Source organism: Bombyx mori, chromosome 9, assembly GCF_030269925.1.
Source record: "Bombyx mori chromosome 9, ASM3026992v2".
NCBI lineage: Eukaryota > Metazoa > Arthropoda > Insecta > Lepidoptera > Bombycidae > Bombyx > Bombyx mori.
Window position 1 is genome coordinate 5,419,831 of NC_085115.1, and position 561,305 is coordinate 5,981,135.

The window sequence follows — 561,305 nt, forward strand, 5'->3', positions numbered from 1 at the left end:
ACTGCAATCGCATCCCTCTCCGCAGCTTCCAATGACAAAGCTAACGTAACTGCACGCTTATATTCTAATTTCTCCTCGGCAAATAACCTTTGCCGTATGATTTCGCTCTTTAATCCACAAACCATTTGATCACGCAGATTTTCATCCAGCGACGAGCCGAACTCACAATTTTTTGATAATTTTTTTAATTCTGTGACGTAGTCAGCTATTGACTCATTCAGCTGCCGACGTTGTCGAAACTTGTATCTTTCCGCCAAGATTGAGGGCTTCGGTTGCAGGTGAGCTGCCAACATCGCCACAGCATTAGCATATGTTAATTGTGACGGCTTCGAAGGGCTGGCTAATGTCGATAATAAATCGTACGCTTCCTCACCCATAATGGAAATTAATGTGGGTAATTTTAAATCGTCAGTCAATTTATTCACCAAAAAGTACATTTCCAATCTCTCAACATATGAGGACCAGTTTCCACTGTTTACCGCGAATTCTTTCAACTGTCCCACCGACAGTATGTTCATATAATTTTAATTAGTCCAAACAAGAAACAAACAAGCCACAAATTGATTTTTTTTCCGCGTTCGCCACTAGTAAATAATAGACACGTACGTTGCGTTCACCGTTTATTGACACACTGAAGTGAATACTTACTTACAAACATAACAAAAATAAGAAAACTGTGATTTCGATAATAAATTCTAAAACATCGACGTAACTAATACTAATATATAAAAGTGTGTTAGTAGGTATATTATTTCGTAACTGCCTGCACTCTGCTACCAAGAATTTTAAATCATATCAGGTTACGGACCCGCACTACGAAAATGGAAGGTATCACAGGAAAGCTTCAGATCGGCCTCCTAGATGGAAAAAACTGGGACACCTGGAAATACAAAGCCTTATGCTTACTACGCACCGTACCGTCGGCCCTAGAAGTAGTTGAAGGATCGTTCCAGGAGCCTACTCGTCCACCTACCGGATGCGGCGATGCTGAATTGGCGGCTTATCAACAACAAAAAGATAAGTTTGATAAAGCTGATGCCAGCGCTATCCTAATACTTACCACCAATATGCAAGAAGACACACTTCGAAAAGTTATGCGGTTCACTAAAGTACGTGATGTCTGGTTAGAGCTCCACAGGCTGTTCGACGGAACAAATGCGGACAAAACCTACAACCTGTGTATGAGTTTCTTCAGCTTTAAAAGGGATCAAGCAGACGACATAGCCACTCACATGTCAAAATTAAAGAACATTTGGACTGAACTGAATCAAGAACTCAAGAAGGACAGTAACCAAGAGCTACCCGAACTGCTACTTGTTTGTAAGATACTGGACACGCTTGATGATTCATACTTCAGCTTCAGAAGTAGTTGGCTCCTACTGCCCAAATCCAACCGTACTGTAGAAAACCTAACTAGTCATCTCTGCGCATTTGAAAGGGCACTGCAAGGTATCAACGTACCTTCGCATCATTCGGAAGCCCTGGTTTCGAATACGGAAAAGAAGAAGGACAAGAAGCTTAAATGCAACTACTGCCTAGGTATTGGCCACAGAGTACGCAACTGTCAAAAATGGATCCGTGACGGTAGACCTCCTAAGAGCCAAAATCCGACCCAGACAGCAACGCCTTCTACTTCAAAGACCGCTAATTTGTTACTCATGTCTTTAGAAGACAACGAAATCTTCACAGTTTCACGGGACAACGAGAACTGGTACATCGATAATGGTGCAACAAGCCACGTCACCAACAGAGCTGATTTTTTCCAAACCTACGAACATTTCAATGAGAACTACACTGTTACAACGGCCGCTGGTAATGAAGTCCGTGCCAAAGGCAAAGGAACAGTACAGCTCAGAGGATATGTTAACGGGAAACAAATCGACATCAGCCTGCAAGACGTCTGGTACGTTCCGGCCATAAGCAAGAACCTCTTCTCCATACTCGCACTTCACGACCGAGTCCCGAATAGCACTTTTTCATCCAGGACAACTGAATGCAACGTCATTGTCAACGGGAAAGTATGCTTAATAGGGAAGAGACAAAAACAAGGTGGCTTATATCGACTGGAAGTAAAACCCGTACTGCCAGAAAAACCACCCGAAGTCTTTGCAACTACAGCAACGATGCAACTGTACCACGAGAGACTCGCTCACCAAAATAAAAGACACGCAAGAGCGACGATCCAACGCGAACTAGGTCTAAACCTGCCGATAAATAAAGAGACCTGTGAAGGCTGCATCTTTAGAAAGGCGCATCGACTTAAATTCGGTACAAGAACCCGAGCTACCGCGCCCGGAGAAATTGTACACACCGACGTTTGCGGACCGTTTCAATCTAGCTTCTCAAGCTATAAGTACTACGTTCTGTTCAAAGACGACTTTACTGGCTATCGTATGGTGTACTTCATACGCAATAAGTCGGACACACCATAAAATGCCTTCTAAGTGACAACGGCGGTGAATTTGACAACGCGTCCATAAAAAATGTTTTAGACACACACGGAATAGCACAGCGACTCGTCACCCCGTATACACCTGAACAAAACGGAGTAAGCGAAAGGGAGAACAGAACCCTAGTTGAGACAGCAAGATCAATGATGTACGCTCATGAGCCATTACCGCAAGTGCTATGGGCAGAGCTCATTAATACCGCCGCATACATACTAAACAGAACAGGTCCCACAAGTTTAGATAAATCTCCGCATGAACTTTGGTATGGAAAGAAACCTATTATTAAACATCTCCGTATAATAGGCTCAATCGCATACGTCCATATTCCAAAGCAGAAGCGTAGAAAATTCGACAAAAAGGCGATAAAAGGTCGACGGTCGGGTACGACGAAGATTGCTACCGTATCTGGGTCACAGACGGAAAACACTCGACGCTCGTCCGCTCTCGTGACGTAATCTTCGATGAGAAACCTCTTCCTATCTGTAATAGTGAAATTCCTAAAACAGAAGTTGAGACAAGAGAATATCCGATTACCATAACGCCAAACACGAACTCAGAAAGAGAAGTTGCAATTCCAAAGCAAACACACGTTCACGAGGGAGATACAACTACTGAAACAAACTCCAACGACCATGATCATGTTCTCGAGGGAGAAGAATCGGATCAAGTCCTCTACGAAGACCATGACCATGGAGACGAAACGACAGTTCCAGAAGAATTTTATGACGCTGAACCACCGCCAACCGGCTATAATCTTAGAGATCGCTCACTGATTCGACATCCTGAGAGACTAAGAGATTACGTCTGTATCACTGAAACATTTCCAAATAATTTCGCAGACGCTATGAAAAGGGACGATCGCGAAGAATGGCAAAGGGCAATGGATAGCGAATTGAAATCCTTCGAAGACCTGAACGTTTGGACGCCATGTGCATTGCCAAAAGGACGAAAAGCACTTCCCTGCAAATGGGTTTTACGGATCAAACGAAATCCAGATGGCACGATCGACAAATACAAGGCTCGACTTGTCGTAAAAGGGTACAGACAAAGGAAAGGAGTAGACTATGACCAGACCTTCAGTCCTGTGGCACGCATGACTACTGTACGAGCACTACTCAGTGTTAGTGCGCATGAAAACTTACATCTGGTCCAATTCGACGTCTGCACAGCCTTTCTGAACGGAAAGCTCGAGGAAGAAATATACGTTCAACCGCCAGAAGGGTGCAACCTCACGGAAGGAACGTCTACCGTTTTCAAGCTTAACCGTAGCCTGTACGGACTTAAACAAGCACCAAGGTGCTGGAATTCTTGCTTTCAAGAGATCCTATTGGATATGAACTTCAAACAGTCCGAAGCTGATTGCTGCTTATATTCAAGAGAAGTTAACGGGAAGAATCTACTGATCACGTTGTACGTCGATGACGGATTAGTAGCTGCCACTGATGAAGATACGGCTAACGCTTTCTTAGAAGATTTGAAGAAGAAACTGCGCATAACGACGAAACCAGCGGCATATTATCTTGGTCTTCAAATCCATCGAGGAAAGGATGGCTCCATCTTCATCAACCAAGAGGCATACGCGAAAAAGGTATTAGACCGCTTTCAAATGAGTGACTGTAATCCCGTTTCCACACCGATTGAGAAAGAGACTATTCAAGAAGGGAAAGAAGAAACGGAAGCTTCCTGTTTCCCATATAGAGAAGCTGTCGGTGCTCTGGCATACTTAATGGTTGGTACTCGCCCTGACATTGCTTATGCCATCGGAGTTGTCTCAAGAAAGTTGGAGAAACCTGTAAAGACAGATTGGCTCAAGGTAAAACGTATCTTGCGCTACATCAAAGGTACCTTTTCGCATGGGATCTCATATAAAGCTGGTCTCAAACCTGGAATCCTAGAAGGATTTAGCGACGCCGACCACGGAGGTGATCCAGAAACCGGACGTTCCACAACGGGAGTGATCTGTCGCTATTCTGGAGGCACAGTTTCATGGATCAGTCAGCGACAAACATCGGTCGCTATCTCCACTACAGAAGCCGAAATTGTGGCAGCTAGTGAAGCTGGCAGAGAACTAATGTGGCTTGCTAGACTATACCAGGCATTGACTACAATTGCGGACGTACCGGTTCTGCATGTGGACAATGAAGCTGCTGTTCGTCTTGCTCACAACCCCGAGTTTCACAAGAGAACGAAGCATATCCGGCTCAGACATTTCTACGTCAGAGAATTGGTAACTGAGGGTATCTGCAACGTTGTACGGATCGGAACAAAGGATCAAGTCGCAGACATCCTTACCAAACCACTACCTCGTACGTCATATGCAGTTCTACGCCAGGCGCTAGGACTGTGTACTATGTAAATGTTTAGGGAAAGTGTTGGAGTTAATGGATATAGAAACTCCTTATCAAAAACATATACATAGAAAGAAGTGACAAGAGTTGTCATAAGAAGAAGTGAAAAAATGTCTGTCACTTCGTGAAGTACAATAAAATAAGAAAACTGTGATTTCGATAATAAATTCTAAAACATCGACGTAACTAATACTAATTCGTAAAAGTGTGTTAGTGTATTATTTCGTAACTGCCTGCACTCTGCGATTTAAAGAACCACGCTCTGCTACCAAGAACTTTAAATCATATCAGTAGCTGCGGTCTGAAGTCGTCGATGAAGCAACGCCTTCTTCCTACACGAGTAGTAGATGGCGGTGTCATCGGCGAAGAGCGCCAGATGGCTCTCCGGAGACCGGGGTATATCATTGATATACAAACTAAATAGTAACGGGGAGAGGGCGGAGCCTTGCGGGACTCCGGCTGTGACGTGGGTCAAAGACGATGGATATGGAATGATCAATAATATGAGGTGTCCTAAAAAGATTTGGATAGACTATGTGAAAGATATGCAAGAGAAGAATGGGAGTGCAGAGATTACGTGTGATGATGAAGTGTACATATTGTGGGATAAGGGCAAAAAGAAGAAGAAGATTAAGTTTTCACTAAAACAGTTAATTGAAATAAAATAGCAAAGTCGTTATTAATTTTTAAGCCGTCTAGTCTGTCCCATTTGTACTTTTGACATAAAGAATAAGGAAATAATGTGTCAACGTCATAGTTGAAATCTTGTTGTTGTCACTTGTCAGTTGGTTTTGCAATTTAAATGTAACAATACACATTCCTACAATTGTTCGTAAAATTTCATTCTGATTTCGCATAATCTGTGATTGTAATTCTTGTGAACGCGTGCACGCATCAACTTAAAAAACATCAATTAATTCTTTCTATAAATACATTATTGATTAAATGCATGTTCATAGTAAAAAAAATTACACCTTAATTTTCATAATCGTCTCATTTTTTGAATCTACTATAAAATGCCGGATATGAAATATATTCTTGTGACTGGTGGCGTTATAAGTGGTGTTGGAAAAGGTGTAATCGCAAGTTCTTTTGGCACAATCTTAAAAAGCTGCGGTATTGATGTAACTTCTATCAAAATCGATCCGTATATCAATATAGATGCAGGAACGTTTTCTCCCTACGAGCACGGTAAGTTTAGGACTGACTTAGTTCGCTTAACCTAATTGGTTTTGCTGTACCGCGTGTTCTTAAATATGTAATGTTGAACTAAAGATTTTCTATTTTAATTTCTAGGTGAAGTGTATGTCTTAGATGACGGTGGCGAAGTTGACCTTGATCTTGGCAATTATGAGCGCTTCTTGGACATAACTCTGCATAGAGATAATAATATAACAACGGGAAAGATTTATCAACAGGTTATAGAACGAGAGAGAAGAGGAGATTATTTAGGAAAAACTGTTCAAGGTAAAGAATAAGAGCTCATTAAGATTGTATAAATATGTATTGATTGAATTAACCTTTTAATTAATTTTAAATATTCTGCCTAGATAATAGACATAATTAATAAAACATAATAAATGTATTGTAGGAGTTGTGCAAAAATGCTTTTTGTGGTATTTTTTTACTTTGCTTTATTTTATCACATAATAAAAAATAATAATGATTTACAGTTATCCCACACATTACTGATGCTATCCAAGAATGGGTACAGAGAGTCGCACATATTCCGGTGACATCAAATAATGCACCTCCTAGAGTGTGTATAATAGAGCTTGGTGGCACAATAGGTGACATAGAAGGAATGTCATTTGTAGAGGCATTTAGACAATTTCAATTCCGTGTGAAGAGAGAAAACTTTTGCTGTGCTCATGTGTCTTTAGTGCCAATGGTAAGTTAAAATTGTGGGTCATGTAAAATTAATTCAGTTTTATAACTCTATAAACAATAAACTCAAATTCAATTTTTTTAAGTTGAGAATGACACCTGCCTACCATATTAGTGGTAGTAGTTGGTCATTGGGGATATGACAATGCTTCTGATTACCATCCAAATAAATTATTGTAATACTTTGATTTAACATTTATTTAATTTCTTTATATAATAAACCTGATTAAACTTATTATCAGTAATAGTTGAGTTAACTTATTTGTAGTTGAGATTAGACCAAAATTATGTCTGTTCCGATACAGTAAACCCATTGCTTATTCAATTGAAGGATAAATGATAAATAATTTCAGCCCAAATCAACTGGGGAACCTAAAACGAAACCTACACAATCATCAGTCAGAGAGTTGAGAGGCCTGGGCTTGTCACCAGATTTGATCCTGTGTCGCTCTGAAAAGCCCATTAATCATAATGTGAAAGAGAAAATATCAAACTTTTGCCATGTTGCTCCAGAACAGGTATGTGTTGAAATATGTACACTGTGTATAATGTGATTTAATTTTTTATTTATTAGAATCATTATTGTTCATTGTAGTCTACAACATCACTGTTTCTCCTTAAATTAAGTATTTAAAAAAAAAAAATTTTTTTCAAATAATTCTCTGAAAATAATGACATATGAAATTGTTATTATATAACGCACATTTATTACTTAAAACACTACTTCAGACGAAATTGTCCATAGATGATAATTTTTACCTGTTTTAATGAAGCATGAATGCTCTATGAGTACTGTTGCTTCAGTTCCTCTAAAAAATTGAACTCAATCTTTAGTTGCTGACCAGCCTGAAACAATTTCAACTGAAAATTTAACTCTGTTTCTAAAGTATTTGATTGACATAGGATTTTATGTTGCTTTGCCATTAGATAAATCACATTTAACTAGTTCATTATTCACAGGTTATATGCATTCATGATTTGACTTCGGTTTACCATGTACCGCTGCTAATGGAAGCACAAGGAGTTGTCCAATATCTGAATGAGAGATTGATACTCAATATATCAATGCCTAGACCAAGCAGGTTTGAAGATTTAATTATATGATTTAATAATACGTTAAGCAAAAACTTTGTATCCCTTTTTACGAAAATTGCGCGGGCGGAGCAGTATGAAATTTTCCACATTTATAGAGAATATAGAGAAAGAGTGCACAATGCTAATATTTTTTTAAAATAATGCATAATAGATACATTAAATCAATAAAGAAAACATTACACACACTACATACCATGTATTTGACGCACACATGCATGCATAGTATTTATTGTCAAACTTTTGTTCCTGACGTCTGTTGTCAAATTGAGAATAGATTAAATATTGTTTGTCTTTGTTAATATTTTTTATAGTGTAGTCTTGGCGAAATTTGTGATTATAGAAGTATAAAATACAATCATAATAGTGTACAAACTTACAATTCCAATTAATTATAGTCGAATTTCGACTACTGCAGGACCTCTAGTACGATTTAATATATGAAATAGGGTATATTTATGGTAGTGCTGGGACATTTTCTGAGCCCACATGGGAAGTTACCACTACCTTGCCAATTACTGCTGTGAAGTAGTCATATGTTTTGGCTTGAAGGGTGGGGCAGCTGATGTACTATTATAAAACAGACTTCATGTTTCAAGGTGGGCCTGCTCTATTTACGTCTTTGACATCTAGGGTCCCGATAACCACTAGATACTAAGTGGGTCAACCACCAATATAACAATAAAAAAAAGGATACTTACACTTTTATTTATTTATGAATAACTCATATCAAATGAAATGAATTTTAACCTGTTAGCCTTAATTAAATCTATGTTTGTCAATAGAACATTTAATCTCAAATTTGAGATATAAACCATATTATAATTTATGTGAATTTAAGGTTAAATTGTTTTCATCGTTTTTAAAATAGACAAGACAAAGTTCTTCCAAAACTCAACATATAATGTCATTGGAATGTAGCAATAGCAAATTAACAATATCAGCATGCTGTTTGCAAATTGCACATATAAATTTTTATTGCTGTGGTGGGTAAACAAAATCAAGACCGACCTGAAGTTTAAGTGGTTATCAAACTCACGGTCATCATGTAGTTAATACCGCCATCCACCTTCAGACTTCAGTTATGGCACATTTAAACATTGTCAACATAGTATGGTACAATAAATATTATATATATCTTTCAGATTCATGCGTAAGTGGCGTAATCTAGCTAAACGAGTAGACAATTTGCGTAAAGAGGTAAATATAGCACTTGTAGGAAAATACACAAAACTTGAAGACAGCTATGCCAGTGTCACTAAAGCATTACAGCATTCATGCATTGCAACTGGATGTAAACTGAATCTCACATACATTGAAGCTGTTAATTTGGAGAAACAGATGAAAATCGATGATCCTGTAAACTACCATAAAGCTTGGCAGGATTTATGTAAAAGCGAGTGAGTACAATATTAATTTTATATTCCAGAATTGAAATGAGGTTATCAAGACAAAAATGTAACTTGATAATGAAACTACACTACACACTAACTACTACTACTACTACACTAATTGATATTAGTTTCATTAACACAGTTCATGAATATCATCAAATATCATCATATCGACGCTTGAAAGGCAAACATGACTAAGCGACAATAACTGCTTTGTACATAAATGATAGGCAATAACCATATTCGATGCGCAAAAAAAATATATTTCTAAGTCTATTAAAATCATTTCAATCCTACAGCTACTAGCTAGATTCTAATACAGCTAGATTCGTTAAAAAAAAAAATTGTTTTCAGGTATTTCAACTTTAAATTAGTCTACTGTAAAGTTCACCCATTGTCGCTTAGTCACGTTTGCCTTTCAAGCGTCGATATAGTATAAATAACATGTTTAAAGATTTAATTTTGATTTTTTTATTACAGTGGTGTAATAGTTCCTGGTGGATTCGGACAACGAGGTATGGAAGGTAAAATAGAGGCGTGTCAGTGGTGCAGAGAAACACAAAAACCAATGCTGGGCATTTGCCTGGGCTTACAAGCTGCTGTCATAGAATTTGCTAGAAACGTTCTCGGGTTAAAAGGAGCTAATAGTACAGAAGTAGATCCAGCATGTGAAGATAAACTGGTGATTGACATGCCTGAACACCATCCTGGTAATCTTGGTGGTACAATGAGACTCGGAAAAAGAAATACTTATTTAGAACCTAGTATAGTAAGTGAGTATTTCATTCAATTTTTTTTTGTAATTATTACATTGTTAAACGCTTTTGTTCAGAGTTGGTCAGGAATAAACTCAACATAACTTTCTTGTAAAGACTTAATCATATAAAAATAACAATAATAAGTTATGATATCATTATTTTTATTGTTGATGAGCAAAGAAAGCTTACAGCTGTTCTGGTGCTAAGTAAGTGCTTTACTGGTGGTAGGACCTCTTGTGAGTCCGCACGGGTAGGTACCACCGCCCCGCTTATTTCTGCCGTGAAGCAGTAATGCATTTCGGTTTGTAGGGTGGAGCAGCCGTTGTAACTATACTGAGACCTTAGAACTTATATCTCAAGGTGTGTGGCGCATTTACGTTGTAGATGTCTATGGGTTCCAGTAACCACTTAACACCATGTGGGCTGTGTGCTCGTCCACACATTTAAGCAATAAAAAAAAAGAGTCTACAGACACTGCTTATATGATCACTAGTCACATTAAAGTTTCATTTTGTTCTTAACATTTAAATTGAGCACATGATGGAAATTTTTTTAATAGATTTACTACTAATTTTGGCACTATCATAATGCTACTTTCACAGAGTCACGTCTCGTCCTAACCGTAACACTTATGTGTTATATTATAAATTTAGGTTACATTGAGTAATATTTTTCTATCAATAGGCCAGTTATACAAAAAAGAAGTCATAGAAGAGCGCCACAGACACCGTTATGAAGTGAACCCAGAATACACAGATCGTCTTGAAGCAGCTGGCCTCAACTTCGTCGGAAAAGATGACACTGGAACAAGAATGGAAGTAGCTATAATAAAAGACCACCCATATTATGTAACTGTGCAATTTCATCCAGAATATTTGTCAAGGCCTCTATCTCCGAGTCCCACATTTTTGGGGTAAATATTTTAATTTATTTTATGATCACTTATAAAATAACTATATTTCTAAACATAAAGGTTTTTGTATAACTGCAATTTATACTGATACTCTTGACGGAATGTGATCACTGGCACCCATAGCAGACAGTAGAGATGTTATGGGCACAACCATGCTGCTGGCTACACAAAGATTAGTAGTTCTAATACACTGTATTCAATCGTAAAACGCCGTGAACTCTCACTGAAATCGAATATTTTTATCGCCAAGATCAATTTATGAATCTTGCGCAGTTTGTCTTTAAATGTTATTCACCACATCAAAGCATAAACGTTAGAACAAGACTAGTGAGACTAGACTAGAACTAGACTAGATTTATTTTACAAAACAATTGAGATTTACCACTAATTGTTAGTTTTTACTGATGATAATCAACATTGGTAGATTGTTAATTAACCGTGAATTCACCTTCCACAATAAGAATGAGTAAAAAGATGCAATAGAGTATTCTTTATATTGTTTCATCTCGAGCACGTAAATTTAATGACATAAAGGTCTGAACAAGTTTGTCTTTCTCTCTGTCATTTGTCGAAATAACTATCAATTTTTGCAGTCTTATTCTGGCATCTTTGGGCAAACTGAAATCATACATGAACAGAGGGTGTCGTCTTAGTCCAAGAAATCAATCTGATGTTAGCTCTGGTGAGTATTGTAACCATAAAAAGTAACTATGTTTTAGGTATTAGATCATTTGATGTGTGAGACTGCCGGTATCTGTACCACAGTCCTGTCTAACAACTGTCACTACACAGAGCACCATTCCAGTTTGAAGAATAGGTTGATTGTTATTCCAAGCTAATAAAGACTTCAATATCAAGTTGAATTGATCATTTATGTTGTGTTATGCTCTATACGTGCGACGGACCGTCGAGGCGATCCGCCAGGTCCTCTCAGACTGAGTGAATAGCGACTGAGGACGTCTCACCTTGCGACCGACGCAGGTTCTCACGGGACACGGCCCCGTTGTCCTTATCGCAAAGATAGGACCGGACTTGTCGCTTCCAAACGTCTACGATGCCCGGCAGCGACGAGTCCTTTTTTTTATTGCTTAGATAGGTGGACGAGCTCATTACATCTGGTGTTAAGCGGTTACTGGAGCCCATAGACATCTACAACGTAAATGCGCCACCCACCTTGAGATATAAGTTCTAAGGTCTCAAGTATAGTTATAACGGTTGCCCCACCCTTCAAACTGAAACACATTACTGCTTCACGGCAGAAATAGGCAGGGGTGTGGTACCTACCCGTGCGGACTCACAAGAGGTCCTACCACCAGTGCTGCCAGGCGGTGCTTGACTGCTGCCGAAACACGAGCGACATTGCCCGGGAGTCGTTGGTCGTCGACTATCGCCTCGACGACTCGTCGATCGGGCGTCCTCGGGGTGGCGCCGCGAGTCTGGTTGTAGTTCTGACCACGGAAACTCTCCTACTCTGACAGGGCTTTGACCCCGAACGGAGATCGGCTTAAGAGTGCAGGGGAGTCGCTTAGTGCGGTAGGGCCCTAAAACCTTGGGCCCGCGGTCAACTCTCAACATCTGCAGATCGTCAAGTGCCATATACCCCCAAGCCCTCTAAGCGCGCGTACCTCGTAGCAGGTTCGGCTCCCGGTCCGAGAAAGAAAAGCGCTAGAATTATGGTTACCACTTATATCAGATAGATAGAGAGCTTGTTCCACTATAAGTTAACAAATACAACTTTTTTTATATTCTCTGTTTTAGACGAAGAAGATTTGTCTGTGTCTTCAATCAGTTTATCAGATGAAAACACAATCATAGAGAATGGTAAAGAAGAAAATTTAACAACAAACTTGAAGAAAATGAATGGTCAAGTTAATGGTAACACTGGTTAAACGAATTCTCCACATTTAATTCCAATTAATTAGGTACTGTTTAATTTTAAGCTTTACTCGTGCTTTGATCAACTATTTCAATGTAACTAGAATCTATTATATGTTATTTACTCACAAAACAATTACAGTAAGGTCTTTCTAATTATGACAGGCGAATATAAGGGCCCTGTATATGAATTATCTAATATATAAAATTCTCGTGTCACAATGTTCGTTCCCATACTCCTCCGAAACGGCTCGACCGATTTTAGTGAATCTTAGCGTGCATATCGGTCAGGGTTGAGAATCGGCTACTATCTATTTTTCATCCCCCTAAATGTTAAGGGTGGTCCACCCCTAAATTTTATTTGTTATTTTTTAGACAAAAAAAATTGTTTTTATTTTTTATGATACAGCATACAAAAATACATACAACCCTAAATTTTCACCCCTCTACGATCAACCCTTATTTTTTATTTGCTAATTAAAAACTTTAAAATTTTTTGCGAGAATTTTGTTTTTATTTTGTCATGACGTAGAATAAAAAAATTCATATTACTCTGAAATTTTCACCCCTCTACGATCAACCCCTATTTTTTATTTGTTAATTATAAACTTTAATTTTTTTGGCAAGATTTTCATTTTTATTTTTATTTTGTCATGAATTAAAATAAAAAATCGGATGTTACTCTCAATTTTTCATCCCTCTATGATCAACCCCTATTTTTTATTTGTTAATTATAAACTTTAATTTTTTTGGCAAGTTTTTTATTTTGTTTTGTCATGACTTAAAATAAAAAAATCATATTACTCTCAATTTTCACTCTTATACGATCAACCCCTATTTTTCCATCCCGATTAATATTTTTTTTATTCTATGCACAGATCCCCAATAAGGTTGCAAGATGGCAATCAAATATTATAATTGTAGTACGACAAATTCTTATTCAGAGCTTATAATTTCAAGTTCCTTTAATTATGATTTTTTTTAAATTGAATTTGATCTCCCGCCATCGCCGGTTGACTACTGATCAACTATCAATCGATCAGCTATCCCCGTCTGATGCCACCACTCATCCAGCAAACATCACGTAGTAGGGATGAGGACAAAGCCGGTCTCCTGTCTTACTTTTTTTTTTATGGGATTTTATGACCTGGTAACTGAGACCTTTAAGTCATGTCTTATTTTAATTTATATTCATATTTTTATGAAAAATGATATTATGAAGTGAAATGATATGAAGATGATTAATTTGAGACATTAATCAACTAGGATGAAATTAAATGAAATGAAATGAGATGAAATATAATCTCAGAAAATGGTGGTCATTTACTTTTTTGAGTGGGCTTTTTGGAGGATCCCGAGAAGTTACGTCCAGCGGCTTTGTTTCATTTTCCCACATTTGTGCACTTTCACAGATATTAAACAGTTAATAAACCACCATTACACATTTAAACCCGAAGAAACACTAAATAGACAAAATAAAACACATCACACAACTTCACTCCTCGCGTTCCCGCCAAAAAGTCCCTGTCTTACTTACTCACTATACATCATAGATTATACACTTAATATTATTATATTTGAGAGCTATACAATACTATACATTATTCAGCCATGTTTTTTTGGTTTTATTTGTGTATCAATAGTATGTTCAGTAGGTCTGAGAATCGGCTACTATCTATTTTTCATACCTAAGTGAAAAGGGTTGTCCGTCCACCCCAAACATTTATTTTTAATTTAAATTTTTTGGATATTTTTTTGTTTATAATGAAGTATTATGTGGTTAAATGAGGTTTTTTTTTCTACAGTAGAATTTCCCTAGCAATCTTATTTAAGGCAACACAACGTTTGCCGGGTCAGCTAGTGCTCTATAATATTTTAATGATAGTGAAATAGCCGGACTAAGGAAACCTTTCTGAATAACAAACATAAACAGTTGTGATATTTCATAATACACCTTGCACGCCTAAATGTATATTTAACCAATATCTTACCTATTACTGCACGAATGTAAGAAATTGGAGCGGTTGCCTTCTTTTTTTAAAGACGAAAGATAGTAAACTACTACTAATAGATACAAATCTAAGTTTAATTTATTTTAGTAGATATAAATACATATAAATAGACAAAGACAAAATAGTTACGATGTATTTTTGTTCACTAGCTATTGACAAGCTTTTAGTGTTATATTTAAATATTTAAAAGAAAAAAGTCAATAAGAAAACATATCGTAATACATAAAAAAATCTAAATCTTGAGGTGTAGACGTAATCGTCGAGTTTGGTCGTAATGGTCGAGTTTTAACTACCATTTCATCAATGAAAGTAAATATTAAAATATTTTCCATAGTTTCAGATTTGGTGAATCTCTAATATTAAAACAGCTGCCAGACTCGTTATCAGTTTTTGTGCGATTTTAATCACTGTAACAAAATATATTCAAACTTTAGTATTATCCTGTTAGAATCAACAGCATTGCAACCTGTGTGCTTAGTGCGAGTTTTTTTTAAAGTTCTCGATAGCGTAAAAGTTACATCAAATTTGTATGGAGTTTGGAACGTTTGCCGCAAGGGGCGCTGTTACAACTGCATACAAATTTAAGTGAACTTTTATGCTATCGAAAACGTTAAAAAACTCGCACTAAGTATTTTCGGGACCTGTTTTAGAACACCCTGTATGTTACTGACGTTGTTGTATCCAACAACACTAATTATTATATTAATAATTAATTAATTAATCGTTAATTAAAAAAATTAATCGTTCATTACTCCGCTCAGTGAATAAATCAATTAGAATTAGGAAGGCCTTACTGTGTAATGTATATATTGCTAGAAATGAATTCATGACAAATAAAACGTAAGGACTCCAAACATGCATGCATAATTTTAATAATAGTTTTGTGATTCTGTAACAATGTAATTGTTGCTGGACTTTCTAGATTAAAATATTAAGTTTAACTTAAAATATTAAGTTTAACTTAGTCCATAGAATATTTAAGTACAATTTTCCGTTTATTATTGTATAAATTGACTATTTCATGCTTTATTAACAGAAATGTGTAAGTTAACAGTGTGATCATCGTTAGAACTGTATCCAAGATTGGTCACGTTCGACCTACGATTTCGGGCTTTTTACACAGGTTCTATAGGGATCGTACCTAAAGTTCAATCGGCAACTACTACCTTAACGTCAATGGAAAGCAATGTTCATTTATTAAGATAAACACAACTAATTGTTGCCCCGCAATGAATAGTAATGGCAGCTAGCCGAAAATTCCCAGTTTTAATTGCATTTCAATGCGCGCTATGCAAACATAGTCAATTCGGTCCAGTGGTATCGTGAAAGGTATGTCATTGTTTTTGGGTACGGTTCCAATAGATGATGCACATAAACATAAAAATGTAGTGCCTTTAACTTCGTGTAACTATAGTATCTGATTATTGTTGACTAACGTTAATTTCATTCATTGTTAAAAATCTATTAAATGTTATGTAAGGTGATCTTTTATCACAAAGAGAAATGTTTTTATTATTAGCCCCAAATATATAGTAAGATTGTAACGTTTGATTGTCCTATGTGATAATTCGGAATGCATACAGTGTATTTGTATGGAAACATATTTGTTGACATTTTATATCTAAATGGAGTTATTTGTAATGGAAAAATATATTTCTAAAATTGGAAAAAATGTAAAAAAAAAAACTTAATATTATAGTTTTAGATACCTACTTTAAAACTCGTAGTATGTAAAACTACCACATTTTATTAAATGTTTGAAATGAAATATCATTGCTATAACACCCTCACACAACAATCTTAGCTTAAATAAATAAATGAAATACAATTGAGATTGAGAAATACTAAATTGAAACATACAATTTAACTACATTATAGCATGTATGCAGGTAAATTCTGTGTGATATGAATCAATATTGGGGACTCTTTAGTGAATTCTACACTTGAGAAGAAAACAAAATCTATCCATATTGAATGAAACAATAAGTTGTCTGAACAATTATGTCGTCTAGACTTGTGAGAATTTAAAGAGCAAGAACTTAGATGTATATTCCCCTATGTATAGTTCTAGTAAAAGTTGTTAAATACGTTAACCTAATAGTTTGAATTTTTGACTATGAACGTTAGCTTTAATGCAAATGATTGTGCCAGAATATTATTTTTATGTGTCATAGATCTTATTTAAATTAACAGCCGTTGCAAAGTTTACTAGGCAGGTCCGTTGATCGCAGAATGAAATATGAGAAAGACGTGAAAGTTGTCAAGTGCTCACGATTAGCAATCTTACAAATAATAATTGTGTCGACAGAACCATGACGCTTTTTGTTAAGCGCCGTTTAGACATCTCAGATTGAATTTTTTTTTTAAAAGTACTTTAACATCGAGCAGTAATTAAAAAAACTAATACGCTAATACCTACTTAAGTTCTGAAATAAATTATTTCCATAAAACTTGTTTCGTTTCATTTAAAAGGATGCTACGCAGCGCGACAGCGTTTTCAATTTACGAGTATAAACTAAAATTTGGGAAAAATGTCTTGGTCTTACAATCAATCACAGTAAATACTGATGTATCCCTATAATGAAGAAAATGAGTAAAAAATTAAACATCTACTTATTCAAAAATATTAATTTATCAATGAAAACTCGTAAGAAAATTTAGTTCATTTGTGTAATCAAAACACACTCGTTTTTTTATTATAACCAGAAGTACGATGTGAGAAGGAAGTCTAAAACTGTTTCATGGTAATATACTTATCTTTTATATTTTGTTTTTGATGTTTTGTTAATCCTCAGTTTGATTCGCCGGTGATTCTCAGTGTGAAAGCATTTTTTTTATTATTATAGGTAGTGGAGATAATATGTTGCGACATTCAACTAAGGTTTTAAAATAAGACGGTATAAATGTTTTGAATTTGAAATTACTGCCACAACTTCTCAATCACCCCTTGTAGTAGGAGTCTCGTAGTAGTTTCCTAACCAAATTCTGAAAATTTTGAAAGGAATTGCTCGTTGTATCAGGTTTGTCAGCTATGTCAATGTCTTATGGGGTTAATCTATGGTCAAAATGAAAAATGTCACAACTCGCAATCGACATTCGACACTACCGTACAATGGGGTAAATAGGGACAAAATCGACCTTCAGATTGAATTTTAAAATAGTTCCAATTAAATAGTCACTGCTCAACCAAAGAAATAAGTTGAGTCTTGAACGTACCTAGGTGATAAAAACCGTTACATTATTTTAATTATTCATTTTAAAGAAATAATCGGTAAAATAATGGCCGTCCCAATTTACCCAGCGTCCGGGGTAAATTGACACGGTTAAGGGTTAAATTGGGATATTTGTAAGGGTTGTCAACTCGCAGTACTGCGATATATAGGTAGGTGCCATATAATTATTTATATGGACCGAAATGATGAATACAATCCATAATTTAAGCACAATACACAACATAGTGTAAATTAAGCTGGTTTCTATTCCGAAGCGATGTGACGTGAATGATAATCAACAATACAATGATCAAAAAAAGTATGTGCATGTTATATTTTAGAAAATTATTATTTAATTTCCTTAAAAATCACAACTCTGAAACAAAATCATAAAATAGAATAAAAAATAGAAAACTAAAGGACTGGAAATGCATTAATACAATTTTATTTAATCAACATTTTCAAAATGATCTTTGAGCAAGAGTAAGATATCAGGTGAATAAGATAAAAAAACAGCTTTATCTGATTACTGCCAATAATAACAAAAATAAAAGAAATTCTTTCTAAGCTAAATAACTAAACTCAATTAATTCACTCACTCATAATTGGATATCTCGGATTTTTAATTAATGTTACATTGAAAATCTGAGGCCTGTTTTTATTTGTGTGTGTTCGTTGTGAATGTTAACAAAATCATGATTCGACGCGTGAATAGATTCTGAAATAACAAAAGTTTTGATTCGTTTGAGTTCTTTTAACTTTTAATTTTTTTTATTGCTATAAAGAACATACGACCGGGCAGATATTACAAGGTAAATGTCGCGAAAAAAAGTAATTATATATATACTTTTCTTTTACCTATAATACTTACATAAACTAACTGATAAACACATTAACCTTCTTTACATCACGCAATTAAGTGATAGTATAGGCTAAAAAATCTATTATAAGATATCAGTGACAACCCTAACAAGCCATCCCTATTTTGTCTTTTGGCGTTCCAATTTTGTGTTTTCTCGTCCCTAATTTTTCCAGTCTCGTTCCAAATTACCCTACATACGTCCCAATTTTCCCCAAAAAGAAAGGAAAAAATATACATTTTTTATTTTGTCGAAATATTGTATTTAAAATAAGAATATTGCAACTTACCGTTTGTTGTGGTATTTCCAGGTGTATTAAAAACTTATATAAACTGTGATCTTATTGAAAAAACAACGATAATATTACTTTTTTTAAAAGTTCTTTAAGCTGTTTCAAAACGCTCTTTTCAACCACTATTTTCAATTTAATTTGACGAATTTTTGGGACCAACTTAACTCATATTTAGTACTTCCATAGTTAACTTGGGTTTTCTTCTATACATTGATAAATATTAACATAAACAAAATTAGGTAGATTCCGTGCTACAGGTACTTTGAGAATCTTTCGCAGGTTTGTCCCAATTTACCCCAGAATCCCAATTTACCCCATGTCATGGTATTTAGAGCAACTTTTAGCTTTATGAGAATATTAGACGATTAGACATTGAGAAACTCTGTTTTGAATTCTCTTTAGACATAACTTGGCTCCAATACTTTTTTCTTCGTTAGCGTTTCGTAAGCCTGTGTAACTATTTTCATTTCTTACAGAATGTTTATTATTAAAAATCAGCATGCCTCGAAGATCGAAAATGAAATGCTATTTCGGATGCCTTGATAACGGTGAGTTTACACTATTTTCCCGGTATATTATTTGCTAACAGAATTATTATTCATAATATAATTAAATGAATTAGCACCAACTAATGGTCCTTCCTATTTCTGCTGCTTAGCTATCATATATGTTAAGTTTTGATCAAAACAGTCGGTATTAAGTCTCGTACTATCACACACACACCTCAGATAATAAAATTGTCTCGAGTGGGTGGAAGTATTTATGTTTTGCAACTCAGCGTATTATATGCTTATTGTCAAGTGGGCCCGAACTAGTTTTTTGGAATGATCAATCAGTCATGCTTTCCTGTTTAAATAAAATACAGCACAATTGATCTCACATCCAAAGTTAGATGATGGCATTCACGTTTTGTTTCCTGGTGTTTGATAACTAAGTTACACCAAGTGGCCTGTGACCACGTTCATCCTTCTACCCAATATAAAATAATGTTTTTATTTTTGTAGACAAAGGTTTGATAATGACAAAATTTTATGGAAAAATTATAAGGAGCACTAAAATGTCTGAAACATGAAAAGATTGATGCACTATATTTGAACCAGAACGTGTTATGTAATATATTAATTTGTAAGTAAGATTACATTAACACTAAATTTTTCATGGTCGTATTTTTTCAATATTTGTTACATACTTAAGATACTTTGTTTCTCCGTTTCAGAAGAGAAACTGATTCAGCAAGGAACGTGAACTCTCAAGGGATCTTAATTTTTTTTAAATATGTTTATAATTGATAAATTAATAATTGAAATAGTTCATAAGAACTAAATTGATGCCAATTTTGTTTTAAAATAGGTTGTTTAGTTCTTATAGTTATAGTATTACGTTTGAATAGTTGTAATTAGTAAGTTAATAATATATGAAAATACTGATATAAATTTTTGTAAATAACCTTTTGTAAATTCTACGAGAAGATGATTTTAATTAATGATCAAAAGTCAACGGTCTTTAAAAGCATTATTTGCAATTATTTAGATTAACTGTGGAATATATTTGCTAAGTTGTGTTTTCTGTATGAGCAGATATAAATGAAAATGCCCAAACATGATTATGTTTCTTACATTTTCATTATGTGAAATCAACATGCTTGTGACTGAGTATATTAATAATTTATTAAAACTTAAGTGATAGACAGCAACCCCTATGGCACTGCTGAAGTTTATAAGCACTGGTGACCACTTATCATGGGCCGGGTTGCGTGCTCGTCTGCTGTTGAGTGCAATAAAAATTTTCGAAACCCTTTCTATTATTTAGAATAGTAATATTAGTGTACATTTAATTTGGATTAAAAGATAAATTTACATTTTATGTTTGCATGTGTATGTTTATAATTCATTTGCATGTAACGAACACCAGTTTCTTTTGTAACAAAATGTAAACTAATGGTTTGTAATGAATGTAATTAACTTTAAGATGATTTTCTTTCAATCTGCTGTTTGTTTCATCTAGTATTACCAAAGCTAAAGCATCAGAAACGTCAGAATAGAAATAATTTAGATAGGGAATAAAAGTATAACTAATGTAATCATGTCTAAGATTGCTATAAGCGTCATTAAGTACAAACTATCAATATTTAAGAGTACTTTAAATCATCATTACATTTTTTAAACATTTTTTGTTTTTCAAATCATGTAATAAAACGTTTGTGCAGAACAAAATGTCACATGTTATGAACATGATTGTGGGTTAATCGTTTCTTAAATTTCTAAATGTTTATAAGAATGCTAAGAATAATTTAGTATTCACTTTAGTGTGTGTATTATCTCTACAATGCTAGTATAAATGACAATTATTGTATGACGAAGCATAGGTAGTGTTTATAGATGTAATATTTTCATACAAGGTCATGATCTGTCAGGATCAACTTTAAGCAAGAACTGCTATAGTTAAGAAACAAATTTATTAAATTTAATTCAAATTGTCTACTATGTTTGTAATGGAAAGCTGACATGTTTATATTTCGCACAAATGACTTAAGTGACATTGAATGATTTGATTATCTAGACTTAATTAACTTTTAGATAACTTTCGATTTAATGTTATTAAGTACTCTAGTAGGATTAATCTAGAGGAGTTATTGTTATTCGAAATTTTATACAATTGTACGTTCATACTATCTTTTAACAGTAAATTGTTTTTTAATATAGGGAAATTAAATAGCTTACAGAGAATTACAGCTTTTTATTTAAAAAAACTGTTTTCTCTCTGTATGAAAAGGTCTTATCGATTAGAATGCTGAACACAATCAAACGTTCTTTAATATTTCATAAGTACTACCGGGAATTTCAGCGATTCTAAACGATAAGATTTTTTCATAAAGAGAGTTAATTATAAAAAATATTAAAATTACTAAAAAAGCCACCTGGTGGGGGGTAGGGAGACTAATAATCGACAGCAGCGACGCCTGCTGTCCCGGGCTCTAACTAAAGCAAAAATAAAAATGAGAGTTGCGCATCTATCTCAAATATATTAAGTGTATAATCTATGGTACCCAAGTACCTACCGACTGTTACCGATACTTTATATTTTTATCAGTTCTTCAGTTTATTCTGGTGTTCTTCAAGGAAAAAACCTACCATTTGATAGTGATTTGTACTACTCCGTTGCAGGGCATATCCTGAGCCACTCGTGTCTATTATGAATGAAAATTTCATGATTTAATTCAATTTGTGATTATAATTTGTCTCAAATAGAAGAACCTGGATAGTATTGAAGATTTACATAGACTGCTGTACTTACCACCTCACTCCAACATGAGTGCGAAAAAATTTCTCCTTTGGTAAAAAAAAACAGTGATTTGAGACCAAACCTTCAAAATGGTATTTGAGTCTATTGTGGTTGATGTCCTGAACAGATTCCTCGGTGATTATGTAGAGAATTTGAACAGATCACAGTTAAAATTCGGAATATGGGGCGGTACGTTTTCTCAGTGATGTCATTACACTTTATGTATGGTTGGTATGACATTATTACAATCATGTCTTATGTTTTGCAGGGGATGTTGTTTTGGAGAATCTGGTACTAAAACAGAATGCTTTGGAGGAGCTGAACATTCCTGTGCAAACAGTTTATGGACATTTGGGTGAGACAAATTCAATATTTTGACTATGATTATTACTTTATTTTGACTATTGCTTTGAAATATTTAATTTACTTTGATAAAAGAAAACTGAAAATTAAATCATGATATTAGGAAATTGTCATTTAAGTAACTTAATTCATACAAAAAAATATCTATTAAAAAATGTAATCACACTTGGTTTAAGAAAGTACCTAACTCTAAAGTAAAAACATGCTAAATGAGTCGTCTATTATCAAAGGTGGCAATCTGTGCATTTGGACAAAAAAAAATTATTGATATGTCAATACAGATTGATTTGAATATAATCGTCTCCTTCAAAGAATACGGTTCAAAACCTGCATTAAATAAAGGTTAATAGTTAACCTGTTATTTATCTAAGATGTCGTTCCGAAGAGTTTTGTGACTGCCAATGGAATACAAAGTCAATAATTCGTTTTTCTGATTTACTAATCATTGTCCAAAAGTCAGATTGCCGGCTTTGATAATAGTCGACTCAAATTTCTATGTTTGTAGTCTAGTAAATAATTAAACTAAGTTACTATTTAATTTACATGAAATATCCTGTACTTGGTAAGGATTCCTGAATAAGCAAAGGGAATCGTTTTCACATGATAGGAAACAAGTTTCATTTGCTAAGTATTAATACGTTTTGTATTAGTTGTTTTCCTAAGTTAAATTTTTAATTCAATACTTAACTGAATTCCTGCTGTAAAATCATTTTGTGGGACTCGGAATGATCTAGTCCATAATAACATATTTTAAAATGGTGATCTATCTGTTGATAAACACTGTTTATGTACCTAATTGCTCTATATCAAGAACACCCTTTTTTTTATTTTTTTTTTTATTGCTTAGATGGTTGGACGAGCTCACAGCCCACCTGGTGTTAAGTGGTTACTGGAGCCCATAGACATCTACAACGTTAATGCGCCACCCACCTTGAGATATAAGTTCTAAGGTCTCAGTATAGTTACAACGGCTACCCCACCCTTCAAACCGAAACGCATTACTGCTTCATGGCAGAAATAGGCAGGGCGGTGGTACCTACCCGTGCGGACTCACAATAGGTCCTACCACCAGTGAAAACACCTATATAAATAATACCAATATGTTTTTGATTATGGTTTCTAATGCTAATTCTTATTTTAAGACATTATATATTTGTCTAGATTTTAGTTTATCAGTTCTTAAACCAGGTAAAACGTGAATAAAGATTTAAAAAAAAAAAATAATAACATAAAAAATATATTGGTGTATTGAAACATATATTTTACTTCTGCTTGGTATTGTGTGGCCTAAAACTGAGAACATTTAGGGTCATATATTCAATAAAAACAGTGAAACATAACAACTAGTATAAATGAATTTAGTCTACATGAGCTTTCTTGAAATCTCATTTTAGTAGCTTTACTGGGTGAGCTTACAATAAACTTAAAACTTATGGCTACCCAATAGCTCATGTAAACCACAAGGATAATCAGCATTATCCTTGGGGTTTACATTAGATTAATATCACATTTACATTAGATATTGGGTGAAAATAACAACTACATTGGATAAATGGTCATTCTCTATGGTAAACTGGAATACACAATTATTTAATGAGAGAAATATGAAAAAGGGAGGTGCTGACTTGTTTTGGGCTCATGTTATTAGTACTCTTGTTAATTATGCATCAAGTACTTTATAATGGTCTGTTCACGGTATTATGAGAGGAACATATTATTGGAACTAGTGAATGAGCTCTCGGCCCGCTCATGTTAAGTGGTTACTAGAGCACCTATACCTAAATCTTAACATGGAAACTGACACCTATTGACCTGGGGTCATGAGGTTAGATAGTGATTAGCTTCTGAGTGCTAATATTGCTTGAAGTCTACAGTGAGTTGAGATTGATCTTGTTGATTGATGATTGTTGCATCAGTTCTCAGAGTAGGGGAACCGATAATGCTTGAGATGTATGACCATGCAGACTGATAATCCGGTCGTGGATTGTGCTTGTCTGTAGTAATGTGAATGCATGCACAGGATCACGGGTTTGCATTGACATTGCTTTGGTTACGATGCTAGCTTTCTGTCGCAAGTTCTCTAATATATAAACATTGAAATAACTACGAGTGAAGTATAATTTCATAGTAGTTTTAAAGTTGACAATTATCACTTTATTCAATACCTAATAGCTGGTAGCATATGAGGCTATTCCAACTACACGCGGTTTTGTAGTTGAGCGTACCAAAATAACTTGCTATTTTTTTATTTATTTTTATTGCTTAGATGGGTGGACGAGCTCACAGCCCACCTGGTGTTAAGTGGTTACTGGAGCCCATAGACATCTACAACGTAAATGCGCCACCCACCTTGAGATATAAGTTCTAAGGTCTCAGTATAGTTACAACGGCTACCCCACCCTTCGAACCGAAACGCATTACTGCTTCACGGCGGAAATAGGCGGGGTGGTGGTACCTACCCGTGCGGACTAGCAATTTGGCAAGAGCAGTCCTTCATTAAATTTACCTGCAGATCGGAATCGCGACCCACTGAAAACAATTAACGAGAAACTCAGTGGGTTGTGTCTATGGGCTAGGTTTCAAATTGAACTCTCGATGAGTTGAACGCGAATGGTGATCAATTATTGAAACATTGTTTTATCAGATACTTTTTAACTGTTTGTTTTATTATTTTAAAATTAGGAACTCTAATATTTGTTACGTAAATAATGTTACCATTTTACGAACTTCAACGCGAAGATCGTTGCTGGCATGATTAGTTGATGAATAATTAATTATGCAAATATTGCTATGTTTCCTAATAAAATTTCGAAGCTTAAAAACCTTATTTTAAATTTTTATCTGATGTTATTCTGTTAGGAGATATAAGATTATTTTAATTTACCACTCTGTTGGCTTATTCGTGGATTTGTTTTTTGTAAAACTTCTGGAAGCTGTCACTTTAATTTTACAAATTGCAATGAGCGAGGACACTTGTACCTCACGATGCGATTTAACAGATCACCCAACACAATCTATCAATCTCTTTTGATAGACCCATAATTATTAAATGAAAAAAAAGATAAAATATATAAAACAATGAAATGGTATTATTTATATCTTTAAGAAACAGTCGTGTAATCCGTGTAATAGGCGTGAAGCATCAAAATTCATATTTCGACCCAATTAAGCAAAGTTATCACGCTACTTAGCATGCGATACAGACAGTGTAGTACTTTTGTAATTGTTATAGAGGAGTTATATACTAAGTGACATCATGCCCTCAAATTAACCGACGGCCTGATTGCCTGACTCATAATATTTGAAGGCCGTTACCTTGACCTTCACTTATTTTTATATACCGGCGATAATTTATGCAACAATAGTCCAAAAGCTCTATTTATAAATATTCCTTATTTTAAGTTACAAAAATAATTATATTACTCTAGTTGTTTACCAAATAATATATTCCAGATATTTTCTTGTTGATCAACAAATACACGGCTTAGTAAAATACATGGTCGATTATGTTCGGTAATACATTCAAATCATCATTATAGTCTTTCATCAATGAACAGTAAATGAGATTTTTAATCAAATGCATTTTCTTAATCACACGCTTTTGGCCTATAACTATAAATGAAATCCATAACTTGACAGCCGTTTTTGTTTTCAATTTGTTAACGTCAATTACTCGTATAATTCATTATTTTTCTGTCTACTATCACTACTGTCATACCCAGAAATAAAACAAGTCGATAACCTTTAACAAGAAGCTTAAAAATTCTACCAATAATAGGAATGGTTTAGATGCAAACTTAGGTTGTTAGAGTTTCAAAACTCATGCTTCGAGAGCAGTAATTAGGCAGCAGCTTGACTGTGCCCATGATATTGCTGATGTTAATTTGTTTGACGATTAATACATAATTATCGTCAAGCTGGTCAATACTGCAAATAAAAAAAATGGTCAGTAGGAATAAGATTTGACGTGCGGGGTTGTTGTCGTTTAGTTAATTAATCTAATTTAGATTAGTAAGATTTATAATTTTATTTAGGGTGTGAGATTACGGGAAGAAACAATTCCAAATTTGGTGGATTTGGTTGTGTGTGTTACCCAGAGAACTGGGAAACTCGGAACACTGTTTACTGATAGTGTCATCGACCCGATATTTTCATTAGTTGCTATCCCTACTGTGCTAAATAAAGCGTTCTGAGTGTCGACAGTGTTCTTGAGCAATGAAAATGTGTTTCTTGCGTCGGTTATTCAATGCTGCCATTGAGGGGCTTTTTCTTCCCGGGTTTATTTCGTCGAAAGTTTCCTATCACAATTGATTTTTTGTAGAGTTTTTAAAAAATCACATATTCGACACATGTATTTTTAGGTGGCTGTTATTTTCATTTATATCTTGACTTGAGCATCGTTTATGTAAATTAATTTCGAAGCACGGCTGAAATAATCATTTTGATATCTAAAACGCTATCGGGCGATAAAAAATTGCACAGTGCTATTATTATTATTATTTAAAACACTGTATTTTTATTATTTAAAATATTACGCAAGCAGGTCAGTCCATCATACCACTAGATCTACAGACATCACAAAATGATTTTATCTAGGGTCTTAACTTTTATTAGCAATAAAGTTTAAATTTGTCTGAAACAACTATTTCACTTACGTTTTAGGATTTACGAGGTAAATCTATTGTATATTACGAGACTAATTGTATTAGTGATACCGTGTGAAAATTATTACGAATTCGTTGTTATATAAGAATAATAAAAGAAATATTAAATTATATGAATGTCTGTCTTTGTAGCTGTAACTACATATTGTTATTTGAATACAGCGAGCAAGGACGAGCCTCTCCCGAGGCCGAAATGGCAATGAACTTAATGGAACGTTAACGTTAATGGAAAATAATATTTATTTGCTTACCTAAAAACAAGAAAATTTCATGTATCCTAAACTACTAACGTTAGAGAGAAGGAATATTAATACTGGCTGACCGACATTCCTTTATTACATTTAACGAATATTCCTATAAGACCGCGCGCCTCTTTCTGCTCTCTTATTTTTGCCGCGAAGATGTCATTCGATATGTTCTGAATTGTAGAACTGCCCTTAAATCATTAAGACTTTAACTTAACTATGTACAGTGTTATATCATAAACTAGAATCCTACTTTTTTCAAATTGTTTTTGCGTTTCACTAATAAACAAGACGCGTCAATTTTATAACGCGTATGAAATCATGTTCGTTCATCATTATGTTATTATGTTCCATGGGCCAAATAAACTTATCGTGTAACGATTACGTCATTCTATGTAATGTTTTGACTGGATCGCTATATCTATATTATTATGTAGTGCATACTTCGAAGCCTTTTTTAGTATGGAATTTTAACGTTCGGCACATCGATATGTTATCAACAGCGTGACGATATGAGCAATCTCCCAATTTTTGACCAAAAAAATGTGCGCTTAGAAAACGGCATATCTTGAAATTCAAATATTTAGTTTATGCCTTTTTTAATTTTTAAAAATCTTGATATGAAAAGCTTGATCAAAATAACGACACGTCAAGTTGTAACGTATGTAAATCTTATTTAAGAGTTTTCTTACTTTATAGTATGATTGTAGAATCTGTTGGAAACATCTGACTATGAATAGGTACATGCCGCAGATATCGTAATTGTGGAAAACCTGATACTGCTATCTCTCCTGAATCCGTAATAAGATTTGTATTTGTTACGATGAATTAACTTGAACCGACTCATAGTAGACTATTTTATTAAACAGGTAAACTTGTCCTCAAAATACCGTGGAAGAATCTGTATGGTGCATCAGTGGAAGCTACTATTGAACGACTTTTTTTGATTGTCAATCCATCTGCTGAAGTAAAGTATGATGCTGATAAAGAAGAGAAAATGGCTCTGTCAGCAAAGCAAGCAGAGCTTAGGAGAGTCGAAGAGGCAAAGAAGAAAGAGGCAGAAAAAGGTAACATTCAATAATGTAATTGAATGCATGTTCTATATAACTTGTATTATAATTAATGTAATAATTAAGCGTAATATTATTATACGAAATTGCTTTTGCTATTGAAAATTGATATAATATGATATATAAAGTTGTTGATTCATAAAGAGGTACCTTTTTTTTTTAACTCCGGGGAATCCATTTACGGTTTTTTTTCTAAATTATCATGTTAGCATCACTTCCGGTTTGAGCCCCGAGAGCTCACCTACATGCTAGGGTGAAGCTGAAATAGCCTCTCAAGGCTATCACAATAGGTAGGAAAAAAACAGCCAATTTTATTATATCAGAGCGATATCGACTCTCATACTGTAATGCACGACATACTTGTATGGGTGAAATATTTTCAAATACATTTTATATTGCGATTTTGCATGTTATCCGATGTTGCTATAATTATTTTATTGTCATCATGCGTTTTGTTGGGTGAGTGGGGAATTTACCGAGTGATACAGTTTTTACTGTGTATATAAATTTCCTATCTCATTTTACATAAAGCTTCCTGTAACATTAATAGTTAGTGTGTAATACTAACCGATATAACGGTTAAATCATAAATGAATTAAACCAAAACCAATTGGACTAAAATTGATGTTGAAAATATTTGATAGTAACGTAAAAACTTAAAACGTAGCAAACGATTATTGAAATGAAAAAAAAAATATCGCAGTATTTTAAAAATACTTACTCAAACAGTGTTTATGGAGATCGATAACAAACAAACACAATTTTTGTTTTGTATGCTTTGCTTATCATTTATTGCTAGTACCTATTATACTGTGGTGATTAAGCTAGTAGGTTTAACATCATCACAAATAAACATCCCAAAACACATAGGATAATATATTTTTATTTCGCTTTGTTTTTTGGGAAAACTAATAGTTTAGGTAGAGATAGGTAAAAAAAAAACCAATAAATTTCGACCATTAATACAACACATGAGTAGATAGTTAACAAAAATAACAACTTAATGACAATTTGTGATATAAAAAGGTAATAAAATAAAACAATAAAAAAACCTACTTCCACTACAAATCATAACACACACGATGACAAAAAACCATAATTACTTTTCTATACTTTACAATGCAGGCGATAAAATGTATAACGGACATTAATATGAAATGTTATATTTATTTAAAACTATAATCAGAAATAAACCATGTAGTGTTTATCTAATTATAAACGTTCTAATAATATTTGGAATGAAGTTATCATCTGTACGTGGGTGTTTGAAGGGCGGGACTACAATCTTATATCCCAAGGTGACTTAATACCAGGTGGGTCGTTGGATCGTCTAATAAGATAGTCGAAAAAACTTCGTCGCTGTTTACAAGGTTGAATTAATTTAATTAATCTAAACGAATACAGGTTTATTATCGTATTTAACATGCTCGTATTGGTTAATAATGCTTCTTTCAGATCAAAATAAACTCGACGAGACCTTCGTCGAGAAATTGGTAACGCAAATTATTAAAAATGTTCAATTGAAGATTACCGACATTCACATTAGATACGAAGATAGCATAACCAATCCGAAGACGCCATTTTCTTTCGGTATCACCCTCCACAATCTGTCCGTCCATACCACCGATGAGAACTGGAAAAAGGCTGTTATACAAGAAGCCGTAACAAAAATCTTTAAGGTAAGAATAACAAGATGAAATCCGTACGCAGTTACGAAATTTGGAGGTTCGATAAGGACAAACCATTTGGATTGTAAGTCTCAGATACATGCCAGGTTCGGAGTTTTATTTTTTATTGATGAAGGCAGAGTGAACAGGGCTACTATCTTACTTAGTTATGCCACGAATTATTCTACAATATTCAAATGCGTTTAAGACCTTAATTCAATGTTTTAAGATGTGGAGGCATTCATGGGCTCGTAAATAATCTATTAGTTTTTTTACCGATTTGTTAATCAGTCTAGTTTTCTTTATCTTAATGAAATCAACAGCCGTTCCATAATTACTATCTACCTAATCAAAATTTCAAACCCCGTAATCCTACGTAACCTATTGAACACGCAAGTTTGCCGCGCGAAATATAAATGAAGTTACAACAGTGCTTGGTATCGTGTAGGTAAACCTATTGAGAAATTAATCGACAGCGTTTGACAGTTTGCAGGCTACTTGCATTTTTTTATAGAGAATATAATGATTAGAGTACCTACAAATGACACTTGTTTTTTTTTCACGTCCCTAGATTTTAGATTTAGAAGGTCTGGCGATATACTGGAATCCAAAAACCGATTTATATTCCAAATGCGGCCCCCAAGAAATCAAATCAAAGTTGGAACAAGAAATCGCTACGAAATCATCAAAACCCAGCTTCTATAATTATGGTGAGTTACTATAAAGTGTTTATACCGATTAAACGAGCGTGTACGCCAAGCCTCAGTTTGCGAACTATGGAGAACAGCTGTCAAGGTTTTAATAAACAAGGATTCCACATGACCACGACTGCTCTTTTTTATTATTATTATTAAATTCATTTATTTCAGATAATAATCTATATTATGCTCTGCCAACAGTAACCGACTATGATGGTGATACCGAACACCGTAGCAATTAATATGTTTAAAATAAATAAATAAAACATTTATGTTTAAAGCTCTCGGACCAATAAATGCGACCGCGAAACTCAAACTCAATCCAAAGCCTGAAGGTGACACCCCTAAGTTTAGCATCCCCAAAGTGATTTTGGATCTTCACATGGAACAATTGTCTGTAAATTTGAACAAAGCACAGTACCAAGATATGATGCTGCTGGCTGACTCGATGGACAGAATGAGCAAAGGAGCCCCTTACAGGTGTGGTAATTAGTGTTAATTGATTTCCCAATACGTTTTGTGAACTTTACTAATTGTTGCTATGCCTAAACTGGGTCAGTTCACTTAATATGTTCCGTAATTATTGTGTTCTGGTATGTATTATACATTATGGTAACATTACTATATAACTAGTCAGATCATAAGTATTGTCACACAGTAAAAACTTTTCTTTTAGAATGCTGGCCACAAAAAAGTTTATTGAATTCGAATTTCGAATTGTTCATAAAAAAAAAATGTATACTTTTAGAATTACTCATTTTTAAATATGGAGTTGACGCTTAAAGAAGACCGTGTTGCAGTTATTGCGTTGCATCGTTGCGGTTACGTGCCAATTCAAATTTTTAACCTACTGAAAAATTTGAATATAACCAAAAGATTCGTTTATCGTACCATCAAACGATACAATGAAGAGTCTAGTGTAGATGACAGGTCAAGAAGTGGTCGCCCTCGGTTCTGTTAGGACTCCAGCAGTGATAAGAGCTGTGAAGGCGCGAATTCAAAGAAATCCCAAACGTAAGCAGAAACTGTCGGCCCTTCAGATGGGGTTAAGCAGAACCACAGTGAAAAGGGTGTTAAATGAAGACTTAGGGCTTCGGGCATATCGAAGAAAAACAGGACATCGTTTGGATGCTCGTCTAATGGACCTGAGACTGAAGAGATGCCGCGCTTTGTTGAAGCGGTACGCGGGAAAAAAATATCGGGAAATTCTTTTTTCGGATGAAAAAATTTTTACCGTAGAAGAGAGCTACAACAAACAAAATGATAAGGAGTACGCACACAGTAGTGAAGAAGCGAGCAACCGTATTCCGCGTGTCCAACGAGGTCATTTTCCATCCTCGCTCATGGTGTGGTTGGGAATTTCTTATTGGGGCTTAACAGAGGTACATTTTTGTGAGAAAGGTGTAAAAACGAATGCAGTTGTTTATCAAAATACAGTCCTGACGAACCTTGTGGAACCTGTTTCTCATACCATGTTCAATAACAGGCACCGGGTATTCCAACAAGATTCGGCGCCAGCTCATAGAGCGAAGAGCACACAAGACTGGCTGGCGGCGCGTGAAATCGACTTCATCCGGCACGAAGACTGGCCCTCCTCCAGTCCAGATTTGAATCCGTTAGATTACAAGATATGGCAACACTTGGAGGAAAAGGCGTGCTCAAAGCCTCATCCCAATTTGGAGTCACTCAAGACATCCTTGATTAAGGCAGCCGCCGATATTGACATGGACCTCGTTCGTGCTGCGATAGACGACTGGCCGCGCAGATTGAAGGCCTGTATTCAATACGCGGAGGTCATTTTGAATAAACTTTAGTGTCATAAGAATCTATGTTTTGTTAAATTCATTTTGGTATATAAATGGTTACATAATGAATAATTCAATTATTTTACATTAAACATGTGACAGAATTTATGACCTGACTAGGTATGTATGTATATACTCTTAAAAATGTAATCATTTATTATCTGTTGGAAATAAGATTGCTGTTTTGAAATTATAACATTAAAAAAGGTTTGAAGTCGTCGTGGTCTAAAGGATAAGACGTTCGGTGCATTCGTGTTGAGCGATGCACCGGTGTTCGAATTCCAGGCGAGTACCAATTTTTCTAATGAAATACGTACTTAACAAATGTTCACGATTGACTTCCACGGTGAATGAATAACATCGTGTAATAAAAATCAAACCCGCAAAATTATAATTTGCGTAATTACTGGTGATTGGACCTCTTGTGAGTCCGCACAGGTAGGTACCACCACCCCGCCTATTTCTGCCGTGAAGCAGTAATGCGTATCGGTTTTAAGGGTGGGGCAGCCGTTATAACTATACTGAGACCTTAGAACTTATATCTCAAGGTGGGTGGCACATTTACGTTGTAGATGTCTATGGGCTCCAGTAACCACTTAACACCAGGTGGGCTGTGAGCTCGTCCACCCATCTAAGCAATAAAAAAAAACGTTCATGATTCACAACTTTTCAAATAATAATTAGTTCTAATCCTTGTTATAAATAGCTCTGCGACCATTATCAGATTGAAATCTATTTTAAAAATTGATGTAAATTTTAGATCTAGTCCGTTGTTGTTACCATCTAATTCAACATACTATGAAAAAAAGCGGCTTTTTGAAATGATGGTGTAGCTTTATTATGTAAATTTTTAGGGTTATATTAATGAGCTAAATGAGTTTTATAACATAATATTGACGCCAAGTTAATAAACTACTCCAGTACCTATTGACACAACTTATTCAATCCATTATTTGATTAAAGTGTTTGATTTTGCACTTCAACTAGAACATTGAAATTCAAGGTTAAGGTTTTTAGTACTTACGTTTACCCAACTGAGTTTCTTGCCGGATCTATTCAATGGCTCGCGATTCCGACCTGATGGTAGATTCAGCAACGTATTGCCCTCGCTAAGGCTAGTGTTAGCAAAATCTCTTAGACTGAGCCTGTCGTCAAGTGAAACCTGAATGGTCTCTCTAGGCTACTGGTAATTAGGTAGCTTCCAAAAAACGTATTAGTCTTGCCTTGCGAAAAGTGGTCACCGATGCCCATAAACACAAAGACATATGCCAAGACCAAATTTCAGACATGAGGTAAATGAATTCAATTGTAAAAAGCGTTGATTTAAAACGAATGGCATGACTGCTTCACCGCATAAGGGAACGGGTATGGTATTTTTTTGATGCCATTTTTATTATAAAGTATTTACCCGGCTGACTTATATCAGGTTCATTCGTTCCACCATCAGACAAAAATAGGTTTGAGGAAAGTAACTATTTTAACTAACTTTTGTAGGAAATACCGTCCAGACCTAAAATCATTCAGAGGTCACTATAAAGAATGGTGGCATTTTGCTTATAATTGCATTCTCGAAGAAGAAGTTCGCCGTCGCCGTAGAAACTGGAAATGGTCTCATATGTTAGCTCATAGGCAGCTGTGTAAGGATTACGCATCGGCGTATCAAAGCAAGTTGATCAACAAGGGGAAAATATCGCCAGAGCAACAGGCTCTAGTGGAAAAAGCCGAAAAACATTTGGACTTGTTGAATTTGGTTGTTATCAGACAGAGGATTGAATTAGAGGTCAGTTGATGTGTAACAAAAATAAAAATAAAACACAATTAGATTAATAATTTTTAAAAATATGCCCTAGTTTTTCTTGCGTATAGTAAACATATCACAAAGATGTTGTAAATTTAATCATCATAGATTTGCAGGCGAGCTCACAGACCACATAACAACGTGAGGTCGGTTACTCTATCAGATAACGGTCGTGTTACACCAAACCGGAATTAATGAATGTTTTACGGTAGAAATAGACTAATGGTACATCTCTCCCATTACGAAGAGAAGTACTATCATTGTCGTATTAATAAAAACCAACAGGCTTAATATTGAATGTAATCAATTAAAAACGGTTAACGAATTTGAAATAATTTTTTCATTGAAGTCGTTGGTTCAAAGGGTTCAAGGTACATCCGGTACTTAATGGTCACTAGTGCCATAGATATTATAATTTTAATACTGCCACGCACCTTCGGATTTGAGGTCACAGTTTCAATTGCTTTGTAAAAAGGTTGTCCTGTTTCTCTCTTCAAATCCTAAAAATCCTCTCTTTAAACCGGATAATTGCTCTCCGGCGGAAATTGGTAACACAGTGGTACCTGTTTGTGCGGGGTGATACTGTGCCTTCACTAATAAATAGTGTTAGTTTTTTTGTTGGTAATAGAAATTTTATGCTTTATCCGTTTTCCACAAATCAAGGGTTCATACTTGTAATCTATATATTAATACGTGAAACAAAAACTTCGTATCCCTTTTTACGAAAATTGCGGGGACGGAGCAGTATAAAATTTCCCACACTTATAGGGAATATAGAGAAGGAGAGCACAATACTAATATTTTTTTTAAATAATGCATAAAAAATACATTAAAACAATAAAGAAAACATTACACACACTACAATGTATTTGACACACACACGCATGCATACTGTGTTTATTGTCAAACTTTTCTTATTGTTTTTAGTCTGTGGTCTAATAGAATAGATTAAATATTGTTTGTCTTCGTTAATATTTGTCTAAAGTGTAGCCTTATCGAAATTTGTGAAGAAGTAGAATAGTCTTTGGCAATATAATCTTAACAGTGTTTATACGAATTTATAATTTCAATTAATTATTGTCGAACTTCGACTACCGGGGGACCACTAGTACTACTTAATCTTGAATACGAAAGCTTTTGCCTCATTATTTGTAACTGTACGTTCCCTGTTTGGTATTAAATTGTAACGTTCACAACTAATTTCTGAACGGGCAGTCCTTAATCTTTATTATAGTAAAGATGTCAACTACCTAATCAGGTGGAGCGTCTTGGTAAACTACAACAGGAAGCGAAGAAATCTAAAGGCTGGTTCGGTGGGTGGTGGTCCGGTAGCAGCACCAAGGATGACGAAACTACCGATGGAACCGCGATAAGTATGAAAATAGTTTGATGAAATGTACATAATATTATCGTCCAAATTATTATTATTTTTTAAATTATCATCATCATCTTAGGCCTTACAGACCAGCATGGGCCTTAGCCTGGTCCAGTATGTCTCTCCAGATTGCTCTGTTCAGGGCTTTCTCCTTCCAGTTCCTGACACCGATAACTTTGAGGTCGTGCTCTACGCCATCTAACCATCGGAGTTTGGGTCTGCCACGACTTCTTGGCCCTCTGGTTTGCCATAGAGCAGTTGTCTTGGCATTCTGGTCTCTTCCATTCGAAAAACATGTCCTGCCCATCGTAGGCGTCCAATTTTTATAGTTTTTATGATATTAGGATCCTTCTAAATATCATACCACTCGTGGATATAGCGCGTCCCCCATATATCGTTTTTTTTAAAGAGGGTAGGATTTTTTTAAAATTACCTACCCTCCAAATAAGGTATTGACACTTTCCTAAACTTACCTTCATACTTAAAAAAAATGTAATCATGTTTTGATTACAGTGAAACAATTCGAGAAGGCGATGACTTCAGAGGAAAAGGAGAAACTGTTCCGTGCCATAGATTACCAGGAGAATACTGCTCCTCTGCATCTGCCCGTTGAATACGTGGCCATCGAGGGGCGTTTCAAACTTGATAGATTACAAGTCGCCGTCAACGACGTGGCCGAGGTTTTGAAGGCGTGTGTCGATAATGTTGAGGTCGATATGAAGCAACGGCCCAGCGCCAACGCTTTGAGGTAATTACTCATTAATATAATTTGATTTCTACTGTAGTTGGATATTGTTAACTGTCGTTTATTGGAGACAACATTTTTGCAATTCACTTACGATTAAAGTTCATATAAAAATCAGCATAAATATATGTTTGTTTCTTCGTGCTCCATCCATATCTGTATTAAAATTTATGGCGTTTGTTTGGTTTTTAAATCATGTTAGATATATCTAGTTCACTAGCTATAATAATACTCTAATGTGATTATTTTTTACTGTTTTGAAAGGTATGTCGAGAAAAAATTAAGAAATGTTCACTAAGTTAACAACGATTTTGGTTTTAAGGTTGGACATACAAATGCAAAGCTTTAGTGTGACCGGTGTTCAACAAGACGAGTTTCTTCCGAAACTAGTAACATCGAAGGAAGTCACAAACGATGTCAATTTATTGAATGTCGTATTTGAAACTAATCCCTTGGGTATGTTATCAAAATGATTTTATTTTGTACGATACACTGACCTATTTCTTCGCGAGAAGGTCGTAAAAAGCAACTAAGAGATTTACAACACTGAAAAAAGCCTAAAATGATCATACAGAAATACATAAAAAGTTTTTATTTTTATTATTGTATACATGGGTGGACTAGCTCACAGCCCACCTGATGTTAAGTGGTTACTGGAGCCCATAGACATCTACAATGAAAATGCCGCCACCCACCTTGAGATATGAGTTCTAAGGTCCCAGTATAGTTTCAACGGCTGCCCCACCGTCCAAACCGAAACGCATTACTGCTTTACGACAGAAATAATTAATGTATTGTTTACTTTTAAGATGGTGCTTGTGATCAACGAGTGAAAGTGTCCGCCAAGCCACTACAGATTGTTTACGATGCCCAAACTGTTATCGAAATAGTTAATGTGTTTAAACCACCCACCGAATCTACAGCTTTAACTACGTGAGTACAGAACGAATTATTTGATAAAATCTATGGCCATTATTCAGCATTAGTGCAAGCGAGTCTTGGAAATTAAAAAAGAAATGTAAGCAAATAAATAATATAGTAGGTGGCGCACGTGAACATTGACGTCACTATTCGTAGTCTTATCATTTTTTATTTGCTAAAACTCTCACAATTTCTGAACATGTGTAAAATTTGCTGATCAACTGTTGTATTAGCATTGGTGAAGTAAGCGAATGAATTAATACGTTTTTTTTATCTATTGCTTAGGTGGCTGGACGAGCTCACAGCCCACCTGGTATTAAGTGATTACTGGAGCCTATAGACAGACATCTACAACGTCAATGCGCCACCCACCTTGATTTATAAGTTCTAAGGTCTCAGTATAGTTACAACGGTTGCCCCACCCTTCAAACCGATACGCATTACTGCTTCACGGCAGAATTAGGCAGGGCGGAGGTACCTACCCGTGCGGACTCACATGAGGTCCTACCACCAGTAAAACAGTACATTTGTATGTGTATTTCCAGTTTACAAGCTGTGGCAGAAAACAAACTATCGGATTTAAAAGAGAAGTCAACCCTTGGGATGCAGTATGCGGTTCATCATCACACGTTCATCGATTTAGATATCGACATTGCCTCCTCTTATATTATTGTACCGCAGACGGGAAAATACCAAGGGTAAGAGACGTATCAGTGACGTCACTTTGCATATAAAACTAAGCGATATAGATTTTGTCGGTATTAACAGCCAGACTAGTTCAAGGAAAACTAATGTCTGGGAAGACATTGTTCGCTGATGAATTAGGCAAGATGTTGGTACTTATTCGGATACAAAAAGCACCACAAATAATTCGATTACACGTTGTGGGTTCCTTTGTCACGGAAGTAGTTTTTTTATTGTCTAGGTGAGAGGACAAGCTCATGGCCCACCTGATGTCAAGTGGTTACCGGAGCCTACAGACATCTATATAGTAAATACCGCTACCCACCTTGATACAAGAATTTTAAAGTCTCAGTTGTAATAGTACGAGCGCTGCTACCCTTTAAACCGTAACGCATTACTGCTTCAAGAAAGAAATAGGCAGGGCGGTAGTTCCTACCCGTGTGGACTCGCAAAACATCCTACTATTTGAGTCGACACTAATCGTCCGGAAACGCACGTACTGCGTACATATTTATTTTTATATTAGATTTAAAGAGCCCTTGTCTGAGGTCACATTTCTACAAGTAGGTTCGCATCGGATGTCATACATATAATTAATCAACGCTCCAGTGAAATAAAAATATTAAAATCGATGATTTATGGTGACTATCTATCTATGATCGATAAGGAGGACATTTTTTTATGATAGTAATCACATCTGATTAAACCTGTATGCTTTGATAAATAACACAAGAATAATACAAGTACATAATTATTAAAAGGAAATAAAAAAAAATATAATATATTATTTACATTGCTTAAGATTAGAGCGATAAGAATGTTGATAGCGGCATTAGTTAGTGGTACGGCGAGATGTAGATTCTTCATCATCAAATAAGATTTATGATTAATGTGTAAATTATTTTATTGTGATAAAGATTCAGATCTCATGTCTTTAGGGCAGCGACTTTCGCCCTATACCGATTTCACTGATACATTTTTTTTTATCGCTTAGATGGTTGGACGAGGTCACAGCCCACCTGGTGTTTTTTTTAAGAGTTTCCGTTTAAGCCCATAGACGTCTGCAACGTAAATGCCGCCACCCACCTTAAGATATTATTTCTAAGGTCTCAGTATAGTTATAACGGCTGCTCTACCATTCAAATCGAAACGCATTACTGCTTCACGGCAGAAATAGGCAGGGCGGTGATACCTTCCCGTGCGAACTCACAAGAGGTCCTACTAGCAGTAATGATGAAGCTCATCAAAACATCTGATTTTCATGTAAAGAAAAGAGTCGTGTGTTGTCGTGAAACTTGGTGCTATAAACGTCAAGTCCGAACCTCGCTCCCAAGCCCTCGACGTACACAAATTGTATAAAGAAGGATTGGCCGACGAAGATATTCTGCGTGAGATAACCCAGCACAGCTACGATAAGATGGCACTGAAACTAACCGAAATGCAGGTGACTAGCTTTTGAATACAGTTAATTAAAATATATATTGTGTTTTTATTATTATTATTATTGCTTAGGTTGGTGGACAAGCTCACGGCCCACCTGGTGTTAAGCGGCTACCGGAGCCCATAGACATCTACAACGTAAATGCCGCCACCTACCTTGAGATATAAGTTTTAAAGTCTCAATAAAGTTACAACGCCTGCCCCGCTCTTCAAACCGAAACACATTACTGTTTCACGGCAGAAATAGGCGGAGTGGTGGTACCTACCCTTGCGGACTCACAAGAGGTCCTACGAATACTAATTACGCAAATCATAATTTTGTCACTTTCATTTTGGGTGTGTTGCTTTAAAAGCACAGACTAAAGTGTGTGTTTATTTAGATCGTTATAGCAACGTCGTCGGAAGATTGGCAGTCGGCTATAGCTTCGAACGAAGCGACGTCCCTGCACTTGCTGCAGCCAACGAACTTGGTCATACAAATACACAAATGTCTGATCACGGACGATCCGAGAATGCCGAAGGTCAAAGTCCGGGGTGAACTCGAGAAAATCGCTATAAGCGCCTCCGAAGACCGGTGAGTTGGTTTGTACTGCTCTCACGAAACTATATTTATTAAAATATACGCAACACGTGTGCCAGAAGAAGTACAACTCAAAAAATAATTACAGTGCAATTAACGCTGCAAATGCAATGCTTATATATTTAATTTTAAATCACCAGTTATTTGGGAAAAGACTATAGTAGAATTATTTTGTCCGTGCAGTTTGAGTCATAAAAAATGGGAGCGGTGAAGCGAGTATTTCGCTCTCTCTTCCACTCACGAGCCTTATGGACGAGCATAGTGATGCCCATTATTGTTGTCGATAAGCGTTATCGACAGTGTATTTAGTTTTGTCATTTTGTGGGTTAGTGATAAAAACGAAAGAAAAAATCAGTAATCGAACACTTACGCCACATATCGCCGCAGCAAGTTAACGAGAACGGCAGAAATTAACACTTTGTAACTTTTCGGGATCTATTCTTATTTCAGTGTTGAATTTTAACACATTGTTGATAACAACACGTGCAAATATTATTTTGAATAAATTCTGCCGTTTTGATACAAAACAAAGGAGTTGCCATTGTGTCACTAAAGAAATTCAGAGAACGAATGCATAAAAACACATTTCTCTTCGACATAATGTACTATAATTTGCAGGTAAGTACAAATGCCTCATAACATAACAATGTCTCACCACCCTTCGTATACCACCCCGCCGCCGTGTACCTGCCTTCGATGACTCATTTGTTTTTATCGATAATGACGTTGCGCTCGCGCAACATGCTCACCGCCCTAGTCGGGCTATGTTTTATGACCCAAACTGCACGGACAAAATAATTCTACTATTGTTTTTTTATCTGAAATGACTGGAACTCACTATAACAAACAATAATTTTCTAATAAGAAGCATTGTCACAAATAATTTTTAATAGATCCTAATGTACAATATTACGATATCTGTGACCGTTCTTAGGATAGTCAAAGAGGTCGACATAAAACCACAAACGAAATCGTGTAAAATCGAGTTTTTGTAAAATGGAGAACCGGTTTGATCTCGTAAAATATTTATTACTAGACTTTCCATGCGTAATGACTTTTCCATACTTTCAGATTGCTGACACTTTGTGAAATATTAGTCAGTATGCCGTTACCTAATTCAGAAGAATCGGCTCAGTTGAAGGTCTGTATACTTAGTTAACGAACGCCAAAACGAAAAAGTAGCCTTTTTGATTCTATTTACATTATTTTTTTCTTTTATTTTATTTTTTCTTCAAAGATTTATGTCTACAAAGTTGCTTATGTACTGACCGGCCGTGTCATTGTGTTAAATCAACCTTCCGTACAAGATGCTGAAGATTCGGTAACTTAAAAATTAGAAGTGAATAATCACGCTTTAGAATAAACACAGAATGTAGTTAACAGTTAGCATAAAATACTTGTAATATCACATGTTAGTATATTCATTGTTTATCGCGATATGTAGACGTAATAAAAATTAGTTTTACGGCTGTAATCTATAACTGAGCAGTTAGTACAACATTCAAATCTCAATGTATAACATTTTAATAAAACTTAGTCGTCCGTGACCATGACAACTGTATTCGTAACTTCACCGCGTCGGAAAGAATGTAATGACAATATTAAAAGCGAGATTGAACCGTTAGAGTAGTTTGAAATTTAGTTACATGTTCTGAACAAATACAAGTATTGAGTAACATAGAACTGCGAAAAGTATTATGAACTTTAAGTACAAAAGTTGGCACATTAGAAAAAAAAAACAGAGGACTATGTAGCTGTCAATAAAAGTACTAATACGAAAAATAATTAATTCGAGATCATCGTATAGTTTAGTTATAATGAGTATATACTTACTACATTTTAATTTCATATAAATCTTTTCGTAGCTTACATAATTATTTTCTTTAAAAAAATAGTAAATTTCGGAGCGCAAACTACTTAAAATTCCTTCACCCTTAAAAAAATATGTGATTAATTAAAAAAATATATATAATGTTTGCAGCCAAGCGACTCGAAAGGATCAAGTTTGTCCTTACTGAAGTATTTAGATCCGGCTGAAAAACAAAAGAGAGACACTGCTCGCTCAAAGGAGCGGAAGAGTGACGAGCAAACTATACAGTTAACTGAAGTTGAAGCCTTCTTTATAATGAAAGGTAACGTAACGTGAATGTAATTACGACAAGTCAAATTGAAAGCGCTAGTTATAATGCAATCAACTAAATGGAATTTGTTATCTTGTTTGAAATTGAATTGTATAGTTACTAAAAAAAAAATTGTTTTCTTTTCGACAATGTTTTTCCTTTATCGTGGAAAACATTCGTGAACACGTATTTAAATTAGTAAAATTTGGTACTTATCCTGCCGGATTCGAACACCGACAACACAGTCGTATCATTCGCCACGACCGCAGCGGCTGTTTTATCCTTTAGGCCACGACGGCTTTAAAACAATTCGTTAAATTTGCTCTCTTTGAAATATGATTCTCTGTATGGCTACATTTTTATTTCTTTATTGCGAACTTGTGTGAACGAAATAGCAAGTAATCTAGTATAAAGTGGTTACTGAAGACCATATAAGAGTACATCTCAACGCGATTGCCTCCACCTTCCTTTATATATGAAGTCGCAGGAGCTGGTTAATTTACTAATTGCTCTTGTGGGGGTATTCGACGGAGGTAAGATCTTCCACCGGGTGGGTATAATTACTCGGTAGAACGACGGTCCAAATGTTGTTGTTCGGAACTTATATATGTGCAAGCTTATCTTGAAAATGTCGTGAGCGAGATTCAGGAATCTCTTAAATATCTTGTGTTGTATGATGGCTACCCGCCACATTTTTATCTCGTGGATTGTAAATAAATAAATAAATTTTTACTAACAATCACGCCACGTTAACTGGTCCCCTGCTAAGTTCGTAAAGAACTTGTATTACAGGTACCAGATAACGGCAATAAATGTAAGATTTTTATTATACACATACATATATTTAATGTGCATCCATAACCCTGGGAAAGACATTTTTTTATATATTTATCATACAAATATCTTCCCTTGGCGGGATTCGAACCCGCGAGTCCCTTGTGTAGTGACCATGTTACTTACCACTACACCAGACGGCCGTTAATTGACGGACGGATTGTTTTTACAGAATTGGTTCTCAGCATAAACAGGAAACCTACAAACATATCTGAAGGCTACGAAAGGTTCCTCGTGTTTTCGTTAAGCCTCTTAGAGCTCACGGCCACTCAGAAAACGTTTACACTAGAAGCTACCGTGAGGCTCGGCGCGTTGGATATGAAGCACCACAGGGAGGGGCACAGCGTCATACCCATGCTGGAAACGCCCGATGTGGTTGCTATGGAAACGGAGGCTAATGCCGATAATGCTTGCGTCGATAAGGACAAGTACTTGTTCGCCGTCACTTACAGTAATGTGAGTACGCTTTACTTGATTTCCTAGTCTCTCTTCGTCACTTTGTTTGATATTTTTATAGACAATCACATCATAAATCTAATAAGATTGTTAGTATAATAGTATGGAATGTAGAAGTAGGCAGCAACATCTTAATGTATTAAAACGTGTAAGCTCAAAGTGAGCAAATTAAGATGGCGCCACAGTAGCAAGTGGAAAGATTTAAAAAAAACGCCATAAACTTCCACACTTCGCTCTTTAAAACTGCTATATTCATGTCATTTCCACTTCCTACACCAAGGTTATTTCAGTAAGTTTTCCAACAACAATTTGCTGCTTACAGGTGGATACTTTTTCAACTTGTCCCCTATACAAAATGGTACTCCTTACCTCTGCCCTCTATTTATAACAGATAAGTAGATTTTCTTTGAAATTTTTCACAGGTCGACAAAAAGTGTCCAGAATTCCGCAGTCACTATGGTTCAGTAGAACAACTGATCGAGCTTGACTTCACCAACTTACGAGTGTTGCTGCATCTGCAAGGCTTACAAGAGATTTTGGTTATCGTCAATGAATACCAGGTAGGCTTAGAATTTTTCTATAAAGTTTAGTTTTGACTGCTGACCCAGGGTAACGTTTTTCGAGCCCAAGCCTTTAAATGGATATCAAATATCAAAGATGTCATTAGATTCATCTCAGTTGCTTGAGTAACTTTTTGTTCCTACCTATCCTAGCAACCTCGAGGGGTTATACTAGGTTCATTTAACGTATAGGCGAGCTCACAGGTTTCAGCCTGGTGAATTTTCTAATACTAGCCCTAGCAAGAGCAGTTCTTCGCTGAATCTACCACTGGATCGGAAACGCGATCCACTGAGAAGATCCGGCGAGAAGCTCAGTGACATAGATAATAATATAATGTTTAAATTATTGACGTTATTCCGCTTCAGACAAGACTACAAGCCATTCAGAGCACGGTTGATAGAACAGCCCACGCCGGACCTCTCGAAACCATTATGGAGGATGAAGAATTCTCTGCAGCCAAATCTAAAGGTATTAAAAATCAAAATATTCGTATCTCGAATAATCATAATTGAATTGTAATTTATTCAAATACGTCTACATTACAATTTACAGTGAACGTTACAAAACCGGCTCGCCGTAAGCAAATTGAGAGCATACAGTTGAAAGTGAACGTTAAAATCGGCGCCATAGAGATCGGATTCGCCACAGACAAGCGTCCCTTGTCCGTGGTGAGACTGCAGGGTGCCACTGCCGGACTTGTCCTAAAGAGTTCATATACGGAAGTCGATTGTGCGATGGCGTCTATTAAAGTGGAAGATCTTAATCCTGTTACAATTCATAAAGAGGTAAGTTTTTTACTGGTGGTAGGACCTCTTGTGAGTCCGCACGGGCGGGTACCACCGCTCTGCCTATTTCTGCCGTGAAGTAGTAATGCGTTTCGGTTTGAAAGGTGGGGCAGCCGTTGTAACTATACTGAGACCTTAGAACTTATATCTCAAGGTGGGTGGCGCATTTACGTTGCAGATGTCTATGGGCTCCAGTAACCACTTAACACCAGGTGGGCTGTAAGCTCGTCCACCCATCTAAGCAATAAAAAAAAATTAAGTAAAATTCAGTTAATTGTTCAAATAAAGAACATGTAATGGACACATATGCGTTTTTTAGATATTGAAAGTGCTCGGCGGTGATGTTATAAAGCTAAAAATAGTGTTGTACAATCTGGAGCACTATCCGACTGTGAGCGACGTGAACATGTCCGTCGATGCACAGATCAATTGTTTGCGTATCGTGTTCCTGAATTGGTACGTCAGTTCTATGCTGGTAAGTAATTTATTTTAATTTGAAAACTCTTAATATCGAATTGACAACGTTTTGTTCAATGCTACTTGGTTGAGCTAAAATAATCTGACAAAAATAGACGATTTAAACGTCTTATTGATAGGGCGTGTTGTAACCGCGCGCGGGTAGGTACCACCTCTCTGCTTATTGCAATCGTGAACCAGTATCGCCTTCCTTTCTTTGAACAGTGAGGCAACCGTTCTACTATAATACTACACTTGGAACTCTTAAGTTAGTGTTGGTATTTCATCATCATCTTAGCCTGTCTACTGTCCGCTGCTGAACATAGGTCTCTCTAACTGATGTCTAGTGCGGCCGGCCCGTTGCAACCTGCATCCAACGTGAATATTGGTGGTAACGTGGTGGTTTTTGTGTTGTTGAAATCTATGGGCCGCGGTAACTTCTTAACTCTACTCACCTAAAAAAATGGAAGGCGTAGCGTGGTGAGCCTCCCTGGACCGATGACCTATTGAGGTTCGCGTATCCGTCTACGCTAAAAATGTGATGAGTTAACTTAATGATTTTAACTAATGTACACATTTTTTTTTTTTTAAATTCAATACTGTAAACTTTTTTCGCATTAATTACGTAAGGCTACGTCACTTTTGTACAACTCTGCTACAAACACAAAATAAAAATCTGGTTTCTCAACTACTAATCGACTCACATCCGTCCGTTCACAAAACCCGAAAGGTTCAAAAACAAAAGGTAGGGGGTTAAAAGTGTTCAAAATTCCCTAAATTCTGCTAAATGCAGGCAGCGTAGGACAGACCGGTGTGGTGAGGCTTGTGTCCAGAAGTGGACGTCTGTGGACTGATAGAATAGAAAAAAAGGGTGCGTGTACTTATGTACGCGCGTAAGAATTTATACTTTATTTTTATTAAATGTATTTCTTTTTTATTTAAATTTTAATCAATTTGAAAAAAAATCGATTAAACAACATCATCAAACACGCATATTGGACATCCCTTTTCTTGACATCGTATAAATTCGGTAATTCTCGGTACGGTTTGGGAAGTTCATCTGCGGCTATATTCAGACTCGCCAAGTTACGTCGGTCGTATTGTAATGAGCGATTTAGTGGGCAACTTCATTCTGTTAATTTGTGTGACGGTGCGCGCGCATCGTAAAATTTCACTCTCATTAATTTTTCATAACGCGCCTAAAGAAGTATAACTTCAAAAAAAACATATCTAAACCACAGTTTGCACAACACAATTTACATGACAGTTATGTACTTTTTCAGGAATTCTTGAACAATTTCCAAACAGCTCAGCAAGCCATCATCGACGCGTCGTCGCAGGCCGCGGACGCCGCGAAGGCCAACGTGCAGAGCGCCTACCAGAACTCGACGAAACTGTCGCTGAAAGTTCGTCTGGCCGCGCCCATTATCGTCGTGCCGGAGAACTCGAAGAGCCTAAACGCCATGCTGATCGATCTGGGACGAATGAACCTTAATAATCGGTTCGTCGACTTACCTGTTGCGGTAAGTAATGCAATACCGTAAAAATATTCTACCTATACTGAACATTTAAAAAAAATTTTAATTTGGAATTAATTGTCATATTTTAATTTAAGAAAATAAGAATTAATTTGCATATTTCGTGATTGCTTCATTACGTAACTTCCTTATAAATAATCAGAGTTAGACGGCAATGGGTAGATACTTTTTTGTCTTAAATTCGTACCTATATAAAATACAAATTATTTATTAAATGAAAAGGGTGACATTGATAGAAGGTTGAAAGAAGTACCATGTCACTGGTTAAATCTTTTTGAGGTTAAATTGAATTAATTATTATTAAAAAAACATTTCAATTGGTTTCTTAAATTAGTAGATAGTACAAACGAAACATTACAGTACAGTACGAAATAGTTTTTTTTTTTTAAATCTTACTATTGTTAGATCATATTGTACGTCCGATACGTACCCCCACCTTTCGCATTACTGCTTCACGGCAGAAATAGGCAGGGTGTGGTACCCACCCGCGCGGACTCACAAGAGGTCCTACCACCAGTAAAAATAATAAATAATAAACTAAATAATAAACACTCAGCCAAAGAGCAAACAAACCTGTTCATCTCCCGAATATTTGCCCGATGTGGGAATCGAACCCACGACCCTCAGCGCGGCAGTCAAGAGCGCTAACTACCCACCACCGAGTCCGTCTTGATGGCTTGAATTTATATATAAAGTAATATAATAAGAGAATGTAGGTGGAATGATTTAATAAATTTACTTAATAAATTCCACCCAGGATGTGAGCAATAAAGTAACAGTGGACGAACTGACTCTTGAACTTGAAGACATGAAGGTGTCTTGCGTTGAACTAACGGACGAGCACCAAGAGTACAGCTACGAAAGGAAGCTGCTACGACCGACCAGCTTCAAACTCTTCGTCAAACGAAGCCTGTCTTCCTGGTATGAAGCGTTGCCCGACTTGGATATATCTGGCAGAATGAAGACGATTGCTGTGAGTATTCAATTTTTAATATTTATCACTCTAATTTAATTTGTTTACAATAAAAAATGTGGAGTAACATTTCCAAAACAGAATACAGTTAACGAATACGTTTAGATAATTTTAAACCTTCTAACCGCAAATATTGTACCAAAATAACAATAATAGATAGTGTTTCATTATAACATAAATCATCTCGAATTAAAAATTTGTGTTTGATTTTGTTTTGATTTAGTTCAACAATACATTGCGCTCTAAATATACTTGCGTCCACGAGCGACATTAACTATTTATGTATCATTAGAATTGCCAACAGCAAAGGCAATAAAATATAGTGAAGTGGTGAACCACATGGGAATCAATGTGAGAAAAAATTTAATCATGATGAATTAAATTATGAAATAACAAGTAATATCGTATTAAGAATCACATTTGATTGTTCCATTTACTTAATTAAACATTGAGTAATACAAATGGAATGAATAAATTATATCTTCTGAGGTATTCATTTAATGTTCGGTTTTCAGATAACCATAGGCCACAGCGACTATAAGAGTATCATGAAAATTCTGAACCAAAACCTCCAAGAAGGGCAGAGCAAAGTGGAGGAAACGAAAGTGCCTCCTAATTTACAGAGGTCAACATCTAAGCCTGCCGTCAAAACTCAGACGAGCAAAGGGCAAGTGAAGTCCACCACGGCTGTGGTCAACACGAACGACACAAAGAAACCCAGGACCACCATCAAGTTTATGTTCACCATGGATAGCTTCGTCATAGATCTCATGAACACGACTAGTGTAAGTACAAAAACATTTTGAAATAATTTCGTATTTAATTTTTATTTTTTTATTAAACTTAATAACCTTTTTAATTGTAATTAGATCGGATAAATAGCTCAATATCTATCTTCTATTTTCTTCAATATATATAAAAATGAATTGCTGTTCGTTAGCCTCGCTAAAACTCGAGTACGGCTGGACCGATTTGGCTAACTTTGGTCTTGAATTATTTGTGGAAGTCCAGAGAAGGTTTAAAAAGGTAGATAAATATGAAAATGCTCGGAATTAAATAAAAATAACAATTTTGTTTCTCATTTGACGTGTCGCCCGTCGGACGGATTCCATTTGTTTCTTTTAAGTTTATTTTATACAAAAATTTAGGTCTTTTATTTATCGATTGAGGCACTACGAAATCTGCGGGGTCAGCTAGTTAGGCACTAAAGTTCTTTGTTTAGTCAGCAGACACCATGTTCACGAAAGACGTGGAGCTGGCCCGTTTCTGCCTCGCGCTTCTGTCCGTGAAGGGGCGCATGTTCTCGGACAGCTCCATACATACGTCAGTCTTATTGGTCGACTGCACGCTGGACGACACGCGGCCTGGGCGCGGCGCCAAGATCACAAGGTAACTCACTCATTGTGACAACTCACTATTGATTATTGCTTAGATGTGTGGATGAGCTCACAGCTCACCTGGTGTTAAGTGGTTACTGGAGCCCATAGACATCTACAACGTAAATGCGCCATCCACCTTGAGATATAAGTTGTAAGGTCTCAGTATAGTTACAAAGGCTGCCCCACCCTTCAAACCGAAACGCATTACTGCTTCACGGCAGAAATAAGCAGGGCGGTGGTACCTACCCGTGTGGACTCACAAGAGGTCCTACCACCAGTAAATCACAAGATCTGATTAATATCAAATTAATCTCATTTCGTTTCATATCAATTTTGTTGTTATAACAGAATATAATAAGAAAATATAATATTTGGCTTGTTGCCAGGCCATTAAAAAAAACTCACAAATCCTGGTACTGGTTTGTTGCTGGTAGTAGGACCTCTTGTGATTCCGCGCGTGTAGATACCACCGCCTTGTCTATTTCTGCCGTGAAGCAGTATTGGGTTTCGGTTTGAAGGATGGGGCAACCGTTGTAACTATACTGAGACCTTAGAACTTATATCTCAAGGTGGGTGGCGCATTTACGTTGTAGATAACTATGGGCTCCAGTAACCACTTAACAACAGGTGGGCTGTGAGCTCGTCCAGCAAACAATAAAAAAAAACATTATGCCACCTTTTAAATCATTACCCATAATTGCGTTACGGCAGGAATAGACTAGTGAATGAGTGATAATGCGTGTAGTTATAATTACACAATTTTTTGTCCTTCATAGTGGAATTGCTTCGTGAGAACCAAAAGCACGTTGCATAGAATTGGTCACGAACGAGAATACTTGTATCAAATATATCAAAAAACGCATATTATTAAGATTGAAAAAAAAATTACAATATGTCATAATGGGATAGTAGTTATATATGTATACTAGCTGTACCCGTCCGCTTCGCTGGGCATTTAAAATAACATTAATATTTCTCACCCACACAAAGATTCTCATTATTAACGCCCCTGCAACTGGTGTAGGGAGTCCAACACTCATATAAATATTAGCTTATCCATTAAGTACATGTATTTTCTACATGGATACTAAGTTGCAAGTCGATCGGATACACGGTTCAGTAGTTATAACGGAACATCCGTAAAAACAACTAGATTTATATATTATTTATTTATAACTTCATATACTGGAAAGTATAAAGGCGGACTTAATGCCATAGGCATTTTCTAACAGTCTACCTTAGGAGAGTGCAGAGGTGAACCTTGGTAGGTGTAGTGTGAAGGTGATATTACTTAAACATATGTGTAAATGTAACATACATAATATTTATAGATACAAATACTCGTACTTAAATATATATAGATATACATAAATATATACATATAACAAACATATATGAACAAATATTATCAATTAGATGACTCCGCTAACTCTCTGAGAAACAGTTCTCGAACCTTCGTCTTAAACGCAGTATAGATTATGATTATTAAATTGGAATACGCATTATTAGGTACCTGGAGCGACGAAGAGAAAAACGCGAAAGATCCGTAGACGAGGACGGATCGCAGAACGCTATTATGGAAGCGCACGATAAAATTCGCAGCATGATCGACATAACATACACTATGAAGAATTCCGATACTTTCAGTAAGTAAAAGTTTTTTTAATGTCATTTTCTTCAGAAGAAAACGCCTATTAGCCATAAACATGGTTTAACCATTGAACTCAGTGCTATTGTTGCTGTTATTATATTATAATTACCTACTCGCCAACCTTAATGATAGTTCACGTGCGGTTAGAAATGAAATCTTAGCAAAAATCATCTCTCATTCGTGTCATTCTTTATCTTTCTCTCTCTCTTTTGCAAGCTATTTCCTATAGATGTATATGTTTGTCTTAAACATACTATCACTTTTCTATTATCGATTCCGATTCATCGAATTTTGTAATTTTTGGTTTCATTCCGTTAAAAGTGACGATGCTAAAGAAGTTTTCACTTCAACAATATTATGATGATATTATTAAAGTATTGAATATTATTGAATAATAATATAATATTTGTGTTGTTTCCGTTCTGTAAACGAAACATTTTGTTGCAGTCGACATGAGAATATTCAGTTTCAATCTGATTCTGGCGATGGACTTTTTGAACAAGATTGCGGAGTTCATGACGACGGGGCTCGCCGCGGAGACGCCCGCCGACGCGAAAGACGAACTTAAACAAGTCAAAACCGCCGACAAATCTGTGGAGGCTTCGGTAAGACATTTTATTGGCGAGCAATATTTGACTGTTATGTCTAACAATACAAATTGACGCAATACGTCTGTAATTTAATTTTTTACTGGTGGTAGGACCTCTTGTGAGTCCGCAGGGGTAGGTACCACCGCCCTGTCTATTTCTGCCGTGAAGCAGTAATGCGTTTCGGTTTGAAGGGCGGGGCAGTCGTTGTAACTATACTGAGACCTTAGAACTTATATCTCAAGGTGGGTGGCGCATTTACGTTGTAGATGTGTATGGGCTCCAGTAACCACTTAACACCAGGTGGGCTGTAAGCTCATCCACCCATCTAAGCAAAAAAGAAAATTTCGCTAGAAATACTCAAATGGTTATGCAGACATCGAATACATAAGCCGTTCTGTCTTTTATTTTGTCACGACGTTTTGTTTGCTGTTCTTCAATACTCATGTATTAAAAGTACAGAATAAAGATACAAATACAGACTGCCAGTGTTCCGATAATGTTCGTTTACTATAATAATACCAATAGTATATTGTACGTACTCTCTTTAGATAATGAACTTAAGCTTAACAGCCCTGGAAACTTTTTAAATGGATATCCGCTCTCTCACTTCGAATTAGCACCCTTGACGTAGGGCTGTCACTCCACAAAAATGGGAAGCACTTTGAGGCATTCGTACGTGTTAACTTTTAAACTGAAAGTTTTGTTCGATTTTACAGCGCAAGAAAATATCATCAGTAGCTCCGACAACAACAACGGAAACACCGAAGCTATCGATGATGACTGTAAACATCAAAATTGAACAACCGGATATTATTTTGGTCGAGTCGCTCGAGCAGAAGAAATGTGACGCTCTAGTTTTGAATGTAAGTTGACTGACTGAATAAGCTTATTGCGTTCCATTACGTAACGAATTAACGTAATTTAAATAAAATTTAATGTCTTATTATAAATGTTCGTTTTAAAATTTAAAAACTGTCAGTTAATTTTTATTAAGATTTAAATATCTTATTTGAGGTGTTAGAGGTCTTGTAATCGGATTGCCCACTGAGTTTCTCGCCGGATCTTCTCAGTGGGTCGCGTTTCCGATCCGGTGGTAGATTCTGCGAAGCACGGCTCTTGCTAGGGTCAGTGTTAGCAACACTCCGGTTTGAGCCCCGTGAGCTCACCTACACACGTTAGGGTGAAGCTGAAATAGCCTATCAAGTTTATCAGCATAAGCAGGAAAAAAAAGAAAAAAGTAATCGGATGCTACGTTTTATTAAATTTCTAGTTAATTTTAGTTCATTGTCAATTCATTATTACGTCCGGTATTTTGTAGGTATAAAATAGTGTGTCTTCTCTTTAGATGGAAGCTCGGTTTAAGCTTCGACAAAGCTCCGAGCGTATGGTCGCGGAAGGCGGTATCTCCGGTCTGCAGATGGTCATTAGGACCATCGGACAGGAAGACCGACCGTCGACGCCGCGGTACCTGTTAGCTCCGACGCATCTCTCGCTGGCGCTCTCGCAGCCTCCGGATAGCGGGATGCACGTGGATCTGTCCGTCACCGATATTAAAATCACTGTTTCACCAGGTATTAGTGAAAACTGATCATAAATATTACTAGAATAGTCTTGAACAGTGGTGGGCAAACATTTGGCCACAAAGTTTTAAAAATTCTAGAAGGAGGGCCAGAATTATATGAAAAATGCATTTTGTATTAAAGCTTTTTAATAAACAAAATATATTTTACTATTACTATTACGCCAAATTATTATTATTTTACCATACTATTTATTACTAAATTACTATATTTTACTTTTACGCCAAAATACTTTTTACTAAAAATTCGAAGATTTTCAATTATAAAGGTCAGATTTTATTTTACGCACCAAAATGCTGACTAGAATATTTAGGATGGATGGACTCTCGGCGGGCCGGATTACATACTTCCGCGGGCCGTACTTTGCCCATCACTGGTCTAGAACAAACTCACGATTCGCTATACACAGCCTATATATACACAACTTGTGTGCTACCTTGAGGTGTGTTCTCGTAGTCTCATTTATATTCAATATTATTTATTTATTTAATACTTCTTACATACTAATAGTTCAATAACGGTCTACCCTTCAATATAATCTAGTTTAATATAAAGTAATATAATGTCTTTTCCGTTCATATAGATATCATAGCGCTGCTGAATCGAGTATTGGCAACGATGACAAGTCGAGAGGAGGACAACGGGGAACAAGAGCTCAAAGCCATCATCTACCACAACCTCTGGGATATACAGCCTCTAAAACCGAACGCGCATTGGTATTTAAAAACTGGTATGTTTTATTGAATTTCATTTTCTTTAACATCGAAAGTGCTTCATAAGCCGCCGTCTACTGCTATGAACTTTATTGATCTCGTTCGAACAAGAACATATCAAATCGACGAGGAACCAAAGGGGACATATCAAAGCCAAAACGTAAATGATAAGTTTGGTGCGAATAATAATATTTCAAGAGAATATTAAGGTCTTTATTTAGTATAGGTGTTGTTATCTATTGATTCAAATGGAAATATGATATTTAGTAGCCCCAATTCAGAGGTCGCAATAAATATATTAATCAATATTATGTTTACAGAGGTAGCCCAAGAGGCTATCAATCTCGAAGAGCAATGCCCCGAAGTGACGACGAAGCCGCCCGTCGGGGAGATATGCTTGCTGTCCAGTCCGTCCATCATAGTTTCGTTAGAGATGGACATCGGCAATGAAACCATCCCCGTCCTAGTGATGCAAGCCTCGCTCAGCGGACAAGTTAAGGATTGGAGCTCGGATGTAAGTTTTATTATCTATCTATCAGCTCACAGACGTCCACTGCTGGAAAGGCCTCCCCCAAGCCTGGTTACAATAATCGGTCCTGCGCTGCTTACAACAGACCCCAGCGAACCTCAATAGGTCGTCGGTCCACCTTGTGGGAGGCAGCCCTATACACTTCATTACGGATTCTCCCGATCCATTAACGGTGCTTTTAGGTACCTCAAGCACCGGCCACCGTCCTCGTCGAACCCGTCGCTTGCGACGAAGGGCTCGACGAGTAAATTAACCCACAGACACATCCCACTGAGTTTTTCGCCGGATCTTCTCAGTGGGTCGCGTTTCCGATCCGGTGGTAGATTCAGAAGCACTGCTCTTGCTAGGGTCAGTGTTAGCAACACTCCCGGTCAGAGCCCCGCGAGCTCACCTACACGCCCTGTTACGCATCAGCATAGGAAAAAAGTGGGAGGCATACCCACCCAGTCCTACTTAGTCTGAGTTTTATTAATTCCATTCAAATTAAATCGAAAATTAATTCCGTCGACTGCTATACGCTTTATAAAAGCGACTAGTAAATACATTGTTAATAAATAGCAATACGTTAGCACGGGTAAGAATGTAACACTGAAAAGTAGAACAGATTAAAAACCTTTAGGAATTTTGTATCTTCCAACAAAAGAGGTATGCAAAAATAGTCTATTTTGTCTATGATTGTGTCGTGTTCAATTTCCGTGACGTTTTCTGCAGCTCTACCTGGAGTCCACGTGGGCCATGCAGGTCTCGTACTACAACATGGGCCGCGCGGTCTGGGAGCCGCTCATCGAGCCCGTCGAAGTCATGAAAGATTACCAGTACAAGCATATTCCGTGGGAACTTAAAATGGAGGTTAATATTGATATAGCTGTGGTATATATAAACGTAGGCAGTGCTTAACTATGTACCTCAGTTAGAAAACTGCAAATAATTAGTTCGTAAGCATATGTACTCTGTTTTAATAACGTATTAAAATATTTCTTAATCTTTGCTCTCGTGATCGAAAACACTAGATTTGATTTAATTTTTTGTCAGCAAACATACTACCTGTAATTTTGATTGTTAATAAATATTCGCAGATTTATCTAAATTGCACTATCGATTTTATCGTAACACCTCAGAATAAAAAATATATATTAACATTTTAAATTGTTAACGCCTACAAAATTTTAAGGAGCAATGTTGGAACTTTTATTTATGTTTACCTACACCATTTACACTAATAAAATCGCAGTGCCAAGCTAACTTGTTCGCAACATGGTAGTGGTGGTAGGACCACTTTACTGGTGTTAGGACCTCTTGTGAGTCCGCACGGGTAGGCACCACCACCCTGCCTATTTCTGTCGTGAAGCAGTAATGCGTTTCGGCTTGAAGGGTGGGGCAGCCGTTGTAACTATACTGAGACCTTAGAACTTATATCTCAAGGTGTGTGGCGCATTTACGTTGTAGATGTCTATGGGTTTCAGTAACCACTTAACACCAGGTGGGCTGTGAGCTCGTCCACACATCGAGGCAATAAAAAAAAACATAAAAATTAAGAAAAAACCTGTATAAAGAAAGATGTAATTTGTAAAATAATTGTATTATAATTTGTTTGTGAACCAGGAATGAAGTAGAATAGCGATATAGTTTGTTTATCCGGAGATTGATCAGTTTATTTGTTTAGGTGATGATGCGACCACAAGAACAGCTGCAGATCGACACGGGAGACGAGGCCGCAAACTTCAAAGCCGTCGCTCAGAGACAAGCGAATAAAATCGTCACGATATCGAGCGTCGAACCTTTGGAAATTACTATCACTAGAACCGGAATGGAGGTAAAGTCTAATTGTGTTCATGTGTTTTTTTGCCGAGAATGTGGTAGATAAATAGTACGGTAGGCAGCGGCTTGGCTCTGATCCTGGCATTGCTGAGGTCCATGGGCGACGGTATCCACTTACCATCAGATGGGCCGTATGCTCATCTGCCTACAAGGGCAATAAAAAAAAGATCAATCGGCGTGCTATCTGAAAGATTTCTTTTTATCGAAAAAATATAATGAAATTTGTTCATAAATGGGGAAATTGATTTTAATTTCATGCTTGACTGAGAGCGCATTATTGTACAGTGACGTCAACGTTTAACGGTATAAAACAGATTTTAGCCGGATTTATTCGGGACGCGGGAAAATAATAGAGCATTCCTTCTCGATCTCTTACAAGTAATCTGTAACCAGAATAAAAACATTATTTACCAAGTATTTTGGTTTTGAATATACATGTCATTCAGGTACCCAAATAGTATTTCAAATTAGTTTATCATGATTCTTATAAGCTATACAATGAATAACTTTAATTTTTATGTTTCATTTTTTTTTGTTAAAGTATTTAAGAATTTAATTCTAGCTTTACTAGGCTGCACTAAAAGTATCGGGAATGGAATATTTCCACTGTTCCTGTCATCTTAAAATCTTTTTAATTGAAAACTCCTTGGTTTTAAAAATCGAATACCATTTATTTATTTAAAAAAAGATTCTCGGTCTTGTCACGAGGTTTTGTCAAACTTGTTTAGTCGTTGAGAAAATGGAATTGACTCGAGAAAATTCAAGCGCGATGATTTATTATGACTTTCGAAGTGGTTTAACACAAAAACAGTGTGTTGACTGGATGATTTCTGCATTTGGTGATGAAGCCCCATCCAAAACCATAATTTATCGCTGGTTTGCTGAGTTTCAACGTGGACGTGTCAAGCTCAGTGATGATCCCCGTCAAGGTCGTCCAAAAACTGCAGTCACCCAAGAAAACGTTGATGCTGTGCGTAAGCTGATTGAGGAAGATCGGCATGTGACATACCGCGAAATTCAGGCAACTTTAGACATTGGCATGAGTCAAATACAAATAATCTTGCATGAACAATTAGGTGTAAAAAAGTTGTTTTCCCGATGGATACCGCATTCGCTCTGTGAAGAGCAAAAAGCGGCTCGCGTTACTTAGTGCGTCAGAACTCTCGAAAGATTCCACGCAGGATCCTCAAATGCTGTATACAACATTGTATCAAGTGACGAATCCTGGATATACGTTTACGAACCCGAAACAAAAAACCAGTCACGAGTTTGGGTGTTCGAAAATGAGTTAAAGCCAACAAAAATTGTTCGTTCACGGAGTGTTGCAAAAAAAATGGTGGCCACGTTTGTCTCCAAAACCGGCCATGTTACGACTATTCCTCTTGAGGGACAAAGAACGGTTAATGCAGAATGGTATGCTAGCATTTGTTTGCCACAGGTCGTTTCTGAACTCCGTAAAGAGAACTGCAACCGCCGCATCATCCTCCATCACGACAATGCGAGTTCTCACACCGCGCACAGAACAAAAGAGTTTTTAGAGCAAGAAAACATAGAATTATTAGACCATCCGCCGTACAGCCCCGACCTAAGCCCTAATGATTTCTATACTTTCCCTAAAATAAAGAATAAATTGCGTGGACAGAGATTTTCATCACCTGAAGGAGCTGTGGACGCCTACAAAACGGCCATTTTGGAGACCCCAACTTCCGAATGGAATGGTTGCTTCAATGATTGGTTCCATCATATGGAAAAATGTGTCAAATTTCGCGGAGAATACTTCGAAAAGCAATAAAAACATTTTTAAATAGTAATGTTGTGTCACTTCGTTAATTCCCGAAATTTTTAGTGCCGCCCTCGTAAAGGTTAACTTAGATTTTTGAATGGTGTGATGGTATGATACAAAATTGTTTTTTGTTCCACAGGTTCTGTCCCAACTTGGCAACTCATTCTCAGCAGCCATCGCAGATACATCTGACTCTTCTGTTGTATCGAAATCAAAGTCTGATGACGTAAGTACCGTACCGAGCGATGCGCTTGTGCCGGTGTTCAAATATCACAGATTTGTACCATTTTTTCCACGGACGAAAGTTTTACGTGATAACGTCATAAAGAAACATTGTTGGAAAATTGCATACTTTTATGAATTGAATTAAATTCTTACCACTGAATTGTCATTATTTTGTATAATACAAAGAAAGAGTTAATTGAAAAATACATTTTATTCGATAAATTGACGCTTGGGATAAATTCATTAATCGTGCCTCTCTGTCGTTTGCTCCGCGATCTCGCTTGCACGCTCAGGTTCAGGCGGAACGTGACACTTTTTTATGCGTGCAGCCGGTGTTCGTCGATTTATACGCCATCTATGATACGCCAATAAACTAGAAAAAAATACCATGCGCAATTAGTACATGTAATTGTAAGCCAGAACGGATAGGTAGCACCATCTTGTCTGCTTATACCAAGAAGCAGTGAGTCATTCCGGCTTAAAATATGTGTAAGAGCCGTGACAATACAATTGGAACATCGGCCTCGTATACCGAGTTGGGAGGCGGCATTCACCTATACCTAACCTATAGAAGATACAAGTGCACAAGTATGCCAGATGGGCTCATTCGCCCGTCCAAGCAATAAACATGTATAAACGATATGGGCGCCATCTTCAGTGTGCTGCCAGAAATGTACTTGCCAGAAATTTACACTTTACTAATTTACCCGGAGAAGGCAACCGACCGAACAAAAATATTAGATTATGGTTTTATTTTAAACTAACAAATTAGTTAGTGGGTATAATATTAAAAAATATATAATTAATTAAATTAAAATTACAATTCCAATTTTTTAGCAAATGGCGAAGAAGAAATTCTATGGTGCCCCGTACGTTTTGCACAATTTTACCGGCCTGACCGCCAGGCTAATGTTACAAGACAACCACGACTTCTCCGTATTTATCGTCGAAGACAAAAGTGTTTCTGACTATAGGTATGTATGTACATGAATATTAAATACTCTTGCACGAGCTTCCTCTTGTGGAAGTCGATAATTTCTATTTATTTTAAATTTGTAGGGAAGTCGTTTTGGAGTCGGGCGCGTGCGTACCGCTTCAGTTGAAGCATGGCGGTCTGAATATGATGAAACTTAACGAACCCCCACCGCCCCTGAAGTTAAATGTTAAGGTATGAATTTTAATCACCGATTTAAATATAACACAGGTGCCAACCCTGACACCGATTCTGATTGTATGTATTGTCATAACGGCATTTGTTTATAGCAGCGCCTACTGAGTTTCTCGCCGGATTTTCTCAGTGGGTCGCGGTTCCGATCCGGTGGTAGATTCTACGAAGCACTGCTCTTGCTAGGGCTAGTGTTACCAAATTCTCTCAGGTTTAGCCCGTGAGCTCACGTGCCCGTCCTGTCGTAGTTGGAATAGCATCTTAGGCTACCAGAGAATAGGTAGGAAAAAAAACAGCAGTCTTGGGATTTGGATTGAAAAATTGTCAAGGTAAATTTTATGTAAGATAACGAGTTAGACGTATTCTTCATACTTTCGATGAAGGTATCTTTTATATTGAAAATAGTTTTTGTCGTGTCTGTAGCCTAACGTTTCGGCTGTCAGCGTATTGAACGTTGAGATGTAGCTGCGTTCAAACCCCAGAGAGATACTAAGTTTTCTAATTTAATACGCTGTTCGTGTACTTAACCGAAAATCGTTGTGAAGTCGTTGTGGCCTAAAGGATAAGACGTCCGGTGCATTCGTATGTAGCGATGCACCGGTGTTCGAATCCCGCAGGCGGGTACCAATTTTTCTAATGAAATACATACTCAACAAATGTTCACGATTGACTTCCACGGTGAAGGAATAACATCGTGTAATAAAAATCAAACCCGCAAAATTATAATTTGCGTAATCACTGGTTCCTACCACCTCTTGGGAGTCTGCGCGGGCGGGTGCCACCACCCCGCCTATTTCCGCCGTGAAGCAGTAATGCGTTTCGGTTTGAGGGGTGGGGCAGCCGTTGTAACTATACTGAGACCTTAGAACTTATATCTCAAGGTGGGTGGCGCATTTACGTTGTAGATGTTTATGGGCTCCAGTAACCACTTGGCACCGGGTGGTCTGTGAGCTCGTCCATCCATCTAAGCAATAAAAAAAAAAAAATCTTCACGAATTTCGAACGGAACCATGAAAAAAATAACTTAATCAGTAAAATATATTAATGCCTTACATTTATCTTATTTTTGAGGGTCTTAATTGTATTTAAAAAAAATAACAAAATACCTTACAGATTGTGGAAATAGATGAAGACCTTCAGATACCCGTCGAACGTGCCGACAAAAGGTACTTCACTCTGGGCCGGAAACTCACCAGCGGCACTATGGAGAGGAACGTGCCTCACGTAGCAGCCGCCGAGCCGCGGGGACTCATCTCGGACGTGGTCATGCAAGATGCAGCCTTGCACATCTATCTGCGCAGTGTCGTGCAAGTAAGCACAAGTCTACTTCACTGAGGAGTTGAGGAGTTGAGAGAAATTGGTACTGGACCCATAGACATCACGACGTAATACCACCACCCGCAACAATACATGCGACCGAAGGCTATCATTTCGTGAAAGCTTGCAGAGGGGCGAGAACGAATGACTATCGAATCGCTATCCAGAAAAAAAAGTTTTAAACAGCGCCCCTACCGTCCAAAAAAAGAATTAATTTCAGCGGCAGGAATGAATTTACTTAGTTTTACTTCGCGATAGAATCGTCACGTTCTCGAAACTATACTGATAATAGAGAGCACGAAAATTGTTTTGACATAAGGTCGTAAATGTCTAAGGATGGCTATCGAATAATACCATCTAATGTAACCATCAGTTTTTGTATTGATAACTCGATGCATTTACACTACGAATTCGATAGATTTTGGTGCTTGACGTACAAATCATGCCATATTGGTATGAACCAATGAGTGATAATGGAGAACGCGACTGCACATTCTTTCTCAAAATGCTTTATCGTATTTTACAACACTCACGGGAAAAAATATACTGGTGCTATTTTAGACACCGCTAAACCAAGCGTTTCCACCTTTTCAATACGCAGTTCGAAGTTATTAAAACACAGAGAAAAGATAGACGGTTGAATACATAATAGGAAACCGGTCAACATTTTTAATTCCCTGGTTTATAAAGTTTATTAAAGTTTAGTAAAGCTTAAAGTTTACTTTGCAATAAATACTCTGCCGAAGCCAACTTCACTGCGTTTGACGTAATTTGAGAACAAAATGCACGACAAGTTAAACTTATGTCATAAATTACCCAACAATTAACAACATATTATTATGACATAATACGTTGCAATTGAAGTCAAGTTTTAATGTTGTTCTTTATCATAGGTAACAAACACATTATCCGTCAATGTATCGGTATACTACATGACATTGAGCGGAAACGAAGTCAGATTGTTAGGGGAAGTCCCGCCCGGCGAAATACTAAGGCTTCCGCTGCAAGCCGTGCACACACCAACCGCAGAAATATTTTTCTCCGTCGAAGGTAAAATTGTCATTCTTATAGATTGATTGATATGAGTAATGATTTTTTTTTAATTGCTTATATGGGTGGCCGAGCTCACAGCCCACCTGGTGTTAAGCGGTTACTGGAGCGCATGGACATCTACAACGTAAATGCGCCACCCACCTTGAGATATAAGTTCTAAGGTCTCAGTATAGTCACAACGGCTGCCCCACCCTTTAAACCGAAACGCATTACTTAAACGCATACTTACTACGCATCACGGCAGAAACAGGCGGGGTCGTGCTACCTACCCGTGCGGACTCACAACGTAGACTCGGAATGTCCGACATTAATTAAATCAGTATAGTAATTTACTCAGATGCTTTAATTAATTTTAGTTATCGATTACAATGGGTACGTTTTAGTTTTTTTTACTGTCGTTAATCTATACTAATATATAAATCAGTGGCTTTTACGGATGTTCCGTTATAACTACTGAACCATGCATCCGATTGCGGGGGCGTTAATGATGAGAATCTTTGTGGGGGTGAGAGTTAATAATGTTAATTTTAAATGTCCTGCGAAGCGGACGGGTACAGCTAGTGTTTTATATAAATCTGAGTTGGTGCGAACTTCAAACCTTCAGCGTCTGTAGCACCCTACAACCTGCTATAGTGATGTGGTCGTGCGCAGGTTTCACCGTGTCGGTGTCGCCCTTCGTCTGGCGCGAGCTGCAGCAAGAAGTCAGGATCGCTAAACTACTTCAGTGCAACTCGAAAGATAAAGCTAGCGGTGAAAAGTTCTATATCAAAGTAAGTATGCTTTTAAGTTTTAAACCAACATATTTGAATAACAAAAAGATTGTATATTTTAAATTAATTATAAATTTGCGAAATTAACATCTAAAGCTGATGTAAACCTAGTCATATACTAACTAGTATTATAGGTACGAGCTATATTTTTATTTATTAAAATATGTCTATTTAATGTAGCTATTTAATTACTTAGATGGGTGAATCTAATCACAGCTCACCTCTAATGTGCTTATTGGAGCCCATAGACATTAACGACCACAATGCCGCCACCCACTTTGAGACGAAGGTCCAAGTCCCAATTGTAAATTGCAACGGCTGTCCCGCCCTTCAATTATCATTTCGCGTCAGAAGTAAGCAGGAGGGTGTTGCCCAACCGCTCGAGCATACAAGACGCCTTACGACCAGTCATAACGCAAATTATATTATAGCCGGTATCATTTGGTGTAGTGGTAGTGACATGGTCACTACATAAGGGGGTCGCGGGTTCGAATCCCGCCCAGGGAAGATATTTGTATGATAAAATAAATATAAATGTCTTTTCCAGGGTTATGGATGTATATTAAATATATGTATTTGTATAATAAGAATCTGACATTTATTTCTGTTATCTGGTACCTGTAACACGAGTTCTTTACGATCTTAGCAGGGGACCAGTTAATGTGGCGTGATCATTAGTAAATATTTATTTATTTATTTATATTATTTATTTATTTTTACTATATGTTATGTATGGTTCGATATTTCGTAAAAGGCCATAGGGACCATGGAGCAAGTGTTCTACGAGCACTCGAACCGTCACACGTTCGCGTCGTCTTGCTACGACATCGTCCTGAAGCCGGCGGTCAAGCTACAGAACTGTCTGCCGGTCGACATCGTCGTGTCCCAGTTGGGCCTCAAGCGCACGCAGACCTTCAAGCCGGGTGAAATGTTCCACTTATCGCACTTGGCGCCGAATAAAGCATCGATCGTTATTATGGTGAGTGTGAATTGTGTCACCGGTGAGTTTGTTTATTCATCATCCCCTATTCAATTGGACGCCACTGAGTACAATCCTCAGCTTCCCTCATCCAGCTCTTGCCAGTCACTCCTCATAGATTGTCACTCCATATTACAACATTAAAATTAAATTGGCATTTTTATTATCATTAATATTAATAAATAATCAAGCTTAATGTAATCTACCCACAATTTAGTGGAAAATAAAATACGAATACCTTTTCATCATCATCATCATCATTCTTCTGCCACTCTCCCAGTCACCTGGGGTCGGCGCAACATGTTTTATCCTTCCATACTCCGCTATCATATACCAATTCTTCGTTCACTCTCCTCTTACACATATCGTCTTTCACGCAATCCATCTATTCACAGATATTAAACACTTAATAAACCACCGTTATTACAAATTTAAACCTGAAGAAACACTAAATAGACAAAAATAAAACAAATCCACAACTTCACTCCTCATGTTCCCGCCAAAAAGTCCATATTAACCTATTTTCAATTTGACCACAGACTAAGCAATAATAAAAGTTTGACAATAAACATAGAGTATAAATATGTGTGCGTGTCAAATACATGGTAGTGTGTGTAATGTTTTTTTATTGATTTAATGTATTATTAATGCATAATTAAAAAAAAAATTAGCATTCTGCAATCCTTCACTGTATTCTCTATAAGTGTGAGAAATTTCATAATCCTCCGTACGTGCAATTTTCGTATAAAAGGGATACAAAGTTTTTGCTTCACGTATTAATATATAGATTCTCAAATATCCGTTTCTTTTTAGATACAAAACTATTTGGAGAAGTGCTGGGTGTGCACGAAAAATCTCCCCGAGGCCGAGATGGAGTTGTCGGTGTGGTCGTTCGAGTCGCACGACAGTCCGTCCGTGATGACGCTCGAGCTGGGCATGTGCAGCGCCGACACGGACGGCACGCAGATGCTCTCCCTGTACTGCCCCTTCTGGATGCTCAACAAGACCGGCTTCACCCTGTGCTATAGAGTGAGTACAAATTTCCTATAATCAAATCAATCGATGTGACATTTTTTTATTATTGGTAAATGTTTTAAAAAAAAAAGAACAACGTGCGTGCAACTTGGTGCACGTGTATGAAGTGAAACTTCTTTTTCGATGTGTAGTATTGTGGTTTTCTTCATTTTCCATCCTTAAATCGGATTACTCTTGTAATAGGGAATGATGATGTGTGCAAGAGATGCGACATTTTCAACATTTATATTATATGCATTTTAAATGATAGATAGAAAAATACAAATATATATATATTTTAAATACTTCATTAAAATATTTGACGCTACTCGTTGCTAACGCTCAGCAATGGCGCTGGCTTGTAACAGGTATACTACGCGCATGCGTTCGAATGTCATGCATTCACTCTAGCTCTGTCTCTTTCTAGTATGGTAGTGTTAAACGTATAACGCAACTTTGTTGGGAGTCGCATTAGAAGTTTCACTTCAAAAAGTTTGTGGCTCTTATCTTTATCATAAAATTTCTTTGGCTTCTTATCTACCTATTAAAAGCTAGAAAATAACAGGAGCTGTAGTGTCAGAAACGAGTAACATTTTCATAGGGTGTTATGTTAAAATTATTATTAACTTTGTCAAAATTAACTTAACTCTTCGCTCGTATAACGTTTAAAAACCGATTGGCCATAAAACATTCCGTGATTGCAGAAATCAAAGAAACCAGAAAAAGACTCCAGCACGCCGAACAAGGTATCTTTGAGATGATCCGGCTTCGATAGTTTTGTTACTATAAATATTTCATATGATTTTTATTTTATTTTTATTAATGCCTTATTAATCTAACGAGCTTCATCTCAAAGCGCTATTAGATTTTTGGTTTCGATTTTGTAAATTCATTTCCGTGTGTTTTACAGCATGCATTCAGCGGGGTCATAGTATAATCACAACAGTCGGTAGACTTTAACCAAAATTGTCGTTATTTCTTATTGTACGTATCTTATTATCATCTTTGGAGCTGGGTACATCTGATTTTTATTATATAAATAAATATTACAGATAAAACAATCACGTTGCAGTAAATTTATTAGACGTCGCACATCTTGTTTGCCAGTAAGTGCAAACAGACGGCTTCAATTTAGTTTTTTTTTTTTTTTTTATAAATACTTGTGCACGGGCTCTGGGATATTGGAATATTAACAGTACATCGTTTATAAGTCGGCACTGTTTACTTGTAATAAACTTTATTGTGCATAATACGAATGAGCTATATACAGCGTGTTCTTGGGTTCGGGCTTGAGATTGTAATTAATACTATGTGTAATGGAGACTTACATTTCAGTTTTCAATATTGGTGAAAGAGAATTCACATTAGGGTCTTATTGTCTCTGGCAACTGCTTTATGTCGGGTGTACCTCGAGTTTTTTTCCGGTTCGGCGCCAATAAAAATACTCGTCAGTTATGACGTTTTAAATTGATAAACACCTCATGAAATCCAAGAGAAATAAATTAAAACACATTTTAAGATTGTTCAAAACTAGAACGAGTAATTTTTTTATAAATATATTTCGGCGTGCGATGACCCTGCTGCTGTTGTGATTTTTTTATTATTATTATTTTTGCGCTCTGTCTAAATTACAACTAGTATTGCTTTTGGCCGAAATTTAAGATTAGACCAATATGTTGAAACTTTTGTTGTATGTGTTTATTTTATTCCGCCTACCTAACCTTACAATAATATACAGATGATATATACATACATATATGGCACTGTAACTTTCGAATTACATAAGTTGAACACTCTTAATTAATATTAAGTCTGATTCACATTGTACACAATACAAAAATGTACTTAAATTTTAAATTTACACGCGTGTTAAAATTATAATTTTAATAAATAATTTTTTTTTAAAGTCTATTGCATGTACGTTATAAAGTATGGTCACACCGAAATTAATCTTATAGTTCGATTTCGCTCTCGTTTTCTATCAATAGAATTTACAGTAACAAATTATTAAATAACTAGTAATTATTTTGATAATTGTTTTGAAGATATTTGCCTAAGAACTTTAGCAGACCTAATCAAAATACGTATATAACAAAGAATGAACCAAAATTTGGACTTAAAGCTTACGGTTCATTTAAGTCGAATAGTAAAATCACTATGCTTTTAATTGTTCTTTACGCACGTTTCGGTGTATCGATAAATAAAAATCTATAAATAAAATACATTATAATTTAATAATTTTAGAATGTCGACGAAACTGGAAATGTCATCTTTCATCCGAAAGACTACAAGGAACCGATACTATTCTCGTTCCGGGCGAAGAACTTCTTCGGCAAGAAAAAAGCTGCGATCAGAGTTGAATTCGGCGAATGGTCCGATAAGTTCTCGTTAGATGTCCCCGGCAGTTCCGGTGTCGTCATATGTAAACACGAAGGAAGGACTTATCAAGTAAGTGACGGCTAAGAGAGACTAATATGTTTTACTAAAAAATAAAGCACCATTGTAACGCACCCTAAAAACTAAATTAAAATAAAACGATAATAGTCTAACATATGTGCTAACATTTTTATAATTCCTTTGTTCTTTATTTTTCTTTAATGACTTCTTTCCCAATAGAGAACTTCCATTTTTAATTGTGATTTTTTCGAAATAAAATCCATTCAAAACTACTTTAGGATACTATACATTTGTAGGATACTATAAACTAATTCGCATAAATTTTTTGCAACTAATTTCACATCGCTACTGCTACGGAGCTGTCAGGTATATTAATATTACCAACACTTCATCACCGTACATATGTATATTTATACTTATTTTTTTACTGGTGGTAGGACCTCTTGTGAGTCCGTACGGGTAGGTACCACCACCCCCCCTATTTCTGCCGCGAAGCAGTAATGCGTATCGGTTTGAAGGGTGGGGCAGCCGTTGTAAATATACTGAGACCTTAGAACTCATATCTCAAGGTGGGTGGTGGCATTTACGTCTATTGGCTCCGGTAACCACTTAAAATCAGGAGGGCCGTGAGCTCGTCCACCCACCTAAGCAATAAAAAAAAACTTATTTAACCCTTTGGGCGCGAACCATCGCCAAATGGACTCACTCAATTTATGCGTATAATACATTTATAAATGACATTTATTTTATTTATAAGTTAATAACAATTAAAAAGTAATTTTGCTGTGAATTTAGTATTAATTTCTGTTTTTTTTTTAATTAGTTTTCTTAAGGTACTTTTTTTTTTAAATCTTCAGCCTTTTCTACAAAAATATTTGAAAATAAGCTAAGCACTAAAAGGGTTAAAATTACCAACGCTTCGTTAACTCAAAATTAATATCGATTGTTTTACAAAGAGAAAACAATGGTGCTTGTATTTTTTTTTAAAACCCTAATACGATATTTCCAGGTCGCGGTCACTAATCAGTTGACGTACAACAGCCTCACTAAGATGGTTATATTCACTCCGTACTTCCTGATCATCAACGAAGCGCCGCTCGCTATCCAGTACCAAGAGCTGCACAGGTCGGGAGATCCGTGGAGAGAGGTACGCTACTTACCATCAATTGTATGTATTGGAAGTGGAAGGAAAGAGGCCTAGGGGGCGTAGTCCCATGCGCTGGTCCAATCAGATTAAGACGACTTTGGAATCCAGTATCAATATCGCGGAGGACAGGAGTGAATGGAGGAACATAGTCCTAACAAAAGTTCTCAGTAAAGGTCACGACCCTCAGAACTGAGGAATACGACACACGGAGGGATGCATTGATGGGACATTTTTTTACTGATGGTAGGACCTCTTGTGAGTCCGCACGGGTAGGTACCACTACCCTGCCTATTTCTGCCGTGAACCTTAGAACTTATCTCAAGGTGGGTGGTGACATTTACGTTTTAGATGTCTATGGGTTCCGGTAACCACTTAACACCAGGTGGGCTGTGAGCTCGTCCCCCATCTAAGCAATAAAAAAAAGGAATTAAAAGTGTCGGTATTGTTGTGGAAGTGCCGTTCAAACCGTAAGGAAAGACCGCTTCTAGGTTGATGATTGAAAGATTAAATAAAGTTGAAGATAACGTTAGCAGTATTGCGTTCTCAGAGGCGACTATTGCTCTCTGTACGCTTCTTGATTGTCGCACGATTGTTCCGACTGTTTGTTTGCGAATTGTTAAAGGCGATAATTACAAGAATCTATGTATTTAAGATCACATAATTACTTACGAATGTCTCCTCTTTTATAAAACAATTATGTTTTAATCTTTTTAACTCTTTACATACGTTTGTAATTTGTTATTTGGAAATCAATAACATCGTCTGTAAATTGTTTAAATAAAGTAAGTATTTTTATAGGTGGAGCAGAACTCCAGTGCTCCGTTGTGGCCGGTGGTCGAGAAAGAAGACAAACTTCTCCTGTTGAGAGTGGCTGGTTCTACGGAACACGCGGCGCCCTTCCTCTACACAGAACAGAATAGCGTTTGTTTGAAATTGAAAAATGAGGTAAGGCAATCAACGTGTTGTTGTGAGCATTCCAATAGAAAACATCAAACAAGTTTATTCATAATCATTTATTCGGTTTTTGAGAGTCGATGAAATAATTAAAACTACTGTTACCTTTATTTGTCAGTCGTACGGTGACCACGAAAACTGTAAAGTATTCGAATCGTCAGAAATAATATGGGGACAATAATAAATGTCCGATTAAACCGTACACTAAGTTTTGTTTGATATTCGTTACATATCTGGAGTTGTACTAATAAATTGAATATTAGTTTCTGTTCATGACAATATAATTCCGTGCTATCATTTTGATTCATTTTCCATTACGTCATTTTAGAAATTATTCGTTGGCCGTTTATTATTCATATATATAAATTAATTGCTGTTCGGTAGTCTCGCTAAAACTCGAGAGCGGCTGGATCGGTTTGGCTAATCTTGGTCTTGAATTGACAATGCTCGGAATTAAATAAAAATAACAATTTTGTTTTTCCTTTGATGTGTACCCCGTCGGACGGATTCCTTTTGTTTGTTTTAAGTTTATTTTATACAAAAAGCTTACGTATTTTATTTATCGATTGAGGCACTACGAAGTCTGCCGGTTCAGCTAGTTTTCATTAAAAATGTAATTCTTAAGCGAATAATGTTTTTTTTTATAAAGTATGGCGGTCTACACGTCGAAGTTCAGTTGAGTGAGGGAGGCACGTACATAACGATACGCCAGTACCGGGACGGCCACGCGCCGGCGCTGCTCGTCAACTACTCGCCGCACGCGATCACCGTGTACGAAAAAGAAAACGTTAATAGCGTGTGAGTATATTTTGGTCATTGAATTAAGTGTTTTGTTTATATCCCGTCGATAGAACTACAGATTCAGAACAGTTTTTCTTAAAATTAGTTTTATGAGAATTTGAGGGTAGTTTTTGTTATTTTTCTTAGGGTCTACGTCCTCAACACGAAATTTAACTGTTCAAAGCGTTCAATGATCGAGATTCGAACATAATCACTGTCACCTTAAGATTTAGACTCGCTTTGTGTGTGTATGAAAAAAAAAAATGCTCGTCATTAGCTACTAAACGAAAAGGCCGGTTGACAGACGAAAAAAGCTCGGAAACAAATAGAAAAAACAGACGAAAATAAAAATAAAACTGACTGTTTTGTTTTCGCTCTTATATATACATACATGAATTTAATAAATATACACTAAAAGTAGCAGGATAGATACATAATACTATAGAAATAGACAGACGTAGATGTAAAGGAAACAATCAATTGCAGTTTAAAAAGTGTAATGGATATTCGACTTTGTGCTTCTAGTATTAAGTTCTAATTATCGATTTTTTTTTCACGATCTAGGCAAATTCCGTCCATGCACAAAATGTTTTACACTTGGGACAATCCAGCCGGACCGCGCGTCCTTATATTCGAAGGGCACAAACGAAAGGAAGTCGAAAACGATCTTAGAAAAGATGGCATCGGTGATTTCATGTAAGCTTAATTAAACCTTTTACTCTTAAATAGTTATATTAAAAAGTCACATAATCTGTTGGATATTTTAAATGTTAGTTCCGTTTTATTGTAAACTTATGTCGCATGTCAACGTATTTCACGGCTCATTTAGGCAATACATATATATATATGAAGTTTAGGGATACCTAATAAAATAATTTTTGTACTATGCATTTTTCATACAATAAACAGCAGCAGTACATATTTTATTTCGCTATAACAGCGGCGTCAATTTTCATTTCAATCGAAATTTAAACAGGACGAAACGAGGCTGTATTCCAAATTGATTACTGTGCTTTGTAACTTTACAACTCAAAATCGTTTAACAGGATCACCGAAACGTGCCGCGTCTCGTGGGTGTCGTTCCTGGACGGTCTCCAACGTGTGATTTTGTTCACCGACGACCCGATACTGGCGAGCGGCGCCTACTCCATCGGGGAAGTGGAGGCCATCGACATGGAGATCGTGCTGTCCATGCAGGGGATGGGCCTCTCGCTAGTTAACGATCACGAAATGCTCGAGCTCCTCTACATCAGCATATCCAAGTAACTATAGAGCTTTAGTAAACCGCTTTTTTTACTGGTGGTAGGACCTCTTGTGAGTCCACACGGGCAGGTACCACCGCACTGCCTATTTCTGCCTTGAAGCAGTAATGCGTTTCGTATTGAAGGGTGAGGCAGCCGTTGTAACTCATTGAGACCTTAGAACTTGAAGGTGGCTTAGCAAGAAGGTGGGTGGCGCATTTACGTTGTAGATGTCTATGGGCTCAAGTAACCACTTAACACCAGGTGGGCTGTGAGCTCGTCCACCCATCTAAGCAATAAAAAAAACTGCTGGGTAACAACAGACATCTAGCTAATGGCTGCGGCGAAGTTCACGCGCCCCGCTTCGAGTGGAGGTAGAGCCGCACTGTAAAACGATCTAGACGCGTCTATGTAATAAGTAACTAATTCACATTCTGATGTTATTGACTGTCGGAGTCCATAAACATCAATGAGAAGTTTTTTTTAATACAAAAATTCAAAATTAAATATTCATAATTCAATCTTTGTTTCTGGTATTAGCATTTCTGGTATGGCTTTTTTGCGAGCTCCCTGGCACCACCCTGCTTATTTCTGCCGTGAAGCAGTAGTGCGTTTCGGTTTGAAAGGTGGGATAACTGTTATACTGAAAGACTAACTTAGAATTCATGTCTCAAGGTAGATGACGGCATTTACATCGGTGATGTCTATGAGCTCCGGTGACTAGTTCACACCAGGTGAGCTGTGAGCTCGTCCACTCTTATTAAAAAAACTTCAGAGGTGTCAAGGGACACCCGGATGGAACGAAGTTCCTTTCGATTAATTAGTGAAGGAATTGTATATATTTTTTTAAGTTATAATAATAAATTACGGCATTATGAAGAAGAAAAAAACAATACTATGAACTAAATTACTATTGTTGAAACGCTATCTCGAGAAACTGTCCTCATTACGCGGACCAATCGGATACGAGCAATGTCACGCGATAAGCGCCTACACGTTGATTGGTCAGAATGACGGATCTAAAAAGTGTCGTGACAACTTTTCGTAAGAATTTTTTCCGTCTAGCACCCTTTCACAACGCGCGATAAGGAACTTCGTTCCAACAATAAAAATAATAATTTAAAACTTCAATTTCCGAGTTAACCCTATCAACAGTTTGCATTTATCATTGCATTTATTTTGTCTGCAAAACATACATGAGATGATTTTTAATCTAATTACAGTTCAGGAATCGTATGGGAGCAATGTAAGATCGGTGCCCGTCGCTACAAGAAGATAGAGGGACAGAAAGTGGTTCAATTCGAAGAGGCGTACCAGAGGTACTTGGTCGAGAAGATGGTCAGCGACGAACCCGCTCAGAAAGCTATTGTGCAGATCGATGAAAAAACAGAGGTATCAATTGTTTCTGTTACTTGAGTGATGTTATTAAATTTGTATCAAATTTTAAGCTAAATTATAAATACATTTTCTGTTGTTTTTGGGTATTTATAATTGACAACTTTCATACGTTTCAAAGCGTAATGAATTTACTTTTAAGATGGTACAGTAATTGTTTTTACCCTATTTAAGTTCGCTTTCTTGATGTTTTAATTTATTTTAATGTGATTTACCGATAGCTAAATCTTATGATTGATTCAAGAAAATGCGTTATAATTAATAAATTTTTTGGTATTTTTTGAATGATGTTGTGTAGTATTTATTAGGATGTAATTGTTTTCGGTGAACAAACTTAGAAACGTTTGGAAGTAACAAATGTGATGAAAGGATGGTTTCATTAGTGCTGTGGGGTAGAACTAACTGCGTACAGCACCTGGCGGCACTCATTGCATCGGTTGGTTTTGCAGGTGAACTTCGAGGAGATGCGCATCCTGAAGCCGACGCCGCGCCTGCTGCGCCGCACGCTGGAGGCGGGGCTGTGGGCGTCGTACAGTCTGTCGGCACACTCGCGCCGCCTGCACGCGCGCCTGCACCGCCTGCAGCTCGACCAGCAGTTGCCGCTGCCCACCTTCCCCGTGGTGCTGGCGCCCGTGCCGCCGCCCAGATCCGTCGCCAACGACGACCCCAACGGTACCTACACACCCTTTTGAGCTCCAAGGGATACTACCCGCACGTACCAGCACGTACGCGCACGTACTCGCACGTACACGCACGTATGCGCATGTACACGCAAATGTTCACATCGCGTAATAAAAATCAAACCCGCAAAATTATAATTTGCGTAATTACTGGTGGTAGGACCGCTTGTGAGTCCGCACGGGTAGGTACCACCGCCCCGCCTATTTCTGCCGTGAAGCAGTAATGCGTTTCAGTTTGAAGGGTGGGTGGGGCATCCGTTGTAACTATACTGAGATCTTAGAACTTATATCTCAAGGTGGGTGGCGCATTTACGTTGTAGTTGTCTATGGGCTCCAGTAACAACTAAACACCAGGTGGGCTGTGAGCTCGTCCACCTATCTAAGAATCCACGTCCGTACGTAGTGTCAGTAACCGACAACCGAACATTACACTTTCAGCTTCATATTTGCTGTGCATACAGTGATTATAAAAACCACGGAATTCATATTTCCATGTAAGGAAGAACTGTTACAAGAGCATTCAAAACGTGTGCTAAAATAGCTGTGCCGATTGCTTATTATGTTTTTAAGCATTTCATTTAGAAAAGTGAAATTAAAGTAAAGCATTGAACATTACTTTCGTAGGTATGAAACCGTTCATTGAAGTATCTATAGTAGAGCGGATCATGGAACACAGTAAAGTGCGCCAGTACAAATACTACAAGATGCTAATACAAGAGTTCCACGTGAAAGTCGACATGGGACTCATCAATGGTCTAATGGCGATGTTCCCGCAACAAGTACCCACCGAACAGGAAGCGGTAAGTGAACAATATTTTATTCGAAACTTGCAATATTTTGATGTCCATTACGGCTCGATAAAATCGGAAGTCGGTTTTGGTGCCGAATTTATTAAATAAAAAAATAATAATGAATTATTATAAAATATGATAACTGAAAAATGGGAATGAAATCGATTATTCTGTGAATCTGATGCAAATACCAATTTTTTATGTTTTTTTTTGCATTTTATAGTTGGAAGCTTTTAGACTTGATTTAGAGAAAGCTGGACAACCACTAGAAGCTCTGGCAGCTTTAGGGGCTGCGTCTGATCAAAAGAACTTCTATGACAACTTGCATTTATCGCCACTCAAGGTAAGTGCGACATGTTATATCAATATGAATTGTATTGATTTATGAACTAGATCTTCTAACTTACACTAATGCATCTACAACAAAATTATTTAAATAAAAGTAATTTCAGATATTTTCTTAACCACATATACTAACATCTCGACGCTTTTATAGTGTACTAGCGACCCGCCCTCGCTTCGCTTCGGAAACATTAAAACACACATGAAACCAAAAAAAAAATATAAAAAAAAAGTAGCCTATGTTCATCAGGGACAATGTCGGCTTCTAATGGAAAAAGAATTTTTCAAATCGGTCCAGTAGTTTCGGAGCCTATTCGAAACAAACAAACAAACAAATCTTTCCTCTTTATAATATTAGTATAGACAAAATGTATTTTGTTTATATTTTTATTATTATATTTCGACAAAATTTGAAAGTAGCATTGTACTAAACTAAATCAGACTATGTTAAACTTTCATAGGAGATAACAAAAAAAACAAGCAAAATAAAAATGAGAACTGATCTCAAGCGCAAGTCTCTAAACGACAAATCAGTCCAATATTTATTTTGCCAAATCTATCCAACCAACACGCAGCCCTCAACCATTAGTCCGCCATAACTGTTGTTCCCTTCAGGTCCACGTGTCATTCTCCCTCGGAGGAGCGACTCAGCTGCCCACATTCGTCGGCACGCTGCTGCAGAGTATCGGCGTAACTTTAACAGACATGAACGATGTTGTCTTTAAGTAAGTACTAACTTAACTCACTGAGTTTCATGCCGGATCTCCTCAGTGGGTCATGATTCCGATCCGCTAGTAGATTCAGCGAAGCACTGCTCTTGTTAGGGCTAGTGTCAGCGGAAGTCTCTCTCAGTCTATGAGCCCAGTCAGCACACGCCTACACATTCGATAAAGCTAGTATAACCCCTTAAGGTTAATAGCAGTAGGTAAAAAAAAATCTAAACTTTTTGTTAAAGTTGCTAATTTACCCATTTATTATAGTTGTTGTTATTCAGCCTTTTTGGCTGTCTATAGGCTCGAAAGGCATAACAACTATAGTCTCTTTTCAAAGATCATTGTTTTACGGTATTATTTAATTTTGAATTTAACTTCCCTGCGTGATGGATTTCCATGGATGGATTCGAACTTACCAAGATAGCCTTCGGCCTGACTAAGCTAAAAAGATCAGGAATCTTCCAACAAACAAATTGTTAATTGAATGTTGTTAAATGGAATAAAATCGAGTGGAATACCAATTAAACAGTGAAAACAAGCGTTAAAATATCTAATTAAATACAAATATGGACAAATGAATTCGTACTGCACGCTATTAGACCTTCAAATAACTATAACATGGTCAGGAACGACAGGCTCTCTGCCCGTGGTGGTGGTACCGTCATTTACTATAGAAGAGCCCTGCATTGCGTCCCGCTCGATCCTCCCGCGCTCGCTAATATCGAAGCATCAGTGTGCCGAATCTCACTGACGGGACACGCGCCGATCGTTATCGCGTCCGTTTATCTTCCACCGGATAAGATCGTTCTAAGCAGTGATATCGAGGCGCTGCTCGGTATGGGGAGCTCTGTCATTCTGGCGGGCGACCTAAATTGTAAACACATCAGGTGGAACTCACACACCACAACCCCGAATGGCAGGCGGCTTGACGCGTTAGTCGATGATCTCGCCTTCGATATCGTCGCTCCGCTAACCCCGACTCACTACCCGCTAAATATCGCGCATCGCCCGGATATACTCGACATAGCGTTATTAAAAAACGTAACTCTGCGCTTACACTCGATCGAAGTAGTTTCAGAGTTAGATTCAGACCACCGTCCCGTCGTTATGAAGCTCGGTCGCGCTCCCGATTCCGTTCCCGTCACGAGGACTGTGGTGGATTGGCACACGCTGGGCATCAGCCTGGCTGAATCTGATCCACCATCGCTCCCGTTTAACCCGGACTCTATCCCGTCTCCTCAGGATACCGCTGAAGCCATAGACATCTTAACGTCACACATCACCTCGACATTAGATAGGTCATCGAAACAAGTTGTAGCGGAGGACTTCCTTCACCGCTTCAAATTGTCCGACGATATTAGGGAACTCCTTAGAGCTAAGAACGCCTCGATACGCGCCTACGACAGGTATCCTACCGCGGAAAATCGTATTCGAATGCGTGCCCTACAACGCGACGTAAAGTCTCGCATCGCCGAAGTCCGAGATGCCAGATGGTCTGATTTCTTAGAAGGACTCGCGCCCTCCCAAAGGTCTTACTACCGCTTAGCTCGTACTCTAAAATCGGATACGGTAGTAACTATGCCCCCCCTCGTAGGCCCCTCAGGCCGACTCGTGGCGTTCGATGATGACGAAAAAGCAGAGCTGCTGGCCGATACATTGCAAACCCAGTGCACGCCCAGCACTCAATCCGTGGACCCTGTTCATGTAGAATTAGTAGACAGTGAGGTAGAACGCAGAGCCTCCTTGCCACCATCGGATGCGTTACCACCCGTCACCCCGATAGAAGTTAAAGACTTGATCAAAGACCTACGTCCTCGCAAGGCTCCCGGTTCCGACTGTATATCTAACCGCGTTATTAAACTTCTACCCGTCCAACTCATCGTGATGTTGGCATCTATTTTCAATGCCGCTATGGCGAACTGTATCTTTCCCGCGGTGTGGAAAGAAGCGGACGTTATCGGCATACATAAACCCGGTAAACCAAAAAATCATCCGACGAGCTACCGCCGAGTACAAATCACTCATGCGTTCAACAGGTGCACCGCCTCACGGAGCACATTCTTGTGGGGCTTAATCGACCAAAACCGTTATACACGGGAGCTCTCTTCTTCGACGTCGCAAAAGCGTTCGACAAAGTCTGGCACAATGGTTTGATTTTCAAACTATTCAACATGGGCGTGCCGGATAGTCTCGTGCTCATCATACGGGACTTCTTGTCGAACCGCTCTTTTCGATATCGAGTCGAGGGAACCCGCTCCTCCCCACGACCTCTCACAGCTGGAGTCCCGCAAGGCTCTGTCCTCTCACCCCTCCTATTTAGCTTATTCGTCAACGATATTCCCCGGTCGCCGCCGACCCATTTAGCTTTATTCGCCGACGACACGACTGTTTACTATTCTAGTAGAAATAAGTCCCTAATCGCGAAGAAGCTTCAGAGCGCAGCCCTAGCCCTAGGACAGTGGTTCCGAAAATGGCGCATAGACATCAACCCAGCGAAAAGTACTGCGGTGCTATTTCAGAGGGGAAGCTCCACACGGATTTCCTCCCGGATTAGGAGGAGGAATCTCACACCCCCGATTACTCTCTTTAGACAACCCATACCCTGGGCCAGGAAGGTCAAGTACCTGGGCGTTACCCTGGATGCATCGATGACATTCCGCCCGCATATAAAATCAGTCCGTGACCGAGCCGCGTTTATTCTCGGTAGACTCTACCCCATGATCTGTAAGCGGAGTAAAATGTCCCTTCGGAACAAGGTGACACTTTACAAAACTTGCATAAGGCCCGTCATGACTTACGCGAGTGTGGTGTTCGCTCACGCGGCCCGCACACACATAGACACCCTCCAATCCCTACAATCCCGCTTTTGCAGGTTAGCTGTCGGGGCTCCGTGGTTCGTGAGGAACGTTGACCTACACGACGACCTGGGCCTCGAATCAATTCGGAAATACATGAAGTCAGCGTCGGAACGATACTTCGATAAGGCTATGCGTCATGATAATCGCCTTATCGTTGCCGCCGCTGACTACTCCCCGAATCCTGATCATGCAGGAGCCAGTCACCGTCGACGCCCTAGACACGTCCTTACGGATCCATCAGATCCAATAACCTTTGCATTAGATGCCTTCAGCTCTAATACTAGGGGCAGGCTTAGGGACCCCGGTAACCGTACTCGTCGAACTCGACAAAGAGGTCGACGTGCAACCTAACCCATGCATCAGCCCGCTGAGTTTCTCGCCGGATCTTCTCAGCGGGTCGCGATTCCGATCCGGTAGTAGATTCATTCGCGAAACAATTGCTCTTGAGTTGTTAGGTCTCCTTCGGAGGCGCTCGGGCAGTTGTTAGCAAATCCCACCCCTCTTGGCTGAGCCTTTGCTCGCCCACCTGTCCTGGTGAAACTGGAAAGGCCTTCGGGCCACCAGTAAACTTTCAATCACAAAAAAAAAAAAAAGACCTTCAAATTACATTCTAAGAATATGTTATAGTTTAGTCATAATAAGATTATATTTTCAGCAAATTCAATCTTAAATTTTAAAATATAATTTAATATTTGAAATGATAGTTAATTCCTCCATTATTCTTTTTTGTTAACATCTTGCTAAAAATACATACCTTTTTTTTTATTCATATTAACCCACCCTTCGAACCGAAACGCATTACTGCTTCACGGCGGAAATAGGCGGAGTGGTGGTACCTACCCGTGCGGACTCCCAAGAGATCCTACCACCAGTGATTACACAAATTATAATTTTGTGGGTTTGATTTTGATTACACGATGTTACTCCTTCACCGTGGAAGCCAATCGTGAACATTTGTTGAGTACGTATTTCATTAGAAAAATTGGTACCCGCCGGTGGGATTCGAACACCGGTGCATCGCTACACACGAATGCACCGGACGACTTATCCTTTAGGCCACGACGACTTTATGTTGACCTCTGACGAAAGGTGTGGGGTATACTGGCTATACAGCACCAAAGAATAGCATCACCCTCCTTCGGCAGTCGGGTAAAACGTCAAAATGTGATATGACTAGAACAGATTTCTCTAATATATTTAACATTTACAGATTATCTTACTACGAGCGCAACTACGAATTCTTATCGCAAAAGGAATTGATAGGTCAAGTGCAAAGCCATTACACGGGACAAGCTCTGAAACAACTATATGTGCTGGTGCTCGGCTTGGATGTTATCGGGAATCCGTACGGCCTGGTCGTCGGCTTAAAGAAAGGAGTCGAGGATCTCTTCTACGAACCATTCCAGGTGATCCTTGTGTGCTTGTATTTTATTTCATTTTATTGCCTTTGTCGGCAGACGAGCATACGGCCCACCTGATGGTAAGTGGTCACCGTCGCTCATGGACGTCAACAATGACAGGAGCAAAGCCAAGCCGCTGCCTACCATTAAGTACTCTCCACAAGCCTCGTTTGAATAAGGACATGTCATGGCGCTCGGAAAACACCGTGGAGGGGAGTTAATTCTAAAGCCGGATGGTACGTGGCAAAAAAGATCTTTGGAAACGCACTGTCGATGAACGCAGCGGTTCCATGGATGAACTCTGCTCCGATGTCGGGAGGTGCGATGATAAAAAGGAGATGAGGGGTCATCTCGAATAATTCATCAGAGCATACCCCATATAACATACGGTATAAAACATGTGATCCTAGTATTAGTGAAGTAGTTATTTGTGGGAGAGCGCGAAGTACTAATGAACTCCTGGTTGAAGGGTGTCCCAGCCGTTGTATTGTAGAGACTTAGAACAGCGTATCTCGAAGTGAGGTCGCGGCATTTAAGTTAATTGAGACCGTGACTTCGTTCACCCTGTTAAACCCTGTTAAATAGCTTCTACTTTAACCTGATTTTAATATTTCTCCACTGCCGTGCGTTACGATTTCTCTGGATTAAAAAGTATGGGTATTAATTGTAACTGGTATATTTTGGGACTGTAGTACTACTTTTAGTAACTACTACTCTCGTTATCTGTATAAGAAAACGCTCGTGAAAGATCTTTATTATTGTCATTGAACACAAGCACGTCATAATGCTCAAATGCGTGTTTTGTTCGCACTCGGGTCAGTACCACCGCTATGTCTGTTTCTACTGCTAAGAAATTGAAGGATAAATTTTATTGTACATATAACTTGGGATTTCAGCTAATGTCGTTGTACAGTTACAAATATCTATTGAATATGTTTTCTGAGTATAACGTGTTTTGTAGAATGTTTATTTTTAAACCCTTTCTGTTTGTTTGCTGTGTATAGGGTGCCATCCAGGGTCCGGGCGAATTCGCGGAAGGGCTGTTCCTTGGCGTGCGCTCCCTCGTCGGACACACGGTGGGCGGCGCGGCGGGGGCTGTCTCCCGCATCACGGGCGCCATGGGACACGGGCTCGCCGCGCTCTCGCTCGACAAGGTACGCACGCACACACACGTCCGTACACATGTACGCACGTACACGCACGCATAAAGCATGCACACACACACGCACGCATGTACACAAGCACGCCCGTTCATAAGCACGCCCGTACACAAGTACGCACCTACATAAGCACGCACGTACACAAGCATGCACGCACACAAGCATGCACGCACACAAGCATGCACGCACACAAACACGCATACACATACACACGCAAACACGTATACACGCACGCACACATATGCATACACGCACGCATGCACGACACGCGCGCGCTCGTACACACGCATGCACTACATTTTATAACACAACCAACAAATAAAAAATAAAAAATAATCACTTAGACATACAAGTTATATATTGCAATTTGTGCCACTCTATATATTTAATAAAGTAAGTTCGTTCTTTAAGAGTAAAGTAAAGCGAGTGCGTCACCTTGTTCTTTTTTTTTTTTTGGTTAACAATATGTTATTTACCTCCACGTTATTACCATCAGGACTACCAGCGACGCCGCCGCGACAACATCAACAAACCACCGGCCAATCTTCAAGAGGGACTCGCCCGAAGCGGCAAGGGCCTAGTTATGGTATGTTTGAAATTTAACTTCCAAAGTTTTCATTAGAGAATAATTATAGAGCATTACTCAGTTTGCCCTGTGGTGTATAACGTTAAATGTACATTAATACACGAAGTCTAAGTTTCAAATTGCTTTTAGTCTTCAAAACGGAACGCACGATTGATTCGCGTCTTACAATACACCACACACCCGAGCGGGTGCGCAAAATGAGCACCAGTAATTGTTTGATGAATAAAATTTTCCCAAAAGTCGAATGCTTGATTGTTTTTTTTTTTTTATTGCCCTTGTATGCAGACGATCATACGGTCACCTGACGGTGAGTGATTACCGTCACCCATGGACTTCAGCAACGGCAGGGGCAGAGCCAAGCCGCTGCCTACCACCTGATTGATAACGAACGTTGATTTGAAATAAACAGGGAGTGTTCGACGGGGTAACGGGAGTGTTCACGAAGCCCATAGAGGGCGCCCGCGACCAGGGCGTCGAGGGATTTTTCAAGGGTCTGGGTAAAGGGGCCGTGGGCCTGGTCGCGAGGCCCACCGCTGGGGTCGTGGACTTCGCGTCCGGTTCACTCGACGCCGTAAAGAGGTGAACAACTGGAACATAAATAGCATGCGCTAATTAAGCTTATCGTATTCCAGCTAAAGCTTACTATGCTTGATTGTTGAAAGATCGACTGTGTGAACATCACATAATGTTTCGTTGTCTATTGGCACATTTCACATCATGCCATAAAAAAATTTATGTATACATTGCTTGTCGTCACTTTTGTCTATTGACGTTTACCATAGCTACGTTCCTAATATTAGGTCGGTTGATTTTAGTAGGCTAATTTGATTAACAAAGTTAATTAAGTTTTCTATCCAGTGTAGGTTTAGCGTCTCAGGGTAAATTGCGTGCGTGCGTGTAATAATAGTCGTATAAACAAAATTCTAGGATGTTTTTTTTATTTAATTGAATACCTCAATTCAATAATTCGATCAAAGATGATTCGCGAACGCACTAATTACGAACAAACACAGCTGCCTTGTTTTTACAATATTAGTGAATCCCGATTCGCGTTTCGCCGCGATTATCGCTTGCCTAATACGTGAAATACGTCCGTTCTAATTAAAACAATCAAAGGCGACCTTGTACTTTTCCGATACAACATTAGGAAGCTTCTTTGCAGTATCGAGAGCTGCTCAAATAATGACACGCGAGCGCACATACAAAACATGGACATGTAGCGATATCGATCGACGAATATAAGAATTATAGATCTAGCAAATATAAAACCAAGCCATAAAATCTTCAACAAACCCCAACAAATTATGTATGTAGTTTAAACCCTTTAATTACAAATCGAACGATAGAACAATCTTAATTTCGTCGTTTTTTATTCTGTTGATACTGGTGAAGGCATTAGAACGAAGTCATAGAACTATTATTGTCATCGGTACTTAATACGTGTGCAAATTTTCAAGTTAATCAAATGTCTTGCGGTGAATATGACGTTCAAAGATTCCTTTAAATAAATACAAGCAAACGTACATACATATTGAGCTATTAAAAGCTTATTGAAAAACGAAATAATTTTTTTATTGCTTAGATGGGTGGACGAGCTCACGGCCCACCTGATGTTAAGTGGTTACCAAAACCCATAGACATTTACAACGTAAATGCCACCCACCTTGAGACATGAGTTGTAAGGTCTTTTATATAACAGTAAGTACAATGTAAAATGAAGATACGAGAAATGTATCGTTTAGGGCTTTGTGGACGGCGTCAGCGGTGTAGTGGTCCGTCCGATACAAGGAGCTCACGAAAGCGGCGCCGGCGGCTTCATGAAGGGCCTGGGTCGCGGCGCGCTCGGCCTAGTCGTGCGGCCGGTGGGCGGACTCGTCGACTTTACATCGAGCTTATTAACGTCCGTCAAAAGGTTCATTTTTCGAAATCAACTCCGATAAACCATAAATATTAGTTGTGTCGTGGCGTGCAACCTCTTTGACAGGACATAAGACCTACAACGACTAGACATAGACTAATATCTTGTCAAGTCTCTAGACTTGACAAGATATCGAAAAGAAACAACGAGAAAAATGGAACGAGGGCGAACGAGACAGTAGGGATGTCCAAAATGCAATAAAGTATCGATATTTTTGGAAAATATCAATATCGGTATCAAAATTTTTATTAAAAAATATCGATATATCGGTATGATTTGACAGAGAATATTCGTGCTAATCAATAGACATCATTTTTAATAAATCAAGAACAACTAATAAGAAATTTTAAAAAACTTAATTTTAAGATATGTACTTATAAACAAAATTTTAAAACAGCAAATCGAGTCGACCTAAAACAAAAAATACATAAAAAATAATTTGTTAAAAATATGTTAGTATAGAAAAAAGTATTCTTTTTTAGTATTTTTTAATCTTAAAACACATAAATGTTTATTGGTCTGAAAAAAATATGCATTTTCGGTACTTGGAATTTTATATTGATACTTCGATATATCGAAGTATTAAATGTCGCTCAAAAATATCGTATCATTAAAGCCTAGCAGGCAGTACTTTTTTTGCTTTCCTAAAAGACGGACACGAACTAGACGACTAAGAACGAATTGACCGTTCTCATATATGTACATAAAATAGACTACAAAAGAACTAACCGACTGTTCATTGTTCGTTCGTATATTTCGTAGGAATGGCGTTGGGATTATTGCGAGCAGTGTTCTGTTGCTAGGTTGTTTCTCATGCGGGGCTTACATTATCTCGTGAATATGCGTGTTCGTGTTATCCGCGTCCAACCAAATCTTACTAGATAAATGTTTGACGACAAATACGATTCGTTAAAAATTTATGACTCTATCGTAAAAATCTGACTATGACAAATCTCTTTTAAAAGTATCTTGGAATATAGCGCATATTCGAAGCCAATGAATTTTTTGGTATAACTGCGCAAGTGTTGCCGCAACATTTATCAAGACAAAGCCGTGTGTGATATGACACGTCGCGATTTTAGGAAAATTGTAGGAAGAGTACCTGTTAAAAACAATATGGGGAATATCCTTCCTAGAAATATTCATTAGGCGTGTTCCATTTAATATTTTCATACACCAAATTACCTTTGTCTCTTTTCTTGCCGGTCTCTCTAGTGTTGCCACTCTAGTGAACACCAAGTGCGATTCGCTACAAACCGTTAGAGTATCTTAGTCGCAATAGTAATTTTACGATGTGTCCAGACAAGTATCTGATGCGTTAGTGATAACAACTCCAATGATTTCAGAAATAATTTGAAGACATGAGTGGATGAAAGGGATAAATGATAAAAAAAAATATTTTGAGAAAACGGGCAACAAACTTTTGTCACTTGTACTTTTTCTTCGTCCATAACTCCTTCATCACATGCAATTTCTATAAAAAGCCTTCGAACCCGGAGTTTTACGGTCTAATATGGTTAATAGGCACATAACACCTTCATTCAGTGTAAAACCAAAAAATCTTAAAAATGGTACTTTACCCCTTCATCCACTCATGTCTTCATTTATTGATAAGCTTATGCTAACTAATCGATGATATGGTACAAATGATCTTAAGGGAGTATGCGACGTGCTGATTGATGGTGGTTCACGAACCGACTCGATAATAAATGACTTCTATGTAAAATGCATCCATAATAATATACAATATAATATGCGCGCTTGCCCGGACAGTAGTGATTGACGAAAATGTAGCCTCAGCATTAGTACATGTTAACTGTAATAAATTCTGGTGGTCGTGTGACGTTAATAATATTATATGTGAAGTGTATTAAAGCATGTTATCTATTTTGTTTCTAATTAAGGATGATTAACACAAAAAAAAAATTAATCTTTATATTATTACGTATGAGGCGATTTTGTGTTTGGTTGATGATAATAAAATTAGTATATTCGAGTAGATTGTTTTTTGGTTAGATATATTAATATTCGATTGGAGTGTATTCCAAATCACGTAGAAGAGAGTAATAATTGGGCGTTAGGATGGTTAATACTAAAAAAATATTAGTCTTTTTTATTTCCTTTTCAATCGAAAAAACGTAGTGATTTATTTATATTTATTTTTGTGTACCTATATGTTGATTTTATCACAGATCGATTGTATGTAGTTCGCTTTTGTAAACTAATATTAACTTGTTGCTTTTTAAATTAAATAATTAACAGCATAAATCTTTTCTCAACCTGACGATTGTGCTCAGCAATAAGAATGTCCCTTATATGTATATTTGCAAGTAACATTTTAAATAAAACAAAATTAAATCATCTATTCAGTTTGTAAAAAAAGTTTGAGAAACGACGAAAAAACTAATTCTATGCTTTTGCCTTTGCTATGCTTTCTGGCTTAATAGGTATACTATAAAATTGAGTAGGAAACCGTAAACTCTAATGTACAGGGCGGCCGATATGTCTGAAGAGGTCACCAAACGCCGTGCCGCCAGGTACCTGCCTCCCGATACCGGAGTGAGGCCTTACTCGAGATCTCAGGCCGAAGGTTATAAAATGTTGTTCGAACTCGAGAAGGTAACGTAATATGTGTTGTTTAAAATAAACTATCTCAACATTCAACTTTAAATTCTTATTGCAAAGTTTGACAAACATCGACGTTATACACAAAAAAAAACGACTTCAACAAAATTGTATAAGAATAGCATCAATACAATGGCAATCAATGAAATATGCATTATTTAACAGAAGTCAAAAGTGACTTATCAGATACTGATAAAATTTAAAGTCCCATAAAAGAATACAGTTGAATTGAGAAGGTTTTCCTTTTTTTTTTGAATTTATTAAAAAAAAAATTAACTAATTCCGATTTAGTGAAAAATAACCCATGACGTCAACAAGCGAACTGCCTCTATCTTTTTTTTTACTTTTTGTTATTTAATGCCGACGAATACTGTCCTGATCTGATGTTCTGATGATCAGTCGTCACTGTTACTCAAGGACATTAGGAATGTCAGATACAACCAAGTCGCTGCCTAGTGACTGTTATACTGAAATATAGCGTACTTTTAAATTTTTCTTCAAATATAGATCATACCTTCGGAGATTGGCTGGAGGACCTCTCAGCATACCTTCAGCATCTCATGCGAAAGTAATATTTATGTAACATCAAATTTAATGGATAAAAAAATTACGGCTATAGGTATTTTAATACCATTGGATTGGATTTTATTAAATTTTCCTAACTTTTTTAATTCAAGATGTTGTCAACTATAGCACTGCTGTTGGTATCTATAACTTAAGTTAATAAATAAATTAATTAAAACATGTAATTTATTCATTGCATTTGTCGGTCAGGGTAAATACGTGACTACGGACACGTACGAAGCTCACGTGTGGGTGATCCCAGCCAAGGAGGTGGTCGTCTGCACCGACAAAAGAATTTTGTATTTGGAGAAGAATAACGTGTTCGGGGGTTGGCAGGTAACTGAAACTTAGTTTATATTGGTTCATTCCCGCAGTAGAAACGCTTAATATATCTATATTTATATACGAAGATAGTAACGATTTTCAAAATAAAGCGTGCGTTTCACGCAATCTTTTTTCCCACGTACCATCCGACTTTGGAAAGAGCTCCCCTCCACAGTGTTTTTCGAGTGCTGACATGTCCTTTTTCAAACGAGGCTTGTGGAGAGTATTAAACGGTAGGCAGCGGCTTGGCTCTGCTCCTGCCATTGCTGATGTCCATGGGCGACGACGGTAACCGTCAGGTGCGCCATTTGCTCGTTTGCCTACAAGGACAGTAAAAAATTTAGTAATAAAAAAAAAAAACAAGTTCGAAATGTCTATGAAAATTATTTTTGTTCTGAATTACACTAACCATAATGTTTGTGTATAATAAACACAGAGTGAACGTAAGACGGATCACGCGCGGTTTTTTCGTTTTGCCAGTGTTGTGATTTTTCCAACGGATAATGCTAGATTACATATCGAGGCACGTAAAGGAAAATTATATATGAATTTAATGCATTATTCATACTCAGTTATATGAGATCGAATTTGAACTGTTGTTTTTAATGTTTGAGCTAATAATGTTTTATATAAAAAAACAAATTCTTCAGCTTTATAAAATATTAGTATAGATAGGGCAAAAGAAAAGGTGTAATCATAGGACACTGTAATTTAAAAAAAATACATGTGGGCAATTCACACGTGGTAGAAGTGAAACCTTCCAAAATTAAAATACAATTATCCTAAACGTCTTAAGTATATGTAAAATTTTGTCATTAGTAAATAATTGTAAGGTAGCGCCCTCTGTGAATTGATATTTTAATTTCACGTATAATCCTAAATTAAAATTCACTACAAGAGCTTTCATACACACGTTAGTATTAAAAAATCTCACAGATGGCGGTGTATTAAATAGTATGTATATTTCTGTCTCATTCTTTGCTGGCTTCATCCTACACATTTTTGTATTTGTGTCTCTTACCTGTCGTTTTTTCCGTTGCATCCGGTTTGAAATCACAAAGATTCTAAAGAAGTTTTCACTTCAAAAAATGAATTCATAGTCATCTAAGAACAAGACTAACATTGTTGTATATCGTATATCGATGTGTTCCAATCCAACGTGAGAATGAAACGAGTAGATACGTACGATAATATAGGATTTTTAGTTGTATTGTATATTGTCGTTGTCAAACCAAAATCTGTATGTGCACTTTTTGAGATTCTTACTTTTTGATCTTTTCGTATAGTTCACAGCCCTATCTACCGTTTATAAAAAACTGTTATGTGTTTTTAGATTTAATATTTATCTATAGCTTTCATTTGATATAGTTCTTAAAAATTCACCTTCATATAAAATTTTATACTCGTTAATTCAAAATTGAATTTTTGCACATAGCCGATTTTGGTTTGACATCGACGATATGCAAAAAACAATACGTATTATATACAATATTTAAAATATAATATACTGTCAAATAGTATAAATATATTATACAAGCGGCCCGCCACGGCTCCGCTCGGGTCTTTAACAAAAAATTTAACGATATTTGACATTGTTTTATTTTTTTAAATAAAAGAACATTTATTGCAGTTAGTTACTAATTAGACATATGCTGTCGCGACACTTTTTGTAAATAATAATGTGTTCTACAAAGTCGTAGTACATTATTTTATTCTATCATCAACAGTTTTCGCAGAGCACGCGATGTAAAGAATATTTTAGGTAATTTTTTTACACCTTGGGTTACATTATGGGAGTCATAGTAAGGATCCCTAATTTTTTTCAAAAAAGATTATAGCCTATGGCACTCGGGAATAGTGTAACTTCCAAACAGTGAAAGATTTTTTCAAATCGCTTCAGTAGTTTCAGAGCCTATTCAATACAAACTAACAAACAAATTTTCCTCTTTATAATATTAGTATGGATTATCTTTAATATATAATATACCATTAAATAGTATAGATATATTATGTGATGTTTAATAGATCGTCTGGACTTACCTATGGACCGAACTGCCGGAAGTGCCGTCGCCTGTCAACAAGGGCGTTTACATTCCCACAGCCAAGAAGAAAGTACTAGGAATGTTCTCGAGTTCCGGCTCGGGGAAAGTTATACTACTTTTTGACGAACAACAGAAGAAATACTTGCTGACTCAGTGTCAACGGCTCATGAGCTCGGCCCGTTGACTAGAGGCCGTAGGGAGGTTTTCCGCAGCCGACGCGTTGCGGGAGATCTTTCTACTTTTATTCGATTTCCGCACAGCGTTGTTCACTGTCGCTTACCACTTTAACGTGCACCATTACGGGCCCAAAAGCTTCAATTAAAGCTTGCACCAGATCGATATATCCATATCGACGCTTGAAAGGCGAACGTGACTAAGCGACAATAACTGCTTTGTACATAAATGATAGGCAATAACCATATTCGATGCGCAAAAAAAAAAAATTTCTAGGTCTATTAAAATCATTTCAATCCTACAGCTAGATTCGTTAAAATATTTTTTTTTTTCAGATATTTCAACTTTAAATTGGTCTACTGTAAAGTTCACGCATTGTCGCTTAGTCACGTTTGCCTTTCAAGCGTCGATATATATCTATTATACTTAACTTTGACTACTTAATTTCCCTAAATATATATCCGTGTAGTCCGTGTAGATCGTCCCTAATTCGAAGCCGTCGCATTGATTAAATTATAGAAGAATGCTTCATTTGTTTAAAATGTTTAAGTCTTTTTAATTATTCAACACGATATTCTAAAGTCGGGAGCGTTTTTCTCGAATGTGTGATATCGCTATGTGACTACAGCTGCCAAATATGTAATAAATCGACTGACTAGCTACGGCGCGTTGTGTTCACTATGACTTCTACAAATTTTTATATTCGTTAATTATTTTGAAGTACGGCTTTGAGATTCGAATGTAAATAATAATATGAAAGAGCCTTTGCATTTAATAAGGTTACAAAATAATATATTATAAGTTTACACATTATTACATTACTGGTCTTCCTTTACGTATTTACAGAGAGCTTTGTGACGCGTGTTTATGTATTTTTAAGTTTTTTTTTCTTCGAGTAAATGATTTTCTTAGTAATTTTTGGATTGTTGTACATTTTTTTTTTAAAATACTCATGATCCTGTTACGTTGTGCTGTGTTATGTTTTCTATATATTGTCTATGTGAAACAAACTTGTTTATAATATACGTTAAAAACAATGTATCGTAAAATTACAAAACTTAATAAATAATGCTACTTATCGAATGTAATATGTTCAATGTTCTATGAAATTCGATTGTTTTATTAATAATTGTATGTAGCTTGAATCAGTGCCTTATTGTTAGAAGTACATATTTTTTTCTGTTAATTGAAAATAAATTTCAGAATTGAAAGAAGGTGCATAATATAATATTTTCATTGTAAACTGTTGTTTAATAATTTAGATCGGAATGTAATCCTTGTGATTGTAGCTTCCTGCACAATATCAACTATGTATTTACGATTCGTTTTCAGCTTGTTTATGGATATTTTGTAATAAATATTTAAACAAAATTGAGTATTTTATTTTTAATATATTTAAAAAAAAACCAAGCTAGAAGCACTATGAAACGATTTATGGGGTTTAAGGGGACAGAAACATAACTTCGTATACATACCAAAAGTGTAAACTGTCCAACCTAAGCGCTACCAAGTAATATAGTAAGCCATGGGGTCTGGGTCAGATTTAGTCCAGAGGTCTTTATTTGATACTAGCTGACCCGGCAGACTTCGTAGTGCCTCAATCGATAAATAAAAGACCGACGGGGGACACATCAAAGGAAAAACAAAATTTTTATTTTCATTTAATTCCGAGCATTTTCAAATTTATCTACCTTTTAAACCTTCTCTGGACTTCCACAAATAATTCAAGACCAAAATTAGCCAAATCGGTTTAGCCGTTCTCGAGTTTTAGCGAGACTAACGAACAGCAATTCATTTTTATATATAGAGATAATGTCTGGCCAGAATATTCGAAGTATCGACCTCAAGCACTTATTTAAATAGTGCCTGAAGTCGATGATAATAGTATAATTGTATTATTTAGGAATGTTATTCAGACCGGAAGTTCCGGGATCCAACATACATATTTAATTTCTAGTTCGGCTTGCTAATGTGTTTAGTGTGATTTTGTTTTAAATTTTTATATATACTATATATTTACTATTTACTAACAATCACGCCACGTTAACTAGTCCCGTGTTAAGTTCGTAAAGAACTTGTATTACAGGTACCAGATAACGGAAATAAATGTAAGATTTTTATTATACACATACATATATTTAATATACATCCATAACCCTGGAAAATACATTTTATATTTATCATACGAATATCTTCCCTTGGCGGGATTTGAACCCGCAACCCCCTTTTATAGTGACCATGACCACTACACCAGACGGCCGCTAATTATTAATTAGAACTGTTAACATCTCGACAGATACCTAATAATGAGTAGATGAAGATGTTATGTATGTTACTACAAGTTACTTAGCTTACCCAAGAACGCGTCTAGGGCTGTTAATTTTCAAACGAATATTGAAATCACACTACGAAGAATTTAACACAATGATAAATTATGTATAACTCCATCGTAAATCCGTTCCGAACGTGTTACAATTAAACTGAGTAATAATAAACGGTTTATATTCGAACAATAAAACGGATATTCTGGATGATGGCTTACGTCAGTTAAGTCTACAAACGTAATGACATCTTCACTTTACGGACGTTAAAATTTAGAGTCTCGTTTAAGTTAATATTCGTGCTTGAATAGAGCCAACATTGGGGTGAGACCAAAGAAACGTTGCCTTAAAGAGTAATTATTTTATGGACGCGAACAGTAATAATAAAATTAATAAATAACTGGGAACAAATCTGGCACGAACCCTAATTTATGATTCCCTGTGTTATGGGTACTAGATACTGTTAAACATAGATATATGTTTTTCAATATATCCATATATAGATTATAAGCACCCAGACAAAGACCAAACAAACCTCTTCATCACTCAATGTTAGCCCGATGTGGGAATCGAACCCACGACCCTCGGCGCAACAGTGAGTGAGGGCCGCTAACTTGCACCACCAAGTCAGCCAGTAGTAGTAACATGATCTATTGCTGATGTCGTAGATTAAGTGACTAGCTGAAGCTTTTAGCTGCACGAATACCTACCACAGTGTACGCCGAGCCTTATGAAATGCCTTTTCAATCAAGTTTGAAGAGTAACTCGACAGCAGGTAGCCAAGTCCTGTCACTGCCAAACAGATAATCTGTATATACTATATATTTCTATTTTCCTATATACTATATACTTTCTGACTTCGAAAGCAGTTAAAAACCTATCTTGGGACCTTAACGCGTTCGTCGCGCTGGCGATCCTTCATTTCGTGCGGCATCCACTTATACTTATGTTTACCTTGCCAATTTGATGCAAATGGACCAATACCGTTTTGATGATAACGTTGAAAGCTGCCGCTGGCTAAGCGGGGATTGAGTATCACAGCTTTCTCTATCGCTTTTAATTCTTCGTCGTTGAGTCTAGTTTTCGGGCGATCACGGGGTTAGATTTTCGGATCAAAATTTTCACGTCGGAAGCGTTCAAACCAATAATGAGTCGTGATTTCGTTAGTAGTGTTCTCTCCGCACGTAGCATTAATGTTGTGGGTTGTTTGTGCAGCATTGCTGCCGCGATGGAGCCCATATTCCAGAATTACTGGTATTTTGATCGTTGAAGAAAAATTTACAAATGTATTGGAAAGAAAATACTAATGAATAAAAAAAATTACTAAACCTGAAAATAGATTCCATATATATAAAAAAAAGAGTTTAGAATTTATTGCCAGAATTTATTTAAAATGTTCGGTACATGTTGTAAAACAGCAACTTTATAGTTAAAGACTTATTGTAAAAATATTGTCTAATTTGTCTAGAAAAACCGGGGCTCGCTTGATGGTCGTACAGTGGTATAGTCACATGACCACGACATAGAGCTTCTTACTTTTTAGGCCATAGATCTATAAATAATGGTTGATTTCTTCGATGATAGTAATAGTTATCATTTGGAATTGACCAAATTGATGACTAGGCATCGAGTAAGATCGCACAAATGGTTTGAAACACAAGCATGGATTGAATTATTTATAATCGACTTAATAAAAGGTACATGGTATATGTATATAAAGTGGGTATATTAACGCTATTTACGAAGAAATTTCGATTGTCACAAAGTTTGAAAAATTTATGTTTAAAACTAACTTTTAAAACGAGAACGACAAATTAACATAAATTTGTTATAAATCATATTCGGTGGTAAATCCATAACGAGTTCAGCTTGTTAATGACCCTGTATAGCTGTTGTCTTGAATTTACGAGTTTTGTTAAGGGAACGCGTAAGACGATAATGTAAGTAAATTGCACAAAAGAGCTGATATCTTTTATTGTCTATAAAAGGTCTTTTCTTTAATAGTCTATTTGCTAAGTACTGATCGAATATCACATATATTTCTAAAGACGTTTGAACTAATGAGGCATAATGTAAAGTTAGTTAATTGACGAAAGAAGACGTTTTCTTTTTTTCGTGCCTTATTTCAAATAGTTGTACAACGCTTCATTATTTCAGTTCAGACCCAGACACGATCCAGAAAGGCTAGCACTCGTTACATGACTTTAAATTTAAGGTTATGATAGCAAAAAAACATTACTAAATTTTATATAGGTTTAGTGTATAAAAATTTGCAAACTTTCAACGTAAAAATGCTTTCATTCGACCCCGCTGTATTTTAATTTGAAACTGCAAACTTGCATTTGCATAAATTCCAACAACTAAACCTATTTACAAAGCATAGTCTGCAACAAACAGGAAATTTCCATTAGAATGCGTATTGAAAATCGACCAACCCGCTGCTTTAATACGCAAATGATGATAATATTGGAAAACTAGTGTTGAGCAGAGTCTAAACTTTAATCCGAAGCAAAACATAAGATCTTGTATGTGAAAGTAGGTTTAATGAGATAATTCTCGCCATAATCATATCGGCTTATATATTATATATCGGATGGTTTCAAATATTTTCGACGAAAAACAGTTCGATATCTAGTTTTTAAAATGTGAGAACTCATTCGTTATGCACTATTTTGAGTTGAGTCAGGTTTTAATTTATTTTTTCAATGCGATTTCATTGGAAGCTACTACTAAAGCAAGATTAGTGAAATATCCTAGTTTGTCTATGGTCTAGGCTTGGGCTAGGCTTAGGGTTTTAGTTAGTTAGTCTTGTATCACGATATCTAGGCTGGAATCAATATCTTTACTTAAATGATAAAAATGTATATAATAATATGGATGAAGAAAGCATAATACGAATATGGGGGTTGGTGCTTCCCGCTTCCGTAGGTTTAACCCGCGATTCCCTACAAGTGACCCCTGGGTGGTGCAAAACGGGAGCCGAATTCATAATCGGTGGTAGGACTTGTCCGACTGGCTGGCGACCACCCTCCAACTAGAGTCCGCCGCCAAATAGCCTAGCTGTGTTCCGGCGTGTGGGTTGGAGAGCCAGTTCTATTCCTTCCCTTTCCCCTTCCTTGCTGGGGGTGAGTCTTGGTGACGTCTGGAACATGCGGAGCAGACGTGCGTGCGAGCTCACGGGGCGTGATTGTTTGGCGGGGGTATAGGGAGACCTAGTGAAACGGTATCCGCTGCCGCCCGCCGGTCAGTAGGGGACCTGAACCCGGGTGTCTCTACTAAACTCCGCCCCGGGAAGCTGTCCCGCCAACCGGTGTAAAATCCTGTCGTGCGGTCGTCGTGCCGGAGTCGGAGACCGGAGTGGATCCCGGCGATCGTACGCAGGGTGGACTGGGGGCCCTTCCATGCCCTGCGTCAGTCTCTCGCGCAACCCGTGGTCGAGCACGTACTATGATCCGCGCTTCATTCAGGTGTTGCCTCGATCTCACCTCCAACATCCTACCTCTCCTAATCCTACTCTCCGGAAATATAATTTATGAAGTTTAAAAAAAAGAAAAGGGTTTTACAGGCGGTTCCCCATTCCACATTTAATGTGGATTTCAGCAATGTCAGGGGCCTACATAGCAACCTTGACGCCGTACACCACCACCTCGAGACGGCGCAGCCTGCCCTGCTTTTTTTAACGGAGACGCAGATATCTGCTCCGGACGATACCTCATACCTTGAATACCCCGGCTACGTATTGGAGCACAACTTCCTACGTAAAGCCGGGGTGTGCGTATTCGTCCGGGCGGATGTCTGTTGTCGCCGTCTTCGGGGCCTCGAACAACGGGACCTGTCCCTCTTGTGGCTGCGCGTGGATCACGGGGGCTGTATCCGAATCTACGCGTGCCTGTACAGGTCCCACAGCAGTGATGCAGGTTCAACTCTGTTTGAGCATGTGCAAGAGGGGACTAACCGCGTGCTTGAGCAGTACCCATCTGCGGAGGTGGTGGTTCTTGGAGACTTTAACGCTCACCATCAAGAGTGGTTGGGGTCCAGAACCACTGACCTCCCGGGTCGGACTGCCTACGATTTCGCCTTGGCCTACGGCTTCTCCCAGCTGGTGACACAGCCCACCCGTGTCCCAGATATCGAGGGGCACGAACCTTCTTTGTTGGACCTTCTGTTGACCACGGATCCGGCCGGATACAGTGTGGTGGTCGACGCTCCGCTTGGATCGTCTGATCACTGCCTTATTCGTGCTGCCGTACCACTCTCTCGTCCTGGTCGTCGAACGACGACCGGGTATCGTAGAGTTTGGCGGTATATGTCAGCAGATTGGGATGGATTGCGTGAATTTTACGCATCCTACCCATGGGGGCGGTTCTGCTTTTCCTCTGCTGATCCTGACGTCTGTGCGGACCGTCTTAAAGACGTGGTGCTCCGGGGGATGGAATTGTTTATTCCCTCCTCTGAAGTGCCCGTTGGGGGTCGCAGCAGACCCTGGTATAACAATGCCAGTAGGGATGCTGCACACCTCAAGCGGTCCGCATACGTGGCATGGGATAATGCCAGGAGACGTCGGGATCCTAACATCTCAGGGGAAAGGCGGAAATATAACGCCGCTTCCAGGTCCTACAAGAAGGTAATTGCCAAGGCGAAGTCGGAGCACGTTGCTAGAGTTGGCGAGCGATTAAAGAGCTATCCCTCCGGGAGCCGTGCTTTTTGGTCGCTCGCCAAAGCTGCAGAAGGAAACTTTTGTAGGTCCAGTCTCCCACCACTGCGCAAGTCCGATGACACTCTGGCCCACAGCGCGAAAGAGAAGGCTGACCTTCTGGTCAAACTCTTCGCCTCGAACTCGACTGTGGACGACGGGGGTGCCACACCACCGAACATCCCCCGGTGTGATAGCTCCCTGCCGGATATCTGCTTCACACAGTGTGCAGTTAGGCGGGAGCTCCGACTCCTGGACGTCCATAAGTCGAGTGGGCCAGACGGCATCCCCGCAGTGGTTCTGAAAACGTGCGCCCCTGAGTTGACACCTGCGCTAACGCGTTTGTATCGCCTCTCTTATTGCGCTAACAGGGTTCCGTCTTCATGGAAGACCGCCCACGTCCACCCTATCCCCAAGAAGGGTGACCGGTCGGACCCGTCGAGCTATAGGCCTATCGCGATAACTTCCTTGCTTTCCAAGGTGATGGAGCGAATAATAAATACACAACTCCTGAAGTATCTTGAGGATCGCCAGCTGATCAGTGACCGACAGTACGGTTTCCGTCACGGTCGCTCAGCTGGCGATCTTCTTGTATACCTTACTCACAGGTGGGCTGAAGCCTTGGAGAGCAAGGGCGAGGCTCTTGCTGTGAGCCTTGATATCGCGAAGGCCTTCGACAGGGTCTGGCATAGGGCACTTCTATCGAAGCTACCATCTTACGGAATCCCCGAGGGACTCTGCAAGTGGATCGCTAGCTTTTTGGATGGGCGGAGCATCGCGGTCGTTGTAGACGGTGACTGCTCTGATACCATGACCATTAACGCTGGCGTTCCACAAGGTTCGGTGCTCTCCCCCACGCTTTTCATCCTGTATATCAATGACATGATGTCTATTGATGGCATGCATTGCTATGCGGATGACAGCACGGGGGATGCGCGATATATCGGCCATCAGAGTCTCTCTCGGAGCGCGGTGCAAGAGAGACGATCAAAACTTGTGTCTGAAGTGGAGAACTCTCTGGGGCGAGTCTCCGAATGGGGTGAATTGAACTTAGTTCAATTCAACCCGATAAAGACACAAGTTTGCGCGTTCACTGCGAAGAAGGACCCCTTTGTCATGGCGCCGCAATTCCAAGGAGTATCCCTGCAACCTTCCGAGAGTATCGGGATACTTGGGGTCGACATTTCGAGCGATGTCCAGTTTCGGAGTCATTTGGAAGGCAAAGCCAAGTTGGCGTCCAAAATGCTGGGAGTCCTCAACAGAGCAAAGCGGTACTTCACGCCTGGACAAAGACTTTTGCTTTATAAAGCACAAGTCCGGCCTCGCGTGGAGTACTGCTCCCATCTCTGGGCCGGGGCTCCCAAATACCAGCTTCTTCCATTTGACTCCATACAGAGGAGGGCCGTTCGGATTGTCGATAATCCCATTCTCACGGATCGTTTGGAGCCTCTGGGTCTGCGGAGGGACTTTGGTTCCCTCTGTATTCTGTACCGCATGTTTCATGGGGAGTGCTCTGAGGAATTGTTCGAGATGATACCGGCATCTCGTTTTTACCATCGCACCGCCCGCCACCGGAGTAGAGTTCATCCATACTACCTGGAGCCACTGCGGTCATCCACAGTGCGTTTTCAGAGATCTTTTTTGCCACGTACCATCCGGCTATGGAATGAGCTCCCCTCCACGGTGTTTCCCGAGCGCTATGACATGTCCTTCTTTAAACGAGGCTTGTGGAGAGTATTAAGCGGTAGGCAGCGGCTTGGCTCTGCCCCTGGCATTGCTGAAGTCCATGGGCGACGGTAACCACTCACCATCAGGTGGGCCGTATGCTCGTCTGCCTACAAGGGCAATAAAAAAAAAAAAAAAAAAAATATTTTTTATTATTGTTGTTTTTATTATTGTTTTATTATTGTTTATTATTGTGTTATATACCCTAACTCTATGTAATATTCCGATATGCAATAGGAATTTTACCACATATATACACTGGCGTACGTGACTGTCGTGAACGCTGAGACAGCATTTCAACACCCTAGAAACCGTGCATTGACGTAAATGGCACATTGACGCACATGAGTGCGGGGACGCCGATTCAGCACCTTTACCTCATGGAGCCTCGAAGCCAGCCACGGGGCCCGCACTTCTGAACTCACATCGTCGGAAGACAGACCAGTAGCAATAATTAAGTTTAAGTTTCATTGTAATCTTTTTTAATTTTAATAAACTTTAGATTCAGTTTCGGTTTTTTTTAAGACCTTAGGCTGCGACCTCCGTAATTGGCGCAGTCGGTAGGATCTTGAGAAGCAGTGCGCGCGCGATTTAAGGACCTCTAATATCGAAACCCAGCGATCACGCATTGACGCTGCTCGCGCTATTAAGTGCTTTGTCTCGAGATTCGAACTTTGGTAGGCTCGCGGCCGAAGGCGATCACTTGAACTTCAGTGGACCGAAGATAATGAAAAATCTGTAAGTACATTCGAATTATTGTACCCTTGTGTTGCTTCCTTGTACGAACCCGTCAAAATTTTCCACCCTCACAAACCTCACCGATCTGTCTCTTCAAGGCAGATCAATCGCAATAGGGAGCTAGATTTAGGTAGAAATATCGACCTTCTTGAAATTAGAATTAGACTTAGGTATAGATAGGTTATTTAGTGGTAGTATATTAGACATAATGGACCCTGACACCATTTATAAGGCGTTGCGCCCAGTGCCGGAATTCGACGGGAATCCGAATGTTCTCACGAGGTTCATTCGAATTTGTGATCAAATTGTCATTCAATATCTAAGAGCTGAGCCAGGCGCGGATTTAACTAACTTATGTTTATTAAATGGAATTTTAAATAAAATTACCGGTAATGCGGCAAGGACAATTAATTCAAACGGGATACCCGAAAGCTGGCAGGGCATTCGTAATGCTTTAATCAACAATTTTTCAGACCAGAGAGACGAAACCGCTCTTTACAATGACCTTTCGCTATTAGGACAAGGAAACAGCACACCCATTGAGTTTTTTGACAAATGCCAGAACCTCTTCAGTACCATAATGACTTACGTCACGTTGCATGAAACGATTAGCACCACTATTGAGGCTAAGCGGGAATTATACAAAAAATTAACGTTGCAATCTTTTGTGAGAGGGCTAAGAGAACCTCTGGGGTCACGTATTCGATGTATGAGACCCAATACAATTGAAAAGGCACTGGAATTTGTCCAAGAGGAGTTAAACATAATTTATTTGCAACAACGTAATGAAAACGCTGACAAACGCCATTCATATACGCCGCAACAGCAGACCCATGGACCACCAAAAGTTCCCGGGTTCACCTCCTTCACGCCACCTAAACCATTTAACATTATGCCACAACCGCAATCGTATAGACCGACGATGATGCAACCGCAAGCCGGTTACCAGCCGCCTAACAACTTTTACCAGCCGCGGATGCCCAGTCGCACACAGCAAATGTTCCGCGCACCTCCACCTAACTACAACCCCCAAGCGGCATTTAGATTTCCTTCGCGTAACAACCCCCAAAACCCTGGACCGAAACCAATGAGCGGAGTTAGTCATTTTGTTACTAAAACGCTTCCGCCTACGATGTCGGGACATGACTGGCGTAAATTCGGGAATCCACCACCGTCAAATTATTTCAAAACGCGTGAAATAAATTACAACATTATGACGGACAATGACGACATGTATTACAACTCTGACCCATACACTGAAACGAACGATTACTACTATGACTTTAACACATATTACGATCAAAGCCCGATCGAATACGAATATAATAACGCGTACCCTGATGACCTTGGGCAACATCAGTACTCGGGAAATGCCTTGGAGGGTCCTCAACCCTCAACCAGTCGACAAAACCAAAATGAATCGGATTTTCACAAAGGTCGAACCGACCCCGAACCAAAATAGAACTTAATTTACAATGTAAAAGAGAATTACGTTACATACAGATGTCCGAACCACCACTTAAATTTCTAGTGGATACTGGCGCAAATCAGTCGTTTATCAGCCCTGAAGCCGTGCAGAAGTATTTTTCACACGTACCTCTCAACCGAGACCCTTTCGAGGTTACAAACTCGCGTATCACGAGCACCCACGACTTCTCAATAACATTACCTAACTTTATAGATATCAACGAACAAAAAGATGTTAAATTGTTCATCTACAAATTCCATAATCATTTCGACGGACTGTTAGGACTTGACCTCTTAGACGGAGCTCAAATCGATCTGAAACGCAATTTACTCATTACCGATCATACTTGTATACCGTTGTTATGTTATATGTGTAGAAGGGCCAACTATCAGGAACTTATCCCTGCTAATACAACTAGGGTGATTAACGTGCCCATAGACAGCCCTGATGGTGAAGTGCACATAAATGAGCAAGTGATATGTAACTGCATTGTACACGAATGTATCACTACCGTTACCGATCATACGGGTATCATAGAGATGGAAAACCCCACTGACTCCGACATTACCGTCACTTTTGACCAACGGCTAAAAGTAGACATCTTCAATATCGAATGCGGAAACCACGAGCAGGACCCCAACCGGGTTAGGGAAGTATTATCCCGGCTTCGTACTAATCATCTGAATGTCGAAGAAAAGATTAATTTAGAGACTTTATGTGGACAATATGCTGACGTTTTTTATATTGAGGGTGAAGCCTTGACCTTCACTAATAAAATTAAACACCAGATTAAGACTACAGACGAACAACCAGTCTATACGAAAAGCTACCGCTACCCTTTTGTGCACCGTCAGGAAGTTAGAGATCAAATCACTAAAATGTTGGACCAAGGCATAATCAGACCTTCTGACTCGGCCTGGAGCTCTCCCATATGGGTGGTCCCAAAGAAATCAGATGCATCTGGCATACAAAAGTGGAGGCTAGTTGTAGATTTTCGTAAACTAAACGACAAGACTATTGACGATAAGTATCCAATACCTAACATCACAGATGTCCTTGATAAGCTTGGTAGGTGTCAGTATTTTACTACTCTGGACCTTGCATCTGGATTTTACCAGGTGGAAATGAGCCCTGGTGATATACCTAAAACCGCTTTCAACGTCGAGCATGGACATTTCGAATTTTTACGCATGCCGATGGGTTTGAAGAATTCTCCGTCCACCTTTCAACGAGTAATGGATAATGTCCTCCGGGGTCTACAAAACGAGATTTGTCTTGTATATCTCGATGATATTATCGTATTTAGCACCTCCCTACAGGAGCACATGACAAATCTGGAGAAGGTATTCACCAGACTACGAGAATCGAACTTTAAAATTCAGATGGACAAGTCTGAATTTCTTAAGTTGGAAACCGCGTACTTGGGACACGTCATAAGCAAAGACGGTATAAAACCAAATCCCGACAAGATAGAGGCTATAAAAAAATATCCCATGCCAAAGACACCTAAAGAAATAAAGCAGTTTCTGGGCCTGTTAGGGTACTACAGGAAATTCGTCCCTGATTTCGCCAGAGTAACTAAACCTATGACAAAATGTTTAAAAAAGACTAACAAAATAACTTTTGACCACGAATACATTAGCTGCTTTGAAAAATGTAAGACTCTACTCACAAACGACCCCATACTGCAATACCCAGACTTTAACAAAGAATTCATCCTAACAACAGACGCTTCTAACTTAGCAATCGGAGCCGTCCTCAGTCAAGGACCCGTTGGGTCAGACAAACCTGTATGTTACGCTTCCCGGACCCTTAACGACAGCGAAATTAACTATAGTACCATTGAAAAGGAACTCCTGGCAATAGTATGGGCTACGAAATATTTTCGGCCCTATCTTTTCGGTCGTAAATTTAAAATACTAACCGACCATAAGCCCCTTCAATGGATTATGAATATTAAAGAACCGAATTCGAGACTAACGAGATGGAGACTTAAATTAAGCGAATATGACTATACGGTAGTTTACAAAAAGGGTAAAAGTAACACTAACGCTGACGCACTATCCCGGATCGAAATTAATAACGAAGAGACCGATTCCATGATAGTAAACCTCACAGAACGACCGCCATCCGACGCTGGTTCATCAACGATTACAGCTCACACCAGCAACGAGAATCCTATTCTCGAAGTCCCAATCACTTATGATCCCTTAAATAAATTTCATCGACAAATATGTTTTACTATCGTAGGAGATATTAAGAGACGGACAACCGCGACTAAACCCTTTGACACACACACTCGTACTTTCATTCAGGTATCTGAATCAAATCTCGAGCAAGATGTAGTTAACGCGATAAAAGAATATGTGAATCCTAAAGTTAAAACCGCAATTAAAATCACGCCCCCTCTGGGTATGTATTCTATTATCCCTATCATCCAAGAAAACTTTAAAGGTTCCTCCATGAATTTAGTCCTGGCAACTACCGAATTGGAAGATGTCAAGGAATACTTAAGACAACAGGAGATCATAAAATGCTATCATGAGGGCAAAACGAATCACAGGGGAATAAATGAATGTTACTTAGCCCTTTCACGCAAATACTATTGGCCTAAAATGAAAGATGAGATTTCCAAATACATAAATGAGTGCACAGTGTGCGGTCAAACTAAATACGATAGACATCCGATTAAACCTAAATTTAATATCGTTCCCCCAGCCTCAAAACCATTCGAAATAGTTCACATGGACTTATTCACCGCTCATAACGAAAAATACTTAACTTTCATAGACGTCTTTTCTAAGTACGGACAAGCTTATCATTTACGCGATGGTACAGCTATTAGTATATTACAAGGGCTACTAAAATACAGTACCCACCATGGACTACCCTTAACCCTAGTGACAGACAACGGTACGGAATTCACTAACCAGATGTTTGCTGAATTCACGAGGTTACATAAAATCAACCATCATAAAACCTTAGCTAACGCCCCCAACGACAATGGAATGATTGAAAGATTTCATTCGACTTTACTAGAACACCTACGAATTTTACGACTTAATCAGAAAGACGAACCTATAGTAAACTTAATGGGCTACGCTATTCTAGCTTATAATAGTTCCGTACACAGCTTCACAAAGTGCAGACCCCACGATATAATTCGAGGACACTTTGACCCTCGAGACCCCTTCGATATCGACATGACTGAACACTTAATGCAACGATATATTTTAACACACCGACAGCAAATGAAAGACGTATATGACAAAATAAACGAATCTTCACTCGAAAATCGCACAAAAATAATGAAGAGCATAAATAAAGATAGGGAACCCGAGGTTGAATATCAACCCAACCAACAAGTATTTGTAACGAACCCCTCAGCCAATAGGAATAAATTAGCCACTCGATACACGCAAGACACAGTCTTAGCTGATCTCCCAATCCACATCTATACCTCTAAAAAGAAAGGCCCCATTGCAAAATCGCGACTCAAACGTGTACCTAAAACAGCCAAATTGTTACAGGATAATCCTGATGACCTTTCACGTGACACTGGCGCACGAGATAAGGCTGGAAAGCCTTGATGATGGACCCGGTGTTCTCCCTTTCAAACTCGGCAATGCCAGACTTATTACGCACTACCATTCCTTCATACAATACATTGAATTGAACGACATAAACGACAGACTCGACTCTGTGGACTCACAGCTTAAGTCCTTTGAAACGAAGCTCACTAACGATACATACTTATTATACGAGTTGCAAATAAATTATCTCCTAGGTAAAATTGATAAAATTCGGAAACAACTTAGTACCTTAGAACCAAGTAATCTAAGAAATAAAAGAGGCCTTGTAGACGGTTTGGGATCCCTGGTTAAAAGCATTACGGGTAATTTGGATCACACTGACGCTGAAAAATACAATAAAGCTATCGAAATTCTAGAACGCAACGAAAATAAGTTAACATCTGCAATTAATGATAATGTCAGTTTCAATAAGGAGTGGATGAGCCAGCATACAGCTTTGCTTACTAAAATAACAGAAAATCAAATTATGATTAATAACAGCTTCCAGTTAATATTGGAAAGTAATGCTCATGCCGACAGTAATCTTTTAAAATACGCGAAATTCGCTCAACTACTAGCTATTATTAGCGAGAACGCCGAGGACTTATTTGTAGAGTTAAGTAGAATAGAGAATGTTCTAGCTTTTATTCGTGCATCAAGCACTCATCATAGCATGTTAGGTATAGAAAACTTAAGGATTATGATTAATAAGCTTATATTAGTATACGGTCAGGAACAGGTGCTACAGGCAGAATTAAAGGAGTACTACGACGTGATAAAATCAGGATACTATTATGCAGGAAATAAAATAATCATTATATTCAAATTTCCTATTATCTCTCCTAGCAAATTTGAATTTTATAAGCTTTCACTTGTCCCAAATAGAAACTTAAAGACATATGTCCCACCTTACCCATTCCTAGCAACCAATGGTGTAACTTTCATGTACGTAGAATCAGAATGTCCGAAATTCAACCAAGAACATATATGCGAAGAAAAGATAAAACACATATCTAGAGGAGACCCAGATTGCGTCGAGAGCATCGTCAGCCACCAAACCCTGGATAATTCATGCCGACCTACCAAAGTAACTTTCGACAAGGAAGCGGTGGAACAGCTAGATGATCAGCACTATACACCCATCTTTCCCAAAACCACGAAGACAGAGCTTCAGTGTGAACGACAGCAGTTCATCAACCTCCATGGGAGTTACCTCGCCACCATACCACATAAATGCCTTTTGCGCACTGCAGAATTCACTATAATCAATATAAACGACCGAGTGAAAGGACAGCCACTACTGATAACTGAGATACCTCACAACTATGACGCCATCGATACTAAAGAAATTCAACACATAAAACTCAACTCCATCAATTTAAAAAGTCTACAGTCTATACAAGACAAAATTATAATGCAGCAGCCAATCCAAATGGACCACACGGATACAGCAATATACCATACAACCATTCCCTTGTACGGAGCTCTGGCCGTAGCAATCGTTATTATTTCTTCATCCATCCTGAAACGATACAAATTGAAACCGAAACCAATAAAGAAGATTCCTCCATCTCAAGTAATGACAGCTCGAAGCCACGAATCTGAAGATCTTGAAAAGTCAGAACTTCAAGATCCAAGGACAGCAACATTTGACCTCAAGGTGCTCAAATAGTCGCTGAGCTGAGGGGGGAGGTGTTATATACCCTAACTCTATGTAATATTCCGATATGCAATAGGAATTTTACCACATATATACACTGGCGTACGTGACTGTCGTGAACGCTGAGACAGCATTTCAACACCCTAGAAACCGTGCATTGACGTAAATGGCACATTGACGCACATGAGTGCGGGGACGCCGATTCAGCACCTTTACCTCATGGAGCCTCGAAGCCAGCCACGGGGCCCGCACTTCTGAACTCACATCGTCGGAAGACAGACCAGTAGCAATAATTAAGTTTAAGTTTCATTGTAATCTTTTTTAATTTTAATAAACTTTAGATTCAGTTTCGGTTTTTTTTAAGACCTTAGGCTGCGACCTCCGTAATTATTGTATGTTCCGCAAGTTCATGCCTGCATTTGCCGAGTTCTACATTGTTTACGACTATTTACCGTCTGTGTAACTACTCAGTATGTCGCAATTCGTGATCGAAGTATACTCAAACTCAATGATCAATGCAAGAGTTCGCTATGCAGCAATTTCGGTGCTAATGATCGGATCGCGTATACCGAACTGTGTCTATCTTTTGCATAATCAAGTTCCACTGAACATCCCCCTAACGCATTTAGGTTTCAATTCCCCAATGAACTAAAACTGATTTTGAATGTGGTTTTCTTTATTGTTCAGTTAAAACGTGAATTATTTCATTTTACTTTTTGTATAAATTATTTGTTAGTTTATGAATTAACAGAACATTCAACTTTTTGGTTTAAATAGATACAATCAATTGAATACATTAAATAATTTTATATGTATATTTCGGGATTTTTTTTTTGTTTTTTGTTTATTGCTTAGATGGGTGGACGAGCTCACAGCCCACCTGATATTAAGTGGTTACTGGAGCCCATAGACATGTACAACGTAAATGCGCCACCCACCTTGAGATATAAGTTCTAAGGTCTCAGTATAGTTACAACGGCTGCCCGACCCTTCAAACCGAAACGCATTACTGCTTCACGGCAGAAATAGGCGGGGCGGTGGTACCGGGTAGGTAAATATAATATTTCTTGCAAAGTTTAAATCTCTAAGCAACATAAAATTGGTTACATGTTTAAGCCGTGTGCGATCATCGATCAGTTTGAAAGGTAAGAAAATTGGTAGTGTAATTAATATAAGTTTGACGTCGATTCTGTCTGTATTAATTCACATACCATCGCAGTGTCTAAGGTCTCAAGTGGCCACTTTTAATTAGTTGTTTTGCGGATCAGTTCTCTAATCTCTTTCTTTTTTTACGAAAACCATTCACTTTTTATTACAAAACCCATTTAGACATATGAATACAATGAAGAATCTTTTTTATTCTTATAGTAAAAGTTTCATCTTCATGCCATCACGATGTACCTACATTCCGACGTCAATCTGAAATTTAACATGAAAATTGTGGACAATGTATTCAATGTAGTTTTCCTTACCTTTATATGTAATCTTTAGAGAAATTAAATACTAATAAAGATTATATTGTATAATACTGATTGTTAGATTTCTAAAGTATTTAACAAGACATTAAACTTTATTCCGAAGTCAATCTAAAATTTAAGAGTTATCCGAAAAGATAGGAAACGATGTGATAAGTATAGACAGTAAATTTAATCGAGTTTTCTTTCACTCTTAATCTTGAGTGATGTTAAATACCGATAAAGAAAATTATGTAATACTGATTGTTAGATAGATGTATAATATAATTTCATTCATTTAACGAGGTCTGGCACACAAGAGGATCGCTTGAAGGGTGCCCTCGACTTTACTCCGCTCGATTCTTTTGTTCAAATTTCCTCTCTGTGGACGTTTCTATTACCTACCTATGTCCTTCCCAAAAAGGAATGAGATAAAAGGAAGCTTGATATGATTTTACTCGTATCAGATTATGTTTGTGAAGCTATAATGGTATTTTGTACACCTGCTTCCTTTAATATACTCGTACTTACCTATTACGTATTTTGAATGAGTAATTTAGTTTTCGGAAGATTATGTTGATAAATTTCTATTTAAAGAAATTAGGGTATGATATTAAGTCTCTAATCTCATCAAAAGGAGTAGACAGAAAGTCAATATCTACTGGACGGTGTGGTTTAATAAATTTTATTTGTTACTAGCTGACCCGGCCGACTTTGTAGTGCCTCAATCGATAAATAAAAGACCTAAATTTTTGTATAAAATAAACTTAAAACAAACAAAAGGAATCCGTTCGACGGGGGACACATCAAAGGAAAAACAAAATTGTTATTTTTATTTAAATCCGAGCATTTTCATTCATTTATCTACCTTTTGAACCTTCTCTGGACTTCCACAAATAATTCAAGACCAAAATTAGCCAAATCGGTCCAATCGCTCTCGAGGTTTAGCGAGACTAACGAACAGCAATTAATTTATATATATATATATATATATATATATATATATATATAGATATTCCTTTAATAATATCGATGGAGACCGATAGAATATTCCATAGATAACAGCAGCGTGGTATCGACAGTCATGGGAAAATTTTAACACTCATCATCGGTTTTTTTTTTTTTTTTTTATGATTGAAAGTTTACTGGTGGCCCGAAGGCCTTTCCAGTTTCACCAGGACAGGTGGGCGAGCAAAGGCTCAGCCAAGAGGGGTGGGATTTGCTAACAACTGCCCGAGCGCCTCCGAAGGAGACCTAACAACTCAAGAGCAATTGTTTCGCGAATGAATCTACTACCGGATCGGAATCGCGACCCGCTGAGAAGATCCGGCGAGAAACTCAGCGGGCTGATGCATGGGTTAGGTTGCACGTCGACCTCTTTGTCGAGTTCGACGAGTACGGTTACCGGGGTCCCTAAGCCTGCCCCTAGTATTAGAGCTGAAGGCATCTAATGCAAAGGTTATTGGATCTGATGGATCCGTAAGGACGTGTCTAGGGCGTTGACGGTGACTGGCTCCTGCATGATCAGGATTCGGGGAGTAGTCAGCGGCGGCAACGATAAGGCGATTATCATGACGCATAGCCTTATCGAAGTATCGTTCCGACGCTGACTTCATGTATTTCCGAATTGATTCGAGGCCCAGGTCGTCGTGTAGGTCAACGTTCCTCACGAACCACGGAGCCCCGACAGCTAACCTGCAAAAGCGGGATTGTAGGGATTGGAGGGTGTCTATGTGTGTGCGGGCCGCGTGAGCGAACACCACACTCGCGTAAGTCATGACGGGCCTTATGCAAGTTTTGTAAAGTGTCACCTTGTTCCGAAGGGACATTTTACTCCGCTTACAGATCATGGGGTAGAGTCTACCGAGAATAAACGCGGCACGGTCACGGACTGATTTTATATGCGGGCGGAATGTCATCGATGCATCCAGGGTAACGCCCAGGTACTTGACCTTCCTGGCCCAGGGTATGGGTTGTCTAAAGAGAGTAATCGGGGGTGTGAGATTCCTCCTCCTAATCCGGGAGGAAATCCGTGTGGAGCTTCCCCTCTGAAATAGCACCGCAGTACTTTTCGCTGGGTTGATGTCTATGCGCCATTTTCGGAACCACTGTCCTAGGGCTAGGGCTGCGCTCTGAAGCTTCTTCGCGATTAGGGACTTATTTCTACTAGAATAGTAAACAGTCGTGTCGTCGGCGAATAAAGCTAAATGGGTCGGCGGCGACCGGGGAATATCGTTGACGAATAAGCTAAATAGGAGGGGTGAGAGGACAGAGCCTTGCGGGACTCCAGCTGTGAGAGGTCGTGGGGAGGAGCGGGTTCCCTCGACTCGATATCGAAAAGAGCGGTTCGACAAGAAGTCCCGTATGATGAGCACGAGACTATCCGGCACGCCCATGTTGAATAGTTTGAAAATCAAACCATTGTGCCAGACTTTGTCGAACGCTTTTGCGACGTCGAAGAAGAGAGCTCCCGTGTATAACGGTTTTGGTCGATTAAGCCCCACAAGAATGTGCTCCGTGAGGCGGTGCACCTGTTGAACGCATGAGTGATTTGTACGGAATCCGAATTGTTCATCGATAAGAATGCCCTTGGATGAGACGAAGTCTCTGAGGCCTTTGTAGAGCAGACGCTCATACAGTTTGCCTAGAGACATGAGGAGGCTAATCGGGCGGTAGCTCGTCGGATCATTTTTTGGTTTACCGGGTTTATGTATGCCGATAACGTCCGCTTCTTTCCACACCGCGGGAAAGATACAGTTCGCCATAGCGGCATTGAAAATAGATGCCAACATCACGATGAGTTGGACGGGTAGAAGTTTAATAACGCGGTTGGATATACCGTCGGAACCGGGAGCCTTGCGAGGACGTAGGTCTTTGATCAAGTCTTTAACTTCCATCGGGGTGACGGGTGGTAACGCATCAGAGGGTGGCAAGGAGGCTCTGCGTTCTACCTCACTGTCTACTAATTCTACATGAACAGGGTCCACGGATTGAGTGCTGGGCGTGCACTGGGTTTGCAATGTATCGGCCAGCAGCTCTGCTTTTTCGTCATCATCGAACGCCGCGAGTCGGCCTGAGGGGCCTACGAGGGGGGGCATAGTTACTACCGTATCCGATTTGAGAGTACGAGCTAAGCGGTAGTAAGACCTTTGGGAGGGCGCGAGTCCTTCTAAGAAATCAGACCATCTGGCATCTCGGACTTCGGCGATGCGAGACTTTACGTCGCGTTGTAGGGCACGCATTCGAATACGATTTTCCGCGGTAGGATACCTGTCGTAGGCGCGTATCGAGACGTTCTTAGCTCTAAGAAGTTCCCTAATATCGTCGGACAATTTGAAGCGGTGAAGGAAGTCCTCCGCTACAACTTGTTTCGATGACCTATCTAATGTCGAGGTGATGTGTGACGTTAAGATGTCTATGGCTTCAGCGGTATCCTGAGGAGACGGGATAGAGTCCGGGTTAAACGGGAGCGATGGTGGATCAGATTCAGCCAGGCTGATGCCCAGCGTGTGCCAATCCACCACAGTCCTCGTGACGGGAACGGAATCGGGAGCGCGACCGAGCTTCATAACGACGGGACGGTGGTCTGAATCTAACTCTGAAACTACTTCGATCGAGTGTAAGCGCAGAGTTACGTTTTTTAATAACGCTATGTCGAGTATATCCGGGCGATGCGCGATATTTAGCGGGTAGTGAGTCGGGGTTAGCGGAGCGACGATATCGAAGGCGAGATCATCGACTAACGCGTCAAGCCGCCTGCCATTCGGGGTTGTGGTGTGTGAGTTCCACCTGATGTGTTTACAATTTAGGTCGCCCGCCAGAATGACAGAGCTCCCCATACCGAGCAGCGCCTCGATATCACTGCTTAGAACGATCTTATCCGGTGGAAGATAAACGGACGCGATAACGATCGGCGCGTGTCCCGTCAGTGAGATTCGGCACACTGATGCTTCGATATTAGCGAGCGCGGGAGGATCGAGCGGGACGCAATGCAGGGCTCTTCTATAGTAAATGACGGTACCACCACCACGGGCAGAGAGCCTGTCGTTCCTGACCATGTTATAGTTCGCGATTTTAGGGTCACGGCGCGCGGGCTTAAGTAGTGTCTCCTGCACTAAAAAGATATCAATTTGGTGGTCACGCAAAAAGTCAGAAACCTGATCACGTTGATTTGCGAGACCGTAAGCGTTAAAAAATCCTATCGTTACGGATAGGGGCTTTATTCTACTTATATACGCCATTGATTACCGGCGGAGTGAGGGGAGGACGTACGTATTTAATGACGCGTATACGTCGGCGTATTCCTGCACAACGGCGATAAAGTGTTGTGCAGTGGAGGCAGCGCGAATGGCGTCGCCCAAAGCGTTAACGCGCTCAAAGTTGATCGACTGAAAGAAGTCGATCGCTAAAGCGAGATTGTCGGACGCGGTCGGAGGGCAAGTCGCGGGAGAGGGACGAGTCGCGGGGGCGGGACGAATCGCGGAGGAGGGAGTTGTAGCCGTGTTCGTGTACGGCAGCGGTTTTGCCCAGGCCGAGACACTGGGCACCGCCGCCGGAACGAACGCTGGCTTAGCCTGCGACGCAGAGGGTGCCGAGGCTTTGATGTCTGGGCCGGAAGCTCGGAGGCGGTTTTGGCGGGCGACGCGGCGATTTATTTTAGGGGCTCGGGGACAACCACGGTAATTCGCGGGGTGACCCTGTGTTCGACACAGGACGCAGCTAGGCGGTCCCGTCGCGGTTTTTTGGTCGCGAGCGCAGAGGGCCGTGGCGTGATCGCCCAAACACTTAACACATCGGGGGCGCGCGTGACAGTTACGGGAAGAGTGCCCGTACAATTGACAGTTATGGCACTGGCTAGGAGTGCCTTTTTTATGGGGGGCTTCGACAGCGATACCAGAGAGCCTACAGACGGTCTGTGTGTTAAAGATTTTCTTACCCTCGGGGGTAGGCTGGAGAGCGACTAGAACCATATTATATGGCTCCCTACCGCGACCGGTGTGCATACGGTGCACAGAATTCACTGGTAGGCCTTGTTCTAACAGGTCGGCTTTTACGAGCTCTACATCTAACTCTTTAGGGATTCCGCGTATTACAACGCGGAGTTCGCGCTCCTCCTGGAGCGTATACGTATGGAAACTTATACGCTCCTTACGGAGGTAAGAAGAGAGGGCCCTATGGTCGTCGGGTGTTTGAACCTTAATTTGAATGCCGTTCGCGAGGTTACGGGCATTCGTGAAATTTATATTTTTGGCCTTAAGGGCCAGGCAAACTCGATCCCAAGCTGCCTTCTCCTGAAGGATAACCGGGGGAGGGGTCTGGGTTTTATTTTGTGCCACCGGACGCGGCGACGGAGTGGCACGGGCTGGGGGCGCAACGGGAGTCTGAGGGCGGGGGCGCGACGCGTTCACGGCTTTGCTAATTTTAGCGGCCGCGGGAGCTCGAGACTCCGCGGCACGCTTCTTACCCTTCTGTACCAGGGTGAATCCATCCGTCGATGAGGCGGGGGCGAGGTCGACCTCCATGTCCGAGTCAGAGTCGGAGCACGAGGAGGCGGGTGCAGGCGACCTACGAGCAAGTGTAGGTGTTTTAGAGGGCGCGACGGAGGCCGCGGATGATCGCTCAGCTGAAACGATGGTCACGGCGGACGACGCAGCAGCTTTTCTCGCCAGTATAGGCGACACGGGAGCGACAGGCACGACAGAGGCTGCGGTGCTCAATGCAGAAGCTCTGCACGCAGGTACAGGCGACGCAGGAGCAGCGAGCGCGGCGGAGTCCTCGAGAGGGCTCGCAGTGTGATTGGCCTTGAAGGCCAAAAACTCCGAGGCGAGCTGTGGGTGGCGAAGTCGGAGGAATTCCGCGAATACAGCGTCCATGATCGCTGAGTACCCAGGTGGGGCGGCCCCGGGTCTTGAAAACACTCGCCTTGCGGCGAGGCCCCAACTTCTCGGACCTGAGCGGTTCTATTGAACACAGGTGGCAATGCGGCGCGATTACTACAGGACAAAGAAAAAGCACAACAAAACAGAAATTACGAAAAGAAACAAAACAAATAAATACTTGCAGGAAACCACTTTGTCGGCAGATGTACCACGAACACAGAAACAACAAAAGGAAACAAAACAAATAAAAACTTCCAGAAAGAGCACTTAGTCGGCAGATGTACCACAAACACAGGCCGCGCGAACAATGGCCGGGCTAACAAAAGCCGGGCGAACAAAGACCGGGCGATCGAGTGGACGATGAGCACGTCCGCACGTGACGGGTGCCTCTATCGGAATGACATCATCGGTGACTTAACCACGTTTAATACTGTTATATGATAAAGAAATGACTATGAAGAAATGTCTTAATTAATGTTTCTAATACTTTTTTACCCGCCATTTTACAATTTTAGTTGATGTTACAATCAGGAAAGAGCTCAATAATTGTTAACAAAATTAAATGCAGATTTTTATTTCATAAATTACAATCGATTTAAAATGCAAGAACAAAATCGACAGAATCTGACAACTCTAGTAGTTTAAGTAAAGAGTTTTGGTTCGTTTTGTAAAGGATCAGACTATGCTAGCTTTATTTACGTAATTAAACAATACTGTAGATGAATTAAGTACAGAGCTACGGTAATAGGGTAACACCAGGTGGCCGCGTCTGCTCCTCTAGTGCAATAGTAATGTATAGAAATAGTTTTGTTATCTGTTGTTTGCATTTTTGAAACATCTAGTTCTAGGAAAGGACTTTGGTTCTTTGTGTTTTGTATCGTCTGGGGAATATTCTGAAGAATTGAGATATAATCACGTCATATTAGAAACGTTGCGATTATCGACAATGGCTTTGTATAGATCATTCGTTCCATGTATCATGCGACACTGGAATCGACTCCATGATAGTTCACGAGTTCCATAATACATCCTTCTTCGAGTTGAGTTTTGAAACGAGAAATGACTCTAACAGCAGGCAAAGGCTTGGCTGTGCTTTTGATGTTGCTCATGCCCATGAGAGACACTAAACGTTGACTATCAAACGGACCGAATAATTATTTACGGATGAAAGCAATAAAAAAAGCTTAGCAATAATCCGCGCCAATTATCTTTTTTAAGAACAGATTATAATTGTAATTCCCAATAATATTTCATTTGTATTCGAGCCGGAGGCTAGAGAGATTGGGCGAAAACTATTTTGCTTGTTAATTTATATTAGTGAAGACGTTTCTCTTTGGTCAAACGGGATTGTCTGCAAAGCAAATTTACAAAGACTTTAGCTAATTAAAATCATTGTTTTAATTACGGATTACCTCTATGAGCAGTGCGTAGTAGTGCAAATTAATATTAATGAAGATTTTCAGATAAAATACTATGAAAAGAAGACGGGAAGTTTAAAGTCATAGTTAGTAAGAATAGTAAGAGGGAGTTAGTAAAATTGAGGTACAAAGTAGTACGTGTTCATGAAAACTCATATCTATTGGCTAATACTTTCGACTTACTCGATTTTGAGGTCACGGAACTTATTAAAGGTTATTATTAAAGGTTAATTTAAAGACTTCCAAATTTACAGATTTCCAAATCTTTAAATTAACCTTTTTTCTTTAATATTTCTGTATTTAACTTAAATTTATATCTACTGTTTAATTTAAGAACGTAATCAAGAGTCTGGATGCAAATTTTGTAGAAACTCATTTGTCATTTCAGGTTGTTGATGAACTTCGTTTGAAATAAAAAATGATGACTCCGAAATTAAGAATATAAATTTTTCAAATTACGCTTCACAAACGGGTTATTTAGGTACGCTCGTATTAAAAAATGGGATACTTTACAAGTGTTTCTTTTTCTTTTGGTCAAATGAGCATATTACCTATCTGATACAAAGGCTCTGAAAGACATAATAACTTCAATCTCCTCACCTGGAACACATGACTGCTTCATAAAAGAAATAGACCCAGATACCTATTCATTATTATACGTCCTGCTACCAGTAAATGCCATCGGAGATCGCAATAAGCAGAGAAAGCTACTACTCATTTTCCACTGAATCTCTTTATCGCCTTTTAGGACACCTACGGAAAGGATGAGTGTTATTCGAAGTCGATATCACACAGCCAAAGTATTGTTAAAATGTAGTTTGAATTTAAAGTTTACTGGTGCTAAGGTGTCTTGTTGGTCCGCACGTGTAAGTAGCATTGCTCCCCTCTGTCTGTAGCGAAGCAGTAATGCGTTCGTGTGAGTTTGTGTCTAAGTATGAGTTTCGATTGTATTCAATTGTTTATTAATCAAATTAAGAACAGTTAGATTTACAAATATAACACATATTTTAGCATATATTTTTTATTGCATAGACGGGTGGACGAGCTCACAGCCCACCTGGTGTTAAGTGGTTACCGGAGCCCATAGACATCTACAACGTAAATACCGCCACCCACCTTGAGTTATGAGGTCTCAGTATAGTTACAACGCTGCCCCACCCTTCAAGTGCGGAATCACAAGACGTCCTACCACCAGTACATAAATACACGAACATAAATATATAAAATTTATGTTTGTTATTCGTGTACCCATTTACTTTAGATAGTAACAATTAAGTAGAAATGAGACATCGCGGGAAGGCTGGCAGATTTGAAACATCGGTATTGTTTTGTACAGGAATAGAAGCATAAAAGGCGACAGGAAATTCATGTGGCATAATGAAAAATAAAATATTAATATTAAGAAATAGTCGCTTGCGCATGGCGTCGCCTCACTGTATACACTACTACATATGGACTGTATATATGTACCTAGTCAGGTCATAAATTCTGTCACATGTTTAATGTAAAATAATTGAAACAAGTTTATTCATTATGTAACCATTCATATATCAAAATGAACTTAACAAAACATAGATTCTTATGACACTAAAGTTTATTCAAAATGACCTCCGTGATTTTGAATACAGGCCTTCAATCTGCGCGGCCAGTCGTCTCCAAATTGGGATGAGACTTTGAGCACGCCTTTTCCTCCAAGTGTTGCCATATCTTGTAATCTAACGGATTCAAATCTGGACTGGAGGAGGGCCAGTCTTCGTGCCGGATGAAGTCGATTTCACGCGCCGCCAGCCAGTCTTGTGTGCTCTTCGCTCTATGAACTGGCGCCGAATCTTGTTGCAATACCCAGTGCCTGTTATTGAACATGGTATGAGAAACAGGTTCCACAAGGTTCGTCAGGACTGTATTTTGATACACAACTGCATTCGTTTTTACACCTTTCTCACAAAAATGTACCTCTGTTAAGCCCCAATAGGAAACTCCCAACCATACCATGAGCAAGGATGGAAAATGAACCCGTTGGACACGCGGAATACGGTTGCTTGCTTCTTCACTACTGTGTGCGTACACCTTATCATTTTGTTTGTTGTAGCTCTCTTCTACGGTAAAAATTTTTTCATCCGAAATAAGAATTTCCCGATATTTTTGAAGTGAAACTTCCTTATCGGCGTTGGAAAAAAATTTACCGTCACATTTTTCGGTTACGCGTCACATTTTTCTGTTACGCGCCATCTTTTTCTTGCCCCTACCACGGTTGGTTCAGACGAAGAGTACTTTCACTTTCTCCAACGGAGTAGGGATAGCATTAATGTTTCACTTCTTACGTGTGTACACTAGTACACGCACACATTTTTTTTTCCCGCGTACCGCTTCAACAAAGCGCGGCATCTCTTCAGTCTCAGGTCCATTAGACGAGCATTCAAACGATTTCCTGTTTTTCTTCGATATGCCCGAAGCCCTAAGTCTTCATTTAACACCCTTTTCACCGTGGTTCTGCTTAACCCCATCTGAAGGGCCAACAGTTTCTGCTTACGTTTGGGATTTCTTTGAATTCGCGCTTTCACAGCTTTTATCACTGCTGGAGTCCTAACAGACCGAGGGCGACCACTACTTGACCTGTCATCTACACTAGAGTCTTCATTATATCGTTTGATGGTACGATAAACGAATCTTTTGGTTATATTCAAATTTTTCAGTATGTTAAAAATTTGAATTGGCGCGTAACCGCAACGATGCAATGCAATAACTGCAACACGGTCTTCTTTAAGCGTCCACTCCATATTTAAAAATGAGTAAAATTCTAAAAGTATACATTTTTATTTTCATGAACAATTCGATATTCGAATTCAATAAACTTTTTTGTGGCCAGCATTCTAAAAGAAAAGTTTTTACTGTGTGACAATACTTATGACCTGACTAGTTATATATTCTATCAAATAGCGCGGCGGCGTATCGCCACGCCAGCAATCGGTTTCACATGCGGCTATCGATGTTTCAAAAAATAAAAATACCTAGACGCTCAAGGATCGCTCCATGACGCATCACATGATGATTACACCGAACCGTCATGACTGATTCATATTATACCTTTACATGAACTAAATCGACAGGATTAATAAAAAATAGATCAGTTTTCTATTTTCCACTTGTAATATTAAACAGCGGTTCCATTCAAGGCACATCGCATAATTTTACTGCGGCAACATTTGGCCTCAGTTGCCGCTCGCCACATATTGCCATATGCCTGCGAGCGCTCTCGCATTGTCAAATACAAGGTTTCATTTATTCGGAATTTATATGTAGAATTTATATGTTAGTCACATTTCATTCGAAATCACCGTTTTACTCATTTAGTAACGTGAAAAATATGCAATTTAATTGTAGTACATTTAAAATTAAGATAGAAAATGATCTGTCGGGTCGTTTAAGAAATTGCAACTTTTAAACACGCTAGTAGCGTAAAGTTTTTTTTTTTTTTTAATTTAATTTTTATAAATGTTGAAGCAAAAATGAGTGTTTGTTTTTTAGTTCAAAGCCAATGTAAATACACGTAACACTTACTTTAACTGTTTTGCAAATAAATCAGTGCAAGTTTTCAAAGGGAAACCTATTATGAAGCTATTTTCAGTCCTACTATAAACTTATGTCCTATCGTAAATGAATAACTATATTAATTAAGCATGGGGATTGTATCATTGTTTTCTTACTCCTATCGTGATCCTTTTTTTCTCTACTTGAGCTGATAGCCTTGGGGCCTATGTCAGCGTAACCTAAGAAGTAGGTAAGCACACGGGGCTCAAGCCTGACGACGTTGCTAACACTAACCCTAGCAAGAGCAGTGCTTCGCAGAATCTACCGCCGGATCGGAAATGCGACCCACTGAGACGATTCGGCGAGAAACTCACTGAGCTGTGTCTGTGAGTTAATATACTCGCCGAGCCCTTCGTCCCAAGCGACGGGTTCGACAAGTACATTGACCGGTGCTTGAGGTACCTAAAAGCACCGTTAGTGGATCGGGAGGATTCGAAATGACGTGCTTAAGGCGATGTCGACTGTTAACCATTCGGTCCGCAGGATCGGGATTCGTGCTCCTCGAGTCCGAGGGTCATGACCTCCTCCATCCATGGCTTTCGTCCTTACGACGCTATGCCAGCTCATCCTGTCTTCGGATACTCGGAGAGCTTTGTAGAATTGTCATTGAGTTCATATTTCGGTAGTCTACGTTGCGAAGAGATCCAGTGCACGCAAAGCTTCTCTCAAGCTTTTAAACCCCGCCAGGGTTTATTTTTATTTTTTACGATGCAAAAATAATTGATAGGCAACATTCAATTATAGTTTCGATTGTAACCGAAATGGTCCAACTTTTACTTCAGTTTCAAATCGATTTTTTGAGATGATGCCCATGTAATGTAATAAAGAATCATGATTACTTACTTATTACTATTATTACAGAATACATTTTTAATAACTGGAAACTTAAATTATCGATATTATAAAATGAAATAAGAACAAATAAAACGAATTCTATGTACTATGTAACCAAATAAATAATCTCGAATACTTTAACAATTAAACGGTATAAGTCACACACGGTCGCCTGGCCCTAAACTAGGATTCCTTGTACTATAGGAATCAGAGACTGATATCTTCTTCTATATCGTTCCCTCATTAATGAGGATCGCGACCACATGCGACGTACTTCCAATGTGCTCGATCATGGGTGGCATGGACTGCATGATAGAATCCCGTAGAGACTGATATACATCATGTTTAAATATATCACCCAGATAAAGAACAAACAAATTGTCGCACGAGCGTTTGTCTTATGCCGCAATAATTGAAATTTGAAATGAAAAATATGTAAATTCCGTAGCAAAGTAAACGTTAACTGCGTAACTAGCTTCAACTAGTAGTTAATAAAATAACTGTCAAGTTAAATATACATCTGGCGTGTCGCAAGCAGATCGATGCAGGAGTCCGCGCTTCACTGCACATTCTTGTTAATAAGCAAGACAGGTCCTGTTGCGGCTAGAGCAGTTTAATTAATATTTATTACAGGAAATCGTTGAAGCCTTCGAGCATTTTTATTGTTTACCGTGTTATTTTAAATAAACAAGTTTACAGCCTGACTGGTTAATGGGGTACAGACATCGCAAGGTTAATGGCGCTTTCGTCTTGGCATATGAGGTGGATATCTTGAATGTATTTTGGCCTATTTGCACACTTGAAATTTTTTGATGGGTAACCACGAAAATTATCTCCGACGACGCAATACTCGTGATATTAGGCTGTTTGGACAACATTTAATCGTCAGTCGTTACGTATCGGCAAAATTAGGAATGCATCTATTTCAATTTCCCCTTTGCCCAAATTCAAATCTAGTCACATAACAGATTGAGGTTTATCGAAAGAATACAATACGTATGTTCATTTGTATTCATACGACATTTTGAAATGAAATCTGGCGTTTACGAATTAAGCACACGTTTAATATTTGTAAAACAATAAATTCAGAGGTTGTTGCATATTTTTAGGTCGGATTTATCTTAATCATAATAGTTTGACCAGCTGGTGAATACCAGAAGATCCACGTCCACGTTAAACTATTTCTGCCAGTTTTAATTCTTAAGAATCGATTTCATTTAAAGTGGATTTCACGATGAGCAGTGAAAGCGAGCTTTAAAAAAAAGCTCCTTATTGAAATAGAACAATAGACTTTAACTCGTAAGGATTACATACCAAATTTAATTGTTACGCCCTATTTAGTATCTCGTGCATTAAGGTACAATATTTTACAATAAAATAATATTTCGTAACATAGTTAAATACAAAACTGACCGTAACCGGCACATATATTTGTATAATTTCTCGAATCGATGTAAATAAGCATGAATTTCAATAGTATAAGCGCAGTATTAGTCTATTTAACCCATTTGTCGCATCGTTGGATTTGAATATACCATATGTCTTGGTAAATGTAAAGTCTTGTGTGTCTATGTGTAAAGTATTATCCTTCAAGCCATGACAACTTCTCTTATTGTCATGGAATTTATCTATCTTGCGTGGCGTGGCAATGAGCCTGGCGAAAGAATTTGAAACTTTTTTCGTACTTAACTTCCTCCTTAATTTTTTTGTTGTTGCTTAGATGGATGGACGAGCTCACAGCCCTACTGATGTTAAGTGGTTACTGGAGCCCATAGACATCTACAACGTAACCGCGCCACCCACCTTGAGATATAAGTTCTGAGGTTTCAGTATAGTTATCGGTGATAGAGCATAAGTTCTAACAATTAACTATTTTCATTAAAACTATTTTCACTTCAACACGTTATTGCTGAAAAGATTCGGCGCCACGGTCTCTGGGCGTTGTGTAAACCTTTTGCGCATTTCAATTTAATGTTGTACTGCCCACCCACGGGGGCATTAATCTAAACGATTATACAAATATTAACGACGCATTATCATTCAGCGTTGAAAGGTTATTTTACTAATAGTCGAGTGTTCTGTATTTATCGTACATTTCACGTTATGTTTTAATGTACTGAACGTTGATTCTTCGAGAGGAAGCGATGTATTGAATAACTAGCAATATTTCGTAATGTCGTGTGTACACCGTGTTCCGTGATTTTATGGTCTTATGAAAGTGGTCATAAAGGCACTGTTTTATGTTTTGAAACGATATGTTACTGAGTAAATAGCATATTGGGATTTAGATCTGACGTAAATATTAAGATAACAATAACGAGCTAACAAAGATATATACTGTATTTCAATCATTGTATTTTATTATTTTGTTTATTATTTATTTAAACTGCTTTTTAATTGTAATTTATTTGGCGTACTATTATTTTTTTCACAAACATGTGTAGAGAATGAATTTCTTTAGCTTAAAACCTCATCTGCTGAGAATTTCATATTACCGATAAAGGAATATAGGGTGCACATAGTTAAAAAATCACAATACATTAAATTAAAGGAACAGAAATTTTCGATTGGAGTTTCTTTGATTCCATAGCAATATATTACTTGGCATTTCTTCTCATTTTTTAATAATCTTATACACACACATATTAACTCCGCCATTGCCGGTTCCAAGCCCGGATGCAAAAGGCGATCTCGCAGTGGTTTTCAGTGGCCGCGAAGGACTAAATCCCTTCTAAAAAGACTGACATGGAAGGACGTGGGAACCCACCATGATTATATCCCAAGAAAACCACGCTATGATTGGTCACGGTTGAGGCCAGTATTGAGGCAGCTGAAGCCAGAAAAAGAATACACACATATATAACAAGAAATAATTTGTGATAATTTTCAATGTAGCATCAAAATTTCAAATAAATATCTTTTTTATACTTTGACCTCTCACATTAAAATATCGTAATATCATAACTATATTTCAACATGAACTTATTCCACATTTGAGCATTCTGTTTATTTTAAGTTACCGCTAACGAATACACGAACTTAAAGAAAGCACAAAGTGTTCTCTGCGTAACGGAAAACCGTTTTAAAAACAAACAATATCAGCGAAGAAGCTTACATTATCTCTTATTCTTACTCTTGAAGCATCGATCGTGTTACGAGAGATTTTACATACCTACTACGTTCAATGAATGTTCATTCAGCTGTTAAGAAAGATAAACTACGCTTACTCGACATAGTTCAAAGAAAAATGAATCTTAACTGTTAAATAATATGGTTGTGTTGTAACAAGAACATTGGCGGAGAAAATTGATTTTAAGACCCTCATTGAATTTAAAGTGTATTTATAATGGACTTCTTCTTCATTTATACATTGTAGATATTATGGTTTAAACCTTTATATGCTGTGTATGTTATATGTATAATTTAAATAACGCTCGTGTTTTGGTTCATTGTAAAATAAAATCAATCAATTTCCCTAACGCTTTCCGAGTGTAAAGTAATTTTATTGTTTTTAATGCACACGAGATGAATATGTGAGCTTGCTACGACATGATATCCTAAATATCGTAACCCGCATCCATGTCTTATTATATTGCATAATGAATCCTTCCAAACCAGAATACATGACAGTTTCGCCCTGAGAAATATGTGCTAACACATTACAACCTACAAAAAAAAACACTAAAAGGACATACAAAAGAAAATCATATCGGACGGCAAAATAACATAAAATGTATTTATTAATCTTTTTGTGAAAAGTGTGCGAAAGAAATATCACTAACATGAATGGTTAATGGATACCTAATAAAGATAAATAAAATCCATTACGGTCAGGTGAAAGGACGTGACGAATATAGTTACTGATACCTGATTTACGGGGGGCGCGTTTTCCGTGACAGCCTCATTACTTTCTGTTGCGAGCTAGTTAAACTATACGATGTCTATCCGATACGATTACGTTAATTATGAAAATATGCTTTAACAAATTATTAGTTAAAAATATTTACAAGCCTTTTTTACAAATACAAAAAAAAATCAAACAAGTTACATATATTTACAAATCTGAAATTACAAAGATGACACAGTATGTTATACTTTATACAAATACTATTTTACCCTTATGATTTCAGTAATATATTATTAATCGTGAATGTGTAATAATTTCATTATTTTATGAGAAACAAACTCTTGTGTTGTAAAAGTCTCGTAACTATGTTGTGACTTGTGAATGATTTCGATTCCAATCACCCTTCTATCTATTGGATAGTACAATTTGTGTTTTTCCGACAAAAGGTAGGTCAGGTGTAATATTCTAGAGAAACAATATATTTTCAAGATATACAAAATCTCAATCTAGTAGTATTAGTATGAATTGGATATGAAAAAGCAATTAACCTGAATAATGGATTGGGATTGTTATGAGTATGGTCTGGTAATACGCTAAAGGATCATTCCAAATGAAGTAATACCTCGGTTTGGCTGTACCCCTGGTAATGCTGATATCCACGACTCACATTCACTAGTTACCGTTACAAGGTTTTTATACTAACCTTCTTACAATGACAATAATAAACACTAAAAAGTTTCTAAGTGAAAATTACACGGCGGGGCGAGTGAGGGAAAGCTCTCCTCACTACGCAGAAACCCGCCGCCGCCGAGCAGGGGGTCGGGACCGGGGTCGTATCCGTGACCTGGCCCCCTAAGAGCTAGGGGTCCCACCCGTTTTGTGCGGGGAGAGACTCAGACGTGGGGTGGCGTGCTTTGCACGTTCACCCGCAATAGGAAGCCGGGTGATGGTGGACCGCGTTCCCCCGACCGCTCTGGGGGAAGGTGTAACGCGGCGCTATCAAAGCTGCCTCTCGGCCCGCTGAACGAGGGAACCGGCGGTCGTGTCGCTGGCGGCCATCGGTCCGGCGTCCGTGGGACAGTGGGATGGATGTAATGTGCTCTGCGTCAACCCTGTCCCGCCGTTTCAATAGCCCCGACTGGGCTCCGGCCCGGTCCGAGGTAGGGCGCCGGTTGTGAGCGGCAGGAGTTTTTTTTAGTGAGGTTCAACTCCCACATACCCCACCTGCCGCGCGGGTGGGGATCCGGCGATTTTCTCTGTGGAAAAAAAAAAAAAAAAAAAAGTGAAAATTACAGCAAAGGACTTTGGAGAAATCAGCTAAAACATTTGTAGCAAAGCCCTAATTGCTTTTGTGAAGGCATATTGGGAGGCACCTACCTAAAGAGTGCCTGACTTTCGTCGAATTCTGCTTATTTTGCATGGAAGAAGTGGGGGCTATGTGGGACAGTGCGGGACAGTGCGGGACAACTAAACAAATAAAGGTAATTTTTCAATAGTTACTCAGAAATCTCAATCCGGGTAGGAATTGCCAAATATATAGGTAGGTAACATTTATAGGTTTCTATCTTCGGACATTATAGCAGGAGTTACAGTTGTGAGTCCGCGCGAGTAGGTACCACCACCCAGCCTATTTCTACCGTGAAAGCCGTTGTAACTATACTGAAGACCTTAGAACTTATATCTCAAGGTGGGTGGCGCATTTACGTCGTAGATATCCATGGGCTCCACTAACCAATTAACACCAGGTGGACTGTGAGCTCGTCCACCCATATAAGTAATAAAAGCATTTGAAGTTGTGGAGTAGAGTACAAGAGACTGACACAAAATACCATGAGAGCCGAAGAAAATATTCCAAAATTAGAAGAAGAAGATAGCTGGACGAGGAAATTAAAGTGTAACATGTTTGCCATCTGATCACGGAACCCTAAAATATTGAGTGACTAATTAGTTAAATATTTGACATCGCACTAATTGCGGTGCTTGACGCAAAATACGTCACAAAGTAATCCCATTTATGTAAATATTCTCCCGTGTGATTAATTACAGCTATTAATGTCATTTAAACAACGAAGTTCAACTGTTAAAATGTAATTATTGTTTTTTTGTTCGCATCGATGTGTGATATGGTTGACGTGTCATCGAGCTTTTTTTTTTATTGCCCTTGTAGGCAGACGAGCATAGGGCCCACCTGATTGTGAATGGTTACCGTCGCCCATGGAGTTCAGCAATGCCACGGGCTGAGCCAAGCCGCTGCCTACCGCAAAACCGGCTGAAAATCCTACTGAAAATCCTTTATAAATAACTAAACTTAAATTAAAAATATCGTAATCAAATTTATCGGTTTATCGGAGTCCTTGTCCGCCCTAACGGCGCACCTTGTGCTAAGTGGTTACAGGACCCATAGATACTGGTAATGGTGTGGTTTAAAGCTCGCCTGAGTAGTAACCGCCACCCCACCTATTTTCTGCCTTAAAGAAGTAATGCGCGTCGGTTTGAAGGGTGAGGCAGTCGTTTTACTGTAAAACTGAGATTTTAAAACTCATGTCTCAGGTTGGGTGTCATCATTTACGTTGTTGATGTCTATGATGAAACCACCCAACGTGCATGTCGCTGTCCTCCCCGGGACAAAAAGATGGAGACTCATTTGAATTGTCTGTCTCAACTTTCAAACCAGAACGAATGTCAAACCAGAGACGTACGTACGTTTGCCACGTACCATCTGACTATCCGGCTATGGAATGAACTCCCCTCCTGGTGTTTCCCGAGCGCTATGACATGTCCTTCTTTAAAAGAGGCTTGTGGAGAGTGTTAAGCGGTAGGCAGCACCTTGGTTCTGCCTCTGGCATTGCTGAAGTCCAGGGGCGACGGTAACCATTCACCATCAGGTGGGCCGTGTGCTCGTCTGTCTACAAGGGCAATAAAAATAAAAAGAAAGATGGGCAAAATGGTAGTACCTACTCTTGCGGGCTTATAATATGTCCTGCCAATAGTAAAATGTAAAATATTTAATATATTTGATTTTCATTGCTCTAGGCGAGCATCAAAGCTCTCGGCTCACCTGGTGTAGCGATTATCAGTTACCAAACTTAAATATCGTCTAACTCCGGGAATGAGATCGTAATATGAATAGCTTTGCGAACGACTTAGTTATTATAATAATCGAATCCAACGTTTGCGGGTAATACGTCTCGTGTATTTGATTTCTTTCTTGCAATTCAATACGAACCGTTCGTATTGAATGTTGAGGCGATGCTGAGGATATCCTGCGGTAGGTACCAACTTTTCTTTGTTTTTATCGATTTATAAATGCAGACGCGGCTCACGGTGTGTAAAGCGGTTAAGAGAGTCCAAAATGATGAAAGCCGAACTCATAACAGTATTTTGTTTTTCAATTTAGAAAACCGCATATCCTGATTCGACCGCAGCATACCATGGTGGCCCATTCCTTCTGACCTATATTCTAAACCTGTACGGAAATAAGATGTATCCCATAGTTACATAAGGAGTATCTGATATTAAAAATAAAAGAGAAATGTAAATGAATTTACCATGTGTACATGATAACAGATATATTTACAGTTTCACGTGCATAAGAGCAAAGGACCCACTTAGAGCAATGCGAAGGGCATAGAAAACATGCGTACTGAAGACTGCAGAAGACTCTTTAGCTTCATTTAAAGAAGGACAGAAGTACTTTTTGTATTTATCTATATATTAATACGTGAAGCAAAAACTTTGTATCCCTTTTTACGAAAATTGCGCGGACGGAGGAGTATGAAATTTTCCACACTTATAGAGAATATAGAGAAGAAGTGCACAATGCTAATATTTTTTTTAAATAATGCATAAGAGATACATTAAATCAATAAAGAAAACATTACACACACTACATACCATGTATTTGAGGCACACACGCATGCATACTATTTATTGTCAAACTTTTGTTCTTGACGTCCGTTGTCAAATTGAGAATAGATTTAAATATTGTTTGTCTTTGTTAATATTTTTTATAATGTAGTCTTGACGAAATTTGTGATTATAGAAGTATAAAATACAATCATAATAGTGTACAAACTTACAATTCCAATTAATTATAGTCGAATTTCGACTACTGCGGGACCTCTAGTTAATATTATATTACTATAAACTATTACTTATTTCCACTATGAAATATGACTGTTTACCACAAAAATCTGGGTCATTAAAACAAACTCAGAAATGAATAGACCGGCTAATAACTTATGGTATGGTTACAATAATGCAAAATGAAAATGAAAAACAAAAAATTACAGACAAATATTATGTAATGCCAAAAGCAATTGTTTTCAGAAAATCATTTATTGGTCAAAAGTCACAGTGCGTATAAACTTTTAATTGACATAAAATTGAAAATGTGTATAAAATATATATTTCTAAATTAAAATTTACAAAGTAAAGGAACATACCATATTTAAGTGACTTATGAGTATTTTTGCTTTTATTATAATATGAAGGAAATTCGGATTTGAATTCATAATGGTAGCGGTATTTCCTGATTCTTTCAACGAGAACGTATTCCTTAAAGCGAGCCTCCGTAATCCGACGTCTGTACGGTATCGTTTCAAATTCTATACGCCTGAACACCTGTATCCGCATTACAGAGTTTTCTTTAATTCAGAAATCTGTTATTGTATTCAATTGCACGAATTATACTATCACATCTGTGTTGGGTCTTTTACGGCTGTCTGAAATTCACGGTCCTCCTGGATTCAAATGGTTTCCAAAGCCGATTGATAGCTATTTTTTTTATTTTATTTTTATTGCCCTTGTAGGCAGACGATGGCCAAAGCTGCGATGAGCAAGCTTACACGTATTTGGCAGGACAGAAAAGTCTCCAATGCTACCAAGATGAGACTAGTCCGGACGTTGGTTTTCTCGATTTTCCTCTATGGTGCAGAGTCATGGAGGATTCGAACAACAGAGCGGAAAAAAATAGAAGCTTCGAGATGTGGTGTTGGCGAAGAATGCTCCGCATACCCTGGACCGCCAAGAGAACAAACAAATCTGTCCTCGGGCAACTTCGCACAGAAACGAGACTGTCGACGATTTGCTACCAGAAGGTTCTTGGTTACTTTGGTCATATTGCTCGGCGGCCACCAGACAACCTTGAAAGATTGATTGTGATGGGCAAGGTAGAAAGGAAAAGACCCGCCGGCCGGCCACCAAACCGTTGGTCGGATCAGATAACTGCGCTCACTGGACTCTCTGTTGCGAATGCCCTGAGAGAAGCCGAAAACCGAAGCAAATGGAAGCTGAGGGTACAAAGAGCCACGAAGGGCTTTCAAGGACACGACCTTCAGCAATGTAGTATTCGACTAAGAAGAAGAAGAAGGCAAACGAGCATACGGCCCACCTGATGGTGAGTGGTTACCGTCGCCCATGGACTTCAGCAATGCCAGGGGCAGAGCCAAGCCGCTACCTATCGCTGACCTACCGCTACCTAGCGTAATGCCGACACTCACATGGCGTCTATGTTTTAATTATGTATCATGGTTTAACGACTGTCGCACTGTTAAATACGAAACGAATGACAGACTCGCAGCAGAAATAGGCAGGTTGAGGGATTATTGATATAATTAGCGTAATTACTGGTGGTAGGACCTCGCGTGAGTCCGCACGGGTAGGTACCACCACCCCGCCTATTTCTGCCGTGAAGCAGTAATGCGTTTCGGTTTGAAGGGTGGGGCAGCTGTTGTAACTATACTGACACCTTAGAACTCATATCTCAAGGTGGGTGGCAACATTTACGTTGTAGATGTCTATGGGCTCTAGTAACTACTTAGCACCAGGTGGGCTGTGAGCTCGTTGTAAGCAAAAAAAATTAACCCTCCGGGCTTTCAGTATGGTGTTTCGTCACCAATAGTTGAATAACGAATGCGATTTATATGTTTATCACACGATATTATTAATTTATTCATTGCAGAAGCCATTCGTGAAAACCAGTGAAATATTTTACGTTGGGTATGTAATTAGAAAAAACTGCAATCTTCCTGCTAGATTTGCATAGCGGAATAATTGCTTCAGTCGATGCGAGCACAATGCGCATCAATATAGGACAAGACGACTTGGGAACTAATACCTCGTCACCTATTTCTATAAATGTATTAAATATATACAAAATGTTAATAATATTTGTTAAATTATAAATTGCAAATAAAAGTAGAACTGAATAGCAATGATCTTATGAAGATAACAACTTCAATAAAATTAACTAAAACAAAAAATACACATACAAATATTCCATCTAGATTTTCTCGTATTAATATTTTGTTATGATTTCCATCTTTCTGTGGAACAATGAAAAACAAAAAAAAACTAGTTCTACAAATATTAATAGCTTTAAATAAAGCTCCTATAAGATTTCGATTCGACATATTACAGTTTAGTACAAGTTTTAAAAACTTTTCGTATGAAAGTTTTTCACACGGTGGCGATGTTAAACCCGCCCCCCTGAAGGCGGTGGGCGGGGCGGACGACTATATAAGCCTGCAATCCTGAAAGCTTCACCATTGAATTCGTGTAACCCCATCGAGTCCGTGGTACCAGCACCTACAGGTTCCCGCCATCGTATCGAAAGGTAAGTTTTATCATTCTGAACATTATCCAGGAAAAACTGGTTCAGTACTCTATGTACGACTTTTTATTTATTTTTATTTTACATTTACTAAGGATTTTTCATCTATGGTGTATAAAGTAATTGAAAAATATAATTATATAGAGATAAAGTTTTTTTTTAGATAATAATGCCAAAAAGATTTAGCGCTAGACAGGACTTAGCTTTGCCCTTGGCATTGCTGACTTCAATGAATAGAAATCATTTTACCCATAAAGGACATAAAAAAATTTAGTTACAATTAATAATCTTTTATTTTCTCATCACAAACCCTGAAATTGGCAATGACAGACAAAATTATATATTTATGAATTAAAAATACAACAGATTAATTAAATGTAATAATACTAACTTCTAAGACTATAAAAACTACTGAAGCATTTAAAGTAGACTTGGATGGTTCTGTTAACAGCGTCAAGTTAATTGACCGTAAATCTAAATGAGAAAGTTTATTAAAGAAAATTATGTTCGGTAAACGTTTCTCAAAACTTTTTTAATAAATTTACAAACGGAAAGCAACAAATTAAAGGTTGATCGTCTTGCTCTGTAGAAAAAAAAAGTGACTCAATGCTTTTTGTACTTAAACAATTTGTTATTTACTTATGTATTAAAGAAAAAAATGAAAATCGTCGTATTACAAAATGAACGTAGTAGTTACTTCATTGCAAATATGTTTTTTTTAAGCAATGACGAAAACCAATAACGCTTTAGTTCTACGGAAACTTTATCAATTTCACATCGAAAGAACTTCAATTATAATTCCAAGTTATAATTTACGAGTAGTAGCAAAGTACAATTATATGTAGAATAATATATTTAACCCTCTACACGAAGAAATTGTTCCTCTTCATAAGTTCTGTGAACTGATTTCAAAACATTAGTACGTTACACTATTTCTAACATTACAAGAATAAAAATTAAATTTTTTTTTTCTTTTTTTATTGCCTAGATGTGTGGACGAGCTCACAGCCCACCTGGTGTTAGGTGGTTACTGGAACCCATAGACATCTACAACGTAAATGCGCCACACACCTTGAGATATAAGTTCTAAGGTCTCAGTATAGTTACAACGGCTGCCCCACCCTTCAAACCAAAACGCATTACTGCTTCACGGTAGAAATAGGCAGGGTGGTGGTACCTACCCGTGCGGACTCACAAGAGGTCCTACCACCAGTAAAAATTATTATTAATATTGTAATTTTGTCATGCTCGATTTAGTAAGAAACATTAATAGATAAGAATTTTGTTATTTTTACATTAATGTTCTTTGGTAATGGTCTTTTATATTCTGGTAAACAGCTGCAATAAACGGTAATGCAATAAACACAAAACAATTTCCAGCCGAATTGGCTTCGAAAAATTAAACGGATAAGACCTTATATTAAAGTACTCATTAATTATTATTGACGTCTGCACAAATTTCATATGCACAATCCAAAGGTATGGGGAAAAGAAAGTTAATGCGCGATAGTTTTTTCTTTAAATGAAACAAATATGTACTAACAAATTTTATACAAAGTCTACATAAAAAAAACGCTTTTAGTTAAAACGTATTTCCATAAAAAAATCCAAAATTTAGCTTCACCTATTTAAATAATTTTGCGTACAAAAAAAAAACAATAATTTCCGATTTGACCTACTAGACCTATCTTTTTCTATTTGTTTTAAAGCCGTTTAGAAGAACTTGTTATAGTTCAAGTACAACACGCATTTTTGATGGAAGTTATATTTGCAAGCAAAAATTCTGCGTGAAATGCATTTCAATTAGATAGTTCAGTACACTTCCCTGATATCCAATTGTAGATAAATAAGTAAACGAATGCCAAAATTCTAAAGTAACAATACCAGTAAAAATTAATTAAGTGCTGTTTTTATAATAAGCACTTATAAAGACTACATATAGACAACAAAACAGAAGCCCGTCGCTTATTCACCTGTGATGTGATTGTTTTTCAACTCATTAAACCAGCCTCCCTCTATCTCTGTATCTACATGTCTTTACGGGAACTGTGTATATCATGAACATTATGTGAGCAAGAAAATAAATAAACTAGATTTTTTATTTTTTTTATGTTTATCATAACAATTTCTATGCTTTCTATGTCAATGTTTACATTGAAAGCGTTGAATGTAATGTACCCAAAGTAGCCGGCTGATTTGCATGGTTCCAAACAAACGAAGCGTTTTCTCTCGTCTATTCTCATAATTTGTATTTAATCTCTGTAAAAGGTCATCTACATTAAAACAACGGCAGTTTTCTCACGGCGCCATCCCATTAAAAAAATTACAAACGTGACGCCACACTCAGCTCTTCCTCGCGGGAGATAATTTGTGAAAATATTATAGCACCTAATTGTCGGGCCGTGGCGGTTTTCTAATATCAAATGTCCGAACAACCTTTAAAAAGGAAGCTAAGAGGCGGTTGCATAATTTTCGAATTTTATGTAAGGGTAGGATAACATTTCACGGATCTTTAATGGATTATGCTAATGTAGATCATTTTTTCAAGTAGTAGTTGCCGGTTTAATCGTATTCAGATTTGGGATAGTATTGTGTTTTTGATAAACATTTTAAAGACACTGATAAAGGAATAACAGAGTCCTGATGAAACGTTCACCCTAAAAAGCTCGTGAAAATAAATTATTCTGCTAATTTTTTTAAACAGAAAAATGACCATCCTTTTTCATCAAGCTCAATTAGTATTACAAGAGTGTTTGCGAGGACTTATTCAGTTACAAGAGTGGCGACTTTTAAAAACAAAAACGAATAATCCAATCATATTTTAAAACATTTAGAACACCTTACGGTTTATAAGATATGTGTTCCAGATCTGTTTTAAGAACTTATAACGTCTTAAGTAAACTAAGACCGTGAGTCCCACTATTCTTATACGGGATCAGTATATTTTGTGATATGTCCATAGCCAGTCGTCCTTTTTTTATAGTTGTAATCCCACCTACTATGATATCAGTTTATGATTTTTCGTTTACATAAATGTACAAAGTTCGATTTACTTTTTTATTCATTTTAATTAATTTCCTATCTTTTAGCATTATGTACATAAGAGTTTTATTTCCACAATAACATCAGAGTATCTAAACGAGTGCAATTATAAAATCCCTTACTATATGTACAACAGTTCTTGCTTTCAAATAATATTTAAAAAACAAGTAATTCTAAAAACCGATGTCTGAAGTTAAGCGGATTCACTCGGTGGTGTCAGTGGTTTTCGGTGGCTGTGTACCACCAGAAGAGTTGTGAGCTCCTACTTAATTAAGGTAATGAGAAAGTCAATGAAAATTTCTTGACGTGTAATGAATATTATGCCGAATAAGCCAAAGAGCCTTATTAGCATTATGATTATGGTCTTCAACGGGAACTCCCTTCAGTGTTATTGGAGCGGATAAACAAATATCAAGATCCTGTGGCTGTTTGATAGAAGGCAAGCCGCAAACCTTAGCAATTCGTACGGAGGAGCTTTAGTTTTGGAACAGCGGCAGTTTACTCACGCGCCCGTCTAATTCATGTAACCGCTTTTTCGTATAAAGGATTACTGAGAAAATAATTTAAATATGTGACTGGCAGATAGCGAACATAGAAGTTTAGGTAAATACATAAACTTCTATCTTAGTTTTCAGTCAATTGTATATTACTTGTACAATATTTTTGGGTGTATTGCATTAATTACCTTCTCATTATAAGTAATTCATACTTATATTTTATGTTGTTACAGAAATTTACTCGAAGGGTTGGTTCATTAGACGCAATTTTGTGAGCAGCTCGCAAACAATTGAATTAATATGTAGCTCCTATTCATTTGCTTAAAAAAACTTACCCAAATTAAAATGCATTACCAACTATGTTTTATATTTTTTAATAGCGTAGATGTTGACCCACATTAATTGACCATTGGACTTGATATGTCAGATCTCTGAATTACAAAAACGCCTTACCATCAAATCCCGAAAATATCGTGGAATAGTTCACATGGAATGGAATGAATGAAATAACTAATTCAGTTTGAAAGCAGACATAGTCAGTTTGGCTTCATACGAGTACCGTGGCCTACTATGTAGGATCAGACCACAGATACTTGATTAAAATCAATTTGAAAATTCCAGTTAATCAAAACTTTGTTTCTGAATTTAGGAACTCTGCGGGCATTTGTGCAGAATTTATTCTTCTCATTTGAATTTTAAAATCAAATCGATTAAATCGTCGACTGACTTCGAAGCTACAACACTCAAACTAGATATCACTACATTATGCAGAGAGGGTTACTCGGAACATTCTCATAGTAATCGCCGCATTACGAAACAGTGTCAGGCTGCTTGAAAGACTATTGCTGTGGAGTCTTCTCAATACCTCGCAAAAAATTATAATTCAGTAAAATAAACGAATAGGCTTTTACCTCCTTGTCGATCAATCAAGATGACGATCTCATTGTTTAAGAATTTTACTTCTTAAAATGGAGAGCCACGGAAATATCGATTCATTGAATATCGTCGATCATTCAAACGCTTCATCTGTAGATACGTATGTAAGTAAAATGAATGAAATTTTTATTCAATATTTTTCCGTGCAGAACGTACTTTGAGGTATAGCCGATGTATACTCAATTAAGTTTTAAGGCTTATTTTATTATCAGTAGAATAAATACACGACCAAAGTCAAAAAATCGAACCTCGTGTAGAATACAACTGCTTACAATTGAAGTATTTCGACTAGTAACTAAAATAAGAAAAATATCATCATGTTGGAATAGAATCATCTTGTCATAGGAAGTTCAGCGGTCAGCCTCCTGATTGTCTTATATGAGGTGCGGTTAGACGTCAAAGTAATTATCGCCACGGGAAATGATGACGTTAATTTTAGACAACGCTGTTCAAACGGTATGTAATTAGAAAAAATATATTTCGTGTTTTAAAACTAACTAAAAAGTCCCAATTTCTGAGCTTTGTGCCAAATTTCATATGTTCAGCTCATCAATTTGTTAGTTTAAAGATAACTACAGAAATTACCTAAAAAAAAAATACAATAAAAAAAGGGTTTTGTTGTTATTTTGCGATATACTTACTACATTACGAACTAATCGGATTAGAGCTATGTTTACAATTTCAATTTTCTATGTATCGGGATGTAATTGAAAAACAATTACAAAATTCGAATCTATGTAAAAGAGAGCGAGGTAATTAAAACCTTGCAAAATCAAATTACGTACTATATCAGATGATCATTGTTTCAATTTATTTATTTATTATTTATTTATTTATGTACACACAGAAAACAAGACACAGTACAGAGTAATAGGAAAATTATGTACAAAGGCACTGCTTATTTCTTACTTTCTTACTTTCAATTACATTCGTCATGGTTCAATTTAAAACTAACGCTTGTGTGCTTGCTCAAATATCTTTAAATGATTCATGAAAATACTTAATGATGAAAGTTTTACAATAGGTTTTGTAATGACAATATAATCGAAATACAGGATAAATGGCTTGATGGAACCTAAGTTTAATATTAGCTTCGAAGTTGTTTTTCGTGTTGTTTTAAACTTCTCTTCAATCTGTCATTAATTTCTCTCAATGATTTAGTTTTAACGGAAACCGGAGAAATGCTTTATTTACTAATCTAAGCTGGCTATAATTAGATTTCGTTGAATGTAAATAGCAATTGAATCAAACAATGCAAGTGGTTATCCAATAAATCTAAAGACGAACAATACATTCGCAGGACAAGTTATCATCGTTAAAACTTTGTAAAACAACATCGGATTAAATTTTCGAATTGGCAAAACCGTAATTCTATTAACCGACCAATTCAAATCTCATTGAAATCGGTCGGGAAATGGAAACAAATAACTACCAATTAATTACAAAGGTTTTCTCGTTGCGGTGGCGGTGTGATTGCGTTCGACCGACCAATTCAACCGCCTAGACTAGCCATAGGAAAGCACGAATCCGGGCATATTGATAAAATAGCTTTCGACGAGAAATTTGCTAAACTCTCTAATAACCGAAACTGCGTAGGAATTAAAATGATTTTATAGAATGGTTGTTAGTGCGTAAAATGTGATATTTCGCGTTTTGAATACAAAAAAAAAATTGGAATGTTTTACCTAGAGAGCGAGTCGAATAAACGCTGGTTGGGTGAAATGGCGACAGGTCTCTACAACAGCATGCGATCGCAGAATGCCCTTTAAGCTCAAAACGATCATTAGACCCTTCGATCCACAGTTACTATTGTTGATCGAAGATTAGACCTGTCGTGCTGTATGGATCTGAATGTTAGGTGACGAAAGTAAAGCATGAAAGAGGAGTGTATGCGGCAGAAATGCGAATGGATGTGTGGAATGACAATAAAGGACAAGATAAAATAAGAGAAGAGAAGAAAATATGAAAATAATCCCAGTGATTGATAAATTAAAGAGCGGACGGTTAGTGAAGTATGGACATGTGAAGGACCCCTTTGTCATGGCGCCGCAATTCCAAGGAGTATCCCTGCAACCTTCCGAGAGTATTGGGATACTTGGGGTCGACATTTCGAGCGATGTCCAGTTTCGGAGTCATTTGGAAGGCAAAGCCAAGTTGGCGTCCAAAATGCTGGGAGTCCTCAACAGAGCGAAGCGGTACTTCACGCCTGGACAAAGGCTTTTGCTTTATAAAGCACAAGTCCGGCCTCGCGTGGAGTACTGCTCCCATCTCTGGGCCGGGGCTCCCAAATACCAGCTTCTTCCATTTGACTCCATACAGAGGAGGGCCGTTCGGATTGTCGATAATCCCATTCTCACGGATCGTTTGGAGCCTCTGGGTCTGCGGAGGGACTTCGGTTCCCTCTGTATTTTGTACCGTATGTTCCATGGGGAGTGCTCTGAGGAATTGTTCGAGATGATACCGGCATCTCGTTTTTACCATCGCACCGCCCGCCACCGGAGTAGAGTTCATCCATACTACCTGGAGCCACTGCGGTCATCCACAGTGCGTTTCCAGAGATCTTTTTTGCCACGTACCATCCGGCTATGGAATGAGCTCCCCTCCACGGTGTTTCCTGAGCGCTATGACATGTCCTTCTTCAAACGAGGCTTGTGGAGAGTATTAAGCGGTAGGCAGCGGCTTGGCTCTGCCCCTGGCATTGCTGAAGTCCATGGGCGACGGTAACCACTCACCATCAGGTGGGCCGTATGCTCGTCTGCCTACAAGGGCAATAAAAAAAAAAAAAAAAATGTGATGCGTAGAGAGGATATGCATGTGGACAGAAGATTTTTTTTTATTGCTTAGATGGGTGGACGAGCTCACAGCCCACCTGGTGTTAAGTGGTTACTGGAGCCCATAGACATCCACAACGTAAATACGCCACCCACCTTGAGATACAAGTTCTAAGGTCTCACGTATAGTTAGAGCGGCTGCCCCACCCTTCAAACCGAAACGCATTACTGCTTCACGGCACAAATAGGCGGACTCACAAGAGGTCCTGCCACCAGTAAATAATAGGAAGAAATAATAGATTAGATGTACAGATGAAATCACAGCTAATTGTACTAATCTAAATATTTACGAAAATAGACCAAGTCCTTTTTTTTCCAAAAATGCGCATTAATAAGAAAAATGGTGGTTAGGACAGTTTATTCTTCCAAAAACACAATTCTTATAACAACCTCACAATTAACTAAAAAATAATATTAATTTTCTAACAGTACATTTGGAGCATCTTGAAATGTTTTAGCACTTCAGGAATTGCCGGTGAAAATGAAATTTCTTTGGAGGAAATTTAATTTAAGTGTAAACGCGTCTCCGTAGCCTGCGGACCGTGACGTGGCCCGAATCAAGAATTATTGAACACTACAATGTGACATTACAGATGTAAATAGACGTTGTTTACTCTCCCAGATTTATCGCTAGAAATTATTTTACAGATTGTGTGTGAATGAATGTTTTTCTTTTCAATCATTTTAATAAATTTTCTATTTCATACATTAAATATTATAGTCGAATAGAGCTGTTGTAGCAGTATCAGAAAAGAGTTATGTTGTATGAAATACGATGCGCTTGCAAAACATTCACTCAAAAATAAAGTAGAAAAGTGCAGAAATACTAGACTACTAGATTAGCATATTTTTTTTTGTTTTAGTTTTATATCACAACGTAAATGCCACAGTATCCGAAATATCACAGCTTATTTCTAACCCAAAGCTAGGACTACTAACTACTAGGATCATGATCCAATAATGATTTTATTTTGCTATCGACAAAAATCACTTAGCATTATAATGAAAAGTTTATTTAAATTTTGTCGATTGAGTTAGTTGAGTATAAACTTAACGATTTAGGCGGTCGTAAAGTATTCGACATTCGTAACGGGCGTACCCGAAATCAGCATACTCTTTGTCCGATATTCACAATATTTCTTTCATTTTGAACGTTTCACAAGAATTAAAGGACTTAAAATGTTATTAAAAACAAAAGAAACAGCACAATAACCTAAACTTTTCTCTTCTGTTTTATGAAGAAAAGTATTATCGTAGTCGTACAAAAGAAAAAGTTTCTTGCGTAAGGCAAAAGAAGCATTATATAATAATATAATTTTGTCCCAAGTGCGGTACAGAAAATCACGTTTCTGACACTAACAACTCATAGCATAAAACACACATTCTCGATCCTGCAGACTGAATGGTAAACAGTCGACGTCGTCCAAAACACGTCATTTCCGATCCTCCCGATTCACTAACGGTGCTTTTAGGTACCCCAAGCACCGGTCATCGTTCTCGCCGAACCCATTGCTTGCGACGAAGGGCTCGGCGAGTAAGTAAACCCTCAGACACAGCCCACTGAATTTCTTGCCGGATCTTCTCAGTGGGTCGCGTTTCCGATCCGGTGGTAGATTCTGCGAAGCGCGACTCATGCTAGGGTTCGTGTTAGCAACAGCGTCAGGTTTGAGCCACGTGAACTCACCTACTTGCCCGGTGACGCTGATAATATGGTCTCTCAAGGCCTTCAGCTTAGGTAGGAATTTTTTTTACAATATTAACTAACAGTATTTTTGAACTTATATTAAACGTACAAAATTGTCAAATATATTACAAGTGTTACATTAAAACAACAAATTAGATTTTTCTAAATTATTCTTAATCCAAACTTAATCATAATCATCTATATATTATTAATACGTGAAGCAAAAACTTTGTACCCCTTTTTACGAAAATTGCGCGGACGGAGGAGTATGAAATTTCCCACACTTATAGAGAATATAGAGAAGGAGTGCGCAATGTTAATGTTTTTTTAAATCATGCATAAAAATACATTAAATCGATAAAAAAAAGCATTACACACACTCCATGTATTTGACACACACACACGCAGGCATACTATTTGTTTATTGTCAAGCCTTTCTTATTGCTTATAGTCTGTGGTCAAATTGAGAATAGATTGAATATTGTTTGTCTTTATTAACACCTATTTGTCTTTAATGTCGTCTTGGCGAAATCTGTGATTATAGAAGTAGTAGAATCATAATAGTGTAAAAACTTATAATTTAAATTAATTATAGTCGAATTTCGACTACCAGGAGACCACTAGTTTTAACTAAAAATAGCTTTTGTGAAGATTGACGTTTTGCGTTCTTATAAAGTGTGTCTTAACCCTAAGACTTGTTGTTAGTAATAAAATATTTTATGTGAAAATTATGCATTTTCCTTGCTCACCGGCGTAATAAAGGCATTTTAGTGTTTCATCGGCGCTCGGACACAGCGTTGCTTGCACTAGTAAATGCAACTGAAACCTTTTACGCGAATTAGATAAATTTATGTCTTCTGATATTCATATGAAATGGGCACCACGTGAGGTCACCCTTAAAATGTCTCATTTCAAAGTAGTATATTTTGGAAAACATCACCGCTCGTAATATTTCTAAAATTTCTCTTATACGATAATAAGTAATTAGAAACATAATATACTTTAAGAAAAATTAAATTTCTTGTACAATACAAAACATGCAGTATCTACAAAGTACCTAATCATGCACAAGGGTCCCCCTAATAAATCTCAGATTTTCCATGTTTTAAAAATGCAAAAAAAGTTTTCGGATCCTGTATGTTGTTCAGTAGACAGTTTCAGGAATTATTGTCAAAAGTTTATAACAAAATAACTTTGGAATGTTTTTACTTAGACTTTTCGTTGTCTGTTTTGTATGTTAAAATAATTTGCTGTGGATTAATTTCATTACCTTTACTAAGCATTTGACGGGAAGAGGAGAAAAGATTATTTCTTAAAAAAAACGCTTCAACGTAACGTAACATTAAAAAAAACCCAAAATAAAACTTATTTCTTAACTCACAAATGCTCTTTTTACCAAAATATTTGTTTTCGTTTCCAAATTACTCATTAATTTCTGCACGCTCTTACTATCTACAGAGAGATATAATTAAGCTAATTTTGTATTACAAGTGTGAGTATCGGACGTGTAATCCGGATAATTAATTTCTTTTGTTACATCTATCAAGAAGCGAGATAAAAGCGTTTTTTTTTTTTTTCATTAAGTGTGAAAAATACTTCCTTATGTCGTTTGATAAAAGTAATTTGTCTCATTGACGGCTTTGCTATTTCCGAACATTTCGAATTTATTTGTAAATTAAAAAGGCTTCCAATTAATTATTTTCACTACTACATAAAAACCAATTAATTCTTAGTTTAAAATTTTGAAAACCTTATCTAACCTTAAAATTTAAAAACGAATTTACAACTGAGTAGTATAAGAAGAACTAAAAAAAAAACTAGCAATAAAATTTATTATCTGCTATCGACAACGTTGAATAGAAAGTTGGAACTGATGACACAGTTCGGTTTCAATCCACGTCGGCAACAGTAAGAGGTCCTATAGAGGCTTCTAACAAAAGAGGTCCCACACTTGACTATTACGAGGTTGATAACGAGTGCTCGTGTTCTGCAAACAGTGATAGCTGTTCGGAAACATTCGCTACGGCTGATAGAACTGATAAGTGACAGTGGCTGTAGTATCTTTTGTTATTAATTACCAAAGTATACGTGACGAAATTATGAGTCATTTTTATTGCATACTAGCTGACCAGGCAGACTTCTTATTGCCTCAATCGGTAAATAAAAGACCTAAATAAAGGTATAAAATAAACTTAAAACAAACAAAAGGAATCCGTCCGACGGGGGACACATCAAAGGAAAAACAAAATTGTTATTTTTATTTAATTCCGAGCATTTTCATATTTATCCACCTTTTAAACCTTCTCTGGACTTCTACAAATAATTCAAGACCAAAATTAGCCAAATCGGTCCAGCCGTTCCCGAGTTTTAGTGAGACTAACGAACAGCAATTCATTTTTATATACATATATAGATAAACATAACTACCATATTGTGTGTATTAGAGCACTATGTATAATCCAATAAAATTTGCAAATTTTTTACTAAGATCACTTGTTTTGCCATTATACATCTACTAACTGTACCCGTCCGCTTCGCTGGCCATTTAAAATTAACATGATTATTTCTCACCCTCACAAAGATTCTCATCATTAACGCCCCCGCAGCTGGTGTAGGGAGTCAACACTCATATAATTATTAGCCTATCCATTAAGTACGTGTATTTTCAACATAGATACCAAGTTTCAAGTCAATCGGAGGAATGGTTCAGTAGTTATAACGGAACATCCGTAAAAACCACTGTAGATTTACATATTAGTATAGATGTACGAAAAAGGATATTTTATGATCGAGAAAAACTACAATTCGTCATACTCTAATTTGAGTTTCATGATGTATCATAAAGTAATAGTCGCTTCTTGTGACTAAAGGAATTTCAATGTCTTTGGTTATTGTTGTTAATGGGAGTGAGATCGATTTGTGGGCTCCCTCGATTGTATTACACTCTGTGAACTGCGGTCAGAACGCCTGCCGTCCCATTAACTCTATGTAATTCAAAACAGTATCACTGTAAAATACCATCTTGTTTCTTCATTACACTTTCCTTGTACAGGTTCATTAAGCGTATTTCGCTTCAAGTGCTGTACAGTAATGTGAACAAATTTCATATTTTCTAAATGAAGATGAGATTTTACAGTGTACAATGTGTGTAATTTGTAAAATTTTATTGAGATTTTTCTACGTAGCGTACGAGTTTTTTCTTAATCAAATCTATTCAGAGTGATTTAATTTGATTTTAGAAGACTTGCGCGGTTTTTTTTTGGCATTGTTAAATCTGTAAATTTGACCGAACGGTATGACATCAAATTTAATAAGTTTAAGACTTAGTAACGCCTTGGATATACATACGGTTAAAAACAATGTAACTTTTGTATTTCAGATGAGATACTCACATTTTTTGGAATAATAAATATCACATACAAACTCCGGAAGTAATTTATTTGGGAAAGCGGAGGGGCCTTCCCGGGCTTGAGGACGATCATGCTCAATTACAACTTTTCCACTAAATCGAATATTAATATGTAATATTTAAAACACGTCACCTGTCGTTATAAATTTTATTGTTCACAATAATTAGAGAAACATTAAATATGCTCAATTTCGAAATTTTTCCTCTTTTTTTTTTTTTGTTGCTAAGATGGGTGGACGAGCTCACAAACCACCTGGTGTTAAGTGGTTACTGGAGCCCATAGACATCTATGACGTAAATGCGCCACCCATGCCACCCACCTTGAGATATAAGTTCTGTCTCAAATATAGTTACAACGGCTGCTGAAGGGTGGGCCTTCAAACCGAAACGCATTACTGCTTCACGGCAGAAATAGGCAGGGCGGTAGTACCTACCCGTGCGGACTCACAAGAGGTCCTACCATCAGTTATTGCGGACCATGTTAGTCTTGGCTTAATAGAAAGCTATCAAACGCAATAGAAAAATAATTGGTTACATCGTCATTACACGTAGTACATTTTTCATGTGATTATCAAAATTGGATTCATTGTGATACATTTGTAATAGTGAACCTCTATTGAGTCTTCAATTTTAACAAACAAAGTTCCAATGGACGCTGGAATTTATTTGTTAAAAGCCGGAGCGTATTATTAAGAAGCTATGACGTGCCTTCGTGAAAATTTACGGGCCTACTGACAACGAGGTCGATCTACAATCAAAATTGTTTTATATTAGTTATTAGCAATTAATCCCTGACTTTGTGACCTTTTCTTTTTGATTTGACATTTGTACGGAATCATGCCCAAGAATTTATTAATGTTACGCTAAAATAAACTGCTTTAATGTATGCAAAATCATGCTTAAGTTGATCTTCATAACTGTCTCTTTAGAACAATGATAAAAAACGGTTGAGATTATAATATCAAACTTATGTAATCTGTTTACAGTTATTTTAACACTGAGATAAAACACACTTCTTTAATTTTACAGTTCCTTACTAAAAAGAGGAAACTCGTTAGTCTCTATGAATAATCTAGATCTTTCTTTTACTTCAGCTCACAGCCTTGATATTAGATTCCGACATTTCTTCTTTCTGATTTTTATTATACAAAAGCCTAATAAAATACGCGCAATGAGTTTTGTACCTATAATAAATAAAAATAAATCGTTTTTCTTTTAAATCATATGTTTCATGTAAGTGAGAGTCGAATAATTGAATCATATAAGGTCTACTCGGAAAAACACGACTGACGTCACAAAGTTTAGCATACTTGATCAAATTTCACTTAATTTGCGAAATTAATGAACCGGGAAAAACACATGTAACACAAAACCAGTCGCAATCCCATCCCGTGTCTAAATTTATTCAAATCTGATTTTTGATCAGAGGCTCGGCTGCTTCCGGTCCGACATCCGGTGACATGGTCGCCTCTGAATAATACCTCTTATTTAAGGAAATTTAATTTTTCGCACGGCCCTTTAATTTTGTCATCCCATTTTAGACATGTGATCTGTGAGTGTCAAGTAAAATCGGCTCACATATTAATTAAAATGTTTTGTTGTAGTTTATTAGCTGTATTTTTGTTTATAATTTATGCAGACGCGGGATAGTTTCTCCCGCGGCTCACCCACTGGTTTAAGTAGTTACCGGAGTCATAAACATCACAACTTGAATGTTTGAGACATACCGGTACACCTGAATTACTTTCAGTTTAATATTCACGATTGACTTCCACGGTGAAGGAATAAATAACATCGTGTAATAAAAAAAAACCTGATAAATTATAATTTGCGTAATCACTGGTGGTAGGACCCCTTGTGAGTTCGCGCGGGTAGGTACCACCACCCCGTCTATTTCTGCCGTGAAAGCAGTAATGGTTTCGGTTTGAAGGATGGGGCAGCCGCTGTAACTAACTATACTGAGACCTTAAAACTTATATCTCAAGCTGGGTGGCGCATTTGTAGATGTCTATAAGCTCCAGTAAGCACTCAACACCAGGTGGGCTGTGAACTCGTCCACCCATTTGAGCAATAAATAAATAAAAACTTTGTACAACGGATTTTCAACCCTTGAAAGCGGAACGCATGATTGTTACGTGGCAGAAATAGCTAGGGTAGTGGTACTTACCCGTGCGGGCTTACGCTACGCCATACAATGAATTAAATTAGTTATAGACTACATTTTTTTTATCGATACGTGATGATGTTTTTTTTATTGATACGTGAGGCACACGTCATCTCGGATCCTCCCGATCCACTGACGGTGCTTCTAGGTACTTCAACCGGTCACCGTTCTCGTCGAACCCGTCGTTTGCGACGAAGGGCTCGACGAGTAAATTAACTCTCGGACACAGCCCACTGAGTTTCCCGCCGGATCTTCTCAGTGGGTCGCGTTTCCGATCCGGTGGTAGATTCTGCGAAGCACGGCTCTTGATAGGGTTCGTGTTAGCAACGTCGTCAGGTTTGAGCCCCGTGAGCTCACCTACTAGTTACGGTTACGCTGGAATAGCCTCTCAAGGCTACCAGCTTAGATAGGAAAAAAAAAGGTACGTGATGATGTCTGCAAATCTAAGACTCTAAGTTGCAAATGTTTTATAGTGCTATGAACGTTCTTACGAGTACCAACTCAGCTTCTCCGGGAAGACCGTCAGCGGTTTCGAGTTGCTCATAACTTCTTTCGTCCCTCTTGCATTGATAGCCTGTCTCTAGAATCCATAGAAAACATCATATGTAACTTGAAAAGACAGAACGAGGGCTCAATTTCAGTAACGGCTACCCACCTTTCTAACTTATATTCTTGATTGCTTCAGGACAGAATTGTACTTTATACTGGTTTGTATCTGGTGATACTCTTGGACACTTCAAAGTTGAATGCCAATGTACAATGCTCGCGGAAGTTTATCCTGATTGATAGTCCCTCTTGCTTACAATTTATGTTTTGCTGAAGTTTGATTAAATAATCGAAAGTAGTTGACCGGAAAATTCATTGCACATATATACAGCGTAAACGATATTTTGTTTTTTGTGAACTGTGAATCTACTTTACCTTACTTAAAAAAAAACCCAAAAGAGGTTCGGTTAGTCGAAAAGTTAGCCGTTTTACCTTAAGGACTCGTTAAAAGTATGTTAAAATTTTTCCGGCAATTATTATTAAGGTTTATCAATTAACAAGTTTAGGTTAGTTATGATTCGGTGGTATTATGAGTGAATTTGAATTTTTTATTTAAAAATTTAAATCATTTCTTTCAATGCAGCAATTACGATACACCAGGAGCGTATTAAAGTTACGTGTTCTCAAAAAGTAGATTAAGTATTGTTAGCTTATAATAATTTATTATTCACTTCTTATTGACATTGAAGTGCTTGTGAAACAACAAAGTTTTGCTAAAAAGTTTGGTAAAAGCTATTCTAAAAGTAAAGTTTTAACAAGATAGGAACATAGACACTTTCATACTTTCCGGCAATATGAAGAGAAAGCGCCGTCGTAACCTTGCTACAAAAGCTGTGCATACGATATTGAGCATGACTTTTGAATGTGCACGGTTTAATGGGGTACCCTAAGAGCTACTACTTCTAGCAGTAGTCAATATACGAAATTAAAAGATAATAATCTGTCAGATTATCAATCAAAATATATCTACGCATCTTTTTCGCTATTACCGGTCTATGTTTATCGGATTAACCCCAATATTGTTGAATGCCTGTAATTGCTTCCAAGGGCTTGATCTATTTTAACGTAAAGTATTTTTTATCTATTCTGATTTTGATGCTGATTCTGTGCTTGATGATTATTCTAATAACTGAGACCCCGACTTTATGTCACTAGACAGTAACTGTATGGGTGGTGTGGAGATAGTGAATAGTAGCTGCATTTGAATCAAGATGGGCCTTTTGCTGTTGTAAAGTAAAATTTTCGTATATAAATTGATGCCCTAAAAATTAAATGCAAATTAAGTTTTTAAAATTTTATATTAAACTTAAATTATCCTTTGCAGTGGCAGTCAGTTTTACAAAATTTACACAACATAATTTTCAAGTCAATTTTGATTCGTTTTCGGTCGACCCGTCCACGCCCGTAAACTTTGTTTTTCCCACGTTTGATTGCATGTTTAGGTTTGCAATTAACCAAACACATGAAATTAATTTAATATTTACATTTAACATGAAATGTATTTAAATTTAATACAAACGTATGGAGTAGATGGCGGGACCCACATGCGTCCGATGACTCCTTGCCATCATTACCGAAATGAGTGCCTCTACCAATGATTTGAAAATTTTATAAAATACAATGGCCCGCTCCGGCTCCGCTCGGGTCTTTAACAAAAAAATCAACGATATTTGACGTTGTTTTATTTTTTAAAATAAAAGAACACTTATTATGGCATTACTATAATAGTGAGAAATATGATGTCGCAATAGTTTTTGTAAATAATAATGTGTTCTACAAAGTCGTAGTAAATTGTTTTTATTCTATCATCAATAGTTTTCGCAGGGTACGCGATGTAAAGAATATTTTAGGTAATTTTTTTCCACCATGGGTTACATTATTGGAGTTTTAGTAAGGATCCCTAATTTTTTTCAAAATAGATTATAGCCAATGTCACTCGGGAATAGTGTAGCTTCCAAATATTGAAGGAATTTTTCAAATCTGCTCAGTAGTTTTGGAGCCTACTCAATACAAACAAACAAACAAATCTTTCCTCTTTATAATATTAGTATAGATATCTATGCAGATACTTTACTAGTTTTTTCTTTTAAATGTTGAATTTAATGAAACCGATCGTTCAATATCTCGTTTAAACAGTGAGATTCAAAGTTTAATTAACAACTAACCCTGTTCTCTAACAGAATAAACTCATGCCTCCTGGCGTAATGTACATACATAAATATTTGCTTAAATCTTAATGCTTCTTTAGAGTATTAAATTTGGCGGTTACGACTCCCTTCAAGTCATATATTTTGCCAACAAACGTAACTTGAAATAAGTCTTATTAAACTTGTGCAATAACAAGACGATTATTTGAATGTGTGTGTGTGGTCGCTAGCTAAATTATTATATAATTATAAAATATTAAATGTTACTGGTGGTAGGACCTCTTGTGAGCCCCCACGGGTAGGTACCACCGCCCTGGCTATTTCTGCCGTGAAGCAGTAATGCGTTTCGGTTCGAAGGGTGAGGCAGCCGTTGTAACTGAGACCTTAGAAGTTATATCTCAAGGTGGGTGGCGCATTTACGTTGTAGATATCTATGGGCTCCAGTAACCACTTAACACCAGGTGGGCTGTGAGCTCATCCACCCATCTAAGCAATAAAAAAAAAAGTATTATAAGACGTAATGTAGCATAGCACTATATCTAAAGTCCTCCCGGAGGAATACATTTACGTTTCGAGAAATACAAATTTAGTACACATTTCGAGATATAACATACGTATTGTAATATGTTTCCGATTAGCAGAAACATACGTATTGTGCCCACATATTGTATATATTTGTATTACAAAGGTCCCTAATGAGACTATAGTATTTCTATACTAAATACAATTGAGAACCTTGTCTATTATTAGTTTAATTAGGTACAATCCAAATGTTTACACATACGATATAGAAAACGTCGAAGAACGCTTCGCACCCCAAGATTTTCATCGCGAAACAACTCTACGCATCCTCCAAAAGGATTATTATATCGATTTTGAATATTTCTTGTTTAAAATTCTATTTATGTTTGATTAATGTTTGATTAAAATTTTATTCATTAACATACATCGGAACGTGCCAAGAAATTGTATTAAAATATATTCATAATTTGAGTAAAGCTGAATTTATTTCAAAACCAGAGTCCTTTCAGTTACGTTAAATTGATTAGTCGTTTTCGTAATTCCGTATTTAAACAAAAGGACTGGTAAATATTACAAATTGTTGAAGGTGAAACGTTCGAGTTAAGAGGGCGCCAATTTGTATAACAGCTTCGCAAAATTAATGTATTTTCTAAATTTTAAAACATACAAAGGACAGATTGAGAAAGATATTTTTTTTTTATTGCCCTTGTAGGCAGATGAGCATACGGACCACCTGATGGTGAGTGGTTACCGTCGCCTATGGACTTCAGCAATGCCAGGGGCAGAGCCAATCCGCTGCCTACCGCAAAAGATATATATTGCGAAAGATATATAAGAAAAACGTGATAACATGACGTGCATATTATTGAACGTAGTATTGAAGCGCTGACGATTTTCAGTATCAAATTACGTCCACACACAGAATAACACAACAAAGATCAAGGTAGTATATATTGATAAACCAAATATCCCAAAGTAAGCAAATTGCAGACTAACTTAAGGACGATAAGCTCGGTGCATACGAAATTTGTATGTACATATGTATTCTGTTTCAAAAGCAAACCTTGTCATCACTTTCCAATGAACGTGGTAAGCCCTTAATGAGGTTCCGGTCACAGCTCTGGACTGACTTTATTACGGGCGGAACGTTGTTAAAGATTATAAGATTGCGATGTGGCCAATAAGCTTGTATTTTGTAGTTTCAGCGCTTATCGGGTGCTGGGTTAATCGTATTTTCGGTAGCTCAAATTTGGGATGTCCGAGCTCCCAGAGAATTGTGAGAATATTGCGAAACTGAATTACCAACACGACGACAAAACCCGTTTAAAATAACCTCTGGTTTTCTCTGATCAATATTTTTTAAAATACTTCAATATTTTTTAAGTCAATAAGTTAGTTAGTGATTTATATTTCAATTTTTTTTTATTGATTATATAGGTGGACGAGTTCACAGCCCCCCTGGTGTTAAGTGGAGCCCATAGACATCTACAACGAAAATGCGCCACCCACATTGAGATATAAGTTCTAAGGTCTCAGTATAGTTACAACGGTTGCCCCACCCTTCAAACCGAAACGCATTACTGCTTCAGGGCAGAAATAGGCGGGGGAGGTGGTACCTACCCGTGCGGACTCACATGAGGTCCTACCACCAGTCATTACGCAAATTATAAGTTTCCTTCACCGTGGAAGTCAATCGTGGACGTTTGTTAAGTACTTATTTCATTAGAAAAATTGGTACCCGCCTGCGGGATTCAAACACCGGTGCATCGCTAGATACGAATGCACCGGACGTCTTACCCTTTAGGTCACAACGAATTAAATAGATTGAAGGGATTTTTGTGACATAACATATTTATAACATTTCATTAATTCGTTTTTCTTGATTGTTACAGGCCAAACAAAGCTACCAAATCTAGGTAAGTAATTGTGTAATATATGAATATGTGGTGAACATTAAATGCCCAACGACGGTATGTCATGCTGTAAATTAACAGATTGCATGCCAAGGTATCATTGAGACTGATATACAGTCTTACGTGCAACGGTCGCGATGTCCACTCACCAAGGGCGAGACAGAGAATAATTATCACGTAACATGATTATTCACACGCTTCTAATTTGTATACGTAAAATTATTATTCTGTCTGCACGTGTTTTAACACACACAACGTTACTGTTTTTGCTAGTGAAGACTATTCAGTTAGATTCGTATTCGTGATTTAATGGTGGTAGGACCTCTTGTGAGTCTGCACGGATAGGTATCACCACTCTGCCTATTTCTGCCGTGAAGCAGTAATGCGTTTCGGTTTGAAGGGCGGAGTAGCCGCTGTAACTATACTGAGACCTTAGAACTTATATCTCAAGGTGGGTAGCGGCATTTTCACTGTTGATGTCTATGGGCTCCAGTAGCCATTTAACACCAGATAGGCCGTGAGCTCGTCCACCCACCTAAGCAATAAATAAAAAAATCTATTAAATGAGCTTAGACTTAGCCTGTCATTGTTTTTCATTACCGGCTGTGATCATCAATCACCAAGTGCGCTGTAAACCCTCCAATGCTGATATAAGTATTACTAGGCTTATAAACTTTGTCCTTATTAAAAAGACGGCTGGCTCCCTTTCATAAAAATAAATAGACAATCAGTCCTAAAATCTCCATAGTGGGACGTGTACAGATTGCTTGTGAGCACAGAAAAATATAATCGCAGTCAAGGGTCGGCTATCTACCGGAGGGAGATACGACCATGCAAATAATGTTGATAGATATTTTCTACGTCAGTGCTTTCACTAACCCAAACATAACAAGTCTATAGTTCTCGAGATTATATTTTCAAGAATATTTTTCGATAATGCCATTCTTTTTCTGTTACGGTTAAATAAATGTGTATTCATATTCTGGAACCAAATCGAAAACAAATAGTTTGGAAAAACAAATAGTAATACTGGAAAAAATTTAACTACAATGAAACCTAACATAACTAAGCTAATATAATCTGTGAGTTGTTTCTTTAAAACTGTGTTTAATCATTCATTAGCATTAAAGATATTTTTAGAAAGAATTCACTTATTTTAAATACGCGTTCAATTCTTATTTTCCCCCAAAGAACATAGTCAATATCTGTACTAATAGAGTTTGTCCGCAAATACTCTTGTTGGAAGCTCACAGTGCAAACGTATTCCGCTACAAAGCAGTCAATAAAGATGTACTAAAAAGAAGAGTGCACACGCTGGAAATCGAATGCATTTCCACAGGTGTAGATAAATCCTTTTCTCTGAAAGATGCTTCCTAAAAAAAAAAGATGTTTGGTGTCGTGGGACACCGGACAGGAACGAAGTTCCTTATTATAAAATATTAATATTAAGTTCTATTCAAGGTATAAAGAAAATAAAACTGGAGGTTTCGCAACAACCCACGGTCAATCGGTAACGTGCGAACTTATTGTGGTACACTTCATTAACGGTTGTTTGCATAAGAGTTAATGTATTGCGCAAACGAACGCTCTGAGATCGTGGTCAATGAATGATAAAAAAAATATGTTATTTTTTGCACTTTATTACAAAGTTAAGTCGTACACTATGTGCATTACTAATTTGTACGTTATTACAAAGTTAAGTCGTGCATTATTAATAAGAATCTTACGTTACGGACGTTTTTTCCCGGTTGGGGTACCCCTCCGCATCGTCCCATAAGAAACTTCGTTCCAAAAAGTAAACAGTCTTAATAAAATTTTAATTTGGCACACCCTTAGACAGTATTGTCGATACAGAGATGTTCTCGAATTACATAGTACTCACCAATGTCTAGTGGAAGCAATCTTGCACTCTAGTGCGAGCGGAAACGATCACCGTGCTCGTTCACAGTTTTTGCGGTAGGCAGCGGCTTGGCTCTGCCCGTGGCATTTCTGAAGTCCATGGGTGACGGTAACCACTCACCATCAGGTGGGCCGTATGCTCGTCTAAATTTATCTAAAGATTGCAAAGTAAAGCCTTCAAAAGAAAATCTACAAACGTTTCGTCCGTATTACATCAGAAGCGTATTTCAATAATAAATACATTAAGAAAATATGAGCATTCAATTAGGTCGCATGCCTGAGACGGTGATTCCAATGATTGGCAGTAGACGGCCAATTTGTGTAAATGTGTCGGTTTACGGACCCGTGCGTTTTATCGCCACGAGCATTTATACTTCTCCATCTCCTCACTATTACGCGTTTCATTGTATAAATACAAGATTATATACTGCGAGCATAAATAAAATGCATTTATTAAAATCTTTAGATTTGTCCAAAAGTGTTTAGTCGGTAAATTCGAAATTAAACTAGGTACTTAGTTATGTTCCAATTTGCTTGAGCTCTTAAGTCAATTTAGTATTCCATTTTAAAAACTTATATATCTATAAAACTTAACCAATAAGATCAAGAGAATATACCGTTTCCAATAAAAAATAAAGTCCAAAATAAATGACGGAGAAGTCGGTGAACAAGCATAAAAAAATACATAGTTGAAGACAAATTCTTTTGCACTTCTTGAAGTTGGTTAAAAAGTAATCAGAACATACCGGTAGTACTTGAATTGAAGTTTGTTGATCGACCGGGTTATATGTGTGTGAAATAACAATATTATGTGAGGCAAGTAAACACACAATGCCGGACACCAACGATGGATGAAGGTAGCGAAGGAATAGCCTGTTAAGTTTTTCGTTTACCGACAGAAAATGTTTTATAGTATTTTGTTTTCACTTCGCTTCAGGCGTAGATTTTCATAGAATAAATAATATCGACGGGCACAATAAAATAGCGTTTATAGAATTATCTTCGGTTGTCATGTGTGTAGACATAATTAAATCTACATTTATGATTTAATCTCGCGTTACCTATTGCCATTATATAATTTCTAACTAGTTAATATTTAAATGTAATTCATATTATAATGTCGACAAATAACACTAGTCGTCCGTGACCGCGAAAGTTGTAAAGCTTAGAAAATAATATAATGACAATAATTAAATACAGTTTTGACTTAAAAGGCATTACTTAACTTTTTAACTAGGCATTCATGATGCGATTAAAACCAAATTAACAATTTCATTTCGCGTCTTTTGTTTTTTTTTTTGAGGATTTAATTCCCTTGTCTGCCTGTAGCTCGAATCCAAGAAAATTCTGTTTATAATCTAGATGAACACAGGCATTCATAAGCCTTACAAGTCATAGATTTTTTTATTAATTTTCACAGACGGGTAGTTCCGCTCACAGTTCAATTGGTGTCACCTAATTTAGTACGTCTCTGGATGATCGTCGTGTTTTTCATCTCTTTCTAACATTAGTATTAAAATAAGATCGTAAACTTTATGCCAGTTTAATCGGTTACTTCTTCAGACTTCGGACTGATTTACGAATATTCAAAGATTTCAAATTTCACTGGTGGTAGGACTACTTGTGAGTCCGCACGGGTAGGTACCACCGCCCTGCCTATTTCTGCCGTGAAGCAGTAATGCGTTTCGGTTTGAAGGGTGGGGCAGCCGTTGTAACTATACTTGAGACGTTAGAACTTATATCTCAAGGTGGGTGGCGCATTTACGTTGTAGAAGTCTTTGGGTTCTAGGAACCACTTAACACCAGGTGGGCTGTGAGCTCGTCCACTCATTTAAGCAATAAAAAATAAAAAAAAATACGCGTCGGATTTTAAATGGTTACTAGAGCCCAATTGAGTGCCTTCATCTTTCTTTAAAATTAAGATCGAAGTATTAAATTTATTATATTGATTGCAACCCGACAATCCTATGAAATTATACATACCCTATCGGTGACGAGCTTCATTGATAATCGTCCGAGAATACGTTTTAGAAAAATAATTTTTAGCCCCCAGGATCCGGACCAGTGCCAAATTGATTATAGCGAGTACACCGGGCCTCTCATCCCCTAATGCGTAAAATTAAAATAAATAAAATCTCCTAACGCTTTCATCTACCTTGACAATTTCAATCAACGTGTTTTAATCATTTTTTATTGTTCTTTTTGTTAATTTATTTTATTGCTACATAAATAAACTAGCTCACCTTGAGATACGAGTTCTAAGTCTCAGTTTTACAAATAGGCAGGGTGATGATACATACCGATGCGGGCTGAAATAACGCCCTACGACCATTTAAAATCTACATATATAAAAATGAATTGCTGTTCGTTAGTCTCGCTAAAACTTGAGAGCGGCTGGACCGATTTGGCTAATTTTGGTCTTGAACTATTTGCTGAAGTCCAGAGATGGTTTAAAAGGTAGAGAAATATGAAAATTCTCGGAATTGAATAAAAATAACAATTTTGTTTTTCCTTTGACGTGTCCCCCGTCGGACGGATTCCTTTTGTTTGTTTTAAGTTTGTTTTATACAAAAGTTTAGGTCTTTTATTTATCGATTGAGGCACTACGAAGTCTGCCGGGTCAGCTAGTCTTCAATAAATTATTCATAGTTCAATTTAATGCGATAAATTACCGAGACACAAAAGGAACTTAACAAATTAAGCAGAGTGTAAAATGTTAAAATTATGCAAATACAAATTCAGGACAGCAGTTCAAAATAGTACGACCGACATTTATTTTTACGATATATCCACACATCCTCATTAGGGTGCAGGGCGTTTACACCAGCCAGGCGTCTCGTAATTCTGTTACGAAAATTTAATCGTAGAGCTCAACCGCATTTCAGTTCTCTCCCCCTACTTTACCAACAACGACCTATATATAACACACACATTAAAACGATTTATTTCTAGGCGTCTTAGCTGAATGTTCTACCTGAGATTTCCTGTATATAATTAATTCAGTGTTAATTAGTTAATTGTTTATGCGTTTTTACACTGACCCATCAAATTATATACAATTTTTTGAAACTGTAAAAAATATACAAAATAAAAAAAAAGGTTTAAATTACTTAGTTTGGTTTTACAAACACTAGTATATTGTTTTGAAATGCTATTGTAGGTACATTGCATCGATTCAAATTGTTTGTACTAAAGATACCCAAATATATTCGATGCCTATAACTTGTATTTTTTAATTTTTAACACTGGTAGTATATGATATAAAAAATATTTTATACAGCATATCACTTTACACACACACACACACACACGAATTAAGATTACGTAAATTGTCCACTAAAGTCCGGAAATAAGAAAATGTTTCATTCAAGTTAGCACTTCTGCATTTCTGAACATTGAGCTTTTAGAATTTTACTTGTTAATTTTCATCATCGAGATTCAGAAGTGATTAGTGTGAAAGATTGAAATTAGAATGACCGTTAAAACAAAAAATATTCAAGACCTATCCATATTAATAAAGCAGTCTTACATATTTATCGAATAGTTCAATTCTGGATAAGACATTTCCATTTTCAAAATTGAAATTTTATTTGTACATATTTTTTTAAACTTATATGATGTTCGACACCCAATAGCGGTTCGTTAGCTGCGATGCCCTGCAGAAATCAACGACGTCATTTTTAACTTAAGCTCTCGCTGATTTATTCCCCGGTGAAAAAATAACTGAAGTTTTTCTAAATCAAGTTGCCATTCCATTCCGATGAAAATTTCCATAAATTATAATAAGAGTCAAGGTATCGACTAACATTTTTTTCATATTCAATTCAATTTTTCATTTTTAGTGTTTTGCCTCTGCTGTCTTTAGTGTTATGCTGCTAATTGCTTATCTGAGAATTAGCAATTACTAAAGTAGTCCCTTGAGCGCCACAAATAATGAATGCTCACTTTAAATCATAAATTTGGAAATGCAGTCTCAACTGTATACGAAATACAACTTGCCTCAAAGGAAATAATACTAGGAAGACCTACAACTAGTAACCTAAAGGCTGAAAGCCGAATTGAATGTGTCTTGTGACCTCATTACATATATATAGTACGTACATTCGCAGAGTTTTATGACTTTGCAAGCTAACAATCCCCTCGGAATCAATTATGCCCGGTGATAATTAATTTTTCTCATATACGATGTCCTTTGAGACCAACAGTTATTTTATTTTCGTTATGATTACAGGTAACTTTTAACTAATGTCGACTTTAGCGAATAGCTTGTGCTATGTTCGGATGCCAAATGTTAAAAGCGCATGTAAAATTAAAGCTTGAATGTAACAGAGCGGAAAGTGAAATGTCATCATGTGACGTGTTAAACTTCATAAAAAAAAACACGCACAGCGGCGCACAACATAAGAGTTAAAATGTACGGCTCTGGATTATTTTTAGCCTAGCACATGACACCCGCGGGTCATTTTAACTGATCGATTTCAAAACTTTTCCGATTAATGTCCCTATCGCTGAAATAATAAATTACTCTACATTTATTATGGGTGTGTATTTGGAAGGAAACTCAAATCTAGATTTCCTATTTTTCGTGCGGTTAAATTTCAAAACGATCCTTCATTTAAATAGATATGATATGATGTGATGATATGACACAACGTAGATTCCTATGCTGTTTTTGATTGATCTCTGGATCCTTGTTATGTACATATTTAGTCGAAGCAATAAATCCGAATAAATAAGTGGGTAACAAATAAAATATGGCGGACCTACATTGAGTCAACGAGGCCGAGTGGTTAAATATGATTTGTGTCGCCTCCAATTATTTCCACAACGTTCGTTGTGTAGTGTTGTAAACAATAACAATAAGAAATAATAAATATGATAATTATAAACCAATGGCTTACGATTTTTGGAGCATTCGGTATATCCACGCTTCAATGCCATTCAAATTGGGTTCGTATTATTAAATGGACAAAAGTACATATTTGCATACATTGCCTAAAAGTAATACGGCTGAAGCAGTAGTTGAAGTTCACTTTTTTTATCGAATATGATATTTTTAAGTTTTTCGTGGACTTCATAATATGACTCGCTCGATACGATGGAAGAGTAACGTACAGGAACAAGAATTTGGAATTAAACAACGTTATCAATAATAAATAGGTCAGTCAAATAAGAGAAGGGCTGGCAACATCGGTCAACACATAGCGCGAGGCCTATTAACGTGTTTTTTCTGTTTTTTGTAGCTTCCTTCATGAAAGAGCTTCGTTACAGCGCGTTTTCCGGGAAACTTGATTGGCATCACTGCCTCTATACATGTGTGAATTATTCCGTAATAAGAAATTCAGAATGTAATTATTTTGTGTCTCACGAAAAATGACAACAGCATCGCTCACGATAGATAGTCGAAGTGTTCTCCAGAAAACAAATTTTGCTTTTAAATTGATTTAAAATAACGCCGGATCTTCAAGACGAAAGGGGCCGTGAAGACAAAAGTAAACAAATTACTAATTGAAAATGAATCGAGCAAGCGCTTCGAGAATTTAATCCTTTAATTAATACCGCGGGCACATACTGAAACGTGTAAGTGATTTGGTTTCGATTAACAAAGGTATCTGTTGGACAGTTAACAAGGAACCAATTAAACTTAAACTTGAGCGACCGGTCTTGACAATGGCACGGATAAAGCCTTGCCTTGTTTCCACCTAACTCGGAACCGTGCTTCCTCGATTTGGTGACACGCGGTCCCGAGGCTATTCGTGTATTGTTTTGCATTCAGGGATCGAAATGTAAATGCATTTGTTTATCGAAACAACAGTAATGTGAATGTTGTTCTTTTCTATAGCTGTAAAAGGCATCCTGCTTATTTATGCCGCGAAGTAATCACGCGCTACTGTTTGAACAGTCGTTATTCAACAATACTTAGATTTTGACCTCGTCTTTCAAGTTAGAGGTGGCTATCTAGTAATCTGTGACTTCCAGAGCTCAATTACATTGAAAAAAGTATGCTCAAGCTTATTCAATCGTGGGGCCCATACTTATTCCTTTATATAGGTAAGTTGCTCACAAACTAATCTGGCAATGAACAAATGACATCATGACATAACATCTAATTTGAAAGAAAAAAAAACTTTGCTCAAACCACTGTGTTCAAAATAATTATATAACCTAAACGCATTCTGATCACGCAGGTATTACGATTGAAGCAAATACTTTGATGATTAAACAATTACGATCTTGTATTTTCATAAGCGTCTATTCTACTAAATCTTTTCTATTAAACAAAGCAGTAGATATAATCCCGAAGACTTAAATTAAATGATAAATCCAAAGATTTCAAGGAAAATCGTTTACAAGTAAAATGTAGAACGTGTTAATCCCTCAGGGATTATATTTGTTAGTATTACGATTAGCCTGATATAAATTTACGAAGCACTATGTCCGCGCTAGGCATAACAGTGCACATCAACGAGTTTGCCATGTTCCGATTTGCCGCTTCACAGATCACAGACTGTGCCCTATGAACGCTTAGCTTTCCCATGGTTTTTCAAAACGCTGCTCTCCAAAATGGGTGGAGCAATATAAAATAATCTATTTAAGCTATATTTTATTTTAAAATGGGAATTAATCGTCAACAAACATTATTTTGAGGGACTAGAATTTCCGGTTGAATTTTTCGTCATCATAATAAAATGATCGGTTTATTTTTTGATGCGATCAGGGACAAATACTTATGTTTTGATCGTTGTGGTTGTCGCAGTCGATAGTTTAACTAAAAAAAATGAAAATAAATAAACCATAGAGGATAAAGTGAATTTCACGTAACCAGCCCAATCATTAATAACAATAATGGGAAACTACCATTAAATATTTCTATTAGAACAAAACCGATTTTGATAGATGTCAAACAATTATTATATGTATAAAGCTAATGTTTAATAAGATTTCCCTTTTAACTTTGCAAAATGGAATCGTAAATAATAGCAATTACTTTAAACTTATTGAGAATGTTTTAGAAGTACTTCACACGAGATTGAGATATTTATGTAAATGAGAAGTTGATTTTTATTCATAAAAAAAAACAAAGTGTATAAAGATGCGATATTGATCGAATTATTATCATTTTGTGATTAAAAACTGAAGCATCATTAAATAATCATCCTCCAGGCAAACTTACACTCTAAATAAACTCACTCTCTAAACGTTAAAATATTTTGGATTCCCCATCCTTAATTAATCCAAATCGAACAACAAAGCCATCATAGTTCGTATACAAATTTTCTTGGTATTTTCTGAGTTTCACTGGAGTTTAATTTGACTTGGCTATGCCTCTGGCATTGCTTATTTTATAAATCCATGAGTGACGCCAAATATTTAACTATCATCAGGTGGATCGTCGTGTTGGCCATCGATGGTGATAGTAATTAATAATTTTATCAAAGCGGCTTGCTTCTTTCTAATGTAAATAATGGGAATCGCTTAGTTTGTAGTTGTTAATAATCTTAACATTAGCTATCACTACCGACTTTGGATTAGATTCTACATCGTAGTCAGTTTTATTAAAGTTATTTGTATTCTTTTTTTTCGTAATGTCTTTGGGCCATTATGATTTGTTAAATATTATTTTTTTTTTTTTAAATTATTATTTTAGTTTAAAGAAAATTCCAAAAATACCTTTTTAAAATTAAGGTTTTTCATATTTTTTTTATACCACTATTCCAAATATTGTTATCAAATTTGATGTCTTGATCTTTGATTTTCTTTAAGCGAGCTTGTGGGCATTCAAGCTGTGTCGTGTGAGTCAGCCGATCATGATACTTCTTAGATGTAGTCCTTATCCATTGAGAGCGCGTGAGAATAAATCGATGATTGATGGTTTTGTTTTTGATGACGTCATCGGATTTGTGATAAGAAATATTGTGAACGTTAGTAACTAGCCGACTATAAGAATGGTGCTTTGATGAAATGGACAGCCAATAATGTTGATGTGACCTATTTTTCTTTACCTTAAAGTTTTTGTATTATTTAAGCATTTTTGACGATATCTACAGAGAGACCTGACTTCGCCTTTTAATTTTGATCAAATTTATTTGATTTGTATCTACAAACGAAAATGGAATCGAACAGATATAAATAATATAGAATAGCAAATCGAGATGCACCTAATAATACCCGCGTCCCATACCCTCGTTGCAAACACACAGTAGAGCAATTATAAAGTTGGATGTTTGGTAACTACTAGTGAGCCACATTTCCCAACTGGCTGCATATTCTATGTAAAACTGTTCCCAGTTCTACTGTGGCTGTTAATTAGACTAGTAACAGGTTGAAGGTATTTTAAACTGCTTGCTACATGACGCTATTGGCGCCAGGACTAAAAGTCAAATTAGATTTAGTTAAAAAAAGTGACTAATAATTGGTACATCGAAAAGAAGCTTTTTTTACTAATTTATTTCGAAATCACTAACAAAACCACATAATAATTTACATAAAAAACGACTGCCTATATTATTGTACATTTAATAATAATTTTATCTTTAGTTCTGTGTACTGCTACGACTTATCAACGCTACGGCCTACGCTGACGTAGAGCGTAAATATGAACCTAATTTATGTGTCTACATTACAAAGCATTTAGCGTTCGACAGATCTCACACGAAAAACTGCCACATCACAAAGTTGCTATTTGATGCTTGCGTGATGTCATGTGACGTGATAAGCGTGATTGATGACGTCACACGCGTCACGACGACATAATATGTCCGCGGGGGTGGCACATTAGCCTACTTGTTGAGCGTCGCAGAATTATGGGAATACTTCAGTGTTATATTTGGGAGCGTTTTGACAGTTTATCAATACGTGTGCGTTTTACCGATAGGTTCAGTTTTTTTGTTCGCCGAGTTTGAGTCGATTTTGACTCGACGAGTATCGAAGCAACATAAAAATTACTATATTCTTGCGATTATCATTAATGCTTCGTAATCGTAAAATTTTCAATTTTACCATATAAAATAAAATCCAATATTGATGGTAAGTACAAAAATTCATTAAATCCCAAACTATTAGACCTGAAATTAGTAGTAAAATATTTTAATTTTAATATTTAAGAAATATCTTGTTTTGTCAATTTGTAACCTAAAAAAACGTCATTTCGTGTTAGGTATACTATTTTATATGCACAAATATATTGAAGTAAAATATTGCCATAACTTGAAACGAACCTTTTTACAATTGTTTTTCAATATTTACAGTATGAGCAATTTACATTTAGTTTCCATATGAAAGCAGCCTTTTGTAAAGTTTCCAAACTAGCTAGTGCTCTACTATCTGTGTGTGCGTGCGTGTGTTTTGTTCACTAAGAAGCACTTCTTTCCTTCAAATTTCTGAATCGCATGAAAAAAGGCATAGCGAGAAAACTAGACCGTAATAAAATGAAGACGAATAAATAGCATTGTATGTTAAAAATTTGCTAACTATATCGATTTCTTCAATCTACGATCTGATACATTGTATTTTTCCACTTCATTTGTGAATATATTTCTATCATTTATAATACGAACCAAAATAGATATGGTCACTTTTCTACGAAGCGAATATTTCTGAGACTCTAAACATTACTTGGAAGGATGGTAAACAAAAACAGAAAGCACGTTTGAAAAAAAACGATTCAAATTATATTTTATTTTAATGCCATTATGTTTACGGCTTTAACGAGTCGAATTAACTGATTATCAGAATGATGAAATTGTTTTTAAACTCGAATTCGAATAATAAATTCTAATGTAATTATTTATTACACTAATTTTGCATTGCGGTCCCACATTTTATTCCTCCTCCTCCTCCTCGCGTCGTCGCGCGTCGGTCGTGACTCCCCCGCTGCATCAGTTTCTCCCGTACGATTTCCCTCCATCTGCTGCGATCCTTAGCTTCATGAAGGGCATTGTGGAAATTGATGTTTAGAGAAGATCGTATTTGGTCCGACCATCTCGTGGGACTGCGACCTCTAGGACGTTTGCCTGCGACATCTACCTTTCCTGTCACCATCAGCTGTTCAAGATTGTGACCCTCTTTACGAGCAATATGTCCGAAGAATTCCAGCACCCTACGAAGCCATATAGTGGAAAGTCTGGTTTTGATATGAAGCTCTCTCAGAATAGACACGTTAGTGCGAAAGGCGGTCCATTTTATTCCTAAATTGATTAAATAAAAATTAAATAAAACTTTAAATAGGAGCTCAGCTTTTATTATAATCACATTGTTTTAAGTAAAATGTTGCTTCATTGCCACGTAAAGCGGGACGCTATAAATTTTGCGAGATCTCAAATAAACATCAAATTTGATTATTACCTTTTAACACATTTCTTTCATCAGAATAGATGTATTCATTTGTTTATCTATGATTCCCAGTAAACTAAATCAATTGATAATGGACTGGAGAATAAAGCGTTTGGAATTTTCCAGAGAGTAAAAAAAAATCGGTGATTTGAGCTCAGGCACTAATGCTTTATCGTAATAGTTTTTGCTGACATAGACATCATTATTCACAAACACATTAATTTTTTTGTAGGCAAGATGAATTATAAACATGTTGTAAGGAGGCTTTTAGGAGGCATACCCGGCAGTGAACGTCTTTAGGTTGGAAGCTAGAAGATAGACATATAGATAAGAAATTAATAAAACACACAACAATTTGGTAGGAAGATGTAATGTAAGCTTGCACTGATAGGATGGTGACCACTACTTTGCTTAATTCTGCCGCTATGCAAAACAATCGAAAATTGGCAAAAGTGGCAATCGTTCTGAAGTCCACCAGTTCCGGTAATAGCCATTTCATTCCAAAAAAGCCTTGATCATCTGACATTATGTTAGAGAAATATAAAGACATTTTTTTTTTTTAAACGTCTTTGATCATCTGATAAAAGGAGTATATTATATTACGACTAACCTTTATGGTAAGCTGCCGACGTCGCCTAATGGAATACCAATTTAGTCATGAAAAAAAAAACAGCGACAAGTTATAACATACGCGCGTATGTGTGTCGCGAGCATGTACATTACACAAAATCACTTTCACAGTCGCTCCGATTGTTACGAAGCAGGGAACTTGTTTTCTTTATACGCTTTATTTCACTACACGTACGTGGAAATATTTACAAAAGGCCCTAAGGAATAAACGAAATTCAATTTATATTTACCTTTTAGTTTTGTATACAAATATTGGAACGTCATAACACGTATTTTAACATAAGAAGAGCATTTGGCAAGGCATATACAGGCAAGACCTGGGAACGGTTAAAAGTTTATTGCGTTTACGTACCTACGTACCGCATAATGACAGAATATTATCGTTTATCAAAATATTCGCGAGCGGTAATTCGTTTTGCCGTGTAAACGAATTTCAGAATTGTTTTTGAAGATCCCTAGAATCTAGAAACTCTAATATCGTTGCGTAGATTTTTTTTTCATCATAAACATTAATAAACGTTCATATTACAATGCAATTAAATAAATAATAATAAATAAATATTTACTAACAATCACACCACGTTAACTGGTCCCGTGTTAAGTTCGTAAAGAACTTGTGTTACAGGTACCAGATAACGGAAATAAATGTAAGATTTTTATTATACACATACCTATATTTAATATACATCCATAACCCTGGAAAAGACATTTATATTTATCATAAAAATATCTCCCTTCGCGGGATTCGAACCCGCAACCCCCTTGTGTAGTGACCATGTCACTTACCACTACACCAGACGGCCGTTGAGTACACATTTCAATTTATTATCAATGACAGCTACACAAGGCAGAATCTTTTACTTTAAGCTGCTAGTTACTCTATACAGCTATGATCCAAATGTTGTTCGGAAATCGTATGTATTAACTTGAAAATGATGTTAATGATAATTTAATTAGTAAGGTTCCTTGAAAATCTCTATCTAACTTTTAAATGATTGGGAGAACTACATAATATCTTAGTTGAAGGTAACGGGAGATCCCGAGAGGTCTGATGTGCTTCTAACATGGGGTTAGTGGGAAACGAAAATATCCAAAATCATCTATACTTATTAAAGCTGCTCTTAGCGCTACTCAGGGTTTTGACACTGTTGGCAAATCCCACTCCTCCTGGCTGAGCCTTTGCTCGCCCACCTGTTCTGGTGAAACTGGAAAGGCCTCCGGGTCACCAGTAATCCTTCAATTCTAAAAAAAAGGGTTTTGACACTCCTAGTGTTACTAAAATGCTATACCTACTGGTTAAATTTTCAAGAACGATTTTTAATAATTGAAAGGTATTTACAAAAAGACATTAACAATCTCTGCTGTTAATGTGAATTGAAATCGGTTGAAATAAGTTGTTAGAACCGATATCGCTCGAGAAACGTTCACTGCTGAATGTATAAACACGGGCCTCCCTCGAAGCTCAATTAATCCAATGCTGCATACATCCAGGAGATTCTAGCCATGTTCACCGTCAGTCTTCATTATATCTTTATTTTATTTTATAACTTAGATGTGTGGACGAGCTCACAGCCCACCTGGTGTTAAGTGGTTACTGGAGCCCATTGACATCTACAACGTAAATGCGCCACCCACCTTGAGATATAAGTTCTAAGATCTCAGTATAGTTACAACGGCTGTCCTACCCTTCAAACCGAAACGCATCACTGCTTCACGGCAGAAACAGGCAGGGCGGTGGTACCTACCCGCGCGGACTCACAAGTGGTCCTACCACCAATAATTACGCAAATTATAATTTTGCGGGTTTGATTTTTATTACACGATGCGATTTGTTAAGTACGTATTTCATTAGAAAAATTGGTACCCGCCTGAGATTCGAACACCGGTGCATGGCTCAACACGAATGCACCGGACGTCTTATCCATTAGGCCACGACGACCGTCAGTCTTCATTATAAATTAATATTATAGGAAATAAAACGTAACTTGTATTGTTGTTTGTTTCAGCCATGTCTCGGAGTTTCGTGTTTGCCCTCGCACTGTTCGGAATGGTGGCAGTTTTACCTTTGCCCGCAGCAAATGCTCAGGCGTTATCGAACTACGATGGTATGTACGAATTAATTATTATATTAATTAATTAATTAATTATTATATTATATTAACTAATACTTTTATTAATTTAATATTTAAAATTAACACATTTTTGTATGAGTATTCTTAACACGATATTAGTTTTATGAAATTAAACATTTTGTAGATACAACACTAAGAACAGCTAGTATTTTTATTGAATGTGTTGAAAGAAATTTTATTTATTAAAAATAAGTGTTTCGTCATTTCATTATTTTGTTTATTACTAAAAATTTTACAGCTGCTAACATATTCACATATTTTAATAACATCGGCAATGGAAAATTAATTATAAAACATCGTACTGAAAATAATTAATAATATAATAATTATAATTACACTTGAAATTATGACTTTGTCGAACTGTACAAGTAAGTCTAATAACAATATAATTCCTGTGTCAACACATTGAACGGCTTGTAAAATCTGTGACTCACGTAAGAGGCACGTACTGCTTAATCTATTCGACAACAGTTAAGCTACATTTTATGGAAAATTTACAGTAGGAGAAGTCAATATTCAACTTTATTGCTTTAAAACAAACAATTTCAGAGTATTAATCCCTTTCAATGTTTTCACTGTAATAAATCAGATCTGAAAATGTGGTAACGAAATTCACCTAGAACCATTATGAGTGGTAAGCCACAGATATCGATGGGTTCAGAACACGTTTGTGGTTATAACGACCAAACACTAACACTAAGTGTATGAATTACACTAATAATTGATAATACAACTTGTGGTCACGTCCACATTTTGTGGATGCGAATGTAATCGAAAGATAATAATAGAATGACACTTTTGCTACTTGTTTAGAAATGCTGTGAAACAAAATGAGGTGTGGTCCTATTATTTATTGTTCAATGAGCAGTCACTTTTCTCATCAAACAGGAATCCCTTGAGAGGCCCTGTTCGATAGTTGCCCTTCAAGTTCGTCTGAAAGTGTCCAGAAGGTTTCCTCGCTGACAACATTAACTTTATAACAAGGGTGGGCTAAATTGAAATTGGGCTAAATTCAGCTAAATTGAATTTAGCTGAATGTTTGCGCATTCAGCTAAATTCAATTTAGTTTCTAAAGTTTTAAACATTTTCTTTCTCAGTCGTTTCGCTGTTTCAGAGCGATCGTGGTCCTCTTTCTATTTTTAGGGGCTGAAGTCGTTTGCCTTACTTCGTTTCTTTGCTTCTTATTGCCGTCAATCGTGAACTTGGTCTCCCAAAGCAGACCTGATCTATATAGTCCATCGAACTGCTGACAGCTCACAGAACCTTGTTCCATCCATCTTATTCTATATCACGAGTCGTTCTAAGGAAACGTTTGTTTTGCCATAAAACGTGATTGAAGAACTTTAATAAAAAAAAATTGGATTACTGTTGTGACAGACACTCTCTGATATTGAGTTCTTCGACTATAAAGACATTGGCGCAAATTTATCTCCTATTTGAAGCTTTCTTCTATAGCGTTGCATTTCAAGGGCGTATCTTTTTATGTATTGGGGCTCACCACGTAGCCTTAATTTTGCTGAAAATATTATCATCACGAGCCTTTTCTTTTATACCAAAAATGATTCACACTTGAAAATTGCATACTAAGATTACGTATAGTATTTTAGTCAGTTTTTCCGAGTCATAGACTTAAATAAAATTACTTTTACGGTTTAATCTATTTCTTTTTTATTTCCGTTATATTATTTCGAACATATTACGGTTTTCGTGGTCACGTACGACTATAAAAGAAGTTTTAATTACGGTTACATAATATATCTTTGTGCCCAAAAAATCGTAATGTATGAAATAATGTAAATAATAATGTATGAAAAAGAATGTCTGCATAAAATCGTGGGTAGTATAATAAATGACAAACTACAACAATCCCAATTTAAAGTTGACTCGACAACAATCTTCGAATTTGAGGCGACAGCGCAAATGCAGAAATTATTGCTCCAATGTTTCCGGTCGAGGTGGGTACAGGGTCAACTTGCAAACTTTGAACTTAGTTAAATCTTAGATCCACGTTAATTCCTAGACAGATTCCGATCATAGTTACGAGAGAGTATAAATGTACACTAATTTGTTACTCTTCTTACTCAACAAACAATAGTCAATTAAAAGGGGGCTTTAATCTGTCAATTCTCTTAATATAGCGAATAATAAGTCGGGCAGTTTAATCTAGGTTTGTACCAATTACATCACGATACAGAGTTAAATAGCTTCATGTAATAAAACAATGATAAGTTGGTTTTGTTTTTTTAATATATTTTTTGAGTGGTAATAAACATGTCGTGCGGTTTTATTTAGGTTCTCTCTGCGTAGGATTGCCAAAACTTTTACGATATTAAAATAATAATATCACAATAGCAAGGCACATAATATATCAACTAGGCATTGTGCTCTAAATGATTTATTCAAGACAAGAAATGGTCGTTTTAATTTCAACCTTATGATTTGAAGCTAAGACAACATTCACGTGCTTCACAAAACCTATCCTCACGATTACAATATTTTATAACCTAACACAAAGAAGAATCTTTTTTAATACTTGCTCGCTTTGTATTACAAGGGAACGTTTTCATAACGTACGTAATGATCGCATCGTAAGAATATATTGAATGTTTTTTTTCTATTCGCATTTTGTCTTAAGTATTCTAAGAAGATTATTCCTTGTGCAATAGAATAGTGTTTCAATTTATCAAATGGACGGTATAGTTAAATTTTCATGGTAAAAAAACCTTCAAGATCTTTGTAATTACGCAATAACAGTAATAAGAGGAAAAATTCTGCACATGTGAGCTATTTTATATAAAAGAAATTGTACATATATTTCTATATTTAACAGTCTCTTGTGTGTACGAAATTAGCGTGAATAGGTACTTTAGTCCGATCCATTTGTTTAGAAGTAAGGTAAGTTTTACGAAAACCGGAAACTAAAGCCACGACGGACGTAAATTTTCCATCCAATTACGATGGTATGTTGACCCACGGTTCTTGGAGAAAGGAAATTAAATAAGTTATTTACTTACTGTCCATTAAGATTCAAACAAAGAAAAATTTGGCTAAAGTTCATTCCCAATAGTGTGTATGATTTATATTCAGAAGTTATACTGCTACTTCTAATCCATGGTACACTCATCCTACCTTCCTACCTAAAGGTCCCGTTATTCATAACTTGAGTTGACCGGGCTTAGAATTGAAGTCGTTGTGGCCTAACGGATAAGACGTCCGGTGCATTCGTGTTGAAGCGATGCACCGGTGTTCGAATCCCGCAGGCGGGTACCAATTTTTCTAATGAAATACATACTCAACAAATGTTCACGATTGACTTCCACGGTGAAGGAATAACATCGTGCAATGAAAATCAAACCCGCAAAATTATAATTTGCGTAATCACTGGTGGTAGGACCTCTTGGGAGTCCGCACGGGTAGGTACCACCACCCCGCCTATTTCCGCCGTGAAGCAGTAATGCGTTTCGGTTCGAAGGGTGCGGTAGCCGTTGTAACTATACCTGAGATCTTAGAACTTATATCTCGAGGTGGGTGGCGCATTTACGTTGTAGATATCTATGGGCTCCAGTAACCACTTAACACCAGGTGGGCTGTGAGCTCGTCCATCCACCTAAGCAATAAAAAAAAATGTGCTTTGAGAAAGTACGCCTATCAATTTTCATCACCAATAACTGAATTGATTCGAACTTTGCAACTGCTCATATTTTCATATTTATATCGTATTTGGACTTTTCCACACTACCGACCTACTCCATTAGAAATATTTACGTTATAACCCCAAATAAAAAATATTACTTACAGTAAATTAATAGTGAAAATATCAATTAATCGTTACCGGTAATGTAATGTAACAATAGCGAATTTACTTCTGAATCTCGCAGTTTCCAGTTCTCGTGTTCGCTCTGAGAACGCAAAAATGTTTTTACTACGCAAAGTTCTATCGTAATAAAACTTGGGCAATCCTGTTATTCTCGCATTACATGATTAATAAGGAAAGTTAGTTGCTGAGTACCTGTAGCGACTTGTAACGATTTATTTTCTATTAATAATATAATAATTAGTAACTCAAACATTTACAAATTTATATAATGTTTTTGCCATAACACAACTATTGTCAATCCAATTTTTGTGCATACACTATACTAGCGGATGTATGTATATAATGAATGTATGTACGTACATATGTATGTATTTGTATGAAGGTTCATGAACACATGTGTGTAAGATTGCATGTGCATATGTTTAGAATATTAGTTAGTCTATCATTATTAGCGTTAGTATGGCATTTACACAGAATTTTTTTCAGTACCTAATTATTTTTTTATCGTATTTGCCGATTTGCTCCTTACTTGTTAACACACATATAAATTGTAAAACATTACAATTTAATATTATCGTAAATTCACTTGGCAGTCTTTACTAAATTTCTGTTATTTATTTTATTTTGTTTTACAATAAGAATTATCTCACTTTTAGTCTAGTACCATTTACATTTTTGGCTTTAAATTATTCAGATGATGAGTTCACTAACAAAATAAAATGCATATAAAATGATATGCATACTTCAGTGCTCTCTATGCATTGAGCTTTTATTATTTTAAAACAAGTTTATTTATTTCTTAATAAAATTTATAAATGTTCATTACACTTTTTTACTATTATTAAATTAACATATTTTTTCAGATCACTCGCGGCATAAGTGAATATTGATTTGTGTGTTCAATAATTTCGTGGTCTGCTATCTAATTTCAGAATCTTTGTTAAATGTTACTTATACTTTCATAATCGAAATGTATTTATATTATGTCTTTTACTTACTGGTGGTAGGACCTTACTAGTGGAAGGACCTCTTGAGAGTCCGCACGGGTAGGTACCACCACCCTGCCTATTTCAGCTGTGAAGCAGTAATGCGTTTCGGTTTGAAGGGTGGGACAGCCTTTGTAACCATACTGAGACCTTAGAACTCGTATCTCAAGGTGGGTGGCGGCATGTACGTTGTAGATGTCTATCGGCTCCGGTAACCACTTAACACCAGGTGGGCTGTGAGCTCGTCGAACTATCTATGCAATAAATAAAAAATATATATGGTTTTTTCGGTAGTCACAGATGAACAACCGTACCGTGTTGAATATGGAACATTTAAGTCTGAATTCTTTAGTAATTTTTAACTAAATTCTCTTTTTGGAATGAAGTTCCTTACGGGACGATGCGGAGGGGTACCCTAACCGGGAAAAAACGTCCGTAACGTAAGATTTTTATTAGTAATGCACACAGTGTACTACTTAACTTTGTAATAACGTACAAAAAATTACATATTTTTTTATCATTCATTGACCACGATCTCAGAGCGTTCGTTTGCGCAACACACTAACTCTTATGCAAACAACCGTGAATGAAGTGTACCACAATAAGTTCGCACGTTACCGAACGACCGTGGGTCGTTGCGAAACCTCCAGTTTTATTTTCTTTATAACTCGAATAGAACTTAAAATTAATATTTTTATAATAAGGAACTTCGTTCCTATCTGGTGTCCCACGACATCACACATCTTTTTTATTTACCGTTCGCTGTCCTAGCGTCACCTGCAACATTCGAGAGCCGGAATAACTGGGATGCACTGGGAGGGCTCTATGCTCTTCTGGCCCAGCACGACGCGCTCGGCGGACACGCGCTGGCCCGCAAGTCTGTTCGATCGCCATCCCGACGCCTGCGTTTCGGCCGCCGATCAGATCCCGACATGCCACCTCAAGCTCCTGTGAGTTCATAAAAAATACATTTATAAGATCCTCGCTATGTACGTTACGTGTACATTAAGATTGTTTTACTAGCTCAACGGTAGATTTAATGGTAGGCAGCGGCTTGGATTTGCCCCTGGCAATGCTGAAGTCCATGGGCGACAGTAACCAATCATCATCAGGCGGACCGTATACACGTCTGCCTACAGGGGCAATACAAAATATAATATAAAATAAATAAAAAAAGCTCAATTGTTCTGGTTTTAGATATTAGCATTAAGATGTCAGATACTAGTTACGTATGTGTACATGCTTAGTATACGATACATAGAAATCAGCAAATTCTCGGGAGAGACAATTTAAATTTGCTTCAATTTGACAATCGTAATAATTTGAATATATCAACGCACCGAGAAGGTTACATAGAATAATATTCAGATACAACATAATAGAATTATAACTCGGAGAGCCAAATTCCGCTATAAATTTGAATGATAAATTCCAGTACTACACGAGCACGGAAATATTAAGTTGTTAAGAGAGATCACGCACCGATATCGTTCTAAATATTAAAGATATAACAGTAAAATGAAAGCTGCTTCTTACGTCAACGAATATTGTTCTGAATATTCGAATATGTAATACTGTCTCACGGTGAGTAGTGTTACTTATGCTATGAGGTTTCAGGAGTCAGAGTGAAATAAGAAGATTTGAAATTAAAACACGAAGTGGTAGGGGTCTTGCGAGCACTGATAAGTACCACTACCCTCTTTATTTTTGTCATAGAGCAGTAATGTGTTTCGGTTTGAAGGTTGAGGCAGCTGTTATACTATAACCCCGAGACTTAGAACTGATATGTCAAGGAGGGTGGCGGCATTTAGGTTGTTGTTGTCTACGGGCTTTGGTGACCACTAAGCAAGGGGTCTAAGATCGTACATCGATCTAAGCAATAAAAAATAATTGTAATGATAATGATAATGAATGATAATTTTTCTTTCCTTCCCTTTCTGTCTATCTTATCATCGCATTCTCTGTCACTGGATCAGAGTTCATATTAACTATCGGTAGCATGCGCCCATTAATGGTTTAAATTCAGTGATTTATCACACACTATATATATATATGGCTTTAAAATGAATTGTCCTCCACTGCACTATCACACGAGATTTCAATAAAGTCTTAAGCCAGACCCAGCCGCATAGCTATAGATCTGGCATTGTTCATCTCCACGAGCGTCTATCAAAACAGACTGCCAGTTTTATTTACAACCAGAGAGAGAGAGAGAGAGTGGAAAACAAAAAAAATCATTGCTTACTCTACTTGTTTTGGGTACACGTAACATCTTTTTATATTTTTTCGAAATACCAAAATGTAGTATTTAAATTTTCAAGACTTAATTACGTAACATACAGCCAAGATGGCGCCTACTGTAAATAAAGTCATCTCTAATTATAATTGACAATAAGATTTGAATAGGATTCTGAAAATTTTACCGTTCTACCCATTAAAACATTTGTGATGGTACTTGGTACTTACTCAAAATTTATCAGTAAGAACTATACATATTATTATAATTTTTAAGATTAAAAATCCGACGTCAAGAAAACAAAGGCAAAAATCTTAGCTTGAGGTCGTTCAATGTATAACGTATTATTTTATTTTGAAATTAGAGTTTAATTCGTTGAGCTACCATAGCGCCGTAGCATCTGGAATATTTCCAAGAGCTCTGAGTACATACATGACCCGAATTACTTTTTATAAGTTAAACAAAACTGCCAACTTTCGATCTACACCTATAGTTTTGCTTTTCAGATACACTGCTGATTTCTTGTTTTAATTTGAAAGAAATTTGAAAATGTATAAGCGAACAGCCTAACAACGCAGTGTAAAAGGAGTACCGATCCGAAAAACGTAGTTCTCTCGATCATTATATAAATCAATTTTGTTAACTTTCAACACCCTTTCATCCCTAATTTTATGAAGCCCGCCTTATCCCTTGCTCCATTAGTAGGGCTTCGTGGCCATGAATATACGTACGTACAACATACGTATAGTGGTGTGATAGTTAATAGTTTTGGCCTTTAAAATATATGTATAACTCTAATGATGAAACGATACGGTTCATCTATTTGCCTGATAGACTTCGGAAAGGTGCGCGGAAACAATTAACATTAACGTATGTTTATGAGTTAAAGGTTATTTTTACAGTAGCTGCTCACGTTTCGATTATCATTAGATAATAAAATATTTTTTTTTTAAAAAGCCCGCTTAAAGTACATCACTATCTCGAATTATCTAGTACAAAAATGTAATAGAATAAATGAAAAGACCAATGTGTATTCGCATTTAAAATTTCCCAATTACTGTAAATACAATTGTATAAGACAGTAACAAAATTGTTCCAAGTCTCTATGTCTGGCCGGAAGGAGAACAGAGATCGCCAATTTAGATTGAGGAAGAAACGTCATAATATTATTTAAGTTCTGCAGAAGCTATCTCTTTAAATTCTGTTCGCCACTAATTTTTGTTCCAGATATTTTGACAATCGGTATTGTAGGGTACATGTTTAATCATTTATCACTGATTTTTTAATCATCGTCCGCTACTTTGGGATGCCAGTAATAAGAGATACAGTCTTTTATAATCTACTTTAGTCAAATCCAATCTAAAGCAAATCAAAACTATCCAGTAAAACATTATCAATTTAAAATATATTTTAAAATTGATATTCACGATTTTAGTTTATTCTCTTTTAGAATGCCTGAAAACTTATTGAATTTCAGAAATGAACTTAATATTGAGATTTAATACACACGAATTTGAAACAACAAAACATCTACATATTATTAATAACCTAACGTTGTTTTGAAAATTCGAAATCTATCTAATTAATAAATCGAAGCTCTTCCATTACCAAAGGGAGGTAGAATCGAGAAAGTGGCCGTTGGTCAAATTAAAATCCAATGCAAACTGCAACAAGAATAACGTATTGTATTCATACCGCCTAGTACGGTAACGGCAGAAGAAAAAAAATATTAAAAAAATTAAATCTATACTAATATATATATATATATATGTCGGCTCACGTCAGGGATGGCTGAGAACTCGTAGTCGATTGAACTCAGTTTAGTCAATAAAATTTTTCAATAATAATTATTGAAACTCAACACACACAACTTTCACAATGACAGGGTAAACCGACAGTTTCGTTGCACATACCGACAGACCGACTGACTGACAGAGACTCACTGACTGAGACGGACAGAATTACTGTCTGACACGGAATGCCACGACTCTGTCCACGTACCGCCATTTTATACTGTGGCGTTACGGAGTCTACCCGTCATTTTGTGATATCTAACAAAACAACATTTCATCATTTAAAATAATAATCAAAACCACCGTTTTAATATTACTAAAAGTCGTTATCTACGACAACTACAAGTCGCTATCCACGACACGGCCATTCTGACACGTCACACGTCCCTGTGTGACGCTCCTGCAAGGAAAACAACCTTCTGCAATATCTAACAGGTTTCGTCTCGGCCACTCCTGATTCATTCACGATTGAGGATTGGGATTCGTTTCATTACAAACCATAACGTTAGCTTTCAACAAGATCTTTAACAGACTTTGTTAACCTGTGTGAGTAGATAACTTAATTACCCAACTATTAGTGATACACTATACAACTGAAAAATTTCATTAATGCTCAATAAGCATTAGAAACCCGAGTTATTACAAAACAACTCAATCTGAGCAGTATTTCATCAGTATTATGTATCAACCACAAACTATCGTTACAATTACTTTCATCTAGTGAGAGTAGCTCATGCCACCTATATCGAGTGACGATAACCCAATTCAAGTGCCACCTCCATCGAGTAGCTCTTGACTACTTATTGCCTCCATCCGGCAAATAAGGGGGACCTCCATCTGGTACCCAACTTCAACACAAAACACTAATGCCTCCATCCGGCACGCAAGTGGAACTTCCATCCAGTACCCACTTCAACCATAAAACACATCGCAATGCCTCCATCCGGCAATAAAACGAACACATCACCTAAATCGAGCGAGGTGTTCAATTACCAGTCATAAATAACGCTGAATACTGTTCTTTACTAATCACACAAAATAGGACAACAAAATCCTTACTTTAATCAGTCAGTTGTATCGTGGTCTTTTGATCCTACATCTTCTACATCACTAGTGTCAACAAAATCGTATAGAACGCTCCTGGCCTGGCTGCCGGCGCAGCTAGTGACATTGCCACCCAAATTATCATTAAAACAAATGATAAAACCAATACACATCACTTCACAATATAGAGTCAAGGTCATTAGTAGACCAACACAACAATAGTCTCCATTGAGACCCAGGTCTCCGCTGTACCAATCGATGGAGATACTCTCACCTCACTGATCAGTCTCGTCAGTAGCACTACTTAGAGGCAACCTTATGTAATCATAGATTCTATTACCAGTTAAAGCAATCTGTCTTCATTTCAACAAAATTCAACATCGAATTTTACTAAATTTCCAATGTTCTGGTCTCGTCAAAGTTAATCTCTTACTTTCAGTATCATTTTAAGTAAAAACCTTTTGGGATATGGCACGCGAACTATAAAGAATTCGAAGGGGCTCGCCTCTGTTATTCTTATGGTAGAACAATAATAATTTAAAAAAAAAAAAAAAAAAATGTGTGCAATTCACACGTGGTGGAAGTGAAACCTTCCAAAATTAAAATACAATTATCCTAAACGTCTTAAGTAAATGTAAAATTTTGTCATTAGTAAATAATTGTAAGGTAGCGCCCTCTGTGAATTGATATTTTAATTTCACGTATAATCCTAAATTAAAATTCACTACAAGAGCTTTCATACACACGTTAGTATTTAAAAAAATCTCACAGATGGCGCTGTATTAAATAGTATGTTGTTTATTTCTGTCTCCTTCTTTGCTGGCTTCATCCTACACATTTTTGTATTTGTGTCTCTTACCTGTGTTGCATCCGGTTTGAAATCACAACGATTCTAAAGAAGTTTTCACTTCAAAAGATGTACGGCTTCTAGCACTTCTTGTCAAGAACAATTCCATGAGCTCATCGCGAGCTTGGTCATCAATAACGCAAGTCTGGGCTTCGAATAAGGACACTAGATTTAAGAGTTCTATTTCGCTGAATGCTCAATCTCACTGAACCGATTAAAACAACTATCAGGTAGTACATGACATACAATAGGTAAGCAATAAACCATCGCATAGGATTTGTTCCGTACAGTTTTGAGTCAAAACAACAGAAACCTTTTATGAGAACCATCGTATAAAATTGCTGAATTATGAAGCTACTACTAATAGATTTCTTGACAAGAGAGCATTCGGCACCCGAATCCAAATAAAAATAATACGACTCACCAGATTGTTTTTATTTACCAAAATTGCCCGATATTACGCAGCTACCGGCACGTCGCTCCGCTCGGCCGGTGAATAGTTGACCCATCGAGCGCCGACAGACGGCGTTTGCGTCCCATATCTCGTATTGGCTGCAGCAATCACGTGTCGATTGCGACACGGCCTTCCTGATTGTACACGTCCTCGTGTGATGGTTAACCTACAATCAAAAACATCCACGAGAACACTTGTTCCGCTCGATCACTCCTGACTACACTTTACGACTTATCGGAAAATTTAAAGTCATCAAAGCTTTAAACTGTTTTAATACCATTTTAACCAAATCAAACAATAGGGTATACAAAGTTCACTATTCAGCAGCAAGAGCACGTACCACAGTCGTTCATCAAACTTCAAATTTACTCTGTACAAATCAGGCATAGCTTACAGGAACTCAGATCAAAGAAAACTTCCGAGTAAAAATATCTAACGCCACGGCTCTCCAGCCGACCAGCAATCGCAATTGCCCTCATGATGCGCATCCACAGCGTGGATCGCCCGTGTGCATCACCCGCTGACTACACACGATGGTCTTTACAGACCCCGACCTCCGCCAGAGCCAAACGCGCACCGCGCACCCACGGACTACTTGAGTTGCCTCAAGAGACACCGATTTCTACCGGGCTACGACTACGTAATAGCTACTGGTACGGTCGAACACAATACGGCCGATAGACTATCCTTACTCGAGTTTTCACCACAATTTAAGCTTGCTCTTCATCATCATTTACATCAACCTCGACTGGTATGTGTCATGCTGGCATTTTTCTTAGCCTATCATGTGGGTATTTTAAGTACGTTTTGAATTTAAAGCTTTCAATGTGTAACGGTCACCATCCAATACTTCAACTACTTTAAACGGCCCTTTAAACTTCGTATCTAATTTCGTTTGATTACGCTCTTCGATTTAATGTGTGGACGAGCTCACAGCCCACCTTGTGTTAAGTGGTTACTGGAACCCATAGACATCCACAGCGTAAACGGACCACACACCTTGAGATAGAAGTTCTAAGGTCTCAGTATAGTTACAACCGCTGCCCCACCCTTCAAACCGAAATACACCACTGCTTCACGGCAGAAACAGGCAGGGTGATGGTACCCGTGCGGTCGATGGCACTATACGGAGCACCCGTCTCGTGCCACGTCCTTACCCACGAGAACGACGCCGTGCTGCGACGCCGGCAGCGCGCGATCGCAGTCAAAGTTATTCAAGGATACCTCACAGTCTTCTACGAGGCGGCGCGCCCTAGCGCAAGTGCAGCCGGAGCGCGGAGGCTCCAATCTCGGCAGTCCGTGCTGGAGGCGTGGTCCCGTCGTTTGGCGGACCCGTCGGCCGGCCTCCGTACCGTCGAGGCGATTTGCCCGGTTCTTGCGGACTGGGTGGGCCGCGACCGCGGAAGTCTCACCTCCGGCTACCTGTGCAGACTCACAAGACATTTTACCACCATGCAAACTTCTTATCGCAACAAATCTTACCAGCCACCACGCAAACTACAATTTTACGGGTTCCACCTCTCCTACACGATGTTACTCCCACACTGAGGAAGCCAACCGCGAACACTTGTCAAGCACGCACAAGCACGCACTTCACCGGAAAAACCTGCATCTGCCAGCGGAACCCGAACACCGCCGCATCGCCAGACACGAACGCACCGGACGTCTTATCTTACAGGTCACGACGACTTCAGATGTGTCAATTTTTCTTCTCCACGGAAACTTGCTTGCTTTCTTGTTTGCTTGCTTGCTGGAGCCCGAAGTCGTCGAACGTGTAGTGTTATTGGTATTGAATCGAGTAGATTCTAAAATTTCAGTGACAATTCACAGTCTCATGTCCTGGTTTACTGCACTAGTGCCATGTAACTCTAGCAGTAGTCATTGGCTTAAAAACGATCGTGTCGGAACTACCCACTCGTCATGACAGATCCATTATTGCGATCGAAGTTTCACTTGAGATTTGCACTTGCCTTAATTTCTTGCAATAGCTTGTTACGTGTTGTATTTCCGCTAGTAAATGCCATGTGATGAAGTCGACGTCAAACTGGGCAACATGAGCCAGAACGTAAGATGTGATGATTTCTTCGTGGCTCAGATCTTCCATCGAGGTAACAGAGACGTTATTACACGACTTACGTATGCTGCATTCACGCTCTTGTGGCGTACCACTACCAGTATTCTGATCGGCATCATGTTTTTTTGCTGTACTTCGAACATGTTCAAACACGTCACGCCAGTGAGAGTAGAGTCCTGATCTCACTTCTGATGTCGGCTCACGTCAGGGATGGCTGAGAACTCGTAGTCGATTGAACTCAGTTTAGTCAATAAAATTTTTCAATAATAATTATTGAAACTCAACACACACAACTTTCACAATGACAGGGTAAACCGACAGTTTCGTTGCACATACCGACAGACCGACTGACTGACAGAGACTCACTGACTGAGACGGACAGAATTACTGTCTGACACGGAATGCCACGACTCTGTCCACGTACCGCCATTTTATACTGTGGCGTTACGGAGTCTACCCGTCATTTTGTGATATCTAACAAAACAACATTTCATCATTTAAAATAATAATCAAAACCACCGTTTTAATATTACTAAAAGTCGTTATCTACGACAATACAAGTCGCTATCCACGACATATATAAATGAATTGCTGTTCGTTAGTCTCGCTAAAACTCGAGAACGGCTGAACCGATTTGACTATTTTTGGTCTTGAATTATTTATGGAAGTCCAGAGAAGGTTTAAAAGGTGAGAAAATACAAGAAAGCTCGCAATTGTATAAAAACAAACAATTTTGTTTTTCCTTTGATGTGTCCCCTTGATGTGTCCCCTTGATGTGTCTTTTATTTATCGATTGAGGCACTACGAAGTCTGCCGGGTCAGCTAGTAGGTATATAAATGTATAGTGGTTTTTATGGATGTTCCGTTATAACTACTGAATCATGCATCCGATTGACTTGGAACTTGGTATTCATGTATAAAATACATGTACTTAATGGATAGGCTAATATTTATATGAGTGTTGTACCTCCTAATAATAATGACAATAAATAATAATGTTAATTTTAAATGCCAAGCGAAGCGGGCGAGTAAGGCTAGTTTCTTTATAAGCTTTTTGAATTGTGTTAGATTGACGAGATGGATGAGCTGCTCTCTCTCCGCGAGGTCCGCACCCCGGTCCGCCTACGCTTCGGACGCCGCTCTGACGAACGCGCTGTGCCACATATCTTCCCTCAGGAGGTAAGATCGGAAAATTATAAAAGAAAAGAATTTAAAACATTTAAAGTATTTAAAATGTTTTTAAAAACAATTATAATAAATAAATGCTTTTAAAAATAATCTAATTTAAAATATGCGCTGCTGTTTTTAACAAGCCGTATTAACCATTTATTTTGTCAGATTTTATCCTAAAGTCATCGAAGGTTGGTAGGAAGAACCTATAACGGAACATTATTGGATAAAATTGATTCCGTGTATAGTTTCAATTTAAAGGCATAGAAATAAAGGCGCTATAGATGTTGAGTAGATGGATAACAGATAGATGTTGAGATGAAAACCAATACTAGGTTCTTGTTTAGAGCAGAAAACAAAAACATTCTTCATCGAAATCCCAATAGTATGTATTGATCAGGAGATCGTAAAACTCGTTGATGTAGTGTTAACCCTTGTAATGAAGTTATTTCCTCTAACAAGGCACTATTCTTTGTTTTACGACGCCGAACGATTTATGACGAATGTTCTCTTTTTGAATCCAGAACGTAAATCTATACATAGAAATGCGCGAGAAGTACATACCGTTACACTGTTTTTGCATTTAAAAACAAAAGCGGCACGCTGTATGTCAATATGCAAGAGAAAAGCAAAAGTTATAAGTTTTAAAATGCATCAAAAAGTTTGTAAGCATCCGCATTGAAAGTACGGTCAATTCGAATGGAAGATTGGAAAATGGAATTTTCTAGAAACAGTAATAATATCTTCTTTGAAATACTAAACGGAACTATTTTTGTTTTCAAACTCTGTGATTCGGAACGCGTGAGCGACAGGAATTCCTTGAAACGGAATTCTAGATTTTCGTAAATCTTTGAGATTCAAATCGAGATTTGGAAATTAATAAAATACTCGTGCATTTAATCAGATTAAAAGCTTTGGCAGTATTGATACATGAGATGATTTTTACTGTTATTATTTTCTAAGTTCTATTGAAGTTGAACAATTCCGGTATCGTGCCGCGATAATCATTGTGGACATTAAACCTGTAGAATGCGTGTTTTATTGCTTATTGCAAGAGTTTTATAGGGTGTGTGATATAAGTTACATTTTTGTGTAGGAGCAGGATCGCGCTGTGCGAGCCCCTTCCATGCGTCTACGATTCGGCCGCCGATCTGACAACAATATGTTCTTAATGCCATACGAGGTACGTATCTAAGCGATTAAAATTTTTGTTTTTTGTCTTGACAACCTCTTATAATTCGATGGAGCCGCCTGCACGCACGAAAAAACATGACTCATGCGGCGTTACCTCGCTCTGAGGCGTTCCATTTAAGGCTTGAAGTGCAAGCGAGAGCGCGCAACGAGCGACAAAGAGGCACAATCGGCCTCCGCGTTCGGCAGCGTTCGACATCTGTCTCTCTCCTACTTGAATGAGCGATGCATCCGCGTGGACAGCTGCTATACAATAATACATTTACATGTTTTCGTCAAGTATGAAGTTCAGTGAAAAGTGAATGTGGTGTCAATTGTCCATACAAAATATCTGTCAAAGAAATAAAATTAAAAATTTCTTTTAAATAATGAAACCTCCCGTCTGTATTGTTATATTGATATATTTAATATTCTTACTTTTTTAGTCTGCTCTGCCTAAGGAAGTGAAAGCTAGCGGCTCCGTGGAAGATGATAGACAACAAGAATAAGCTCACCCAGAACATATCCTCTCGTCGCAACCTAGATGTATTTCTCTCAATGTCAAAATATATACCTAACTTTCGATTATTAATAAAATTACCGTAATAAATGTATGTAAACGTAAAATATTTAATAGATTCTTAGATAATACTCGGTCGTATTAATAAGATTTGTGTATATAAACTATTTTAGAGTGTTATTAAACTTTGTTCTGGCATCTAATTAATCAGTTTCTTGTTTTATTTCTCTACTTTAAATATATCTATGATCATTGTGCGTCAATGTTTGTAATATTTGACGACAGAAATATCAGAACACCCGTTGACGTTTCCAGTCAACTTTATATTAAGACTGTCTCTGTACTTTTTAATTTGAAATTTGTCTTTTATAGCCTTTTTATCACCGTCGTGAGCAGAGCGAAGAGTTCTACATTTTTAGAGCTGGGCAAATGTAAAACTACTTCGCTCTAACACCGTTCATTTCAGAGCTGTCTTCAAGTCTGTTTAATCAAATTTCCACTTTAGCATCGATAAATTAAAAAGAATACTGTTTACACTAAGTATAAGTGTAGTATGTTTAATTTTGTTATTACATCTAAATAGATTAATTGATGAATTGAAATAAACAATTTTAACAAGAGGTATGCACCGCTTTCATTTAACTTAGCAAATTCCTGAATATTTTCCTGAGATATTTTGAATTACTTACGGGTATTGAAATAGAAAAGACATTTGCCAAGATCAAAATGAGCTCCAGAATAAATTATAGCCTGGCAATTATTTACAAAATGTTAAACGAAAGAATTTCATGAATTCTATAATTGAATTTTTTTATTTTTTATTATCTGCAAACGAGCTAAGACCGATTACCTACCACAAAGCTCATAATGCCATGGGATATTTACTTAAAGTGCCTATCGCTTCTGAATGACAATTAACCTTCTAATTGGACGCTTATTTGTTTCGCGGCAGAGGTATTCTCCACGCAAACTATATGACACTAGTTTCCCTTATTTCACTTTAAAGGGTTCATTTGAATCGTTCGCTAGAATAAGGAGAGTTAATAGTGATGTTCATGACTAATACTAACAAAATCGCTTTCAAATAAGTTTAAAATTGCGACCAATCTGTTTTAAAGCGATTACCGGAGCCCATGGACTGAAGAAAGTGAGTGCCATTCAAAGTCCAAAGGTGACTTGAGACATGAGATCGTTGTCTCAATCGTATATTACAACAATTAAACTAGAACGTATGACTGCCTCGATGCAGAGATGGATACAATGTTAGAACCTAGTCATGCGAAATTACTTTGCCTTTAGAAATTACAAATGTATGGTGTCATTATAAAAACTTATCTGTCTACGGAACATTGGCATAATCGAATATCGGCGCAGATGGATCATTCTTAAAAATATATCGGACGAAGTCTTCAAGTGTGTTCAGCAGAGCTCACATTTGATAGCTTCTCAACTTAAAATTACATTGATAATGAGCAATATGGATGAAGTGTAGGTGCCTGCTTAGTTGCCAGAGTAATTTAATTAGGAAAGTTCAAAATTCAATGACAAACGACTGCTTATCAGCAGTACCAGGTGGCTTAATCATAGTATCTAGAGCCACTACGTTTAACCACAAAAAAATGTATTCCCATAATGTGTCTTCCGCACTTCCGATTTCTGATTTTTATTTGTTTTGATGGATGAGTTCCCCGCGCATCTGGTGTCATATTATTATATCAGACTTGACTAGTAACGTCAGGACGTATGGTGTGCGTGCACAGTTAGTTCCCATAGCCTGAATGTTTCTGTAGCGAAGCAGTAGACTGTTCGAATATAAAGTGTGGAACATCTGTTAAACAATACAATAAAGACTAAAATCGCATGTCTCAACCTAAGTAACAGCAGTCACGTTATGATGTCGGTAAGCCTTGCTACTTTAACACTGGATGGGTTACATACCCGATCCTGTAGGCTGTATCCGTAATGACGTGCTTAGGGACGTCACCCTAAGCACGTCATTACGGATCCTCCCGATCCATTAACGGTGCTTTTAGGTACCACAAGCACCGGTCACCGTCCTCATCGAACCCGTCGCTTGCGACGAAGGGCTCGACGAGTGAATTAAACCATAGACACAGCCCACTGAGTTTCTCGCCGGATCTTCTCAGTGGGTCGCGTTTCCGATCCGGTGGTAGATTCTGCGAAGCACTGCTCTTGTTAGGGCCAGTGTTAGCAACACACCCGGTTTGAGCCCCGTGAGCTCACGTCAAGGAGAAGCTGATATAGCCTCTCAAGGCTATAAGCATAGGAAGGAAAAAAAACTGGATGGGTCGTGATCGTGTCCACCCATCTATTCGTCCTCTAACTTAGACATGAAGTTGATGTTAGTAAAGCATTTCAATAATGGGTTCACGTTTGAAATGTATAGAAACAGCATGCATGCTTTACTGGTTGGCTCGTGGTTTGAAAATTGAGGATTCCTCGATCATAAGAGCGTACATGCAAACTCTAGTAATAAAATTATAAATTCCAAATTTCATATTTATTTTACACGAATTGTTAATGAATTACGAGTATTGAACGAGATCTATTTTTTATTTTTGAAATCGACTTCTATTTTGGTAAATTCTTTAAAGTGAACTCTATATGGGATTGTGACGTTATTTTTCTGAGAATTTTACGTATAGATATGTAGATTTGACCGCCTGACTCAATGTAATTGAGACTGCGGCCTTATGTCTCAATCTCATTTCAGTCTGTCCACTGTCCACTGCTGAACATAGGCCTCTTCAAGTGATCTCCAGTGCGGCCGGTCCGTTGCCACAAAGTCTCAATCTAAGTAGCGGTATTTACTTAAGATGCCTTAAGACCATCAACATACCGGGAGGGTCGTGAGTTATTGAAGGTATAACTTAAAATATATATTCCTAATCCGACGACCCCGGGAAACGTACAAAACTAAAACAAGTACCTACCATTCATATGCTGAATACAAAATAATTTTACCAAAAAAAAATTGTCAAACGACCGGCAGTCGATCTCCTATATCATAGCATAATAGTAGACGAAGTAGAGAGAGTACTAGACAGCCGAGACGATCGATTTAATTAATAAAATGAGATTAAAATTTGCTTTTTAAATGGCAAAATCGAAATGGGATAAAGGATTTTGAATGAACAGTGCAATCACAAAGGCTTTCATGCTTCAATTGATTTTCGTGCAATTAGATTTGTTGTACGCGCTTATTCTATTCTGAATTAAATTTATCAAGAGCCAAAGTTTCATATATCTCTAGATGAATCTTTGGAACTTAAATATCGACGCTTCAATCTCCCGCTCACTGTCATTTTAATTTATTCGATTTTAATGTTTTAATTTAATCTCGGAATTTGAACCTAACTTAATGGTAATTAATAAGACAAATTATTTATTTACGTATCACAGTCGTTATAAATTACAATACAATTTTTCTCCTACCGACGCCGAAAGTTCGGTTTTCTTCCCGCTGTACAGGGAAGAAAGTGTAACTTGGTGCACAATGTACTATTAATTAAATTACAAGAATTCGATGTCATATTTGAGACGAAAGATCGCATTTGTCTTCTGATACCTACGGACTTTGGTAATTAGTTACGGTAATTTCTTAACACAATGAGACAATGGACGCGTCCAGTCATTGTACAATAAAAAATAAGGATAATAAATTTTATTTGTTGTATCTTTTCTATACGTTAGGTTAGGTTCATCTGATCGTAGTTCATCAAATCATACTATACCAAATCAATGTTTGTTGTTGTTGTCGAAATGCAATAAATTGATGGCGCTCGAGAATTTCTGTATGAAGAGAAACGAAAGAGAGAGAGAGAGAGAGAGAGAGAGAGAAACGAGCCACGTGCAGTGTGGCTTCCCACAAGTTGAGCCGATGTTTGATGTGAGCTTCGCTGGATGTGGCTGGGCAGAGCCGGTCATCGTGTCGAACCTTGAACGAGGAACATATCCAACAGTAGACGTCTATGGGTTGATAAGGACGATAACAGATAGTTACGATTTAACTATTCCACATTGAAAATCGAATAGCTTTTTGTTTAATGGGTGAACGAACTAACAGCCCACCTGGTGCTAAGTGGCTACCGGAGCCCATAGACATCTACAACGTAAATGCCGCCACCTTGAGATATAAGGTCTCAGTTTTTACAATATCACGTCTGCCCAACCCTTCAAACTGAAACGCATTACTGCTTCACGGCAGAAATAGACAGGGTGGTGGTACCTATCCGTGCGGACTCACAAGAGGTCCAACCACCAGTAATTTTTTTTTTTTACAATTTTTGCATACAATCTGAAGATGAAATTATGCAACGGACTGCAGTAATGTAAATGCACATTTCTCGAACAGCTACAAGTGTGTCTACAACGGAACCCATTTAGAAACGATCGCAGCGGGTCGCAATCCTGAATTGTCTTTAAGTTATAACGGGTATTGACAATACGTCAGTTACACTGCTCTCCTTTACCTTCTTAGGATTGAGTAAGTAGCCAAACGAAATTAATCTTATAAACTTTTGAGATGTATGTTTTCTGAGAATAATATTCTGTAGGTTTTAATTTATTAGGTTTTTTTAAAAGGTGACTTATGAAATTATTAATTAGATAATATTAAATACTACGAGTATTCTTGACAATAATGAGTTATATAATATAATATAAGCCTTTATTAACAATCTAATTTAAGTTACATTTTTAATACACTTATTCTAGTTTTATTATTTGACACCGGTTTTTTGATCGTCTTGCTGTGCAGCATAGGCCTCTCCAAGGGTTCTCCATAATATTCGATCCTGCGTTTTTCTCATCCAAGTCGTTCCTGCCACTTTTTTGATGTCATCTTCCCATCTACGTTGCTGTCTTCCTCTATTTCGCTTTTTATATCTAGGACACCATTCTGTCACTCCTTTGGCCCATTTTTCTGTTTTATCTCGAATTAAATGTTCAGCCCATTTCCATTTCAGTTATTGTATTCGGTATTTTATATCTATGATCTTTGTTTGTTTTCTTATTTTTGTTAACCGTATTTTATCTTTTAATTTCATGTTTAACATACCACATACATAATGAGTTATATGAGTTAACTTTAATTTATATGTATATTCTATTCATGCTATTAGCATAGCTGTAAATTCAGACAGTGAAATGACCATATTTAAGATACCGTATGACTTATATGGACATATAGTAAATGAAAAATCAACAAAAAAAAAACGAAACTCAAATTGGGTACCGAGGCTTATCAGGACCGCCTTGATCGAAGTCACAAACAGCTGTTCCAACACCTATACAGTTTGTATTACTGTATGGACACTCACCTGTTAGGTCAAAGAACATTTTATCGTGAGTTTTAATTTATTTTAAACTATAATATTTCTTTAATGTGTGCTAATAATGATGACTTACGGTTCCGAGACGTAGTGCTTCACAAGGGATCTTTTTAGGAAGCTCTGTGTCACGCAGCGAGCTATGGAGAGGGTTATGCTTGGTATTTCTCTACAAGACCGAATAAGAAACGAGGAGGCGTAGAAGAACCAAAATTGCTGATATAGCCCGTAGTATTAGCACGCTGAAGTGGCAGCGGGCAGGCCATATGGCGCGAAGATCGGACGGCCGATGAGGCAGAAGGATCCTCGAGTGGAGACCACGTATTGGCAAGCGCAGTGTGGGACGGCCACCTACGAGATGGACTGACGACTTAGTGAAAATCGCTGGGTCATGTTGGATGCAGGTGGAAACGGACCGGCCGCACTGGAGATCACTTGGAGAGGCCTATGTTCAGCAGTGGACAGTGGACAGGCTGAGATGATGATGATGATTCCTTTAATGTAGAAATCGTTTTTGAAAACGAGTTGTATACGACATACGTATATATATTACGAAAAAAAAATGACATCTATTATGTTTAAGATTTTTACTCTGATCGCGTCGCATGGTCGCGTCACACCATAGGAATACTCCGAGCGTCGTACTCAGTAGGCCACGGACGGTACAAATTAATTCATCGTGCGATTATATCTATATTCTATTTTTCACTAATGAGTAATTAGTGTGCGTGTGACGATGATTCGCATTCCTACGTAGGACTGACATGCAATGGCTGATGCACCGTCCGTGAACACATCGTCACTATGTACAGAGCATACCGTCGACATTACACCTGCTCACCTATTTGCACCTCTCTAAAAATACATTATGGATTTAAACTAGGAATGCCCCTGGCTTTGTCCGCTGCGAGGTCAAACTAAACAGTACCAAGGTGATGGCTGATGATGATTTGGAAATTCGAAAATAGCATGATGTTTTTTTGACATGATTTATTTAGTTTAAATAACATATAATTGAAGACAGTTTTACAGTTTAATGTAGTTATAAGTTGATCATTTTAGAAAACAACGTTTCCTATACTTTACAATTATCGGGATCCATACGACGAAAAAATATCTTTTACAAATCCAAGTATGACATATAAAATATCAGTTTATCTTAAAATTTAAAATCTTTCTATAACCAAATATCAATTTAGAGTATCTATATAGAACAATAGAAACTTCTCGTCAAACAATTGCTTAAAATTTATCTTAATTCGTCTTTTCTTTTCAATAACTATCGCAAACGTTCAATTATTATCAATCATCTATTGCAATTACTAAAAATCAAATTTAAAAAGTTTATTTTCAGATGAATACACAGTTTTCATGATAATAGATAAAATTATAATAGAAGTAAAAGTATTCAAGCCGTTTATGTTTGGAAGTATTTGAGCCGTATGTTTTTTGAATAATTAAACTCAGAACGCGAAAGAGCTATATCACTGAAAAGTTAACAAAAACAGAACGTGCCGATTTTCATTTCCGCCGAATACTGAGTTCAACAGCCTTGGTGATTGCCAATAGAGTAAGTTCTTGAACAAACACAAAAAGCTGTGACTGACCATAATTTTTTTAATGTCAGCTTTTATATACGGCGTTCTAAATATAGTTGATGTAAACTAGATACAATTTTCGTTTATTCCGCATTACGTGCTCTTCATTCGTGGGCTGGAAGCCGTCGGTATCAGTGATCGGTGTCATTTGTTTGACCGCCAGTCTGTCATCGTATTGTTCATGAACTACAGTTCAAGGTTCAGAAAAAGAGTCCGAAGCTGTCAGTCAGGTGAGTTTTTCGAATTTACATTCGTAAAAAAATTCTGAACGGTAGACTCCTGGCATTGTTAATAAAAAGGTTTCTCTTTTCCGTTCCCTTAAGCTATTTTATTCATTATCGGTCGTTTAAACTTATGTGTTTCAAGCGTCCCCTGACCCCAATTAAAAGGGATGAACGGAATTAATTAATTGAATTAAAACGTCAGAGAGCCCTTAAAATTTTCGTTATCAGATTCGTGAATATCGATATAATGAAACATAAAAACACGATTCTTGAAAGATTGCAGGTGAGTGTGAGCTCAGCGCGAACGTGGGCGGGCGGACCGCACTCGCTTCAGTTTGAGACAGGCAACGACGCCGATCACACGAACCCCGCCGCACAAGGTACTACAACTAAGCTAGCTTCGTATAACATTCAGCACTAATAAACGCTTTCATATCGATGTCGTTTCTTTTTCATACAACTAATCACCTGGAAACCGTAACACCTGGAAGGCGTGGCAAGCTTCGCCGAGGTGTACGGTTACGAAAATAACTTTCATATGACTTCACAGTACTGAAATAACGTGTCTGGAACGAAGCGCCGTATGCGTTGCTAATCATGAATGCATATCATTTACGTCACATTTATTGAGATACAAGTGTTATAATTACCGTTCTTAAGAAGCAAACGTGATGTTGAATAACAATTAAATTGATATTTTTGTGGTAAAGTGTTTTCGTTTTCCGAAAATAAACTTTTCAATGGTTATTCTTGCACATCAGAATCACTGTCTGGATTGCTAGTGGAGATTATTTTCAACCTTGATGACGATATTGTTAACCTTGTTCCTTAATAAACAAAACGACCTTTGCTTTAAACATTGACATTTTCACAAGAAAATATTTAACAGAGTCCAATTAATTTCTCAACTAAATTTCTCCTCTTAATTGTGAACGTTAATAATTTTGTACATTCATGATGATTTGAAAATATAACATATTTATTCAGGAATGTTTACAGTTAATTTGAAAATAAACATCTAAAGTCTCAATCACAGTTCGAGATAGCGAGAGTACTGTTGAGTTGAGTTTTAATAATTCTTAAAATAAGTACGCAAATATTTATTACGCAGGCGAGCGTGAAATCCAGAACGAAAATAGACGATACCTCTCCGCGTCTACACAATGTATCGCTTCTTCTTAGCAAACAGATAACGAAACGTTTTTCGCACTCCCACGCAGTTTCCACGTGAAACTGGACATAACATACTTCAAAATGCAATTTAATATAAATCATATATTTTATTAACAATTTTTTTTTTGTATCTACGACACAAAATGTTTTCGACCGGTACTAAAAATCCATTTGTATTTTTAGGAAAGTCATATTTTGTCAATTCAATAACGTCAGTGTCTTTATAGATAAGCAAATTTAATTCAAAAGCCATCTATGTCTTCACTTTATTAACTAGACAGTTTAGTATTTTAGAAAATTAAATTTAATTGTCATTACAAAGCGTGAATACCAAGTATATTTTGAAAGTTTTAACGTTATCTTAAACTTGACTCATGTCTATCGCCAAGATGAATAAATATTTAATTATTTGTAATATTTGCTGAGCGGTTACTCAACAGAGTGTTACTGGAGCCCATGGACGAATATCAACATAAATGTCACCCATATTCTATTTATGAAGCCGTATTCTTAATTTTATGGCATATTGTCCTGTTCAAGCCGGAGAGCCAAACTGCTTTATGACAATATTATGATTATTTTTTTATTTTTTATTGCCCTTGTAGGCAGACGAGCGCACGGCCCTCCTGATAGTGAGTGGTTACCGTCGCCCATGGACTTCAGCAATGCCAGGGGCAGAGCCAAGCCGCAGCCTACCAAATTATAGAGTTGAGACGCAAATATATCCTACAGATTGATTAATTTCGTTTGAATCAGTGTAAATATGCGAGACATTGTCTCTTCCAAATGGCTTCGCTCGTAATTAACGAAGCAGAGTGGGCAAATAAAAGGTTAACTAATTTGTTCACTATTTTCCTGGAACGACCAGATGGAAAACGGATTCATTCTCCCGAAGGACTGTTGGTACAGAGGAAATAGATAATTACAGTTTTTGGTCCTACACTGATACACCTAATTACTGTTTAATACATATTGTAAAACAAACAAACTTTAGAGTTTCTCTTTTTGAAAGTGCTGCATAGTATAGTCAATTCTAAGTCATTAATATGTGCTTCAGCTAATTAAACAATGAACCATATTATCACAATAATGGTAAGAAATTGATATTGAATAAATGTAAGTGTAAGACTTTTCTCTGCGATTACTGTACGTTATATGATAGTGCGAATAAATTTAATATCAGTCTTCCGTGACCAAGAAAATTGTAAAATGTCTGAAATGGCGCAAATAAAAATAGCATATGTAGGTATATGAATTTATTTCACTTTACTGTTACGTGTGTCTGGAGGACATTCTGCAACAGGTTTTTTTTATATTTTTTTATTGCTTAGTTGGGTGGACGATCTCACAGCCCACCTGGTGTTAAGTGGTTACTGGAGCCCATAGACATCCACAGCGTAAATGCGCCACCCACCTTGAGATAGAAGTTCTAAGGTCTCAAGTATAGTTACAACGGCTGCCCCACCCTTCAAACCGAAACGCATTACTGCTTCACGGCAGAAATAGGCAGGGTGGTGGTACCCACCCGCGCGGACTTACAAGAGGTCCTACCACCAGGTCGAGTATTTGTAATAATGACATGTAAAGAACAAGTCCAATGACCTCAGAGAAGAACTTATAGTTAGTTCCCTGTATTTTAATTCTCATTCTTTGGTTTGTTTGCGGTTCAGAATTTGCGCTAACGGGTTATACGAGTATTATTCCATGATACGCCATGATCTTAGCTTCGTATTTCGAATTTTTGTTATTTAGTTTATGGTGAATTCTCTCGTTTTTCTTGTGTTAGTTTCTGCAACTAAGCTCATTAGTCTAGATGTTGGCCTAACTATATTTTACTTAAGTGCGCATTTGGTTTCTGAGCACATTAGTGGCTCCGTGAACTAGCGATTGCATTTACAGGGTTACTGGCTATACTTTTATTAAAAACTAGCGACCCGCCCTCGCTTCGCTTCGGAAACATTAAAACACACATGAAACCAAAAAAATAAATAAAAAAAAATTAAAAAAAAGTAGCCTATGTTCATCAAGGACAATGTCGGCTTCTAATGGAAAAATAATTTTTCAAATCGGTCCAGTAGTTTCGGAGCCTATTCGAAACAAACAAACAAACAAATCTTTCCTCTTTATAATTATACTTATACGGTGATTTTGTAACTTTCAATCTTATTTTTAACTAGCGACCCGACCTCGCTTTGCTTCGGAAACATTAAAACACACATAAAACAAAAAACAAAAATTTTTTTTTTTTAAATAAGTAGCCTATGTTCATCAGGGACAATATCGGCTTCTAATGGAAAAATAATTTTTCAAATCGGTCCAGTAGTTTCGGAGCCTATTCGAAACAAACAAACAAACAAATCTTTCCTCTTTATAATATTAGTATAGATGTGCTTTCTCCAAACCAAACTTCGGGCCACGTTCATAGTCTCATTGCAAATAAGAAAAACGAATACTATAACGCTTAGTAAGATGTAATTTTTAAATTGGCGGATAGAACATCGGGCCAATAAACCCGGAAAATGTGTCCAAACACTTCGTACGGTGAGATCGAACTACGCTACAAATGAACTAAGCATGAGATATAAGCATCATCGTCATAATTGAATAGTAACAGCTATTCTACTCCTTTAAATGGAATGCTTTGTGGAAAAAGAATAGTTTAAAAAAACTAACAAAATACGCTTTTTAGAAAATCCAACAAAAAAATAGAAAATAAATTTTAATAAATTTGAATTAAAAATAGTGTAAGAAAAAGAAATGCATTTTTTTTTAATTCACTATTTTTAATTCAAATTTATTAAAATTTATTTTCTATTTTTTAGTTGGATTTTCTATAAAAGCGTATTTTGTTAGTTTTCTTAAACTATCAGGTATTTTTTATTTTTTAGTTGAGTTTCAATTTTTTTATATTATAATTTTTTTTTTTTTTAAGTATTGATTTGTCATCGGTCCTTAATAAGTATACCAAATTTCGAGTTAATCTGACGTTTTGAAGGGTGGTTAAAATAATGTTCAAAGATTCCGTTACATACTAACATACATACGTCTGAAGCGTATTAAAAAATTGACAAGGTTAGCGTAGAATTGTGTTATCGTGCGGAACAACAAAAATCCTACCATCACGACCTACAATGTATGTGTATATACCAAATTGTTCGTTATAATTATTCTCACATTACCATTACGGTGAAATATAGAACAAATTGATTTCAATCTATTTCGTCGACTACGCCATTATGGAAAACTTACGCACAAAGCTACCTGTCTCGGGTTATTATTTAGAAAAAATACGATGGCGTCCTCGGGTGGGCCCTCGCTAATAAAAACGCAATAACACGAGGCGGCTTGACACCGACCTCGGGGCGTGAATCTTTCGAGAGGGTAATAAAATTATCTCACGAGGAGGATAAAATTTGTCACCCTAATTTTTAGATATGCGGCTAGGGGGAGTGTTTACTGACGTTACATGAATGCAATATCGTTTTATTACAGCAACGTAATAAAGATTCCTTTCTCAGTGAAATCGCAAAGTGCATTAGTTTTAAAGACACGTTATGCATTAAATATCATTAAAATTATGCCAAATAGCATGCATTACAATAATTTACAATGATTACCAACAACAAATAATTTATTGTTTTTTAATTTCGTACATTAATGATCGATTTTTTTTTTATGTCTTTTTTTAAATAAGACCTGTTTTCCTAAATTTCAGCGCTAAACGAACGACCTAGAGATGGCCACCGGCCCGAAGATAGTACACAAGCAGTTCAACTCGCCCATCGGGTTGTACTCGCAGCAGAATATCAAGGAAACGCTCAACAAACACCTGAAAAACCTCGACAACGGATCTGTCGGGTTAGTATTTACAAGAATCACTTCCTATCATCATCGAAGAAGCAGTCGCTGCGTTAAATCGTAAATTTTTACTGGTGGTAGGACCTCTTGTGAGCCCGCGCGGGTAGGTTCCACCACCCTGTCTATTCCAGCTCCAGTAACCACTTAACAACAGGTCGGCTGTGAGCTCGTCCACCCACCTAGGAAATAAAAATAAAAAAAACACCTAGACATCTTAAAGTATTTTAAAATTTTAAGAAACGCTTCCAAAATGGAATTAAAGAAATTCTATGCCTAAATTATATTTTCATGAAGCCACTATCATAAAAGTCATAATCAGGTGAATTGTTTTTGTAACTTGGTACATAATTAATTCGCAAAATAACACACGTACCATCGCTAAATGCCATATTCGATTTAGCTTTGAAAATAACAGACTTTACGTTTGTTATTAATTTTCTGAGCATTTTACAAAACGTAGAACCGCATTCATGAGTCCTGTTCATACAATTGTGAGGACCAGACACAATGAGAAAGCAGTACTTAGCCTACTATCGAATGTTTGCCAGAGGAATGACGAATTATTTATACAACTGCCTTCCATTATTGTTTACAACACATTCTTCGTTTCTATCGTATGTCCTCATATTCGATTTTAGTGTCTTCAAGGCACAAGTTTTAATGACTAAGTTTTTATTATTTTCTTATTAAAGTGATTCATAGGTATTTTTATGCTGTATGGCACAAGTGATTTTATGTTGCGTAAATTAAAATGAAAAATTCAAAACTTTGATGTTTTACTAATCAAAAAATGTTTTTGATACTGTAAAGAAAAACTACTTTCAATTAATGGGCTGGTAAGTCTAAGTGTAATTTCATTTTCATGTATTTTATTTTTATTTACAAACTAAGTTTTTTTTTTTATTGCTTAGATGGGCGGACGAGATCACAGCCCACCTGGTGTTAAGTGGTTACTGGAGCCCATAGACATTTACAACGTAAATGCGCCACCCACCTTGAGATATAAGTTCTAAGGTCTCAGTATAGTTACAACGGCTGCTCCACCCTTCAAGCCGAAACGCATTACTGCTTCACGGCAGAAAAAGGCGGGGTGGTAGTACCTACCCGTGTGGACTCACATAAGGTTCTACCACCAGTAAAAAGATAATCACTTTATCCACCATCCTATCACCAGTTAAAGGTCAATCACTTTATCCACCAACTTCAATCAAAGTAACAGTCAGTCACTTTATCCACCAACTTCAATCAATGAGTCACATAAAACGAACAGGCGCCAACACCTTTACGCATCGCTCGAAATAAACAAAGTGCACTTACATAAAACTAAAATAAACATATTACTTACATTGGCAGACATTTGTCTGACAAAACATACTTGTGTGCCAATAAACCAATCGAGTGACTCATTCGTCCTAAACTCGAATCGATCGAGTTCACGTATCACACACTTCTATTGTGGCTGTATTTGCGAAAAAATCGATTTAATACAGATTGAATCTATACCTATTCTGAATCCTGACGGATGTTTGCGTGGTTCGCATTTGTATGAGTGGGTTACCATTTAACGAATTATTTCTGATTCGAACCAATGACGCGTGTCGGTTTGAATAGCAATATAATCTTTGTACGCTATGTATTTTAGACTTCATTATCAACAAATTAAATTCTAATTGTTTCGTCTTTTTTATTTTAACTAGTGGTCCCGCAGTAGTCGAAATTCGACTATAATTAATTGGAATTGTAAGTTTGTACACTATTATGATTGTATTTTCAACGCCAAGACTACACTATAGAAAAATATTAACAAACAATATTTAATCTATTCTCAATTAGACCACAGACGTCAAGAACAAAAGTTTGACAATAAATAGTAGGCATGCGTGTGTGCGTCAAATACATGGTATGTAGTGTCTGTAATGTATTCTTTATTGATTTAATATGTATCTTTTAGGCATTATTTTAAAAAAATATTGGCATTGTGCACTTTTTCTCTATGTTCTCTATAAGTGTGGAGAATTTCATACTCCTCCGTCCGCGCATTTTTCGTAAAAAGAGATATAAAGTTTTTGCTTCACGTATTAATATATAGATATTACCGCAATCGTTGTCAATCACAAACTGCCTGGAGAGCATAAGAACGTAAAGTCGACACTCACTCAACTCGAGGCATAAGATCGAGATCTTAATTTCATTGTACAATGGATGTCCCAAACTTCAAGCCGGAATGCATGACTGGTTCGCAGTGGAAATAGCACAATGGTGGTACCTGTGCGGACTCATAATACGTCCTTCCCCAATTAAATCGCTCGTGAATAAGTGTTAGGTACATATTTGTTACCTGAATGCGGGTTTTGAACACCGACATAGTCGCATCGCTTGATATGAGTACATAAGGCATCCCATATTTAAAGCTACGGCTTCATAATAGGCTCTGTCAATATCTTTACACGAAGTTGGCATTATGTTTGTCTGTTCGTGTTAGGTAAAATAATAAATACAATAGGTGATTAAATACCTCGATTATATTGGAACATTAAAACAATGTTACATTGTTACGAATTTTATTCAGTGAACAATAAAGGCACATTTTTTTGAAATATATATGTATGGATGTCTATTTATTAGCAAGTTGAATAAACGGCTCTAACTACATTGTGTAAATAGTATTGCCCTTAAACAATGAAAGTGTTGTGGTGACGTACGAAATATTAGTTATGGATATTTTGTAAATATAATATGGATATTTTTCTAGTATATTTTTTTTGCTGAATAAAAAATAAAGATATAACAAACCAAGACCACAGCCTTTAAGTACTTTAGTAAATATAGTCTATAACATAGACGTCACTTGAATGGCGCCACCCAGCTTGACATTTGAGATCTAAATCTCAGTTGTACGGTATTACGATTGACACTCTCTTCAAACCGAATATATTACTGGTCAGTGGCAGAAATAGGTAGGATGGTGTTGTCTAACTGTGCGGACTCATAAGACGATTCTACCAAACAAATGTTACATGAGTGAGCGAATAGCCAATATTTAACAAACATAAAATAAAGGAATTCACAAATGAATAACATTAGCGATGCAGATTTTAGGTTAGGGATGTATTGATTTAAATTTGTTGTTATCCGACTTCAAAAAAGGAGGAGGTTATCAATTGTTTGGTTTATGTGTGATGATCAGATTTTGATAACGTTTTATATAAAAGTTGGTGATTCTCTTGTGGTCCAATTTGAATTTTACCAAAACCAGACTAGTTAGCTTTTGAGTTATTCTTATAAATATTTAATTGACTTCGAATACCTTGATGGTGTTTTGTTTTATTCTGTTGATGTCGGATTACAACTTAGTTTTTTTGTATTGCTTAGATGAGTGGACGAGCTCACAGCCCACCTGGTGTTAAGTAGTTACTAGAGCCTATAGACATCTACAACGTAAATGCGCCACCCACGCCACCCACCTTGAGATATAAGTTCTAAGGTCTCAAGTACAGTTACAACGGCTGCCCCACCCTTCAAACCGAAACGCATTACTGCTTCACGGCAGAAATAGGCGGGGTGGTGGTACCTACCCGTGCAGACTCACAAGAGGTCCTACCACCAGTAAAGTATAGTATATTATTATTTAGTATATTAGATACAATAATATACTAAGTAAGTACTGTTATATATTAGGTACAATAATATACTAAGTAAGTAATAGGTACTGAGGAATACCTGTTAATGAGCACCGTAGCTAAAGATAAACGTGGCTTAGTTGTTTTTGAATGCCGTTGACCGTTCAATTATGGAGCGGGAAGCTACTGAGGGGCCACTGACATTTAACCGAATGAAAATTCACTAATCGAGCCAACATTGCACGCAGACCGATAACGCGAAACATCAGAGGTATGCTCGTATAAATCGGCCGAATGATTTAGCGAACGCATTTTTCGTAAATTCGAACGCAGAAAAAAAAAACTTTTTTTTTTTCGTTTAATAGTAACAACAATGTTTGGAGATGCGCATGAAATTTAGAAGTAGTAATTTTTTTGGTTCTCATATATGTGTGTATGTGTGTGTTTGCTGTATGTCGTGTAATAAAAATCAAACCCGCAAAATTATAATTTGCGTAATTACTGGCGGTAGGACCTCTTGTGAGTCCGCGCGAACCGCGCACCACCCTGGTGGTACCTACCTACCCGCCTATTTCTGCGTTTCGGTTTGAAGGGTGGGGCAACCGTTGTAACTATACTTGAGACCTTAGAACTTATATCTGGTGTAACTTATATCTTCTATATATAAGGTGGGTGGCGCATTTACGTTGTAGATGTCTATGGGCTCCAGTAGCCACTTAAAACCAAATGGGCCTTGAGCTCGTTCCACCCATCTAAGCAATAAAAAAATAACAATATATAATAATATCTACATTAAATCAAATGATCTTGAGCGTACTTCGTATACTTAGTTAGCAGTTGATTTCTGCAAAGAACCCGACGTGCGTTAATCGATTTAAATAGTCACGAATGTTAAGATAAAATCGTCCGACAACATCACAGATCGTTGTTAACACGTTCTTTCGTGCAGAAAATTGATACGGACACTAGGTGTTATTGTTGTAGGAAGAAATATGTAAAAGTCAAGATAAACTAGGCGAGAAGTACTGTCGTTAGTCGTGTCGCGGCACAGCGACGCATTGCACTGCTTATGCGTATTCGCACAAAGATCACAACTGTCATGTGACGTTATTAAAATAATATTTTTTTTTATTAAATATTTTTTTTTACATTTTCCTGTTAATACGATTATTTATAGCATTTTTATTTTTCATTATTGTGTACTTCTGTAATTGGATTCGTTTAAATCATTAACGTGAACGGATATATTCATAACAAAAACAAATAAAATTTGGAATTGCGGATTAATAAATTTCTAGGGAACCGTGTCGCGTGTGTTTTAATTATGGCGCTGTTCCTCGAAACAAACGGGTGAGAATTTTATATTAGTAATACCAAATTTAGTTTAGAGTTACGTTATTAGAAAGAAAATTTAATAAGAAGAAAATACTTAAAAAAATAATTTAATTAGGCATAATATTATGGTATATGTATATTATAATATTGATATTATAGTTTATGCAATTTTACTTATATTTCGTAAGAGCCATTTTTTAAGAGTTAGTTCATTAATTCTTCACTTGTAATTTTTCACATGTTACTAGCTTAAACCTTTTAAGTTCTGATCACACATAAATCTCTATATCACATAACTACTTACATTATTATTACATTGCTTTGAAATAGGTTGTTAAAAATTAAAAAGTACTACTACTAATATTATTTCCAAAAAAATCTTCTTTAAAAATATGAATGTATTTATGTATTAATACATTTATATAACGATTGTTGAAAGTGCAATTGACAGATTTCTGGTGCGTTTTAAAAAAAATTGAAGGCCAAGTTCTATATTTTTTTATGACACAACACTGTACACAAAATGTATCTGAGAACTCGTTTAAGTTCTAATCCAAATTAAAACTTACCTTATGTGTACTATACGGCAACATTTTTACTGTAGAACCTTATTTAAACTTAAAAATGCAAAATATATAATTTTAGGAGGTAGGACCTCTTGTGAGTCCGCGCGGGTAGGTGTCACCGCCCTGCCTATTTCTGTCGTGAAGCAGTATTGCGTTTCGGTTTGAAGGGTGGGGCAGCCGTTGTAACTAAACTTGAGACCTTAGAACTTATATCTTAAGGTGGGTAGCGCATTTACGTCGTAGATGTCTATGGGATTCAGTAACCACTTAACAGGTGGAATGTGAACTCGTCCTTCCGTCAAAGCAAAAAAAAAGGTGGATGATATCTGTCCAGTACGTTAAATAATACACGTGTAGGCTAATATTAGTTTCTGCAATGGTAGCCCTCCAGGATTCAAGTACAAGCAGCCACCTCTTGAAAACATGCTGGGTTTAATAATCGAAATATCCACGTATCTTCAATCGCATTGATACCTAGAATTCATTCGTGTGTGACTGGGAGCCACAAAGCGTCCCAGATCTAGGGGCTCACCTCATTTCGGATCTTGCCGATCCACTAACGGTGCTTTTAGGTACTTCAAGCACCGGTCATCTTTCTCGTCGAGCCCGTCGCTTGCGATGAAGAGCTCGGCTAGTAAACTAACCCACAGAGACAGCCCACTGACTTTCTCGCCGGATCAGTGGGTCGCGTTTCCGATTCGGTGGTAGATTCTGCGAAGCACGGCCCTTGCTAGGGTTCGTGTTATCACCAACGTCAGGCTTGAGCCCCGCGAGCTCATCTACTAGTTTGATGAATTTAGAATAACCCCTCGAGGTTACCAGAATAAGTAGGAAAAAAAACTAGGGGCGGTTGGCATTGCTATAAGCTGCGTTAAAGAGCGGGCTATTGTCACACCCTGTCCATGTATGAGATTGTCACACCCCGTAAATGTATGAGGGCGAAGTGGAGATTGTGAGACTAAACTTTGTCTACTACAAATGTCACATTTAAGTTTAGGCAACTCCAAATCGAGGTCATCGGTTCATACATGTGACTTTTTCATTAAATCTTGTCGTTAGTGAAATTAAGTGAAAGATTCCGTTACAAAGATATAAAGATAGATTTAGGTCAAATTAAATTTTATAAAATCTAAAAATATGCCAATGCAATTTAAAGAATGTTCAAATGAATTATCATGAAATTATATTGCAAAAGCAAACTGTAACTGATATTGAAAGAATATAAGGTATGAAGTACCTTGTTGAATTCAAATAAATTTATGGATATAACCCACCGTACAAACATTTTTATATTTATGAAATTTTGTAAGATGACGACAAAGTATAAGTACCATGACGCTGCGCATAGAATTAATTAGACAGGAGTAGCTGCAAAGTCTACAATGGTACATTCATTAACAAGTCCAGGGAAAGATCGTTTTTCTTTGTGCAACCTGAGAGCTATTCGTGTATTTAAAAAAAAAGTAGTTTCGTTGAAAAACAGATCTTTATCCTATTAATAAACATTTAGATGCTAGTTCTTTTACAACAGCGACTCGTTTATTTGTTTTTTGCTCTTTCTTTTTGCCCTCAAGTAAAACTTTCGTCATGTTATTTAAATTTTTCGTTTAAGGTGCTTGAAATTGCATTGTTAATCGAAAGGTGTTTTAAAATGAAGTTTGTTCCGGTAACCACTTAACATCAGATGAAGCGGATGGGCTGTGAGCTCGAAAAAATTATTTAGAGGGTAAAACAGAAGGCAATGTAACACAAAATCATCTGATATCAGCGAACTGGACATGGCATCTTCGCTTTAGATTACGGATAATTTTTTTACTGGTGGTTGAGTTCGCATGGGTACTACCCTACCACTACCCCCTGCTGTGACGTGTTTCGGTTTGAAGGGTAGAGCAGCCGTTGTAACTATACTGAGACCTCATAACTTATATCTCAAGGTGGGTGGCGGCATTTACGTTGTAGATATCTATTGGCTCCGGTAACCACTTAACATCAGGTGGGCCATGAGCTCATCCACCCATCTAAGCAATAAAAAAATAAAAAAATGAAATATTTCTAAAACAATAAGTGTTTTGATTGGTTTAACGGATTATAATTGTTTACCGTTCCCGCCTCGAGAATTTTCCTCTATATGTTAGTATTTCTAAGCATACAAATAACTCCATACAAACACTCAAATTCGTATGTCCAGTCTCTATTTATGTTTGTGCATTGGGACACGTTAAGTCTGACACTGACATCTGATTGCGTTACCAATAAAGGAGCACTGAGGTGAGTGTAAACTCGATTTCTTTATATGGTAGCTTGATATCTTGAGGACACGGTCACTTTTATTAATAACAATGTTAATGTACTTATTCGTTACATAGAACACCAAGTTTACATTGTCAAAATTTTGAGGAAAATATATTTTGGTTAGTTATATTTCTGAATAGTCAAGACAAACTAACTGTCAATATACTGAGACCTTAGAACTTATATCTCAAGGTGGGTGGCGCATTTATGTTGTAGATGTCTATGGGTTCCGGTGATCACTTAACACCAGGTGGTCTGTGAGCTCGTCCACCCATCTAAGCAATAAAAAAATACATAATTTTCATCAACTTCAAGACGTTCGAATAATTTAAAAATTTTGAAGCATAATATGTTTCAAAACCGCTATGAAAAATAAAATTTTTTTACGACGACCATCATACCAACATAATCAAAATATATTTAATTTAATATAATAAAATACTCGGCTTGCTATTAAGCCATGTTTATAAACATAGATAGATAGCATGGATTATAAAACTGTAAAAATTAATGGGTTGTCAATTCTTAATTATAATATTATCTAATTTCCACGTTACGTCAAAGCTTTGCAGTTGCAATTCATCTAGTTTTTTTGGTACTGTACGGAGTTGTCCTTATTGTTTACTAGCATAGATATACGCTGGAGTCATGGTCCAGACGGCTGGCTGATCTTTCGGCTGGTCGTAGGACCGTCGAGGCGATTCGCCCGGTCCTTGTGGATTGGGTGAATCGTGACAGAGGACGCCTCACTTTCCGGCTCACGCAGGTGCTCACTGGGCATGGTTGCTTCGGTGAGTTCCTGTACCGGATCACAGCCGAGCCGACGGCAGAGTCCCACCATTGTGGTTGCGACTTGGACACGGCAGAGCATACGCTCGTCGCCTGCCCCGCATGGGAGGGGTGGCGCCGTGTCCTCGTCGCAAAAATAGGAAACGACTTGTCGTTGCCGAGTGTTGTGGCATCGATGCTCGGCGACGACGAGTCGTGGAAGGCGATGCTCGACTTCTGCGAGTGCACCATCTCGCAGAAGGAGGCGGCGGCCGCCTCCCTGGCTCCCGCCGCTGTCGGGCGGGGGCCAGGGAGGCGGATCTCGCCCAAGCCCTGGCCCTCTAAGGGTTTCGGGTCCCCTTCACATGTCGGTCTGGGGACCGGCGAAGGGGGCCTAAGAAGACGACGTGCAAGCTGCTCTGCACGCGTTTTACGCAAGAGCATCCGGGTGATGGAAGGCCGGCTATCCTCGACCCACGCTGGTTCTGACCCAGCGGGATATTCCGTAGGATAACCCATTCTAACCGGCGCCATCTAGGCGGGCTCCGGATAGCCTGCCGAGCGAGAGGGCTGGTGGTCGTGGCGCCGACGACCGCCAGTCCAGCGTCCCGAGGGGGAGGGTGATGGGAGAGATGTGCTCCGCACTAAACGCTTCACTTTCCCCCCTTTGCCTTTTCATGGGTTCTGTCTCATGCGAGGTTCGGACGCGGGTTGTTGAGCGACAGGAGGTTTTAGTCAGTTCCACTCCGACGTGCCCCGCCCTTCATCCCCAGGGGAGGGCGGAAGTCCGGCGATTTCCTCCTGACCAAAAAAAAAAAGCATAGATATACACTTGATATTTGAGATTTACTAGTCCAATGACATCATGCCAACAAACTATATTAAATATAGGAAAACTTATTGTATAAAATATTGTATGTCCCTTTCATAAGAAATAACCGTGAATTTTTACGTCAGAAAAATTCGTAAACACAATTACGTTATGTACACATAGCAGCCCGATCCATTATGGTAACACGGTTTCCGATTTTGTTTTAGAGAAATAATTTTATAACTGATGATTGTTTTACACGTGTCGCTTTTCGTCCAACATCATTACTCATCTTCTTACAAGAAACGACTTTTACGAAGCTTTCAAGCTTTTAAATTATAAAAAAAATTGTGTTTCATTAAGTATTTAAGACACGGTTTATTTTTTTAATTATCCTGAATTTACAGATTAAAAAGATATTCATAATTAATAACTTCAAAAAAACCCAGAATTTGATAGGTTATTCGTACGAAAAAGTACACTCAGACCTCAAATGTCAAATATTCTAACAGATATAACACCGCCCGGGACACGTAACTGGATCCCATAGTAATATAGCCACTAAACACCAAGCGATCGAGGCTATTGAAAGCTTTTTTACAGAATATCTCCTCACACATACCTCAAAAAACTTCTAGGATTGTTTCACTTCCTTGTGATTTATCATTTATCAGTAAATATGAATGCTTATGACCTTGTTGATATTAAAAGGTAAAGAATTTTTGGCTTCTACACTATTAATAGTATGCCCGGCTATTTACTGGGGATAGTTGACCCCAGTCAGTTCAACGTACTATCTCTACATTACCTTAATATATAACTCTTCTGTCCTTAATAGTCGTTTCCCTGTTTAATTATTTGTGCCCTACGTTGCATAGCATTCGTGGTTCCAGTGAGAGTAAAATTGTTCAAGACTATTACTCTTACTGTTGCTCATGTTTCAAGGAGGACATCACTTTGTTACCTTAAAAATCTTCGCGGCTTAATACTAGGGGGCCGTGACTCTAGCAAGATAATAATTATATTCATTTGTGATCATTTTTATCACTAAATAGAAAGAATTATAACTAGCCAGGCAGTTTTTATCGTTTACTATAGTAAGTATGTATACTTATTTGGTAAATGCTCTGTATATTTATTTGCATCACTAACAATTTTAATTGTAAGTTAAACAAACAAAATTACTCAATCAATAATCTTCTTCTTCTATACCTAGTCAGGTCATAAATTCTGTCACATGTTTAATGTAAAATAATTGAAACAAGTTTATTCATTATGTAACCATTCATATACCAAAATGAACTTAACAAAACATAGATTCTTATGACACTAAAGTTTATTCAAAATGACCTCCGTGATTTTGAATACAGGCCTTCAATCTGCGCGGCCAGTCGTCTATCGCAGCACGAACGAGGTCCATGTCAATATCGGCGGCTGCCTTAATCAAGAATGTCTTGAGTGACTCCAAATTGGGATGAGGCTTTGAGCACGCGTTTTCCTCCAAGTGTTGCCATATCTTGTAATCTAACGGATTCAAATCTGGACTGGAGGAGGGCCAGTCTTCGTGCCGGATGAAGTCGATTTCACGTGCCGCCAGCTAGTCTTGTGTGCTCTTCGCTCTATGAGCTGGCGCCGAATCTTGTTGGAATACCTAGTGCCTGTTATTGAACATGGTATGAGAAACAGGTTCCACAAGGTTCGTCAGGACTGTATTTTGATACACAACTGCATTCGTTTTTACACCTTTCTCACAAAAATGTACCTCTGTTAAGCCCCAATAAGAAACTCCCAACCATACCGTGAGCGAGGATGGAAAATGACCTCGTTGGACACGCGGAATACGGTTGCTCGCTTCTTCACTACTGTGTGCGTACACCTTATCATTTTGTTTGTTGTAGCTCTCTTCCGATATTTTTTTCCCGCGTACCGCTTCAACAAACCGCGGCATCTCTTCAGTCTCAGGTCCATTAGACGAACATTCAAACGATGTTCTGTTTCTTTTCGATATGCCCGAAGCCCTAAGTCTTCATTTAACACCCTTTTCACCGTGGTTCTGCTTAACCCCATCTGAAGGGCCAACAGTTTCTGCTCACGTTTGGGATTTCTTTGAATTCGCGCCTTCACAGCTTTTATCACTGCTGGAGTCCTAACAGACCGAGGGCGACCACTTTTTGACCTGTCATCTACACTAAAGTCTTCATTGTATCGTTTGATGGTACGATAAACGAATCTTTTGGTTATAATCAAATTTTTCAGTATGTTAAAAATTTGAATTGGCGCGTAACCGCAACGATGCAACGCAATAACTGCAACACGGTCTTCTTTAAGGGTCCACTCCATATTTAAAAATGAGTAAAATTCTAAAAGTATACATTTTTATTTTCATGAACAATTCGAAATTCGAATTCAATAACTTTTTTGTGGCCAGCATTCTAAAAGAAAAGTTTTTACTGTGTGACAATACTTATTACCTGACTAGTTATATATAAAAATGAATTGCTGTTCATTAGTCTCGCTAAAACTCGAGAACGGCCGGACCGATTTGGCTAATTTTGGTCTTGAATGATTTGTGGAAGTCCAGAGAAGGCTTAAAAGGTAGATAAATATGAAAATGCTCAGAATTAAATAAAATAATTTTGTTTTTCCTTTGATGTGTCCCCCGTCAGACGGATTCCTTTTCTTTGTTTTAAGTTTATTTTATACAAAAGTTTAGGTCTTTTGTTTATCGATTGAGGTACTACGAAGTCTGCCGGGTCAGATAGTTATAAATAAAAAAGTAAAATGAACCTTTAGAGAATAGCAGTCACATTGTTGTCACAGTAAATTCTCACAGTTTCCTGTGTTCATCGAGTTGAAACAGTTTTTGTGTCAACTTTCCGAGCAAGTGTGAATTCATTACAATTAGCGTGCATCGGGGAAAGTTTGAACGAAACACTGCCTTTTGTCGTATTTTATTAATTGAAAATGAAATTAGTAATTATTTCAATATGTCCTATTTATTGATATGTGTATATTTTCTTTCGACAAAGTATTTGAATCAATTAATAAAACACAAAATCCATTACTGCAAGAAAACAAATATTATTATAGAAGACTGTTAGTGAAGATAAAATGAAATCATTAGGAAATATTGTTAGCCAGCTTTATTCATGCAGATATCATCTGTTGAAATGATGTACTATGGTCTATAAATTATATTTTTAAGAAAACGGTAATTAGAATAAAATAAGAAACTATTTGAAATATTCTTAAGTTTTTCTCAGCAAAAATTAGATAAGTCATCGCATACACAGTCCACATTAGAAATTTAAAAAAGTTTATAATATCGATTACATGAATTTTGTTAAATCATTGAATTATTATTATTACACTTCTGAAGTAAGTAAAAAAGCATTTTTATTTATTTTTTCTAATGAAATTTATTAATGTTCCCAGTTTAATAGTTTAAACTCTGCTACTTTTCGTTACAGTAATTTTAGTTCAAAAAACAAAAGAAAACATCGCTACGATATCTTGTTCTTTTTAATATTTCTTCTTTATGCTTTATATTTTATATGTTTACTTATATTTCAATAAAAACAAACATGGCTTTGAAACGTTTCGTTATACCACATACTTTGTCAAAGGATGTAAAAAATTTGGGTTGCGATAAATATAAAAACCTTTCTATTTCGTTTGAAAGCGCTTGTCTACGCCACAATCAGCTTTTATAACATAAAATGTTCCAAGTAGTTTATGTATTCTCAGAATTAATATTTTTTTAACTTCAAAGGTAATTTGTTGAGTTTCGTCTAGCACACATATTATTATGCTCTGGCTCTGGTTTAACATTGGACGTGTATGTAGATTTTTCTAGTGGCCCATCGACAAAGAATAGACGATAAAGAAAAAGTGCAAAGGATATGTCAGGTTTGTTTATTTAACAAGGTGGGTGGCGCATTTACGTTGTGGATGTCTATGGGCTCTAGTAACCACTTAACACCAGGTGGGCTGTCTTCCACCCATCTAAGCAACAACAAAAAAAACCTCCCGATGAAGGTTATGGGGCGATTTGAGTGGGTCAGTTTGACGTAACTGTTGAAGAGCGACTGGTTGGCAGTGTATCGCGGTCTGATCCGGTTGGTTCTGATCCGGTGGGGTACTCCGGAACACCAGCGGCACCGCTCGGTGTCAGCTCGACGGGCTGCCGTACTGTGACAGCCGACGTAGTTGTCATCGATTCGCTTAGACGATTCCGCCGGCCGGCCGTCCTGAGGTGGGCTGCGCGTCTGGATGTAGTGTTGATCGTGGTAATTCCCCGCCTGGGTTTCCTCTCTCTGGGATCGGGCACTTGGGCAGAAATGTAAGGGAATGTTCTTTTAGTAGGTGGGCCCCTACTATGTATTTTCGGCCAATTAGTCCCACATATCACGCGCGACCTTTGGCGCGGGTACCACATGCGAGGTTAGACTCCAGACTCCAAAAAAAAAAACCTTTACTTGTGACATACAACACACATACAGAGCTATTCTTAAAGTTAAATAATATTTTGAAATTTTTTTATATGAATTTGAATCTTGAGGTATCAGTAATTTTGATCGAATTTAGAACACCAGGCATAGGCTAGTGTTAACAAAAGTAGTTTGAAACTACGACTTATGTCTCAAGATAAAGAATACACTTTAAAATATCTATTAAACTTATACCGACATCAGGTGAGGCGTGAGTTCTTATGTCAGTTTGATAAACATACCATCAACGTAATGTTTCTTTGTGCAACAATAAAAGTAATGCTACGTGACACCGGCTTAAGCTTTTAATTTGAGGATTCTAATGCATTTTGTAAATGCGCTAGTGGTGATGTCACTTATATTATACGGGTCTTTGGATTGACCGGCCAAAGGTAGGCTGATAGGTTGCTGATAGGCAAATAGGCTGATTGCGTACAGCTTTTATAAAAATCTCGGAGGCCGACAGGATCATTTTCTATTTAAGAATGAACGGAAAGTAAAAGGTGTTCAACACATGCGACAACATGTTAGCTATTTTACTAGTGGTAGGACCTCTTATGAGTCCGCACGAGTAGGTACCACCACCCTGCCTATTTATGCCGAGAAGCAGTAATACGTTTCGGTTTGAAGGGTGGGGCAGCCGTTGTAACTATACTGAGATCTTAGAACTCATATCTCAAGGTGGGTGGCGGGATTTACGTTATAGATGTCTATGGGCTCCGGTAACCACTCAACAGTAGGTGGGCTGTGAGCTCATCCAACCATTTATGCAATAAATAAAATAAAAATATATCTACATAGCACAGACGACGACGGTTGTAATTTCCAACCATTCACAATAATAAATTAAATGCTTTTCCACAGAATCGACTTCAACAACCCGACAACGGATAAGCCAGCGAACTTAGCTAATTCCGCCGTCCTAAGAATGTTAGAAGAGGAAGAGCGTAACCGCAAAGGATACAGTGAGTTATAAACATTTTTTTAAATTAACCAAAATAATATACTGTACATATTAATATTACAAAATATACTAAAGGATATAAGAATAAATTTAAAAATATAAAAAAAAAAAAATATTTGGTGTAGTTATGTTTTGGTTAAAATTACTATATATTAAAATGGTATTTATTATTTATTTATTTCTGATGTTGTATGTATAGTAAAATCAAGTAAAGCTTCTAAAACTGAATTGAACTTAATGAAAAATAAAAATTCGAACCTCAATTCATTTGAACGTAACTTGAACAAAAAGGTAATAATAATATTATAAAGATAAAGAAGGTTCCTTTTAAATTCAAATTTTTCGCTGAAGCGTGGCAAAGGACTTTAATTTGGAACCTGATAGTAAAGACGGTGTTTGTAATTATTTCGAGAACCGAAAACATTTTTTATCAAAGATAATTTTTTAAATATGATTCTTTTAAGGAATATCTTGGGGCTATCCCTTTAATATTGGCTCTTAATAGTCACAAATGTCTTTTATAAAGTTTAGGACAAAAATTACGTCAAAAGAAATTCAGACCAACATTTGCTTAATTAATACGACGCAGTTTTATTAATTATAATGGGTGTGTCGTGTGAAAACATCAGAAAGAAAATAAGGAAGTCCTTAAAACAAACAAAAAAATACATTGTTTTGGACGATCTTAAAGGTTTAGTCATGCAAAAGCAAAACAAGAATTCATATACCTAATTTTACTATTGGCTTAAATGACTAGATAGACTAGAAAACTCAGCCAGTTACCCTAATCATAGGATGAAGTCTCTATTTTCATTTAAAAATGGCTGTCCCATCCTTAAAACTGGAATGCACGAAAATACCTATTCACTGCTTTACGTACTGAGTTTTTGTTCAAGGATCACCTTGCTTATTGCTAAAACAAAGCAATTATGCATCCCAGTCTGTAGAAGCGAGGTAGCCGTTATGGATTTAATTTTTACACAATGTTATTCCTTTGTTATAGAAGGCATTCTAAACGTAACACGAATTTTAACGCTAGCATAGTCCCATTACTCAATTATTATACTATTATTATTAATAATATTTGTCGCTACGAATATTTATAGTAATAGTTTATCTCTGCTTTACCAGAATTGGATGTAACACAAATCCAGGCTATTCTAGATACGACGGTTCACGCTAATCATCGATTTGACTCGTATTGGCCTCCTGAGAAATCGAAAACGCAGATTTCGAAATGTTGGGACAGTGATATAGAAAAACACGCCAAAGGTTACTCAGAATTTATTAAGACTTCCAAAGGTACTTATTACGAAGTCAATTAGTTCAGATGGCGTTACCCACATATTAGTACCATCCGTCATGTTCATTGCAAAAACATTTTACTGTGTTATTTTAGATCGTTCTTGTACCAACGTTTGTTTTGTTTTTCCGAAGTCAAATATTTTCAGAATACATGTTCTCCACATAATAATTAAACATTAGAATTCATCTAATTTGTGGTAATGTTTTTCGTGACTCATATTGTTCTTATCTAAAGATAATATATATTATATATATTTTACTGTTGTAGTTTATAGCAATTATAAGTTATTAACATACGAAATTCTGTAATAACTAAGATCTGCCAGACACTTAAATTTACCGTGAGGATGATTCATTAAACTAGATATTATTTATGAAATACAAATCTATTTTCATAAGAGTTTAATGCCCGTATTTATTCTCCCTTTTGTCTGTCGTCTCTTGTTTGGCAGAAATCCGCCCACCGGTGACGGAAACGTTCATTAGTGTAAAGTATTTGGCAAAGATTGGAAGCAGCTATGTGGCTTTACTTGCTCCTTTTACTGATAGTTCATAGCAGACAGCGAAGAAGCACTAACGAACGACATGCCTGAGACAATATTCGTAGGTAAAGTGACTTAATATAAGACGTAATCGAGGCTAATAAAACCCCGTATTTTCTTACGTTGTTGGCGCAATTAAAACAAAATTAATGCTTAATCGCGTTTTCTTTTGTTTTCATTTTACAATTTCGGTCTTTTCCAACACATTAATATATTCATGCTATTTTAATGAAATAAAAAAATCAGACTATTTGTTTGTTCGTCATCTATGTACTCGTGCGTATTTTCGATAGTAGAGTACAATTTTTGTTTGATACTAAAAACATTTTGTACCATCAATAAATTACGAAAAGTTTATTTTAATGTATATTCATCTTAACACTGTTTTCAACGGGTGTTTAACAAAAATTAAATCGTAATTGCAAATGAGCGAGATCAGGTTTAACTTGTCTAGTTATAAAAGTGTGTTAATATCTTATGAAATGAGAAACTTTATGCTCACTACTGAAAGTCACGGAAGAGTTATGTATTTTAATTATTTTAATGTAAAGTCTTGTTTGATAGCGTAGAAATTGTTTTTATAACTCCTGTTGTTTAATTCTCGCCAACATTTATATAATAATTCGTTAAAGAAAAATCGTAAACAAGCTGCATACTTCATTCTCTTAAAAGACAACCTTAGATGACGTAAAAGTTATATCTATAATATTATCTATATATTAATACGTAAAACAAAAATTTTCTACACATTTTTACGAAAATTGCGCGAATGGAGGAGTATGAAATTTTCCACACTTATAGAGAATATAGTGAAAGAGTGCAGAATGCTATTTTTTTTAAACTATGCATTAATAATACACTAAATTAATAAAATAAAACAACACTACCTTATTTGACACACATACATTTTACTATACATTATGTTTATTGTCAAACGTTTGTTATTGCTTATATTCTGTGGTCAAATTGAAAATAGGTTAATATTATTTGTCTATAGTATAGTTTTGGCGAAATCTGTGATTATAGAAATATTTGACGATTATGAAGTCTTTGACAATAGAACCATAATATAATATTTTTCCAACTTATAATATCAATTAATCTAGTATAAAATAAATGTTCGTGGTATACCTTTAAATATATTATGCGGCCTAGAAATTCAATTATAACCCCAAATGTTTTGAATAAAAAACACGTATCGTTATCGTGATATAAAAAAACTTCCGTGACCACGAAAGATGTAAAATGTATTCCAAATGTCGGAAATAACAAAATAAAAATATAATAAGCCCTAGACTAGATTAAACCGTAACAGAAGTGTTTATTATATCGGTTATTATCGTATATACGACTGCCGAAACCTGAAAAGAAAACTAAATTGTTGTATTTATTGTGGTAGCATATGTATAAATGAAGAAAACTGATACAAAAACAATTTCATAAAAGCATTCGAACATTCTTTCGGAAGCTCTCTTATCAAAACGTAGTATTTCTCTTTAGCCGCGAAGCTTAAAACTATTTTAAAAATACTTGCATACCTGCAATGCAATGTGCAAACAAAATTGACGAGCAACGTTTTAGAGCTAAGGCGTTTATTTTTTTAAAGCAACCCGAGAACATAAGTCACCATCAGAGAGATCTGTAGATATTCACAAACATTGACCTTGATCTGCGGCTTAAAAATAAAAGAGGTGTTTGTTTGACGTCATCGGTAAAATTATTTCTATGAGTCTCCTCTCGGGTCGTTATTCAGTATGAATCAAAGTTTATTTTAGAGGCAGGTGCTGAAAATGCGCGCGCGACAAATGAGTCGCGCGAGTTTACATCAGGTGCGCACTATTTTCAGTGGTTTCGACAATAATACATCAAAATAAAAATGTTAATCACTTTCGATTTTGACATTGAGGTTGTGTTCGAAAAAGTTTTCATACCGCTGAGTGACGATGGTAAATAAATGACGTCTCAATATGGCCGCCGCTGTTGTTCCTTCTGTATGTGTAATAAAAGCTGGCACATACTGACAATAATTTATAAAATTAATCTTACTAAAGCTAGTTTCTGCTTTTAATTTTATACATTAAACAAATAAGATAACGCAATTACATTTACAAATATTTTCATTTCATGTAATTTTCAAAGGAACTTTTTATCGATTACGACGATTTTTACCGGTCACCGTCCTCGTCGAACCCGTCGCTTGCGACGAAGGGCTCGACGAGCGAACTAACTCATAGACACATCCCACTGAGTTTCTCGCCGGATCTTTTTCAGTGGGTCGCGTTTCCGATCCGGTGGTAGATTCTACGAAGCACTGCTCTTGCTAGGGTCAGTGTTAGCAACTCTCCGGTTGAGCCCCGCGAGCTCACCTACAAACGTTAGGGCGAAGCTGAAATAGCCTCTCAAGGCTATCAGTATAGGTAGAGAAAAAAAAAAAGGGTTTTTAGTTAAAAAAATATATATACTAAGCCCGCTTTATAGTCAAATGAGTGAGATAATTGCCGCAGCCCTCCCTTGAGATATTAGCCATTAAACTGCACTAGCGTTTCCTTCGTGTTATCTGAAACTTCCTCCGGGTAGAGAGTTTGTTTGCAATGTCAGATTGTCTATCCGAAATTACGTTTCTCATATCTTCATGTATGTTTTTTTTAAAATTCTAAATGTTTATTTAAAGTGAAATTAATCATCAACGGTTTTACTGGCAGTGGGATGTCTTGTGAGCACGCACGGGTATCTACCGCCGCCCTGGCTATTTCAGCCGTGAAGCAGTAATGCGTTTCGGCTTGAAGTGTGGGGCGGCGGTTCTACTGTAAAAACTGAGACTTAGAACTCATGTCCCAAGGTCGGCGGCGGTATTTACGTTGTCGATGTTTGGGCCTCTTATTACCAGGCGGGCCGTGAGCTGATCAATCCATCTAAACAATAAAATACTATTCTGAAATGAATGGCGTTGTTATTTTCTAAATTTAAATTTCGTATATGGAATTGAAAAATGAATGATTATATCTTTCGATTAGTTTTCTGTGTAGTTCTTTTATTTCAATGAGAACTTCTGTAAAGTTTTACGTTCCATTTCCAATAAATGACAATCAGGAAGCACCTAAACGAAAAGTTAAGGTCAAATCGTGCGTGTACTAATAATTTTTTTTGGTTTGATTCGCGGGCCCACTCAATCTGTATCATTTGCGGGCGATGCTGATAGAGTGGGGAGTCCTAAATATGTGCGATCCCGAAATATAAAATGCGGTAGACATTTGTGCTCAGGTGTGCGAGCCAAATAGTCAAACGGTCGGGAAGAAGCGCGTGCCACGTCCAGGCAGACCGAATTAACTGTGAGTTGCATTTCATAGTTGCATTCGATTAACGGTTAGAGAAATAATTGGTAATATCGTCTGGGTTACGCTCCAAATTATTAAAATTGTTACTGAAAAAAAAAAGACTATCACGGCTATAATACTAAAATGAGACCCATTCGTGATTTATGGCAAATATTTGTCTCAAACTATTTGTTTACTCAATTAATAAATTAATAATAAAAACATGAATTAAATTAAGTTATAATAATATATGAAGATCAGTTATAATATTACAGTTATAAAAAATGTGCGTTATTTTTTTGCTGTCGGTAGGTACTCTGGGGAAAATTTTCTATGTGATTTTCCTTTTAATTATTTAGACCATGAGCTACTAGCAAAGACACTACAAGTTACAAATACTGAACGAGGAAAATGTTGAAAATATACGAACGTTAAAGTAACTCGGCCACGAGCGCCTTAATTATTTAGATGCGTAACAGTTAGTCGCCTTATCGTCCTACCTCAAGTATTAGCTTAAAGAGATTCTCAGTCGTATTTTCTATTTCTACCGAAACAGTCACCTGCTCCGGCTTTAGGACTTGGATTATTTTAGGATTATTTCAATGCGACCGAGATGGGCCTAATGTCTCAAAGCGAACGGAAGAATTCACGTTGTTGCGTTTTTGGTCTTGCTAAGCGTTTAACATCAAGTGGATTTTAAATTAATCAATCCATCTACACGACTTAAACAATTTAGAATACGTAACGAAATTATTCAATCTATGTTGATCTCGTGTAAACTATCCTGTCAATTTTCACTTAAATTTTTTTACACGATAATAATTGTTCTAAAATAGTTTTAATTACAAAAATTGTACGAAGGCAATGCTTATTTCAAAAGGAAATCTCATCCTGCATAGCCGGGAGGAGATGAAACCGGACTACGCTTTCATTAATTCGCGACTCATGTAATATTTATGTAATAGCAATGATTTCATTCATTCATGATGTAACATCGTGTGTAAAAATTGAGAATCGTATTTTTTTTCTTTGTCTAACTTGTCGAAAGAGTTCGAGGTGCAACCTAGTTCATAGACATACTGATTTTCTCGCTGGATTTCCTGAATGAGTCCCGATTTCAATTCGGTGGTAGATTAAGCAAAGTATTGCTCTTCCTAGGGATAGTGTTAGCAAGTTCTCCCAGGTTGAGCCCCGTGCGTTCACCTACCACACCGTGCGTAGCTGGAATATGGCCCTTAGGCTATCAGCGGTTAGGTAGGGGAAAAAGAATAGCTTGGAAAACTTATTGTCTGTTGTCCACATCACGAACAAAAGCAAACCAAGAACCAAGCTAAGTTTGTTTGACGAAATTCAAAAAGTATCTTTTTTCAAATATGTCACGAGAAACAAATAATATAACAGCAAAGAATTTGTTATTCTTTCGATGGGCTGGCATTAATCCAATAACGTGGAATTGAGCTAATTTAAAGGAAGATGCCTCATATTAAATATTTCAAAGTGTTGAACGCTCAGTAACTGAGGCGCGACGCAACTACAGCTTTACAGTTCAGAATGTTTTAACACATTATTTGTGGAAAATATTTCAATTGACATTTGTTTTATTAAGTACATAGTTCATTTTGACTACACTGAACATCTAGTATACCAAAGAATCGAATTTTGAACCTCACGTCTCATGCCACTATTGATATAGTGATTATCTATGGGCCTCGATAACCATATAACACCACGTAGGACCAAAGCTTAATCGCACACCTACCTATGCTATTGAGAATCTAGACTGTTCGAACGTAGATATTTAATGGTATCATAAATTTTGACGACACATTATATATTTCAAGTTTACGAGCACAGATGCACATCCAATTCGTAACGTCTAAAATATCTTCTAGTAGAGTTCACGAGTAGTACATATGTTCGATTTTACATTTTGCAGTTGCTTGCTGGTTCATTCATAATTTTAAGTGGTTTTAGTAATTTACTTGTGGCGGGTAGCCATTATAAAACGCAAGATATTTGACAGATGCTTGAATCTCGCTACGATATTTTCAAGATAAGCTTGCATATATACAAGTTCTGTACAACAACATTCGGATCGTCGGTCTATCGAGCAAATATCACCCGTTCGATGGAAGATCTTCCTTTTGTCGTTTAAGCCTCCTAACTGGTGACCCTAACGTGATCTTCCCTTTGTCATTTAAGCCTCCAAATACTTATTGAATTTAGATAACGAATTTAAAGAATTATTGGCTGGGATAAAATTTAATTTTTTATTTAAAGGTCAGAAGAAAGTGGTGTGGCCTCCAGTACCCGAAACGAACGGATATCATAATCCACAACAGGTAAATATTAAATTAAAATATTGATAAATAAAACATGTAAAATGTATATAAAGAGCTGTGTTTAACAGCAAAATGACATCATCATGGCTGCACATAGCCAACGCTTACGGTGGCGGGCAAATAATAATATATTGCATGCAACACCATCTGCTCAGAGGAAATATTTAATTTAACAAAATATATTATTCTAGTGATATTTTCAGTTTCGTAATTTCTCAAAAAATAATAAAATTAAGGTTATTATTAGATCATCCGATAGGGTTAAGTATTTTTTATAAGATTTATTATAAATCTCAGCAGAGTCCCGTGTACGACAACAACGCGCAACACTCCCCGTCTGCTCAGCCTCCCTATCAAAAGCAACCTCAATATCAACCCGAGCCCCAATATCAAGCTCAGCCTCCGCACTTCCAACCCCAATACCAACAGCCACAGTCCCAGCAGCCTCAGTATCCCCAGTCTCAGCCAGGGTTCTGTGAGGGACGTCGTCAAGAGCAAACTGGCCTGAGTAAGCTGATTCCCGTTGGGCCGGGAGTGACTGCGTCACCTTTGTCTCCCTCGCAGTACCGTGTGGGTCCGGCGTCCCCGGGCATCGCACCGCAACCCTTCAGGCCACAGCCAAATCGCTGGGCCCCCGTACCGGCCCCCCTCTCCCCTCAGGTATCAGGACACCCCAGCGAAGACATCGCCCACTACTTCTTTTTCCCGTTGACTAAATGCATGTTTTTACCAAAACCACTAACTGCTTGGGAGCGACAATCAAGGTGTGTCGAAATAAAAATACTGTTACGTTACTGATTTTGAATTTTGAATTTGTTACGAGTTTTGTCAATGTGTTTCTATTAAAATGCAAAGAAATACTGCAAGATAATTTTATATGTATTTGGAAAATTAACATTGCAATACATTAAGATAAACAAACTAAAATCCAAAAGAAATCCACGATTCATCTATATGAAATAGCCTAAAACAACAATGTGCATTTTACATTTGTAAAATCTGAATAAATCACACGCTTTGCTTTCCATTATTAATGTCGCATAATAGAACTGAAAAAAATAATTATTATTATTAAGCTGTTTAATTAGGAGAATTCGGCTGACCATTTCACGTTCTAATTGGTGTCAAGCCGTTCTCAAAATTCATAGACATTATTAGAACCTGAAAGGCACAACCTATTTCAAAACAAAAGATTGTTGAAATCGGACCGATACATTCTGGCCCAATATTCTTATTGCGTATAAGAGAGTGTTCGGTAATCTATAAGTGACTAGCTGACCCGTCAGACTTCGTAGTGCCTCAATCGATAAATAAAAGACCTAAGCTTTTGTATATATTAAAAAACTTAAAACAAACAAAAGGAATCCGTCCGACATGGGACACATCAAAGAGAAAAAAAAAAGTTATTTTTATTTAATTCCGAGCATTTTCATATTTATCTACCTTTTAAACCTTCTCTGGACTTTCTCAAATAATTCAAGACCAAAATTAGCAAAATCTGTCCAGCCGTTCTCGAGTTTTAGCGTGACTAACGAACATCAATTCATTTTTATCTATAAGTGATATTGAAAAGATAAACGTTTACTTTTAAGTATGGTTAAGGTAAGAGTACTTTAATCATTCCACAGACTATCGTTCCACTTTTAAGAACGAACAAATTTATTTTAAGATCATGAAACGATTGCAAAGATCTTGATACCATCTTATAAACGACATAAAACTGAACTTCAAGGATATACAACCAACTAGGTGTAAATTTAGTTTCACGATTTTTTGGCTTACTTTCTTTTCTGTTAAAGCTAATTTAAGTTGTTTGAATAAGCTTACAAAATTCGTATTTTTTTTGTCAATAATTTTATATAATGTTTTATCGTTTTTATTTTTTAAATACCTATGCCTTCTTGGATTAAGTCACCCTCGAAATTTAAAATCATTTACTTACATAAACAAAATTATTGAACGATGTTTTGAGATCACCAATTAACGCAAAACTGTTGTAATATAGACACCCGGATCGCAGCCGAGCTACACGCAGCAGATTTCCCCTCAATCTCAGTACTCATCGCAGTCTCCTTATTCGGAGCCCGCGTACCAGACCACACAGAGGCACTTCGAACCACCTCCATCAACCATCACTCTCCGTCCGCAACCTCCGGTTCACCAGAAACCATCCCCGGTGTTCGCTAGTCAACCGGCCGCTGCGTCATTTAAAGGTAACAAATTTTTCGTATTAGAAGGATTTATATTTTTAATACGCTTTTATTAGCTTCAGACGTATGTATGTTAGTATGTAACGGAATCTTTGAACATGATTTTGACCCCCTTCAAAACGTCGGATTAACTTTTTTTACAATAAAATCATTTTTTCTTACACTATTTTTAATTCAAATTTATTAAATTTTATTTTCTATTTTTTTGTTGGATTTTCTATAAAAAGCGTATTTTGTTAGTTTTTTTAAACTATTATTTATTATTTGTTAAATAAAATAGATTGACGAGACCACTTCGTGTTAATCTTCATTTTGGATCATGATCAGATCGAAATCTCTATTACTTTAATCCAATTCCCATTTAAAACGAAATGCGGTTTTGTGAGACACGTTTTTAATATAAATTCGCCAAATTCAGACTCCGACGGCAACTCCGTTCGAATTTCACTAAATTAAAAAGAAAAAAAAGAATGGCGTCCTATCCTTGAAATCGGAAAGTAATGCGTGCTTTGCAGTAGAAATAGAAAAAGGAAAAAAAACAAATAAAGTAAATAGGTTTTTAGCAAGTGATCACGAAAGATTTTTACAAATAATAAAAGAATCACAATATCGAATGAAAGCGGAAAATTTGTCAATTTGTGTAATCGGCATATTATGACCTCACTTCGGGGGATAGGTATGTTTATCTTGCCCATTCCTGTCTCGTGACAGTCGTGTCACAATTGGTCAGAAATAAAATTGAATCTTCTACCCAACTTAACCACTTAATATCAGGTGGGCCTTGAGCTCGTCGAAACATCCAAAAGAGGTAGGAACTTACTAAAGAGTGGCTGCACATCACATCACATTGCATTACGGAAACCGCACAATAAAATTGTTTTGGCAGTCGTAGGACTTAGGTTGTTTATTAAATGTTTTGTCACAAATTTAAGTAAATCTATAGAAAAAAAGGTATTCTGTATATTATTAAAATTCAAATAGCATACAAATTGAAAAAGAAAGATTATTTGATTATTTATTAAAACGCCTCAGGGATGGATCATACGTATTATTTTCAGAAATACATATATTTCTAACAAAGACTGTACACATTACAGCCAGGTGAGACACTTTATTTGTCTACAGAGTAATATTGAGGCATAAAATGCTTTGAAGACGTTCCCCTTACATACGCACACATCACAATAGAAGCTTGCACATTCAATGTTACAAAATTGCTTTTTATTTTATTGTAACTGCCTTACGACGACTTAAGGTGGTCGTAATTTAAAGTCAGGTTAACGTCATCTGACTTCTTTGTAGGTACGATATAATAAACCTATGTATTTTAAAACTATGATAACACGATTTAATATGCAAACTTAATATTAAAATAATAGTTTTTGTTCTGGTTATTTTAGTCTTAGACGAAAGCTATAAAGCTGTTATTTTGTCATAATTCCTTGATATGTCTATTTTCTAGAATAATATGATTGGACGTCTTTCTCATACAGGTCAAGCTAATAAAAGCATGCTAAAATACAATGTCTTTTATAGACTCGGTAACCAATTGGTCGTTGGATTGATAACAGCGTTTGATGGTGGATTGAGCTTTCTTATTAGAAATATATTGCTGAGATGCCTGGATTGAAATTCTTGAACTATACGTAAATAAAAGCTATTTTATGTTAAAATTGACAATTATTAACGATTTCTACAAGATCCATTTCAACTTTGGAGGGCTGCCAAATTAATGACCATTGGAACTTTATAAATTGTAAAATTTCCGCTAATAAATCGTCACGCCACCTGGCGAAAATTAAAAGAAGCCTTGTCTATCGAAATCTAAATGGCCAATGATGATCTATTTTCGTATCAGAATCGAAAATTGCATAAATATGCACATATGAAATTACATACGTAATCGATTGAAATAAATTGCAAATAATACTCTCTTTTTTTCCTAAAATATAACTGCGAAATACTACATATCTTTAGAGTTGATATTAAACGTATTTCGGCTAACTGGATTGAACAAATTTGCATCACTAGGAGGCGTCAACATGCGTGGAGATCAGAAGTGGCCGCCTCAATCGGTGAAGGAGGCTGTGGCTGCAGAAAACGAAGCCCGCCTCAAACTAGCCAAGGGTCCCGCCTGCAGACCGCGCAAGGTATGATTTAAATATAAATAATTAGTACTTTTTCTAATGAAGTATTTTTTTGGAGACTCTAATCGAACAGTATAGTACGAGTAAAATAAGTTTTTTTTTTTATCATAGACAGGTCCATACATGACAGTTTGAACACTATAATATCAATATTGATTAAAATATATTTGAAAATTCAGAATCAATGAGTCCATAATAAATGTATATCATAAAATTGAGTGTGTTCAATATACAGAATTTAAAACGTAAGATTAACAAATATGCATGCTGTACATAGTCTATTTACCTATATTTTATATAATTCGCTATGTACATACATATAATTAATGTATATAAATATTTTTTGGAATATATATATTTTTTTATAAACTTTGTATCCCGTCTAAATTAACTATTAAAACATGTAAATGAATATTAAAGAGATTGAAAAACTATTATCTGTTTTAGCTGCGGCAATATACGCTTGCCGAATTATTAGCCATGAATGAGGCTTAACTTCCTCGCTACATGGTTGGACTTGCATAAATTTGTAAGTGCCACTTGCATCAACATATCTGATGTTTTACTTCTCAAGTTCTAACCGTCGGCACTTGGTGAAGGGCAACCATAGAATCATAACTCGATTATAGATCAAGCTTTGCTCTTTATTCTCTTCGTACTTCTTTGGGTAAACAACTCTGGGATGCAAAATTAAAATAACACTGTTAAAATGTTGGCATACTGTTTTATGTAAAGTTTGCAATAGTATAGTAATAGTATAAACTTTTATGTCATTAATGTATTTACCTATTTCAAAACGGAAAAGCGGAAAAATAAAATAAAATTCACCATGTTTTCTTTTAAATTAATTTTATTATAGAGTTCCCTTGATTTCTTAAACACGCGAAAAAACTGTGCGTGTCGTTATTGATTTTGAAATATTTTCGGATGGAAATAGTAAAATAGGCATTTCAAATTTGATCTAGAACTGTACAATTTGTAAATAGTACACCCGTAAAATAGATTGTACTAAACTTAAGAGTTGTAGACCTATTTCCATAGAATTTCATTGGCGTTCCATTACATTTAGTTACCTATGATGTATTCGTTCTCTATTTCAAACAGCTTTGTGTCACGTAGTCCTAATGTAGTGCATGCTATTTGTTAATTCAGTGAACAATTATTATTTGTTATTTAAAAGTACTTTAGATTTATAATAGATAAGATAATTTAGCGATTTCGAAATATTTTATTAATTTACTGTAAGATCCCTTTAATATTGCTTAATTGAATGCGAAATAATAATAAAAATATTAAATAATTTGTTCGATTTCGAACAGCTTTCAAGTAACACTATATATATGTATATATATTTTCTGGTGGTAGGACGTCTTGTGAGTCCGCACGAGTCCACCACCCTGCCTATTTCTGCCGTGAAGCAGTAATGCGTTTCGGTTTGAATAGTCGGACAGCCGTTGTACTGTAAAAATTGAGAGAATTTAGAACTCACGTCTTAAAGTGGGTGGCGTCATTTACGTTGTAGATATCTATAGGATCCGGTAGCCACTTAACACCAGGTGGTAACTATACTGAGACCTTACAACTTATATCTCAAGGTGGGTGGCGCATTTATGTTGTAAATGTCTATGGGCTCCAGTAACCACTTAACACCAGGTGGGCTGTCAGCTGGTTCACCCATCTAAGCAATAAAAAAAAAGGTGCACCATGAGCTCGTCTACCGATCTAAGCAATAAAAAATAAAAATATTATCAGGTTAAATTAAGTGTATGCATTAAATGTCTGTGTAACTACTCGTATCTATATAATTAGATAAATGTAATGAATTATCGACAGGTTAAAAAGGACTACAGCTCGTTCTTCGCGAAGCATGCCCTGAGCCACAATTACCCCGGCTACCGCGCGCCACCAGGCACCCAGCACTTCGAAGACTTCTCGGGCCGATCCTCATACTAAATCATCACTTCTAACACGCAATCTCGTTAGATCTAAACCACGTTTCACATTAAAAATTAACGAACCAAATTCTTGTTGACATTATTACAACGATTTCTATTTACGGAACGCGGGTAAGACGGTGCCAACGGAAACGGTTCCCTCTCATTACAAGAAACAAACATTTATCACATTTCGAGGTATCATCGGTCGAGAACCGGTAGCAGAGGTACTTGTATAGGCTTTAATGGATAAAGTCTTGAGGCACGTACGACAGAATAATAATTGTAGTTTTAATTTAATTTATTTTAACCATTAATTAGCGTGTAAGTGATTATTTTAATGTCATAATAAAACGTAACAAATATATATATTTTAACGCTCATAAAATGTTTAGCTATTTCATTGATCATTTTCATTACACATTATTATTTCGACATACTAAATGTTTATTATTATTTTTCGATGTTAAAGTGCGGCTTTTTTATAACGCGAATACGATTCAGCTTTTTAATGTATATAATGCTCAAATTGAAAATGAACGAAATGATTTGAAATTGAAATTTTTCAGTCAAGTCGAATTTTGACTGCATTTTTTTTTTCATGTTTTGATTAAATTTATACGCTTCTGCTATTTGGCTAAGCTTATCCGTTTACCTAGTCATGCGAGAGATTACGCAATTATTTTGTATATAAAAAGCGAAAAAATTAATACAATTTGGTATTTTATTTTGTAATTATGTTCTCAATTAAATAAATGATGTAAAATGCCTGTTTGTTCTAATTATTTTCCTCAACCCTCTTAGAAATGGAAAAAAATATTTCGTCGTGAAATGAATACCCGTCACGCCCATTTTTTATTTATTTCAGCATTTCCTCTTGTTTAATATCCAAATATACGGAACAGGATGAACACCTATAGACGTTTAAACCTTTCACTCAAAAGTAACACAGAGGCTTTCGGCATCTATGATAGTTTATTTTCACATTATTTCCACATCATAACATTGTCCTCAGCGGTAGGCCGCGGGTTGGCTATGCCCCTGCGGTTGAACTTATATATGGCACAGTAACCACTCACATTCAAGCGGACAAGCCTAAAGTTGTAATAAAAAGAGTCATCACAATGTCAAATTATGAGAAAAAAATTGTTAAAGAATTTTATATTATCATTAACCTGAAACCACAACGCAATACTCATCAGATAGCCTGTAATTACTTAATATTAATAATAGGAATCGATAAAATAAAACAAATTTCTAATTACGAAAATATTTTATTTTTATTTATACATATACATAATGTACAAATTGCGCCATAGCTACAACTAGGCCGAGGTAAACACGTAAATGCTATAAAAACAACACCGATCTAGCCAAGCTAATTACCGCCATATTTTATGTACAGTTTATAACGAATCAGTGTAACAACATTACAAGCAGGCCCTTAAACATACGGGGCGCACGGAACCGCACTCGGAACGCAAAACGCTAACATCAACTACCCACTCGTATTTTTTATAAGATAAATAAATAAATTCGACTTTATAGACACAGAAATAAATGAGCTACTTCGTGAAACCAAAACCAATATTAGTCATTTTCAGTCAATATTAACGAAGCAAAATACCCATCGTGTTTGTGATTTAACATTTCCAGGGCGTGCAATGGAAAGCGTACAACACGGAATTCGCAACACGAGGTCGTTGACCTTGCGCGTTAGCAGATCTTTCGTTACTTAAAATTGTTTACTAATCCTTACTGTGTACAAACAAATTATATTTGAAGACCAAAGTAATCCTTTAAGTGAGTGCTAATGTTTTGTTTTCGAGAGCAGTTCTTTACGCCCCGAATTAGAGACGTGCCTTTGTATCACAGAGGTTACCTTTGCACGTGTACGATGCATTCATTGTCATTATTATTATCAATAATAACCTAATTTGGAAGTAATCGTAATAAAATAATATGAGAAGTAATCATAATATTATGATGATTTCAATATTGTATTATAAAATAGACAGATATAAAAAAAAGTTCAATATTGTTTATAGTACGTTCGCGGAAACAATTATTATAGTAATAGAGACTGTTTGAACTATTTGAATTGTGGATGAGGAAAATTAGGATGCGTGCACGCTGTGACTAAAAATAATAGTCTAAAACCTAATTATCTCTTAAATGCGGTGGATTAGTACATGTATTTTAAATTAAGCTCTAGTTCATTGAATTTTAACCTGTTTAATTGTTATTATATTAATAAGCTAGGTTTAAAGTGTCTTTAATTCTGAATTTGTGTTTATTGTTGTTCTTTATAAACGTCGATAGATGCCGCTTCAAAAAATTTTAAATAGCCGTTACGAAACAATTCTAAGTGAAGCAATTATAATGCATATGAATAGGTGAACGTGATTTTTTGTTTTTGGTAGGAACTAAATTATGGATGTGAAAGACATCCTCAGTTAGGCATTGTTTTAATTTTTCTTTTCTCAATTATTTAGGGACAGCATAGCCTTCCACTGTTGGCTTATCGATTGGAATCGGATGCCGATACAGTGGTTACTCTGTGATTACGTGTGCATGTGGACACACCTTAACATTTTGAGAATATTTGGAGACCGTTCCTTCGTTTTTATAAAATTAAAACAGAAAGAGGCTTATAATGGTGTGTTTCCGCGAACGTAATATAATTATAGAAATCAATTATATTCATTGAAGAAACATTATTCATATTTGTAGCTGTTTTTTTAATAGAATTTTTAACGATTGAGTGAATTTTTTTTATTTATTAATTTAGAAAAAAACGCACGCATAATAGGTTTTAAAAATAAAAATAAGTATTTTCATTGATTCGAAAAACGTGCAAATAACAAGAGCGCTTTTGACATTCACTAGAATTATCTAGAATTAAAATAAAATAAAACAAAAACCTTTCTATTAGGAATGATTGAGGGTGAGCAATCGTTTTTTTCCCAAACAAAGTAAACTCCTCATTTCCTTTTTATCAAATTCGAATATTTACTGGTGAAATATAAGTGTCAAGATTCCATTTAAAATGAAATAATGACAATATTTCGATTTGATCGTTATTGTAATGGATCCATGAAAACAAAGATTACATAAAATTTAACTTGTGGACGAAATCAATTAAAACCACCCGTTTATTCAAAGAGACAAGGGACGTTCGAAGTTGACCCTGCACGATTAATTATAAAAGAGAGCGATATTGATTATCGATTTGACCGACCAATGATTTCATGATTCCATTTTTTTATAAAATGTCGATAACGAATGATTTAAAACGACTAGAAAACGAATATTATTTCTCAGACCAGCGAGAAGCCCTGCGTCTGCTGAATGGCCTGCAGAAGATAATACTTGAGCCTCTCTTTAGTCTTGTAACGCGGGAGATCTAGAAGATTGAAGCAAGTGTGGGCCACCGGGAAGAACCTGTCGTCTGCCACTGGTTGAATTCTTATCTGTAAAACATTAATTTATCTAAAGTGCTGTTATTGTGACGAAATGATCTGTAGAGATCGAAAATTTCGAGAATTTTGATATACCTTCTAAACTCACATTGCGGTCTGTCGGCTTTTGAGTTCACTTAACACAATGGTTAGTCGATCCTAGGCGAATACATCTACCGGGTGAAGTGAAACCAACGAACACCTTATCAAGTAATAACGGACATAACATGTATGCATGTAGCATGTATTTAAAACTGAACGTGAATAGGAATACCAGTTGTTCAACAACCGGTTCCGGCGGAAGTCGGGTGCAGTCCTTCGCGACTATAACATTGAACATTAACATTTAATATTCACTAGACGATGACCGAGCTTTGCTCGGTTTTTTTATTTTTTGGTAAATTGTATTTTTCAGAATTTATATTTAAATACGAATTACATATTGATAAAATGATGAAATATTCCAAGATCGTTTAGGCATTTTTAAGTGAACACGTGAGTTAAAAAGACACAAATAATATAAATAAACAATTCATTTTCTTGGTCGAACCTTAAACCAAACACTCATTGGCTTCGGGTGGCTTAACAACGCCATCTGCTGAAATAGCTAAAGTCTTATTGTGTCTTTAAAGCAGGTAGTTGCTCTCAATTATGAAAAATAGTATTTTTATTCGCCAATAGATGTCGGGAAGAGTCATAAAGTTGATTATTGAAAACACGAATAAAACAATATTTTCTGAAAATAAATCGTAGCTAGATCGATTTATCGCCCCGAAATTCCCTTTAGACTAAATTTTAATAAAGTCGTTGGAGCCGTTTCTGAGATTCAGATTATATTTATACAAGAACTGCTCGCTTAAAGGTATCTTATAAGATAAAATAACATAGAACATTTTTCGGGATTGCGTGTAGTAAAATCGGTTAATAAAACTCAGACTTGTTACTTATCAATAACACAGTAAATTAACAAAACACAATAATGCTGCAAACTTACTTTAATGTCCCTCATTCCTTGTATCGGAACACGATCGCTGCCGGTTAAGAAAAGCAAAAATTTCTTCTTATCTTCAAGCGGCAGCTCGTGGAACGTTTCCCAGAACCATCTAAATGTTTGAAATAATCGTTAATTAGTACAAGTGATGGTGCAAATAGTTTGAAATAATCGTTAATACAAGTGATAATGCAAATTTAAAAGGAAAGGGAAAGGTAAACATGGACCCAATAATATTAAAAATGTTTATGAAATTATTATTTTAATGTACCTTGTAATAATTCAATCGAATAAACAATTTAGCGAGAAGCACAGGTTTGCCTGTTTTTTTATTGCGAGTTCACATAACGTGAGCGACAAGTAATTTTGTTTTTGTTTATTGTACACAAAAATGTCAGAAATACAGACAAAATTTGACCTGTTGCCCAGAGAATACAATTGAAAGTATACTTTATTGATTTACTTATTATTTTAATATTTTACTTACAACATAGAAATTGCTTAAAATATATTTTTGAACTTTACTAAAATATATTTATGCGGTCACATCTAAATGCCGAAGCAGTTGATGTGTGAGGAAATATTTCGTCATACGTATTCACAAAGGAATATAGCCAACAGACGGTAAAAAGATGAAAAGACAATAAAACGTATTTATCATTTATGCTTATCAAATTAACACCTTTATCAGTTTATTTTAGAGTCGAAATTTTCTTGTCTTCCTTCGGCATTATCAATTAATAGTTACCTGATTTGTTGATCAGTTTCAGAGTATCCATTCTTGTATTCACAATTGTTCTGAAACATTTCCCAGTCGTACTCCTCGTTTCCGATGACAACGGACATCAATTCGTGAGATCTAAACAGCTTTATTATTCTACCCCCGCACACCTGAAATTATAGACAAGTGAAACTTCTTATACAATTTAGCTCACGTATCGCTTACTACATTAAATTATTATAATAATACATTTAATGATACAACAACACACCAAATAACTATAGTAGAATTATTTTGTCGCTGCAGTTTGGGTCATAAAAAGTCGGAGCGGTGAAGCGAATATTTCGCTCTCTCTTCCACTCACGAGCCTTATGGACGGGCATAGTGATGCGCATTATTGTTGTCGATAAGCGTTATCGATAGTGTATTTAGTTTTGTCATTTTGTGGGCACTTACACCACATATCGCCGCAGCAAGTTAACGAGAACGGCAGAAATTAACACTTTGTAACCTTTCGGGAATTATTCTTATTTCAGTGAAATTTTTTAACACATTGTTGATAACAACACGTGCAAATATTATTTTGAATAATTTCTGCCGTTTTGATACAAAACAGAGGAGTAGCCATTGTGTCACTAAAGAAATTCAGAGAACAAATGCATAAAAACACATTTCTCTTCGACATAATGTACTATAACTTGCAGGCAACTACAAATTACTCATAACATAACAATGTCTCACCACCCTTCGTATAACACCCCGCCGCCATGTACCTGCTTTTGATGACTCATTTGTTTTTATCGATAACGGCGTTGCGCCCGCACATGCACACCGCCCTAGCCGGGCTATGTTTTATGACCCAAACTGCAGCGACAAAATAATTCTATTATAGGTGTAGTTTCTTTTAATGTTTTTGAATTGAAAATTTCATTAGCTAGGGTGTTGGCGAGTCGGAGACATAATTAAAATACGAAACTAAACACAAAAAATTGTTGTAACTCTGTTCCTTCTTTAGCACCGCTTTGATTTGGTACCGGATGAAACGGAAATGAACTCTAAATGCCACACTAGAAAGAGACAAATATATGCTTTTATAGGATTTAGGGTGCGAAAGAATGAGATAGAATACTTCTGATAGTCTAACTCCTAACGCGCGTAGGCTGCACGGATATTTTATTATTGTATACGTTACGAGGTTAGGAAATACATGGATATCAACTATAACGATGAATTTGAATTGGTCGTGGCCTAAAGGATAATATGCCTGGTGCATTCGTGTCAAGCGATGCACCAGTGTTCGAATCGCGCAGGCAGGTACTAATATCTCTAATGTAATACGAACTTAACGAATGTTTACGATTGACTTTCACGGCGAAAGAATAACATCGTGGAATAAATATCAAACACATCAAATTATTATCTGCGTAATTACTGGCGGTGGGTCTACTTTTGAGTCCATACGGGGAGGTACCACTACTCTACCTATTTCTGCCGTAAAACAGTATAGAAGCAGCCTTTGTACTGTAAAAACTGAGACTTTAGAACTCATATCTCATGGTACGGGGCGGCATTTACGCTGTCGATGTCTATGGCCTTCGTTAAACACTTAGCATCAAGTCCACCGTGAGCTCGTCCAATCTAACCAATAAAAATATCAACATTTTATGTATATAAATATAGGATAAAGCAGATAAAATTTTAAATACATTTTACCTTCTGGAAACCTTGATTGAAAGCTTTAAATTGATTCTCCACAGATTTATTGAGCAAAAAGTCCACGTACAACTCAACGTATTCGGCTTTATTTTCGCGCGTCACAGGTATATTCTCTCCGTCCTCTTTCAGTGGATTCACTTGTATTTGATCAAACACTTCAGTGTTCACGGCGAAACACAGTCCGAACACCTGCAATGGCAATGGATTTCTATAAAGGAAACACCATTTCAAATCGGGACGAACATTTTTAGGTGAATTCGTTTAAAGATCATTATTTCTTCAGTCCATGCAGCTATTAACCAGATACAAGGGTATGGAATAGTTTCTAAATCTCTAGGTTTGTAGCCTTCACCCAATTCCAGACTTAGCCGTTTATTCCCTCACCCTTCTTACTTCTTGGTAGGCCAAGATGTAAGCTCATACTACCTTCTTGTATCCATAGTAAAGCAATCATGCGTTTCAGTTTGAAAGACTGTACCCAATTTTCCCTAAGTGTCAGTAACGACTGTACCCAATTTTCCCTGAAGTGTCCATAACGACTTTACCAAAAAAAATTAGTAGAACACTAATAAATTTTAATGTAAGATAAACGACGCGCAAATGGGTAGAAACAAGTAAGGCCACAAAATATATTAATTTTCTAAAGTTTTGTTTTTAAAGTTTTGTATAAGATCTCGGCCGTTATTAATTTTACACTGTTATTTTTTTTATAAATTATTATAATTGTTAGTTCGGGTAGTGGATTAAAGTAATAAAGAATGAAGATTTGCCAAATTTAGTAAATTAATCTATTAAATAAATAAAAATAACTTGAAATCTATTTAAGAAACTCTTCCGATTACTTTTAACACTCTATTGTGAAACTGCTGATGATATTCGTCATTGTCTTGCCATTGTTGACAATGGATCGGCTCATTCGTCTTGACATTTTGTTTCTCATGTTTACTCTAACCCGACCACTCCAATAGAAACTATAGTTAGTACAGAAGTTGCTTTTTTGTCAGACACCTACTACTACATTAGTTTTACAAAAATAATAAATCGTACATAATCTAGATACCCAAGACATCACTACTATGTCTATGGCCCTAATATGTGTCCTTAGTTATGATATAGCTTTATCTTCTGATGACAATATTTTTTAATTTTCTTATTAGTCAATTACCAATACTACCATTCCTAGTGGGTTGTGCCAAGCAGCTACCCGTTACATCAAACTACAATATGGACACAATGTCGTCTCAATTAAAATTTTCTGTGAGAAAGAGCGAGAAGGATAATCTTGACGTACTTACCTCCTCTACGTCATCGTCTGTATATTCCAATAAACTTTTCAAACTATTGGCTAACGTTGGATACAAATCTGACAAATCGTCCATCATAACAGATTCGCCGAGAATTTTCTTATACAAAACTAACGGGAACGGAACGTATATAATAATCGAATTGTATATGGCAAGTCCGTAAATGGCCCCTGAAATCAGATTTAATGTTGGTACAATTGCGGACGCGGACCTCGGGCGCCGGCTCACGGGCGAGTGTCGCCTTCCAAAACTTACTGTTTATATTAATTATACATTTAATATAGACATAAGCAAAACTAATATGGTCATTTCGGTACCCAGTTTCGTAAAGAGTTAAGGTCGTAAGTGGACATTAATATGAAAATTATTAGATTTTAAAACAAAATTTTGACGACGAACTGGTATAGCGTTTTATTGAAGTGAAACTTCTAATGCGACTTGCAACAAGGTTGCGTTAAACGTTCGACGCTTCTGGGGAGGGGTAATAGAAAGAGACAGAGCGAGAGTGAATGCTTGGCATTCGAACGCATACCCGTAGTATACCTGTTACAGGCCAGCGCGAGCTTCCAATATTTTAATGAAGTATTAAAAAATATACATATTTATTGTTCTATCTATATGTAATTTAAAATATATATAATATAAATATTGAAGATGTCGCATCTCTTATACACAGCATTTCATATTACAAGAACAATCTGCTTTAAGGATGAAAAATGAAGAAAACCACGATGTGTAGTGACACATCGACAAAGAAGTTTCACTTCATTCACGTGCAACAAGTTGCACGCGCACCGTTTTTTTCACTTCATGTTACTTACCAATCACATAATACATGACGTCATCTTCGAATGGATTATTTGAAAACCAAATCATGTTCGTCTCCTCGGATTGCTTGAACATACCGTATACGGGATCAAATATTTCCTTGAGCAGTAGCATGAAGAATTCTTTTTTAACGCCACCGGCATCTTCCGCTTCTTCGCCAATAAACTCGACCTGTGACAATCAAGCCAGTCAGCACCTAATAAACTTAGAATGAAAAATTAAAAGAGAATTCAGAGTAAGCACTATAAAATATGCATAAAAAATTGGTTTGACTTTACGTTGATATATTGTTATGATTACGAGTCTTTCGTGTAGAAGTTTGGTGATAATAACAAAGGGAAGATCTTCCACTGAGTGAGTGATGTTGCTCGCGCCCGGATTTTGGGCAGATTTTTGGGAAAAGTTCCAGTTTCACCAGAATAGACTCAATCAGGAGGGAGAGCCGGATTGTTATTGTTCAGAATTTCTATATATAAAAACTATTCTTGAAAATATCATTAGCGAGATTCAGGCATCTGTCGAATATCTTGTGTTCTACGATGACTATAGTCACAGTGTTCATGAACAATGTTAGCATAGTTATTAGCTGCCTCAGTATTGAAGCACTACTGTAAGGAGCCTCATAAATTAGCGTTTCATTAATGAAATGTCATCACTTATTCGTTTGACTAAATTTAACATTAGCCACCAATGATGTTATAGTAAAAAGAGGTAGATAAGTTACTTGAGTTCGTAAAGTGGCGCCGTAAAACTGAGCTAATTAGCGCACTCAAGTTTAGTCTCGTGAAAGCATTGGTAACGTTGACTGTGTTTTTTGTTCCGCGAAATTTCTCTAAAATGCCGTCCTGTGTTATGCGACACTGTAGAAACTATACAAGTAAGACTCCCAAAAGTCTAGGGATGATATGTCATGCGTAAGTATTAATTTTAAATTGATTTGCTTTTATATTGTTTAAGAAATCCAAATATTTTGGATTTCTTAAACAATTTAAATTTATCTTTTTCAATTTAAATTAATCCAAAATATTTGGATTTCTTAAACAATTTAAATTTATTAAAAAAGGCTCTAGTGCGACGGCATATACTCCGGTCACCGAGTGTAAGAAAGATGTCTGTCAAGATTAAAAAGAGTAAAGTAACAGAAAGGACATTTCCATGATATTGCCTACACATTAGCTCACAACAACCGAGAAATGAATTAACAAATTTGATTTTATTTTTAAAGGTTTCCGGCAAATGAATTAAGGTGTAACCAATGGATAAATATTGTACGTAGACAAAGACATGAAGAGGATTGGCGGCCAAATAATAATGAACTAAATGAAAATAAAAAAATAAAATTATTTGTCCATTGCTGTTTTATTTCTTAAAAGAATAGCAGGAGCTCATTTTAAATATATCAATTCTACTTACTAAACCGTAGGCATCAAACAATTTTATGTTCATTCTATGACATTTTAATTGTTAATCTATGAAGTAAGTCGTGACATCGCAACGACACTGCGTAATATATATCCGTCTTGTTTACGGTCTTGCTAGTTAGCATGCTATCTTTTTCACACATTACAACCTTGTCAAGTTAACTCTGCTCACGTGGCTATATGATTTTATCATCAACTAATTGTCGATTTAATTCGTCCGCATAATATCGTATAGTTTAGTGTGTTTATAAATATATATAGGTACATACGCCACGGACAAGCTTGACTTCGTATTAGTACTAATATAACGAATCTACCTCTTTTTACTATAACATCATTGTTAGCCACACTATAAGTAATTCTGTTGAAAACAGACAAACGACGACACGTCCGAAGAGAAGTTTCAGTTTTCAAAACTTACTCTGAGCGGTTTCTTCAGTTGTGAAGTGTCATGGTTGCTTATCTGCAGCATGGTGTCCCTGACGATATGGTTCCTCGAGACGGTCAGGTTGAGGAACTGATCCCTCTGATACTCGTAGGTCGGATCCATGAAGAGCCTCGTGAAGATTTGCGTGGTGGCCCTGCTTATGGCGATCTGCATTTGTAGCTGCTGATCGATCTTCAGCAGCAACGACTTGCATTGGACGTCGAACAGGAAAGCGTAATTGCACATGTGCGTCTGGGTAGACTAAACATTATTTTAAATAAATTATATAATATTTTCCTTCATTTAACTATTTATTAATACGAATTTGGATTATAATTTTGTTTTTTTTAAAGCGTTTTTATTTGGGGGCTTTCATCTAAATTTTCCCTTGGTCCCATGGTATCATTTTTTATTATAATTATTTGTGACCATTAGTGTGGTTTATTCAGTGTGTAGCACAAATACAGACTCCGTATTGTGATGCATACAACATTCATGTTTTGATATTTAGGGAGTGACACATGACCGTCTCTGCGTCTCTATCTCAATAATATTAAAGTTAAACGATAATAAACAAAGAATCACTTACAGTTTGGTCCGACAACCAGTTAATATAATCAGAAGCGATGTCAACGTGATCACACAAGTCCTCTATGTAGAAACATTCAGCCGGTATTTTAGGTAGCTTCGGGTTCGTGAAGTTGATCTTGTTCAGCGACGACAACGTGTTCAATATCTGTACGGTGCTGTGTTTGAATTGCACTTTCTGTAAATATATCGCACGCTACTTAATACTCTCTTTTCTAATAATATATATTGAATAATTCTCGGCAGTAATTGTATTTTGATTGTTTATGACCTAATTATATCGCACATACGGTGCTATGACATCACTAATGCAAATTATGTAATTTTTCAGGAGAAGCGTTAAAAATTAAACATCTTAAAAAATGAATTTTCACGAACTCAGTTCAGTTTTAACAAGAATCGCATAAGTGAAATTATAGCTCTGTATGTGCGATATGTTATTAAATTTGTATTTAGTTTTATATGTAATTCACCCCACGGTTTGTATTTGATTTATATACATATAAATTGTGGGGTTTGTTTTTATTGGTCTTGTAGGTGGACGAGCATACGGCCCACCTGATGGTGAGTGGTTACCGTCGCCCATGGACTTCAGCAATAGCTGGGGCAGAGCCAAGCCACTGTCTACCGTTAAGCACTCACCACAAGCTTCGTTTGGTGTATTTGAGTTAGTATCTAGTTTGACATACTTTGAATGTCTCACAGTTACCTCCTTACGGAACAATCATGCGTTCCTACACGACATCATTGATTCAATGTGGGGAAAAAATGAATACAAAAAAATACCACTTCGCTTTTACCTTAGTCGATCTAACTACAGGCTGCATAAGTTCGTACACAACGACGCTTTTGAATATATCTACGAGCATCTCAAAGTACTCCGTCGTCTGCGCCTCCCACCATAAGTTGACTATTTTTTGAGGATGAGTAGACAAGTTGTTGAAGGCTTCAGCAAAGGGACCCTAAAAAAATATTAAAATACAATCATGTGTCATCGTTATACAAATGTATACAATTGATTTTATTTAAGAAACAAAAAATATCTGTGTCGTCAGCACACGCTTTAGGTTCCAGAGTGACATTTATATTCATTGATGTCAAAATTGATTTGAAGTTACATGTGTGTGTAGATTTATCTCGTTCTGCGAATCTAGCAAAACCTTCGAGGCTACTATAATAGTAGGATTTTTTTTACTAAAGGTAGATTTATTTATATTTCTAAATGGTTATGGACTAAATAATAAAGACGACCGGTACGCTCTTATCGAGCGACGCGACAAGGCCGGGGTTCGAATCCAGTACGCATATACAAATTTATAGATATTATTGTTACAATTATTATTTGTAGACGAATATAAATATATATATATATATATATTTAAGCATTGGAAATTATTATAATTAGTACTGAAAATATTTATCTTACCTGTAGCTGGGTATGGCGTCTGGGATTTCTCATCTCGTGATATAGCGGTAATATTAGAAACATTCTTAGAGCTTCAGCATCCGGTGGAGAGGGCTTCATTTTCTTAATTATATTATCCGTTAAGTGACTGAATATCTGAAAAACAGATTATAGTTTTGTCAGACGGTGCCTAATGTTTAATCCGTGGCCTGATAGGTAAGACGCTCGAATAATATACTTTACGACTAATACGCAGCTTATATTTGCGTATTTACTGGCAGTGGAGCATGTTGTGATTCCGCACTAATCCTGCTCATTTTTGATGCGAAGCGGTTATCCATTAAGCTGGCTAATAAAAGGAGTATGGACTATACAAAGAAAGCGAACATAGCTATGTAACAGTTTTCGTTTGGCTATGGTAAGACCCTCAGCATTGAGGATTATCGACGCAAGGAGTGAGATTGGAAGTCTTTCCTTTAATCGATTCTCAGATCTTTCTTAGGGCACGTTCACATGACAAGCGCTTAACGCGCGTTATCACACACATTTTATTCGGGCCGTACACATGCTAACGCGCGGTTTAATAAACGTTGAACGTCTATGTTACCGTTCAGTTGAGCGCGCGATTAGACGCGACGCGGATAGACACATTTAGGGTTCATCACTTCATCGTTTATGAGAGCCAGTAAGTCATCAAATGACTTGATGGACATTTTTAAGTAGTTAAAAAATTTGATCCGAATTGCTTCAATTTAGGATACAAAATTATGTACTGGCTTTCAGTCGTCAGCCTGTGTGACAACATTGAGTGAACCCAATATCTTCGTCTTCTGTAGCGTCGTTTTTATTTTTATTTTTTATTATTGCTTAGAAGGGTGGACGAGCTCACAGCCCACCTGGTGTTAAGTGGTTACTGGAGCCCATAGACACCTACAACGTAAATGCGCCACCCACCTTGAGATATAAGTTCTAAGGTCTCAAGTATAGTTACTGTAGTCGTTTCGGCTGTAGGTATAAAATCACCGTTAAAACTGTTTCTACGTCCATCTTTGACAAATGTAAGAACTCTACTAATCTTGGCGGCCGCGGCAATTCGACTCGACGCTTGACAAGCGCGTGTCATGTGAACAAAAATTTAGCGTGTGTTCATCGAGCGTTGAACGCTTGTAATTTGTACGTGGCCTTAGTAAGCTTATCTGACAAGTTCTTAATACATAATTTTTTTAATGTGTAATTCAGAATGAGAAGAGACCCACTCACTAGTTCCTTGATGGACGTGTTTTCGAATCGGCTGATCAACGAGAACGCCTCCTCGGCTTTGCTAAGGTCGACGCCCGGCATTTTGGTGTTGCAACAGTAGTGTCCGTTGCTCGGCAGCAGGAAGGACGCGTTCACACACGCCAGCGAACCGAACACCGTCTCTAAGTACGCCATTAAATCCTGTAATAAGCGTGAGTTGTACGCGTTTTAGAGTGAATACTTCTTTAGCGTCGTCCGATTTGAAATTCTATGAAATTTGAAGGAGACTATAAAAAAGGCAAACGTATATACAACACCTATAGGGGTTGTCCTGCGAAAAAATGAAGTAGGTTTTACTTAGGTTTTTGTGTTATAGGTAGGTACATCTGTGAAATAGTAACATAGCAATATCATTGCTAAAGTGATTGTTCGTTATGACATTTAATATAAGACTTACATCGGATCGAACTATTAACTATCATAAATTTATAACTAGTGCTATATAAGACTGTATGCCTCTGAAAAATAGCCTCCAACAGCTTTTTGAGGCAAATAACAAGTACATTATTTTTAGTCATAAGTCCATGTAACAATAGTTAGTAGGTATTGCCTACAAAATTGCATGATTGAAGTAGCAGTGGGCAAGACACATTGCTGGTAGAACAGTGTGCTTAATGCGAGGTTTTTAACGTTCTCAATAGCGTAAAAGTTAACTCAAATATGTATGCAGTTGGAACAGCGCCCCTGGCGGCAAACGTAGGCAAACTACAAATACATACAAATTTGAGTATTAAAAACTCGCACTAAGCACACATATGACCGCTTAGGCTTAAAAGCTATTGAGTGACGACCGCGACTTTACTATAGGGGGTTATTAATCAGCCAATTTTTTTATAGTTCAAGTACCTGATTAACGAAATCTTTATCTTTGAAGACTTGACACGCGGCTAGCTTCGGTAGAGTGAGCGTGAGTATTTGCTTCCTGTGGTCCGGAGTGCGGTAGTCGACCGGCCCGGACTTGTCGCCTTTCAATACCACGAAGCTGTGGTCACCTCCCGCGAACACTTTAATCGGACCCTTGAAGATTTCAGGTGAAAACTGCGAATTAATTACGTGTTGAATCGATCACTTTTATTTCGATGTTGCCAGTCACAAAATGTTAACTTTATTTTGATGCACCTCAACCATCTGATAAAAGAGGGTCTTTGTGTTTTACACACTATATTAATATGATTTTAATAGTGTTATTTTTTTTAAATTAGTTATTTATTTAGTTAATTAAAATGTTTAGTATATTAATGTGAATAATACAAAACTCGGATAGTAGTATAATAATTAACTAAGCAGCGAAACCAAAGTCACCAAACTTCGGTGAGAATTAGTTTCTATTTGGGAACAGTTACGTGCTTCAGCAAAATTATCGATAGCCATTTTTTTGTGAATATATAAAAGCTGAGGTTACGACCTACCTGTGATGATTTTTTTCCTCTCACAATTATAAACATCAGACTATGAATCATGCTAAGAATATTTATTAGTGTATAGTGCAAATGCGAAAAATTGTGATAATTTCAGTTTCAAATAATCGATTTAAACTATCACAACACAAGCGGAAGGAGCGGGTGCCTTGACTGAATGGGTGCTATGAAATGGTTATCATGTTTGTACGATACTGTATAGAATCTACAGTGAGACTGCGTGAAGCACGACCTAATTCCAACAGAAGAACTCTATTTAGAACTGCTACACTGAGCATCACTCGAAAGAACAGTTTCAACTGCGCAAGGCCACTAAAACTTAAGTCACGGAACTTTTACATTTGAAACACTGGCCCCGTTGTAAATATGACACATTTATATTATTTTCGTATACGCAAGACCAAAAGTTAAGTTAAAACTAAGACAAATAAATGCTATATAGGTTAACACTACTAAAAGCGACTATATAGTTGGGGTAAAATAAAGAGAAAAAGGTGTATTATGACATATGGCTCATTTTTATAGTTTATAATAATATAATTGACTCAACATTTTGTTTAGAAGTGCCCACGTTGCCCGAACGACCGAATGTCGATGAACCCTCCACCTTTGCTTTCTTCTTTGGCTAAAGGAGGATAGTTCTCGGTTAGTTTCATTCCAAAACAATAAATTTAACAATACGGGATAATTTGAAGAGTGCACAACAAAACATATTATAGATAATTTATCTGTAAGCAACAAAACAAAAAATATATACATACGTATCAACTTATAAACGTGCTTAAAACATTTTCACTGAAGCAATGTTGAGTCAGAAATTTCGACAAACCAATTTCATGAGCTAAAAGCTAAATTCGCTGGTCCAAGCAACAATATGTGTGACAAAAACTATGGAAGCTACAATACGTTAATAACTAGAGGAAATGCGTAATAAAAGTTATGATCGTAAATTAATCACCTTATTCTGATCCATGGGTTCGGTCTATAATGAAAACATTATTTATAGTGATTTATTTGACATTGGTATTAAACGGAATGTGAAGAAGCCTTTTCTAAAGCTGCTGACTTAAGACGAACAGAAGATATACTCAACATTTTATCAACGATATTATCATAATATTTAGTGTCCCCCGCAATATCATAGGTAGTAGAAGCCAATTTAAATTCCGTGTGTCTTTTGGGCCCTTAGATAATGTTAAATTTTGCTATCGTTTAGATAGGCAAACCAACCCACGACCTATCTGTTAAGAAATCTATAATGTGTTCTCAAGCTTTATAGTTGCATTAAGTACCTACGTCGTACATGATGCTAAATTGTTAAGGAATCCATAACATCACTATTTCAATGCCGGCGGCTTGACACATGAAGTCGAAGTCTCTATTGTATTATCACCTAGCAAACCAGGACATATCGCTTCTTCGCGGTAGAAATCAAAGACGAAATCACATTGTCTATGCCACACAATCAGAAACTTTTTTAACGCTAGCAGAATTGTAACATTGTTTAGGGCCCATAGTTTTGAACCATATTACATTTCGTGCAAAGCAAAACCTATTAGTAAACAAATTCTAAGAGCTTTACTTTTTTAGTGTCATTAAGTCAGGTATAACCATTTTTATCGTATAGACCAGCGATTTCCAAAAGGGTCGACATCGACCGATAACTTGATCAAGCGCCAAGTCATTCTATTAGTAATGATTTTGTATTGATGAGAAAAAAATAATGTGTAAGAGAGTTTAAGTTAGAGAGTAAGAGTTTTTAAGTTATTTATATAATTTGTCTACGGGGTTCTGAGGTATCAGTTTATTATTTTGGAAAATGGGTCTCTTCCCCAAAATAGTTTGGGAATCCCTGGTCTAGACAATTTGAAATTGTTACCGAGAAAGGCTTCAATGCACCCTGTTTTAAAACATTACATTACAATACTTCCGTATGCGCCAGTGGTATACAGATGTACCTTTTGCTCTCTTAGAACACTGACGATAGCTATCGTTTCTATTTTGTGTTTTTAGAGCAAGGGAAATATTGTTTAACTTCCGCTTTTGTTTTATGATTAAATTTATTATAATCAAACATTCGTGTTTCTTCTCAATTTTTTTTTTGCAGAACTATATTCACATTGCTAAGCGTTTCACACCAAAGGCTTCAAGCGGCTCGGTATTTAATTCATAAAGACCCAGAAAAACAAAAAACAAAATATTTTTTGCGACAAACCCAAAAGTGACCGAGACTTACCTCTCGATTTATCGCAATAACATGAAACAGCGTAATAAAATCGCGTGCGGAATTTACTTTTGGCAGAACGGATTTAAAAAAATCCAAAATATAAATATTTATTTATTTATTTATTTCAGGTGATATACGAGTAACTAAAAAGGCATTTCATTTAATACCAAAAGCAAGCGGAACATTTATTGATTCGCCTTGCGAAAAATGTATCGAAGTTCAAACTCATTGATGAAACCTGTACGGTTAAGGCTTATTAATTCTCGACTTACCGGAGATTCGTCGTTGGGTGTGAACGGTACAGGTGTCGGGACCAGCGCGAACGCCATGTGCGGACAGCCAAGTTGACCTCGCGCTCCGTAACCGCAAGCCAGGATTCGCTCGCCGACGCGACACAGCAAGTGCCGTCGTCCGCACGCTATCTGCGTCACTGTACTGCCCATCAGCTCGACAATCTGTTTTTATTTATTTATTTATAACTTTACTAGCTGACCCGGCAGACTTCGTAGTGCCTCAATCAATAAATAAAATACCTAAGCTTTTGCATAAAATAAACTTAAAACAAACAAAAGGAATCCGCCCGACGGGGGACACATCAAAGGAAAAACAAAATTGTTATTTTTATTTAATTCCGAGCATTTACATAGTTATCTACCTTTTAAACCTTCTCTGGACTTCCACAAATAATTCAAGACCAAAATTAGCCAAATCGGTCGGGCCGTTCTCGAGTTTTAGCGAGACTAACGAACAGCAATTCATTTATGTTTTTTATATTTATTTATATTAATTTTTATATTTATTTTATTTATATTTTTTATATATAGATATAAAATATACTAGAAAGTATAAAGGCGGACTTAATACCATAGGCATTCTCTGACAGTCTACCTTAGAGGGCTGCAGAGATGAACCTTGGTAGGTATAGTGTGATAGTGATATTACTTAAACATATTGAGTAAATATAACACACATAATATTTATAGATACAAATACTCGTACTTAAATAAATACCTATATATAAATATATACATATAAAAATATATACATATAAAAATATATATAAATAAATATTATCAATTAGATGACTCTGCCAACTCTCTGAGAAACAGTTCTCGAAACCTTTTTAACGTTTTTATTGTTTGTATAAACCATTTTACATCTTTTGTTCATATAATATGGCCATTTCATTTTATTTTTTACATAAGTGTAGGTCTTGTAAAAAAATATATACCGAAAATTTAAATAGTACCTTTCTTGGAACAAGCTCATCTCTAGTCGTACCATGTCCAGTCTGCCCGTATTCACCAGTTCCACATGTGAACACACCACCGTCCAATGTCAAGAAAACAGTGAAATCTTCACCACACGCTATGTGACATACCTACAATATTTATTTAAAAATCTTTTTATTAATTTATACCTGAAACTCATTAACAACATACATTTGTTACATAGTAGTATTACTTAACATACCTTCACATTTCTCAATGTTTTTAGGTGAGTGGGATAGCATTTGTTTTCAACGTCTTGAAGACCAAGTTGTCCATGAGTGTTTTTACCCCATCCAAAAACCGCACCTGATCTATGAGACAAATAGATATATCACCATACTATAGTTCTTTTGGGTTTAGTTTATCTTCTTGGAATTATTAGCTAATTATTATTTTTGTATTACTTAGGTACATCTCCTATCTGGCTACCGAGCCAATCAATGTTATATCATGTGAGTCAAGGTGGGCTCAAACACAAAGGGTCATAGTCTTGATTGTTTTGAATAATGGCTGTCCCACATTTTCAAATAGATTTGAGAGTTGAAAAGCAGCTAGTGTAACCGAAACAAATTTTAGTTGTAAATGTGAATATTATATAATTTTTTTCAGCCACGGAAGTCTAGTACTGGAAGCAGACCTGTGCTAAGGTTCACCATAATATTTAGTCCTGCGTATTCCCACGACTTTTAGCAGGTCGTCATTCCACATCGTGGGAGGCCTACCAACGCTACGCTTTCCAGTACGCGATCGGAACACGGGAACTTTTCGGCACTAGCGACCATCTATTGTATGAGCAATGTGCCCTGCCCATTGCTACTTCAATCTTGCAATCCTTTGGGTTATGTCAGTTAACGTGGCTCTTCTGCGAATCTCCTCATTCCTGATTCGATTTCGCAGAGAAACTACGAGCACAGCCCTCTCAATTATTATTACTCTTTGAGTGATTTTGAGCTTCCTGATAAAGCCTATTGTCAGCGACCACGGTTCACTGGCAACACACATTGGTCATAGAATTTCGTCTTGAGCCACTACGGTATTTGGATTGAGAAGATTTTTCTCAATCGAATCCGAGGCTTTTTCGTAATCCACAGACGGTAAGCAACGCGGCAGGTTTTATTAGCATTTCTAGTTATTTGTAAAACTTGCCGGAGCATATGGATGGATGTGTCTATGGTAATGTAGCCCTTTCGAAATCCGTCTAGTTCAGGTGGCTGAAAGTCGTCAACCTTACGCACGAACTGTTCGTAATGATTCTCGAGAACAACTAATATACATAGCTGAGAAGTGAGATAAGTATAGTTAAGATAGCTATAGTTAACATCAACATCCCGGTCGGCGGTGTATCGCGTTTCGACCCGGCAGGCTGGTTCTGGCCCAATGGGGTATCTCGGGACACCAGCGGCATCGCCCGGGCGGCCTGGTAGGGTTGCCGTACCGCGGAGACCGGCGTCCTTGGTCGTTGACTATCACCTCGACGACACGTCAGTCGGGTGTCCTCGGGGTGGCGCCGCGTGTCTGGTTATAGTGTTGACCGCGGGAACCACCTTACTCTGACCGGGTTCTGACATCGGACGGAAATCGGACGTCGGGTGTAAGACTGCAGGAGTCGTTTAGTGTGGTAGGGCCCTAAAATTCTATGGGCCTGCGGTCTGCTCCCAACGTCTGCAGATCATCAAGTCCTACATATTCCACCCCACCTAACATTATATATGTCAAATATAATAAATATCACAATTCAGACATATAAGTACAATCGATTCTACAGACAAAAAATATTTTATCTAACCACATGAATAGTGATTTGAAACCAATGTTGGTTCTAAAATATTATAAAATAAATAAATTATTCTAAACGCAACTGGGTTGTAATACATTTAATATTCTAAATGTTAAATTAGTAGAAGAGTTGAGTTAAAAATAAGATATAAGAAAAAAAGTAAGAGTGGATGACTTTTTTTTACACAAATTGATTTCCGATTATGATTACACAATGCAGAGATGCCGATTTGAAATGCTTAGTAATTATATAAAAGTGTATTGTAACCCATCTTTCTAACAAGTGTAATTCGGGCTTCTTGTATAAAATAATGCAAAAATTAATTAATTAATTCACTAGTCTTACTTTGATAGCACAAATGTATGGTTATTGCCACATGCTATTAAGGCAATAGGTACACCAATTAATGATGAAATGTGTTGAGGTGACATTTCCTTGTTTGATATAGTTCCTAAACCACATTGTCCATAACTATTTGCACCCCATGAGTAGAGATCACCACCTAAAAATATTCAAAAATTAAACCAGATATTTAGCTATCCCAATTTTTTAAATTATATATTACTGTGAAATATATTTTTGACTTTACAAAGGTCAAATAAGTTAAATACAAAGAAACATAAATCTATTTAATACTTACTGTTTGTTAATGCCACAGAATGATAGGCTCCACAAGCTACTTGTATTACATTTTTGGTTGCTAACCCTTTGACAAATTTAGGTTTGTCCTGAGCATGAGCGCCAAGGTTATTGCCAAGTTGCCCCATACTGTCAGAGCCCCAACTGAAAGGCTGCCCCCATTCATCTATAGCTAAAGAATGTTGAAGGCCACATGCTATTGTCGATATTGTGCAGTCTTTAAATGTTTCCACTAAAGCTAAAAATGTTTAAAATATCAAACAACAACTATCCACAAATTCGAAACAACATTTTCAGTATGTAAATAAGATTATTTTGCGTGTACACAAGATGTTCTCAAATACACAGACAATTGGAATGACAAAAGATTTTTATGATTAATTCTATGCTCTAAAGATTATATAGATTGGCCACCACCTGATATCCTAATTATGAAGATTAGAATGTATATTTCGCAGTATTGCTGTTGCAGCTTTATTCCTCAATTTTGATATTTCATACTTTATGTTTGGTAAAAAATTACAAAACAAAAGGATCACACTAGTTGCATGATGAAAATAGTTAACAAAATTTAACTAAGAAATATATAGAGAGACCTCATAATAATATATGAATTTTAACTCTTAATTTTACTACTTATTTTTTTATTATTTAATTACTTAATTTTACTTAATTTAACTCTTAATTTTAACAAACTCAAAGTATAATTCAATTATAATGCCTATATTTATCTTATTTCCCTAAATTAAAATGAAACTACAATTAGTTAAATATTAACATTTTTAGTATGTACAAAAAGATGCAGGCATAAGGCAGCATGACGATCCCATGTATCTTTAATGATTATTTTGAAATTAGTAATTTTAAATTTAAAAAGCCTGTTTACAATATGGTGGCAGCATCTGCTGAATTGCAGTCTTTTCTGGTGAAGTATTTAGAATATTAGGATTCATAAAATTGAAGCCGGTGAACAAGTCTTAGTATTTTAAATAATGTTTAAAGTTGAAAAATTTAAAAAAATTCAATATTTTTTTTTTAAGCAAAATAGCATTATTTTTAATGTTACCTGGATTCTTTCCATTGTCAGATTCAGTTTGACGTCCTAACTGACCCACATCATTATTTCCACATGAATATAAATGACCACTGTTTGAGAGGTATAAGCTATGGAATTCGCCAGCTGCTACTGCTTGTATGTGATCACTTTCTTTCCATTTTGATAATGTGGGCTTGATAACCTGATGCAAAATTGTATTAATCAAGTTGTTAGTATGTTCACTAAGCTAAGCAATTAAAATATTATAGGATTTTTTTCCATCAATGGATTTCTGAGACAACCTGAGGGTTTCATTTAGGGTTTGAATACATAACACCTACTATAATTTAAAATGAATACAATGCCTTACATTTTTAACCAATTTTTATAAACATGAAATAATTTAGATAACAGATTACAAAGAGCAACAACAGATTTTATACAAATGTACTATTTATAGCCATTTCATGTATAATAGCCATTAAACGGTAAACATAACAAAAGCCTACACAGTATTATTTGTAATCAAAACATTTGATAGCAACAATTAGAGATGCGGTTCAAATTATCATCCCGTAAGTTGTTCGAATAAACAATTCATTTACTTTACTAGTAACAATAACTACTAACCAAATCAGTTATTTGTGAACCGTCGATGCACAGTTCATGATGAGTTGCATTGCCCCAACAAAACATTTTCTTGTAATTTTGCAATTTTTTTCAATAGCTTGAATTAGCTTGTTATAACCTATACTTTGTCATTCAGTCTGAAGGAATGGAGGTAAATTTATATATTTATAGTTCACCTCAGAATTCTATACTTAAAATTTCATTTTTGAGATTGCAAAAGGCAGTAGGAATACATTTTTAAAAATCGAGAACAATCTTTCAACGTCGTCTTCATCAGCCTGGGAAATTGTCATCAAAATGAAATAGTCATTTGTCAATTTCGTCAAGTGTCACTTAGTTTTTTTTCATGTTAGAAAAAGCCAAGAAGTAATATAAAACAATTTTTTTGAAACAAAGACTGAAATTATGTCGGCTAAGCAAAGGGCCAGAAAGTTCTTGAGTGGCGACCGCGTACTGGAAGATGTAGCGTTGGTAGGCCTCCCACAAGATGGGCCGATGATCTATTGAGGTTCGCGGGGATCCACTGGATACAGGCAGCGCAGGACCGGTCTTTGTGGCGAGGCTTGGGGGAGGCCTATGTCCAGCAGTGGACTGATAAGATGAAGAAGAAGATGCAAAAAGTGTTTTTTTTTTGTTTTATTGCTTAGATGGGTGGACGAGCACACAGCCCACCTGGTGCTAATTGGTTATTGGAGCCCATATACATTTACAACGTAAATGCGCCACCCACCTTCTCACAATGTCTCACAAATTTCTCCTCCTTTTTAATTCGTCAATAGAACATTGAAGAGAAAAAGAGTTTTTAATTATTTCCCAGACATCATCAACAGCCATGCTGTTTTTATGGGATTTCTCTTGATGAAGATACGCTACACAGTAGACGTCACGAACTATGAAAATGGCATATAGTATACGTCCGTTACCTTCGCAATCGTCGGCGCAACTGGGCAAGCGAATGTGTGGGAGACTACGCGAAGGTTCGAGGTTCGCGCGCTTTGATGTCTGTTAAAAAACCGACACCGCTTGGAAAACCACGAATGCAGCGAAAACTTTGCATAATCATTTGCAAATGTCGTCCTACACTTGTGGGTTTGCGTATTCGTGCGCATGTGAGTGACCGGTGTTAGAAACTCTTTAGGACTCGACAATCCATGTCTTGCGATTTTATTTCATTTCCCACATTTTTACACCTCTATTAGACGCTTAAATTTAAAAACGCTGTTTTTGAATTCAGAAATTAACGATTCAAATAACTTGATTTCTCCTATTTCCACCAAAAACTATCTAATTAACAGGATATTAAAAGTCGAGACCATAGATTATTAAACCAGATTATCATTTTGACTACAATTTTATTCGCGAAGCTTTGTTAGACTGTGCCATAGAGTAAAGTTTTGAAGGGGAAGACAGGGGCTGGGGGACGGAGGGTTTAGAGGCTAGAAGAGAGGGGTCAGGGGACGTTGCTCATACTCCGCCATATTTGTTATTGTGCTGGATTGGGACTTATTTAGATCAGTTGATTAATAAATAGGAAGAAACATTTGTGATGTATTTTATTTATGTTCTTCGTTTCTGTGAAGCTCTTAAATCTGTAACATAAAAGTTTTAGTTAATATAAAGTTATGTTCATTTAGTGATTAAAGATACCCCTTGTGGTAATTCGCTGAACTGAGCGAAGTAAAATTGGGAAGAAACTAAAAGAAAACCTTATTAAAAGTGGCGGGGGCATCGAATAGTAATGGGAAAGGGGGACGACAAGCAGCCCCGGTGGACGTGGGATCGCCCCTGCTTGATTGGGAAGAAGGTGATCACTTCAGTTTCGAAGACTCTGAACGTTTCGAAGAAGATTCTCTTTGCAGCTGGAGTTCAGAACCTGAAAGCTTGTGTAATAACTGGCGTGGGTGGCGGCGACCAAACTTACAGAACTCATTTGGAGCTCGCTCTACAAAAAAGACCGTTCAAGGTAACTGAATACAGCTGATCCTTTGTTTCGATCTATCGACAGATTATAAATTTAGTGTATTGTACCTTTATCTGCTAAAGATTTTGCGTTATTGCTAACACTTACATTATTTAATCTGAAAAAAACCTTAATGTTATTGTGTCATGGTCACATTTTGACTGAAAGTTGATTATAGGTAGTTAGTTATAATGCTTTGTGTGTAGTGAGAACAGGTGCTCGAAGTCATTTACCTTTGACTGGGCAACAGTTAATAATACCTGTGGCTACAAATCCCTTCCTCTAGACTCATGCTTTGTTTTCCATTCTTTTTGAATATATATTTCTTAGAAAGTTTTGATTTGTCTGGTTGACTTTCACAACTTTCACTGCTACTCTTAATGAAGATTGATTTACGGAAATTGTTTGGTTTTCCTCTTTTTTTATTCTTTCTTTGGAATTTGTAATCCTTGAACTAACATAATTCACTTTATACTAAATGAAATGAAACACAAGACTAATATCTATTATCATTATAAGTATAATAGGACTAAATAGTATTAATTAATATAAAATAGTATTAAATTACTATTTTCTCACTTGAAGAATAAATAGTAGTTTTTATAAGGGCACGCTTTCTGCTCTTATAAAAAATAATAATAATCTAATGGAAAATCAAATTTGCCTCATGTTACACAATTTTTTTTAACCTTCTTTTGTATTAACACATTTGTATATATAATTAAGTAGGATTTAAATTGTATATATAACAGTCAAAGAGTAGTATATAGAAAGTGGGTGGTAGTTACAGCAGCATGCTGACAAGCCTTGTTTTTTTATTATTTAAAGCTTTAGGTAATTTTTCTAGTTGTAACAACTAAGTGGTAGTTACCACAAAGCTACAATAGAAAATTCATGGTATGAAAAAAGATTAAATTAAGTTAAAACTGAGCTTGACACTATTGCACTTTAGGTATACAATACTGTATGCTCAATACTGGAAACTATGCTGTGACTGTCACTAATCATAAGATAAATATTTTTTGAAAATGCTTACAAGTCTCTTATTGTTTGTTGATAGTACATAGAGAAACACTCGCTACAGTACCTACATTACATTGCAATAAGGGTTTAAATAGAATGTTATAATATGATACATAATCGATCTATTTAAATTGGTACTAATCTGTAAATAGATAACTTGGGGATTTTTTTTATCAAAAAGTACAAAAGGCTTTGTAAAAATGAAAATTCTATGTGTACTAAACTATGTGTACTTATTTTGTTGTCATCCAATTGTTTTTTAACTTGGATCCTGGAGTACTTATATTTTTTTTTCAAATAATACATACTTAATGTGCTTTTTTTAAATAAAGTGAAATCCAGAATTATATAAGGCTTGCCATGATTAACAGGTTTGCTATCCTCTATATTTCTGCTTCAGTTTATTTACAATGCAGTACATGTAATACAATATAATTAAGATTTCAAGCGGGCCCAAGTGAATATTCAATAAAAACATGGTCATGAATTTTCTTATCTTAGTTCTTATTTCATGTTACATGATCTATCCTAATATAAGATACTGTTTGCCTTATAATAAACTAGCTGATACTAGCGGCTTCACCTGCATGATCAAAGAACAATGTCAGTGTATTTCCTTGGGAGAAAAAACATTTCTTTTGGCTCAGTGGTAATATAAATATAGCCTACATCACTATCTTGACCTAATAGTAGCACGTTAAAAAATCCTGTATAGTTTTTGCTTCATTTTGATGTGAAATAATTACAAACACATTTTCACGTTTATAATATTAGTATTCCATACTAATGTTATGAATCTTTGAATAAGAGCTTAGTAGAATTAATGTAGTAAAATTCAAAACTAATTACAAAAATAACTACATTTAAAATATCTACAAAAAGTAGTATAATATATTTGTTTCAGCAGAAAAGACAGTATCTACATTAAGCGAGCTGGCGGCCAAGTGTGTTGCTTGTCATATACCTTTTGAGTTAGTAGAAAATGTTTACCCACCCGTACCAGAACAATTACAACTTCAAATTGCATTCTGGAGCTTCCCAGACAGTGAAGATGACATTAGACTTTACTCTTGTTTGGCAAATGGATCAGCAGATGAATTCCAGAGAGGAGAGCATCTATTCAGAGATAGAGCTGTTAAAGATGTTTTACAAATTGGTAAACAATATATTAATCTATTACTTTTTTAATGTTTACACTATAAAATACAAAATGGCTATGTGATTAAAAAAATTGATTTTCCATAATTTATTAATGACTAGCTGACTCGGCAGACTTCGTAGTGCCTCAATCGATAAATAAAAGACAAATTTTTGTATAAAATAAACTTAAAACAAACAAAAGCAATCTGTCTGACGGGGGACGAATTTTGTTTTCAAAGTGAAAACAAAATCGTTATTTTTATTTCATTCCGAGCATTTTCATATTTATCTACCTTTGAAACCTTCTCTGGACTTCCACAAATAACTCAAGACCAAAATTAGCCAAATCAGTCCAGCCGTTCTCGAGTTTTAGTGAGACTAACGAACAGCAATTCATTTTGATATATATAGATTTTTATCATAAAGTAGTTCTTCTGCTACTGAGTTCAAATCTACTGATATTGACTATGCAACTAATTTTTTTATATTTGCAGGTTTTCATTTATCTGCCACAGTTGTACTTACTATGCCTCGTGCCCAATTTAATGTCGCAGTAACGTTTGACAGACAGAGAATTTCATCATGTAACTGTACTTGTTCATCTACAGCACACTGGTGTTCACATATTGTAGCTGTATGTCTGTACAGAATTCATTTGGTAGGTATTTTTGTTATTAAATCATGATAAATAAAAAAAATATTAGAACCAGAAAATATACCTATTTAGTTTTTTTTGTGTTGTGTACGATGTACTATATTTTGTATATAGATATGTTCAATGAATTAGTAAAGTTGAACAGCAAATTTATGTTTGAGGAATAAAATTTTAATCTAATCTAAAATTGTAATTTTGAAAGGGCCAAAACTGGAAATTTCAATGAAACATTATTTACTAATTTTAAAATACTTTTCAATAGCCTACACAAGTATGTCTTCGTGCACCTGTATCTGAATCATTACAAAGGTTAAGAAGAGACCAACTGCAAAAATTTGCACAGTATCTTATATCGGAACTACCTAGACAAATACTTCCGACGGCACAGCGTATTCTGGATGAATTACTGTCTGCCCAACCAAATCAGATAAACACGACTTGCGGGGCGCCAGATCCGACCGCTGGAGCATCAGCCTACGAATACACATCCTGGTTCTTAGATGAAAAGACCTTGCATAACAATATCAATAAAATATTAGTGAAGTTTTGTGTTCCAGCTCCTATTGTTTTCAGGTATGTTTACTTGTGTGTGTATAAAAATTTATGTAATTTTTAGTCACTGATGAATTCAAAAGGTGTGTGCGTTTTTATCATTTTCTTATTTATTTTTAGTGATGTAAATTACCTAAGCACAAGCGCACCACCAGCGGCATCTGAATGGTCATCTCTCCTTAGACCTCTAAGAGGGAGGGAGCCAGAAGGAATGTGGAATTTACTCTCTATAGTTAGAGAAATGTTCAAGAGAAACGATAGAAATGCTATACCCCTGCTCGAGATAATAACGGAAGAAGTTATGGCTTGCGAACAGGTAGATTTAATAAATTTACGAAAATCTGGATGTTTTTTCTTAGATAGATGGCTATTTATTATATTGCTTAATTGTTTTATGTTAATTTTTAAAAAAAAATGACAGGAAATTCTGTAAAACTCTATTAAAAATAAGAAAACCCATGTTTTCTGCACCAATATTGTTGTTGCATATTAGTTATAGTTTTAAAAACATTTTCAGATCATTATATGGTGGTATACGACGAAGGCATCCTTAGTGGCTTGGGGTGGTGGAACAGGAGGTAAACATGGCGGCGGTTCAGGCAACTCATCAGCCCAGCACGCCTGTTCATCTCTCTGTGATGAGGTATGCAAAACGTATTTTGAGACCATTATTTCTTCTGATACTGTCATTGGCCATGGACAGGGTAATTTTCCCATCAATTGTCACACATCTTGATTTGCTAATTATTACAGTGAAAATACTTAAATGTTTGACTTGGGTTTTGATCTTCACGATCATAGCTATTAGATAATCGCAAAATATATTCTCTACATCGATAAATCATAAATAATAACTGGAAACAAATCACGCACTGTCATCCGGCCCCAAATTAGGGTTCTTTGTGTTATGGGTACAAGATACTAATAAACATACTTATATACGTTTATATATATACAGAGATATTAAGACACAGATAAAGTGCAAACAAACCTGTTCATCACACGAATGATTGCTCGACATTTGAATCGTACCCACAACCCTCGGTCTAGCAGTGAGAGGCGCTGACTATTGCACCACCAAGTCAGTCTAAGTTATTGTGTTTTTTTTTTCTTTGGCGAGTATTTCGATTTTGTCACATATAAAATTATAAAATGGTTGGCACCACTGTCAAAAGCATGTTGACAAACTGCAGACTCATTTACCCAGTAATTGTTTACGTCCGCAATGTGTTCTCTAACTCTGACCGAAATGTGTCTTAGTGTGTCCAGGTTACGAGAGCCCTGAGAAAAGAACACTGACTTAGTATATATACTACACATTATACCAGGGGTCGGCAACCTGTTTGTCCTTAAGGGCGCAATACTAAATTTGAAAATCACCGAGGGCGCATATTTTACAGATAACCAAAAGGTATAAATAGGCATTAAAAAAATAGATTTGTTATAACTTTATTTTGTTGGCGTCATAAGTCACAAGTCACAAGTGTGAAACTTGGGTGTACATATTTTCAGCTAATTTCTTATAATTGGGGATATAATTAGAGTTCCCGATCCTTAAACTATTATCTAAATGGGAGTAATTAAGCTTTGTTCGGTATTGAAAGAAAATGATTATATCGGATTACTTGGTTGTTTTAAATGCACGGTCTACGCGTGATCTATGCGAAATACGATCACACACTAACAAAAAATACGTGCGTTTTATTAGATACGCTCAAGGTTAGCAAACTGCTAATCTATGCACAATTCTAAACTCAACTGACTACTTGCTGTATATCGCCGTTTGACAAGAGTAAGGAAATCGCTCTGGCTGTCATACATTTACATTAGTCCAGCGAGGGCGCGACCCCTGCATTATACCATTTGTAAAATTTAATATCCACAGGTGGTTGTATTGTGGCGACTCGCTGCGTTGAACCCTGCGCTCGCGCCGCACGAACGGGACACACTGCACGAACAATTCGTTCAGTGGCATTCCAAAGTACTTGATAAGGTATAAAAATATTAATTTATATTATACTAGCTGACCCGGCAGACTTCGTAGTGCCTCAATCTATAAATAAAAGACCTAAGCTTTTGTATAAAATAAACTTAAAACAAACAAAAGGAATCCGTCCGACGGGGGACACATCAAAGGGAAAACAAAATTGTTATTATTATTTAATTCCGAGAATTTTCATATTTATCTACCTTTTAAACCTTCTCTGGACTTCGACAAATAATTCAAGACTAAAATTAGCCAAATCGGTCAAGCCGTTTTCATGTTATGTCGTGACAACGGAAAACGGGTTTCATTTTTATATATATAGACTAGCGACCCGCCCTCGCTTCGCTCCGGAAACTGTAATTTATTATTGATTTCACCACTATTTAATGGATGTTATTATACATATAAACCTTCCTCTTCAATCACTCTATCTATTAAAAAAACCGCATCTAAATCCGTTGCGTAGTTTTAAAGATTTAAGCATACATAGGGATATAGGGACTGAGAAAGCGACTTGGTTTTATGCTATGTAGTGATTATTTCATAAATAATAAATTTACACATACAACTTCTGGAACGAAGTTGACGGGTTGCTCCGGTACGAGTTGAACAATAGAAATCCTTATATAACAAAAAACCTAATGTAATTTTTCCTAAAGTGACATGTAAACTTCTATTGACAAATATCGCTATTGTCCGGAAAGGCGAAATTTAAAATTGGAACGTAAAATTGTTTTTATTTGTTTAAAATGGTTCCATGTATTTTTGAATTTGATACCATAATGATTTTAAAAAAAACATTCAATAGGTAGCGAAGAATCGTAACAACCACATAGGCACATCCTCTTCGTCTTCGTCGTCACATTCGCGGCACCCGAGATCGCATTCGCATCCCCCTTACATCAATGGGATCAGCGAGAACGAAGTATTTCCCGGCTTCACTCCGGCCATGGAGGCCTGTTTCCTCGAGTGGGATGATTACCCAATTCCCGGAGTGACCTACACGAAAGACTTGAATCCCTTGTATCATAGTCCGTTCACTATTTTCCGCCACGCCGATAAGCAAAGCGAAAACGTTCATCAGGTATGTATAATTTACTTACAATTATAGTACGTATTTGTTATTGAAAATGGTTTGTAATAGGTTTTATTTTTAATTCTCAGGTGAATTCATCAAAAGCAGTACTTAACAATGAAATGTCATTAAGCTATAGACTGACAAATCCCGATCCGTCTCATGTACACAGAAATTTAATGCACAAAATTAGTAGAATTAGTGTTGATTTGGCTGTGCCGGGAACATCAAGTCAGGTGTGTATTATTTAATTGATGATATTTAATCAATTCAAAGTCACCATTTTATTAGTACTAAATGAATGAAATTGTTTTGTAGCCGTGTGGGTCCGGACAAGGACCCAGTGGTGGGCCCCGTGATGGCAGCGGTCACAGCGATGGCAATCACTCTAGTGTATCATCGGAAGGTAATTTATTCTAAAGTATTACATTATGTAAGTGTGCACGAGCAGATTTCGTAAAGCTAGCTAGCACTCCTAGGGGCAAACGTTCCAAATCCATACAAGTTTGAGCTAACTTTTACGCTGTTGATAATGATGTTATACAAGTCGCATCAAGCACACTGAAGTAATTTTCCATTACGATTCGAAATAAATTACAAGGCCATAAAATTATATTCGTCGGAAGGTGTTGGTTCATATATGTGTTTAAATGTTGTTGCATGGCGATTAAGAAATAAGGTGTAGCGGTCCATAAGCAACATGATTATAGCGCCGCAAGATTCATAAATGTTTTAAGATTTAGATGTAACTATATCGTATATACCCCGACTGAGACACTGACGTATTTCTCCCATAAATTTTGTAATTGATTAATTGGTCATTGTTTGCTTGTACATTCCTGTTGTGAAATGCAGCATAGACACCTACTTACGCTTACCCTAGCGGCTACGTGCGTTACTAATCACCGTTATTGAATTTTCACATCTGAAAAAAACACTGAATTTGGGAAAATGCAAATTTTCCCACCACATAACTTTTCACGTTTTTCCCAAAAATTCAAAGTAACGATTGATAGAAAGCTTACATAATAATAACTGTTGTAATTTCAAAGAAGTAATGCTGTATCAGGTTTCTGTGAGAACGAAGAGGAGATGCAGGCGAGCGGCGGCGACACAGATTCTCACTCGTCGAGCTCCCCGAGCGCCTCGTCCGACGACGCCACACGGCGCATCTCGCAGGACGACTCTGTGTCCGACGACGAGTGTCAGCTGTACTACTACGACTCGGCGGCCGCTAGACGCCTCGAACTTAACTCTGCCTCAGTAATATTTTTTATATTTATCGCGTTACGAAGGTGTTAAATAACGGAATAATCAAAAGCTACGACGTCCTTCGAATCTCCACTCTACGATCGGTCTGGATTCGTCCGGTTTGTGTTTTTGGGTATGCTACTGAATCTCTCACCGGGAGTATTCCGAGGCACTATTGAAGATCATCATGACCGTTTCCATTCTAACGTCGTTCCGCCCGATATGGAAGCAAATGGCATTAGTTTAACCGGGAATAACTTGTTTGCGTACAGTACGTATCCGGAGACCTTTTATCCCTTGCTGTATAAAACTGTGTTTTAATATGTATATTGCTGCTCTAAATTCCCCGATATATGTTTTTGTTTGCGTTAAGTAGATGAAAGAGCTCCAGGGTCTACCTGGTATAACCGGATACCAGAACCCATAGACAACACAGCCTCAATGCCACCCAAAGACATGAGGTCGAAGTTTCATATGTATTGTAGGATGACTTGCCTTTCTCCAAATGAAGATTAATGAAAAAATCGTGACAGGCGGTCGCACGGTTCTGCCTTTAATATTGTCAACGTCCATGAGCACCGGTGACTACTCCTCATCAGGTAGGTACGGACCACATGCTCTGGAAACCCTTCCAAATCGATGAAAAATATTTAAAAAAACGTAGGAATCGATAACACCATCCATAAGTCTGCAAATTGAAATATTTTCAGAAAACACCAAAACCCGAATCAATGACTCATGTTAGAAATTACTTCGAAAACTTCAAACATTTAATTTTTGCTTTGTAGTACAGTAGTGCTTTCCACTAATAAATCCGTGTTTCGACAATCTCTAACTACGACTATTACTATTAGTCGAGGGCTCATGTACTATTTGTCCAAAATTCAGAGGATAATAGACAAATTATGACATTTCAGTACCATAGCAAAGTCCTCTATACCTTCAAGAGTGTCAAGATCATCTGACGGAATCTTGAGACAATATATTAAACTTGACCAACAATCAATGCCTATAAGTGACTAGTACAAAATAGTAGCTCAATGAGGCTAGTGTCGCCATACACGAATCTTAATTTAGCTGAACTGACTATATCATTCAGTTCACCTATTACACATTATAACATTTTTGGGAGGCTTAACGACGGAGGGAAGATCTTCCACCGAGCGGGTGATATTTGCTCGGTAGACCGACGGACGACGGTTCAAATGTTGTTGTTCGGAACTTGTATATATTATTATGCAAGCTTGTCTTGAAAATGTCGTAAGCGAGATTCAGGCATCTGTTAAATATCTTGCGTTGTATGAGGGCTACCCGCCACACATTAATACAAAAAAAATTCATCAAAAGGGGAGCAGTATTTTTTATCTGATATACAAAGAAACAAATAAATAGACAAATAAATGAGTCGACTATTATCAAAGCCGGCAATCTGACTTTTGGACAATGATTGGTAAATCAGAAAAACGAATTATTGACTTTGTATTCCATTGGCAGTCACAAAACTCTTCGGAACGACATCTTAGATAAATAACAGGTTAACTATTAGCCTTTATTTAATGCAGGTTTTGAACCGTATTCTTTGAAGGAGACGATTATTTCAAATCAATCTGTATTGACATATCAATAAATTTTTTTTGTCCAAATGCACAGATTGCCACCTTTGATAATAGACGACTCAAATATACTAAATAAATAATATAAAGTTTATATTGTAAACTTATTCCAAATTAACAGCGTCAACGGTAAATGTTTTTTTTTTATTGCTTTTGTAGGCAGACGAGCATACGGCCCACCTGATGTTGAGTGGTCACCGTCGCTCATGGACATCAGCAATGCAATAATAATAATTTTGAATTTAGTAACTTTCGTGGGTTGAATGTATAATAAATACTGCAGGGCGGCGGCACTAGTTCGTCGTGGACGGCGTCTGGCTGGGAGTGCGGCTGGGAGGTGCAGTTCGCCCGCGCGGAGGGTCTGCAGGCGCACGGGCGGGCGCGGGAGGCGAGCGCGCTGGGGGCGGCGCTGGCGCGGGAGCTGCTGGCGCGGCCGCCCGTGCTGCACGCGCCGCACGACCCGCGCCGGCCCCGCAAGAAGCACGCCGTCTCGCCGCGCCTCTGCGCCGCCTCGCACCGCCTCTCCTGTCTCGCCTCCGCCACGCTCGCCAAGTGCGCATTCCTCTGCACGGTCAGTACTCATTCGTTTCAGCTTTGCTAAAACTAGTGGTCCCGCAGTAGGCGAAATTTTTTTTCTTTTATTTTTTGATTGCTTAGATGGGTGGACGAGCTCATAGTACACCTGTTGTTAAGCGGTAACTAGAGCCCATAGACATCCACAACGTAAATGCGCCACCCACCTTGAGATATAAGTTCTAAGGTCTCAAGTATAGTTACAACGGCTGCCCCACCCTTCAAACCGAAACGCATTACTGCTTCACGGCAGAAATAGGCAGGAATGTGATACCCACCCGCGCGGACTCTCAAGAGGTCCTACCACCTATCGACTATCTTTAGATATAAATAAAATTAGAGTGTCTGTTTGTAATATTGAAATAACCGCTTTTTACTACATACATGTGAATATATGTACACCAAAATATTTTTTACAATTTTCGTCTGTCTGTCTGTTTGTTTATTTGTTCCGGCTAATCTCTGGAACGGCTGCACCAATTTTGACGAGACTTTCACTGATATGTAGCTGATGATTTAAGCAGTAACTTAGGCTACTTTTTTTAGACTAGTCACCTGCGGTACGACAATAACCGCGGGTAACATCGCGGGACTCATTAATAAAAGTTTAAACATTATTATGGTTCTATTGCCGAACACTATTATACTTCTATAATATAATCATAGATTTCGCCAAAACTACACTACAGATAAATAATATCAAAGACAAACAATATTAATCTATTCTCAATTTGACTACAGACTTTAAACAATAACAAAAGTTTGACAATTGACAAACAAAGAGTATATTTATATGTATGTGTTGTAAATACATGGTATAGTGTGTGTAAGGTTTTTTTTATTGATTTAATGTATATTTTATGCATAATAAAAAAAATAGCATTCTATTCTCTTCTCATATTCTCTATAAGTGGGAAATTTCATACTCTCCCGTCCGCGCAATTTTCGTAAAAAGGGGTACAAAGTTTTTTGCTTCACGTATTAATACATAGATACTGTTGATAGGATCTCTTGTGAGTCCGCACGGGTATGTACCACCACCCCGCCTATTTCTGCCGTGAAGCAATAATGCGCTTCGGTTTGAAGGGTAAGGCAGCCGATGTAACTATAATGAGACCTTAGAACTCGTATCTCAAGGTGGGTGGCGGCATTTACGTCATAGATGTCTATGGGCTCCAGTAACCACTTAACACCAGGTGGGCTGTGAGTTCGTCCACCCAACTAAGCAATAAAAAAATAAATAATTCTTTTTTTTTGTCTTAATTATAACAGTTATAAAGTAGCAGTTAATTTATTTTTATTTTAATATAAGTTTACCGTTAACCGGTGCTGTGGACAACACAGCCGCAATGCCACTTCTGTCTTTTGAGATATGACGTCGAATTACTTACTCTTTAAACTGAACACACATTTTTTTCTGCAGAAATAGGGAGGGTCACCTCCACTAAAACTATGTGATTGAAATTATACTTTAAAAACAAAAACAGTAGAACGTCTTTATCAAGTTAATGAAGCAGTGTTCAAATTGTATTTATTTGTCCAGGTCCTGGCTGAGTTTAGTGAACATCACGAACTTGCATTCAGAGTGGGTTTGTTCGCATTAGAAATGGCGCGTCCGCCGGCGAGCACTAAAGCGCTTGAAGTCAAGTTAAATAATCAAGAGACCGAGTTGGTGGCTTTACTTAAGAAGCTACCCACTGGGGCGGAACAATTGACATTGGCCCGAGAAAAGGCGGAGCAACTACGCGATGGAGTTCTGAAGTAAGAGCAAAAATACGCACTTCACCTATTTTAACTAGTGTGTCTCTAAGAAATCCTAAATAATTACCAAAAACAAGTAAAATGAATCACAATCATGGTATTTTAATCTAGGAAAAATGAAAATAAGTAGATTAGTATGGATCTTTGGCCAAATCGCAGTTGATCAACTACCGTGAATTGATGAGTGTTGCCAGCGCAGTAAAAATATCCGTATGGTTCAAAATATAAAACAATATTCCAAATTAAGGGAATGTTAAAGGAGGCTGTCGTCAGTATTGAAAAAAAATATGTTCTCCATTGTTATTTTATTTCGAACTAATGTTCGCAAATTGTTGTTTTAACATTTCTGAATCAACGTCCGAATTATATTTAACATTTCCGGAAAAGATAAGTGATCTTCGCGAAACGACTAAACTTCGTTTAAGTGTTTCAGTTTTTTTTTTCGCGTTCCCCCGACCGCTCTGGGGGAAGGTGTAACGCGGCGCCATCAAAGCGGGCTCTCGGCCCGCTGAACGAGGGAACCGGTGGTCGTTTCGCTGGCGGCCACCGGTCCGGCGTCCGTGGGACGGTGGGATGGATGTAATGTGCTCTGCGTCAACCCTGTCCCGCCGTTTCAATAGCCCCGACTGGGCTCCGGCCCGGTCCGAGGTAGGGCGCCGGTTGTGAGCGGCAGGAGTTTTTAGTGAGGTTCAACTCCCACATACCCCACCTGCCGCGCGGGTGGGGATCCGGCGATTTTCTCCTGTGGAGAAAAAAAGTGTTTCAGTTTGTCTATCAGGTATTATTATAACACGACTGTTATAATACGTGAACGTTAAATTGATGGCGCGTGATATGCGCGAGGATGTTTTTCATAGTCATAGCCACAACGATACATGTCCGAGTTAACTCGTAGAGAAATGTTTTTTTTTAATTTATAGAAGGGTGGTAATTTACCGCCATTAATGCCACCATTAAACTTTTATGGCGTTAAACCCTAACTTGTATAGTAAGCGTGCGGGCTTACTATAATGAGCCTTTTTTTATTTTTTATTGCCCTTGTAGGCAGATGAGCATACAGCCCATCTGATGGTGAGTGGTTACCGTCGCCCATGGACTTCAGCAATGCCAGGGGCAGAGCCAAGCCGCTGCCTACCAACTACCTACCTACTGAGTTTCTCGCCGAATCTTCTCAGTGGGTCGCGTTTCCGAACCGGTGGTAGATTCTGCGAACAATTGCTCTTGCTAGGGCCAGTGTTAGCAACACTGGTTTGAGCCCCGTGAGCTCACCTACATGTTAGGGCGAAGCTGAAAGAGCCTCTCAAGGCTATCAGCATAGGTAGGAAAAAACTACTATAATGAGTACGGACGCAACTTATATTTTTTGCGGGTTTGACATCTTTCCTGACGACATTAATTCTTCATGATGCAAGTCATACATTAACATGTGGTAACGCATACGTAACGTATGTATTTCTGTTTACGATCTACGAATCTACGAGATTTGAACAGCGACCTAGATAGACACTGATGCTACAAGTACACAGGGCATCTTATCCTAAAGGCCACTAAACCTAAATGGTATAATAATATAACAACTGCTTCTGTCCTCCCAGGAACCGAGGTCCAGCTCTTTTGCCGATTGCCTTGGCGAGTTTCCTATTCGAAGTTCTTGTACTGTCTGCGACTGATAAAGAAAACAAACACCCTGTAAGTATTGCCAATTAAGATACACAGATTTTCGAGAAAATAATTCCTTAAACGAGATTACTCTACGTTTTTACATCACCGTATAATTTTCCGTCACGTTTAATAAGACAATAAGGCGTTGTTGGATCTCGCCCTTATCAAATAAGTATTTTAATAATAAATCCTTTAAATTCATACAGTGTTTTATATTTTTAATACACGAGTTTATAGGTTGAAAAATAAAACATTAATCGATCGTTACATTTCCAGGCAAGGTTAACATCTGACGAAATGCTCGGATTCGAAGCAGCCGTGGCGGCGTTGGGACTGAAAGCGAATGTTTCTGAAGCAGAACACCCTCTATTATGCGAAGGCACGAGGCGGCAAAGAGGAGAATTAGCTCTAACATTGTTATCGTTTTACAAGGACGATCCTGTTAAGTTGGCTAGAATTATGAATAAGGTATACAAATTCACCGGTTTTCATTTGTTTACGGATGATTCTTTAAATCAGGTTTATAAAAAGACAACCTTTAAATTCAGTATGAATAAAGTTGATTTTTACCATTATTATATTGGTAAATTCGACATTTGCATTCGAGAGTTATCGTTATCGGCGTTACGATAAAAATAGAAAGTATTCAATACTTAAGAAACTGCATACATATATCTATGTATGTACACAGAAGCAATTACAGTCAAACCTGGATAAGCGAGAGTTCAAGGGAGCACAATCTCATTCTCGCTTAAAGAGGTTTCTCACTAACCCGAGTTTCTCGCTAATGCTCCCTCTGAATATCATTTCGCGATTTTCCGGATTCAAACGCATTCACTATTTTAAGTTTATCACTTAATGACAGTACTTTAATTTTCCGTTTTGACATGATGCAGAACAGAATTTTCCTTCACAATTGATTAACGATAAACTGAGAAGTCCAACAAACAGGACGGTACACAGGAACACGTGTCCATTCGAAAAGAATGCGATAAAATAACAACGTTATTTAGTTCTACGAAATAGAATAGGTTCAATATTGACGAGAAAACAATACAAAAACAATGTAGGAAGTTCCACAAAAGTTAAGAATGAGTCATAAAATAGCAGATGCTAAATTTGTAATTTGTTTTGTCATTTGTTCCTCCTAAATAATATTAATAAATAGACCTCGACTGTCGCTTATAGAGGTATAGATAAGTAGCAGTCTCACTTACGGAGGTCCATGAGGGAAAAAACGACTCTCTTACAGAGGTTTCTGTTTCTCGCTAATAGAGGTTTTGGGAGCTTAAAATGACGGGTCCGGGCTATTACTCTCACTTATAGAGTTTTCTCACTTATACAGTTCTCACTTACCCAGGTTTGACTGTATATACTATGTTCGTTTAGTCCTTTTCGGATCTTTAACTCGTGTATCTGACAGTTGTGTCAATAATGTTTTGAGTAGAGTGATTTTATGTCCTGGTAATTAAGACCTTTAAGTCATGTCTTATTTTAATTTATATTCTTATTTTTATGAAAAATGATAATATGAAGTGAGATGAAATGAAGATGATTAATTTGAGACATTAATCAACTGGGATGAAATGAAATGAAATAAGATGATAGGATGAAATAATATAATCTCAGTAAAATGGTGGTCATTTACTGAGATTTTTTCAGTGGACTTTTTGGAGGATCCCGAGAAGTTACGTCCAGCGGCTTTGATTCATTTTCGCACATTTGTGCACTTTCACAGATATTAAACAGTTAATAAACCACCATTATTATACATTTAAACCTAAAGAAACACTAAATAGACAAAATAAAACAAATCGCACAACTTCACTCCTTGCGTTTATCATTTTGACTACCGGTAAAATGGGGTGATTAGGGACAAATTCCAACTTGATGAACAATTTTAAGGTAGTTGATATTTAAAATGCTATATCAGGATCAAAATGATTGAGTCTTGGGGGGTCTTGGGGATCTTGGGGATCTTTGTTATCCAATTTGAAACTATGCAATTAGCATTCCAGCTCAAGCAAAAAAGAGTGACCGAGTGCTCGTAACGTTGCAGTTGTTGGACCGCGACATCCACCAGCTGACGAAGGGCCCGATGGTGAGCATGTACTACATGAACAACCCGCGGCTGGCGGCGTACCGCTCGGACGTGTCGGCCGTGCCGCTGTATCCGCCGCTGTACCCGCCGCACGCGCACGCTCACCAGCATCAGCATACGATCCCGCACCCGATTCCAATCCCGCCGCCGTGCATACCGCCGGTGCCAGTGCAGGTCAATATGCTTTTACTTTCCTACCTAATCTGGTGGTCTTGAGAGATCATTTCAGCGTAGCGTTAACTAGTAGGCGAGCTCACGGGATCAAATTTGACGACGATGCTAACACTAACCCTAGTAAAAGCAGTGCTTCGCAGATCTACCACCGGATCGGAAACGCGACCCACTGAGCTGATCAGAGCAAGTTTTATCTATATTTACGTATCCAGTTTTTGTTCGGTCTGATTTACTGATTGTTGAAAATTTCATCTCTAAGTGTGTAAAATTGGATTGGAATCGTTGTAAGGAAATCCTCATTTTTTAAAGTAAGAAAAACGATTCTGATGTAAAGTTACGGTAAAAATAATGTAAGTGATACGCACGTCTATTACTACTTTAATATACAATAACCAGATTTAACTTTACGAAACTCATATTCATATTTAAAAGGCCAGTTATGATTTTACCTATAGACTTTGGTATTTTTTAAACAGGTCCAGTGCCCACTGGTCAGCGACATGGAGCGTCTGTCGTTATCGGAGGGTGGGCCGTCCCCGCCGTCGCACCTGCACATGCACACGCACGCTCTACACGCGCCTCACGTCACGCACGTGTCGCACACTACACACGTGCCGCACACCACACACGGACAGCACAACACGCACGTGTCGCACGTGACTCATGTGCCCCACACGCCTCATTCGTCTCACGTGCCGCACACGACCCACGTGCTGCAAACAACGACCCACGTGCCCCACACGACTCACGTACCGCACACTACGCACCTGCCGCACACCTCGCACGTGCAGCACACGTCACACGTGCAGCACTCGTCGCATTCGCAGCACACTACGCACGGTCCGCACAGTTCGCACACGTCACACGGACAGCCACACATGTCGTCTCACGTAGCCATCACCAGATCGAAGGATTCAAGGTAAACATTTTTTTTTTCTATATTATAATATTATAAAGAGGAAAGATTTGTTTGTTTGTTTGTATTGAACAGGCTCCGAAACTACAGAACCGATTTAAAAAATCTTTCACTGTTGTAAGCTACACTATTCCCGAGTGACATAGGCTATAATCATCTTTTTCGAAAAAAATTAGGGATACTAATATGACTCCCATAACGTAACCCAAGGTGTAAAAAAAATACCTAAAATACTCTTTACATCGCGTGCTCTGCGAAAACTATTGATGATAGAATAAAATAATGTACTACGACTTCGTAGAGCACATTATTATTTACGAAAAGTGTCGCGACAGCATATGTCTAACTATTATAGTTATTGCGCAATAAGTGTTCTTTTATTAAAAAAAAAAAAAAGAACATCGTTGAAATTTTTGTTAAAGACCCGAGCAGAACCGGAGCGGGCCCCTATACTTAATATAAAGCTTTATAGTGTAACGGAGATATCAAATGTTTTTTTTTTTACTTTTGCTAGATATAAAGGAAAACGTCAATATCCGTCCGTGCCAAATCAACCCTCGGAGGCATCCGCCCATTTTATGTTCGAACTTGCGAAGTCTGTGTTGTTCAAAGCCGGCGGTTCGTCCAGTACCAGTCTATTCACGCAGACGTCATGCGCCAGAGAGCACCATGGACCACATCGGTAATGTTACATTCAACATTGACCAATATCAATTGACCCCGTCTCCTTCAATTACCTCAATCTCTTTACTTTTATATGTTTATTATAAATATAAAATTTTATGCTTAATTTATTTCTGATGAACTTTTAGGGGTTTACATATGGCGGCGTTTCAGTTAGGCCTATACGCACTAGGCCTACTAAACTGCGTGAGCGCAAATTGGCTCAGCCGGACGTATTCGTCTCATGTTAGTTGGATCACAGGTAAACGAAATGATAAGTAATTTATTCCCTAATGCACATGAATAAATTAATAACATCATTCTAATTTCGTTACTAATTATTGCAGGGCAAGCAATGGACATCGGAGCTCCAGCTATTTTATTCTTAATCAATGCTTGGGAAGGACATTTGACGCCGCCAGAAGCGGCCAGTATTGCTGACAAGGTTATTCATGATTAATTTAGTACCCAAATAAATTAATGTAGAAAACATGTAAAAATAGACAACATTAAATATATAAAGTAAGGAGTAATTTCCTGAAGTTTCATAGATTCAAGAAATACACATACAAAAATGGATTTTTTTGGGTTAAGAAGGAAATTACTGATCTTCGGCGTACACGTGGTGATAGGCGGGGAATATCGGAGTTAAAACTATTTAAATTCCTGCTATGCTCAAAACCCGCGTCCGAACCTCGGATGGACTCAACCGAGGAGGACGGGACTATGACGCTTTTCGCGTCTTATGTAAAGCAGACCCACCCCACGGGACAACAGATTGGGTGTTGTCAACGTCACGATCAATGGGTCTCTCGGTCGATGGACTATCCGAAGACCGTCTAGATGGCGTCGCTAACTCATACTCCTGACACCCCGCTGGGTCAGAAACAGCAAAGTTTGGAATTAAAATACACGTTTAGTAGTTAGGGTGAAATAAAGAAAAAAAAGCGATCCTTCGAACTGATTTTATTGGTGTCATTTTAATAACACAACTCTCAAAGATCCAAACGTAGGCGATCACAAAATTAGGCCATTCCTATTTTTGAAGTGAAACTTCTAGGTCGTTTCTCTTATACACAGCATTCCACATTACATTGATTTAAGGATGAAAAATGCAGAAAAACACTACTACAACACATCGCAAAAGAAGTTACACTTCTTTCACGTGCTCCAAATTGCACGCGCACAATTTTTTTAGTATTCATGAACTTTATTTTTAATAGAAGTGTATTTTTTTAAGTGAAACTTCTAGGTCGTTTCTCTTATACACAGCATTCCATATTACAAGAGAAAATTGATTTAATGATGAAAAATGCAGAAAAACAATACTACAACACATCGCAAAAGAAGTTACACTTCTTTCACGTGCCCCAAATTGCACGCGCACAATTTTTTTAGTATTCATGAACTTTATTCTTAATAGATGTGCTTTTGTATTTTTTTTTAATATATATTTACTAACGATCACGCCACATTAACTGGTCCCGTGCTAAGTTCGTAAATTCATAACCCTGGAAAAGGCATTTTATATTTATCATACAAATTACTTCCCTTGGCGGGATATAACCCGCGACCCCTTTGTGTAGTGACCATGTCACTTACCACTACACCAGACGGCCGTTTTATTAGTTGTTTAATAAAGGAAAACAAATAATTGTGTTTGTATAGGCGTCGTCCGGTCGCGACGTGCACACGGTGCGAGCGGCCGCGGAGCTGGCGCTGTCGGTGCTGCCGCACGCGCACGCGCTCAACTTCAACGAGATACAGCGAGCCGTGTTGCAGTGCAAGGAGCAGAGTGACTCAATGCTCGAACGTGCCTGTCTCATAGTCGAGGAAGCGGCCAAAGGTACTAGTGCGTATTACTTCATCTCACGTATCAGTGTTGTTGATGGTTCGATTTCCCTAAATTGTGGCAAAATTTCATTCCTCCTAATTTCAATGGATTGGACTCGGCTGCCTTTATTTGTTACTTCAGTAATATCAGTATCATAATACAGGTGTTTTCATCATGAGGGCTATTCGTAGTAAATTTACATGCATTAGATTTGTTAGACGAAAATACAATTTTTTTATTAATTGTAATAATGATTGTTAGCGCTAGCTTATGACTGAAATTAGTTTGCATAAGTTGTCAAATATTTTTATTGCTATTTTCCGAATGATGAGATCATGGCTCACAGGTTTCATGTTGATACCGTTGCCCTTAGATATCATGAAGCGACCTGCATTGAAATATAGGTTAAAGTCTCAAAATTATTGTATAGCGGCAGTTAAAAAAACTGGATGACCTGATTGTGAAAGGTAACCTTTGGATTTGATTCGTCATTTGTGTTAATGCAAGTATCAATCGGTTCAATTTTCGAATCTTCGAAAAGAATTTCTTTGAAATTTTAAGTTACAAATCCGACAAGTTTAATTGATCATTAGAACAGCAGTAGTAATGATGTGTGCGTTGTGGCGTCAGGCGGCGGCGTGTACCCGGAGGTGCTGTACACCGTGGCGCGGTACTGGCACGAGCTGTACCTGCGCCAGCCGGGCGACGAGGCGGAGCACGACGAGCCGCAGTACCGGCCGGCGCCCCTCCCCGCGCCGCTGCCCGTGCCCTACCCCATCCCGTACCCGTTCACGTACCACGCCTACCCGCCTCCCATATACCAGCTGCAGGTCAGTACAACCTTACCGCTCGTGGATATTATATTGACGAACTTTCCCAGATGTTCTTCATATTATAGACAAATTTGATTTGAAAACACTACAATTAGGTAGTGCAAAAAAGATACACTAATTTAATATCATAATCAGATCTGTCAAAACAACATAATTGGTTGACATCCCTATTGAATTTAAAAATTTATCTAGCAATATCAAAGCCACGTTTTTAAAACAGGGAATATTTATAGAATATAATATAATCGAAAATATTTATGACGATGCAGGTGTAGAAACATTCCACCGAAGTACAATAACCGAAACGTATTAATTAACTAAATGCGTCGTGCGTTTTTTGTGCTTTTAACTAAAATAAGCTACGGTAGGACAAGAATACTAAAGAAACTTATTATAAGTTCAACAATTCAAACTGCAGTTTCTTGACCCACAGTATGGCGGCGCGGGAGGAGCGCAGTACGCATTGCCGCCGCCGTATTTCGTACGTGGAATAGCGCCACCGCCCATAGCTGTCAACGTCAGCGTGCATTCCACGGTAATTATATTACGACATCTAACTTATATTGATGTTTTATTTATAGAAGTGACACTTCTAATGCGACTTCCAAGAAAGTTGCGTTAAATGTTTTACAATTTTTTCGATCATTCGGCTTAAGATCGAAATCTCGGTTGTATTGTAGGGTCGAAGAATCAGTAACATGGTGGTATTCAGTCATCCTTATTGTGTTCAATGCTTTCTACAGTCAGTATTTTACAATTACTTACTGTTGAAGTTCATTCTTCAGCCAGTGTGTGTTTGATTTTCAGCGTAATTGCATCGTTTGATATGAGAACACATACCCTAACCAATGCGCTTAATTTCTGTTTTTAATATAATTTCATTTGCTTTTGTATGACCTTGGTAGCCTCCAACAAATAATAAATGCTAATAATAAATGGTGACTACAGCACGCGCCCCCGCTAGCGGCGCCGCTGCCCCCGCCGGCCCCCGCGCCCCCCGCGCCGCCCCCGCCCGCGCCCGCCAACAGCAGCTCGCCCAGCAACCAGGCACAGCTGCGCCGCCTGCTCTCCGCCTACAGGGTCGGCATGCTCGCCCTCGAAACTCAAGCGAGGCGCGTACACGACGATAGACCCCAGAACAAGTTCGGCAGGTAAATATCGACGGTGATACTACAATAGCGCGTGAATACTCAACAGTCTCATCGTATCGGTCGTATTCGACTTGCTATAAGGCTTAATTTCCTACACTATTAAAAAGTTAGGGCTTATAGAAAATGGCGCTATTGCAGTATCACCGCCGATATTCCATTTCTATGCGTATGTTTTGACCTAATACATAAGTGTGTAACATTAAAAATGTACGTTGACTAGTTCCGATTTGTTCAGAAACCCGCCGTACGGCGAGCACGTGAAGTGGTTGCTGCGGATCTCGAAGCAGCTGGGCACGCAGTACCTGCACCAGTTCTGCGTGAGCGCCGTGAACTCGGTGGTGTCGCCCTTCGTGCTGTACGAGCTGTGCGTGGAGTCGGCGCACTGGCTGGCGCGCGGCGGCCCGCACCACATGGTCATGCAGCACCTGCGCGGCACGCTGGCGCCGCTCGTGCACAAGTGCCAGCAGATGTAAGTACACGCCGCGACCAACCTGGTGCCTGGTGCCTGGTGCCAAGTGGCACCTAGTCCCAACTAATATTCTTCACTCTTGTTTGTTCGCAATATTTATTACACACAAACAATCAGTCTCTGCTGTATTTGAATTTTTTTACTGTTTAGATGGGTGGACGAGCTCATAGCTCACCTGGTGTTAAGTAGTTACTGGAGCCCATGGACATCTACAACGTAAATGCATCACCCACCTTGAGTTATAAGTTCTAAGGTCTCGGTATAGTTATAACTGCTGCCCCGCCCTTCAAACCGAAACGCATTACTGCATCACGGCAGAAATAGGCAGGGTGGTGGTATCTGCCCGCGCGGACTCACAAGAGGTCCCACCACCACAGTAAATAATCGTATTTCTGTAAATTAACTTTGTTTTCAGGTACATTCAGTGTATACATCAAAAATTGTATCATCTGAACGCAGTCGAGTACGAAGAGTTCGTTAGCATCGTTCTGTCCGCCCGCACGGCCTTCCAGCTCACCCCCGAAGGGAACACGCAGTTCAAGGAATGGCTGGCTTCATTGCGCAGGTGAGTGTTTGCTGTGATCAATAACACGGGTCAGACGTTCATTCAGACTGGTGGTAGGACCTCTTGTGAGTCCGCACGGGTAGGTACCACCGCCCTACCTAGTTCTGCCGTGAAGCAGTAATGCGTTTCGGTTTGAAGGGTGGGGCAGCCATTGTTACTATACTGAGACCTTAGAACTTACATCTCAAGGTGGGTGGCGCATTTACGTTGTAGGTGTCTATGGGCTCCAGTAACCACTTGACACCAGGTGAGATGTGAGCTCGTCCAACCATATATGCAATAAAAAAAAATGCCGCAGCCGAAGAGCCGTGTCTGTTTCCAGGTCTAAGTCGTGCAAGAAGGACCTGTGGACCCAGCTCAATGCGGCCCTGCAGACGAACGGCAAATGACGTCGGCAGCCGATAGTTTGTACGACGCGGTGCGCCGCCGGCAAACTGTCATTCCACAGGCGATGGCCGCGATGTCGGCTCTACTACCATCTGCACACTCTCTAACTCTAGATAACCCGTGTTATTTGTAATTTAAGTACTTAATTATAATAAATATAAAAATAGAGCGAACGCGATTTCGTAGCGCACGAACGTCTGCAATGAAATGACGAGGATAATTAAAAAGACTTATTACCGAACGTTGACGACTCGTCGTTTTCCTTGCAGTTTTGTCTGCTTTAGTTAATCAAAATTTAAGGTTTCGAAGCGTATTTTTATATTAGATTATTAACGAAGAATTAGATATAGTTAAGATCGCCTTTAGAGTTTAGCCAATCGATTATATCGATCGATCGATGGATTAATAACGAATGATAAAGCAAAAAAGTCGGTTCGGCACACTGATGTGTATCCCTTGTAGTTAAAGAGTATTTAAATGTAAGGCTGTAACTTAAATTACAAATAATACAATCTGGTCACACTAAAATAATAGTAATGAATAGTTATACATCTTAGAAATAGTATAGACGCTCCTTTTGAGGGTAAACGATCTCAATAAAAAATGAGGACTACAGAGATAACTGCAGATATGTTGCTCGTTTGAGAGCTAGTGTACTTGTCTGTTCATTGTTTTATGGCGCAAAAAGAGACACTTGCAACAATTCAGATTTATCATAAAACATTAATGCTAGAATTTCCTTGTTTAATTTAATAAAATAAATATTGAAGCTCATTATAAGGTTGTGCGTTGTAGGCATGCAATTCGGTTGTAGTTGATTTCTTATGAGACTAAGAACGACCGATCACGCAGAGGAGTTGATGAAACATCTTTCTAAATTTTTTCTCTTGTTTCTAAATGCAGAACATCAGAGTTGTGTGTTGAAAGATTGGTCCCATTTTTTTTTCAAATAATGACAGGTCCATTCTCTCTTCTTAATCGTTTTTCATCGATATTAACTCAACTAGTCAGTGGTCTTAGGAAACGGTTATTTAAAAAAAAATTAATATCTATGGATCCTCAATATTTAATAGCTCTTTTTTTTCTAATTTAACTTAATCCGTCTTGAAACGGTCCGCTAGTCTGATTTTATTGTTTACTCTGATAAACAAACAAACTTTTAACTTGGGCGTTTTATTCAAAGTTTCAAGTAACCAGTCTATTTGTTAACAAAATTAAGTTACAGATAAAAAAAAAAAATTAATCAAAAAAGGCAAGAGCAACAGGAAAGAAGCTCAAAGAAAAATATGCACAAAAGTTTCCATAAAAATAAATAATGTTCTATAAAAAAAGGTATTTGTCTATTACCAAGTATTATAGATTAAGTAATGATTAAAACAAAATTCTGTAAATCTTACAAAAATTAAAACTAAAAAAACCGTACGCCTCTGATGAAAGAAATATTTCTCATTTTTTTAATGATATAACAATTATTGAATTTTTAATAATCTATGTTCATTGTTGAGGTACAAAATTGCTAAAAAAATTCATGAATCCGATTTGAAATTTTGTGTTATTTTTTTTAAGGAGCCATCTCTAAAGTTTGCAAATTATAAAAAAAAAATGTAATCAATCTGTCGGCAGTGCAACTATGTTCGCTGCTTTTGGATATTGAGATGTTTTTAATGCCTGTTTGAGTAGATTCATTCCTCAGATACACGTTTTAACTTCAACAAGTTGTTACAGATTTTTTTGTTACAGCGCTATGATCTAGTACATACTACTAATTTTATACGCATGTCATGCTTACGTGTAAAGGGCTGCTTGCATTAAATTTTAATATATTTACACTATTTTTTTGAAATCCGATATAAGAAGTAAAGTGGACAACTCAATTGAGATGTATTTAAAGAATTTTATTTTTCATCAACCGATAGGAAATTTCAAAATAAAATGGTCTTTGCAAGCATAAAGACTTCAAAACTAGCCGCCCTAAAATAATACAAATCCGTAAAAGAATAATAGTAAATTTTAACCCAGAATTCCTTTTATTTATATCTTTATGCGCTTACATGAACATGTCCTCGTAGCAAATTATTTAAAAGATCTCTTCTAGTAAAAACTAAGTTATCTTCGTCGCTCATTAAATCAGGTCTCATTTTATCTTTTAGTTCACAAAAAGGTACATTCTGAACCTTCGTTATAAAGTTACGGTGCCGCGGCGTTATTAAAATAAAAACTAATATTTAAATTAATTATAACAAAAAATATATATAGAATTAAAAATTGACCTAAAAACGAATATTAGAATGTTACTCTTTTGAAAGAATGTTTGTATTTCGACACTGCTGTCGAGACACGAATACGCTTTTTGCCTAAATTCAGGCTTATTGTGAATATATTTCCAATATACCTACTCGATATGAATTGAAAAGTTGGCTTAATTAACAAGAGCCAATTCGTATGTATGTTAATTCGTAATTGGCGTAAAGGACATTGAGTGACTTAAAACTTTTTAGTGAAATGTCATTAGACTACAAAAAGTATTAATACGGAATGTAGCCGGAGACCGTTGAAAAGCACAACTATTTTTGATATTCTCTTGTGGAAATTTGCAGATTTCAGTGAGTTACACAGTTCACGTGTTGGCGTCTCGCGAAGATAAATTTAGACGTTCGTTTGATTCATAGTACTTTATTTACACATTTATAATTATATTACTATTATTATATTATTATTATTATTATTATATTGTAATGCGTAGTGGTATCTTGAGAGCCTTTAAAAATAACAAAAATATTAATATTTTGCGACACGAGTGCTGGCAACAAAAAGAAACTACCCGATTGTTATTTTAGATCATTCAGAAGTATTTATATCAGTATCGGTATTTTTGTCAGATAGGTAAGTAAGTGATTCGAATATAGCGCTAATTAGATTACGAACTGTCAACGGTAAATTTGTGTAAGAAGTGGATAATATTTGAAAAGACTAAGTAATTAAGTACGTGTATTCGACGTCGTCGAGAAAACTGGCGTAATAAAAATTATTGATATGACTTTATAACATTAGTTAAGAACTTACGATCACTCTTTAATTAAATAAGATCTTCCAACTATAAAGCAATATTAAAATATCATTTTATTGTAATTTTAGAAATTTATATCAATGTAGCGGTCTTTTAGATGTGGTTGGGTCGTTCGTATTTAGATGTTTTGCTAAATTATTGTCGATAATAAAAGTATATTATCTACTTGTACGGCGTAGTACATTATTGATAACATGTTAATGAACGTTTACTTAAGTCGTACAATTAAATCATTATTTATTCGAAAGCTAAAGTTGCTCAATTCGAATATAACACGTACCGACTTCAACGTACCTATTGTATTACATGTGCCTTGACGTGTCACACTGTTAACAAGATGTATCTCTTGAAGTTATACAAAGTTATTTGTATTTCAGCTGTGTTCATTACGTAAAGTGCTTTTTAAGGTTTTACACGATTTTTCATCCAACGCAAAAGGTTGTCTATGGTCAAGCGACTCTTATTGGAGTGCAGACCTGCCACTTGCAACGTAAAACAAAAGAACGAATAAACGGTTGATCAAATTATTCATGTTAATAGTATATTTAATAACGATAGAATAATATTAAAGGTTAATGTTTATCGTCGTGATCAAATGTATATAACTAATGCAAAGGAAGTTACAGAGTCAGGAACAAAAATATAAAGACATTGAAAAGACGAGACGTTGCCAGCCTCGGTGTCGGTTAGATTTAGTTTAATATCTTTATAAATTTAGAAGTTTACATGCGTTGATTAAAGTGTCGGACATATGAATGCTTTCCAGCATTCGGTAGATAGTAAAATTTAGAATGCTAGTTAGTATAATTGTCATTCTTTACAAGTTGAATTGAAAGCTAAATTAAATATTTTTCCTCGAGTTACGACCGATATCTTTCAGATTCAATATAAAAATTCTTAAAAGTTTCACGTTTGAATTTTATGAAGCACCAAATCGCCACGGTTTTTAGCTGTAGCGTGTTCGTTAGTTTAAATAATAAACAGCACTTTAAGAGTTTGAAAGGCATTTTTTTATTGTGCAAGGGAACTATATTTTAATGGCCTAAACAGGTTACCGATTTATATTATTTTTCAACATATCGATCGCATAACTTACCTATAATCGGTCGTTTAAAATTAAAATAAAACAGATTGGGGTCCCATATTAAGCGAATTTGTTCCTTTGCAAAAAAAAAGAAAACACATAGTACTTACCATTAAAAAATATCATAAATTGAATTTGCCGTCCATAATTGTTTTGCACATCATCCTAAGTAGATTATTAAAGATAATATTGTCTACTGTTTTCTTTTAGATTAATATTTTGAACTGCAAAAACTGCTCTTTGGGCATTATTAACAATTTTTTGAGTATAGTTTGTTGGAAGGTTTCTCTTTACATCAAAAGTGCTTTGAGGTTTTGTCTTGAAAAAAGAAAAAGTAAAAAAAAAAACTATTTTTACACTTAAAGCGTATTTAAAGTGAAAAAAAAAAGATATCGTTAGTTTCGTATATATAATGTTAGTGTCTACGAAGCATATTTTATTTAGTCGTTTAATGCATGTTTGTAGAGTTGTAATTCGCCCAGATTGCAGAGTCGTATGGCGTTTCACATATAACCGCCGTGTTCTAAATGATTTGCAGTTCAAGACTCATCTATCAAGACATTAGTTATGCAAAAAATATAATGCCTAATCAATAACATTTTTGTTTTAATAGGGCCTTATAATGTGAAACTCGTTTATATATCTAGAGGTAGTTTGTGAGCGAGACATACATACAAGAATACTATAGATTTTTATTTAATATTAGAATCAGTCAAAATATGGTTATAGATTGAATCAAGCTAATTAATATTAACTCTTTGACTGCCGTGTAGGTCACCGGTGTCCTACGCGGCGCACTGAACTAATTATGTCGCGTATTTTTTTCCTATCTATGCTGATAGCCTTGAGAGGCTATTTCAGCTTCTCCTTGACGTGTAGATGAGCTTACGGGCCTCAAACCGGGAGTATTGCTAGCACTGGCCCTAGCAAGAGCAGTGCTTCGCAGAATCTACCACGTGTGCCGCGTAGGGTACCGGTGATCTACACCGCAGTCAAAGGGTTAAATAAATGTTAAAATTTTGAGTTTTCATTCATTGTCATTGTATGTCTCTTACATTTCTTCGTCCATAGAAACTGGGATATGCCCGTTTCGTTTGTAAACGTAAGGAACGTGGGCTGATGTTATTGAATTATGTGTTGTAATACTCAAGGCATAGCGTGTCATATACTACGTAGCATCACAGTCAGTTATAGGTAACGGCGATATTGTAGCAAGTCTGTTTAGTTCTAAAACGAAGATGCATAATTAATTTTATACATCTGGTATTAGTAGTTTAATTGTTACACTTTATAAGTGTATTGTCTCCGCCTATTAAAATGTGTAATCAATACCGTTACTGAGAGAAGTGTGTATTAAGAAATCTACGGATACATCGTTAAAAGTTTTACTGTCCATACTGTCACGTATTTGTTTGGTTATTAGACTGTTTCCAATTTAAAAAAAAAACCTCAATCTCAGAGAAAAAAAACAGCGAGCGATAGTTTTTTTTTTAAATTTCATAATTCCTTTATTAAAACAAACACTTCTGTATTCGCTTTGTATCAGCTTCGTTTGATTTTGCCGTCGACCACGTTCACGGTCGCCTTGCTCGACGTAAGACCGAACGCCCCGCTTCGAACGAAACAATACAAATATGGATAGTAAAATCGATCGACTGTGGTATGGGTCGCAAAACAATCGAGATTCGTGTTTCTTTAACCTGTCTGTTAAATGTTACCAGCCTTCGATTTGTTTTGAGACATTCTGCTTAAATATAGAAGTGCCCGTTCATTAAAATGTTTATTAAATATTATATATACATCTCGCTCCGTTGTCGCAAAGGGTTGTAATTATAAATATATAGTTAATATTAGTGAAATAATACTGTTTTGCACGATTTTTTGGTTTGACCGTCTGTCTGTCTACTCGAGTTCTCGTCCTTTAAGCAAGTGTGCACGTTTTTAAATACTCTTTTATTTATCGTCACTATATTTCAGTTGACACATTGTGTTCTATGATCAGCAATTTATTATTATCAGTTGTTTGGTATTTTATTTGGTATTCGATTTCGCTATAATATTTTGTACTTGTATACTTTGAACTCGAAATATTTTGACCTCTACAGTGTTTCATTTTACTATTACGATTACACATATTATAAGTCCTTTTGGCAACATATTTGAAGTAACATTATTTAATTATTCAATATACTTATTAAATATTTAAGAACCCCGTGTTTCATTTACATCAGTTATGTTCTACCGTTAGGTTGAGCATGCGTTGCAAATAGTACAAGTGGTTTTTTGGGTTTTTGAAGGATTATTGCATAGAAATATAATGCTTATTATATTTATTTAATGGAAAATATATCAGTATTAAAACTTGATACGTTTAAATATTAATTTGATCTTCGGTATCGAAATTCCTTTGCTAAATAGTGATAGTGTTAATATAACTGAGAGATTAGATTCTCATTTGCTTTGAAATGTCTTCAACTAAAAAAAATGACCCGACCATAGATAAGCAAAGTGCGAGAGCTACTTATCTTCTTATTGCACGTCATATTTTATGTAATTAAAGCTATTTAGACGATATACAGCATCTCACATTTATCATTATCATTTTCTACGTTTCAAATAAATAGTTTAGTTTTCGTGGCCACGTGACTACGGTCATTAGTTTTGTTCAGGTGTGCAAATCTACAAATAAGGATGTCTGTTGAAATATTAAACGATATTTTGGTAGAAAAATGATACATCAAGATGATGTAGGAAATTTCAACCAAATAAATTGAAAACACGAACTTGTACTATTTACTTAGTAGGATTTGCGGTATCCGCATTTCGTACTATTTTAGAATATAAAATTTCGATTCGCATCAAGCTTAGATATACACTCGGGTGCAATGAAATCATACATACATTTTTTGAAAAATATTATTTATTTCTTTTTATTTAAAAAAATACATATATTTTTTAACATAAGGTTAAAGGATAGTTCAATACCTATTCAATGATACCACATAAGACATGATAAGTTTACCTGCTTGCTGAAACAAAACGACAACAGCAAACTCCAAAAATTGCTCCCTCAACTCACTGCAGTTTGCAAGACCAACTGCAGGTATAAAAAGGCATGTTTTGTGTAAAACGTCATCAGTTGCAAGCGAACGCTTAACCTGATAAGACCTCTAGTGACTCCAATTGCATTTGTCTGAAAAAGATGGATACTACTCCGGAAAAAGCCGCTCAAGTCGTCGCTCTAATTGAAGCGGGCCAGAACCAGAGTGCTGTAGCTCGACAACTGAATATCAGGCGATATTCAGTTCGTCGTGTGTACCAGCGCTATCGGGAGACTGGTGGCTTTGAAAGGCGACGAGAATCTGGTCGAGCAAGAGCTACAACACAGCGCGACAACAGATTTCTTGTAACGACAGCGTTGCGAAATCGTCGTTTGATTGCCGTTGAACTTGCACAGCAGCTTCAACAGGTGTGTGAAGTGGTAGTCAGCAGGTGGACAGTCAGAAGGAGACTTGCCGAAGGTGGTTTGACTGCGCATAGGCCAGCAAATGGCCCTAAATTGACGCCAGCTGACCGCCGGGCTCGTTTTCGATTTGCACAAGAACACGTCAACTGGACAGCCGACCAGTGGAAAGCAGTCCTGTTCTCAGACGAGTCCAGAATGTGTCTTCATGATAATGATGGACGTGGAAGGGTCTACAGAAGGCGCTCAGAGCGATTTTCCCAATGTTGCATCACAGAACGTGTAGCATACGGCGGTGGTTCGTGTATGTTCTGGGGAGGTATCTCACTCGAACGAAAAACAGAGCTTGTCTTCATAGTTGGGGCCAATATTAGGCGACAAACAAGAGGTCTAACATCTCAACGATACATAGAGGAAGTTCTACAAGAACATGTCGTACCATTTGGCCGTTTAATTGGAAGTAACTTCCTTTTTATGCATGACAATGCAAGACCTCATACCGCTGCGATAGTGAGACAATACTTACAAGAAGTAAATGTACCCGTGATGGAGTGGCCAGCTCGGAGCCCGGACCTTAATCCGATTGAACACTTGTGGGACGAATTAAAAAGGAAAATTAGAGGTCGAAATAGTGCTCCAGCTAATCTCCAGGAGCTACAAAATGCGCTCAAAGAGGAATGGGACGCCATGCCACAAGACTATCAGAAACTTGATAGAGTCGATGGGGAATCGGTGTGAAGCTGTAATTCGGGCAAGAGGGGGCAATACTTGTTACTAATAAATGATTTTTCAGTATTATTTGTTTTTTTTTTATTAATCCCCAAATTTTAAACGGTTTAGTTGAGTAATCATTTTGTAATAAAGATTAAATTGTTGTTGAATTTTATTTTCCTCAAGAAAGTAACCTTATCTCCACTTATATGGTATCATTGAATAGGTATTGAACTAACCTTTAACCCTATGTTAAAAAATATATGTATTTTTTTAAATTAAAAGAAGTAAATAATATTTTTCAAAAAATGTACAGATGTGCGATTTCATTGCACCCGAGTGTATTATTATTACGTTCAAACTCTAAAGGAAACTGAGTAGCGGAAAATTGTCAATTAAACTGTTGACACATCCGTGAATTTTTTTTGACGAGCCTGACATTGCACTGTGAGACTAGGGAGTAAATAGGTATGCAATAAAAAATTATCTCATCTTCTATCTTCTTTTTCTATATATATAAAAATGAATTGCTGTTCGTTAGTCTCGCTACAACTCGAGAACGGCTGGACCGATTTGGCTAATTTTGGTCTTGAATTATTTGTGGAAGTCCAGAGAAGGTTTAAAAGGTAGATAAATATGAAAACGCTTGGAATTAAATAAAAATAACAATTTTGTTTTTCCTTTGATGTGTCCCCCGTCGGACGGATTCCTTTTGTTTGTTTTAAGTTTATTTTATACAAAAGTTTAGGTCTTTTATTTATCGATTGAGGCAATACAAAGTCTGCCGGGTCGGCTAGTTTATTATTAAAAGATACCGTGATTGGTCTGTTTAGTTACAATCGTTCTATACCCTCACTTATCAATCAATGTTATTGATAAATAAATCGATTTTTTTTTATCACAGGTCTACAAATGTTCAGATGATTTCAGTACATCCAATTCACAGCATAGATAAAACATAACATTAAGATTTGCTACATTTTTTTCACCTATTCATGGTAAACCTTGGAAATTATATTGTTTGTCTATCGTACCCGATTTATTTTATAAGGCAAGGCCAAACTCACATTTTAGAAGATAGATAATTTACATAATAAAATATCTCGTCAATGGCCGTTACGATTAACCAATATTTGTGGATTATAATAATTTGAAACGGTGCGATAAAGCTTAAGTAATCAGAGCGAGCATACACGCGATGCGTGATATACACGTGAATTAAAAAAAAGTGTCATGCCTCTATAAATAATCTAACAGGAAAACCTTTTCTCAATATTTACAGAACTTTTAATATTGACATATCCCGAATTGTTCTTATACACCTTCTATAACGAATATATTGATTTGGGCTTTGCTAGGTAGAATACAATTAAATTGTTTTCATTACGTCAATATTTGATGACGAGTCTTATCCAAATAGTATAGCGTGTATTCTACGAGAATATCTTATGCAAGAAGTTGTTGTTTATGTAAACAATTAGATGTATTTTTAGAATAGTACTGTATTATAAAATGTAGTGATGTTTGTGATTATTTTCTTAATTACGAAAGAGGTTTATCACAATTGTTATCATAAACGTCATTATTGGAATCATCATCATTGAATGGATAATTGTCGTCATATTATTAGGGTTGTGTTTGAATACTAAATTCACCTAATATTAGACATTTAAAATGATTTGTTTTGCCTAACCCAATCTTACATAGAATGTAAAGTAACATTCCAGAAGCCAAAGTGAGCAGTACCACGTATCACTATTTTAGCCCTAACTTCTGAAACCTGTCAAACTAATCTGCTATCTAATGTACATTGACTTTTTCCTATCTATGCTGATAGCATTGAGAGGTTATATTATTATCAGCTTCTCCTTGACGTGTAGGTGAGTTCATGGGGCTCAAACCGGGTGTGTTGCTAACACCAGCCCTAGCGAGAGCAGTGCTTCGCAGAATCTACCACCGGATCGGAAACGCGACCCACTGAAAAGATCCGGCGAGAAACTCAGTGGGCTCTGTCTCTGGTTTAATTCACTCATTGACGATGCTACGATAGTAGCCTTCTTTATAATATCAAAAATGCGTACAAAAAACATTATTTTTAAATAATACTAGAGGCATCCGATTGCGCTCTGCATAGTCTTCCATTATTTTTCGGTAGTACTATGATAGAAACTTTCCCTGGAGTGCCAACCATAATATCATGTTTCATTTCAACCGGACCAATGGATTAGGGGTGCGTAGATGACAAACATACATTAATTTTTATTTTATACAATAAATAGACGACCGGTGAAGGCAATCGCTCTCTTTGCTATATTGTATCGAAAAAGTATCTATTAAATTTTCTCTTTTCTTTTGTTATTGACGTTATCTTTGTCAAACCGAGGAAACTGTTTGAACGAGCATGTGAGGAAATGGCATCTGATTTGTTATCGCCTATTTAAATATAGACGATAAACGATTGAATCTTAACGCTCCGCTATGACAATTCTAATAAAAAAATTATTTCAAAAGAACCTAGTCTTGAGAATTACGTACGAACGCAATGGATATTAAATCAGCCAAATCGGAATATACAAGTGCCGCTCGTCGCGATTTTTGAATGTACCCAAAATAGAATTATTTATATTCGTTTACGGAAACGAAAAAAATGTTTAAAAAAAATATCATATTTTTTTATAGCATGTGAAATCTGAGAAAATTAAAAAGGCAACGCTATTAAAGTTGCTTATTTTCTTACAAATGTATCAATCTTTAAATATCTATCTAATCAAATCCTTAAATATCTATCTAGTCAAAGATAATATTTTCATTAATTTTTACTTTGACACCTCGAACCAATTGATTCTTTTGTAATCTAAATTTCGATAGGGAATGGATCTCGTGAGAAGGACCTCGAATGTTTCATACGTGTTTCCTATGCGAAATCGGGATGTTATCCGCTCATCGTTCTCGTCGAACCCGTCGCTTGCGACGAAGAGCTCGGTGAGTAAATTAAACCACAGACACAGCTCACTGAGTTTCTTGCCGGATCTTCTTAGTGGGTCGCGTAGGTGACGGTAACCACTCACCATCAGATGGGCCGTATGCTCGTCTGCCTACAGGGGCAATAAAATATATATATATATATATATATATATTATTCATCCATAGACGTCCCTGCAGGTATAGAGGCAAAAAGTTTATGTATCATGTTGACTGTGAATTCTAATAGCATCGAGTAGGCCCTATTCGTATATTTTGAAACTAGCGACCCACCGGCCATCGCAGGGATGAATCAAGATGTTTTGCATTTTTATAAAGTACATTACCTACAGTAATTTTCATATACATATTAATAATATTTTTCCCAAACTCAGATCAATTTCTAATAATTTTATATAGATACTAGCTGACCCGGCAAACGTTGTGTTGCCTTAAATAAGATTTCTAGGGAAATTCTACTGTAGAAATAAAAACCTCATTTAACTACATAATACCTCATTATAAACAAAAAAATATATCCAAAAAATTAAAATAAAAAATAAATGTTTGGGGTGGACAACCCTTTTCACTTAGGGGTATGAAAAACAGATAGTAGCCGATTCTCAGACCTACTGAACATACTATTGATACACAAATAAAACCAACAAAACATGGCTGAAAAATGTATAGTATTGTGTAGCTCTCAAATATATTAAGTGTATAATCTATGATGTATAGTGAGTAAGTAAGACAGGAGACCGGCTTCGTCCCCATCCCTACTACGTGATGTTTGTTGGATCAGTGGTGACACCTGGTGGGGATAGCTGATCGATTGATAGTTGATCAGTAGTCGACCGGCGAGCGCGGGAGATCAAATTCAATTTAAAAAAAATCATAATTAAAGGAACTTGAAATTATAAACTCTGAATAAGAATTTATCGTACTACAATTATAATATTTGATTGCCATCTTGCAACCTTATTGCGGATGGAAAAATAGGGGTTGATCGTATAAGAGTGAAAATTGAGAGTAATATGATTTTTTTTATTTTAAGTCATGATAAAACTTGCCAAAAAAATTAAAGTTTATAATTAACAAAAAATAGGGGTTGATCATAGAGGGATGAAAAATTGAGAGTAACATCAGATTTTTTATTTTAATTCATGACAAAATAAAAATAAAAATGAAAATCTTGCCAAAAAAATTAAAGTTTATAATTAACAAATAAAAAATAGGGGTTGATCGTAGAGGGGTGAAAATTTCAGAGTAATATGATTTTTTTTATTCTACGTCATGACAAAATAAAAACAAAATTCTCGCAAAAAAATTTAAAATTTTTAATTAGCAAATAAAAAATAAGGGTTGATCGTAGAAGGGTGAAAATTGAGGATTGTATGTATTTTTGTATGTTGTATCATAAAAAAATAGAAATTAAAAATTTTGTCTACAAAATAAAAATAAAAATTTAGGGGTGGACTACCCCTAACATTTAGGGGGATGAAAAATAGATGTTGGCCGATTCTCATAGATACCGGATAAGCACAAAAAATTTCATCAAAATCGGTCAAGCCGTTTCGGAGGAGTATGGCAACGAAAACTGTGACACGAGAATTTTATATATTAGATGTCATTACTTAACTTGACTAACTGATTCATCAACGCAGAGCCCAAACCCTTGGGACTATAATCTTGTAATTTTTTGAGTAGACGGCTCTTAATTTCTCATGTACAAGAAGCCTTAATGTTTTATCATTATTCTTAAATAAGACATTGGCTTTAACATTTAACTCCATGCTTTTTCCTTCAATAGTCCAAAAAAGTGGCGACTGATGGTGATTTTTCATACAAACTTTGATCCATTTCTTGACAGTCAAAATTAGAAAGAAAAAAACGCCAGAATACCTTTATTTCCAAACAGATGATGATTCCAGACATTAGGATGTAGGTACTACTCTATCAAGAAAGTACCTACCTACCGGGAAAAGATCGGTAGTTCAGAAAATGTTAGTTAATCAAAATCATCAAAATTATAACCTTCAAAGTAGGCTCCTTTAGAAATGATACACTTACACCAACGAATAACCCAATCATGAAAACATTTTTAACGCCTTTTTCCGAATTGTGTTCAGTTTTCGCCGCGAATTCCTCTACATTGAATGAAAAAGGGTGTCACAAAGTGGTAATTTGAGCTTAGGAAAAATAAAGAAGTCAGCTGGAGCAATATCTCTGATGAATAAGGTGGTTGCTCCGTGGTATTTGTTGAGTTTTTGGTAAAAATACGTTCACAATGATCGCACTGTGTGAAGGTGCGTTATTGTAATGCAAATCTAACAATTATCTTTCGACAAAACTGGGATGTTTCGTCGAATTTTCTCTCTTAAACACTGCATAACGCTTAAATAATATTTTTTTATTTACCACAATACCGCGATGTGTTTTTTTCGGTTTTGGTTCAGTTGCAAGGTGCCACTCCGAAGCTTGTTTATTAGTTTGCAAACTCGTAAACCCACATAAGTAATAATGCGTTTCATGAATTTTGGGTGGGAATTTACTTGTTTCAGCATGTCCTCAGCGACTTTCATGCGGTTGAGCGTGGAGAAAATTCAGGTCTTTTGGGACTAGCCGAGCGGAAACGTTATCATACCCAAATTATTATTGAAAATGATACGGATCCACCCGTGAGACACAGAAGGTTCGGCGGCTATCTCTCTTAAACTTGAAGGAGGATGCTCAGTCACTATTTCCTTCACTTTGCCTCAGTGGCAGACGTTGATCGCTTATCAGAGCGAGGCAAATCTTCTATCACATCTCAACCGCTTTGTAGCATTCATAAGCACGTGTTTTTGACACGTGATTCTTATTTGACACGTATTTTGGACACGAGTGATACTGAAAACGAAATCTATTAGCGAAGCAAAATATAAGACAAATTATTTGTTCGGTGTTTTTGTCTATTATAAAATATAACTAAAAAAAGTACCTACTGTACTCAAACTCCGCGTTACAATGAAAAACATGTGTGCTAAACCAACAAAAACAAAAAAAAAAAGTTTGGAACCACAAATAAATCATTCATTTCCGATAGGTACTTTATTGACTGAATGTAACTATACTAAAATTCGTTCATCTCACTTGAAAATTACGAACTTCTATCTAACGGTCCATCGTGAAATTAAAAGCTGTCTACTGTCAACATGACAAGATTGCTGAGCAATTTGGACTCTGCATTGATGAATAAGTCAGTCAGGAGAAGTATTCACGCAATTATTATTAGAAATTAATCTTATTTATACTGCGGACCATGCGGTCTTCTTTTACAGGAAGTAGTAGGGTCAAGAACAGATCCAATATCTGTAAAGTTCGAGAACAGATATAATAACATACTCTTATGTTTTCAGGGTTTTCTGGAAGTTTTATTATTATTTCAATCCCGTGACTCAGATTAATGGTGTGATTTCACATTGTAGGGTATGGGCGACGAGGTTTGAAACAAGACGGGACTCTAGCTTGAATACTCAAATGATTAGGTACTATAACATAAAGTTTTTTTATTCCGTTGCAACATGGAAAAGCAACATGCTCTAAGTTTCTATTTAGAAATGGAAAACTCCATCAGATCCTTTCTAAATAACATGTATTTGTTTAAGCTTTATATAATTATAACTAGTTGTTTAACTTAAGATATAAATTTATCATTTCCAACGTAACTATAGGGTAAACAAACATGGTCTATTTTTAATGTACAATGAGGAACTTAATTAATATCAAGTTGTATTCGTTCATAATCAGGGACCAGAATGCAAAATTGAGGTCAGTTATAATCATTAAACGTATTGTATATTTTCCAAATAGATATTTTAAAAACTTTAGAACGACTTATACGTTACAAGGTTAATATTAAGGAAATTATTAAAAATGATAGAACATAATAAGTTAAATGTAACACTATTAATTAATAGGTATTTGAATGCTTTTGTTTATATATTGTTCGTATTCTATACTTAAATGTGTAGGTACTTTATTCGATTCAGTTGTAAGGTAGGTAGTTAAGTAAACTACCGTTTTTTTGAAGTTATACTTCTTTAGGCGCGTTATGAAAAATTGATGAGATTGAAATTTTACGATGCACGCGCACCGTGACACAAAATTAACAGAATGAAGTTGCCCACTAAATCGCTCATTACAATACAACCGACGTAACTTGGCGAGTCTGAATATAGCCGCAGGTGAACTTTCGCGCATGTACCTACACTCGTAAAAAAAGTGTTATTAGCATTCATTGTTTAGTAATATAAATGACAAAATTATTATTTAATATAATTCATACAAAATATTATTAAATTATTAACGTTAAATATTTATTATTCATTATTTAATATTAAAAAAATAGAAATAAATTTAATAAAAATAAAGTATAACTTCTTAAGCGCGTACATAAGTAGGTACACGCACCCTTTTTTTTATTATTTCAGAAAGTATTTTGGTGTTGTAATAGGTAGGTAAGCGTGATGGCGAGGCAAATGGCGTATGAAATGACTCATCAAATGCGTGCTTTTTAATGAGCAAAAAATAACAGGAATATGTAAATAACAGAAGAAGCTTAAATCTTAAAGCTCAAATAAAAAATATGTATATTATTTACGTATTATGTATATGTCATAATCTTGATTTTTAAATTAAATACAACTTAAAACATTCGCCTTAACGAACCATGCGGCGACACTATGGCACGCTGTCGTTGCTCGCGTGTTCTGTGCCTTTTGTCAGCATGTAACGATAATGATAAGTACTCTTTATTGGCACTGATTAAACGTATAATTTTCCAAACTACATTGGTATATCTTCTGATATTGAATTGCGCGTACGCGTGGGCCAAACAATATTTGATAAGCTGTCTTGTAGTCATTGGTCGGATTGAGGGCGTACGCGTCTCCGCCGACGTACCGAGATCTATAAAACGGTGTTATGCCAAATATTTTGTAGCACTTTTTGCTCGAGCGCGGCGCTGTCGCCTGGCGCTTGTTTAACGTAGTACAGTAATTATTACAAACTTATCACGTTTATCAAGTAAGGTGAGTATTAAATTTATTTAATAATTACAATGATAATATATCAATAGAAAATAGCAAGTCGCAAAAATTATTTATCGATGCATAGTAAAAAATAATACTTTTTAGAATAAATATTTATAACAAGCAAAACACAGCTTTTTTTTATTTACGGAATGAAACTCAATAATTTTATCATCAGTACTAACGAATCTCTTGTTTTTCAGACTATACAGTCGTTTACAATGGCTTATTTACAATCAATGCCCAAATCTGAAACCATTCAACTTCGCGAGAAACATGTTGGGTAAGCATTCTACAGATTAATGTATTTCTTTCAATTATGCAGTAAACATTTAAATACTTTACTTAATGGCAATATAAAAAAAGTCAATTTGGAAATATTTGCTTTTTATGACACAATGTTTTGTTTTATGTAAACAAATGGATTGTCGAACATTGTTAAAATTACATCTAGTCCTTATATACATTTATCCTTATATATGGTGGTTCTTATATATGGCGCTATCAGTACACTGTATGCATAAGACACAATACTCCCTTTTTGATTTGACCGACGGCTTAGTCTGCGTGACCTCATCTATTTTACGAAAGGGCTTGTTTTTTTTATTGCTCTTAAAGGGTGGAGGATTTTACGATCCACCTGCTATAGTAGTTACCGGAATCCATAAACATCACAACACGGACTTCACACACTTTGACACATGAGGTCGAATTCCCATTTGTATTACGTATAGGCTGTGTGTCTTGAAACGGGAGAGAGTGGTACATATAACATATTCATGCGAGCTCACAATAAGAGAAAGAGAGAGAGAGAGAGAGAGTATTATTTATTGTACACCAAAAACAAATAAACAGTGCGATACATTAAATACAAAAAAGTACAATTGGCGGTCTTATCGTTAAGAGCGATAAGCTTTAGTTTTCACAAAAAAAAGTGCCTGTCGTATGTTTTGTTACTCGGCATTCAAATTAGTCTAAACGAATAAACAGCTCCTTAACCATTAGACGCTGAGGTGCGAATCGTGAGGGTTTGATTAAAATAGAACAGTTTTTAGCCAGAGAGTTAGAAAATGAGAATAAGGTTTCACTCTTAAGTACAAATGAAAGGGAAGTAGTTATATTGGTTCAAGGACACCGGAAAAACATAAATCGAAAGATCCCGTGGCTGTGCTGTACTGCCTCAATGGAGACATTGCGTTCTTGTTTGATGCGAATTTAGTATTTTAACATGATTAGAAAAATAATAATACGATTGCTTTTGTCGATAAGTACGCAATGTAATAAATAATACAAATAGATTTCCTAATCGCATATCTATGTAAAATAATTATTAGATTAACAATAAATAAGGAAGGTAATCTGAATATTATTTTAATTGAATATATCTAATATTTAGAGCGGCGTGCCAACTGTTTTTCCGTTCTTCCCCCTTGAAAATAGTGCGAGGAATAGCACAGTTCATGTATGACGAAACCGGCGAAAGGTATCTCGACTGCATCAACAACGTTGCCCATGGTATGTACCATACGAATTATCTTAGAATGTTACTGTGAATTGTTTATGTGTGGTAGGACCTCTTGTGAGTCCGCACGGGTAGGTACCATCACTGCTGCCGTGAAGCAGTAATGCGTTTCGTTTAAAATCGTTGTAACTATACTGAGACCTTAGAACTTATATCTCAAGGTGGGAGGGGGCATTTTTATTGTAGATGTCTATGGGCTCCAGTAAACGCTTAACACCAGGTGGCCTGTGAGCTCGTCCATCCATCTCTGTAATAAATATAAAAAAAAATTTAATTCAACAACTCGATCGCCATTCGTCAAACAAGAGCATAATATTAAAACTGACACGATATGAAAATTGTGTGGTTGAAATAAACACGATAAACACTAATTGCTAGACAAAGTGTATTTTTATCTCTAAACACCATCCAAATTAAAAGTCAATTTGATTTTTATACAAAAATACTTTTAATGTCATTGTAATAAGCAAAGTGCTCAAACTCACGCATTCGCCAAAAAAGGCTATGCTTTCATTGTATTTGTAGAGCAGAGGATGCCGAACCTACATCTTCTGTTTCCACTTTACAGTCGGCCATTGTCATCCACATGTTGTTGAGGCTGGTAGAAATCAAATGTCTCTAATATCGACAAACAACCGCTATCTTCACGACGAGCTAGTTATTCTAGCACAAAGGCTCGTGAATACATTACCAGAATCATTGTCCGTTTGCTTCTTCGTAAACTCTGGGTCGGAGGCTAATGATCTCGCTTTGAGAATGGCAAGAATCCATACTAAGAAGAAGGATGTAATTACCTTGGACCAGTAAGTTTCTAACAATTAAATTGTAATTAAACACTGATTATTTCAACAATTGCCTATCAGGTTGGGGGTTTGTTAGGGACTTTTTGAGAGTGAAAGAAGTGTGTATGGTATTGGCGTTAAAATGTAACATATCCAAAGCAAATATCTAAATAACATTAAACAAATTACTATCAAATATGTACATTTTTGTGGAGTCGATGTTTATCCACAAACAGTATTAATAAATACGCATCAATAATCATTATGATATAATTGACATGAAAACGTGTTTCTTAAATTAATTCAAACATTAGTCTGATAAATAATTAGCTAAATCATTTTGTATTAATTAGGTAGGTATTTTAATTGAATAGGTACTCTCTTATGGAAGAATTAATTTGAGCCAATAACGTATGTAGGTGTGAGTGATTGACGAGTGTGCGTGTAAGTTAGCCTCCGTGTTTTGGGGTGCTTCTAGCGGATCTTTGTTCCAGCGCGTATCATGGCCATCTAACGACTATGATCGATATTTCACCATACAAATTTAACCTACCCGGAGGTCCCGAGAAACCAGACTGGGTTCATGTGGTGAGTTACCTAATTATTGTCTGGCCTGGATCATTCTCTGAGTGATTTTCATTTAGTTGCGTTTTTAATCATAATAAATACTTAGAGGTTATGTCTAAATGCACATGAAATACGAATAAAGTATTACTAATTATTCCTTATATTTAAGCGATAGTTCACGTGATTTTGTCTAGCAACTATTATCTCTTTGTAGTAGGTTATCAGTTTTTGCTTAAACTAAAACAATACAATCATACATTTAAAAAAAGCGTTACGTAAGTATTGTGATAACTGTTACTATCTATTAACTTATGTTAGACACGTTGTTTTTCACGTGATAATAACATCGAAACTATTTAAAGATCTACAATTGTTTGTGTTTTTAAATATACCTAATCACCAACATAACTATCCCTTTGGATAATTTTTTTTAAACTATAGTTATAGACATTCATTTTGTCGAATATACACGTGCTTTAAAATCATCCAGTCATATTATATTCTGTTTGTTAAAAATATTTTCAAGATAAATTCGTTTACACAGGCACCAGTACCGGACGTGTACAGGGGGAAATATACTCATCCGGCGGACTCAGAATCGGTAGAGGAAGTAGGTCGGATGTACGCCGACGAAGTAGGCAATATCTGCAATGAGATTAAGAATAAGAATGGAGGCGTTTGTGCTTTCATAGCGGAGAGTCTACAGAGCTGTGGGGGACAGATTATACCTCCGGACGGATATTTCAAACGTGTATACGAGTAAGTACAGTTCAATAATCTATAAATAAGCCATTGTGTGAATGGGCGCTTTAAGGCTGTACACAATGATTTAGAGTTAACTAAAGATATTTCTTTTCTTTATTAAATTTACCTTTTAAACCGAATTATTTGCCCCGAAATCCAACAATATCGTATTGAAACCCAATAATTGATGAAAAGTCTGTATAGTGTTTTTATAATAAATTAATTATTGTCCACTTAGCTTAGAGTTTAAATCGTGCATTTTGAGGGAAAAAGTAGTTTCACTGATGTCCGACATTTGAAAGCGGCTTGACTGTCAAAAAAATTTATGTAAATGTGTCTTTTTTCCATTACGAGTCGGCATTCGTTATTTTCATTTCTAATTCCGAACGATTTTGTGCTGCATCTAAATATAGATTAGCTTTTTCATATATGCGTGCCGTGTCGTCGTAGACGCATTATATTGCCAATTGTACTCATAAAGATAAATTCGAAATCTAGAATATATATATCACACAGATAATTGTTAGTAGGTCAACTTAATGTTGTTTTGTGCGAAAATAGCAAGAAACGTTGTAACTATGTCAAAAAATTATGTTTCAAATGAATGACCGTTTAATTAAATTGAAACAATCGGCAATCGGACCCGAAACAACAACAAAAACAAACATAAAAACAATCAAACTGTAGTTTTAATGAATTGTAAATTTAAGAAGACTTTGAAGTCATCGTGAAAAATTAAGACGTCCGGTGCATTCGTGTCTAGCGATGCACCGGTGTTCGAATCCTGCCGGCGGGTACCAATTTTTCTAATGAAATACGTACTTAACAAATGTTTACGATTGACTTCCACGGTGAAGGAATAACATCTTGTAATAAAAATCAAACCCGCAAAATTATAATTTGCGTCACTACTGGTGGTAGGACCTCTTGTGAGTCCGCACGGGTAGGTACCACCACCCTACCTATTTCTGCCGTGAAGCAGTAATGCGTTTCGGTTTGAAGGATGGGGCAGCCGTTGTAACTATACTGAGACCTTAGAACTTATGTCTCAAGGTGGGTGGCGGCATTTACGTTGTAGATGTTTATGGGCTCCGGTAACCACTTAACACCAGGTAGACTGTAAGCTCGTCCACCCATCTATATAATAAATAAATAAAAGAAAAAACTAGTCTTTTTGTTATTTAATGTTTTTCAATGTTTGCTCAACAATATTGGAGAATAACAAATATTCGATTTCCTATAGTGCTATCTCTGTATCCGTTAGATATACTTGAAATACGAACAATGCCTGTTTTTTTTTTCTAGATATGTGCATGAAGCCGGTGGTGTGTGTATCGCCGATGAGGTTCAAGTAGGGTTCGGTCGTGTCGGCACACACATGTGGGCCTTTGAAACTCAAGACGTTGTTCCCGACATAGTCACTATGGGCAAACCTATGGGTAATGGACATCCTGTGGCCGCTGTAATTACCACCCCCGAGATCGCCAAGAGCTTCTCTGATACAGGCGTTGAATATTTTAACACGGTAAGTTTTTATTAAAAATCTCAACGAATACTTTCTTTATTATTTTATTGTGTATTACAGGAAATGTAACTGAAAGCAAAATGTGTTAGCAAGCTGCCAAAACAATTTAGTGGAGATGTAGAATACTTCACGTAAACTAACCTATAGACACAGCATGCTGAATTTAACGCCGGTTCTTCTCAGTGGGTCGCGATTTCGATCCGGTGGTAGATACTGCTAAGCACTGCTCCTCCTAGGGCTGTGTGTTAGCAAATTGCTTTAGGTTGAGCCCGTGTGCTCATCTAAACACCCGCATGAAGCTGGTATAGCCCCGTAGGCTACCAGAGAATAGATAGGAAAATGAAATGACGTAACACAACCTTCCAACCTTCATAATATGCACGCACCTACATTTATGGAGTGCCGGCTAATGACAAACGTCGGATTCTAATATAAAATTGTTCAAGCTAAACCTCATATTTTCCAAAAGGGTTTATCGGGTAGGTACCACCGCCCCGCCTATTTCTGCCGTGAAGCAGTAAAGCGTTTCGGTTTGAAGGGTGGGGCAGCTGTTGTGACTATACTGAGACCTTAGAACTATATCTCAAGGTGTGTGGCGCATTTACGTTGTAGATGTCTATGGGCTCCAGTAACCACGTAACACCAGGTGGGCTGTGAGCTCGTCCCTTGGGACAAAGGTCCCGGCGAGTAAATTAACCCACAAACACAGCCCACTGAGTTTCTCGCCGGATCTTCTCAGTGTTTCCGATCCGGCGGTAGATTCTGCGAAGCGCTGCTTTTGCTAGGGTTAGTGTTAGCAACGTCGTCAGGTTTGAGCCCCGTGAGCTCACCTACTAATTCGGCGAATATAGAATAACCCCTCGAGGTTACTAGAATAAGAAAAAAAATCGTGTAATAAAACCCAAACCGCAAAAATATTTAAACTATACATTTGAAACATAGACTTCGAATAACAAGGTCGCGAAATTCACGTATTGTCTATGTGTCTGTGGTAATTTAATAACGAGTGAGCCGTGAGTTCGTTCACCTGTGTACCTACGCGATAAAAAAAGTACTCGCTTGCAAAATATATTGACATACAAAAATAATACAAACGTCACGTTTATCTTGTTAAATCAATCAATTCTCAAAACAATCTTTAGTCAGATAAGCGTGTCATACGTCTTACGAACGATCGGTGTCACCCCTACAAACAATGGATATGTGGAAATGTATTATCTTTAAAATTTTCATCGTGTTGTTTATTTTTAAAGCGCAATGACGTAAGCAATTCGGCTTGCACATTATATTATCATTAGATCTCTAACAACTATAAGAGTACGCAAACTTAAATAGATCGAGCACGATCGCGGAAAATTACGTTTTGCTAATTATAATACACACTTCAAGATGTCATACCCTTTGTTTTCATCAACATCATGTGTGTTGATACTAATATTGTTTACAATTTTGTGATGCTGTTTGCTAGTTTATTAATATCTTGTTGATTAGAATTAAAACGGCGATACGTGCGGCAGAATAAGTCAAGCACATGAAAACATTCTAAATATAATATACTTAAACATGCATATGTACATTATAATTATTGTTCTCAATGTTCTAAATGTAGGCTATGAATAAGACAGCTTTGTATGAGCAGCTGGATTGAAAATGTGCACCAAATTATTGGGCTTTGCATTCTAGTTTTTTAACATTTTGGCGTTGGTGGTCAATCGAGCTTAGGATCTGTTCGGTATTAAGAACTTATAACATATCACGCACTTTGAGCTTATGTATGTAAGAGCCATGTAAGAAAATAAATTAGGAAGTCTGAATTAAATTTGAATAACAACTATCTTACGCTTCAGACCACGACACGTTATTTTTGCGTATGCGGTGAGTTTATTGAAAATGAGATTGTTCTTTCATCGTGATAGACTTTGTAAACAAAGTTTGGATAAACAATTATTAAAAAAAAAACAATACCCGCCCGAGAATCGGATAATGGTATAATTACATGACAAAGCAAGTTTTGCAATTGAAAAAAATCTTTTAATACTTTAACAAAATTAGAGGAAAACCCCATGATTCCAGTCATCCGCTGCTTACAGGCGAGTACCTCCCGAAATTCATGATTGTTTTATTAATTTCAGTACGGCGGCAATCCTGTGTCTTGTGCCATCGCCAATGCAGTACTTGATGTCATCGAAGAAGAAAACCTTTTGGAGAGAGCGTCACGTGTCGGTAACCATTTACTCAGTCGGTGTGAAGATCTGAAGCATAAACATAGACTCGTCGGCGATGTCCGCGGTCGGGGTCTGTTTGTAGGCGTCGAACTTGTCACCGACCGGGAAACCAGAACTCCCGCTACAGCTGAAGCAAAACATGTTGTCAATAGGTAATTGTAGACTGTAGATATAGACATGTTGTCAATAGATAATTGTAGGCGATTGCATGCAGCAGAGATGCGAATGTTGCGATGGATGTGTGGAGTAACGAGAATGGATAGAATACGGAATGAATATGTTAGAGGAAGTCTGAAAGTGGCACCTGTGACAAAGAAGCTGAGAAGTGCGCGTTTGGGATGGTATGGACATATATTATGATGACACGAAATGAAAATGACGTTGGTAAGAGAATGTTAACTATGAATGTGAAAAGATATAGAGGAAGAGGTAGACCGAAGAAGAAATGGATGGATTGCGTGAAAGACGATATGTGTAAGGGGGGAGTGAACGAAGAAATGGTATATGATAGAAGAGTATGGAAGGAGAAAACATGTTGCGCCGACCCCAGGTGACTGGGAGAAAGGCGGATAATGGTGAATGATGATGATACATAGGTAATTGTAGACTCAACAACTTTAGTATTTTATGTAATGAAAAAATCGGCTCAGTAACATAGCGTTCCGGTTTGAAGAATAAGACCAGGCTTCATTTCAATATAATTATGACTTCCACCTCCTGAATTTATTCTCGACATTCACGCGTCTAGCCCGGTGACGCTGATATGGTCTCTCTAGACCATCAGCTTAGGTGAGGAAACGAAAAAAAAACGATATTCACGATACCGTATCCATCCTTCAGGGTGTATGAAACACTTTCACGATGAATTGACTGCTGTCTTATTTATAATCTACTAGTTATTATTACTGTTAGTTATTAAAATTTAGTTAATAAATGTAATATTTGGTTTAATTACAGAATGAGAGAAGAAAATATATTGATTAGTCGTGACGGGCCCGACAGTAACGTATTAAAGTTTAAGCCCCCCATGGTGTTTACAACACAAGACGCCGACAGACTAGTGGAAACTCTAGACAGGGTTTTAGGGGAGTTGGATGACACAAGAATATCGAATATTAAATTGGAAGTGAGTTTGAAATTTTTATTCATTGTTAATCATTAGGTTTATACTCATTAGTTTTTCCTTTAAACAAATGAAGCCTCTTTAGGGGCAATAAAAGTTAAATATCAAGGTTGAATATGAAGGTGTGTGGAGCATTTACGTTGTAGATGTCTATGGGCTCCGGTAACCACTTAAAACCAGGTGGGCTGTGAGCTCGTCCACACAACTAAGCAATAAAAAAAAATCCAATGGTTTAAGAAAACGAACGAAATATTTCTATCGCGACAAGGATGGGAAGCAGGTCTTTTGTCCATGTCAACGAAGAAGTTTCGGTTTTGGGGAGGACCACATAAAATACAATAATCAGACTTTGTACTGGCCTGGAGTAACCACCCTAAATCGTACCACTGTACTACTTAGGGTGGGTGTCGTAAATACAAAACTAATACATTCATTGGTGAAAGGGCAGAAGTCCTCTAGTATTGTACTTGCATAGCAATAATGCAATTGATACTTCAACCTCATGTATCAAAGTGGGTGTGATGTCGGTGTGCTCCGGTAACCAATTTTTACACAAGCTGAGCCTATGAGCTTGCTACTGCTTCAATGCAATACAAATTTTTTTTTTTTATTTACTACAGTTTTAGTTTTTTATTAGAGTATAGTTAGTTATCTACACCTTGAAAGGATTACTGCGACCTTTTAGTAAATTGTTTTCAGAAAAAAACTTATTTATTTCAGGTACTAGTCACACCGATCAACACTGAAGTTCCGAAAAAGGAGAACGTCATTAAAAGTTCTGTACAAAAGGCAATCAAGACTTGATAAATGTTTTATTACTGCAATAGTATTAATAAACTTGAAGACTGTAAATACTGATAGAATAATGAATTAATTGTTACATGTTGTTGTAATTTATAGATTTAAGGAATACAATTAAATATTTTTCTTGATAAGAAATCATTTATTTAAATTTAAACTTTTTAACACACAAAAAACTTAAGGCCAATGACAGCAAATACATTTCAATCTTGAACAGGAAATCAAAGGAATTACTTGTGTAAGAAACTTGTAAATAGTACTTTAAAGAATAATAATATAAATTACGTAAGAATACTTTATAACTGTTGACCATATACTATAACTAATGATATTAGCACTGTTATTTGATACACCCTATGTACAATTTAAGATTATTTTCTTTAAATATAAAAATCATTCCTATTTACCTGATCAACTTTATGGTGTTGTGGAATGCATTTTTCTAGAAGAGTATATTTTCATTAAGACATGGGTGATTGAATAAGCATATAATTATTAGATATTAAGATCAAAATCATCCAAGCTCTCTTCAGTTTTGTAAGTATTGATGAAGTTTTCTAGTGTTAATAGCTCGTGTATTTTTTTAACAGTAGATTTTGCTTTTAGCTGCCTTTTCTGGTCTTTAATTTTGTGTTTGTCTATATCTGGGTAGTTAGGACATAGCTTGTAGTTTGCAGTGTGATCACTTCCACAATTTGCACATTTTGGTGGCTCTGTAGTTTTGTTCCTATTGCATTTTTTGTAAGAATGATTGCCGGCGCATTTTACACACTTGATAATGCCATGACAGTACCTCTGTGAATGTCCCCATTTTTGGCAGCGATAACACTGCTGAATTTTACTAATGGGTGGTTCTAATGTGACATCAATATTTAATATCTTTTTAACTTTCAATATTCTTTTTCCTTCTTCATCATGAGGAACGACTGCTAAAATAGGCGAAGAAGAGTTATTTTCATAGTTTCTAATATGCATTTTGTGAACTCTTATTACTGGTATTAACAAGGATTTCAATTCTAATTGAACTTTGTCTAAATCTATATTATTAGGTAGTCCTCTGATGACGACTTTCATCTTCCTCTTGGCTGGATGCCCAAATGTATGATAAGGCAGTTGTTTTCTTTCCAAGTATTGTAAAAGTAATTTTTGATCATTAAGCGTTGGGCACATTAATTTAACATAATTCTTACTAAAATATGGGTCATATATGTTGATACTCAGTATTAAAATGTTTTTGATATGCCACTGTAAGATAGGGAATTCTATTGGTTTATGTATGAATACTACAGGCACCTTCTGTTTTAGTTTGTGCCACTTTTTATGATCTGGTTGGTAGAGATTGTCTATAACAGAACCTTCTGTAGTAACCTGTAGGTCAGTATTTATTTTGCACTTCCTTAGAGCTTGAGATATATTCTTTCCTTTCTTTTTTGATTTTTGAGACATATTTTCTGCGAAATATAAAAAAAAACTGCGTTAGCTATAAACCGTAAGAGTGGGAAACAAAAGAGGGTAGTTTTAAGTTTTTACAAACATTTAAGTATCAATTTTAGAATATTCTTCTTGAATAAAATTGTGGTTAATTTGTGATCATACTTGCTCTCTTCTAAGGTTCCGTCACTTATATTATGAACTTCATAGTACATCAAGTAGGTACCGTAAAATGGGGCGATTAGGGACAAATTCCAACTTTATGAGCAATTTTAAGGTAGTTGTTGATGTATATAATGCTATATCAGGATCAAAATGATTGAGTCTTGGGGGCATCTTTGTTGTCTAATTTAAAATTATGCAACTAGCATTCCAGTTTAAGCAAAAAATGCAGAAATAGGTGTAATCCCTATTTACCCGAAAATTGCGGTTAATTGGGACGAAATGAGAAATTTGCTAGGGTTGGCACTACTTTTATTTTTATATATAGTTTTAATTTATTTATTTATTTAGTTGCACCAACAAAGTGATCATCAATAAAAAAAATTGAAAAACTGACAAAAGTACATGGCAGACATCACCTCAATTATAGGTGCAATCGACAGTGCAGTAACAACAAAATATATATATATATATATTTACACATATATAGTGGGCTTTCTTAGAAACGGTTTATATTTCTCCGTTCTTGGTAAGTACTTAAGGGGCTGATATTTCTATCTGGGTTAAGAGATTAGGTGTGTCGGTTATTCCATGGATTAATCAGATGAATACCCCCACTCTGAACAAATATTAAATATTTTATTATGTATTACTTAGACATTTTTGTCCACCTTGAGATTTCATTGATCTTGTTACATGTCTCTGCAAAATCGACTTACTTATATTAAATTGCTTATCTATTTCAACTAAAGACTTATTCCCAATTTCGCTTTGATAAACCAGATTTTTACCAACAAATTTAAAAAATATTGTTATAACTACATAGACAACCCTACAAACCTGTACCTATTTATACTTAGGTCGTTTCCATTTCACGTATTCTCATCCCAATTGACCCCTTTTTCGTTGTTATTTGTACCTAAGACGTCCCCAATATCCCCAAAAACAACAGATTTTTACATGTATTTTTATTTAATCAAATACATTAAAACCAATAACAACTGAGACTTACCTTTAATATATATGCTGGTTCAAACACTAAATAACGTTTATAAATCATAGTCGTCTTCTATTATTATCAAATAAATAAAAGAGAGCAAAGTTTCTAGCACTAAAATAATTATCACCACAGGAAGTTAATTTGAAACGCGATTTTTTATAAGTTAGCAGCTATTATCATGCATATTCAGAGTTGTTTTGTGAACTTTCAACATTCTACTATTAAACTACAAAAAAATGGAAGATTTTGCAACGAATATAAAACTTATATTGAGCGTCGAAAGATTTTCCCGGTTTTTTCCCGATTCGCCTTTCAATCCCTAATCGCCCCATTTTACCGGTATGTACTAATCTAAAAAAATCTGCACTATTTAAAATGAACTGAAGGAACCACAAACTACAAAGAATTAGTAGTAGTAGTTTTATTTTCCAAATGGAAAGGCAAAGGTATCACACCATACAGCCTAATCTTATATATATATTTTTATGAAATATGATATTATGAAATGAAGCTGATTAATTTAATATGAAACATGACATGACATGAAATGAAATGAAATTAATTGAAATGATGATAAGGGATGAAATATAATCTCAGTAAAATGGCAGTCATTTACGGTGATTTATTCAGTGGACTTTTTGGAGGATCTCGAGAAGTTTCGTCCAACGGCTTTGTTTCATCTTCCCACATTTGTGCACTTTCACAGATACTAAACAGTTAATAAACCACCATTATTACACATTTAAACCTGAAGAAACCAGAAGAAACACTAAATAGACAAAATAAAACAAATCGCACAACTTGACATCTCGCATTCCCGCCAAAAAGTCACAAAGTATTAGAGTTGCTTTGTCTAGGTACCGTAAAATGGGGCGATTAGGGATTGAGAGGCGAATCGGGAAAAAACCGGGAAAATCTTTCGACGCTCAATATTAGTTTTATATTCGTTGCAAAATCTTCCATTTTTTATAGTTTAATAGTAGAATGTTGAAAGTTTACAAAACAACTCTGAATGTGCATCATAATAGCTGCTAAGTTATAAAAAATCGCGTTTCAAATTAACTTCCTGTGGTGGTAATTATTTTAGTGCTAGAAACTTTGCTCTCTTTTATTTATTTAATAATAATAGAAGACGACTGTGATTTATAAACGTTATTTAGTGTTTGAACCATCATATATATTAAAGGTAAGTCTCAGTTGCTATTCGTTTTAATGTATTTGATAAAATAAAAATACATGTAAAAATCTGTTGTTTTTGGGGATATTGGGGACGTCTTAGGTACAAATAACAACGAAAAAGGGGTCAATTGAGATGAGAATACGTGAAATGGAAACGACCTAATATAAATAGGTACAGGTTTGTAGGGTTGTCTATGTAGTTTTAGCAATATTTTTTAAATTTGTTGGTAAAAATCTGGTTTATTCAAGATGTTTTTGTCTAGAACTTTTATTCAAAATTATCAATGTGTTATTTTATTGTTTGGTAAATATTTATATTATCAGTTACGTATTGTTTTCTATTTTTAGATATGCCTCGCGTGTACGTATCAAAGAGTGCAAAGCCTTATAAGAGATATGATCCCTTAATATTAAAAACAGCATTAAAAGCCTATGAACTTGGGAATAAGTCTTTAGTTGAAATAGCTAAGCAATTTAATATAAGTAGGTAAGTCGATTTTGCACAGACATGTAACAAGAACAATGAAATCTCAAGGTGGACAAAAATGTCTAAATAATACATAATAAAATATTTAATATTTGTTCAGAGTTGGGGTATTCATCTGATTAATCCATGGAATAACCGACACACCTAATCTCTTAACCCAGATAAAAATATCAGCCCCTAAGTACTTACCAAGAACGAAGAAATATAAACCGTTTATAAGAAAGCCCACTCGTTCGAATTTAGGTGCTTACTCTCCCATATACAGAATCCTTTGGGACTACAATAATTTCCACGGTAGCGTGGTCTCCGTCAATGTTCATTCGGAGTTGTCCGATTGCGCTGAACTAATTTTAAGTGATGAAATAGATGTTTTTTTTAATTGTCTCACAACTTATAGGACAAATCTGTTGCGGATCATTTCCCAAGTAAATATAAATTAATCATACCTAAGTAAATAAATGTAATCAAGTTTTAGTTATAGTATATTTTGTTGTTAATGCACTGTCGATTGCACCTATAATTGAGGTGACATCTGCCATGTACTTTTGTCAGCTTTTCAATGTTTTTATTGATGATCACTTTGTTGGTGCAACTAAATTAATAAATAAATTAAAACCAAGTAGTGCCAACCCTAGCAAATTTCTCATTTCGTCCCAATTAACCGCATTTTCCGGGTAAATAGGGATTACACCTATTTTTTTTTTTGCTTAAACTGGAATGCTAGTTGCATAGTTTTAAATTGGACAACAAAGATGCCCCCAAGACTCAATCATTTTGATCCTGATATAGCATTATATACATCAACAACTACCTTAAAATTGGTCATAAAGTTGGAATTTGTCCCTAATCGCCCCATTTTACCGGTACCGTATATTTTACAGAAAAAAAAAACTAGAGTAGTGTGCTATTTCACTGAAACTCGAAAGTGGTAAGCAATCGACTTATGAATCGATTTTTCATTGCTATTGATATTTTTGTTTTGATACCTTTGAAATGCTTGATTTCATCTAGTAATAGTGTATAGTGTATTCTAATAGTGCAATCTAGTAACTAACAACCTGGTATAATAAAATGAATCATTGTTAAATTGGTCTCAAATTAAATCAACTTCTCTCATGTCGTTCATGTTATTTTTCGTACAGAATATATAGAAGATGGGGCTGTATGGTGTGATACTTTGGCCTTTCCTGTTGGAAAAATGCAACTACTACCAACTGCCACTCAAAAATTACCTACCCTACATAGGTACACATTTTTGTAAGGTATGAAACTACAAACAATAGAGAAATGTAGATCTTGATGACGACTTAGAGATAAAATCAATAAGTAAGTATCTGAAGACAGCGTCAGAATGCTTCTTCAAGATAGCAGCACGGCAATTTATATACCCGACCCAGACGACGGAACAACGGATAACCGTCACCGCCTTAAATATATTGTTTCAGATAATGTTGATCTAATGGCTGTGATATGAGGTTTTTTTTTATTGCTTAGATTGGTGGACGAGCTCACAGCCCACCTAGTGTTAAGTGGTTACTGGAGCCCATAGACATCTACAACGTAAATGCGCCACCCACCTATTTATCATTTTCGTCGAATGTGACGAAGAGTTCGATGTGCAACTTAACTTACAGACACAGCCCCCTGAATTTCTTGTCAGATGTTTATTAAGTCGCAATTTCAATCCGGTTGTAGATTCTGCGAAGCATTACTCTTGCTAGTAGTGTGCTGAACCTGAACGAGTTGGTAGTGCATTCCGCCATGTAGCAGTCACGCGATCCGGTTGAGACAGTCGTATTTCATAACCATTTAACATCAGATGGGTCATGAGCTCACGCATTGTTTAAATGAAATGATATGGGATGAAATATAATCTTAGTAAAATGGTGATCATTCACTGAGATTTTTTCAGTGGACTTTTTGGAGGTTCCCGAGAAGTTACGTCCAGCGGCTTTGTTTCATTTTCCCACATTTGTGCACTTTCACAGGTATTAAACATTTAATAAACCACCATTATTACATATTTAAACCCGAAGAAACACTAAATAGACAAAATAAAACAAATCACATAACTTCATTCCTCGCGTTCCCGCCAAAAAGTTCATATCTAAATGTTCTATAATAGAGTTCATAGATTAAATGGAGCGAAATGAAAAATGTAATAGCTCAATCGTTTCAGTAGTTGATAATATCGAATAATATTAGACTAGTAACGTACATACTTTGTGTTTTAAAAACTACAATTAGTTTTTAAAGACTTTATTAGAAAACAAAAGTCAAATTAAACTAGGTTGAAGCGACAATATCTACTACAAAGGAATAACAACGTGGATTATAGTTAGGTACTGTTTCCAGGGTGAATTGTGAACATACAGGGGTAAGTACCATTACCCTGGCTATCTCTACCGCGAGCTCATCATAATTGTCTATAAGTAGGTAGGCAGCGGCTTGGCTCTGCCCCTGGCATTGCTGAAGTCCATGGGCGACGGTAACCACTCACCATCAGGTGGGCCGTATGCTCGTCTGCCTACAAGGGCAATAAAAAAAAAAGTAGGTACCTAACTTGTTTACAAGGTTCCTTATAAACAGTTAAAAATAATTTCAAGGCTGATTGATTGTAGGTACCTATAGTTTGAAAGCTACGCAAGCAATTCCATTGTGTAGAAAAAAAAAAACATTCAATCAGCTTACTGCTAACGTTAGTGATGTAGTGAACTCTATTCGTGAAGGATCTCATTGTGATTACCTTTACTTTTATTCAATTCTTGGCACACCCGGCCGTAGCACGTGCGCAAACTTACCATGAACCGTTACATCAATCTTGTCTTACCTTTGTGCCTTTTAGATTCTTATACGCAACACGTTTTGAAGGGCTTGCATTTGAAAATAGTCTTTGGAACGTTGCATTTAACTCGAAGGACTCCTTAATCTTTTTGTTGTACTTACGTCAGTTTGGCACGGAACTAATATCTTCTGTATACAATGAAAGTATTCATCGTCTGCACAATGCGAGTGTCCGTTATAGATCCAGGCTGTACCAAGCGATTAACCGGATTTATTTAACGGCTCTTAACATCTAAAGAGCGCTCCCGAGTAACTGAAGCGTTAGATTTTGCAGCTGTAAAATATTATAGGTAGTTATTTAAGAAAAATATAGTACGTAAAATTACGGTTACGTAATTCTGGCTACCACGAGCTTCTAAAACTATTTCTTTAATGTCAATGCGCGGCAGGAGGATCTGCCTTATTAAAGTCGTCGTGGTCTAAAGGATAAGACATCCGGTGCATTCGTATTGAGCGATGCACCGGTGTTAGTATTGATGTCCGACAATCCAGACAATCCTAAGACTGAAGGGCAGATTAATTTACGGTACTGTTTTTTCCCCCTACCTATTCGCTGCTACCTCAAGAGGCTATTCCAGTACACCGACGGTACTAATGTACACTGTGCCGACCCTACTGAGCGGGATCAAAGATGTGCACGCGGAATGCTCCTTCTTATCTTTTTAATTACCTAGGAAAATTTTATATTGAAGTATTACGGAAAGTAAGTCCTAGCTGCGATAGTTTATTCAAAACATTCACGCAAAGAGTGATAGGGGAGTCATTACGATGCGGCGCGATTAACGAAAGTGGTTTGGCACGCGCCGTGGCGCCCGCATGTGACGTCACACGTGTTCAGATGTCACACGCCAAACCCCGTAACCACTATCACATACCCCTAAAATCAAAGCTGTGTTGCATAAACCGTGTACAGACAGCGTGATCCAATTAATATAATTATACATTGTGATGTGGCATGTAAATAGCTACACCGCGTGTGCTTTTGAAGGATGGTTCGTTTTTATGATGCATAGCGCAGTCTGTATGGATGTTTTTGGCGGCGATAAAGTAAGAAAACACAGCTTGAATACAAACTCGTGACTCATCTGATGTTCTCCAAATCCACTCATCTAGGGGCAGAGTTGATTCTTCAAAGGCATTCCCTAACATAGGAGAGAGGGGCACTTTACACGTGTCGGGTATACCCAAAAAACGTTTTAATGTGCATACAGTTCTAACCGTAAGATTCTGCTTTTAGTTCGATGTTCAAATCCTTTCCTCTTTAAGGAGGATTATTTGAATTCCAAAGAGTTCCAAGTTTTCATTTCAAATTCTAAATACAAAACGGCGTAAAAGAGTACCTACATAATTATCGCGTGGTAAGATTTAAATTCTAGTTTTTAACAAAGATGGAAGGACGTCTATTTTGTCTGGGTATGAATAGGCACCAGCTTCGTGCCTATTTCTGCTATGAAGTAATAGTGTGTTCTGGTTTATAAAATAGGTTACCTATATTTCAGTGTTCACTAGCTAGCGGGTTCACAAATTATGAATATCCTAAAGCGATGAATATTTATGTTCATATTACTATGTTTTAAACACTGTTTTTCAGATAAATGATAATGATTACGAACATCAATGTGGAATAACTGTCATTTCTTCAAACTATGTAATATTCTTCAATCTACGTCATTGGATCCGTGGTCACAGGAACGAAGCAATATGAAATATTTAAAAATTAAAATTATATCTCTTTAGAACTGTGAGAGTATTTCTTTAGGTTTATCTATGGTACTTAGATGTATTATCAATACCACTAATGCGGGTATGCGGGTGGCACGCGCTTATTCGACGCCCGCCACAAGCCACGAAACCCATCAAAATGCTCGTGAGTTTGTCGGTAGAAATGTACATTAATGTCAATTAAATATATAATTGAGATGGCGTCGTATACGTTGAAACAAGCACATTCTCTAGTTTAGATCATTGATGAATTTTTTTTCGTTGCAAATTGTTACCAATTATATTTGCAAGTTTCATGTATTTTTCTAAACCATTTGAAAAATGACTAGATTACAATTTTTGCTTATTACTCCGTTAGGCAGATAGCTAATTATATCTAATAAATATAGCTTTTTTTATTAATAAGTTTGAAATTTCAATTTGAAACTGTATCATATATTTGTAAATCAAGTTAAATAATATTTTTTCATTAGTAAATTATTATATTTCCAAATTAAGAGCAGACGAAACCTAGGGTCACTAGCTTCAAAAAAACTTGAGCTTGGTAAATAATATTTTTTTCTTTAATTAATTAAACCAATCGTTTGGAACCTCTGGTTCTGCGGAGGGACTTCGCTTCTCTCTGTATTTTTTACCGTATATTCCCTGGAGATTGCTCTGAGGAACTGTTTGAGATGATTCCATCATCTCGTTTTTACCATTGCACCGCCCGCCACCGGAGTAGAGTTCATCCATACTACCTGGAGCCGCTGCATTCATCCACAGTGCGTTTCCAAATATCTTTTTTGCCACGTACCATCCGGCTTTGGAATGAGCTCCCCTTCACGGTGTTTCACGAGCGCTATGACATATCCTTCTTCAAACGACGCTTGTGGAGAGTACTAAACGGTAAGCAGCGGCTTAGCTCTGTCCCTGGCACTGCTGAGGTCCATGGGCGACGGTAACCACTCACCATCAGGTGGGCCGTATGCTCGTCTGCCTGCAAAGGCAAACTAATGCACGTTCTTGTCATCATCACCCTTGGCTGACTGATAGATAATCCCTTAGGCATAAATTCCACCAATAATATCTATGCAGTGTAATAAATAAACAAATAAATAACATAAAGATTTTCAATAAATAGAATCTCATTATCGTGTTGGTGTGAATGTCATTATCCAGGTCTTCTATATTAAGCAGACGTAGATAGAGTGACACGTCGGTAGTCCAGTGAAATATTGCTTCCAACTGGCGTTCAATCCTCTGCATTTATATTCAGACGTCGAATACCCGATCCTAGATAATGCCTTTACAATAACGATCTTTCCTAGCGATAAATTCTTTTCCAAATGCTTTTGATTTACTAAATAGATAAAATAAATGTATGCACTTAAATTACATATGTATATCACGAATGTAAAAAAAAAAGCGCTTTTAACATTGAATACAATGCGATGAATAAAACAGTTGACCTTATGTTAATTATTCCTGAACGACAAAAGCGATTAAATTTGGGTATTTATCAATTGTTTTTTTATTTAACATAACAGAACATAATAATATGAGTAAACTATTTGATTATGTATGCTGAGAAAGTCGAAACAATAGTTGTTAAATTATCTTACCAAGAAGTGAGGGGTGTGGAATAACATTATATTATACTAGCTGACCCGGCAAACATTGTTTTGCCATATATAAGATTTCTAGGGAATTTCTAGTGTAGAAAAAAAAACGAACTTATTGTAAGTGTGTAAGGATGTGGTAAATGAGTGAAAGAGGTATGTAGTGCTGTGAACGATGAGGAAATATATAATAAAAATAACAAAACCTCATTCAACCACATAGTACCTCATTATAAAAAAAAAAGTCCAAATAAAAAAAAATGTTAGGGGTGGACAACCCTAATCACTTAGGGGTATGAAAAATAGATAGAAGCCGATTCTCATGCTTACTGAATATGCATAAAAAATTTCATGAGAATCGGTCGAGCGGTTTCGGAGGAGTATGGGAACGAACATTGTGACACGAGAATTTTATATATTAGATAAATCACCTTAACTAATAGATAAGATTTCATAAACTGAAGTACTAGTTTTAATAGTATAATATTTTAGTCGGCTCTAAATTCTAGAAGATTTTAGGTGACATCTACAAATAATAATGGGAGCAGTTGTTGTAATGGCAAACAAAGTGTTTTTCTAGTGATTGACACGCGAGCTCAGAGAATGTCTTAGGAAATTGACCGATCTAAAAAATAAGGGTATCAAGACCTTCAAACCGGAAGCAATGATTGCTTCAAGATAGAAATATTCAGAATGGTGATAACAAAACGTGCCGACTTGCAATATGCTCTACCATTTGAGCTCAAGTCAGAATATAGGCGGTTAAAAATTAGGTAGTAAAGTAAGGAAATAGACAGGTTAAGCGGTAGATGGCAATAACTCGAGGATGCGAGGGTCGTATACCCATATCTTTCGATTAATAGACAGGAAAACTATTGCTGTTAAGGTCCTCTGACCTAAAACCCTGCTCGTGCGTGAAAATAATTCATTCAATCACAATTAATTCAGCCAAAGGGCATTTTAACGTTGGTAACTTAATTAAACCATAACCAGACTGCTAGGTATTATTAATAATAAGAGACGACGTAATTCAGTATGAATGGAACACGTATTTGACCGGGATAATGAGTTATTTGAGTCATTTAATGGCCCATAAACTATCTGTCGATTTGTAGATCTGTTGGCACGCATAATCAACTAGCGAACACACTATCATATTTATTGTAGCAGATGCAATATCGGCTGGCGTTACACAGATCAGGTCATTTATCACGATAAAAATACCCCATGAGCTTATTGGAGACATAAACTGTCTTTGTGCGTCATTATCGTGTCATTCAAATCCTATCAGCCATTTTTACGGGACTGAGCAACAAACATCCAGGCATATAAACTGACACATGTTAGTAAAAATAGTCTAAGTAAAGAGTAGTTACTATAATAACTTCTTTAGTTAATGTTTACTGTAAGAGAAATAACACGAAAACATTCGTATATCCAACTAAGGTCTTAGGCGAAATGGAAAAAGTTTGTTCACGAAACTAAGTATGTTATCATGGAACAAAAACTAAATATTTTTGTTGATCATACATTTCAGCATCATTAGGTAGATAGGTAGATAGAAATTCTAAGGGTTAAGGCGTCCGGTTTAATCGTATCGGGTGACGCGAATTCCGGATTTAAAATATTACGACAGACACCGATTTTTATATAAAAATCAATGTATTTGGAGCCCGCATGTGTGTGTATCAATATCCTTCTTATATCTGTCATGAAGCAGTCATGCGAATCGGTTTGTAGGGCCAGGGCGGCCGTTATACCATACAGTACAATAAACATCGATTTCACATCTTAAAATGAGTGGCGAAATTCATTGTAATGTTTATCGGGTACATTAATATGTTATTAGTACCATCATTAATGAAAAGGCACGTTAGTTAAAAACCGTGCTTTTTCTAAAACAAAGATTATGCAAGATCTTATTTACGTCAAAAACACACTTCTACTTTTTATAGCAGAAATGTTTATAAGCTGCACAGAGATCTAGACGTTTAAGACTGTGGCTGCAAAGGCATAGTAACGTTGCTATTTCGACAGCATTCTAACGATATCGAGGCGCACAATATCCATTCCCGCTAACACCTGCTGACTGTCCTAAGTACGGAAATCCTCTTCTTGCAATATTCCTTCTCCGCGAGTATTAATTCTACTGCCAGCGTAACTGTTTCAAACTTTCTTGCCGTCGAAGTTGTTTCAATGTATAGCTTCGTTCACTAGATATTCATACGTAGTTTGCGTTAATTCTGACTGATATATTTGGGAAAACACATTCTAGTGTCTCAAATAACATAATCATTCTTACAGCTGTGATTTTTCATTTACACATTAGAGTCAAAGAAAATTAGGTGTAAATAAGGCGCAGGTGGCAAATACCGTAACTTTTAAGTACAAGAATGATATTGGATCGTTCTTTTTGAATTTCGTTACCAAATAGTCTGACAGCGATCGACCTCTATATAATATTTTGGGCCTAAGAATATTTCAGGCGAATAGTACGTCTCAATATGCAATAAAATCGGGGAACGTATGCGACCTCAGATCCGACGAGATTTCTCGGCAGCACACCTGAACTAGATTACTGTGTCCGTGCTATAAAAAAAAACCTACCTTCAATCGTGCCCCAGAAATAAGGGCGAATTTGAAAAGAACCCTCAGGTTATTTCTAAACGGACGAACCGAACGGAACTTTATGAGATGTATTTTACATAAAGAGTTTCACACGAATACATAAATCACAACAGGGTTTCTGTGACGCAGTTTTATTTAAGTCGTGACGGCGAATATTCTAATTTATTTGAAAACTCAATGATTTTATGCATGGTCACTTGTGTAAGGCATTGGTTTCAACTTTAATGTTTGTACGTTTGTTGATGTAATAAATACAATTGAGATTTTGACCTCATGTCTCAAGGCGGGTGGCGACATTCATGCTATGATGATTATGGACTTCAGTGACCACTTAACACCGGATTGCTGATGAGTTCGTTCAACAATCTATGACATTAATTACGAATTAGACAATGATTACGTCGCTTAAAAACTTTAAACAAAAATACAATGATTGCAGTTTACAAATACTTATTAAGATTTGTTATAAAACATCGGGCTTTGATCTACTATGCCATATTCCACGAAATCGTCGTTGACTTTCTTTTCTTAGAATACACAAAGAAAGTTTAATAAAAGTACTAAGAGGCTCACACGATGTTGGCACATCACAAAGCTTTATGTATGACGTCAAGCTTATCCCAGTAAATGTTTGAGTCAAATTCCATCCAAACAAATAGGCGAATACGGATACGTATCTACAGTGTTTTATTTTACCACCACGCTCTCATTCTTTCATTTGAATTAGGTATTTGTTCTCTCTAAATCTCATTAATAGTTACACGAGACAAGAAAAAAAAACAAAAGTAGGAGAAGAAGGTACTGAATGTGGCGGGTAGCTATCATGCAACACAAGACTTTTTACTGGTGGTAGGACCTCTTGTGAGTCCGCACGGGTAGGTACCACCACCCCGCCTATTCTGCCGTAATGCGTTTCGGTTTGAAGGGCGGGGCAGCCGTTGTAACTATATTAAGACCTTAGAACTTACATCTCAAGGTGGGTGGCGGTTTTACGTTGTAGATGCCTATGGGCTCCGGTAACCACTTAACATCCGGTGGGCTGTGAGCTCGTCCACCTATCTAAGCAATAAAAAAAAACAAGATATTTGACAGATGCCTGAATCTCACTTACAACATTTTGAAGATAAACTTGCATATATGTATACAAGTTCCGAACAACAACAAAACTTGCATACGCCCCGTCATGACGTATGCAAGCGTAGTGTTCGCTCACGTGGCCCGCACTAACTTGAAACCCCTTCAGGTTATTCAATCCCAATATTGCAGGATAGCCGTCGGAGCACCATGCTTGCCATAGACACAGCCCACTGAGTTTCTCGCCGGATCTTCCCAGTGGGTCGCGTTTCCGATCCGGTGGTAGATTCTGCGAAGCACTGCTCTTGCTAGGGCCAGTGTTAGCAACACTCCGGTTTGAGCCCCGTGAGCTCACCTACACGTTAGGGTGAAGCTGAAATAACCTTTCAAGGCTATCAAAATAAGTAGGAAAAAAAATATATATATTAGAACCGTCGGTCTACCGAGCAATATCAACCGCTCGGTGGAAAATTTCCCTTTCGTTGTTAAGCCTACACTGAATTGTTTTGGCTTTATAAAATGGCGGAGGAGACCAAAATCACTGAAGTTTTGATTCATATTAAGTCATTAAATTTTCTTTCTCTTATGTTTTTTCGGATACTGATATTTCAAAGAAAATAAATGTCCACTATTATATTTATTGAGAATATTAAAGTTTTTTAATATTTACATTATCATTTTACTTAAACGTCATTACTTATCGGGTGCATGTTATAAATTTCAGGAACAATCCTGTGGTTCGGAATGAAAATTGATTTAACATTGGCAGCACTGCCCACAGTAAGATGGCAGGACATAAAGCACTGTGAAGGTCGCTAAAAATACCGAATATATTTTTGTTATTTGAAAATTTTACTTGTTTGACTTTATTTGTAGTGTTTATATTATGTAATTTTAATTTTATACGTTGTTATTTAATACTAAATTATTGGTACTGGTCTATTAAGAAATAAATAAAATAAGCATGAGATTAAGCCGTAAAATCGTCTTTTAATAATATTATAGGTTATCTAATATTAAATTCTCTGGTATACATTTCCACGTCCTCTGCAATCATTCCGTTGTTACCACGACCTAAATAGTAGGCTTTTGTCCTGCATGAAAGAACCGGGACCAGAAAGTCAGAGTGTGCGTGAATAATTGAGAAGTGGCGCTCCCGTCTTGCGAGGAGGTTAACAAAACTCATTGGAAACTGCGCTGTAATAAATAGGGTTACCATATTTGAATTGAATATTATATTCGAATATAAATTAGACTAAATATTTAAATAGTCATCAAAATATCAGAATTTTATGAAAAACTAGCTGACCCGGCAGACTTCGTAGTGCCTCAATCGATAAATAAAATACCTAAACTTTTGTATAAAATAAACTTAAAACAAACAAAATGAATCCGTCCTAGGAGGACACATCAAAAGAAAAACAAAATTATTATTTTTACTTAATTCCGAGCATTTTCATATTTATCTACCTTTTAAACCTTCTCTGGACTTCCACGAATAATTCAAGACCAAAATTAGCCAAATCGGTCCAGCCGTTCTCAGGTTTTAGCGAGACTAACGAACAGAAAATCATTTTTATATATATAGATTAGAAATTAAATACGAAGCATAGTCCGGTTTCCAAAGAAATTGTCTCAATTATTATGAATTTCGTACACATGAAATTAGACAGTTTCTCCTAATAACACCCAGGGAAATGTTGATCATTGGTGTTATTAAGAGCGCGATTTTTTTCGCGTCTTTATAATAATGGTTAATAAAACAGTAGAGTAAATACAGATGCTAGCATTACATCAAATTTATTGATAACGTAAATGTTGAGTATATGTGGTAGTAAGGCAAGCCAAATAAGTATCAATTAACTCTTACTTTGTTATTCATCGCGGAGTTTTGTGAACCCAAACGACATGGACTACCACTTTGTCTTGAAACAATTTTACATTCTGGTTTGAAAGGTGTAAATAAATGTTATAACAATAATGACTTTGAACTAATGTCTTAAAGTGGCATTCGTGTTGTGGTGTCTATGGGTTTTAATAACCACATAAAAATAGTGGATTAAAAACTCATTTATTCATATGTAGAAATAAAAATACCAATTGTAATGTGTGGTTACAGTTCCATTTGTACACGTGTAGGTCTTTATGGTTATACAATACTCCCAAACTCTTTGTTCATGTCGTAACAAACAACGTTTATAAATAACCGAAACATAAATTGATTCATGTTAATTATTCATTCAACTAGTAATTGTATAACTGTAAATGTAAAATAAGCTGGTATTAACTATGCTATTGTTAAATTATTGATCATGGTAAGTACATAGGTATACGATTATATTTTTCGTATTTGGATAGAGATTAAGCAGAGTAGTGTCTTCAAGTGATCTTGTTTTGACTTTGCTCGTATTTGATTGTCTAAACTTGTAAACCTTAGTTTCTAAAATACTCGGACATGTACAGATAATGATTAAAAAAGTTCGATGACACGCAACGCATAGTCGACAGGAAATCTATTCAGTTTGTTTAAATATTTCGCTGCAAATACATCAATGTCATAAAATTAGGCCTTTGCGTTTATGAGTCGCAAGTCTCTGGGTAATATTTTTATTTGGGTGTTTTGTTTAATCGTTTTAGTTGTAATAGATGGTCAGACCAGATTACGAAACGCCTGGAATTCATTAGCTACTGTACCTTATGGCCTTTATAGCTTGAATAATAGAAAAAAAAAAACTACTGTCCTCTCTAGTGGAAACATGGCTCTATAGAGGCTACTATGTAGTTGTAGTAAGAAGTTGTTACTACTAGAAGAAAACGTAAGATTGAGTCAAACTCGTCTTTGAACAAATATGTTTTCACTGTATCATTAATTTGCATTTAACTAGCGACCCGCCCTCGCTTCGCTTCGGAAACTATAATTTATTATTGATTTCTCCACTATTTAATGGATGCTATTATACATATAAACCTTCCTCTTCAATCACTCTATCTATTATAAAAAAACCGCATCAAAATCTGTTGCGTAGTTTTAAAGATTTAAGTATACATAAGGATATAGGGACAGAGAAAGCGACTTTCTTTTATCCAGGTAAAGTTGCAATGAGTTATAATAATAGTACACAGTGCATATTATTATTACCTATTGCTACGATGTATACGAAGGATGCTTCTTAATTTACGAATGTAGTAGTCAATTTATTTGAAAATGTAATTTTTGAAATCATTGTATTTTTCTTACTTCATAAAGTAAAGTAAAGCAAAGTAACGCTGCTGCCACAAAATATCACATAGATTGAAATATAAATTACTTCTTCCATTAAAGATAAACTTTAAGCAAACAAACCTGAAGAAAATAAATTAAATCTGTTTTAACCCTTGTCGTTTTTCTTGATATTATGATAATTAGGGCATTAAGTATTTCAAATTAGTGGATTGTTTGTAAAATTTACGTAATTTAATTTCAAGCGCAATTAAGAATTGCTTTGGATTATTCCGTCAGATTATTTCGCCGGATTATTTCGTCAGATCATAGTCAAGCGCAAATACACGAAAAACTCATTGATAAATATTAGATCGAAAATGTAAACCAGAAAGTAGCCGAAGAGTTCATCAACAGTAATGAGCCTTAAAATAATTGATTTCCATTGATGTATGTCTTCAGAATTTTTCACAATATTACATTTACCTATTGATGCAAACTTTAGATTCTTTTTTGTCTTTAACACTTTCTTTAGCGTGTGATGTCTCCTCTCGTTTCTGAGTGTAATAAATGAAATTAGGAGCATAAGATGGTCGCATACTGTATTGTCTTAAAATATGTATGAAGCCTGACTATTATCACGTAAGTTCATCATACCTCTGCAAGGCTTATCCTATTCATATTACCTTAGATTTGTCATTTTGAAAAACTTAACGTACTTAACAAATGTTCACGATTGACTTCCACGTTGAAGGAATAACATCGTGTAATAAAAGTCAAAAACCCGCAAAATTATAATTTGCGTAATCACTGGTGGTAGGACCTCCTGTGAGTCCGCACGGGTAGGTACCACTGCCCTGCCTATTTCTGCCGTGAAGCAGTTAATGCGTTTCGGTTTGAAGGGTGGGGTAGCCGCTGTAACTATACTGAGACCTTAGAACTTATATCTCAAAGATGGGTGGCGCATTTACGTTGTAGATGTCTATGGGCTCCAGTAACCACTTAACACCAGGTGGGCCGTGAGCTCGTCCACCCATCTAAGCATTAAAAAATAAATAAATAAATATACATTGTAACGAATCAAATAACTTTCATCCCCTAATTGGTACTTTTCAAAATTTCGTTCAATCGTTCCCCAATTAGTGCTTTAATTTGGTTAATCATGTAGAGCTGGATGAGTATTAATTAATCAATAATTAATAAACCAGCTTCGTTGTTAACGCTACAAAAGAGCAATTTATTAAAATAGAATGTGGAAATCAAATAATAATTTATTAGAATGTAACAACTGTGTTATGAACAATTTCTAATAACTAGTGGTTCCGCAGTATTCGAAATTCGACTATAATTAATTGAAATTATAAGTTTGAATATTATTAAGGTTCTATTATCAAAGATTATTATACTTCTTTATTCACAGATTTCACCAAGACTACACTTTAGACAAATATTAATAAAGATAAACAATATTTAATCTATTCTCAATTTGACCAAAGACTAAGAAAAGTTTGACAGTAAACAAATAGAATGCATGCGTGTGTGTGTCAAGTACATGGTAGTGTGTGTAATGATTTTTTTAATGTATTTTTTAAGCATAATTAAAAAAAAATATTAACATTCTGCATTCCTTCTCTATATACTCTATAAGTTTGGGAAATTTCATACTCCTCCGTCAAATATTAACATTCTGCATTCCTTCTCTATATTCTCTATAAGTGTGGAAAATTTCATACTTCTCCGTCCGCGCTATTTTCGTAAAAAGGGATACAAAGTTTTTCCTTCACGTATTAATTTATAGATGATTTCGGTTTAAGTTTATCATATGTGAGTTTATCATAGGTAGAGATGATATTAGTTTGGTTTGATATTTAAGAATTGGAATTGTTTAAATTATTATGACTTAAAGTTAAATTCATAAATCAAAACGTAATACAATACTTGCCCTTTATTTTTACAGCATAATGGACAACATCGGTAGGTTGCGGCTTGGTTCTATTCGTGATATTGGCAATGTTAGAGAGCGACGGTTACTATTTAAGATGAACTGGACCGTGAGCCGGTCTGCTATTGAAAGTAACATAAAAGAAATCCCTCAATCAGTTAGATTCTGTTGGAAACCTCGGATCTTTTCAACGTACTGCAGAATCGTGTCTTTGGTAATCTTAATAAAATATGTATTACTAGCTGACCCGGCAGACTTTGTAGTGCCTCAATCGATAAATAAAAGACCTAAGCTTTTGTATAAAATAAACTTAAAACAAACAAAAGTTATCCGTCCGACGGGGGACACATCAAAGAAAAAACAAAATTGTTAGTTTCATTAAATTCCGAGCATTTTCATATTTATCTACCCTTTAAACATTCTCTGGACAAATAATTCAAGACCAAACTTATCCAAATCGGTCCAGCAGTTCTCGAGTTTTACCAAGACTAACGAACAGCAATTCATTTTTATATACTTAATATAGATTATCAACAATATTGTTGAGAAGTATCGTATTTTTTTGATTTTCATGAGTCGTAGACACAATTAAAACTAGTTTTATGTTTAATCTTGTAGGTTTTTATTATTGTTATTTTACACTTTCCGACTATTCGAATATTTTACAGTTTTCGTGGTCACTAAGGTATTTATTATCCGTCGACATGTGAATGCTAGACATATAATTAAATAAGTATAACTGAAAGTAGTTTTAATTATTATGTATAAGTGTCAACACTAATCTAATTTAAGATAAGATTACCTCATTTTTTTTGTTTTACGATTACTAAAACCCAGATAGAAATCAAGTTGGCCTCTTAAAAATAAATGATAAATGCGAACAACGCTACTAGAACTCACTATATAGTTTATTGGGTTTCTTGAGAATTCACGTTCATTTCCCCCGGGACAAGTTCCTGATTGTACGGAAGCTGTAACAGGACACACCTGAAATTTATACATTACTTTTGCTGTATTGTCTGGTCAAAGTTACATTTCTATTGGCATTTTGTGTTTCAGTAGCCGGAGAAGTAACTACCCAGTTTCATATATTTCCAATGTCAAAAATTCTGAAGTTGTCAACATTTCTGAAAGAACAAACTGATTTAAGTACGTTTAAGCTAAGCTTGTTGACCATATTTGACGAGAATATTGTTGTCGTTATGGTATTTAAGCTGACTAAAAAAATTAAGCTATGTTGTTCTGCAATTATTAAAAAAAACGTAGTTAAGGATGGTGAGCAAGAGCAGCTTTTTGTTGATCATTACTCACAAAATGCGTCCTATTTGTTGCTGTCGCAAGCGAGCGTACAGTTCATTATAAATAATATGCACATATATGCGTTTAATAAATTCTGCTTGCAAATCTCAAAGTGGTTTTCTAGGGCTTAGTTGTTTAAGCAATGAACACATGAAGACGTTTTATTTGTCAAATAAATGTATTAAATGGATACGGGTGAATATAATATATACCTATCTCCCACAATCCTCTCTCTCTCTCTCTCTTCGATCGGTTCCTCACTGCTGCGGATCGTGACTCCGTCCGATTTCGTCAACCAACTGTCTCCGTCGATCCCGCCCTGCAGCCCGGTGGAGTGCGTAATTACCTAGTCAGGTCATAAATTCTGTCACATGTTTAATGTAAAATAATTGAAACAAGTTTATTCATTATGTAACCATTCATATACCAAAATGAACTTAACAAAACATAGATTCTTATGACACTAAAGTTTATTCAAAATGACCTCCGTGATTTTGAATACAGGCCTTCAATCTGCGCGGCCAGTCGTCTATCGCAGCACGAACGAGGTCCATGTCAATATCGGCGGCTGCCTTAATCAAGGATGTCTTGAGTGACTCCAAATTGGGATGAGGCTTTGAGCACGCCTTTTCCTCCAAGTGTTGCCATATCTTGTAATCTAACGGATTCAAATCTGGACTGGAGGAGGGCCAGTCTTCGTGCCGGATGAAGTCGATTTCACGCGCCGCCAGCCAGTCTTGTGTGCTCTTCGCTCTATGAGCTGGCGCCGAATCTTGTTGGAATACCCAGTGCCTGTTATTGAACATGGTATGAGAAACAGGTTCCACAAGGTTCGTCAGGACTGTATTTTGATACATAACTGCATTCGTTTTTACACCTTTCTCACAAAAATGTACCTCTGTTAAGCCCCAATAAGAAACTCCCAACCATACCATGAGCGAGGATGGAAAATGACCTCGTTGGATACGTGGAATACGGTTGCTCGCTTCTTCACTACTGTGTGCGTACACCTTATCATTTTGTTTGTTGTAGCTCTCTTCTACGGTAAAAATTTTTTCATCCGAAAAAAGAATTTCCCGATATTTTTTTCACGCGTACCGCTTCAACAAAGCGCGTCATCTCTTCAGTCTCAGGTCCATTAGACGAGCATTCAAACGATGTCCTGTTTTTCTTCGATATGCCCGAAGCCCTAAGTCTTCATTTAACACCCTTTTCACCGTGGTTCTGCTTAACCCCATCTGAAGGGCCAACAGTTTCTGCTTACGTTTGGGATTTCTTTGAATTCGCGCCTTCACAGCTTTTATCACTGCTGGAGTCCTAACAGACCGAGGGCGACCACTTCTTGACCTGTCATCTACACTAGAGTATTCATTGCATCGTTTGATGGTACGATAAACGAATCTTTTGGTTATATTAAAAATTTTTAGTATGTTAAAAATTTGAATTGGCGCGTAACCTCAACGATGCAACGCAATAACTGCAACACGGTCTTCTTTAAGCGTCCACTCCATATTTAAAAATGAGTAAAATTCTAAAAGTATACATTTTTATTTTCATGAACAATTCGAAATTCGAATTCAATAAACTTTTTTGTGGCCAGCATTCTAAAAGAAAAGTTTTTACTGTGTGACAATACTTATGACCTGACTAGTTATAATAATAATAATAAATTATCTCACAATAATATATTTCAATACAATCTGTGGTCTAGATTAAACAGATGTGTACTTTAGTGAGCCAATATAGAGCAATTGCTTAAAACTTTCGGGTGTAAATAAATGTTATCAAAAAAAATGTATATATTGATGTAGGAAGATAATTGAACAGTAAAGACACCAATCTCGGAAGCGAACCTTAATTAACCAACGAGACATGTTTGAAACACCAATTTATACGATTGCGGCGATGTCAGCCGTTTTCCGACAAGTGGAAAGCGTTTCGAAAATAATTCTCGGTGGGGACAGGCAGGCACCGAGCAAATAAACTGCAAATCGACTGCATAGTCACAGTGCGATTGGTTTCCGGACAAACCACGGTTTTAGTTTAGGATTTACGATCTTTGAGTTTTTCCGATGAGATTAAAAAGGATTTTAGGACATTCTTACTAGTAAACTGACTGTTAAAAGGTGTTATTTCCCTCAGACACAGCCCACTGAGTTTCTCGCCGGATCTTCTCAGTGGGTCGCGTTTCCGATCCGGTGGTAGATTTTATTTATTTATTTATTTATTTTATTAGGCTCACAACACACATCACAAGCTAAAGATACACAAAAAACACAAATAAAAAGAAACAAAATCTGGCTTGCAACATAAGACATGTGCGCACGACAAAACAAGACATATAGTGCTGAATTTGTATAACAATGTTCCTTACAATTATGACAAAACAACACAATAACAAAAACTAATCTAACGAATAATGTAAGGAAGAAAAAAAAAAATATTCACAATATAGTACATTAAACAATTACATTAACCTACCTATTAATAAAGTGGAGGATGCCCTTGAACATTTTTCTAAACGTAACTAACCTACAAGTAAAAATATTTTTTTTTTTTTTTTTTTTTTTTTATTGCCCTTGTAGGCAGACGAGCATACGGCCCACCTGATGGTGAGTGGTTACCGTCGCCCATGGACTTCAGCAATGCCAGGGGCAGAGCCAAGCCGCTGCCTACCGCTAAATCTAACTCAGGTGACGACCTTGCCAGTTCGTTATAGGTACGACACATTCGGGTAATGGGATTATAATAAGATATATTGTTTTTGTAAATTAGCAATGCAAACAAATTGTTTTGGTTGACCCTCCGAGCACTAAATTTAATGTTTAATGAAATCTGAGATAACAGTTCAGGCGAATCCAACAGAGAGTGAATTATCTTATATAAGTATATCAGATCAGTGCATGTACGTCGATCTTCTAGTGACTGCATGTTATAGTTTAATAGTCTTTGCTCGTATTTAAGTTCAGAGCGGCCTGGTTGTATACGATAACTTAATAATCTTAAACACTTCATTTGCACACGCTCAATAGTGCGAAGCACGGCTCTTGCTACGGTTCGTGTTAGCAACGCCGTCAGGTTTGAGCCCCGTGACCTCACCTACTAGTTAAGGTTACGCTGAAACAGCCTCTCAAGGCTCTCAGCTAGGTAGGAAAAAAAAAGAAAACGTGTTATTTTAGACTGTGAGTCAGCCATAATGACCGATAAAAATAAACGTTAAAACAATATTTTTTTCTGGTACCTGTAACACAAGTTCTTTACGAACTTATTACGGGACCAATTAACGTGGCGTGACTGTTAGTAAATATTTATTAATTAAAAAAAAAAATAGTAAGCGTTGATTTGAAAATACGTACGAATATAATTGATATACATAAAAATCGATTACTACATGTATCATGGACCATCAGTTGATAATGGCAGAACCAGCTTGCTTCATTTCTTCTTCAGTGTGTTCGTAATTGATAATACAATAGGACAATACAGGTTATGAAACCTGTTTTTTTTTGCAAAATCATCGTCAATTTTTTCGTATTATTAGCGACAGTCACAGCGGATGCTTACCACGTTTCATTAGTAATATAATAATACATTTTTGTGTAAAAATATAATTTACTAGCCGTACGTACTCACCCGCTTCGCTGCGCATTTAAAATTAACATTATTATATATTGTCATTATTATTAGGGAGTCCAATACTCATATAAATATTAGCCTATCCATTAAGTACATGTTTTTTTTACATGGATACCAAGTTTCAAGTCAATCGGATGCATGGTTCAGTAGTTATAACGGAACATCCGTAACAAACGCTGTAGATTTATATATTAGTATAGATAAGATTAACTTGATGACGGGATATAATGCTTGGAATAATTAAACAAATGATTACATAGAAGCGGCATTGATAAATATAATTGTCTGTTAGCAACGTATTCTACTTATTATTGCGCAGCTATAATTTCATATCTAAAAACCACAAGCTTTGTTTTCAATTGCTGTTTGTTTTACTTTTAATTCTTTTTACGAAATTGACGTTGACAACAGTATTTGTATTGGCTTTAACATTACATTATATTTTATCTTTACAATTTTAAATATCTACGTGGATTAGATTAGACGCTTAAAATTTATAGTGATTCTTAATAATAGGTCGATGAGATTTCGATTGTTTCCACAGGGATACAAACATACAAATCTGAAGTGCAATAAAACCAATAAATCTGTTAAATCCAAGGATCATTCTCGATGAGCTTTGTTTGAGCACTCGAGCGCCTCTCTATTTGTGCAAGCGTGAGAAAGTGGGAGCTGGATGCGAAACCGTGTAGTGCACCTGCCCGGTCCCGCAAGGATATCGATTTGTATCCAACTCTAATAGGCATTGAATGCAAAAGCATACTGCGAACGAAAACGAACTCCGAAACAAACAAAATTCACTTAAAATCACTGTTTTACATTATTTTTGTATGTGCTCGGTAATCCCCGTTATTTTTATTTATTTATTTTTATTGCTTAGATGGGTGGACGAGCTCACAGCCCACCTGGTGTTAAGTGGTTACTGGAGCCCATAGACATCTACGACGTAAATGCGCCACCCACCTTGAGATATCAGTTCTAAGGGCTCAGTGTGCTTAGTGCGAGTTTTCTAACGTTCTCGATAACGTAAAAGTTAGCTCATATTTGTATGGAATAGGATCGTTTGCCTATGTTTGCCGCTAGGGGATCTGGTCCGACTGAACCAAAATTGGGTAAACTTTTACGCTATCGAAAACGTTAAAGAGCTCGCACTAAGCACACAGTACAACAGCTGCCCTGTAATTCAAACCGAAACGCATTACTGCTTCACGGCAGAAATAGGCAAGGTGGTGGTACCTACCCGCGTGAACTCAGAAGAGGTCTTACCACCAGTATATTTTATGATATTAAAAACACTTATTGTTAGCGTTATTGTTTTTTAAATAAAAGTCAGTACAATTGTGCTTTAGTTTTTAAAAGTATTTCAGCCTGGGTATTAACGTTGTAATTTATATGTACCAAGTCGCTCTCAGGTGGGTCTTGAGTTAGCGCTTTCATTTATTTATTATAGTGAAACATTACTTTGCTTTAAGTGATATTTTGTCAACTTTATAAGAGAACTAGCGACCTGCCCTCGCTTCGCTTCGGAAACATTAAAACACACATGAAACCAAAAAAATAAAATAAAAAATAAATAAAAAAAAGTAGCCTATGTTCATCAGGGACAATGTCGGCTTCTAATGGAAAAATAATTTTTCAAATCGGTCCAGTAGTTTCGAAGCCTATTCGAAACAAACAAACAAATCTTTCCTCTTTATAATATTAGTATAGATCATTTAAATTTAATACATGCCTCGAAACTCCGATAAAATTTGGTGTTCATAATTTTGCTTTTACTAACGTGAGTTACTAAAAGAGTGAATGCTATACTTAAACTCACTTTGAGAGATGAAATCAGAGTTTCAATAGCATAACCGTTGTGTGTCTTAGTTATTAGTAACTGAAAATAATACATATACCTATACATAAATATTTATGGTGATAATAATGATAATAAGAAACACTATTAATAAACCACTCGAATTTCACAATAACATCATTTTCACAGCGGAAAACTTCATATTATTTTAACAGAATGATTCATTAGCTCTTATACACCTCTAGATTAATCTTACTGCCAGCCCTCAAGCTTCTACGTATCACATCTTTTTGTGTGCAAAGAAACGAATTGTCAAAATATTATAGAAAATAAGGCGGCAGGCAGTTAGCACAATATTCAAGTGTCGTCGAATAACAAATTGGTCATTCGTGAGCATGTAAACTGTCGTTCACACGTAAACTATTCGAAACAGCGGAATTTAAAAAAGGAACACGATACACAATTTATTAATTAAAAAAAATATATAAATGTGGTGTCGTGGGACACCAGGTAGGAACGAAGTTCCTTCGGCTAATGTAGAATCGACACAATTTGCAAAAAAAATATCGTGCTCAATTTTATGTTGGTTTTCTTGATTTTTCTCTTAAATTTTGCTGATTAGTTTTTAATTAAGTACAGGAATGTATTTAGGAAATGCAGTATTTTAGGAAATAATAAATTACGTAAAATAAAAATAAAATCGTAATTCAAATTATCAATTAAAATAACAAAATATGTCTCTTTATTTTTGTTTGACAACATAAAATTACATAGAAATAGAAATAATTACAAAATAGAGACAGAAGGGATGAGAGAACGAAAAGAAAGAGGGAGAAAGAGAAAGGTATTATACACTACTCGCTTGTGTATACGACTGTCGCGCCTGCGCACGTCTCATTTAACGGTTTTATTCCACGCACTTTTTTCCACGGATTTTTTCTTACGGTTTTACTATCACATTTTTTTCAGTTCGGTCGCGCAGCAAAATCCCTATCCCCTCCAAGCCAGCCGTAAGGAACTTCGTTCCAAAAAAAAAAAATTTAATTAAAAATATTGTACTCCTAAAAATGATTGAAGTGAAGTTATAATCAAATTATCAAAGGTTGATAAAAATTACGAAAATAATATTAAATTAAATAACTTGTAAATCGTCAAACAGACAGGCTCATTCGTGTTTGTAAAATAAGGGCCTCATTATTTGAAGCAGTGCGCCGCGCTGTTCGCATATCGTTGAAAGGTTCTTTTGTTAGACCCCAAAACACTCCGGCAAAGTCAATCGTCAGCGAAGGCCCTTTAGGCTTTGTGAATTCACAAACTAAGGACTTATAAGTACTTGCATGTTCGATTTAGGTTTCTGATTTTATGTGCTTAGTCTTAACTCAGCTTTCTATTTTTTTATAGCTTAGATGGTTGGGCGAGCTCACAACCCACCTGGTGTTAAGTGGTTACTGCAGTCCATAGACATCTACAGCGTAATTGTGCCACCCACCTTGAGATATAAGTTGTAAGGTCCCAAGCTCAGGTCTCAGGTATAGTTACAACGGCTGCCGCAGAAATAGGCAGGGTGGTGGTACCTACTCATGCGGACTCACAAGAGGTCCTACCACCAGTAATTACGCAAATTATAATTTTGCGAATTAATTTTTATTACACGATTTTATTCCTTCACCGTGGAAGTCAATCGTGAACATATGTTATATAAGTACGTATTTTATTAGAAAAATCGGTACTTCCCGGCGGGATTCGAACACTGGTGCATCGCCAGATACGAATGCACCGGACGTCATCACCGGAGTCCGCACGGGTAGGTACCACCGTCCTGCCTATTTCTGCCGTAATGCGTCTAGGTTTGAAGGATGGGGCAGCCGTTGTAACTATACTGAGACCTTAGAACTTATATTTCAAGGTGGGTGGTGGCATTTACATTATAGATGTCTATGGGCTCAGGGCAACCGCTTAACACCAGATGGGCCGTGAGCTCGTTCACCCATCTAAGCAATAAAAAATAAATAAAAACTCATTAACAGATAGACCGAATGCTCTTGTGTAGCTATAAAGATGATAAAAACTACTACATAAAATCAATTGTTTTGTTTGTATGTAATATACAGTGTCTACAGCAGGGGTGGGCAAATATTTTGATAGTCGGGCCACATTGCAGATGAAAATTTGACCTCGGGCCAAACATTTTTTTTCTAATTTTATAATGTGCGATTATTATACATACTGTCGGTAGGCAGCGGCTTGGCTCTGCCCCTGGCATTGCTGACGTCCATGAGCGACGGTAACCACTCACCATCAGGTGGGCCGTATGCTCGTCTGCCTATACGGCAATAAAAAAAATAAAAAAATACTATAACTGTTCAATTATTATAATTATTTTTTCGAATAGGAGGCGCTGAAAAGAGCAGTTATCGGGAGAAAATTTTGGCTCCCACCGGCCCTGATAATATGTATCAGTCTTGCTTAATATTTTATCTAAAAAATTTTATGCATCAGTTTATGTTAGACAGAAACTAATATTTGTGTTTTAATAACAATATATGCAATGCTTCACGGGCCAGACAAATTTCCACCATTTGCCCAGGCCTGGTCTACAGTAACATTGAATAGTAAGGTATGTTGCTATGTAAGATACGTTGTATGTACCAACGTAATGATCAACGGTTTACTTGAATATTTAAAGTAGTATTTAAAGTTGCTAATTACATTTGATTTATTTTATTCGAATTTTGTATAATTTTGAAGAGCATTTTAACATGCTTTTATTAGCTTGATCTGACGTTGGGCTTGACCTGTCTTTGTAACGGAATCTTTAAAATTCGCGCACGTATGAAGATAATGATTGTGATAACCAGTGATAATAGTTATATTTTTATTACTTTAACTTAATATTCTGAGGATCACCAGGATAAAGAAACATTTTTTTTTTATTTCAAGTGTGGTTTGCTATTTAAGTGTTTTAATTCAAATTCCCAAGTATAAACGTTTTCCGAAAATTTGGTGATAAAATTAATAAGCTCATTGGAGTGTCGGTTATTCTAAAATTCGTTATTCAAATGTTGAAACCAATATATAGGTATATTTCGGCGTTTGGCATAATCCTTTGTCAAGCCTAGGATGGCTTAGTAATTCTGCGAAGAGAAATATCGGGCTTTGACTTTGATTAAAACAAACAAGCTGTCCAGTGCATTTCCTTTATAGCGACGATTCAAGGGAACTTCACAACCATAGACACAGCCCACTGAGTTCCTTGCCGGATTTTCTCAGTGAATCGCGATTCCGGTCAGGTAGTAGATTCTGGGAAGCACTGCTCTTGCTGGGGCTAGTGTTAGCTAATTCTCTCAGGCTCAGCCCGTGAGATCACCTACCCATCCGCGAGAAGCTGGAATAGCCTCTTAGGCTACCAGAGAAAAGGCAGAGAAAAATACCTTCACAGTATAGATGCTGTATTGGCAAGTTGTATTAAGCGGAAATAGGTTAATAGTACAAAGTCAAGAGCAACTTTATAAACAATTTCTAATTTAATGCATATTAATAGTTCGTTATCGCCGTTAATTAGTGTTCGGAGCCCATAGACATCACGAGTAATTCACCTATCTTGAAACGTGAGGCTGATGTATTCATTATATTATTTAAGAGCTATTCCGCTCTTCAAACCAGAACGCACTCTTGTTTCGTGGGCGAAATAGGCAAGATGGTGATATATGTATCTATCAGTGTGGCCATACATTACGTCTCACACCTATATAGATGTGTTAAAATATATACATGTGATATAACATTTTCTTTACAAACGTGTCTTTTCTTAACTTGTTTTTGGTTTTTTATTTGGTAAATTCGTTAACATTTGTCTACGTAAAGACGTTCACTATAATTGTACGCTTCCGCAACAACGGTATATTTTCATCAATAACATGTTCTTCGCAGATTAACATAACAAAAACGCATACCGTGTGAAAGTATATAAGTAAACAGACCCTGCCACCGAAATACACGACGATTATCGTCCTCAATAATTTGACTTCAGTTATGACTGCGTACATTCCCACCGTCCGTGATTTCTCCCCTAATTTACAGGTAAAAGCAGATATAAGGCAAGACGTTCGAGGGGACGAAATCAATGGAAATAAAGAAACAGGGTGCCATTGTGTGCGTTTACGCAAGAGACCACGTGCGCGATCGTTCCCACGATATTTATTCAAGAGACCCGGGAAACATATATAAAGGGTGTGTGGACTTCATAACGGACCACTTCCGAATTTACCGAGCTATAGTACGTTACGCCCGGGGGACCGAGCCCGCGGCCCCCCGGGCTTGAAGCTATCAAGTCTAATTAAAAGTTGTCATTTGTCATTAAGTTGCTAATTAACGGAAAAACGGTTTCAACTGTGAACAATGACGCCACCGGAAGACCCTTTGAAGTGGATCGGAAGTCCGTCGGAAAATTTTCGATGTAAGTTGTCCTCTTTGTTAAAACTCTTCAGTGTTTTGTTTTAAAGTCACTTCTTTTCGTTGTAAAAATAGGAGTTAGTATATATAAGATTTGAAAATTAAATATGTACTATTTAAGACATAACTACTTAGACATTATTCGTTATTGGCCGGATCCTGTAATAAAAAGATAGCAAGATTATTAATTACTTATTCTTTGTTGCAGATTTCAAACAATTGCTTTGTGCATGTTATATAATATATGAAAAACAAAATTGAAAACAAAACTATGGTGAGCCTCAGAAGCCGTTGCATTATTGCGATGAATGCGGCGAGACGTAGCAGGATACATTTTCAGGACAATTTGAACAAAGAGACCATTGGAGCGGTAGCTAAGTAGAATTTACTACATCTTAGACTTCCCAAAGATAGTTTAGGCTTAGTTAGGTCTTAGTTTAAGCTTTCGCGTTACGTCTTAGAAATAGATTCTGTACCATTATGTGAATCTTATAAGTTGAAGTACATCAAATAAGTTATGCATTTCTGTGTCAATAATATTTTAAACTTCGGTTCGAATGTTTTAAATCTAAATAGCCTTAATGATCGGTGTTGTTTGTTTTGTTCAAGTTAAAGTTTCATGTTTTTGTTTCACATTAATGTTATGCGTTTGGAATGAATGTTTGTTTGTTGTTCAGTTTGTTTTGCATTCCAACAAACTAGTTAATTTTGCATTCAGAGTATACGAAAGCTGTTATTATTGTCTGTTTACTTTGCTTTTGATTTACTTATATAAATTATCACCACGTCAAACTGATTAAAGTTTAAAATTTAAAATAATATCACTCGGACCGCGGGGTACAAATGTTTAACTTTAAATTTTTTGTTATTAGCTAGCTGTTGTGTTCAAGTTTGTCGCGTTGTTTTTTTTTGTTTTTTGTTTTGTTAACGTTAATTTTGCATTTTGTTTCTGTTAAATTTTACAGCCGAAAAGAATTCGTTAAGTTCACAAACACCTTGTTTTCACAAACTGTTACATTTAAATTTGTTCGTAGTATTTGGATTTTTGATTGGTCTTGTTGGAGTGGACTTATTACAACGAAACCGTTTCTTTAATGTTATTAGCTGAAGTTATCCGTTTTAAATTGTTGAATTTTCGTTTGTAAATTATTGTTGATTTATTTGTTTAAACTAAAGTTGAGTTTTTGTTTGGTTATTCGTGCTTCGTTCGTTTTGTTAACGCGTCAGACTTTTGAAGTATTTGTGTTATGCTAGCATACGTTTTTCGCGACACCGTTTGTTATTCTGATTACCGAATATTAACGCTTCCTACGTTAAAACAAAGATGATTATACGTAAATTATAATTTGCGTAATTACTGGTGGTAGGACCTCTTGTGAGTCCGCGCGGGTAGGTACCACCGCCCCGCCTATTTCTGCCGTGAAGCAGTAATGCGTTTCGGCTTGAAGGGTCGGGCAGCCGTTGTAACTATACTGAGATCTTAGAACTTATATCTCAAGGTGGGTGACGTATTTAAGTTGTCTGTCTATGGGCTCCAGTAACCACTTAACACCAGGTGGGCTGTGAGTTCGTCCACCCATCATAAAGCAAAAAAAAAACGTATCGTGTACGTAATAAACTAACTAAAAGAAACTTTTTTTTTGTGAAAACAGCATCGACACTTATGTTAAAATGCTAACGTGCTAATGACGTAATATTTTTTTATAGTGTGGATTCACAAACCACTGTATGTATCATTTTTATCATCCTTGCCTGAATACCAAATTAATTCCAATTCCAACTTAGTAATTTCGAAACTGCTTAAATACGGCGGGCTGTTTAATACGGATTCGTCTGAAGAAATTTTCTTTCTTAGGTCCCAAACCTCTATTCTAGAATTCGGATAATATCACTTTTTACTATGAACAATTAAAAAAGTAATCAATTTTTTCTCCACTAGAGTAATTCAAATTTATGATCCATTTTTCTTTCTTTTTCAAAAATATTACCAAATGATGTATCGAAAAATTGTAGTTTTTAATCCTTCTATGAAAGTATGCATTTCTGTTACACATTATACTATGAAGTTATGAAAAATCGATATCGTTTTGACACGCAAATAATTTTGAACAGAACATATTCAAGTTTACCGAAGTGTGCCTTAAAGCTAAATATGCCTAAAACTATTTTTTGATCCTTTTGCGCCTCCTTACAAGGTTCTAGTATCTACGAGAACCTTGTAAAGACGTTTTGTTGATTTGAAATTACCTTAGGGTATTTTTATTTAAGTCTATCTGCCTGTTAACTGTGATGACAGCCTAATGATTATTTTCTTCCTTGGATATTAGCTCTAGTTTGAGAGTTTCTCTCTGTTTTAACTTTAAAATTATAGCAATAGTTTTAAACTAGGTACGTAGAGTTCAATACACTTAATTCGCAGTTCACAAATTCACATAAGCTCCGGGAACAAAATATTCATTACAACTCATCATAAATTGTTCACTGTTCAGTTTTCTGTTTGTTAACGTTATTTAGTTGTAAGCGTTGAATTATTGTTAAGTTTGGATTGTGATATTATCGTTAAATCATTTCGATGGCTGTGTTCGTTAGTTTTACGTTAAGTTTTCGTTTTGACTGTTGATTTGTTGTTGTTATGCCGACATTAAGGCCACAATACTGACCTCTCTTGTACTATATTTTAATGCTAAGTGTAGTTTAAGTATTTTAAGTTCTAGTTGAAACTGAAGCTTGAGTAAAATTAACGTGTTAGTTAGTATGATAGTAAGATGAATAGAGATGTTTGATTGTAATCGTGTGTTTGTGTGAAATATAAATTAAAAACAGCCAATATGTGTTTTTATTGGTTTCCCCTTTGAAACTGTATCCATAAAGATATTATTAGCTTAATAACGGACATTTGGTACTCAAGATATTAAAGTAAATATTTTATTGCTTTTTTTTAAACCTTTATTCTTTACAGGAGATCGAATGTGAGGTCATAGTTAAATGGTTACTCTTATCCATAGACACCGCAGAATCAATGCTTTCAGGTATGCGGTTGGAGTCTGAAATTTGTTTTAATAACTGTTATTTTACTTTTTGTTCAAATTGAATGGACAGATATTGCGCGGCAGAAATGGATAGGAGGAGGGTAGATAAATTGACATTACCTCACAATATGCTCCAACAACATTTACCACTTTTCACTGAGTCAAAACCATCGTGATACGAATTGTATGTATTTTAGCGTATCTGTATATAAAGTAAAATATTCAGCCCACCGCAGTGTCGCTTGAATTTAGGCAGCGCATTCATATGCACACAGTACATTGTTTTTCTGGTTTAGAATTGGATAATACAATTTTAGAGCTTCAGCAAAGGCGGCTGGAGTACGGCCAACTGTTTCACTATCTTTAACCAAATTCGGGTGCTGTACCCGTATACATGTTTACGGAGTCGGTGCGGTCGCAAACATTGTCCATGCATTAGACGGTAGATACACAGATGTAATGAAGATAGTTTTCGGTTGAGGAAAACAAGAAGTTTCGATGCGCAATCTCGCCGCTTAGCTTCTTCTTAATTGCTTAACTTTAAGCGGGGCATCTTCCTGTCGCCGAATTCGTTAAACTCGAGCCATACTTTTCCGAGAACGAGATACTTGGAACATTGCGACTTTGAAATTGAATAAATGAAAAATAAGTTGACTTTAAAATGTGTTTTGTTTTTTTCTCAAAATCATTTATGTGCTACTAGATAATGACCGAGCTTTGCTCGGTATTTTTTTTGATAAATTGTCATCATCATCATTATCATCATCAGCTTTTATCTGCCCACTGCTGGACATAGGCCTTCCCCAATGCCTTCCACATAATGCGATCCTCCGCCTTCCGCGTCCAACGACTTCCCGCCGTGCGCACTAAGTCGTCAGTCCACCTGGTTGGAGGACGCCCCACGCTCCTGGTACCCATCCGTGGCCTCCATTCGAGGACTTTCCTTCCCCACCTTCCTTGATAAATTGTGTTTTTTAGAAATTATAGTTTAATTCGAATTACATATTGATAAAATGATGAAATATGAATAATATTTTTCGATCTTACCGACAGAATAATAAAAAAATATGAAACTGGTTATTTAAAGAAAAAATTAAAAATATCGATAAAGTTGATTATTGAAAACACGAATAAAACAACATTTTCTGAAATTAAATCGTAGCTAGATCGATTTATCGCCCCCAAAAACCCCCGTATACTAAATTTTCTGAAAATCGTTGGAGCCGTTTCCGAGATTCAGATTATGTATGAAATATATTTATATACAAAAATTGCTCGTTTAAAGATATACGATATTTACATATTAGTTAGTGTATTAAATATGGTATGAATTAAGATGTCAAAAACATTTGGCACGGAAATTTAACTAGGTTAACATTTCTACGTGTCTAAGATATCGTAAATGGTATAAAGACGTTTGTCTTCAAATACAGTTTCACGCCTGGCGAAGTGTAAAAGATGAAATATAAAAGGCATTCGTAATGCTTTTGAAGCGTTCGCCTCTGTTCCAAATACACGTCGAAGTTCGAAATATTGCTGGCGACATTCGCACAACGTTTTATTGTTAAATTTATTTATTTTCCTCGTAAAGCGTCGTCTAGTTATAACAATGGATTGAACGTTCTAAAATTCAATGGCATGTTGGCTGCTACAATATGTTGGATATTTCGTAGTTTCATTTTCACAAATGGCCAGCAAAGAATGTGTCGGAGTCTCATCCATCGACAAAGTTCCTCTTAATCCGGTGATAATTCCCGTACTTTGGCGACTTCTTTTCAGTTGCTTTTCAGTTCTTTCCTGTGTAGATACTAATCTCTGCTGGTTCATTTGCACGCGTCTAACTTTTTTTCGCACTAAATTTGAATAGTAATCAATTTTTTGTTGTAAGCCATCAAGCGACCAATAAAATTGAAGGTCAGCCAGGATTATTACGAAAAATGCGGCGTATATGCAAGTCAGTCCCACAGCGAAGTAATAAAGTTTTGGATCTATCGATGAATAGAATGGACAATCGTCTTGGAGGGCGAGGCAATTCCAGAAAAATGAAGGGTGTTCGATTTGTTCGTTCAAACTGGTCATAGTTATTCGTCTCAATGATTTGAAATAATGATCAACAAAAAAATTTAGAGCATTTTTGTGATGGTTTGACAAAAACGGGATTATTGAAGAACATAATGACTACGTTTGACAATTGCATTTTCAGTTCATAGTGACATTTTGTCCAAACAGGAATATAATAAATAAAAAAGAATGAAGTATGTAATACTTTGAAATGATTTTTGAAATTTCTAGCATTTTCCGAGACGTCTACAAGAAGTGCATCTCGACGCTTAAGTTCATTTTCATTTACATTTAATTAGCCGTACCGCGTTGTGGCACTTTCTTTTAATTACGGTTTTCGAGCGTTGCTCTTTCTGTAATACTTAGTTTATGTGAAGCTACTTTTATATTTACCGCCATGATAAACAGGAGAGTTTATCTGATCCTCATCCTATACACAGTAAAATGACGAAAGCGAATATTTTATAAGATGTAAGGTACGCCCGTACTAAGCTATGCGACTATGACGTCACCAATTTGTTTAAGTAAATCGAAGTCTAATACGACTTGACACGCGTTCACAAAATACATATTGTATGTCGAAGAAGAAAAAGCTTCGTTTAATAAAATTCAGTTTCGCAAAATTTATAAATTTACGTAATTAATGGTGGCAAACGTATTGTACGTCCGCTAGGATTGGTATCTCATCGTCCTGACTATTTCTAACGCGAAGCATTTAATGCTCCAGTTTTGGTGTTATTTTGATGTATATATATTATATTCATACTACCTATACTATACTGGCTATACTATACTGCCCATACCACACTTGAGGCTTCTACCTCATGTCTCGAAGTAAATCGCGGAATTAACAGCAGACGGGATGTGAATTCTTTCATTCATTCAAAAATACTAAAAATTTTAAGCCTACTGTTCAAAACGGAACGAATAGTCATTACGTGGCACACAAATATTGACCAAAATCGTTTAAGATCACTTTGAAACATGGATACAATGGATACTAATCTAATGCTAGAATGGAGACGATGTTATTATTTTCCTCAATTCCTGAGAGTCGCGTGGGTATGATTTATTAAATTTTCGTTAAACCACCTTTTTTTTTTCTACCTAAGCTGAGAGCCTTGAGAGGCTATATCAGCGTAGCCTTAACTAGTAGGTGAGCTCACGGGGCTCAAACCTGACGAAGTTGCTAAGACCAACCCTAGCAAGAGTCGTGCTTCGCAGAATCTACCACCCGATCGGAAACGCGACCCACTGAGAAGATCCGGCGAGAAACTCAGTGGGCTGTGTCTGAGGGTTACGTTATACCACAAAATACTAATCATAATTAGTTCTCTGACAATGGCGGTGCCAATTTGGATATGGTTTTCAGTGATAAGATCGGAAGCCGGTCTGTCGGTTCTTTGGTTTTCACGAGACGTAGACATAATTAAGCCCACTTTTACAGTACAAACTCATGTTTGTTATTTTAATTTTATTATTTTGAACGTTTTGTTTACTGTTAGGAAAATATAAACGTCGACAAATAACATTTTACTCGTCTGTGATCATGAAAACTGTTACCTAAGTAAGTTAGTAAGTTTTTTTAAGTTTAGGTAAGCTTTTTATTGGTGGTAGGACTTCTTGTGTGTCCGCACGGGTAGGTACCACCGCCCTGCCTATTTCTGCCGTGAAGCAGTAATGCGTTTCGGCTTGAAGGGTGGGGCTGCCGTTGTAACTATACTGAGACCTTAGAACTTATATCTCAAGGTGGGTGGCGTATTTACGTTGTAGATGTATAGACCATAGCCCATAGGGGCTCCAGTAACCACTTAACACAAGGTGGGCTGTGAGCTCGTCCACCCATCAAAACATTAAAAAAAAAGTAATCGAAACTTTGGAAATAAAAAAATTACAACAAAAATCTAGATTAAAACCATAGAGCTGTATAGTTTCTGATATAATCCTGATTACGTTTGATATAATCCTGTTTTACCACAGAGTTCATCCACTGAGCGTTTTATCACGTAGCGTCTGGCCCTTGAATGAACGGTATTGGCACCAAAAGATGCCCTTCTTCAAACGAGGCTTGAATATAGAATTTCAGAGTTAAGAAGCGCCATAGTGCTTCTAGTATTGATAGCGTCCGTCCTATGTAAGTCTGTCTCTCATCGGTCTGTGAAGACTATTAAAAGCATTTGATTCTTATAAAAATACTCTATTTTTAAGCTAGCATGTACGCATAAAACTGTTTATTAAACTAAAATAAGACTATTAAAATTCAGCTTTGAAGAACGCGCTCATGAGTTCAGCCTGAGAGGGTTTGCTAATATTTGCCTAAGTAAGAGCAGTGCCTTGCTGTATGTATCACCGCATAAATTTAGAATCGCGACCAACTGAGAGGTTCCGGAGAGGAACTCAGTGGGTTGTGTATGTGAGTTAAGTTTTGGGTCGAATTCTTCTTCGCATTCTATGAGTTCGACGAGAGCTGTCACTCACTCTGTTGTTGACATAGAACTATATTATAGTAGTTGTTGATGGTATAGGTGACATGTAAATGTCATATTGAATGCAATTTAATTATGTCATTTTGTAATTACATTTCTTTATACGTGATCTTTACCCTAACTCAAAGGACATTGGCCATTTTCGGTCCAGCTACTAGTGCTCTCAAGGACACGAAAATTAAATATCTATAGAAAAAAACATTTCATTTTTACATACTTAGGTATTATAAAATTTAAGGGTATTTTAATAGTGGGATTATTAAAATTATACATAAAAAGAAATTAGCATGACTAACCTCCATTGATAATATTGAAGGAGTTGCCATAGGTAAAATACATTTATATTTTAAACAATCCACATTAAATCTTCTTAAAAAAGACATTATATTGCAAAAAACTAGCAAAATATATTAATATATTTGATTAATGGATTTTAAAACTAATATAAAACATTATATCTAAACAAAAATCAATTTTTATAGTTTTAAATCCGTAGAATAAATCATTACATTGATCAATAATTATAATTATTATTGATCGTAAGCAAGCTCCATAGGCCTCCCTAAGGAGTGGCGTCCCTCCGATACACAGGTATATACAAGGTACAAATTTTAATATTAAATAAATTTTAATAAATTTGAGTTAGAACTAATGTAAGTATAGTAGTGTAAGAGCTTTTCAGGATATTACCAGGATATAACCCTTCTACTCAGATCTGTTCATAAAATATTTATAACTGCTGATACCATGTACCCCACCCTTTTTTACATTAAAATCATTTTTTCTTATACTATTTTTAACTCAAACTTATTAAAATTTATTTTCTATTTTGTAGCTGGATTTTCTATAAAAGCGTATTTTTTTTGTTTTTTTAAAAAATTTTTTTTTACTTTTTAGATGGATTTAAATTTTTTCAATTTTTTTTAAATATTGAATTGTGATCGGTCCTTAATAAGTATGCCAAATTTCGAGTTAATTGACATAATTATATTACATACGTCTGAAGCAGCTCCAATAAATAATAAAAGCGTATTAAAATATATATTTCTCTGCTTATGCCCACGTTTATATTGGATAACAATTAAGATGATAAGGTCAGCTGTCACCTGTGCTGATATCAGCCGGTTATACTCTTATCAGTATAGAGAGATTATAAAATTGAATTTAATTAAAATACATTGGTTAATAAATTTGGAATATATATATTTAATGCTGTTTTTATAGATTTAAAAAAAAAGACAACATATACAGAAAAACATATTATATGTTTTGATAATGTTAAATCTTTTTTTTTTTTTGTTAGTGCAAAATTATTTTCATCAGCTTTATTGGTTCACCTTGGGCTTGGTTTGGAGCTAATCCGGCGCCTGGGCCTGGAGGTGGCCCTAAACAAGTCGGAGGCTATGGTGTTTCATGGCCCCCGACGTGCGCCGGCGCTGGGATCACACATCGTGGTAAGTGGGACCCGGATAGCTGTCGAGTCCACCATGAAGTATCTGGGATTGGTGCTCGACAGCCGATGGGAATTCGGGCCCCACTTCCGGCGGCTGGTGCCCAAGCTGATGGGTGCAGCGGGCGCGCTTTCAACGTTGCTTCCCAATTTGGGGGGCCCGAGCGCCGCCTGTAGGCGGTTGTATGTGGGAATCGTGCGGTCCATGGCCCTGTATGGGGCCCCTGTGTGGGCGATGGACATGACGGCCAGCACACTCGCCATTCTGCGTAAGCCGCAGAGGGTGATGGCCGTCAGAGTCATCCGCGGGTACCGCACGATTTCCTACGAGGCGGCTTGCGTCCTGGCCGGATCCCCGCCCTGGGACCTAGAGGCGAAAGTACTCGCGTCATTATATCGATGGCGCGAGGAAGAGCGGTCACGGGGCTCGAGGCTGGTGCAGCGGCAGATCGCGCTGCGCCGAGAGGAGCTCCGTCTGGCCTTGGTGGCGGAATGGCGGCAAAGGCTTCTGCGCCCTACCGCCGGCCTCGCAACCGTCGAGGCGATCCGGCCAGTACTCGACGACTGGCTCGGGAGAAGGCACGGATCCCTGTCGTTTAGGGTGACACAGGTGCTGTCGGGGCACGGTTGCTTCGGCAAGTACCTGTGCCGCATAGACAGGGAGCCGGACGCTCGGTGCCACCACTGCGTCCACTGCGGGGAGGACACGGCGCAACACACGCTCGCCGAGTGTGTAGCTTGGGAGGAGCAGCGCCGTGTCCTCACAAATGAAGTAGGAAGCGATCTGTCGCTGCCGGCCGTAGTGCGGAGGATGGTCGGCAGCGCAGAGTCGTGGGACGCGGTGGTGTCCTTCTGCGAGGACGTGATGTCGCAGAAGGAAACTGCAGAACGGGAGAGGGAGATCTCGACTCCCTTCCCCGGCCGCAGAAGGCGCACCGGGCGCAGGACAAGGGCGGACAACGCCCTTTTCCGCCCCCCATGAATGGGTCCAGGGGCGAGGGACTTGGGAAAGCCCTCGCCCCCTATTCGATGGACCTGAGATGGAGGCGCATGCGGGTGTCGGCGCGTGCCTCTGAGGCGATGCACGGAGTAGCTGAACGCCTCACTACTCCGTGCAGGAGACGAGGCCTGGACAGACCGGGCCAGCACTGGTGTGGGGCTGCGGAAGAATTTGGATTCCCGCGGCCCTGCGCGCACGTGTGGGTGGACACCGGGGTGGTTTTAGCCGGTAGGAGTCCGGCACGCCCCTCCGCTTTTCCCCAGGCGGAGGTAGTCCATGAGGATTTCCCCCCGGAAAAAAAAAAAAAAAAAAAAAAAAAAAAATGGTTTGGAGCTAATGCACTTCACGAAACCTATCTCGAAACAAGATAGCCTCAATTGTTCTGTATATTAGCTGTCCTACCCCTCAAACCGAAATGCATTATTGGTTTACGCCAGAAATACGATGATAGGACCTACCCATCCAAAGTCACAATTCGCACAACCAGTAAATAAATACTAGAGGTCCCGCAGCAGTCGAAATTCGACTATAATTAATTGGAATTGTAAGTTTGTACACTATTATGATTGTGCACTATAAAAAATATTAACAAAGACAAACAATACTTAATCTCAATTTGACAACAGACGTCAAGAACAAAAGTTTGACAATAAATAGTATGCATGCGTGTGTGCGTCAAATACATGGTATGTAGTGTGTGTAATGTTTTCTCTATTGATTTAATATATCTTTTGTGCATTATTTAAAAAAAAAAATTAGCATTGTGCACTTCTTCTCGATATTCTCTATAAGTGTGGAAAATTTCATACTCCTCCGTCCGCGTAATTTTCGTAAAAAGGGATACAAAGTTTTTGCTTCACGTATTAATATATAGATTAAACAGATGACAAAAATTGATCATCGTTTGACAGTATTTTAAACAAACTCTTTCATGAAGACACACTTTGTTGGCACACTAAAATGTTGTCCGTTAAAGTTTCACTTGCAACTTCTATACTTTTCGACTTGCCAATGCTTCATATTTTCAATACAATTTTGTTCGACTAAGTTTATGATTTTTGAAAATTACGTCGAAATGTAAAATGAAAAGTTTGTTCTGCTCAAAGAGCTTGATGTTTCTGTGGTATTTGATTATTTCAAATATTTTTTTTCCTATGAAAAGTTTTTTTAATACATATATTATTATGATTAAGTACTTGTTTGTTAATTATTTGTTTCATAGCAGCCATATTTTATTTGATTTAACAAAACACACCAGTCGTGTTAAAAATAACAATTTAGAGTGATTTAATTATTAATGATAACAATAGCGAATTCATCCCATTTTAATTTTAATTAATATCATGTAGGTACGTACGTACATACGTGCGTAAAGTAGTTGGTTTCTTGTAATAATTAACAATTACTGTGAAAATTATCTTTTGATTTTATTAGCTTCATATTTTTTTATATATATATATATATATATAGAAAACAAAATATATATATATATAATTATCATGTTACATTCAGTTTATATAAAAAAAAAAACTCATTTCTTTGCAATTATTTTTTCAGACTCTTCCCAGAGACGGCGAGCCAGTTCAGTATTACGCCCCGTTTTGGTTAAAGTTTTAACCTGACAATCGGCGAAATAACAGCCGGTTACGTTTTCTACCTCAGGAGACACCGCCAGATATATTGAAGTCTGAGCCCCTTCCCGAGGGGTCTTAATAAAGAAACTTGTGACAGGAAGCCAGTACTTCGAAAATGGCAGTTTATCAGAATTTAAAATATCAGTATTTACTAAGCCAGGATGTAAGCAATTAGCAGTCACTCCAGTACCTTCAAGCCGTCTCGCCAACTCAGTGGTCATTAGAACATTACACAGCTTGCTGTTTTTATATGCTTGTATTTTACTGTATGACTGTGGGGTTTCTTTTTCCAAATTTAAATTGTTAAAATCAATAATTCCTTTTGAGTAGGCTAGGGAAGAAACGTTGATGATGCGACTCGGAGCTGACGATTTAATTAGCGGAAGAAGAAGCTTCGTGAGCAGAAATGGCCCGAAGTGATTTGCTTGCATACCGACAAACAAGCCGTTTTCCGTCTTTACATTGTCCACGTCGAATACTCCAGCATTGTTGATAAGAATGTCTAAACGATTTTCGGTTTTAATGAATTCTTCAGCGAATCTTCTGACAGAATCAAATGACGCTAAATCCAACTGACGATAATGCACATCGTGGTTCCCTGATTCTGCAATGATCTGGTCTCTGGCCTTGGTACCGCGTAGATCGTTCCTGCAAGCGAGTATTACCCGGGCTCCACGCTCCGCTAAGTCTTTTGCTGTCTCGTATCCTATACCGTTGTTGCTTCCGGTCACTATCACCACTTTGCTGACCAAATGCCTGCTGCATTTATTTATACCGTATGTTAATTTACAATACGTTATATAAAGTAACGCTAATATGAGATTCAACACAATAAAACTAATGAAAACCATCGCGCTAGCTTAAGGTCAGTTATAAACGTGATTCTCTGCACTCAGTCACACGCCACTAAAACTATTTATCAAATATAATAATAGATAAGTGCTTCTATAAATGTGCTAGCCTTATCTTACGGATACCGGTAATTACGGATTAGATAGGTACTTTATTCAAACAGGTTTTGAATTAGCGATAACTATACTGATTTTGTACCTAAAAATTTCAAAGTAACTTAATTTACTTTAAGAAATTGATTAGAAAATCCAATAATTACTTTAATCTTGAATAATATTACTTAATTAATGGCAATCGTGTTTGGTTTTCAAATTTGCTCCTAGCATTTTTTGCTGAGCAATTATTATTTCAACAACGTGCGTTTATAGCATACAATGACCAATTAATTTCGTTAGTAAATATGTAAGTAATTTTATCCTTAAAACAACATACATTTATCAAAAATCAAAGTCAAATTTTACCCAATAAACGTGTTGTACGAGTATAAGGAGAGAAAAGTAAAATTATGTAATTTTTTCCAGTTATTCGGTCATTCGATTCGACCGTGTGTCATGGCAATTAGATACAGTTTATTTATCAATCAATTAGAGGCCTTTTGGTATCGCAAGGCAATTTATTTTGCTGAAAGATTTCAATTATATAACTTGGAGATAGTGAGTATAGGTATAATTTCTACCTAATACATTTATTTAATTACAAAAATTGAGTATTGTCTTCGATTTAGTTGTTGTTGTTACCGTTGTTGTTGTTATTGTTACCCGCGTAATGTCACCGTTGATGGTGATCTTTGTATGTTAGTGTTATAGATTAGCTTTTAGCTTAGCCAGCCTTATTCCTAATTTATACAATTAATAAGACTGTTGTTTGTAAACAAGTTTTTTATTACTAGGTACTTGTTTACTAATTATTTGTTTCATAGTGGCCATATTTAATTTAATTTAACAAAGTACACCAGGTTTAATGATAAAAATAGCGAATTCTACATGTATCTACGTGCGCCCGTAAACTAGTTGGTTCCTTGAAATAATTAACAATTAGTGTGAAAATTATCTTTTGATTTTATTACTTTCATATATTTTTTTCTATATACCTAGTCAGGTCGTAAATACTGTCACATGTTTAATGTAAAATAATTGAAACAAGTTTATTCATTATGTAACCATTCATATACCAAAATGAACTTAACAAAGCATAGATTCTTATGACACTAAAGTTTATTCAAAATGACCTCCGTGATTTTGAATACAGGCCTTCAATCTGCGCGGCCAGTCGTCTATCGCAGCACGAACGAGGTCCATGTCAATATCGGCGGCTGCCTTAATCAAGGATGTCTTGAGTGACTCCAAATTGGGATGAGGCTTTGAGCACGCCTTTTCCTCCAAGTGTTGCCATATCTTGTAATCTAACGGATTCAAATCTGGACTGGAGGAGGGCTAGTCTTCGTGCCGGATGAAGTCGACTTCACGCGCCGCCAGCCAGTCTTGTGTGCTCTTCGCTCTATGAGCTGGCGCCGAATCTTGTTGGAATACCCAGTGCCTGTTATTGAACATGGTATGAGAAACAGGTTCCACAAGGTTCGTCAGGACTGTATTTTGATACACAACTGCATTCGTTTTTACACCCCTTTCACAAAAATGTACCTCTGTTAAGCCCCAATAAGAAACTCCCAACCATACCATGAGCGAGGATGGAAAATGACCTCATTGGACACGCGGAATACGGTTGCTCGCTTCTTGACTACTGTGTGCGTACACCTTATCATTTTGTTTGTTGTAGCTCTCTTCTACGGTAAAAAATTTTTCATCCGAAAAAAGAATTTCCCGATATATTTTTCCCGCGTACCGCTTCAACAAATCGCAGCATCTCTTCAGTCTCAGGTCCATTAGACGAGCATTCAAACGATGTCCTGTTTTTCTTCGATATGCCCGAAGCCCTAAGTCTTCATTTAACACCCTTTTCACCGTGGTTCTGCTTAACCCCATCTGAAGGGCCAACAGTTTCTGCTTACGTTTGGGATTTCTTTGAATTCGCGCCTTCACAGCTTTTATCACTGCTGGAGTCCTAACAGACCGAGGGCGACCACTTCTTGACCTGTCATCTACACTAGAGTCTTCATTGTATCGTTTGATGGTACGATAAACGAATCTTTTGGTTATATTCAAATTTTTCAGTATGTTAAAAATTTGAATTGGCGCGTAACCGCAACGATGCAACGCAATAACTGCAACACGGTCTTCTTTAAGCGTCCACTCCATATTTAAAAATGAGTAAAATTCTAAAAGTATACATTTTTATTTTCATGATCAATTCGAAATTCGAATTCAATAAAAATTTTTGTGGCCTGCATTCTAAAAGAAAAGTTTTTACTGTGTGACGATACTTATGACCTGACTAGGTATATATAAATACCTTATTATATTCATTTTATATATAAATTTATATATATATTTCATTTCTTCGCAATTATTTTTTCAGACTCTTCCCAGAGACGGCGAGCCAGTTCAGTATTACGCCCCGTTTCGGTTAAAGTTTTAACCTGACAATCGGCGAAATAGCAGCCGGTTACGTTTTCTACCTCAGGAGACACCGCCAGGTATATTGAAGTCTGAGCCCCTTCCCGAGGGGTCTTAACAAATAAACTTGCGATAGGAACCCAGTACTTCGAAAATGGCAGTTTATCAGAATTTACAATTTCAGTTTTTACTAAGCCGGGATGTAAGCAATTAGCAGTCACTCTAGTACCTTCAAGCCGTCTTGCCAACTCAGTGGTCATTAGAACATTACACAGCTTGCTGTTTTTATATGCTTGTATTTTACTGTATGACTGCGGGGTTTCTTTTTCCAAATTTAAATTGTTAAAATCAATAATTCCTTTTGAGTAGGCTAGGGAAGAAACGTTGATGATGCGACTCGGAGCTGACGATTTAATTAGCGGAAGAAGAAGCTTCGTGAGCAGAAATGGCCCGAAGTGATTTGCTTGCATACCGACAAACAAGCCGTTTTCCGTCTTTACATTGTCCACGACGAGTACTCCAGCATTGTTGATAAGAATGTCTAAACGATTTTCGGTTTTAATGAATTCTTCAGCGAATCTTCTGACAGAACCAAATGACGCTAAATCCAACTGACGATAATGCACATCGTGGTTCCCTGATTCTGCAATGATCTGGTCTCTGGCCTTGGTACCGCGTAGATCGTTCCTGCAAGCGAGTATTACCCGGGCTCCACGCTCCGCTAAGTCTTTTGCTGTCTCGTATCCTATACCGTTGTTGCTTCCGGTCACTATCACCACTTTGCTGACCAAATGCCTGCTGCATTTATTTATACCGTATGTTAATTTACAATACGTTATATAAAGTAACGCTAATATGAGATTCAACACAATAAAACTAATGAAAACCATCGCGCTAGCTTAAGGTCAGTTATAAACGTGATTCTCTGCACTCAGTCACACGCCACTAAAACTATTTATCAAATATAATAATAGATAAGTGCTTCTATAAATGTGCTGGCCATATCTACGTATTAGATAGGTACTTTATTCAAACAGGTTTTGAATTAGCGATAACTATACTGATTTTGTACCTACACATTTCAAAGTAACTTAATTTACTTTACGAAATTGATTAGAAAATCCAATAATTACTTTAATCTTGAATAATTTTACTTAATTAATGGCATTCGTGTTTGGTTTTCAAATTTACTCCTAGCATTTTTTGCTGAGCAATTATTATTTCAACAACGTGCTATTAGTATTTCCACAAGGGTCAACTTCTTTACTTATTTATATTAATGTAATATTTTATTTTAATATTATTGTTTTGTTTAGTAGTATTAAAATATGTTTTCGTTTATTATTAAAAATATTTGCTGTAATTCTCAAAACAATGACGTTAAAATGATTCGCTAAATCTGCGATGAACAATACATTTCCCACTGAGTTTCTCGCCGGATCTTCTCAGTGGGTCGCGTTTCTCATCCGGTGGTAAATTCTGCGAAGCACTGCTCTTGCTAGGGCCAGTGTTAGCAACACTCCCGGTTTGAGCCCCGTGAGCTCACTTACACGTCAAGGAGAAGCTGAAATAGCCTATCAAGGCTATCAGCATAGGTAGGGAAAAAAAACGATACACGTTGAGAAATTTCTTCAGAGTTTAAATTTATTTAATAGACAGTTAGATAAAGAGAGTTATATTTTTTTTTATATAAAGTTTAAAGAAAACTTAGCGATTCCACGGGGGCAAGCGCTTAGAAAATGTTTGCGGTAGTTTAAAATTTATATCATTTCTTTAACTTATTTTTTCCTACAACTTTCACAAGATTGTGAACAATGTCGTCTTCCCTTTATAGCATACAATGACCAAATAATTTCGTTAGTAAATATGTAAGTAATTTTATCCTTAAAACAACTTTTTTCTGGTGGTAGGACCTCTTGTGAGTCCGCGCGGGTGGGTACCACCACCCTGCCTATTTCTGCCGAGAAGCAGTAATGCGTTTCGGTTTGAAGGGTGGGGCAGCCGTTGTAACTATACTTGAGACCTTAGAACGTATATCTCAAGGTGGGTGGCGCATTTACGTTGTGGATGTCTATGGGCTCCAGTAACCACTTAACACCAGGTGGGCTGTGAGCTCGTCCACCCATCTAAGCAATAAAAAAAACATACATTTATCAAATCAAAGTCAAACTTTACTCAATAAACGTCTTTTATAAGGAGAGAAAAGTAAAATTATGTAATTTTTTCCAGTTAATCGAACATTCGATTCGACCGTGTGTCATGGCAATTAGATACAGTTTATTTATCAATCAATTAGAGGCCTTTTGGTATCGCAAGGCAATTTATTTTGCTGAAAGATTTCAATTATATAACTTGGAGATAGTGAGTATAGGTATAATTTCTACCTAATACATTTATTTAATTACAAAAATTGAGATTTGTCTTCGATGTAGTTGTTGTTGTTACCGTTGTTGTTGTTATTGTTACCCGAATTACGGAGGTCGCAGCCTAAGGTCTTAAAAAAAACCGAAACTGAATCTAAAGTTTATTAAAATTAAAAAGGTTACAATGAAACTTAAACTTAATTAATGCTACTGGTCTGTCTTCCGACGATGTGAGTTCAGAAGTGCGGGCCCCGTGGCTGGCTTCGAGGCTCCATGAGGTAAAGGTGCTCAATCGGCGTCCCCGCACTCATGTGCGTCAATGTGCCATTTATGTCAATGCACTGTTTCTAGGGTGTTGAAATGCTGTCTCAGCGTTCACGACAGTCACGTACGCCAATGTATATATGTATGTGGTAAAATTCCTATTGCATATCGGAATATTACATAGAGTTAGGGTATATAACACCTTAGTGCGCACGGCGGGAAGTCGTTGGATGCGGAAGGCGGAGGACCGCATTATGTGGAAGGCATTGGGGAAGGCCTATGTCCAGCAGTGGGCAGATAAAGGCTGATGATGATGATGATGATGATATAACACCTCCCCCCTCAGCTCAGCGACTATTTGAGCACCTTGAGGTCAAATGTTGCTGTCCTTGGATCTTGATGTTCTGAATTTTCAAGATCTTCAGATTCATGGCTTCGAGCTGTCATTATTTGAGATGGAGGAATCTTCTTTATTGGTTTCGGTTTCAATTTGTATCGTTTCAGGATGAATGAAGAAATAATAACGATTGCTACGGCCAGAGCTCCGTACAAGGGAATGGTTGTATGGTATATTGCTATATCCGTGTGGTCCCTTTGGATTGGCTGCTGCATTATAATTTTATCTTGTATAGACTGTAGACTTTTTAAGTTGATGGAGTTGAGTTTTATGTGTTGAATTTCTTTAGTATCGATGGTTTCATAGTTGTGAGGTATCTCAGTTATCAGTAGTGGTTGTCCTTTCACTCGGTCGTTGATATTGATTATAGTGAATTCTGCAGTGCGCAAAAGGGATTTATGTGGTATGGTGGCGAGGTAACTCCCATGGAGGTTGATGAACTGCTGTCGTTCACACTGAAGCTCTGTCTTCGTGGTTTTGGGAAAGATGAGTGTATAGTGCTGATCATCTAGCTGTTCCACCGCTTCCTTGTCGAAAGTTACTTTGGTAGGTCGGCATGAATTGTCCAGGGATTGGTGGCTGACGATGCTCTCGACGCAATCTGGGTCTCCTCTAGATATGTGTTTTATCTTTTCTTCGCATATATGTTCTTGGTTGAATTTCGGACATTCTGATTCTACGTACATGAAAGTTACACCATTGGTTGCTAGGAATGGGTAAGGTGGGACATATGTCTTTAAGTTTCTATTTGGGACAAGTGAAAGCTTATAAAATTCAAATTTGCTAGGAGAGATAATAGGAAATTTGAATATAATGATTATTTTATTTCCTGCATAATAGTATCCTGATTTTATCACGTCGTAGTACTCCCTTAATTCTGCCTGTAGCACCTGTTCCTGACCGTATACTAATATAAGCTTATTAATCATAATCCTTAAGTTTTCTATACCTAACATGCTATGATGAGTGCTTGATGCACGAATAAAAGCTAGAACATTTTCTGTTCTACTTAACTCTACAAATAAGTCCTCGGCGTTCTCGCTAATAATAGCTAGTAGTTGAGCGAATTTCGCGTATTTTAAAAGATTACTGTCGGCATGAGCATTACTTTCCAATATTAACTGGAAGCTGTTATTAATCATAATTTGATTTTCTGTTATTTTAGTAAACAAAGTTGTATCCATCCTTATTGAAACTGATATTATCATTAATTGCAGATGTTAACTTATTTTCGTTGCGTTCTAGAATTTCGATAGCTTTATTGTATTTTTCAGCGTCAGTGTGATCCAAATTACCCGTTATGCTTTTAATCAGGGATCCCAAACCGTCTACAAGGCCTCTTTTATTTTTTAGGTTACTTGGTTCTAAAGTACTAAGTTGTTTCCGAATTTTATCAATTTTACCTAGGAGATAATTTATTTGCAACTCGTATAATAAGTATGTATCGTTAGTGACCTTCGTTTCAAAGGACTTAAGCTGTGAGTCCACAGAGTCGAGTCTGTCGTTTATGTCGTTCAATTCAATGTATTGTATGAAGGAATGGTAGTGCGTAATAAGCCTGGCATTGCCGAGTTTGAAAGGGAGAACACCAGGTCCATCATCAAAGCTTTCCAGCCTTATCTCGTGCGCCAGTGTCACGTAAAAGGTCATCAGGATTATCTTGTAACAATTTGGCTGTTTTAGGTACACGTTTGAGTCGCGATTTTGCAATGGGGCCTTTCTTTTTAGAGATATAGATGTGGATTGGGAGATCAGCTAAGACTGTGTCTTGCGTGTATCGAGTGGCTAATTTATTCCTATTGGCTGAGGGGTTCGTTACAAATACTTGTTGGTTGGGTTGATATTCAACCTCGGGTTCCCTATCTTTATTTATGCTATTCATTATTTTCATGCGATTTTCGAGTGAAGATTCGTTTATTTTGTCATATACGTCTTTCATTTGCTGTCGGTGCGTTAAAATATATTGTTGCATTAAGTGTTCAGTCATGTCGATATCGAAGGGGTCTCGAGGGTCAAAGTGTCCTCGAATTATATCGTGGGGTCTGCACTTTGTGAAGCTGTGTACGGAACTATTATAAGCTAGAATAGCGTAGCCCATTAAGTTTACTATAGGTTCGTCTTTCTGATTAAGTCGTAAAATTCGTAGGTGTTCTAGTAAAGTCGAATGAAATCTTTCAATCATTCCATTGTCGTTGGGGGCGTTAGCTAAGGTTTTATGATGGTTGATTTTATGTAACCTCGTGAATTCAGCAAACATTTGGTTAGTTAATTCCGTACCGTTGTCTGTCACTAGGGTTAAGGGTAGTCCATGGTGGGTACTGTATTTAAGTAGCCCCTGTAATATACTAATAGCTGTACCATCGCGTAAATGATAAGCTTGTCCGTACTTAGAGAAGACGTCTATGAAAGTTAAGTATTTTTCGTTATGAGCAGTAAATAAGTCCATGTGAACTATTTCGAATGGTTTTGAGGCTGGGGGAACGATATTAAATTTAGGTTTGATCGGATGTCTATCGTATTTAGTTTGACCGCACACTGTGCACTCATTTATGTATTTGGAAATCTTAAGTGATTGGGACTTCGAGAATAGGGTTCTCGTTGCTGGTGTGAGCTGTAATCGTTGATGAACCAGCGTCGGATGGCGGTCGTACTGTGAGGATTACTATCATGTAGTCGGTCTCTTCGTTATTAATTTTAATCCGGGATAGTGCGTCAGCGTTAGTGTTATTTTTACCCTTTTTGTAAACTACCGTATAGTCATATTCGCTTAATTTAAGTCTCCATCTCGTTAGTCTCGAATTCGGTTCTTTAATATTCATGATCCATTGAAGGGGCTTATGGTCGGTTAGTATTTTAAATTTACGACCGAAAAGATAGGGCCGAAAATATTTCGTAGCCCATACTATAACTATAGTTAATTTCGCTGTCGTTAAGGGTCCGGGAAGCGTAACGTACAGGTTTGTCTGACCCAACGGGTCCTTGACTGAGGACGGCTCCGATTGCTAAGTTAGAAGCGTCTGTTGTTAGGATGAATTCTTTGTTAAAGTCTGGGTATTGCAGTATGGGGTCGTTTGTGAGTAGAGTCTTACATTTTTCAAAGCAGCTAATGTATTTGTGGTCAAAAGTTATTTTGTTAGTCTTTTTTAAACATTTTGTCATAGGTTTAGTTACTCTGGAGAAATCGGGGACGAATAGTACCCTAACAGGCCCAGAAACTGCTTTATTTCTTTAGGTGTCTTTGGCATGGGATATTTTTTTATAGCCTCTATCTTGTCGGGATTTGGTTTTATACCGTCTTTGCTTATGACGTTTCCCAAGTACGCGGTTTCCAACTTAAGAAATTCAGACTTGTCCATCTGAATTTTAAAGTTAGATTCTCGTAGTCTGGTGAATACCTTCTCCAGATTTGTCATGTGCTCCTGTAGGGAGGTGCTAAATACGATAATATCATCGAGATAGACAAGACAAATCTCGTTTTGTAGACCCCGGAGGACATTGTCCATTACTCGTTGAAAGGTGGACGGAGAATTCTTCAAACCCATCGGCATGCGCAAAAATTCGAAATGTTCATGCTCGACGTTGAAAGCGGTTTTAGGTATATCACCAGGGCTCATTTCCACCTGGTAAAATCCAGATGCAAGGTCCAGAGTAGTAAAATACTGACACCTAACAAGCTTATCAAGGACATCTGTGATGTTAGGTATTGGATACTTATCGTCAATAGTCTTGTCGTTTAGTTTACGAAAATCTACAACTAGCCTCCACTTTTGTATGCCAGATGCATCTGATTTCTTTGGGACCACCCATATGGGAGAGCTCCAGGCCGAGTCAGAAGGTCTGATTATGCCTTGGTCCAACATTTTAGTGATTTGATCTCTAACTTCCTGACGGTGCACAATAGGGTAGCGGTAGCTTTTCGTATAGACTGGTTGTTCGTCTGTAGTCTTAATCTGGTGTTTAATTTTATTAGTGAAGGTCAAGGCTTCACCCTCAATATAAAAAACGTCAGCATATTGTCCACATAGAGTCTCTAAATTAATCTTTTCTTTGACATTCAGATGATTAGTACGAAGCCGGGATAATACTTCCCTAACCCGGTCGGGGTCCTGCTCGTGGTTTCCGCATTCGATATTGAAGATGTCTAGCCGTTGGTCAAGGGTGACGGTAATGTCGGAGTCAGTGGGGTTTTCCATCTCTATGATACCCGTATGATCGGTAACGGTAGTGATACATTCGTGTACAATGCAGTTACATATCACTTGCTCATTTATATGCACTTCACCATCAGGGTTGTCTATGGGCACGTTAATCACCCTAGTTGTATTAGCAGGGATAAGTTCCTGATAGTTGGCCCTTCTACACAGATAACATAACAACGGTATACAAGTATGATCGGTAATGAGTAAATTGCGTTTCAGATCGATTTGAGCTCCGTCTAAGAAGTCAAGTCCTAACAGTCCGTCGAAATGATTATGGAATTTGTAGATGAACAATTTAACATCTTTTTGTTCGTTGATATCTATAAAGTTAGGTAATGTTATTGAGAAGTCGTGGGTGCTCGTGATACACGAGTTTGTAACCTCGAAAGGATCTCGGTTGAGAGGTACGTGTGAAAAATACTTCTGCACGGCTTCAGGGCTGATAAACGACTGATTTGCGCCAGTATCCACTAGAAATTTAAGTGGTGGTTCCCAAATCCCACCCCTCCTGGCTGAGCCTTTGCTCGCCCACCTGTCCTGGTGAAACTGGAAAGGCCTTCGGGCCACCAGTAATCTCTCAATCATAAAAAAAAAAAAACTTTCTTTTTCGACGTCGCAAAAGTGTTCGACAAAGTCTGGCACAACGGTTTGATTTTTACACTATTCAACATGGGCGTGCCGGATAGTCTCGTGCTCATCTATACGGGACTTCTTGTCGAACCGCTCTTTTCGACATCGAGTCGAGGGAAACCGCTCCTCTCCGCGATCTCTTACGGCTGGAGTCCCGCAAGGCTCTGTCCTTTGGCTCCCTCCTATTTAGCTTATTCGTCAACGATATTCCCCGGTCGCCGCCGACCCAGTTAGCTTTATTCCCCGACGACACGACTGTTTTCTATTCGAGTAGAAACAAGTCCCTAATCCCGAAGAAGCTTCAGAGCGCAGCCGTAGCAGTGCTATTTCAGAGGGGAAGCTCCACACGGATTTCCTCCCGGATTAGGAGGAGGAATCTCACACCCCCGATTACTCTCTTTAGACAACCCATACCCTGGGCCAGGAAGGTCAAGTACCTGGGCGTTACCCTGGATGCATCGATGACATTTCGCCCGCATATAAAATCAGTCCGCGACCGTGCCGCGTTTATTCTCGCGGCAGACTCTACTCCATGATCTGTAAGCGGAGTAAAATGTCCCTTCGGAACAAGGTGACACTTTCACAATCAATTCGGAAATACATGAAGTCAGCGTCGGAACGATACTTCGATAAGGCTATGCGTCATGATAATCGCCTAATCGTTGCCGCCGCTGACTACTCCCCGAATCCTGATCAAGCAGGAATTTACTACCGGATTGGAATCGCGGCCCGCTGAGAAGATCCGGCGAGAAACTCAACGGGCTGATGTTTAGGTTTATGCTATTGTACTAGATGTGCGATAAAATATCTGCTGAAATCTAAATCGCTGTAGTCGTGCGAATTTTAGGGGTAAACTGAACCTAAAATATAGTTGTCTCTCTGAAAAGTTGCCAATCTTACGTAACCTCTTTACAGAGATTTGTCTCTCTACAGAGGTAGCTTCAAATAAAAATATATTCAAATACTCTTGCAGGTTCTAAATTTTAATTTATTCATCGAAACGATGAGAAATACCTACTTAAATAAAACTTGAATTTTATATTATTATCATGACCACTCAATTTACAATGTTAACAAAAATGATAGTTGAATTAAAGATAACTACACGAACAATTCTTATGTACATATATCCCGGGAGTCAAATTACCAAGACATTGGCATTTGTCTAATGGAACGGGCGGCTATTATGTTTAGCGAGCCATGATGTTATGTACCACTAACTTACGATGACAACAGAAAATTATGTTTATTGGGTTACTCAAAGGTAATTTTCTTTATTTCCTAAACATGTTTTGCTAAGATGTGTGCCTGTGATTTTAAACGAGCATTCAAATTGTTAGTTATCTCTTTTTCTTACCAGATTTTTCTGAAGCATTAATTGATCATTCATTGACAAGATATGTGAGATGCGTATCTTGCGCAGTATTCTTGCAGTATCTGCTAGAATCATTTGGGTTATTCAAAAGTGCTATTTTTTACCATAGTGCTACGTGACGGCCTCCGAAATATCTGAACTGGCTTCTACAAAGCCTATAACCTTTTCCTGTTTTAGTTTAACTCAAACACCCATATGGGTGCTTTAATTTCGAAGTGTTTACTTTATTAAGGTGTATTTGGTTCGGAGTAGCCCCTAAATATATTAAATCATGTTCTAACGCCTCTTGCAAAATTTTGGATACGTCGAAATCATTGTAGCCACGATAACTCTGATCCTGCTTCTCAGATGAAGATCTAGTATTGGACTTCTCATGCCACATTAAAGAGCGTGTGCTCTAACGTGTCCACATCGCAGTCATCTAGACTCGCAGACACTAGCACCGTACGTCGCCTCAAAGATTATTAACGCGCGAACATTCACAAATGTCCTTGGATTTAGTAATTTTCCATTGAAAGACACAACATTCGATTGCAAAAACAAGGCTTAAAAAATAACCATTATTTGCTAATCGAAACTGATTATTCGATAAAAGTCGTCACGATTGACTTCCACGGTGAAGGAATAACATCGTGTAATAAAAATAAAACCCGCAAAATTATAATTTGCGTAATTACTGGTGGTAGGACCTCTTGTGAGTCCGCGCGGGTGGGTACCACTGCCCTGCCTATTTCTGCCGTGAAGCAGTAACGCGTTTCGGTTTGAAGGGTGGGGCAGCCGTTGTAACTATACTTGAGACCTTAGAACTTATATCTTAAGGTATTTACGTTGTGGATGTCTATAGGCTTCAGTAACCACTTAACACCAGGTGGGCTGTGAGCTCTCTCTTCCACCCATCTAATCAATAAATAAAAAAAAATATAACGAAAAAAAAAATAGTGTGGTACTGCAATTTTTAAATAAGAATAATTTTGACTACCTACACTTAAAACAAATATTTTTAAATCAATTAAATACATGATTTGTACCTAAAATTACCAAATACATAAGTTTAAAACACAATAATACTTCTAAAAATAATCTCCTTTATGAAATCGTAGAATATAAGTATTAACGAAACATTGCTATGTTATAGAAGCGCTTTATTTATTTTTATGAAGCAAGCAAAAAATTATATAACTTGACGACTGACGTAAATTTAAAGTTCAGTATATATGTGTTCTTACACATAGTATGACGTTTGAATTACAACTACGAGACAGCGTTCAATAAGCCGAATTAAAAAATAATGTGTCATAGGCCTTATATCCGATGATAAAATTGATATGGTGTGAGGCTTATCTTGAGCAGTGTTTGTGTGACTTTCTGAGATATATATTTCGACTGTGTAGAAGTTACAGAGTATATTATAATTAAATAAATATGTTTTGGTGGATGGTATTAGCCGTCATTGGAGTTATAGTGCTATTAGTAAAGGTGCATCAAAAACTGACGCTTGGAATATGTAAGTCGAGTGCGCATATGGTGGGTAAAGTAGTTATAGTGACTGGAGGAAACAGTGGCATTGGTTTTGAGACAGCAAAAGACTTGGCTTGTAGAGGTGCACGAGTTATACTAGCTTGTAGAAGTGTCCGCAAAGCTGAAATAGTTAAAGAAGAATTGATTAAAGCTAGTGGTAACACAGATATTATTTGTAAGCAGTTAGATCTTTCATCGCTCGAGTCTGTTAGAAATTTTTGCGAAGATATAGATAAAAACGAAAAACGTTTGGACGTTCTTATTAACAATGCGGGTGCCGGTGGATTAGGCAATTACAAAACGGCGGACGGATTACATGTTGGAATGCAAGTTAATTATTTTGCTCCGTTTTTATTAACGTGCCTTCTGTTGCCACTTCTAAGAAGATCCGAGCCGAGTCGAATTATTAATGTGTCCTCTATGTTGCACAAATACGGAGAACTGGATTTTGAAAATTTGAATATGGAAAAATACTGGAGTGACTATTTAGTATATGCAAATAGTAAATTGTTCTTGAACTTAATGACTTTAGAATTGAGTCGTAGATTGAATGGGTCTAGGGTTACTGTGAACTGCTTACATCCGGGTATAGCTGCTACTAACTTAATGAGAAACGTGCCCAGTGAAATTTTGAAGAAGATAATTTCGAAATCAATAGGCTTTATGTTCCAGAGTGCATGGGAAGCGTCTCAAACTTCTATCTATTTGTCAGTAGCACCAGAAATTCAAGATATTAGTGGAAAATATTTCAGTCATTGCTGTGAAACAAAGCCTTCGAAGCTATCTCTCGATGTTGAAAAAGCAAAAAAGCTTTGGGACGAATCAGAAAAATTAGTGAAGTTCACGATATCAGAAAATTAGATTAAAATATTCGATTTCGTATCGATGTTCTGTTCGTAGTAATAAAAATGAATTTAAGTATCAATTGTGTTTAAGTTTACGACAAAAAATAACCTTCAACGAATAAATTATTTTTAGATATTTCTTATGAGGTTTTAAGTGTTAGTGTAGATTATGTGAAGTATTTCTTTGCTAATGAGTTTCAATAATTTATAGTATATTATATTTATAATGTCAATATTTGGTTGTAGCTTAAGACAGGCCAAGCGGAACGAATAAATTGACAAAACATTTGAACAGTGGTTATTAAGTAGTCAGTAGCTGTGGCTATTCTACTCGATATCCGGGTTGGGTTTTCGGTCGGAATAAGCGTCTTTTCTCAAGATATATGAATAGAGGTCCGGGTGTTTTGGTTTCTGTGGGTTTCCGGTACCTATAACGCAGAGACAATTTTAGTTTAGGGATGTTAAGTCATTTTAGCGTGAATGTGTAGAACATTGCGCTGGTGGCGAAATCTTAATTATCATTGCAATAAATGGGCAGATGAGTCCAGAGTCCACTTGGTATTCATTGGCAACCGGACTTAGAAATATAAAACTGACTACGGATTGCTAATCGCTTTGGGAGATAAGCGCTTGAAGTCTACTTTTTATATTAAGTAGTATCTCACTCTTCAAAGAGATGACTGTTTTGATTGACAGCAGAAATAGGCAGAATAGCGATTACATCTAAATAATGACAGCGTGGAGCGGTGTTTTTTCTACAAAATCGTTCACGCACTTGCCCATACTATGCTATGTAGAAACCGAACAACTACAACGAAGCTGATTGGAATTGTTTGCGTGTTACATAATTTTGGATTACGAGTTAATTTGTGGTCAGCAGACTAACGAGTGTACCAATAGTCAGTGTCTACACTTCTCATTAATTTATACTGCACATATTCGTATATAGCTGGCGTTAAATTGAAATAATTCGACGCGATAGCGGAGCGTCGCTGTGGCCGGTTTATTTGCGCATAAATCTCCTTCGTGGTACATCTGATTTACAGTAGTGCTCTTTGTGCTAGCTCACCTCTCTGTTTGTGGAGATTTGCGAGTGGATACTTGCATTGCTACCATTGCATTGTTCGGAATCACGTCTCGATAATTCTTTAAGTAATATATTATTACCGTTTTTCGCAAACCAATCGAAATTGGACTTGTGTCTGTGCGATTATGCACGCTGATCTCTAGCGTAGCTGAACGAATTTTAGAAACAGTTTTCAGTGATTTATGTCTGGGCTATTGTCTTCTAATATATTATTACAATTGTTATTCGTAGTTTTGTTTGTTTGTTCGTGATTCATGCAAGCGTGTCACTTATATGGTGGTACGCAAGTAACTCAAATTGGTATTCTCATACATGTAACTATAGTTACAGAAAAGCGTGGGTCGGTTCTAGGAGTTTTAAATCAAATTTAGTTCATGGTTGCCAATGCCATCAATTTCTGTGATTTAACGGTTGAATTGGTCGGATAATCTTTTAGGTATATTATTCGGCTTTCCAGTATGAACAACGTACTCAATATATAGGGACATTAGTTTTCATTTATAGAATATTGAAAAATGACATTGTCCTAAATAATCGTTTATTTAATTTTCTATTGTGTGTTGCTAGTGTTTTCATTGCCTATTCATAAGAGTTTGGTTTAAAAAAATAACGAATACAATTAGAACCCAGATGACTAAATTAGTTGTTTTGGAGGTTAGAATTTTCTATACAACAGTATAAATGACGAGCACAAAATAAAGAGCATTAAATGAAAAGTCTATGAAAAGCAATACGTTAATAAAATTAGAGGCAAGCTATAAAATTTCAAATTTTGTCAATTATAAACTGCAATATTGAAATTTGCACCAGGATATGTTGTATTAAAAATCGAAGAATATTTAAAACCAATTTTTTTTTTATTGCCCTTATAGGCAGACGAGCATACGGCCCACCTGATGGTGAGTGGTTACCGTCGCCCATGGACTTCAGCAATGCCAGGGGCAGAGCCAAGCCGCTGCCTACCGCCTATTTACCTATTTAATAGGATTCCTTAATAATTCAGAACGTTAGTCGTTGTTAATTCTAAGATGACAAATTGTATAAAGTTTTACCATAGCATTATGGCCTTAATATCTTTCATAGGTAAATCATCTCTTTATTCACACATACTATAAACTTATATTATTTAAGAAAAAATGCGCATACTTTTTCGTATTCAAAACCAATGTTTCTGAGTTTTGTAAAAGATACAAAAACAATTGGACTTATTGTAATGAAATTATAAAAAATGAAGTTTAGAAAAGAACCTAAGCAAATCTTCCACGGCGACCTCTTTAACTTCGTTTTTAAATCTAATAGCTGTAAGGGATAGCATAGGCTTTCAGTTTATCCGGTTAAGCATCTAAGTAGATGCACGCAATAGGTATGCATAATATTATAATATCAATAATGATTTATGCATTATTTTGAAAGTAATAAGTGATGTAGCCCGTATATTTTTAAGGATAATACATCACACTTCACAATGTTTCAACGGTGATTCGATAAGAACAGATTTAAAAGCAGGAAAATAGGCGGTTCGCCACTGGAAGTGCGGACAATATTAATGTCGTCCATAAGTCAGTCGCGCTATCCGAGTAGGTATTTTTCTCGCCGCCTAGGACCGTTTGTAATTAACAAGATTAGCATATTTTGTTGGGAAGGCCTTTTTGCAGCTCAACAGGAACGGACCGTTTCGCAGTTTGTGCCATGCCATGCCTCAGAATGTTTGATAGCAGGTCGACAGATAGCTGGTGGTAATTTTTGTCGCTATGCTCTATAAATATTACATTTTTTTATTGAAGTTTAGAATAACCACGTTTGTTATAATAAACAGTTCTGTGTTAAGTTTTCTATTTAGTATTTTCTATCTTGCTAATAAACCTGGAAAAATATGAACGATAGAAAACAAATACATCAGCAATGTATATGACAGAAAATGTCCCTTTGTTCGTTCTTGAAAAATATTCAGAGCTGCGCTAGCACACTGTATGAATAGTGACAGAGACCGCGTCGACTAGATGTACATAGGAACTCTGAGGTCCAAGTAAGCGTAGAATTTTTGATGCCGGGCACAAAATACCCAATAAACCGACTTCATTCAAACGTGCATTCAAAGTGCCGCATCGCCTACTTATGTTGCTAATATGACCAAAAACTTCCCTGAATATTGAAGTATAGTTTTTTAAATTTCAACTCAATTGGGTCGCGATGAGCGTAAAGCACTAACAATCATACAAATAAATAAAGCCACAAATCAGAATAAAAGAGATAAGTATAATTAAACGAAATTAAGCTTTAAAATAATAGTCGAATGTCAATCAAGATTAAACATGTGAAAAATTTTAATCCTCGAAATTGAATAATCAAGAATATTTACTTAAATAAATTCGGTTGCATTTTGAATAGTTAAATTTACGTCCGGCGAGTATATGATGTTTTTAATCCACTAAGCTCCCTTTTATTACGTTCCCGTTGAAAAAATATGCTTCATCGTATGGAAAGCGGAGGGTTTTTGCCTAATTTTCATGTCGAGCAGCCACCGTAAACGATCTTATTTGCATGAGGTTTATAGCTCGTTTTTTAGCACATTATATTTTGTTATTGAGATTTTTTCACGTTTCGAAATGAGCTCAAAATATTATGGAAATGCAGCGGATGTTTTTTTTTTTAGGTAAAGCAAAGCCTATTTCTGTTTGAGAGACTGGCACTGAATAAAAAGAAAAATGAAAACCGTAGAAAAGAGATTGTGATAATTTTTAGTTTATTTACGTTTACTCTGTCAACGTGGAAGCATTTTACCTAGTCAGGTCATAAATTCTGTCACATGTTTAATGTAAAATAATTGAAACAAGTTTATTCATTATGTAACCATTCATATACCAAAATGAACTTAACAAAACATAGATTCTTATGACACTTATAAATATATATATATTTCATTTCTTCGCAATTATTTTTTCAGACTCTTCCCAGAGACGGCGAGCCAGTTCAGTATTACGCCCCGTTTCGGTTAAAGTTTTAACCTGACAATCGGCGAAATAACAGCCGGTTACGTTTTCTACCTCAGGAGACACCGCCAGGTATATTGAAGTCTGAGCCCCTTCCCGAGGGGTCTTAATAAAGAAACTTGCGAAAGGAAGCCAGTACTTCGAAAATGGCAGTTTATCAGGATTTAAAATATCAGTTTTTACAAAGCCGGGATGTAAGCAATTAGCAGTCACTCCAGTACCTTCAAGCCGTCTCGCCAACTCAGTGGTCATTAGAACATTACACAGCTTGCTGTTTTTATATGCTTGCATTTTACTGTATGACTGCGAAGTTTCTTTTTCCAAATTTAAATTATTAAAATCAATAATTCCTTTTGAGTAGGCTATGGACGTAACGTTGATGATGCGACTCGGAGCTGACGATTTAATTAGCGGAAGAAGAAGCTTCGTGAGCAGAAAAGGCCCGAAGTGATTTGTTTGCATACCGACAAACAAGCCGTTTTCCGTCTTTACATTGTCCACGACGAGTACTCCAGCATTGTTGATAAGAATGTCTAAACGATTTTCGGTTTTAATGAATTCTTCAGCGAATCTTCTGACAGAATCAAATGACGCTAAATCCAGCTGACGATAATGCACATCCTGGTTCCCGGATTCTGAAATGATCTGGTCTCTGGCCTTGTTACCGTGTAGATCATTTATGCAAGCGAGTATTACCCGGGCTCCACGCTCCGCTAAGTCTTTTGCTGTCTCGTATCCTATACCGCTGCTGCTTCCGGTCACTATCACCACTTTGCCGACCAAATGCCTGCTGCATTTATTTATACCGTATGTTAATTTACAATACGTTCTATAAAGTAACGCTAATATGAGATTCAACACAATAAAACTAATGAAAACCATCGCGCTAGCTAAAGGTCAGTTATAAACGTGATTCTCTGCACTCAGTCACACGCCACTAAAACTATTTATCAAATATAATAATAGATAAGTGCTTCTATAAATGTGCTGGCCATATCTTACGGATACCGGTAATTACGGATTAGATAGGTACTTTATTGAAACAGGTTTTGAATTAGCGATAACTATACTGATTTTGTACCTACACATTTCAAAGTAACTTAATTTACTTTACGAAATTGATTAGAAAATCCAATAATTACTTTAATCTTGAATAATATTACTTAATTAATGGCAATCGTGTTTGGTTTTCAAATTTGCTCCTAGCATTTTTTGCTGAGCAATTAGTATTTCAGCAACGTGCTATTAGTATTTCAACAAGGGTCGACTTCTTTAAATTTTCTTTTCACGTTGTGCCTATCTATATTAATATAATATTTTATTTTAATATTATTGTTTTGTTTAGTAGTATTAAAATATGTTTTCGTTTATTATTAAAAATATTTGCTGTAATTCTCAAAACAGTGACGTTAAAATGGTTCGTTAAATCTGCGATGAACGATACATTTCCCACTGAGTTTCTCGCCGGATCTTCTCAGTGGGTCGCGTTTCCGATCCGGTGGTAGATTCTACGAAGTACTGCTCTTGCTAGGGCCAGTGTTAGCAACACTCCCAGTTTGAGCCCCGTGAGCTCACCTACACGTCAAGGAGAAGTTGAAATAGCCTCTCAAGGCTATCAGCATAGATAGGGGAAAAAAAACGATACATGTTGGGTAATTTCTCCAGACTTTAAATTGATTTAATAGAGAATTAGATAAACAGAGCTATAATTTTTTTTATGTAATTTCTTTAATTTATATTTTCCTACAACTTTCACAAGATTGTGAACAATGTCGTCTTCCCTTTATAGCATACAATGACCAACTAATTTCGTTAGTAAATATGTAAGTAATTTTATCCTTAAAACAACTTTTTTCTGGTGGTAGGACCTCTTGTGAGTCCGCGCGGGTGGGTACCACCACCCTGCCCATTTCTGCCGAGAAGCAGTAATGCGTTTCGGTTTGAAGGGTGGGGCAGCCGTTGTAACTATACTTGAAACCTTAGAACGTATATCTCAAGGTGGGTGGCGTATTTAGGTTTTTTTTTTTTTTGATTGAAAGTTTACTGGTGGCCCGAAGGCCTTTCCAGTTTCACTAGGACAGGTGGGCGAGCAAAGGCTCAGCCAAGAGGGGCGGGATTTGCTAACAACTGCCCGAGCGCCTCCGAAGGAGACCTAACAACTCAAGAGTTGCTGCTTCACAAATGAATCTACTACCGGATCGGAATCGCGACCCACTGAGAAGATCCGGCGAGAAACTCAGTGGGCTGATGCATGGGTTAGGTTGCACGTCGACCTCTTTGTCGAGTTCGACGAGTACGGTTACCGGGGTCCCTAAGCCTGCTCCTAGTATTAGAGCTGAAGGCATCTAATGCAAAGGTTATTGGATCTGATGGATCCGTAAGAACGTGTCTAGGGTGTCGACGGTGACTGGCTCCTGCATGATCAGGATTCGGGGAGTAGTCAGCGGCGGCAACGATAAGGCGGTTATCATGACGCATAGCCTTATCGAAGTATCGTTCCGACGCTGACTTAATGTGTTTCCGAATTGATTCGAGGCCCAGGTCGTCGTGTAGGTCAACGTTCCTCACGAACCACGGAGCCCCGACAGCTAACCTGCAAAAGCGGGATTGTAGGGATTGGAGGGTGTCTATGTGTGTGCGGGCCGCGTGAGCGAACACTACACTCGCGTAAGTCATGACGGGCCTTATGCAAGTTTTGTAAAGTGTCACCTTGTTCCGAAGGGACATTTTACTCCGCTTACAAATCATGGGGTAGAGTCTACCGAGAATAAACGCGGCACGGTCACGGACTGATTTTATATGCGGGCGGAATGTCATCGATGCATCCAGGGTAACGCCCAGGTACTTGACCTTCCTAGCCCAGGGTATGGGTTGTCTAAAGAGAGTAATCGGGGGTGTGAGATTCCTCCTCCTAATCCGGGAGGAAATCCGTGTGGAGCTTCCCCTCTGAAATAGCACCGCAGTACTTTTCGCTGGGTTGATGTCTATGCGCCATTTTCGGAACCACTGTCCTAGGGCTAGGGCTGCGCTCTGAAGCTTCTTCGCGATTAGGGACTTATTTCTACTAGAATAGTAAACAGTCGTGTCGTCGGCGAATAAAGCTAAATGGGTCGGCGGCGACCGGGGAATATCGTTGACGAATAAGCTAAATAGAAGGGGTGAGAGGACAGAGCCTTGCGGGACTCCAGCTGTGAGAGGTCGTGGGGAGGAGCGGGTTCCCTCGACTCGATATCGAAAAGAGTGGTTCGACAAGAAGTGCCGTATGATGAGCACGAGACTATCCGGCACGCCCATGTTGAATAGTTTGAAAATCAAACCATTGTGCCAGACTTTGTCGAACGCTTTTGCGACGTCGAAGAAGAGAGCTCCCGTGTATAACGGTTTTGGTCGATTAAGCCCCACAAGAATGTGCTCCGTGAGGCGGTGCACCTGTTGAACGCATGAGTGATTTGTACGGAATCCGAATTGTTCATCGATGAGAATGCCCTTGGATGAGACGAAGTCTCTGAGGCGTTTGTAGATCAGACGCTCATACAGTTTGCCTTGAGACATGAGGAGGCTAATCGGGCGGTAGCTCGTCGGATGATTTTTTGGTTTACCGGGTTTATGTATGCCGATAACGTCCGCTTCTTTCCACACCGCGGGAAAGATACAGTTCGCCATAGCGGCATTGAAAATAGATGCCAACATCACGATGAGTTGGACGGGTAGATGTTTAATAACGCGGTTAGATATACCGTCGGAACCGGGAGCCTTGCGAGGACGTAGGTCTTTGATCAAGTCTTTAACTTCCATCGGGGTAACGGGTGGTAACGCATCCGAGGGTGGCAAGGAGGCTCTGCGTTCTACCTCACTGTCTACTAATTCTACATGAACAGGGTCCACGGATTGAGTGCTGGGCGTGCACTGGGTTTGCAATGTATCGGCCAGTAGCTCTGCTTTTTCGTCATCATCGAATGCCGCGAGTCGGCCTGAGGGGCCTACGAGGGGGGGCATAGTTACTACCGTATCCGATTTGAGAGTACGAGCTAAACGGTAGTAAGACCTTTGGGAGGGCGCGAGTCTTTCTAAGAAATCAGACCATCTGGCATCTCGGACTTCGGCGATGCGAGACTTTACGTCGCGTTGTAGGGCACGCATTCGAATACGATTATCCACGGTAGGATACCTATCGTAGGCGCGGATCGATGCGTTCTTAGCTCTAAGGAGTTCCCTAATATCGTCGGGCAATTTGAAGCGGTGAAGGAAGTCCTCCGCTACAACTTGCTTCGATGACCTATCTAAAGTCGAGGTGATGTGTGACGTTAAGATGTCTATGGCTTCAGCGGTATCCTGAGGAGACGGGGTAGAGTCCGGGCTAAACGGGAGCGATGGTGGATCAGATTCAGCCAGGCTGATGCCCAGCGTGTGCCAATCCACCACAGTCCTCGTGACGGGAACGGAATCGGGAGCGCGACCGAGCTTCATAACGACGGGACGGTGGTCTGAATCTAACTCTGAAACTACTTCGATCGAGTGTAAGCGCAGAGTTACGTTTTTTAATAACGCTATGTCGAGTATATCCGGGCGATGCGCGATATTTAGCGGGTAGTGAGTCGGGGTTAGCGGAGCGACGATATCGAAGGCGAGATCATTGACTAACGCGTCAAGCCGCCTGCCATTCGGGGTTGTGGTGTGTGAGTTCCACCTGACGTGTTTACAATTTAGGTCGCCCGCCAGAATGACTGAGCTTCCCATGCCGAGCAGCGCCTCGATATCACTGCTTAGAACGATCTTATCCGGTGGAAGATAAACGGACGCGATAACGATCGGCGCATGTCCAGTCAGTGAGATTCGGCATACTGATGCTTCGATGTTAGAAAGCGCGGGGGGTCGAGGGGACGCAGTGCAGGGCTCGTCTATAGTAAATGATGGTACCACCACCACGAGCAGTGAGCCGTCGTTCCTAACCATGTTATAGTTCGCGATTTTAGGGTCACGGCGCGCGGGCTTAAGCAGGGTCTCCTGCACCAAAAAGATGTCAATTTGATGGTCACGCAAAAAATCACAAACCTGATCACGTTGATTTGCGAGACCGTAAGCGTTAAAAAATCCTATCGTTACGGATAGGGGCTTTATTCTACTTACGTACGCCATTGATTACCGGCGGAGTGAGGGGAGGACGTACGTATTTAACGACGCGTATACGTCAGCGTATTCTTGCACAACGGCGATGAAGTGTTGTGCAGTGGAGGCGGCGCGAATGGCGTCACCCAAAGCATTAACACGCTCAAAGTTGATCGACTGAAAAAAGTCGATCGCTAGAGCGAGATTGTCGGACGCGGTCGGAGTGCTGGTCGCGGGGGAGGAACGAATCACGGGGGAGGGACGTATCGCGGGGGCGGGACGAATCGCGGGGGAGGGAGCTACAGCCGTGTTCGTGTACGGCAACGGTTTAGCCCAGACCGAGCCGCTGGGCACCGGCGCCGGCACGAAGGCAGGCTTAGCCTTCGGCACAGAGGGTGCCGTGGCTTTGATGTCAGGGCCGGAAGCTCGGAGGCAGTTTTGGCACGCGACGCGGCTATTTATTTTAGGGGCTCGGGGGCATCCACGGTAATTCGCGGGGTGACCCTGTGTTCGGCACAGGACGCAGCTAGGTGGTTCCGTCGCGCTTTTTTGATCGCGAGTGCAAAGAGTCGTGGCGTGATCGTCCAAACAGTTGACGCATCGAGGGCGCGCGTGACAATTACGGGAAGAATGCCCGTACAACTGATAATTGTGGCACTGGCTCGGAGTGCCTTTTTTATGAGGGGTTTCCACGGTGATTCCGGAAAGCCTACAGACCGTTCGGACGTTACAGATTTGCTTACCCTCGGGGGTAGACTGGAGGGCGACGAGAACCATATTGTATGGCTCCCTCCCGCGTCCTGTGTGCATGCGGCGCACGGAGTTTACGGGTAGGCCTTGTTCGAGTAGGTCGGCCTTTACGAGCTCGGCATCTAACTCCTTGGGGATGCCACGTATGACTGCACGGAGCTCACGCTCCTCCTGGAGCGTATACGTATGATAACTTATACGCTCCTTTCGGAGGTAGCTTAAGAGGGCTCTATGGTCGTCGGGTGTTGCTACTTTTATCTGTATCCCGTTCGCGAGGTTACGGGCACTGACAAAATTTATGTTGTTGGCCTTAAGGGCCAGGGAGACACGGTCCCAAGCAGCCTTCTCTTGAAGAATTAACGGAGGAGGGGCCTGATTTCTCGTTTTTGCCACCGGTCGCGGCGACGGCGTGGCACGGGGACAGGGAGCGACGGGGGTCGGAGGGCGGGGGCGCGACGCGTTCGCGGCTTTGCTTATTTTAGCGGCCGCGGAAGCTCGGGACTCCGCGGCGCGCTTCTTACCCTTTTGCACGCGGGTGAATCCATCTGTCAATGAGGCGGGAACGAGGTCAACCTCCATATCCGAGTCAGAGTCAGAGGACGAGGAAGAAGGCGCGGGAGCGGCGGACGCGACGGAGGCCGCAGACGATCGCTGAGGTATAACGGAAGCTGCCGCGGTATACGCGGGAGTTTTTCGCGGGAGTATGGGGGACACGGGTGTGCTGGGCGCGACGGAGGCTGCGGTGTACGGCACGGGAGTTTTGCGCGCGCTTGCAGGGGACGCGGGAATGGCAGGCGTGGCGGAAACGGCGGGCGCGGCGGGCACGGCAGAACAGTTCACGGCGCGTTTAGCTTTGTAAACTAAAAATTCTGTTTCGAGGGCCGGGTATTTCTCGCTTAAGAATTCCGCGAGCAGTGTGTTGGTTGGAGAGAACTCCATTTCTTCGGACTGCCCGGGGGGGGGCTGCCCCGGGACTTAAACACGCGCTCGCCTTGCGGCGAGGCCCCTGCGTCGGTAACACTAAATTGGCCGAAGCGATTCTAGGAATTTTAGAAATTTTAGTGAATAGAATAAATATAATAGAATTAGAGTGAATAGAACCATTGCACAGTTCCCGGGCGGCAACGCCTTGCAATTAGGCGCAGGTACAAATTCCGAGAAACACTTGGGCCACAGATGTGTCACGAACAATGATCTATTATCACCGGTAGTCACTTCCGACAAAACACTTGGACGCCAGATGTGCCACGAACCGAGGTCGGGCGATCGAACGAACAATGAGCACGTCCACGCGCGTCGGTTGCTCAAATCGAAATGGTATTTACGTTGTGGATGTCTATGGGCTCCAATAACCACTTAACACCAGGTGGGCTGTGAGCTCGTCCACCCATCTAAGCAATAAAAATAAATAAATAAAACATACATTTATCAAATCAAAGTCAAATTTTACTCAATAAACGTATTTTATAAGGAGAGAAAAGTAAAATTATGTAATTTTTTCCAGTTAATCGAACATTCGATTCGACCGTGTGTCATGGCAATTAGGTACAGTTTATTTATCAATCAATTAGGGGCCTTTTGGTATCGCAAGGCAATTTATTTTGCTGAAAGATTTCAATTATATAACTTTGAGATAGTGAGTATAGGTATAATATCTACCTAATACATTTATTTAATTACAAAAATTGAGATTTGTCTTCGATGTAGTTGTTGTTGTTACCGTTGTTGTTGTTATTGTTACCCGCGTAATGTCACCGTTGATGGTGATCTTTGTATGTTAGTGTTATAGATTAGCTTTTAGCTTAGCCAGCCTTATTCCTAATTTATACAATTAATAAGACTGTTGTTTGTAAACAAGTTTCTTATTACTAGGTACTTGTTTACTAATTATTTGTTTCATAGTGGCCACATTTTATTTGATTTAACAAAGCACACCATGTTTGTTAAAAATGAACAGATAAGAGTGATTTAATTATTAATGATAAAAATAGCAAATTCCTCTCATTTTTATTGTTTTGTATAGTATCTACGTGCGCGCGTAAACTAGTTGGTTCCTTGAAATAATTAACAGTTAGTGTGAAAATTATCCTTTGATTTTATTACTTTCATAATTATTTTCTATATATATAAATACCACATTATATTCATTTTATATAAAAAATATATTTATATTATATATATAAATTTATTTCATTTCTTCGCAATTATTTTTTCAGACTCTTCCCAGAGACGACGAGCCAGTTCAGTATTACGCCCCGTTTTGCTTAAAGTTTTAACCTGACAATCGGCGAAATAGCAGCCAGTTACGTTTTCTACCTCAGGAGACACCGCCAGGTATATTGAAGTCTGGGCCCCTTCCCGAGGGGTCTTAACAAATAAACTTGCGATAGGAACCCAGTACTTCGAAAATGGCAGTTTATCATAATTTACAATTTCAGTTTTTACTACGCCGGGATGTAAGCAATTAGCAGTCACTCCAGTACCTTCAAGCCGTCTCGCCAACTCAGTGGTCATTAGAACATTACACAGCTTGCTGTTTTTATATGCTTGCATTTTACTGTATGACTGCGGCGTTTCTTTTTCCAAATTTAAATTATTAAAATCAATAATTCCTTTTGAGTAGGCTATGGACGTAACGTTGATGATGCGACTCGGAGCTGACGATTTAATTAGCGGAAGAAGAAGCTTCGTGAGCAGAAATGGCCCGAAGTGATTTGTTTGCATACCGACAAACAAGCCGTTTTCCGTCTTTACATTGTCCACGACGAGTACTCCAGCATTGTTGATAAGAATGTCTAAACGCTTTTCGGTTTTAATGAATTCTTCAGCGAATCTTCTAACAGAATCAAAGGACGCTAAATCCAGCTGACGATAATGCACATCCTGGTTCCCGGATTCTGAAATGATCTGGTCTCTGGCCTTGTTACCGTGTAGATCATTTATGCAAGCGAGTATTACCCTGGCTCCACGCTCCGCTAAGTCTTTTGCCGTCTCGTATCCTATACCGCTGCTGCTTCCGGTCACTATCACCACTTTACCGACCAAATGCCTGCTGCATTTATTTATACCGTATGTTAATTTACAATACGTTATATAAAGTAACGCTAATATGAGATTCAACACAATAAAACTAATGAAAACCATCGCGCTAGCTTAAGGTCAGTTATAAACGTGATTCTCTACACTCAGTCACACGCCACTAAAACTATTTATCTATCAAATATGATAGTGTGTGCTTCTATAAATATGTGCTAGCCATATCTTACGGATTAGATACTTTATTCAAGTAGGTTTTGAATTAGTGACAACTAATGCGAGGTAATTTTAATAGGTAACATATTTGACAATTCATCAAAATTCAACAACGTAACATTTTAACATCATCATCATCATCCTCATCATCATCATCAGCCTTTATCTGCCCACTGCTGGACATAGGCCTTCCCCAATGTCTTCCACATAATGCGGTCCTCCGCCTTCCGCATCCAACGACTTCCCGCCGTGCGCACTAAGTCGTCAGTCCACCTGGTTGGAGGACGCCCCACGCTCCTTGTACCCATCCGTGGCCTCCATTCGAGGACTTTCCTCCCCCACCTGATTAACATTTTAACGGCGGGCATAAAATAATAATTTTTTTTCGTTTTGTTAGAAGTTAGAATTGCACACTTTTTTCAACTGATCCTACTGACTACGTTTACCTGCCTATAAATTGGAATCCGATTGCTTAACGATTAGTAAACAAGAACAACATTACAGCCTTACTATGTCAAAAGGGGGGAAAACGCTAAACAGTCAATCTCGTGAACTAGTGGTGAAATTGGACATTATTTTGAACGTGAATCAGTTCACGATCTGCGCCTTTTTTGCCATTGACACGATCGAGAGAACGCGTTTCCGAAGCATTGGGAATAGGGAAGAGGCCAGTAACTCAGTAACTCGTCGGCCAGTAGCTCGTCGTCGTGGAAAGGATAAGAAGTCATTCCGATAGAGGCACCCGTCACGTGCGGACGTGCTCATCGTCCACTCGATCGCCCGGTCTTTGTTCGCCCGGCTTTTGTTAGCCCGGCCATTGTTCGCGCGGCCTGTGTTCGTGATACATCTGCCGACCAAGTGTGTTTCCTGGAAGCTTTTATTTGTTTTGTTTTAGTTATTTTTGTGTTCGTGGAACATTTGCCGACAAAGTATTTTCCTGCAAGTATTTATTTGTTTTGTTTCTTTTTGTAATTTCTGTTTTGTTGTGCTTTTTCATTGTCCTGTAGTAATCGCGCCGCATTGCCACCTGTGTTCAATAGAACCGCTCAGGTCCGAGAAGTTGGGGCCTCGCCGCAAGGCGAGTGTTTCAAGACCCGGGGCCGCCCCACCTGGGTACTCAGCGATCATGGACGCTGTATTCGCGGAATTCCTCCGACTTCGCCACCCACAGCTCGCCTCAGAGTTTCTGGCCTTCAAGGCCAATCACACTGCGAGCCCTCTCGAGGACTCCGCCGCGCTCGCTGCTCCTGCGTCGCCTGTACCTGCGTGCAGAGCTTCTGCATTGAGCACCGCAGCCTCTGTCGTGCCTGCCGCTCCCGTGTCGCCTATACTGGCGAGAAAAGCTGCTGCGTCGTCCGCCGTGACCATCGTTTCAGCTGAGCGATCATCTGCGGCCTCCGTCGCGCCCTCTAAAACACCTACACTTGCTCGTAGGTCGCCTGCACCCGCCTCCTCGTGCTCCGACTCTGACTCGGACATGAAGGTCGACCTCGCCCCCGCCTCATCGACGGATGGATTCACCCTGGTACAGAAGGGTAAGAAGCGTGCCGCGGAGTCTCGAGCTCCCGCGGCCGCTAAAATTAGCAAAGCCGTGAACGCGTCGCGTCCCCGCCCTCAGACTCCCGTTGCGCCCCCAGCCCGTGCCACTCTGTCGCCGCGTCCGGTGGCACAAAATAAAACCCAGACCCCTCCCCCGGTTATCCTTCAGGAGAAGGCAGCTTGGGATCGAGTTTGCCTGGCCCTTAAGGCCAAAAATATAAATTTCACGAATGCCCGTAACCTCGCGAACGGCATTCAAATTAAGGTTCAAACACCCGACGACCATAGGGCCCTCTCTTCTTACCTCCGTAAGGAACGTATAAGTTTCCATATTTATACGCTCCAGGAGGAGCGCGAACTCCGCGTTGTAATACGCGGAATCCCTAAAGAGTTAGATGTAGAGCTCGTCAAGGCTGATCTGTTAGAACAGGGCTTTCCAGTGAATTCTGTGCACCGTATGCACACCGGTCGCGGTAGGGAGCCATACAATATGGTTCTAGTCACCCTCCAGCCTACCCCCGAGGGTAAGAAAATCTTCAACACACAGACCGTCTGTAGGCTCTCCGGTATCGCCATCGAAGCCCCCCATAAAAAAGGCACTCCTAGCCAGTGCCATAACTGTCAATTGTACGGGCACTCTTCCCGTAACTGTCACGCGCGCCCCCGATGTGTTAAGTGTTTGGGCGATCACACCACGGCCCTCTGCGCTCGCGACCAAAAAACCGCGACGGAACCGCCTAGCTGCGTCCTGTGTCGAACACAGGGTCACCCCGCGAATTACCGTGGTTGCCCCCGAGCCCCTAAAATAAATCGCCGCGTCGCCCGCCAAAACCGCCTCCGAGCTTCCGGCCCAGACATCAAAGCCTCGGCACCCTCTGCGTCGCAGGCTAAGCCAGCGTTCGTTCCGGCGGCGGTGCCCAGTGTCTCGGCCTGGGCAAAACCGCTGCCGTACACGAACACGGCTACAACTCCCTCCTCCGCGATTCGTCCCGCCCCCGCGACTCGTCCCTCTCCCGCGACTTGCCCTCCGACCGCGTCCGAAAATCTCGCTTTAGCGATCGACTTCTTTCAGTCGATCAACTTTGAGCGCGTTAACGCTTTGGGCGACGCCATTCGCGCTGCCTCCACTGCACAACACTTTATCGCCGTTGTGCAGGAATACGCCGACGTATACGCGTCATTAAATACGTACGTCCTCCCCTCACTCCGCCGGTAATCAATGGCGTATATAAGTAGAATAAAGCCCCTATCCGTAACGATAGGATTTTTTAACGCTTACGGTCTCGCAAATCAACGTGATCAGGTTTCTGACTTTTTGCGTGACCATCAAATTGATATCTTTTTAGTGCAGGAGACCCTACTTAAGCCCGCGCGCCTTGACCCTAAAATCGCGAACTATAACATGGTCAGGAACGACAGGCTCTCTGCCCGTGGTGGTGGTACCGTCATTTACTATAGAAGAGCCCTGCATTGCGTCGCGCTCGATCCTCCCGCGCTCGCTAATATCGAAGCATCAGTGTGCCGAATCTCACTGACGGGACACGCGCCGATCGTTATCGCGTCCGTTTATCTTCCACCGGATAAGATCGTTCTAAGCAGTGATATCGAGGCGCTGCTCGGCATGGGAAGCTCTGTCATTCTGGCGGGCGACCTAAATTGTAAACACATCAGGTGGAACTCACACACTACAACCCCGAATGGCAGGCGGCTTGACGCGTTAGTCGATGATCTCGCCTTCGATATCGTCGCTCCGCTAACACCGACTCACTACCCGCTAAATATCGCGCATCGCCCGGATATACTCGACATAGCGTTATTAAAAAACGTAACTCTGCGCTTACACTCGATCGAAGTAGTTTCAGAGTTAGATTCAGACCACCGTCCCGTCGTTATGAAGCTCGGTCGCGCTCCCGATTCCGTTCCCGTCACGAGGACTGTGGTGGATTGGCACACGCTGGGCATCAGCCTGGCTGAATCTGATCCACCATCGCTCCCGTTTAACCCGGACTCTACCCCGTCTCCTCAGGATACCGCTGAAGCCATAGACATCTTAATGTCACACGTCACCTCGACATTAGATAGGTCATCGAAACAAGTTGTAGCGGAGGACTTCCTTCACCGCTTCAAATTGTCCGACGATATTAGGGAACTCCTTAGAGCTAAGAACGCCTCGATACGCGCCTACGACAGGTATCCTACCGCGGAAAATCGTATTCGAATGCGTGCCCTACAACGCGACGTAAAGTCTCGCATCGCCGAAGTCCGAGATGCCAGATGGTCTGATTTCTTAGAAGGACTCGCGCCCTCCCAAAGGTCTTACTACCGCTTAGCTCGTGCTCTCAAATCGGATACGGTAGTAACTATGCCCCCCCTCGTAGGCCCCTCAGGCCGACTCGCGGCGTTCGATGATGACGAAAAAGCAGAGCTGCTGGCCGATACATTGCAAACCCAGTGCACGCCCAGCACTCAATCCGTGGACCCTGTTCATGTAGAATTAGTAGACAGTGAGGTAGAACGCAGAGCCTCCTTGCCACCATCGGATGCGTTACCACCCGTCACCCCGATAGAAGTTAAAGACTTGATCAAAGACCTACGTCCTCGCAAGGCTCCCGGTTCCGACGGTATATCTAACCGCGTTATTAAACTTCTACCCGTCCAACTCATCGTGATGTTGGCATCTATTTTCAATGCCGCTATGGCGAACTGTATCTTTCCCGCGGTGTGGAAAGAAGCGGACGTTATCGGCATACATAAACCCGGTAAACCAAAAAATCATCCGACGAGCTACCGCCCGATTAGCCTCCTCATGTCTCTAGGCAAACTGTATGAGCGTCTGCTCTACAAACGCCTCAGAGACTTCGTCTCATCCAAGGGCATTCTCATCGATGAACAATTCGGATTCCGTACAAATCACTCAAGCGTTCAACAGGTGCACCGCCTCACGGAGCACATTCTTGTGGGGCTTAATCGACCAAAACCGTTATACACGGGAGCTCTCTTCTTCGACGTCGCAAAAGCGTTCGACAAAGTCTGGCACAATGGTTTGATTTTCAAACTATTCAACATGGGCGTGCCGGATAGTCTCGTGCTCATCATACGGGACTTCTTGTCGAACCGCTCTTTTCGATATCGAGTCGAGGGAACCCGCTCCTCCCCACGACCTCTCACAGCTGGAGTCCCGCAAGGCTCTGTCCTCTCACCCCTCCTATTTAGCTTATTCGTCAACGATATTCCCCGGTCGCCGCCGACCCATTTAGCTTTATTCGCCGACGACACGACTGTTTACTATTCTAGTAGAAATAAGTCCCTAATCGCGAAGAAGCTTCAGAGCGCAGCCCTAGCCCTAGGACAGTGGTTCCGAAAATGGCGCATAGACATCAACCCAGCGAAAAGTACTGCGGTGCTATTTCAGAGGGGAAGCTCCACACGGATTTCCTCCCGGATTAGGAGGAGGAATCTCACACCCCCGATTACTCTCTTTAGACAACCCATACCCTGGGCCAGGAAGGTCAAGTACCTGGGCGTTACCCTGGATGCATCGATGACATTCCGCCCGCATATAAAATCAGTCCGTGACCGTGCCGCGTTTATTCTCGGTAGACTCTACCCCATGATCTGTAAGCGGAGTAAAATGTCCCTTCGGAACAAGGTGACACTTTACAAAACTTGCATAAGGCCCGTCATGACTTACGCGAGTGTGGTGTTCGCTCACGCGGCCCGCACACACATAGACACCCTCCAATCCCTACAATCCCGCTTTTGCAGGTTAGCTGTCGGGGCTCCGTGGTTCGTGAGGAACGTTGACCTACACGACGACCTGGGCCTCGAATCAATTCGGAAATACATGAAGTCAGCGTCGGAACGATACTTCGATAAGGCTATGCGTCATGATAATCGCCTTATCGTTGCCGCCGCTGACTACTCCCCGAATCCTGATCATGCAGGAGCCAGTCACCGTCGACGCCCTAGACACGTCCTTACGGATCCATCAGATCCAATAACCTTTGCATTAGATGCCTTCAGCTCTAATACTAGGGGCAGGCTTAGGGACCCCGGTAACCGTACTCGTCGAACTCGACAAAGAGGTCGACGTGCAACCTAACCCATGCATCAGCCCGCTGAGTTTCTCGCCGGATCTTCTCAGCGGGTCGCGATTCCGATCCGGTAGTAGATTCATTCGCGAAACAATTGCTCTCGAGTTGTTAGGTCTCCTTCGGAGGCGCTCGGGCAGTTGTTAGCAAATCCCACCCCTCTTGGCTGAGCCTTTGCTCGCCCACCTGTCCTGGTGAAACTGGAAAGGCCTTCGGGCCACCAGTAAAGTTTCAATCATAAAAAAAAAAAAGGATAAGAAGTCCGGTGCATTCGTATGTAGCGATGCACCGGTGTTCGAATCCCGCAGGCGAGTACCAATTTTTCTGATGAAATACGTACTTGACAAATGTTCACGATTGACTTCCACGGTGAAGGAATAATATCGTGTAATAAAAATCAAACCCGCAAAATTATAATTTGCGTAATCACTGGTGGTTAGACCTCTTGTGAGTCCGCACGGGTAGGTACTACCACCCCGCCTATTTCTGCCGTGAAGCAGTAATGCGTTTCGGCTTGAAGGGTGGGGCAGCCGTTGTAACTATACTGAGACCTTAGAACTTATATCTCAAGGTGGGTGGCGCATTTACGTTGTAGATATCTATGGGCTCCAGTAACCACTTAACACCAGGTGGACTGTGAGCTCGTCCACCCATCTAAGTAATAAAAAAAAAACGTAAAGTGATCAGTATAGTAAAGTGATGCCGCCATGCCCCGGGTCGGCCCTGAGCACCACGTGGTGGTGAGTTCTGGTGGCCACCCGAGGTCGCGAGAATCCGTGAGGAGTGCGTGAGGGTGTGCCGCCGGAGCGCACGCCACCGCCGTCGCCGTCGTCGTGCCGCTATATTCGCGGAGACGGCAGCTCAGCTGCACGCTGACTGTCCTCAAAAGCAGGCGGCGCTGCAGCTGGCCTTCGATGAGGCCAAGAAGCAGAGCATGAAGACTCTCCTGGAGTCGCTCGATGATGATCCCTGGGGGCGTCCATATAAGACGGTTCGCAGGAAACTGCAACCGTTGGCGCTCCTGGTGACCGAGCGGCTCCAGCCTCGGCAGCCGCGGGAAATTGTGGAAACGCTATTCCCGCCGGCAGTGGGGGGGAACTTTGAACCCCCCTATATGGACGCTACGTGCACCACGCACCACTACCCGATCGGGACCCCGACGTCTGGAAGAAGCAGGCTCAAAGAGCCGGCCGTCGCCATTAGCCGAGGGCCCAATTTCTCGAAGTGAGCCCGGAAGCTCCACCGAGCATCCATTTCGTGGCTGAGGTACCTGAGACAGGTCACCCCGGCGCGAACGCCTTCGATCAAGAGGTGGGCACCCGCAGGCGACACCTGTCCCGGCCCGTGGGTTTTGTCGAGCGCCATCTCGAGCCTCAACCGTCGGATCCTAGTGACAACGTGTGCTACGCCTGCGCAAGCCAGACGGGCAGACTCGCGGTGGTCAGGGAAGCGGTATACCGCGTCCTGCGCCGTACACAGGGTCACCCCGCGAATTACCGTGGATGCCCCCGAGCCCCAAAAATAAATCGACCCGTTGCCCGCCAAAACCGTATCCGAGCTTCCGGCCCTCACACCAAGGCCTCAGCACCCTCTGTGCCGAAGGCTAAGCCTGCCTTCGTGCCCGCGACGGTGCCTAGCGTCTCGGCCTGGGCTAAACCGCTGCCGTACACGAACACGGCTGCAACTCTCTCCGTAACTCACCCCTCCCCCGCGATTCGTCCCTCCCCCGCGACCTGCTCTCCGACCGCAGCGTTAGCCCTCGGACAGTGGTTCCGAAAATGGCGCATAGACATCAACCCGGCGAAAAGCACAGCAGTGTTATTTCAAAGGGGAAACTCACCGCTTATTTCCTCCCGCATTAGGAGGAGAAATATCACTCCCCCGATCACCCTCTTCGGCCAACCTATACCCTGGGTCAGGAAGGTTAAGTACCTGGGAGTCACTCTGGATGCATCCATGACATTCCGCCCACACATAAAAACAGTCCGCGACCGTGCCGCATTCATTCTCGGCAGACTCTATCCCATGATCTGTAAGCGGAGTAAAATGTCTCTTCGGAACAAGGTGACACTTTACAAAACTTGCATAAGGCCCATCATGACGTACGCGAGTGTGGTGTTCGCTCACGCGGCCCGCACACACATAGACACCCTCCAATCCCTACAATCCCGCTTTTGCAGGTTAGCCGTCGGGGCTCCGTGGTTCGTGAGGAACGTTGACCTACACGACGACCTGGGCCTTTATCAATCCAGAAATACATGAAGTCAGCGTCGGAACGGTACTTCGATAAGGCTATGCGTCATGATAATCGCCTTATCGTTGCCGCCGCTGACTACTCACCGAATCCTGATCATGCAGGAGCCAGTCACCGTCGACGCCCTAGACACGTCCTTACGCATCCATCAGATCCAATAACCTTTGCATTAGATGCCTTCAGCTCTAATACTAGGAGCAGGCTTAGGGACCCCAGTAACCGTACTCGTCGAACTCGACAAAGAGGACGACGTGCAACTTAGCCCATGCATCAGCCCGCTGAGTTTCTCGCCGGATCTTCTCAGCGGGTCGCGATTCCGATCCGGTAGTAGATTCATTCGCGAAGCAATTGCTCTTGAGTTGTTAGGTCTCCTTCGGAGGCGCTCGGGCAGCTGTTAGCAAATCCCACCCCTCCTGGCTGAGCCTTTGCTCGCCCACCTGTCCTGGTGAAACTGGAAAGGCCTTCGGGCCACCAGTAATCTCTCAATCATAAAAAAAAAAAAACTTTCTTTTTCGACGTCGCAAAAGTGTTCGACAAAGTCTGGCACAACGGTTTGATTTTTACACTATTCAACATGGGCGTGCCGGATAGTCTCGTGCTCATCTATACGGGACTTCTTGTCGAACCGCTCTTTTCGACATCGAGTCGAGGGAAACCGCTCCTCTCCGCGATCTCTTACGGCTGGAGTCCCGCAAGGCTCTGTCCTTTGGCTCCCTCCTATTTAGCTTATTCGTCAACGATATTCCCCGGTCGCCGCCGACCCAGTTAGCTTTATTCCCCGACGACACGACTGTTTTCTATTCGAGTAGAAACAAGTCCCTAATCCCGAAGAAGCTTCAGAGCGCAGCCGTAGCAGTGCTATTTCAGAGGGGAAGCTCCACACGGATTTCCTCCCGGATTAGGAGGAGGAATCTCACACCCCCGATTACTCTCTTTAGACAACCCATACCCTGGGCCAGGAAGGTCAAGTACCTGGGCGTTACCCTGGATGCATCGATGACATTTCGCCCGCATATAAAATCAGTCCGCGACCGTGCCGCGTTTATTCTCGCGGCAGACTCTACTCCATGATCTGTAAGCGGAGTAAAATGTCCCTTCGGAACAAGGTGACACTTTCACAATCAATTCGGAAATACATGAAGTCAGCGTCGGAACGATACTTCGATAAGGCTATGCGTCATGATAATCGCCTAATCGTTGCCGCCGCTGACTACTCCCCGAATCCTGATCAAGCAGGAATTTACTACCGGATTGGAATCGCGGCCCGCTGAGAAGATCCGGCGAGAAACTCAACGGGCTGATGTTTAGGTTTATGCTATTGTACTAGATGTGCGATAAAATATCTGCTGAAATCTAAATCGCTGTAGTCGTGCGAATTTTAGGGGTAAACTGAACCTAAAATATAGTTGTCTCTCTGAAAAGTTGCCAATCTTACGTAACCTCTTTACAGAGATTTGTCTCTCTACAGAGGTAGCTTCAAATAAAAATATATTCAAATACTCTTGCAGGTTCTAAATTTTAATTTATTCATCGAAACGATGAGAAATACCTACTTAAATAAAACTTGAATTTTATATTATTATCATGACCACTCAATTTACAATGTTAACAAAAATGATAGTTGAATTAAAGATAACTACACGAACAATTCTTATGTACATATATCCCGGGAGTCAAATTACCAAGACATTGGCATTTGTCTAATGGAACGGGCGGCTATTATGTTTAGCGAGCCATGATGTTATGTACCACTAACTTACGATGACAACAGAAAATTATGTTTATTGGGTTACTCAAAGGTAATTTTCTTTATTTCCTAAACATGTTTTGCTAAGATGTGTGCCTGTGATTTTAAACGAGCATTCAAATTGTTAGTTATCTCTTTTTCTTACCAGATTTTTCTGAAGCATTAATTGATCATTCATTGACAAGATATGTGAGATGCGTATCTTGCGCAGTATTCTTGCAGTATCTGCTAGAATCATTTGGGTTATTCAAAAGTGCTATTTTTTACCATAGTGCTACGTGACGGCCTCCGAAATATCTGAACTGGCTTCTACAAAGCCTATAACCTTTTCCTGTTTTAGTTTAACTCAAACACCCATATGGGTGCTTTAATTTCGAAGTGTTTACTTTATTAAGGTGTATTTGGTTCGGAGTAGCCCCTAAATATATTAAATCATGTTCTAACGCCTCTTGCAAAATTTTGGATACGTCGAAATCATTGTAGCCACGATAACTCTGATCCTGCTTCTCAGATGAAGATCTAGTATTGGACTTCTCATGCCACATTAAAGAGCGTGTGCTCTAACGTGTCCACATCGCAGTCATCTAGACTCGCAGACACTAGCACCGTACGTCGCCTCAAAGATTATTAACGCGCGAACATTCACAAATGTCCTTGGATTTAGTAATTTTCCATTGAAAGACACAACATTCGATTGCAAAAACAAGGCTTAAAAAATAACCATTATTTGCTAATCGAAACTGATTATTCGATAAAAGTCGTCACGATTGACTTCCACGGTGAAGGAATAACATCGTGTAATAAAAATAAAACCCGCAAAATTATAATTTGCGTAATTACTGGTGGTAGGACCTCTTGTGAGTCCGCGCGGGTGGGTACCACTGCCCTGCCTATTTCTGCCGTGAAGCAGTAACGCGTTTCGGTTTGAAGGGTGGGGCAGCCGTTGTAACTATACTTGAGACCTTAGAACTTATATCTTAAGGTATTTACGTTGTGGATGTCTATAGGCTTCAGTAACCACTTAACACCAGGTGGGCTGTGAGCTCTCTCTTCCACCCATCTAATCAATAAATAAAAAAAAATATAACGAAAAAAAAAATAGTGTGGTACTGCAATTTTTAAATAAGAATAATTTTGACTACCTACACTTAAAACAAATATTTTTAAATCAATTAAATACATGATTTGTACCTAAAATTACCAAATACATAAGTTTAAAACACAATAATACTTCTAAAAATAATCTCCTTTATGAAATCGTAGAATATAAGTATTAACGAAACATTGCTATGTTATAGAAGCGCTTTATTTATTTTTATGAAGCAAGCAAAAAATTATATAACTTGACGACTGACGTAAATTTAAAGTTCAGTATATATGTGTTCTTACACATAGTATGACGTTTGAATTACAACTACGAGACAGCGTTCAATAAGCCGAATTAAAAAATAATGTGTCATAGGCCTTATATCCGATGATAAAATTGATATGGTGTGAGGCTTATCTTGAGCAGTGTTTGTGTGACTTTCTGAGATATATATTTCGACTGTGTAGAAGTTACCGAGTATATTATAATTAAATAAATATGTTTTGGTGGACGGTATTAGCCGTCATTGGAGTTATAGTGCTATTAGTAAAGGTGCATCAAAAACTGACGCTTGGAATATGTAAGTCGAGTGCGCATATGGTGGGTAAAGTAGTTATAGTGACTGGAGGAAACAGTGGCATTGGTTTTGAGACAGCAAAAGACTTGGCTTGTAGAGGTGCACGAGTTATACTAGCTTGTAGAAGTGTCCGCAAAGCTGAAATAGTTAAAGAAGAATTGATTAAAGCTAGTGGTAACACAGATATTATTTGTAAGCAGTTAGATCTTTCATCGCTAGAGTCCGTTAGAAATTTTTGTGAAGATATAGACAGAAACGAAAAACGTTTGGACGTTCTTATTAACAATGCGGGTGCCGGTGGATTAGGCAATTACAAAACGGCGGACGGATTACATGTTGGAATGCAAGTTAATTATTTTGCTCCGTTTTTATTAACGTGCCTTCTGTTGCCACTTCTAAGAAGATCCGAGCCGAGTCGAATTATTAATGTGTCCTCTATGTTGCACAAATACGGCGAACTGGATTTTGAAAATTTGAATATGGAAAAATACTGGAGTGACTATTTAGTATATGCAAATAGTAAATTGTTCTTGAACTTAATGACTTTAGAATTGAGTCGTAGATTGAATGGGTCTAGGGTTACTGTGAACTGCTTACATCCGGGTATAGCTGCTACTAACTTAATGAGAAACGTGCCCAGTGAAATTTTGAAGAAGATAATTTCGAAATCAATAGGCTTTATGTTCCAGAGTGCATGGGAAGCGTCTCAAACTTCTATCTATTTGTCAGTAGCACCAGAAATTCAAGATATTAGTGGAAAATATTTCAGTCATTGCTGTGAAACAAAGCCTTCGAAGCTATCTCTCGATGTTGAAAAAGCAAAAAAGCTTTGGGACGAATCAGAAAAATTAGTGAAGTTCACGATATCAGAAAATTAGATTAAAATATTCGATTTCGTATCGATGTTCTGTTCGTAGTAATAAAAATGAATTTAAGTATCAATTGTGTTTAAGTTTACGACAAAAAATAACCTTCAACGAATAAATTATTTTTAGATATTTCTTATGAGGTTTTAAGTGTTAGTGTAGATTATGTGAAGTATTTCTTTGCTAATGAGTTTCAATAATTTATAGTATATTATATTTATAATGTCAATATTTGGTTGTAGCTTAAGACAGGCCAAGCGGAACGAATAAATTGACAAAACATTTGAACAGTGGTTATTAAGTAGTCAGTAGCTGTGGCTATTCTACTCGATATCCGGGTTGGGTTTTCGGTCGGAATAAGCGTCTTTTCTCAAGATATATGAATAGAGGTCCGGGTGTTTTGGTTTCTGTGGGTTTCCGGTACCTATAACGCAGAGACAATTTTAGTTTAGGGATGTTAAGTCATTTTAGCGTGAATGTGTAGAACATTGCGCTGGTGGCGAAATCTTAATTATCATTGCAATAAATGGGCAGATGAGTCCAGAGTCCACTTGGTATTCATTGGCAACCGGACTTAGAAATATAAAACTGACTACGGATTGCTAATCGCTTTGGGAGATAAGCGCTTGAAGTCTACTTTTTATATTAAGTAGTATCTCACTCTTCAAAGAGATGACTGTTTTGATTGACAGCAGAAATAGGCAGAATAGCGATTACATCTAAATAATGACAGCGTGGAGCGGTGTTTTTTCTACAAAATCGTTCACGCACTTGCCCATACTATGCTATGTAGAAACCGAACAACTACAACGAAGCTGATTGGAATTGTTTGCGTGTTACATAATTTTGGATTACGAGTTAATTTGTGGTCAGCAGACTAACGAGTGTACCAATAGTCAGTGTCTACACTTCTCATTAATTTATACTGCACATATTCGTATATAGCTGGCGTTAAATTGAAATAATTCGACGCGATAGCGGAGCGTCGCTGTGGCCGGTTTATTTGCGCATAAATCTCCTTCGTGGTACATCTGATTTACAGTAGTGCTCTTTGTGCTAGCTCACCTCTCTGTTTGTGGAGATTTGCGAGTGGATACTTGCATTGCTACCATTGCATTGTTCGGAATCACGTCTCGATAATTCTTTAAGTAATATATTATTACCGTTTTTCGCAAACCAATCGAAATTGGACTTGTGTCTGTGCGATTATGCACGCTGATCTCTAGCGTAGCTGAACGAATTTTAGAAACAGTTTTCAGTGATTTATGTCTGGGCTATTGTCTTCTAATATATTATTACAATTGTTATTCGTAGTTTTGTTTGTTTGTTCGTGATTCATGCAAGCGTGTCACTTATATGGTGGTACGCAAGTAACTCAAATTGGTATTCTCATACATGTAACTATAGTTACAGAAAAGCGTGGGTCGGTTCTAGGAGTTTTAAATCAAATTTAGTTCATGGTTGCCAATGCCATCAATTTCTGTGATTTAACGGTTGAATTGGTCGGATAATCTTTTAGGTATATTATTCGGCTTTCCAGTATGAACAACGTACTCAATATATAGGGACATTAGTTTTCATTTATAGAATATTGAAAAATGACATTGTCCTAAATAATCGTTTATTTAATTTTCTATTGTGTGTTGCTAGTGTTTTCATTGCCTATTCATAAGAGTTTGGTTTAAAAAAATAACGAATACAATTAGAACCCAGATGACTAAATTAGTTGTTTTGGAGGTTAGAATTTTCTATACAACAGTATAAATGACGAGCACAAAATAAAGAGCATTAAATGAAAAGTCTATGAAAAGCAATACGTTAATAAAATTAGAGGCAAGCTATAAAATTTCAAATTTTGTCAATTATAAACTGCAATATTGAAATTTGCACCAGGATATGTTGTATTAAAAATCGAAGAATATTTAAAACCAATTTTTTTTTTATTGCCCTTATAGGCAGACGAGCATACGGCCCACCTGATGGTGAGTGGTTACCGTCGCCCATGGACTTCAGCAATGCCAGGGGCAGAGCCAAGCCGCTGCCTACCGCCTATTTACCTATTTAATAGGATTCCTTAATAATTCAGAACGTTAGTCGTTGTTAATTCTAAGATGACAAATTGTATAAAGTTTTACCATAGCATTATGGCCTTAATATCTTTCATAGGTAAATCATCTCTTTATTCACACATACTATAAACTTATATTATTTAAGAAAAAATGCGCATACTTTTTCGTATTCAAAACCAATGTTTCTGAGTTTTGTAAAAGATACAAAAACAATTGGACTTATTGTAATGAAATTATAAAAAATGAAGTTTAGAAAAGAACCTAAGCAAATCTTCCACGGCGACCTCTTTAACTTCGTTTTTAAATCTAATAGCTGTAAGGGATAGCATAGGCTTTCAGTTTATCCGGTTAAGCATCTAAGTAGATGCACGCAATAGGTATGCATAATATTATAATATCAATAATGATTTATGCATTATTTTGAAAGTAATAAGTGATGTAGCCCGTATATTTTTAAGGATAATACATCACACTTCACAATGTTTCAACGGTGATTCGATAAGAACAGATTTAAAAGCAGGAAAATAGGCGGTTCGCCACTGGAAGTGCGGACAATATTAATGTCGTCCATAAGTCAGTCGCGCTATCCGAGTAGGTATTTTTCTCGCCGCCTAGGACCGTTTGTAATTAACAAGATTAGCATATTTTGTTGGGAAGGCCTTTTTGCAGCTCAACAGGAACGGACCGTTTCGCAGTTTGTGCCATAAGAATGTTTGATAGCAGGTCGATAGATAACTGGTGGTAATTTTATATTCAAGAATATTCAAGTATAGTTTTTTAAATTTCAACTCAATTGGGACGCGATGAGCGTAAAGCACTAACAATCATACAAATAAACAAAGCCACAAATCAGAATAAAAGAGATAAGTATAATTAAACGAAATTAAGCTTTAAAATAATAGTCGAATGTCAATCAAGATTTTAAATGTGAAAAATGTTAATCCTCGAAATTGAATAATCAAGAATATTTACTTAAATAAATTCGGTTGCATTTTGAATAGTTAAAATTACGTCCGGCGAGTATATGATGTTTTTAATCCACTAAGCTCCCTTTTATTACGTTCCCGTTGAAAAATATGCTTCATCGTATGGAAAGCGGAGGGTTTTTGCCTAATTTTCATGTCGAGCAGCCACCGTAAACGATCTTATTTGCATGAGGTTTATAGCTCGTTTTTTAGCACATTATATTTTGTTATTGAGACTTTTTCACGTTTCGAAATGAGCTCAAAATATTATGGAAATGCAGCGGATGTTTTTTTTTAGGTAAAGCAAAGCCTATTTCTGTTTGAGAGACTGGCACTGAATAAGAAGAGAAATGAAAACCGTAGAAAAGAGATTGTGATCATTTTTCGTTTTTTTACGCTTACTCTGTCAACGTGGAAGCATTTTATATTTAACTGCAGATCACTATAATAAAAAAATACTTTGTTGTTAGAAACAGTCCGCATCCCTGAGTGTAGTACCTATCCAATCTAACTAATATTGGCAATCGAGGTTCGGATTATTCCTGTCAGAGATATCCTCAAGTGGAAAAGATCCTAAGTTCTTAACCATGACGGGAATGGCACTGCCTACCTTGACCGTGACCGTATCAGTGTGCCTGAGCCACCCTTCGCTTGCCCACGGTTCTGAGGCGACGGATCGGGGCGGATAACCCTCTCTGCTGCCTCGTTTTGCGAGATGATGAACTCATAGCTGCCGAGGATCGTAGCCACGACGATCTGTAGCAACAAATTCGGTCCTATTTGTGAGACGTGGATCTGTGTCCTGGTCGTAGTTACAGTGGTGCCAACCCATAGTTCTTTCCCTCCGACCGACGTGATATAGGTACCGGCCGAAACAACACTAGTGAGCACCTGCGTCAGCCGGAAGATGAGATAACCTCAAACGCGCTTCACCCAGTCCCCAAAACAGGACGCACCGCCTCGACAGTGCGAACATCGGCCGACGGGTTCACCAAACCGCGAGACCACGCCTCCAGCAAGGACCGAGAAGAAAAAAGATACCTGCGAGATTTTCTAGATACGATTACATTATACGACAGACTCATACCTTAGTCCACGACAAATTTAATATATCAGTTCTCTAAACAAAAACCAGGCGTAAACTGTAACATAACATTAACATTAATTCTGTATTAAAACTTACAATCGGGGGCAAATTAAGGTTGGTAATCTAGTCCCAAACTAGGCTTCTTTGTATTATAGGAACTAAAGGCTGCAGATAAATAGAAAGGCACGTAGCATCTAAAAAAAAAAGAAAGAAAATTGAAATTGACAATTTTTTTAGTTTTGTTGTAATCGTTGGTAAATTACTCTGATATTTTGTAACAGAATAATAATAAGTAATTTTCATTCAGCGTGGGTAAAATTGAATGGTGTTGCGTTTGTGGTGGGCGAAAGTCAAGTCATCCTGAGAAAGAATACACTTAAGGTTTAGTGTCATTCATTCACTTGTTGACAGTAGTCGTCCGTGGTACTCACACGCAAACCTATTGGCTCTAAATCACTAATTATTATTGCAATCCTCGATTGCTTTAGTAATTTAAGCATCGGTATTATTAAAATAGTGAAAAATCAACATTACAGTATACTTATTTCCACTTTTTCTAAAGCTCAACGCTTTCCGTGGATTCCTGTTCTCATGGGTTTACGTATTGTTACGCGTAGGTGGTTCGGGATAAATAAAATTCCACCAAAGTACAACTAAAAACTGTATTCAACACTTAGAACACTTAAACACTTCATAAACACTTTAAAACTCTCAATTTGCTTGTTCCGCTTCGCTGCAGGTGATATGTTCGCTGTTTCGCTTCGAGTAGTTCCGATTACTGACTGTCTGCGTGCCATCTCAACAACGCATTTATAGCCAATACCTCATCCCTAGAACTATCGAGAATATTCTACACATCTCTAGTAGTAGTTTCCGCTATCTGACAATAGATGGCGTTGTAATTCTCGGGCATTCTGGATCCTTCGATATTCGTTCGACTATTCAGCGATAGATGGCATTACTGCTACCGGCGTAACAGTATCAACAATCATATGCGACAACCCACTCTCTCGAAGCCCTGTTAAATAGATATTATGCACCCAAACACAGTCCTAATAAAGTTTGACTTATAATTTTAGACGGAACCATGCTGTTGGTCGTTAGGTCGAGAACATTTCTGAGTACGTACCTAGTTCTGGAACTGACAGTTAACTTGAACTTCTTCGGGCTTCAACGAGAAGCAACCTTCTCTGCGCGACTGAAATTTGTTAAATATTACGCAATCGTGCAAGACGTCTTGTTTAAAGATCGCGCTCGGCAACGAGGGGGAAAACATAATTTAACTAAAACGACTCTTAGAAGCTACGCGGCGTTTAATAAAAGTTATTTCAAAATGAAATTTCACTCAAAACGGGTCAAAATACTTGGAATTGTAAATTGTAAATTTCGCACCCACGAAAATATATCAGGCCAATAGGTATCAAATATTCTTTATAATTTAAATGCCTTTATTTTGTGGTGTGAAATATTTAATTTAATAATATATGTTATTGGTAAGAATACAATTTTTTTTTGTTGTTGTTTATGACCGATAAATAATTTTACGCCTCTTTTTTTTATTGCTTAGACGGGTGGACGACCTCACAACTCACCTGGTGTTAAGTGGTTACTGGAGCCCATAGACATCTACAACGTAAATGCGCCACCCACCTTGAGATATAAGTTCTAAGATCTCAGTATAGTTACAACGGCTGCCCTACCCTTTAGACCGAAACGCATTACTGCTTCACGGTAGAAATAGGCAGGTTGATGGTACCTACCCGCGCGTACTCACAAGAGGTCCTACCAGTAATTACGCAAAATATAATTTTGTGGGTTTGATTTTTATTACACGATGTTATTTCTTCACCGTGGAATCAATCGAGAATATTTGTTAAGTATGTATTTCATTAGAAAAATTGGTACCCGCCTGGGATTCCAACATCGGTGCATCGCTCAACACGAATGCACCGGACCTCTTATCCTTTAGGCCACGACGATATTCTCGTATAAGGGTTGGTTACTCGGTGGTAGTAAAATCGGAGTATCAATTATATTGAATATAGACTGTAAATATAAATAATAATAATATAAACTGGAACACATAGAACTGGAAGACAAGATGCTACTTATATCCTTGTGGATTCAGAATAGTATTATCAGGAAGCTTTTAAAAACTGTCACAAATATGCTCACAGTGAGTAGCACCACTAACAACATCAGAATAGGATAACTCTGATGATTCTCTGACTGAACAGCATTCCTTTTTTTTAAACACGCCACGTTAACTGGTCCTGTGATAAGTTCGCAAAGAACTTGTGTTACAGGTACCAGATAACGGAAATAAATGTAAGATTTTTATTACATACATATATTTAATATACATCCATAACCCTGGAAAAGACATTTATATTTATCATACAAATATCTTCCCTTGGCGGGATTCGAACCCGCGACCCCCTTATGTAGTGACCATGTCACTTACCACTACACCAGACGGCCGTTACGTTACGGCCGGCCGAATTGGTTGAAAATTAAAAAAACAATTCATACAAAAAGCTATGTCTGGATTTATTTCAAAACTCTCAGTCAGCTTAGAAATTGAGAACTGAACTACAAGGTGACCTTTATAGAAGAAAATAAATCCTATCTTAATTAAGGTTGCCAGCAACGAAATCGTTTACTTTGAACTTTCATTCTACTGAATTACCTTTAATTACGAGTGTAGCCTTACAAATACTTTGTGTCAAATATCCAAGAAGTTGATCGAGTAATAAATGGACTCTGTGTCAGTAATATGTTCGTTTTTTTTAAATTTAAATGTGTACTTTTTTAGAATTCTTTAGCTAAATGACAGGTCCGAAATATCGCAATTGAGCGATTGGACATGCGGGGCACTATAGCTAATGATAAGTCTACTGCGTTCATAGCTATGTTATGCTATAGGAATTTAGAACATGTACACAGCTAACACGGGCTGAAAATCTGTCGAGTTTGCTCCCAGTTACCGCTCAATACCATTCGATACCTTGTTTGCTGTACAATGTACGTTAGACTGAACTAGATCAATGTTTACAGGATACCCTTGTTTAGATTTCACATTTCATGTCTAGTATTATTGATGAACTATACTGAACGTGAATATATTTTCATGAAACAACCCACGTCTGACGTAAACCAAATGATTTTGATAAGCTAAAATTACTTTAAGCCGAAAAGTTGACAGCTGAGCTAAAATCATACGACCTGGATATTAATGTTAAACAACTAGCATTGCGTGTGCACGGTCACTAGGGCAGGACAATTTCAGATATGAAATAATTATTCCACAAATAACACAATTCGTTTTCTTTTTTCAGAAAAATGTTTATAAAGTGTAAAATATTTAATGAAACCGTGTGTAAATTATATGAAGAACTTACAAAAGGCCACCATAATGTTTAAATGTCTTCAGATAAGCCCATTAACTCTGCCATTGCCGGTCCCAAGCCCGGATGAGAAAAGAGGAGGGTTGGCCGTAAACGACGAAACATGCAGGACATCTAAATAGGTCGGCCATAAAACTTATCAACGCCGAGTAATGGGCGGCGGTCAATTAACCCATCAATGTGGCCATCGGAGGCCATGAGTGACTAAATACCCTCAAAAAAACCGAGGGCAGGTACATGGGGAACACCTGCTACTATTCTCCCACCCTTTTTTAATGGAATAATGGAAAAAGAAATATGTGATTTGTCATGCGATCCGGCTAACCCCCGGCGCCATGAGGTACCCGGGCCTTATGGTGTGAAATCTGCTACCGAAGACTGTGCAGGAGTGGGTAACCAGGCTCCCGTACCAGTGAATGCTACTGGAAAACGATATATTCAACAGACCTTTCATCCTAGTCTGTTCACAAGAACTAGATGCTCGTCACTGGGAAATACTCCCCCGCTAGAAACTACCACAGCATTAGAAGACTGTAGTTCTGATACTTTTGTACCAAAACCACCAGACTGGCAAAGGATCCCTGGAATTAGAAACCAAAAGAGAAAAAGACAAAAACTACAGTCACCCTCACCAGAAAAAATCACAACTAGCAATAGATTTAGCGAATTACCACTTGATTCTAAAGAACCCACGAAGGAGCCAATGGAAAAACGACCTAGTAAGCCACCTCCTATAATATTATATGGAGTTGAAGATGTCAACAAACTCGTGGAGCTGCTGGAGTCTACAGTAGACAAAGACTGTTTTACAATAAAGATTGTCAATAGAAATCAACTGAGAGTAGTCTGCGTGGACACAGAAATATACAAAAACGTCATCACCTTAGTTCGAAAAAAAGGCCTTATAGGGCATACTTTCAACTTAAAAGACCAACGCTGCTATAGAATAGTCATCAAACACCTGCACCATACAACTCCACACAGTGCAATCAAAGAAGAAATCGAAAAGACGGGAAACAAAGTCCAAGGTGAAATTATAAACTCTAAGTTTGGACCAGACAAAAAACCAACTTCCACATTCTTTATTAATATCGAACCAGGAGCGAACAACGCCGCAGTGAAAGACATTAAATATATATACCATCAGTCAGTTATAATCGAAGATCCAAAAAAAAGAACCACGTTGCCACAATGTCAAAGGTGCCAGCAATATGGTCACTCTAAAAATTATTGCATGAGACCATACCGATGCGTGAAGTGTGGCCTGGGGCATAAAACCGCGGATTGCCCAAAGAAGGACCGCAATACACCAGCAAAATGCGCCCTTTGCCAAGGCGCACATCCGGCTAATTATAAAGGTTGTGAAGTTTACAAAGAAATTCTAAACAGACGTATGGCTAGGAATCTAACCTTCAGAACTAAAACACAAGTGACAAGCAGGACTGTCCCAATAGACTTTCGACCACAACCTCTCGAAAAAACACAAGAAAAACTTCTCTACTCGGATGTACTTAAAAAGGAAGAAACCCAGCCAAGTACTACAATTAGCGTGAATAACAAATTAGAAGAATTACTCATCAAACAATCGGAGAAATTCGAATTAATCCTACAACAGATGAGCACTCTCATGAGTCTCATAGCTACTCTAGTCGAAAGAATATCAAAATGACCGCACTGAGGGTGGGTACCTGGAATATTAATGGTCTTCCTTCGAGCAAGACTGAATTGGAACTGTTGATGAACAATAACCAGCTTGATGTTGTACTTGTCTCTGAAGCTCACTGTACAAGTAAAAGCAAAATTAGCATCAAAGGATGCCACATCTATGTGACTAATCATCCTGATGGAACTGGCCACGCGGGAACAGCCGTTGTGATAAGAAAATCAATTAAACATCAACTGCTGCCAGAATTTAGGACAAACCATATCCAAGCTACCACGGTTGCAGTCGAAACCCGCTGTGGACAATTGAATTTGTCAGCGGTATACTGCCCACCGAGACATACAATTAGCGCAACAAAGTTTACAGATTACTTCGCTACACTGGGGAGGAAATTTGTGGCTGGTGGAGACTGGAACGCCAAAAATACATATTGGGGCTCAAGGCTAACAACAACTAGAGGCAGACAACTAAAGCTAAGTCTCGAAGAAAACGGCCTCAGCACTGTCTCGTCTGGAGAACCAACTTACTGGCCTACGGATACAAATAAAAAACCAGATTTATTAGACTTCTTCATAGTAAAGGGACTCTCGAGAAATTATCTCAAGGCAGAGACTTGTCTAGACAGTAATTCTGACCACACACCTGTTCTCTTAACTATTAGTACGACGATTATTCATTATGACAAGCCTGATACCCTCTACAACAACCGCACTGATTGGGAAGGCTTCAAAGATTATATTGAAAACAATATCGAATTGAAAGTATCGTTGAAGACACCTGATGAAATAGATGAAGCAACTCAATATATTACTAACCTCATCCAAAAGGCTTGCTGGACTAATACACCCATTCCAAGGAAAAATTCTCAAGTGGTTGGAAATGTACCTCTCGAAGTAAAACACAAAATTTTAGAAAAAAGAAAGCTGCGTAGAATATGGCATCAAACTAGAAACAAAAGCGATAAGACTGCACTTAACAGAGCTATTAGAGAACTGAAAAACCTAATAGACAATGTGAATAATGCCACGCTACAAAATAATCTGGAAAACCTAACGGCCACAAAATCAACGGACCATTCACTCTGGAAATTTACAAAGGCACTGGTCAGACCACAACAATACAAATGTCCCATTAAAACTGTTTCTGGATGGACTAGGACAAGTACAGAGAAAGCGAACATGTTTGGAGAACATCTAGCCAACATCTTCAAGCCGAATGATAGCAATAATGTGGAGTTTGAAAATGCAGTTGAAAGTACACTGCAGCAAGACCTGCAACTCTCCACCCCACCAAGGCCAGTTACGATACAGGAGCTGAAAAGGACCATAATTAAATTACAAAATAAAAAAGCCCCTGGATTCGACCTCATCACCAAAGAAATTGTCACAGAGCTTCCCAAAAAGGCATTGGTCTTCCTGGTTACTCTCTTCAATAGTGTGCTTAGAGTGCAACATTTTCCCAGATTATGGAAAGTATCCATAGTGACAATGGTTCACAAGCCTGGAAAGCCCCCGGAAGAACCCACATCATACAGACCCATAAGCCTGTTGCCTGTGCTGTCCAAGATGTTTGAGAGGATTCTCTTGAGTAGAATATTACCCATACTCAATGAAAACAAAATTGTACCCAGACATCAATTCGGTTTTCGACAACAGCACTCTACCATAGAACAAGTGCATAGGGTCTGTGAAAAAATTCGATCATCCCTTGAAAACAAAGAATACTGCTCTGCCGTGTTTCTGGACATCCAGGCTGCGTTCGATAAGGTGTGGCATAAAGGCCTACTATACAAAATAAAGGCATTCTTACCCCATAGTTACTATCCACTGATGAAATCATACCTGATAGATAGAATTTTCCAGGTGAGAGAAGACGGAGAGCTATCAAATATTCACGATATAATGGCGGGAGTCCCACAGGGTACTGTTCTGGGACCCGTCTTGTACACCATATATACTGCTGACCTTCCTGAAACACAAGGCGTTACCACAGCTACATTTGCGGACGACACAGCACTACTTGCAAGCAGCACGGACCCAGCTGTTGCCTCTGCTACCTTGCAGAACAACCTTGACAAAGTGACTGAATGGCTCCAGAAATGGCGAATAAAGGCTAATACTACAAAATCCGTCCACATAACATTTACGCTTAGGAAAGGAAGCTGCGCATCGGTAAAAATGTGCGATATCACCCTGCCACAATGTGATACAGTCAGATACCTCGGTATGCACCTGGACAAAAGACTGACATGGAAAAAACACATCCAATCAAAACGAGATGAGCTAAACATGCGGTTCAAAAACATTTACTGGTTGATGGCACGTAACTCGAAGCTTTCCACTGACAATAAGCTCCTAATCTACAAAATGATCCTGAAGCCAATATGGACGTATGGATTGCAACTGTGGGGAAGTGCATGCGACTCCAGTTTAAATATCATGCAAAGAATGCAGAATGGCATCTTGAGAACCATAGCAAACGTACCATGGTTTGTGACAAACACTGAGATCCATGAAGCCATGAACATGAGAACTGTTAAGGAAGAGATAAGGTTGACAGGGACTAAGTACAGAACTCGGCTGGAAAACCACCCAAATACCCTAGCTAATGAGTTGACAAAAGTCAGTTACATTAAACGACTGAAACGTCATGATATACAGGGAGTTGGTGACAGATAGTGATTAATGAGGAGTCTCCTGGTGAGGAGCCTCTTCGACGCGATGGCACACGCAACGGATCTGCTCATAGTCCAGGACTGATCGCAGATAGGCACATAAAAAAAAAAAAAAAAAAAAAAAAAAAAGATAAGCCCATTATAATCAGAATAGCATATATAAGTCTCGATGGGTATTTAACTTAGAAATTTCTAGATTCAGAGACAAGCTTGTCGTATTTTGTAATCTATAAAACTGTTAAAATGATTTCCCATTACAAATAATGCTTCATTTCAACTATTGCCGTTACGTTCGTAAGTAATTACACTAAAATGGTGTTGTATTATAATGCCATTAAACTTTATTGAACTGCAACATTTATTAATTGTTCAGTACCTGTTGATCAAAGTTTGAAACAAATTAAAGTTTTCAATGCGGAAACTTGCGAACTTTTGACTTACGAACTAAGTATTTCCTTGCAGAAATATTAGTCAGAGTCTGGTCTGATTATTAACGAAGCTAAAGTTTCTGAATATAGCTTGTAAGCTTGTTGTTAGTTCATAATGAACCCTTATTTGGACAGTTTGAAATGTTTATCACTCTCGAATCTAGAAGCTATAAAAGCTCGATCTTCTGTTCATCTAGTCTAGATGTCCCATTTTGTATTAGGCTGTTCCCAGAGTCAATATATAGTCATATTATAAGACAAATACATTGTGGTCTTAATTCGTAGTTAGAAACGTCAATTGAAAAAATTCTAGAATATGATTTTGAAACTTAAGGATGTATTGAAGTCAATGTTCGGAACTGTTCAGGAAAGCAAATTTCACGAAGATATTCTTTGGCAGGAAATTTTTCTTTCTCAGAGCGATGGCATGTATACAAAACTGTTTCCAACTTCTGACGGAACTGGAAAGTTTTTAAAACTTATTTTTAATCTCTGGAGTTCTAACTAAAATGCAGAGTTTACTTTCATTTTAACTTAACTGTCATTTTGAGAAGTGAATTAATTGATGCGCACGGTTTGCAACTTTACATGAAACTTAGATTACATTTTATGATGAGTAGAACGGACTTGATGAGTAATCGAACTCATGGTCTTCCTGTTGAGTAGTTAGTGGAGTTGATCAATTGATTGAGTTGATAAATTATTGCACACACTTTCAGACTTGCGGCTGTCCTGTCAATTGCTGTTTCCCTTTCTGAAATTCCAGGTCTCAAAATTGAATACGCGATTATTTCGTCGTAAAAATAGCCACTATACTGGTCCCCCTTGCGGGCTCGTTATACTATCTACTATCTTCTTAGTTATACCTTATTCGTCTTAGTCATTTCACTCTTGACAGAGTGGTCGTGATTATTATGTAGTATTGGAGGGATCTAATTTGATGCGTGTTTTTTTTTACTGCTTAGATGAGTGGACGAGCTCACAACCCACCTGGTGTTAAGTGGTTAATGGAGCCCATAGACATTTACGACGTAAATGTGCCACGCACCTTGAGATACAAGTTCTAAGGTCTCAGTACAGTTACAACGGCTACCCCGCCCTTCAAACCGAAACGCATTACTGCTTCACGGCAGAAACAGGCAGGGAGGTGGTACCTACCCGTGCGGACTCACAAGAGGTCCTACCACCAGTAAAATACGATATCCCGCCATCTCTTGCTGCTCGAGAGTATTCTGCTGCACTAATTTAAGGGACCTCCTGCTGTGGTCTTAATTTGGTCGGTCCACCGCATGGGAATCTTCCGCGTGGCCTTATGTTATCCACTGGAGGCAACGATACGTTCTACAGACTGGTTGAGAAACGTGTCCAAAGAATGCTACCATTCTAGATTATACTGTAGAAAATAGACGCTATTTGATCCTTTAGGATACGTCATTTTCAAAGGTACAATGTATGTAAATAATTTAAAAAAGTAGTGCAAAATGCGCCGCACACAACTTGATGTATGGTTAAGGAATTTAATGTATTTTTTAAGCACTAAGGTGTGAATAAGTGGGTCAAGAAACTATTAAATCATAGCGTGCGAGAATTAATTTAGAAATAGGCTGCTGTGAATTAAAGAATTATTGTGAGGCAAACTATTACCATAATGACGCACGCAGGGGGAAATGACACATAAAGTGCTGTTATTTGACGTAGTATTAAAACTAAAAGGAAACTAAGTATGTATTAAATATTTCTGAGGGCTTTAAAGCGCAGTAGGTGAACCGACTATAATCTAAGAAAAAAACAGACCAGGTTTTCAAAAATAAGTTGATTAGTTAATAATGTTATAAGTCCAACCTATACCACCGCACAACGAAAATAAACTCATCTGAATAAGTTTTTGATAGGCGGGTATAGTATTTTAAGGTTTTAACACTGACCTTAAAATACTATACCAGCCTATCAAAAACTTATTCAGATGAGTTTTCAATAGTAGGCATGAATCAAAATTAATGACCAATAAACACCTGACAGCTTCAACTTTGTGGTCAGTAATCTAAATTAATAAAACTAGAAATAAAAAGGTATATTTTGTAGTAAATTTTATGAACGTTAAGGACCTTAAGTTAAATGTTACTAATATGTCTCTAACGTTTCATTCATCTGAGGCATTACCGCCGCGGTCTTAGCCTTGTTCTGTAGTTTTTTCCAGTTCGTTGTATTCGTGGCTTTTCTTTTCCAACTTATTACCCCAAGCCCCCAAGTATCCTGTTCAACGTCATCCATCCATCGTCCAACCATCTGACTTTGAGCCTGCTTTTGCGGTCTTTCGACTGGCCTTCCAAGAGGCGTTTGGGTACTTTAGTTTCGTTGTGAATTGACAACACGTGCCTTACCTATCACAAACGTCCGATCTTCATGGTTTCTAATGTTTACTTAGAGATGTAATTATTCTGATCGAAAGCAGATTTTTATAAGATGTTCAGAACCCATTTATACATATACTAAATGATGACCGATCTTTGCTCGGTATGTTTTTTGGTTGATAAATTGTGTTTTTTAGAAATTATATTTCAATACGAATTACATATTGATAAAATGATGAAATATTCCAAGATCTCTTAGGCATTTTTAAGTGAACACGTGAGTTAAAAAGACACAAATAATATAAATAAACAATTCATTTTCTTGGTCTAACCTTAAACCAAACACTCATTGGCTTCGAGTGGCTTAACAAAGCCATCTGCTGAAGTAGCTGTTAGTGTCTTTAAAGCAGTTAGTTGCTCTCAGTTAAGAAAAATAGTATTATTATTCGCCAATAGATGTCGGGAAGAGTCATAAGGTTGATTATCGATAAAGTTGATTATTGAAAACACGAATAAAACAACATTTTCTGAAAATAAATCGTAACTAGATCGATTTATCGGCCCCGAAATACCCTGTATACTAAATTTTATGAAAATCGTTGGAGCAGTTTCCGAGATTCAGATTATAAATATATTAATATACAAGAATTGCTCGTTTAAAGGTATAAGATAAGATTCAGCCCAAAAATTGATCTACCGGTATCTTTCTCCACTGTCTTATTGGAATTCAGTGACAAAGAGCACGTTGAAACTGAATGCCAGAAAAATAATGCAATTTCATAGTCATGCCGATTCATTGGTTTCTTTTCAAATAACAGTGTTTTATTATAGTATTTTTCTTGGGAACTATATAAAAGAATTAAGTCGGTGTAATTATTCACAGCGAGGTTCCGTGAATAACATTTTCATTTAATTAGATGACATTGGTTAATAAATTAATAATTACGTTTTTTTGGGAAGATTATTAATTTTGTTTAATTGAGAAAGAAGTTAAGTTTTTGCTCTCTATGGTGAAATGCATCTGTTTTTTTATATATATATATATATATATATATATATATATATATATATATATATAATACTTATGTTGCACCTCATAATTCTCACTTAGAATCAGCAATTAGATTCGCTGGGTTTTTATGTAAACAAATTTATTTAATCTGAACTTACACATGTTTTTGGTGTTAACATATAAAATTTGGTATAATATCTAGTAATACAATTTAATGTCTAAGTATTGGTGGCATTAGAAAAGGTATCAGAACTGTTTGGAATGGAAAAAAAAAACTACGTCAAACCTGAAAACTGAAACGATAAAGATTTTAAAGCATATTTTCCATTGGTTGGAGCGTCCCAACGAGACGCCTGCAAAGTTTGTTAGGAAATTTAAAATGAACCGCAAAGATTGCAGACGGCGTGGCGTTACGACTGCAAGCATCCGGCGACCGGAACTGGCAAACAAGCTTCCTAGAAATACTGGATCTAAGTACGTTTATCTAATGTGATTCGGTAATGTCTTAGAGCAAGAAGGAAAACGGAATTCGAATTGGAAAGCTGTGTAGCTGTCGTGCTAAGCGAGAATTAAAACCATTATCAGGCTGTGTTCATTTTAATTTCCACTGGAATTTTCATTAATAGCCGTAACTAAACATGCTTTTGCTTGTATCGAATATTTTACCAAAACAACAAGTGCTATGAAAACAAACCTCTTTGTGAAACAGGATCGAAAATAGTAGTACAATGACGTAGCAATTAATATTAATTATTAAGGGCGGGTAATGACGGAGAGTGGGTACCTATAGGAAATATTACTATGTAGACATCGATCGCACGCTGCTCCAATCCAAGTACTCATGTCGAGAATTTTGAATATTTTAAAACTTATATTTCCTCCTTCATACGTTAAACTTTAGAATTAAGCCGCGGTAATTTTTTTTACATTTCAGTGGACCGCGAAAGTGACATAAGAAAACATTTAAAAAGAAGTTAGCTTCATTCTGAGCTCTGAAATATTTCCTGCACGTAATGGATGTAATTGTGGCGGAAAAGTGCCGCCGGAGAGGGCGTTTCTTCTGATCAATGGTCGGACGCGACGACCGCTTGATTGTGCTCATATTTTGTACGCGTAGTTTGATCTAAAGAGTTCATTATTCATTTCATTGGAATTATTCTAAAATTTGTCATTTAAAAGCCGTAGAGCTTTAATTACATAAAATAAAATAAAATATAGTTACTATAAATTAAAAGAAGAATAAATGAAAATCTGATTTATAAAATGTGTTTATGTTAATTCACTGAGTATAATTTAATGCCAATTGAAATATGTTAGGGTGTTTTCTATATTTGCAGCAAAGTGCTTTGATTTGGAGAGTCAGACTTTTTTTTTTTTTTTTTTTATTGCCTTTCTAGGCAGACGAGCATACGGCCCACCTGATGGTGAGTGGCTACCGTCGCCCATGGACTTTAGCAATGCCAAGGGCAGAGCCAAGCCGCTGCCTACCGCTGAAATAGACATTATTCTAAGGGAATTGGGATATTGACGTTAGAGTTGTAGTCGTTAGACTTCATCTTGTGAAAGTTATTAAATTTGGTAGCTTTTACTGAGCGAACTCTGAAATCTTTACGATAATGATAGCTATGATTATACTCTTTTATGATAATTACATAATTTATTGAAAAGACTGGTAGGTCACCGACTCCTATTTTCGTAAAGTTTGAAAACACATGTACCGCTATCATAATGTGGTCGAATAGTAGAAACGAATATCAAAAGAACTAGTAAAAGTGAGAACGCTCGAGACGTGCAACGCCATCTATTATCAAATAGCGGAAACACATATCAAAACGACTCGCCCTATCCAGAATGTTCTCGACAATTTTAGAGTTGTCGTGTCGACTATAAAAGCGTTGCAGAGATGACACGAAGGCAGTTGCCCACCAGTAATCCTTCAATCATAAAAAAAAAACGAAGGCATTTAGTAATCTGATCTACTCGGAGCGAAACAGCAAACGGATCATCTGAAGCGAAGCGGAAGAAGTGAATTTGAAGAATTTTAAAGTATTTCTTACTTCGGTGGAAGTTTTATTTATCCCGATCCCTGGGACGTAACATTATTATGAGCCACCACCAACAGGCATTTTTCTAAAAAGTGTCAAAAACTGCCAGTGATTTTAAAAAGACTGATCCTTTTTGAAGCATTTGTATATGAATATCGTGGATGCGTGCCGGTTTTTGACAGTAATTGCTCTACAGTGCTATATTTTTATGATAAACGATGGTATTAGTCGTTCACATACTTCAAATTGTTCTCGAAAAGCTATAATTTTCCATCGTACATCCTTTCCGCGGTCAAGGGTTTTTGTGACTATTTGTTTGTTTTAAATTTAGGAACATGTTACAAAAATCCCTTTGTTTGGAATAATATATTAACAAAACGGGATTACGGAGTGAATTTTTCTCGGTTTTTATCTGAATTGTAAATTCAATTTCTTTTTTAATCGACTTGGAAAATAGGAGGATGATGCTCTCAATTCAACTGTATTTTTTTTATGGTGACAGACCTCAGACATTTTTTCTAGGTGAAACAACTTTTAAGATTACGTTTTATTTGAAAGGTGTTGCTTCTCATGTGGTCCTATTTTATCAAGATCTGACCAGTAATTTTTGATTTATCCATAATAATCCAGATTTAATTGCATTGACGATAGTCTTTTATATTGTTGCAGCCGTTTGTTAAAAAAATTGTATTGTTGCTGATATAAATAGGTAGCTGTAACGGTGTATATTCAGGCGCTCTTTAGCATTAAAATTAGGATTCCTCACTCTAGTAAATGGAGTTGAAGATTTGAATGTTCTAGATGAACAGAAAAATAAAACAGAGAATCAATTTGAAGAGATTAACAAAATGCCTTATTGCCAGCAAATATATTAATACTTGCAGTTATAATTATATGTTTTTTTATGATTGACAGATTACTAGTGGCCCGGAGGTCTTTCTAGTTTCACCAGGGCAGGTTGTCGAGCAGAATATAGTTATTTAGTTGTGTAGGCTGAAAAAAAGACGTCTGCTGTATTTGATCAATATTATTATATAATTGCGTGTTGCTTTGAGCGCGAACCGTCTATAGATCAACTATAATAAAGCGTATAAAGTGTGGAGCGTCGGAATATCGACTATTTGCGCAGTTTCATTGTAGGCTATAGGTATCGATCTGTACGGACGTGTTTTAGGGCGTGCATATACATATAACGTTCTTAATAAATTAATAACAACTTAAATTATTTTGCTGTGAATTTGACATTGATTTTTATATTTTTTTATGTTAAAGATAAAAGGCTTTTTTTTTCAAAAAATATTTAGAAACTTCTGTAAAATATGTGAAAATAAGCTCAACACTAAAAGGTTTAATAAATGGTACGATGTCAGAATAAAGTTAGGTGTTTCATGTTAAAATTAAAACTAATTCTAATATAATACATATTATAATTAATAAAATTTTCACAACTCATTCATTCATTACCGAATAATAAACGCATTCGTTACGTATCTGACAATAGCGTATATATTAATAAATCGTGATTATTCCAACGTTTCGTTAACAGAACTTCATTCGCAAAGTCGATACGAACGAAGCACAATAGGTTTTCCATTGAGATCGTTTCAGAAGCGAGACTGGGAGGTAAATTGGATGGCGACCACAACGGTTTGAGCGCAGCACGCTCATTGACTCGGGTGTACAAAACGGATTTCGCAGTCAGCGGTCCTACCCGCTCGTCTGGCCTCTACGGATATTGTGATGTTAATGAAATAAGGAACAGGAGCAGTGTTTGTTTGAAGAATGGGATATCTTAAATTGAATTAGTGAAGAAATCGTTTTTATTGCTGACTAACTGACCCGGCAGACTTCGTAGTGCCTCAATCGATAAATAAAAGACCTTGTATAAAATAAACTTAAAACAAACTTGTTATTTTTATTTAATTCCGAGCATTTTCATATTTATCTACCTTTTAAACCTTCTCTGGACTTCCACAAATAATTCAAGACCAAAATTAGCCAAATCGGTCCAGCCGCTCTCGAGTTTTAGCGAGACTAACGAACAGCAATTCATTTATATAAGATTTTTATTTTATTATTGTTAGTTAATATCGTTTATACGCAAAGAAGAATTCCATTGTAAGATTGAACTTTGCGGTTCGAACTTAGTGTAAGTATTTAATACCGAAAATATGCTATCCTAAAACTATTAAGCAGCTTTAAAACAATTTCCCTACGTAAGTTTCGTTTGTGTTGTATGGTTTTTGAAAACAATTACTTTATCAGATATTTTTGGCGTGAAGTAAAATGATTTTCGCAAAAGAATTTTACCTAAATATACTGATACTTTTCTTACTTTAAAGTTCTTTAAACACTTATTTAACGATATTTCGTAAATACGCCGAGAGTACATGGAATTTTACCATCAGCCATATATTGTACCGATGTCCGATTAGCTAAAAGTATTTAGAACTTTTGAATTGACAGAGATAGCTATTGGATCTATAGTATGCGCACCCAACGTCTAAATAGTTTAAGCTTCATAACATTGGGACTAGCACTAAGCTCGACTAAGCTGTTTGGTCAATGTTATAATAGTTTCTCCGCAGAAATGGGCAGGGCTGTAATGATCCAAGACAGGAATTAAGAGTAGATGAATACGGTGAAATGCAAACCACTATATTAACTTGGCGGTCGGGCGTACTAATAGTATTTGAGATCGTCTTTTGATTTAGGGTATGGTGGTAGGACCCCTTGTGAGTCTGCAAGGGTAGGTACCACCGCCCTGCCTATTTACGCCGTGAAGCAGTAATGCGTTTCGGTTTGAAGGGTAGGGCAGCCGTTGTAACGACTATACTGAGATCTTGAACTTATATCTCAAGGTGGGTGGCGCATTTACGTTGTAGATGTCGATGGGTTCCAGTAACCATTTAACACCAGGTGGGCTATGAGCTCGTCCAACCACCTCAGCAATAAAAAATAAAAATAAAATCCAACGTAGAGTGTGAATGTAAACTAAATAATTCACCAAGTGAATACAACGCGACATCGAAATTAGATTTATATTTTTCTTTGCCACTTGCCTATTGCTTTAATAATAATTCGAAACATTCGCAGCTCCGAAAAAACTGTTTTCAAGAAGTTATATTAGAATTTCACAACTTTGACGTAAGCAGATAATCCTATTATTTCATAATTAATTTGTTTCTCTACGGTTAATGAATTAGTTCATATTTTTGACGGGCTTCATTATAGCGGACGGGCTCTCGAGGAAACGCTTCGTTTGCGAGCTTTTGATTTTTCCAATTTGTGTTCAAAACGATTTTGAGCAAAGTATAATGCTTCGTAATTTTAGTCCTATTAAATGAAGCCGAGTTTATCCGGCTTCATTTTGTGAATATTCAATAAAAATCATTTGCTCCATTTACCCCATTGTTTTTTTGTACGCCACTGGTTCTTATTGTAAGTACTGTAGGTACCTTATGTAGTTATATTATGAGCCCGGACTTGGGATTTACTGAGGAACACGCCTAGGCCCAGTCTTGTAATCCTACCAACGGCCAGTGCTAGTCTAACAGTGGCAAATTTACGAAAATTGTTCGACCCATGCGGAACTGGCAAACTCACGAAAATTATCCGACCCGTGTGGAACTGGCGAACTCACGAAAATTATCCGACCTATGCGCAACTGGCAAACTCACGAAACTTATCCGACCTATGTGGAACTGGCAAGCTCACGAAAATTACCCAACCTATGTGGAACTGGCAAACTCACGAAACTTATCCGACCTATGCGCAACTGGCAAACTCACGAAAATTATCCGACCTATGCGCAACTGGCATGCTCACGAAAATTATCCGACCTATGCGCAACTGGCAAGCTCACGAAATTTATCCGACCTATGCGCAACTGGCAAGCTCACGAAAATTATCCGACCTATGCGCAACTGGCAAACTCACGAAATTTATCCGACCTATGCGCAACTGGGAAGCTCACGAAATTTATCCGACCTATGCGCAACTGGCAAACTCACGAAATTTATGCGACTTATGCGCAACTGGGAAGCTCACCAAATTTATCCGACCTATGCGCAACTGGCAAACTCACGAAATTTATCCGACCTATGCGCAACTGGCAAACTCACGAAATTTATCCGACGTATGCGCAACTGGCAAGCTCACGAAATTTATCCGACCTATGCGCAACTGGCAAACTCACGAAATTTATCCGACCTATGCGCAACTGGCAAACTCACGAAATTTATCCGACCTATGCGCAACTGGCAAGTTCACGAAAATTATCCAACCTATGCGGAACTGGCAAACTCACGAAAATTATCCAACCCATGCGGAGCATCGCGTTCAATCGATTTATTTCATAAACTGAGTTCGTAGCCTATTGAAAAGTAAGTACTTTCTGAAACCCCTAGACATCAATCACATCTTGAATATAGCTACCCACTTTAAAACACAAGGTCGAAGTCTCTATTGTATTATATAACGGCAGTCTTACTCATCATATTGAAACGCATCTAGAGAAGCCATTCACAGTAATAACAAAATTAGTAAGTACGAATGTTTTATTACAAATTTTACCCTATTTTTTTCATCGCGATATTCGTGTGACCTAAAACCCGAGGCACGCAAGTGTACCGCATGCCGGCGCAGTGGGTACACATATGGGAATTTTTGCAGCCATTCCCCCAGTACGACTCTTTCAGGCGCACCAGGGTATGCGATAAGGCCGCGTTGTGGAAATAATCGTGGACCCTTTCATAGCTGTGTTGGACGACATCTATTCGTTTTTATTAACGCCACGTATCTAACGTGAAAATCGACACAAAGGATTACATCCGTGTTGAGTTTTTTGTGTGGAAAGGTCGTACATGACGGAAACTGAGCACGGATCATGGATAAGTAAAAGTAATATATTTGGATGAAAGGTTAAATTATTTATTAAGAAATCGTAATTAAAGCATCTTATCGTAATCTTTGGTGTTTTTAAACACTTTTGTTTTTGTATGAGATTATATGACGTAATTTGGTGTATGTGAACACTACGAGTATCACTATTTTCCCAATCATTCGGAATATAATTATTACGCTAGAATTAGATATTAATTAGATAGCTAAATATTGACAACTTGCCTTATGCTTACCATTACTTTGTATACTCTGAGCTTGTTGTGACCACGTACGGGTTAATATGGATAATAATCTATTTCCCACTGAAAACAATACTCATTGAAAAGGCAAAAAACCACATTACATCCTTTGGACTGTGAAGTAATCTGGCTTTACGTGCCAGTTAAAAAAAAGGTTTGGCATATGACGTCATTAACCGTTGTGACGCCATTTACCGTGTTGTACCGTGTAAACTACTGACCCGTAAAGGTCGGCATTGAAAATTCAATTTACATATTACAAGAGTACGCTGACTGGACAGCTCATTATCCAGTATAATGGTCGACGCTGGGTTGCACTCCCACAAGACTTAATTACCCCTAATCTGGCATTCCACGAATCTAACAGAAACCCGCTTACGTAATTACGGTCCACTGTTTTAAACCTAATGGTCTCGTTTATTTATCTGTTAATTATTCTTAATCAGGGCACCATGGAAAGGGCCACCTAAAATTTTACGTCATTTCAACAAGAAAAGATTTAATTTTTTTGTTTTATTATACATTTGAGGACATCTTTTTGTTTCGTTTGAAATAAAAGTAAAATGGGTTCGGTTCGCTCATTTACTATGTAAATAATACTGTACTAAGTAATAAGGAGCGCGTAAAGGAACGGTTTTAATGAATAGACAAAAAATTCAGAGTTAGCAAAGCTAAAAAAAAACATTGCAAGCGTGACGTAAAATCATACATCGTGTAAATAATTTAAATGGAAAGCTTCGTAAAGTCTGAGTCAAATTCGTTTGAAAAGCACATGTATGTTAAACGCTATGATATCGCTGGAACTTGCCTACGAACACTCGTCGCAGTTTTCCTGCCCCTTAATTGGAGGGCTCGCACTGATTGCGTATGTGAGATGCAAACAAAAAACGACCCTTTTAACAAGCGGCACAAGAATTAGTCCGAAAATAGCCCATTGACTTCAAAAATTAAAGAGTTTACAAATGCAGTCTAAGGTAGGAAAAAAAGTAGAGTAAAGTAGAGCTAGGAACTGTCCAACGGCCAGGGCAATTGCACTGTTAAACGAATTTCTGTCCTAAATCCAGGATACTGACGTATTTGCTGATAGTTGGGGAATACTTTTTTCCAAAATAATATTATTTTTAGCATAATAATAGTACTTAATAATTTTAATAATGTTTTTTGTGTTAACGAGTTAGGCGTTTTGGTGCAAACTGTAAGCCTGTCTTTGTATTGAATGGAATAAATAAATAAATAAATAAGCTAATTCGATGTATACAATGATGAAAATGTCATGAACTTATACAGATTGTACATTGGCGTAAGAATAGTAAGCGTTTTGTCTCAACACTTAAAGTCCACTTAAAATTAGATAAATAATATGGATTTTATATGAATGAATACTGGACATATAGACTAAAAACATTTGTCTCTCGAACCACAAATTGATTCAATTTCAAAATCCAGCTCACAAAATAAATACGTCCCTCATCTAATTTAAATGGAAATATCGACAATGAATTCTAATTTTCCGTCTTCAATATTGAAACTTGTTAATGAAACGACCGCGAAACCACGACTCTTTGAAGCCGCTTTGTCTTTTATCTTCTCTTATAAAACCTCCATAACAAAGCAGATTTCTGCTGCACTTAAGAAAATATGCGGTGGATCTCGTCTAAAACGTTTAATTAAAATGTTGCAAGATTTAGTACCGTACTTCTTGAACTGTAATTTTCAATTTAACTTTAATTTAATATAAGTATTTCTCTAGAAACAAACGGAAAAGCTTATGAAGTAAAACACACGTTACTAAATGTGACATTAAATTGCAAGGATTTTTCATATATACTTGAGCACGTAAACTTTCAAAGTCCGTTTTTCTTTTTCATTAGGTTCGCCGCCTAATCGCCACTTTGTTATTCAATTTGGAGCCATGCCAACGAGCCCTCTATAGATACGGAACTGAGTTAGACTCAGAGATTTATATATTACATCATATTTTATACTCTATAGTACTGTGCTTACTTTTACTGGTTGCAGAGCGTATTGTGAGATCATACGGGAAGGCTACCATCGTTCGTCTTATTTGTGGAATGCTGGAATCAGACCAACTAAAACTACCGGTTATGTACTCAACAAACCATAACCAAATTTCTCTCGAGAGAACGGACTTGAGGCGAGGAGTTTAGGGCGGTGGATGGTCACAGGCAAGGTAGATGGCAAACTCTTACTGGTGGTAGGACCTCTTGTGAGTTCGCGCAGGTGGGTACCACCACCCTTCCTATTTTTGCCGTGAAGCAGTAATGCGTTTCGGTTTGAAGGGTGGGGCAGCTGTTGTAACTATACTTGAGACCTTAGAACTTATATCTCAAGGTAGGTGGCACATTTACGCTGTGGATGTCTATGGGCTCCAGTAACCACTTAACACCAGGTGGGCTTTGAACTCATCCACCCATCTAAGCAATAAAAAATAAACGTCCCAGAGGACGCAGTCCCACGAGATGGTCGGACAAATACGATCTTCTCTGAACATCAACTTCCACAATGCCCTTCATGAAGCTAAGGATCGCAGCAGCTGGAGGGAAATCGTACGAGCGAAACTGATGCAGCGTCACGACCCTCAGTAATGAGGAAAACGACGCGAGGAAGGAAGTGTGCTAGAACATTAACAGACATTAAGGCTGGTGTTAAGTGTTGACCGTAGCACATGTCTTGAGACATAAGATCCCTTATCTTTCGGAGAACACCTTAGGCAGCGTCAAGTCAGTACCGATTTGTGTGGCGGAGCCCCCTTCCTATCGAGGTCAAGCGCGAGTTCGTTCTGTGCCGTACCCAAGTTGTATCTCTAGTTCAGCTAAGATCCAAGTAATTCGCGAAAGAACCGAGTTTGGGCAGTCCCCACATTAGATTGAAGGTGAAACAACCGCATTAACCCAGTGGCTGAGGAGTAAGGTCTACGTCATGTTATTAGTAGAAATCATCTACATAATTGTGATTACATAATCTGGGATTTTCAATGCAATAAAAATAAATTACTCAACTATGTACGTTACGACGAAACTGATTATTAATAAATATTTTTTAATTTAAAAAAAAAAAATACATAATTAAAATAAATATGTCATCAAATATTAGTTCTAATAAACAATCCTCTTAGATCTGTTGCTAACTTTGCAATCGAACATTATTTGTATTACGGAGAAAAACACTCATTAGGTTCTTCAAGAGCAAAAAGTTTATTATTCAATGTGCGTAGGTGTCTTCAAAAATATATTCCGAACCGCTTCGAATTGCCATTTGTATAAAAAAATGAATAGAGCGTTAGTGAGTAAAATTCAGACCTCCCGCTCAGGTCCAATTAAATTAAGTAAGTTTACGAAATCAATTAGTAGCAACGTTGCCTTTATACAAGTCGTTATTAAGTTTCCACAGTTTCTAAATATAATCGAGTTGTTTCTAAATATATTTAATTATTTGGAATAAAATAATACACTATATACAGTGTGAGCTAAAATCTTGGATCAAAATTATTTACATAAAAACAATTTTAAAAACAGTTTTAGATGTTTCCTAATGACGCTGTTGAAGCTGACCAATTAACGAATCAAAGAATTAAACTTGTATAAAATTTTGAGACTACAACAGATTGCTGAGGGTAAAAACAAACATGTTAATTAGCTGAACTAATTATAAAAAATAAAAAGAGAAAAAAAAGCTTTATTCATGTTCTGTTTATCCAAGTGTCGCATTTAAGATAAGATATTATGATTATTTCTAGGATTGCTAAGAACGGAACCTATAAAAAGAGTGTGGAACGGAGTGTTTAGGTGTGAGTGAGAGAAAACGATAAGAAAGGGAGAAATAATTTAAAAAAAAGCAAGATGACCAGAGCGATTGAGTGAGCGATGTGTAAAAAGGGGTCAATTAATTTTTAGTTATATTTATATTGTAGGAAAGGTTTGGTATGAGAACATACAAAACTACAATCGAGTCAATCAGTTTTATTTCAATCACCATCATCCCAATTCTCCATATTTTCGATTTCATATTTTTCACACATCAGGGCAAAATCTCAAATTAAATAATGCTATTTTTCATCTGTATATAGGTCATGTATGTTTTGTATGTAGGAATGTAGGAATGTATTCTTCCAAAATATACATCTAATTGAATTTATCTAAAGCGTAAGCTTTCATTTCATTTAAATCGTATGCGTTATCTGGAACGTGTTTCGTGAAGGTTTCATGTCATCTATGCGAGTGGCGTGTGCTGTATAGCAGTATAGGAGGCGGTCTCATTTGCATCTGAAAGAGTTCCAAAATGTTTCTTCCGAATTTAAAGCGAACATTGGGTGAAAAGGATTATTCAATGACGTCATGATTACATTTGTACGTGTACGGCTTTCTATAGATTAATGGTTTGTTATCATCTGCCTCATGGTACATAGACATAAAATTTCCTTAATTACTTACTGGTGGTAGGACCTCTTGTGAGTCCGCGCGGGTAGGTACCACCACCCTGCCTATTTCTGCCGTGAAGCAGTAATGCGTTTCGGTTTGAAGGGTGGGGCAGCCGTTGTAACTATACTTGAGACCTTAGAACTTATATCTCAAGGTGAGTGGCGCATTTACGTTGTAGATGTCTACGGGCTCCAGTAACCACTTAACATCAGGTGGGCTGTGAGCTCGTCCACTCATCTAAGCAATAAAAATTTTTTTTGAAATCATTTGTAATATTTATTATTCTATTGACTTGTCATTGCGAGGTATACCCATATACCCATATTCGCCACTCTGGGCATGCGGGTTAGCGATCGCGGGGATTAACTCTGTCCACCAGTGACGCTGCTGCCCGTTACTGGTCTAACATTTAGTTTCACATTTAAGATGGTTATTCTGCAATCAGTCTGTTCTAGTATGAGTTGAAACTTATAGGGTGAATATTAGGAGATTTTATCTCTTTACCAGCTCTTACGGCACCCACGGGAAGACACGAGCAGTCTATTGAGCTAAAGTGACCAACATAACTCAACACATAAGCGCAGTGTTGGGCGTCCCCCTGTCTGGTGGACTAATGATTTGCGGCGATATGCAGGAGAAGATTGGATGCGGAAGACCATTCATTATGGCAGACTATGGGAGAGGCCCACATCAAACAGCGGAGAAATACAGGCTGGTGATTATGATGATATTGCCCATTGATTGGCATTCAAACTATAGGTATATCTATTATGCAGATCCCGCATACGTGGTATAACGACTAGCGTGTTTTTGTCTACCATAGTAGCTTTAATTTATTTTGAGTGTCTTTTTACTCCAGGGGTTTGTTTAGTTTGAAGTTCGAGAAAATCCGCATTCGATGGTTAGACGGACGACCACCGAGAAAGAACATCGACTTGAGCCTCCTTTTAAACTTCAATCTTAATACATTATCTCTGGCTGGCCGTACTAACGGAGCTTAAAAGCTTTCATCTATACTATTATGAAGGGGTCAGCAACATTTCAATTTCGGAATTCTTCGGCTTCCATCCATTGTTTGTTTGTCTATTTGGAAATAAAAGTCTCAGACAAAATTTCTTATTTTTCGTATGGCGTTCATATTGGTAAGGCGTTTTGTGAGTCTGGCCGGATAGGTGCCTGCCTATTTTGGTGGCTAACCAGTAAGGGCTTGAAGGATGAGCTGTTATGTTATACAATTAATGAGGCTTAGACCTTATATCTTAAGACCCAGGGCGCAATTCACGCGACGTCTATAGAGTCCAGTAAAACTTAACGTCGAACCCTTTCCAGAGCTACTATTATGTCTAATCGCAAGAAAAACTACAACAACATTTGTAAAAAGAAACCCTCGTTTAATGGAAAATCGCGATAAGATCCTTACAGAAATACGACTCATTTGTAAGCCGGACGTTATTGATTTTTCGATTGAATAAGCGGCTCGTTGGCTCTGCAAAAATTCGACTTTTAATTCTCTATTGTCGGATCGAACGAGGCTCGGTAATGGAATCAAGCAGCCGGGTCACGTCTCGGACCCTCAAACGGCTGACGGTGGAAGATAAACTTTACCTTCATTGTCAATTTCCTTGAGGCTTGAGCTCGGAAACAATGAAAGAAAAGTACTTTCAACGAGTTTCTGTTGACTTTTTAAATGGTGCGTCGGGATAACGCACCCTATTAAGTCGTTTCAATCTTAATAACAGACGGATTTCTTTCTGAAGTTTGAAGAGACAAACACACTTAGTAGCCCTGATGTCGCGGATCGTATTTTTATTTAACTTCATTTTTGTTACACAGTGATCTGAATAAGGTGCTTTACACAAAAAAAAATTACAATTATACAGTCAAATACACTTAAAACTTGATATATATATATTTTAAGATATAGTCTTAAATCTATAAATGTATACTATCTATACTTAAATGATTATGTACTCAATCACGTAAAATTGACCTAACAGATTTGGATGAAATTTTAAACTAGAGTAGTTAGAATTTAAATATTGAACCTTAAAATATAGGGTAATGTTAAATAGTGCAAAAAAAATCCCCAAAAAATATGTCTTTGTAGCTAGTCGAACTGCTGTATAGAAAGTTATTATTATCTTTCCATAGTGATGTAAGGCTAATCTGAGGTGAGTGAAAAAAAATTTCAAACATCGACGCATAGCAAGTGCATAATATTATGCATGTAGGTCATACGTGTCCACTGTAATGTATTCAATGAAAATAATAAAATGACAATAAAGACGCAATATTAAACAGTAAAAGTAGTTATAATTATGTTGTAATGATTTTAAAACAAAAATTAATGATCCAAATAAATTATATGACCATAAAAGATTGGGAACAAAAAAAAACTTTTAGAAGAATGTTTTGTCGTCAGACTTTACAAGTTCGTTACATCCTTATATATGGAGGCGAAGTTAATCAAAGCGTACTTAAAAATATTATGTTTTCACGTGTCGTTTGTACGATTAAAATATAGTTTTCCTTACAATCACATTTCTAATTTAAATCTACCTAGACTATGAATGCTGTACTCGAAACATCAGATTAAAACTGAACAAAATACATTTTAATTCAAGACGTATTTATATTGTAATAAAGATTAATCAGCTGAATCACGTTATCGTGATGGTACACTGTCATTATCATTAGCCGGCACTAAGTTGTCTAACGCAAGCTGTTTCCTTCCAGAACATCTGTTCTCTACATTTCAAATCGAGGTTAAACTAAAACCTCGACCAACAAGCAAAAGGGTCGGATTTAATTAACTTCTCTGATAACTTTCGATGAAATTCTAATGTACTCATAACTTTTGTATTATTTCAAACTACTATCAATTTAATTAATGCTCGCACGTTAGATGGTTCTTAATCATAACGGAGCTAATCCTTAATTATAACTTTTCTTATCGAGATTATTTTAGCTTAGAAATTGGAAGAAGATGGTAATTTATTTAGTTTCGATTCTAAGGAATTTCAAAGAGGTTATATGTATTTTCGATTTCATCATGTATTAATTATATAAGAAAACAGTGGTATCCGTTATATCTACCCACAAAAAACAAGTAATTAAAAATAAAAAGGGGATAACTTAAGAAGAGTAATAGAACATAAGCCATCCATTTTTATAATTTTCACAGGTAGGCTGAGATTAATTCGGCCTTTGATGATGTTTCACCAAATTAAATGAAAGGTTATCGTTATTTAATTTTTTAGATTTTTTTACTAAAAGCTACGTAGCAAATAATACAACATTATTAATTAATGCAAAAGTAGCTCTGTTACATTTTGACGCCCAAGCCACTAAACCAATTATGAGGAAATTCGGTATGGAAATAGTTTGTCGATCAAATATGTACTTAATTGTGATTGACGGTATTTTTGTCGAGATGCCTATGGGCTCTAGTAAAAAAAATAAAGAATATATCCATTCTGCTGTCTGACTGATAAGTGAACACAAGTCGATCGAATTTATATTCAAGTAATTGAACAATAATCAAAAGGGAAATATTTATGCACAACTACACAGATGTAAGGACATCTTCTAACTCCAATACAAAAATAAAAATGCGTATAATATCTCAAAAGTTTTTACCCGTTTTAAATCAATACTTCTTCAAAATACATACCTATTATATGTACTATTGAGTTACATTTTTTATTTAGCCATAGAAAAAAAAAATATATATTAAGTACCTACTGGAATTTGTGTTAACAAAGTGGAGGAGTTTAAGTAAGCAAGCTAATCCTGGTACTAGACCGGAAAAACGCTAGGAAGAAGAAGAAACTAACAAGGACAAGCGTGTAGCTTGGATATTAAAAAAAAAAGTTGTGGGGTGTCGTGGGACACCGGATAGGAACGAAGTTCCTTATTATAAAAATATTAATTTTAAGTTCTATTCGAGGTATAAAGAAAATACTACTTTTTTACAAAGAAAAGAAAACTGGAGGTTTCGCAACAACCCACGGTCATTCGGTAACGTGCGAACTTATTGTGGTACACTTCATTCACCGTTGTTTGCATAAGAGTTAGTGTATTTCTCAAACGAACGTACGTACACTATGTGCATTACTAATAAAAATCTTACGTTACGGACGTTTTTTCCCGGCTATCGTCCCATAAGGAACTTCGCTCCATAAATCATTTCGTTTGTATTTCTCAATTGTTTATATTAAATCGGACGTATACTTCTGTGATAAAACGACAAAAAAACGAGCTCCTCTTAAACGAAATCGTAAACAGTCACGCGTGTTACCCAATAGATCACTCCGAGGCAATCGCGCAAGCTACATATTAGGCCCATATGTTAGAGCCGCGCTGACAAAAACCAGTGGCAGCCGCCGACATCCACACGTTACGTTATGTTAAACTACAGATTGATTTCCAGTCTCTTTGAGGATACTCGTGGCTGTTTTTTAACGCCAGTTTCGCAAACACGTGCGCCAGGCGACATATTGGTTTTTTTATTCGTTTTATACACTATCTGTCGTGCATTTGGTAGTTGCGGATATTGGGATATTGGCTTCGTTTTTTTTTTCGGATGAGGAGTGCTGTCATTCGAAATGTAACAAGAAGATTGGTATAAAATATTTGTTTATATTCGCCTATGTTTTCCATGGTCGTTCTTCGCATGGTTTTTGATGTTTCTTCATTTATAAAAATATCGATTTTTAGGTAGATTTTGCAGACAGTTAATATTGGAAACGTTGGAAGTACTGAAAGGCAAATAATAAACCCGAGATTTAATCGTAAAATTAGTTTGGATTATGTAAATATTAGACTTTGATCATAATAATGACGAAGCCAAACAAATTTTACTATTTAAGGCGTTTTGTGTAGCGTGTGAGATACTTTAAAATTGAAATTATTTTAATTTTTTCCGTGGTAGCGCTGTCTAGATAGAAGATAGCCTAGAATCTACATATTGCACGCTGGGTAGGATTTAGACAAATTCAACGAATAAAGTTAATTTTGGGCTACATAAGAAATTGGTTGTATTACTAAGATAATATGTATCAAATAAGAATTACTCTGTTAGGAAAAAACATCTATTAGATTAAAAAAGGCTTCCTTTGGAAATAAATACTAATATTGGATAAATTTAAAATTGGCTCCTGGCAGTTATTGGCACTTCGGCTTGCTGGCTTCTCTTTATCAATTTTTATTTATCTAAAAAGGGAACTATTTTGACTATGTAAGCTGACTTACGGCTTAGAAGTTTAAAGAAGTTTATTAAACTTCGAAGTTTATTACTGGTGGTAGGACCTCTTGTGAGTCCGCGCAGGTAGGTACCACCGCCCTGCCTGTTTCTGCCGTGAAGCAGTAATGCGTTTCGGTTTGAAGGGTGGGACAGCCGTTCTAACTATACTGAGATCTTAGATTTTATATCTCAAGGTGGGTGGCGCATTTCGTTGTAGATGTCCATTGGTTCTAGTAACCACTTAACACTAGGTGGGCTGTGAGCTCGTCCACCCTTCTAAGCAATAAAAAAAAAGATTTGTTGTTTTTTACCATGTTAACAAATTATTATTATTTAAAATTACCAAACAGTATTGATGCTTAAACGTCATGCTCCAAGGCTAGTGGCAGCATATTACGGGCTCCAGTAACCATTTAACAATACATGGGCCGTTATGTTGTTCATAACAGTTTTAGTTATTAATAGTAGGTAATAATAGTTTTTTCTACACTATACGCTTTGCTACGTGCATTGAAATTACTTTACCGAAATAAAGAACTCATTTAGTAACATAAAAATGATGTCCTAAAATCTTTGCACTGACGAAATGTTTGGGGAAGATTGAGACGACGCGCCAGCCGGCTTAGCGCCCGTGTTAAGTGCCACCCATAAACAAGGGACCCTTAACACGTCACTCGCTATAAATAGACTCTTTATGTCCCGTCTAATATAAACTCACTGATTTCTTTCTTTTACATCCTGATTTTTTTCTTCTAAATCCCTAGGGCTTCTTTTAAAATAACATTGCCGATGCTTCCTTATTAATTTTATGTCTCTTTGACATAAAGCAAGATTAGCAATAACGGCAATTGAATTCAATGTTGAAATGATATCGCTGTTTGGAGTTTATTCTGAACGAAACATTTGATTGTTGCCCCAAAAAAAAGAATGACTTATTATAAAGTTCACTGACTGCATCCAACAAATCCGACTGCGTAGTTTGCTTTTGTCAGGCGCGATAGTTTCTGATATATGGACTGGATAAAAAATGCATAATGGACAAATGTTTGCGCATTCTCGGCACAGTATAGTCGGTTTTATGCGCATGATAAAAATCCGGTGTTGTTTTCAGAAGTTTTGGCGCGCGTAGCGGCGTGTCAAGGAGCGCTGACAGCACTGCATCGTCCCGCTCGTGTTATCGTGTTTTCTCTTCCATGCTGTTTTCCTATATTTTTTCTTCGGTCAGTAACACAGTGGCTTGCAATTCAACGCTCGCTCCTGACTTACTTCCCTCCAAACGTTGGCATTGTTTGCAATCGGACAGCCGCTGCTTTGTAACGTATGTGTGTTTTTGAGTGGATTTTTTTCCCTTAACGGTTTGTTGGACGCTACTGTACAAGTTTGTATTTCATTTGCGCATACTACATACGGATCGGATTAAAGAGACTGCCTTCGTTAGCGAGTGTCCCGAACGTCGCTTTTAATGTGTGGAATGTGAAAAAGTTATTTCGTTCTTGATTCGAGTTAAAAGTTCCGTGTCGTTTAAATTGTTTGTTCGTGGGGAATGGAACTATTCCAAATTAAATTATACGCGGGAAAATTTTCGGTTAAATTATGAAATTTGTTATGATTTCTGTTTGGCGGATACGTTTAGCGGGATCGTTTTTTTGTTTTAATTCGTTCGTACGATGTTTAGATAATTGAAAATCATGATATAACGTAACAAATTACACATGAGGTATTCTTGAAAATAATAGTTCCACTGGTAAGTTTACTGGCAAATTCAGTTCAGTAGACAGCTGCTGTGAATATTGCTGGTGGCAATGAGCGTTGGTGATTTTATTACTATCACGTTGCACGTATGCCAACAACCATCATAAGAAAAAGTGTAATTAATTTACATACGTTTAAATTTTAGCTTTTTGATACATTTCTTGATGTATATTTAATATAAGCTATATCTTAAACGCTAGAACACGGAAGATGTTTGCTAAGTATTGGAAATGTCAGACATTGAAAAAAATAAAAGGCGCCATATTTCCTAATTAAATTTATAATAATATGGTCAAAACACTAAAGCAATCTAAGTATCATTTGATGATAATGGTAGGCCGCGTTCCCCCGACCACTCCGGGAGAAGGAGCAGCGCGGTGCCATCAGGGTGGGCTCCCAGCCCGTCGACCGAGTGCATCGACCTTATCCCGCCATCTCAATGGCCACGACTAGGACCCGGCCCGGTCCGGGGTCGGGCGCCAGATGTGAGCGGCAGGAGTTTTTGGTGAGGTTCATTCCCGATCCTGCGGACAGAATGGAAAAGAGTCGACGTCGCCCAAAACACGTCATTTCGGATCCTCCCGATCCAATAACGGTGCTTTTAGGTACCTCAAGCACCGGTTCTCGTCCTCGTCGAACCCGTCGCTTGCGACGAAGGGCTCAACGAGTAAATTAACCCACAGACACAGCCCATTGAGTTTCTCGCCGGTACTTCTCAGTGGGCCGCGCTTCCGATCCGGTAGTAGATTCTGCGGCACTTGCTAGGGTTCGTGTTAGCAACGTCGTCAGGTTTGAGCCCCGTGAGCTCACCTACAAGTTAAGGTTACGCTGAATTTTATTTTTTTATTTTTTATTGCCCTTGTATCTCCCACATACTTCCTACACCCGCCGTGCGGGTGGGGATTCAACGATTTTCTCCCGTGGAAAAAAGAGTACCATTTGGTCTTCGACTAAAGGATATATTTTTTTAATTTCTTAAATGGCTGAAAGAGCTAACGGTACATGTACTGTTAAGGATTACAGGAGCACAGAGACATCACACAGTGTTGCCGTTACCCACTTTGACATGAGGCTTTATAGTATAACGGCTGTCTTCAAATCTTAATCCTTGAAACCAGAACGCATTACTGGAGAAAAGTTCTGCTGTTGGCACATATCCAAGAAGTCTTAGTAATAACTAAGTAAATAATCATTACCTTTATGTTATTCCTTCATCGTGGAAGTCATTCGTGAATAATTTCAAGTATGTATTTCTTTAGAAATTTGAAATTTGGTATCTACTTGCGGGATTTGAACACCGGTTTTTTAGATTGCTCGATATAATTACAGTACACGACACTTCAAATAAAAATACTCCTAAATTTACATCGTGTAATTTTATTAGACAGTTTTACAGACATTGTTAATTTTTTTTCCTGATCAGTTTGGTGACTATAATCGGCCATCGGCCTAGAGAATGAGATGCACGGTTTATTCGTATTGAGCGTTACTATTATAGCAGCACCTAACACTGATTTACGAAAGACTTCCATAATTAGGGAAGAGGAAAGTTCACAACCTACCCGTTATTAAGATACTGGAGGCAATAGCCACAAACTAAAATTTCGCCAGGATAAAAATAATCTTGAGCTGGAGGTAAAATTCGTGTGGCCAACAGGTTTGTTGGCCATTGTCTGGTTGTTTAATCTATTCTATTTAAATAGTACAGGAAGCTTTAGTTTGGGGCCAAATGAGCGTTTATAACCTATTTTCGATTACTAATTGATTTCTTAATGGGATATGAAACATAATATGATTAGGTAAAAGCCGCTTTAGCGGTGATTGTAAATAAAAAGGACTCTTAAGTTTGTGTCGTTGAAAATTATATTCTGACGGCCAGTGAGAAGCCAATTTATTTGACCGCATTTAATATTGATATATCGGGGATTTATTTATTAACACAGTTTTTTTTATTGTAATACTGTCTGTCTACCGTGCGTAATGAGAAAAGTTTTAATGACCGTCCAATATGCTTGTTGCGAAATAAACAAATATGTCGATTTGTAAATACGCCTCCCAGCACCATGCCAGCTGTTCTCGGAAGAATACATTTGAATATATGTATAAATTTCGAAAGACAGTATCCGTACACGGTACCATTAACGTTATCACTTTTAATGAAATCTAGTAATTCAAACGGTTTTCGTAAACGTCTTTGAATAGTTCTTATCAATATTTTTTTAAATGATAAATATTGCGGGTGCTTTTGATTATTTTGATTGAATCGGATCCGGATAAAAACTCAGTTTGTTATGACATGTTGCGTTCAAAATACGTGAACATGCCATTGGGGGATGCACGTCATTACGGATCCTCCCGATCCATTAACGATTCTTTTAGGTACCACAAGCACCAATTACCGTCCTCATCGAACCCGTCGCTTGCGACGAAGGGCTCGTCGACTGGATTAACCCATAGACACGGCCCACTGAGTTTCTCGCCGGATCTTCTCAGTGGGCCGCGTTTCCGATCCGGTGGTAGATTCTGCGAAGCACTGCTCTTACTAGAGCCAGTGCTAGCAACACTCCCGGTTTGAGTTCCGTGAGCTCACCTACACGTCAAGGAGAAGCTCAAATAGCCTCTCAAGGCTATCAGCAAAAGTAGGAAAAATAAGAAAAAGAAAAAAAAGTGCGATAAAAAAAGTATACGTGAACAATAATAAAACGTTAAATTACAGCAGTACTGCAGTACAGTAGGTACTTATTTAATAAGACCCGCTATTGAATACGATAATTCTACCGGAAATCGGAAACAAATTCCATTACTTTATCGCGTCCAGCGAACGAGAGAGTCGACCGCACGCCACCGCAAGCTTCCATACAGCGATCGCTTGCGCGGTCACAGATTGTTTTCCGACAAATAAATTTCATCATATTGGCCAGTAATCAAATGGAGTAATCAATTCTGATCAGTTCAGAAAACATTTGTGACATTTCATTAAGCTTAATATTTGTTTCGACGCCTCCCGAATATTCATGAAATGAATTTTGAGATTTAAACTAGTCTTTCTCTTTAAAAGAACCTGAGAAAATGTTAATTAAGTTGAAATATGAAAATATTTCTGATTTTATCATAGGTTCAAAGGTGGACTCTTTTTTTTTTAATGTAATCAAAACCTGGTACGTGTTTACGAACGACTTCGAATGAATAATGTCGTGTAATTTATTAATTTAGATAATTACGAGTATCCATGGTCGTTGTTTTTTTTATTTATTGCTTAGATGGGTGGACGAGCTCACAGCCCACCTGGTGTTAAGTGGTTACTGGAGCCCATAGACATCCACAACGTAAATGCGTCGCCCATCTTGAGATATAAGTTGTAAGGTCTCAAGTATAGTTACAACGGCTGCCCCACCCTTCAATCTGAAATGCATTACTGCTTCACGGCAGAAATAGGCAACGTGGTGCTACCCACCCGCGCGGACTCACAAGAGTTCCTACCACCAGTGTGAGCCTACAATTCTACCATCTTGCCTATTTCTGTTTATGCTTTCCGATTTCAAGTGTGGCACAGTCGTTTTAAATTAAAATAGAGGCTTTTTTACAAAATATTCAAAATTGGTATCGGCATTTACATTGTGATAGGTATGGGCTCAAGTAACCACTTCAACGTGGCTCATTCACTAATTAATTGCAATAATTTACTCAGAAACTGTTATATTGATAGCATTGACTCAAGCCAGGAGTCGTTTAAGAAATTTGACAATTTATTTTAATAACGGTTTGCAGCTAATGTACCTATGTATTATCGATATAATTAAGCAATGCACCATGTACACTACCAATGCATTTCTCGTTGGCTGCAAATTGAAAGTTATACCAAACATATTTCATGATACACGATGTGTTATTCTGTAACAGAGGTTAAAATGTTTATTCAAAATTATGAGGTCTGCCTAAAGCCACAGCGTTGTAATTGCGATGCTAAAGAATGGGAATGCTCTGAGGAAGTATTTGTGATAGTGCTTTTTTACCATAATGCCACGGAGCATAGTTCATTTCTATTATCTGGAATTACTGCGATGATCTATAGTGCGTTTTTCTTGGTACGTACCATCTTGCTCTGGAATCGACTTTTATCAGCGGTATTTTTTGAGCACTATGATAAGTTCTTGAAACGAGTTTTAAGATGAGTCCTTCTCTAGACCGATGGGCGACGGATAGATACAACTTACTACGAAGTAAACAGTTTTCTGGTCTACCATACGGCGTGGTTTACCATGGCGAATAAAATAATTACAGTGAGTGATTTTTTTTCCGACCTATGCTGATAGCCTTGAGAAGCTATTTCAACTTCACCCTAACGTGTAGGTGAGCTCACGGGGCTCAAACCGGAGTGTTGCTAACACTGGCCCTAGCAAGAGCAGTGCTTCGCAGAATCTACCACCGGATCGCAAACGTGATCCACTGAGAAGATTCGGCGAGAAACTCAGTGGGCTGTGTCTATGAGTTAATTCGCTCGTCGAGCCCTTCGTGAGTGAGAAAAATACCATTTCAATGTTATAAGGAAATAAAGTTTCGCTAACAATACGACAAAACTTTTAAAACGGCGACTCTACGACGCTAAAGAAATAAGAGCGCCCTTTCTACGCTCGAGTGCGAAACACTGAAAAAACCATTTAAGCTAACAAGTAAAAGTATTAATCACGAAGAGAAAAAAAGATATCGGAACAAAAGTGGGTGCCTTTTCAAAGAAATCACGTACCAGTGTTACATAAAAAGTGGTTCGGAACGCGAAACGTAACCGCTTAACTTTTAAACCTTATACGTGATTCAATTTAGAAGTTGTATCTCCGACAGCGTCGCCCCAAAACTGTCGCCGAAATCTATTCAACTTTTGTTGTCATATTTTAAAAGAAAAAGAATAATAAGGATAAGCGGTTTTGTTCATACATTAAAGGTGAGATTGCTTTCTTTCGCTTCTTCCACGTATACTTTTAGCATACTTTGTATTTAGTACAGAAAGAAAAACAAATTACATTGAATTTGTTGAAATCATACACAAAAGTACCTTAGCTATCATGAGTTTAAGAGCTAAAGTAATTGATAATTGTCTGTCAAAGCACTTGGATAAGCGATTTATATCGGCCTAAGCTCAAACAAAAATAACTGTGACAGAAAAGGAAGCAAATTTAAAAACGCAACGATAAAATTTCATACCGGACATTATTTAAATATCAGACGAATAACGAATAATTCAGCTTAATTGCTACGTTCACAGCTGATCGCCCTGTACCATAAAATACGAGATTCTATTAAACTATTATATTACAAGTTAAAACGTTAATAAACTAATTTAATAAGCCATTACAGCTATCTGGACCAGGGCGGCCATTGTGATTTATAGCAATATGAGAACATTAAAAACGCATTACGGAAACATGAGTTTGGGCGCGAAAATTTAACGGGGCTGTATTAAAACGGCAACGGATGATTTGTAACCAAGAATTTAAAAAATATGGTGCATATTAATTACCAACAAAATATTGTGTGGTTTTTTTATCAAAAAGAGAGCCAGGGTTACATGGTATTAATAGGATTTTTGTTTTATTTGACGTATAGAAGTATAGCTACTGTATTCAAAACTCTAACAGTGTAATCAACACCCACATACACCCTTTTACACTCACTCATGCTCAGACTCATTACACACAGAGGGTACATTTATACATTCTATTCTTAATTTTTTGTTAATTGTTATATTTTTGAGCTCACATATTGTCACTTTTATACAATCTATGAATTTCAGTTTAATTGTTGTCTATTTTTGTGTATTTGAAGTAAAGCTGTTGTATTCTTTGTACGAGGAGCACTGCTGCTTGAGATACAGGTTTTATCACCTAGTTCAAGTACAGATGCCAATTATGATTGTGTTTCTTCTTCTATGTTAACAATAATTAAATAAATAAAGAAATAGTGTGTACGGTAATAAAAATGTACTACATCACAATTTTTTATTTTATTGTTTTTGTTGTTTAAGGTCTTTGGGTGCCTTGGTGGGTCAGAGGGCTTCAGCAGTATTTTGCTATCGCGATCGGTATTCATCCCCACTGCCACAGTACGCCGCACGGTCTGCTTGAGACATACTACTTTCCACTTGCCTTTCAGGTTACTTCCCCAAATGAGATTTTTTTTTGTTATTAAATATAAGGAATGCGTACATGGAGCACTATGCCTATTTACATTAATTAAATACTTAACAGATAAACGTACCCTGTGTACATCTAACGAGGAAAATTGGCCGCAGTTTAATCCAACGTTATGTTCATCAACATCATATAGGTATGATACATACAAACAAAAGTTACTTTTACGGTTTATTCTCGGGTTTTTTATTGTCATCATATTATTACGGACGATTCAAATACTTTACAGTTTTGTGATCACGGACGACTGAGGTGTTTGTTATTCGTCGATATTTGAATATTGTCAAATTACATGTCAGAACACACATTAAATACGTCATTTTGGATCCAGACGATCCACACTCAGTAATTCGGTCTCTCCAAGCACCGGTCACTGTTCTCGTCGAACTTGTCTTGAGTTTGAAATGCAACTTGATCCAAACACAACCCATTGAGCTTCTCGCCAGATCTTTTCAGTGGTTTGCGATTCCGATCCAGTGGAAGATTTCAAGAAGAAACTACTCTTGCTAGGGCAGATGTTACCAAAGCGTCTCCGGCTGAGCTCCATGAGCTCGCCTTAAGCCCTCAGTGAAACCAGAACAGCCAATAGAGGCTAGTGGTAATTAGATAGGCCTAAAAAACAGATTATTACTAAATAAAGATTAGTATTACTAGTACAAACTTCCGTTTATTTTTCTATAAAACAATTATCTAGACTTTTACGTTTTATTTGAAAACAAACAAATTTAACAAATGAAACGTTAGAATTATTAAATATGATAAAAATATAAAAAAATATCTTAAGATTAAACGGTAAAGTAGTTTCAATTTTTTTTATTGCCATTGTAGGCAGACGAGCATACGGCCCACCTGATGGTAAGTGGTCCACAGTGGACCCTTCAAACCGAAACGCATTACTGCTTCACGGCAGAAATAGGCGGGGTGGTGGTACCTACCCGTGAGGACTCACAAGAGGTCCTACCAGCAGTAATTACGCAAGTTATAATTTTGCGGGTTTGATTATTATTACACGATGTTATTCCTTCACCGTGGAAGTCAATCGTGAATATTTGTTGATTACGTATTTCATTAGAAAAATTGGTACCCGCCTGAGATTCGAACACCGGTGCATCGATCAACACGAATGCACCGGACGCCTTATCCTTTAGACCACGACGACTTCAATGCCATAGCGCTCGGGAAAAACCGTAAAGGGGAGTGAGTTCATTCCAAAGCCGAATGGTGCGTGGCAAAAAATTAAATCAACGACTCGCGTAAACCGAAGAAAATACTTTGTACAAACTTATTAAATTTATGAATTCACGTAAAAGGGTACCTTATAACTTCACGCGAGTCTTCACTGCTGATCTGTCGTCACACTTGCGTTCCATTTTGACGGGACTGGACAACATTTATTCAATATTATTAAGATTTTGCCTTGAGATCATTATCGCAGTGCACGTTGTATCAATTTACAGTAAAAAAACTAGATAGGCCGTAACATTATCTGCCTATCTACCTAAAAAAATGTGCTAATACTTAATTTGTGCTAAATAAGAAAGGGATATAGGGAATAATTTGATTATTTTCGCTGTATTTACTTATTTTTAGCGCCATTGTTGCCCCTAAACAACATATTTTACTTAGCTTTGTATACTTGACTCGATCCCGTGAAACAAAAAGCCGATAACTTGTTATTTCTTGAACAATTAGAGCGTGACCCGAAAAGCGGGTTGAAGACAATAGCGGTGCTTCGTTCATGGCTAGTGACAGATTATGCGTACGAAGTAATAAGTCTATTACGATAAAATCTGATTTTCTACCGGGATTTGTTGTTCTCTGAAGAATCTAGAGACATTTATTAGGTAAAACCACGATCGATCAAAGTCTTTCTGCTTCATTAATCTTGCTCATCAAGGAGCAACGCTGTATATTTTCTATAAGATATTCACATTTTCCTTATTTTGTTATTTAAGATGTTTCCATTCGCAAAAACTCAACGTCCACGTTATATTTCTGGTTTTTAAGATTATAATATATTATATACTGTGCGTGATAATATGAATAATGATAATTTAAAAGGAAAAATGATAATATATGTATACAGAAATAATGATAATATATACTAAAAGCGTGAATGTCGGACACGCTTTGCCGTAACTATCGGTCAATATGTATTTGAAAAAAGATGTGTAGTGTCGTGGGACATCGGATAGGAACGAAGTTCCTTATTATAAAAATATTAATTTTAACTTCTATTCGAGGTATAAAGAAAATAAAACTGGAGGTTTCGCAACATCCCACGGTCATTCGGTAGCGTGGGAACTTATTGTACACTTCATTCACGGTTGCTTGCATAAGAGCTATTTAGTGTAACTATTGCGCAAACGAACGCTCTGAGATCGTGGCCAATGAATGATAAAAAAAATGTTATTTTTTGTACGTTATTACAAAGTTAAGTTCTACATTGTGTGCATTACTAATAAAGATCTTACGTTACGGACGTTTTTTCCCGGTTAGGGTACTCCTCCGCATTGTCCCATAAGGAAATTCATTCCAAAATATAAATTGTTAAAGCGGCTCACGCGCATGTCGTGCATTGTGTGTTTTGTGGACACCAGGACCTACAAAAGTCATTCCATGAAGAAAAAACAATACTCAAGTTTCAATCAGATATAGAATGCGTGAACTCACAAAATATACTGGTGGTAGGACCTCTTGTGAGTCCGTACGGGTAGGTACCACTATCCTGCCTATTTCTGCCGTGATGCAGTAATGCGTTTCGGTTTGAAGGGTGGGGCAGCCGTTGTAACTATACTTGAGACCTTAGAACTTATATCTCATGGTGGGTGGCGCATTTACGTTGTAGATTCTATGGGCTCCAGTAACCACTTAACACCAGGTGGGCTGTGAGCTCGTCCACCCATCTAAGCAAGAAAAAAAAATAATAAATAAACCGCCAAATAAGTATTCAGTTTCGTAAAATTATTGGTACTAAAAAAAATTAAACATTCGTAAAATTGAAAATAGTTTTAGGCTAGGCAACAATTATGCTCAGTTAATTTCTCATATTTGGTATTATCCTTGAATTTGAACTGCCAAGTAAATATTTGATCAACAGCACAATAAGAATGGAATGGAATGGAAACATGAACAGACCATACTACTAAAACGGTATACATAAATAGGTGCTTTTAATTTCAAAGATACTAATTAGGAAGTTTAGAAATAATAGAATTATTCCAGCCGTAGAAACAATGAGTATGATTTCAAACAAAGTTGATTTATTTAAGCTACCTTTCTAAGAGAATTGGCCTCATGGAACTACTAATTCTGATCCGTCTTGCCGAAGACAGTTGTAATTTATCCTAATATCGTTCAGAGGACGAATCCTGTAATTTGCTGATAACGTTGGCAGACTAGAAGAAAAGGTTTTTCGGAAAATTTACTGCGAACAAACTTATACAATTAATGTAGGTGTTGGAAGAGGAAATTTTTTTTTGTCAGTTATGGAATACGTCTTTAACTTTTATTATCGATACAAACTTAATTAACTAATTTTTTATGTAGATATTATTAAATGTCTGATTTTATACAAAATCGGAAGACAGTCAGCATAGTACAAAATTAAATATGGATAAATATGGATGAATAACTTATTAATAGTACATGACTACTAAAATTTTAAAGTAATCGAAACATCGCGAATAATATAAAAAAATAATGAACGAGAGATAAAACCGTAAAAGAAGTTTTAATTATGTCCACGACTCACATAAACCGAAGAAAATACTAATTATTGTAAACAACTTTGCAACCAACTAAATTTCAGCCCTGCCTATTTCAGCTGTGAAGCAGTAATGCGTTTCGGTTTGAAGGGCGGGGAAGCCGTTGTAACTATACTGATACCTTAGAACTCATATCTCAAGGTGGGTGGCGCATTTGCGTTGTAGATGTCTATGAGCTCCAGTAACCACTTAACACCAGGTGGGCTGTGAGCTCGTCCACCCATATAAGCAATAAATAAAAAAAATGCACGTTTTTGTATACACTACGCATTTGCATTGTGCTATGGGTTCATTTACTGACTAACAAAAATAATAATAACCTCATAGGTAAAACAATAATTACAGAATTCGTAATTAATGCCTGTACGTTAACATTTTTTACTACTACATTTTAATATTTAACATTTTATTATAATATCATTTGAGAACAAATATTTGTTTATTATTATTCTTTGCTTATTTTATTTTCTATATTGTGTACCTATTCTAATTTATTATGGAGTATTATCTGATAATAAATGAATTAAATATGTACTATGTATTACCCGAAGTTCTATAAATTGATCTGAAAATGTCGTAGTTCTAATTAAAGAATGTAAGAGTACCTTTTTAAATAAAAGGTATGTAATTCAGGCTATGTCAGATAGAGCAGCGGGAATTTATAGAATCGAATCTATCTATCTCATCACCACTAGGCTGGTACGGAAAACTTAATTAAAAAAGGTCGCCGAGTTATGAGCCTTGTCTCCATTAGCCTACCAAGTGAGACCAAAGGGATTTTTTTCTTTTTAGACGACCTGTAATCCAATTAAAAACCAGATGCCTCGTACAGCTCTGAGGGGTCAAGGTTTTTTGCTTGTGATATATTGAGTGAGTTTTCACCCTAAAAATTAATCATGCGGCCGTCCGAACGTACAATAAAGAGAGGAATTTAATTTAATATTTTATTCGAGTAATTTAATTGATTGCCTGTGGTTTCCTATGGACCGACCGGAGAAGAACGCGGTCGCCTCAAGGTATTTGAAATACGCCGCATATTGAAATCCTGAGGCCATCATACCGGACGAAAATGACCTGTGAAGACGCTTCGTCGTTCGTTATTGCTTAGGATTATACGAAAGAAAATTTGTAGATTCTAGTTACTGGGTATTTTTAATACTGATGCCATAAGCAAATTGCTCAAAAGTTTTCACGTTTTTTGAAGATACACGAGGCAAATCTATATATTAATACGTGAAGCAAAAACTTTGTACCCCATTTTACGAAAATTGCGCGGACGGAGGAGTATGAAATTTTCCACACTTTTATAGAGAATATAGAGAAAGAGTGCACAATGCTAATATTTTTTTTAAATAATGCATAAAAGATACATTAAATCAATAAAGAAAACATTACACTGCCATGTATTTGACACACACACATATGTATATCGACGGCAAAAAGCAAACCTGCTGTAACCCACATCAGTCACGATTTTTTTTTATTTCATATTTGGAATCAGAAAAAAAAACTCAGTCGAACGGTTCTATTCCCGTGGCTCAACGACGATTAGAATTTTTTGTACAGCAATAGAATTAATCCTATTTTTTCAAAAAGACAACTGGTTACTTGAAGTAAATAACATGAAAAACAGCATTTTCCTAGCATTTGTTATTTACACCAACTTTGCTTTTCCTAATAAAGTAATCATTGTAGTTACAGCACCGTTGTACGCTGGTTAGTGCGGTTTACAACAAAATTGCATATTATTTTTTAGCAAGGTACCACGTTTACGACATTTAGTATATAATAAACAATTGATCCTTGCAGTGTACTACAAGAATAACAACTATGATATTGTAGACAATCGCTAATTACGGCAACATAAACACATAAAAGTTTTTAGATTCCTGTTATCTATGCCATTTTTAATACAATATTACTGTGTTGATTATGTGCGTTTACCGCCATTAAATACGCGCACTCGCGCTCACTTGGTCGCGGCTTACCGCGTCGCTCAGTCGCTTCGCGGCACCCAGGAAGGTATGACGTATTTGCTGTTACTGTGTGTCTTCGCGGAATTGGAGTGACTTTAAAAGGTAAGTATTGTTCTAGTTATTATATAATTTAAAAATGTTATGTTAGTTAGTTTCCTACCTACTGCAAAGTAAGTTCGTATAACTATAAACATTAATTGATTTCAGATGTCTAAACGCCGTCTTGATTGGAAAGAATCACTAAAACCGGATGTTACTGTTGGCAAAAAAAGAGGAAAAATAAACATTTTAAAAGATGAAACCTATAAAAATGAAAATGGTAAATTGACTCTTGTGTCTAGTATTAAGACTAAAAAGACATCCACGCAAACAAATACGATTAATAAAAATAATACCATACAAGAATGCACAAGTACACTCAGGTCAGAAATTTGTACTCCTGAAATGTCTCATGTTGAAGAAAAATTTCAATTTATGAACAATGATGTGGTCCCCGCTAACAATGATACTGATACACAAAAACAGGACAATGAGAATATTGAAATGACTCCCCGACAGTTATCACGTAGATTAGATGTAGAAAATTTAACTCCAACATTCAGAAAACCCGACTGTTTTTTAGCAGAAACTAAAGAAGTGATGAAAATTATTACACCAGTAAAATTATTCCCTACACCATCCAAGACGCATATAAAAGAAGCCTTTAAAATTATTCCTCCGTACGATTCTGAAGAAAATGAGGAAATTAAACATAATTTTAGTAATTTAAATAACATTACATTAGCGTTGAATGAACAGAATCATGAAGATAATAATGGTGAAGGGAAATTTTCTCTAGACTTAGACTCTAGACAAATACACAACGAGCCTAGATCAGAAAATGAGGCTAGTAAAGACCACCATGAAATTGTAAAACAATGTTATATTGAAGGTGGTGATGATATAATTAGTATAGCCGAAGATGAGACGGTCTCTGTCTTACCCAGACCCACGAACGAAACATCACATACAGTTAAACTGTCAATTTCTTATTCTTACTAATCATTTATGTTATAAATGTGATTATAAAATATACCTAATATCAGTTCACTGAACTTGCTTAACCATGCTACCAATTGTATTATAGCATTACTTACCTCTTACTTACCTACTTACTTGGCCTAGGCCTTAATAGGCCTATGTCCAGCAGTGGACGTCTATAGGCTGATGATGATGATGATGATTACTTACCTTAACAGCTTCTGCATATACGCAAAACTTGAAAATAAACAGCTTTAAGAGAAACGCACATTACAATAAATCCTATATGGACTACATGTCGGATGAGGACGTTCAACAATTTTTAGATGAAGCTTTCCCTTCCGAAGCCTCCAGCGCAGAATATGATACAGAAGAAAGCACAGACACATCTAATGATGAAAGTAAAAAGAGTAAGTGTTGTCAAAAAATTCAATGTTACCTGACGCAGAAACCATAACAATTCCTTTGAGTCCATTAAAAAATACAAATTGTTTGAAGGATATGTTATACCCTACAGCATTAGGAATATCTGCCAAAAAATACAAGGATTTAACGAGTCTAGTCAATAAAAACATAATTCCTTCAAGGTTTGCTGCAGAATACAAAAATTTAAAAGTAAGCATTAAAGCAAAGGATTACTTAATGGACACAGATGAAGAAGACATACAAGAAATAGATAGTGCAAATTGATTTAAAAATTGTTAAACTGATTACATTTTGATTTTATGATATTTTATAATGTTTTTAATTTACCCTAAAATAATTTATTTATTCAACATTTATGGTTCACAAAACATACATAAACTTTTGTTTTTGTTCTTTCCAGATAATTTCCAGATAAATATTTTATTTTGTTCTCACAAAATAAATAAATTTCCATAGTTACAGCGTTATGTTTTACCATCCTTTCAGTATTTCTAGCAGTAACGACAAATGAAATGCATCTAGTTATACACAAGAATATCATTTACTTCAGAATTGACACAGATAATTTATTGGTTTATGTAATTACATCAAATATTCTTTACGCATAAATGTTTGATTTTGAGTCTCCCATACATTTATATGCTTCATTTACAGCAAATTCACGTAACAGACAAAAAGTTGCTATTGTTGTAACCAACACAAACACATAATAAAACTTACTTCTGGTAAAATCTTAGTATTCGGCTTGATAGAAAACAAAAAAATACATTTTGGTTCTTAAAATGATACTTCTAAGTTTTATAGTTTAGGAGATTATTTTTTTTTAAATAAATAATTTTCTTTTGCCTCTGGTGAACATTTTTCATTTTGTGGGTTATAGCAGGTTTGCTTTTTGCCGTCGATATATACTCTTTGTTTATTGTCAAACTTTAGTTAATGCTTAAAGTCTGTGGTCAAATTGAAAATAGGTTAATATTGTTTATCTTTAATATTATTTGTCTATAGTCTAGTCTTGGCGAAATCTGTGATTATAATGATAGTCTTTGACAATATAACCATAATAATGTATGAACTTATAATTTCAATTAATTATAGTCGAATTTCGACTACTGCGGGTCCACTGGTATTTGTAATTTTTCACTTATACTTATAGTACTCGTAATAGGTATTGTAGGAATAAGATTAAAAAACTCTTTATTATTATTATTATTATTTTTTCTCAGCAGTCGCTGGTACTTATTTATTATTTACGGGCCTTAGCCAAGTCAATAATAAGGAATAAATATTTTTAATGTCCGTTTTTTGAGTTTTCTTCTATTTCTAAAAACTTATGAACAGTTCTACGTGTATTTAATATAGCAGCTTTTTGTAGATGCATGAAAGTTTATTATTATTATTATTATTATAAATTATATACAAGATTTTGTGGTACTGAAGATAAAATGTTTTGCATAACAACTGGACCTCCCCGGAACAATAAATCCCGGAACAAGTAGGGTAAGTTCTTACCTTGGGCTAGTGTAGAGCACTTTCAAGTCTCCGGGGTTGAGTTTAGTTAGTTCCAGTAGACAAACACACAAGTCGCTGCAATCGTGACATGACCATCGCCCAGATGTTGTATGTACTCTCCTAGATGTACTTTTCGCTGGAAGTGTTTAAATTTACTATGCGTCTTACGTTACTTTCGTTTATTAATTAATACTGATTTTTGTGATAATTACTCAACTAATATATCTATTTGGATCTTGGCGTCCAAAATCAGATATTTTAATATTGAGTTTTAATATTGTTTTTTTAATTATTTTTTGTGTATAATGTTTACGATTATCTGATTTGCGTACTGAATAAAATTACAATCTCTCTCTCGCTCTCGATAATTTTTGATGACATATGTGTATCGATTTATTTATAAACTAGCGACCCGCCCTCGCTTCGCTTCGGAAACATTAAAACACACATGAAACCAAAAAAAAATGAAATAAATAAATAAAAAAGTAGCCTATGTTCATCAGGGACAATGTCGGCTTCTAATGGAAAAAGAATTTTTCAAATCGGTCCAGTAGTTTCGGAGCCTATTCGAAACAAACAAACAAACAAATCTTTCCTCTTTATAATATTAGTATAGATTACTCGGTCACATCTAAAAAGCTTTTATATCTTTGTTTGCGAACCGCAGTCCGTAAGTGTCTCTTACACTATAAAATACCATTTACATTTCTGCTCTGCTGTTAACTTGTTTGTTGTCTTTATATGCGTCCAAGCGGCAGTATGTTCTATTTACTTTTCAAGTTTGCTCATATTACTTGTATTGAAAATAAGAAATTATATTTGAATGGTGGTAGAGCGTCTTATAAGCCGACACGGGTACGAACCACCACCTCGTCTGTTCATGCCTAGAAGCCATAACATTTCGGTTTGGAGGATAGAGCAGTCGTTGTACTGTTAAATTGAGACAGAACTCATGTAAGGTTTTTTTTTATTGCTTAGATGGGTGGACGTGCTCACAGCCCACCTGGTGTTAAGTGGTTACTGGAGCCCATATACATATACAATGTAAATGCGCATAGTTGCAACGGCTGTCCCGCCCTTCAAACCGAAACGCATTATTACTGCTTCACGGCAGAAATATGCAGGGCGGTGGTACCTACCCGTGCGGACTTATAAGCCCTCCTACCACCAGTAATTACGCAATTTATAATTTTGCCGGTTTCATTTTTTACACGATATTATTTCTTCACCGTGGAAGTCAATCGTGAGCATTTGTTAAGTGCGTATTTCAGTAGAAAAATTGGTACACGCCTGCGGGATTCGAACACCGTTGCATCGCTAGATACGAATGCACCGGACGTCTTATCCTTTAGGCCACGACGACTTCTGAACTTCTGGTGGTCATCTAGTTACGTATTTGTATTTCCACCGAGAAGTTATTCTAAGAACCCAAATACTACCAATAAATTGATCGAAGCTTCTTCCAAAACTATTATTAATTTCTAGTTAGGATCTTACCTCAGAAATTAATAATAGTATAGGAAATTTGTAGTAAATATACTTTACAGAGTTCTGGGTGAACTATTCCTTTCTACTTGTAATGTTGGTAGCAAACTTTCAACGCCAGTTCTCGTACACTTTCTTAATTGCTATATGTGATCTGTTGCTAATAGAAATTAACAATATGTTGCTGAAAATTTTACACGGTCAATACTATGTTTTACATTTGAATAATTAGGCCTTTACCAAATTACTGGTTAGTATACAGAAAGTCAGATTAAGACGACTTTGGAATCCAGCATCAATGTCGCTATCCACTGCGCGGAGGACAGGAGTGAATGGAGGAACATAGTCCTAACAAAAGTACTCAGTAAAGGTCACGACCCTCAGCACTGAGCAATACGACGCAAGGAGGAGGATACAGAAAGTCAAAGTCTTTTTCTATATATATCTCTCAAAATTAGCACCAATAACTACGATGTATCTCTCTCAGCGCAGTGGTGATTTCTCGATGCCCTTCTTGAAGAAGTCAAGTGTACCGTCTGTGGTGCTGTAAGAGATCGAGCGTGGTCGTGGAGAAGTATTCGGGACGAGCAATTAATCAAAGCTAGCCGAAGTTTGCAAGCTTATCCATCATTATGTCCAGTTCCACACAATACATATCTGCAGTAACGCTGGTACAATTTGGTAAAAAGCTGTGATGAATTATACCGGCATTAGAGCACCACTGACCATGACTTTTTCAAGGGTTTATTTGGAGCGTTTCTTGGTGCTAATCCAGAGTCTAACCAACGTTGATGACCATTTACGATAATCAAAAATAATACATTTTTAATTCATAAGTCACAATGTGCTTCATAATCCCTTTTTTCCTAACTACTCTCCTAAGCATCGAGGGATTATTCTCGATTCACCGAACTAGTAGGTGAGTTCGCGGGGCTCGAACTTGACGTTGTTGCTAACACGAACCTTAGCAAGAGCCGTGTTTCGCAGAACCTACCACCGGATCGGAAACGCGACCCACTGAGAAGCTCCGATAAGAAACTCAGTGGGGTTTGTCTGTGGGTTAATTTACTCGCCGAGCCCTTCGTCGCAAGCGACGGGTTCGACGAGAACGCTGACCGGTGCTTGGGGTGCCTAAAAGCACCGTTAGTGAATCGGGAGAATCCGAAATGACGTGTATATAATCACTTCTTAAAAAATCTGTGACTGTTAAGTAGCTATACGCTACCGCGGCATGCCTTAACGCGTTCGTCACCCTGCGATCGTTCAGTTCTTGCGGCACCCACTTATAAAGTTTTTGTTCCTTGCCAATTTGATGCAAATGAACCAATATTGTTTTGGTTATAACGTTGAAAGCTACTGTAAACTCAGCGGTAGATTGATTTACGTCAGCTTCCACATAGCGATAGCCTTTCAATTCGCCTTTTAATTCGTCGTTGTTTAGTTTAGTTTTCGGGCGACCACGTGCTTCATTTTTTAGATCAAAATTTCCATGCCGGAAGCGTGTCGACGTATCAACGTTCAAACGTATCGTGCGTCCGTTTGTAGTGTTCACCTCGTACACGTTATTAATGTTGTGAGTCGTTTGTGCGGTATTGATATCGCGACGGAATCTGTATTCCAAAATTAGTCGTATTTCTTTCGCGTCCACATTGATGAAAAACAAACAAATGACTGCATTTGAAAAATAGAATACCATATTTTTTAAGAACATAATTCTTTTGAATTTAGAATTTAACGCGAGCCATGCATAAATTAAGTTTCAAAGGGCCTCCTGTATTGTAAAACGGCAACTTCATAGGTTTCGGCCAGGAAAATCTAATACCCTTTGATGTTAGGTACTTATAGCTTATTCCTATTTTAAATTATTTGATGTATGAAAATTGTTTTTGTAGTGTAAAAAAAAACGCAAGTAAGACAGCGGAAGCACTATGAAATATTACCTAATATACTATTTATAAGAAAGGTAGAGAAACACTCGGAGGCTGTAACGTAAATGTACTTTATCAATCAAAGAAATTGTGAGCGAAAATGTTCGCAGGGGGAAGCTCTGTTTAGTCAACAATTTGAGGTTGGCGCGCCACATCAAAGCGTTTTTGAAATTCAAAGTCACTTCCTGCCTTGAGTTCAGACTCTCTTTGTTTTATCCTTTATTTTTTCCTGAGAGGTTTGACGCTCAAAGAGTTTGGCGGATATCGTTTTGGACGTAAAAAAAGACTAAAAAGCTTATATAAAATAAACTATCGATTTCTGCTCAAGCAATAATCGCAAAATAGATAAAATACCGATTTGTTGAAATTAACCACATTTGGTATTTTTTCATCGGTTTTCGTGATTTGCAGAAAAAAAAATTGTCAATTTTTCGTGTCCAAAAAAACTGTTACTATAAAGTATTCTGAACGATGGAAACAATAAAATGAAAATATTAAAAGTGATTATTGGTTTTGATACTTTAAAATTGTTCTGATAAAATTCAAAACCAAAAATCCAAAACTTAGCTTTCGAATTTTGAATTCAATCGAAATGCATAGAAACTTAACATGAACAAGCATACAAATACATATTTATTTTAATTATTTATCAGCTTTTACTTATTTTTAATCTTAAATTTCAAAGTACGAATGTTAGTCTGTCATTCTACCACTGAGCAACTTACCACTGACCAAACGTTTCGAAATAATTTTTTTCACAATCATAATTATTGCCGAAAGAGACATCGACTACATTTTCATGAAACCAATACGTGCTTCATTCTCGAATTACAAATTTAACGTGCGTGTAACTATGTACAAGACACACCCGGTGGTTAGCAATTTTGAAACATAAAGGAGAAAATACTTTTTCGTACGAGTATTTTGGAATTACTAATGTAAGAAATAATACTATTCTGCAGCTAACAAAGTAAATAGCTAGTTAAGAAGGCAGCGGAGCGAACGTGCTACGCTAGCCAGTTAAATCTCCATTTATTTTTAGCTAAAAAGGCAACTTTTGTGACATTCATGTTTCTTTTCTCAACATTGTGAATTACGTAAGCTGAAACATACGATTGTCCAGCAGTGGACGTGTTTGATGAAATGTACATTTTTATTGCGGACGATCTCCAACACGATGGACCTACCTCATAAAATCTGTGACTCACTTCAACATAAACGATTGCTCTAACTCTGCGGAGCATCGTGCCACATGGCCTCGCATCGCGAGAGCATCGGTATCGCAAGATCCAACTGATGCATGACCACGACCACCCTGTCAAGAGTGTACGAATAGGAAGAACATTTTTATTGCTTAGATGAGTGGACCATCTAACAGCAACCTGGTGTTAAGTGGTTACCGAGTCCATATACATTAACAAAGTAAATGCCGCCACCCACCTTGAAACATGAGTTCTAAGTCTCCGTTTTTACAGTACAACAACTGCCTCACCCATCGTGCCGGAACGTATTTCTGCTTCGACAGAAATAGGCAATGTGGTGGTACCTGCCGGTGTGGGATTATAAGACTCCCTACCACCAGCAATTGCAAATTAAGAAATATACTTAGGAATTTTCTTCTTTTTAATTAATTATAGTTTAAGTCTCTTAGAGTATCGTGCTTCTTCTATAGTCTTCTTATTGTTTCACTCCCCTTATTCCTTCCTATCTTTGGCCTAATGGAGGCTTCGTCCTCCAGGCTTTTGTCTTATATTTTGCCGGTAACAATGAGCAATTCCAGGTCATCAGGGTTCCTGTGGTCTATGAACCGAAATACTGCAAAACCCGATGTAGATGTATTGTTGACAGACGTTTATCATTTGCTCTCTTAACTTCTCTTGAAATTGATGCATTTGTTCGGAACGCTGGGAATCCTTTTTTTTTTGGGGCCGTGGGATGACCCTCCTACGAGTTCCCTACGCCTAGGGGGCGCGCGGGGTATGTGGGTCTTGACGATCTGCAAGATGTTGGGAGCAGACCGCGGGCCCAAGGAATTTTAGGGCCCTACGGCACTAAACCACTCCCCGGCACTCTTACACCCGACGTTCGATCTCCGTCCGGGGTCAGACCCCGGTCTGAGTAGGGGGGCTCCCGCGGTCAATACTACAATCAGACACGCGGCGCCCCCCCGAGGACCCCCGACCGACGGGTCGTCGAGGCGATAGTCGACAACAATCCTTAACATTCTGCCCCAACACCATATTTTAAAAGCGTCTATTTGATGCCTGTCAATGGCTTTCGGATCCAAGCTTGTAAGCCGGAGGGGAAGGAATATGGTTGGGAATAATTACCTACAAATAGGGCTTTTCAAATTGAAGTTATTTTATAAGCAAGAATGAGCAGGCGTTGTCCCGACTCATTAATACTAAGTAATTATCGGAGTCCATGGACATCACAACGTGGCGACAAAAATACCAAATCTTAATTGCACAGGTGCAACTACAATTAGAATGCATGACAGCTTTGCGCCAGATATAGGCTGATAGGTGTGGAACAAAATTACTGTTAAAGCAAAATAATATGTTTGGTTACTTTTCCATACTTTCCATGTTCAATCTCCTGAAATTAGTTTTTTTATCTAAACGATCTTGTGTCGATCTAAAAAAATTGTTATTAAAAACACAGACGCCAATTTCATGCAAAACAATTTAGTTTGCTAGCAAATCTACGTAGCTCCGTCTGAGATGCGAGCGAATGTGATCATTATATTATTCAGAAGCAACAAGACTTCTCCTTGCATTGCGAATACAATATCGCTATACTATGAAAGTTAGGATTTACTCTCGGAATTGCAAGATTCTTCACACTATATAGTGATTTACGTTTCAAGATTCAACATTTTATTTGTATCTATAAAATATTTTGTTCTTAACGCTTCTTGCGAAAACGTTGGTCAAGTATACATTTCTTGCTCTCTCGCCCCAAGTGAAAATATGTTCGGAAGAAGGAAATGAGAATGTTTTCCACTTTTAATTAAGTCTTATTTTTGTTGTGACTGGCTCTCTTAATCTTGCGACCCGTGACCCACAAACTAAGTAGCTACATTACGAAGATTTTCATATTGTTTTGCTGTTTTCCTGGAGAACTTAATAATATTAACGAATACTTGAATAATGATGGTAATTATTGTGGATGTTGTTGTAATATCAGTATAGTTGTACTGTCATATCAAAAAAATTAAAATGAGTCTTATAAACATGTTATACTATTGTAATAAGTATTCTGTGTTGGCTTTCAGAAGTCATAGAGTAGTCAAAATGTTGTCATTTGATAGTTTTAGATATAGAGAAAATACGCTTTCATCTTTTACGTTTGGCACGGTTTTAAAAGGACGTTCCTCCATTTTAAATCCTGTGTCCTGTTTAGAAATACAACAAGAGCGTGATCCTCATTCAAAAATATAGCCTTTATGTGGTTGAAGTTTTCATGTTAGTAAAATATTAAGCGGACCTTTTGCTTTTATGTGAGTCGGTTCTTCTATTATTTAAAGGACATGCTGCCAGCAAATTCGAAATCTGGCAGAGTACCAAATTGATTTAAACGTGTGAGCGTGGCCCGACTGGAATGAAGTCTGACCGTTAGGCAATCTGTCGCCTCAATTCATTTAGCTTCTCTATTAACTAAAATAACTACGGAACAACTGAATCTGTTTCATATCAAACACGTTTGTGTGAAATTAATCAGTTCGTTTCCTTTTCCCTATAATCTCTAGGTTTAAGAGCTAGAAAAAAAAATGTAAGCGGCTTGGTGCCTTATGATATTCTGCCTATTTATGTCACAAAAGCAATTTTGCTTTTTGGTTTCACAAGCACCATAGATATACATATAAATGAATGCAATTACGATTTTGAATCGCTCCAAGGTCGACATTGACATTTATGGTATACTCGTTTTATTAATGAGCTCCAACAAGCATGATACAGATGGGTCTGCATACTTGCATTATGCTATCAAAATTTCAGATATTAAATTTTATAGGTAACATCCTTACTCATAATATACATTAAACGTGGTATTATTATCGCGTGGATATTTCGATGACTAACAGAGCAAGTTCAGTGGTGTGACATCAAACAAAGCAGGAGTAATTTGAATAATTAGTCCGTTTACAGCGGTTGGGTCAAAGCATCGGTTTCTGTTATGTAAAATCTACACAAATAAATCCCCTTGTAACAATAACAGTTGATTTATGTTTTAGCATTGTAGTAATACTCTAAAGAAGTATCGCGCTCAAAATGGTAAGACGTTTGTACGTGATCCGTTTTCTTAAAAGGCAAAGGAAATGGAATGTCTTGTATTAAATAGGTGTTCGGCGAAAGTAATAAATAATATTTAAAAAAAACGTCAATAGCGACGTTAAATTTATAGGTTTTTTTTTTAAGACAGTCTCAAAGTCCACTTGGTGCAATGTGATAGTTCTGGTAACCATAAATTACGAAATCGGTGCAATCAATCAATGAGACCTTTTTCCCTGAATTTTTTTTTTATTGCTTAGATGAGTGGACGAGCTCAGCGCACCTGACGTTAAGTGGTTACTGGAGCCCATCGACACCTACAACGTAAATGTGCCACCCACCCTGAGATATAAGTTCTTAGGTCTCAAATATAGTTACAAAGGTTGCCCCACCCTTCAAACCGAAATGCATTACTGCTTCACGGCAGAAATAGGTAGGGTGGTGGCACCTACCCGCGCGGACTCACAAGAGGTCCTACCACCAGTTTTAGAAGTGTTGATTAAATTTTTGTATATATTACAGAATGTCTCTCAATTCAGTGTGCCTATTGGCATAGGCTTCCTCTACCTTCTTCCATTGTTATTTATCTTTAGCAACCTTCCCCCAGTTAGGGCCAGCTGTCAACTTTATCTTATCCAAAGAAATCAGATATGTCACCTCTAAGCCCTGGCTCATATTTATCGTATGGCGAACGCCGTTGTCCACCATAAGATATGAGATGGAGCTTTTAAAACAGTGTAGTAAAAATCCCCTCTATTAGACCGGAACTCGCAAATGCTCGGCTGCTGAAATAGGCCGTGTGGAGATTCACCCCCGGGTGCGTTGATAATACGCACCGCATACTTGAGTCAAGAGAATGTAATATCAGTAGCTGGAGATAGCCGGGGTCAGGTATCCCTTGATGAATATCCGGATGAATAATTTAGTTCAGTGTCAGAGCCCGAGTGTAGTTGAGACAATTCTATTAGATTAATCTTTTAGAAATTATATTCTTACCATATAAAATCGATTTGGTTTAGTATTTTGTTATGACTTTTGTTTTAAATACGTTTTTTATGCTATACAAGAATTATAACTACTCGTACATGATCGATGCTGCTCGATTATTATGTTATCATTTTTGAAGAATACACAGTGAAAATACGACAGTAAGTGCAAACCAATTACACCCATAACATTTGTAATTCAAAATAAGTATTCATTGCTGGATGATAACATTACGTGGTGGAGACATGAGTATCATTTAACAGACAATGCGAAGACTTCGCTCAACGTTTTGATAAAGATGAAAAATTGTTTCCTCCGGCTTATCCAGGGTTTCTTCTAACGATTAATCTTCCGGACCTTTTGTGGAACGCAGCGGGAGGAACTTTTGTGTCCGAGCTCCAACGGAGATCAAAAGGTTCTGATGGTACGGATTGCTATGATTTTTAGAAATGATTTCAACACGTTCAGAGGCCAGGAATACCTCGGTATACAGCACCGTTCAAACTGCGAAAGACCGACAGAGAAATAAATTGCTTTCCAGTCAACAGACGAAAGCACATTGCGTTTGATGAAAAACGTTACTGCAATAGCCTGGTCCCGATATATTAAATTGCGGTGAGATGTTGCTTATTTTCATGATTTTTACTGTTAGATAGCGGAAAAAACAGCCAAACATAATTCGCATCAGAATAATGAAAATTACCTTTTAAAAGCGTTTCGAATATTTCAGAAATTGTACAGTTTAAATTTCTTCCGTTAAGTTAATTTTAAGTTAAGTCGTTAAGTTAATTTTCAGTTTTTATAACAATAAGCTTTATTATATGATAACAAATAGTGAAAGGTTGTATGTTCATTAATCAACCGGGCAAAATGGCTCAACTGAAATCCGATGAGCTAGATCTTTGTGAAATTGTTTACAACATATATTATATACTATGCAAAGGATACCTTTATAGCATTTTTGCATAGGACGGGCCTTGTGCCTAATCTCTCTGCCCGGGAAGAAGCTCCTGTCTTGTAAGGTGGGGTGATCGGCTGAGAGTTGCATCTAAATATGTTCATGTATATTATGATCATGATATTCTGATGATGTGATCGGCTCGGAGGCAGCTCCTCTTTCTTTCATATCCCGCTTTCTTCGTTTTCAGTTTTTTTTACTTACTACTTAAGTTAAAATTAAAGAAACTACTAAGAAAAGGTTGGATGTCATACAGTTGCCGCGTTACTCAGAATGCAGGAATAAACACGACCGTGTATTATTTATACGTGCTAACAGATCTACAAATTGATCGATAGTGTATGGAAAAAAGCCTGACACAGCTGATTTTCTCGCCGGATCTTCTCAGTGGATGGCGATTCAGATCCGGTGGTAGATTCAGCGAAGCACTGTTCTTGGTAGGGCTAGTGTCAGCAAGTTCTTCTTGGGTGAACCCCGTGAGTTCTCCTACCAAACCGAACAGTTGGGATACCCCCCATAAAAAATACACAAATAACTCTTTGTTACGAAAAAATACAATGTGTCAGATTAATATAATTGATTCGTTACACTGGTAATTAAGTTTTTAATACTGTACGAACGAAACGTAAATTAAAAATTAAAATTAGGTAAAGCCGATAAAAAATATTAACTGGAGCTCTCATATCGTGCAACATTCATATTATTTTCTGTTTCAAACTTAGCGTACGCCCATAAAACTAGTTTTATTTATAAAAAAAAAACACTTTACGAATGACGAAAAGGCTAATGTATTGGACTCCTATATTTTTGTGGCGGACGCTTAAGCACGACCCGAACATTGAAATTTATTTATAGCTTCATACAAGAATGAATGTAACAAGCCTTCATTCGTCTTAGAAGAGATATATGGTCATCGAAACGATTTAGTATAATCTAGCTTCCTTCTTATTGTTCATGACGGAAATAATTCTAGTATGTTAATTTTAAGCTTTCGTGTTCAATTAAACCTACAGGATTTCAATTTATAAGGCTGTACATAAACGTACGTAATTATCATGATTGATGATCCCGGTAACCACTAAATACCGGGTAAGCCGTAAGCTCGGATCCCATCAAGTGTAATAAAAATATCACATAAATTTTATACCCAACTATATTAGGCCAGCGCGACATTATTAAAAAAGATTACGATCTAAAACTTTTAATCTAGATAACGCGTATAAGCCGATGATTGAAAGAAAGTGAGACAGAAAAATGTATTTTTTTCGGTTAACACCAGCCGGGTGACATTCTTATATTGATTAAGAAAGTAAAATTAGCGCTCATAAGCATAAGCTTCTCTCTCAAACACCTTACATACGCTTTAACTGAATTAAACAAACTTCTTGGCACAGTAACTTTTCTCTAACTAGGGATTATTTTGCGCTTCGATTTTCATTATCCTAAGATCCTTTTGTTTTTGATTATTAATTATTCTCAAGTGGCCATTGTTTCAGTCGCTCGCTTGACTCGAAATTCGAGCGAGGTTTTCAGCTATTAATCCTCTATATAAGTTAACATTTATTTGGGTTATATCGTTTTGAAAATCCTTATGCGGTCCGGATATAAATGGTGATATAAATCATTATTATACTTATAGCGGAGAATAAAATCGTTGAGCACCCTTATCGTTTGAGTTGAAAAATTTCATGGCGGGAAAAGGAAAATCAGTAGAAGGCCCATCTATCATGCTGTTAGGAGAGCCGCAGTCGAGTTATGTGTCTGTTACATAAAATAATGTGAAGCTCATCGTGTACAAAATGTCGCAACACGTGCGACGTTCGTCATTTTTATTGAAAATTTCACCAATATTGGCATTTTTTGTCAGAACGTGCGGGAATTTCGTTTTATCATTCGCATTATTTATGAATGCGTTACAAGAGAGTCAGCTGTTGTTACCCGGCTGAAATGAATTGCTCTGTTGACGTTTTCAAGCTTGTGTCATGTTTTTTGGGAGCAGTTAAAATTTATCGATACCATACATACTTTTTTTATCTGATTAATTTTAATTTATGTTTGAAAGGAAATTTTAGTTTGGCAAATAAACGGAATAGATAAGTGCTATTGACTTTTTACACCCTACACATAACTATGCTTTCATCCTACATTTTTGTCCTCAAATATTATTCTACTCTTTGAATTGAAAGTATGTATCTATCTAATTGTGAAAAATATTTAAAACAGTTTATAATTGTGAAAAATGTAAAAAATTAATACAGTTTATCCCAGCCATTGTACCTACTTATTTAAAGAATTAATGAAAAGTAATGTTCGTCAACTTTCGAATGCTTTGATAATATATAAAGAAATATGTAACAAAAATGCTTTTTTAGTTTAATATCTTAGGTTTCCACGAAAATGAGTGGCCCTGAAAATTCTAAAGTGAAATTAAAATTTGCTAGATATAGAATTTGAATCTTTTCTCTTTTGTTATTTTACTAGAATTGCTCTATTCGAATTTAAATTGAAATTGATATGAAATGTTATGATACGAAATGAAATGCTATGTTTTATTATGGAATTATTTTTGGTTTAGCATACATAATTTGCCTTCCATTCCGAATTTAGTATTGAAATGTAGGCTATAGATCTACAAGGTTTTATTTAAGACTAGCTGACCCGGCAGACTTCGTAGTGCCTCAATCGATAAATAAAAGACCTAAACTTTTGTATAAATTGTCCATCCGACGGATCGACGACACATCAAAGGAAAAACAAAATTGTAATTTTTATTTAATTCCGAGCATTTTCATATTTATCTACCTTTTAAACATTCTCTGGACTTTCACAAATAATTCAAGACCAAAATCGTTCCAGCCGCTAGCTTTAGCGAGACTCACGTGTTCGTGCTGTTGCAATTGTATTGCTGTTGCAATTCATTTTTATATATATAGATGACAAAGAAAAATTAAAAACTTGAAAATGAATGACAAAGCTAATAGGATGTTCCCCTGTGTGACAGAAACTGAAAACACGAAACAATTATAAACAAATCCGACCTCAAATACTAAATATTCTTCATAAATGTATGGGCTTGAAATGCGAATTGAACCCAGACCACGTATCATACTTGACCACCGCGATGCGGTCAAACGTGCTGTAGACTTCCGAATTGGTAAGGAAAATCATAGTCGATGTTCCCCTAAACGACTTTTGTACTCAAACACTTCTTGTTTCTAGAGTCATTACTCAAACATGCAGGTTCTCTTTCAAATGAGATTTCATAATTAACGTAAGCCAGGTCGGCCCGTCAAGTGCATGTGAAAATTTAACGAGAGGGCCGGAGGGTTTTACTCAGTCCTATCTCGTTCCTAGCGATACACACGCATGCGTTTGACATGAAAAACACTCGAAAAAATAAACGATTTATGAGAGTTTCATTTTAATTAATACGATTAAGTTAATGAGCATGTCGTTATCCGTACGTTTTTGTTTGTTGTTTTTGATGCGTGGCCTCCTATAATTATGCTATCTATATATTAATACGTGAAGCAAAAACTTTGTATTCTTTTTATGAAAATTGCGCGAACGGAGGAGTATGAAATTTTCCACACTTATAGAGAATATAGAGAAGAAGTGCACAATGCTAATATTTTTTTTAAATAATGCATAAAATATACATTAAAGAAAACATTACACACACTACATACCATGTATGTGACGCACACACGCATGCATACTATTTATTGTCAAACTTTTGTTCTTGACGTCTGTTCTCAAATTGAGATTAAATATTGTTTGTCTTTGTTAGTATTTTTTATAGTGTAGTCTTGGCGAAATTTGTGATTATAGAAGTATAAAATACAATCATAATAGTGTCCCAACTTATTATACAATTCCAATTAATTATAGTCAAATTTCGACTACTGCGGGACCTCTAGTTTTAATTAATACGATTAAGTTAATGAGCATGTCGTTATCCGTACGTTTTTTTTTGTTGTTTTTGATGCGTGGCCTATTATAATTATGCTATAAAAATTATTGCGTGAGCTATTCAGTTTCCATACAGGTTTATTTACAAGTTCCAATTAGTCATTTAGACTTCGTGCCTAAGAACAATGAAAAGAGTTTGATACTTTTTTATAATTGACCTAGTTTTCGATAATATCCGAAATTAGTGGTGTTCAGTGTAGTTGTGAGGCCACGATACAAAAGTCGTTGCTCTACTTTAAGCTTTAGATGAAAGTTTTTGAGGAAAGGTTATTCAACTTCTCAAAAACAGACATTTTCATGAAAATCTGACTTATCCGTTACAGGTTCGTCAGATTCTATATATTCCAATGATATAATCATAAAAGTCGAAGAAACAAAACATTCTTCTACTAAATAACTCGAGAAAAAATTCTGAATAAAAGTCTAACTTTATCGTGAAGTTATGTCGCCTAACGGAGCCAGGATTAGGTTCATTTTTCTCGTGTAGATTTAAAGAAAAAACCAAGGAAATGAACGCTGTTTTTTTCAGTCGACTGAAAATAAACGGGTCTCATAACTCGGCCGCAATTACTGACATTTCTCTACAGCTGGGATACGACGTTCCGCTGCTAATTAACCGGGCCGGTATACATTTTTGAAGAATTTTTGTTGAAAATTTGTGGACGTAGTCAATTTTTTTTTAATGCATTTTTGATAGCTGAAAGTTTTCGTAAATTACAAATTTATTCCGTTAGTTCTTATTAAGTGCTTTAAGAAAATTTAGAACACCATATATGGGATAAGACAAAGGGAAAGGGAATCTTCTGCCGAGCGGGTGATATTGCTCGATATACTGACGGTCCGAATGTTGTTCTTCGGAGCTTGTATAGTGTATCATTGTGTATATATCAAGCTTACCTTGAAAGTGTCGTAAGTGAGATTCAGGCATCTGTCAAATATCTTGTGTTGTAAACTGGCTACCCACCACACACTACAGCACAAAAATAGACTACAGGACAATTTTATTTCAATTCCATTTAATTTTAAAGATGAATGAGGTCACGATCCATTTAGTATGAAGTGGTTACTGGACTCTATATGGCATATTATGAATTAAGCCACTTACCTTGAAACACGAATACGAGGTCGCAACTATATTTTTTTTTTTTTATAGCTTAGATGGGTGAATGCGCTCACAGCTCACCTGGTGTTAAGTGGTTACTGGAGCCCATAGACTTCTACAAAGTAAATGCGCCACCCACCTTGAGATATAAGTTCCAAGGTCTCAGTATAGTTACAACGGCTGCCCCACCCTTCAAACCGAAACGCATTACTGCTCCACGGCAGAAATAGGCAGGGTGGTGGTACCTACCTGTGCGGACTCACAAGACGTCCTGCCACCAGTAATTACGCAAATTATAATTTTACTGGTTTGATTTTTATTACACGATGCTATTCCTTCATCGTGAAAGTCAATCGTGAACATTTGTTAAGTACGTAGTTCATTAGAAAAATTGGTACTCTCCTGCGGGATTCGAAAACCGTTGCATCGCTAGATACGAATGCACCGGACGTCTTATCCTTTAGGCCACGACGACTTCAACTATATTATATAACTGCTGTTCCAACTTCAAGCCGAAACGCATGACTGTTTTGAGGCTTAAATTAAGAGAAGCCGGATTGTAATAAATGCCGCCAAATTACTGGTATAATACTCAAAAAACGCCGCTGCCGGTGTTCCTGTGAATTCTTTAGTCGCCTTTTCGGTCACTTTTAGTATTGTTCATCTATGTGAGCACCGCACAGCCGATTAGTTGATAAAACATGCACGAAGACCGCCCCGCTTAACAAACGAAGGTGCAAATGTATATGAAATAAACTACTTTACATTCAAAATAACATTTGTTCTGAATTTAACAAAACTTTTTTGACCAACGATAACGAAGGCAACACGTAAAATCACGTTTATATCAAATTTACTGAAAATTACCGTAATTTAATGAACCGCACGGTTTTGAGCTTACAACAGAGCAAGTATAAGGAAGGATGAATAGGATTTATAAAATTAACAATAGACTGTCAAAACAAAATTCCCGAAGACGGATTTTTAAAAAAATAAATTACTGCCGACGAAAAATACCCGAAAAGCTTGTTCGGCATGCCTCCGATATTGCGGGAAAAAACATTTTTGTGACAAATTGGGGGATCCTTACAATTAGTGCCATCGTCGCATCTTTCAAAGAAGTGTCGTATTCAACTAGACTAATGAATGCCATAAATTTTATACAAAGATCTTTTCAAACAATTTAGAAGAATTTGTAAGGGACGCGGTCCAGTCTAATTGCGGTTTGATTAATAAAATCGAATGTGGTTTTATCGTTGAAAGGAGTACGCACTAATGTTATACGAATACACTACAGAAGTACTGATTACAAAATATCTCGTCATTTAAATTTCCTATTTTATTTGTCTTAAGAGTAAGCAAGTAGGAGTAGATTAGCATAAATTGATAGTAAAATTCAGTGGCAATACATACTGAACAAGCCCAGTCAATTAAGAATAATACTCGCGAAATTTAACTTTCTTTCACGATAGGCAACCGTTTTAGTATTTAATGTTTATTAAAATATTATATTCCATTCCAGGACCATTCAGGAGATGGGTGGACGACATTAAGGCAGTTGCGGGAAGTACATGGACCAGAACAGCTGAAAATAGAAGCTTATGGAGGCAGTTGGAAGAAGCCTATGTCTATAATAGACAAACAGACAAAAACTAATAATAATATAGGTAAAAAAAAAACTTCCATAAAAATTTTATTAATATTAATACCACTACTTACTTATAACATAGTAAAAAAAAAAGAAATAATAATTGTACACGTAAAAAAAATAATGTATTTGTCTGAATAAAGGCTTTATTATTATTATAAAATATTATATCCATAAGTTGTCATGACTAATTATATTAGAGGAACTTCCGCCATAATAGTTCAGCAATTAATCATCAATTGCCGGTATAAGAACATAGCATCCATGAGGTCGTTTTTCTTCTCAATAATTTGTTCCTGAGTACCGATGGTTTGATGCTGTACGTTCAGACTAATCGGTACCACCGTCCCCCCTATTCCTGCCGCAAAGCGATCATGCTTTTCAACTCTAAGAATGGTGTATTCGTTAGAAATTATAAATAAAAGTCCCTACTTGAAATTAAGAAAACATGGAAGTTGTAAATAAAATACCCCACTAGAAATTAAGAAAAGACGTTGTTTTATTCGGAGAATTCAAACAACATGATAGGTATACATATATAGTACATAACATAGAATCCATCACCACTACCTTGATTTGTCCTATTTTAACATGTGCATAATATGGTATAATATTTCTCAAATGTATCCCTATCAGTTAAAATCAGTTAACTGTTTTGTGCAGAGATGAATACTTTTGATTATTTTCCAATTGCAAATCAATTTGGTGAGTAATGGCATTATTAATGACGGACTTAAATGGATGCAAATCCTAAGTTATGTTTACGATGTGCAGGTGGCAAAACACACAAATTAATATGCGTAGTGTATATCAGAAGCCCACACCTGAGGTGTTGATTCAGCTCAAGTTATAGATGTACTACGTGTCATCATAAACTACGAGTATGTACATATATTGTAGTGTAATTAATCGCGTTACATATTTTAGCACGTTTTTATTGGTGTTTTTTTTATTATTGCCTTTGTAGGCAGACGAGCATATGGTCCACCTGATGGTGAGTGGTTACCGTCGCCCATGGAGTTCAGCAATACCAAGGGCAGAGCTAAGCCGCTGCCTACCGCTCAAGCCGCTGCCTACCGCTGGTGTATGGTATGTAATGGAGTTTTTGAGTGGCATTTTTACCGACTTCATTCACTTTAGATTAACTTGAAAATTTGCCCAAATTCACGAAAGTTACCCATTAAATTCTGCGTTTTTTTTTCTTTTTATAATATACTAGCGACCCGCCCTCGCTTCGCTTCGGAAACATTAAAACACACATGAAACCAAAAAAAAAAATAAAAAAAAAATAAAAAAATGTAGCCTATGTTCATCAGGGACAATGTCGGCTTCTAATGGAAAAAGAATTTTTCAAATACGGTCCAGTAGTTTCGGAGCCTATTCGAAACAAACAAACAAACAAATCTTTCCTCTTTATAATATTAGTATAGACTACACAATACGTTTCAAAAATATAACAAAAGAACAATATAAAATAAAAACGAAATAGCAAAACTTGATTTTAAATATTATTATATATTATTAGAAAAACAAAAAAAAAAATGTCCACTTCGAAAAAGAAAGATACTTGAAAATCCACCATCCACTAAAGGGGAGCAATTTAAGACTGCATACCCAAGACAAAGAACCCAAATACACAACACATATGCGGAAGCCATAAGATCTAACAGCACACAACAGACTGATGACTCTCCTAATTTGCAGCCACCGGTCTCTTTACCAATAGAACAATTACTTCTCAAACAAACAGAGAAATACGACCTCATCCTACAACAAATGAGCGCATTAATGATGCTCATAAATAAACTCATTAATAAGATCTCAAAATGACTTCATTAAGAATAGCTACGTGGAACATTAACGGCCTCGCCCCTAATAAGAACGAAGCGGAACTACTTATGACTCAGCATAATTTAGACGTGCTGCTAATCTCCGAGGCTCACTGTACCGCGTCCTCTAGTATGAAATTCAAAAACTATGTGTGTTACGTCACTACTCACCCTGATGGTACTGGACATGCAGGAACAGCAATAATAGTACGAAAATCAATTAAACACCACCCAATGCCTGGCTACAAAACCGATCACATTCAAGCCACTACAATACTAATTGAAGACAAAAGTGGTTGTTTTAACTTGTCAGCAATATACTGTCCGCCAAAGCATAAAATCATGGGGGATATGTTCATAGATTTCTTCCAAAGTCTCGGAAATCGCTTTGTCGTGGGTGGAGACTGGAACGCAAAATGCACTTACTGGGGCTCGAGACTAACGACCACAAGAGGACGACAGTTGAAGCTCTGTGTGGATGATTGCAAATTAACCACAGTTTCAACTGGGGAACCGACTTACTGGCCCTCAGACCCAAATAAAATTCCAGACCTATTGGACTTCTTTATTTTGAAAGGGTTTTCAACACACTATATCAAATCTGAGTCGTGCTATGACAGCTCCACAGACCACACTCCAGTCCTGCTAAATTTGAGTACAATGGTGATAGAATATACGACACCTGAAAAATTGAGTAATAAAAGCACTGACTGGAACTCGTTCAGGGAAACCCTTGATGAAAAAATTGACCTGAAAGTATCTCTGAAAACACCTGATGATATTGAAAATGCGACTAGATACATAACTAATCTGATCCAAGAAGCATGCTGGATGTCCACGCCTGAAGAAGAGTCCGTAAAAACTCGTATAAACTATCCATTGGAAGTCAAAAAGGCAGTACTGGAAAAGAGGAGGCTTAGAAGAGTCTGGCACCAAAGCAGATTAGAAGCAGACAAGAAAGCGCTGTATAGGAGTGCGGTTCAACTAAAAGAAATACTGAACAACTGGCACAATAAAACGTTGGAGGATCGTCTCGTGACACTAACAGCCACTGCAGCAACTAATTACTCGTTGTGGAAATTCACCAAGAATTATAGCAGACCTCAGTCATTCAAACCTCCGATAAAAACCATGAATGGTTGGGCGCGAACATCTCAAGAAAAAGCAAACGCATTCGCTCAACATCTTGAATCAGTTTTTAAACCAAATGCTGACATAGATTTAGTACATGAGGAACATATCAATGAAATTCTGCTACAAGACTTCCAAATGCTACCCCCACAGCAGCCAGTCACAGTACGCGAAGTTTGGAGAGTTATATCAAAACTACAGGATAAAAAGGCTCCCGGATATGATCTTATAACCAAGGAGATATTAAAACAAATTCCAAGGAAGGTGGTAGTGTTCCTGACTTCACTCTATAATAGCATACTAAGAGTCCAGTATTTTCCAATGGCCTGGAAAGTATCTCACATAATTATGATTCACAAGATGGGCAAACCACCCAATGAAGTATCCTCATACCGACCTATAAGCTTGCTGCCAATACTTTCCAAAGTTTTCGAGAAGCTCCTGAAAGGTAGACTTGTCCCAATCCTCAATGACGAAAAAATCATTCCTGATCATCAATTTGGGTTTAGACGAAATCATGGCACGGTCGAACAAGTTCACAGAGTCTGTGAAAAAATACGCAAAAGTTTGGAAGAAAAACTCTACTGCTCCTCGGCGTTTCTAGATATACAGCAGGCCTTTGATAAAGTTTGGCATAAAGGCCTCCTGTATAAATTAAAGGCAGCGCTACCTCATCAGTATTATTGTCTGCTAAAATCGTATCTCGGAGACAGAATATTCCAGGTGAAAGAAGGGGATTCTTTGTCACGATTCTGTGATATCTCAGCAGGTGTACCACAGGGATCAGTCCTGGGACCACTATTATATACTATATACACTGCTGACCTACCTGAGGTTAATGATGTTACCACTGCAACATTCGCCGATGATACTGCAATATTGGCGAGTCACACGGATCGTTTTGTAGCATCACAGAGATTGCAAAAAGGTCTTGATAAAATATCCACATGGCTACACAAGTGGCGAATAAGAGCCAGTGCAAACAAGTCGGTACATGTTACATTCACATTGCGAAAAGGTGATTGTCCACCTGTCCATGTTAATAACGCTATATTGCCTCATCAAGATAATGTAAGATACCTGGGAATGCACTTGGACCGCCGCCTAACATGGAAACACCACATTCAAACTAAGAGACAGGAACTAAACATCCGATACAAAAATCTCCATTGGCTGTTGGGACGTAACAGCAAGCTGAGTGTTGACAACAAACTTTTAATTTACAAAGTTATCCTAAAGCCAGTTTGGCTGTACGGAATCGAATTATGGGGTAGCGCCTGCAATTCGAATATCAGTATTATACAAAGAATGCAAAACTGTATCTTGCGCTCCATAAGTGGTGTTCCGTGGTTGGTCACAAACACTGAAATACACAAAGAACTAGGGATGCCTACAATATTGCAGGAAATCATAAAATTTAAACAAAAACACCACGAAAGACTGGAAAAGCACCCAAACAATCTGGCTGCCGCCTTGAAAAAACGTAGTTACGGTAAACGGCTCAAGAGAAAAGACGTCATATAGTTCAATGACAAAGCTTAAATTTAGAGTAGATGGCTCGCTGGAGTCACGCTCTTACTGACTTAGAAAATTTCAACTCATCTAATAAAAGTACTGGATACTGATTGTAGATAAAAAAAAAAAAAAAAAAAAAAAAAAAAAAAAAAAAAAAAAAAAAAAAAAAAAAAAAACTTCGAAGGAAAACGCAACAAGGAATACGAAATATTGATTTTGGACTTGTTAAGTCAAATATTTTCAGTTCGCGATACTGCTGTCCTTTTCACATTCTGTTCTGGACGGTCTGAGGGAACAAACCAGGACACAAGAGAAAAAAATTAATATATCTCTTCGTCAATTCTCTCGGTACCCAGATTTTCACAGCATTTTCTGTGTTATGGAAAGCCAATGCAGACAAAACAAAGTTAACGTTCTAACTTGTTTGAGTTTGAAAATTATCGTTATTATTGTTATATGTAATTATCGTTATTATTCTTTGATAACCGACGGGGTTTATTAAACTGTGTATTTACAAAATAAATGTGCGCATAAATTCAACAGACGCCCGCGGAATTGTCTTTGTGCGTTTTGTTTTGTTCTAATTTGCGGAAAGAGGCGGTTGTTCTAATTTGCCTCTCGAGATAAGGGCCCCAACAATACAAGGTGTTCACTTCGCGCGTTACAAGGAGAACGCTTTGTTACAAGCGCGCCGCCATCAAAGAGAGTTATTGTTGTTGTTTTAATATCTATACTCGAGGTACGAATAAATTCTAAACTGTTGAATATTAATATAAACGCTTCCTTTTGAAGAAGTAATTTCTTGCGGAATGTTTTTTTGGCGGGCGATTTTCTTTGGTACTGAACTGTCTTGTTTTGTAAAATTACTTCTCCAATTAACCTGACCTTTCCGATCAATCTTTCGATTCTGAAATTGGAAATGATTTTTCTGCTCGACTTGGTCTTATGCTAAAAGTTAGCCTTATATTTTTCGATTAAAATTCACAGAACAAGTATAATATTATAATATTTAGTCTCCATAGGTTGGTGTCTATAAATAAACTTGTCTATTAATGTTACAAGGCAATCATATTTATCATTTTGAATTTTTTATAGTCGATGTTACAATGCTATTGATAATAATTTTAGAAACCTTAAGATGGCTCGCGATATCTTGATTGTGAAATTTATCCACTAAAAGTATATTTAAAATTTAATACAATAGAGAAACAAAACCTTACATGAATTATTTTGAAAGCTTCAGTTTACTAGTATACCCTTTCCATTTTCAGATTAAAAATCGTTATTAGTTGTTAAAATGCTAGTAATTTCAATTGAATCACCAAAGAGCGTATCGAGCACTACCACCATTTTATTCATATTCACCACTTTACTTTTTTTTATTGCTTAGATGGGTGGACGAGCTCACAGCCCAATGGGATTAAGTGGTTACTGGAGCCCATAGATATCTACAACGTAAGCGCGCCACCCACCTTGAGATACAAGTTCGAAGGTCTCAATATAGTTACAACGGCTGCCCCACCCTTCAAACCGAAACGCATTACTGCTTCACGGCAGAAATAGGCAGGACGGTGGTACCCGCCCGCGCGGACTCACAAGAGGTCCTACCACCAGTAATTACGCAAATTATAATTTTGCGGGTTTCATTTTTATTACACGATGTTATTCCTTCACCGTGGAAGTCAATCGTGAACATTTGTTGAGTACGAATTTCATTAGAAAAATTGGTACCCGGTCCTACCACCAGGACTTCATTTGTTGCCAGTAATATTGTTTGTTGGTTGCTAGACGAAAGCGTTTAAAAAAGTGAAACACGCACGGTTTCTATATTTGGGTCATTACTGGCCGCAACGATAAGAGTAGGTACCACGTTGTTATCCAATTCGATTGAGAAGCTGCCTCGGTGGCTTAGTTGGTGTTTAATTACTACTGAAGCCCGTAGGTACTACAATATGTTTGCTACCAATCACATTAGTGACTAGAATCGGAAAGAAGCAGTATCACAACTGCATTGCAGACCAATTACAAGTGAATTAGTCGTTTAAATTTTCCAAACTACGCGCCAAAAGTGTCACCTTTCACTGCACGACCCGAATGAGTTCTCTTTCATAATGGGATCGAAAACGGTTATTTTAGAAAATATTTTAGCCAGTTCAACTCTGATATGCACCGTTCACCGTTCCCAACGCGTAAATAGAAGTCCAGTGATTCTGACCAAATAATATTTTTATCAAAATTTAGTAATTTGACTATTTAATTAAAGTAAGCATATTGCTGCCTAAAGCAATTAGCTTAATAATTTTCAATAAGCTCAAATTAATTTAAACTTGGAATTCAGTTACTTCTAATAAACAATTATTTACTCAAGATGAGCTGAATTTTTGGTGTTTATAGGTCGTAGTCTTTTTCGAATACATTACTGTTTAGCAGCAGAAATGAAGCAATAGTAAATATTCATGCGTTCTCACTATACCATACCACGGTTACATAAAAAAGTACAGCTTTCAGGTATGAGAGCAATAGCAAAAAGAAATTACTGCAGTACAATTACAGAAACAAGAGCAATTTACAGACTTTTTATTCGTAGGGCGGCACGCATGTAACTTGCAATCGTAAAACAATACCTATTATTGAAGGCATGATATTTCCCGTCAGTCGCCCCCGGCTTTTGAATGGTCCCGTTTGGCTCAATTCCAGTTTTTTCTTGTTAGTTCTGCCTTTAACAAAACGTTATGGGTTTTGTGTTGTGACACAATGCTGAGTTAGACATGCTTATTAATACTTACGTACTTCTATTCAAAGTTATTTTGTTTGGCGTATTATCGGTTCAATAATAAAGGCTTTTAATATTTGTTGTTATATTTTAGTTTCAATGTTTTACTTCGTGGAGTTGTAGTTTAGATTACACTATAATTTCGCTTCGCCTGCCTATAGTGTGCGGTTGGAGATCCGTGCTCAGCAGTGAGATGAAAAATAACCTATATTCTTTCAGAGCTCAAACAATTTTCATCCGAAGTTTCTTCGACAACGTTCCAGTGGTGGGGACGTGAAAACGGAATAAACAGACAGAGATATTTATCATTATATTATTTGATTTTAATAGTGTAAAAACAACTTCAAAAAATCTGATTTTAATAAAACAATATTATGCTTCAAATTTATATATATATCTTATACCTGTGAAAACTATAAGAAAATTGCGTTATGTAGATGGAGATGTACGCGACGGAACCAGCTACAGGCAGAGAGTAGTTCTAAAAATTGTAGGCGTTTTATTAATCTTCTTCAGTTACTCTTATTCTATTTTTATGACTACTATTTTTATTTGTACGCTTGTTTATTTATGATATTTATTTATTAAGGAAGTGAGTGAATGTGACTTACATAAAATCAGAATTAAACTGCAAGAAAATGTTTTAATATTCGAAATACAAAATAACAGTGCACGTCTAGTAGAAACAAAGGGGTCAGGATATCATTTAGAACGTCACAGAACGGTCTGAGTGTCGTGAGGCGAACAGTCGTAGCAATTAGTAGTCGGCGTCAGTTGGTAAATATTAACACTGGTAATTGTACGGTATACGTCAGCTCCGTGTTGTTCGTTACAGTGCCCACTTGCAACCTGAATACAAATGAATCCATTATCCCAAAGTGCGGAGATAGCAAATCGACAACCCGCCGGATCACATAGCCGCGTGTATGCTCAAGTGCTAATGTGTTTTCGTTTGGCTTTAATTGAATTATTCGTCGCAGTTGAAAAAGCTAATTATTGTATTTACTGCATAATTTTTTTAGGGCTATCATAAATTCCTACCAGATTCGAATCGAACAAAACATTTAAAAGTTTTTAAAGAGTTTCATGTTTTCAGGCCAAAATGCTCGCCTCGCATGTTACAAAACGTAATAACTTAGTCTCCTAAATGATAAGCCATTCAGGTCGAGGTCATACGAAAATTTAAGCATCGTCATAACTTCTCGTAACACCGAGTGTAATGCGTGAAATATTTCGTTATTACGTCAACTTGGAATGTGTTCATAAATCGTAATTAACTTATATTTGTACATACACGTTCACAACAAAGCGATCGAGACAAAATCGATACTTTGTTCACGTGCCCTAGAATTGGGTACCGCTGCTTCGTGTGTAGTTTATGACTAATACAAAATAAAGTATTTTCTAATAGGAACAATTGAAGCTGTTATCTATATAATCATGCATGGCCGCGATCAGGGTTGGCAGTTATTTATTTTGAGGGCAGGATTTATTTGCGGAAATGGGCCTGACCCACATTACTCAAGGGAGATTTCGTTGAAGAGGATTGTAAAGTATTCTGTTCGGGATCAGATAACTTATTGTATTTTGAAGTGGCTTCCTGTTTATGTCCGAATTATGTGTTTTTCTAAGTATACGACCGACCGTTGCGAGCCGCCGACCCAAAATATGTTTATTTCGTCAAACTGCGATGAATACGCATTGGGCGTTACTGATTTTTTGCGTTATAGATTGCTAGACGATCCTACTACTGACACAGTAATAAGTGGATACCAGAAACTTGCACCATGCAAACATACGCCACCCACGTATGTAACAACTGTCTTACATCTTAAATCGAGCCTCAACGCTCTCATTTGGCATGCTGTCGGGACCCAAAACAAAAGTCATATATCAAGAACTTGCAAATTTGTCTGTGGGGCCACCGGTGTACTTCAAAGTTCAAAGCTATGAGCTTAAGGGTGTTGTTCAAACATCCTTGTGTTTGCCAATTTTTAGATGGAATTAGAAAATTTGTATCCCAATTAGTTTGTCCCAGTCCTTAAGGTTGTTCTTCACGTCGAATCGATTTGTGAGGGCGATTTGAAGGTGGCGAAAATTATTATAATTTTTATTATTGAATTACTTATCTGCGATTTCCTTAAGATGAAAACAGAGACGTGATATCCGTGATACTTTAAAATATTTACCTTAATAGCACTAACGTAATACTAAAATTAGTGAACGGCATTCTTAATTGTTTGATATGGAAATTTTACTTCGCTTGTAACTATACTTGGAAGCTTAAATCAAATCAAATCAAATCAAATCAAAAATTTTTTATTCAACATAAATGAAAGTACATACTTGTTGAACGTCAAAAGAACTACCGCCAATTCACAAGAACTAGCCTCCGTCCTGAGAAGAATTGGCAAGAAACTCAGCGGGCATGTTTTTTTTTTTTTTTTTTTAATAAATTGTTATTTATTAATTTTTTAATATTACATTATTTTTTTAAATATGAGTTTTTTACAATGAGTATTATAACGTAACAATTACTACAATATTGAAATGCCCGGAGCGAGCAACTCATTCCCACATAAACTGGAACTTGCCCCAGGAGGTTACAAAAATGGGTTAAGTATTTAATAAAGCCCTATAACACGCGAACTTCCACTTTTTCGATTCGTATGTTCAAGATTTATGCTCACTTATTAAAGTCTTTGGATAGCTTAACATAAACAATATAATTTAGTTTTCGTTTTGAATCTAAGCACATGTAAATTATTGTTTTTTTTAAATACATATTAAAATTAAGATATCATTGTTAAGATTAGTCTCTTTTGCTTGATTGATTTAAAAAATAGATAGTTCTCTTTTTGAAACTAAGAGAGTTAATTATTGTTAGGACTGGTTCTACTATTTTTCCTGTCGAGAGTAGTGCTACCCTCCCACTCTACCAGGCTCTATCGTGGATGGGGCGGACGTTTCAAATAAAGACCAGGGTCAAATAAAGGTCAAAGAAAAAAATGTACTACTTACTATCTAGTACAGTCTTTATAGTCCTACATTTAAATTATCTTTATTAAATTTGTTGTGTACATTGGTCTCTATATTACACTTATATCCTAAAACGACTATTAGTATAATAGTATTTAAAATATGTGCGCCACCTAATATTTTCTTCTTCGAGTGAAAATGATATTTTCATCATATATTTTTTTTATTCTCTTAAAAACCAAAATTCATATTTTCCTAGTCTGAAATTCCCATTGAAATCGGTATTAATAACACGTCCCATACTTCTAAAATTATAGTTTGTGATGATCTAATAAACAATAACATTCATTTAATGCGAAAGCATTAAGCTGACAGACTATTAACCACATTCGAATCCCAACAGTAATTAACAAACTAATCACTAGACGGTGACCAAAACTGCGAACGTCAACTAATATTTACAGAGCCGATCAAACAGTTCCCCTGAGCACTGGGGATGCAGACATCAATATTGGATGTGTACATTAGCTCATTTCTCTAGGGCTAGGCCACTTAAGCGACAATTAGTCCTGTATGTCAAAACGAGATGTACAATTAACGGTGTGTAGCTTTGATAAGTTACTTACCCACAGACACAGCCCACTGAGTTTCTCGCCGGATCTTCTCAGTGGGTCGCGTTTCCGATTCGGTGGTAGATTCTACGAAGCACTGCTCTTGCTAGAGTCAGTGCTAGCAACACTGCGGTTTGAGCCCCGCGAGCTCACCTACACGTTAGGGTGAAGCTGAAATAGCCTCTCAAGGCTATCAGCACAGGTTTAAAAAAAAGCAATCAATAAATCTTCGTAGGGCTGTAGAAGCTAATCCAATGCTAGAAAATAATTTGATCACGATTAAAAAAACTTATTCCGAAATGGAGTTCGAAATTTCTTGTCATTTAAGTGTCTTCTTTTAAGAGCCTAAATAATTTTGTACATTTCAGTTAAATTCTCATTAATGTAAATAAAACGATAAATTCTTTTCATCAATTTATTGATTCTGTCGTGAATCAGTAACGTCTTCTATGAGTCTAGTTTAAATGACGCGATGACGTTATTACAGCATAGCTGAGATTTCAACCTCCTGTTTCAAGGTGTATTCATGTTGTGATATTTACGCGTTTCAGAAATCACGAATCAATCACCTATACAAACAATAGAAAAACGATTAATTGAGTTGATTCCAACAGTAATGATAGCCAATCAATTCAACTATCAATACTTAATTCATGTTTCAATGAATTTGCGATACGAATAACGAAGTGACCATATCCTCAGAACGTACTTCAGAGACGTTTACGTCAATGAATCTACGTTTACGTTGGTAAATCTATATATATGTAAAAATGAATTGCTGTTCATTAGTCTCGCTAAAACTCGAGAACGGCTGGACCGATTTGGCTAATTTTGGTCTTGAATTATTTGTGGAAGTCCAGAGAAGGCTTAAAAGGAAGATAAATATGAAAGTGCTCGGGATTAAATAAAAATAACAATTTTCCGAACGGATTCCTTTTGTTTGTTTCAAGTTTATTTTATACAAAAGTTTAGGTCTTTTATTTATCGATTGAGGCACTACGAAGTCTGCCGGGTCAGCTAGTTTTTAATAATTATTATCATATTACATTGTGTATTTGTATGTACATTTATGAATATATGTATGTATGTGTGTATGTGTATAACTTGATGGGTACACCGCGTGTAATTCGTTTCCAAATAATTTTTGTCCACCTGATGATTGTCTGGAAGAGATCGCTCTTAGCGATAAGACCGCCAGTTGTACTTTTTTGTATTTAATGTATCGTATTGTTTATTTATTTTTTGGTGCATAATAAAGAATACTTTTTCTCTCTCTCGCTCTTTCCCTCTCTCTCTCTCGAGAAATTATTGTGAAAAATAAATTGATCATATAAATATGCGGAAGAAGGTCCAGAGGCAGAATTCTATTGGGCTAGTCGGACTAAATACGCTCAACCCTCAACACCTCAGTTCATGTTCTCCACGCAGCCGAGAACAACTGAGCTAGCCCTAGATAGAACAAAAAAAAGTTGTTCAGAGAATCCACGACCCTTAGCATAGAGGAATGTCGACGCAAGGGGAAGGAGGAAGACGAACGGTGACATGGCATAATTTTTCTTTTGGTCTTAAGAGTATTCAGAAGATAAATAATGCCATTGAAGCCTCGGCTTCATTTCAAGGCGGATGGCGAAACTTAGATTGTGATGTCCAGTGGCTCTATGGTTACCATGATATTTGTGACCTCGGTTAATTTATGATTATTATTATTATCGATTATGGCCTCGTCTAAACACAAGATATAATAGGTTTTTTAAAGTACCTTATATTATTATGTAAAAATTATGTCTCTCGCTAATATCAATGTTAAAAAGACTGCTGTCTCGTAAAAGTAATTTTTGAGATGGTACTTTAGTACAGCTTTGCTCAAATTTGCAGGGCCGTCCTCAATTGAGCTTTAAAGTTCTAATTTCATTCGCATTAGAAATGCAAAGAGAAACTTTAAAACTGAATATAATACCAAATTTATATATAAAAAAAGTTAAACTAAACAAGAAAATTCAACCATTCCAACAACTTTATTCAATTTTGTCTTCTAATACTAAAATAAACTATTTTACATAAAATACCTTTACAGAAATGTATGTAAACCCTATTCAGATACTGCACGCCATATAATGATATAATTCCTAAATATTCGCCATAAGATCATGCTAAGATCTAAGCGTCATTACGTATTATCTAGCTATTCAATAATTTAGAATTTATTTTCGACAATGTACAGAAAATTCTGCATATTACCTATTTTAAAAAAATTAACGCGGCTTTGCCATCCCTAATAAAATGTTATCAGTGGAAGCAGTCGTAGAATTCTGTAAAATATCATCCTTGCTTGCCATTGAATGATAGTCGTTCATTTCTGACCAAGCCGGATCAGATTTCGCTATTCTCTTCCGCTCTTTAATTTTAGTATACAACAAAACCGATACCATGATAAAAAAGACTACAAACCCCAATGTACAACCAACGATTAAACCTAATCTACGATTTAAGATGGATGCCAAGCCGAGTTTTTTGTTTGTTTTCAATTTAATAGAAGCCTGTTTTCTAAAGGTATTAAATGAAATACATTCACTGGATGGTGATCGCATCAATATTGCGGCGGCTATATCTTGACTAATTTGGGCAGTGACGTTTATTAAATCTTCTGTTAATGTTAAATTATTATCTGAATTTTTATTGTCTTCATAGTTAACGGGATTTTCTGATAACGTAATGACACATACAATGTAGTTAACGTTTGGTTCTAAATTTGTAATCCGTACAGATACGTCGTTTTTTTCCAAATATTTGGAGTTGATCTGGAATACGACAAATATATTCATTAACACAAAAATTTATAAAATATAAAAAATGCATTAAATCAAAGAATCCAATTTTATGCTCCTGTTCTTTAACATCGTTTTTTTTTTTTTTATTGCCCTTGTAGGCAGACGAGCATACGGCCTACCTGATGGTGAGTGGTTACCGTCGCCCATGGACTTCAGCAATGCCAGGGGCAGAGCCAAGCCGCTGCCTACTGCTTAATACTCTCCACAAGCCTCGTTTGAAGAAGGACATGTCATAGCGCTCGGGAAACACCGTGGAGGGGAGCTCATTCCATAGCCGGATGGTACGTAGCAAAAAAGATCTCTGGAAACGCACTGTGGATGACCGCAGTTATCACTCGACTTACATGAGCCGTAGCTTCTTCTCCATAATACAATATCTGTATTGCTTTAATAGCTGTCCGATTACGAATAAACCATGAAACGGAAACCGAGTTATCTTTGTGTTTATCTACTGATAGTTGGGATATCACTGGTAGATCACATTTCTCCTTCGGATATTCATTATTAAGACATGTCACTGAATTTGATTTTATAATTTTAGGATGATCTTGTATCCACACCCATGTATTATCTTTTTGACAGTTGCATATTATCACATTACCTGGAAACAAGATCAAATTCAGCAAACTTTAGTAAACCAAGCAAAAGTCTAAAATTATTCGATACCCACCTTTTATAGCTATTTCTTCAATGTGGTTTTCAACTGAAGTAAGCAACTCCAAGGGTACAATTTGCAGCTTATTGTATTCTAAATTAATTTGAATGATTTTGTTCAAATTTCTAAAAGCCGTTACGGATATGTATTTTATGTTATTATAGCTGAGATTCAATAACGTAAGTTCTCTTAGATTCACCAAATCTTCATTTAGTATATTTTGTAGCTTGTTGTGAGATAGATCCAAAAGCTTCAAGTAGCCCAAGTCTTCGACAAAGGATTCCATTGACTCAATATTGTTATTTGATAAACATAATGTCCGTAACTTAGTTAGACCACGAAAGTTATTTGTTTTCAGTTGTGAAATTCTATTAAAACTCAAATCTAAGTTTTCTAAAAAGCTCAATTTCGAAAAGGGACTTATTGACAGTCTCCGTATTTTATTCAATTGTAGGTACAGATGCCTTAGACTGGTGAACTTTTCAAATGTGATTTCATCTATATTTGTCATGTTAGTGCTACAGATATGTAATTCATATAAATTAGCTACTAGTGAGTTATTGTCTACTTTGCTAGTAGTGGTCCAAGCAATTGTTGGATTTTTGCTGAGATCTACGTTCATTAGTGAAATCCCTGTTCTTTTGTTCGACAGTAAAAAATCAAATTGAACTATTTCGTTGTTCGAAATATTCAAATATATTAGATTGGGGAAAGTATCAAAAATTAGCAAAGGTAGGTTATCTAGTCTATTGTAGCTTACATCAAAAGATATTAAGTTCCTAAATTCTAGTTTCTTCCTTACTGTTATTGATTTAATTTCATTCTTTTTCAGAATTAAATATTTCAATTTCGTCATACTTTCAAGACCACTTAATTCTATTTTCGATAACAGGTTATCGGTCATATCTAATGTTTCGACGTGACTGAAGTTGTGTAACGTATCATATGGAAAGTAGTCCAAGAAGTTGTTGCTTATGTTTAACTCAGATATTGTATTATCAACATTAAAGAGTTTCAACGGTACTGCACTGATTATGTTCTGTGCTAAATTCAGTCTTATTAAATTTCTATTGTATTTGAAGGTGCCTTCAAGTATATGTTCCAAATTACAGTGTTCCAAGTATAATATTTCTAAAAGTGGAAACTGAATAAAAGATTCTAAAGGCAAATAATCTAAAATATTATGTGACAGAGAAAGATATTTGAGGCCTGGAATATTTAATGAGAGTAGGTCACTTACTTTCAATGAGTTGTTTCTGATAGAAAGAAATTTTAAATTGTTCAGTCCTAAAAACGTTTCATTTTCTATCTGATGTATTTCACAATGGTCCATGTTTAATGAGCTAAGGGGTAGCCCTTGTTGAAAAGTATTTTTAGTGAGAATTCTAAGAGGATTACATGAAAGATTTAAACTTCGTAATTTTTTCAAGGTATCAAATGCCATATCGAAAATGAATGCTATTAAATTTTTCGAAATGTCCAGGTCCTCTAATTCACTTAAACCAAAAAATGTATAATTCGTTATGTTTCTCAATAAGTTTTGCTGTATATCTAAGAATCGAGTAGAATTCAAATGCTGCAGTGAAAAGTCTTCTATAATTGAAATTTCATTATTACTTAGATCAAGACGAGTAATAAGACCTAAATTACGAAATGTATTCTTGGTTATGAATTTTATGTGATTATTATGTAAACTAAGATAGTTTAAGTCTTTCTGTTGTTGGAACATAAAATTGCCAATTAATGACAAAGAGTTGTATTCTAAATGCAAAGTCAGCAGGCTTGAGCTTAATCTGGGCATGACGTCATTCAAATCGGTTATGTAATTATTGTGTAGACTGAGATATTTTAATTCCTTCATTTCTATAAATGTACCTGATTCAATAAAAATTATTTCGTTGTTATCCAAATACAAATCCTCTACTTTAGCACAATTCATAAAATAGTACCTAGACACAAATCTAAATTTATTATTGTTAAATCTTAGTTCATTAACATTTATTAAAGATTTTAAAGTGTGATTGTTTAATTCACGAAACTTATTATTGTCTAATCTTAATTTCTGTAAATTCTTATTACTAATAAAAATACTATGTGGCACTTGGTTCAAGTAATTAAATTCTAGGTGAACATTAAGTAATTTTTCTAGACTATTGAAGCTCTCACTATGTACGTTACTTATACAATTCTTATCTAAGTGTATTGTTTCGATTTTATCAGAATTTAGAAACGAATCTATTGGCACATCTAAAATATTGTTATGACTTAAAACTACTTCGGTGAGTGATGGCAAATTGCAAAATATACCATGTATATGGCGTAAATGATTGTTAGCTAAATCTATGTACTCTAAATTCTTATTATTTTGAAAAATACCGGGGTTCATAACTTTAATTCTATTATAACTCAAATCCAATGATTTCAAATTAGGCAAATGATAAAAGGCACGATAATTAATATTATTAATGAAATTAAAATGAAATGATAATGTTACTAAGGACGGACAAAATTTAAGGCAGTCTTCTGAAATAAATTCAAAATTATTGGAATTCAAATTTAAGTGCTCTAAAGATGTTAATTCAGTGTTTTCAGTTAAAGGGAAAGAAGCGATTTCGTTCCAAGCTAGCTTCAATGATTGCAAATACCTAAGAGTTGAAAAAGCCGCTATAGGAAATATAGTAAGATTGTTTTCACTCAAATCTAATTTACTCAAAGACATTTCTAAGCCAGAAAAAGCTGAATCCGAAATTTCGCGTAATACGTTTGCTTTTATATCTAACTTTACTAGCGGAAGTCCATAAAAACTGTAGCTTGGTATCTCCTCTATATAATTAGACGTCAATTCGATTGACATTAATTTAAGTAATCCGGAGAACGATCTGTGAGGAATACCCTTTAACTTGCTCGAGACGACGGTTAACGTTTCAAGGCACTTTCTCAACGGTATAAAGGTGTCATCACCAATATCTTTTATGCTTGTTCTTGAAATATAAATATGTTTTATACAAACGCCTTGAGGTATAAAATGGGGTAACAAAGCATTTTCGTTGTCGTCGAGGTCGTAAACAGACAATGAATGAACATCAGTCACAGTTTTAAGTGCATTTTTTACGTCTCTTAAGTCTGTATATTGGCAATCCAGAGACAATCCTGAAATAGGACGTTGCTGCAATTAATTTTGTTTCATTTTTATAAATATACGTTGGCGATATAAAGAATCTTACCGTCTTCGAATACGTTACAAGAACATTTATTAGTTCTTGTCAAGTCGGGACATTCCAAGGTATTTTGAGCTCGCAGAATGGAGGGTAGAAACAGTAATAACGGAATAATTTGCAAAACATCGCCGTCATTTTTCCTTGTCTTCGGGCATATAATTTTTTTCATAGTTACATTATTATATTGTTTTTACATCTTATTCACTCTTGTACCTGGAACAATGGACAGTAGTTGAATTATTTTTTTAAATGATTTTTCACAAATCGAAAATCGTACCTTAAATACTTTTAATATTTTATAGTGAGTCTTCCATGAGACATTGCATGAAAAGCGAATTTACATTCGCAAAGTGAATCCCTTTGCTTACTTTGTGGAAGCCTCAGTCCTGGTGTCGCTTAGGATTTTGTAAATATAATGGTACTCTCTGCCCTTATAGCTCGGACTTTTTTTTTAATGATGCATGTACTCTATTTCGTTTGAAAGAAGAGTATATATAGAAAGGTTTAAGTATATAATACATTTACTAGGTGAAATAATAAATGAATTAAATGGCTAGTTGAAAGCCTCTGTCCATAATCTTGAATTATGGATGAGCTTTCAGTTAGTCTGAGTAATTTACTACAGGTCTTGTCGTTCATTAATAATGTGAGTTCAAGGTAGTCTATATTCTGTGGGACAAAATTTGTTGATTTATGAAAAAACTTAATACCTACGTAGTAAGTTTCAACATGTCTAAACAAATAGATTACTTAAAACTTAACATAACATTGTTAACAAATGAACTTTAGTAAGTATTAAAGTAAATTATTGAAAAATAGAAATCAAATTTTGTATTTTGTGTTTTAGCCACACGGTGTTCCACTTTCTTCAGAAGAGACCGCTACAAAGGAAAACGTGGAAGTCAATAAATACACTTCGGATAATTGATATACTGTTTGTTCTTTTAACGTGGCGCTCAACTCACCTCTATTTTCATCACGTAACGTAAGCATTTTCTGGTCCCGCATGGCTGATATAATTTTATTTACTTATAAATAATTATAATAGAAAAAAAAACATAAATAAAAACTAAAGAAACGACGCCGATCCCAACTGGACGAAATATTTTTCAAACTACGTTAGTAAACACATATAATATGCAATTACCCATACACGAAATCGCCCAAACTCCGTTTCTAGCATCCCGATAAAAGTTTAAACGTAATACATATTTATACACTCACCCGACAGATTTTCCTTTGCGCTGACTGCCGACTATCTGCTAATTACGGAACTGTGTTATCCTGCCATACATAGAGTCTATTTTTGCGTTGCACGTGCCGGGAGGGGGTGAAGCCCGTTGCGCATTGGACGCGACGCTCAGTTAACGTTTAAACAAGCTGAATTTCAATCGGACGCTAACTGAAATCAGTTTTAGGAGGTAGATGTGGAGTTAGCACAACAGAGAACGCCTGGGGTCATTAGAAAGCTCGAGTGAAGACTGCCGCGGCGGCGCGCGTTGTAGGTCACCCCCGTTGTTGCGGCACCCCCGACCTACACTATTATTATACTTTTATGACGAATCGGATTTTGCAGCACGAGCCCTCGGATTTTCGTTTCGAACCGAACGGTAGAACGGTTCGTCAGACCGTTTCTTTTTATTCAAATTTCGATCATGTTTGAAAGATGAGGTTTTCTTTGTAAAATTTTTGACTTTTGAATGTTTTGTGAACCGTGGTTCATTTTACGATTCTCATTCTCTCGTAATAAATAAATATTGAATTAAGTAGTTAATTGTACGAATAAAAAAATTACATAAACTAGGAACAATCAACAAAGCATTTCACAAATAAATCCGATAGTAACGTGAGCTCAGATTTGTGTTATGAGCTACGTATTTCGTAGCGAAGTCGTTAAAGTAATTGTAGTTGTTAGAGTAATTACATTTAGCATTACGAATAAAGGTACAACATAGATGTACGTAAAATCTACTTAGCATAATAGCATTGTACAAAATTATACATTGCTTAGTAAATCTCTGTCAGTGCTTAATGTGCGTATAAATTATTCATTCAAACAAGATTTACTTATTAAGTCTACTTACCTAAGGTTGATGGTGTTTGGAATTTTGATAGGATATAATAGATGTTATTTAAAACAATACTTTTAAACTATAAAATGCCTTGATTGTGTTAGTTTTGAATATAGACGGAACAGTTAAATGTTTGGCATAAAGTTCTTTGGCAAGAATTTTACGATTTGAGAATTGAAAGAAGCATCTTGTGCAATTGATTAGTGATCTTTCACTCAACATGTTTGCCGATCATTCTATACTCATATACTTATTAGATCTTCTAAACGGAGTTTTTCTCGACGGTCTAATCGGTCGATCTACCCTTGCCGAACCAATTAACTAGATTTTCACTTCGCGATAAATTCTTTGCACGGTTAGAGGTTCTTTGCACCAGACCAGGGCCGTTCGGATTGTCGATAATCCCATTCTCGCGGAGCGTTTGAAACCCCTGGGTCTGCGGAGGGACTTCGGTTCCCTCTGTATTTTGTACCGTATGTTCCATGGGGAGTGCTCTGAGGAATTGTTCGAGATGATACCGTCTTCTCGTTTTTAATATCGCACCGCCCGCCACCGAAGTAGAGTTCATCCATACTACCTGGAGCCACTGCGGTCATCCACAGTGCGTTTCCAGAGGTCGTTTTTGCCACGTACCATCCGGCTATGGAATGAGCTCCCCTCCACGGTGTTTCCCGAGCGCTATGACATATCCTTCTTCAAACGAGGCTTGTGGAGAGTATTAAACGGTAGGCAGCGGCTTGGCTCTGGCCCTGGTATTGCTGAAGTCCACGGGCGACGGTAACCACTCACCATCAGGTGGGCCGTATGCTCGTCTATCTACAAGGGTAATAAAAAAAACGGTGGGCGACCAGAGCTACCAGATTTAATAAAAAACAAAATGAGTAGTACATCTTATAGTTCTTGTAATTTTTCTCCTATAGCAAACCATTTCTTCAAAAATGAACGTTTCGTCATGTGATAAGCCGAGACAATCACAAATGGTAGATACACTGTGACAACAACAGACAAAAAAGTATGGAAATTCAGGGAAGCCTTCTTCAAAAGCCAATCTGCCATAAACAATACAGATAATGTTTTGTTGCTAACGTCATAATTTAAGACATAATATATAATATAAAATAAAGATATAAAATATAACTATTGCAAAATTTAAATAAATAAATAATAAACGAAATTTAATCAAAACAACTAAATAGTAAGCTCCTTAAAGGTAATTACTAAGCTGACGTGTAAAAAAACGCCAATACATTATCAGAAATAAGGCTAATGATTTGAATGAGATCCCATAGAAATAATGATATTGTCTTTTTACTTTTTTGTAGTAATAAAAACAGTAACTTTGTACATCTGACTGTAGAAAATTGGCATTACATTTGTTGTCACACACGAACAGGCGAGGCTCATGGCTTCTTGTTGACAGAAATATCTACTGAATTTTCTCTCATCTTCACAAGGAAAATGTTTGTAGAAGAAACATCTTCAACTATTTGTTTGTAAGTTTATGTAGAATATGGATGCTCGAAGCGATTTCCAAACATTTTAGAGCATTTCCTGCCTTACCGGTTTTCACGTGGCTCTAAAACTTCCAGATAGCACCCAAGTACAGATCGATAGTTTGACATTTCAACAAGGCTTTTGTAAATTTAGCTCTCTGCCCCAGACATATAGGTCAGTCTACGATCTCGTTTAGGTCGTTATCTAAAAAAAAAACTGGGTTACAGAGGACGTCTTCGCAAGTGACCCACTTAGCAATGCTAATTGCATTCTCGCGTATGTATGTCATGTATCATTAATGTCTGCAATTAAATTATGTTGTAAATTGCATTTTCGATGTGTCGTCAACGTGTCGATGGTAAGAGATTTTGATATCGCCATCTATCACCTTCCCAGTTTTCACAAATCCATCTCGTTATATACTCGCCAGAGAAGATCAATAATTTAAAAAAAATATTTGTTATTCATTAAAATTTATTTGATCATCTTCAAAGTATGCTTCTTCAGAAACGATACACTTACACCAACGAATAATCCAATTAATAAAACATTTTTAAACACTTTCCAGAATTGAGTTCAATTCTCGCCGCGAATTCTCCCTTATGTCTTGAAAGAACCCAATGAAAACGTCTGCCACAAAGTGGTAATTTGAAGTCTGTTGGAACCATGTCTATAAGTTATGTTAATTAGTAAATGAATTTCGAAACCAAAACTCGTTAACTCTTGTTGATCCACTATGAAGCGTTGTTTAATCCTGATTCAATAGGTTGAATTTTGCAGCAGATTTGATTGTAGCCGTAAATTTATCGCATTTAATTCGGTTGAGTCCAGTAAGAGAACCAGGTCACCGTTTCGTTTATACTAAAGCACTGTTAAAACTTCACATTTTATTGACTTTAGTTAACTGAAAGCGGATTGGATCGATCGTCTGCACAGTGAGTACAGAGACTATTTATCTTGCTAAATAATTAAGTAGTTCAACTCAATGTAATTGCAACTGAAAGTATAGTAAAAATCAGTTGGGAGTCTCATTATTATGATATGTACGCAATATACGACTAATAATTAAACTGAATATTATGTAGGTTTTTGTAAATAAAACAATATCTTCCAAACAATATGAAAATATATATTAGTCTTCAAAACCGTATGTTCCGTGAAGAGTGAAAGCATATATCCTCTCATTTTATTTTAGTTAGTAAACCTAGAAACGTTTCATTCATCGTTAGTGTTCTTATTATAAGATACATAAGACATCACTAATGTAGCGTACCGTCTACTTCTAGAATAGCATCCCTATTCACAGTAAAAAAAATTGCATTTAAGAGCCTCTGGTGCAGAGAAAAGGAGAGTTATATGGCGGATCTTCTCAGCGGGTCGCGATTCCGATCCGGTAGTAGATTCATTCGCCAAGCAGCTACTCTTGAGTTGTTAGGTCTCCTTCGGAGGCGCTCGGGCAGTTGTTAGCAAATTCCACCCCTCTTGGCTGAGCCTTTGCTCGCCCACCTGTCCTGGTGAAACTGGAAAGGCCTTCGGGCCACCAGTAATCTTTCAATCATAAAAAAAAGTTATATGGTGTTAAATCATTTACATTGATAGTCAACTTCAAACAGGGTCAAACTACGGTGTACACGAGCATCAGCTGAACTGCATTTCTTAAAACTCCACTAGATTGTTCATGTCATTATTTGATTACTCTGTCAGTTTCAAATTTGACATAAAACTGCCCACTATATACTATAAATGTACTATATACTATAATATTGTTATAAATACTTTCGTCCTTTAAATAATAACAAAGTCAACGAGATTTAAGTAGTATTAAGACTGTGTAGCTCCATGTTTCTGATTATTTAAACGACGCCGATAAATACGATGTAGACGTAGCGAATCAGGCTCATCGATTGTAGATTCAAACGACTTACAGCGTTTGTTTTGAGCGAGAGGTTGATATGTAAGCGTTGTCACGGCCTGGGCATTAAAGAGATACTGTGCGGCATAAATTTACTAGTCGGATCCATGAATTAAGCGAGCTTTTATTTGTTGTGTCACGAGCAGCAGAAAGCCCTCCTTTTCATGGCTATTTACGTAGGTGTTATGTTAACATCTTATAGCTCAGCAATAAAAGGCTTTCATCCCGCGTTATTAAATTTGAGAGTGTCATTACTATCTACATTGTTTTTTTTTTTTCATTCAAACCAATTTTATTTTTATTTAGATGTCATTATATTATGATGAGAAAAATGTTATATGATGGCTTTAGCAATATTTCCAAATAGAGCAACAATAATGGATAACCGGCTAATCAAATACAGCAGGCTTGTTTGATTATTAATTTTGTGTTCGTTTTTTAAAATTCTAATTATTATTTACAGTTAAAAATAGTTATTCGATACAAAATAAAATACATTATTAAAAATAAAATACATTATTAAAAATAAAATACATTATTAAAAATAAAATACATTATTAAAAATAAAATACATTATTAAAAATAAAAAGTTTGACAGCACTTTTCCACTTATCTGTACTTATCTGATTACGGCCTAGAGCTAGAAATCAATGATATGGCAAGGCAAAAACCGCCACCCACACTGAGACATGATGTCAAATTCAATTAAAAGTATTGTACACGGAAACAAGTGACTAACTACTTCGAGTTAGAAATATTCCTGGACGTGATATCTAAATGTAAGGGCAATGGCCTATGTGAGTAATAATAAAAAAATATTTTCGATTGAAATAAAACAAAATCCTATTCTTGTGACCTGGAGGGGTCACTAGTCCTAGTACGAGCAGTGCTTCGCAGAATCTACCACCGGATCAATAACGCGACCCACTAAGAAGATCCGGCGAGAAACTCAGTGGGCTAAACTATTTCATAGCAGAAGTCGCTCGTGGACTAATCGCTGAAGTATGGGTATGCTGTTGTAAGTATGCTGCGTACACCCACGCCATTAACAAGTTATTAAAAAATAACCATATATATTGACGGAACGGTGTATTGCATAGCTTAATATAAATTTCAAATGCAAGGATAAAAAAATATTGAAATACAAGAGAAGATCTTGTATTTTTTTTATTTATTGCTTAGATGGGTGGACGAGCTCACAGCCTACCTGGTGTTAAGTGGTTACTGGAGCCCATGGACATCTACAACGTAAATGCGCCACCCTCCTTGAGATATAAGTTCTAAGATCTCAGTATAGTTACAGCGGCTGCCCCTCCCTTCAAACCGAAACGCATTACTGCTTCACGGCAGAAATAGGCAGGGCGGTGGTACCTACCCGCGCGGACTCACAAGAGGTCCTACAACCAGTAAAACGACGAGCAACGAGCCAGTATTTTGCTCTAAATGTTGTAGTTCAAAATTTGGGAAATGGCTGCTAAGTCAGTTCCTCCTCGCTTTGGTCTTCCCCTTCTGGGGAGCCCGGAGCGGGTGAGCACAAAAAAAGATCCAAGCAGAGGACAGCACGACGCCGGAGGATCCTGCCGCCGGGTGTCATTCCCGAAGTTATCCAAGCCCGTCGTTTTATATATAAGGATATATTTTTTGTCGATGTGAGTGCACCGAGCACGCAGCGAATACCCCCCCCCCCCCCCTCCATCTCATCCTGCATCCATCTCACCCCTGCCCTGTATGGCAGGGAGCTTCTGCCCGGGCAGAGGGGTTTGCTCCGAGGTCCGTCTTCTCTTCTCTCACAGTGTTCGATCATGGGTGGCATGGACCGCATATGTATACATGTTGGAGTATTTCCACTTTCGGGTAGCGACATGGTAAGCGGGCGGTCTTCGTAAGTCAATAAAACCAGAAATGTTAACTCAGAGCGTATATTACGCAGGAGCGTTCCGTCTGATACGGCGACTCGCTCGCTTCTGAGCTCGAGAGACAACAACGGAGCGTTTTTATAGCAAGGTATCGTGGTGGGACGATGTTGTTTACGATTCTTATCTTGCACGTGTTGTTTTCGATGAATGCTTGCACGTGTTGCTTGTCGTCCCATCTTCATTAGTCATGAACTAATGGTTTATAAAAACACGCGCCGACACGGCCAAACTGCTCATGACGCGTCCCTGCGTCAAAATGTTATACTTCACATAAATCATCTCACTTAACTATTACACTAAATTACTATCGAGTTCGACTTTTAATGTCCAGGTCTCGACTCCTTTATGTCATTTGAGATACCAAGCCTCGACGCTGGCACTCAAATTTCAGGTCTCGAAACTCTAGAATACCAGAACAACCAAGCCTCAACGCTGGTGTTCAGATTTCAGGCCTGGAAGCCTTAATAATCTAGAGCTACCAAGCCTCGACGCTGGCAGTTAGATCCCAGGCTCCAAGGCCCTAAGATGTCAGAAGAGCTACCAAGCCTCGACGCTGGCACTCAAATTTCAGGTCTAAACGAGCATTGCATATTACCTAAGTTGAGATAAATTGGGATATACTTAACTTGGGTATCGACACCATACATTGTAACAACCAAGCCTGCACGCTAGGGCTCAAAGTATGGCCTCAACACCATTGATAATTTTGCAACAACCAAGCCTACACGCTGGTGTTCAAAGTCTGGCCTACCCGGCATCAACAACCAAGCCTCCACGCTGTTGTTCAAACTTAGGCACACAAAGAGAAGCCTCATTCCAAAAATTGTATCTCATTGATCTCTTCTAATGGAAATTCATACGCCGACACGGCAATCTCATTCTGTTTTCCATAGTTTGGATTACGTCATTAGGCCGTTTTTCGTCACGTGGTGATCCCACTTCTGATGTTGGAGTATTTCCACTTTCGGGTAGCGACATGGTAAGCGGACGGTCTTCGTAAGTCAATAAAACCAGAAATGTTAACTCAAAGCGTATATTACGCAGGAGCGTTCCGTCTGATACGGCGACTCGCTCGCTTCTGAGCTCGAGTTTTTTTTTTTCCCTACCTATGCTGATAGCCTTGAGAGGCTATTTCAGCTTCGCCCTAACGTTTATAGGTGAGCTCGCGGGGCTCAACCGGAGAGTTGCTAACACTGACCCTAGCAAGAGCAGTGCTTCGCAGAATCTACCACCGGATCGGAAACGCGACCCACTGAGAAGATCCGGCGAGAAACTCAGTGAGCTGTGTCTATGGGTTAATTCGCTCGTCGAGCCCTTCGTCGCAAGCGACGGGTTCGACGAGGACGGTGACCGGTGCTTGTGGTGCCCAAAAGCACCGTTAATGGATCAGGAGGATCCGTAATGACGTGCTTTGGGCAACGTCGACGGTTAACCATTCGGTCTACTGGGTCGGGTATGTAATTTCCAGCGGCTACGATGAGAGGGTTCTCATGTCGTGCCGCCTTCTCAAAATGGCGCAGCGATGCCGACTGCAGATACTTACTAACTGAATCGAGCTCCAGGTCATCGTGGAGATCCACGTTCCTAAGGAACCAAGGCGCTCCGACGGCTGTCCTGCAGAATCGTGATTGGAACTCGAGAGACAACAACGGAGCGTTTTTATAGCAAGGTATCGTGGTGGGACGATGTTGTTTACGATTCTTATCTTGCACGTGTTGTTTTCGATGAATGCTTGCACGTGTTGTTTGTCGTCCCATATTTATTAGTCATGAACTAATGGTTTATAAAAACACGTGCCAACATACATACAAATTATCTTCTAAATGTCATCAACGTCAAATACCTAGTAGGGCTCTACAAAATTGTATTCATCGAATGGTGTATTCCAGGAACATCAGGCGGGCTGTGAGCTCGGATCCTATACAAAAACAGTAAAAAAAAAAACAATCGTTACTACAATTTTAGGAAACTTATAAAAATAACGTTTCCTACAAATGACATAACATAAAACTCGCTTCTAGACCGCGGTCTTACTACCGTAAATAAAATATATTTGGAGCTATCTGTGGGTTTTTCGCCCAACGGCGCTTTTCATTTCCCCACAGCCGCAAGGTAAAGGGTTGGCACGTCCTCGGCACCGCGGTTGCAATTTCCTTTTGTGGCGGCGGTCATTCGTTAAATTTTCATCAGACGGCAGGGTCAAGAGCGAACACAACGCTTTATAATTTACTTCGAGCTGAATACTTCATCCCTATTAATATTATAGAACCAAATAAATATTACTTAGCTTTTATGCGCGGCAGTTTAGAATGTTATGGCGAATTTATGGCTCGCAGGTACAAAGAATTTATGTTTTGTTACAGCCGCGCCTATTAATTCGGCTCGTTGAGCAATTCGCGTGCGTCATACGTTACACGTTTTACTTGTCAAGCATGATTTACGCGTTTTTGTTACAGAGCCCTTGGCTATTTTTATTTCGTTAATGTTTCTTTAAACAGTGATTAGGTCATGTAACTATACTTGAGACCTTAGAACTTGTATCTCAAGGTGGGTGGCGCATTTACGTTGTGGATGTCTATGGGCTCCAGTAACCACTTAACACCAGGTGGGCTGTGAGCTCGTCCACCCAACTAAGCAATAAAAAAAAATGCAATAGTAACCCGAAAAAGGTTTAGAGGATAAATAAAATACATATACTGAAAACGATATTGATTTTTTATTATTCAAGTATCTATTAATAAATTATTAAAAGTATATTATGTTGACGAATAAAGAAGGAAGAAGTTTAATCAGTACATTTTAAAAATTAAAAAGGACACAATATTATCATGTTACAGAAGAGTTATAAAGAAAAACATCTATTTGAAGAGCAATGAAAAAATGGTAACCGTTCAGCTATATACCTATAGTTATATTATATACATCGAATAGACTTCGAATAGAATAACTATTTATATATTTTGGTCTTTTCAAATTTAAATCATAATTGAAAAAAGAAATCCGGCATGTTTTTGATTTGTGTAGACTCGTAAAAATTATGCCTTGATTTAAGTAAGTAAAATATCGACAGCTATAATAACAAATAATGAACTACCCTAAAAAAAAAAAAAAGTAGCATACATGTTTGGTGGTAGGACCTCTTGTGAGTCCGCACGGGTAGGTACCACCACCCGCCCTATTTCTGCCGTGAAGCAGTAATGCGTTTCGCTTTGAAGGGCGGGGCAGTCGTCGTAACTATACTGGGACCTTAGAACTTATATCTCAAGGTGGGTGGCGTATTTACGTCGTAGATTTTTATGGGCTCCAGTAACCACTTAACACCAAGTGCGCTGTGAGCTCGTCCAATAAAATAATAAAAAAAAGAAAAATACAAAATGTGTGCAATTCACACGTGGTAGAAGTGAAATCTTCCAAAATTAAAATACAATTATCCTAAACGTCTTAAGTATATGTAAAATTTTGTCATTAGTAAATAATTGTAAGGTAGCGCCCTCTGTGAATTGATATTTTAATTTCACGTATAATCCTAAATTAAAATTCACTACAAGAGCTTTCATACACACGTTAGTATTAAAAAATCTCACAGATGGCCCTGTATTAAATAGTATGTATATTTTTGTCTCATTCTTTGCTGGCTTCATCCTACGCATTTTTGTATTTGTGTCTCTTACCTGTCGTTTTTTCCGTTGCATCCGGTTTGAAATCACAACGATTCTAAAGAAGTTTTCACTTCAAAAATGGGTTTAATAATTAGCTTTCGGTAACGGTATTTGCGTATTTCAATTAAAGTTTGCGCATTAATATAAAATTGGAATGCCGTGTTGTGCGGACCGAATCATCCGATCGCTTTGCGGTTCGTTACGTTCACTTTTAATATTGTTTGTTTTAAATCGAAACGTAAATTTTTGTGCAGCGAAATAAGCTCACGTATTTTACTAGCGTAAACGTTCAACATTGCTACCGATTGGAAATTATGTTTAATAATTTAAACATATTTTTATTAGCGTATAAGCATGGCATGTACCAGTTGAAATGATAAAATTTACAACGAGTATACAAGCATTAATATCGTAAATGGAAATAATTTGAACTAAGGCCTAAGGGGCCTAAGGCCTAAGGCCTAAGGGATACGACGTCCGGTGCATTCGTGTTGAGCGATGCACCGGTGTTCGAATCCCAGGCGGGTACCAATTTTTCTAATGAGTTACGTACTCAACAAATGTTCACGATTGACTTCCACTATGAAGGAACAACATCGTGTAATAAAAATGAAACCCGCAAAATTATAATTTGCGTAATTACTGGTGGTAGGACCTCTTGTGAGTCCGCGCGGGTGGGTACCACTGCCCTGCCTATTTCTGCCGTGAAGCAGTAATGCGTTTCGGTTTGAAGGGTGGGACAGCCGTTGTATCTATACTTGAGACTTTAGAACTTATATCTCAAGATGGGTGGCTCATTTACGTTGTAGATGTCTATGGGCTCCAGTAACCACTTAACACCAGGTGCGCTGTGAGTTCGTCCACCCATCTAAGCAATAAAAAAAAATGCATAAGAATATGAATTTAATTTGCTGTTTATCAATGTAGGACGACAACTATTTATGTATACAGTTCTCGAATTATAGAGATGTATAAAGGGACGAATCCGAATCCGGCTGCTTGTGTTCTATTCTAAGTTGGGTCACGTCAGGGGTGTAATTTTGCAAAAAGGGGTGATTGTAAAGTAGTCGAGGTTTCGCTCGGTCTACGAGACCGGGATCACGGCTCGCGAAGGTGCTTCTAAACGAGCAAAGTTTTACCATTAATACTCGCATTATACGTATTAGCCCCGCTCCTCGACTTCTTGATTCTCAAGTGCTCCTCGTAATTATGGGTGTTCAATTACCGATTAATAAGATGTTTGATTTATTTTATGTGACTGGAGATTTGATGATTTCGTTTTTTGGCTAGCTAGAGTGCCCGAGACAATGATCGATGGTGCTCTCCGGTATCGGAAACCAAGGCCAAGTTTGAGTCACGGTCAATAGCAATGTCAACAGTCAATGAGCTAGTACTGTTTATTAGTGCGACTCCGCAAATTTGGATGTTTTCTTCGGCAATATCTTTCTCAATCAAGAGGCTGAGACCGAGCAAACGTTGTGTTACAGCTAAATGTTGCATCTAAATTTGTAGGTCTATATATATTTTAGTATTTGAGTACACGTATTTCAATTTATATTTCGTAATACAATAATAACTAATAAAATATTAAGTCCTTTACCTAGACCTTATTTATTACCTTTTTGGTTGTAAATGTATTAATTATTTTTTTTGAATGTTTAGTTTATTTTAGCTGACACATACAGTACTTATATATTTATGACACAGAACTTTTATAGTTATATAATATTCATTTAGGTTTCATTGTCCTTTTAAAATTTACTACCGTTGTCAATATTCATGTATTAAAACTTTGAATTCTAGATTATTTATAGATTACTGACGTAATATTAAGTGTATTCTTGCTTAGAGGGAAAATTGTTGTTGTGGTGTTAAATTGCCTACTAACATAACGTATACTTATAACTTATACTTACATACATATTAGTGAACGTTGTTTCTCTCTGAAATAAATAATTAAATTTAAATCTGTCATTTAAATGTGAATAACGATAATTCATCATTGAGAATAAGCCATCAAATATGTCTGCGCTGAGAGTATTATTTTTATAACTTTTACATAAAAACCATATAATACATTTGAAGTACACCTGGAAAATTTACTTTGAACAACAAATTTATTATTACGAATAAACAACTAAATGAAACATTAGCGTCGCTAAAACTTTAGTCCGAGTAATGTTTAGTGTCAATGAATTCATACGCATTGCTCATACAGATAAGGATAAACGTTTTTTTTATTAGGTTAAAATGGACTATTAGGTACTAAGGGGTAGGGTTTCGATACCTGGTCTCTCTCAGTTTCTCTCAAAAAGGCTTGCGGGCTCTAGATAGATGTACTTGTTCTTGCTTCATTTGTATCTAAAAAAAAAAACTAAAAAAAAATCCAGCTTGCTTCAGGCGGTTCCATTAGAACTGTCTAGTTAATAAGTAAAAGGAAAAAAATATATATCGTGAATAAAAGTTGCGTGCGATGAATACGGTATAAGTTTGACGTCTTCTTATCTTAGAATATAAATTGATGCGACAATGATACTCAAAGACTCAATTGCGCAATCATAGCATTAACTATGTTGGTTAAGAGCTTGATAGAAACCTTGTTTCGCCTATAACAGTGAGAAAATGAAGATGTTAACTACCTTTTACTGAGTTTCGGCCGAATAAGTGCCAATTCCAAGTTCTGCGCCCAAGAAAAAGACTATTGCCTGGTGTTAGGGTTGTACTGTTAATTAAATAGACGCGAAGCTTAAGTCGAGATAAGAAGTACTTTATCCTATTGAAAGGTTTGATTACTTTAGTTGGAAATTAGGTGTGTTGTCGAACTATCCTTGATAATATTAAAATGCTCGATCTTATTAGGAACTTTTTGGACGTTAGGTACGCAGCGAATAGTTTCTAGGAATATTATTTGAAGCGGATCCTCGTGGAAACTGTGACAAAGCATTTACAGTATGTACCTTACATGAGATGATATTGGTTTCCCGAATTCGGCACGTCGGTCTATTTATAGTAACCGATAATGGGATGTCTGATGCGTAAAATATTGGAATTCCCCTACTACACATATTACATATATTAATAAATTGTAGCTGAAAATAAGATTCTACTGTATGAACACTATCCATACTAAAACTCCATATTATGTGTATAGTAATGTAAAGTTTGAAGCAAATTTTGAAAAACCAAAATCGATTTATATGAAATGTGAACTTTTAAAATCTGATTGTTCTCATTTGATCTTTCGAATACTCTTTCGATTGGAGATATGCCAAACAGAGTCGACTCGCAATAGCAGTTCAGTTCTAAAATTGAACAGTTCGTCCATAAAGTACAATTTATTGACAAACAGTAAATGGTTTTAGTTTACATTAACATAAAACTTTCGTATTTTCTGGAAATACGTACTCACTTCATAGACTAAACCATAGTATTGGTTTTGATCACATCAAAAATATATCAAGATACCATACAGATAAATTACGTCAATTCGAATTATTTTGACGTGTTTATGTGAGTTATATGAAATTCTACTTTTTAATGTGTGTTGCAGAAAACAAAGTCAATGTTGGTATTTGAATTAATTTAAGTTTTTCACATAAAGGAAAAATTGAGATTTTGTATAATACCGGTGGTAGGACCTCTTCTTGTGAGTCCGCGCGGGTAGGTACCACCGCCCTGCCTATTTCTGCCGTGAAGCAGTAATGCGTTTCGATTTGAAGGGTGGGGCAGCCGTTGTAACTATACTGAGATCTTAGAACTTACCCCCTAAATATTTAAGCGTCACCCTCGACAGTAGGATGACATTCTGCCCCCACATCAAGACGGTACGCGACCGTGCCGCCTTCATTCTAGGACGTCTCTACCCGATGATATGTAGGCGAAGTAAAATGTCCCTTAGAAATAAGGTGACACTCTACAAAACTTGCATACGCCCCGTCATGACCTATGCAAGTGTAGTGTTCGCTCACGCGGCCCGCACTCACTTAAAATCATTCCAAATTATTCAATCCCGTTTTTGCAGGATAGCCGTCGGAGCCCCGTGGTTCGTCAGGAATGTCGACCTCCATGACGACCTGGACTTAGAGTCCATCAGTAAATATCTACAGTCGGCGTCGATGCGAAACTTCGATAAAGCGGCACGACACGAGAACCCTCTCATCGTGGCCGCCGGTAACTACATTCCCGATCCTGCGGACAGAATGGAAAGCAGTCGACGTCGCCCAAAACACGTCATCTCGGATCCTCCCGATCCACTAACGGTGCTTTTAGGTACTTCAAGCACCGGTCACCGTTCTCGTCGAACCCGTCGCTTGCGACGAAGGGCTCGACGAGTAAATTGACACTCAGACACAGCCCACTGAGTTTCTCGCCGGATCTTCTCAGTGGGTCGCGTTTCCGATCCGGTGGTAGATTCTGCGAAGCACGGCTCTTGCTAGGGTTCGTGTTAGCAACGTCATCAGGTTTGAGCCCCGTGAGCTCACCTACAAAAGTTAGGGTTACGCTGACATAGCCTCTCAAGGCTCTCAGCTTAGGTAGGAAAAAAAAATAAAAATTAGAACTTATATCTCTAGGTGGGTGGCGCATTTACGTTGTAGATGTCCATGGGCTCCAGTAACCACTTAACATCAGGTGGGATGTGAGCTCATCCACCCATCTAAGCAATAAAAAAAAAACAACTCGTATATTAAAATTTCGCTCACAAAATGGCAACTTCAAGTGCGCAATAAATAATGCTAACCGACTGGAATAATCGCACCGCTATCGCATTTCAAACCAAGCTGTACATCATTTTACCAAATTTATCTAATTCGCTAGGGATTAACGGGTTCAATAATTTCAAGTAATTTTAATTATCACCCGAAAAAATATTTTTTTAAATAGTCGTTATTCAAATTAGGAAGAATAATACATTCACTGGCTGCACTACGAGTATAAAGTTATACACTCGACAACAATCCGTTTTGACATGACAATAAAAAAAAACAGATCATATAATTTTCTACCAATTTACAATTGCCGTAATATTTAAATGTGTTTTAAAGAAAACGACAGCGAAACTAGCTTGGCAATAAAAGCCTGCTTCACAGCACCTTTCTGAGCATTACGGCTGCTATTAAACAATTTATTTAAGAAAACGCCTACTCCTCAAATGACAGAACAATGTATTAATAACGTTTAATAATAATAATATTAATAACGTTTAATACAAGCCTATTTCTCCAATTATGTATTGCTGAATGAAATGACCGTACAATATTATTATTGCTTAACCGGGTGAACGATCTCACGACCCACCCGGTGTTAAATGGTTACCTCATAGACATCCACAACGTTAATTCAGCCACCTTGAGACATGAGTTCTAAGTTTTATAATATAACGGCTGCCCCATCCTTGAAACCGGAACGCATTCCTGCTTCGCGGCCGAAAAAGGCAGGGTGGGGATATTTACCCGTGCGGGCTTATACCACCCTACCACCAGTTATTAGAAGTTTTAATTCTTTGATATTACCTCTCTTGTGACCTCTTGGGACCTCTTGTGAGTCCGCGCGGGTAGGTACCACCACCCTGCCTATAATCTGCTTCACGGCAGAAATACTACCCCCCTATACCCAGGGGGGCAACCGTTGTAACTATGCTTGAGACCTTAGAATTTATATCTCAAGGTGGGTGGCGCATTTATGTCGTAGATGTCTATGGGCTCCACTAACCACTTAAGACCAGGTGAGCTGTGAGCTCGTCCACCCATCTAAGCAATAAAAAATAAAAAAACTTAGCTACCACGCTAGTAAGCAGATTTTAGTACGATTATTTGTATCTATAAATATTATATAATATGTTATATATACACATAATATTTTTAAGTAATATCACCTTCACACTACACCTACCAAGGTTCATCTCTGCACCCCCTAAGGTAGACTGCCAGAGAATGCCTATTGCATTAAGTTTCCTTTTATACTGTCTAGTATATAAAGTTATAAATAAATAAAATAAAATCCAGACTTCAGACCATTGAAAGTGAATCATTTACACAGTGCGCTTCCAGAGATCTTTTCTGCCACATATAATCCGGCTCTAGAATGAGGTTCCGTCCGCGGTTTTTCCCGAGCGCTATGACATGTTCTTCTTCAAACAAGGGGTTTGGAGATTACTTAATGGTAGGCAGCGACTTGAGTCTGCCCTGGACATTGCTGAGGTTCATGATTGACTGTAACCACTCATCATCAGGTGGGCTGTATGCTCGTCTGCCTGCTATGGCAATTAATTCGTTTTAAAGTACCAAAAGTCTTACTGTTTGCTCCGGTCACCATCCGCGTCGAGCTCGTCGCTTGCGACGAAGGGCTCGTCGAGTGAATTAACCCATAGACACAGCCCACTGTGTTTCTCGCCGGATCTTCTCAGTGGGTCGCGTTTCCTATCCGGCGGTAGATTCTGCGAAGCACTGCTCTTGTTAGGGTCAGTGTTAGCAACTCTCCGGTTTGAGCCCCGTGAGCTCACCTACAAACGTTAGGGTGAAGCTGAAATAGCCTCTCAAGGCTATCAGCATAGGTAGGGAAAAAGGAAAAAAAAAACTGTTTGCTATATTTGATGTTGTTAAAACACGTACTATTATCAATGCCAAATGCCAAATTTGAAACTAACTGAACTGCATATATAGCAACGTGGCATCGGTCCCATATTTTTTTCAATTTAAAGTACGGTATGGATATTTTAAAATTCTCGTCTGAAATCCGGTCTGCTTTAGGTCCATATGTCTCATGAATTATTCAGAGCCAGCCGTGCCCTGTCCCGCACGGTGACACATATGTGTGTTGTGTAAGTAACTGTGCCCACCTATCTACAGAATATAACAAAAACGCGACTCGTATTTAATTTTAGTTAAACGGTTTTTTTTTCGTGCTTGTTGGTAGATTTGAATTTGATTATGAAAATGAGATATTTTAAACTTAGAATTATTAAATTAGTAAATTTAATATGTTACTATACTCCTATGTCTATTATTCGTCTATTATTCTATAGTCTATATAATATACTCGTATAGTCTATAATAACACGGCAATAGCGTGGCTCTTGCAATAGATACTATTGTAATAAGACTGAGTGTGTTCTCTAATATGTACTCTAATGTGCTTTCCGCTGAAATTGTTCAATAAGTGATGCAACCAGAAATTCGTACACCTACTCATTCTCAACCACTCATTTGATTTTTTATTATTTATTTTACTCACTAGGTAAGTAGTACACTTGTTAAATAGTTAATGGAGCCTTCAGACATTGAATGCCGCCACCCACCTTAACTCGTGCAATCTAAGTCTCAGTTTTATAGTAAAACGGCTGTGCACAAAATAAACTCAACTAAAAGTCGGCAAAGTAATTATACGATATTCGCAAATTGAAGATATGATTAAAAACTGTTAGTGTTAGTGAAAAGAAAATCGAAAAAATAATAATATCAAAATGATTGTAACTATGACTCGTTAACATTACATAAATTTAATAAGTAGATGCTCCTGCTTTTGTAAAATAAACATAAACTATATTGACAAAGCATTAACAAAACCTTTGATAGCATAGAAAAGATACAAAACTTTAAAAGGAGCTCGTTATTATATTATTTACCTTCGGTTCTCTGTTCGGAGTACAATGAGAATTTTAAAATGTAACGTGGCTTTAATTTTTAACTAAAGGTATAGTAACTACCTAGTTCTGGCTGTGTGTGTAACCTCTAGGACTATCGTGTGGTGTAAATGGCTATACGTATGACTATAAGTAAGTAAATGAACAGCATATCTGACAAAATTTTGCCGCAAATTGTTCTTGCATATTAGACAACGTAGTAAGGGTGTTTATGCAAAACAACATTAAAGCTGTATGTCTCCAGCGCCCTTTGTCTCGCGTGTCGCTGTGAGAGTTAAGAAAAATGTAGGTAGTCTTTATTCGGACCACCTCAAGCGCACGCTGCGTGTGTGTACTCAATTCTTAAATTGTAAATTATTGTGATAATCTGGATTTCTCAATAAATATTTCCCCAACAAAAAGTTTGGCGACGGTGAAGATTAATTACGTGAAAAAATACGTAATCCGAATCCGCAATCGAGGAAAATGGAGTCATCCAGGGCCACGTGCTCCGAATCACTTTGAAAACGACCGACGAATTTGGAGTACTGGATTCAAAATCAGGGGTGCAGTAATTATAGCTGGCTTCTAACAAGAGAGTGTGCCCGTACCTATCCTATTTTCTATCCCATACCCGTGTAGCTTGCTATTTGTGAAACGACCAACAATGATGCAATGACGGATTTGGAGTACCGGATTCAGAATCAAGGGTGCAGCAGTTATAGCTAGCTTCTAACAAGGAAGTATGTCCGTTCCTATCCTATGTTTTACCTCATATCTGTGTAGCTGGCTATTGGTGAAAATAATTTTAACTTAATACAGAGACGCCATTTTGAATACGCAAACGATATTTCTTTGTTGGCGAAAAAGTAGTATGTCGTCGTAATTTTAGAATAAAAAAAACTGTAATATAGAAACTGTAATATAGTAAACTGTAATGTACACATTCAAATGTTTTCCCTAGCAAAGGGAAATTATTATATAATTTATATAATTATATAAATAAAATTAATTTAATCGTAAGTTAAACAAACATCAGTGATATGAAACGAAAGCTAACCCATCAGCTATTTCGTCATAACAGAAAACAGCCAAGAACTGTAATTAAAGTAATCGCTAGCCACGGGCCATAATCGCATGGCCATATCGAAACATCTGTTCAAAATTGGTATCACAGCCAGTAATAGAAGTCATTTGTAAAGGACTTTTTATTTATTTTTTATTGCTTAGATGGGTGGACGAGCTCACAGCCCACCTGGTGTTAAATGGTTACTGGAGCCCATAGACATCTACAACGTAAATGCGCCACCCATCTTGAGATATAAGTTCTTAGGTCTCAAGTATAGTTACAACGGCTGCCCCTCCTTCCCCACCCTTCAAACCGAAACGCATTACTGCTTCACGGCAGAAATAGGCAGGGTGGTGGTACCTACCCGTGCGGATTTCCAAGAGGTCCTACCGCCAGTAATTACACAAATTATAATTTTGCGGGTTTGATTTTTATTACACGATGTTATTCCTTCATCGTGGAAGTCAATCGTGAACAGTTATTGAGTACGTATTTTATTAGAAAAATTGGTACCTGCCTGAGATTCGAGCACCGGTGCGTCACTCAACACGAATGCACCGGACGTCGTCTTATCCTTTAGGCCACGACGACATCAAATCGACGACTTGCATGGAAGCAGACCAACCAGCTGTTCAAGGGCTCCTCGCGCGCACGGCAGAGGTACATACCGGGCTTTGTATCTCGTGTTACCGAAGTCAGCGGTTTTAAGCTGTTTGATTACCTCTTGAGGGAATTGGGATCGTTCTTGTAACATTCCTCTGCAAAGTGTCGAAGTATAAGTGTAATTTAGGGACGTCGATTTCCGGAGATTTGTTATATGTACTGTAACCATCATCTGAATTGCCATTTAAATTAGTGTTACAAATAAAAAGCAAACGGAACTGTGAACATTTTGTGTCGTTGAGACATTCATTTGTAAACCTATTACAGAAGTTTAGTCGCCCTGATAAGTTTTAGACTGTACTCAGCGAACTAAAAGAGCAATCAGAACTAGAAATTTTCTAACACCATTTAAAATTCAAACTAAGCTAGTTAAAAGTTCTTTCTTACAAAGGCGAGCCTCCTCGGGTCTTAGTTTAAAATGTACTTCTTTAGGGTGCGAAGCTATTTTTACACAGATGTTTTTTGATAAAAAAATGTATCAAATTATATTTACATTAGATTTTCATACTATACTTATCAGAGATCGCATTGATAATTTTAGGTTACCAACTTAATTGTAATGAGAAGAATAACTTAAAATAACATAGCCTACGAAAATAAAGTACGTATAATCAATATGTACTTTGTGATAAAAGTAATTTCAGTCTCTTCACTTGACCTAGTAAAACTTCAACTGTTAAAGTATATGTTTGGTCAGCGGTACATGAAAGGGATATCGAGAAAACATAGGCTATTTTCTGCTTGGTCAAATTTCATCTAACTTGGACAAACATCGAATCGATAGAAGTAATTACGTAGAGGACTGTGTAGAGATACTTTGTATTTGTTATAGCCGTTTGTGTTTATACTGGCTTTTGCTGTTTTTAATCAGAATATATAGATGAAATTTACTATTTTGATGTGAAACATCTATAGCCGCACGTAAAACCGATTTCTGGCGTGGCGACGCATGCCATGGCGACGCGTCGCCATCATTATGATATATTTAGTTCCTATCACAATCTGTTCTTTTCTGCATATTACTTTTACAAAATAATGTCGATGTTTCACATCTGCCAGGCGTCCCGTGACGGCTCACATTTTTTTTTTTTTCTTAGATTTTGTTGTTAGAGTTGAAATCATAATTAAAAGAATTATGTGGGATTTATCGTATTTAAACTATGGAACTGCGGTTCTACATGTTTTACATTTGCTTATTAAATTTTTAGAGATTGTCATCAATGATTACAAAGTATAGCTTAAGCAGTAGCAAATAGCTACGGCTAATTTGCCTCTCACCCCTTTATTTCATTTTGCAAGCTTTTTTATTACATATGTATGTGGGTGACCCGGGTCACCGAGAGTTGACGGGCTATTGGAGTTCGAGTTATAGGATTGAAGTCTCAACTGTATTATATAACAACTGTTTCATCTTTTACAATGGAACCCATAATTGCTTTGTGACAGTAATAAGCAGGTTGGTGGTTATAATTACTACATTTTTATCTGGTTGTTCTACAGTCTTGACCTTTGTTCAGTTAATAGCTTAAATAAACAGAAAAAATGTGGTAAGTGCCCAGTACAATACTCAAAGTATTGGCATAGGTCATAGGACTAACAAGCTAATGTACTGTGAGCTGGCTTTGTAGAAGCCAACTTAGGTATTTGCTTGGGACCACACAGGGCATTTGTACAAAATGAACTAATGATGCAGCTTTCAGACTCTACATGGAAGAAGTGAAAACTATGTATCGCATAGAGTGAGTCCAATACCCTAGCAAGAACATGAATTTACACCTTGAGCCAGGAAAACCTAAACAAAGATGGCTGTAAAATATTTTTTTAAACACTCATTAAAATCATGTGAGAGGTATTTGGAGATGCACAGTAGTAGATTATATGAAAATGACACAGATTTTAGTAAGAATAGCAGTGTTCCTACCTATCTGATGTCCTTAAGCAGTAATATAAGATAGTGGCTTGGTTATTTGTGCCATAACACCAACAATCGATGCAGCATTCGGATTCTTTTTTTTTATGCCGTATAGGCATACGAGCATACGGCCCACCTGATGGTGAGTAGTTACTATCGCTCATGGACGTCAGCAATGCCAGAGGCAGAGCCAAGCCGCTAGCTACCGTTTAATACTCTCCACAAGCCTCGTTTGAAGAAGGACATGTCATAGCGCTCGGGAAACACCGTGGAGGGGAGCTCATTCTGTAGCCGGATGATACGTGGTAAAAAAGATCTCTGGAAACGCACTGTGGATGAACGTAGTGGCTTCAGGTAGTATGGATGAACTCTACTCCGGTGGCGGGCGGTGCCATGGTAAAAACGAGACGTTGGTATCATCTCGAACAATTCAAATTCTTGACTGAAGACTCTAAACCGGCAAATATAGAGTTAACAACAGCAGCGAAGGACGCTGGTGATCAGGGCTTAAGTTCGCGATATCTAACTTAACAGGCAGGAATAATACCGTTAGGCAAACACCTATTATTTTGCAGATTAAATAACAGAGTCGATTAAAATTTTAATTACGTCAGCCGTTGTCACTGCTTGTTATAACTGCATGCAGGTTTAATGATGTAGCGGCGAGGTTGTATTAAGAGATAGATTAATGTCATATTATTTTATTAATTTAAACTATTATACAATACCGCTATTACGTCATCGATGAAAGAGTTTTATTCACTACATTTATGATAGAAGTCTGGCTGGCACTCGCTAGCAGCGATTTATCGATTTCGCTACGGTTTCAAAGTAATGTACTATTTAGTGATCACCTTTGAGTATTAAAGTATACTTAAGTTTTGCAGTTCACCAATTTAAGTTCTAATTCTTGATACTAGCTACATATCCTTCTCCTTCGGAAAAGTTCCAAGTTATATTAATCTAAAACCTACATTTTCTTTTAAATGGTTAAAGTCTTATTCTCTCAGATGTCTAACTGACAAAAGTATAACAGTTTATTTTACATGAAAACAAAACTTATTATCCGTGTCAATACAATGCGTGAACTTTACAGTAGACCAATTTAAAGTTGAAATACCTGAAAACAAAATTTATTTTAACGAATCTAGCTGTAGTAGAATCTAACTAGTAGCTGTAGGATTGAAATGATTTTAATAGACCTAGAAATATATATTTTTTGCGCATCGAATATGGTTATTGCCTATCATTTATGTACAAAGCAGTTATTGTCGTTTAGTCATATTTGCCTTTCAAGCGTCGATATGTATCTTATGTATCTATCTATACCAATGCCACATAAATTCCGTTATTTCTACAAAATATCTTTAGATAGACGCGATTTTAGAGGTGATTTATGTCTGCTACTAAAATTTTATTCTATGTGCCTCTTAACACATTTCGGCAGTTATTGATTAATATTACCCTGGCACGCAACAATCTATTTGTTTGACGTTTCATAAAAAAATTGATAATTTACTGTATGTACCGTTTTAATAATAATACCCTAAAGAAGCAGGGCTGCATTCAAAAGTTATAACATTATTGTTATTATAAAATACTAGCTGACCCGGCAAACATTGTTTTGCCTTAAATAAGATTTCTAGGGAATTTCTAGTGTAGAAAAAAAAACGAACTTATTGTAAGTGTGTACGGATGTGGTAAATGAGTGAAAGAGGTATGTAGTGCTGTGAACGATGAGGGAATATATAATAAAAATAACAAAACCTCATTCAACCACATAATACCTCATTATAACAAAAAAAAAAGTCCAAATAAAAAAAAATATGTTAGGGGTGGACAGCCCTAATCACTTAGGGGTATGAAAAATAGATAGTAGCCGATTCTCAGGCTTACTGAATATGCATAAAAAATTCATGAGAATCGGTCAAGCGGCTTCGGAGGAGTATGGGAACGAACATTGTGATACGAGAATTTTATATATTAGATATTGGCAATGGTAAGTCAGTTCAATTTTAATTACTATACTCATATTAGCTTAGTATTTTTCGCGAGTCGCATAACTGACTACTTTTTATTTGAAAATTTGCAAATCGAAGCCGTAAAGGAGTTTAAGGTGTGTACCTTATTTCGACACAAACTACAATGTTGTTTGCAATGTATTGTTGCATTGGTTTATAATATTAGTCAAATAAAAGAAGACGAATTTTACATGATAGAAAGGTAATAATTTAAAGAACCCAACGTTTTGATGTTTCTCACTTAAATTATAAACAGATAGATATGATTTTCAAAAGATAATGAAGTAAAAAGCTGGCTATCCATCTGAGGCTTAACCACAGTACTAGATACACATCATCATCATCTCAGCCTGTCTACTGTCCACTGCTGAACATAAGCCTTTTCAACTGATGTCCAGTGCGGCCGGTCCGTTGCTACCTGCATCCAACGTGACCCAGCAATTTTCACCAGGTCGTAGGTCCATCTGGTAGGTGGCCGTCCCACACTGCGCTTACCAGTACGTGGTCTCCACTCGAGGGTCCTTCTGCCCCGTCGTCCGTTCGATACACAACCCACTGAGTTTCTCGCCGGATCTTCTCAGTTGGTCGCGATTCCGATCCGGTGATAGATTCAGCGAATCTCTACTCTCACTAGGACTAGTGTTAGCTAATTTTCTCAGGTTGAGCCCCGTGAGCTCATCCAACCGGCCGCGTGTAGTTGGAAGCCCTTAAGCTACCAACGATTAGGTAAAGAAAAAATTAACGCATCGAATTTGCATTAAATAACAAAACAACCCATCTTAAAAAACAACGGTTGGATATTAACGTTTATTATGATACGACTGTACGCTCTTTAAAAATAACAGATAACTCGATTTAGTCATCGCATTTTATACCTACCGGATATTTCAGTTAAAAAATATCAAGTAAAACTCTTTTTAAAAAAAACCCATTAAAGTGCCATGGCGTAGTTCTGAATACACGTGTGTTTTACGAGTGTACGGACTATGGTGTCAGAGATTTATATCGTTGGATAAACGCTAGGTGCCATGTTCGGTCTGACAGCCCAAATATATACGAGTATTCCAAATGCTTAATATTGAGTCGCTTTCAAAATTTATGTTCGATTCAGCCTTGATAACCAATAAGACCAATTGACAATTTTTTTAATAGCGAAAATTCAAAATAAATAATTGTTCTTTTTACAGTATGTCATTGGATTTTACACAATTACTGCACAATAAATTGTCCATTACTTCTCTAGGTTTTTTGGAACGAAGTTCCTTATGGGGCGATGCGGAGGGGTACCCTAACCGGAAAAAAACGTCCGTAACGTAAGATTTTTATTAGTAATGCACATAGTGTACGACTTAACTTGTAATAACGTACAAAAAATAACATATTTTTTTATCATTCATTGACCACGATCTCAGAGCGTTCGTTTGCGCAATACACTAACTCTTATGCAAGCAACCGTGAATGAAGTGTACCACAATAAGTTCGCACGTTACCGAATTACCGTGGGTTGTTGCGAAACGTCCAGTTTTATTTTCTTTATACCTCGAATAGAACTTAAAATTGATATTTTTATAATAAGGAACTTCGTTCCTATCCGGTGTCCCACGACACCACACTTCTTTTTGTTACAAGAAAACTATACTATTTTTATTTCTTAAATAAGTTGTAAGGGTAAGTGAAACCATCTTTTTAGCAATTGAAGATACAAAAGTATAATAATTATTTCTGACAACGATTATTCAACCATTTGATTCTTTAACGTTATATTGATTATATTGAAAACCCAATAGTAATATTATTATTTTACTTTTTAGTGAAAATATAAAATGTTTCGTTTAAAATAAAAAAAGACAAGCTACATTTGATACTTCAAATTTAGCAGTTTCGATAACCGCTTTTTTGTGAAATAAAGGACGTCGATAAATGAAAATTTAGGGACGACGTTACCAGTTATCTTTATTACTTGAAAAAGGCTGAATCCGCTTATAAAAATAACGAAATATTACCTACAATCGTAAAACGGGAAACCTTTATTTCGAAATTTCAGATTTTCTCGTAGGACCATTTTTTTATTTTTTTTATTGCTTAAATGGGTGATGTTAAGTGGTTACTGGAGCCCATAGACATCCACAACGTAAATACGCCACCCACCTTGAGATATAAGTTCTAAGGTCTCAAGTAAGTTACAACGGCTGCCCCACCCTTCAAACCGAAACGCATTACTGCTTCACGGCAGAAATAGGCAGGGTGGTGGTACCCACCCGCGAGGACTCACAAGAGGTCCTACCACCTAAAGCAATTGATGTTTTTCTTGTGTGGTTCTGCCGTCTATTACTTTTTGTAGTTCATATAAATATATCATGACGATACGTTTACTTCAAGAAGAAAAAGCATTATATTGTAATATGTGTGTGTTATTAAACATTAATAATTATCCGTGAATAACCAAGAAATCTATGAAAATTGAAAATTTCTGTGCACATTTTATTGTTTTGTAAATTTGTCTCAAAAGTAGCTTCTAAGCTCAGGATATGTATTTGCCCCGGGCAAGGCTGTTTCACAGGAATAAATCTCAAAATTTTGTTCTATACATTTATAATGGTCCACAGAAATCATTCGTTATGAATTATTGCTCAGCCAGAGCTCAATAAAAACTTTTAATAAAGTGAATTTACATTAAAACTATTGAAATCTACATGACAATCACTCATTACTGAAATTTTAATTAACGCTGTTATAGGTGTATTTCGTATAAGTGAGTAGCCTGGACTATTTTATTTTGAAATTACGTAACATGCGTGATGTGTTATAACTAAGTTAGTGGGGTCGAGAAAAAATGTGAGTATTTTCGTGATTTATAGCAACCTTTTAGCTAGAACTGTTTCAGGTTGTTGTTGAACAAAAGAATTATCGCAATAATATCAGAATGTTGACTCGGACGAAAATATTTTGGCTTATGATTCCACGGTAAATGTTTACGGCGCCTAAAACTAGTTAATTCAAAGTTAGTTATTGTATTCGTATTAAGCGTCCATGGTTGTTTGTAAATTTAAAAAAATGATAATAAATTCAATATTTTGTGCTAAGAGTACCTGAGTTTTATTGTATTCAATTAAGATATATTTTCAGGGGCATTTTTTTTCACTTGAAACTTTAAGCGATTTTACGGTCCACGTGGAGTTAAACGCATATTTTTATCTTGATCTGATGACTGTCGTTTACGTCCTAGCTTCTCGTCATATTTGTTGAATATTTGTTACGGATGGTAGGACCTTTTCTGAGTCCGCACGGGTAGGTACCACCACCCTGCCTATTTCTGCGTGAAGCAGTAATGCGTTTCGGTTTGAAGGGCGGGGCAGCCGTTGTAACTACACTGAGACCATATAACTTATATCTCAAGGTGAGTGGCGCATTTTACGTTGTAGATGTCTATGAGCTCCAGTAATCACTTAAGACCAGGTGGGGTGTGAACTGGTCCACCCATCTAAGCAATAAAAAAAACAGAGCTGGCTCTTTTAAAAATGCACTTTTAATTTCATCAAATACCATCGAAAGGAATTTGAATATCATTCAAACACAGCTTCTACTTTCCGTCTTTATTGTGTCACATCCATCGAACACAGGCTATAACTTTGTGAATGAGCGCCGCAGTGAGACCTCTTAGTGTGGCTCTAAGTACCATCGTGAAAAATATGGTGCGAACGTTGTGTTTATTTAACAAGGTTGAGCGTAGACTCCCTGTAATTTATTAGTACAGATAAATTTTGGGTGCGAGAGGCGCCCGCGGGAGGCCCAAAACATATTGCTCCAATTGATGTTATCACTTTGCACGCCTTAAATGTATTACGGTATTCTATCAAATGATTATTGAATATCAATCGCGTAATTAAAATTAAATAACACTTGAATATTAAGTAAAATTTGCAGCGTATTTAATCGTAGACAGTTTTTGTTTGATTTTTTTTATAATATGTATGAACTAATTATTTTTAGATATAATTTATATATATACCTAGTTTTGCCATAAAAACTGAGACAAAGGAAAAAAAAAATCTATTGCAAATAACATTTATTACTTTTACAGTGTATTAGTTTAGTACATAAATATAAAACAATTTAAAATATAAAAAGCTTATTCGAAGTGGTCTCCATTGGCTGCAATACAGTCCTTTAAACGTTGAGGCCAGTTATCAATAGAAGCACGCACTCTTTCCATGGGAAAAATTTTCACTGCCAATCGTACGGATTGTTTTAGGGACTCCAAATTATCATGGCGTTTAGAGCAAGCTGTACTCTCTAAAACTGACCATAAATCACAATCCAGCGGATTAAGATCAGGACTAGACGACGGCCAGTCTTCAGCTGTGATGAAGTCCGAAACGTTCATTTCCAACTAAGACTGCGTAGACCGAGCTTTATGACCTGGCGCCGACTCTTGCTGGAAGAACCATTCTTGATTATTGAACATGGTGTTATTAAAGGGCTTCACTACCTTCTCAAGAATGGTATCTTGATACAATTGTGCCGATGTTTTGATACCTTTTTCACAAAAGTATGGCTCAGTCACTCCTTCATAGCTAATACCCCACCAAACCATCACTGAAGTCGGATAGTGCCCACGTTGCACTCTTTTGACTAATTGGGAAGCTTCCTTAGAGCTTTAAGCATAAATACGGTCATTTTGTTTGTTAAAATGTTGCTCAATTGTAAAAAATTCTCATCCGTAAACAATTTTTTTCTATGACCTCCGTTTGCGTACCGCTTCAGTAGTTGTTTCGATTTTACCACCCTATTCTTTTTAAATTATCAGTTAAGAAATGACCAGTACGTCTCTTATAGGCTGCAAGTCCTAAGTCATCTTTTAAAATACGCGAAATGGTTCTAGGTACTATCTTCATCTCCCGAGATAAAATCTTTTGCTTTCGGACAGGATTTCTTTGAATTCTTTCCTTTACTGCAAAATATTGTACAATGTATTGGCGCCAAAATGAGAAAACTCAATGAGCTATCATATAAAAATGACAGATTCCAAATTAAAATGTAATATTTTGTTTATTTTTAATTGTAACAGTATTTATGGCCAGACTAGGTAAGTAAATTAAATTAAATTTTAAAAAGTAAGACATTTAAAGAAAATTTACATAGTAAATCCGTTCACAATTCTACATAAAAAATAATATTATATCTTCATATTTTTACATCTTTGTCACCGCTGTTTTATTGACATTCCACATTAATTCGAACTGCTTTTCAAACAGGGCAAGCGGGAAAAAAGTTAACATTAACCGTAGTACACTTTCTTTACAGCTTGGCTTTGAATTTTTAATTTTTGTTTATGCATATTGGGAATGTTTCAGTTGTTGAGATGTTCAAATTTAGGCAAATCTTAATAATTAAGAGAGATTAATATTGAAGGCATGCCAATGAAAAACAACACGATAAAGATGGTTACATGTGACTCTTTCGTTGTATATACATCGTTGTAAGTGTTGTTCAAATTTTATCAATTAATATTATTTTTTTATTGCTTAGATGGGTGGACGATCTCACAGCCTACCTGGTGTTAAGTGGTTACTGGAGCCTATAGACATCTACAACGTAAAATGCGCCACCCACCTTGAGATATAAGTTCTAAGGTCTCGAGTATAGTTACAACGGCTGCCCCACCCTTCAAACCGAAACGCAACTTCAACCGAAAATGTATATGTCAAAAACAAGCCGTGTTTTTCACATCGTTTTAACGGATGTATTCAACTGCCCTGTTATTATAACGGAGACAAGGACACCCCTGAACACGACGAAATTATAAAGTAAAAGTAATGTTGTCATTCCGAACGACATGTAACATGTTTCGGAGGGCTTTAAATACTTTTGAAACGACAGCGTTCGGAGTAACGCCACTTTTAAGTGAGCTTTGCTTGAAAGCGACGAAAACCGTATCTTTGACATTAAAATTTACACTGTTTTCGTTTTAATATTTTTAAAGCACGTAAGGAAAATCCTTATTTCAATTCTTGCTCACTTTTTATCGCGTTTTTAAATCTCAATCTTTTCACACATGCGTTGTGGCAATGAGACGAATGTGGAAGTTTCATCCCGCTAAATCCCTCATTAACCCAAGCCTGATCCCCACTTAGCCAGGATTCATAATAGCAAGGGAAGTTAAGTTGCATCTTGGCACCTCATATTGACATCTAGCTGCGCGACTCGCCTTAACATTGACGTCTATAACATAGCTGTGGATTCTACCGATGGACAGGCTGTCCGCAGTCCGCTTAAGCAGTGCTATATTTATCCCTGAGGTAACCTGCTGGGCCAAAACCAGCGCGGTTGGGGGAAGAAACGATTCCGTAATCCGGTCGATTATCACCGCTCATTACCAGAACTACCGCATTAGTCATTTACTCCTGCCCGCAGGGGATTGATCACGTCCCGGGTAGTTTCAGGGACAGCAGTGTAAATGATAAAATAAAATTATTATGTAAGAATGTTATTTTTTTTAGGTCAGGAGGAAATCGCCGGACTTCTGTCGTCCACTGGGAATAGCGGGCGGGGCATGTCGGAGTCGAACCGATTAAAACCTCCTGACGTTCAACCACTAACGTCGAAACCTCGCATGAGACAGAACTCATGAAAAGTCAAAGGGGAGAAAGTGAAGCGCTTAGTGCGGAGCCCATCTCTCCCATCACCCTCCCCCTCGGGACGCCGGACCGGTGGTCGTCGGCGCCACGACCACCAGCTCTCTCGGTTCACAGACTATCCAAAGCCCACCTAGATAGCGCCGGTTAGAGTTAGTAAGTAGCACGAAGTTTTTTATTAGAGCTTAATGTAATCGTAATGATAAATAGACAATGAATATTAGGAATTCAACCCGGCAATGTAACAAAATTCATAGTTTAATTAAATAAGTACAATGACAATAACATTTACATGAGCGATACATATTTCTAAACTCAAATGGCATTATGTAAACAAAACAAAAAAAAACTAAAATAGAGATAATATCGACGGGCATTTTAATTTAGCCAAACATTTTAAGAATTTAATAAATTGTGTGTTTAGCTAGTCAGATATTTCATCGCGACGGCGATGACGATACATAATACCGTATTTTATAACATACACTGCTAAAGAACACGTAGCAATCTAAATTCCCAACGTAATACGGAATTTACATGTTACCCAAGCAAAAATTCTAATGGAAACTTTTGTGTATTCACGATGCGGACAGTCACTGTATAATTCGACCCTTTTAAAGGAAACTAAAGCATGCGAAAATGTAATTAAGTACAGTGGGTTAATTCCCTTTTCACGTGTCTATACGAATTAGCGAGAAAGTAATAAGGGATATAGCAAAATCCTGCATGTAACAGATAAATTCTAAACTATCCTCGCCTTTGCCGAATAAAAATTTAATCTCACATCAAAAAGCCTAATGAAAATACATAAATACGAATAATAATAATAATTATTATTTATTTATTTCTCTCTTAAAGGTATGGTACAAATACAAATGGAAATTAATCTTATAATTTATTTTCTATAAATGTGTGTAATTTTGTGTAAAAATAAATATTGAATAAAATGCATTCTACGCCAGACGTTAGAAACATATATAAAAAATATTTTTACAAATAATATCAAGCACATAATAATTACATAAGAAAACCTAATGGAAATTTAAATTGTTTTCGTATCTTTTTCAAAAGGAAAATTATTTAAATTCTATAAAAAGTTCTTAATAAAAATATTCTCAATCAAAAATGAAATTGTTCAGTATCGTAAACATTCTGCTGTTATTAAAACGTAAATTCCAATATTCTGAAACTGAATCATATATTTAATTTCTTGGAAACAAAATTTATGCAAAGATTAACCCATCGATTTAAAAGTTAAAAGCTGTTGAAGTTATTCCATCAAAAATTCTTGGTGTTTGTTTGTAGCTGTTGACTTACAATGGAGTTGTGATGTTAGTGAACGTTTGCTTTTAATTGTACCAACTCGTTTGGCGACCACACAATCTAGTGTGACCCTTGTATTAAAATTCTAGATTTCATGAACAGCGTAATCTTTGTTCATTACGAGTTAGAAAGATCTATACAAAAATTTTAATAGAAATTTTGGTCAAAAGTGGTTTTCTCGTCAAAAAATCAATACTCATACGTGTCTAGGAGTGGTGACATCCACTCGTGTGGGCTCACAATGCCATTAACTTTTACAAATAATTTCACGATCAGTCGTCAGCCTCTATAGAACTAGGATTTAATAATCAAGATAGGTGTTAGTAGAACACGCATATGGTGATATACCTTGCCTATTTCTGCCGCAAAGTAGTAATGGGCTCCGGTTCGAAGAGTGGAAATATTCAAAAAAAATCTTCCTAAATCTATGTTTTATCCTTTACACAGTTTTAAAGTGCTTTCAAAATATGACAATGATAACAATCCTGCACAATGTTAATGGTTTTGAGTCGAACGAAATCATTTAAAATTCTCAAGAGACGAAATACAGTCTGTTAGTAAAATTTTTACATTCTTAGGAAAATGCAGAAAAACGAATAAAGTGCGCTTGCTTTTTTTTTTGTTTTTGATAATCTCAATTTTGGTGTAAATATTAATAATAATAATAATAATAATAATATAGAACCAAAAAGAAACATCAAAAGAAGAGACCGAAAAGTCCCTATGGCGGGCAGCAATGTATAGACTACTGGAGATATAACCCAAGAAGGGTTGAAGTAAGACAGGCGGCCGGTCGTAAAACTCATACCAAACCTATATGCACTATCATAAGAGGAAATGCTATACAGATCTCAAATGATATTGAATAAGAGCAAAAAGAAAAAGAGAAGAAAATACAAAAACAAAATTAATAGATATTTATATATATAAAAAAATCTTACTACCCGGTGATGTATCGTTTATAAGTTCTAGGCTTGATCGTATATAGTTGACTTGCAGTGAGTGAGGAAAGCCAACATCGTTATCTACGTGTTGAAGAGTCTCCGCGGTTAGATTACCATCCGCCATAAAGTGCGTACATGCGTACAGGTTTAGGGGGCATTCCTAATTATGTTTGACTTCTAGCTTTATACATGTAATATGATTTAGTTTACCTTACTGTATATTTGTCACCAAATAAATTATATCATAAAAGAAACTCTTGAATAATATAATACACATTTTGTTTTTGGAATAATAGCGTTTACCACAACTTAATAATCTCCCTGGCAGAATAGTCATTTTGAACCTTATTTAGATAGTTCTCAATTTCTTTTGAGTTTCTTTATCAATGGAGAATCAACTTTTTATCTATTTGCGACAGGATTTAATTGTGTTAGTTTCCGATGGATCATACCACCTGAAATATATAAAAATAAATATCATAAGTAAATTAAGTAATTCATAAGAAAGTTTTGTGACTACAAATGTAAATGTTTATTAAGCCTCTCCTTCTTCTTTATTTGTAAATAAAGCATAAAAATTTAATCAAGAAATAACGTGAAACGTCTTTTCGAATATACATGTATTCCACAAGCACGTGCATTTGATAAAAAGCTTCAGTAAAGCTACTTCACTTTTCCATCTCTTTGGGTTTCATTCGCGATATTAGTTTTCGTCGTTGAGACATGAAAAGACAACTTGATATTATATTACAGTGCTTTAAAATGTAGACGGTGATTTTGCGCTGAGATGTCGCCGTGCGCGATACATTTTCCTTATAAAAATATTCGTTGCGGAAACTGAAGGTTTTCTTATTCACGGTATGTGCACCTGTGCTGTGCCGTCTTTAGATGCAACGAAAATTTGTAGACTCCTTGCCAAATTTGAACTTTATCTTTGCAAAGCGGAGATATTTAGCCGCAGTTCTCATATCTTGATTTTGAGTACTTCAAAAGCGAACTGAACCAAAGTTACTTGTGACCGAAATGAAAACGGCACGAACCGTTTTGAATAATTTAACAGGTTCTTAATGAGACTGTGTTGTTTTGAAAACGATGTCTGTTTAAAGTACGGTCTTGTACATTGTAATTAGTAATACAACATGAAATTCGGTAATTATTTTTTTTTGTTATTTCGATCCCTTTGAAGGAATTTTCTACATGAAACCAAAAAACAAAAAGAATGAATGAAAGTAAATGAAACCGTAAATTCTTTTAAATTTTGTCTATATGTAAAGAACAAAGCATATTAATACGACATTTCTTTTCAATATTCTTTTTCATCTCTATTGTTGTGCGTATGGAAAAGTTCCGAGTAAAACGGATTTAACATGTGGAAAAACAGAGAGATTTGGACAGTTAACAAAATCTAAAAATGTTTTAACTAACCTTGGTAGTTGCGCTCACAGCTAATATAATATAAAACCGTAGTGATAGGGAAGTAGCAGTAGTTCAGGGAATCCGGGATCGTTTACACGCATTGACTAACAACCGGGCAGACTCCAATTAAGCTCCAATTAAGCCAATTAAGCTTTTACTGGTGGTAGAACCTCTTGGGAGTCCGCACGGGAGGTACCACCACCCCGCCTATTTCCGCCGTGAAGCAGTAATGTCTTTCGGTTCGAAGGGTGGGGTAGCCGTTGTAACTATACTGAGACCTTAGAACTTATATCTCGAGGTGGGTGGCGCATTTACGTTGTATATGTCTATGGGTTCCAGTAACCACTTAACACCAGGTGTGCTGTGAGCTCGTCCACCGATCTAAGCATTAAAAAAAAAACCTCCTGTGGTCTAAACTTACAATGGAATCTTAAATACATTTCTAATTTATCTGCCCCAAAATACAATCATATAATGTCCCAAATTTGTATTATAAAATAAGTAAAGTCACAAAATATATTAATTTATAATATTGCGATATTGCACGACTAAGATTTGCAAATCAAACAAAAAACGAGTGTATCCTATTGCTACCAGAACAAGGCAAAGGCGGCGAATCTTTTGCGTAATTCATGAGAGTTCTACACCTTCCTGTCACCTGGACCGGTGTTAAATTTGTCCATTTCCGCTACCAATTTTTTGAACGCCCGACAAAGTTTTGAAACTTCCGTAAAAAACGGATTTTCCTTAAACTCGATTTTTAAAATGCGGACTTAGCCAACCGCGAAATTTCGTCAAACCGATTTCGACTTTGGTGAGTTTCAAGTTAAGTTGATAGGTGTATTAATCCCATGAGAAGTTACAGTTTCTTTGGAACAATTTATAGCGTGAAGAAATTTGCGTTTTATAGAGTTTGAAGACTCTTGGTCCATAACATCGATCAGTCAGTATACCTTTGACGGGTGCTTCTTTTATTATGACTTTTTATAAAAGTATTAATTTGCTATTTGCGATGACTTGGGCTATGAATCGATCCACAAACACATGAAGTCAGCATCGGAACGGTACTTCGATAAGGCCATGCGTCACGGTAATCGCCTTATTGTTGCCGCCGCTAATTACTCCCCGAATACTGATCACACAGGAGCCAGTCACCGTCGAGGCCCTTGATATCTCCTTACGAATGCATCAGATCTAATAACTCTTACGTTAAACGTCTTCAGCTCCAACACTAGGGGCAACTTTAGGGACACCTCTGACCACCCATACTCGTCGAACTCGACAAAGAGTTCGAAGTGCAACCTAACTTGAGCATCAGCCCGCTGAATTACTCGCCCGATCTTCTCATCGGGTCGCGATTCCGATCCGGCAGTAGATTCATTCGTAAAGCTGCTCTTTAGTTGTTAGGTCGCCTAGCACTCGGATAGCTATTAGCAAATCCCACCCCTCCTGGCTGAGCCCGTGCTTGCCCACCTGTCCTGTTGAAACTGGTAAAGCCTCCGGGCCACCAGTAATCGTTCCTTCATAAAAAAGGATGTTCACGAGAAAAAAAAATTGAATAAAAATAACGAATATACACAAAATTAACCTTCAATTTAATATACCTAATTGTAAACAATTACCCAAAGTGATAAATAACAGAACAGATAAGTAAAAACCTTACTTATTTTTTACTTCTAGATATTTTTGTCAATTAATCTAGGAAATTGTACGAAATAGAAATAGAAATATACAGGTCAACTGGCCGGGATTGCTTTCAAATATTTATTACAATACGTCTTACCCACAATAACTACGCAAAATGTATTTATTGCCGGTTTTGAACATCGGTGTAACAAAACTGCTCGGCATGAATATTGCGAATGTCTTTTGCTGAAGGTCATGACGTTTTCAATTTCGATGTATACCGGTACTACTGTTCTCGGTTTTTAATAAATAAGCAGGTTTAAGCTATGAGCACGTTTTAAAATTCAGCTTTTACATCTTCGCTTTTTTTCAGTCACACTGCAGATAAATTTCACTTTATACCATTTAAAATATTTGGAAGACACTGACACCTAAGTGTAATTGAAGATTTTGAGCGAAATGAACAGACGCTTGATCACGTAACTCCGATATCAGAGTCTGCGCCAAGAATCTGGGTCTTAATGAGAAATCCTGCAGTAATTGGAATGCTCATTCCATCCGAGCAAGCTATACGAGATTAAAACTTTATTATTTAGTAAATGATCTTTACGTGGTAAACAGACGTACAGTACGAAAATCAATTATGAATGCGAGCTTACCTAATTTAAAATTGTATATCTCAATAATTTTCTTCTTCTTATGCCGAACAAACAAAACTTTAATTTTGAAAACAGAATACTTTTTAGTATAATTTTGTATTTATAACGAAATTTTTTTTAATGCATAGAAACACATTTTATATTCGTCACTTGCTACGTAATATGACGCCAATTGAAAACAATACTTAGTCTGGCCATAAATACTGTTACAATTAAAAAATTAAAAATAAACAAAATAAAACATTTGGATTTAGAATCTGTCATTTTTATATGATTGCTCATTGAGTTTTCTCATTTTGGCGCCAATACATTGTACAATATTTTGCGATATTAAAATGAAGTGGGGTGATAATGAGAACCGAATCGCTGTGATTGCATTACACAAAGTAGGTATGGAGCCAAATGCAATTTTTAAAACTCTCCATACGCTGGGTATTAGTAAAATGTTTGTGTACCGGGCTATTAATAGGTGCAATGAGACCTCCTCTGTTTGTGACAGAAAAAGATCTGGCCGTCCACGTAGTGTTCGTACGAAAAAGGTGGTTAAAGCAGTAAGGGAAAGAATTCGAAGAAATCCTGTCCGAAAGCAAAAGAAGCACCTAGAACCATGTCGCGTATTTTAAAAGATGACTTAGAACTTGCAGCCTATAAGAGACGTACTGGTCATTTCTTAACTGATAATTTAAAAGAGAATAGGGTGGTAAAATCGAAACAACTACTGAAGCGCTACGCAAAGAGAGGTCATAGAAAATTTTTGTTTACGGATGAGAAAAATTTTACAATTGAGCAACATCTTAACAAACAAAATGACCGTATTTATGCTCAAAGCTCTAAGGAAGCTTCCCAATTAGTCGACAGAGTGCAACGTGGGCACTATCCGACTTCAGTGATGGTTTGGTGGGGTATTAGCTATGAAGGAGTGACTGAGCCATACTTTTGTGAAAGATACCATTCTTGAGGAGGTAGTGAAGCCTCTTAACAACACCATGTTCAATAATCAAGAATGGTCCTTCCAGCAAGACTCGGTCTACGCAGTCTTGGTTGGAAACGAACGTTTCGGACTTCATCAGAGCTGAAGACTGGCCGTCCTCTAGTCCCGATCTCAAACCGCTGGATTATGATTTATGGTCAGTTTGAGAGAGTACGGCTTGCTCTAAACGCCATGATAATTTGGAGTCCATAAAACAATCTGTACGATTGGCAGTGAAAAATTTTCCAATTGAAAGAGTGCGTGCTTCTATTGATAACTGGCCTCAACGTTTAAAGGACTGTATTGCAGCCAATGGAGACTACTTCGAATAAGCTTTTTATACTTTAAATTGTTTTGTATTTATGTATTAAATTAACACACTGTAAAATTAATAAATGTTATTTGCAATAGAAATTTTTGTTTTTTCCTTTGTCTCAGTATTTATGGCAAAACTAGGTATATATCAATTTAACGCTTTTCGCTAATCAATTTTTCACTGTATGATTTTTATGAATTTCACTGTGGCTTTAGTTCGCAACATTGTTGCAATCGACTTCGAATTGCATTTTAGAATGAGGCATCATTTTCTACGACTTATCCTAACTGGTTTACCGAATTAAAGCTTGTCTCAATGATGATCTGCAGGAGATGAATGATGATCTAAATAACATCGCCCTCGTGATAGAGTCTGACAAAATAGTGACTATCACTACATTCGGATAATTCACTTGAAATTAAAATTGAAATTCAAGCTTCGGATTGTTAGTATTATTCGTACGATCGGTATGAACATAGTAGAAAAAATCATACCCAAAGGGTTTCGACTTAGGAAGTATTGTACTAGATTGCCCTCTAATTTGAGGGTACTCAAAAATGCCTTTTTTGTTGAGGGATATCACCGAATGTATTAATATTCGACGAAAGTGGCCCATATTATGCTGTATTTGACATCGTCACAGGTGATGAAACCTGCGTTTATTATTACGAAACAAAAATTCAGTTTTGCAAACGGTAATTCCGAAGTGTTGAAGAAAGCTAAAGCATTGCCAACTGTTATAAAGAAAGCATAAAGTGTGAGGAACAAGATGATGATTGCCTCAATCTTTGCATAGATCGAGTAATTTGTAACAATTTTGCTGGAAAATGAAAGGAAGGTTACAAAAACAATTTTTCTATTAGGATCCTCATTCGCCAGAACAAAGCGTCAGCATACTAAGCAAGACGAATAACTTGAATTTTTTTAGTGTTCTAAAGTGGATTATTGACTCGTCTGTATGGGTGGGTACCTAATGTAAATTACAGTTTTGATAAAGCACCTTTTTTTTTTTTTTTTTTTTTTTTTTATTGCTTAGATGGGTGGACGAGCTCACAGCCCACCTGGTGTGAAGTGGTTACTGGAGCCCATAGACATCTACAACGTAAATGCGCCACCCACCCCGAGATACAAGTTCTAAGGTCTCAAGTATAGTTACAACGGCTGCCCCACCCTTCAAACCGAAACGCATTACTGCTTCACGGCAGAAATAGGCAGGGTGGTGGTACCCACCCGCGCAGACTCACAAGAGGTCCTACCACCAGTAATTACGCAAATCATAATTTTGCGGGTTTCATTTTTTATTACACGAAGAATTTCTATTTATTTCTGAATACAAACAAATAGCTCAGAGGGATCCGATTTCATCATGCCGAAGAAGCGGTGTCAGCATTTGAAAAGGCTATGTGGAGACCCTAAAAGAACAATGTGCACACTGCTTTTCCCAAAGTTTTCACCCTATGTAATCATGTTTATGTTGTGAAAAGAATTATCTTCAAAAGTAATAAATTGCTGCTTTGTTTAGTTTTTGCACAGTTCGTTAGTACACAATTTATTTTATTGTCTCTATTTTTGAAATACAAAATTACTTTTTCCCTGTTGTGCATAAATAGCTGTAAAAGCTCTGTTTGGTTGGACTAAAAAAGGGTAATAAATTATTCGACTTATTTTTGTTGAAGCTATAGTATAGACCAAAATGAGTCAGTCTTATCAAATAAATTGTAACTATACTGAGACCTTAGTACTTACGCCTCAGGGTGGGTAGCGGCATTTGCGTTGTAGATGTTTAAAGACTCCAGTAACCACTTAACACCAGGTGGGCTGTGAGCTCGTCCACCTATCTAAGCAATAAAAAAAACATTAAAATCAAACTCTAAAACTCAATTAAATAAATGTCATTTAGTTCGAATGTAAAAATAAATCACTAAAGAAGCTAGGGTCTGATTTCTGAACCGTTCGTGATCGCTAGCAAAGCACAATGTCAACGGCTCCGGCATCAATCACTTGCGACGTCGAGGATTACTACGGTTGGGGCGTCATCCAGCGGCGAGGCGACGCAAATTTACATAAATAAGCTCATCTGTATTCAACATGCAAGCTGAGAGGAGCCCATGCAACAACATGTGGCATTCAACTAGCAGACTTCCATTATTAATTGTGGACAAGTCACGCGAGGGAGCCACTACGTATACTCGCCAGAACCGACTCACTAACCTCGTTGTATATAGTTCCACCATAACTTCTAGTGTGCCTCTAGTTTCTGTAGTTTATTGGTTCATATTTAAAGAGTTTGTGTTTCAGCATGCAGTGCCTTCGCAGAATTCAATTTTTTTTAACTTTCCTATCATTGTGAAGCGCACGTAGTGTTCCTAAATGAATGTTGTATTGTGTGGGCGGACGGTACAGTGGTATGAGGAATTACATCTTTTCGCAAAAACCATAATACAATGTATAAGTTTCTCGACTGTATTTCCAGTGAATTTTTTTTTTATTGCTTAGATGGGTGGACGAGATTATAGCCCACCTGATGTTAAGTGGTTACTGGAGCCCATAGACATCTACGAGGTAAATGCGCCGCCCACCTTGAGATATAAGTTCTATGGTCTCAAGTATAGTTACAACGGCTGCCCCACCCTTCAAACCGAAACGCATTACTGCTTCACGGCAAAAATAGGCAGGGTGGTGGCACCCACCCGCGCGGACTCACAAGAGGTCCTACCACCAGTAAACTGAATCGGTGAACTCTGCTTATGTTCGAATTTTATTGTACTGAAATATTTTTATCAGTTTACTTGCATTATATTTTATATAATGCAACTCTATTTTCAAGGCGAATAAATCAATCTTACATTCTGGTATTGAGGATAGAACAGCCGTTATTTCCATTATAGCTTTTGAAACTTCAAATTTGCTTCGTAAAAAAGTGCTATTTACAGACAGAACTTTCAAATTATAACTTTGTTTTTCTTTAAATATAGATAGCACGAAATCCTTAGAAATACATCCTAGTGTTGAAATTCTGACCGGTACACGAGCACAAGAAAAAAGTGTTGATTTTGATTCTTAATCATCTTAATGAACTATTCACGCACGTCTATGTTCATAAAAACTTAGCTTAACAGCGAAGTCAACCCTGAAAGCTGTTATTAAACAAGTTGCTCGTAGATTTAAATTTTGTGCTCGTAAATTAACCCTTCCTCCTTTTGAAATAGCAAAGGGATTGGGACGTAATGGTCTATTTGTGAAACGTAATGGGTCGGTCTGGCCGAGCGTATTAGACAATTTAGTCATATACTGACTACACTCTATTCATAGAGGGTTAATACGGGTTCTTTATCTGGAAGGTCAGAAGTCACGTGGAATTTAAATACCTTACGATATTTTTTTTGTGTGTTTTCATAATAAATCGAGCTTGGGAGTTAAATCTCCTTTAAGGTAGCTTTGGAAAAGCCTAGCAAAACAGTGTAGAGGAGAATTGAAAAGCCTTGTTATATTATGTTACAGGTACATTAAACGAATGCATACTTATTGTAAATAGCATGTCTAACATAACTACGTGACTTAATAAAAAATGGAAAACAGACGGTAAGTAGAAAGTATTGGGAATTGGAATAGCAAAAAAATACATTACATACATCGAAAATTTAAGACGTACACTGTACTCTGAGAACGCTTCCCTTTTAAATAAAGATACTGCATATAAAAGCTTCTTGAAGTCCCCGAAGGTCCCTTTGAATGAACGATGCTACAATAAACGGGTTTCTCTTAAGATGGATGTACAAGCCGATATTTTCCGTTGGAGTCGAATTGAACTATGTTCTACTGACCCAATAACTGCATCCAGGTATTGTCGCTCAAGGTTCTTTCTTAAATTCGAAGGGTGTTGTGATAGCTATGACTGCCTACTATATGCCCTTTCCTCTCGGAACTGCCGAAAAATCGCTATGCTCCATCAAAAATTAGCGGCCTAAAGCAAAGCGTCCGGTACCTCCAGTGCCGAATTTTTGTTGCTTTGTTAATTATTTAAGTAACTTTCTCCACAAAAATATGCCCCGGGTGAGGATCGAACTCACGACCTTAAGATTATGAGACTTACGCGCTGCCTACTGCGCTACCGAGGCTACGTATGTACAAAACAAAATTACTCTTATAACCATATTTTCTCTCGCGGACCAAAGCTTCTTTCTACTAAATCATTCCACCTAGGGGTGCGCGAGGTATATGGGATTACCAAAACCACTCATTAAATATTTCCATTGAACTCCCACCTAAATGTTAGAGCCCCGCCCGGCATAGTACACGGCAAAGGTATGAGAAGCTATGGCAGACAATGGTACAAGTGAAAGTGCAGAGTCCTCAAGGACGCCTAGTCGACACAGTCGTTGGCACAAACTATTCTAAGTCGGCGAACGCGGTCAGGCGGCCTGCGTTGCCTTTGGTATTCCGAGATACACCTCTGGACCAGAAATGGCCTGCCGAATCGCGATACACCACAAATCCGTCTCCCTTTAATATCAAGCTTACATACCGTTAGAGAACTGCGCGGCCTCGATCTATCCAGTTGCTCCAAACTGCTATTGAGGTCTTAATGCGACAAGATGTTCGCTAGTTTGTACCTTACTATGTGCGTGTGACTGGTAGCTTATGACCCAAAGAACAAGCAACAAGAAACACTTGATCCCGCTAAAATCCAACGTGTTTCGTTCATTTTGAATTATAAATTTAACACGGGTGAAACCACAGGATATGCATAGCTTAAGGTAGATAAATCACACTTCAGACTGTAAATTTAAAATTAATTAATTTTAATTTAATTTTAAATTAATTTGATTACAGAAACTTGCGTTTATCTAGAACTTCTTATTAGTCTTTTGGTCGTCAAATTTCGTTATTATGTAGATCAAAGAATTTATTTCATTTATTTTCAAGTTAAGTTTATCTAATGACAGACATCTTTAGAAATTGGATAACGGTTGAAAATAAATAAACTGAAGATGAAATAGTGATGACGGAATTTTTAATCTAATGAATAATAGAATATAAGAAATAGATATTATATATTTTTAGTGAAAACATAATACTTTAAAACACGGAAAAATAAAATCAAAATAAAAACTAGGATATTCTAATATAAATTATGGGTATTCGATTTTGTTATTGCTGAGATGGGTGGATGAGCTCACAGCCCACCTGGTGCCAAGTGGTTACTGGAGCCTATAGACATCCACAACGTAAAGGCGCCACCCACCTTAAAACCCACCCAACTTTGTCCTCGTCTCGCAAATAAGACCGGACTTGTCACTGCCGACCGTCCTGGCTATGATGCTCGGTGTGTTCCGTGACACCAGGTGCACCGCCCAGGACGGCCTGACGGGCTGCCGCACCGAGACAGCCAACGTATAATTGTTGACTATCGCCTCGACGGCCCGTCGGTCGAGCGTCCTAGTGGTAATGGCATGAATCTGCTTATCTGTTGACCGCGGAAATCCCCCTACTCAGCCTGGGTTCTGTCCCCAAGCGGAGATTGGATGTCGAGTGAGAGAGTGCAAGGGGATGTGTCTGGTGGGTAGGGTCACGTTCTGCTCCCAACATCTGCAGGCTGTCAAGTCCGCCCCAAGGCACACCTCATACGTATGAGGTTCAGTCCCCTGCTCGAAAAAAATTAAAATGTTTTTTGTGTTTGAGCGTCACGTTATGCGCCACATTTGTCGTTTCCACGATTTGGTGTATTTTATATATACCTGTCGATAGCAGAAGTGAATCAGAGTCAAAATCGTACCTGTGAAATGTAACGTAAGTAGAATACTAAGTGATAGCAACAGCATTTTTTATGACTTATATTATTTAACTATCTTAGACAAGTAGCGTGCACGAGCAGTTGAATTATCTTGTTTTAAACAATTACGAATTGAAAATACAAATTAGTTTATTTCATTGGCATTAAAAAAATTATTTCACACTCAGCTATTTTTGTTTTTCGTCCTTATTAAAAAATCTTTCAAAGAGACTCGGTCAACAGGTTCATGGATTTTTCAATTCTCGATGCTTAAGCGGCGAGAAGTGGTTTATCAAACAGCGAACTTGAATAGGATTCATAAAACACACTTTAGTGTGCACTCAGAGCTCTGATGGTAAATTTGCACGTGTTTCTGTTTTACGAAGGAATCGCAGATTTTATTTCAATAATAGAAAGCGTAAGAGTGTTTTTGCTTTTAAAAGCAAACAATTTCAAATGAGTTTAAGTGATGAAAATTTATGAAATTAAATTAACGGCATCAAATCTTGCTCTTTCGCAAATAAATTACCTCGACCGAATACGGTAAATTAGGAATGATAAATACGATTAAATGGGTCGCCAGGTCAGAAAAGCCTTAATTAAGTATCAAGTAACTCGCCGAAGAGAGCCTACAAATTTAAAATGACTTGTTATTGAGGGCTAGTTTTCATTCATATCTACGTGAAACAAAAACTTGTGAGTTTCATGATGTTTTGTACACAGTTATGTCGGATTAATAGATATGTTAAGATTGGTGCATATAACATCGAATTAGTTTTACTTTTTTTTAGGAAGGAAGGAGTACCAGTGGCTCGGAGGCCTTTGCAGTTTCATCAGGACAGGTGGGCGAGCAAGGGCTCAGCCAGGGGGAGTGGGTTTTACTAACAGCTGCTCAAACGCCCCCGAAAGTAACCCAACTGCTCAAGGGCAGCTGCTTCGCGAATGCATCTACTACTGGATCGGAATCGCGACCCAGTGAGAAACTCAGTGGGTTGATGTAGGGATTAATATTGAATTAGTTTATTTTTAACACACAGTGTTCGGTTTATTTAAATAAATAAATAAAATATTTTTGCTTGTTTCGTAAATAATTTTTTCACTATACACTTACATCAATATGTACATTATGTTAAACTTATTTTCGACCTTAATTTCACATGTTTTATTAGCATCGCTCCGAATTACCGTTACTTTCATAAAACGGACATTAAATAAATCCCCAGTAAAGTTCGTAACACGCAACTGACTTTAAATCCACAACTGATTTACAGACTTCATTTATTAAGAAAATTACTTTACCCCTCGTTCGTTCAACATCTTTCGTAAATTGTGTTCCTCGAGCGAACTTGGCTGCTTTTGGGCGTTTCTATGTTTTGATTACGTATTTAAACAGGCACAAAGCGAAATGATCAAAACGTAGAATTTCTTTTACCCATAAAATATATGAACACATCATTACTACGTATTTGCTGAGTATAAACATAAATAAAAACCCAGTGGAGCGGTCGCTTCTAAGATTCGAGACGCTTATGTAAATCTTGTTGGTGCGTGGAAACGTATTCACGCCTCCTGATTTTTATCGTACGATATTATGTATGTGATTCACTGAGGTGTGTGATATATTTACATTTTATCTCGAATATCTAATATTCGTTTCACTGACTGTCCCACGAATAATCCGGCATACGAAATCATTTTATCACAACAAAATTCTTTCCCAGTGAAACGTTAATCGAAGGCAATTAAAATATATTTCATTTTGATCGAAGATCGTTGTTTATGAACAGTGTCTGGTGGTGGTACTATGCGAAACAAGAGATGACTTATTTCAATTGTGTAATCGAACATTCCAACCGAATTAAGAAATTGCCAATTTAAATTTATTTCATTTTTATTCGACAAAAATATATTTTAAAAAAATTGACAAACTCATAGCTTTAAGCGTTGCTACGAACCTCTACAAATAAAAGACGTAAAACCATAAGTATAGTATTTTGTAAATCAAAAAATTCAAATAACCAAGCTATATTTAAATAAAAAATGCTACGCAAAGTTCCGGAGGTGACAGAAGGTTTCCGCAATCTACGCTAACCCTAATCAGTACTAGCAGTTTCTAAAGCATCGTTTTGACTCGCACGTATACTTGTCGCTGTTTTTCCTATTTCCTATTTTGGGTTTGAAGGGTTCTACTATAAAACGGAGACTTAGAACTAGTGTCTCAAGGTACGTTGTTGATGTCTATGGTCTCCAATAAATGCTTATCACTAGTTAAGCCATAAGCTCGTTTACCCATGTAAGCGATAAAGAATAAAAAGACAATCCTTATTCTTGTTTCACGAGGGATATTAACTTTACTCTAGTCCAACTGAAATTTGGTTTTAATGTAGCAATTAAGACAGAGGCGTTGACGATGTGGAATCGGTAGCTTATCGATAAGCATAATTAAGTACCACTTATTTATTTCTGCGGGGAATGCATCCTGACTTGATGGGTTACTATATAATTGAAATTTAGATATCATTCCTCAAGATGGGTGGCAAGAGTTCAGTATCGAAGTCCAAATGGAAGGCAAAGCGATTAGTGTCTAAAATGTTTGGAATCCTCAATAGAGCAGAACAGTATTTCACGTCTGACCAAAGGCTTGTACTGTACAAAGCATAATCCAGCCTTGTGTAGAGTATTGCTGTCATCTCTAAGCTGGTGCTCCCAAACTCCGGCTACTTCCATTTGACTCCATTCAAAGGGGGCCATTCCGATTGTCGATAATCCAGTTCTCAAAAATCGTTTGGAACCTTTGAGTATACGTAGGGACTTCGGTGCTCTCTGTGTTGTGTAGCATCTGCTCAGTGGGGAATGCTTTGAGGATTGTTTGGAAATTATCTCTACTTCTCCTTTTTACCGTCACACCAAACGCAATCGCAATCGCAGCAAGCGTCGCCCATACTATCTGGCTCAATCACAGTGCGTTTCCAGAGACTTTTTTCCACGTATCATTTGACCTTGGAATGAACTCCTCCACGTGTGCTTCCCGAGCGCTATTACATATCCTTCGTCCAACAAGATTTGAGAAGATTCCTCAGCAGTAGGCTGCTGCTTGGCTGAGCCCTTGGCATTGCTGAGTTCATGAGTGACGGTACCGGTGATCGAAATCGATGATCAAAATTATACCAAGCTGTTTTTCTTTGCCTATCAAGAAATACGTAGATATTATATTGATTAATATAGATTACACGTCTAAACGCGTTCTTAAAGATAATATAAAGGATATTTGTAAAGTCAACGAAAACAAAAATAAGTTTCACAGTACCTTTGTTATCCATCCCGCGAGCAACTTCGCGAAATTGTAAGATAAATAACTCCGTAAAAAAGTTTTCTTTGAAGGTAGGCAGAGGATAATTGATTAAATTTTCTCCTCATCCTGTCCCGCAAATCAAATTAGGATCGTCATTTGTAGTCGGTGCGTACGGATAAAAAGATTGTATAGCACTAAAAATGAATTACATAAACAGAGAACATTGAGGGCATTGTTCAGAGAACGACTTCTTTTTAAGTCCCAAATGTATAGCTGCGTCACCTTTTCGAACAGTATGCATGACTGCTTTGCGGCAGAAATAGCCTAAATGGTGGACCTACTCGTGCGGGCTTACAATAAGCCCTAAAGGAGATTTTGGGTCAAGGTAGTCAGGGTAGTCAAGGGTCTATTGGTTCTGACAAACACCTAATACCTAGTATACCTAGTATTAGGTATTTATGATACCATAACCTAACCTAATACCTAGTATTAGGTGTTTATCAGAAGGTAATAAGACGTATTCTCGCCTAACCAAGCAGTGCAATAAAGAACAATAAGATAATCATCGGACTATCGGCGTTTTCAATGCACCTGTAGGTCGTCGTGGTTTAAATGATAAGACGTCCAGTGTAATCGTATAGGGCGATGCTATGTCGGTGTTATAATGCTAAAAGCACTTAGCATTGTATCTGATGATATACATACTTGATAAGTGCCTACAAATGACTACTTCATGGCAGAGACAGACCGGATAATTTTGAAGTTGTCGTGGTCCCTATGTGTATAACCCCGAGTGTACTATTATCGACTGAAGCTACTTTTAATGTTACCAGTTTATCTAATGAAATAAGTACATACATGACACATGTTCAAGATAATTAATCAGGTTCACATTATTTCCACGATGAAGGAATAACATCATGTAATAAAATCAAAACCACAAAAATCGTAATTTGCGTAGATACTATAACTGAAGTCTCGGAGTGAGTGACAGCGTTCACGTATTCCGATAGAGGCACCCGTCACGCGCGGACGTGCTCATCGACCACTCGATCGCCCGGCCTTTGTTCGCCCGGCTTTTGTTAGCCCGGCCATTGTTCGCGCGGCCTGTGTTCGTGGTACATCTGCCGACTAAGTGCTCTTCCTGGAAGTTTTTATTTGTTTTATTTCCTTTTGTTATTTCTGTGTTCGTGGTACATCTGCCGACAAACTGTCTTCCTGGAAGTGTTTAATTGTTTTGTTTCTTTTTGTTATTTCCGTTTTGTTGTGATTTTTCTTTGTCCTGCAGTAATCGTGCCGCATCGCCACCTGTGTTCAATAGAACCGCTCAGGTCCGAGAAGTTGGGGCCTCGCCGCAAGGCGAGTGTTTTCTAAGACCCAGGGTAGCCCCACCTGGGCACGTAGACATCATGGACGCTGTATTTGCGGAATTTCTCCGGCTTCGCTACCCAAAGCTCACTTCCGAGTTTCAGGCCTTCAAGGCCGATCACACTGCGAGCCCTCTCGTGGACTCCACCGAGCTCGCTGCTCCTGCGTCGCCTGTACCTGCGTGCAAAGCTTCTGCATCGAGCACCGCAGCCTCCGTCGTGCCTGCCGTTCCCGCGTCCCCTATACTGGCGAGTAAAACTGCTGCGTCGTCCGCCGTGGTCACCGTTCCAGCAGCGCGATCATCCGCGGCCTCCGTCGCGCCGTCCAAAACACCTACTCGTAGGTCACCTGCGCCCGCCTCCTCGTCCTCCGACTCTGACTCGGAGATGGAGGTCGACCTCGCTCCCGCCTCATCGACGGATGGATTCACCCTGGTGCAAAAGGGTAAGAAGCGTGCCGCGGAGTCTCGAGCTCCCGCGGCCGCTAAAATTAGCAAAGCCGCGAACGCGTCGCGCCCCCGCCCTCAGACTCCCGTTGCGCCTCCAGCCCGTGCCACTCCGTCGCCGCGTCCGGTGGCACAAAATAAAGCCCAGACCCCTCCCCCGGTAATCCTTCAAGAGAAGGCAGCTTGGGAACGAGTTTCCCTGGCCCTTAAGGCCAAAAATATCAATTTTACGAATGCCCGTAACCTCGCGAACGGCATTCAAATTAAGGTTCGAACATCCGACGACCATAGGGCCCTCTCTTCTTACCTCCGTAAGGAGCGTATAAGTTTCCACACATATACGCTCCAGGAGGAGCGCGAACTCCGTGCCGTTATACGTGGCATCCCTAAAGAGTTGGATGCCGAGCTCGTCAAGGCCGACCTTCTCGAACAAGGCCTACCGGTTAACTCCGTACACCGCATGCACACAGGCCGCGGAAGGGAGCCATATAATATGGTTCTCGTCGCCCTCCAGCCTACCCCCGAGGGTAAGCAAATATTCAACATCCGAACGGTCTGTAGCCTTTCCGGAATCGCAGTCGAAACCCCACACAAGAAAGGCACACCTAGCCAGTGCCATAACTGCCAATTATACGGGCATTCTTCCCGTAACTGTCACGCGCGCCCCCGATGCGTCAAGTGCTTAGGCGATCACGCCACGGCCCTATGCACTCGCGATCAAAAAACCGCGACAGAACCGCCTAGCTGCGTCCTGTGTCGAACACAGGGTCACCCCGCAAATTACCGCGGATGCCCCCGAGCCCCGAAAATAAATCGCCGCGTCGCCCGCCAAAACCGCCTCCGAGCTTCCGGCCCAGACATCAAAGCCTCGGCACCCTCTGTGTCGCAGGCTAAGCCAGCGTTCGTTCCGGCGCCGGTGCCCAGTGTCTCGGCCTGGGCGAAACCGCTGCCGTACATGAACACGGCTACAACTCCCTCCTCCGCGATTCGTCCCGCCCCCGCGACTCGTCCCTCTCCCGCGACTTGCCCTCCGACCGCGTCCGACAATCTCGCTTTAGCGATCGACTTCTTTCAGTCGATCAACTTTGAGCGCGTTAACGCTTTGGGCGACGCCATTCGCTCTGCCTCAACTGCACAACACTTTATCGCCGTTGTGCAAGAATACGCCGACGTATACGCGTCATTAAATACGTACGTCCTCCCCTCACTCCGCCGGTAATCAATGGCGTATATAAGTAGAATAAAGCCCCTATCCGTAACGATAGGATTTTTTAACGCCTACGGTCTCGCAAATCAGCGTGATCAGGTTTCTGACTTTTTGCGTGACCATCAAATTGATATCTTTTTAGTGCAGGAGACCCTACTTAAGCCCGCGCGCCGTGACCCTAAAATCGCGAACTATAACATGGTCAGGAACGACAGGCTCTCTGCTCGTGGTGGTGGTACCGTCATTTACTATAGAAGAGCCCTGCATTGCGTCCCACTCGACCCCCCCGCGCTTTCTAACATCGAAGCATCAGTATGCCAAATCTCACTGACTGGACACGCGCCGATCGTTATCGCGTCCGTTTATCTTCCACCGGATAAGATCGTTCTAAGCAGTGATATCGAGGCGCTGCTCGGCATGGGGAGCTCTGTCATTCTGGCGGGCGACCTAAATTGTAAACACATTAGGTGGAACTCACACACCACAACCCCGAATGGCAGGCGGCTTGACGCGTTAGTCGATAATCTCGCCTTCGATATCGTCGCTCCGCTAATCCCGACTCACTACCCGCTAAATATCGCGCATCGCCCGGATATACTCGACATAGCGTTATTAAAAAACGTAACTCTGCGCTTACACTCGATCGAAGTAGTTTCAGAGTTAGATTCAGACCACCGTCCCGTCGTTATGAAGCTCGGTCGCGCTCCCGATTCCGTTCCCGTCACGAGGACTGTGGTGGATTGGCACACGCTGGGCATCAGCCTGGCTGAATCTGATCCACCATCGCTACCGTTTAGCCCGGACTCTACCCCGTCTCCTCAGGATACCGCTGAAGCCATAGACATCTTAACGTCACACATCACCTCGACATTAGATAGGTCATCGAAACAAGTTGTAGCGGAGGACTTCCTTCACCGCTTCAAATTATCCGACGATATTAGGGAACTCCTTAGAGCTAAGAACGCCTCGATACGCGCCTACGACAGGTATCCTACCGCGGAAAATCGTATTCGAATGCGTGCCCTACAACGCGACGTAAAGTCTCGCATCGCCGAAGTCCGAGATGCCAGATGGTCTGATTTCTTAGAAGGACTCGCGCCCTCCCAAAGGTCTTACTACCGCTTAGCTCGTACTCTCAAATCGGATACGGTAGTAACTATGCCCCCCCTCGTAGGCCCCTCAGGCCGACTCACGGCGTTCGATGATGACGAAAAAGCAGAGCTGCTGGCCGATACATTGCAAACCCAGTGCACGCCCAGCACTCAATCCGTGGACCCTGTGCATGTAGAATTAGTAGACAGTGAGGTAGAACGCAGAGCCTCCTTGCCACCCTCTGATGTGTTACCACCCGTCACCCCGATGGAAGTTAAAGACTTGATCAAAGACCTACGTCCTCGCAAGGCTCCCGGTTCCGACGGTATATCCAACCGCGTTATTAAACTTCTACCCGTCCAACTCATCGTGATGTTGGCATCTATTTTCAATGCCGCTATGGCGAACTGTATCTTTCCCGCGGTGTGGAAAGAAGCGGACGTTATCGGCATACATAAACCCGGTAAACCAAAAAATCATCCGACGAGCTACCGCCCGATTAGCCTCCTCATGTCTCTAGGCAAACTGTATGAGCGTCTGCTCTACAAACGCCTCAGAGACTTCGTCTCATCCAAGGGCATTCTCATCGATGAACAATTCGGATTCCGTACAAATCACTCATGCGTTCAACAGGTGCACCGCCTCACGGAGCACATTCTTTGGGGCTTAATCGACCAAAACCGTTATACACGGGAGCTCTCTTCTTCGACGTCGCAAAAGCGTTCGACAAAGTCTGGCACAACGGTTTGATTTTCAAACTATTCAACATGGGTGTGCCGGATAGTCTCGTGCTCATCATACGGGACTTCTTGTCGAACCGCTCTTTTCGATATCGAGTCGAGGGAACCCGCTCCTCCCCACGACCTCTCACAGCTGGAGTCCCGCAAGGCTCTGTCCTCTCACCCCTCCTATTTAGCTTATTCGTTAACGATATTCCCCGGTCGCCGCCGACCCATTTAGCTTTATTCGCCGACGACACGACTGTTTACTATTCCAGTAGAAACAAGTCCCTAATCGCGAAGAAGCTTCAGAGCGCAGCCCTAGCCCTAGGACAGTGGTTCCGAAAATGGCGCATAGACATCAACCCAGCGAAAAGTACTGCGGTGCTCTTTCAGAGGGGAAGCTCCACACGGATTTCCTCCCGTATTAGGAGGAGGAATCTCACACCCCCGATTACTCTCTTTAGTCAATCCATACCCTGGGCCAGGAAGGTCAAGTACCTGGGCGTTACCCTGGATGCATCGATGACATTCCGCCCGCATATAAAATCAGTCCGTGACCGTGCCGCGTTTATTCTCGGTAGACTCTACCCTATGATCTGTAAGCGGAGTAAAATGTCCCTTCGTAACAAGGTGACCCTTTACAAAACTTGCATAAGGCCCGTCATGACTTACGCGAGTGTGGTGTTCGCTCACGCGGCCCGCACACACATAGACACCCTTCAATCTCTACAATCCCGCTTTTGCAGGTTAGCCGTCGGAGCTCCGTGGTTCGTGAGGAACGTTGACCTACACGACGACCTGGGCCTCGAATCTATACAGAAATACATGAAGTCAGCGTCGGAACGGTACTTCGATAAGGCTATGCGTCATGATAATCGCCTTATCGTAGCCGCCGCTGACTACTCCCCGAATCCTGATCATGCAGGAGCCAGTCACCGTCGACGCCCTAGACACGTCCTTACGGATCCATCAGATCCAATAACCTTCGCACTAGACGCCTTCAGCTCTAGGAGCAGGCTTAGGGACCTCGGTAACCGTACTCGTCGAACTCGACAAAGAGTTCGCCGTGCAACCTAACCCATGAATCAGCTCGCTGAGTTTCTCGCCGGATCTTCTCAGCGGGTCGCGATTCCGATCCGGTAGTAGATTCATTCGCGAAGCAGCTGCTCTTGAGCTGTTAGGTCTCCTTCGGAGGCGCTCGGGTAGCTGTTAGCAAATCCCACCCCTCCTGGCTGAGCCTTTGCTCGCCCACCTGTCCTGGTGAAACTGGAAAGGCCTCCGGGCCACCAGTAATCCTTCAATCATAAAAAAAAAAAAAAAAAAAAAAAGCGTTCACGTTATAGTGTCTATAAGTTTTGTTATCCACTTAACAGCATAAGCTTTTGTCGTGCTACTGGTCCCGAAAGGTATTTGAGTGTGTTTACAAAAGTTCAATACAAAAACACAAAGATTTGTCCTTAATAAATACAACATACTTAATAAAGAAGTTTAATTAAACCGTAACAAAGCCTTAACGGGCACAAACATTTAAAGCTATTTTTGGGTGTAATTTATCATTCATGAAATAGAAGTAGAGTTCGAGATTGTTTCACAATGAATTTTCTTACAAGGATTAAAGTCACAAGGGCCATTCATTAAGGAACTTGGATTACGTAACGGAAGAAATATGAGCAAACTTCGATCGCGGAATCGAAAGTGCCTGATAGAGTAGTTTTTTATTCTATACTAATATTATAAAGAGAAAAGATTTGTTTGTTTGTTTGTTTCGAATAGGCTCCGAAACTACTGGACCGATTTGAAAAAATCTTTTTCCATTAGAAGCCGACATTGTCCCTGATGAACATAGGCTACTTTTTTTAAATTTTTTTTTTGGTTTCATGTGTGTTTTAATGTTTCCGAAGCGAAGCGAGGGCGGGTCGCTAGTTTATTTATAAAAAGACGAAAATTCTGAATGGTTTATTAAAATTACATTGTTTGTGAGGTTAATTATTTAGTTGCTGCTTATAAGGTCGTATATAGTGCAATTTGAATGCCGCCGCTTCACTATTACTATAGAACTAGCGGCCCGCTCCGGCTCCGCTCGGGTCAACAAACATTTCAATTTTTTTTTTTTTAGATAATAGAACACTTATTGTGGCATAACTATAATAAGTAGACATATGCTGTTGCGACACTTTTTGTAAATAATAATGTGTTCTACAAAGTCGTAGTACATTATTTTATTCTATCATCAATCGTTTTCGCAGGGCACGCGATGTAAAGAATATTTTAGGTATTTTTTTTACGTTTTGGGTTACATTGTTGGAGTTTTAGTGAGGATCCCTAATTTTTTTCAAAAAATATTATAGCCTATGTCACTTGGGAATAGTGTAGCTTCCAAACAGTGAAATAATTTTTCAAATCGGTTCAGTAGTTTCGGAGCCTATTCAATACAAACAAACAAATCTTTCCTCTTTATAATATTAGTAAAGAAGTATAGATAGATGGCTATCCTATCCTGTAACCAGTAAAACCCTTTTCTATTTCATTATTATCAAATTAGTAGTTTGACCATCAAATTCTAAACTTAATTTTACATATATCAAACTGTTTATGTCCACTGCTTGAGCGAAACGTGTCGATAAAAGTAAATCGTAACTCGTGAAGGTAAACATGACCGATTTTGGCACAGACCACAGGCCGATAAATCATAGCAACATTGACAAACAGGACTGCTGCAATCGCGGATGTCGCTGTCTACACTTCCGTGCCGCGATGAGTAATATCTAGGTTCGGTGAGTTCACAACAATTTCACAGCGGACATACACATGCTCACGTTATCTATTATAACTAAAGAGGAAAGATTTGTTTGTTTGTTTGTATTGAATAGGCTCTGAAACTACTGAACCGATTTGAAAAATTATTTCACTGTTTGGAAGCTACACTATTCCCAAGTGAAATAGGCTATAATATTTTTTAAAAAAAATTAGGGATTCTTGTTAAAGCTCCAATAATGTAACCCAAGATGTAAAAAAATTAACTAAAATATTCTTTACACCCTGCGAAAACTGTTGCTGATAGAACAAAATAATGTACTACGACTTTATAGAACAAATTATTATTTACAAAAAGTGTCGCGACAGCATAAGTCTACCTATTATAGCTATGCCGCAATATGTGTTCTTTTATTTAAAAAATAAAACAACGTCTAATATCGTTGAAATTTTTGTTAAAGACCCGAGCGGAGTTGGAGTGGGCCGCTAGTGTTTGAAATAAAGAAATGAACCGTTTTAGTTGTATAAAATAGTTATTTTGTCTTTTTTACTGAACACGTTACAAATTATAGTTTTTTTTTTATGATTGAAAGTCCACTGGTGGCCCGAAGGCCTTTCCAGTTTCACCAGGACAGGTGGGCGAGCAAAGGCTCAGCCAAGAGGGGTGGGATTTGCTAACAACTGCCCGAGCGCCTCCGAAGGAGACCTAACAACTCAAGAGCAATTGTTTCGCGAATGAATCTACTACCGGATCGGAATCGCGACCCGCTGAGAAGATCCGGCGAGAAACTCAGCGGGCTGATGCATGGGTTAGGTTGCACGTCGACCTCTTTGTCGAGTTCGACGAGTACGGTTACCGGGGTCCCTAAGCCTGCCCCTAGTATTAGAGCTGAAGGCATCTAATGCAAAGGTTATTGGATCTGATGGATCCGTAAGGACGTGTCTAGGGCGTCGACGGTGACTGGCTCCTGCATGATCAGGATTCGGGGAGTAGTCAGCGGCGGCAACGATAAGGCGATTATCATGACGCATAGCCTTATCGAAGTATCGTTCCGACGCTGACTTCATGTATTTCCGAATTGATTCGAGGCCCAGGTCGTCGTGTAGGTCAACGTTCCTCACGAACCACGGAGCCCCGACAGCTAACCTGCAAAAGCGGGATTGTAGAGATTGGAGGGTGTCTATGTGTGTGCGGGCCGCGTGAGCGAACACCACACTCGCGTAAGTCATGACGGGCCTTATGCAAGTTTTGTAAAGTGTCACCTTGTTCCGAAGGGACATTTTACTCCGCTTACAGATCATGGGGTAGAGTCTACCGAGAATAAACGCGGCACGGTCACGGACTGATTTTATATGCGGGCGGAATGTCATCGATGCATCCAGGGTAACGCCCAGGTACTTGACCTTCCTGGCCCAGGGTATGGGTTGTCTAAAGAGAGTAATCGGGGGTGTGAGATTCCTCCTCCTAATCCGGGAGGAAATCCGTGTGGAGCTTCCCCTCTGAAATAGCACCGCAGTACTTTTCGCTGGGTTGATGTCTATGCGCCATTTTCGGAACCACTGTCCTAGGGCTAGGGCTGCGCTCTGAAGCTTCTTCGCGATTAGGGACTTATTTCTACTAGAATAGTAAACAGTCGTGTCGTCGGCGAATAAAGCTAAATGGGTCGGCGGCGACCGGGGAATATCGTTGACGAATAAGCTAAATAGGAGGGGTGAGAGGACAGAGCCTTGCGGGACTCCAGCTGTGAGAGGTCGTGGGGAGGAGCGGGTTCCCTCGACTCGATATCGAAAAGAGCGGTTCGACAAGAAGTCCCGTATGATGAGCACGAGACTATCCGGCACGCCCATGTTGAATAGTTTGAAAATCAAACCATTGTGCCAGACTTTGTCGAACGCTTTTGCGACGTCGAAGAAGAGAGCTCCCGTGTATAACGGTTTTGGTCGATTAAGCCCCACAAGAATGTGCTCCGTGAGGCGGTGCACCTGTTGAACGCATGAGTGATTTGTACGGAATCCGAATTGTTCATCGATAAGAATGCCCTTGGATGAGACGAAGTCTCTGAGGCGTTTGTAGAGCAGACGCTCATACAGTTTGCCTAGAGACATGAGGAGGCTAATCGGGCGGTAGCTCGTCGGATGATTTTTTGGTTTACCGGGTTTATGTATGCCGATAACGTCCGCTTCTTTCCACACCGCGGGAAAGATACAGTTCGCCATAGCGGCATTGAAAATAGATGCCAACATCACGATGAGTTGGACGGGTAGAAGTTTAATAACGCGGTTGGATATACCGTCGGAACCGGGAGCCTTGCGAGGACGTAGGTCTTTGATCAAGTCTTTAACTTCCATCGGGGTGACGGGTGGTAACGCATCAGAGGGTGGCAAGGAGGCTCTGCGTTCTACCTCACTGTCTACTAATTCTACATGAACAGGGTCCACGGATTGAGTGCTGGGCGTGCACTGGGTTTGCAATGTATCGGCCAGCAGCTCTGCTTTTTCGTCATCATCGAACGCCGCGAGTCGGCCTGAGGGGCCTACGAGGGGGGGCATAGTTACTACCGTATCCGATTTGAGAGTACGAGCTAAGCGGTAGTAAGACCTTTGAGAGGGCGCGAGTCCTTCTAAGAAATCAGACCATCTGGCATCTCGGACTTCGGTGATGCGAGACTTTACGTCGCGTTGTAGGGCACGCATTCGAATACGATTTTCCGCGGTAGGATACCTATCGTACGCACGGATCGAGGCGTTCTTAGCTCTAAGGAGTTCCCTAATATCGTCGGGCAATTTGAAGCGGTGAAGGAAGTCCTCCGCTACAACTTGCTTCGATGACCTATCTAATGTCGAGGTGATGTGTGACGTTACGATGTCTATGGCTTCAGCGGTATCCTGAGGAGACGGGATAGAGTCCGGACTAAACGGAAGCGATGGTGGATCAGATTCAGCCAGGCTGATGCCCAGCGTGTGCCAATCCACCACAGTCCTCGTGACGGGAACGGAATCGGGAGCGCGACCGAGCTTCATAACGACGGGGCGGTGGTCTGAATCTAACTCTGAAACTACTTCGATCGAGTGTAAGCGCAGAGTTACGTTTTTTAATAACGCTATGTCGAGTATATCCGGGCGATGCGCGATATTTAGCGGGTAGTGAGTCGGGGTTAGCGGAGCGACGATATCGAAGGCGAGATCATCGACTAACGCGTCAAGCCGCCTGCCATTCGGGGTTGTAGTGTGTGAGTTCCACCTGATGTGTTTACAATTTAGGTCGCCCGCCAGAATGACAGAGCTCCCCATACCGAGCAGCGCCTCGATATCACTGCTTAGAACGATCTTATCCGGTGGAAGATAAACGGACGCGATAACGATCGGCGCGTGTCCCGTCAGTGAGATTCGGCACACTGATGCTTCGATATTAGCGAGCGCGGGAGGATCGAGCGGGACGCAATGCAGGGCTCTTCTATAGTAAATGACGGTACCACCACCACGGGCAGAGAGCCTGTCGTTCCTGACCATGTTATAGTTCGCGATTTTAGGGTCACGGCGCGCGGGCTTAAGTAGGGTCTCCTGCACTAAAAAGATATCAATTTGGTGGTCACGCAAAAAGTCAGAAACCTGATCACGTTGTTTTGCGAGACCGTAAGCGTTAAAAAATCCTATCGTTACGGATAGGGGCTTTATTCTACTTATATACGCCATTGATTACCGGCGGAGTGAGGGGAGGACGTACGTATTTAATGACGCGTATACGTCGGCGTATTCCTGCACAACGGCGATAAAGTGTTGTGCAGTGGAGGCAGCGCGAATGGCGTCGCCCAAAGCGTTAACGCGCTCAAAGTTGATCGACTGAAAGAAGTCGATCGCTAAAGCGAGATTGTCGGACGCGGTCGGAGGGCAAGTCGCGAGAGAGGGACGAGTCGCGGGGGCGGGACGAATCGCGGAGGAGGGAGTTGTAGCCGTGTTCGTGTACGGCAGCGGTTTTGCCCAGGCCGAGACACTGGGCACCGCCGCCGGAACGAACGCTGGCTTAGCCTGCGACGCAGAGGGTGCCGAGGCTTTGATGTCTGGGCCGGAAGCTCGGAGGCGGTTTTGGCGGGCGACGCGGCGATTTATTTTAGGGGCTCGGGGGCAACCACGGTAATTCGCGGGGTGACCCTGTGTTCGACACAGGACGCAGCTAGGCGGTTCCGTCGCGGTTTTTTGGTCGCGAGCGCAGAGGGCCGTGGCGTGATCGCCCAAACACTACAAATTATAGTTGTGATAGGTGAGTCCATATCGGCCAGCCTTTTACGGCCGCGAAACTGTAATCCATGCATGAATGTCGTCATGATCTAAAGAATAAGACACTCATCTAATTTCATCAAGCAATGCGACTATACCGGTGTTCAAATCTCGGAGGCGGATATAATTCAGTTTAAGGATATACATACATACGTACTATACCTATGTTTACGAACTTCATCCACAATGAAAGAATCACATAGTGTAATTAGAATCATAGGGCGTATAAGCTTACGAGGATTGGTTTTATTTATTTATAGCTTAGATGGTGTTAAGGGGTAATCAGAGCCCATATACATCTACAACGTAAATGCCGCCATCCACCTCGAGACATGAGTTGTAAGGTCTCAGTTTTAACAAACCTTCAAATCGAAACGCATTACTGCTTCGCGGCAGAAAATACGCAGGGTGGCGGTACCTACTCGTGTGGACTCAGAAGACGTCCTACCACCAGGTACCACTGCTCTGCCTATTTCTGCCATAAAGCAGTGATTAGACGGGTGGGACAGCTGTTATATTCATACCTTACGATTGAGATTTCGACCACATAATATGTGCCAATATATCTCAGAGTGCGTGGCAGTAGGCACTTCGTGATGTTTATAGGTTCCTGTTACTAATCAACATTCGTTTGACCGTGAATTGGTTCACCCGCACCCACTGAGTTTCTGCCGGATCTTCTCAGTGGGTCGAGATTCCGATTCTGTTGTAGATTCAGCTAAGCGCCTTTCTTGCTAGGGCTAATGTTAGCAATTCTCTCAGGTTGAGCCCGTGAGCTCACCTACCGGTACACGCGAGGTTCAAACAGAGAGAGAGAAAGAGAGATAATACACTTTATTGCACACCAAAACACAATTTACATTAAAAAAAACAATCAGAAAAAGCAGATAAATTTGTACAATAGGCGGTCTTATCGCTAAAAGCGATCTCTTCCAGACAACCGTTTAATTTACAGAAATTCTAGAAAATATAAAAATATAGCAGGTATGTTGCGGTGTAATATAGATAATACTTTATTATAGAAAATATATACAATAGCCCCTTAGACCAACGATTAGGTAGCAGGAAATTTTCAAATAGCCTACTAGTTAAAAGGTTTGTACAGTATTTATACAATACATCTGAAGCTTCGATATCACATGCCTTATCACAAAAAGGACGCAGTATTCTCTTTGTTATATCTAGAAACTTGTGCATTCATATCTAAGATTCTGAATATTAAACTCGTCTACAAATATATTCGATTGAAATTTAAAGTTATTTATTTTATTATAATTTTAAAATTAGCACGGATACTTGGTTCTTAATGCTTGGTCGATACTCCACTGCTATGGAACATACCTAGAAGTTTTCTAAAAAATTGTTTGTGTGTTGTAGCTGATTTTAATTCACTAAGATAATGATTTTCAGCTTCAACTTTTAAATATGTTATGTATTAATAAAAACTATACAAAGTATCTTCTTCGTCTTCCAATAAAACTATATTATTAATTATTTAACATGCTATTAAAGAAGCATCGTTAAATTGAAATAAATAATACTATTAATTTTACTTTATATTTAATAGCTCTGTGATATAGCATAATATTTTGAGATATAATTCTAGACCTCAAAAATTTTTAAATTTAGATTTGTTATTTTCTTCATGTTATTTAAAAAAAAAAGAAGATTTTTTTATTAAATTCTTAACTGACTTAAATAATTTTTCACAGAAAACTGTCTGGTCTCGAATGAAGGCTTAATAAAAACTTTTACATTTTGCGATGAGACGGCATGAAAAGTGACCTTTGGGAGCGGATCTTTAGCCTTTACCTATTGTTCTGCTTTTTTATTTAGCACAAAAGATTCCTTCGCCGCCATTTCGGCAGGGTATCCTATTACGCATGCCAGGAAGTATAGAAGCACAAAAGGAACGAAGGAACGGTGTGGGACGGCCCCTCATTTATTTATTCAGGACCTCGCGTAGAAAGTAATTCATGCGTGTTTATTAAAAAGCTGAGTGGTTTTATCGCAGGAAAAAAAAAACCTTTAAATTAGAAGCAGTCAAGCAGTGCGTTTATTATTTTGACATCAGACGGCGATGAAAGCTATAGTTAGATAGTAGTTTATCTTAAGAGTTAAGTGGAGTTGGCGGCAAACGTTTCATCTGTTTTATCAATATCGTTTATATCATCTGGATTTCATATTAATCATATTTTATAATATGAAAATAAGCTCTATCACAGATTAATTGAATCTCTAATTAGAAAATAGCTGTGTCGAATTTAAGCTTCAATTATATAAATTTTATTACCCCCTAAAATTTTAATTCATACATATAGGTTTTCTTCGACGAAATTAATTTACCAAAAAGATTCAATCATTTGATTTGCATTATTGATCCACGCTGCTATCGTATTTATCGTCGTCTAAGTGCCAACAAAACGAACAAAATATGTATAATTCTACACTTAATGTTAAAAAAAAGGTTTAGCTAACTCCAAAATACGTCGCGCAGTTACGGTCAAGGAGGTTCGCGAGTACCGCACCGTCTCGTTTGAGACGGCGTGTGTGCTCGTCTCCTTGAGACCTAGAGGCGGAGGCGCTCGTGGTGGACTACGCGTGGCAATTCAATCTACGCTCCAGAGGGGAGCCGCGTCCTGACGTGGCGAAAATTCGAGCGTGGAGGCACCAATCTCGGCGGGCCGTAATCGATGCTTGGTCTCGCTGCCTGGCGGACCCCGCCTACGGAGACGCCATAGTGCCACCACTGCAGTGGCTGTGACGAGGACATGGGGACGACACGCTTACGAACTGCCCCAAGCAGGGCAGTGCCCCCCGTCCTTGTCGCAAAGATAGGACCGTACCTGGAGAGGGAGAGGTCGTCTTCCCTCTCGACGCAATCGTCGTCGATGATCGCCTCAAGGATCCGTCAGTCTGTCGTCCTCGGGGTGGCACCGCGAATCTGGTCGTAGTGATGATCATAGGAATCCCTACTCAGCCCGGATTCTGACCCTAGGCAAAAATCAGACGTTGATTGAGACAGTGCAAAGGGAGTCGCTTGGTAGGTAGGGCCTTAAAATATACTTGGGCCCGCGGTCTGCTTCCAACATCTGCAGACCGTCAAGTACCATATACTCCACATGCCCCCAGGCACGGACATCTAGTATTCAGTTCGGTTCCCTACCCAAAAAAAACCTATAAATTACACTTGAAGTTAATCTAAATATACTATTTTCAATGAAAATCAAGGCCATTAAATGTCATAATAACAAAATACAAAAAAAAAGTTTTTGAAATACTTGAGTTTTTTGTCACACCCTTTACTTGACATTCCAGAAGCTCCTATTAATTTAATCTAGGAATAGTTTACCGTTTGCAATAATTAATTGCTTTACTAATCGATTCTCCCGGGTAACAACAGATGGAACATGGAGAGTACTCCGAGTAATTATTTGAAATGACCACGTCACCACCCCTTAATACAGTACAGTGTTTCTCGAGTGCTCTGACCCCTACTTCTTTTAAACGAGAGCTTAAAGAGTCTCTCGGTGGTCAGCAACTTGTCCGTGTCCCTCCCTTATGTTGTTGATGTCCATGAGTGATGGTGATAATTTAATATCGATTGGGCTCTTGGAATATGAAAAAATAAATAGATTATGCGGATTTTATTTTATACTAGCGACCCGCCCTCGCTTCGCTTCGGAAACATTAAATTTTATTATTGATAGCTGAGTCCCGCGATGTTACCTGCGATTATTCGTCATCTCGGATCCCCCCGACCCACTAACGGTGCTTCTAGGTACTTCATGCACCGGTCACCGTTCTCGTCGAACCCGTCGCTTGCGACGAAGGGCTCGACGAGTAAATTAACTCTCAGACACAGCCCACTGAGTTTCTCGCCGGATCTTCTCAGTGGGTCGCGTTTCCGATCCGGTGGTAAATTCTGCGAAGCACGACTCTTGCTAGGGTTCGTGTTAGCATCGTCGTCAGGTTTGAGCCCCGTGAGCTCACCTACTAGTTACGGTTACGCTGGAATAGCCGCTCCAGGCTACCAGCTTTGGTAGGAAAAAAAAAAAGAAGCGATTATTGTTGTACCGCGGGTGACGCCGCGGGGCGAAGCTAGTCTAAAAAAAGTAGCCTAAGTTACTCCTTATATTATCGATCCAGCCGTTCCAGAGATTAGCTGAAACAAACAGACAGACTGACTGACTGACAAAAAAATTGTAAAAAATGTTATTTTGGAGCATGTATCGAATATATATTCATACGCATGTAGTAAAAAGCGGTTATTTCAATATTACAAACAGACAGTCCAAATTTATTTATATGTATAGATTTATGATGTAGCGTTGTTACGTTTTTCTGTGGCGGTTGCTAAAATGTAGATATACGTTTTTAACATACGCTCCTTTATTGGAGCGACACGTGTATCGATAGAGAAGTGTACAAAGGTAGTTTTAAGCCTCAAATATTTCTGGCAATAATTGTATAAATTAAATCAAATATAGATGACGTATGATAAGATACAAAGAAGGAAAAAATATTCATTTCTATCCTTCAAATGCACAATTTTAGATTAAAACATTATTTATATTGTGAATGTATCCAGATCAAAAATAAAATTTAAACGTGAAACTCCTTGTTCGTGAAAATTTCATGTTTCAAAAAGTATTTGTACAAAACATGCCAACTTTATGAAACTAATTTTTAGAAAAATGTTAATTAACTGTACATTCCGCGCTTCAGCCTTAATTAAACAAAAAATAAAGTTTGGATATTTTATAAATAAATATTTTCTGACGCTTGTAAGAACGACGTCATAGAATATTTGACACATTGTCAAAAAATATAATGTATAGGAGATAGAAACAAAACTAACAACGTCTTATGTGATTAACCGTTTTAAATTTTTACTTACAAAAACTCGTATCCGCAACAATGATATCACTTGATATAAATTCATCAGGTGTGTTTTTTTTTTCTTTTTAATTGTTTAGATGAGGGACGAGCTCACAGCCCACCTGGTGTTAAGTGGTCACTGGAGCCCATAGACATCTACAACGTAAATGCGCCACCCACCTTGAGATATAGTTCTGAGGTCTCAGTATAGTTACAACAGCTACCTCACCCTTCAAACCGAAACGCGGTGGTAGAACCTCTTATGAGTTCGCACGGGTAGGTACCACCCCCCGCCTATTTCCGCCGTGAAGCAGTAATGCGTTTCGGTTCGAAGGGTGGGGTAGCCGTTGTAACTATACGGAGACCTTAGAACGTATACCTCGAGGTGGGTGGCGCATTTACGTTGTAGATGTCTATAGGCTCCGGTAACCACTTCGCACCAGGTGGGCTGTGAGCTCGTCCGCCAATCTAAGCAATAAAAATATATATATATTATTATACCTCTTTTGGTCATTCAAGGATTTCGGCCAGAAGGGTTGGACAACAGTTTAACAAGTACGATTCATTCACTTTAATTCATGATCCTCCTCCTTGCATTGATAATCCTCAATGCTGAGGGTCGTGGCCTCTCTGAATAACCTCATCTTAGACAATGATATCAACAATCAACATATCTTGCATCAGCTCAGTCTATGCTCGGCTGCGAGGATGGCATCATGGTTGAGGGTACAGCGTAGAAATAGGATCTCAAGGTAGGTAACGGCATTTACGAAATCAAGAATAAGGACTCCAGTAACCACTTAGTTAACCATAAAACAGAAAGTAAGTTCTAATTTTATGAAGACGTCCCTCCCTCGTGGGATTTTATCAAGCGTTCAGCTAAGCGCTACAGGTTAAACTAACTACTTTATTATGTGTTTAAATAAACTGATTTATGTTTTTTATTATTGTTGTTCGAGTTAACACTTGGGATATTTTATACAAGAAAGGATTTGAAAACGTAGTTAATTTAATTAAACTAGAGGTCCCGCAGTAGTCGAAATTCGACTATAATTAATTGGAATTGTAAATTTGTACACTATTATGATTGTATTTTATACTTCTATAATCACAATTTTGCCAAGACTACACTATAAAAAATATTAACAAAGTCAAACAATATTTAATTTTAATGTATTCTCAATTTGACAACAGACGTCAGGAACAAATAGTATGCATGCGTGTGTACGTCAAATACATGGTATGTAGTGTGTGTAATGTTTTCTTTATTGATTTAATGCATCCTTTATGCATTATTAGCATTGTGCACTTCTTTTCTATATTCTCTATAAGTGTGGAAAATTTCATACTCCGCCGTCCGCGCAATTTTCGTAAAAAGGGATACAAAGTTTTTGCTTCACGTATTAATATATAGATACCAACAAAATTATTCTGGTGGACTTTCATTGTGGCCATGAATTTGGTATAAACTCAAAGGTACTGTATATTAGTTATATAATTGAGACTGTATAGTTGAAATGATTTCAAATAGGACTAGGTAAGTTTGGAGGACGTTTTTTAGCAGAACAAACATAATATCTGATGTATTTTTTCTTATTACTACTGGATATGACAGAGTTTCCCATTTGGTTATTTTGTTACTTTCGCACGCGTGATCTCGACCTTCTTCACATTTGATATCAATACAAACTGCTTTTAGTTTTGACAGCAAATTTTAGAAATTTTTAGATTAACTTTAATTTTCTTTGTCAGATACAAAGAAATACATAGTCTGAGACTTATCGTGGATGTTCTAATAACAATCTAATCTTTTAATCACATTATTTAGCAGTAAGCAAGCATTTCTCTTGCAGTATCTCAACTCTTTACGTGTATATACGGATGGATTCTTAGATAGGGCACCGTTTTCACAACCCACGTCGCGTGAAACTGACATTTGATTAAGGTATATTCGTTGAAAACGTAGTCTTTAACTAGTTTATAGTCGTGCATAGAAATGAAATGTAGCAAATTAAAAAAAGATGTGTGGTGTCGTGGGACACCGGATAGGAACGAAGTTCCTTATTATAAAAATATTAATTTTAAGTTCTATTCGAGGTATAAAGAAAATAAAACTGGAGGTTTCGCAACAACCCACGGTCATTCGATAACTTGCGAACTTATTGTGGTACACTTCATTCACGGTTGTTTGCATAAGAGTTAGTATATTGCGCAAACGCACGCTCTGAGATCGTGGTCAATGAATGATAAAAAAATATGTTATTTTTTGTACGTTATTACAAAGTTAAGTCGTACACTGTGTGCATTACTAATAAAAATCTTACGTTACGGACGTTTTTTCCCGGTTAGGGTACCCCTCCGCATCGTCCCATAAGAAAAATCGTTCCAAAATCTTAAAATAAATTACAATAAAAAGTAATGAATTATAGGAATATGCTTTTCTTCAAATTATTGAAAATTTCTAAGTGTCTTTTATGTCATAAGGCAGATATTTATAAGCTCCAGTAACAACTTGCAGCAGGTGGATCGTGAGCCCATCTATCCAAACACAGCAATAAATAGATGATATACACTTACCTCATCATCATCATTATTATCAGCATACCCTGATATCATTTTACTCACGGAGCCTGGTGCCGTCCTGCAATACATTGCTAATTTGCCAAAACTTACCTATTTAGTGCCAATGCCGTCTTTGAATAAAATGTTAAATTACGGCAATAAAGACGAATAGGTTCTGTTCCACGTTGTTTTTGCGAGAAGACATTAAATAAAAAACTAAAATCAGTTTATAACAAGAAATCAGACTATATAAAGTTTACGAAACGCCTGAATTCGTAAAATTATAATTTCAAATATGACTACCGTTAATTATATTAAGTGTTACAAGCGCCATAGCAGCGCACTCACAAATCGCACCACAATTAAACACATAAAACAAAACTTTCATTGGTGTATTACAATAAACGTTCATAGCTGTACTATTATTATATTAATAATAGCATCAATTAGGTGAAAACTGCAAATTTTAATTTTAATTGGCACAGATCGTAATACGAGTAACAGTTCGACCTAGATGAAGCGTTCAGTGTAGCTTGCTAATGGAATCGTGTCGCCGCTCGCTACACAGTTTTAGATTAACTTTAATTAAGTGAATGTTATTTGAAACTTTAGGCCCTAGTCAATTTGTCTTAGTTTCCTTTAAAACATGAAATTCTAATGTAATTAGCAAATTTAAACGTTGTTTGCAACAATTGCGAGTCCGCCTAACTTTTTATCAGCAATAATCATGTGATTTATATATCACTCGGAGTGTTGATATATGTTTAAGTATTAGCCAGAATTTTTGGAACGAAGTTCCTTATGGGACGATATGGAGGGATACCCTAACCAGGAAAAAACGTCCGTAACGTAAGATTTTTATTAGTAATGCACACAGAGTACGACTTAACTTTGTAATAACGTACAAAAAATATATCCTTTTATTTTTTTTAAATCTTTGTGAATAAAATAAAGTTGATAGCTTTGTTAAGTATCTTTTTTTATTTTTATCAATAAAATGTCATAATAAAAAATGTATACCCGAAAAATTATTTTCTTTATACCTCGAATAGAACTTAAAATTAATATTTTTTATAATAAGGAACTTCGTTCCTCCTATCCGGTGTCCCACGACACCACACTTTTTTTTTTAAAACAACAAAAATAGTCACGTTTGGCTATTTCGCTTGAAAAGTGAATACTCACCGTGCCACTGTTATTGAAACTAGTTTTAAGGTAGCCCAGTTGCAGCAGTTAGTAGGCGTATTCACACAATAAGAATCAGTGCAGAATCATGGTGACTAAAGACAAGTATACTTATATAAGAGGCAGGATTTTAAAGGGACTTTAATTTTTTTGCTTTCGTAAGCATTCGAGTATATGTCTACCCTGGTTCCACCTAGTAGTAAATAGTTAAGGTCGCTAATAGACTTCATCAATGTCAGGAAAATAGCCAGGTCACTCACTGCCTACCACTGCGTACTCTCTACAAATCTTGTTTGATGAACATAGTGCTCAGGATACGTCGTGGAGGGGTGGAAGCTCATTCTAAAGCCGTATTACCATCTGGTTGGCTAATATGATGTCATATTTTCACGACCAAATTTAACCAAACTGCAACGAACCGATTTTGAGTCCTAGGACTATGAGAAAGTATGTATAAGCCATCTTTCACCCCACACCTATGCACGCTATCTCTATGATCACGCGATATAAAGGGTAGTACAAGCGGACGCAGTGGGGAAGAAAAGGTAAATATTAAATAAACATAAACGTCTACTAGTAACTGGTCATCCTGGTGTTTAACTTCAACTCTGTGTCTGAATTTCAATCAGTCTGTCAACTAAAATGTATTCAGACTCTTCACATGAACTATGTTTTAATAACTAATAAATATTCTGGACATTTATTCTAGTCCTGAAGTCCAGTCCATATTATATACCAACGTATTCTAGACTAGTCAGGAAGCACACGAGCGTAGGATGAGTAAGTTTTGAAATATAAGTTTTCTTATAATGTACTTCCATACAAGTTTCACGGTACACAAAATGAAAAAGGTTTCGCGAAATATTTTAGATTTACGCAGAGTGAACACTAAATCTTGTTAGTCTAATTAAAGTAAAAAAAAGACTGACATTGGAAGCGTTATAGTGTAATAATAGAACTGAGACATAAAACTCATGTCTCAGGTGGTTGACAGCATTAACGCTCTTGATGTCTATAGACTTCGGTAATCACTTACTATCAATAACGTCATAGGTGAGCCGTGTCGAGCGCCAGTTTAAGCAATAAAAAAAGAAAAACAACTTTACGGCTTAATGTTTAACTTATGTATGTACAATATTTTTTTTATTGCTTAGATGTGTGGACGAACTCACAGCCCACCTGGTGTTAGGTGGTCACTGGAGCCCATAGACATTTACAACGTAAATGCGCCACCCATCTTGAGATATAAGTTTTGAGGTCTCAGTATAGTTACAACGGCTGCCCCACCCTTCAAACCGAAACGCATTACTGCTTCACGGCAGAAATAGGCAGGGTGGTGGTACCTACCTGTGTGAACTCACAAGAGGTCCTACCACCAGTAATTACGCAAATTATAATTTATTCATATATAATTCAAATATTCAATATATAATTACCTAGTCAGGTCATAAGTATTGTCACACAGTAAAAACTTTTCTTTTAGAATGCTGGCCACAAAAAAGTTTATTGAATTCGAATTTCGAATTGTTCATGAAAATAAAAATGTATTCTTTTAGAATTTTACTCATTTTTAAATATAGAGTGGACGCTTAAAGAAGACCGTGTTGCAGTTATTACGTTGCATCGTTGCGGTTACGCGCCAATTCAAATTTTTAACATTCTGAAAAATTTGAATATAACCAAAAGATTCGTTTATCGTACCATCAAACGATACAATGAAGACTCTAGTGTAGATGACAGGTCAAGAAGTGGTTGCCCTCGGTCTGTTAGGACTCCAGCAGTGATAAAAGCTGTGAAGGCGCGAATTCAAAGAAATCCCAAACGTAAGCAGAAACTGTTGGCCCTTCAGATGGGGTTAAGCAGAACCACGGTGAAAAGGGTGTTAAATGAAGACTTAGGGCTTCGGGCATATCGAAGAAAAACAGGACATCGTTTGAATGCTCGTCTAATGGACCTGAGACTGAAGAGATGCTGCGCTTTGTTGAAGCGGTACGCGGGAAAAAAATTACGGGAAATTCTTTTTTCGGATGAAAAAATTTTTACCGTAGAAGAGAGCTACAACAAACAAAATGATAAGGTGTACGCACACAGTAGTGAAGAAGCGAGCAACCGTATTCCGCGTGTCCAACGAGGTCATTTTCCATCCTTGCTCATGGTATTGTTGGGAGTTTCTTATTGGGGCTTAACAGAGGTACATTTTTGTGAGAAAGGTGTAAAAACGAATGCTGTTGTGTATCAAAATACAGTCCTGACGAACCTTGTGGAACCTGTTTCTCATACCATGTTCAATAACAGGCACTGGGTATTCCAACAAGATTCGGCGCCAGCTCATAGAGCGAAGAGCACACAAGACTGGCTGGCGGCGCGTGAAATCGACTTCATCCGGCACGAAGACTGGCCCTCCTCCAGTCCAGATTTGAATCCGTTAGATTACAAGATATGGCAACGCTTGGAGGAAAAGGCGTGCTCAAAGCCTCATCCCAATTTGGAGTCACTCAAGACATCCTTGATTAAGGCAGCCGCCGATATTGACATGGACCTCGTTCGTGCTGCGATAGACGACTGGCCGCGCAGATTGAAGGCCTGTATTCAAAATCACGGAGGTCATTTTGAATAAACTTTAGTGTCATAAGAATCTGTGTTTTGTTAAGTTCATTTTGGTATATGAATGGTTACATAATGAATAAACTTCTTTCAATTATTTTACATTAAACATGTGACAGAATTTATGACCTGACTAGGTATATTCATGGCTTTATAATTCGTATCCTATTTAAGGCGACGACATTTTGTTCATAAGTGGCCCAGCAATCTCACGTCTAGCTGGTATTAAGCGGTTACCAAAGCTACGTGTTTACGTATATACGTGTTTCCAAGATCAAAGTCAGATCTTTATTATAGATATAGTCACACAGATATAATTTAGCATTAATAATAACTTGTAGTAGAAATGTTAGCGCATAATTTACAAATTTGCATAATAACTGTTTGAAAATGCGGAACAGGTATTATTACGCAATATAATCGGGACTTCGATGTTCGATATGAGAGACGGCGTTCCCGGTTTTATGTCTAGAGGATCCGGCAACATCGATGGTAGCTCGGACATTCAGAAAGTATATAAAATTTAAAAAGTAGTTACAATAGCTTCAAAAAGAACAATGTCACCTATTACACCTATATACACTGGTGGTAGGACCTCTTGTGAGTCCGCGCGGTTAGGTACCACCACCCCGCCTATTTCTGCCGTTGAGACCTTAGAACTTATATCTCAAGGTGGGTGGCGCACTTACTTTGTAGATGTCTATGGGCTCCAGTAACCACTGAACACCAGGTGGGCTGTGAGCTCGTCCCACATTTAAGCAATAAAAAAAAAAAAAAAATTACTATGTAGAAGAGTAGATTTGGAATCTAGTAGCTCAATGCCTGGATGATTTTCAATACTCTGACTACACTTAATCCATATCTTAGCGTTACGTTATCTGTTCTAAATAATTTTAAATAAAGAACTGAAACAACTAACTTTAATGTAATGATAAATTTGCCGAAAAGTTACCATATCCCCAAAATCCCGGACTCGCACATTAGATTGCAAATGACCAACACGTCTAAGTTATCTTGGCCTGCAAATTCACTTTGGCTGCGGCCATAAAAATGATACATTGCAGCAGTTTGAGGCCGGCTCGCCTAGGGGCCTTAAGACCTTGGGGGATTGCGTCGCTCATAAACATAATCGCCATCATCAGCTGTTGCCTGTATCGATGGCAGTCCCGCACCACCGTTTTTATGGTTGCCTGTTTACGATCTGCGATAGAATTTGCTTTCATATAAAATTTTACGATCACTTGATCGCGTTTTGAGATGAAGAATTTGATCAGGATGTTATGCTGCTAGCGCCTATAAAATTATCGGAAAACTTCAATTTGTAGTTTTCGTCAACACACAATCTTTCAGTCCCGATATAGGTCAATGGCACAATCCATAAAAACTTGTCGGAAACTCTTTTGTTATAAATTTATCTGGAAAATACATTTATCGTTTTCGAACTAAGCGATTCATTGATTCCCGATTGGGACTACATTTCACGAATCCTCTTTCACTGAGCTTCCCGAGGAATACTTTTCCCTTGAGTTTAGACAGAAACGCAGGTATCCACTGTTAAATAAGGAATATACTGCGGTAAAACATATTATTATCAGGTGTAAGAAAGCGGACGGCTTTTATCGAGGTCGGTCGATAACACAGAGAGAACGGTAAATTGTTTTTTTTTTTTCTCGTGTTTCGTATGTATGTAGCGGTTTAAGTCTTTTCTAAAGAAAAATCGATTGATAGAATTAGAAATAGTTACGTTACAGAGAAAGACGTTTAACTTAAAAAAAAATATATGTCGTGGTTAACGACTTTTAGTAATATTAAGACGTTGCTTTGACTATTATTTTAAATGATGAAATGCTGTTTTGATAAATATCACAAAATGTAGGGTAGACTCCGTAACGCCACCGTATAAAATGGCGGTACGTGGACAGAGTCGTGGCATTCCGTGTCAGACAGTCATTCCGTCCGTCTCAGTCAGTGAGTCTCTGGCAGTCAGTCAGTCTGTCGGTATGTGGAACGAAACTGTCGGTTTACCCTGTCATTGTGAAAGTTGTGTCTGTTGAGTTTCAATAATTATTATTCAAAAGGTTTTATTGACTTTTTATAAACTGAGTTCAACCAAATACGAGTGATGACGGAAACTACCGCTTAGCCATCCCTGGCGCCGCGCCGACAAATATAATTTGCGTAATTACTGGTGGTAGGACCTCTTGTGAGTCCGCGCGGGTGGGTACCACCACCCTGCCTATTTCTGCCGTGAAGCAGTAATGCGTTTCGGTTTTAAGGGTGGGGCAGCCGTTGTAACTTACTTGAGACCTTAGAACTTGTATTTCAAGGTGGGTGGCGCATTTACGTTGTGGATGTCTATGGGCTCCAGTAACCACTTAGCACCAGGTGGGCTGTGAGCTCGTCCACCCATCTAAGCAATAAAAAAAAAATATATAAAAATGTAATGTTAGTCACACAGAATTAATGATTATGAGTTTTCCTCAAATCAAATCAATCTTTAAATGTATTATGTTCAGGTGTGAGATTTGTTTGAACTTCGTCAGAGTTCTTTGCAATTTACTTTAACATAAGACAGAAAAAATCACAGTAAACTCTCAACGAAATTGAGTTTCTCGTATCTACAACATATTATCCCAATAAATTTACCTGACGTCCTCAATATTTCAGACGTTTTCACCGGTTTGACCTCTTTTAATAAATTCTTATGTATGTGTTCCATTGTTGGCATTTTCGTAGGCACTCTTTTTGTACAACCAAAAAAGTTTTAAAACAAGAAATGTGGTGCAATTTTACAATTTTTTCTATTGTTTTCCTTTTTATTTTTCTTCTGTTCTTGTGAAATGGAAAACGTATTTATTGGAAAAAAACACATTTATGTGTGTATATTATATTTACATTAATATGTATATCAGGAACGCTATGACTACTTTTATAGTAATATTGCCATATACTTTCCTTTGCCCATGGTAAGTTTACTACCAAGTGAGCCGTTTGCTCATAAGTAATCAGAGACAATAAGTTAAAACTTAGAATATCCAATAAATTATCTCGAAATTATTTTTTAATTTAACTTTTGTATTATTATAATATAATTTTTAATTAAAAAAAAAAATTATAACCACTTTTACTCCGGTGTCCGTGACCACAAAAATGAAAAAAAAAGCAAAATTTCACCGTAAATATAGTTTTAGCTATGCCTACTACCAGTCGCGAAAACCGAAAATGATACTATAATATTATTTGAAATCATTTTATTCAATTCGAATTTTGACGTATATACGAGTATATACATAAGATGAAACTTTGTCAAAATATACAGTATGTAATAGTATCCACATTGGATTTTTTAAATTTTTTATAAAGAATCCTAAAAGACCTTACTAACAGAAAAACCAAGTAAATTAGAAATCCCAACAAATAACATTACTATCACTTCCAAATAAACCAAAGAAATCGAATGTAATGGACTCACAGATCAGTTTAGTGATTGATTGTATTTCCCGGGGGGCTGTGTCACTCGGTGTCATCTAACGATCCACAGATATGTTCCTTTTATTAACTACATTACTATCATTTATGACGAAGAAATCGGACTCCATTAGAAGATATTGTTTTTTGGCGTTGCCAATGAGTGATTTTGTTTTCTGCTACATTGCATTTTTGTAGCATCCACTGCTGATATAGTGGTGCGAAAACCCACTAAATATTTGAGTATTTTGTGTAATTCGATCGGGTTGAAATAATAAGTATTTTTTATCAAAAAAATTTATGTTTTATGTAAAAACTTGGGGCGTTTTTCGGAAATACATGGCATTGCATGCATGTCTTTCTCATGATTCAAAGGAGACAACGGATTTCATATTATGATAGACTCTTCGGTAACTACATTAATTTCAAACTTGGTTGCTTATTCAAGCAAAAACTTATGAAATATCTGAAAGTCATGAAGCGCTCTAAATATTTTTATTCAGTGGTTTTCACCAATTTAATAACATCACTAAAGAAGCCAAGTGTCACTTCGGAAAATGTGAAAAACCGTTTATCGTTTTAGGTTTTTGCAGTAGACTTGAAGTATTTTAGATACGTTTCATTTGATATCGAATTCCAGTAATCCACGTTTTTCTTAACCCATTAAGTGTCCTATTTTCGTTAAGGTTTCACGGGTATTAGTGCCATTGCCACATAGAACCGCTTTAATACCCGCTAAAGGCAATATTATTCTGAACCATTTGTTCTTAATGCTCAGCCCTTTTTTGTCTTAAGTTGTTGTTAATGAGTGGAAAAATTAACATTTTATCAAACGGAGATGCTTTATTCCGTTTACTTACTTTGTTTAATTAATATTTTTCGAACTACATTAATTTAATTAGAACTGTTAAATGAGATACGTAGATAGATGTTTATCCAAAAAAAATTTTATTGCTTAAATAAACAAGTTGTACGAGCTCACAGCCCACCTGATGTTAAGTGGTTACTGGAGCCCATAGACATCCACAACGTAAATGCGCTACCCACCTTGAGATATAAGTTCTAAGGTCTCCAGTATAGTTACAGTTACAACGGCTGCCCCATCCTTCAAACCGAAACGCATTACTGCTTCACGGCAGAAATAGGCAGGGTGTTGGTGCCCACCCGCGCGGACCTTCATGAGGTCCTACCACCATTACGCAAATTATAATTTTGCGGGTTTCATTTTTATAACACGACGTTATTCCTTCACCGTGGAAGTCAATCGTGAACATTTGTCCAGTACGTCATTAGAAAAATTGGTACCCGCCTGAGATTCGAACACCGGTGCATCGCTCAACACGAATACATCGGACGTCTTATCCGTTAGGCCACGACGACTTCAAATGTTATTGTAGAAAACCAACGGCAGCAATGAAATATAATATGTATACAAAAATATTACTTTTCACTTCAAATAACACCTATAAAGACGAAGGACCTTCACGCGGTCCGTAGTCGGCTGAAGATTAAGAGATCATGCCCCTGATACAAAAGTAAAAGAGGATTAAGCAAAAAAAAAAACAAGGAAGCTTTGTAAGGTAAGAAACAAAGGCAAGGCCTGATGTGACGCGAGTACACAGGTCAATCCGGGCCCGGAGCGAGTGAGGATGATTAATCGTTCCGGGGAGTCCCGCAACGAGAAAATAACTATTTCTCATCTTTTCAAAAGGCTGTCCGAGCAAAACTGCCACAAGCAGTCGTGTTACAGTTAAGTGCTTACACATCGATCCGACTCCGCATCGATTCTATTAGGTACATTGAGTTTTGACGCGTTCCTCCTCCCCGACAAAACCTGTTCGTTATGTAGGCTTGTGTTTTGTTTCCGATCTCCGCGTAATTTGACACACGTTTGTTCTGTTATTACTTTTTTTTTTGTTCATTTCTAAATGGAAATATGTAATGTGTTTCTTTGTTTCAGATTTAATGAGAAGACTGTCGTGGAGTCAAATGGATCTGTCGGCTTTAAATAATTCGGGAATAGGTCAGAAGATACCAAACTAGTAATACTAGTGCTACAAAGAAGTAGCTTATCTGGTTCTTATCAGGGTACCTAATTCATAACAGCGTTACCTTTTTCACCAATGATTTCTGTCTCTCGCCCCTAACTATCCCCTAGTATAAGAGGTGATAATGTATTGTAAGGTAAACCAGAAGGATGGTGCTACCAGATCTCTTTCTATCGCGAAGTGTTCCAGTTTAATTCTAAACAATTCGAATAGTAGTGTTACAATACTATTGTGACGACCCAATCACGTGTTAAGACGGGTGACATTATTAACATTGGTATATCTAATAAATTTTAATGCTAAGTGAGATGATCTGCCCATCTAATGCTTAAAAGAAAATAAAAGTACAACAGTTTTTTGATTAAACTAGATAAAGCTAATATAACTTCAATAGAGATAACTAGAAAAGTTCAAAGAAACTGAAAAAGACATGCGGGCTCTTAACTTTTCGAATAGTAGACATTTTCAACTGCAGTGCTACTTAGCTCTGTTCTTCTTTAAGGAGCTTCAAGCTAAGTGCGGTATTAGAATTTTCTTATAGTCCAGGCCTTTAAAAATTAAGGAGTACCAAATTTTATACCTCCCTTCTTATTGTACTTTGATGTGCTTTGATGGATTTTTAACATACAAAATCTAATTTTATGGCAAATTAAAATATAGTATCCATAAATACTACCCATAGATATAAGTAACTTTTGGAATTTATTTAAATTCCACTATAAATTTTAGAACATAACTTCTATTTTTTGCTATATATGTACCAAAAAGTATTTGTAATACGAAAGTAGCATTATCTGTCTCGCCCAAACCACTAGACTGGTTTTTCATATTAAACTTTGGCAAATAATATGCCTAAGTTACTTTCATCCAACTCTGAGTCTCACTCAGTGGCAGGCAAAGCTGCGGTGTAAAACTAGTTTTTAAATATTTATGTCATTACAATTTCTTTTATTACTGTATATGGATATGGTATCTTTATCCAGATTTAATTTCTTAGTTTACAGCTCACCTGGTGCTTAATGGTTATCCAGTCACATCATAAAGTGAATGCCACTATTCACTATAAGACGTGAGAGTATCATTTGGGGAGTGCTCTGAGGAATTGTTCGAGATGATACCGGCATCTCGTTTTTACCATCGCACCGCCCGCCACCGGAGTAGACTTCATCCATACTACCTGGTGCCACTGCGGGCATCCACAGTGCGTTTCCAGAGGTCTTTTTTGCCACGTACCATCCGACTATGGAAAGAGCTCCCCTCCACGGTGTTTCTCGAGCGCAATAACATGTCCTTCTTCAAACGAGGCTTGTGGAGAGTATTAAACGGTAGGCAGCGGCTTGGCTCTGCCCCTGACATTGCTCAATAGACATGGGCGACGGTAACCACTCACCATCAGGTGGGCCGTACGCTCGTCTGCCTACAAGGGCAATAAAAAAAATTGTATTGTGTGACGGGTACCTTTCTCATCTCTTCTTCAATCCGTGTCCACCCCATGCTGAGTTTTTTTTATGTTTTTTATTGCATACATGGGTGGAGGATCTCACACTTTACGTGGTGTATTTAGTTACCGGAGCTCATAGATATCTACAACCCACCTTGAGATATGAGTTTTAAGGTATTCGTATAGTTACAACGGCTGCCCCACCCTTCAAACCAAAACGCATTACTGCTTCACGGTAGAAATATCCAGAATGGTGTAAACTATGCTAATGATCTTTGTGCTCCATAACGCCTTACCATAATAAATATGAGCCTGACAAAAAATCTAAAAATCAAATGCCCTCACGGGCTCTTTGATGTTGAGCAGTTTACTTCTATAATATCTTAAAGGGGCCTACCTAAATCAAACCAAAGGCCTACCTAAATCAAACCACTATAAACGATCTTCAAATGTAACTTTTTAAAAATTTAACAATTTGTCAAATAAATTGCTACAAAAATTTTATTTCTTTTTTCGTTTCAGCTCTCTCCATTTGTATTTAAAATGATGACTACGTATTTTTTAGTCTTAAATGTCAACACGAAAAGCTGAAACTAAGCATTAAAGTTGTCGCACGTGCTAACTCGTAAACTCAAGAAAAGTAGTTTAACTTTTTTGTTGGACTTAAATAGCGAACAATACATTTGCTGTTTAGTACCAGTTCAAAGACAATAAACAAATTCGTTTGAGTTGTTGTTGGATATAATATGTTATATATGTATATGTATAATATGTTGGATATGTTGGATAATGGAATACTAATGGAATGAAATGCTTTATACTTAAAAGAACGGAAATGGATCTTTGACGTGTCTCTCTCATAAAACACACATGAATACTTTTATTTTGAACTAGCTTACGGTCGTGAATATTATTGCACAGAGATAAAATAGCCTACCATAAAATTGCAGCGCTGATAATAGCGAAATAAACTATAAAACTTATGAAATATTTTAGGATTATAGTAATGGGCTTTCCAAATATTTTACGACCTTTGTAGTATTAACAATATCTGAAAACGTTATGTTTCATAAACAGCTGGACTAATATAGCCATTTTTATTGATAGTAATTTATTTTGATAATTTAATGCTAATTTTATTCCATATTCGATTTGTCCAAATGTAATAATAATACAGGATCGTTAAAAGCACGCGTTTAACATTTACGCATCGTCTGAAGCTCGACTCATAAACGCTTTCCTGTATTAAAGCAAGCTCCACAAAGATGTCTTGAATCGGAGATAAATTAGTGGTACATTATAACATTCTACATTAATGAAAACAAAAGAAAGAAAGGTAAAACAAAAAGAAACTTGAACCAAAATTTGTGATCTCTCTCAAAATTTTCTGATTACTCTGATCGGGCGGAGGGCGGACGAAGGTGTGAGAGTAAGTTAAGTCGTTTGATTTTTTTTTTTTTTTGTTGCCCTTGTAGGCAGACGAGCATACGGCCCACCTGATGGTGAGTAGTTACCGTTGCCCATGGACTTCAGCAATGCCAGGGGCAGAGCCAAGCCGCTGCCTACCGAGTGCAGTTGAACCTTAAAAATATCCTTGGGTACCGTGGTCTGCTCCCAGCTTCTACAGACCGTCAGCTCCACACGTCCCTAGGCGCGGATACCTTGTAGGAGATTCGGCCCCCAACCCGAAAAAAAGAGGTTCTAAAGTACACACTACAGCGATCATGCAACGCTCATATTCACACCTCACGTCGATTTTAAACAATGAATCTGAATGTTGGGCGACGAAAGTAAAGCATGAAAGAGGAGTGCATACGGCATAGATGCGAATGGATGCGTAGAGTGACAAGAATGGACAAGATAAAGAATGAGTATATCAGAGGAAGTGTGAAAGTAGCCCCAGTAATCAACAAATTAAAGAGTGGACGGTTGGCGTGGTATGGACATGTGATGCGTAGAGAGAACATGCATGTGACTAGGAGAGGTATAGAAATGGTAGTGCAAGGTAGAGGGGGAAGAGGTCGACCGAAGACGACATGAATGGAGTATGTGAATGACGATATGAGAGAGAAAGAGGAGTGAGTATTGAGATGACGGCTGATAGAAGAGAATGGATGAGAAAAATTAGCTGTGCCGACCCCACCTTTTTTTTTTTTTTTTTTTTTTATTGCCCTTGTAGGCAGACGAGCATACGGCCCACCTGATGGTGAGTGGTTACCGTCGCCCATGGACTTCAGCAATGCCAGGGGCAGAGCCAAGCCGCTGCCTACCTAGTGTGATAAGGTGGAGAAAAAGAAGAAGAGTATCAATATTGACTATACATATTCGTAGATATTAAACACCCAAAAAACAGCATACAAACCTGTTTGTTACATGAAAGTTTGCACTACGTGGGAACCGCAATCACAACCCTTGGCCCAGTAGTCTAGGTTGCTAACTAAAGTGTCATGGAGCAAATAATCAATGCATACTTAACGCATATCCTTCACTTTAACAAGTAATTAAGGTACAGAACTTTAGTCCAATAAATACAACCAAAGTATTTTTGAAGAATCATGTTGAGTTTATGACTGCAGTAAATCTGAAACTAGCCATAAATGCTGCTCATATTATTGTTCGTTGAAGAACAATACAGTGGTCGGGCAGTAAATTTTGATCATAACATAAGAAAATGTAATTTACTTTGTTTCAACAATACGTACATGAATCCGATACCAATTTTCATTTCCATACAATCTCGAACAACAAATTCCGTGGTTTGTATCTGTGCATCTACTTCGCATTTCAAATTTTATAATAACTTTCGCTTTATTTAAATATTATTGAACTACTTCCATTTCTTCTATCACATATAAATCACATTCAAAACAGGATTATTCCTGAAAAAGGATATTAATATTGTTGAATACAAAGCAAAAAAAAATAACATCAGATTTTAACTTAAGCTGGTTTCCGTAACCATAAATGACTCTTGATATTCACAATTTCAAATAAAAGCTTTAAATCGCTTCGTTCTAATCTTCCTCATAGCTTTCTATGGCGTACAGGAAATAGGGTTACAGTTAATTATATTTAGAACAGATTCACCGCTACGAGTTAATACTGATGTGCTTCGCTTCGGCAAATGTAAGCAAACTAAAAGCTCGGCAACTGTAAACCATATTTAGAGCACTTCCTTGTTCGTCGGTAAAAAATTAAGTGCCATTGCGACATCAATATTCAAACGCAAAGAACGAATCTTCATTTCTATACATGATTTTTTTATTATACATCTTATAGTCAAATCATCATAATAGAAGAGACGTGTTCTTCGATAGTGGATCTAATTTTAATAAATGGAAACACAAACATTTTGGTAGGCAGCGGCTTGGCTCTGCTCCTGGCATTGCTGAAGTCCATGGGCGACGGTAACCACTCACCATCAGGTGGGCCGTATGCTCATTTGTATATAGGGCAAAAAAAAGTAAGTAATTCGGTAAATAAAATTAACATACATTAGTTTATCCGTATACATATAAATAGCTATAATAAGTTTTTCAGCGTCTACTTAGTGTGAATCTGTGAGGAGATTAGAGCCACAGCATGGTCCTACCAAGCTTGAAACAATTACAATAGTGTAATAACAATTCTATCTTTCAAACAGCAGAAAATTATTACTTCGTGGCAAAATAGGGTGGTGCCTATGTCTACAAGCTTGCCGTTTTATCCTGTTGTACAGACATGGTGTATGTACTACATACAGAATTTAATACATGAATTAGTGGAAGGAATAAACTGCTGCTACTGCTACTTTAAATGCATGATGGAGTGTTTATTAAATAGTAATGCTAGTTCTTTATTCTATCTACATATTTTTTATAATTAATTTTGATATTCTTTGTTTTCTTATTTTCTTCTTTGTTTTTATCAACGAGCATACTCTTTTTATGAAGGAGATGTATGAGTTCACGGCCCATCTGTTGTTAAATGGCTACCGGAGCACCTTGAGACATGAGGTCTATGTTTAAATTGGACAACTGCCCCACGTATAGAGCATTACTGCTTCGCGACAAAAATAGACAGTTCTTGGGTGGTACCTACCCGTGATGGCAAACAGATAGATGCCTTAGTAATAAAATTAAAATGCCTATTATATATTGTGTAGATTTGATTTTTATTACACGATTTTATTGCTTCATCGTACTAGTAATTCATTAGCATGTGCTAAGTATGTCTTTTCTAAAATAAATTGGTACCTGCTTGCGGGATTCGAACAGATACATTGCTGGACACGAATCGCGTCTCATTCTTTAGACAACGACCACTTCAACTAAGGTATAACCAACAACAAACAAAGCGGGCTTACTTGAACACATGATACGTTAATAAGGGAAATCCAATTTAGTTCTTCATCATTATACACTATGTCCAATTGAATATGCAATTCCGACAAGGGCACATGTCGCATATTTTGTCAAATACGTTTTTTCATATACATGTAGTTTTGAGACTTACCTACACTCATTTTATAATAATTCCAGTAATTTTCAATTGCTAATTAACACTAAAATATATCTCAAAAGCTAATATTTTAAACTTTACACTGCTTTAGAAAAAAAATCAGTTTTTTTCATTTCGCGGTAGGCAGCAGCTTGGCTCTACCCCTGGCATTGCTGAAGTCCATGGGCGACGGTAACCACTCATCATCAGGTGGGCCGTATGCTCATCTGCCTACAAGGGTAATAAAAAAAAAATCCTGAACATTTTACATTTTCAGATATGTGCCCTTTTCGAAATTGCATATTCAATTTAAATCGAGGGTTGTGGCCAAGGTGCTTTTTTATATCGTAGTAGAATCATAACGTTTAAACGAAAATACTTTTAGCTACAAACGAGCTTATCCGCTATTTTATATCAGCACGCCATGAAAATTTCTCTGTGCTTAAACGACCGGCTCTACTTTTGAAATATTGCGTGCCAACAGCATTCAACGGTAGAAAGTTTTAAATTTTTAAGACTACTTTTTTCCCTGAACTCACACTGAGATTAGAGATTATCGTCGTTGTCAAACCAAAATCTGCTATGTGCACTTTTTGAGATTTTTACCTTTTGAGCTTTTCGTATAGTTCACAGCCCTATCTACCGTATAAAAAAACTGTTATGTGTCTATAGCCTTAATATTCATCTATAGCTTTCATTTGATACAGTTCTTAAAAATTCACCTTCATACTCTAAAATTTTATACGAAAATGTTTTTACTGGTTAATTCAAAATAGAATTTTTGCACACAGCAGAGTTTGGTTTGACAGCGATGTTATGTAATAAATTGACACTTTAATTGTCTTTGCACGTGCTTTGCACTTGATAACATAAATTACATGACAAGCATAAATAAATGTGAAAATCCCATTTACCAACGAATAACAGTATAGCAATATATTATTAAATAACAATAAAGTCAAACAGAACGTGAGAAAAAAACCTCAAAAGGAATTAAATAAAAGTATTACTGTGAAGCAAGTAAAACAGGCCCTTACAGATCCGACTCCGTGATTAATTAGAATAGGTATATAATCTTTTTAATTACACGTTTAACCCTTTTCATTTCCTGACATTTTAACGAAATGAATATAAACGAAGAAATAGATTGGTACATTTTAAATGTTGATGGACAGGGGATGAATGGACGTAGCGAATTTTTCTGATGTATGAGTTTTCCTGTTGCTAATTTCAGTTTGCACTTATTTCCGATCACGTCACTGCCTTTGACAGGGTTCGGATTCGAAAATGTTACTCTGCGCTGGAGAGATAATTTCTGAAATATTTGCGGTATGAAAGCGATGATAAATAGTGAATTTTTGTACATTCCAATGAAAATGTAGAAAAAAAATTTCCGCTTATGAATTAACCTTCTTTTCTTTTCATTAGTCAAGAAGATTTATAAGAGATATTATATTTAGTACGTTTAAACTTAGCTAGTAAATTTAAGATTGACAGGGTTTGGATTCTAAAATGTTATTCTGTGCTGGAGAGATAATTTCTGAAATCTTTGCGGTATGAAAGCGATGATGAATAGTGAATATTTGTACATTCCAACAAAAATCAAGAAAATATTTTTCCATCTATGAATTAAGCTTCTTTTCTTTTCTTTAGTTAATGTAGATTTTATAAGAACAGTACGTTTAAACTTAGCTAGTAGATTCAATGTTCATAGTGAAATTTCAAAGCTCTCTTACTTAAACCAATATGTTGTATCGCGACTGATTTGTTTTATTACTGTCAAAGAACGATCCTTACGGTTTGGGTATGAAATTTACAATCATTCTTTGACATTAGAGGTGTCACTGTACAACCTATATCATTAAGGCGTTAAATTTCTAAAATTAAATTTCTAAATTTCTCTTTTTGTTCACTCTCTACTTATATGTGATTTTGATTGTGGAAACATATTTGGTTATTGTTTTAGCTATATTTTTTTAAATATTATATGTTTGTATTGTACTGTTTGTTTCCCAAATAAATAAATAAATAGCAGCTTATTTAACAGGATAAAACTGACGTTCATTACATGTTTAATTAATTTTTTAATAGCAAACTTATTCAAAACGCACTGATTAGAATTTTACGATGTTTTTATTGACGACATTACAAAGTGTCTATTGTCAGCCAAAGTTTATTTGTCTAAGATTTCACAGCACTAAATAGGGAAGGATGTCACGTCTTCAGCACTTGTTCCAACTTTGGCTGGCACTAGAGTTCCGTCGCGTCCGCAACTTTTCACATAAACTGTGCAACTTTACATGGTAGTACTTATAACAAATTGCCTTTTCCATTCAACATATTGAAATTTTTGAGAACTTCACTTAAACGAGTAAACCAGACGACTTTTATGCAAACTATCTGGTTTTGAAAATAAACATAATACAGTATCTTGTACATATATTATCGTAATGTAATCAGTTTTTAGTTATATAATAATATATGTTGGATGGTATGGCGAAATCTAGTGGACCTTTAGTTTAACAACAAAATCATTTATTTAAAAAAAAATATACTATTCGTAACATCGTTATGTAAATTTTATGACTGTCATTTATATTTTCTTATTTTAAAATAAAATTAGTGTGCCCGTGTGAATTAACCAAAAAGTACTGATATTCCCACTTATGTGTACATATAATTTCAACTAGCAAAATCAGTTTCAAGATTACCTTCCTAAAAGCTAAAAGTTTCTACTTGAAAGTCAACGAAAATACTTTTCTATAAAAATATTTAGAATCATACTTTATTATTAATCTATAAAAAAAAGAACAGATGACACACCTAATGGTTAATAGGAAGGTTGTCAAACATGAGTTTAACAAGAGTGTGCATGTGAATGCATACCTATAAACCCCAAGGCACAATCAGGTATCTGTCAATAATGATGATCAATCCGTTTATAGCCTCTTTCGGGAAAATCATGTCAATCACAATTAGTACTGTAGGAACAACACTGAACAGAATTAATTATAGAGTTGCTATTACGGGGGAGAAATGACGAAACATATTTGGTATGATGTGCCCAGTCTCGTGGTGAGTATTTAGTTTCTAATAACGTGCATCCTCGACAATGCAATCTGACGTCTAGAAAAGCTGGTAATTATTTAACTTAAACAGCAAAATAGCCATGTTTTGCTCTAGATCCATTTAATTACAATGAAATTTAGTCCTTAATTATGCATCATCAAATTATGAATTTGGAATTTTGTTTTCGTATCGCAACAAAATAGGCAATGTAACAAACTGTCAACAATTACCAAGTTCCCGAACGCACCCGTTACGTTACTGGGAAACATCAAAGTGCTCGTCATTAGCACAATTGTAACTCCATGACGTCAAGATATGCTAATTTTAAACCACGAACTGGGTACACACCCTTCGGAGAATTGTGGCTTTGTATTGTTCTACTGACTGAACCTGAGGCCTGTACAATGTTGATCTTATGCGTAACAAAGAGCTCGGAATCAACAGCTCGGACGAACGCTGCTTGTTCATGCTATTACAAGTATTTCTAGATATTATTGTGTTTATGCTTCCATGCTCTAGAAATATACAAGATATGCAATATTATTGCGGAAGTAACAGGGATAATAAGGCATTGCACTAAGGTTAACATACATAAAACCCAATTAATTAATGAGTTCAGCATTTGTATTCGCAGATCATCTGATTATAGTTTTTCATTTGAAGCTGAGTACTGTGCTATGAATAATAAATTGATTGCGCATTAAGCGCTGTTCTCTATTTTCCTTGCCATACTTACACTCCAGATGCTCAATTTTAGATCTACTAAATCTACGATTATTTATATTTTTTTTTTTTCAAAAATTCTCATTTTGTATGCCGTGATCCACTTAGATAATACGATTTCTTATAGCTGGTGTGGTGTGTTCGCTTTAAGCACAATGTAATCAAAGTTCAATTAATCCATGGTAACGGCACCTGAATGTCTTCAGTTCGAAAGCCCATTACTAAAATTTAAAAAAAGTGAGCTTAGACCTGATCTCCGATGAACTCCAACATTCACCTTAAAGTTCCCACTGGCACCGGCTGGACTCCTTACTTTAGTAGTTTTAGTTGGATCATACAGGCCAATTTAAGCGTTGTTATGGTACAGAATTATTATTCTCTTGATTTTCGGGAACGATTCCAATATTCCCCATCCCATTTAGAATATCTAATTCTGATACTCGATGATTCTTAGAATCACTGCTGCATAAATTCTATAAGGATAGAGCAGTTAGTTATACGCATTTCACCAACTATGATCCAAAATTTGTTTGTCGATACACAAGCTATAAATAGAGGGCTAGTTAAATAAATAATAGTTATTTTAACCTTTATAAGGCCATTTGTAGATACAATGAATGTTTAATGGAACGGCACTGCTGAAATACAATCTTAATATGCATTGTTATATAACGTGCCTTCATCAATTGTAGGTATACCGTATAACAGATTGGAGAATGTTCCTCTAATGGATCACATGTTTGATCTTGTATTGAACTGCGACGACTGAATTTATGATAGATACAGATATGACGTATCTACAACAACACATTTAATTGTTATTGTACTGTTTCTCCGAAGTACAATATATTATCTTATAAGAAAGATCTAGCAACAGATGAAAGATGCATTTAATCTAACACAAAAAAAATCCGCATGAGCAAACTTTGTAATTTTTAAAAAATATTTTATTGTATATTATATTTATTTAATCACTAAGACATCAGTAAAAAATTATATTAATAAAAAATATCATGAAGTATTTATAAAAAAATCTACCTTTTGAAGCTTTGTTTCATAAGTATCAAACTTATTGCATTCTTAAGTTCATATTCATTTAATTGAGAATTTTAATTGATATTATGTCTTTAAAATTCATTTTTATTCCAATCCTATATACTAAATCCTTAATTATCTTTTAAAGAGCTTCTCCCTATAGTGTTTCTACATCACATTAACGGTCCTTCGTTTTTAATTTAAAATAAAATGAAAAATATCTTCATCAATCATTGATAAAAAACATTCAGTGTTAAGTGAGTGATACTAGATCTGAATTAATTAACACTGTGATTTGTAAAATGAAATTTGCAAAACAAAGCCTTACCTTGTACTCGAGACAATAATTATTATCCTATTACAAAAGTAAATGAAGAAATTTGAAGATTTCCCTCTCGGTAATTCGTTCTTTCTGTTCCAATTACACAAAGGGAACGAAAGTATCAAAGTACAAAATGTCTTAGGAATAAGCTTGGATTATTTTTTTCTGCTTTATTTCCTTTTTGTAAGAAATTGACATAATTAAGCGCTAAAGTTATGATGGAGTCGTTTTGCTAATTACTCTGTTATACCGTGATTGGCGTTTTAATTTCGAAAGTGCTTATGGTTCCTTTTGTTTGAATTTCTGGTTTGCACCGTGAATAGTTGACAGATAATTAATTGATTTTAGAAGCGAACCGTTTATACATATCGAGTATTAAGTTCATACCGAAAATTGTAGATATTTTTAGTCCGGACATGACTTGCAGCATGGGAGTCATCAATCATATTATCATATTAATCAATCGATAGTAGTAGTCAATGGCTCATGAAAATGTCTTGTTCAAACTTCTTCTCGTTTCTTTTGTCTCTCTCGTTATATTACCAATCTCTGACAGCATCTCCTACGTTTCAAATCATAACCAATGCAAGATTACTACACTACACAGTATAAAACAAGTCGCTTTCTCTGTCCCTATATCCCTATGTATGCTTAAATTTTTAAAATCACGCAACGGAATTTGATGTGGTTTTTTATAATAGATAGAGTGATTGAAGAGGGAGGTTTATATGTATAATAACATCCATTAAATAGTGGAGAAATCAATAATAGATTACAGTTTCCGAAGCGAAGCGAGGGCGGGTCGCTAGTAGCTAATATAGGCAGGTCTAACGGTCTACTTGATATTGATCTGCTATCGAAGCCCTCCACAAAACAATGTAAATGCTGTTGCCTAATTTCGATTGCAAAATACAAAATAAGCAGAAGTTCTTCGCAGCCGAAATTAATGTCTGGTATTAAAATGTGCGGAATTTAACAGGCCCTATCTACCACTTCTTAAAAATCTCAACATGGCAATTATATGTGTAACGCGTGCGGTCGCTAAGGATCGAGGCTGCTTTAAAAGTCTCGGTTCATATGGAATTTAATTCTGAAATAAAAATTATTATTATTTTTATTATAAATAGCAATTGATTAACGGCAAATAGGAGCAGATTGTGAGGCAATGTAGAAGGACGAGCTCACAGCCCACCCGGTCTAAAGTGGTTACTGGAGCCCATAGACATCTATATCGTAAATGTGCCACCCACCTTGAGATATATAATAAGTTCTAAGGTCTCAAGTATAGTTACAACGGCTGCCCCACCCTTCAAACCGAAACGCATTACTGCTTCATGGCAGAAATAGGCAGGGTGGTGGTACCTCACAAGAGATCTTACCACCAGTAATTACAAGATTATAATTTTACGGGTATGATTTTTATAACACGATGCTATTCCTTCACCGTGGAAGTCAATCGTGAACATTTGTTGAGTTCGTATTAGAAAAATTGGTACCCGCCTGAAATTCGAACACCGGTGCATCGCTCAACACGAACGCACCGAACGTCTTATTCTTTAGGCAACGACGACTTCAAAAGAGCGATTAAGACGAAGAACTACTACCTTGATAAATGATAATATGTAGTTGCAATACTCGAACAACCGAATAACAATAGCCGAATAATAAAACGAGATTTTCTGACTTAAATCTTTAACGCAAATTTTAATTATGCAAAACAAGTTTTCACTTTCATGTCGAACACGTACTTGAAACAAAAGGATAACGTGACAGAACAAAGTTCCGTAATTACTGAAGCAACGGTTTTGAGGAGTGCCCAAAAGCCACAGGTACGACCGCCGACGGCCCGTTCCCGCCTCGGTATTGCTCCGCGCGTATTTACTCACATCATTAACACATTACCTATACGTTAGTTGCGCCTGTTCCCGAAATGTTTAGGTGAAGTTAATTGAGCGAACTTGATCGTGCACATTTTGCCAACAGTCGCAATAATGATTCGTCTTGTACCTTATATTGGGGCTGTTTGCACAGTCCAATTTTGTGTCGATTCAATAAAATGAAAACCTGAGTTTCGCTGATTTAAAAAAAAAATGAATTTTTGATAGTCAGTGGTCGGAATTAGACTATAACTATCGATACCTCAATTTTTTTTTATAGCTTAGTTGGATGGACGAGCTCACAGCCCAGCTGGTGTTAAGCTGGAGCCCATTGACATCTACGACGTAAATATGCCACCCACCTTGAGATATAAGTTCTAAGGTCTCAAATATAGTTACAACGGCTGCCCCACCCTTCAAACCGAAACGCATTAATGCTTCACGGCAGAAATAGGCAGAGTGGTAATACCCACGCGAACTCACAAGCGGCCCTACTACCAGTAATTACGCAAATTATAATTTTGTGGATTTGATTTTTATTACACGATGTTATTCCTTCACCGTGGAAGTCAAACGTGAACATTTGTTGAGTACGTATTTCATTAGAAAATTTGGTACCCGGCTGGGATTCGAACACCGGTGCATCGCTCAACACGAATGCACCGGACGTCTTATTCCTTAGGCCACGACGATTTCGACTTTTTACGTATATAGACTTTTTACAACTTTTTACATCTAAATTCTCTTTTATGTTATTTTCTGAAGGTATTGGTTCTTGAGGGACTTGAAACCCGGCACGGTCCCATTATTAGTTACAAATACGCTGCGATCTTACTCACTAGGCCACAGACACTTCAAATACGGACGTATCAATAAAAGAATAATTCGATTTGCAGTTCAATGTGAGTTCGCCTACAATTTGCAGTTAGTGTGATACTCAGCCACGCCTGATTAGAGAGTGAACTTACGGCGCTGAGTATCTGAGTAATTATTCAGCTATAGATTCAGAGCGTTTTGATATTCAATTATCCATATCTTGAAATATTCGCTTAATTAGCAGCACGATATTCGGTGATTTCGAATAATTTGTATACGTAATTTGAGCACATTACGTATCGTATTATAGTAATTTAATGTTCATTGATTTATTACTGATAGATCTGAAGAATAGGACTGTCTGGTTCACTTATTTGGTCAAAATTTTTTGAATATTCATACATATATGTATCTTAAATCAGTGATATTATGTTAATTTGATAAGATGATTTCCGATATTAGCAACTATATTTTATAAGTACATTAATCTATACTTCTATACTAATATTATAAAGAGGAAAGATTCGTTTGTTTGTTTGTATTGAATAGGCTCCGAAACTACTGAACCGATTTGAAAAATTCTTCACTGTTTGAAAGCTACACTATGCCCGAGTGACATAGGCTATAATCTTTTTTGAGAAAATTCGGGATCCTTACTAAAACATCAATAATGCTGCTATTCCAAAAACATAAAGAACTCTTTGAAATTCTCCTGCTCAAGCAAAGATCGCCAATAAATTCCTGGCGAACAACCAGAACTTCTATTTACTTTTAATCGTAAAGAGTATCCGCAGGAGAATAATAACGTCCGCTACACATCCATAAACATTCGAAAAATTCATAGATCATAAAAGATAGCTTCTACGTCAAATGTGATTTTCCGTAGCTGTCGTTGGGTATTCTAAGGTCACAGATAAACGAGACGCAAGTACTTACCGACGAAATTGGGTTCCCCTTTTGAAATGAACATCTGAAGATAAAGTAATATCGGTTTCGGCATCACTGACGCCTGTGACTATCGGTACCGGGTTATTATCAAGAGCGCCTTGGCTCTTAGTTAAATAAAAGGTATAGCAGTATACGCCTGCGCCTTCGACTCCTAAATGAAGGCTTCGAAAGATGTTCGGACCGTTTAATGAAACATTGTTTCTTTGACTAATAAACGTCACACTACCAAGAGGAAACCCGTTGTTACCCTCTTCGAGATTTCATATTGCGCAAAGGCACTGTAGAAGTGTGTGTTTCAATAATTCCAGCGATAAACAAAACATGTAACATAATCTAAACAAATTAATTAAGCACGCAGTAGGCATTTGCGGATTGTATAATCCTTCCCCGCATAAATTGGATTCTACTTCGCATCGCTTTGTTTAATCAATTCGGCGGCGTACAAACGAACATTACACATAGATGTTGTTTCAACCCCTTCGGCCGGAAAACAAAACTGTCGCAATCCGCGGCCGGAGCTCCCTAAAATTATTTACCTTTCATTCCGTTCACTAAATGAGTAGGTTTATTGAATTAAGTCCAGAAAGCTTTGCCCTTAATTGGGGCTTTCCGACAAATAACTTTTCTGTTTTCTCAAACTCGGACAGCTCTTAAATAATGATCTTAATTAAATTTGTACAACAAAATAAATATTTCGTTAATTTTTCTCTAGTAGTCACGCCTAAGTCTACTCTAATGAGAATGAATTTCATAATTAACGAAAATCAAGCTGAAGATTTAATATGGTCCACTTTTATCGTTTCTAACGAAATCTGTTTCGTTTTAATATTAGAATGTAACTTTTAAATATTTAAGGAATATTCTAAAAATTATGATATTCCTACTGAAGTAAAAATCTTACATAACTTGCTATATGTTCCGGATCGAAAGCCGTCATAAAACTCAATTGTGACCTCGTCCACGTCCAAAGATGTTTTTAGGGCCCTACCTAGCAAACAACAGCCCTCGCACTCTATTAATTCACGTTCAATCTCCGCCCTGGGTCAGAAACCGGACAAAGCAGAGGCTGCTCTGAGTCAACACTATAAACAGACCCGCGGCGTCATCCCGAGGACGCCTGAGCGACGGGTTGTCGACGCGATTGTCGACGACCAACAACACCGGTTTCCACGGTACAGCAGCCCGTCAGGCCGCCCGGGCGTAACCGTTGGTGTTGCCGGAAAACCAGCCTGCTGGGTCGGAACGCGATACATCGTGGACCGGGTTGCGCCGGACCGGGTCCACAGTACGTCTGGTAATTACGGCGACGACGACAACGCAGACCGCAGCACGGACCGCAGCCGCGGCCACATTTTCCAATCCTCCTGGTAACTTCGAACACCAGCCTCAACTGGTCCGGCATTTCCTTATGATGCCCCTACGTATGGGCGGCTTCGATAACCACTTCCCATTGGTGAGCAATGACCCACCCATCTAAACAGTATTCCGTTAGAACCTTCTGTTTTAAATTAACTATTAAGTTGAAAAGGCAATCTTGTGCATTCATGTAAATAATTCTAGGTACTAAAATTCTTATAAAACTAGTTTCTAAGCAATTCGAAAGACTGACTCGGAAACTAATATTAAATTATTGTCACACAAATTGGAACTGGAAACGGTTAGAATAATTCCATTGTCTTCGGAATTGTCAACATCCTTTAACTAATAAAGACTGACATGTGTCATTTGAGAAGAGATAGAATGTAACAGCAAATTACTCGTATTAACAATACATAACTTTGCAATTTAAATCTCATGTTATAGGTAATTTCATTAGATTAGTGAGATACATCGAACATTAATAAATTTATAAGTAATAATAAACAAATGATTAGGATCAAATCACACACGGACATCCGATCCAAAATTAGGATTCCCTGTGTTATGGCTACCAGAGACTGATATACATATATTACTTATTAGAATTTTAAATTTATACATATAATATTAAACAACCAGAAAAAAAGCAAACAAACCTATCAATCACACGAATGTTTGCCTGATGTGGGAATCGGACTTTTGCCGTTTTGGTAAGCTTTGGCGTTAAATGCGTTTTTACATTCTTCATTCAAGATGATATGTTCATATATATTATTCAACGTAAGAAACCATTAAGTATAGTATAGTTCTTAAAAAATGTTTAAATTCAATTAAGTTAAAAACGAGGAAAAAAATTGATAATTAAAAGCTATATTTTGAACGAATTATTCAAGAACACGCCGATATTTTCTTCACACGGAAATAAATTTACCTGTTCAAAGAAATGAGTGCCTTAATTATTTTGTTTAAAAACATTTGGTGCCACACCTATTTAATGAGCAGATGATATTTTTTTTAGAAGAAAGGGATTGCCGTTCTTTCGGCGAATTATCCCATTTTACTTAGTAAACGTAATCAAACCAACAATACCAAAATACCAACAATGAACTGGATACTGGATATCACCTTCATGCAATATATATTTTAAAAAAAACACTGGTTACGGTGTACAGTACTTTATTTCATTTACCTAATGATTTTAAAGGCTCAAATGTTTATTATAACATATTTTATATATATAGACTTACATATATGTGTGTAAAATTTAAAGTTGCTAAAAACAAATAGATAAAATTTAAATCATGTAATTATCATTTATCATTTTAATTATATTAAATCAAAATCATATAAATCATATATTTCAATCTGAGCACACTTATTGATTTATTATAAATTATATTATCTTGAGTCGAGCAGAGCTTTAGAACTTAATAATAGGTAATTCGTATTTGCACACCAGTCACGGCAGCACTGAACTAGTTTCATAACCAATAACCGTATTATGAACAAATAAAGTATGGTGAGGAAACTCATTTTCAAAATATATAATCTTTAATATTGGCGCGACGTGAATTATGCTCTTTCCTTGCTTAGAATATCAATGCGGACTTCAAAGAAAGAACGTTCTCTTAAAAACTTCAAACAATTCTCTTAGATTCTCACAAGTCGCACATGAGATTAAAAACATTTTAGAGTTTAAATTATTGTAATGTGTGATATCGTGTTGTAAATATATTTTTAGTAAAAACTAGCTGACCCGGCAGACATTGTAATGCCTCAATCGATAAATAAAAGACCTAAGCTTTTGTATAAAATAAACTTAAAACAGACAAAAGGAATCCGTCCGACGGGGGACACATCAAAGGAAAAATAAAATTGTTATTTTGATTTAATTTCGAGCATTTCCATATTTATCTATCTTTTAAACCTTCTCTGGACTTTCACAAATAATTTAAGACCAAAATTAGCTAAATCGGTCCAGCCGTTCCCGAGTTTTAGCGAGACTAACGAACAGCAATTCATTTTTATATATAACTAGTCAGGTCATAAGTATTGTCACACAGTAAAAACTTTTCTTTTAGAATGCTGGCCACAAAAAAGTTTATTGAATTCGAATTTCGAATTATTCATGAAAATAAAAATGTATACTTTTAGAATTTTACTCATTTTTAAATATGGAGTGGACGCTTAAAGAAGACCGTGTTGCAGTTATTGCGTTGCATCGTTGCGGTTACGCGACAATTCAAATTTTCAACATACTGAAAATTTTGAATATAACCAAAATATTCGTTTATCGTACCATCAAACGATACAATGAAGACTCTAGTGTAGATGACAGGTCAAGAAGTGGTCGCCCTCGGTCTGTTAGGACTCCAGCAGTGATAAAAGCTGTGAAGGCGCGAATTCAAAGAAATCCCAAACGTAAGCAGAAACTGTTGGCCCTTCAGATGGGGTTAAGCAGAACCACGGTGAAAAGGGTGTTAAATGAAGACTTAGGGCTTCGGGCATATCGAAGAAAAACGGGACATCGTTTGAATGCTCGTCTAATGGACCTGAGACTGCAGAGATGCCGCGCTTTGTTGAAGCGGTACGCGGGAAAAAAATATCGGGAAATTCTTTTTTCGGATGAAAAAATTTTTACCGTAGAAGAGAGCTACAACAAACAAAATGATAAGGTGTACGCACACAGTAGTGAAGAAGCGAGCAACCGTATTCCGCGTGTCCAACGAGGTCATTTTCCATCCTCGCTCATGGTATGGTTGGGAGTTTCTTATTGGGGCTTAACAAAGGTACATTTTTGTGAGAAAGGTGTAAAAACGAATGCAGTTGTGTATCAAAATACAGTCCTGACGAACCTTGTGGAACCTGTTTCTCATACAATGTTCAATAACAGGCACTGGGTATTCCAACAAGATTCGGCGCCAGCTCATAGAGCGAAGAGCACACAAGACTGGCTGGCGGCGCGTGAAATCGACTTCATCCGGCACGAAGACTGGCCCTCCTCCAGTCCAGATTTGAATCCGTTAGATTACAAGATATGGCAACACTTGGAGGAAAAGGCGTGCTCAAAGCCTCATCCCAATTTGGAGTCACTCAAGACATCCTTGATTAAGGCAGCCGCCGATATTGACATGGACCTCGTTCGTGCTGCGATAGATGACTGGCCGCGCAGATTGAAGCCCTGTATTCAAAATCACGAAGGTCATTTTGAATAAACTTTAGTGTCATAAGAATCTATGTTTTGTTAAGTTCATTTTGGTATATGAATGGTTACATAATGAATAAACTTGTTTCAATTATTTTACATTAAACATGTGACAGAATTTATGACCTGACTAGATAACTTCAGGGTGCCTGTCAGGCCATTCGGTTGATGCCGCCGATGTTCCGAGATACCCCACTGGGTCAGAACCAGGGCTTGCTGTTTGAGCCAGCTCAAAAATTATTTATTATCGCTCCATCAAGGACTCCAAAGTGGCAGTTTATGACGATAATTTCTTTTTCTGACAATCAAACCGCAACGGAGGCGTTGTGGTCAAACGAATAATCGGAGTACTCTGATCAGTGCTGGTGTTAAAATTCCTGATTCAGGTGTGGATGGATGGTTTGTGGATGGTTTTTTTTGTGTAAAAAATTCGTACTTACACAAACAATTTCCAGGATGAAGGAAGATTATGAGGTAATAAAAGAACAAAATCCGCAATAAAAATTGATATTTAATTGATAGTGATGTGAGAGATTAGACGAGCTATAGGCCCGTCCGGGTATATTCACCATCCTGTCTATTTCTATCGTAAAGCAGTTATACGATTGTCATACAATTCAATGGAAACTTCGACTGTAACTATTTAACTTCAAGTCAGGGCCATAAGGGTGACCCCAATTTTTAACAACAAAAGTTTTCATGTCTGCAATCTTAGTATTTTGTCATGACGAAAGGTAAATCAACAAAAACTATAGTTTTATTAATTGAGTAATTAAGGAATACACATATTTTCAATAAAATTAATCAATAGGGATTTCGGCGTATTTATTTTTTGTATTCTGTTGCTTCATATTTATTGTCAATAAATATTGAGCGATAATATTTATAATTCCGCTCAGATTCAAGTCTGGTGTTGATAAAGGGCGCACATAATTGTGAACGATATTAAATACATATTATTATGAGGCGCGCGAATGATATCGAGATGCTTATACGTATCCATATATTAATTACATTAATTATTAATTTGTACATCATTAATTTCAGCTGCTCACAGTCCAACATGAAAATTCATCTTTGTTCAAGAACGGAATGTATAGAAGATGCGTATGATATAATAATTATCGATCATCTATCAGTTCCTAACATCGATTAATACATAATAAAGAGGCAATTACAATAAGTAACACAATTACATTTCAATTACTGAAAGGTCCAGTTCTAAGCATACGAGAGTGAAACACGAAAAGCTTTTAGTGCGTACAAAACTACTTACCCACCTCCCACTTCGTTCACGAAATGAATTTTATTAAGTTATCCCCTAAAAGCTCTAGGAGCAATTTAATCATTTGTACCAAACCTCGGTATTTGCAGTCGGTTCGGTAGTAAATACAATAAACGCTCTTAATGTGTGCTCAATGTAAATATCAATTTTAAATAAGGGCTTAATTGTAGAGTGACATGATTTGTGAAATTAAACATCACTTAAGTCTTGTTCGGACTAGGCGAGTATTTTAGTCGAGTACCGAGTAATTTAGTGGCTAAACTACTCGCTGCTCGCCCGAAAAAATAGAACGAAATGGATTGACTTGACTAAATTATTTACTAACCTACTCGACTAAATTTTTGGTGCTCAGACACATTTAGCTACTAAATTACTTAGTACTCGACTAAAATACTCGCCTAGTCCGAACAAGACTTTAGAGCTGTTTAAAGTTTGTTAACGTAAAATATCGGATGTCTCGCAGTGTCCCGGATGAATTGACAATTTGTATTGAGAGAAATTTATTTTATTTAAAAAAAAAACATTTTATATTCAACAAAGTAATTTATTTTTGGAGCATTTAATTAGAACAATATATGGCTCGTCTATTGTTAAGCGCCTACCACCTACGCATCGTAATACATAAACAGAACAGTTGTGCGGACACGCGTGAGGCTATTCAATTACAAATGTACTATTATTTTTATTAATATTAAAAATTATATATAGTTAATTGTTAAAAATCCCGAACGGGGAAACACGTAGTTATATAATCACGTTTGCTGGTGTTACGGCGTCTTCTGAGTCTATTGGCTTCAGTGACACTTAACAGTAGGTGGGCCATGAGCTCGTCGACCCATCTTAACAATAAAAAATATAAGTCATTCATAATTATCAGTAATGAAAATAATGTCCTACGTCGAAGCAACGAAGAAGGACATTAATTATGTCCATCATGCTGTTCAAAATATTTGCCTACCTAGTTACATATGTATCTATATAAGAGAAAATATATCTAGAAACGTACTATATTACATATTTAGTACATAAGTAATTTCAAGAATAACTTATCTATTCCTCTCCTTTGTAGATGTCCTTCTTCAAACGAGGCTTGTGGAGAGTATTAAGCGGTAGGTAGCGGCTTGGCTCTGCCCCTGGCATTGCTGAAGTCCATGGGCGACGGTAACCACTCACCATCAGGTGGGCCGTATGCTCGTCTGCCTACAAGGGCAATAAAAAAAAATTTTCTTCCGTTAGGCACATTCTTCATTGATTGTTCCAAAGACTTAGATCAACTTCAACAACAAATGTTATCAAATATTGAGCATTGTTAGTAGCGGTTTTAATGCCTTTAAAGCCTTCAAAATTTCATATATAGTTCCTCAGTTATCCATTCTGCTAATACAGTAAATTTAAACGTACAAACAGTGCTTACAAAAAAAAAAAAAAACAAAAGCAATACTGTTCCACGAACGAGATTACTGAGACCATTCGGCCTCTATTTACAGAGCAGTGGGTGCTTACACAAGTTTCCATACAGTTAGCGTACGGAATATATACATTGATAGTAGTTAGCGCGACAGTAGAAGCGTGCCGTGCCAATCGAGACTGATAAAAACTTCTAGCTGGCTACACAAACATCCGGGCTTGGCGCACTCAATTACTGGAGTTTGTTGCACGAAGAACTTCCCACATTTATGTTTTTTTTTCTTTCATTTTTTCCATTTCATTTCCTTCTGTATCAGCTTTTTAACTTCGTTTTTAGATTGACTGTGTAATATTTGCACAAAGTAATCGACATCAAACGTTTTGTTTTGAATTTCGTAATTATCAAAGGGGAAATGAGAGCTTGATAAATTTCATTGAAGTATGAAATAGAAATGGTTTTCGATTTACGAATCGAAGGTCAGATGGGAGGGAAAGTTTTATATTGGAATCATTTAAGTATTGATTTCCTCTTTTGTTTTCGTAAACAGAGTGGCAATTTTATTTTCAAGCTTTAATTGACTTACAATTATTAAAAAACTGTTTACCTCTATGAATATATATTTTTTGGTTCTAAATATTTGAAAAAAAAAACTTAGAACAATAGACGCATTTTATTACTAATATCATTGAAATACTCAAACATTAAATAAAATCGTTAGCGCAATTCAGATTTTTGCGTGATTTCTTTTATTCGACAAATAAATAAATACCGCTACATGAATTGATGAAAAAGTTTCGGCAGATCCGAACCTATCTCTGACAAAATCTATGTATAAATAGGAAAAGACAATTAAGTAAAATTTTCTCCTCCGTTTCTCAATCGATACTCTTGTTTTGTTTAATAGCTTTTAGACAAAACAACTAGGTACAATTTTCTCCTCTATTTCTCAACCGATAATTGATAATCTTATTTTGTGTAGCAATAAATAAGTTGGAGACAGTTAGTTTTTTTATATATTAATCACAATATACAAATGATAATGTTATGTAACACATAAAATATATCTAAGTCTTAAAGTGACAGTGGTTATGGTCGGATTTTGATTATTGGGTGAACACTAGTCAATATATTTGTCTACAGGTAGCCCTTCTATAACACGATATTTTACAACACGGTTCCACTCGAACACGAAAACAAAAATTCCCTTATAACACGGTACTTTTATAACACGATAAGGAGATTTTTGTTTATTTAGTTAAATACATTCTGCACTATGAACACACAATATATGGGATGAATCGAAATTTTATTGCTTATTTTTTATATATGTTACCGGAAATGTATGAAATCAAGAAATTGTATACAAATCCTAGGAAATGTGTACAATTCCGATACTATTTAGGAAATGTATAAAATATTGTTTGGAAAACTATTTAATGCATAGATATCCTAGGAAATGTATAAATTTCTTCGGAATTGTATATAATTCCAATATCGTATTAGGAAATGTATAAAGTAAATGCTTTCTGTAATAAAACACGTTGTTAATAATATTTTTTTAATATAACACTTACTGAGACAATCGGGTAATAGTCATACCGTAAAATAATAATAATATATTCATATTATCTTACTAATTAAAACTTCTAAAATCAACTATCTATTAACTTTTAACGTATCACAAAATCAACTTATATTTATTCTTATAAAATCAAATTTTCATTTGGCAAGTAATCAGTCTGATAATTAAATAATTATAAATGTCAAAGTATAAAGGTAAATCTTTATATGATAATACTTTGTCAGTCCATTTAACTATTTATTTTTGCAGGGTAAGCTCGAGTGGCATTTGGAAGTACATAATACCTTATTTTTAAAACACAGACATCTTGATGTAGCACAGTTTTTCTTGCAAAGGCACTTCTTAAATCCCTGGCCGGTTCCAGTGGATTGCAAGTTGGCAACTGACCGTAGTGCAATACTCGTCCCGCTGTCCCCGCGTACCCACCAATATCTTAAATGTTTTACATTTCCGATTGCTATTTAGGAAATGTATAGATTTCCTAGGAAATGTGTAATGTGTAAGTATAATATAATTTATTTCACACATTTCCGTGCGATTTTAGGAACTGCATACATTTCCTAGGAATTGTATACAATGACGGATTACATACATTTCCGTTAACATATATAATGGTTAAAAAATTACATACAGGTTGAGATTTTTCATTCAGAACGATTATATACTCTCCTTTTAGTACTGACTTCTACTTTCATATAACATGATTTCGCACAACACAGGACTTTGTAGGAACATATCTACCATCTTGTAGGAGAGTTACCTGTATTATGTTTACTTATGCAATGGACAGATTCAGTTAAAATGGTAATGAGTAGCCTGTTTCACAGTAACGAAACCAATAAATCCCTAGGGAGATAAGCGGATAGATAGATTTACGAAAAACATTATTTGAGACCTACCACAATCATTCCGTCAAGAACGTAACGTCAAAAAAGGAAAAAATTAATACATTTAATTTATCTATATGTTAACGGAAATGTATGTAATCCGTCATTGTATACAATTCCTAGGAAATGTATGCAGTTCCTAAAATCGCACGGAAATGTGTGAAATAAATTATATTATACTTACACATTACACATTTCCTAGGAAATCTATACATTTCCTAAATAGCAATCGGAAATGTAAAACATTTAAGATATTGGTGGGTACGCGGGGACAGCGGGACGAGTATTGCACTACGGTCAGTTGCCAACTTGCAATCCACTGGAACCGGCCAGGGATTTAAGAAGTGCCTTTGCAAGAAAAACTGTGCTACATCAAGATGTCTGTGTTTTAAAAATAAGGTATTATGTACTTCCAAATGCCACTCGAGCTTACCCTGCAAAAATAAATAGTTAAATGGACTGACAAAGTATTATCATATAAAGATTTACCTTTATACTTTGACATTTATAATTATTTAATTATCAGACTGATTACTTGCCAAATGAAAATTTGATTTTATAAGAATAAATATAAGTTGATTTTGTGATACGTTAAAAGTTAATAGATAGTTGATTTTAGAAGTTTTAATTAGTAAGATAATATGAATATATTATTATTATTTTACGGTATGACTGTTACCCGATTGTCTCAGTAAGTGTTATATTAAAAAAATATTATTAACAACGTGTTTTATTACAGAAAGCATTTACTTTATACATTTCCTAATACGATATTGGAATTATATACAATTCCGAGGAAATTTATACATTTCCTAGGATATCTATGCATTAAATAGTTTTCCAAACAATATTTTATACATTTCCTAAATAGTATCGGAATTGTACACATTTCCTAGGATTTGTATACAATTCCTTGATTTCATACATTTCCGGTAACATATATATTAATACGTGAAGCAAAACTTTGTATCCCTTTTTACGAAAATTGCGCGGACGGAGGAGTATGAAATTTTCCACACTTATAGAGAATATAGAGAAGAAGTGCACAATGCTAATATTTTTTTAAAGTAATGCATAAAAGATACATTAAATCAATAAAGAAAACATTACACTACACTTACACTACATACCATGTATTTGACGCACACACGCATGCATACTATTTACTGTCAAACTTTTGTTCTTGTCATCTGTTGTCAAATTGAGAATAAATATTGTTTGTCTTTGTTAATATTTTTTATAGTGTAGTCTTGGCGAAATTTGTGATTATAAAATACAATCATAATAGTGTACAAACTTACAATTCCAATTAATTATAGTCGAATTTCGACTACTGCGGGACCTCTAGTCTGTATTAAAATATGAAGATTTTGGTTGGATAACCCAAATACTGCTCGAGTACCTCTATTTCGTAACAATGTCAACACGACAGGAAGGACCTGTAATAAAATTGGGTTGCGTGGGCGTCGCACGCCGTCCGATAGTAAAAACTAATTTCCATTTACCGCAAATAAATAAAGATGTCGAAATTAAATCTTCATAAAAATGCTCATGAATAATACAACTCGAAGACATATTTTGTTGGATATCTCAAGCGTATTTCCTGCTTTTCCTTATTTCCCCGGGGATAAGTCAACTTATAGAGAACATAAGTTGCACCGATATCGGCCGAGGTAGACACACAACTGTGAAACTTTATTTATTCAAATTGTATGATAAATTCTGCGGTTATTTCCAAACTTACAACACTTCACTACATCTGATTCTCCTTTCTTTATATAGTTACGTTTAGCGTTTACGTTCTTAACTGTTCCAAATTTCACTGTAAAAATACTTTTATTTTTCTAAAAAGGCAGATGACCTCATGCCGCATCTGGTAATACGTAATTCCGGGATCTCTTAGACCTCACGACCTGAAAACTGGCATAAACCTTGAGACATGAAGTCAAAATCTGCCAACCATAATGTTTCAAAGGTTGTCTCACCCTTGAAACTAGAATAACTGCGTCATGTCAAAAATAGGAAGGACATTGGTACCTGGATGTTTCAAGATCTTCATACAATATCTCTTACCTACAGGTGCAC

The 561,305-nt window shown here is 37.4% G+C and overlaps 16 protein-coding genes, 8 long non-coding RNA genes and 3 other non-coding genes across 49 annotated transcripts; 13 read left to right on the forward strand and 14 right to left on the reverse strand.

The window, feature by feature from the left end:
• Window positions 1–415: 415 nt before the first annotated feature.
• On the reverse strand, window positions 416–490 carry Mir2833-2 (microRNA mir-2833-2). The gene has a single exon (NR_107446.1). It is a non-coding gene; the product is annotated as a microRNA mir-2833-2 (primary transcript).
• A 3,563-nt stretch (window positions 491–4,053) lies between these two features.
• Window positions 4,054–17,179, forward strand: LOC101736884 (CTP synthase). Its single transcript, XM_004925610.5, has 10 exons — window positions 4,054–5,989; window positions 6,095–6,265; window positions 6,472–6,689; window positions 7,039–7,203; window positions 7,646–7,767; window positions 8,923–9,177; window positions 9,652–9,944; window positions 10,614–10,842; window positions 11,436–11,524; window positions 12,601–17,179. The coding sequence occupies exons 1-10, from the start codon at window positions 5,815–5,817 to the stop codon at window positions 12,729–12,731; spliced, it is 1,848 nt and encodes a 615-aa protein (XP_004925667.2). The 5' UTR covers window positions 4,054–5,814; the 3' UTR covers window positions 12,732–17,179.
• On the reverse strand, window positions 7,232–7,993 carry LOC134199346 (uncharacterized). The gene is made up of 2 exons (XR_009973800.1): window positions 7,445–7,993; window positions 7,232–7,347 (listed from the first exon to the last, which is right to left on the reverse strand). It is a non-coding gene; the product is annotated as an uncharacterized LOC134199346 (long non-coding RNA).
• Window positions 17,180–19,391: 2,212 nt separating the features above from the next.
• Window positions 19,392–21,819, forward strand: LOC134199344 (uncharacterized). Its single transcript, XR_009973798.1, has 3 exons — window positions 19,392–19,641; window positions 20,098–20,218; window positions 20,310–21,819. It is a non-coding gene; the product is annotated as an uncharacterized LOC134199344 (long non-coding RNA).
• On the forward strand, window positions 21,820–90,181 carry LOC101737991 (intermembrane lipid transfer protein Vps13). Of its 3 annotated transcripts, none has more exons than XM_038012753.2 (60): window positions 21,820–22,564; window positions 22,644–22,730; window positions 28,517–28,714; window positions 30,173–30,396; window positions 30,956–31,094; window positions 31,364–31,562; window positions 34,382–34,667; window positions 35,944–36,058; window positions 36,574–36,808; window positions 37,128–37,261; window positions 37,615–37,738; window positions 38,272–38,424; window positions 39,680–39,854; window positions 40,231–40,424; window positions 41,502–41,571; window positions 42,412–42,562; window positions 43,557–43,840; window positions 44,263–44,400; window positions 44,767–44,869; window positions 44,954–45,186; window positions 45,506–45,661; window positions 46,926–47,165; window positions 47,938–48,153; window positions 48,669–48,938; window positions 49,376–49,542; window positions 51,042–51,178; window positions 51,631–51,788; window positions 52,490–52,636; window positions 53,119–53,344; window positions 53,937–54,083; window positions 54,387–54,580; window positions 55,307–55,444; window positions 56,259–56,408; window positions 58,336–58,422; window positions 59,259–59,395; window positions 59,481–59,589; window positions 60,700–60,897; window positions 61,797–61,953; window positions 62,608–62,726; window positions 63,481–63,705; window positions 64,519–64,734; window positions 65,424–65,465; window positions 66,964–67,167; window positions 68,126–68,263; window positions 69,062–69,208; window positions 69,867–70,015; window positions 70,562–70,693; window positions 71,044–71,259; window positions 72,462–72,630; window positions 73,083–73,305; window positions 73,938–74,113; window positions 74,328–74,447; window positions 75,062–75,171; window positions 79,228–79,423; window positions 80,422–80,571; window positions 81,074–81,163; window positions 81,573–81,742; window positions 85,574–85,700; window positions 86,481–86,606; window positions 88,620–90,181. In XM_038012753.2, exons 1-60 carry the CDS (start codon window positions 22,465–22,467, stop codon window positions 88,818–88,820), a joined length of 9,822 nt encoding a protein of 3,273 aa, XP_037868681.1. In that variant the 5' UTR covers window positions 21,820–22,464; the 3' UTR covers window positions 88,821–90,181. The 3 variants fall into 3 exon arrangements, with proteins under 3 accessions (XP_037868681.1, XP_037868683.1, XP_037868684.1); XM_038012755.2 differs by lacking the exon at window positions 81,573–81,742 and adding an exon at window positions 82,906–83,075; XM_038012756.2 differs by lacking the exon at window positions 65,424–65,465.
• A 7,555-nt stretch (window positions 90,182–97,736) lies between these two features.
• sNPF (short neuropeptide F) lies at window positions 97,737–180,039 on the forward strand. 5 transcript variants are annotated; one of them, XM_038012686.2, is made up of 7 exons: window positions 97,737–98,287; window positions 148,291–148,314; window positions 163,179–163,277; window positions 168,879–169,057; window positions 177,624–177,734; window positions 178,822–178,908; window positions 179,342–180,039. In XM_038012686.2, exons 3-7 carry the CDS (start codon window positions 163,181–163,183, stop codon window positions 179,402–179,404), a joined length of 537 nt encoding a protein of 178 aa, XP_037868614.1. In that variant the 5' UTR covers window positions 97,737–98,287; window positions 148,291–148,314; window positions 163,179–163,180; the 3' UTR covers window positions 179,405–180,039.
• Window positions 104,887–104,998, reverse strand: Mir3228 (microRNA mir-3228). The gene is given in 1 exon segment (NR_107513.1): window positions 104,887–104,998. It is a non-coding gene; the product is annotated as a microRNA mir-3228 (primary transcript).
• Window positions 180,040–184,798: 4,759 nt separating the features above from the next.
• On the forward strand, window positions 184,799–221,029 carry LOC101743971 (tyrosine-protein phosphatase non-receptor type 23). Of its 11 annotated transcripts, none has more exons than XM_004925171.5 (9): window positions 184,799–186,594; window positions 186,865–186,968; window positions 191,477–191,619; window positions 206,366–206,466; window positions 213,907–213,968; window positions 214,266–214,628; window positions 215,974–216,181; window positions 218,210–218,328; window positions 220,159–221,029. In XM_004925171.5, the coding sequence occupies exons 3-9, from the start codon at window positions 191,498–191,500 to the stop codon at window positions 220,276–220,278; spliced, it is 1,095 nt and encodes a 364-aa protein (XP_004925228.1). In that variant the 5' UTR covers window positions 184,799–186,594; window positions 186,865–186,968; window positions 191,477–191,497; the 3' UTR covers window positions 220,279–221,029. The 11 variants fall into 11 exon arrangements, with proteins under 11 accessions (XP_004925228.1, XP_004925229.1, XP_062526050.1 ...); XM_004925172.5 differs by having other exon boundaries at window positions 214,269–214,628; XM_062670066.1 differs by having other exon boundaries at window positions 214,533–214,628.
• Window positions 221,030–221,513: 484 nt separating this feature from the next.
• On the reverse strand, window positions 221,514–243,722 carry LOC101735782 (probable E3 ubiquitin-protein ligase HERC4). 7 transcript variants are annotated; one of them, XM_038012716.2, is made up of 21 exons: window positions 243,419–243,722; window positions 242,819–242,990; window positions 241,754–241,990; window positions 241,459–241,615; window positions 239,539–239,647; window positions 239,315–239,446; window positions 238,338–238,520; window positions 236,797–236,820; window positions 236,389–236,463; window positions 235,267–235,458; window positions 234,382–234,561; window positions 233,143–233,277; window positions 232,517–232,678; window positions 231,718–231,894; window positions 231,123–231,389; window positions 229,274–229,451; window positions 228,444–228,622; window positions 227,146–227,337; window positions 225,460–225,602; window positions 224,715–224,823; window positions 221,514–223,732 (listed from the first exon to the last, which is right to left on the reverse strand). In XM_038012716.2, the coding sequence occupies exons 1-21, from the start codon at window positions 243,482–243,484 to the stop codon at window positions 223,580–223,582; spliced, it is 3,222 nt and encodes a 1,073-aa protein (XP_037868644.1). In that variant the 5' UTR covers window positions 243,485–243,722; the 3' UTR covers window positions 221,514–223,579. The 7 variants fall into 7 exon arrangements, with proteins under 7 accessions (XP_037868644.1, XP_037868645.1, XP_037868648.1 ...); XM_038012717.2 differs by having other exon boundaries at window positions 235,267–235,437; window positions 243,419–243,706; XM_038012720.2 differs by lacking the exon at window positions 236,797–236,820 and having other exon boundaries at window positions 235,267–235,437.
• On the forward strand, window positions 229,916–230,629 carry LOC105841487 (uncharacterized). The gene is made up of 2 exons (XR_001139594.4): window positions 229,916–230,194; window positions 230,506–230,629. It is a non-coding gene; the product is annotated as an uncharacterized LOC105841487 (long non-coding RNA).
• A 1,394-nt stretch (window positions 243,723–245,116) lies between the features above and the next one.
• LOC101735640 (zinc finger SWIM domain-containing protein 8 homolog) lies at window positions 245,117–274,123 on the forward strand (the record flags this gene model as incomplete). The annotated part of the gene is made up of 27 exons (XM_021347352.3): window positions 245,117–245,381; window positions 247,306–247,557; window positions 248,036–248,199; window positions 248,459–248,769; window positions 248,869–249,064; window positions 249,266–249,391; window positions 250,634–250,741; window positions 251,544–251,819; window positions 251,900–252,046; window positions 252,129–252,216; window positions 252,880–253,073; window positions 254,958–255,245; window positions 256,791–257,008; window positions 258,604–258,697; window positions 258,947–259,138; window positions 260,730–260,945; window positions 261,422–261,864; window positions 262,376–262,543; window positions 262,674–262,786; window positions 262,872–262,969; window positions 264,193–264,370; window positions 264,989–265,188; window positions 265,625–265,726; window positions 266,140–266,342; window positions 266,578–266,811; window positions 267,227–267,376; window positions 267,699–274,123. Coding segments are annotated over 27 exons (5,091 nt in total), but the record flags the coding sequence as incomplete, so codon positions are not given.
• A 9,357-nt stretch (window positions 274,124–283,480) lies between these two features.
• LOC101743589 (alanine--glyoxylate aminotransferase 2-like) lies at window positions 283,481–293,548 on the forward strand. The gene is made up of 10 exons (XM_004925170.4): window positions 283,481–284,121; window positions 284,325–284,404; window positions 285,518–285,636; window positions 286,212–286,446; window positions 286,920–287,013; window positions 287,537–287,751; window positions 289,042–289,261; window positions 291,394–291,638; window positions 292,444–292,612; window positions 293,330–293,548. Exons 2-10 carry the CDS (start codon window positions 284,343–284,345, stop codon window positions 293,411–293,413), a joined length of 1,443 nt encoding a protein of 480 aa, XP_004925227.1. The 5' UTR covers window positions 283,481–284,121; window positions 284,325–284,342; the 3' UTR covers window positions 293,414–293,548.
• Window positions 293,549–297,474: 3,926 nt separating this feature from the next.
• LOC134199349 (uncharacterized) lies at window positions 297,475–302,213 on the forward strand. Its single transcript, XR_009973802.1, has 3 exons — window positions 297,475–297,669; window positions 298,812–298,931; window positions 302,105–302,213. It is a non-coding gene; the product is annotated as an uncharacterized LOC134199349 (long non-coding RNA).
• Window positions 302,214–308,508: 6,295 nt separating this feature from the next.
• LOC101743497 (uncharacterized) lies at window positions 308,509–309,770 on the reverse strand. Its single transcript, XR_209712.4, has 2 exons — window positions 309,409–309,770; window positions 308,509–308,735 (listed from the first exon to the last, which is right to left on the reverse strand). It is a non-coding gene; the product is annotated as an uncharacterized LOC101743497 (long non-coding RNA).
• Window positions 309,771–322,407: 12,637 nt separating this feature from the next.
• LOC110385032 (uncharacterized) lies at window positions 322,408–326,691 on the forward strand. The gene is made up of 2 exons (XR_002430381.3): window positions 322,408–323,868; window positions 324,073–326,691. It is a non-coding gene; the product is annotated as an uncharacterized LOC110385032 (long non-coding RNA).
• Window positions 326,692–326,787: 96 nt separating this feature from the next.
• LOC101743355 (uncharacterized) lies at window positions 326,788–330,424 on the reverse strand. The gene is made up of 2 exons (XR_009973803.1): window positions 327,014–330,424; window positions 326,788–326,908 (listed from the first exon to the last, which is right to left on the reverse strand). It is a non-coding gene; the product is annotated as an uncharacterized LOC101743355 (long non-coding RNA).
• A 4,872-nt stretch (window positions 330,425–335,296) lies between these two features.
• LOC101735502 (retinol dehydrogenase 11-like) lies at window positions 335,297–336,489 on the reverse strand. Its single transcript, XM_012689605.4, has one exon. It carries the CDS (start codon window positions 336,373–336,375, stop codon window positions 335,422–335,424), a length of 954 nt encoding a protein of 317 aa, XP_012545059.2. The 5' UTR covers window positions 336,376–336,489; the 3' UTR covers window positions 335,297–335,421.
• Window positions 336,490–337,414: 925 nt separating this feature from the next.
• On the reverse strand, window positions 337,415–339,850 carry LOC101735372 (retinol dehydrogenase 11). Its single transcript, XM_021347361.3, has one exon. It carries the CDS (start codon window positions 339,777–339,779, stop codon window positions 338,826–338,828), a length of 954 nt encoding a protein of 317 aa, XP_021203036.1. The 5' UTR covers window positions 339,780–339,850; the 3' UTR covers window positions 337,415–338,825.
• A 1,552-nt stretch (window positions 339,851–341,402) lies between these two features.
• LOC134199350 (uncharacterized) lies at window positions 341,403–343,071 on the reverse strand. The gene is made up of 2 exons (XM_062670068.1): window positions 341,851–343,071; window positions 341,403–341,718 (listed from the first exon to the last, which is right to left on the reverse strand). The coding sequence occupies exon 1, from the start codon at window positions 343,053–343,055 to the stop codon at window positions 341,871–341,873; it is 1,185 nt and encodes a 394-aa protein (XP_062526052.1). The 5' UTR covers window positions 343,056–343,071; the 3' UTR covers window positions 341,403–341,718; window positions 341,851–341,870.
• A 6,244-nt stretch (window positions 343,072–349,315) lies between these two features.
• On the forward strand, window positions 349,316–350,560 carry LOC119628902 (retinol dehydrogenase 14). Its single transcript, XM_038012974.2, has one exon. It carries the CDS (start codon window positions 349,540–349,542, stop codon window positions 350,494–350,496), a length of 957 nt encoding a protein of 318 aa, XP_037868902.1. The 5' UTR covers window positions 349,316–349,539; the 3' UTR covers window positions 350,497–350,560.
• Window positions 350,561–354,050: 3,490 nt separating this feature from the next.
• LOC101737560 (retinol dehydrogenase 11-like) lies at window positions 354,051–355,519 on the reverse strand. The gene has a single exon (XM_038013037.2). The coding sequence runs from the start codon at window positions 355,437–355,439 to the stop codon at window positions 354,486–354,488; it is 954 nt and encodes a 317-aa protein (XP_037868965.1). The 5' UTR covers window positions 355,440–355,519; the 3' UTR covers window positions 354,051–354,485.
• A 6,740-nt stretch (window positions 355,520–362,259) lies between these two features.
• LOC101747028 (retinol dehydrogenase 11) lies at window positions 362,260–363,635 on the reverse strand. The gene has a single exon (XM_004925189.4). It carries the CDS (start codon window positions 363,555–363,557, stop codon window positions 362,604–362,606), a length of 954 nt encoding a protein of 317 aa, XP_004925246.3. The 5' UTR covers window positions 363,558–363,635; the 3' UTR covers window positions 362,260–362,603.
• Window positions 363,636–374,661: 11,026 nt separating this feature from the next.
• On the forward strand, window positions 374,662–375,902 carry LOC101743218 (retinol dehydrogenase 14). Its single transcript, XM_038013022.2, has one exon. It carries the CDS (start codon window positions 374,882–374,884, stop codon window positions 375,836–375,838), a length of 957 nt encoding a protein of 318 aa, XP_037868950.1. The 5' UTR covers window positions 374,662–374,881; the 3' UTR covers window positions 375,839–375,902.
• A 40,548-nt stretch (window positions 375,903–416,450) lies between these two features.
• On the reverse strand, window positions 416,451–418,896 carry LOC101743110 (uncharacterized). The gene is made up of 3 exons (XR_005245051.1): window positions 418,767–418,896; window positions 417,608–417,790; window positions 416,451–416,904 (listed from the first exon to the last, which is right to left on the reverse strand). It is a non-coding gene; the product is annotated as an uncharacterized LOC101743110 (long non-coding RNA).
• A 3,113-nt stretch (window positions 418,897–422,009) lies between these two features.
• LOC119628925 (uncharacterized) lies at window positions 422,010–423,076 on the forward strand. The gene is made up of 2 exons (XM_038013038.2): window positions 422,010–422,137; window positions 422,243–423,076. The coding sequence occupies exon 2, from the start codon at window positions 422,243–422,245 to the stop codon at window positions 423,074–423,076; it is 834 nt and encodes a 277-aa protein (XP_037868966.1). The 5' UTR covers window positions 422,010–422,137.
• Window positions 423,077–454,174: 31,098 nt separating this feature from the next.
• Window positions 454,175–460,371, reverse strand: LOC101742972 (protein artichoke). The gene is made up of 5 exons (XM_038013021.2): window positions 460,108–460,371; window positions 458,890–459,096; window positions 455,681–458,815; window positions 455,355–455,611; window positions 454,175–454,980 (listed from the first exon to the last, which is right to left on the reverse strand). Exons 2-5 carry the CDS (start codon window positions 459,050–459,052, stop codon window positions 454,435–454,437), a joined length of 4,101 nt encoding a protein of 1,366 aa, XP_037868949.2. The 5' UTR covers window positions 459,053–459,096; window positions 460,108–460,371; the 3' UTR covers window positions 454,175–454,434.
• Window positions 460,372–501,153: 40,782 nt separating this feature from the next.
• TRNAM-CAU (transfer RNA methionine (anticodon CAU)) lies at window positions 501,154–501,226 on the reverse strand. Its single transcript has one exon. It is a non-coding gene; the product is annotated as a tRNA-Met (tRNA).
• Between the last annotated feature and the right edge of the window lie 60,079 nt (window positions 501,227–561,305).

What these genes read in the sequence shown, in the direction of transcription:
- LOC101743971 (XM_004925171.5), top strand. Translation starts at nt 191,498, where the DNA reads ATGGCCACCGGCCCGAAGATAGTACACAAGCAGTTCAACTCGCCCATC. An exon ending in CTCGACAACGGATCTGTCGG is followed by an intron (nt 191,620 to 206,365) that starts GTTAGTATTTAC and finishes GCTTTTCCACAG; the next exon opens with AATCGACTTCAACAACCCGA. An exon ending in GCGTAACCGCAAAGGATACA is followed by an intron (nt 206,467 to 213,906) that starts GTGAGTTATAAA and finishes TTTTATTTAAAG; the next exon opens with GTCAGAAGAAAGTGGTGTGG.
- LOC101735372 (XM_021347361.3), bottom strand. Translation starts at nt 339,779, where the DNA reads ATGGTTTTCATTAGTTTTATTGTGTTGAATCTCATATTAGCGTTACTT.
- LOC101735502 (XM_012689605.4), bottom strand. Translation starts at nt 336,375, where the DNA reads ATGGTTTTCATTAGTTTTATTGTGTTGAATCTCATATTAGCGTTACTT.
- LOC101737991 (XM_038012753.2), top strand. Translation starts at nt 22,465, where the DNA reads ATGGTATTTGAGTCTATTGTGGTTGATGTCCTGAACAGATTCCTCGGT. An exon ending in AACAGTTTATGGACATTTGG is followed by an intron (nt 22,731 to 28,516) that starts GTGAGACAAATT and finishes TTTATTAAACAG; the next exon opens with GTAAACTTGTCCTCAAAATA. An exon ending in CCCAGCGCCAACGCTTTGAG is followed by an intron (nt 36,809 to 37,127) that starts GTAATTACTCAT and finishes TTTGGTTTTAAG; the next exon opens with GTTGGACATACAAATGCAAA.
- LOC101742972 (XM_038013021.2), bottom strand. Translation starts at nt 459,052, where the DNA reads ATGAAAAAAATTATATGCCCGAAGACAAGGAAAAATGACGGCGATGTT. An exon ending in TGAAGAAATAGCTATAAAAG is followed by an intron (nt 455,612 to 455,680) that starts GTGGGTATCGAA and finishes TCTTGTTTCCAG; the next exon opens with GTAATGTGATAATATGCAAC. An exon ending in GAGAAGAAGCTACGGCTCAT is followed by an intron (nt 454,981 to 455,354) that starts GTAAGTCGAGTG and finishes GTCGTATTCCAG; the next exon opens with ATCAACTCCAAATATTTGGA.
- LOC134199350 (XM_062670068.1), bottom strand. Translation starts at nt 343,055, where the DNA reads ATGATTAATAACAGCTTCCAGTTAATATTGGAAAGTAATGCTCATGCC.
- LOC101747028 (XM_004925189.4), bottom strand. Translation starts at nt 363,557, where the DNA reads ATGGTTTTCATTAGTTTTATTGTGTTGAATCTCATATTAGCGTTACTT.
- LOC101743589 (XM_004925170.4), top strand. Translation starts at nt 284,343, where the DNA reads ATGGCTTATTTACAATCAATGCCCAAATCTGAAACCATTCAACTTCGC. An exon ending in TATTTCAAACGTGTATACGA is followed by an intron (nt 287,752 to 289,041) that starts GTAAGTACAGTT and finishes TTTTTTTTCTAG; the next exon opens with ATATGTGCATGAAGCCGGTG. An exon ending in GCAAAACATGTTGTCAATAG is followed by an intron (nt 291,639 to 292,443) that starts GTAATTGTAGAC and finishes GTTTAATTACAG; the next exon opens with AATGAGAGAAGAAAATATAT.
- LOC101735782 (XM_038012716.2), bottom strand. Translation starts at nt 243,484, where the DNA reads ATGTTTTGTTGGGGCAATGCAACTCATCATGAACTGTGCATCGACGGT. An exon ending in TTCTGTGGCATTAACAAACA is followed by an intron (nt 241,616 to 241,753) that starts GTAAGTATTAAA and finishes GAATATTTTTAG; the next exon opens with GTGGTGATCTCTACTCATGG. An exon ending in TGGGCACTTCTAAACAAAAT is followed by an intron (nt 235,459 to 236,388) that starts GTTGAGTCAATT and finishes ATTAATTCGCAG; the next exon opens with TTTTCACCTGAAATCTTCAA.
- sNPF (XM_062669940.1), top strand. Translation starts at nt 163,181, where the DNA reads ATGTCTCGGAGTTTCGTGTTTGCCCTCGCACTGTTCGGAATGGTGGCA. An exon ending in GGCGTTATCGAACTACGATG is followed by an intron (nt 163,278 to 168,878) that starts GTATGTACGAAT and finishes TCGCTGTCCTAG; the next exon opens with CGTCACCTGCAACATTCGAG. An exon ending in CACATATCTTCCCTCAGGAG is followed by an intron (nt 177,735 to 178,821) that starts GTAAGATCGGAA and finishes ATTTTTGTGTAG; the next exon opens with GAGCAGGATCGCGCTGTGCG.
- LOC101737560 (XM_038013037.2), bottom strand. Translation starts at nt 355,439, where the DNA reads ATGGTTTTCATTAGTTTTATTGTGTTGAATCTCATATTAGCGTTACTT.
- LOC101736884 (XM_004925610.5), top strand. Translation starts at nt 5,815, where the DNA reads ATGCCGGATATGAAATATATTCTTGTGACTGGTGGCGTTATAAGTGGT. An exon ending in GCCATGTTGCTCCAGAACAG is followed by an intron (nt 7,204 to 7,645) that starts GTATGTGTTGAA and finishes CATTATTCACAG; the next exon opens with GTTATATGCATTCATGATTT. An exon ending in TCAATCTGATGTTAGCTCTG is followed by an intron (nt 11,525 to 12,600) that starts GTGAGTATTGTA and finishes TCTCTGTTTTAG; the next exon opens with ACGAAGAAGATTTGTCTGTG.
- LOC119628902 (XM_038012974.2), top strand. Translation starts at nt 349,540, where the DNA reads ATGTTTTGGTGGATGGTATTAGCCGTCATTGGAGTTATAGTGCTATTA.
- LOC119628925 (XM_038013038.2), top strand. Translation starts at nt 422,243, where the DNA reads ATGTCTAAACGCCGTCTTGATTGGAAAGAATCACTAAAACCGGATGTT.
- LOC101743218 (XM_038013022.2), top strand. Translation starts at nt 374,882, where the DNA reads ATGTTTTGGTGGACGGTATTAGCCGTCATTGGAGTTATAGTGCTATTA.